This window comes from Podarcis muralis, chromosome W, assembly GCF_964188315.1.
Source record: "Podarcis muralis chromosome W, rPodMur119.hap1.1, whole genome shotgun sequence".
NCBI classification, from domain to species: Eukaryota; Metazoa; Chordata; class Lepidosauria; order Squamata; family Lacertidae; genus Podarcis; species Podarcis muralis.
This window is the reverse complement of record NC_135674.1, coordinates 23301895-23878610: the sequence shown is the minus strand read 5'-3', so window position 1 is coordinate 23878610 and position 576716 is coordinate 23301895. Positions and strand designations below refer to the sequence as shown.

Below are 576716 nucleotides of genomic sequence, written 5' to 3'. Positions count from 1 at the left end.
TTGTTAAACATGTTGAGGAAAGAGGAGGAGGTTAAAGGCATTGTAGTAGGATCCAAGCAATATAAATTAAAAGCCTTTGCTGATGATTTGGTTTTAACTTTACAAGATCCAGAAACCAGTGCAGTGAAAGCACTGGAGCTGATTCAAGAGTTTGGGCAGGTAGCAGGATTTAAATTAAACAAGAGCAAAACCAAAGTTTTAGAAAAAAACTTAGATAATGAGGAAAGAAAACCCTTTTTTGAAAGGACAGGCCTTGTTTCGGTGAAAAAAGTTAAACATTTGGGTGTGAATTTATCGGTAAAGAATCTGAATCTTTACAAAGATAACTATGAAAAATTATGGAATGAAATCAAGAGAGATCTTGAGGTATGGTCAAATCTAAAACTCATTGATGGGCTGAATATCGGTGGTTAAGATGAATGTATTGCCGAATGTACCCCCTTGCAGATCCAGGATGGGATCCCGATAGAGACAAAGCTACTTTAAGCACTATCAGCAAGAGGTGCTGAAGGCTATAAAGGGGGCTGCCCAAAAACCCACTAATATTTCCAAAGTATCTGAAGTGATTCAGAAGGCTGAAGAATCGCCCTCTGAGTTTCTCGAACGTTTAATGGAGGTGTCAGTGAACTGACATCGGAGCCGAGTGGAGAGGTTAGGCTCCCCAATGATGCCGGAGAGGGAACTAGTAAAGGAAGAGAGAGAGCGTCCGCTGGGGAAGGAAGTCAAGGTGACACCAGGAAGAAAGGAGAGGCAGAGAGCACTTCGGAGGGGAGGCTCCGAGACTCTTCCAGTGAGGTCAGTGAGGAGAGTGGAGGACCACCGCTTGGCACGCCCACTCTGCGCAGAAGGCTTCCGCGCAGAGAGGCGCGGAGGAGGTTGTCCATTAAGGAATTCTTATGTTGGAAGAAGTTTAGGAAATGCCCACTGACAGATTCTGCCAGCGACTGAAGCAGCCGTGCCAAGGGGCTGCTCAGCCTGGGAAAGGCGCAACCACCCCAAGCAGTTTGGAGCAGTTTGGAGGTTTACACACAAGCAACCCCAATTCCCATTACAGCAATCCGTCAGTCACTTATGTTGCTTGTGTGCAAGAGGAGAGGGGCACAGTCATGAGTCAAACCGGAGGAGCTGGCGCAGGAGAGGGGGCCAAAGGAGGACCAAGTCTGGAGGAGAGAAACAGAGATTTGGAACAGCAACTGGCTCTACTAGCGGCGCGGCTGGATGAAAGGAGGACTCAGGATGCCCAGGGGAAGATTACCCCCATCGCAAGGAAGGTACCAGGACTAGTGCAGAAGTTTGGGGGCAACCCCAGAGATTATAATGCATTTAAGACGGAAGTGCAGTATGCGCTGGACCTGCAGTATGATGACTTTGCAGATGAGGGGGGAAGAGTCGCTTTTGTGGTGGGGCACCTGGAAGGGAGGGTCAGAGATTGGGTCAGGCCCTTAATGGCGGCGGAGAATGCAGCTTTGAAGGATTTGAGAAAGTTTTTTAGCGCCATGGACCACATGTTCTCGAGTGATGTTGAACAAAGCGTAACTCGCAAAGAACTGATGGGGTGCAAACAAGGGAACCAGTCAGTGAGAGAGTACTGGTCGTGATTTGCGATGTTGATCCATAAACTTGGGTGGGATCTGAGTTCCGAACCAGTGCAAATGTTATTTGAAGAAGGCTTATCCTCTTGGGTGAGAGATGAACTTTCCCGCTCACCCCGCCTGGAGTCGATGGACCAGCTGACCAAGTTGGCGCTCGCTGTGGGGGTCAGGCAGGAGACGCGCGCTCTGGAAAGGTGGGAAGGGAGAGCAGAGCGTTGGCATGACAACCGCATTCCAGACGTGCCGGCGTCAACTGTGCCGCCCGAGGAGCCAATGGAGATTGGAGGAGCGAGCGCGCGCAGGGTTTCAAACTCCGGCGAGGTTCGTAAGAAAGAGGGGAAGGCAAATAAGAAGTGCTTCCTCTGCCAGCAGCCGGGACATTTTGCCAGAGTATGCTCTCAGAAAAAGGCATGGCAAGGGTGGGAGCAGTGGGGAGTGAAGAGGAAAGGGATAAGGCGCAGGGAAACGACAGTGCTTGGCTGCAGGAAGGCGGGCACAGCAGCCAGGCGAGCAACCAGTAGAAGTGCCCAAACCAGACCCTCCCCAAGCAGCCATAGCCATAGAGGTGGTGCTAGAACTCCCAAACGGACACCTAATCAAGGTGAAGGCGCTGCTGGATTCAGGCAGCTCTTGCAACTTCTTTAGCAAGGATTTTGCGCTGGAACACCAGCTCCAAGTGGTGCCTCTAGAACATCCCTTGCAAGTGACAACTATTGATGGGAGAGAACTCTTGGGGGGGGGGGAAGTGACCCACCAGACCCCGCCCATGAAAATGACGGTTTCCAGACACACAGAGACAATTGCTTTTCACGTAGCCACCTTAGCGGGACCACCTATCATACTGGGAATGAGTTGGCTAGCACTGCACGACCCAGTAGTAGGGTGGCACCAGAGGACAGTCACCTTTGGGTCGGCCCACTGCGTAGAGCACTGCCACGGGGGAGAAAACCTGAGGATGGCAGTAGCCAGGGTGGCAGGGATGGCAGTAGGGGAAAAGGGGAAGGTACCACCTCAGTCTGCGGACTTGGAAGAAGTCTTCAACGGGAAGGAGGCGGATAGGCTACCCCCTCACAGGCCCTTTGACTGTCAGATCAACCTACTCCCAGAGGCTCAGCTGCCAGTGGGTAAGCTGTACGCCATGTCAGATAGGGAGATGCAGGAATTGCGGAAGTTTATTGACAAGAACCTGAAAAGAGGATTCATAAGGGAATCTAGGGCGGTAGGGGGTAGTCCAGTGGTCTTTGTGGACAAGAGGGACTCCAAGGAGCCCAGGCTCGTAGTGGATTACCGGGGGTTAAACCGGGTGTCGGAACCAGTGACCTTCCCAATGCCCAGAATTGATGACATCTTAACCAGGGTAAGGAAGGGGAAGATTTTTACCAAACTGGACCTTCGGGGGGCGTACAATTTGATAAGGATGAGGGAGGGGGATGAATGGAAAACCACCATGTTCACCCCTCTGGGGGCCTTTGAGTACCTAGTTATGCTCCTTTGGACTCCAATCAGGTTCCAGCACATTTCAAAGTTTTGTGCTGGGTTCCCTGCTCTACAAGAATTGCGTAGCCTTCCTGGACGACGTGCTCATCTACTCAGAGAACGAGGAGCAGCATGTAAAGGACATCAGGGAGGTGCTGAAGAGACTGCAGGAGCACCAGCTGTGGGTCAAACTGGAGAAATGCCAATTCCACGCCCGAGAGGTGGAGTTCCTGGGTTACAGGTTGTCGGACAAAGGCTTAGCCATGGACCCAGGCAAGGTGCAGGCAGTGCTAGAATGGAAGCCTCCCAAGAGCCGGAAGGACGTACAGAGGTTCCTGGGGTTTGGAAACTTCTATAGGAAGTTCATCAAGAACTTCGCCCATTTAACGGCACCCATAATGGATTGTCTCAGCAGTAAGAAGAAGTTTGAATGGACGGAAGAGGCACAGCGGTCCTTTGAAAAGCTTAAGAGGGCGTTCGCATCGAAAGAGCAACTCCTGCATGTGGATCCGCAGAAACCGATGAGGCTGGAGACTGACGCGTCAGACAGAGTGGTGGGGAGCATATTGCTCCAGCCGGGAGATCGGGGAGTGTGGAAGCCGTGCGCCTTTTTCTCAAGGAAGCTGAACAAGTCAGAACAAAACTACACGGTGTATGATCGGGAGCTGCTGGCAATTCACGAGGCCTTTCGACGCTGGAGACATTTTTTAATAGGTGCTCAGCAGAAGATCCAGGTTTGTACTGACCACAAGAACCTGGAATATTGGAGAACTGTGCGAGTACTGAACCAAAGACAGGTGCGGTGGGCACAGGAGTTTTCCAAGTTTAATTTTGAGATTAGGTACGTGCCTGGGAAGGAAAACGTCAGAGCAGACGCTCTTTCCCGCAAGCCCGAGTACTCGGAAGGGGAGGGAGTGCCGGAAGTACGTCATGTCATACCCGAGGACCGATGGGTGTGTGGGGGAGTGTTGGTAGGGAGACAAGAGCTAGCCGGTTTGACGAGGGAGGACCAGTACGCCCAAACCAAGATCAGGGAGATCGGTAATGCCGAAGGAAATCAGGGGGGATTTGAGGTAAAGGACGGGGCTTTGTACTATAAGGGTGCGTTGTACATACCGGAAGGGGATTTGAGGAGAAGAATACTGAAACAACTTCATGACAACCCCACAGCGGGACATTTTGGCCAACACAAAACAATGCTACTGGTCACCAGGCAGTTCTGGTGGCCAAGGGTGAGGGATGATGTGAAGGAATACGTATGCGGGTGCCAGCGTTGCCAGCGAGCTAAAGGGGAGGGGGCAGCACCCGCGGGGTTACTGGAGCCTTTACCCACACCAGAGAAACCATGGGAGGTGGTATCAATTGATTTTATGACTGATTTACCCAAGGCCAGGGGAAAAACGGCAGTAATGGTGGTAGCTGACTTGATGACCAAAATGTGCCACTTTATTGCTTGTTCGCATGCAGTGTCTGCAGAAGAGACTGCTAAGCTGTTTGTAAAGCATGTTTTCAGGTTTCATGGCGCCCCCTTGAGGATTTTATCCGACAGAGGCCGGCAATTTACTTCCAGATTCTGGAGGAAGCTGATGAGCCTGCTGGACGTCGAAGTGAGCTTCTCAACGGCCAAACACCCAGAGACCAACGGACAAGCAGAAAGAGCCAATAGCATACTTCAACAATACCTATGCTGCTACGTCAACGACAGGGGGAACGATTGGGTGGACAAATTAGCGCTGGCTGAGTTTGCATACAATAACGCGGAACATGTGTCCACGGGGATGACTCCATTTATGGCGAATTACGGGTGTCACCCCAGGGCTTTCCCCGGGGCGGGGGAGGGGAGGTGGAGTGTGCCAGCGGCCGAACAATTTGTGGAAGAAATGGAGGCTTTACACCAACAGCTTAAGATTAACCTAGAAAGGGCAAGGGAAGAGTACAAAAGACAGGCGGACAAGCACCACAGAGAAGGGGAAACTATAAGAGTGGGGGACCAGGTGTGGTTGTCTACACAAGGGTTACCTTTCAAAGGAGGGTGTAAGAAATTACGGCCAAAGCAGTTGGGACCGTTCGAAGTAGCCCAACAGGTGAATCCTGTGACCTTTAGGCTCAAATTGCCCTCTAACATGAAACTGCACCCGGTGTTCCACAGGTCCTTACTCTCATCGTTCAGGGAGGGGAGAGAATTTCTGGGCCAACAAAGAGAAACACCCCTGCATCCACAGATGGAGGAAAGGGAACTCAGTGGACATGCAGCTGAAATTCTCGATTCCAGGTGGAGAGGGGGGCGAGTGGAATATTTGGTGGCTTGGGAGGGGGAGTCAGAATCGGAAAACACATGGGTTCCAGCAGAAGAGATTAGGGATGAGTATCTGCAGGGAGAGTTTCATCGCAGGTACCCTAGGAAGCCCAAACCACTAGAGAGAGTTTGGGGGGAGCAATTTGGGACCACAGATGATGAAGAAGAGTTTGTGGGATTTCCCGCTTCCGAAGAGGAGGAAGGGGAATTATCCGAAGAAGAAGAATCCGACTGGGAAGATTGGGGAGCGGGTAGAGACAGCAGCAGGTGGAGAGCGGTGTTTGAATCATCAGATGGAGGGGATAGCTCTTTCCGAGGGTTCCCTGCGTCACCGTCCAAGGAACGGACGGGGGAGGGGGAGGGCCCTGGGAGGGAGGTGGATGTCAGGGAACTGACATCGGAGCCGAGTGGAGAGGTTAGGCTCCCCAATGATGCCGGAGAGGGAACTAGTAAAGGAAGAGAGAGAGCGTCCGCTGGGGAAGGAAGTCAAGGTGACACCAGGAAGAAAGGAGAGGCAGAGAGCACTTCGGAGGGGAGGCTCCGAGACTCTTCCAGTGAGGTCAGTGAGGAGAGTGGAGGACCACCGCTTGACACGCCCACTCTGCGCAGAAGGCTTCCGCGCAGAGAGGCGCGGAGGAGGTTGTCCGTTAAGGAATTCTTATGTTGGAAGAAGTTTAGGAAACGCCCACTGACGGATTCTGCCAGTGACTGAAGCAGCCGTGCCAAGGGGCTGCTCAGCCTGGGAAAGGCGCAACCACCCCAAGCAGTTTGGAGCAGTTTGGAGGTTTACACACAAGCAACCCCAATTCCCATTACAGGAGGTGTACAGGATTTATACCCCCTTTGACCCAGAAGCCCCACCAAATCAGCAAACGGTCAATGCAGCCTTTGTGGCCCAAAGTGCTCCAGATATCAGGAAAAAGATGCAGAAGAAAGAGGGATTTGAGGGAATGAATCTTGAACAACTTATGACTATCGCTCAGAAAGTTTTTGTGAACCATGAGATTGAAGTAAGGAAGGAAAGAGTGAAGGAGATGAAGCAGAAAGCTGCACTACTGGCAGGGGCTATCAGCCAAGGCCCAGTGTTTGAAGCAATCCCCCAGGGAGGAGGTTTCAATAGAGGAAGGGGCAGAGGAAGAGGTCAACCGCTAGGAAGAAACCAGTGTGCCATATGCAAGAAGGAAGGCCATTGGAAGCAGGAATGCCCCGAAGTAGGGAGGACAGAAGGACAGCAGGAAGGATTTGGAGGACAGAGAGGAAGAGGATGGGGACAGCAGCGTGGAAGAGTACAAGGAGGAAGATATGCAAGGAATGGAGGAAGCCGCCAATATTTCATTGGATTGGCGCAGCTTGAGGAGTATGAGAATGAATAGGACAGACCAGGCTCAATACTCCCATTAGGCCCCTGCGAGCCCATGGTCTCTGTCAAAATAGGGAGCCGCCTAATAGACTTTACGGTGTATACCGGGGCCCAATATTCTGTTTTGACTAAACCCCTGAAAGCAAAAAGCAACCAAGCAGTAACCATTGTGGGAGCCACCGCCAATAAAATCCTAAAACCCTTTCTGCAACCCCAAGAGTGCCAGATTGGAGGGAAGACCCTCACTCATCAGTTCCTTTATGTGCCAGAATGTCCCATTCCCCTTTTGGGACGTGATTTTCTATCTAAAATTCAAGCTCAAATAGCCTTCACACCTAAGCGGCAGAATTGAAGTTACCACAAGAGGCAACAGAAATCGTAACAGTGACTGTGCATTATTAAAGAACCCACTAACCGCAGACAGCTTCACGGATTCCTGGGAGCAGCAGGCTTCTGCCGCAACTGGATCCCAGATTTCAGCAACCTTGCCCAGCCCCTTTATGAGAGCACTAAGGGAAAAGAGAACGCTCGTTTTGAGTGGCATGCTGAGCAGAAGGAGGCCTTCAATGCATTGAAATCCAAGCTCATGCAGGCCCCAGCCCTAGGACTGCTAAACCCAAATAAGCCCTTTCAGTTGTATGTTCATGAACAAATGTGCTGGACCCGGGGGGGGGGGGTTACCGAGAGGCATGGTCAGAGTCCGGTCCTGGGTCGAGGGTCTGGAGACTGTCCACCAAGGGCGAAGCAGGGTCCAAAGCAGGAAGCCGGGCGTGGTCAGGAACTCCGGAAGAACAGGTCTGGGTGCTGGCAGAAACAGGTTTCCAACGACGTTGCTCCCGCAACCTGGGACCGGGCTGACTGGCCTTTATCTTCTCTGAGGTCAGGGGCGGTCCCAGCCCACAGGTGACCCGCCTCTCCTGGCCTTAAGGCGAGCACTCCTCCTGAGAGAACCCAGTTCCCTCCGCCTCTCTGCCCTGAGCCTCTGCAGCTCAGGAGAGGCTGGAGGGTTACTGGACCCAGGGGGAGGCTCACCTTCCCCTGACAGGGCTGGGAGAGGCGCACCTGTAGGCAATGGGTCCTCAATCCCCTTCGGAGCCAGAGTGGATTCAATCTGGTGTCTGCTCCTGAGGATCCGGCACAGGTGCAGGTGCTTCAGATTCAAGGCCCTGCCCCGGCTCAGCTGGCCCTGGAGGCAGGGACTCCTGTGCCGGCTGGGATTCCTCTGGTTCAGCCTCTGAATCAGACTCCCAGGCCATCACAACAAAGGGGGGTGGCAGCAGGAGTCCTGACCCAAAGGATGGGAAGCTGGAAGCGACCTGTGGCTTATTTGTCTGAACAATTGGACTCAGTAGCCAAAGGATGGCCCTGTTGCCTGCGAGCAGTAGCCGCCACGGCTCTATTAGTCAAGAAGGAATTCAAATTCACGTTTGGACAGGAAATGTATGTAAATGTGCCACATGCGGTCTTCACTCTTATGGAATACAAAGGGAGCTACTGGCTTTTCAATGATCGCATGGCCAAATACCAAGGACTCTTATGTGAAAATCCACAGGTGCACCTGCAGGTTGTAAATACCCTGAACCCCGCCACTCTATTGCCCCTCCCTGAGGCAGAGGATCATGGACCCCATGACTGCCTTCAAGTGATGGCTGAGGTGTACTCCAGTCGCCCTGACCTGAAAGATGAGCCTCTGAAGAACCCTGATGCAGAATATTTCACAGACGGGAGCAGCTTCATCTGGGAAGGGAAAAGGAAGGCAGGATATGCAGTAGTGACCCTAGAAGAAACAGTAGAGGCCAAACCCTTACCAGTAAGGACCTCAGCACAGAAAGCAGAAATTGTGGCACTCACTACGGTCCTACAGCTATCAGCAGGCTGCTGTGCTAATATCTACACTGATTCAAACTTTGCCTTCTTAACCCTGCATGCCCATGGAGCCCTATGGAAGCAGAAGGGACTCATTGGTGCAAAGGGCAAAGCTCTTAAATACGGCCCAGAATTAGAAAATCTTTTAGAAGCTGTATCGGCGCCTGAGAAAATTGCTGTAATGCACTGCTGGGGCCACAGCCAGGAGGCCACCAGAACTGCAAAGGGCAATCACCTGGCAGACAAGGCAGCAAGGGATGCAGCCCTAGAAGAACCTCCGCCAGAATCTGTGATAGCCTCCCTTTTACCAACAGTTATTAATATGAAGGAAATGAAGCCCATTTATACAGAGGGAGAAGCAGAATGGGCCCATCAGGAAGGAGGAACCAGAGTACCTCCTCATGAAGGATGGTTCATATTGCCAGATCAGCGAGTTTTTGTCCCAGAAACCCTAGGCAGAGAAGTGGTGAAGCAGAACCACGAGTCCACTCATTATGGAGCCACAGAAACTGTGACGGTAGGGATGAATGGAAATGACATTCCGTTTAGCACTCTACTTAACCTAGGGTTACCAGACGTCCCCGGTTCCCGGGCAAATTCCGTCCCCAGAATGTCCCCAGATTTGCATATCTGTCCCCAGGAAACGTGGCAACGGCAGCCTCAGCAGCCTGGAGCCAGCCTGGTAACGCAGTTGGCTCTTGCTGGCTCCAGGCTGCTGACTGCCGCTGCCGCCACCACTGCTGAAGGGGAACCGGGGACGTCCAGTGGTACAGATCTCCTGCCTCCTTCCCCCTTTGTTTTGACTGATGAGGGAGGCTAGGGAGTCATGGGTGGGTGGCTGTTGCCCAGGAGGGGCGCAAGGCGCATGGTTTCTCTGCCGGGCAAGGTGCAAAGCCCTTCTTTCACACCCTGTGAAACACAAATGTGCAGAGTTTTTTAAAAAACTGGGCAATGGCACACCACCAGCCCATGACTCCCGAGCCTCCCCCGATCTCCTGCTCCCTTCCCCCTTTGTTTTGACAGATCAGGGGAGGCTCGGGAGCCACGGGCAGGCACCATTGCCCAGTTTTTAAAAAAACTCTGTGCATTTATGTTTCACAGGGTGAGAAAGAAGGGCTTTGCACCTTTATACAATATGCATGTGTGCTTGGGCCCAGGGTCTTCTGCCTCACCATCCCCACTACTGACTCCCTGTTGCTACTCAGCTTCAAAAAAAAAAAAGTGTTCCCGGATTCATTGAAAAAAAATCTGGTAACCATAACTTAACCTCCACTCGAAAGCTGGGGGATGCATATAGGTTTTGGTAACACCAGATGCATTTGCACAGAGTATTTGATCCCCACAGCCCATGTTCATGGAGACAATGCCATCTGTGGAAGTCCTAACCATGCCACATGATTGACAGGCTATGTGCAAGTCTAATATGGGGTGTGTGCAGCTAGGCCTCTACAGCAATAGAAAAAAGACAGTCACAGAACTGAGAAATTGCACAAAACAAATGAAATACCGTGAAGATCCCTGAAACGAGAAGTAATCTACTAGAAATATTATCTTGTGGAAATAAACTAAATAATAAGAAAAATCAAAAAGCTTAAGGAAAAAGTTAGAACAACCTAAAATTGAACAAAGCCTTAATGGGATGCCGGCTACAAACCTTGTTTCACTCAACTATTCAGTTTCCTCAGAAGGAAATAGAAAAATCATAAACTTTAAATGACCAAAATTTCAAAAAAAGGGTGTAGAACCCCCCAAAATTCTAAAGTATTATAATCCTAGCTCAACCTAGTTAAAGCAAAGGCCAGTAATAAAGGATAGAGGATTCAAAACTACAGTTACTAATACTGAATTTACAAAAAAGGTTTGAAAACCTAAATGGCAAGTTTTAAACAAAACCCAACTTGAAGAAAGCGAAGCACAGTAATAAGGGTTGAGGACTCAACCATGAAAATTCTAGTGCTGCTTTTACAAAAAGGTTTAAAAACCTAAATGGCACAAATTCAAAGAAAAGAATACAAGATAAGCTGTTTTAGATTTTAAACAAACTCAAGAAAAGGACTGAAACGCTCCCATGGTCTAGATGTTACTGCTGATGTTAAAGACTGATACTGGGTGTTTCCAATCACAGGTTTATATACTATAGGGTGAAATAAATTTTAAAGGGACAGGCCATCTTGTTCAAACAATGGGCGGGGTTGGTATAGTTTGGAAAAAATAACAAGAATGATATTGAATGGAGTTGTAGAAAATTATAAAAATGAAGTAAAATCAATGTAAGCATTGAGACCTGACGGAATTAAGGAGCCAAATCTAAAAATCCAATACATTTCTTTCTGTAATAATTTCTTTCTTAAGATATCCGTGTTTGCCTCAGGAGTGTGATGTTTATAAATGACAAACCATCTGAAATCCGTTGCCTTATGTTTAGCCTCTAAGAAGTGAGATGTAAGAGGTGCTTTCAACACCTTGTTGAAAATATGATTCTTATGCTCTAGTATTCTAGTTTTAACCGTTCTTGTAGTACTGCCCACATACCAATGGTCGCAAATACATTTAATTGCATATACCACTCCATGGGAATTACAGTTGGTAAATGCTTCCAGTTTGATAATGCTGTTGGTTCCAGGTATGATAAAATATTTCGTCTCAATTGTTAAACTACATGCTGCACATCTTTCACATTTAAAATGTCCCTTTATATCGCAACCTCGCAGCTGGTTCTTATCCATTATATCTGCATGTACAAGCATGTCTTTAAAGTTCTTGGTTCTACAGAAACTGATCCGTGGAGGTATAGAAGGGCAACCTGGTACGTCTAAAAAGGTGTTCAATCCAGTGCTGAACTGGAAGCATAACACTGGCTCTCCAAGCTGTAATGGGTGAAGTTTCACTATGTTACGAGACTCATTAAAATCAAATAAAAAATAAACATGGGGGAAAATATTATGAGACTCACCACAGCCCATATACCTTGCAGATTAAGGCCTGGTGAGATGCTGCTGATTATCTGGATATCCCATGTTTTCTACCAACAGAAGATTGGCTGGCATACATTTAAGATACAGGTAGGTAGCCGTGTTGGTCTGCCGTAGTCGAAACAAAATAAAAAAATGCCTTCCAGTAGCACCTTAGAGACCAACTAAGTTTGTGATTGGTATGAGCTTTTGTGTGCTCATGTATCTGAAGAAGTGTGCATGCACACAAAAGCTCATACCAATAACAAAGTTGGTCTCTAAGGTGCTACTGGAAGGAATTTTTTATACATTTAAGAGAAAGTCTTTAATTTGAAAGTTATCAACATAAAACTTTTAAAAGCAATTAGACCTATTAGTACAGCAGCATCCCAAAGTTCAACAGGTCAAGCCATTCATAGTTCCACTATGAATACGTAACAGGGCTGAGAAAGTGAGTCACCGCAACTCAAGTTGACTTTATCATGCGAGGTTCAAGTCTTACATGCTTGCTGCTTGAAACATGGCCCTATGGATGCAGCTTCCCCACAGCAAAGCATTTATGAAAAGGAGATAATTTTTTTATCCTCTTCCAACCATTTGAGAAGTGTTTCACATAAATGGCTTAGCTCATATCGATTTGATTCTGCCCCAAGTGGCAACTTTGGTACTGTCAGGGAACTGCCATCAGAACAGAGGCGGGAAACAGAGGGGCAGTTGTGTTACAGAGAGCCTCCAAAAATCTTGCGAAGCAGTTCCTCTTCTGGTGATGAGGAAAAGGTGAAAGGGAAGAGGTGAAAGGACCAGAGGATGCTGGTGGGAGCCTCAGCACCGCTCCTGGCAAAGCCGGCCAGGAGGGAAGCACGCGCCTTCCGTCGCCCACCCTGCGCAGAAGGCTAAAGCGCAAAGAGGGAAGGAAAAGGCTGGGCATAACGAGACTTTTTTTAAAAAAATAATTTTTATTAACAGGCCAATCACATCACATTATCACATTGATTCCAAATTATACAGCCAAATTTTAAATTTTGTTGGGGGTACCCATACATCAAGCTCAGCTCGAGTCCAAATAGCATCACTTATCTTACTGCATTAATTAGACAGTTCTCTCCAGTTTGATCCGGAAAGTCCTTTGTTACTTCTTTTCTCTTCTTGTTGTTATCATAAATTCCTTTCTTTGCAATCTCTGATGATTTTCACAAGCAGGATAACAGCTGGCATTCTATGTGGATTTTGTACTTTTCCAAAAATCATATCGATCCTGGACAGCCTCTGTACAACGCTTCCATAAACAAAGTTAATCTCCGATCTGTCCTTTATTTTTCTCAGGCTTACCAAATAACAAATGAGTCTGGGGGTTCTGTCAGGTCAAACTTACATTCCAACATTCCTTCTCTTTCAAACAATCCTGATTCTCCTGCCCCAGTCCTTCTTCCTCGGTAAACCTGTCATGGCGAGACGCCATTTTTTAACTGCGTCATAAAAATTTTCTTCCTTTCTCACCGTTCTGCCGTCTTTTTTCCTTATACTCCGTCCCACATAGTTCTTAAAGTCCTGCCTGTGATTCACAGAAACGCGACGATCTTGTTTCTATCTGGGGTGAAGGGTTGTTAATATCACATCATGCAAAGAAAAAAAGAGTTTTTTCCTCCACCCCCCCCCTTCGTTCCAAACATACAGTCTCCTTATGGTGATTCATCAGAAGATTTACTTATCCATCCGTCACTCCTGGTCGCAGAGATCCATTAATCAGCAGTCTTATCTTCGAGCTTTACTTGATGTATGTGCTTTCAGCTTCGTTTCCAATCGTATGTTTCCAATTATAATTCCAGCTGAAGCAACCAGCACGCGCTGATTGGAATCGGCGTCAGGAAGGTCTGACTTCACCGAGGGCCTTTTGCCAAGTGTTCAGCACCCCCATCACTCGTTTCAGGGGGTGCATTATGAACACCGCTGGCAGGGCAGTTCTCCTCCACATCCTGGAGGAGTTCAGGAAGGCTACATACTTCCCATAGTAGCCCCTTAGTACCTCGTATGGGTCAGAGAGATGTTATTGTTGGCCATCTTCCAACGCGCCACCTGGTGGCCCCCGGGCATAACGAGACTTTTATGCTGGGTGAGGTCCAGGAAACAAGCACTCCCGGATTCTGCTAGCAATTGAGGCAAACATGAACTTTGGGGTTCTGCACTGTAAATAGTTTGCACCTAAATAAAACCTGTAAAAGACAGGTCAGAGACCTGCCTGGTTACTCGTGAGCAACCACCTTTGCCATCTGACAGGTACAGACTCCATTATGAATTGCTCCATAAGCATATGCCTGGACAGGAAAAGCTGTTCATATCTAACATGATGGCTGTATTCTCTTAAAGAGAAGACTCGGACCACCAAGAGTTATTTGTAATAAATCATTTATGCATGCAGCGTTAGAAATGAGCCACAGTGTTTTATAAACCTTGGTCTTTATTAGGGCTACATCAACAGAAAGAGGTGTTTGCCACTAGAAAACAAGTAGATGTGGAACAGACTTCCACCGGTGAGTGGTTGGCTTTGGTTTTTTACAAGGCAAATTGCAAAAAGAAGCTGCAGGTTGTATTATCATAGATGACTATGAATAGCCTAGTCTTGAATAGATGAGTTCACTCAACATCAGTCTTTTCTCAAAGCAGCAACAGAACTAGAACAGAAATGAGATATCTGCACAAAGCAATGTGGCAACAGCAGACATATCCTCCAAGCTGTTCTTCAAACTTCTACAGACCTCAAAAAATGTGAGCTGCAAAAACCTTAACGCAAAATGAAGCTGAAACAGTACAACTGGACTATAAGGAGGCCAACTGGAAAAAAGTGAAATTGCTAACTGTCATATTGAAGTCATATATACTTTGTGTGTTCTTTGGAGTTCACTCATGTTTATGAAAGCCACATTAGACTGTGTTCAGGAACACCCATGTCTTCACATATAAAGTGGATGATACTCCTTTGGAGTGAGTTTCCTCCTTCAAATTGGGCAAAAGTTAGCATGCCTAAGAAAATTGCTGAGGCACTGACTACAGAAGATGTGGCCACATGTTGACACGATAAGCCGTCCGCTTTGCACAATCTCTGCAAAGCTGTCTATGCAAATTCCACAACTCAAAGTGCCTGAGGATCTTGCAAATTCCCTCCTTCCCACTTCTCTGGGGAGCTTTCTAGTGGCAAGAGCACCACTCTGTGTGTGTCTGCTATCACCACCACCACCACCACCACCACTAAATATGAGGCTGTCAGACAATGGTTGAGGTCTGAACTCTCTATTGGGCTGCTGCCCACTCTCTCCAACAAGCACAAGAGAAGCGTCTTGCGTAAGATCAACAACTAGAGGTTCTGAAGTTTCGCAAGTGAGGTCAACTACTTCCACATCAATACTTCTATCATTAAGGCTGTGTGGTTCTTCTTGTGCAGCTGCAACAGCTATTTTCCTTTGATTACAGGTTTGCACAGAGCGAGTCTTGCATCCACAATACTTTCTCTGAACCGCCTGGTGCTCAGGTCCTTTGCTACCACCGAAAGGAGTAGTTTGTTCCACAAAACTCAGCCCTGCAACAGGAGGGGAGCCAGTAAGGGCAGTTTGTAATAAAGGTAAGGCCAGGGAGGAAGTGGATGGCAGGGAGGAGGAGGAGGAGGAGGAGGAGGAGGGGATACAGGGTTCAGAAGCAGTTCCCACCATCATCTTGTCCAGAGTATGAGGAGGTCTTGCGGAGGTGTTGTGACTGCCCCTCTTGCTTTTGCTGTGCTGGGTTGCATTACATTCTGTACTTGTTGAACTCATGATGCACAGGGATGGGAGAGGCACAGGCTGCAGAGTACTTGCTTCCCCCCTTATCTCCGTGTGCTGCTCCCTGCTTAGTCGCCAAGCAATTCTGTAATGTGATAAGGATGATCATGAATGCTCTCTCTAAAGCAACTTGATGCAACTGGTGACGCTTTGGAGCACTGTGACTTTTTTAGAGTTGTCTCTTTTATACCAGGTACTCCGAAGCTGGGAGCAAGTTCAACATCTCGAGGAGGTTGAGGAACATCTTCCTCAACCTCGGCCCTCCAGATGTTTTTGGCCTACAACTCCCATGATCCCTAGCTAGCAGGACCAGTGGTCAGGGATGATGGGAATTGTAGTCTCAAAACATCTGAAGGGCTGAGTTTGAGGAAGCCTGAGTTAGGGTGCCTTTCGTGTTACTCTATAGAACTGCATTAACGTGGGAAGAAACATAATTAGGCTAAGAAGCAGGCACACAAATATTAATTTTCTATCTTTCAGCCAAGAGATTAGCTAAAACAATTAGGATTATTACGAGGTGGAGTATCTTTCCCTACCTTGACAGTCCTCTTTATACAAGAGTCTGATAAGGAGAAGGGGAGAATTCATGACTGATGAATGCCTCTTATTCAAGAAGAACCAGGGCACATAGCCAAGCTGAGGATGATGGGAAATATTAAATGAAATTCATTGGAGTTGCCTCTACTAGAGCGCACCTCCTATGGCTGCTTTTGCAAGAGGTATTTTTCAGGTTTGACACATTCAATGTGTACACCCAACAGGGTGGATAAAAATCAATGGTTTTTTTAATTAAAAAAAATCTTTTTAAAAAATTTAAATCAATTTTTTTTTATTCAAATTGAATTTTTAAAATAAAATGCTTTTGGAGGAAATATCTTTCTAAAGATAATTTTCTATTTAAGTTACGGGATGCGGGTGGCGCTGTGGGTTAAACCACAGAGCCTAGGACTTGCCGATCAGAAGGTTGGCGGTTCAAATCCCCGCAACGGCGTGAGCTCCCATTGCTTGGTCCCTGCTCCTGCCAACCTAGCAGTTCGAAAGCACATCAAAGTGCAAGTAGATCAATAGGTACCGCTCCAGTGGGAAGGTAAACAGTGTTTCCGTGCGCTGCTCTGGTTTGTCAGAAGCGGCTTAGTCATGCTGACCACATGACCCGGAAGCTGTGCGCCGGCTCCCTCGGCCAGTAAAGCGAGATGAGCGTCACAACCAGAGAGTCGGTCACGACTGGACCTAATGGTCAGGGGTCCCTTTACCTTTACATATATATATATATATATATATATATATATATATATATATATATATATATGATATTTATTAAAGTTTCCAAAGTATTACAAAAAGAAAAGAAAGAAAAAGTGAAAATACAAAATAAAAACAGTTAAAAACAATTCAATCTTTCCATATCTTATCTTTCCTTTGCTTGTTTCCCAGACCTCCTCACACCTCCCTTTTTTGTATTCCAGTTCAATTTATTGGTTCAGCAAATCCTTTCCCTCTTTGTTTTTATCCTAATCTTTAATCTTAATATATTATAACTTTAGATTATCACCTGTTAACAATCCATTTTTGCACATTCCTTTATAACATTACTGCTAAAAACCACTTAACTTCAATCCAACATCATTCTAACATTCATTAATTTTGCAGTATTTCTGTAGATAGTCTTTAAATTTCTTCCAATCTTCTTCCACCAACTCTTCTCCCTGGTCTCGGATTCTGCCGGTCATTTCCGCCAGTTCCATATAGTCCATCACCTTCATCTGCCATTCTTCCAGGGTGGGTAAATCTTGTGTCTTCCAATACTTTCCAATAAGTATTCTTGCTGCTGTTGTAGCATACATGAAGAAAGTTCTATCCTTCTTTGGCACCAATTGGCCGACCATGCCCAGGAGAAAGGCCTCTGGTTTCTTCAGGAAGGTATATTTCAATACCTTTTTCATTTCATTATATATCATCTCCCAGAAAGCCTTAATCCTTGGGCACGTCCACCAAAGGTGAAAGAATGTACCTTCAGTTTCTTTACATTTCCAACATTTATTATCGGGCAAATGATAGATTTTTGCAAGCTTGACTGGTGTTATGTACCACCTGTATATCATTTTCATAATATTCTCTCTTAAGGCATTACATGCCGTAAACTTCATACCTGTGGTCCATAACTGTTCCCAGTCAGCCATCATAATGTTATGTCCAACATCTTGTGCCCATTTAATCATAGCAGATTTCACCGTTTCATCCTGAGTATTCCATTTCAACAGCAAGTTATACATCCTTGACAAAGTCTTAGTTTTGGGATCTAACAGTTCTGTTTCCAATTTTGATTTTTCCACCTGGAATCCAATTTTTTTGTCCAAATTGTATGCCTCCATTATTTGATAATAATGAAGCCAATCTCGCACTTTGTTTTTTAATTTTTCAAAACTCTGCAATTTCAATTTATCTCCCTCTTGTTCCAAAATTTCCCAATATTTCGGCCATTTGGCCTCCATATTGAGCTTTTTCTGAGCCTTCGCTTCCATCGGTGACAACCACCTTGGGGTTTTATTTTCAAGTAGGTCCTTATATCTTATCCAGACATTAAACAATGCTTTCCTGACAATATGGTTTCTAAATGCTTTATGTGCTTTGACCTTATCATACCATAAATATGCATGCCATCCAAATACATTATTAAAACCTTCTAAATCCACTTTACCTTTACCTATAGATCCCCTTCATGGATCACTGCCTTGCCGTGGCGAAGGGGCTTGAAGAACTCAGAGAAGGTATGAACTACGCCGAGCAGGGCACACAAAATGAACAGGTCATAGTTGAGAGTTTTGACCAAACGTGATCCACCTGGAGGAGGAACCGGCAAGCCACTCCAGTATCCTTGCCAAGAAAACTCCATGGACAAAGACAACAGGCATATAAAAGTTATGACGCTGGAAGATGAGCCCCTCAGGTCGGAAGGCGTCCAACATGCTACTGGGGAAGAGCGGAGGGCAAGTACAAGTAGATCCAGAGCTGATGAAGCGGCTGGGCCAAAGCCAAAAGGACGCTCAGTTGCGATATGCCTGGAAGCGAAAGGAAAGTCCAATGCTGTAAAGAAAAATATTGCATAGGAACCTGGAATGTAAGAACCATGAACCTGGGTAAGTTGGAGGTGGTCAAAAATGAGATGGCAAGAATAAATATTGACATCCTGGGCATCAGTGAACTAAAATGGACGGGAATGGGCGAATTCAGTTCGGATGACCATCACATCTACTACTGTGGGCAAGAAACCCGTAAAAGAAATGGAGTGGCCCTCATAGTCAACAAAAGAGTGGCAAAAGCTGTACTGGGATGCAATCTCAAAAATGATAGAATGATCTCGATACGAATCCAAGGCAGACCTTTTAACATCACAGTAATCCAAGTTTATGCACCAACTACTGGTGCTGAAGAAACTGAAATTGACCAATTCTATGAAGACTTACAACACCTTATAGAAGTGACACCAAAGAAGGATGTTCTTCTCATTATAGGGGATTGGAATGCTAAAGTAGGGAGGGAAGAGATAAAAGGAACAACTGGCAAGTTTGGCCTTGGAGATCAAAACGAAGCAGGGCAAAGGCTAATAGAGTTCTGTCAAGAGAACAAGCTGGTCATCACAAACACGCTTTTCCAACAACACAAGAGACGACTCTACACATGGACATCACCAGATGGGCAGCATCGAAATCAGATTGATTATATTCTCTGCAGCCAAAGATGGAGAAGCTCTATACAGTCAGCAAAAACAAGACCTGGAGCTGACTGTGGCTCAAAATTATCAGCTTCTTATAGCAAAATTCAAGCTTAAACTGAAGAAAGTAGGAAAAACCACTGGGCCGGTAAGATACAATCTAAGTCAAATCCCTTATGAATGCACAGTGGAAGTGAGGAACAGGTTTAAGGATTTAGATTTGGTGGACAGAGTGCCTGAAGAACTATGGATGGAGGCTCGTAACATTGTACAGGAGGCAGCAACGAAAATCATCCCAATGAAAAGGAAATGCAAGAAAGCAAAGTGGCTGTCCAACGAGGCCTTACAAATAGCGGAGGAGAGAAGGCAAGCAAAATGCGAGGGAGATAGTGAAAGATACAGGAAATTGAATGCAGATTTTCAAAGAATAGCAAGGAGAGACAAGAAGGCCTTCTTAAACGAGCAATGCAAAGAAATAGAGGAAAACAACAGAATGGGAAGAACCAGAGATCTGTTCAAGAAAATTGGAGATATGAAAGGAACATTTCGTACAAAGATTACCATAATAAAAGACAAAAGTGGAAAGGACCTAACAGAAGCAGAAGACATCAAGAAGAGGTGGCAAGAATACACAGAGGAACTATACCAGAAAGAAATGGATGCCTCGTACACCCCAGGTAGTGTGGTTGCTGACCTTGAGCCAGACATCCTGGAAAGTGAAGTCAAATGGGCCTTAGAAAGCACTGCAAATAACAAGGCCAGTGGAAGTGATGGTATTCCAGCTGAACTATTTAAAATTTTAAAAGATGATGCTGTTAAGGTGCTACACTCAATATGCCAGCAAATTTGGAAAACTCAGCAGTGGCCAGAAGATTGGAGAAGATCAGTCTACATCCCAATCCCAAAGAAGGGCAGTGCCAAAGAATGCTCCAACTACCGCACAATTGCACTCATTTCACACGCTAGCAAGGTTATGCTTAAAATTCTACAAGGAAGGCTCAAGCAGTATGTGGATCGAGAACTCCCAGAAGTGCAAGCTGGACTTAGAAGAGGCAGAGGAACCAGAGACCAAATTGCAAACATGCACTGGATTATGGAGAAAGCTAGAGAGTTCCAGACTTCCGGGTTGGCGCGTCTGGCTAATGGCGGATTCCCTCCGAGCTCCGGAGGGAATCGGCTCAGCAGGGGATCGGGTCTTACCGTGCCGGCGACACGGGGACCCTCACAAACCACGTACACGGGGTACGTGGACATGGTGACTCGGCGGGCATCGTAAACGCCCCCCCGACCCGTGAAAGAGCCTTTTTAAAGGCTAAGGATCGGGTGCCTGGGAGCGGCGTGGTGCTGTGAGTCTTCTGCTACCCCTGCCGAGCGAAGCCGCATGCCATTCTTCAGTCAGCGCTAACTTCTTCCTGCTAAATTCGGACTTAAAACTAAGAGCAACAACCCGTGAGTAATTTGAAAATTGGATTATAAATTTTTTCGGTTTGGATTTGGTACGAACGGAGGAGATGAAAAAAAAGGGAAGTCCGTCTCCTCCATATTGTTAACAGTGCAAGCAAGGATTTGACAACTAAAGTTGCGGGAAAATTTGTGAGATTGGATAAAAAATACAAACCTCACGGATTTAAAAGACCTAAGCTAAGGTGCTGGAGGACAAGAGATTATTTTGTTTGAAATTAAGTATCACCCTACTCAAGCCCGGGAGCAACCCGAGTTAAGAGCCTGCTGAGACATAGATACTTTTGACAGCTGTCAAACTAGCTGTCAAAGTTGAAAGAACTGAAAATTGAAACTTTAACCGATTAAATCGCTACAAAATATTACAAATAAGGAAAGATCGACACAAACAAGTCTGACTTTTGGATCGGAGAGGGAAAGATCACTAAAACCAGAATCCCTCTAGAGGGGACTCTTGGACATTGCAAGAATGGAACTAAAACAAGGAATACAGGAAATACGTGCTGGCTTGAAGGAGCTGATCTCTCTTGTGGGAAAATTGATACAGAGGAATGAGAAAGGCCTTGTTTTGTCTACGAGCCCACCAGACCCGAAGCTATCTGAAAATACACTAACTGACTTGGAAAGGGACTCTTTGGTTAAAACACAGGCAGCTGGACAAGGGAAAGAACCCAAGATTGAGGAGGAAAAGACACCTGCCAAGCAAAAGGAGCTGAAGGAAGGGAAGGCTGAGACACCATATAAAGGAGAGGAGAGACCAAGATCTGCTAAGAAGAAATCTAAACTGACCAAGGTGAAAACAAGACTATTTGGGACATATAGATTTATGAAACAGTGTTGGAATATGGGACATAAGCAAACAGGCCTAACTGAAAGAATCACCGCCAACATTGAGAAAACAAGTCTTCGATCCTGGGAGTTAAGCATGAGAGACTTTCGAAGAAATCGGCTGAAAGGAACTGTGAGAGATTTGCGTGCCTCGGACGTGAGATCACCAGGCTAGAAAGATGGACTAAATGTACTTTGATTAAGGATTGAAACCGGGGGAGAAGGGTGGGACTTAACAGTCCGAAGGGGGTTGAAGTTCTTTTTTTACCTTTTGATTTTTATAAAATAAAGAATATTTCATAAGAATGGGGAATCCGTGGGAGGGAAAGGGGGGCAATTTTAGGAAAGGTATCTTTTTTTTTCTTTTTTTAGAAACATGCTTATATTCTTTTCTGCTCCTTTATTCTTATATAGAGGATTAAGGGATATACGTTAATAAAATGCTAGCACAACAATGAACTAAAGTATAATTTTATAATTAAAATGAATTTAATCAAACTAGGGTTAAGTAATTTTAATAAAATAAGGTACAGGATGTTTAGGGGAAAAACTTGCTAGAATAAATAAACTGGAGTTGGGAAACAATAGGAGGAGACGTGGGGAAGTCCTGAAAAGAAGTTATTGAAAATAAGTGGGAAGAGGTGAACCTCTTTTTCTTTTTCTCTTTTTTCTTTTTTTGGATGTAAGTTTCTATGTTTCTGAGTTTTGATTCTTAATGTAACCTTTTTGGAAAATTAATAAAGATTATTTAAAAAAAAAAAGAGAGAAAGCTAGAGAGTTCCAGAAAGACATCTACTTCTGCTTCATTGACTATGCAAAAGCCTTTGACTGTGTCGACCACAGCAAACTATGGCAAGTTCTTAAAGAAATGGGAGTGCCTGATCACCTCATCTGTCTCGTGAGAAATCTCTATGTTGGACAAGAAGCTACAGTTAGAACTGGATATGGAACAACTGATTGGTTCAAAATTGGGAAAGGAGTACGACAAGGCTGTATTTTGTCTCCCTGCTTATTTAATTTATATGAAGAATACATCATGTGAAAGGCTGGGCTGGATGAATCCCAAACTGGAATTAAGATTGCCGGAATAAATATCAACAACCTCAGCTATGCAGATGACACAACCTTGATGGCAGAAAGTGAGGAGGAATTAAAGAACCTTTTAATGAGGGTGAAAGAGGAGAGCGCAAAATATGGTCTGAAGCTCAACATCAAAAAAACGAAGATCATGGCCACTGGTCCCATCATCTCCTGGCAAATAGAAGGGGAAGAAATGGAGGCAGTGAGAGATTTTACTTTCTTGGGCTCCATGATCACTGCAGATGGTGACAGCAGCCACGAAATTAAAAGACGCCTGCTTCTTGGGAGAAGGGCAATGACAGGCCTAGACAGCATCTTGAGAAGCAGAGACATCACCTTGCCAACAAAGGTCCGTATAGCTAAAGCCATGGTTTTCCCAGTAGTGATGTATGGAAGTGAGAGCTGGACCATAAAGAAGCCTGATCGCCGAAGAATTGATGCTTTTTAATTATGGTGCTGGAGAAGACTCTTGAGAGTCCCAAGGACTGCAAGAAGATCAAACCTCTCCATTCTTAAGGAAATCAGCCCTGAGTGCTCACTGGAAGGACAGATCGTGAAGCTGAGGCTCCAGTACTTTGGCCACCTCATGAGAAGAGAAGACTCCCTGGTGAAGACACTGATGCTGGGAAAGATGGAGGGCACAAGGAGAAGGGGGCGACAGAGGACGAGATGGTTGGATAGTGTTTTTGAGGTTACCAGCATGAGTTTGACCAAACTGCGGGAGGTAGTGGAGGACAGAGGTGCCTGGCGTGCTCTGGTCCATGGGGTCACGAAGAGTCGGACACGACTAAACGACTAAACAACAACAACAACAACATAGTCCAAAGGCTATTCATCAGGAAATAAGTATTTGTCTTAAGTTTTTCATGTGTGCTAAAACTCAGTCTAATTTTTTTGGGTTTTTTTACAAAGAAAAACGTTTAACCACATCAGTTAACAAACATGGATACATATGCTATAATTTTATTGTTTTAGTTAAATAAACTACTTAAATTGTTATTAAGGAAATGATCGTTTTCTCCTTCCAATAATGTAAAGCAGAAAAGTTGTCCAAATATAAACAGTTAACTTATTAAACCTCACAATAATTTAATCATTATCTGTCAGTGTATTTCTAAGAGTAGAACCAAATCAGTAATTTTTGATATAACGGTAAAAACTACTCTGAAAATTTATTATTCCAGAAATGAAACCTTCATCTGGTTGTAAATATTAAGATTATACCAGCAAGTATGAGACTTTCGGTAAAAAGAAAAAAAAGATTTAAATCAAGTCTTACTTACTAGTGATTTAAATTGTGATTTAAATTGATTTGATTTAAATCAAATCGACCCTGACACCCAAGCCTTGCACATACAAATCTTGCAAGCTAGGCAGTACTGGTGGTGAATCCACAGAGTATTGTTTTTTGATTGTCTGAATGACTGACCAAGGAACAGCATGACTTACATCACCCAAGTGTAGAGAATATTAAGAAAATTGGCTGACTTGATATGGAAAATTACCTGTGACAAATGTGGGTAACACCAGTGCTTTTGCACTCATTTGCTGACATGCTGTGAAGAGGTGCAGGGACTGTTGGGTAGACTGCTGTCCACACCATTTTCCTTGTATCTCCATCAGAAAAGGGGCTAAAAGGTGCTTTCATTCTTTCTGGATCAGGCCCCTCTAGCCCAAAAAAATACCCCAACCCCAACTGCACACATCTAAAAGTGTGTGCAAGGTTGCCTGCAAATTCCTATATGTGCCCCAGTATGTGACAAGAAAGAATCTGCCTCATACCAGGTTGGGTTCCTTCTCTGTTCAACCCAATATTGTCTATGCAGACCAGCAGCAGCTCTCAGAAAGAGGAAGGGCCTTTCCCAGCACCACCTCCCACCCAATTCTTTTGACCGGAGATGTGCAAGTGAAGCAAGTACGCTGTTAGGAACCAAATTGGATGGTCCGCCCCCACCACTTAATGGATCCAATTGTTTTTCAGAGAGTGGTAAGGGATGTTTTATTCCATGTTGATGGCCTTTCAGCTGATTCCCTGGTGGCCCGCTGGAATGTGGAGTTAACCAGGGCTATTGACTGTTTGGCTCCAAAGTGCTCTCTCCGTTTTCCACGGATCTGAGGGCAATGAAACAATCGCTGATACGGCTAGAGCACTGGTGGCGGGTAACTCATTCCGAATCTGACTGGACATGGGTTAGAGCTCAATGTCGAGCTTACCAAGTGGCGATAGCGAAGGCGAAGAAGACCTTCTTCACTGCCTCTGTTGCATCTGCGGAAAACAGCAGCAGGAGACTCTTTCAGGTGGTTCGCAATTTAGCGGAACCACCTGCTCCATTGGGGCCCAGTACGGGCCACATGATCTCCTGCAATGATTTTGCAAAGTTTTTTTAAGATAGTCGCTCAGATTCAGGAAGAGGTAGACTCCACCGTGGGAGCAGAGCCGGGGCAGGAGAGTGCTAGAGTCCTGTCTAGTCATGTTATATGGGATCAGTTTCAATCTGTTACCTCTGATGATGTGGACAGGCTGCTTGGACGAGTGAAACCAACCACCTGTCTCCTTGATCCTTGCCCATCCTGGCTTATAAAAGCTAGCCGGGAAGGGCTGGGCGATGGGCTTCTTGGGGTAGTGAATGCTTCTCTCTGTGAGGGAGCCTTCCCAGACCCACTGAAAGAGGCGGTTACCAAACCGCTTCGTAAAAAAAAAAAAATTTACATGCGGCCAATATGGCCATCTATTATGCAATCTCAAATCTTCCATTTTGGGGCAAGGTGATTGAGCCAGTGGTTGCTGAACAACTCCAGGCACGCCTGGAAGAAGCGGACCATTTGGATCCCTTCCAGTCGGGATTCAGGCCTCATCATAGGACTGAAACTGCCTTGGTCACACTGGTCGATGATCTCCGGCAGACTAGGGACAAAGGTGAGAGCTGTTTCCTAGTTCTGCTGGATCTCTCAGCGGTTTTTGATACCATCGACCATAACATACTTCTGGACCGTCTTGAGAGGCTGGGAGCTGGGGGCACTGTTATACAGTGGTTCCGCTCCTTCCTCCTGGGCCGTGTTCAGAAAGGGGGGGATGAGTGTTCAGACCCCTGGGCTCTCACTTGTGGGGTGCCTCAGGGTTCTGTTCTCTCCCCCATGCTTTTCAACAGCTACATGCAGCTGCTGGGAGAGAGAGGGTTTGGGCTGGGTGTTCGTCAATATGCGGATGATACCCAGCTCTACCTCTCTTTCAAATCAGAACCAGTGAAGGCGGTGAAGGTCCTGTGTGAGTGTATGGAGGTGGTTGGAGGATGGATGGAGGCTAACAGATTGAGGTAGAATCCCGGCAAGACAGAAGTATTGTTTTGGGGGGACAGGAGGTGGGCGGGTGTGGAAGACTCCCTGGTCCTGAATGGGGTAACTGTGCCCCTGAAGGACCAGGTGTGCAGCCTGGGAGTCATTTTGGACTCACAGCTGTCCATGGAGACGCAGGTCAATTCTGTGTCCAGGGCAGCTGTTTACCAGCTTCATCTGGTATGCAGGCTGAAACCCTATCTGCCTGCAGAATGTCTCGCCAGAGTGGTGCATGCTCTGGTTATCTCTCGCTTGGACTACTGCAATGCTCTCAATGTGGGACTATCTTTGAAGGTGACCTGGAAACTACAACTAATCCAGAATGCAGCAGCTAGACTGGTGGCTGGGAGCAGCCGCCGAGACCACATAACACTGGTCTTGAAAGACCTACATTGGCTCCCAGCACATTTCCGAGTACAATTCAAAGTGTTGGTGCTGACCTTTAAAGCCCTAACCAGCCTCGGTCCAGTATACCTGAAGGAGCGTCTCCACCCCCATCGTTCTACCCAGACACTGAGGTCCAGCGCCGAGGACCTTCTGGAGGTTCCCTAACTACGAGAAGCCAAGTTACAGGAAACCAGGCAGAGGGCCTTCTCGGTAGTGGCACCCGCCCTGTGGAACACCCTCCCACCAGATATCAAAGAGAACAACAACTACCAGACTTTTAGAAGACATCTGAAGGCAGCCCTGTTTAGGGAAGCTTTTAATATTTGATGGATTACTGTATTTTCATATTTTGTTGGAAGCCGCCCAGAGTGGCTGGGGAAGCCCAGCCAGATGGGCGGGGTATAAATAAATTATTATTATTATTATTATTATTATTATTATTATTATTATTAAGAGCATTGGTGCCAAAATGAGTTTGGCAAAGAATGGATTTTTAAGGGAGTCTTTCTAGTGAGCACAGTGCACTGGTGAGGCTGCACAGAAGCAGCGTCAAATGCTGAGGCACAACATAGGGAAACTTATCAAATTTGCAAAGGGGATTTAAAAAAAAATAAAAGTCTTGAAGTGCAAACTTTGAAAAGAACAAAAAGTTGCATGATCCCTCCATAGCTTCTCATTTGCCCAAGGCGGCAGTGCACTGTTGTGCATCTTGATCGGGCTCACAGTAAAAGCGACCACCTCTTTTGCAAAGACTTTAAGTAAAACAAACTTACCCAGTAGCTTCTTTGGAAGCCGCCCTCGGGAGGACTTCCGGGTTAGCGCCATCGGTAATGGCGGATTCCCTCTGCCTCTGAGGGACCAGCTCCGCGGGATCGGGTCTGACCGCTGCGGCGAAGCGGGGACCCCTTAAAAAATCACAGGCGGGTGAAGCCTGAGAACGTGGGACTCAGCGGGCACCTTCAGCGCCCCCCCCAATTTGCGAAGGAACCCATTTTTTGGGCTCCAGAGCGAAGCGGGGTGAGTGGCGCGGTGCTGTGAGTTGACTGCTTCTTCCGTGGAGCGAAGCTGCACAGCCGTTATCGGAGAGCGCTGACATTTTCCTGGGACAATTTGGCTACAAAAGCAACTACCCGTGAGTAGGATAAAATTGGATTTAAAAGAAGGAAAAGATCTAATTCGGTACCGAAACGGGGAGGTATAAACAGGAAGTCCGCCTTCCGTTTCTTGTATATAGATCAAAGCAAAGAGACTGTAAGCTAAAACTTTGAAAGACGTCTTTAAAAGGACTCAAATCCTAACGTCAAACAAGAGATCTCCCCTCCGGATTGCAGGAGAGGAGGGGAAAAGGTTTGAACTGTATTTTCCTGCAAAAAAGAGAGGAAAGGAAGCTAAAATCCACCGCTTAGACCCTGGGAACGGACTGCCTATAGACAATGGGAATGCCGTATTGTGAAAGGCACTACTGGTAAATAGAGTGCTTTTGACAGCTAACTTTGCAAAAGAGATAGTGTTTCTGGCTGACTTCTCCTGGTTTTAAAGTAACTGGAATTGGAATTCTTCTGTGAATTGGGGGATTTAAAAAGGTTATTTTTTTTATAAAGTTACAAGATTGACTGTTACTGTGTCCCCCTAGAGGAAGTTGGATATTGTTACAAAAACAACTGGGCCAGGGGAATTTTCCACTTCAAAACAAATCCTAGCCGTGGGACTGACCTTGGATTTAATCTAGAGTGTTAGGGCAGACGGAAAAGAAAAGTCAGAGTTGCTTCAAGAAAAAACAACGAGGTCTGGTAAATCTTTTCGTACAGATATTGGGCTACAGAGAAGAGCATCAGCACTGGACCACCTGGATTATCAGGGGCTGCACCTGTACAAGCGAAGTCAAAAGGAATGTCGTCTGAAGATGTTTTAGCTCTGGCACTAGGGAGAATTAATGAATCTTTGGAAAATTTAAGCAAACAAGTAGCTGAAACAAACAAACAGGTAGCTGAAACAAACAAACAAGTAGCTGAAGCATCGGTTAAAATTGACCAAAACACCACAAGCATAAATAATTTGGGACAGAAGGTGAACACCAATACAGAGACTATTGAGAAATTGCTTCAGGAATCTACTTTGACCCGAAAAACAGCTGAAGAAGCAAAGGAAATAGCAACTGCTACTGAAGAGAAGATACCACCGATACATAGGCAACTTGACGACTACAGGTTGATGTTTTCTATGATTGAATTGAAGGAGAAACAAACAAATTTGAGGATCAGGGCTGTACCTGAACTTGAGAAAGATAACTTGACTGACTTTCTTATGAAGGAATTTGCAGACTTCTGGCAATTAGACTTGGGGAAGGAAGAATTTAAGATAGTGAGTGCATTCAGGCTTGGAAGAGGAGGAAAGAAGAACAAGGTGAGAGACTGCCTCATTACCCTTCGAACAAAAGAGGAGAGAGACAAAATCTTGAATCTGCATTTCTGAAAGACCTTGGAAATATATCAGTCAAGTGTGGAGATATTTAAGGACATTCCGAAACACCTTTTGGATCTTAGGTCTAATTACGGAGACCTGGTCGCCCTGCTGAGAAGTAACAGAATCATCTTTAGGTGGGAATTCCCCCAAGGCCTGTCTTTTAAATACAAAGGGAGAAAGATAAAAATAAGATCACCTGACGACAAAGATAGATTTTTGAAAGATCACGGAGAAGATTTACAGAAAGAAGCGGAATCTGGAGAAGAGCCAAGAGCACTGGAAAGAGGAATGCTAGACATAGCAAACTTATCTTTTGGATTGCACGGTTCAGAGAAAGTGACACCACCGACAGAACAAGAACAAGCACTTGGCGCAGTTGGAGGAAAAATAAAGTAATTACATTATGGCTCTGCAACTATTAAGTTGGAATTGTAACGGTCTCAACTCTCCCCGGAAAAGGAAAAATGTTTTTCATTTACTAAAAAAGGAGCAATTGGACTTGATTTGTCTACAGGAAACACATGTGATAAGGCTACATAGAAAAGTATTGATTAACAAAAGATTGGGACAGGAGTTTATTTCATCTGACAAAGTTAAAAAAAGAGGAGTAGTGATCTATGCAAAGGAGAGATTATCACCGAAATTTATTTTTAAAGATGACCAAGGAAGATTTGTGGCAATTGAAATTCAAATTCAAGGAGAGAAATTCTTGATAGTAGGAGTTTATGCACCGAATGAGGGGAAATCTGAATTCTTTAAAGTTGCATGAGACCTTAATGGACTATATGGATTATAATTTGATTTTGATGGGGGATATGAACGGAGTGGTATCTACAAATATGGATAAGGCACAAAGACAGGTAGTCACCAAGGATGGTAGACTACCAAAAACTTTTTTTGAGATGACAGACAATTTGGACTTAGTTGATATCTGGAGAACAACTGTTACCGGAAAAATCTGAGGGCTCCCTTGGACAAAAAGTAAAGACACTGTCAGGGAACTGCCATCGGAGGAACAGGTGGTGGAGGGGCTCAGGGAGGCTGGGAGAGACTCAACAGCTGAAGCAGGAACCAGCCGGGGGAGGAGTGGATCTCTGAGGGAATGCGAGCAGGAGGGAGGGCTCAGAGACGCTTCCAGCGAGAACAGTGGGGAGGTATCTGAAGCTCCCATAGGGAGACCCACGCCTCGCCGGAAACTGTCACGCCGTGAGTCCAGAAGACGTGTTTCCGTTAAGGAGCTTTTATGCTGGAAACGATTCCGAAAGCAACCACTGTCGGAAACTGCAAGTGACTAGAGCAGCCATGTCTGAGGGGCTCCGTCACAGACAGAGGTTTGTGAACGTGCACAGACTCTGAGGGACTACGCTTTTACGCACAAGCAGCTCATCATCCCATCACAGCATTCCGACAGTCTTTGTAAGCTGCTGGTGCAGGAAAAGGCATCATGAGTGACCCAGCCGGAACCGGAGGAGCAGGGGTTGGAGCTGGTCCAAGCTTGGAAGAAAGGTACCGAGCGTTGGAGATCCAACTGGCGCTGCAGACGGCGAGGCTTGAGGAGAGAAGGGCGCAGGATGCAGACAAGAAGGGGAAAACCACCCAGTTCACCAGAAAGGTACCAGGATTGGTGCAGAAGTTTGGGGGGGACCCCAAGGACTACCATGCCTTTAGAACAGAGATGCAATATGCTCTCAATGTGCAGTTTGAGGAATTCCCTGACGAGGAATCGCGAGTGGCTTTCGTGATTGGGCATCTTGAAAAGGGGGCGCGGGACTGGGTTCGGCCCCTGATGGCAACGCATAATGACATCCTAAAGGACACAATGAAGTTCTTTCGTGCAATGGATCTCATGTTTTCCAGCGATATTGAGAAGGGAGTGGTGCGCAGACAGCTAATGGCTTGCAAGCAGGGAAGCCGATCTGTCCGTGAGTACTGGACTGAATTCACCATGCTGGTGCACAGATTGGGGTGGGACTTATCGGCGGAACCCATTCAAATGCTTTTTGAAGAAGGTCTTGCTTCGGCGGTGAAAGATGAGCTTTCCCGGGGGCCCAGGGCGGATTCTATGGATCAGCTGACCAAATCTGCGCTGACCATAGGAGCGCGCCAGGAGGCGAGAGCTTTGGAGAGGCGGGAAGGGAAGGGGGAACGTTGCAAGGAGTTCCGCATTCCAGACATTCCAGAGCCAGCTTTCCCGCCGGCAGAGCCGATGGAAATCGGAACAGCGCGCGCGCGCGCAGTTTCAAAGCCCAGTGAAGGGGGGAAGAAGGAGGGAAAAGGCGCCCGGAAATGCTATCTCTGCCAACAGCCAGGTCACTTTGCCAGAGTATGCCCCCAGAGGAAGGAATGGCAAGGGATGGTGGGGGCTGTGGAGGGAGGAGTGGAGGAAATACCGGAGCAAGTAAAAGCCAACGCCTGGCTGCCACCGTCGGGGCACAGCAGCCAGGCCAAAGAGCAGTGAAAGTGCCCACGCCAGAACCTCCTAAACCTGCCCTAGTGATAGAAGTGTCACTAGAGTTGCAAAACGGATACCCTCTAAAGATAAAGGCGCTGTTGGACTCAGGCAGCTCCTGCAATTTCATGAGCAAAGAGTTTGCAGCTGAACACCAGATACGGACGATCCCTTTAAGCAATCCCCTGCAGGTGACCACGATCGATGGCAGGGAACTGTTGGGAGGAGAAGTCAGCTTGCAGACCGTCCCAATGATAATGAAGGTGGCAAGGCACACAGAACTGATAGCGTTTAATGTGGCCACCTTGGGAGGGGCTCCCATTATTTTGGGGATGAGCTGGCTGGCGTTACATGATCCGCTGGTGGGCTGGCATCAGAGAGTGGTTTCCTTTGGCTCCGCACATTGCTTAGAACACTGCAAGGAGGGAAAGGGTTCAGCAGGAGCCCAAGCTACCCTAGCAGGGACGGAAGTAACGGAGAAAGTGAAGGTACCACGACAATATGCAGATCTCAGCGACGTGTTCAGCGAAAGGGAAGCTGACCAATTACCACCGCATAGACCCTTTGATTGTCAAATCAATTTACTGCCTGGGGCACAGCTCCCTGTAGGCAAGTTGTATGCCATGTCAGACAGAGAGATACAGGTGCTAAGAGAGTTTATTGACAAAAACCTGAAGAGAGGTTTCATCAGAGAGTCAAGAGCGGTGGGAGGTAGCCCAGTGTTTTTTGTGGATAAAAAAAACACGGACAAGCCGAGACTTGTGTGTGACTTTAGGGCCCTGAACGCAGTGTCAGAGCCCCTGGCTTTCCCCATGCCCAGGATTGACGACATTTTGACCAGGGTGCGGAAGGGAAAGATTTTTACAAAGCTGGACCTAAGGGGGGCGTACAACCTGATACGTATAAGGAAAGGGGATGAATGGAAAACCACCATGTTCACCCCTTTGGGGGCATTTGAATATCTCGTTATGCCATTTGGATTACAAGCAGGCTCGGCGTGCTTTCAATCGCTGATGAACCACGTACTAGGGCCTTTGCTTTACAAGAATTGTGTGGCCTTCCTAGATGACGTGTTGGTGTATTCTGAGAATGAGGAGCAACATGTAAGAGACGTCAGAGAAGTGTTGAGCAGGCTGCTAGCCAACCGGCTGTGGGTGAAACTGGAGAAGTGTCAGTTTCATACCAAGGAGGTGGAGTTCCTGGGGTACCGCCTGTCAGACAAGGGGTTGGCCATGGATCCCGGCAAGGTCCAGGCAGTGCTGGAATGGAAAACACCCAAAACAAAGAAGGATGTGCAGAGGTTCCTAGGGTTTGGGAACTTTTATCGTAAGTTCATCCGAAACTTTGCCCACCTGACGGCGCCCATTACGGACTGTCTCAGCAGTAAGAAGAAATTCGTTTGGACTGAGGAGGCGGAGCGAGCTTTTGAGGAACTGAAAAGGGCCTTCACCTCTGAAGAACAACTTCTGCATGTGGATTTACAAAAAAAGATGAGAGTCGAAACGGACGCATCAGACAGAGCCATAGGGGCGGTGCTTCTTCTGCAGCCAGGGAAGGAGGAGTCAGAGTGGAGGCCGTGTGCTTTTTTCTCGCGAAAGCTGAACAAATCCGAGAGGAACTACACGGTGTACGATCGAGAACTTCTTGCTATTCATGAGGCTTTTCGGAGATGGAGGCACCTGCTAATTGGCGCACAACATAAGGTGCAAGTGTGCACTGACCACAAGAACCTAGAGTATTGGAGAACGGCACGAGTGCTCAACCAACGGCAGTTGAGGTGGGCCCAGGAGTTCTCCAAATTTAACTTTGAGATTCGTTACGTGCCAGGCCCAGAGAACGTTAGGGCGGACGCTCTCTCACGCAAACCTGAATATTTGGAGGGGGAGGGAGCACCCGAAGAAAGACATGTCATTCCAGAGGACCGCTGGGTGTGTGGGGCGGCATTGGTGGGGCAAAGAGAACTGGTAGAGGGAACGGAGAATGATGAATACGCCCAGGACAAACTCAGGGGACTCAGGAGGGAGGGAGATAAACCCGGAGGTTTTGAGGAGAGAAACGGGGCGTTGTACTACAAGGGAGCGTTATATATACCTGAAGGAGAGTTGAGGGGGAAGGTACTCAAGCAGCTGCACGATAGCCCCACAGCGAGGCATTTTGGGCAACACAGAACCATGTGGCTGGTGACCAGGGAATTTTGGTGGCCCAAGGTCAGGGAAGACGTGCGGGAGTATGTGAGGAGTTGTGACCAATGCCAGCGAGCCAAAGGGGAAAGGCGGGCGCCGGCAGGGTTATTAGAACCGCTACCCACACCAGAAAGACCATGGGAAGCAGTGGCCATAGATTTTATGACTGATCTGCCAAGGTCCAGAGGGAAAACAGCCATCATGGTTGTGGTAGACCTCTTAACCAAAATGGCACACTTTATAGCCTGCTCACATGCTGTCACGGCAGAAGAAACAGCTAAATTGTTTGTAGAAAATGTGTTTAGGTTGCATGGCGCCCCCTTGAGGGTGGTTTCTGACCGAGGGAAACAATTTATTTCCAGGTTCTGGAGGAAGCTCATGAGCTTACTGCAGGTAGAGGTTAATTTCTCGACTGCCCGGCATCCTGAGACCAATGGGCAGGCGGAAAGAGCCAATGGTATCCTCCAGCAATATTTGAGGTGTTATGTCAATGACAGAGAGAATGATTGGGTGGAGAAGTTGGCATTGGCGGAATTTGCCTACAACAATGCGGAGAACGTGTCCACGGGGATGAGCCCCTTTTTGGCTAATTACGGGTGCCATCCCAGGGCTTTCCCAGGGGGGGAAGGGGAGAGATGGAGCGTTCCAGCTGCCGAACAGTTCGTAGAAGAAATGGAAGCGATCCATCGCCAGCTCCAACTTAACTTAGACAGGGCCAAGGAGGAATATAAGAGGCAGGCAGACAAACACAGGAGAGAAGGTGAAACCATTAGGGTGGGGGACCAAGTGTGGCTGTCAACCCAAGGGTTACCCTTCAAAGGGGGTTGTAAAAAGTTAAGACCCAAAAGATTGGGCCCATTTGAAATCACACAACAGGTCAACCCAGTGGCTTTCAGACTCCGGTTACCGAACCACATGAAGCTGCACCCAGTTTTCCACAGGTCATTGCTGTCACTGTATAAAGGGGACAGAGAAGGGAGGGTCACTCGGGGACCAGCAATGGAGGAAAGGGAACAAAGCTACCATGTAGCGGAGATCCTCGATTCCAGGTGGAAGGGAGATCAAGTAGAGTATTTGGTAATGTGGGAAGGGGAACCGGAGTCGGAAAACACCTGGGTCAGGGCAGAGGATGTCAATGACGAGGTTTTAATAGAAACTTTTCATCAGAGGTTCCCACGCAAGCCTCAGCCTGTAGCGAGGTTCCGGAGGGAATACTTTGCCACCACCGACGAAGAAGAGGAGTTGGAGGGGTTCACAGAGTCCGAGGAGGAGGAGGATTCAGCGAGCCGGGACGGCGACCGATGGAGGGAAATGTTCGAGACGTCTGAAGATGAAGAAGATTCCTTTTGGGGTTTTACCTCCTCACCTCCCAGAGGAGAGGAAACGGGAGGGGGTGAAGGGGGCCCTGGAGGGGAGGTGGATGTCAGGGAACTGCCATCGGAGGAACAGGTGGTGGAGGGGCTCAGGGAGGCTGGGAGAGACTCAACAGCTGAAGCAGGAACCAGCCGGGGGAGGAGTGGATCTCTGAGGGAATGCGAGCAGGAGGGAGGGCTCAGAGACGCTTCCAGCGAGAACAGTGGGGAGGTATCTGAAGCTCCCATAGGGAGACCCACGCCTCGCCGGAAACTGTCACGCCGTGAGTCCAGAAGACGTGTTTCCGTTAAGGAGCTTTTATGCTGGAAACGATTCCGAAAGCAACCACTGTCGGAAACTGCAAGTGACTAGAGCAGCCATGTCTGAGGGGCTCCGTCACAGACAGAGGTTTGTGAACGTGCACAGACTCTGAGGGACTACGCTTTTACGCACAAGCAGCTCATCATCCCATCACAGACACCAACCAGAGTAAATTGAAGCAAATCAGCAGCCTGTAGGCTTGGTCTTTATTGAAGAAAGACTGTCGCGACAGGGTGCTCCCCTCACTTGCAGGTGAGAGGAAAGGCCCGGAAAAATAGTGTGCAAGGTCTTATAAAAACTTTTGAAAATTTCCCTCCTCTAGGTCAAGCCCACCCCCAGAAACATCATGCATACATTACAGAAAGGAGGGGTTGAAGGAGGAGTTGGTGGTAACCTGAGTGTCTTGTCACCTGGCTGGTTCCTCCTTTCCCCCTTCCCCATGAGTCACTTCCAGGAGACAAAGGGGAGTTTGCAGTTTCCTGCCCCCAAAGGGAAGATCTGATCATTGTCCTTTGTTTCAGTCCATGCTGAATCCACTCCCATATGCAAGTTCTTTGTGATCTTGATTGTCTTCTGTCTGGGATCATCAGAGTTGGCGTAGCCACTGGGCAGGGCTCCTGTGGATGTGCTGAGACGGTGAAGGGATTATGGCTGACCAGGACCAAGCCACCCCCCTTTGTTAGTTCTTGTCATATGGAGTAAAATAAAAATGGAACAGTGCAAATCCGATGTATGGTTGATTTTCTATGAATTTATAACAGAAATGTGGCGTATGTAGTGTGTAAGTGTGTGTGTGTGTGAAGTTTGTACAAACAGAATGATTGGGGTGGGGGGGTTCCTGCTACACAAAGAATCCCTTGGGTAGAGAGGGAACTTCCTTTTCTGAAGCCAAAATGACATGGACCAGAATTGATCAAATATGGGTAACTAGAGGAATGGCACCAAAGATAAAGAAGGCGGAAATTTGTCCAAAAACCTGCTCCGACCATAATTCTGTGAAGATGGAGATGAAACTAATATCAACTGGCTCTTTTAGATGGAGGATGAATGACACCTTATTTAGAGATGAAAATGTGATTAAGAAGGCCCAAAAAACTATCAGAGACTATTTTGAGATAAATATGAATACTAATGTTGAAAAAAGAGTAATCTGGGACGCAAGTAAAGCCGTCATGAGAGGGTTCTTGATACAACAGAATGCAATAAAGAAGAGAAGTCAAAATGAGAAGAAAGACAAAATTTTGGAGAAAATAAAAGAAAGTGAGAAGAAATTGAGAGCAAAACCAAAGTCGCAAGAGATCCTGAGAGAAATAAAGTTATATCAAGTACAATATAGAATGGAAAATTAAACAAATGAGACAAAAGACATTTGAATCAGCTAATAAATGTGGGAAATTGTTGGCCTGGCAAATGAAAAAAAGACAAAAATTAAATACTATTACAAATTTAGAAGTGGAAGGAAAGAACATACAGAACCCAGCCGAGATTAAAAACTGTTTCCAGAGGTACTTTAAACAACTATATAAACAAGGGCCACAGAAAGAAACTGACATAGATCGATTTTTGAAGATAAATGGATTACAAAAAAATTCTCAAGAAAATAAATTAATGTTGAACTACAAAATATCTGAACAGGAAATAGAAGGTGCCATTCAGAACATGCAATTAGGTAAATCTCCAGGACCAGATGGACTGACTTCCAGATATTACAGAACTTTAAAAGAATGGTTAGTACAACCTTTAAAGGAAGTCTGTAATGAAATATTGGAAGGGGAAAAGGCACCAGAGTCGTGGAAAGAAGCGTATATTACACTTATACCGAAAACAGAAACTGAAAAGACCCAGCTCAAGAACTACCGCCCCATATCACTACTCAATGTGGATTACAAAATTTTTGCAGATATTTTCTGACAGAATCCGAGACCAGGGAGAAGAGTCGGTGGAAGAAGATTGGAAGAAATTTAAAGACTATCTACAGAAATATTGTAAAATTAATGAATGTTAGAATGATGTTGGATAAAAAGTTACGTGGTTTTTAGCTATAACGCTATAAGGAATATGAAAAAATGGATTATTAACAGGTAAAAATTTAATGTTACAATATTTTAAGATTAAAGACTAGGATAAACAAAGAGGGAAAGGATTTGCTGAACTAACAAATTGAATTGGAATACAAAAAGGGAGGTGTGAGGAGGTCTGGGAAACAAGCAAATGAAAGATAAGTGATGGAAAGATGGAATTGTTTTTTAACTATTTTTATTTTGTATTTTTCTTTTTTCATTTTGTTGAAAATTTTAATAAATATCTTTTTTTAAAAAAATGGAAGCCGCCCTCGGACCTACAGCAGGAGGAGAGACACAAAAAGGAGTTAGATCTCCAATATGGACCATGATCAAACATCCAAGGAAGCATCCTGGCTCTTTTACTGCAGCTGCATAAGCATTGTTGGGGTCTAGCATGGGCAAAAGTGCACAGATTGATAGACTGTTGTATACTTGCAAAATCTTTTCCTGTGGCTTTTTGCCAGTTCCTCTGACAGGTAGTGGTAAGAGTGTTGAACTGGGCAGGAATATTAATGATGTTCCTTGTGTTATTTCTTATCTGTCTTCCCGGCAGAAAGCCTGATTGATTTACATGTATAATATCTTTTAATATAGTTTTTAACCTCTCTGCTAGAATGCCCGCAAATATTTTATAATTGGAATTCAACAAAGAAATTGGTCTATAATTAGTTGCCAATTCTAAATCTGTTCCGTGTTCAGTTATAAGAGTTATAAATGCCTCTGCCCACGACTCTGGTGCCTTCCCATTATTTATAGTGTTATTGATTACATCTTTCAATGGTGGTGCTAACAGATCTTCCAAATTTTATAGTATTCTATTGGTAAGCCATCCAGCCCCGGGGACTTTCCTAACTGCAAATTTTATTTATAGTGTTATTGATTACATCTTTCAATGGTGGTGCTAACAGATCTTCCAAATTTTATAGTATTCTATTGGTAAGCCATCCAGCCCCGGGGACTTTCCTAACTGCAAATTTTATAGTGAACCATACTTTCACTACTGCCACGGGTGAATGCTTTTTGGGAAAGAACCGGATTATGCAGGTTTACATGTGTGGGGGAGTTGGACTTTTGTTCATATTCCCAAGTCTCTGAGACACAAAGGTGAGCCTAAAGCCAGAAAGCTACGTTTCATTGGCTATCAGGGCTATGCTAGAAGGTATTACCACTTTGCTTCGGGACATGGCCGAGTAGTCATTTCACAGAATGCCGAATTTGCTGAACAGGATAGGTGGGAACAGGTTCATGCCAATCCTAGTATTTTAATTCCTCTGTCAGTAAAGCCACAGAAAGCTCTCAGGCAGGCAGCTGCTGAGAAAAGGCCAGAAAGTGGGGAAGATTTGTTCTCAGACTCTGACACTTCACAAAGTGCCACAAGCAGTGAATCAGAGGAAGAACAAAATGATGAACGGGGGGCGGGGGGCAACAAGAGAAGGTAAACCTGGTGGTTATTCCTAGGAGGTCCACACAGACTACCAAGGGTATTCCCCCTGATAAATTGACTTTTGGTGCAACAAAAGTGTGTAATGTTAATTATGCAGAGCCACAAGACTTTGCTCAAGTTCTGAAACTACCTTCTAAGGAACACTACAGCACGTGCAAAACACATGGCAATCAAGTTTTGCAATGTCAATGATTAAGTTGGTTTATTGTCAATCACAGGGAAGTCTGTCTGATTTATTTACAAAAGCGTTCCCTAGGGTGCAACATGTTGAGTTGATTGCAAGACTGAATCTTGTGGACAAACTATGTGAATAAGTTAATGTTGTTGTTGTTGTTGTTTGTTTAGTCGTTTAGTCGTGTCTGACTCTTCGTGACCCCATGGACCAGAGCACGCCAGGCACTCCTGTCTTCCACTGCCTCCCACAGGTTGGTCAAACTCATGCTGGTAGCTGGTAGAACACTATCCAACCATCTCGTCCTTTGTCGTCCCCTTCTCCCCTTCTCTTTCCCAACATCAGGGTCTTTTCCAGGGAGTCTTCTCTTCTCATGAGGTGGCTAAAGTATTGGAGCCTCAGCTTCCTTCCAGTCAGCACTCAGGGCTGATTTCCTTAAGAATGGATAGGTTTGACCTTCTTGCAGTCCATGGGACTCTCAAGAGTCTCCTCCAGCACCATAATTCAAAAGCATCAATTCTTCAGCGATCAGGCTTCTTTATGGTCCAGCTCTCACTTCCATACATCACTACTGGGAAAACCATAGCTTTAACTATACGGACCTTTGTTGGCAAGGTGATGTCTTTGCTTTTTAAGATACTGTCTAGGTTTGTCATTGCTTTTCTCCCAAGAAGCAGGTATCTCTTAATTTTGTGACTGCTGTCACCATCTGCAGTGATCATGGAGCCCAAGAAAGTAAAATCTCTCACTGCCTCCATTTCTTCCCCTTCTATTTGCCAGGAGATGATGGGACCAGTGGCCATGATCTTCGTTTTTTTGATGTTGAGCTTCAGACCATATTTTGCGCTCTCCTTCTTCACCATTATTAAAAGGTTCTTTAATTCCTCCTCACTTTCTGCCTCCTCACTTTCAAGGTTGTGTCATCTGCATATCTGAGGTTGTTGATATTTATTCCGGCAATCTTAATTCCGTCTTGGGATTCATCCAGCCCAGCCTTTCGCATGATGAATTCTGCATATAAGTTAAATAAGCAGGGAGACAAAATACAGCCTTGTCGTACTCCTTTCCCAATTTTGAACCAATCAGTTGTTCTATATCCAGTTCTAACTGTAGCTTCTTGTCCCACATAGAGATTTCGCAGGAGACAGATGAGGTGATTAGGCACTCCAGTTTCTTTAAGAACTTGCCATAGTTTGCTGTGGTTGACACAGTCAAAGGCTTTTGCATAGTCAATGAAGCAGAAGTAGATGTTTTTCTGGAACTCTCTAGCTTTCTCCATAATCCAGCGCATGTTTGCAATTTGGTCTCTGGTTCCTCTGCCCCTTCGAAATCCAGCTTGCACTTCTGCGGGTTCTCTGTCCACATAGTGCTTAAGCCTGCCTTGTAGAATTTTTTTTTTAAAGATATTTATTGAAATTTTCAAATTTAATACATTAAAAAAGACTCAAAAAAGAAAAAAACAAAAAAGTTTTAAAACCCATAGAGTTCACAATCCTTATTTTTCTATAACATATTTCCCTGACTTCCCCACACCTCCCCTTCTTATATTCCAATTCAAATTGTTAGTTCAGCAAGTCCTTATCCCTAATTTTTGACCTATGTCTATTTAGTTCATTTTAAAAAACCAATTTTGCCTTATCCAGACTTAAACATCAATACTTATACATCAGTACTCATTCTTAAAACATTTTTCTAAAGTCGACCCAAATTCCCTTCCACGAATTCCCCAATTTTCATACAAATAACAAAACAAAGTAAAAACAAAACAGATTGTAATTATGTACCCTTTGGATTCCCAAACTCCACCCCCCCCCTTTCCCGGTTTCAGTCCCCAACAAATGTCCATCAGTCTTAGTCTACTATCAGCCTGGAGATCTCACGTCCGAGGTTCTTAATTCTCTCTCAATTCCTCTCTGCCGGGTTTTTTGATAGTCCTTAATATTAAACACCATATCTCGGAGAAGCTCTGGCCCAACGGGATCCATGTTTCTTCCAGCCAGACCTCCATACTTAAAAGTGGAGCCCGAATCTTGTTTCTTACTCCTTTCAAGTCCAAATGTCCCCAAAGCTCCAACTCCACCTTAAGCAAATTTGTAATCCTTAGGTCTTCAGATCTCCACATAAGGAGATCTCTCCATTCTTCAATCTCCAATTCAGACCAGATTTTCAACATCAAGTTCTTATTTTCCTTTGTTGCCATCCTGTCAGGCCTCTGGCTCTCCTTTGTCATCTGCAAAATTACAGCTCCTCCTTCCTTTTCTTCAGGAACAACATATATCTCATTCTCCACACTCTCAAAGCTCTCCAGTTTCTCTTTTTGTCCAGTTGCATGGACTTCCTGATTCAAATCCTTATCAAATTCAGTGATGTTGTTTACTGTTAAGTCCAGAGTTGTAACATTTGTAGCCAAAACATCAATTTGGCCTTGTAACTTTCCCAAGAGAACAAAAACTCTGTCCAATTCAGCTTGAATTTTCCCTCCTCCAGCCATTCTTGTAATGTCCCAAAACCCCCTCTAGAGGGATTTTGGTTACTTAATATTCCTTCCAGTTCAAATCCAAAAATAAAGTTAGTTTATATCAGTTCTTCCTTGTTTTCAACAAATTGTAACCAAATTGTAACAAATATAACCAGCAGAAGCAACAGAAACAAAGTTCTCTTTTTCCATCTTGACAGCTAATTTGACAGCTGTCAAACTCTTCAATTCCTCATCAACAGGCTCTCTCGCGGAGCACTCCCGGGTCCGGGGGGGTGGCACTTCAGCTCCCAAGATTAGCTCTTTATCCTCCAGTAAGATTTCTTATACTGCCAAATCGTGAAATTAATATATTTTACCAAGTAGAAAAGAAGAGGTTCTCTCGACCTTAGTTAGCAGGTCCTTGCTTTAGATTATTTACAAGACGGGGAGATGGACTTCCTGTTTGCGCTTTCCCCGATCGTGCCTAATTTAAAAGAAAAATTTTCTTTACAGTTCCAATTTCCGTACTACTCACGGGTTGTTACTTTAAAGTCCAATTGCTCACAAGAAGAAGTCAGCGCTCTCCGACCATGGCAGCGCGGCTTCACTCCGCAGGAGAAGCAGTCGACTCTCAGCACCGCGCCACTCACCCCGTCCCCCGTTCAGAAGCCTTTAAAAAGGCTACTTCACAGGTCGGGGGGCGCAAATGGTGCCCGCCGAGTCACCAGGATCACAGGCTTCACCGCCTGTGATTTTTGAGGGTCCCCGCGTCGCCGCAGCGGCAAGACCCAATCCTGCGGAGCCGATTCCCTCCGGAGCTCTGAGGGAATCCGCCATTAGTCGATGGCGCTAACCCGGAAGTCCCTGCCTTGTAGAATTTTAAGCATAACCTTGCTAGCGTGTGAAATGAGTGCAATTGTGCGGTAGTTGGAGCATTATTTGGCACTGCCCTTCTTTGGGATTGGGATGTAGACTGATCTTCTCCAATCCTCTGGCCACTGCTGAGTTTTCCAAACTTGCTGGCATATTGGGTGTAGCACCTTAACAGCATCATCTTTTAAAATTTTAAATAGTTCAGCTGGAATACCATCACTTCCACTGGCCTTGTTATTAGCAGTGCTTTCTATGGCCCATTTGACTTCACTCTCCAGGATGTCTGGCTCAAGGTCAGCAACCACACTACCTGGGGTGTACGAGATAGTCATATCTTCCTGGTATAATTCCTCTGTGTATTCTTGCCACCTCTTCTTGATGTCTTCTGCTTCTGTTAGGTCCTTACCACTTTTGTCCTTTATTATGGTAACCTTCGTACGAAATGTTCCTTTCATATCTTAATTTTCTTGAACAGATCTCTGGTTCTTCCTATTCTATTGTTTCCCTCTGTTTCTTTGCATTGCTCGTTTAAGAAGGCCTTCTTGTCTCTCCTTGCTATTTTTTGGAAATCTGCATTCAATTTCCCGTATCTTTCACTATCTCCCTCGCATTTTGCTTGCCTTCTCTCTCCCGCTATTTGTAAGGCCTCTTTGGACAGCCACTTTGCTTTCTTGCATTTCCTTTTCATTGGGATGGTTTTCATTGCTGCCTCCTGTATAATGTTACGAGCCTCCATCCATAGTTCTTCAGGCACTCTTTCCACCAAATCTAAATCCCTAAACCTGTTCCTCACTTCCACTGTATATTTATAAGGGATTTGACTTAGATTGTATCTTACCAGCCCAGTGGTTTTTCCTACTTTCTTCAGTTTAAGCTTGAATTTAGCTATAAGAAGCTGATAATCTGAGCCACAGTCAGCTCCAAATCTTGTTTTTGCTGACTGTATAGAGCTTCTCCATCTTTGGCTGCAGAGAATATAATCAATCTGATTTCGATGCTGCCCATCTGGTGATGTCCATGTGTAGAGTCGTCTCTTGTGTTGTTGGAAAAGAGTGTTTGTGATGACCAGCTTGTTCTCTTGGCCTTTGCCCTGCTTCGTTTTGAACTCCAAGGCCAAACTTGCCAGTTGTTCCTTTTATCTCTTGATTCCCTACTTTAGCATTCCAATCCCCTATAATGAGAAGAACATCCTTCTTTGGTGTCATTTCTATAAGGTGTTGTAAGTCTTCATAGAATTGGTGAATTTCAGTTTCTTCAGCCCCAGTAGTTGGTGCATAAACTTGGATTACTGTGATGTTAAAAGGTCTGCCTTGGATTCGTATCAAGATCATTCTATCATTTTTGAGATTGCATCCTAGTACAGCTTTCACCACTCTTTTGTTGACTATGAGGGCCACTCCATTTCTTTTACGGGATTCTTGCCCACAGTAGTAGATATGATGGTCATCCGAACTGAATTCACCCATTCCCGTACATTTTAGTTCACTGATGCCCAGGATGTCAATATTTATTCTTGCCATCTCAGTTTTGACCACATCCAACTTACCAAGGTTCATGGTTCTTACATTCCAGGTTCCTATGCAATATTTTTCTTTACAGCATTGGACTTTCCTTTTGCTTCCAGGCATATCCGTAACTGAGCAACCTTTCAGCTTTGGCCCAGCCGCTTCATCAGCTCTGAATCTACTTGTACTTGTCCTCCGCTCTTCCTCAGTAGCATGTTGGACGCCTTCCGACCTGAGGGGCTCATCTTCCAGCGTCATAACTTTTATATGCCTGTTGTCTTTGTCCATGGAGTTTTCTTGGCAGGGATACTGGAGTGGTTTGCCGGTTCCTGCTCCAGGTGGATCATGTTTGGTCAAAACTATCCACTATGACCTGTCCATCTTGGGTGGTCCTGCACAGCATAGCTCATAGCTTCTCTGAGTTATTCAAGCCCCTTCGCCATGGCAAGGCAGTGATCCATGAAGGGGGAATAAGTTAATATTCATGTTTATACTTCTGCTCTTCTAACCTTTGGGGGAGTGTCATGAGACAAAGGTGCTTGAGAGCAGAAGCAGGCAAGGCCTAGGCAGTGCGGCCTACGAGGGCTACACAAATCTTTCAAGCCTAACTTCTAGTAGTAAAATGCTGTGTCACTGTGACTCGTGACTCATCTTGGGTTCCCTATAAATGTAACCAGCCATCTCTGTGGGCCTCAGTCTGTGTGTAGAGTGTGTGTATCTCAGCCAATATGTTGTGTTGTTGCAGACAGAGCGGCTCCAGGACTCCAATTAATCAGTAACTAAGATCTGTGCCTCTGTGAAGACTAAGAAGGCTGTTAGGAGCACTCTGTGTATGCTCTTTGACTATGCTGTTTCTGAATAAGTTTATTTTCTTTAGTAAACCTTTATTCTGTTTATGAAGAAGACTCTGCGTTGATTAATTGACCACTGCGCGACAGTTTTCCCTCATGTATTTAAGGCCTGCAGTGGGAGGGCTTTTGCCAATTCCTCCGACAGTCACTGTGCAGTAGTGGTAAGAGTGTTGGATCCAGGGTCCAAATCCACACTAGGCCATGAAGCTCACTGAGTGACCATGGACCAGTCTGGTACATTTCCACAGCAACAGAATTCCTGGACTTGTAGCAGAGCGGCACAGCGAGTCCTCAATGTATGAGTGAAGAGAGAAAAGAAGCAAATGCACATACTTCGAGTGAAGATCGGGAGTAAAGACTGCTAATTAAAGGGATCTCTGGGATATGGAGCGACGGGCTGGATTCAACAATAAATCAAGAAGAAGAATCATCAGAGGATTGGTATGTCGGAGTGAGACTGAAAAGGGGGGGGGGGCTTTTCTTTTTTTGTCTTATGTGAGTACCCAGTAACCCTTCCCCCTAAGAAAGAATCATCGCGATTACTGATCACAAGCAGGAGGAGTAAGAACTGTGTGGAAATTAATTACTAATCAAGGATATGGCGTGTGGGAACATCGAGAAAGAAAAGAAAGTTCCTTGTGACACAGTCATAAAAAGAGCATGTTATGGCAGGCCTGTTGGTTTCTATTTCCCTCACTGAGCAGCAACTGCAGTCACAAGACATTGTTTTGCATTCCACAGTCAAAGTTACTGTTGGATTCCCACGGGAATGGGAGACTGGATGTGACGTTCACTGGTTTCCTGTTTTTCATTGTTCTCTCGGTTTCTTTGTTAGAGAGACGGTTGCTTCTCTGCTCTCACTGCTTGTCCTTCTGCTGTGTGGACTATTCTGCATGGGCTCAAGATGAGACGAGCCTGTATCAGCTTCAGATGGGCCGAAGCTGGTCAAAATCTCACATTTTTGGTTCCGGGCCCAGAAAAACGGAATCTGGCTGAATAATGGCTGCTGGCAAAGGAACAGAGAAACAGAGGATCGGAATGCTGGCAGAGGCAGAGGGACAGATCGGACATTATCTGCTCTGTGCGTCAAGAAGATTGATGAGAGGTATGTGCTCATTGCTCCGGGAAGCCTGCCAGCTCCTAATTAATGGCTTTATGGCTGGACTTTGAACTTTTAAAGCCGTTTGCACAGGCTCAAAGGCCTCGGAGGCTTGAAAACCGAAAGTACTTTTAAAAGTGCTTTTGGAATGAAGCAGCTGTACACAGACACAGCTTGTTTAAAGCAGCAATGATGGCTAATGCAAGGCTGGCTGATGCTTGTGGGTTTCCAAAGCTCAATAAGAAGAATTATGCGGAGTGGGTACTCTACGCAGAGGCTCTTCTGCGTAAAGAATGTCTGTTTAATGTTATTACAGACACCCCCCCAGCTCCAATAACAGATGAATGGGCAGCTAAGGATTCCAAAGCAAGGGGAACTCTTACATTGATAGTATCCCCAGAAGAAATCTGTCTGTTGCGTGATAAGACCTCAGCCAGAGAGATTTGGGACACTTTGAGAGATTCTCATTTAAGAACAGAAGCTGGTGCTTCTTTGTTCTACTATGCCAAGCTGCATGATATGGCACTTGCTGAAGGTGCAGATGTCCGTACACATCTGATGGAGATGCAGAATCTGAGACATGAGCTGCAACAGAGAGGACTCACCTTTCCAGAGGCTGTGTATTCCTTCATGATACTACATTCTTTGGGTTCAAGTTGGGAGTCCGTTGCCACTCAGATTGCTGTTCAGCCAACTGCTCAGCTCACAGTAGCTCATGTTACTGCCGTGATTCTGAATGAAGCAGACAGGCGAGGTGCTAGCTGCATGGGCAAGGGGGAGTCTTCACAGATGTCATCCCAGAATGCAGTGGAACCACCAGATGGCGCCAAAGCTTTGAAGGCAGTGAAATACTACTCGTGTGGACGTCTAGGCCATATGAAGAGGGAATGCAGATTTCCCAGGGCCAAGGCAGAGCAGCGCAGCGAAAGCTCATCGCGTGGAAAAGGCAAAGGCAAAGGCAAAGGTCCGGTGTCCAGGACAACGCAGCACAAGGCAATGGTCTCACGCTTCACTCCAAAGGTGGCAAAGGTCCAGAAGACGTCTAGATCTTTCTTCGTGGTGGATTTAGGCGCGACCAGACACTTATGCAACAACAAGCGACTGTTCGTGTCTTTTACACCGCAGGAAGGTGCGATTCACCAGGCAGATGACCACACGATCCCCAGTCAAGGCTACGGAACTGTTGTTCTTCACAGTTTGGACTTATCGATACAAGATGTTCTCTACGTTCCAGATGCTTCACACAATCTACTCAGTGTTGCGCAGCTGAATGAACGGAAAATTGACGTTTCCTTCAAGAACAAGAAGTGCACCATCACAAAGAAAAACGATTATGTATTGCATGCTGAATATGTTGATCGTTTGTTTGTTTTGTATTTTGATGATGTTGTGCAGGATGAAACTTGTTGCATTGCAGGTTCTAACAAAAGTTTGCATGCAGGATGTATTCATGATTTTCACAGAAAATTTGGTCATTTGCATTTTGAGGCAGTATCAAAATGCCTGCCTTGGTTGAAGGTATGACTATTAAACCCTGCAGGTACCACATGAAGTGTAAGGCATGCGCAGCAAACAAAGTGAAAATGGCTGCGAAAGGTAAGGTGTCTAGTAGGCAAGCTACAGAACCATACCAGGTTGTTCATGCTGATTTGGTTGGTCCACTGTCGCCCTCTTTGGGTGGAAACAGGTACTTCATGGTTCTCATTGATGCATTTTCCAGGTATATTTATGTGTACAATCTTGAGCAGAAATCAGAAGCTTTTCCAAGGTTCAAGGAATTCTGTGCTTGGTTGGAAAATGTCCATGGTAAGAGGATAAAAACTCTTTTCACTGATCGCGGGGGGGAATTCACTTCTCAGCAGTTTGAAGCTTTTCTGACTGAGAAAGGAATTCAGCACGATATGTCTAGTCCTCGCTCGCCATGGCAGAATGGACTTTGCGAGAGGGCAAATCAGACATTGCTTCAAGGGTTAAAAACCTTGCTGCATGATGCCAATCTTCCAGAGAGTTATTGGGCGGAATCTTTGGCGTGTTTTGTTTACAGTTATAATCGCAGGTTATCTTCAGCGATTGGTTGTACCCCCTATGAAAAGATGTTTGGCAAGAAGCCTTACATCAAACACATGAGAATTTTTGGTTCTGACATGTGGGTTCACACACCACAAAGCTCCAAGTTAGGCAAGCGTGGATTGCATGGTATCTTTCTAGGTTATCAGAAAGGTTCTTACAGAATAATGATGACTGACTCTAAGACAATTAGGCTCACAAGAAGTGTTGAGTACAATGCCAAGTGGGGGGAGACTGTGGGAATTTTCCAATGCTATCCTGATGAAAGTGGTGAGACTAAGGATAGGCAACAGCAGCAGCAACAGCCACAGCTGCCGCAACAACCCACACCCACTGATCAAGGTCCTGATTCTGAGTCTGAGACTGAATCAGATGATTCAGAGGATTTCAAGAGTGCGAAAGCCTCTATGCGACCCTCTGAAAGCTCTGATCAAGAGTTGGAGGAACCTTTGTTCACAATAGGTCACTTTTCTCCTAAGAAGGAAGAGGAGAGTGCTGAAGACCTAAGGCTAATTCGCAGGTCTCAGAGAGCCACAAAAGGCAGACCTCCAAAGAGATTTGCTGATGAGTTTGCTAAAACAGCAGTAGCAGCTGTTAAAAGCTCCAAGAAGGTATTTGAACCTTCAAGTTTCCAAGAAATCCAGGATTTGGATTCAAAGGATGCTGAACCATGGTTAAATGCCATGAAGGCTGAGCTTGGTTCCTTAGAGAGGAACAAAACATGGGAGCTAGTTCCAGTAGTTCCAGGAATGAAACTGCTTGGAAGCAAATGGGTCTTCAAAGCGAAGACAGATCAAAATGGCAAGATAGTCAGAAACAAAGCCAGATTGGTAGCCAGAGGTTTTTCACAGGTACCAGGTGAAGACTATCACGAGACCTACTCACCCACCGTGAGATATGAGAGCATTAGGCTTATGCTCAAGATTGCTGCAGAGGAGAATCTACACGTTAGTCACCACGATGTGAATACAGCGTTTTTGTACGGATCTCTAGGTGAATCTCTTTATATGCTTCCACCTGATGGCATAAAGGTAAAACAGGGATTTGTTTGTGCTCTGAAGAAGTCCCTTTATGGTCTCAAACAAAGTGCACGGTGCTGGCACACAAAACTCACTGAAGTATTGTTTTCTCTAGGTTTTCAGCAAGGGAAAGCTGATCCATGTGTATTTGTCAAAGAGGAGGGGCAAAAGAAGCTGTATTGCTTATTTTATGTTGATGATATTTTGTTCTTTTGGAAAGATGTCACAATGTACAATAACGCCCTAGCTCAACTAAAAGAGCACTTTGACATGAAAGATCTTGGTGAGGTATCCAACTACCTATCTCTGGAAATAGAGAGAGACCAAGATGGTAACATTCTAGTACACCAGTCATGGAAAATCGCTGATGTGTTAAGCAAACTAAACCTGATGGATGCTAACCCTGTAGACACACCGATGACAACAGGTTATCAGGTAGATGATACTGAAGGAGCATTTTCTGACACTACACTGTACAGAAGTGTGCTAGGCAAACTGAACTTCATTGCCATATATTCAAGACCTGGCATTGCTGTTAGCTGTAATTTGTTAAGCAGACAAGTCAACAATCCTACTGTTAAGGATTGGAAAGCTCTGAAACGCATATCTCGCTATTTGAAAGGCACTATGCATTACAGACTGAGATTTAACAATCAGAGGTCTGGTGGTCTTGAGATATTTGCAGATGCAAGTTTTGGTAGTGACACTACAGACAGGGAAAGTACGTCTGGAGTTTGCTACATGTACAATCAGGGTCTTTTTGATTGGTCATGCAAGAAGCAAACAACAGTTAGCTTAAGTACTTGTGAAGCTGAACTGAATGCACTGTCTTATTCACTTAAGGATTGTGAATGGTTGTTACAATTGTGCAAAGACATGAAAATTCCTGTCAAATGTCCAATCCAGGTTTACCAGGACAACAAAGCATGTTTGGCTTTGATGAATTCTGAAGGTTGTAAGCAAAGCACGAAGCATTTGCAATTGAAACTGCAACATGCTAGGGAATGTGTTCAGAAGGGACTCGTAACGGTGTCCTATATGCCAGGTAATGAAATTCCTGCTGATGTATTGTCCAAGGTTGTATCAAGGGATCAACACTGTACCTATGTGCAGAAGTTGGGTTTGTACTGATATAGTACGAACACGCTGCCCAGTGATGTTAACAGAAAGGGGAAGGATGTTGGTTTCTATTTCCCTCACTGAGCAGCAACTGCAGTCACAAGACATTGTTTTGCATTCCACAGTCCAAGTTACTGTTGGATTCCCAGGGGAATGGGAGACTGGATGTGACGTTCACTGGTTTCCTGTTTTTCATTGTTCTCTCAGTTTCTTTGTTAGAGAGACGGTTGCTTCTCTGCTCTCACAGAGGCAAGATGCATGTTTGTATTCTCTCAGCATAGAGTGGAAATAAAATTAAGAATGTGGCACATACTGCTTATCCTTCTGCTGTGTGGACTATTCTGCGTGGGCTCAAGATGAGACGAGCCTGTATCAGCTTCAGATGGGCCGAAGCTGGTCAAAATCTCACAAGGCCTGCCCGCAGGAGGACTGAGGGGGAGGAAGACTATGGCTCGTTACTATATCGGAATGTGAGATCGGCCCGGCAGGGCCCCCTGAGAAAATTTATGAGAGCGGCAGGCCTGTGGAAATCAGGACAGACTGTGGGAAACGTTTTGTACGGAGGTGTTGAAATGATGCCTGTCTATTTTGATATGGCTCTTGGATGAGTGTAAAATCCACACAGGATATAACAATGTTTGTTTTCAACCCTGTCAGAGCTGCCCTAGGTCCCAGCTCACAAAGGACCAACGCCAGTTCGTTGTTATATAAAACAGTCTTTATTGAAGCTCAGTTTCGCTTTCACAGCCGCGGCGCACAGCTCTACGTCTCAAACTCTAGACCGCCGAATTTAAGTTTAAGACTCTAGCCTTGCTCCACCTCTTCCTTTGCTCTTTCCTTCTCTGGGTCCGCCTGTCCGCTGGGGTTTTGCCCTTCCTAGACTCTTCTGACGCTGAGTCCCCTGAGTCTTCCCCCTGCCTCCGGCGGGCTTTAGGACCTGGTTCCCAATCCGGGTTTTCTGCTGTCCCGCGCGCCTGTACATTCGAACTTGGTGCGAGCGCCCAGCCGGCCACCTTCCTCCTGACCGCTACAATGCTCCTGTCACTGCTTTGGGAGTCCCCGCTGGTCCCTTGCTTCTGGTGCATCCCCCCTGGGACCCCCCTTGCCCTGACCATCGGCGCCCCCTTCTGGGAATCTTCTGATTCGCTGGAGAGGCTCATGGAATCTCTCGGGTCACTGTCATTCTCCCCTCCGCTGCCCTCAGATTCTTCCCCTTCGCTCTCCATTTCCTCTCTCCCCTGTGCCTCTGCTCCTGAGCCCCTGACAAACCCGCTTGTGGAGACTATCAGAGATCATAAAGAAAACAAGAAGATGAGGAAAACAACAAAGAGAAAATGGAATGGAAGTGTGAATACTATTTGGACAGAACTGTGTATACTAAAGCAGCAGCAAGAGAGAGCAGGAGCTCGAAGTATGGGTACCCCCAACAAAAATTTTAAAATTTGGCTGTGTAATTTGGAATTAATGTGATTTGGAATTAATGTGATTTGATTGGCCTGTTAATAAAAATTATTAAAAAAACAACAACAAACAAACAAACAAACAAAGTGCAAACCTCTTTGTGCAGCAATGGCTAAGAGCATGCCCTTCTGCTGCGTGAACCCTCTGGCTACTAGCCTAGCCTTGTACTGCGGTTCTCTAGTTTCTGTGGGTTTAAGACGATAAACCCACCTGCTGCTCACAGCCTGTTTGCCAGCTGGCAACGTTGTGAGGGAGAACACACCTAGAGACTCCATTGAGCTCATCTCCTCTTGCCATTTGCTGGCTTCTTCCTGAGGCAGTTTCTGAACATCCTCAAAACTTTCAGGTTCACACTGAGCTACCCCAACCCATACACTTGTGGCCTCAAACCTGTCAGGTGGTTTACCTTTTGTGGCCTGGGTCGAACGTCTCAACATGAGCTCCGGTACTCCTTCTGACCCACTAGGGCCAGCTAAACCGTCCCCGGTGCCAGAGAGCTCCCCCTCTGACTTGCTGCACCTTTTGAACCTTTCAAATGGACCTGTGGGTGAGGACGGTTCACTTTTTGGCTCTGACTTGACAGCTTTAGGAGAGGCTCTAGGCTGCTCCTGCTCTGGACTCTGTTCCTCAGCAGCAGGATCAGTCTCCACCTCTTCCTCATCAGCTGAGTCAAGAAAACTCTCTGAAAGTACGTCTGGGTTACCATATATGCGTGTCCACCCACTTACAAGCTCTGCAATCTAAAAACTTATCACATGCCTTCATTTTGCACCCCTCAGTGAACCCCGGGGCCTTCTTAACGTAACCCCAATTCAATGCCACAAATGTTGACAGCCATCATGTGTTGGAACATTGGCACACTGCTCCTGTGTTGACTCAGTGGGACTGTTACCTGCAATAGGTATTTCTACCACAAACAGCCTGCTTTTGCATTCAACACTGAACAGTTGATGCCCACCCCTGGAAAAAGAACACATGTTATTCTCAAAACAAACGCTGAAACCATCGGCAACGAGGGCAGCAACAGATAGACATTTCTGGACAGCTGTACATTTCTGGAACCACAAAAGCCTGAATCTCGTGCTGCAAGAAAGGACAATACAATGAGCCAGACATAGTCAGAGCACGTCGACTTCCATCTGCCAACGTGACAGTTCTTCCATTTTTAACAGCCTTGCAATCCCGCCAAAGCCCACTAGATGGCACAAGATTGTGAGTCGCTCCAGAGTCAACCACGAAGGTCAGCACAGCGTCCTGTTTACAGCTCTTGACTGTTGCCATGGAAGCTGCCAGATGATACTGAGAAGACTTTTCCTTGCTCTCAGTTCCCTTGGAACTTTTGTGCATTTTCCCACGTCTCTGCGCTGAGCTAATCTGTTTGACCTTGCATTCCTGAGCCTCTACCGGGCAGTCTCTCACGAGATGGGAGGGGGACCCACATCTGTAGCAGCGTCTCGAAGCAAAGGCTTTCACAGATTCATCATTGCTTTTCCCTGCACCCCCACTCCTTGGTGCACAGCTTCTGGAGGAACAGCCAGCGCCTGCTTGCCCCCCAGCTTTCTGTCTCTTCTCCTGTTCATCGCAAAGACACGCTGAAGCATAGAAACAGCTTCCAGGGACTTGGCCCTTAGCCCCCACATGGCCCTCGGTTCCCGCATGGCCCTTGGCTCCCACTGTGGTTTCACAAACCCTTTCCAGTGCCTGCCAAGTGGCCTGGGCCGTCTTGAGACCCTCAAGGTGGGGCAACAGCAAACCTTCCACGCTAAGCCTCAGCATGCTCAGCACACTCTGATCCCTCTTTAGAGCAGCTGCCAGGTCTGCTCCAGCAGCTCCGGCAGCGGCCTGGATCGGTGGGGCTTGCATGCAATCCCAGAGCTGTTTGCCCAAAAGCCAATACTTCACACGCCTCGACCAGTCTTCCCAATTGCACCCATTCAAGGCAGCCCTGTTCAGGGAAGTTTTTAATGTATGATATTTTAGTGTTTTTTGGTTTCTATGGAAGCCGCTCAGAGTGGCTGGGGAAACCCAGCCAGATGGGCGGGGTACAAATAATAAATAATAATTATTATTATTATTATTATTATTATTATTATTATTATTATTATACCTCTCAAAAGGGACAGTGAAAGTCTCCTGAGCCTGAGCCATCTTCCCGGGGCTATAAGCTTACTCACGCTTTCTGCCAGCCGGTTGCTTCAAAGATGCCTCCTCCAGCAGGCTCCTGCTTTCACCAGCGAGGTCAAACTGCCTCTGCCCCTTCACCACAGCAGACAGGATCTCAGAGCTGGACTTCACTTCTCCTCCTCCTCACACTCAGCACAAACGTGGCTGGCAACTTGCCATAACCGGATTTGTAGCAGAGCGGAACAGTGAGTGCTTGATGTGTGAGTGAAGAGAGAGTCCACACGCTGTAGTTTTTCTAAACTAACAGCCTTATTTACATCAGACAGATAAAACAACAAACACTCCATCATAAACAGCTGACATGATGTGTCTGCTTCTCTCCTCAGAAAAGTGAAAGTAACTCACAGACAAAGAACTCAGCTTTCCCGGATGTAGGGAACGCTCCTCCCCAGATGCAGGACACACAGAGTTGTTAACCCTGTAAACTCCAAACCTCACAGTCGTGACCTCTCAGGGTCGTGAGAATTTTATCAAGTCAATATTGCAAGGAACAACTGCATAGCTGAATTGAAAACCCCTAGACCAATTAAGTGATAAATATTAGGACCACAACGTATCACTTATAGATCAAGCAAACCTGTGGCTGATTAAGTTACTGGGGGGCAATATTTATTTTGAAGAGTTCTACTCTCCTTTTCGGTTGAGAGAGTAGCTATGTGTATGTTGCAACAGACTACCATAAGAAAACAAGCAGCGCACAGACAATCCAGCACTCTTTAGGCTGGTGGACAGTGTGCTAACCACTTGGGGGGAAATGTTGAATGGGGCAAACATCCTAATGACCAAGAGCAGATGTGGGGAACGCTGTGCCCCCCCCCCGAATGTTGCTGAACTACAATACAACTCCATCCATTCCTAGCCATTGCCACGCCTGCGGGGGCTGACGAAAGATTATCCATCCCGGGACTAATGAGCTATCCAATTTAGCCTGCTTGTTTTTCTTGCATTTAGTAAACAAAGCTAAAAAGTCTGAACCTGCCAAGCTAATACTTATTTTCAAGTGGCACCTGCTTTGTCATCATCACTAAATGAATTTATTACATTTATATTTTCCCCATAGAAATAGGTAAATCCCCTGCCCACCCCCCACCCACCCCTGCTGCCGGTAAGGGCAAGAAAATTAACGCAGAGAAAGTAAGGTTTATAGGCAGCAAAATACAAATTTTAAAACAAAAGTCAGCATCTTAGTAAACTGCCGCCTGCTTCCAAAACCAGTCGCTACAAACATGGGAACGAGCCCACCTCACAAGGCTGTTAGGAAGATTTCATGGGCAGGGGAGCTTTCTCCAAGGAAGCGTCTGAACCGCCCTGAAGTGCTTTGTAAAATGCAACCAAATTATGACTACGTTCAGTTTGGATAACCAGAGCAGTCTTCTCTCCCCACCACACACCACGTGGAGTGAATCCCTTATGAAGAAAGACTGCAGCACTTGGGAGTTAGACAAGCAAGAGGCGACAGGATAGAATTTTTTAAAAAATTATGGGTGGCATTGAGAAAGCGGGTAGGGAAAAGTTCTTCTCTTGCTCTCAAAGAATCATAGAATTGCAGGGTTGGAAGGGGTCTTGAGGGCCATCTAGTCCAACCGCCTGTGGAGAGGAGCTTTCTGGTGGGATTTGAACCCTGGTCTCTCCCAGGTCTCAGTCTGACAATCTAACCACTACACCAAACTATCTCTGTGTCCAATAATTTCTATGGGTCTACTTTGAGTAAGATTAGGTCGGCCCCCACATTAAGCCTCCCAGGTCTTAGGCCAGCTCTCTAACCACAACACCACACTGCCTTCCCTTTGCACGCTCATGAGCTGTCTTTTGCTCCTTGCTGCCTATACCCTCAGAAAACGAATCCCTGCACCTTGCTTTCAGAGGGAGCCGCTGCTACCATCTGTGCCTGGCGTGCACGCCTTTTGCGCGCTCGCTCTTGTATCATGTCCTGCTGCATGCTCGGAAGGCAAACGCCTCTTCCCTGCCTTGCACGCTTCCCATGAGAAAACACACAGCCGTTCCAGCCTGTGGGAACCACACTTTCTCCCTGGCTGCAGGTCTCATCTCTTGCCCACTACACGCAACGTCACATTCACACACGCGCAGGCATACACGTGTCTGCCGCCCATTTGGCGCGCACCTTGCCTCCTTGCCATGCTGGCAGTTTGGGAAAACTCTGCCTCTCTCAAGCAACAGGTATAATAATAACACTATCCTGGCGATTTTCCTGCAAGTAAGCTCCCTCTCCTTGTTGGCACTGAGGACCGAGCACAACACGCACATGGAACATTTCATCCCCTTAATGGAGGCGTTCAGAGCAATCCCCTAAATGTCTACTCAGAAGTAAGTGCATTGAGTCAGATCGGGCCAACTAGTCCCAGGTAGGTGCGTACACACTTACTTTGGAGTGACAGCAGGCGCTGCAGCCTCTGTGCCCTTCTCGGGGGTCCGCAGTGAGCCCCACGGCGGGAAGCTCTGCTGCTCACGACGAGGCCAGGTCCCTGCCAGGCGCATGCGCGAGCGACCAGCTCCTGCTCTCCCATCTGTGCAATAGTTTCAAGGAGTTTCCCCAAAGAAATCTGGAAGCAGATTTTAAGGGCTGCGATTCCCAAATTTTATTCCCATCCTTGGGAATCATTTGTGTGCCATATCTTTTTAAGGGGTTCCATATATCCATTGATAACCTACATGAAGCAATAGAAAGTATAATTTAGAATCTAATCCTCCCCCCCCCCCTATCCATTGCAATTTTCAAATTCGGTTAAGGGTGACTGTTTTTCTACACACCCCTCTCCAGTTGCACATCCAGACTCAGGCATGCTCATGAGTGAGCTGTGTGATAAGCCGGTGGAGATAGCCGGTATGTGTGGGGGGGTACTTTGTACATGCTCAGAAGCACCCTCTACACATATTCCAAGGCATGTGGATGAAAGCAGGCAGTGCCAAGAAGGTGTGTCTGTGTGTTTGTGTGGGCACTAGGGGTGTAACTTGTTGACTTTTCTTTTCTTCCCCAAAAACAATTCCCTGTATCATAAAGGGATGCACTTTTGCTTAGAAACACTGGAAAAGGGACTAATTATTCTCAGTTATGGAAAAAGGTCATCCCAAAATGAAAAGTTGGAAACATTGTATATGTAACGTTACTACTCATAACTATTAGCACTTTTTAAAACTTCATGGAACTGTTTATAATTTTTACAGCTGCCTGGAACTTCCTCAAACTGTGGAGAATGTTCAAGAAGAATCCAAATATTGGTCTATAGGGAAAGATTTGTGGGCAAACAACTAAACTTCTTAATTTTTAATATTTCTTTCTGTGGCAATATACAATTGTGGTTGGAGAAACCCAGCTGGATGGGTGGGGTATAAATATAATCATAATCATTACAATGTCACACAAGATCCTCAATTTATTCTCAGCAATAAGAAATGATGACACATGTGTATTAGAAAATTTGCAAGCTCTATTTTTCCTGTATACATGCTATCCCTCCTGCAGGCCAATTCCACCGGGCCTAGGGGGCGGGGCCCACACTCACCACCACCACAGCTCTAAGAGTCTCCAGCAAGGCCTCAGGACACTGGTGCTGCTGCTGCTACTGCTGCAGCAAATGTCGAAAATGGTTTTATATATTTTAAAATGTTTTAAAAGTGTTTTTACTTTGTTGCACTGTGAAGGGTGGTTTTTATTTAAATATTTTTATTTTATTTTATTTTTGTTTGGGGTGGGATAAATGTTGAGTGGGGTGGGGATTAGTTTTATTTTAGTATAATTGTTTTTGGCTTTGTTTTGCTTTTACTATTTTGTTAGGCTACTGTATAGTTTGTATTTTGCTTTTGAAGGGGAAAGGGTCAGGGCTGCCTGGGAGGGGGCCTCAGCCAACAGAATGGCTGGGGCAGGTTCTGCAGGGGCAGAAGCACCAGAACACCCGATCTCAGTGATCACTGGCAGGAGGAGGAGCTACACTAAGACCAGACCATGTCATTACAGAGGAGGCAGGTTTAGTTGTTGTCTGAGGACTATCCCTGCCTCCAGGTCTGGTCCTGACCGGAAGGATACTAGAATCAGCAGGGGAAACCCACATGACCTGAAAGTGTTGCTGTGCAATGCCAGGTCAATGATGAATAAGACCACTGCCATCCATGACCTGATTGTGGATGAAGGATTTGACCTGGCATGTGTGACAGAGACTTGGTTGGATGAAGCACATGGGCCTGTCCTTGCCGCTGCTTGTCCACCAGGTTTCTCTTACGCACAGCAACCCAGGTCATGTGGGCGGGGAGGGGGGGGCTGCAGTGATTTTTAGGAAGTCATTAGTTTGCACCAGGCGTCCTATTGGGAAGACCCAGTTTTCCGAGTGCATGTTCTGGAAATTGGGCAATAGGGGCAGTACAGGATTCCTTTTGGTGTGCCGAACTCCCCGCTGTGCCAAGGATTCCCTGCCCGAGCTGCTTCAAGTCGTGGCGGATGTTCTCCTGGAGACACCTAGCTTGGTTGTCCTAGGGGATTTTAACATCCATGCCGACACGACCTTACAAGAGGCCGCTCGGGACTTCGTGGAAAGCATGTTACGATATGGAAGCAACGCAGCTGCAAACTGGTAGCTTGAAAACATCACATGATGGGAATGTTGGGACTGTCTGTGGGAAACAGTGGGACAGTCAGTTCACAGGGCGATGCACCGGAATTTGCTCAGAGTGTAATTTGAGACCTTCCTCTTGCGTTTGTACAGGAAGTACAGGAAGTCTTTGTCACTTGATTGCTGGAGTTTGAAGAGTACAGACACGTTTTCTGTAATGCTGCAAAGACAGAAATAAAAGCATGTAAATACGTTTCTGTCTATCTCCTTTCCCTGCCGGGGGAGCAGGAGGGAGTGGGTGTGCTCTTCCCACGCTGGGAAGAATCGCCTATCGAGACCTAGCCTGGATCTTGCTGGGGAATGCAGCCAGGGAGGTCAACCGGAGACCAAGCCGGGTGCCTGGGAGAGTTGCCAGTTTCTCCCGATATAGGCTTGATTTCCAACATCTGGTAGCATGAGCTGATGGTTTTGCTACATGTGGTAGCAAAAGAGGACGATGGATTGTATTCATCCTCTGCAAGGAGATAAAAGAAGATGTGGTAGCGAGCGGATGGAAGCTACAAGGACGGCTGAGCACCGGTGGAGACGTTGTTGCTGATAAGCTACGTGCAACGGAACCCCTAAAGGTATGCTGATTTGATGGCTAAAAGAGTGAACGCAGATTGATTCTTCTCTGGTTCACAGAAGCTGCTTTTGGATAAAAACAGCACCGAGAGAGAGCCACATACTTCACATTCCTGGGGACTGATAAGGTCTGCTACTGCCGCCTGCCGAGTCCAGTTGCTAAGCAACAAGACGTGAGTACTTTTCACCTACTTCTGAGCTAGTTAGCTTTGAAAAGTAAAGTGGAAAATTACAAGCCAACGCGAGAGCGAGGCTGGGACTGTGAGAGGCTGGAAAAATACTGGTGGAAATTCCAGCGTTTGTTTCTTATCTCACTGCTCTTGGAGGGACTTTCCAAAGCAGCCTGGGCTTTAGCTGCCAGGTGCAAAGCAGTAAACAACCAATAGACTTTTGGGATTTTACCAGCTCGAGAGTGAGAGCTGAGGCTTGGATTCAAAATGGATGCCAAGAAGGGGGGAGGCTTACCTTACCCACCTCCACTGACTAATGACAATTATTCCTCATGGTCTGTAAAGATGAAGGCCATGTCAGGATTCTCAGCCGTCAGTCAGAGGGAACTGGCCTCACACCAGGCATTCGGCTCGAGATCCTTGATGACCTTCCCGTCTGCTTTCCCGGCAGGATACAGGCAAGGTCACAAATCGTCGATCCCACTCAACGTGAGAGGGACACACACACACCCCTCCCTCCTCCCTGCTTCCCTCAGGGAGGAGAAAAGAGACAGACAGAAATCTATTTACATCCTTTTATTTCTGTCACTCTAGCAGTACAGAGAAATATATCTGTACCCTCCAGTCTCAAGCAGAAGACCACACAGACTCCACCCATGTACTTCCAGTACAGGTCAGATGACACTCTGAGCTAACATCCGGTGCTCAGAACACTGAATAGACTGCCCCCTTTTTCCAAGAGTACAGTCCCAGACATCAACATTGTGTTTTGCATTCCAGACACCTGCAGCTTGCTTTTGCATTGCTGCTTTTTCCTGACAACCTCCCCCAAAAGCATCAATGCGTGTTGCGGCATGATCCAGAGAAGCAAACAAACAGTTGTTATACATATAACACTCCCCTGTTGTTTCAGTTCCACCCTTGGAACTCCCCGCCACTGCTTTCCCCAGTGTACCTCTCTGGTTGTCTGGCTTCCAAGGAATGAGTGCTTCTGCATTACCTTGGATAGCAACTCTCTGTTGTGTCTTTGTCTCTGACTTAGACACTGCTTCAACCTGTCCTCGGTTGTTTACAACAGCAACACATGCAACAGCTAAGTTAGCAAACTCTTTTGAGTACCTCTTTGGTGGTACACCCTTTGTAACTCTTTCAGACCTACGTATGAGGTGCTGATCCTCTCTGCTCACTGGTTCAGCCTCTGGACTCTCAGGAGAACCAGTACCAATGGTAAACAGTGGTTCATCCTTCATCTGTGAAGGTCTATCCATTATGTGAGATTTTCTCTCAATGACTGTGTCAACTGAGCTCTTTGAGCTATCACTGTCATCATCAGTACCACTGTAATCAGTAAAATCATCATCATCTTCATCTTCCAAATCGTTCCCTGTGGGAAATGTGTGAACAATCACTCTCTCCTGTTCAGGAGCACTCTCTAGAAATTTTGTGAGAATCACCTGACCAGATTCAGACAAAATTACTCTGTAGAGACCCTTTTCATAACCCACAAAAATGCCTCTGGCATTCTTTACTCCACCTGGAGCTTCTGTCCTCACATGAGACCCAAAAACCTTGAAATGGGCAACAGAAGGTTTTCTGTGGAACAGCTTCTCAAAAGGAGAACTTCCCAACTCTTTTGAAACCTTTCTCAACCACGTGTAACAATATGACATTAGCGACTCCGCCCAATATTCATGTGGCAAATGTGAACTAAGCAATTGCGCATTCATCCCTTTTTGCAGTTCTTTGTTCACCCTTACACAGACACCCCTGTTCCATGCTTCCGCTGAAACAGCAACCTTGTGTCTTATACCTTTCTTCTGCAGGAACTTCTGAAAATCCTGTAAAAGAAAAACTGGCTTGTCATCTGTGAAAAAACAATCAATGTTAGCATCATGCATGTTCTTAACCTTGTCACAAAACTCTTTAAACCTTTCTAAGGCTTCTCGTGGTTTCTCTAAAAGATAAATCCAGACATAATTAGAGAAATGATCCACAAGCACAAGATAAAATCTTGCATTGCCTCTAGATGGTGCTAGAGGACCAATCACATCAGCATACACCCGCTGAAATGCCCTGTCGACCCTTGTAGACTCCTTCTTGGCGTCCGCCTTGGTCTTGGTCACACCTGCGAGAGAGATCATGTTAGAATCAGAAGAATTACAATTCATGTAATCACTTTGATCAAAAGTCAACAAATACAGTCCATCTTTCTCTTTGGCAGAAAGATACAGCTCTCCATCTTTGTAGATCTTGCAGCTTTTAGCATCATAGGACAACCTCAGTCCTTTCTTTGCAATCTGCGAAACACTCAGCAGATTAAACTTCAACTCAGGAACCAAGTAAACATTGTTTATAGTCAAGTTCAAACTCTCAAGATACACAGTTCCAATCCCGGTCGCTTCCAGCTCCTGACCGTTGGCCTGTTGCACAGTGAAGCTCTGCTTCTTAAACGTCGAAAACAGTTCTCTGTGTGGGCACATATGGATCGTGGCGCCCGTGTCCAGAATAAATGAGTTCCCCACTTCTGGTGTGGCTTTTAGCGACATCAAAGCCTTTGCAGGTTTCACCTGAGACTTGGTGCGACATTTGCCTGATGCTTCAGGCTTTCCAGAGCTGCCCTTAGCTCCTTTGTGCTGGCGCGGCTTTTTGCAGTTCCGCTGGATGTGCCCAGTCTGCCCACAATTGTAACAGCGGACAACGTTCAAAGCTACAGCATGCTTTCCAGTAGCAACATCAGTGAGGGAATTAGAACTCCGTTCCTCCCTCCCCCTGTCAGCAACACCCATTGTTGCTAGCACAGGAACAGCAGCAGTTCCTTCACTCCCCCATCTGGGGTCAAAGCTCTCCTCAGCTTTCGATGAGCTCTCAGGAACTTGGCCAGCATCATCTTGGCTCACCCCTTCTGGGGTAGTCATCCATCCAGACCATGATGAATAACTGTCTCTAGTCAGGGGAGATGGGCAAGGCATGTCTCCCCCCTTCTTGGCATCCATCTAGAATCCAAGTCTCAGCTCTCACACTTGAGCCTGTAAAAAGCCAAAAGTCTTTGCTGGGTTGTTTACTGCCTACTCTGGCAGGCAAACTGCAAGCTGTTTACCAGTTCTTGCACAGCAGCAAAGATATCCAAAACAACTTTCTCTTCCCAGGCTTCCCAGGCTCTTCCTAGTCGTTGCTTAGCAACTGTTCATTCCAAGCCTTGAACAGGAAACCACAAGAATCCCTGGAATGCAAACATTCGCTCTTGGAGCTGTGTTTTTTTCAAACGCTGCTCCCGTGAACCAGGGAATAAATCAATCTGCGTTCACTCTTTTAGCCCGAAAATCAGCATACCTTTTGGGGCTTAGTTGCTTGGAAAACACCTCTTCTCGGTTTCCAGCCGTCTGTTCCAGCTTCTGGCTGCAGACGTTATCTTCTTTCCTTTGGTGCAGAGGATGGCAAACGATCCCATCAACCTCTCAGTCTGCATTTCCATGGATCAGAAAACCACCGGCAATGCTACCATTTGACAGGATTCTCAGCCGTCAGTCAGAGGGAACTGGCCTCACACCAGGCATTCGGCTCGAGATCCTTGATGACCTTCCCGTCTGCTTTCCCGGCAGGATACAGGCAAGGTCACAAATCGTCGATCCCACTCAACGTGAGAGGGACACACACACACCCCTCCCTCCTCCCTGCTTCCCTCAGGGAGGAGAAAAGAGACAGACAGAAATCTATTTACATCCTTTTATTTCTGTCACTCTAGCAGTACAGAGAAATATATCTGTACCCTCCAGTCTCAAGCAGAAGACCACACAGACTCCACCCATGTACTTCCAGTACAGGTCAGATGACACTCTGAGCTAACATCCGGTGCTCAGAACACTGAATAGACTGCCCCCTTTTTCCAAGAGTACAGTCCCAGACATCAACATTGTGTTTTGCATTCCAGACACCTGCAGCTTGCTTTTGCATTGCTGCTTTTTCCTGACAGGCCATGCTTCAGAGTCAGAGGATTTTTACAGTGATTGAAAATCCCATTCCAGCTGCACGCACGCCAGCTTGGAATTCACAGAATGTTAAAGCCCGGTTGGCTATAATTCTGTGTGTCTCTGATGATCAACTCGTACATATTGAGAATTTGGAATATGCGCATGAGATTTGGGAAACGCTGCAGAGAATACATCAAAGAGATGCTGGTGCTACAGCGTTGCTGCACTTTGAAAAGCTGACAAACATGAGACTGGCACCTGATGGGGATGTGCAAGTGCATCTGACAGAGATGAAATTCTTACGCCAACAGATGGCGCAACGCAACTTCCCTCTACAGGAGGAGATATTCTGCTTCATGATAATTAACAGCCTTAATCGGACTTATAAAACAGTTGTAAGTCAACTGGGTTCTCTACCTGCCAGAGATCTCACAGTGGAGAGAATTTGTTCCGTGGTTCTCAATGAGAGAGATTGCCTAGCTGCAATAGATGTCACTGACAGGGGGAGAGAAGCTCGGAGTTCAAGCACCCCCGCTGCTATTGCTAGTGAAGAACAGGCTGTTGCTTTGAACGTTGTCCGTTGTTACAATTGTGGACAGACTGGGCATCTTCAGCGGAACTGCAAGAAGCCACGTCAACAGAAAGGAGCTAGAGGGAGCTCTGAAAAGCCTGAGGCGTCAGGCAAAAGTCGTACCAAGTCCCAGGTGAAACCAGCTAAGGCATTGCTGTTGACAAAAGCTGCATTTTCAGCGGAAAACGCTTTTCTTTTTTTTTTTATAAAATATTTATTGAAAGTTTTAGACATTATAATCACCCAGCACATATAGACCCATCACCAAGATACAGTAAACAAAGAAAAACATAAAAAAGAAAAAGTTAACACATAATACAAAAAATATAACCATATTTTCTTCACTTTTTGCACTTCCTCACATCTCTCGTTCCTGCGTTCCTAGTTTATAAAATTTTAAACAGCAAATTATCACCTTGTTTCAGTTCTTATTTTATATTCTTCCAATATTCTGTCTCCAATTTTGAATACTTTTATCAAAAACTTAAATACTTAATTTAGACGTAACATTACTCCAAAATTTATCTTCTTCTCTAATCTCACCTATTCTCATGTTCCTTTCAGCACGTTTGCTGGTGCCATGTTATTTTCAATCTTGCATCCTTCCTAGCACTCATACAATTTACAGTGTTTTTGTAAATAGTCCTTAAATTTCTTCCAATCCTCTTCCACTGCTTCTTCTCCCAGGTCTCGGATTCTGCCAGTCATTTCTGCTAGTTCCATGTAGTCTATCAGTTGCATCTGCCATTCTTCCAGCGTGGGCAAATCTTGGGTTTTCCAGTGTTTAGCGATAAGTATCCTTGCTGCAGTTGTTGCATACATAAAAAATGTTCGGTCCTTCTTTAACACCCTCTGGCCAACAATGCCCAAAAGGAGGGCCTCTGGTTTCTTAGGAAAGGTATATTTAAATACCTTTTTCAGCTCGTTATATATCATTTCCCAGAAAGCCTTAACCCTAGGGCAGGTCCACCAGAGGTGAAAGAACGTTCCTTCAGTTTCTTTACATTTCCAACATTTATTGTCAGGCAAGTGATATATTTTTGCAAGCTTGACTGGGGTCATGTACCACCTATATATCATTTTCATAATATTTTCTTTTAGGGCATTACATGCCGTGAACTTCACACCGGTGGTCCATAACCTTTCCCAGTCAGCAAACATGATATTGTACCCAATGTCCTGTGCCCATTTTATCATAGCTGATTTAACCATTTCATCCTGTGTGTTCCATTTTAACAGCAAGTTATACATTTTGGAAAGTACCTTGGTCTTAGGTTCTAACAGTTCTGTTTCTAACTTCGATTTTTCCACCTGGAATCCTATCTTTTTATCCAAATTAAATACCTCTTTAATCTGAGCGTAATGTAGCCAATCTCGCACTTTGTCTTTTAATTTCTCCAAACTCTGCAACCTCCAAGTATCTCCATCCTTTTCTAATATTTCCCAATATTTCGGCCATTTGGCCTCCATATTGAGTCTTTTCTGGGCCTTGGCTTCCATTGGTGACAGCCACCTTGGGGTCTTGTTTTCTAATAAGTCTTTATATTTTGTCCAGACATTAAACAATGCTTTCCTGACAATATGGTTCTTGAAAGTCTTATGACTTTTAACCCTGTCGTACCACAAATATGCATGCCATCCAAAAACATTATTAAATCCTTCCAGATCTAAGACATCAGTGTTTTCAAGAAGTAGCCAGTCCTTCAACCAGCAGAAAGCTGCTGATTCATAGTACAGCCTTAAGTCTGGCAGGGCAAACCCCCCTCTTTCTTTAGCATCAGTTAATATTTTAAACTTAATTCTGGGCTTTTTGCCCTGCCAGACAAATTTAGAGATATCTCTCTGCCACCTCCTGAAACACTCCACTTTATCCACAATCTGTAAAGTCTGAAATAAAAACAGCATTTTTGGCAATACATTCATCTTTATAGCAGCAATTCGGCCCAACAAGGAAAGTTTCAATCTAGACCAACCTTCTAAATCCCTTTTAATTTCTGACCAGCACTTTTCATAGTTATCCTTAAATAGACTCAAGTTCTTGGCTGTTATGTTTACCCCTAGGTATCTCACTTTTTTAACCACATTTAAATCTGTCTCTTTCTGAAACCTTTCTGATTCTGAAGATGTCAAATTTTTTTCCAATACCTTGGTCTTTTGCTTGTTTAATTTAAATCCCGCCACCCGACCAAACTCATGAATCAATTGTAATGCCCTTTTCGTACTAGATTCTGGCTCCTGTAATGTCAAAACCAGGTCATCTGCAAAAGCTTTAAGTTTGTACTGTTTGGCTCCGACCTGAATTCCTTCGACCAGTCGGTCCCCTCTAATCATATTCAAGAGCACCTCCAGGACCGAAATGAACAACAAAGGGGAAATAGGGCAACCTTGTCGTGTTCCTTTTTCAATTTTAAACTCTTCCGTCACCACATTGTTAACTATCAATTTAGCCTTTTGTTCTGAGTAAATTGCATCTATACCATTTTCAAACCCCCGTCCCACTCCCATCCCTTCCAAATTTTTCTTCATAAACCTCCATGAAATGTTGTCAAAGGCCTTCTCCGCATCTATAAATATTAACACTGCTTTTGTATTAATATTTGTTTGCAGAAGTTCCAAAATATCAATAATATTCCTTGTGTTAGCATACAAATGTCTACCTGGGAGAAAGCCTGCCTGATCCTTATGAATCACTTCATTCAAGACTTTTTTAAATCTACTTGCTAGAATATCTGCAAAAATTTTGTAATCCACATTTAGGAGGGAAATGGGACGGTAGTTCTTTTTTAAAAAAAAAATATTTATTCAAGATTTTAAACATTTATCACCAAACACATATAAACCCATCCCCAAAGTACAATAGACAAAAAGAAACACACAAAAAAGAAAAACATACAACATCAAAATCAAATCCTTAATATCCATACTTTCTTCACCTTTTTAGACTTCCTCACGTCTCTCGTTCCTGCATTCCAAATTTATAAAGTTCTATACAGCAAATTATCACCTTGTTTCATTTCTTATCTTGTATTTTTCCAATATTATGTCTCTAGTTTTAACTACATTAACCAAAAGCTTGAATATTTAATTTAGGCATAATATTAACTCAAAAATTTAACTTTTTCTCAAATTTCACCTATTCTCAAATTCCTTTCAACTAGCTTACTGATGCCACATTTATTTATTATTCTTGCATCTTTTCTTAACACTCATGCAATTTACAATGTTTTTGTAGGTAATCCTTGAATTTCTTCCAATCCTCTTCCACTGCTTCTTCTCCCAGGTCGCGGATTCTGCCAGACATTTCTGCTAATTCCATATAGTCTATCAGTTGCATCTGCCATTCTTCCAGCGTGGGCAAATCTTGGGTTTTCCAATGTTTAGCTATAAGTATCCTTGCTGCTGTTGTTGCATACATAAAAAATGTTAAATCCTTCTTTAACACCCTCTGGCCAACAATGCCCAGAAGCAAGGCCTCTGGTTTCTTAGGAAAGGTATACTTAAATACCTTTTTCAACTCGTTATATATCATTTCCCAGAAAGCCTTAACCCTAGGGCAAGTCCACCAGAGGTGAAAGAACGTTCCTTCAGTTTCTTTACATTTCCAACATTTGTTATCAGGCAGGTGATATATTTTTGCAAGCTTGACTGGGGTCATGTACCACCTGTATATCATTTTCATAATATTTTCTTTTAAGGCATTACATGCCGTAAACTTCACACCGGTGGTCCATAACTTTTCCCAATCAGCAAACATAATATTATACCCAATGTCCTGTGCCCATTTTATCATAGCTGACTTGACCGTTTCATCTTGTGTATTCCATTTTAGCAGCAAGTTATACATTTTTGAAAGAACCTTAGTTTTAGATTCTAACAGTTCTGTTTCTAGCTTCGATTTTTCCACCTGGAATCCTATCTTTTTGTCCAAATTAAAAACCTCTTTGATCTGAGCATAATGTAACCAATCCCGCACTTTATCTTTTAGTTTCTCCAGACTCTGCAACTTCCAAGACTCTCCATCTTTTTCTAATATTTCCCAATATTTCGGCCATTTGGCCTCCATATTGAGTCTTTTCTGGGCCTTAGCTTCCATTGGTGACAGCCACCTTGGGGTCTTGTTTTCTAATAGATCTTTATATCTTATCCAAACATTAAACAATGCTTTCCTGACAATATGGTTCTTGAAAGCCTTATGACTTTTAACCTTGTCATACCACAAATATGCATGCCATCCAAATACATTGTTAAAACCTTCCAGATCTAAAACATCAGTATTTTCCAGAAGTAGCCAGTCTTTCAGCCAGCAGAACGCTGCTGCTTCATAATACAACCTTAAGTCTGGCAGGGCAAACCCCCCTCTTTCTTTAGCATCAGTTAATATTTTAAACTTAATTCTGGGCTTTTTGCCCTGCCAGATAAATTTAGAAATGTCTCTCTGCCACCTCCTGAAACACTCCATTTTATCCATAATCTGTAAAGTCTGAAACAAAAACAGCATCTTTGGCAATACATTCATCTTTATAGCAGCAATTCGGCCCAACAAGGAAAGTTTCAATCTAGACCAACTTTCTAAATCTCTCTTAATTTCTGACCAACATTTTTCATAGTTATCCTTAAATAAGCTCAGATTCTTGGCTGTTATATTTACCCCTAGGTATCTCACTTTCTTAACCACATTTAAGTCTGTCTCTTTCTGAAACCTTTCTGATTCTGAAGATGTCAAGTTTTTTCCCCAATACCTTGGTTTTCTGCTTATTTAATTTGAATCCTGCCACCCGACCAAACTCATGAATCAATTGTAATACCCTTTTCGTACTAGATTCTGGCTCCTGTAATGTCAAAACTAAGTCATCTGCAAAAGCTTTAAGTTTATACTGTTTGGCTCCGACCTGAATTCCTTCAACCAACCGGTCCTCTCGAATCATGTTCAAAAGCACTTCCAGGACCGAGATAAACAACAAAGGGGAGATAGGGCAACCTTGTCGTGTTCCTTTTTCAATTTTGAACTCTTCTGTCACCACATTGTTGACTATCAATTTAGCCTTTTGTTCTGAATAAATTGCCTCTATACCATTTTCAAACCCCCGTCCCACTCCCATCCCTTCCAAATTTTTCTTCATAAACCTCCATGAGATGTTATCAAAGGCCTTCTCCGCATCTATAAATATTAACACTGCTTTTGTATTAATGTTTGTTTGCAAAAGTTCCAAAATGTCAATAATATTCCTTGTATTGGTAAACAAGTGTCTACCTGGGAGAAAGCCAGCCTGGTCCTTATGGATCACTTCATTTAACACTTTTTTAAATCTACTTGCTAAAATATCTGCAAAGATTTTGTAATCCACATTTAGGAGGGAGATGGGACGGTAGTTCTTAAGCTGTGTCTTTTCAGTTTCTGATTTAGGTATCAATGTGATGAAGGCTTCTTTCCATGTATCCGGTGCTCTCTTCCCCTCCATAATTTCATTGCAAACCTCCAATAAAGGATGTATCAAATAGTCTTTCAATATCTTCTAATATTTGGAGGTAAGCCCATCTGGCCCTGGAGATTTGCCCAGTTGCATATTCTGAATGGCTCCTTCAATCTCTTGTTGTGTTATTTTGTGGTTCAGGATTATCCTATTTTTTTGAGACAATTTTGGTAGTCCATTACTCCTCAAAAATTGGTTTATTTCAGTCTCGTTCGGCGGCCCTTGGGTATATAGTTGTTTAAAGTATCTCTGGAAGCACTTTCTAATCTCCGCCGGGTTCTGGATATTTCTCCCTTCGATCTCTAGACTAGTGACCGTGTTTAATTTTTGTCTCTTTTTCAACTGCCATGCTAGCAGTTTTCCACATTTATTTGCCGATTCAAATGATCTTTGTTTCATTAACCTAATTTTCCACTCCACTTCTTGATTTATCAATTTAGAATATTGTCCTTGGTAGAGTTTAATTTCTCTCAAAATCTCCTGTGATTTCGGTCTCAATCTTAACTTCTTCTCACACTCTTTAATTTTCTCCAAAATCCTATCTTTTTTCTCATTCTGTGCTCTTTTCTTTATAGTATTTTGTTGTATCAAGAACCCCCTCATAACTGCTTTACTTGCATCCCAGATTACTCTTTTTTCCACTGTAGTATTCAAGTTTATTTCAAAATAGTCCTTCAGAACCTTTTGGGCCTTTTTGGTGATCTCCTGATCTCTAAACAGGTTGTCATTCATCTTCCATCTAAAGGAACCGGTTGGCATTAGTCTCATATCCATCTTTACTGCGTTATGGTCGGAGCAGGTCTTTGGGCAGATTTCCACCTTTCTTATCTTAGGTGCCAGCCCTCTAGTTGTCCATATTTGGTCGATTCTTGTCCATGTCAATTGGGCTTCAGAAAAAAAAGTTCCCTCTCTTTCTAGGGGGTTCTTTGTCCTCCAGATGTCAATCAAGTCCATATTGTCAGTTAATTCAAAAAAAGTTTTAGGCAGTCTGCCGTCTTTTGTCACATTTTGACTGTGAGACTTATCCATGTTTGTTGATACCACCCCATTCATATCTCCCATCATAATGATGTTGTTATAGTCCATATAGTCCAGCATTGTCTCATGCATCTTCTTGTAAAATTCTGATTTCCCCTCATTTGGTGCATAAATTCCTAATATCAAAAACTTTTCGCCTTGAGCTTGGATCTCAATTGCCAAAATTCTTCCTTGCTCATCTTTGAATAAAAATTTTGGTGCTAGGCTCTCCTTTGCATAGATCACAACTCCTCTCTTCTTGACTCGGTCCAATGAAATAAATTCTTGACCTAGTCTCTTGTTTATTAACACTTTCCTGTGAAGCCTAGTCACATGTGTTTCTTGCAAGCAAATAATGTCCAATTGTTCTTTCCTCAAAATATGAAATATTTTTTTTCTTTTTTCCGGAGAGTTACAGCCATTAATATTCCACCTAAGAAGTTGCAGAGACATCCTGGACGAATATGTTATTCCTTTGGTGGTGGTGGTGATTTCTCTTTCTCCTGATCCTCAGGTCTCGCAGGTGTAGGTACAGGCGATGGCCCAGGCCCTGGGAGTCTGTCAATCCCCTTCTGGAGGTCCTCTCCGTAGGCACTCAGAAACTTTTCTTTGTCCTCAGCTGTTTTAATTCTCACTTTCTTCCCTCTAAATGTAAAAGATAATCCCTGTGGAAATTCCCACCTGAAAGCAATTGAATTACTCCTCAATAGTCGTGCTAACTCTGTATAGGTAGATCTGAGGTCCAAAAGCTGTTTTGGGATATCTTTGAATATCTCTGCTCTTTTGTCCTGAATTTCAAGTGACTTTTCGTAATGTAGACCTAATATTTTGTCTCTTTCCTCCTTAGATCTCAAAATAATCAAGCAATCTCTGGGCCTGTCTTTCCTTGTTGTTTTCCCAAGTCTGAAAGCAGTCAGGATTTTAAAGTCTTTTTCTTCTTCCAATTTCCAAAACTTAGAAAATTCTTTTGTCAGAAACTCAATTAAGTTACCTTGCTCAAGTTCTGGGATTGACCTCAGTCTCAAATTGTTTTCCCGACTCCGTAGTTCTATCATAGACAGATAGGCCTGCTGCTCACCAATCTGTTTATGCAGTGGTTTTACCTCCTGCTGTAATACTTCAACTTTTTTATTGGCTTCCTCAGCCAATTTGCGATTTTCTGTGGTAGCTTCAAATAATTTCCCAATTGATTGTGCATTCAGAGCAACTTGTTCAGTTAGTTTGTTGACACTGGCTGTATTTTGGTCAATCTTAGCCGATTGTTCATCCGCTTTTTTATCCAGGGCTTCCAATTTTTCAAAAATTTTCTCTAATACCGAGTTGGACCCTCCTGCAGCCATGCCTTCCAACAAAGTTTGCTCAATTTCTTCTTCTCCTGTCCCCAAAACAGCAGGAACAGATGGTCTGTCTTCTGTCCCCAAGACAGCAGGAACAGATGATCTGTGCAACTGTGAAGTTAAAGTCAAAGTTGTTTGTTTAGCTTTTGCTTTAGCTGCTCTTGTCCTCCCAGAGCCGCTCATTCCAAATCCGTCTGGTAGCCAAGGTCAAATTATGTGTGATCCCATGGGAATCCACAGGCCCAAAGAGTAAACAACAAGATAAGAAGGTAGAGAGCAGGAAGACAAAGTCACGTACAATTGTAAGTCCAAAATCCTCTAGAGGGAGCTCAACAGTATTGAGGGAAGAGAAATCCAAATTTTCAAACTTTCCCAAACAATGTCCAAAACAATGTCCAAAAAGCCTTCAGTTTCCAAAGAACCTTCAGATCTCTTAAAATCAGCAGAGTTGGTCTTAAATATAAAACAGTTTCTCTAAAAAGTGCAAGAAACAATGTTCCAATGTAGCAGTTCCAATAACACTCAGATGTAGCAAACCCAAATTTCAAAGTATCAGAGTCTGCAAAATGACAGTTCTATTTATCAGGCAGCCCCACTGCCTGGTATTCACTGTGAGATTATAGTTCCACAGGGAGAGGTTGAGGCACAGTCCATAACAAAGAAACAGAGTAGAAACAATTTAAATCCTTAATCGCTAAGAGCTGTTCTCTTTGATGCAAGAGTTGGTTACTTTAAAATGCCTCTTCAAAGGCTCCAGACTTCAAAGTCATTTTGCTTTAGCTCCTTAGCAGAAGCGGAAGACGGACTTCCTGGTTGCGTCTCCCGCTTTCAACCAAATTTTAACTTAATTTAGTCCCCAAATCCTTCCGTCTTTTTACTCACGGGTTGTTGCTTTTAAAGTCGAATGTTCCCAGGAAAAAAGGTCAGCGCTCATCGGCAGCGGCTGTGCGGCTTCACTCCACGGGAATAGCGATCGACCCACAGCACCGCACCAGCCCGTCCACGTTCCCGGAGCCCCTTACGGGGTCCCTTCCTCGCTTCTGGGGGCGCTTCGGGTGCCCGCCGGGTCCCACGACCACAGGCTATCACTGCCTGTGGGTTTCCGATGTGGGTCTCCGATTTGCTGTAGCGGACGACCCGTTTCCGCGGAGCTTCCCCTTCACAACATGAAGAGGACCGCCATTACCGTTTCGCGCCGCCTCCGGAAGTCAGAAATGGGACGGTAGTTCTTGAGCTGTGTCTTTTCAGTTTCTGATTTGGGTATCAATGTGATGAAAGCTTCTTTCCACGATTCCGGTGCTCTCTTCCCCTCCATAATTTCATTGCAGACCTCCAATAACGGATGTATCAAATAGTCTTTCAAAGACTTGTAATATTTGGAGGTAAGCCCATCTGGCCCTGGAGATTTGCCCAGCTGCATATTCTGGATGGCATCTTCAATCTCTTGTTGTGTTATTTTATAGTTCAGGATTGTCCTGTTTTTTTGAGACAATTTTGGTAGTCCGTTCCTTCTCAAAAATTGATTTATCTCAGTCTCATTTTGCGGCCCTTGAGTATATAGTTGTTTGAAGTATCTCTGGAAGCACTTTCTAATCTCCACAGGGTTCTGGATATTTCTCCCTTCAATCTCTAAATTAGTAACCGTATTTAATTTTTGTCTCTTTTTCAACTGCCATGCTAGCAGTTTTCCACATTTATTTGCCGATTCAAATGATCTTTGTTTCATTAACTTAATTTTCCACTCCACTTCCTGGTTTATCAATTTGGAGTATTGTGCTTGATAAAGTTTAATTTCTCTCATAATCTCCTGTGACTTCGGTCTCGATCTTAACTTCTTCTCACAGTCTTTAATTTTCTCCAAAATCTTATCTTTTTTCTCATTCTGTGCTCTTTTCTTTATGGTGTTCTGTTGTATCAAAAACCCCCTCATAACTGCCTTACTTGCGTCCCAGATTACTCTTTTTTCCACCGTAGTGTTCAAGTTTATTTCAAAATAATCCTTCAAAGCTTTTTGGGCCTTTTTGGTAATCTCCTGATCTCTAAACAAATTGTCATTCATCTTCCATCTAAAGGAGCCGGTTGGATTTAGTCTCATATCCATCTTTACTGCATTATGGTCGGAGCAGGTCTTTGGGCAGATTTCCACTTTTCTTATCTTAGGTGCCAGACCTCTAGTTGTCCATATTTGGTCGATTCTTGTCCATGTCAGTTGGGCTTCAGAAAAGAATGTTCCTTCTCTTCCTAGGGGGTTCTTTGTCCTCCAGATGTCAATCAAGTCCATATTGTCAGTTAATTCAAAAAAAGTTTTAGGCAGTCTGCCGTCTTTTGTCACATTTTGGCTGTGTGACTTATCCATGTTTGTTGATACCACCCCGTTCATATCTCCCATCATAATGATGTTGTTATAGTCCAGATAGTCCAGCATTGTCTCATGCATCTTCTTGTAAAATTCCGATTTCCCCTCATTTGGTGCATAAATTCCTAATATCAAAAACTTTTCGCCTTGAGTTTGAATCTCAATTGCCAAGATTCTTCCTTGCTCATCTTTGAATAAAAATTTTGGTCCTAGGCTCTCCTTTACATAGATCACCACTCCTCTTTTCTTAACTCGGTCCGATGAGATAAATTCTTGGCCTAATCTCTTATTGATTAACACTTTTCTGTGGAGCCTAGTCACATGTGTTTCTTGCAAACAAATAATGTCCAATTGTTCTTTCTTCAATATATGAAATATTCTTTTCCTTTTTTCCGGAGAATTACAGCCGTTAATATTCCAGCTAAGAAGTTGCAGAGACATCCTGGACAAATCTGTTATTCCTTTGGTGGTGGCTTCTCTTTCTCCTGATCTTCAGGTCCCAAAGGTGTAGGTGCAGGCAATGGCCAAGGCCCTGGGGGTCTTTCAATCCCTTTCTGAAGGTCTTCTCCGTAGGCACTCAAAAATTTTTCTTTGTCCTCGGCTGTTTTAATTTTCACCTTCTTCCCTCTGAATGTAAAAGATAATCCTTGGGGAAATTCCCACCTAAAAACAATTGAGTTGCTCCTCAGCAATCCTACTAAATCTGTATAGGTGGATCTAAGGTCCAAAAGTTGTTTCGGGATATCTTTGAATATTTCTGCTCTTCTATCCTGAATTTGGAGTGACTTTTCGTAGTGTAGGCCTAGTATTTTGTCTCTTTCCTCCTTAGATCTCAAAGTAATCAAGCAGTCTCTGGGCCTGTCTTTCCTTGCTATTTTTCCAAGTCTGAATGCAGTCACAATTTTAAAATCCTTTTCTTCTTCCAGTGTCCAGAACTTGGAAAATTCTTTTGTCAGGTACTCAATTAAGTTCCCTTGTTCAAGTTCTACAATTGACCTCAATCTCAAGTTATTTTCCCGGCTCCGTAGTTCTATCATAGACAGATAGGCCTGCTGCTCACCAATCTGCTTGTGCAATGGTTTTACCTCTTGCTTTAATACTTCAACTTTTTGATTGGCTTCCTCAGCCAATTTGCGATTTTCTGTAGTGGCTTCAAATAATTTCCCAATTGATTGTGCATTCAGAGCAACTTGTTCAGTTAGTTTGTTAACACTGGCTGTATTTTGGTCAATCTTAGCCGATTGTTCATCCGCTTTCTTGTCCAAAACTTCCAATTTTTCAAAGATTTTGTCTAATACTGAATTGGATCCTCCTGCAGCCATACCTTCCAACAAAGTTTGCTCAATTCCTTCTTCTTCTGCCCCCAAAACAGCAGGAACAGATGATCTGCACGGCTGTGAAGTTAAAGTCAAAGTTGTTTGTTTAGCTTTCGCTTTAGCCGCTCTTGTTCTCCCAGTGCCGCTCATTCCAGATCTGTCTACTAGCCAAGGTCAAATTATGTATGATCCCATGGGAATCCACAAGCCCAGAGAATAAACAACAAGATAGGAGGGTAGAGAGGGGGGGGGAGGCAAAGTCACGTACAGTTGTAAATCCAAAGTCCTCTAGGGGGAGTTCAAATGTGTCTTGAGGGAAGGAGCAAAATTGTTAAGTAAATAATTTTTAACTCCAGTTAATCCAAAGTTTAAAAAACTTCAAAAACAATGTCCAAAAAGCCTCCAATTTCCAAAGAACCTTCAGCTCTCCTATGGTTAGCAGAGTTGGTCTTAATAGTAAAACAATGTCTCTAAAAGGTGCCAGAAACAATATCCCAATGTAACAGTTCCAATAACACTCAGTTGTAACAGATCCCAGTAACAAAGTATCAAAAAACTGCAATCTGACAGTTCTATTAATCAGGCAGACCGATTCCCTGGGTTTCTCAATAAAGTTGTAATTCCAAAGGAAGAGGTAAAACACAGTCCATAACAAAAAATAGCAGAAGAAAAATCAAATCCTTAATCTCGATAAGAACAGTTCCATTAGATGCAAGGATTGGTTGCTTTTAACGCCTCTTCAAAGGCTCCAAACATCAAAGTCCTTTGCTTTAGCTCTTAAGCAGAAGCGGAAGACGGACTTCCTGTTTACGTCTCCCGCTTTTAACCGAATTTTTAAGTTAATTTAGTCCCCAATTCCTTCTGTCTTTTTTACTCACGGGTTGTTGCTTTTAAAATCGAATGTTTCCAGGAAAAAAGGTCAGCGCTCACCGACAGCAGCTATGCGGCTTCACTCCAAAGGAATAGCGATCGACTCACAGCACCGCGCCAGCCCGTCCACGTTCCGGAACCCCTTACGGGGTCCCTTCTTCGTTTCGGGGGGCGCTTCTGGTGCCCGCCGAGTCCCACGACCACAAGCTTTCGCTGCCTGTGGGTTTCCGATAAGGGTCTCCGCTTTGCCGTAGCGGACGACCCGTTTCCTTGGAGCTTCCTCTTCACAGCGCGAAGAGGACCGCCATTGCCGTTTCGCGCCGCCTCCGGAAGTGCTTTTGTTTTGGACACTGGAGCGACGCAACACATGACATCGCACCGAGAACTGTTTTCTACGTTTGAGAAGCAAAGCTTCACTGTGAAACAGGCCAACGGTCAGGAAATCCAAGCGACCGGATTTGGAACTGTTTACCTTGAAAGTCTGAACTTGACTATTAACAATGTGTATTTGGTTCCTGATTTAAAGTTCAATCTGCTGAGTGTTTCGCAGATCACTAAGAAAGGACTGGTGTTGTCCTATGATAAGGAAAGCTGCAAAATCTTCAAAGATGGAGAGCTGTATCTTTCTGCCAGAGAGAAAGATGAACTGTATTTGTTGACTTTCGATCAGAATGATTGCAATAATTGTACTGCATCTGAGTCTAACATGATTTCTCTTGCAGGTGTGTCGAAAGACGTCCAGAAGGCAATGAAAGTTACCAGTGCTTTTCAGCGAGTGTATGCTGATGTGATTGGTCCTCTAGCACCATCTAGAGGCAATGCAAAATACTATCTTATATGTGTTGATAATTTCTCTCATTATGTGTGGATATACATTTTGCAGAGTCCAAAGGAAGCCTTAACAAGGTTTAAAGAGTTTTGTGATAAGGTTAAAAGTGTTCACGATGCTAACATTGATTGTCTTTTCACAGATGAAAAGCCAGTTTTTCTTTTACAGGATTTTCAGGATTTCCTGGAGAAACAAAGCATAAAGCACAAGGTTGCTGTTTCTGCAGATGCATGGAACAAAAGTGTTTGTGTGCAAGTGAACAAAGAATTGCAAAATGGCATGAAGGCACAATTGCTGAGTTCACATTGGGACTTCCGGGGTGGCGCCATCGGCAATGGCGGACTCCCTCTGAACTGGAGGGACAAGCTCTGCGTGAAATGGGTCCTTTCCACTACGGCGAAGCGGGGACCCTTTAAAAAATCACAGGCGGATGAAGCCTGTGACCATGGGACTCGGTGGGCACCCTTAGCGCCCCCCCCAACCCGCAAAGGAACCCACTAACGGGCTCCGAAGCGAAGAGGCGGAAGTGGCGCGGTGCTGAGAGTCAACTGCTCTTTCCGTGGAGCGAAGCCGCATAGCCATTGCCGGAGAGCGCTGCCTTCTTTTTGGGACAATTTGGACTTTAAAAATAATCACCGTGAGTACCTAAACTTTGAAAAGTTGGACTATAAATAAGGAATTGGGAAAAGAAAGGAATCCGACTTAAAAATTTACTATAATTTGGTACTGAAACGGGAAGGTCTAAACAGGAAGTCAGCCTTCCGTTTCCTTGTAGACTGAACAAAGCAAAGACAAAGTAAACTAAAGCTTTGAAAATTACTATTAAATGAGTGGATTTCATCATCTAAAATAGTTGAACCCCCCCCCCCCTTCGGCAGCAGGAGGAGAAGGGGGAGCTTTCTTTGGACTGTTTTAACCTGCAGAAGTAAGTTTAAAGCAAAGTAATTTTCCACCATCGCGGCCCTGGGAGCGGGGTGTCAGGACTGATGTTTGAAGCTCATTGACCAGAAACAGAAGTCGTTTGACAGATAGCTAAAAGAAGAGAAACATTGTGATTCCACTGTTTTCTTTTGCATTTTAAAATAACAACGATTGACAAAGTATCTAAAAGAAAAAAAGGGGAGAAAAAGAAAAGAAAAAAACTCTGGGGTTGGATCTGTAACAGAAGTTTTCCCCCTAGAGGGAGACTGTGAAACTGTAACTAATTCTAGGGAATTTCCAGCCGCTACAGTATAACCCGTGGGAACTGACTGGTGACCTTAAAGGACAATGCATTCAGAAATGTTGTTGTGCGCTTTTTACAAAACAAATGCTCTATTGGAAGAATTACATGAAGGAATGAATTTGATGACTGACTTGGTTGGAAATCTTAAGCAGACAGCAGGAAATTTTGGACAGGCAGTAGGAAAAGGTATGGAGCCTACCCAGGAACAAAACCAGGAGTGTGCCTTTACAGAACAGATGAAAGAAGAGGATTCTGCTGAACTTGGGGAGTCAGAAATGGAGCCAGAGATGGAGGTTGCGGCCCTGCAGGAACATGAGTCTTTGGATTTGGCAACTGATCTTCGAAAAAATCAGACTCGGAAAGATAAAGTTTGGACTGGACTGGAAATGGGGGGTTGGATTGACCCCCCTGAGCAAGGCTATATGGACTTTCCGAGTCTGACAATGGGCCGTGAGAGGCTTGGAGATATGGGGGCTCTAAAGTTTGGAGGGATTCTGAAATATGCTTTTAAGTACTACATGGAGCTCAGTCTGGACTGTGGAAAAGGGACTGATTGGTTGAAAAGGGGCAAAAACATTATTAAATTGGAGGTCACACGAGTGAAAAGAAAAGATGAAGAAAAATCGTGGAAGGGACATGGAAGAGATTTAAGAGCCTCGGATACAAGATTACCAGGTTAATGTGCTAGTTTGACAGGATAAATGGACTGACAAACCCGGGACCAGGAGGAAGGGACGCTGGATGAAGATTTTTTCTTTTTTACTTTGTTACTAGGACTGTTTTACATAACTGATGAATGTTAGAAGGATGTTTGAAACGAAATTGCTTGGCTTTAGTATAAAAGCTTTAAAGGACTAGGAAAGAACATAATGGTTATGAGAAGTTATTAAAAATAAGATTAGGTTTTGAATTAAAAGGCTTTTTATAAGATAATGAGGAAAATAGAGTAAGGTAATGTAATGAAAGATTAGAATAAATAAAGTGGGGAAGGATTTGCTGAATCAAGAAATTGAGTTGGAATACAGGAAAGGGAGGGGTGAGGAAGTCCGGGAAATAAGCAAATGAAAGTTAAGTAAAGGAAGATGGAATTGTTTTTAACTATTTTTGATTTGTATTTTTCTTTTTTCTTTTTTGCATTTTGTAATATTCTGAAAATCTTAATAAATATCTATGAGGGGGGGAAATTGCTGAGTTCACATTTGCCGCATGAGTTTTGGGCTGAATCTTTATCGTGTTATTGTTACACTTGGTTGAGAAAGGTTTCAAAAGGTATGGATTGTTCTCCTTTTGAAAAGCTGTTCCATAGAAAACCTTCAGTTGCACATTTTAAGGTTTTTGGATCTCACGTAAAGACAGAAGCTCCAGGTGGAGTAAAGAATGCGTGAGGCATTTTTGTGGGTTATGAGAAGGGTCTCTACAGAGTAATTTTGTCTGAATCTGGTCAGGTGATTCTCACAAAATTTCTAGAAAGTGCTCCTGGACAGGAGAGAGTAATTTTTCACACATTTCCCACTGATGACAATTCAGATGATGATTCTGAATTTGCTGATTATAGTGGTACTGAGAGTGACACAGATAGCTCAGAGAGCTCTGTTGACACAGTCATTGAGAGGAAATCTCACACAATGGCTAGACCTTCACAGGTTAAGGATGAACCACTGTTTACTATTGGAACTGGTTCTCCAAAGAGTCCAAAGGATGAGCCAGTCAGCAGAGAGGATCAGCACCTCATACGCAGGTCTGAGAGAATTACCAAGGGCATACCACCCAAGAGGTATTCTAAAGAGTTTGCTAACTCAGCTGTTGCATGTGTTACTATTGTTGACAACTCAAGACAGGTTAAAGGTGTGTCCAAGTCAGAGACAGACACAACAGGGAGTTGCTAAGCATAACACTACATTCCCTAGCCAAGGTAGTGCAGAAGCACTCATTCCTTGGAAGTCAGACAACCAGAGAGGTACACTGGTGAAACCAGTGGCGGGTAGTTCCAAGGGTGGAACTGAAACAACAGGGGATTGTTTGTATGTATAACAACTGTTTGTTTTCTTCTCTGGATCAAGCTTTGTTCGCAGCTCACATTGATTCATATGGGGGAGTATGTTACGATATGGAAGCAACGCAGCTGCAAACTGGTAGCTTGAAAACATCACATGATGGGAATGTTGGGACTGTCTGTGGGAAACAGTGGGACAGTCAGTTCACAGGGCGATGCACCGGAATTTGCTCAGAGTGTAATTTGAGACCTTCCTCTTGCGTTTGTACAGGAAGTACAGGAAGTCTTTGTCACTTGATTGCTGGAGTTTGAAGAGTACAGACACGTTTTCTGTAATGCTGCAAAGACAGAAATAAAAGCATGTAAATACGTTTCTGTCTATCTCCTTTCCCTGCCGGGGGAGCAGGAGGGAGTGGGTGTGCTCTTCCCACGCTGGGAAGAATCGCCTATCGAGACCTAGCCTGGATCTTGCTGGGGAATGCAGCCAGGGAGGTCAACCGGAGACCAAGCCGGGTGCCTGGGAGAGTTGCCAGTTTCTCCCGATATAGGCTTGATTTCCAACATCCATGGGGCTGTCCCTGAATAAGTTTGGCCCAACTCATAGCCGTGAACATGCCTTAGACCTGGTGTTCACCTCTATGGATGTTGGTGATCTGACATTAAGTAGAAGCGAAACAAAAGAAGTGCCATGGTAAGATCACTTCCTGGTGCAACTGGACTTCTCCACGACCCTTCCCCTCTGCAGGGAGGTGGGACCGATTTGGATGGTCCGCCCCCACAACTTAATGGATCCAAATGGTTTCCAGAGAGTCGTAGGGGATGTTTTATCCCATGTTGATGGCCTTTCAGCTGATTCCCTGGTGACCCGTTGGAATATGGAGTTAACCAGGGCTATTGACTGTCTGGCTCCGAAGCGTCCTCTCCGATTGTATGGAGCCCGGATTGTATGGTTTTCCCCGGAGCTGAGGGCAATGAAACAATCGCTGAGACAGCTAGAGTGCCGGTGGCGAAAAACTCACTCTGAATCAGACCGGACACGGATTAGAGCTCAAGGTCGAGCCTACCAAGTGGCAATGGCAACAGCGAAGAGGACCTTCTTTGCCGCTTCTATTGCATCTGCAGAAAACAGCAGCAGAAGAACTTACGGTCTTCAAAAAAAACAACATCTTGAAAGTCCCAGGCCACAGAGAGGTTAGGCTGGCCTCAACTAGAGCCAGGGCTTTTTCGGCTGTGGCTCCGATCTGGTGGAACGCTCTGTCACAAGAGACTAGGGCCCTGCGGGACTTGACATCTTTCCGCAGGGCCTGCAAGACAGAGCTGTTCCACCAGGTCTTTGGCCAGGGCACAGCCTGACTCCCCTCTTTGGCAATCTTCACAGAACTCTAGCCCAATGGTTGCCAGTGGCTTGAATTAATTAATTTTATAATGTAATGATTTTAGAATGTTGTATTATTTTATTGTTGTTAGCCTCCCTAAGCCCAGCTTCGGCTGGGGAGGGCGGGATATAAATATTATTTATTATTATTATTATTTCAGGTGGTTCACAATCTATCGGAACCACCTTCGTCATCGGGGCCGGGTAGGGACCCCAAGATCTCCTGCAATGCTTTTGCAAAGTTTTTTGCAGATAAAGTCGCTCAGATTCGGAAGGAGGTAGACTCCACCATGGGAGCAGGGCCAGGGCGGGAGAGTGCTAGAGTCCTGTCTAGTCATGTTATATGGGATCAATTTCAATCTGTTACCTCAGAGGATGTGGACAGGCTGCTTGGACGAGTGAAACCTGTCTTCTTGATCCTTGTCCATCCTGGCTGATAAAAGCAAGCCTGGAAGGGCTGGGCGATGGGCTCCGTGGGGTGGTGAATGCTTCCCTCTGGGAGGGAGCCTTCCCAGATCCGCTGAAAGAGGCGGTCATTAAACTGCTTCTTAAAAAAACATCTTTAGACCCGGCCATTATGGCCAACTATCGCCCAGTCTCAAATCTTCCATTCTTGGGCAAGGTGATTGAGCGGGTGGTTGCTGAACAACTCCAGGCACGCCTGGAAGAAGTGGACCATGTTGATCCCTTCCAGTTGATGGCCTCATCATGGGACTGAAACTGCCTTCGCCACACTGGTCGATGATCTCCAGCGGCCTAGGGACAAAGGTGAGAGCTGTTTCCTAGTTCTGCTGGATCTCTCAGCGGCCTTTGACACAATCAACTATAACATCCTTCTGGACCGTCTAGAGGGGCTGGGAGCTGCGGGCACTGTTATACAGTGGTTCTGCTCCTTTCTCCTGGGCTGTGTTCAGAAAGTGGGGGGGGGATGAGTGTTCAGACCCCTGGGCTCTCACTTGTGGGGTGCCTCAGGGTTCCGTCCTCTCCCCCATGCTTTTTAATATCTATATGAAGCTGCTGGGAGAGATCATCAGGGGGTTTGGGCTGGGTGTTCATCAGTATGCAGCATACACCCAGCTCTACCTCTCTTTTAAATCAGAACCAGTGAAAGCTGTGAAGGTCCTGTGTGAGTGCCTGGAGGCTGTTGGAGGATGGATGGCGGCTAACAGACTGAGGTTGAATCCTGACAAGACAGAAGTACTGTTTTTGGGGGACAGGGGGTGGGTGGGGGTGGGGGACTCCCTGGTCCTGAATGGGGTAACTGTGCCCCTGAAGGACCAGGTGTGCAGCCTGGGAGTCATTTTGGACTCACAGCTGTCCATGGAGGTGCAGGTTAATTCTGTGTCCAGGGCAGCTGTCTACCAGCTCCATCTGGTATGCAGGCTGAGACCCTACCTGCCTGCGAACTGTCTTGCCAGAGTGGTGCATGCTCTAGTTATCTCTTGCTTGGACTACTGCAATGCGTTCTACGTGGGGCTACCTTTGAAGGTGACCCGGAAACTGCAATTACTCCAGAATGCGGCAGCTAGACTGGTGACTGGGAGTGGCCACTGGGACCACATAACACCGGTCCTGAGAGATCTGCATTGGCTCCCAGTACATTTCTGAGCACAATTCAAAGTGTTGGTGCTGACCTTTAAAGCCCTAACTGGCCTCGGTCCAGTATATCTGAAGGAGCATCTCCACCCCCATCGTTCTATCCAGACACTGAGGTCCGACGCCAAGGGCCTTCTGGCAGTTCCCTCATTGCGTGAAGTGAGGTTACAGGGAACCAGACAGAGGGCCTTCTCGGTAGTGGCGCCCGCCCTGTGGAATGCCCTCCCTTCACATGTGAAGGAAAGAAGCAGCTATCCTATCTTTAAAAGACATCTGAAGGCAGCCCTGTTTAGGGAAGTTTTTAATATTTAATGCTGTATTGTTTTTAACACTCAATTGGAAGCCGCCCAGAGTGGATGGGAAACTCAGCCAGATGGGCGGGATATAAATAAATTATTATTATTATTATTATTATTATTATTATTATTATTATTACGATTACATAATACATTATTCAGTTACATATACAAAAATTGATGTATTGATTTCGGGGGTGTCGTTTCAAAAGGTTTGGAAATGACAGTTCTTTCCTTTGTTCTTTGGCAAAAGTTCATCTAATTAAGCTACAGGAACATGAGGTTGCAAAAAAATTATAACATTAGCGGATACTTCCCTTTCCAAAGATCCCGGGGAAAGGAATAAAAATTGTTAGGATTTTTATCTAACCAAGCTGCTCCAGCGAGTGATACTATTGTACTATGTTTTGTGTATATCATGTGAGTGTATTTCCAACAGCTCAGCAATTTAAGGCTGAGGAAAGGAGAAGATCTCCAAAAGCATCTGACACAGATGAAATTCCTGCATAACCAGTTGAAGCAGAGGAATTTTCCACTGCCAGAGCCTGTGTTCTCTTTCATGTTGATCAACAGTCTGGATCAGAGATTTATGACTGTTGCGTCACAGCTTGGCACGTTGCCTGCAGCAGATCTCACGGTGCCGAGGATCTGTGCAGCACTTCTGAATGAAGCCGATCACCAGGCCGCGCTTGCTGTGTGTCAGGGGGAGAGTAGAGCTTCGATAGCATCCCCCACAGTTGCTCAAGGAGAGCAGGCAGTTGCTCTTAAAGTCATTTGGTGTCACAATTGTGGAATTGTTGGCCATCTACAAAAGAATTGTAGAAAGAGCCGGAATCCCAAAGGAGCCACGGGGAGCTCAGAGATAGGAGGGGCCGGTAGCAAAGCAGCACAGAGGGAGCGTGCTAAGCCCCAGACCAAGCAAGCACTTGCTTTGATTACACCGGAGACGTCATTGTCAACCTGGAATGCTTTTGTTGTCGACACAGGAGCCACAGTTTATCTGACTGGACGCAAGGGGTTGTTTACCACTTTTGAGGAACGGCGTTACACTGTCAAGCAAGCGGACGGTCATGAGTTGGAAGCCACTGAGTTTGGAACAGTGTTTCTTGAAAGTCTCCAAACCACCATTAACAATGTTTATTTTGTTCCAGGTTCAGTTTACAACCTGTTGAGTGTGCCACAGCTGACTGAGCAGGGTTTTGAGGTTTCCTGCAACAAGAAGAGATGTGAGATCTCCAGAGATGGGACACCACTTCTGTACACCTACAAAGAAGATGGGCTTTATTTGCTTTCCTTTGATTGTAATACTGATTGTAAGGATTGTAATGGTGTTGCTGTGTCTTGTGTTACAGGTGCCACAGGCAAGAAGCCTAACAAAGTCCCCAGAGTTTTCCAGCAAGTGTATGCTGATGTGGTTGGACCTCTGCCACCTTCTAGAGGCAAAGCCAAGTACTACCTGATAATGGTTGATTGTTTTTTTCAGTATGTTTGGGTGTATATGTTGCAGAGACCGCAGCAAACCTTAACAAAGTTCAGAGAATTTTTGTGATAAGGTGAAATTTGTTCATGATGCTAATGTTGAATGTCTTTTCACTGATGAAAAGCAGGTTTTTGTTTCACAGGAATTTCAGGGTTTCCTAGGTGAACAGGAGATTGAGCACAAGGTTGCTGTCTCAGAAACTTCCTGGAACAAGAGTGTATGTGTCAAGGTGAACACAGAGTTGCAACAAGGCATGAAAGCACAACTGCTAAGTGCAGGTTTGCCCCAGGAGTTTTGGGCTGAGTTGCTGAACGCTTTTTCTTACACGTGGGTAAAAAAGGTTTCCACAGGTATGGAAAGTTCTCCTTTTGAGAAACTGTTCCAGAGAAAACCTTCCGTCGAGCAATTAAAGGTTTTTGGGTCTCACATGTGGGTACAAACACCACAAGTTGCAAAGGGTGCACGGGGCATTTTCATGGGTTATGAGAAAGGTCAATACAGAGTTTTCTTGCCTGATTCTGACAGTGATTCTTATTAGGGATGTAGAATGCACTGCACAACAGGAGAGAGGTTCTCCACAGTTACCCCATCAATGCCAACACAGATGTAGATTCTGACATTGAGAGTGACACTGAAAGCACCATTGAGAGTTCTAGTACAGATGACACAGTTATTAAGAGAGATACACAAGCAGTGTCCAGGCCATTGTCTGAGGCTGAACTGGAATTGCCAGAGCCACTGTTTACTGTTGGTCGTGGTTCTCTCAAGGAAGAACCAGCTAGCAAGGAGGATCTGCACCTGATACATAGATCTGAGAGAGTCACAAAGGGACTGCCACCCAAGAGGTACTCTCGGGAGTTTGCTAACACATCTGTTGCATGTATAGCTGTGGCTAGCAGCTCAAACCAGACACTGAGGTCTTGCGTGAGATACATGGTTTGTCCACAGGAAAGACAAAGCCACACCTGAAGGTTGCAAGAGTCAACACTGTTTCCTCAGACCAAGGTAGAGCAAAAACTCTAGTCCCATGGAAGACAGGTAACCAGAGGTTTGAACTGGTCAATCCAGTTGCAGGTAGTTCCAAGAGTGGAACTGGTACAACAGGGGTATACTAAGTGTATGACAACTGTTTATGTCACTTGATGCTGCACTACCTTACGTAGCTACGGTTACCTAAAAATGGGGGAGTGATGTTAGGATTTTTATCTATCCGAGCTGCTCCAGCGAGTGGTACTATTGTACTATGTTTTGTGTACATCATGTGAGTGTCTGAGTGGCCCAAAAACGTGACCCAAAAACGTGGTTGCGAAGCACGGAACCTCATGGATCCTCACGCTTCTTGCATTGGGCCACCCCAAATGCACCATCAAACCACACATCTTAGCCAGGGGCACAGCCTGCACTACAAGAATCATGAGTTGCACTACAAAAATCACAAGAAGGCACTCACCAGCACTGTTAATGTCACTACAGTGGTACCTCTGGTTACATACTTAATTCATTCCGGAGGTCCATTCTTAACCTGAAACTGTTTTTAACCTGAAGCACCACTTTAGCTAATGGGGCCTCCTGCTGTCGCGTTGCCGCCGCGCGATTTCTGTTCTCATCCTGAAGCAAAGTTCTTAACCCGAGGTTTTATTTCTGGGTTAGTGGAGTCTGTAACCTGAAGCGTATGTAACCTGAAGCGTATGTAACCTGAAGCGTATGTAACCCGAGGTACCACTGTACTGGAACATTACTATTAGAGCCAAGAGGAGAATGTATAGAGGAGAAACTATATATTGTACCAAGATATGGTTCATCTTCAAGAAGAGATCAAAAACATGCCGAAGTATTAAAGAGGAGAAAAAATATGAAACTGCTTACATAATGTCAACTAATATCCAGATTCAACAAAGACTGTACAGTATAGCAAACAGTTAAATCAGAGAAAAGACAGAATTTGAGTCCATCATAACAGAGGTCTACCTTTTGGGTAAAATTTATAAACTGTTACTCAAATATGACACCGAGCCCGAATGAGCAAAACCTTGTATGAGAAAATGGATGCAAAAATTTAAAGAGCAGATTGCAGTGGAACAATGAGAACAATTATGAATAAAGGAATAAAATTAACTGCTAGTTAAACCCTAAAACAAAATTGGTACAAAAATGTTCTTTCGATGGTATATAACTTTGAAAGATATAGAGATGAATAATGAAATGAATGGAAATTGCTGGAAATATGATAGACCTCAAGGGACCTTCTTCCATTTATGATGGACCTGTGAAAAGACCAAAAGGTTTTGGAGGAAAGATCATTTAGCAATGCAAAAAATGAAGAAGAAAAAACAAAACCCAAAATTTGCTTTGGACCCCCAAACTATGCTGTTGGGAATGACTCCTTCAGCTATTGTGAAATCGTCAGTGGAACTATTTAGTTATATGACCACAGTAGTCAGAGTGTGTTGGCTAACATATGGAAATCTGACATATGTCCTGAAATAGATGCATGGAAAGAGAAACTATCAGAATATGCAGTAATGGCAAAACTCGCCAATTTAGTAAATAATAGACCCATGGAGGAACATAAAAAAAAATTGAATCTTTATAATTTGTATACAACTTAACAGAACTGTAACAAAATGAACATCTGTATGGATTTGTATAATAGACCTTAGGTTACAAAAATATTTCCTGTTTAAAAATAGAAGCTTTGTGTGTATATGATAAAGAAATATATAGTAGAAGAAATCTTGTCTGTCTGATCTAGAAATGAAATCATATTTTTAAATAAGTTTGCTTTAGATTTTTACAATCATATATGGTATTTCTCCAATAGCAAACTACCTAGAATGGAAAATAATATTTAGTACACTAACCTTCGTTTAACTCTTGATAAATGTCAGCTTGCTGAGTTATTTTGTACCATTGTGATTCAATGTTATATTTGCGCTCAGTACTTTGTAGGATTTGATAATCTGCAAACTGTCATATTTCACAGGTTGGTATAATACAGCAAAATCCAAACACATAGTTTTCATCATCATGGCAGGGATGGTCCTTTTCCATAGAATTCTTATTCATGGAGTTGGTTTTTATATCCTGCTTTTCTCTACTTTAAGGAGTCTCAAAGCGGCTAAAAATCTCCTTTCCCTTCCACCCCCACAACAGACACATTGTAAGGTAGATTGAGCTGAGAGAGTTCAGAGAGAACTCTGATTAGCCCAAGGTCACCCAGCAGCTGCATGTGGAGGAGCGGGGAAGTGAACCCGGCTCACCAGATTATGAGTCCACCACTCATAACCACCACACCACACCTGAAGTGCCTTTTCCAGCTGTCAGTAATGCCCTGTTGTTATCATTTTTGAAACATTAGTGTTATGATGGCACCTAAAGCCTGAAATATCTTCCTAAAAGATAGGACGAATGTTTAGGAAAAGTTGTTATGAAAGGAGGAATGATGAATGTAAGTTCAGCATATAATTCTCTGCATTATGCTTTCAGGTCTCCATATGATGAGCATGTGGACAGACAGGAGAAGGCTGCATGAGGCTGATAGTTAATTGCAGGATGACCTCTGCAAAAGAAAGTTGTGCACATTTGATCTTTGTGACTGTTAAGTAAATGTTTAAATTATAGTTTTTTAATATCCAACCCAAGCTCTGACTTTCTCACGTCTCCCTTCACCTGTGTGTATCCTGCTAGTTCTATCCATTTCACCTTTCTCTAGACACAAATGTATATAAAATTATACAGGAAAATGTTAAATGATCGATTTTAATGCAGTGTCTCTGTCTCTACCTTTCTGTGCAATTGTTCAATTATGTCACTAAGAAAGCTCTATATATTGGAATGGTCTCTTTTATTGGAATAATTTCTCAAAGTTAATTCTAAAGGGGTGCATAATGACCAGTGGGCCAGAATTTTTGTCCCAATAATATTTTTTTCCTGTGGCCATCATTAAATCTTCATGCAGTTAACTCCACAGTTTAATCTCTCATGGAGTAAAGTGGCACTTCCTTTTACTGGGTGCCCCTGAGGTCAGTATTATGGGAGAGGGATGAAAAGTTCTCTCTATCCACTTTATCTTCTTAAATTTTTAAACCTCTATCATGTCTGCTCACCACTTAGTCACCTTTTATAGACTGAACGTTTCCAAGCTCTTCAGCCTTTTCTCAAAGGGTAAGCACTGTTACCCCTTAATCGTTTGGTTGCCCAATTCTAGATGTAAGAGCAATCTGGTTGCCACATCTATCACCCTGTTGATCACCAGGGTTGATTTGACTGATCAGACTGGCAAGGAATGTGTCTGCCATCTCCATCAGTGTGCATCCCTCCATATGCCACACACTCCATGGAAGAGAACGACCATCCCACACAGAGCGAAAACACCCTCTTCTGCACTTTTCCCAGCTATGCCAAAACTGTGCACGGTATTCCAAATGGGACCACACTATAGAACTGTACAGAGACATTACAATAATGACCATTTCATTTTTAGTTCCTTTTTCAATAGTCTCCAGCACGGAATTTGGTTTGCCAACATAGCCACTATACTGCTCAGCACTAATTCCAGATCATGCATGAATAAATGAAATAATAGCGGTTCTGATCCTTGTGGGAACCAACTGCTCACTTTCTTTCACTGGGAGAACTGTCCATTTCTTCCAACTTCATGTCGCTTTACCAATTTGTAATCCCCCAGTGGGCCCAATCTTTGGGCCCATGGCTGGTAAGATTACTCTCAGTAGTCTGGTGAGGTTTCTAATCAAAAACTCCTTTGGAAGTCCAAGCATATCATGTCTAACAGCTTGCCCTCATGCAGGTGCTTGTAACCCTTCTCAAGGAACTCCAAAATGTTGGTGAGCAGGACTTCCTTTTGGAGGGAAGCTATGGAATGCACATGATATTTTAAACAGTGGCTCACTACGCACTCACCCTTGTGGCACATGAGTGCGCGTCCTCTGCACCCTCCCAGTGCAGACTGTTAGTTTCTGTTTCCTCACTGAGCAGTTGCTTGCAGTCACAGGACCGTTTACATTCCACAGTCCAGATGCTGTTGGATTCTCACGGGAAAGGGAGATGGGATGTGACGTTACTGGTTTCCTGTTTCCTTTGTTCTTTTGTTTTCTTTGTTCAGTTGCTCTCTGCTCTCATACAGAGAACATGTATATTTCTTTGCTCTCTGCATAGCTTAGTAATAAAGTATAGCAATGTAGCCCATACCTGCCTCATCCTTCCGTTGTGGACTTTGTTGTTTTAATGCTTTGCTGGGCTCAAAGGAAGATGAGCCATATCAGCTCGGACGACCGGAGCTGAAATTTTAATATTTTTGGTTATGGACTCCAGAAGAACGGAATCCAGAATGACGGACGGCAGAGGAACAGAGCTTATCTTCTCTGCGTGTCAAGAAGATTGATGAGAGGTATGTGCTCTTGCCCCGGGAAGGCTGCCAGTCCCTAATTAATGGCATTAACGGGTGGATTTGAACTCTTTGCCAAAGCACTAACCGGCAGTGGCAGAAAGAGAAAGCCTTAAGAAGTGTGCTCTTTGGAATGCAGCTGGTGGTTGAGAGACGCAGCTTGCTTTAAAGACACAAGGTGCAAGAGTATCAGAGGCTCTTGAAAACGCTTTCGGAATTCCAAAGCTCAGTAAAGGGAATTATCAAAACTGGGTGCAGTATGCAGAGGCTCTGCTAAGAAAAGAGGGTCTGTTTAATGTGATATCATACACCCCCCCAGCTCCTGTAACTGATGAATGGAAAGCCAAGGATTCCAAAGCTAGGGGAACTCTGACGCTTATTGTGTCCCCTGAAGAGCTATGTCTTTTGCGTGACAAAGCCTCAGCCAGAGAAATGTGGCACAGTTTGCAACAGTCACATTTGAGAACAGAGGCAGGTGCTTCTTTGTTCTTTTATGCCAAGTTGCATGATATGGCACTTGTTGAAGGATCAGGTGTACATGCTCACTTAATGCAAATGCAGAATCTCAGGCATGAGTTGCAACAGTGCGGAATCACCTTTCCAGAGGCTGTGTATTCCTTCATAATTCCACATTCTTTGGGTTCAAGTTGGGAAGCGATTGCCAGCCAGCTTGCTGTTTTGCCTACTGCTCAGCTAACGGTAGCGCATGTTACTGCTGTGGTGTTGAATGAAGCGGATTGCCGTAGTGCTAGCTGCATCACTAAGGGGGAGTCCTCACAGACGTCATGCAGTGGAACCACTAGATGGCGCCAAAGCTTTGAAGGTAGTGAAATGCTACTCATGTGGACGTCTAGGCCACGTGAAAAGGGAATGTAAATGTGCTGGTCCCGGAGGGGTTACCGTGAGGCGTGGTCAAAGTCCAGTCCTGGGCCGAGGGTCTGGAGACTGTCCACCAAGGGGGAAGCTGGGTTCAAAGCAAAAAGCCAGGCGTGGTCAGGAACTCCGGAAAGACAGGTCTGGGTGCTGGCAGAAACAGGTTTCCAACGTCGTTCCTCCCGCAACCTGGGACTGGGCTAACTGGCCTTTATCTTCTCTGAGGCCAGGGGTGGTCCCGGCCCACAGGTGACCCACCTCTCCTGGCCTTAAGGCGAGCACTCCTCCTGAGAGAAACCAGTTCCCTCCGCCTCTCTGCCCTGAGCCTCTGCAGCTCAGGAGAGGCTGGAGGGTTACTGGACCCAGGGGGAGGCTCACCTTCCCCTGACAGGGCTGGGAGAGGCGCACCTGTAGGCAATGGGTCCTCAATCACCTCCGGAGCCAGAGTGGATTCATCTGGTGTCTGCTCCTGAGGATCCGGCACAGGTGCAGGTGCTTCAGATTCAAGGCCCTGGAGGCGGGGACTCCTGTGCAGGCTGAGATTCCTCCGGCTCAGCCTCTGAAACAGATTCCCAGGCCATCACACCATCCCCCCTCCTAGGCCCCCCACCTCAACCGAGGGTCTGGACCCGGCTTGCTGGGGTACGCCGCATTGAAATCACGGAGGCAGGCAGGCGCGTGGACGTTAGCTGCTGGTTCCCAGGAACAGTCCTCAGGTCCATACCCCTTCCAGTCTATGAGATACTGCAGCTTTCCACTGCGGTATCGGGAGTCCAGAATGCGTTCCACCTCGTACTCAGGCTCCCCGGAACCAAAACTGGCTGCGGTCGGGGGCGGTTCGGGTGGAACTCGTCGGGCGGGGCCACCGGACTCAGAAGGGACCTGTGGAATACCGGGTGAACCTTTACAGTTGCAGGCAACCGGAGACGGAAAGCCACAGGCGAGACCTGGTCCACGATGGGAAACAGGCCGGTGAAACGGGCGTCCAGCTTCTGCAAAAGTCGAGAGGGGTGGAGGTGAGGAGTGGAGAGCCATACCAGGTCACCGACGTGGAGTTCCGGCCCCACCTGGCGGTGGCGGTCGGCCTGGGCCTTGTACGCCTCCTTGGCCTGGCGCAGTTGCTCCATCAATAGTTGTTGCTGAGACTGGAGCTCCTGAAGCCACTCTGTCACCGCAGGGACCGCGGATGCCGGCAGCACATCCGGGAACAGCCGCGGATGATAACCGTAACTGGCCTGGAATGGGGTCTGCTGGGTGGACGCATTCACCGCGTTGTTGTAGGCGAACTCCGCCAATGCTAGGTGGTCGACCCAGTCATCCTGCTGGTAGCTGCAGTAACACCGGAGGTACTGCTCCAGCACCGCATTCGCCCGTTCTGTCTGGCCATCGGTCTATGGGTGGTAGGCTGATGATAGACAGACCTCTGTCCCGAGGGTCTGGTGCAATACTCGCCAGAAACGGGATGTGAACTGAACGCCCCGGACGGACACCACACGCTCAGGTAGGCCATGCAGGCGGAAGACATGCTGAAGGTATAGCTGAGCGGTTTCCTTAGCTGTGGGAACGGATGGGCAGGGAGCACAGTGCACCATCTTAGTGAAATGGTCGGAGAAAACTAGGAGGCAAGTACAGCCACGAGACGGCGGTAAGTCCACCACAAAGTCCAGCGAAACCGTGTGCCAAGGACGTGGTGGGACTGGCAACGGCTGAAGTAGGCTGGGGGGTCGCCCGGTAGGGCCCTTGGCCCGCCGGCAGACGTCACAACCAGCAATGTAGCGAGCCACGTCAGCCTTCAAGCGGGGCCACCAAAACTCGCGGCTTACCAGATGGGTGGTCCGATACCGCCCAAAGTGTCCTGCTGCTGGGGCATCATGGGTCATCCGGAGAACCTCAGCCCGCAGTGGCCCTGGCGGGATGTACAGGTGACCGTGGTGCAGCAGAAGGCCCTGGTGCAAGACCAGCCCCGGATACTGAGGGCATGACCCTTCGGCCAGTTCCCGGAGTCGTTCCTGGGCCCAAGTATTGACCCGCTGCTGTTCCTGCACCCGAGCCAGCAGTGGCTCAGCCTCCTGAGTGGCCAAAAACGCGGCCGGTGGAAAAATCGTTGTTGGTACTGCTTGCTGTACCGTGTCTGCGATGTCTTCGGGTTTCCGGGACAGGGCACCCGCCTTCTGATTTTGGGAGCTGGGGATGTAGCGAATCCAGAACTGGAACCAGGAGAAGAACAATGCCCACCAGATCTGCCTTTGGTTCAACTTGCGGGTGGTCTGGAGGTACTCCAGGTTCCGGTGGTCGGTTCTCACCTCCACCGGGTGTCGTGCCCCCTCAAGATGGTGGCGCCAGACGTCAAAGGCCACCTTGATGGCCAGTAGTTCCCGCTCCCACACGGTATAGTTACGCTCCGCCGGAAGGAGCTGGCGGGAATAGAAGGCGCAGGGTAACAGTGGCGCATCAGGTCCGTGCTGCTGAGACAAGACGGCACCGAGAGCCGTGCTGGAGGCGTCGGTCTCTACCACAAAGGGTTGAGAGGGATCAGGATGTTGCAAGCCCTCTTGAAACAGGCTTTCAACCCCTGAAACGCCTCCTCTGCCTCCTTGTCCCAGGAAAATGGCGTCTTGGGGCGCAGCAGCCGGGTCAACGGGGTGGTGCACTGAGCATAATCAGCAATGAAAGTCCGGTAATAGTTGGCGAACCCCAGGAATTGCTGTAGGTCCTTGCGGTTCTGGGGTGCCGCCCATTCCCGAACCGCTGCCACCTTCCCAGGATCCATCTGCACCCCATCTGGAGAGAGTCGGTGACCAAGGAAGTCCACTGACTGCTGATGGAACTCGCACTTGCTGAGCTTTGCATACAGGCGATGCTCCCGCAAGCGCTGCAGCACGGTCCGGACATGACCCTCGTGGCGAGCCGGGTCACGGGAGAAAATCAGAATGTCATCTAAGTACACCACCACGTACTTGTCTAGTAAGTCCTGGAACACATGATTGATGTACCGTTGGAACACAGCGGGCGTGTTGCACAATCCGAAGGGCATTACCAAGTATTCGAACTGCCCATACCGGGTCCCGAATGCTGTCTTCCACTCATCCCCGGCTCAGATCCGAATTAAATTGTAGGCCCCCCGGAGGTCTAGCTTGGTGAACACCTGCGCCCCTTGCACCCGCTCCAGCAACTCCGAGATAAGGGGCAAGGGGTACCGGTCTGGGATAGTAATCTTGTTCAGGGCCCGATAATCATGGCAAAGACGAATCACCCGATTGGCTTGGCTCCCCTTCAGAGGGTTGCCAAACGCAGTCTCCAAGTGGTTACATTACCCCACATAGTCTGTTAGCAAAGGAGAGTCTTGCCGGAGCAGTGGCAAAGCCCACTTGGCCGCCTGGTCCTTTAACAAACTGATCAAGAAGTGCACCTTGGTGTGATCGTCAGGAAAATTTCGGGCTCGCCCATGAATATACAGCTTGGCCTGGGCGAGGAACATGGGAAAGCTGGCTGGGGACCCATCAAATTTCTCTGGCAGGGCCAGTGGGTACTTGCCAGAAGCTGGGGCGTCGGCCCCAGGAGCCGGTAAGGCGTCCAACCGCTGCTGAAGCACCGTAACCGCATTGCTTAGCTGCTGAACAGTGTGAGTCAAGGCCTGGTTCTCCAGGGCCAATGCCACCAACGCAGCTGCCTGGTCAGCCATGGCTTCTGGCTCTTCCCGAACACACCCCAACGATGGGGGAGTGTGGGTGTGGCGGGAGCAAACTGTGCTGGTCCCGGGGGGGGGGGGTTACCGTGAGGCGTGGTCAAAGTCCGGTCCTGGGCTGAGGGTCTGGAGACTGTCCACCAAGGGGGAAGCTGGGTTCAAAGCAAAAAGCCAGGCGTGGTCGGGAACTCCGGAAAGACAGGTCTGGGTGCTGGCAGAAACAGGTTTCCAACATCGTTGCTCCCGCAACCTGGGACCGAGCTGACTGGCCTTTATCTTCTCTGAGGCCAGGGGCGGTCCCGGCCCACAGGTGACCCGCCTCTCCTGGCCTTAAGGCGAGCACTCCTCCTGAGAGAAACCAGTTCCCTCCGCCTCTCTGCCCTGAGCTTCTGCAGCTCAGGAGAGGCTGGAGGTTTACTGGACCCAGGGGGAGGCTCACCTTCCCCTGACAGGGCTGGGAGAGGCGCACCTGTAGGCAATGGGTCCTCAATCACCTCCGGAGCCAGAGTGGATTCATCTGGTGTCTGCTCCTGAGGATCCGGCACAGGTGCAGGCGCTTCAGATTCAAGGCCCTGCCCCAGCTCAGCCGGCCCTGGAGGCGGGGACTCCTGTGCAGGCTGGGATTCCTCCGGTTCAGCCTCTGAATCAGATTCCCAGGCCATCACAGTAAATATCCCAAGGCCAAGGCAACAGAGCAGTGCAGCGAAAGCTCAACGCGCGGAAAAGGCAAAGGTCCGAAGTCCAGGACAACGCAACACAGGGCAATGGTCTCACGCTACACTCCAAAGGTCCAGAAGACGTCTAGATCTTTCTTCGTTGTCGACTCGGGAGCCACCAGGCACGTTTGTTGGGACAAATATCTCTTTGTGTCCTTTACTCCGCAGGAAGGTGCGATTCACCAAGCGGATGACCGCATGATCTCCAGTCAAGGCTATGGAACGGTTGTTCTTCACAGCTTGGATGCATCTATAAAGAACATTCTTTTTGTTCCAGATGCTGCACACAATCTACTGAGTGTCTCGCAGCTGACTGAACAGGACATAGACGTTTCCTTCAAGAAAAGGAAGTGCACCATCACCAAGAAAGATGACTTTGTATTGCATGCTGATTATATTGATCGTTTGTTTGTATTGCATTATGATGATTCTGTTGATGTTGTGCAGGATGAAACTTATTGTATTGCAGATACTAACAAGGTTTTGCATGCAGGGTGTATTCATGATTATCACCGGAAATTTGGTCATTTGAACTTCGAGGCAGTTTCCAAAATGCCTGCCTTAGTTGAAGGTATGATGATTAAACACTGCAGGTACCACATGAAGTGTAAGGCATGCGCAGCAAACAAGGTCAAAATGGCTGCAAAAGGTAAGGTGTCTAGTAGACAAGCTACAGAACCATACCAGGTAGTGCATGCTGATCTCGTTGGTCCACTATCACCCTCTTTGGGTGGAGCCAGGTACTTCACGGTCCTCATTGATTCATTTTCCAGATATATTTATGTGTTCAATCTCAAGCAGAAATCAGAAGTGTTTCCTAGGTTCAAGGAATTCTGTGCTTGGTTGAAAATGTGCATGGTAAACAGGTGAAGTGTCTATTTACAGATCGAGGGGGAGAATTCACTTCTCAGCAGTTTTAAGCTTTTCTGACTGAGAAAGGAATTCAACATGATTTGTCAAGTCCACGATCTCCATGGATGAATGGACTTTGTGAAAGGGCAAGCCAAACATTAATTCAAGGCTTGAAAACCTTGCTGCATGATGCCAATCTTCCAGAGAGTTATTGGGCAGAATCGCTCAGCTGTTTTGTTTACACTTATAATCGCAGATTATCATCTCCGATTGGTTGTACCCCCTATGAAAAGATGTTTGGCAAGAAACCATACATCAAGCACATGAGAATTTTTGGTTCTGACATGTGGGTTCACACACCACAAAGATCCAAGTTAGGCAAACGTGGTTTTCATGGTATCTTTCTAGGGTATCAGAAAGGTTCTTACAGAGTGATGATGACTGACTCTAAGACAATTAGGCTCACTAGAAGTGTTGAGTACAATGCCAAGTGGGGGGAGAATGTGGTAATTTTCCAGTGTTATCCTGATGACAGTGAAGAGTCTGAGGATAAGCAGCAGCAACACCCCACATCCACTGACGAAGGTTCTGATTCTGAAACTGAATCGGATGATTCAGAGGATTTCAAGAGTGCTACGGCCTCTATGCGACCCTCTGAAGGCTCTGATCGAGAATTGGAGGAACCATTATTCACTATAGGCCACTTTTCTCCTAAGAAAGAAGAGGAAAGTGTTGAAGACTTATGGCTAATTCGCAGGTCTGAAAGAGCCACTAAAGGTAAACCTCCAAAGAGATTTGCTGATGAATTTGCTAAGGCAGCAAAAGCTGTAACTGCTGTTAAAAGCTCCAAGAAGGTATTTGAACCTTCAAGTTTCCAAGAGATCCAGGCTTTGGATTCAAAGGATGCTGAGCCATGGTTAACTGACATGAAGGCTGAGCTTGATTCCTTAGAGAGGAACAAAACATGGGAGCTAGTTCCAGTAGTTCCAGGAATGAGGCTGGTTAGCAGCAAACGGGTATTCAAAGCAAAGACAGATCAAAATGGTAAGATAGTCAGACACAAAGCCAGATTGGTAGCCAGAGGTTTTTCACGGGTAACAGGAGAAGACTATCACGAGACCTACTCACCCACCATGAGATATGAGAGCTGCCCAGGAAGACTCCCCTGTGGTGAGTGCCTGAGGGCCCTGCTCTTGCCACTTACCATCTGGCCTGGGGCGGGGCCTGAAGCCTCACAAGGACTGCTTGCTGCTTGCTGCCTGCTGCCCAGGAAGACTCCCCTGTGGTGAGTGCCTGAGGGCCCTGCTCTTGCCACTTACCATCTGGCCTGGGGCGGGGCCTGAAGCCTCACAAGGACTGCCTGCTGCTTGCGGCCTGCTGCCCAGGAAGACTCCCCTGTGGTGAGTGCCTGAGGGCCCTGCTCTTGCCACTTACCATCTGGCCTGGGGCGGGGCCTGAAGCCTCACAAGGACTGTTTGCTGCTTGCTGCCGCTGCCCAGGAAGACTCTCCTGCGTGAGTGCCTGAGGGCCCTGCTCCTTCTTGCCACTTACCACCTGGCCCAGGGAGGGCCTGACAGGCCTCACAAGGACTGCTCCTGCCACTTACTATCTCGCCCAGGGTGGGGCCTCACAAGGATGGTTGTTGCCACTGATGCTGCTACTGCCCAGGAGGACCTGGAGGGGTGCAGAGTTCTTTTTAACTTTTTTTTTTAATACTTTCCTTTCCCTTTAGATTTTTTATATATGGGGGTGGGGTGGATGTTTGGGTGGGCTTGGGAATTTGTTAGATTTCGAAGAATTTGTAATTTTTCCAGTTTTTATTTGTATTGTTTTATTGTTTTCTGGGTTGTTTTGTTTTTTTGTTTTTATTGTTTTAAGGTTTTATTGTTTTAGGCTGCGAAAGAATAACATTAATTGCCATCAATGGAGGCTACTATGAGGCCTGGGATTGCTACCGTGGAGGGGCGAGGGAGGTATGGCGGTGGGGGCAGATGATATAGGCGAAGGGTATCGATATATGGATACGCTCGTACCCCTTCCAATCTGCGCCCCATCCCAAGGGACAAGGGTAGTGTGAGCAAGGATTACTCACCTCCGTCACTGGTGCTGTGCAATGCCAGGTCTATAGGCAATAAAACCGCCACCCTGCAAGATTTCTTCATCTCGCAGGGAGTCGACCTGGCTTGTGTGACGGAGACCTGGGTGCGCGAAGGGGCAACAGTTACCTTACGAGAGATGGCGCCCCCGGGTTTCTCCGTCCTCCACCAGTCGCAGACTGTGGGCCGGGGGGGAGGGGTGGCATTATTAATCCAGGAAGATTGTCCTTTCAGGGCTCTACCATCGCCATCAATCCCCGGTATTGAATGAGTTGGCCTAGTGTGGGGCTCCGAGGAGAGCTTGACTGTCTGGCTGGTGTACCGGCCACCTAGCGCACCAGCAGCCACCCTGTCAGGCCTATTGGAGGCGGTGGTTGGCTGGGCCTTGGAGTTCCCTAACCTATTGGTATTGGGGGACTTCAACATCCATGCTGATGCCACTCCCTCCTCACAGGCTCTGGACCTGGTGTCTTCCATGGCGACACTAGGGCTCTCCCAGTTTGTTTCGGGCCCCACACATCAAGCAGGCCACATGCTGGATTTGATCTTTGGCGTAGATATAGATGTGATCATGTCTCCTTCGATGAAGGTGCCATGGTCTGATCACTACGCTCTGAAAGCCAGGATTGACTTTCCACCCCCACCTTGCTTAGGTGGCGAGCCAATTTGGGCTCACCCGCAGAGGCTGATGGACCCTGATAGATTCCGCCAAGCCTTGCAGGACCTTGCTCCCCCTGGCGACTCATTGACTGAGCTTGTTGAGGGCTGGAATACCCAGCTCCTGGCAGCCATCGATGAGATCGCACCTAAGCGCCCTCTGCGACCCCGCAGAAACCGGGCTCCCTGGTTTACCGAGGAGCTCCGGAAAATGAAGCGGGACCTCAGACGGCTAGAGCGAGTATGGTGGGGTGCTTGTGACGGAGCCTCAAGAACATCTTATAGGGCTTTTATGAAAACCTACGAGATGGCAGTGAAGGCTGCTAAGAAGTCATACTTCTCGGCCTCCATTGCATCCGCTAGCTCTCGCCCAGCGCAATTATTTAGTATAATCAGGTCTTTAACGTCCCTTGAGGGACAGCCAAATTTAAATAACAATTTGACACACAGCTGTGAGGCATTTGCGAGCTTTTTTGCGGAGAAGGTCTTGTTGCTCCGCCATGACCTCCCTGCCAATTTGGATACAATAAAGGAACTGGAGGCCCCTCGACTGTCCTCGGGTCCAGTATTGGACCACTTCGACCGGATATCCGCAGCCGATGTGGACAGACTCCTCCGAGCTGGAAAGCCCACCACCTGTCCTCTCGACCCGTGCCCGTCTTGGCTGATTAGAGCGTGTCCAGGCGAGGTGCGGGCCCTCCTGGGGGATATCATCAATTTGTCCCCTGGCACGGGGACATTCCCAGGGGAACTGAAGGAGGCAGTGGTGCGCCCGCTCTTAAAGAAAACATCATTAGATCCTTTAGATCTATCCAATTACCGTATTTTTCGCACCATAGGACGCACTTTTTCCCTCCTAAAAAGCAAGGGAAAATCTGTGTGCGTCCTATGGAGCGAATGCAGGGGGGAGGCAGGCGGGGAAAGCTCTCAAGAGCCGCACACAAGCTTCGTGCGCTCTTGCGGGCTTTTCTCCAGGAGGGAGAAGGGACTGACTGGCTGTAGCAGTCCCTTCTCCCTCCTGGGGGAAAAGCCCCCAAGAGCGGCGCCCTCTTTAAAGGCTGTGCGGCTCCTGCAGGCTTTTCTACGAGGTGGGGGAATCCGCCCACCTCCCAGAAAACCCAGGAGAAGCCGCACCGCCCCTTTAAAGAGCGTGCGGCTTCTGCGGGAGGTGGGGGAAGCTGCAGCAGATTCCCTCCTCCCGGGTTCCCTTTGAGGCGGCAATGTGGGAGGGGAGCAGCTTACACTCGTGTAAGCAGCTCCTCTCCCACTTTCCTCCTTCAAAGCAGCTATGGAGGAGGGAAGGAAGAGGACCATGGATCCTCCGCTGCTGGAGGCTTCAGCAGATTCCCCCCTCCGTGATTGCTTTGAAGCAGGAAAGTGGGAGGGGGGCAGCTTACACTCGTGTAAGCAGCTCCTCTCCCACTTTCCTCCTTCAAAGCAACTATGGAGGAGGGAAGGAAGAGGACCATGGATCCTCCGCTGCTGGAGGCTTCAGCAGATTCCCCCCTCCGTGATTGCTTTGAAGGAGGAAAGTGGGAGGGGGGCAGCTTACACTCGTGTAAGCAGCTCCTCTCCCACTTTCCTCCTTCAAAGCAACCACGGAGGAGGGAAGGAAGGGGACCATGGATCCTCCGCTGCTGGAGGCTTCAGTAGATTCCCCCCTCCGTGATTGCTTTGAAGCAGGAAAGTGGGAGGGGGGCAGCTTACACTCGTGTAAGCAGCTCCTCTCCCACTTTCCTCCTTCAAAGCAACTATGGAGGAGGGAAGGAAGAGGACCATGGATCCTCTGCTGCTGGAGGCTTCAGCAGATTCCCCCTTCCGTGATTGCTTTGAAGCAGGAAAGTGGGAGGGGGGCAGCTTACACTCGTGTAAGCAGCTCCTCTCCCACTTTCCTCCTTCAAAGCAACTATGGAGGAGGGAAGGAAGAGGACCATGGATCCTCCGCTGCTGGAGGCTTCAGCAGATTCCCCCCTCCGTGATTGCTTTGAAGCAGGAAAGTGGGAGGGGGGCAGCTTACACTCGTGTAAGCAGCTCCTCTCCCACTTTCCTCCTTCAAAGCAACTACGGAGGAGGGAAGGAAGAGGACCATGGATCCTCCGCTGCTGGAGGCTTCAGCAGATTCCCCCCTCCGTGATTGCTTTGAAGCAGGAAAGTGGGAGGGGGGCAGCTTACACTCGTGTAAGCAGCTCCTCTCCCACTTTCCTCCTTCAAAGCAACTACGGAGGAGGGAAGGAAGGGGACCATGGATCCCCTTCCCCTAGACAGTGAAGCCACATGTCTCTCCAATGAAAATTGGGAGTGGGCATTGTGTGAAGTGGCTGTGGATCTCCTGCCGCAGAACTGTAGGACTGTATAGAGTTGGGAGGGCCACCCGAGGGTCATCTAGCCCAGCCCCCTCACAATGTAGGAATCACAGCTAAAGAACGCCAGGCAGATGGTGCCCCAACCGCTGCTTAAAAGCCTCCAGTGGTGGAGACCCCAAACACCTTCCGAGGTCATAGAATTGCAGGGTTGGAAGGGAACCCCAGGAGTCATCTAGTCCAGCCCCGGTGGACAGCATGCACAATCCATCCCGTTGCGCAAGACTAAAGATGCTGCGCAAGGCTAAAGAAGAAGCCAAGGCAGCGAGCGGGATGGATCGCGCTTGCTGCCTTGTCTTCTTCTTTAGCTGCACTGGAGAGGTTTAGCTCCTGGCTGGAGAGGTTGTGCAGCTATGGACCCCGCGCGCTGTCTTGGCTTCTTTGCTCTTTGGGGCTGGGGGGGGGGAACCCGGGCTTCCCCCGCAGCCCCGAGAAGGTCTGGGAGAAGTGGACAGGCTGCGTGCAGCCTGTCCGTTGCTCTTTGGGGCTGGGGGGGGAATAATATTTTTTTCCTTGATTTCCCCCTCTAAAAACTAGGTGCGTCCTGTGGTCCGGTGCGTCCAATAGAGCGAAAAATACGGTACCGCCCGGTTTCGAATCTTCCGTTCCTGGGTAAGGTGATTGAGAGGGTGGTTGCTGAACAGCTTGGTGGGTTTCTGGATGAAACATCAGCTCTGGATCCATTCCAGTCCGGCTTCCGTGCTGGTCATGGGACCGAGACGGCTCTGGTTGCCCTAACAGATGATCTTCGTAGACAGCTGGATCGAGGCAGGTCGGGGCTGCTGATTCTTCTAGATCTGTCAGCAGCTTTCGACATGGTCGATCACGAACTTCTGGACCACCGCCTTGCCGACGTGGGGATTCAGGGCACAGTCCTTCAATGGCTGCGCTCGTTTCTCTCTGGTCGGGGACAGAGGGTGGCGCTTGGGGGGGAATTGTCATTGCGCCACTCTTTGGTGTGTGGAGTACCTCAGGGTGCGATACTCTCCCCGATGCTTTTCAACATCTTTATGCGCCCCCTCGCCCAGCTTGTTCGGAGTTTTGGGCTGGGTTGCCATCAGTATGCCGATGACACCCAACTCTATCTGTTGATGGATGGCCATCCTGACTCGGCCCCAGACACACTGACCAGATGTTTGAAAGCTGTGGCTGGATGGTTACGTGGGAGCCGGTTGAAGCTAAATCCTTCGAAGACAGAGGTCCTGTGGCTGGGACGGGGCGATATGGGATTGGGGGGCAACTCCCATCTCTTGCAGGGGCGCAATTAGTGCCAGCACTGTCCGTTAAGAGTTTGGGTGTAATCTTCGACACCTCCCTTTCCATGGAGGTGCAGATTGCAGCTATAACAAAGGCGGCATTTTTCCATCTCCGCCAAGCTAAGCAGTTGGCTCCTTACCTCTCTCGCCCTGACCTAGCCACTGTGATCCATGCGACGGTCACCTCCAGACTGGATTATTGTAACTCGCTCTACGTGGGGCTGCCCTTGAGACTGACCCAGAAACTCCAGCGGGTGCAGAATGCTGCAGCGAGACTCCTTACGAGTTCTTCGCTGCAAGATCACATTCACCCGGTGCTATACCAGCTGCACTGGCTCCCGGTGGAGTACAGGATCAGGTTTAAGGTGCTGGTTTTAACCTTTAAAGCCCTATACGGCCTAGGACCCTCGTACCTACGGGACCGCCTCTCCTGGTATGCCCCACAGAGAAACTTACGGTCTTCAAATAAAAACATCTTGAAGGTCCCAGGCCACAGAGAAGTTAGGCTGGCCTCAACTAGAGCCAGGGCTTTTTCGGCTGTGGCTCCGATCTGGTGGAACACTCTGTCACAAGAGACCAGGTCCCTGCGGGACTTGACATCTTTCCGCAGGGCCTGCAAGACAGAGCTGTTCCACCAGGCCTTTGGTCAGGGCACAGCCTGACTCCCTCCCTCGGCAATCTTCGCAGAGCTCTGGCCCAATGGTTGCCAGTGGCTTGAATTAATTAATTTTATAATGAATGATTTTAGAATGTTGTTTATGCTGTACTTTTGTTACTGTTTTATTGTTGTTAGCCGCCCTGAGCCCGGCTTCGGCTGGGGAGGGCGGGATATAAATAAAATTTATTATTATTATTATTATTATTATTATTATTATTATTATTATTAGGCTTATGCTCAAACTTGCTGCAGAAGAGAATCTACATGTTTCTCATCACGATGTGAATAAAGCAGTTTTTTACGGAACCTTAGGTGAATCACTTTATATGCTTCCACCTGATGGCGTACAGGTAAAACAGGGATTTGTTTGTGCTCTGAAGAAGTCCCTATATGGTCTCAAGTAAAGTGCACGGTGCTGGCACTCTAAACTCACCAAAGTATTGTTTTCTCTGGGTTTTCAGCAAGGTAAAGCTGATCCATGTGCATTTGTCAAAGAGGAAGGGCAAAAGAAGCTGTATTGCTTGTTTTATGTTGATGATATTTTTTCTTTTGGAAGGATGTCAAAATGTACAATAGCGCCCTAGCTCAACTGAAAGAGCACTTTGACATGAAAGATCTTGGTGAGGTATCCAACTACCTATCTCTGGAAATAGAGAGAGACCAAGATGATAATATTCTAGTACACCAGTCACAGAAAATTGCTGATGTGTTAAGCAAACTAAACCTGATGGATGCTAACTCTGTAGACACACCGATGACAACAGGTTATCAGGTAGATGACACTGAAGGAGCATTTTCTGACACTACACTGTACAGAAGTGTGCTAGGCAAACTAAACTTCATTGCCAGATGTTCAAGACCTGACATTGCAGTCAGCTGTAATTTGCTAAGCAGACAAGTCAACAATCCTACAGTTAAGGATTGGAAAGCTCTGAAACGCATAGCACGATATTTGAAAGGCACTATGCACTACAGACTGAGATTTAAAAATCAGAAGTCTAGAGGACTTGAGATATTTGCAGATGCGAGTTTTGGAAGTGATACTACAGACAGGAAACGTATGTCTGGAGTTTGCTACATGCACAATCAGGGTCTATTTGATTGGTTGTGCAAGAAGCAAACAACAGTTAGCTTGAGTACTTGTGAAGCTGAACTGAATGCACTGTCTTATTCACTTGTGGATTGTGAATGGTTGTTACAGTTGTGTAAAGACATGAGAATTCCTGTCAAATGTCCAATCCAGGTTTATCAGGACAACAAAGCATGTTTGGCTTTGCTGACTTCAGAAGGTTGTAAGCAAAGCACGAAGCACTTGCAATTGAAGCTGCAACATGCTAGAGAATGTGTTCAGAAAGGACTTGTAACGGTGTCCTACATGCCAGGTAATGAAATTCCTGCTGATTTATTGTCCAAGGTTGTTCCAAAGGATCAACACTGTGCCTATGTACAGAAATTGGGTTTGTACTGATATTGTACGAACACGCTGCCCAGTGATGCTCACAGAAAGGGGGAGGATGTTAGTTTCTGTTTCCTCACTGAGCAGCTGCTTGCAGTTACAGGACTGTTTACATTCCACAGTTCAGATACTGTTGGATTCTCACGGGAAAGGGAGACGGGATGTGACGTTACTGGTTTCCTGTTTCCTTTGTTCTTTCATTTTCTTTGTTCAGTTGCTCTCTGCTCTCACACAGAGAACATGTATATTTCTTTGCTCTCTGCATAGCTTAGTAATAAAGTATAGCAATGTAGCCCATACCTGCCTCATCCTTCCGTTGTGGACTTTGTTATTTTAATACTCTGCTGGGCTCAAAGGAAGATGAGCCATATCAGCTCGGATGACCAGACAATCAAAAAGGGACAAGAGCAAGTGCAAGGATTGTTGATGGAAGGGGATCTCTTCTGATTAAGTATATCTCATGGCCTGTGGGAATGGGAATTATCAGATGTTTCTGAGGCATATGACATCACATTAAAAATCAGGTGCAACCACCACTTAATCCTGTTATAAGGCAATTGAGGAAAAGCAATATTCTAGCATTGTATGCCATCAGTTCTAAGGGCAAAACAAGACTGCGAAACACAAGATTGCCACAGGGACTTGCAGCAGGTCAGCAGTTGTGACCTCCTTGTGGGAAAAGCACCACGGGGGCCAAATTTGGATTGGCACCACAGTGAAAGGGGAGAATGGGCTTCAGCCTTCATCCTGGCCCTTTTTAAATAATAATAATAATAATAATAATAATAATAATAATAATAATAATAATTTATTATATTTTTAAGCTGCTCTCCTCACCAAAGTGGGCTCAGAGCAGTGTACAACATCAGAAATTCAATAAAACAGATAGATTAAAAGACAATTCGACTCCAATAACTGAGGCACCGTGACTACCAGCAAGGGTAAGGATAAAAGGGGAAGAGGGAAAGGACCAACAGGAAGAGGGAAAGAGTGAGAAGAAAATAAAAAGGGGAGGGGAAGGGAAAGGAAAGGTAAAAATAAAACCATTGCTGCCCTCAACCTTAGGACTGGTGAAACAACTCGGTCTTAAAAGCACTACAGAACTGAGATCTTCTTCTTCTTCTTTGATCACTCGTAGCCGAGTAAGATTGCTTTCCATAAACATGGTTTTAACAGTGAGTCTGTAAGTGACTGTGGAGGCCAATTCTGGACCCACATGTCCTTCCACAGTGGGGACATTGGTTACTGGGCAGTAGTTGATCACGGTGTGGATTTGCCAAGCATGCCTTCCTCTTAGCACGTTTCTCCCTTGTGTCCTGAGTTCGAGTGTCTTCAAAGTCCATGACACCTTTGATAAAGGCTGTTCTCCAACTGGAGCGCTCGCAGGCCAATGTTTCCCAGTTGTCGGTGTTTATACTACATTTTTTAAGATTTGCCTTGAGACAGTCTTTAAACCTCTTTCGTTGACCACCAGCATTACACTTTCCATTTTTAAGTTTGAAATAGAGTAGTTGCTTTGGAAGATGATCACCAGGCATCTGCACAACATGACCAGTCCATCGAAGTTGATGTTGAAGAATCATTGCTTCAACACTGGTGATCTTTGCTTCATCCAGTACACTGATATTAGTTTGCCTGTATCCCCAAGTGATGTGTAAGATTTTTCAGAGACACCATTGATGAAATCTTTCGAGAAGTTGGAGATGGCATTTGTAAGTGGTCCATGTTTCACAAGCATACAGTAAGGTTGGTAGTACAATAGCTTTGTAAACAAGCATTTTGGTTTCCCTGCGAATGTCCCGGTCCTCAAACACTCTGCACTTCAATCAGGAGAAAGCTGCAGTCACAGAGCTCAGGCGATGCTGGATTTCAGCATCAATGTTGACCCTTGTGGAAAGATAACTGCCTAGGTAGGAGAAGTGATTGCCATTTTCCAATGTTACACCATTGAGTTGGATTTGTGGTGCTGCAGAGGGGTTATTTTGTACTCATTGGTGCAGCACTTTGGTTTTTTGGGTGTTGAACGACAGGCCAAGCTTTTCGTAAGCTCCTGTGAAGATATTTAGGATGGTTTGGAGGTCTTCCTCTGAGCGTGCACACACTACGTTGTCATCAGCATACTGAAACTCTATGACGGAAGTTATGGTAACCTTACTCTTTGCTTTCAGCCTGCTCAGATTGAAGAGCTTTCTTTCCATCTGTTCGATATATGATTTCTACCCCAGTGGGGAATTTCCCTTCGACAAAGTGTAGGATCATGGAAATGAAAATTATGAATAGAGTTGGGGCAATAACACAACCCTGTCTAACACCTGATCCCACTGTGAATGGTTCACTTTGAGAGCCATTGTTATCAGCGATTGTTGCTGTCATATTTGTTACAATACGAGAACATCGCAGCTGCAGACAGCCAGCTTGTTGACATCATGTGATATGGCTAGCTGTGGGAAAGTAAATTCCCGGAAGTTCACAGGCTTTGGGAGTCTGTGTCCAGTGTGTAATTTGAGACCTTCCTGTTGCGTGTGTAAAGGAAGTCTTTGTCACTTGCTGGATGGAAACTGAAGTGATCGGACACGTTTTCTGTAGAGCTGAAATGTCAGAAATAAACAATATGTAAATAGATTTCTGACTACTCTTCTTTCCCCTGCGGAGGGGGAGAAGTGGGTGTGCATTTCCCACGCCTATATCAAGTTCTCCCTGGTCTGTCTGGGAACGCAGCCAGAGGCAGATCACCGGTAAACCAGCTCCGGGAGCAGGGAGAGGGGACAGCCTCTCCAGATGGGGATAGTTTTCCAACAATATTATCATGGAGAAGCCGAAAGATTTTTACAAATTTATCTGGGCACCAATTTTCAGAAGGACAGTCCACAGGGCATTACAATTTACAGTGTTGAAAGCCTTATTCAGGTCAAGAAACGCCATATACACGGGTTGGTTTTGCTCTCTGCATTTTTCCTGAAGTTGTCTAGCGGTGAAAATCATGTCCACTGTCACCCTAGAAGGCCGAAAACCATTTTGGGGTTCAGTAAGGGTCACCGCGGATACTGTTAAGAGATGGTTTGCTAAGATCCTTGCAAGAATTTTGCCGGCCACAGCTAATAGAGAGATGCCTCGATAGTTTCCGCAATCAGTTCTGTCACCTTTTTTAAAGAGATTGATAATTTTGGCATCCCTGAAGTCTTCTGGGATTGCTTCTCATTCCCAGATTTTTTCGATCAGCTTGTGAAGTTGTTGTGTAAGTTCAATTTCACCCACTTTGAAGATTTCAGCAGGTATCTCATCAGGTCCACTGGCTTTGTTGCTTTTCACTTGGTTAATAGCTGTACACAACTCTCCCAGTTTGGGAGATACTGCAAGCTCATCTCTAATTTGTTTTTGTGGGATTTGTGAGAAGACCTCAGCAGCTATGGGGGAGTTGCGGTTAAGGAGATGTTGGTAGTTCCTTTCCAGCACAGTACAATAGCTTCTTTATCTTTTAGAAGTGTGGTACCATCTGCTGAGCATAGGGGGCATATGCCATGATTTATTGGTCCATAGATAGTCTTCGTGGCTTTAAAGAAATTCTGTGCATCATGAGCGTCGGCTAAGTACTGGATCTCTTGAGGGGTTTTTTATCCACCAGGTGTTTTTTAGTTCTCTGGTTCTTAGAATGGGGTGGGATGGATGTTTGGTTGGGCTTGGAAATTTGTTTGATTTTGATGTTTTTGTAATTTTTATAGTTTTTTGTTTGTATTGTTTTATTGGTTTGTTTTTTTTTAAAGGTTTTATTTTGTTCTTAAGGGGAGGGGTCAGGGCTGCCGAGGAGTGGGTCTCAGCCAACAAAATGGCTGGGGCATGTTCCACAGGGGGGGGGGGGGGGATGCACTGGGACAACCGATCTCAGTGATCACGGGTAAGAGGAGTTACGCTAAGACCAGACCATGTCATTACCGAGGAGGCAGGTTTAGTCGTTGTCTGAGGACTATCCCTGCCTCTGGGTCTGGTCCTGACCGGATGGATACTAGAATCAGCAAGGGATACCCACATGACCTGAAGGTGCTGCTGTGCAATACCAGGTCAATGATTCATAAGACCACTGCCATCCATGACTTGATCATGGATGGAGGACTTGACCTGGCATGTGTAACAGAGACTTGGTTGGATGAAGCAGATGGGCCTGTCCTTGCCGCTGCTTGTCCACCAGGTTTCTCTTACGCACAGCAACCCAGGTCATGTGGGCGGGGAGGGGGGGGCTGCAGTGATTTTTAGGAAGTCATTAGTTTGCACCAGGCGTCCTATTGGGAAGACCCAGTTTTCCGAGTGCATGTTCTGGAAGTTGGGCAATAGGGGCAGTACAGGATTCCTTTTGGTGTACCGACCTCCCCACTGCACCAAGGATTCCCTGCCTGAGCTGCTTCAGATCGTGGCAGATGTTCTCCTGGAGACACCTAGTTTGGTTGTCCTAGGGGATTTTAACATCCATGCCGACACGACCTTACAAGGGGCCGCTTGGGACTTCGTGGAAAGCATGGCCTCCATGGGGCTGTCCCTGAATAAGTCTGGCCCAACCCAGCCGCGGACATGCCTTGGACCTGGTGTTTACCTCTATGGATGTTGGGTGATCTGACACTAAGTAAAAGCGAAACGAAAGAAGTGCCATGGTCAGATCACTTCCTGGTGCAACTGGACTTCTCTGCAACCCATCCCCTCTTCAGGGAGGTGGGACCGATTTGGATGGTCCGCCCCGCCACTTAATGGATCCAAATGGTTTCCAGAGAGAGGTAGGGGATGCTTTATCCCATGTTGATGGCCTTTCAGCTGATTCCCTGGTGGCCCGCTGGAATGTGGAGTTAACCAGGGCTATTGACTCTTTGGCTCCGAAGCGCCCTCTCCGATTGCATGGAGCCCGAACAGCCCCGTGGTTTTCTATGGATCTGAGGGCAATGAAACAATCGTTGAGACGGCTAGAGCGCCGGTGGCGGATAACTCATTCCAAATCTGACCGGACACAGGTTAGAAGACTTTCTTCACCGCCTCTATTGCATCTGCAGAAAACAGCAGCAGGAGACTTTTTCAGGTGGTTCACAATTTAGCAGAACCACCTGCTACATCGGGGCCCAGTACGGGCCACATGATCTCCTGCAATGATTTTGCAAAGTTTTTTGCAGATAAAATCGCTCAGATTCGGGAAGAAGTAGACTCCACCGTGGGAGCAGGGCCGGGGCGGGAGAGTGCTAGAGTCCTGTCTAGTCACGTTGCGTGGGATCAGTTCCAATCTGTTACCTCCGAGGATGTGGACAGGCTGCTTGGACGAGTGAAACCAACCAGCTGTCTCCTGGATCCTTGCCCATCCTGGCTTATAAAAGCTAGCTGGGAAGGACTGGGCGATGGGCTTCGTGGGGTGGTGAATGCTTCCCTCTGGGAGGGAGCCTTCCCAGACCCGCTGAAAGAGGCACTTATTAAACTGCTTCTTAAAAAACCATCTTTAGATGCGGCCACGATGGCCAACTATCGCCCAGTCTCAAATCTTCCATTCTTGGGCAAGGTGATTGAGCGAGTGGTTGCTGAACAACTCCAGGCACGCCTGGAAGAAGCGGACCATTTGGATCCCTTCCAGTCAGGATTCAGGCCTCATCATGGGACTGAAACTGCCTTGGTCGCACTGGTTGATGATCTCCGGCGGGCTAGGGACAAAGGTGAGAGCTGTTTCCTAGTTCTGCTGGATCTCTCAGCAGCGTTTGATACCATCGACCATAACATCCTTCTGGACCGTCTTGAGAGGCTGGGAGCTGGGGGCACCGTTATACAGTGGTTCCGCTCCTTCCTCCTGGGTCGTGTTCAGAAAGTGGTGGTGGGGGATGAGTGTTCAGACCCCTGGGCTCTCACTTGTGGGGTGCCTCAGGGTTCCGTCCTCTCCCCCATGCTTTTCAACATTTACATGCAGCCGCTGGGAGAGATCATCAGGAGGTTTGGGCTGGGTGTTCATCGGTATGCGGATGATACCCAGCTCTACCTCTCTTTTAAATCAGAACCAGTGAAGGCCCTGTGTGAGTGTCTGGATGCAGTTGGAGGATGGATGGCGGCTAACAGATTGAGGTTGAATCCTGACAAGACAGAAGTATTGTTTTTGGGGGACAGGAGGCGGGCAGGTGTGGAGGATTCCCTGGTCCTGAATGGGGTAACTGTGCCCCTGAAGGACCAGGTGTGCAGCCTGGGAGTCATTTTGGACTCACAGCTGTCCATGGAGGTGCAGGTTAATTCTGTGTCCCCTACCTGCCTGCGAACTGTCTTGCCAGAGTGGTGCATGCTCTAGTTATCTCCCGCTTGGACTACTGCAATGCGCTCTACGTGGGGCTACCTTTGAAGGTGACCTGGAAACTACAACTAATCCAGAATGCGGCAGCTAGACTGGTGACTGGGAGCGGCCGCCGAGACCATATAACACTGGTCTTGAAAGACCTGCATTGGCTCCCAGTACGTTTCCGAGCACAATTCAAAGTGTTGGTGCTGACCTTTAAAGCCCTAAATGACCTCGGTCCAGTATATCTGAAGGAGCGTCTCCACCCCCATCGTTCTACCCAGACACTGAGGTCCAGCGCCAAGGGCCTTCTGGCAGTTCCCTCATTGCGAGAAGTGAGGTTACAGGGAACCAGAGAGAGGGCCTTCTCGGTAGTGGCGCCCGCCCTGTGGAATGACCTCCCTTCAGATGTGAAGGAAAGAAGCAGCTATCTTCTCTTTAAAAGACATCTGAAGGCAGCCCTGTTTAGGGAAGCTTTTAATGTTTGATGTATTACAGTATTAATATTTTTTTGGAAGCCGCCCAGAGTGGCTGGGGAAGCCCAGCCAGATGGGCGGGGTATAAATAATAAATTATTATTTATTATTATTATTATTATTATTATTATTATTATTATTATTATTATTATTGGCATAGGTTTTTTTCTTAGTGGCACAGTTTCTATCTCTTTGCCAGATCTGAAATGCCTTCCTTTTCTTGTCAATCATGCGTTCAATCTCACTGTCATTCTCATCAAACCAGTCCTGGTGTTTCTTGGCTTGGTATCCAATAGTTTGTTCACAGGCTGCAATAATGGATGTTTTTAGCTTGGTCCAGTGTTCCTTGGTGTTATCAGGGAATTCTGAAAGCAGATGATCCTTAAGAGTCTTTTGGAAGCAATCCAGCTTAATGGGATCTTGAAGGGCTTGAGTGTTCATTTTGCGCCTTGGTTTCCTTCCTTGAAGCCTGCGTTGAGGTATAATCTTGATAGCCATCATGGAGCGTATTAGTTGGTTATCTGTCCAGCAGTCGTCGGCGCTCGTCATAGCTCTGGTAAGGAGCACATCACGTCGATCTTTAGCACGGACAATAACATAGTCTAAGAGGTGCCAGTGGTTTCACCGAGGATGCCTCCATGAAGTTTTAATTTTTTTTTTCCTGTTGAAAGAGTGTGTTGTTAATAACAAGGTTGTGTGCTGCACATATCGTCAAAAGTAAGATTCCGTTCTGGTTGCTGTTGCCAACTCCTTCTTTCCCAATAGTCCCAGGTCACAGATCGAAATCTCACCCAACTCTTGCGTTAAAATCACCCAGAAGGATAATTTTATCTTCCTTAGGCATCTCTGATAGGATGGTATCCAGCTGAGAGTAAAAATTTTCTTTAATGTCTTCATCAGCATCCAGTTTTGGTGCATAAGCGCTTATAATAGTAGCCTGTTGGTTTTTTTGTGAGCTTTATTCGAAGGGTTGAGAGTTGCTCATTAATGCCGGTAGGGACTTCTGACAGGAGCTTCACAAGATCATTTTTGATAGCGAAGCCTACCCCATGTATTTGATGTTCTTGTTCAGATAGACCTTTCCAGAAGAATGTGTAGCCTCCTTTTTCTTCCTTCAGTTGTCCCTCGCCTGCTCTTCGAGAGTCTTGAAGCGCTCCAATATCGATGTTAAAACGTCACAGCTCTCTTGCAATTATGGCAGTTCTGCATTTAGGACGTTCGCTGTCTGTGTTATCTGACAAAGTCCATATATTCCATGTTCCAAAATTCAATTGTATTTTACAACCCCTGGGTGGTGACCCCACTGGGCACGGTAATCCAGTCAGGGGAAAAGGGAGGCAGACTATGTTTAGGGCACCTTTTCTAACCCCTCCCCCTTTTTGGGGTGAGCAGATTGGATCTTAAAAAGGGCTGCTCAGTCATGGATACAGCTGCCAAGCTGCTCAACTGCCTTGTTCCTTCAGTCAGAACAACTGAATCTGTATCCACCGCCCATGTGCCGGTTCATGACTAGGGGCTTCCAGATTTCATGATCCTGCCCCTGTAACCATTTGCCGATTGCCATGGGTTGGGTTTTTGGAAGACGCCTGTGCATGAATTTGTTTTATGTGTGTAGATCAGTGCACACTGACCAACGCACAGTCTTCGCAGTAGGGCCCTGTTCCGATGGCATGAGTAGTCACGACGAACTGGTAGATCCTATCTGCTGCAGCCTTCATCTGCTTTCACAGCCGTTGTAACATACCACTTGTTATCATCCGCCTATTCTGCTGTTGAGGACTTATTGGAGCATTCTTTGTCTAGCTCCTTCCCTGTTATGTACTAAGCTTCGATCCTAGAACAATAGGCAAGTAAGATCCTAGAATGCAAGAACTGATTGGCTTGCAGGAAAAGACCCATCGGGCTCCAGGAGGGAAGCAGAATCAGACAATCAGACGGGACTCATTGTGTAAATAATGTATATAGAAGCCAGAGGTTTGGGGGGGCAATTCAATCACTGTTTTACAAGCATCAATAAAGAGCATGAAATCACTACAGGACTCCAAGTATATTTCATTCCCTTTGACGCTACCACCTTGGCTGACCCTGCTGGGAGTACAAGATTCCCAAAGGCTTCGCTCACAAGGTTCATAGGAATGTGCAAGTCCACTCACCACAACAAGGTGATGATCCAGTGAGTGAAAGAACTGAGATAGATTGCACTGAGCCCTGGTCTCATTAGACCAAGTGTTCCACCAAAAAGGCTTTGGCTCTGGTTGAGGACAGCTGGATATGTTTTGGGCCAGGGACCACCAGTAGGTTGCTGTTAGATGAGCGTCACGCTCTTTGGGGGGTGTATTGGAAGATAATTCCCACAGATAAGAAAGGTCACAGACTGTTTAGGGTTTTAAAGGTTAGCACCAAAACCTTGAACCTGATTCGATACTCCACCTGGAGCCAATCCAGCTGATGAACAACCAACTGAATGTGGGTTCTCCACAAAGTCCCAGTAAGAACTCATGCATCTGCATTTTAGACCATTTGGAGTTTCTGGAGCAGTCTCAAGGGTAGCCCTGCGTATCTACCTACCTACCTACCTACCTATTTATCGCATTTATACCCTGCCCTCACCAGATCAGGTGTAGAGCAAGTTAAAGTAGTCTAGTCTGCAGGTGACTGCTGCATGGAACACCATGGCTAGGTTGGAAAGTGACAGGTACGGTACCAATCACCTAACCTGGCATAGATTAAAAAATGCCATTTTGGCTACATTTGTGACCAGTGCCTCCATAGAGACAGAAGCGTCCAGGATCACACCGGGACTCCTGATGGCGGTTACAGGTGACTTTTGCGCCCCATCAAGAGCTGGGAGCTGGCAAACCAACTGAAATCATTCCAGCCCAGCCATTGGACCCCCATCTTTAATGGATAGAGATTCAGCCAACTCCATTTCCTCCATCCTAGCACACCCACCTAAAAATTGGCCAATATATCCAGGGTAGCATCTGGCCAGGGCCATGTAGCAGTAGATCCATGATGTTTGTTGTCAGATCTGTGGTTATGTACAAGATATTTGAATAAAGGGCGAATTTGGGGTTCCCCAATGCAAAAACTCTGAGGATTCATGAGGATCCGTGCTTCGGAACAACGTTTTGGGGCCATGGAGTTTCCAGGAAGCCGTGAATCCTAGATTTTTGTGGTGCAGGTTGTGACGCTGGCTATGATGTATGATTTGACGGTGAGTTTGGCTTGGCCCAATGCAAAAAGTGTGAGGATCCATGAGGATCTGTGCTTCGAAACCATGTTTTTGGGCCATGGAGTTGCCAGGAAGCCGTGGATCTGAGTTTTTTGTGGTGCAGGCTGTGCCCATGGCCACGATGTTTGATCTGATGGTGACTTCGGGTTGATCTACTGCAAAAATTATGAGGATCCATGCGGATCCGTGTTTTTTAACCATGTTTTTGCGCCACTGTGGCCCCAGGAAACAGTGGATGCATGATTTTTTTGAATATGCGAGCAAGTTTGGAAAACTCAGCAGTGGCCAGAGGATTGGAGAAGATCAGTCTACATCCCAATCCCAAAGAAGGGCAGTGCCAAAGAATGCACCAACTACCGCACAATTGCACTCATTTCACACGCTAGCAAGGTTATGCTTAAAATTTTACAAGGAAGGCTCAAGCAGTATGTGGACTGAGAACTCCCAGGAGTGCAAGCTAGATTTAGAAGAGGCAGAGGAACCAGAGATCAAATTGCAAACATGCGCTGGATTATGGAGAAAGCTAGAGAGTTCCAGAAAGACATCTACTTCTGATTCATTGACTATGCAAAAGCCTTTGACTGTGTCGACCACAGCAAACTATGGCAAGTTCTTAAAGAAATGGGAGTGCCTGATCACCTCATCTGTCTCCTGAGAAATATTTTTGTGGGACAAGAAGCTACAGTTATACCTGGATATGGAACAACTGATTGGTTAAAAATTGGGAAAGGAGTATGACAAGGCTGTATTTTGTCTCCCTGCTTATTTAACTTATATGCAGAATTCATCATGCGAAAGGCTGGGCTGGATGAATCCCAAGCCGGAATTAAGATTGCCGGAAGAAATATCAACAACCTCAGATATGCAGATGACACAACCTTGATGGCAGAAAGCGAGGAGGAATTAAAGAACCTTTTAATGAGGGTGAAAGAGGAGAGTGCAAAATATGGTCTGAAGCTCAACATCAAAAAAACGAAGATCATGGCCACTGGGCCCATCACCTCCTGGCAAATAGAAGGGGAAGAAATGGAGGCGGTGAGAGATTTTACTTTCTTGGGCTCCATGATCACTGCAGATGGTGACAGCAGTCACGAAATTAAGAGACGCCTGCTTCTTGGGAGAAAAGCAATGACAAACCTAGACAGCATCTTAAAAAGCAGAGACATCACCTTGCCAACAAAGGTCCGTATAGTTAAAGCTATGGTTTTCCCAGTAGTGATGTATGGAAGTGAGAGCTGGACCATAAAGAAGCCTGATCGCCGAAGAATTGATGCTTTTGAATTATGGTGCTGGAGGAGACTCTTGAGAGTCCCATGGACTGCAAGAAGATCAAATGCATCCATTCTTAAGGAAATTAGCCCTGAGTGCTCACTGGAAGGACAGATCGTGAAGCTGAGGCTCCAATACTTTGGCCACCTCATGAGAAGACTCCCTGGAAAAGACCCTGATGTTGGGAAAGATTGAGGGCACAAGGAGAAGGGGACAACAGAGGATGAGATGGTTGGACAGTGTTCTCGAAGCTACAAACACGAGTCTGACCAAACTGCGGGAGGCGGTGGAAGACAGGAGTGCCTGGCGTGCTCTGGTCCATGGGGTCATGAAGAGTCGGACACGACTAAACAACAAGCAAATCCAAGCACCTGTTGTTGTTTTTTAAAAAACTACTACAACAACAAACAGAGTAAGACGTGGTCTACAGTATCATGGTCGTTTTATTTAATTTGAATGAAAAATATCATATGAATTTATGAGGATCCGTTTAAAATCAGCTGGATCCGCCTTTTACCCTTTTCCACTTATTCCAAGAAAGCATGCAGACTTTCTCTCTCGGGGGGGGGGGGGGTCGGTCGGGGGTGGGTTCTTCTCCCGGAAGTGGGAGGGGGGAGGCTGCTTAGTTTGGCGATCGGATCACGCTTTTGCAACCTTGTCGCGGCGCCTCCGGAGCCAATAAACGGGGAAATGGGTGGGAGGATTGTTCACTTTTGGCCTTCCAAGTTTTCCTGCTTCCCACTGCAATTAAGAATCCCTCTCCATGCACGAAAGACTATACCGAGATTAGAGCTGGCTAGGTAGGAAGCTCCCTGCCGAATGACGCTTTTAGACTCCGAAGAGGCAAGGAGCGGCTGCCGTCGGAGGGAGTCCAGGCAGGATTGGACCCTCAATGGCGCCCCTCTGGAGGCTTCACCCGGGGCAAAAAAACAAGCTAGCCCCCCCCCCCCCATAGCTAAGGTCCTGAAACGCTATAAAAAGTTTTATTCTGAAGCTGGTCCAAATCAAACAAACAAAAATGTGACGACGTCAACAGATTTAAAATCAGAGTAAAAACAAACCCGACAGGTGTGCTTGCTAGCATGCCACTACTACATACAGTAATGAAATTTAAAGGAGGAATACGATCCCTCCACCCCTTCCTTCCAGGCTCCTTTCACTCTGGGCATTATTGGCAAACCACGCGGAAATCGCCCCGGCCATGTGACCCTGGCTCCGGAAGGAAGATCCCGCTAGGAGGACTTCCGACGCCTTCCCTTCCCAGGCCTAGTGCTGCTTTCTCTCTCAACCCGCCCCTCCCTCGTTCTACTTCCTATTTCTGGCGGAAACGAATGGGATTTCCTTTTCCGGTACGGGAGAGAGAGAGAGAGAGAGAGAGAGAGAGAGAGAGAGAGTGTGTGTGTGTCCCTGGGCGCTGGACGGAGAGGCTGAGGCAGGAGCAAGCCGGGCGGTGGGAGGTCGAGGCGGAAGAGGCCTGCACCGTGGCCGAGGCAGTGGCAGCGTGCGCGTGTCATGGCGGAGCTGACTCCGGGGCCGAATGCGGCACCCGCGGGGGCGGGTAAGAGCGAATGCTTCGTAGACGCGTTGCATCGCGTCCGCCAGGTAAGAGGCTCGAGGTGGGTCCCCCACCTCATCAAAGCGACCCGCGCCTCGGTCTTTACAGGAGAGGGGCTGAACCTGGAGGAGGCGTTATGTGAAGAGGTGAGGAACGGTCGCCCCTCACGCCTCCTCCTGGGAGAAGGGAGGTCAGCGTGGGAAGGGACGCGCCTCAGTTGCGGGGAAGCAGTTTTGGCACCTGACAGGTGTGCGGCCCAAACTATACCACTTAGTAACATGACTTGATATTTGACACAGCTTACTGAGTTCAGAGTATTGGTTTCTGTCTAGCTTAGTTGTCTGCACAGGTAGGCAGTGGCTCTCCAGAGTTTCAGGAAGGGAGCATTCCCCAGTCCTATCCTTAAATGCCACTGGGGATTGAACCTGGAACCTTTTGTGTGCAACTGAGCACACAATTCCCCATAATATAAGATCATAGGACGTTAACTTATAAGTCAGGCCATTGAGGGGTCTCTCTAGTTCAGTGTTGTCTGCACTGACAGGCAGGGGATAATTCCCAGCCCTACCTGGAGATGCCAAGGATTGAATCTGGGATCTTTGAATCATATGCTAAAAATGAACTTAGATTCTAGTTGTCATGGTTCTAAATTAAAAGCAGATTTCAATAGAGACATAGCCTTATAATGTGGCAGACCATTAGCCCGTCTAGCTCAGAGGGCTGGGCTTGACCAGACCTGGAGGAAAAGGCATATGGAAGGTGGGGAAAGCTGTCCACCACACCTCCTGCTGGGAGAAGGGACCAGCATGGAAAAAGGTTACAGTGGTACCTCGCAAGATGAAATTAATTCGTTCGGCGAGTTTTTTCTTCTTGCGAGTTTTTTGTCTTGCGAAGCACGGTTTCCCATAGGAATGCATTGAAAATCAATCAATGCGTTCCTATGGAAACCGCCTTCAGACCAGGTCCGGGGACAGTCTGTCCCCCGACCTCATCTGAAGGCTGGGGGGGGGGGGGACAAGGGCTTTTCTTCCCACCGCCAGCCTTCAGAAGGCTGTTCTGAAGGCTGGCGGTGGGAAGAAAAGCCCTTCTCCCCACCTCTCGCCCCGCAAGCTCCGGGGACAGGAGGGCTTTGCTGCCGACCGCCAGCATTTTAAAAGCCCCCGGGACAGCGGAGACTTCTTCCCACCTCCCGCCCCGCAAGCTCCGGAGACAGGAGGGCTTTGCTGCCGACCGCCAGCATTTTAAAAGCCCCCGGGACAGCGGAGACTTCTCCGCTGTCCCGGGGCGATTTTAAAATGCTGGCGGGCGGCAGCGAAGCCTCCGCTGTCCCGGGGCGATTTTAAAATGCTGGCGGGCGGCAGCGAAGCCTCCGCTGTTCCGGGGCGATTTTAAAATGCTGGGGGTGGGCAGCGAAGGCTTCGCTGCCGCCCGCCAGCATTTTAAGATCGCCCCGGGACAGCAGAGAAGTCTCCGCTGTCCCGGGAAGGCAGGCGGGGGGGAGTAAAGGCTTTTTCCCCCCGCCGGCCTTCAGAAGAGGTCCAGGACCTCTTCTGAAGGCTGGCGGTGGGCGAAAGTCTTTGCTCCCCCCCGCCTGCCTTCAAAAGCCGTCGGGATAGCGGAGAAACGCGCTGCGCTTCTCCGCTATCCCGGGAAGGCAGGCGGTCGGGAGCAAAGACTGGACCTCTTCTGAAGGCCGGCGGTGGGCGAAAGTCTTTGCTCCCGACTGCCAGCATTTTAAAACAGGTCCCCGGAGATTTCCCTATGGGCTTTCTTCTTGCGAAGCAAGCCCATAGGGAAATTCGTCTGGCGAAGCACCTCGAAAAACGGAAAACTCTTTCTTCTTGCGAGTTTTCCGTCTTGCAAGGTACCACTGTATTGCTATGAATGCTGTGCCTCAGGTGTGGGGAAGTCTTTTGGCCCTGGTCAGGTGTGTGGCCAAACTACATAGCAATAGGACCATTGTTTTAAAACTAGGAACGTAGGCATATATGCTTTATATTGAGTCAGAGCACTGGGGTCCTTATTGTCTAGCTCAGTATTGTCTACACTGACTGGCAGTGGTTCTCTAGGTTTTCCGACAGGGCGTCTCTCCCAACCCTACTTGGAGATACTACTGTGGATTGAACCTGGGACCTTCTGCACGCCAGGCAGATGCTGTGCTATGTAGCTATACCCCCTCACCTTAAATATCTTTCCAATATATCTCTAGGGGCAGGGTATAAATAATAAATTATTATTATTAAGAAAGACATGAAGGCAATAGCATCATTGATGTTGATTCCTAGCAACAGGTACAGTGTCCTCCTGAAACTGGAGGTCACATACAGTAGAAGTTTTCCTCCTCTAAAAACTAGGTGCGTCTTTTTGTCAGGTGCGCCTTATGGAGCGAAAAATACAGTACTTTTATAAACCAAAGAATCTCAAGCATTGTAGCCTTTATGTACTCACAGAAGAGTTGCTTTAACCCAGCAGTAATTTTGGTTTCCCTCAGGGGTTGAAATTAGCTGGTGCCATATGTGGTTGCTGAGACTCGAGAATTCCTCCTTGCCTGACTCCTGAGTAATCTGTTGCTGCCCAAGGGAAGTACTGCTTCCGCTGCAGCAACATGATTCACTGAGCTGGTGCTGAGTGGCAGGGAAAAGTGCCTCACATGCTTTTCTGTCCCTTACTGTTGCATGAAGGGGAGTGCGAAATGGGCTGCTTCTGGGTTGGTTCTGTGGCACTCAAGGGGGGCGTCTTGTGATAGGGGAGGGCCGGGCAAAAAAAGAGGGCAAGAGAGGTGGCAGAACATTGTGGGCTGCTGAAGAAAAAGGGGTGTGTGAGCATGTCTCTGTGGCTCAGCTTCGGTTCTCTAGCAGCTATATTGGCATGAGGTTTTTCCCTCTCCCCTTTCACCTCTGCGGAGCTCAGCTGCAGTCTGTAGCTCTTTTCTCCGTGTGTATATACTACCGCACGCGTGTGTGTATCCTGGAAGGAAGAAAACCAAAAGAGGCTTGGACAAACGGGTCAACCTCTTTCCTTTGGCCATTGCCCCACCCCTGGCCGGCCATCCACTGTCCTCCCTGGCCGAGGGCGGGTAAAAGGCTGGCCCAAGCAGGTGGGAGGCACCTGCCCAGGTGAACCCCCGCTCGGTGCCGCAAACCCCGCCCACCTGTGGGGAAGGGAGGGCGGAAATTCTGGGAGCTGCGATGGGCTGGCTGGAGGCTGCTCTCCCTTGTCTCTGTTCTGTTTGATGAAGGGGCAGCTGTGATTTGTGAGGAGGATAGGCATCTCGCCATTGCCCTTTCAAATGTGCTCCCTCTCTGTCTCCCCCATCTGTCTTGGGGTGTGTGTAGGGAAGCACACTCATTTCAGCGACTGTTCAGTCTGACTAATTTAGATAGATATTCCCCCACCCCTTCCCCTTGCTCTTTGGTCCTAATAATCTTTGCATATTGATGTAAGTGTACTTATGCAGAAAGCATATTGTTGTTACATTAAGGGATGCAGCAGAGCCCATAAAGATCTGAGAAAGAAAGAAAAAAGTAGTTCACAGGGAAGGTGAGTTCCTTTGCTATCATGCTACTAACTTGGAGGTATGTTTTTTGTGTTGTTATTTATGTAGCACTTTACAGGGTATGAAATGCCTTTAGACACATTCTTAAGGTAATTGAATTTAACTGTTAGGTGTTGCATTCTTAAAAGGCAGTTTTAAGGATATATATGTATAGTTAGGTGATTGAGACCTCTCCCGCAGCTGGAAGTTACGTCATTAAGCATACGTTGCAATCACCAGCTTGAGTAGCAACTTTCACTGACTGGTTTCTATCTTACTGGGAAACAGAGGAAGTGTTGCTTCCAGCCTCCCATGAATCATTAATGAGCAGCTTTCTGGGAGATTGTACGTATGCAGCTAGCATGCTCAAAGTGAATGCTTATGAATGTCGAAAGTACTTTTATTTTTAGCACCTCTCTTAACATTGCAAATTACTTTAAGTGTCCAAAACTGGTGTGAAACTGCTCGTAGTAACACATATATCTGTAAATATTAATTATTCAAATGTTTTATGCTTTTGACCAATTAAGAATTGCTATTAAAATGTGATATTAACAATGCGTCAGTGATGTGAATTGTATTAATTCATGCACTTTGAAAAATAAAAAGAAAGTGCTGCTGAACTGGGGGGTGGGGGTGGGGGGTGGCGATTAGCCATTCTGTTTTTGTGCCTGTAACCTAGGTTCCAGGGGTCATGTGGTGAATAGCTTCTCTATCCCAGTTTCTAACACTGGTAGCCCTTTACAACACCATCTCCAGCTGTACAATATCCTCCTAGAGATAGAGCAGCTAGAGCTGTAAACAGTACAGGCATCTCCTCACTTATGCAGGGGTTACGCTCTGGGTCCCCACGTGCATAAGTGAAATCGCGTAAAGTAGGGTGCACCTTCTACAAAGCCTCCAAACACCCTCTCTGCCACTCTCTTCAATCCATACTAAAAATACTGTATCCCAAAATATCCTCAACTAGAATTAAAGCTCTGGGACAGGTTGGAGGATGTGTTGGAAAGCTGCTGCTGCTACTGTGCTACCCTACACAGCAGCTGTTAGGCGGAGAGACTAAGCAGCGTAAACAAAGTTTACAAGCCAGCCCTGGGATCCCTTGTCTGGCGCAGTTCTGTAAACTGAAAACTATGGAGAGGCCTGCTCTGAATAGAGATATTGGATTCTTGTCTCATTACATATGCTAAAGCTATTTTTGGTCATCTGCATACTATCCCTTGCTTTTTCCTGTAGGACTAATTGAAGTCATTAACCGTTGTTAACAGTCATCAACAGGTTTACCATACCCATTAAGCCAATCACCCATCTCCCACTACCCTTCTAAGAAATACCCCACCCCACCCTCCCAGTATATATAAGGGTCTGGTGACTTCTGCTTCAGTGTATCTGAAGAAGTGTGTATGCACACAAAAGCTTATACCAGAACAAACTTAGTTGGTCTATAAGGTGCTACTGGACAATTTTTTATTTAATTTTTATTTTGACTGCGTCAGACCAACACGGCTACCTACCTGAATCTGGAATCACTGGGGATCAAGTCATTGTCTTCTTCTTCGGCAATTACTCATAGCTGAGTAAGATTGCCTTACATAAACAAGGTTTTAACAGTGAGTCCGTAAGTGACTCTGGAGGCCAATTCTGGATCAACACGTCCTACAGTGGGGACATAAGTTTCTGGGCGGGAGTTGATCAAGGTGAGGGTTTGCCAAGCATGCCTTCCTCTTAGCACGTTTCTCCCTTTCGTCCTGAGTTTGAGGGTCTTCAAAGCCCCTGACACCTTTGGTAAAGGCTGTTCTCGAATTGGACACTCACAGGCCAGTGTTTCCCAGTTGTTGGTGTGTATACTACATTTTTTTAGATTTGCCTTGAGACAGTCTTTAAACCTCTTTTGTTGACCACTAGCATTACACTTTCCATTTTAAAGTTTGGAATAGAGTATTTGCTTTGGAAGGTGATAATCAGGCATCCGAACAAAATGGCCAGTCCAACCAAGTCGATGTTGAAGAATCATTGCTTCAACACTGGATCTTTGCTTCTTCTAGTACACTGGCATTAGTTTGCCTGTCTTTGCAAGTGATGAGTAATTTTTTTCAGAGATGCCATTGCTGGAATCTTTCGAGAAGTTGGAGATGGCATTTGTAAGTGGTCCATGTTTCACAAGCATACAGTAAGGTTGGTAGTACAATAGCTTTGTAAACAAGCATTTTGGTTTCCCTGCGAATGTCCTCAAACACTCTGCACTTCAAGAAAGCTGCAGTCACAGAGCTCAGGCGATGCTGGATTTTGGCATCAGTGTCAGCCCTTGTGGAAAGATAACTGCCCAGGTAGGAGAAGTGATCAAAATTTTCCAGCGTTACACCATTGAGTTGTATTTGTGGTGCTGCAGAGGGGTTGTTTTTTGCTTGTTGGTGGAGCACTTTGGTGGTTTGGATGTCGAGCGATAGGCCAAGCTTTTTGTAAGCTTCTGCAAAGATATTTAGGATGGTTTGAAGGTCATCCTCTGATTGTGCACACACTATGTTGTCATCAGCATACTGAAGCTCCAGAAGTTACGGTAACCTTACTCTTTGCTTTCAGTCTACTCAGATTAAAGAGCTTTCCATCTGTTCGATAAATGATTTCTTCCCTGGTGGGGAGTTTCCCTTCGACAGTGTGTAGGATCATGGTGATGAAGGTAATAAATAGAGTTGGGGCAATAACACAACCCTGTTTAACACCTGATTCCACTGTGAATGGTTCACTTTGAGAGCCGTTGTTATCCATGATTGTTCCCGTCATATTATCGTGGAGGAGCTGAATGATGTTCACAAATTTATCTGGGCAGCCAATTTTCAGGACAGTCAGCGGGGCATTGTGATTTACAGTGTCGAAGGCAGGGTGGATTTGATTTAAATAAAATCGATTTAAATCACTAGCCAGTAAGACTTGATTTAAATCATTATTTTTTTTCAGAAAGACTCATTCGTGCTGGTATAATCTTAATATTCACAATCAGATGAAAGTTTCATTTTTGGAATACTAAAATTTCAGAGTAGCTTTTACAGTTATATCAAAAATTACTGATTTGGTTATACCAGGCATAGGCAAACTACAACTCATCCCTAGCTAACAGGACCAGTGGTCAGGGATGATGGGAACTGTAGTCTCAAAACATTTGGAGGGCCGAGTTTGCCTATGCCTGGGTTATAATATTAGAAATACATAGACAGTTAACTTAATAAACCTCACAATAATTTCATAATTAACTGTTTATAGGGGCTATATCTCCCAGCAGCCCTGGCTTGGGAGAGGCTGGTCTTCCTTTTCTAGAGGGGAGGGGGAGAAATACAGTTGGTAGGCCTAGGCTGGAACAGGCTTGCAGAAAGAACAGGCCAAAGAACCAAGAACTGGAGCAGAGAACTTCAGGGATTCCTGATGCAGGACTGAAGTTCCAGGTAGAGACTTTATAGTTTGGACAATGTCAGGCGAGCCCTGGGAAGTAGGGCCTGGAACCAGTGAACTCTTTTATTAGTTGACTGGCAAGCACTTCAAGGTCTCGCCAGGGACTTACAGATCCCAGTTACTGTTTCCACTCGCCCCCCCCCCCCTGGATTTGCTTCTACATTCAGGTGCCTATTCTGTACAGTTAAGTTAGCACAGTTGTTTGAACCCAGTAGGATTAGGAAGAGGTTGCCAGCCCTGAAGTGCCTTCAGCATTTGCCTCAAGTCTGAGTTGCACAGACACACAACTGACTTGCACAATTATTATGCAAATATTCCAAACTTGTGGATTATTCTGCTCACAAGGTTGCATTTTCATTTTTTACTGCTTCATGCTTAGCTACTTGTGCAGATCTATTCTACTCCAAACAATCTATTCATTGAACCTCTTGGAACTTAGCATTTGGTAAGGGGTTGATTCTGTGTATATAAATTTGCAAAGGAACGATGGGATTAAGGTTTTTTCCTCAACTCTGTGTGTTTATTTTATAACATTTTTCCTGTGAAGAAAAGGCATGTTATCTCTGTAGACACAAATTCACACTTTTGAGAACTGCAAAAGCAAGCATCTGTGTTTATATCTTCTCATTAGAAAAACTGTCCCAAATAATCTTACAGAAACTTCTGGAAGATCATGACATTGTGAATGGATTAATGGAATTCATTTACCAAAAAAATTAAACATTGCATATAAAACCTCATGCTACATAATTAAAAACAAATCCTTATTTCCTGATGAATAGCTTTTGAACTATAACGTAACTTAAATAGAAAACTATCTTTAGAAAGATTTTCCCTCCAAAAAACATGTTTTTAAAAAAATCCAATTTAAATCAAAAAAATCCAATTTAAAAAAATAAATCTGATTTTATATTTTTTTAAAAATATCATTGATTTTTATCCACCCTGGTCGAAGGCCTTAGTCAGGTCAATAAATGCCATATACAGGGGTTGGTTTTGCTCTCTGCATTTGAAGCTGTCAAGCAGTGAAAATCATGTCCACTGTCCCCCTAGAAGGCCGAAAACCATTTTGGGATTCAGGAAGGGTCACCTCGGATATTGTTAAGAGATTGTTTGCTAAGATTCTTGCAAGAATTTTGCCAACCGCATATAAAAAAGGATGCCTTGATAGGTTCTGCAATCGTGTCTATCACCTTTTTAAAAGAGGTTGATAATTTTGGCATCCCTAAAGTCTGCTGGGATCTCCTCTCTCCCAGATTTTTCCGATGAGCTTGTGAAGTTGTTGTGCAAGTTCAATTCCACCCACTTTGAAGACCTTGGCAGGTATCCCATCAGGTCCGCTGGCTTTGTTGTTTTTCATTTGGTTAATAGCTGTACACAACTCACCCAAATTTGGAGATACTGCAAGCTCATCTCTAATTGGTTCTTGCAAAATTTGTGAAAGGACCTCAGCAGCTGCGGGTGAGTTGTGGTTAAGGAGATGCTGGTAATGTTCTTTCCAGCATAGTGCAATAGCTTCTTTATCTTTTAGAAGTGTGGTACCGTCTGTTGAGCGTAGGGGGCATATGCCCATAGATGGTCTTTGTGGCTTTAAAGAAACTGTGCATCATGAGTGTCGGCTAAGTGCTGGATCTCTTGAGCTTTATTTTATCCACCACGTGTTCTTGAGTTCTCTGGTTATTCTTTGAACCTCAGCCTTAGCGTTGGCATAGGTTTTTTTCTTAGTGGCGCAGTTTCTATCTCTTTGCCAGATCTGAAAAACCTTCCTTTTCTTGTCAATAATGCCTTCAAATCTCACTGTATTCTCATCAAACCAGTCCTGGTGTTTCTTGGTTTGGTATCCAATAGTTCGTTCACAGGCTGCAATAATGGATGTTTTTGTTGGCTATTTGCAGTTTAGTAGTGCTGCAGAGTTCAAAATTGGGAAAGGAGTATGGCAAGGCTGTATATTGTCTCCCTGCTTATTTAACTTATATGCAGAATTCATCATGCGAAAGGCTGGGCTGGATGAATCCCAAGCCGGAATTAAGATCGCCGGAAGAAATATCAACAACCTCAGATATGCAGATGACACAACCTTGATGGCAGAAAGTGAGGAGGAATTAAAGAACCTTTTAATGAGGGTGAAAGAGGAGAGAGCAAAATATGGTCTGAAGCTCAACATCAAAAAAACGAAGATCATGGCCATTGGGCCCATCACCTCCTGGCAAATAGAAGGGGAAGAAATGGAGGCAGTGAGAGATTTTACTTTCTTGGGCTCCATGATCACTGCAGATGGTGACAGCAGTCACGAAATTAAAATACGCCTGCTTCTTGGGAGAAAGGCGATGGCAAACCTAGACAGCGTCTTAAAAAGCAGAGACATCACCTTGCCAACAAAGGTCTGTATAGTTAAAGCCATGGTTTTCCCAGTAGTGATGTATGGAAGTGAGAGCTGAACCATAAAGAAGGCTGATCGTCAAAGAATTGATGCTTTTGAATTCTGGTGCTGGAGGAGACTCTTGAAAGTCCCATGGACTGCAAGAAGTTCAAACGTATCCATTCTTAAGGAAATCAGCCCTGAGTGCTCACTGGAAGGACAGATCCTGAAGCTGAGGCTCCAGTACTTTGGCCACCTCATGAGAAGAGAAGACTTCCTGGAAAAGACTCTGATGTTGGGAAAGATGGAGGGCACAAGGAGAAGGCGACAACAGAGGACGAGATGGTTGGATAGTGTTCTCGAAGCTACAAACATGAGTCTGACCAAACTGCGGGAGGCAGTGGAAGACAGGAGTGCCTGGCATGCTCTGGTCCATGGGGTCACGAAGAGTCGGACACGACTAAACGACTAAACAACAACAGCGCTGCAGAGAGCTTGCTGGGGAGACCATGCATTAAAAAGGGACTAAAAAATAACTTAAACAAGGTTTTAATAACAAAAACAAAAACTCCTTATACACTAAATACATCAACAACAAACATGACCCAACCACCAACCCATCCCCCAGGGTAAGGAGAGAGCTAGGTGCTGCTCCTTATATACTATACCCAAATGCTGACACAGCTTAATTAACACAACCTAGCAGCACCTGCTATGTTTCACAGCTGTAAGACTGGGTCTCGTTATTTGCGCTGGCCCTGGCCCTTAAAGACGTACACAATTCCGAAAGCAGATAGTCCTTAAGAGTTGTTTGGAGGCAATCCTGCTTAATGGGCTCTTGAAGCGCTTGAGTGTTCATTTTGCGGCTTGGTTTCCTTCCTTGAAGCCTGTGTTGAGGTATAATCTTGATAGCCATCATGGAGCATATTAATTGGTGATCTGCCCAGCAATCATCAGCACTCGTCATAGCTCTAGTAAGGAGCAATCTTCAGCTCGGACAATTACATAGTCTAAGAGGTGCCAGTGGTTTGACCGAAGGTGCCTCCCAAGATATTTTAAATTTATTTTCTGTTGAGTGTGTTGGTAATAACAACATATCAACAAAAGTAAGATTTTGTTCTGGTTGCTGTTGCCAATTCCTTCTTTCCCAATAGTCCCAGGCCACAGTTCAAAATCTTGTCCAACTCTTGCATTAAAGTCACCCAGGAGGAGAATTTTATGCTCCTTAGGTATCTCTGATAGGATGGTATCCAGCTGAGAGTAAAATTTTTCTTTCATGTCTTCATCGGCATCCAGTGTTGGTGCATAAGCACTTAGAATAGTGGCCTGTTGGTTTTTGGCGAGTTTATTCGAAGGGTTGATAGTTGCTCATTAATGCCAGTAGGGACTTCTGACAAGAGCGTCACAATATCATTTTTGATAGCAAAGCCTGCTCCATGTACTGGAGGTTCTTGTTCAGGTAGAGCTTTCCAGAACAATGTGTAGCCCCCTTTTTCTTCCTTCATTTGTCCCTCTCCTGCTGCGTTAAAATGTCACAACTCTCTTGCAATGATGACAATTCTGTGTTCAGGACACTCATTATCTGTGTTATCCAACAAAGTCTTTATGTTCAATTGTCTTTTACGACCACTGTGTGGTGACCTCACTGGGCATGGTAATCCAGTCAGGGAAAAAGGGAGGCAGACTATGTTTAGGGCAGCCTTTCTAGCCCCTCCCCCTTTTTCAGGGTGAGCAGAGTGGATCCTAAATAGGGCTGTTCAGTCATGGATTTAGCTGCCAAACTGCTCAACTGCCTCATTCCTTGAGTCAGAGTGACTGAATCTGTATCCACCGCCCATGTGCCTGTTCATGACTAGGGGATTCCAGATTTCATGGTCCTGCCCCTGTTACCATTTGCCTATCGCCATGGGACTTTGAGGGTTTGGGATGGGGATGGGTTTTTGGAAGACACCTGTGCATGAATTTGTTTTATGTGTGTATATCAGTGCACGCCGATCAACGCACAGTCTTCACAGTAAGGCTTTGTTCCTTTTTTTTGGTAATAATTTTTTATTGATTTTCCATTAAACACATATAACCAAATCAAACATTTTCACAAATTTCAACTTTTGGACTTCCGTCAGCTTCTCTGCCAATCTTCCATATTAAATTTTTTTATTACGCATTCCCTAAATTTAATATTGCCTTTTAATATACCCTTCCTATCTTGTTCTCTTTTTTACAATACTCCTCAAACTTTCACAGAGCTTCTTTAAACCCCGCTAGCGTTATTTGATCATCACATATATTTTTCAGATATTCTGTAAATTTTCCCCAGTCCTCGATGAACTTGTGATCTTGTTGATATCTAATCTTCCCAGTTAGCTTGTCCAATTCTGCATACTCCATAAGTTTCATTCTCCATTCTTCAAGGGTCGGTAGTTCCTCCTGTTTCCATTTTTGGGCCATTAATATTCTCACCGCTGTTACAGCATATTGGAAAAGTTTACAGTCCCTTCTGTTTATCTCAGTTCCTGTTATTCCTAAAAGAAAGGCTTCTGGTTTCTTTACAAATGTATATTTCAACATCTTCTTCAGCTCATTATATATCATTTCCCAGAAACCCTTCACTTTCTTACATTCCCACCACATATGGTAAAATGTCCCTTCTTTTTCTTTACATTTCCAACACTTATTACATGTTCTATACATTTTCGCTAGTTTAGCCGGTGTAATATACAATCTATATATCATTTTCATAACATTTTCTTTTAACACAGTACATGCTGTAAATTTTATATTTTCCTTCCATATCTTTTCCCAATCCTCCAATTGTATATTATATCCAAAGTCCCTGGCTCTGTTCTAATGGCATGAGTATCACGACGACCAGTAGATTCCTATCTGCTGCAGCCTTCATCTGCCTTCACAGCCATTGTAACATACCGCTTGTTATCATCCGCCTGTTATGCCGTTGAGGATTTCTTGGGTCATTCTTTGTCTAGCTCCTCCCCTTTGACCTTAGTGCCTTGGGTGACCCTGCTGGGAGTACAAGACTCTCGACGGCTTCACACACAAGGGTCATAGGAATGTGCAAGCCCACTCACCACAACAAGGTGATGATCCAGCAAGTGAGCAAGTACAGTCGACTATTGCCTGGTAACTAGAAAGGCTCTTATGTCAATTAATTTGTTTAATATTGATAATAGGACAGAAAGTGACCATTTGCCCTTGGTTCTTTCTATTGTACCCCAGGACATAAACTTGCACCCCCCAGTCCGGATGCCAAACCATGAACTAGATGGAGGCTTGCCGATCAGAAAGTCGGCAGTTTGAATCCCCGCGATGGGGTGAGCTCCTGTTGCTTGGTCCCTGCTCCTGCCAACCTAGCAGTTCAAAAGCACGCAGCACAAGTAGATAAATAGGTACCGTTCTGGCGGGAAGGTAAACAGCGTTTCCATGCACTGCTCTGGTTCGACAGAAAGCGGCTTAGTCATGCTGGCCACATGACCAGTTGTACGCCGGCTCCCTCGGCCAGTAAAGCAAGATGAGCACTGCAACCCCAGAGTCATTCACGACTGGACCTAATGGTCAGGGGTCCCTTTACCTTTACCTAAAGCAGTCTACTGCAGTTAATGCCAGACTAAATTTGGAATCAGCAATATGATCAAAAAATAAAAAGGTCAATCTGTAGAAGCTTCTATTGAGGCATATGATAATCTTATTGAACTTTTACAGGATGTGGTCTCAACTAGCGTAAATTCGGGTGACAAAACCATTAATTCCACAGGGTGTAACTGGTTCATCAATGCTTGTCATAGAAAGAAAAAAGATCTTAGGGACTCTTACAGAGAGTATAGTAAAGCTGGCCTAAGTTACTTAACTCCAATCTATCTTGTATTGAAAAGATAGTATAAGCACTGTTAGCAATGAAGAAAAGGCAGCTTGAACATAATTCCTGGTCCTTACTATTGAACGATTTCTTAAATAATGATGCTAAAGGGTCATTCCACGCCAAATCACCAGCTTTTCATACTCGACCGTGCTCTCACGACTCAGATTTTCTTCAAAAAATAATTTATGTGTACATACCTATGAGATAACCACAAATTAATTTTTTAAGATATTTTGGTCCAAAATTGGGTGCAGGAGAATTTTTTTTAAAAAAAGTTTTCTTCCCCCCAAAATTGAAGAAAATCTGAGTCATGAGAATACATGGCACCAGGTGATTTGGTGTGGAATGACTCCAAATTGTTCTGGCACTTGGTTTTCAATATGTTAAAAAATAACACTCCTGCCCCCAGGTGCACCATCCCGACTCATATATGGGAGAATCATTTAAAAACAATTTTTGCTGAAACTTCAAACTCCCTCTCCAGAAGTGATGGTCCTGCTATTGACGTATTAAATGTCCCATTATGGAACAAGGTCATAGTAGAAGAATTAATCGGGAGCCTAAAGAGTGGCAAGGCCCCGAGCAATGATGATTCCAGAGGAGCTGATCAAATCGAATAATAATAACATAATCTCCGAAACCCAAGCTGCTTTCCGTGCAAACTACTCAACATCTGACCAGACCACTCCAAGGCAATCTATGTGGCCTTTATGGACCTAAGATCTTCCTTTGTAGTCAAAGTTGTATTGAGTGATGGAGGACAAAAGATTCTTATACCTTACAAAAGCCTTATATAGTGATCGTAACATGCAGGTAAGATACGGCCCACTGGGGCAACACTCTTGACAAAATCACGATATCAAGAGGGGTCAGACAGGGTTTTATTCTTGCCCCCCTATTGTTTAATCTTTTAAAAAATGATTTAGAGTAAGTCCTAATGGGTCGAGATGGGCACTGCCCCAAACTGGGGATAAGAAGCAAACCACTTCTATTGTATGCGGATGAAGTTGCTATCCTTTCACGCTCCAAATCTGGGTTAAAACATCAGCTGAGGAAGTTTTTGGATTATTTCTCTGAAAATGACCTCACAATCAATTATGCAAATTATAAAATTATGGAAATAAATTCTCCTCAAACAGATGGTTCCTCAACGGTCATGCCTTGAACAGACCAAAAGCTTTCGGTATTTAGGAATCTTTCACCTCACAAAGTATTGGAACACCCATTGGTTGATTACATCCCAAGTAGCAGAGGTAAGCAAACTGGCAATTCTCTGTTTCTTTCATACACAGGGAGGTCAGTATACCTTAAAAGTATTTAATGCGAAATCTGCATCACAACTCTTATATGCTGCCAACATTTTGTACAAGGGCTCTTTTCTCAAACTTGATACATTTCAGTTAAAGTTTCTGAGGCCCTTTCCTTACTTCAGGTATTAAATTGTGTACCAAATTTGATACTTCTGTTGGAAACAGAAGGTCCATTTTCAATTAAGGCCTGGTGGAGTGCTATGAAATATTGGCTAAGAATCCGTGTGTATGGCCTTGGGAACGGTCTACTCCTTCATTTGATACATCAGCTCCTGGTCAAAAACCATGGTGCGTAAGGCCTCCTTGATAGGTCTTTCACCATCTTTTCTTACACACCTGGGGTATGATACTGCTGTCAAAACTGAAACAGAGGTTATGGGAATACAGTGGTGCCCCGCAAGACGAATGCCTCGCAAGACGAAAAACCCACTAGACGAAAGGGTTTTCCGTTTTTGAGTTGCTTCGCAAGACAAATTTCCCTATGGAAATTCCCTAAGCCGCTAAGCCTTTAATAGCCGCTAAACCGCTAATAGCGCTAATCCACTAAGCCGCTAATAGGGTTGCTTCACAAGACGAAAAAACTGCTAGACGAAGAGACTCGCGGAACGGATTATTTTCGTCTTGCGAGGCACCACTGTACTGTCTTTAGTGATTTACAATATTGCTCACGGGACCTGTGGCCCTGCAGGGTTTTTTTTTATAATCTCCCTACCTTAAAAATTTGACCGTCTCTAACTATCACCTTCTGTTTTCTAAAGCCAGATTTTTCCCTTCTGAAGTGAAGATTGACTGGTGTCCCATGCCAAGATAGGCTGTGGCCATGTTCCCAGGAAGTTGAATGTATAGAACACATTTTATTGTATTGTAGTCTGTATAAACAGGTTAGACAGCATCTAATCGATCCAATACCAACAGAACAACCTGGAATTGCTGAATCCTTTTATGTTAAGCTTCTCCTTGAGGATAAGTTTGATACTATTACATTGGCTGTGGCAAAATTCCTCTTGGAGGCAGTAAAAAGCAGAAATCAGTATGTACAGGCTAATGCTCCTCTGTTGGCTAGCAAGGCTGATTTTACACCTTAATAACTGTTGATATTTACTATTGTTGTACTGTGTATTTGGGGTCTATGGACTACAATAAAGTTCTCTCTGTGTGTGTGCATGCCCGTGCTTTTATGAGCCAGGATGGACAAGGGTCAAGAAGACAGGTGGTTGTTTTTACTCGTCCAAGCACCCTGTCCACATCCTCTGAGATAACAGGTTAAAACTGATCCCATACAACTTGACTAGAAAGAGCACTGGCACTCTCCCGCCCCAGCCCTGCTACCACAGTGTGTTGATGTGTGCGCAGAATATATTCTTGAGTTTTCTTCTCATAAACTTACAGCAGTTTCTTTTCTATTGAGCTTCTTTATTGTTGACAAAGATTTACATTTTGTCAAATTCAAATAAAACAACATTATCCTTTCCTTCTTCCAGCCATCTGGCTCTGAGATTCAGTGCTGAGTCATGTACAATTCACACACTGACACTTTACATTCATTCTCTCTCTCTCTCTCTCTCTCTCTCTCTCTCTCTCTCTCTCTCTTTTTAATAAAATTTTATTGTTTTTCCAAAAATATCAAAATGGAAAAAACAGAAAAGAAAAAAAATCATAACCAAATTAAACCATAATTTTTTGGTTGACTTCCTTCCACTCCCCCTCTTGGTTCCATTATAATATACTTGTTCATGCACGTCCATAATATCTTATATACTTAACAGTCCAATTTTAAAACCTCCTTCATCTTAGTACAAGTGACTTTTAAAAGTTATACTAATGTAATAATATATACACAAAGCTTAAAAAATATGCATTTAACAGTTGCCCTTTTTATAATAATTTGTTCTGCATAGTTCAGTAATTTATTTTACCAGTCTTTTTCTTTATCTTCTTTGGCTGAGTCTTCTTCTTTCCATAGGGGCTGGCTGGTCTTGGCCCAGCATCCAGTCTCGTATATCGGAACAAAGTTTTCCCCTCAAACAATACATCAAGTCCTGTACATCTCAAGATCATAACTTCAATTTTTTAAACAATCATTTCCCACATTTTCTTCAAATTTTTATATGTCTTTCCCCAGGCCTTTTTGATAATTTTACATTGCCACCACATAAGGTAGCCTCTTAAACCTTTTGCCCTCCCTTCTTGTTTCTTCTCTAACATAGTCAATTAGGTGGCCATTTTTGTCACATCTGGGCTGTGTTTTAAGGGCTTCTCTGGGGTTTCTGTAGTTGCCTCAGCGGTGTTGGTGAAGCAGGGGGCAGACAAGCAGACAGACAAATAGACCAACAGACAAACAGTTGACATAAAAGGGTTAATAGGCAGAGATTCAAGAGACCAATAGGGTGGGGCCAGAGGGAGAGGGAGGGTGGGGAGGGTAATTTGTGGATATCCCTGTGGGCACATACCTACATGCTCATGCACACAATGGGGGGGGGGAGTGGGATCCAGTTAAGGGTGGGAAAAGAGGTTAGGGATTTGTAGTAGAGAGTTAAGAATTTAAGACTGGCAAGGTTGTGTTCAGGAGCAGAACAACACAAAACACAACAAAGACAAGGGAGAGAGGAAAAGGAAGAAAAAGAAGGGAAGGAAGGGAAAATGGAGTAAAATATAAAGAAGAAATAGAGGAGAGAGAAATAGATGAGGGGGAAAAATAGTAATAGTAATGATAAATAATTGCAGTGATAGTCCAAGTTATAGTATGAAGTGAGTGACCACAAAGATGGTTGGTGGGTTACTATTGAAAGTGGGTGGGGAGATATATGTGTGTAGGTCTGTGATTTTTATTATTTGTTGAGGGGGAAGAAGAGAAAAGAGGGGGGGGAGGGAGGGGGTAGGAGATTTAAGAGTTAAGAGGGAAGGAAAGAGAAAGCAAAAAAACAAAGAGCAAAAAACAAAACCAGAAAGGTAAAAGGAAAAGAAACAACTGAAGATGTTGAAGTGGTAGTACCTGGAAGTAGTATATATCAGGCATGTCCAACTACGAAGAGACTGTGATCTACTCCCAGTATAAAAAAATCTGGCAGTGATCTACCCATTGTCATTGGAGAGAGGAGGAGTGTGCATGGGGTGGGTGTGTGGGTGGATTGCCAAGAGTTGTTGAGCTCTCCCCCCCCCCCCCCCGTAACTTTTTGTACACGATAAAGATCCCGCGATCTACCAAGATCAGCCAGGGATCTACCGGTAGATCACGATCTACTTGTTGGACATCCCTGGTATATGTACCAAGTGATAAAAGTATAAAATAAAATATATGTAGAAAACCCCTTTGAGAGGGAAAGAATAAAATAAAATATATGTGTGTGTGTGTGTGTGTGTGTGTGTGTGTGTATATTTAAAGAGAAAAGGGGGGGGGAGGAGAGAAAAAGGAAAGAAAAAAAGGGAGAGGAAGGGGAAATTAACAGTTGCAATAACAATAGTATGGAGTAGAAAGTTTTGTTTTAAAAGAGGATGGTGATCGTAATGGGGGAGCAGGGGGAGGAAGGACTCCCCCCAAAAAACCACTGACAAACAAAAAGGGGACTCAGATATTTTTCATTCATTCATTTATTTACGGCTATTAGCCCATAAAATATGTACAAACATAAAAAAGCACAAAGGCTTAAAAACCGAAATATCTGACAACAGAAGGTGAACACTGCGATGCAAGGGTGGGTCATTGGGCAGAGCCAAATAACAGGATGGGGCCCGGAGAGCTCCAAGGGACGGTTCACAGAAAAAGGAAAACTGAAGACGAGATCCGACATGCACTCTCATCATAACTGTCCGATTAGATTTTGATGTTGTTGTTGTTTTTTGGTGGTTTTTGCGTGTGAGATAACCGCATTCAGGAATCTCGCCACCTGCAGAGTAACAGAAGGATCTGTATCCTGCAAAAGCAGTGCGGCGTGTGACTCAACAGGCCTGCCAACCAAGCGCAGTAAAGCAGGACCCAGGAATTTAGTCCTGGCTATGCTATGTAAGGGACAGTTGAACATTATATGTGGAAGAGATTCAACAGTTTTCCCGTCACACACGCATAGCGGAGACACCAAACCCTTGGAAAATCTGTGGCTCAGCAGGTTCGATGGAAGGACATTGAACCTTGCACGAATAAATGCAAGTCGGTGTGGTACTGATGAAAGAGATGACATGTATGATGGAAGGTCAAGTGGTGGGGTTATTCCGTGATACCTGGGGGAGCAGACACCCCCACCTCTGGCAAGGTTGTGTTGATTTTCAATGTCTGCTAATCTTTGCTCAATAAGGCTTTTAGCTGAGCGTAAGTTCATCTTTAGGGAGTCCGCTGGGGAAATTCCGATGCTCAGAAGTTTGGCATGGATTTTTCCTACCCACGGATTAACAAATTCGTCCCACCAGAGGCACTGAAAAAGGTAATGGTCGGGAAGCCTATGCCAGCTGGACAGCCAATAGCCAAAGACTCGCTTCCAGATGACAGTCTCCAATGTTGCAATCCTTAACTCCAGATGTATGGCTGCGTTGCTCACACACATGGGGAGTTTCAGGAGGCGACGGAGAAACTGATTCTGCAATGTCTCCAGCGATGTTAAATTGGACCCAGGGGCCCAGAGCGGGGCAGCATAGCAGAGGGTGGAAACCACTTTTGCGTGGTATACCTTCAATGCAGAGGGGATGTGGGAGGCTCCGTCAGCCGCAAAAAATTGGAGTAGAGCATAAAGTATTGTTTTCCCTTTGTTTAGTAAATACTGTATCTGTGGCTTCCAGCTTAGGTTGTAGTGAAAAAAGACTCCCAGGTATTTAAATTTGAAAACCTGTTCTAATTGGACTCCATCTAACTTCCAGCTGTAAGTTTTCCGAGACCTGGTAAAGACCAGGACTTTAGATTTCCCATGATTAATTGTCAGATGGTTGAGTTTGCAATAAGCCGCAAAAATCTTTAGAGCTCTGCATAAACCGACTCTAGAGTAGGAAAGGATCGCTGCATCATCGGCATATAGGAGCAAAGGGCAGCGAAAATCGGCTAGGCGGGGGGCATGAATGTTGGCTTGAGACTCATTCAGAAAGAGCTTCATATCGCTAATAAACAGGTTGAAGAGGAGTGGGGCCAAAATGCAGCCTTGGCACACACCTCTATTTATTGGGACCTCGTTGGATAGGTTTCCCACCGGTGTGAGTCTCACTCTAGCCGACGACCCGTGGTGTAATTGGGTTATGAGCCATAACAGTCTTCTATCTATGCCCCATCTCTCTAGTTTCTTCCATAGACAGTTTCTTGGGATACTGTCGAAGGCGGCCTTTAGGTCTATGAAAGCGACACATAGGCGCCCCCGCCTCGGGGCAGAATATTTTCTGGCAAGATGATACATAATTACCATATGGTCAGAGGTCGAATAATTGTTCCTAAAGCCCGCTTGCTCATGGCCAATCAAATTTGAGTCGTTTGCCCAATGGGACAGCTTAGACAGCAAAAATTTTGCATAGATTTTCCCGATGATAGACAAAAGGCTGATGTTCCGATAGTTCTCCGGGTCAGCAGGGGGACCCTTTTTATGGACTGGCACGATCACGGCCTCCTTCCATGACCTAGGGATAAGCCCCGTAGAATTAATTGCGTCAAAGACTTTGGTCAGAATTTCAGCTCACCACCTCGGTTGCGCAACAATAGCCTCAGCAGGGACTAGATCTGGCCCGGGGGCTTTGCCCGTTTTCAGATCTAATATCAAGTCCATTATCAGGTCTGGGTCGGTAGAGGGCCACAAAGGTAGATGGTCGGCTCGGAATTCCGTGGATGAGTTGGATTCCTCTGCCAAGGAGAAATATTTACTCAAGAATTTTTCCCATGTGGGCGCAGGGATAATCGTCAGTGGGTACTTCCTTCCTCTTATGTTTATCAGAGCCCAAAATTCCTGTGGTCTGCGGGATCTAGAGGCCGCAATCAAGGCTCGCCAACGCTTTTGATGCCACTCGCGTTTGGCCAGCTTTAAAGTCTGTTTGTATGCTCTTTTGGCTTGTAAATAGGAGGATGGTAGAGCTTGGGCATTAGAATCTTTGTATTCATTATAGATGGAACGAAGAAGGGATCTTGCTTGTTTGCAAGAGGTGTTAAACCAAGGGGCCCCAGCACTGCAATGCGCCACTTTCGCCTTTTGAGGAGGTGATGTAAAAAAAGAGGTAAGGTTTATTGTAAGAAGGTTAAAAAGTTTCAAAACCGAATTGGAATCTTGTAAATCAGTAGGAATTGGAATCTTGTAAATCATGAGATGGCAAGAATAAATATTGACATCTTGGGCATCAGTGAACTAAAATGGACGGGAATGGGCGAATTCAGTTCGGATGACTATCATATCTACTACTGTGGACAAGAAACCCGTAAAAGAAATGGAGTGGCCCTCATAGTCAACAAAAGAGTGGTGAAAGCTGTACTGGGATGCAATCTCAAAAATGATAGAATGATCTCGATATGAATCCAAGGCAGACCTTTTAACATCACAGTAATCCAAGTTTATGCACCAACTACTGGGGCTGAAGAAACTGAAATTGACCAATTCTATGAAGACTTACAAGACCTTATAGAAGTGACACCAAAGAAGGATGTTCTGCTCATAATAGGGGATTGGAATGCTAAAGTAGGGAGTCAAGAGATAAAAGGAACAACTGGCAAGTTTGGCCTTGGAGTTCAAAATGAAGCAGGGCAAAGGCTAATAGAGTTCTGTCAAGAGAACAAGCTGGTCATCACAAACACTCTTTTCCAACAACACAAGAGACGACTCTACACATGGACATCACCAGATGGGCAGCATCGAAATCAGATTGATTATATTCTCTGCAGCCAAAGATGGAGAAGCTCTATACAGTCAGCAAAAACAAGACCTGGAGCTGACTGTGGCTCAGATCATCAGCTTCTTATAGTAAAATTCAAGCTTAAACTGAAGAAAGTAGGGAAAACCACTGGGCCTGTAAGATACAATCTAAGTCAAATCCCTTATGAATACACAGTGGAAGTGAGGAACAGGTTTAAGGATTTAGATTTGGTGGACAGAGTGCCTGAAGAACTATGGATGGAGGCTCGTAACATTATACAAGAGGCAGCAACTAAAACCATCCCAATGAAAAGGAAATGCAAGAAAGCAAAGTGGCTGTCCAACGAGGCCTTACAAATAGCGGGGGAGAGAAGGCAAGCAAAATGCGAGGGAGAGAGTGAAAGATACAGGAAATTGAATGCAGATTTCCAAAAAATAGCAAGGAGAGACAAGAAGGCCTTCTTAAACGAGCAATGCAAAGAAATAGAGGAAAACAATAGAATGGGAAAAACCAGAGATCTGTTCAAGAAAATTGGAGATATGAAAGGAACGTTTTGTACAAAGATTTCCATAATAAAAGACAAAAGTGGAAAGGACCTAACAGAAGCAGAAGACATCAAGAAGAGGTGGCAAGAATACACAGAGGAACTATACCAGAAAGAAATTGATGTCTCATATACCCCAGGTAGTGTGGTTGCTGACCTTGAGCCAGACATCCTGGAAAGTGAAGTCAAATGGGCCTTAGAAAGCATCGCTAATAACAAGGCCAGTGGAAGTGATGATATTCCAGCTGAATTATTTAAAATTTTAAAAGATGATGCTGTTAAGGTGCTACACTCAATATGCCAGCAAATTTGGAAAACTCAGCAGTGGCCAGAGGATTGGAGAAGATCAGTCTACATCCCAATCCCAAAGAAGGGAAGTGCCAAAGAATGCTCCAACTACCGCACAATTGCACTCATTTCACACGCTAGCAAGGTTATGCTTAAAATTCTACAAGGCAGGCTTAAGCAGTATGTGGACCGAGAACTCCCAGAAGTGCAAGCTGGATTTAGAAGAGGCAGAGGAACCAGAGACCAAATTGCAAACATGCGCTGGATTATGGAGAAAGCTAGAGAGTTCCAGAAGGACATCTACTTCTGCTTCATTGACTATGCAAAAGCCTTTGACTGTGTCGACCACAGCAAACTATGGCAAGTTCTTAAAGAAATGGGAGTGCCTGATCACCTCATCTGTCTCCTGAGAAATCTCTATGTGGGACAAGAAGCTACAGTTAGAACTGGATATGGAACAACTGATTGGTTCAAAATTGGGAAAGGAGTACGACAAGGCTGTATATTGTCCCCCTGCTTATTTAACTTATATGCAGAATTCATCATGCGAAAGGCTGGGCTGGATGAATCCCAAGCCGGAATTAAGATCGCCGGAAGAAATATCAACAACCTCAGATATGCAGATGACACAACCTTGATGGCAGAAAGTGAGGAGGAATTAAAGAACCTTTTAATGAGGGTGAAAGAGGAGAGCGCAAAATATGGTCTGAAGCTCAACATCAAAAAAACGAAGATCATGGCCACTGGTCCCATCACCTCCTGGCAAATAGAAGGGGAAGAAATGGAGGTAGTGAGAGATTTTATGTTCTTGGGCTCCATGATCACTGCAGATGGTGACAGCAGTCACGAAATTAAAAGACGCCTGCTCCTTGGGAGAAAGGCGATGGCAAATCTAGACAACATCTTAAAAAGTAGAGACATCACCTTACCAACTAAGGTCCGTATAGTTAAAGCCATGGTTTTCCCAGTAGTGATGTATGGAAGTGAGAGCTGGACCATTAAGAAGGTTGATCGCCGAAGAATTGATGCTTTTGAATTATGGTGCTGGAGGAGACTCTTGAGAGTCCCGTGGACTGCAAGAAGATCAAACGCATCCATTCTTAAGGAAATCAGACCTGAGTGCTCACTGGAAGGACAGATCGTGAAGTTGAGGCTCCAATACTTTGGCCACCTCATGAGAAGAGAAGACTCCCTGGAAAAGACCCTGATGTTGGGAAAGATGGAGGGCACAAGGAGAAGGGGACGACAGAGGATGAGATGGATGGATAGTGTTCTCGAAGCTACAAACATGAGCCTGACCAAACTGCGGGAGGCGGTGGAAGACAGGAGTGCCTGGCGTGCTCTGGTCCATGGGGTCACGAAGAGTCGGACACGACTAAACGACTAAACAACAACAACAACAAATCAGTAGTTATTTGAGGTAGATAGGCGGTGATTTCCCTATGGAAAAAATCCTGGTATTTTTGGGCCACAGCCTCCGACCATTTGATCCCTCTTATTTGGACCGATGATGAGGTTTCCAGAAGGACTGAGTGTTTATAGTCCTTCTGGCTCCGGAACAATGACAAAGTGGTCACTATTGGGAGGTGATCACTGAAATGTTGGTTTTCAACTTGGAAGGAAAGTACATTAACGGCCAAATTTGCGGAGATCAAGAAGTAATCAATAACACTGTTAGATGTTGGTCCCAGGTGAGTGAACTCCCCCGGTATATCGGGGGGGAAGGTGCCGTTCAAGAATACTAGATTCAAGCGAATGGCCATTTGGTAAAGGGTCACTCCTGCTTTGTTTACTCTGTTGTCCTTTGAAGTTCTAATTCTGGTATGTTCCAAGTCAAAGTTGTCCAAACATGGGGGAGTCCACCATTTGGACTTGGTTAGTAGGTCCCAATTAGTGGCAATACGAGCATTAAAGTCTCCCCCAATTAAGGAATACGAGTTAGGGCATTTGGTATGACATGACAATAGGTGATTTTCAAATGATTCCCATCTCCAATCAAGATCAGGTGCTGAGCCTTCGGGGGGGGAGATAAACATTAGTAATTAGTAATGAGGACTTCCCTTCTGTGATCAGTCCAGATAGAGCAAAAGGCAGGGAAGCCCGTACCAGAGTGAATTTGGCGCGAAGTTGGAGTGAGATCCCAATCAAAAGACCCCCTTTGGGGCGACCTCCTTTCAAGGAAGGGGAGGCCAGAAGTGTTAGAAGATCGAAGCCGTCTATGATAATCTCTTCCTCATCCCACGTTTCTTGGAATAGAATGATATTAAATGAGTTTATGTACTTCCTGAATTCGGGGTCTGATTTCTTGGTTCTCCAACCAGCGATGTTCCAGCTAAGTATTGATAATGTCGGGTCCTTGTGCTGTCTCGGTAATTGTCACTTTGAGTTGTTTAATGGGTTCTTGGAGGTAGAACGAGGACCCATAAGAAAATCGGTAATTTTAGTTTGTGCGGATAAGGTCTTCTTCTGAGTTGATTGAATCCATGATTTGGTAACATTAGCAGGCAGGAAGGGTTTTGCCAGGGAGGAAGAATTAGGCAAAGTTGGTGAGGTCGGATGCTGTTCATTGAGGTGAGTAGTAGCAAGTCTTTGATGGGCTATACTAGTAGATCCGTCAGAGTTGTCAGTCTTAACCAGGGTAGCGCTAAGCGGTGTTCCAGCCATCACTTGTAGTTGCTGCGCAGATGGGGAAGAATTATCACGCAGTTGTATAGAAGGACGTGAACGTGGGGATGGTGCATGCGTAGTCATTTCCTGGTGATCTTCAGGCAGGGTAGATTCTAGCTCAGGCATTGAGGCAAAGGAATCATCAACTTCCATATTTTGATTGGACATAAGGTCTGAAATGGGAGTATTGAGTTTATCGACTTCCTCCACGGTAGAATGGTGCTGTTGGTCAACAGGTGACTGTTGATTCAGATCAGTAGGGGGTAACAAAGTAACAGGTTGAGAGATTATCAAGGTATTTGATGGAGACGCCTTGTGGGACGTGGAGCGCCTGCTCTCCTCTCTCATTGGCATAGAGGGGTCCCCTTGCGATAAGAGTCTTTGTTTGAGTAGATCCAATCTATCGAGAATAGCCTGCTGTTCTTCTGAAGGGAGTTTTCCATAAGAGGAGATAAGATTTCTCTCTTCAGGGATATTCCAATCTCCGCTCGCAATTGGATCATTCCTCTGCGTAACTAGATGGGCACTTGGGATCGCAGGTGGAATAGGGGGTACCCGGCTAGGTGTTTTTCCCTTTATTATAGGGACAGAGGAAGGAAACGGGCGTTCATTGCCGGTTAAAATGTTGGGAAAAAGAGGTTTAACACTCGTGTCCTTAAAGACTCTTGTTGTTACAATCTCCCAGGTTGCCAGCCGATCTTTTTGTCTTGCAAGAAGATGTGGGATCCTTGCAGACTGGAAGGAGAGCATAAATTTCCTTGGCCAGGGCGTGGCATTTAGGGGTACTACAGATGTAAGATCTATCCGGGAAAAAGGAATATTTAACAAATCACGTAGGTACCCTTTGGCCATCATCAGGTTATTCCACCTAAGTCTGGGGGCGTCACGGGAAAAAATGGATAGACATATTTTATTAGGTTGAAAAATCAAGGATTGCTTATTCCTTTGGGGCAGTGGTAGCCTGCATCTTGAGCCCTTAAGGAGAGATTTCTGGTCAAGTTGTCTCTTTAAGGTACTCACAAGCTGCACAGGAGATTGATGCAAATTAGATAGCTCAGTTGAGGAAGGTAGATGAGCTAGAAAGGCCCGTGTAAGTTTATTCAATGACAAAGAAATCCCCTCCAATTCCTTGAAAATGAAGCTTAAAGTCCTGATTACCAGTTGTATTTGATCAGGTACTAATTCATGGGCAGTTTGCCCTAATGCTTCCCGTTTCAGTGACGGAGGTGTAATTAAGGTATCAGGGAGGAGGGTTTCCCTATGGCTTCCATCCCCCGCTGGATCAGCTAGCTTTTCCAACTCTCCTTGATCATGCAGAGGCCAAAAGCGGTTGTATGTTTCGACCGCAGAAACAATTACTTGCTCCGTTTTGCTGTTATTGTTAGTAGATGGTGGGGGAGATTCAAGCTTTGACTGCTTTACTCTTGGAGGTGAACAACCTTTCTCAGCAGATCTTGGTCGCTTGCCATGACCCATTTGTCGCTGTCTCACTAACTATGGAGGTTCAAAGTAGAGGTAAACGGAGATAAAAGATAAAAGAGAACTTATCTTTATGGACGCAACTCCTCTGCTACTCCTCGTCCACTGCTCAACATAACCCAGTCTTCAAGGCGGTGTTACTAATCAGCAGCAGGCTTTCTCAGCAGGGGGTTTGAATATCCTTGTTGATACGTATATGGCCCCGACAGGCCAACCATAGAAGTAAAACGATTAAAAACTTCCGACAGAGGTAAAATAATTTAAAAGTCTAATAAAAACAGCTATAAAGACGGCTGTAAAAGGCTATAAAAGGCTATAAAAGGTTTGTAATCCGGAGGGTTCACGAAGGAGAAGTTGTTACAGCCGCCATCTTCTTTGGCTCCTCCCTCCTTCCCCAGGGCGGACTCAGATATTTGTTTTACTCTTTTTTCCCTATTTATTTTTTTAAAAATGAGAAAATTAAAAAATTAAAGAGAATAATAAAATTAAAATTAAAAAAGAACAGTCAGGGGTGAAGCGGCAATCCCAGGAAGTGGCTGTGAGGAGAATCAGAGCTTACAGGGATAATAGCTCTGTCTGTAGTCCTGTCCTCTGGGGGCGTGTTCACATACTGGAATGTTCTTTGTGTGTGAGCCAAGTTACTTCTGGGTTTTTGCTCTGAGGGGGAGGCAGCCATGCCGGCTCACTCCTGGAATGAGTTATTTTGCTCTGCTGTAAATAAAGCTTCTAGTCCGTACACAGCTTCTTCCTAAATCTGTTATTTCTGCACCCACACAGAGCACACACCGCTATTCGCGATGCTCTGCTGGCAGCTGGGAGAAGTCCAGAGGCGTAGCGGAAGCGTGCTGGACATCCAGTTTATTTCACAGTGGCCTATGTTGGCTTAGGGGTCTCTTCTGGGCACCGTCATTTTAATTATTAACGATAAGAAAAAATTGGGGGGAGGGAAAAAACCTATTGAGAAATATTTTAAAAAATAAGGAAAGGGAATTAAAAATAAAAATGCAAATACAAAAATAATAGATGGCTGTAGCAGTGGTGGCTCCCCACAAGAAGGAAAAAAGGTCAAGGCCGGCCTAATCTCCCTGAAGCCTAGGATCTCCAAGACGTTATTATTTGCAGACCGTAAGGTCCTCCGTGGGGCATACCAGGAGAGGCAGTCCCGAAACACTCATAAATCTTAGCAGGTTGAGCAGCAAAGCAAAATACCTTCTAAGGTTCAAACAGTGTTCGAAATTAGCCAGGCACCAGGCACATTATGCACCCTGTTATCAATCAAAGAAACACTTAAACATTTCAGTGTAGTATAGTAAAGTACCAAAATATATTTTTTGTTAGCAGAATATGGATACAGATGTTTTCAAAATGAGAGCAAGATCATCAAGTGATTCTGAGGGCAATCCTAGTTGTGATCCAGAATCACCGTTCGAACAGCGTACTGGAGAAAACTTGTTTAATTTGGCACCAGTAGCAGGCCCAAGCAAACCTCCAAAAAAGTTGCTTGAGGGCCAGTCTATGTCATTACCAAGGAGGCTGGGTTAATCATTGTCTGAAGAATATACCTGCCTCCATATCTAGTCATGGTCAAAAGGATGCAGGTATCAACAAGGGTGCCCCACATCGCCTTTAAGTGGCTTTGTGCAATGCCAGGTCAATGATTTATAAAACCACTGCCATCCATGATTTGATCATAGATGAAGGGATTGACCTGGCATCTATAACAGAGATTTGGTTGGACATGGCAGCTGCAACTGTTCTCACTGCTGCTTGTCCACCAAGTTTCTCTTATGCACAGCATCCCAAGACATGTGGGTGGGGAGGGGGGGGTTGCAGTGATTTTTAGGAAGTCATTAGTTTACATCAGGCATCCTATTGGGAAGACCCACTTTTCGGAGTGCATGTTCTGGAAGTACCAGAGTCCTATTGTCATCTTAAAAGAGATTTGTTTTGGTGTAAGGTTTTGTGAACTGGAATTCTTTTAATCAGGCTGCGTACATACCATACATTTGAAACACACCTCCCTCCAAGAATCCTGGTAACTGTGTAAAGGTAAAGGGACCCCTGACCATTAGGTCCAGTCGCAGATGACTCCGGGGTTGCGGCACTCATCTCGCTTTAATGGCCAAGGGAGCCGGTGTACAGCTTCCGGGTCATGTGGCCAGCATGACCAAGCTGCTTCTGGCGAACCAGAGCAGCGCACGGAAATGCCATTTACCTTCCTGCTAGAGCGGTACCTATTTATCTACTTGCACTGTGTGCTTTCGAACTACTAGGTTGGCAGGAGCTGGGACCGAGAAATGGGAGCTCACCCCGTTGCAGGGATTCGAACCACCGACCTTCTGATTGGCAAGCCCTAGGCTCTGTGGTTTAACCCACAGCACCACCTGCGTAACTGTTTACCCTTCACATATCTATTAACTTTAACAAGCTACAGTTCTCAGAATTATATGGGGGAAGCCATATGACTGAATGTGCTCTAAATTAATGATGTGGATTTGACCACATTCTCAATAGGCATATTATCTTCCCAGGCAAATTGCAGCTTTTTTGGTGGGGGGGGGGAGGCAGATTTTTTTTGCAACTGTGGCAGGGCAAGGAAGGTTTAAACCTCCCTTTACCCCATGTACTGCCATTTTGATGACTCCATGCCAAATTATTAAGCCCCTCACCCCACATGATGTGGCCAATACTGTATTTAACACGTCTTTGACTTTTGCCACTCCAGACTTCTGAAAGAGCATGAGACACTTCTCTCCCATAGTGTGGATTTCTAAAGCCTTGATGAAACCACAAAGACTCTGCTCTGTATCACCATCCTCTGTGTCTGTTTCATCGAATATTTGTTTGAGATTGGTAGAGCTTTCTTCTACCTGCACAGTCCCAGTGTTAATTGTTTATAATACTTCACACACCCAAGGAAATAGACTCTAAGGCTGGGGCATCTGTAGCCCTCCAGACATAGTTGGGCTCCAACTCACATTAGTCTCCGCCAACATGACCAATAAGGGAAGGAGGATGGTAGTTTTAGTACTTGACACCTGGGAAGCAAGGACTTCCAGGTTCCCGTGACATGGCGGGTGGACCATGAATCAGACGGCTCCGTCAGATTCAGCATTGCAGAGCCTTGGGGAAGAGCACCTTCCCCAGAAAACCCCAAAAGGAGTGTCTCGGGCACCTTCGGCTCACAGACGGCGCCACGACATTGCCGGTCCCTGCCTCCATTCTGAAAGGCACGGGGGGAGCCGAGAGCGCCGGTGAGCTAGGCACCAATGCAGCTCCGCAAAAGCAAAGCCTCTGATCCAGCCACAAGCGGTTAACTTTCCAGCATATTGTGCCAATTGGAAGGTGAGGAGACAATTAATTGAAATTTGGCTAATCTGGCAAGAGAAATGGGAGTGATAAAAGGAAGTCCGCTCCCGTTCTTGGTGCTAAAAGCACAAAATACTTACAAGTGAAGTGTGGATGAAATTCACTTTGGGAAATAAGTTAATTAATGAATAACCAGGATTAAAATATTTCACATAGCTTTTGTCTATACCAATCTCAAGACTTTTTAAAGCAATGACCTTGACTCGAACTTAATTTGAACTTGAACTTACTTTATGACGAGATTGAACTTGACCCAAAATGGAGGATAAATCTGAGAAGGATTACAATGTTATTTAATGGAAGAATACTATAATTTTATTTTCTGGAAGAAAGACAGGACTGACTCTGGAAATTACTTTACCTCTGGGAAAGAGCTTCTGGATTAATTAAAGTGTCAAAGGTTTATTAAAAGGCACTAGCTGGTTAAAATCAAGATTGTAAAAAGAGGACTAGAATACTCATTGCTAATATTGGACTAAACCAGATTCAAAATAAAACTCAATAATATAGATTTATTGTACTGGATATTAAAATTATTTTTATATGAATGGATGTAAATATTTGAATATATAATTGCTAAAATTTGTATTTGCCAGTAATGGGGGAGAGGGGGTGGCTGGCTTCCTCTACTGAGCCTAGCGAAATGTTCTTGACAAAGTACTGATAAAGCTAAAAATAACATTCTTTGTGGTGGGAAAGGACTCTTCGTTTTGAAATCTAATTCTATAGAGGAAGCTGGGGAATGGGGGAACTGACCCCGCCTTACCCCAGATTAGAAATGGCAGAAGGAAAAATCTCAATGTTAAAACAAACCAGCCAGGCCGTAATGCAAGAGAATACAGTGGTACCTCGGGTTACAGACGCCTCAGGTTACAGATGCTACAGGTTACAGACTCCGCTAACCCAGAAATAGTACCTCGGGTTAAGAACTTTGCTTCAGGATGAGAACAGAAATCACGCAGCAGCAGTTTAGCGGCAGTGGGAGGCCCCATTAGCTAAAGTGGTGCTTCAGGTTAAGAACAGTTTCAGGTTAAGAACGGACCTCCAGAACAAACTAAGTTCTTAACCCAAGGTACCACTGTATAAGATTTGAATTGTATGATTTGCTTTTAGATTTTAAAACAGAACTGTTTTAAAGAAAGAAAGGACATTTTTTTTTTTTAAAAAAAGGAGTGGAAAGGTTTAATGCATATTTTGTGAGCTTTGTGTATAGGTTTCTACATTAGGTGAACTTCAAACTGTCACTTGTAATAAGATGAATAAGGTTGCAAAATTGGATGTTAAGAATATAAGAGTTTAAGGGTGTGCATAAATAAGTATAAAATAATGGAACCAGGAGGGGGAGTGGAGGCAAGTCAATCTAGATTTATGGTTTAAATTTTTGAATGTGATGAATGGTTTTTCTTATTGTAAAATTAATAAATTGTATATATATATAAAAAATTGGGAAGCAAGAGACTCTCCATCTCTGTTCTAGCCTTTAAAAGGTTATGTCACCATACATCTGTTAGATGTCTGAAGATGTTTCTGCTGTCTGGTTTTATATTGGTTATTGCTTGTGGGGCACAAAGCAGCTTGGAAATCTTTCTCAAAAGATTCCTATTTTTGGTCTTTTGAAAAGGAAAGTGAAAGCCAGGGAGGCAAAAAGTGGAGGTGGGCAAGGATTGAAGTTCTGGTAAATTATCCTCCCCCTCTTTCTTTGAGCTCCCTGTGTTTTAAATGCTTTATCCTCTGGGGAGGGAGAAGCGATCTGGAAACTGTTTGAGCTCTTGGTCTTCTGGAATGTAAAGGTAAAGGGACCTCTGACCATTAGGTCTAGTCGTGACCGACTCTGGGGTTGAGGCGCTCATCTCGCTTTATTGGCCGAGGGAGCCGGCGTACAGCTTCCGGGTCATGTGGCCAGCATGACTTAGCCGCTTCTGGCAAACCAGAGCAGAGCACGGAAACACCGTTTACCTTCCCACTGGAATTTATCTACTTGCACTTTGACGTGCTTTGGAACTGCTAGGTTGGCAGGAGCAGGGACCGAGCAACGGGAGCTCACCCCATCGTGGGGATTCAAACCGCCGACCTTCTGATCGGCAAGCCCTAGGCTCTGTGGTTTAACCCACAGTGCCACCCGCGTCCCTCTTCTGGAATATAGGGAGTGTGAAATAAAGGGATTTGGGAAAGTTCACTGCCCACAGTGCTAAATGTTGGAAGGTGAGCCTTGTTCACTTACTGCAAATACTTGCAAAGAACCCCAAGTCTCTCTTTTATAAATTTTTTTTATTATTTTCCTTATACATACTTTTACAATACATTACAATAAATCACTTAAATACTTTTAGCTCTGCCAAGCTTGCGACTTCCCTCCATCTCTTCAGTGAGTATCCCTTATTTTCTTGTGTCGCGTATTCTATTCTTTTTTAACCCTTATATCTGTCATACATTGTAAGAGCTATTCCAGTCCTGCCAGTGTTTTTAAATTTTTACAATTATCGTTTATATACACTGTAATGGGAATTAGGGTTGCTTGTGCGTAAATTCCAAACTGCTCCGAGCTGGTAGTATAGCTGGACCTTTCCCCGGTTTGACAGCCCTAAAACGCGACTGTCTCAGTCTCAGTCTCAGTCAGTTTTATTGCACATAGCCAAAGGCTGCCGCAATGTACACAGAATTATTTGACAGTTAAAAGTAAATATACTGAATTGGTAAAAAAAGGCTTAAAACATTTATATTATTAAAACATTACATACTCTAAACAAAGCTATAAAAGTACCCCAATGTACAAATAAAAACATTAAACAATAAAATTCATAAGCTAAAATCATCACATGGTCACTAATGTTAAAAACAATATCAATTAATACAGTGTGCAATTTATACTCAGAGTTTGGTGACAAAGATAGAGCATAGCCTGAGGTAGATAGATAGGATCAAATAAATTCATCTCCTTTACAGTTAATGGCTACCTTGGCTATATAATTTGCTCTAATTTTCCTAGCAGCAGTTGCAAAAAGTGCTACCCGCCAGGTCACATACTTATCTGTGTCTGCAAGGAGATATAACATCATATCGAGGGGGTTCTGGCCAGCGGACCCTGTCATTATAGGTACCAAAAATCTTTTTCTTGCATCATTATATAACGGACAGTGCAAGATATAATGCATAAGGTCCTCTACTTCAGAACATCCCCTAATGCAAACACGTTCGTTTTTTGGTATGCCTCTATGTCTCCCATCTCTATAAGCAGAGCTTATTGTATTTAGTCGTAGCTCTGTAAAAGCTTTTCGAAGCTGTGCAAAAGTCAATTCATTAAAATAAGATATGTGTTCATTGACCTCTCTAAGTTTAAAATACAATGGGGCGCATGTAGATGTGCACATAGAGTTTAGATCGTTTTTAGTTGCCACTGCCCTTATGGTTCGTTTAAAAATATTTTTCTGTGAATATAAGGGAAGTTCTTTAATCTCAGTCACTGAGAGATCATATTTGCCCATGAGTTGGGCAGCATGATGTACCCAGTTTTTAAGGGGTAATCCATTTGAGAGCTCAATCAGGCATTTTTTTGGTAGCCTAGTGTTGTCCATCTGTTGAACTCTAAACCAGTAACAGAGAATTCTTTTATCTATTTGGCTCTCTATGCTCAACATGCGAGTTTCCAACCTGACCATGGCAGATTGCACGTCTTTGGGTAAACCTAAAAGAACTCTTAAAAAATAATTCTGTGGGGGTTCCAGACTGGAGACCTTTGAGGTACCCCAAACCTCTGCGCCATATAAAATCTGGGCCATTGTTTTTGCTTTATACACAGATAGAGCTGGGTTGACCAGATTTCCACCTTTTTATGCAGCGAATTTCAGAATGGCTTTTGCTGATTTAAAGGCTTGCAATTTGATATTGGATAGCTGTGTATTCCAAGATGCCGTTTCTGAATAAATCAATCCCAGATATTTAAACGTATTTACTTGGTTTATGATGTGTTCATCCAGGTGCCAAACATGCTTTTTGGAACGCTTCCCAAATACAATGACCTGCGTCTTGTCATAGTTTATTGTCAGGGAACTGCCATCGGAAAGACAGGAGGTGCAAAGGCTCACTGAGGTTGAGAGAGACGTAGCAGCTGAAGAGGGAACCAGTAGGGGGAGATCAGGAACTCCAAGGGAAAGTGAGTCGGAGGGATGGCTCAGAGACGCTTCCAGCGAAAACAGTGGGGAGGTCTCAGGACCTCCTATAGGGACACCCACTCCTCGCCGGAAACTGTCACGCCGAGAGTCCAGGAGACGTGTTTCCGTTAAGGAGCTTTTATGTTGGAAACGATTCCGAAAGCAACCACTTTCGGATTCTGCTAGCGATTGATGCAGCCATGCTGGAGGGGCTCCGTCACAGGCAGAGGTTTGAAAACCTGATCAAACTCTGAGGGACTTGCATTTTAAGCACAAGCAGCTCATCATCCCATCACAGCAATCCGAAAGTCACTGAAAGCCAGCTTGTGCAGGGAGAGGCATCATGAGCGACCCAGCCGGAACCGGAGGAGCAGGAGCAGCTGGAGGGGGTCCAAGCCTGGAAGAAAGGTACAGGGCGTTGGAAATCCAGCTTGCCATGCAAACGGCGAGGCTTGAGGAGAGGAGGGCTCAGGATGCAGAGAAGGGAAAGGAGAAAACCACCCCGCTCGCCAGAAAGGTGCCAGGATTGGTGCAGAAATTCGGGGGGGGGGGATCCCAGAAACTATCATGCCTTTAGAACAGAGATGCAATACGCTCTCAACCTGCAGTTTGATGACTTCCCCGACGAGGAATCGCGAGTGGCTTTTGTAATTGGCCATCTCGAATCGGGGGCGAAGGACTGGGTTAGACCCCTGATGGCAGTGAATAATGAGATCCTAAAGGACACGAGGAAGTTTTTTCGTGCCATGGACCTGATGTTTTCCAGCGACATTGAGCAGGGAGTGGTGCGAAGGCAGTTAATGGCTTGCAAACAGGGGAGCCGATCTGTCCGTGAGTACTGGACTGAGTTTACTATGTTGATTCATAAATTGGGGTGGGACCTATCGGCGGAACCCATCCAGATGCTTTTCGAAGAGGGGCTTTCTTCAGCCGTTAAAGATGAACTTTCCCGGGGGCCCAGGGCGGAGTCTATGGATCAGCTGACCAAATCCGCGCTGGCCATAGGAGCGCGCCAGGAAGCGAGGGCTTTGGAAAGGCGGGAAGGGAAAGGAGAACGTTGGAGGGATTTCCGCATTCCAGACATTCCAGAGCCACCTTTCCCGCCGGCAGAGCCGATGGAAGTTGGAACAGCACGGGCGCGCGCAGTTTCAAATCCCAGTGAAGGGCGGAAGAAGGAGGGAAAGAGCGCCAAAAAATGTTATCTCTGCCAACAGCCAGGGCACTTTGCCAGAGTCTGCCCACAAAGAAAGGAATGGCAAGGGATGGCAGGAGCTGTTGGGGAAAAGGAGGAGGAAAGCAAGGAGCAAGTAAAAGCCAACGCCTGGCTGCCACCGTCGGGGCACAGCAGCCAGGCCAAAGAGCAGTGAAAGTGCCCACGCCAGAACCTCCCAGACCTGCTTTAGTGATAGAGGTGTTGCTAGAGCTGCCAAACGGACACCCACTACAGATCAAGGCGCTTTTGGATTCAGGCAGCTCCTGTAATTTCATGAGTAAGGAGTTTGCAGCTGAGCACCAGATACAGACCATCCCTTTAAGTAACCCCTTGCAGGTGACCACGATTGACGGCAGAGAGCTGTTGGGAGGAGAAGTTAGCCAACAGACTGTCCCGATGATAATGAGGGTGGCAAGGCACACCGAACGGATAGCGTTTAATGTGGCCACCTTGGGAGGAGCTCCCATCATTTTGGGGATGAGCTGGCTGGCGCTACACGATCCGCTAGTGGGCTGGCATCAGAGGGTGGTCTCCTTTGGGTCAGCGCATTGCCTAGAACACTGCAAGCAGGGGAAGGTTCCGGGAGGAGCCAGAGTCACCCTAGCCGGGATGGAAGTAATGGATAAAGGGAAGGTGCCCCCGCAATACGCAGATCTGAGCAACGTATTCAGCGAAAGGGAAGCAGACAAACTGCCGCCGCATAGACCCTTTGACTGTCAAATCAACCTACTCCCTGGGGCCCAACTCCCAGTGGGCAAGCTGTACGCCATGTCAGACAGGGAGATGCAGGAGTTGAGGGAGTTCATTGACAAAAACCTGAAGCGAGGTTTCATCAGAGAGTCCAGAGCGGTGGGGGGCAGCCCAGTGTTTTTTGTGGACAAAAAAAACACAGATAAGCCGAGACTTGTAGTGGACTTTAGGGCCCTGAATGCAGTGTCGGAACCCCTGGCCTTTCCTATGCCCCGAATTGATGACATTTTGACCAGGGTGAGGAAGGGGAAGATTTTTACAAAACTGGACCTGCGGGGGGCGTACAATCTGATACGCATAAGGAAGGGGGATGAATGGAAGACCACCATGTTCACCCCTCTGGGAGCCTTTGAATACCTCGTTATGCCCTTCGGTCTACAAGCGGGCTCGGCGTGCTTTCAAGCTTTTATGAACCACGCCCTGGGACCTTTGCTCTACAAGAATTGTGTGGCCTTTTTAGACGACGTGTTGGTGTATTCGGAGAATGAGGAGCAGCATGTGAGGGACGTTCGAGAAGTGTTGGGCAGACTGCAAGCCAACCAGCTGTGGGTGAAACTGGAGAAGTGCCAGTTTCATACCAAGGAGGTGGAATTCCTGGGGTACCGCTTGTCAGACAAAGGATTGGCCATGGATCCAGGCAAGGTCCAAGCGGTACTGGAATGGAAGACACCGAAGACCAAGAAGGATGTGCAAAGATTCCTGGGGTTTGGGAACTTTTATCGGAAGTTCATCAAGAACTTTGCACACTTGACGGCGCCCATCACCGACTGCCTCAGCAGCAAGAAGAAATTTGTTTGGACGGCGGAGGCGGAGCGAGCTTTTGAAGAACTGAAAAGGGCTTTCGCCTCGGAAGAACAACTTCTGCATGTGGACTTATGAAAGCCCATGAGAGTGGAAACCGATGCGTCCGACCGGGCGATCGGGGCGGTACTTCTTCAACCGGGGAGGAATACGTCGGAGTGGAGACCGTGTGCCTTCTTCTCGAGGAAGCTGAATAAATCCGAGAGGAACTACACGGTGTATGACAGGGAACTACTCGCCATTCACGAAGCGTTCCGGAGGTGGAGACATTTATTAATTGGGGCACAACACAAGGTGCAAGTGTGCACCGACCACAAGAATTTAGAGTATTGGAGAACAGCTCGAGTGCTCAACCAACGACAAGTGAGATGGGCACAGGAATTCTCCAAATTCCACTTTGAAATTTGTTATGTGCCAGGCCCAGAAAACGTCAGGGCGGACGCTCTCTCACGCAAACCAGAGTATTTGGAGGGGGAGGGGGCAATCGAAGAGAGACATGTCATCCCTGAAGACCGCTGGGTGTGTGGGGCGGCGCTGGTGGGGCAACGAGAACTGGTAGAGGAAACGGAAAATGACGAATATGCCCAGGATAAGCTCAGAGGTCTCAGGGGGGAGGGCGAGAAACCCGGAGGTTTTGAGGAAAGAAATGGGGCATTGTATTACAAAGGGGCACTGTATATACCAGAAGGTGAATTGAGGGGGAGAGTACTCAAGCAGTTGCACGATAGCCCCACGGCGGGACATTTTGGGCAACACAAGACCATGTGGTTGGTTACCAGGGAATTTTGGTGGCCCAAGGTGAGGGAAGATGTAAAGGAGTATGTAAGAGGGTGTGACCAATGTCAGCGAGCCAAAGGGGAAAGAAGGGCGCCGGCAGGGTTATTAGAACCATTACCCACACCAGAACGGCCTTGGGAAGCGGTATCAATAGATTTTATGACAGATCTGCCGAAGTCCAAGGGGAAAACAGCCATCATGGTAGTAGTAGACCTGTTAACTAAGATGTGCCACTTTGTAGCATGCTCACATGCAGTCACAGCGGAAGAAACAGCGAAGTTGTTTGTAGAACACATCTTTAGGTTGCACGGAGCTCCCTTGAGGGTGATCTCAGACCGCGGCAAACAATTTACTTCCAGGTTCTGGAGGAAGCTCATGAGCTTGCTGCACGTGGAAGTCAATTTTTCGACTGCCCGGCACCCTGAAACCAACGGGCAGGCGGAAAGAGCAAATGGCATCCTCCAACAATATCTGAGGTGTTATGTCAATGACAGAGAGAACGATTGGGTCGAAAAGTTGGCGCTGGCAGAATTTGCCTACAATAATGCGGAGAATGTGTCCACAGGGATGAGCCCCTTTTTGGCTAATTACGGGTGTCACCCCAGGGCATTTCCAGGGGATGGAGGGGAGAGATGGAGCGTTCCAGCGGCCGAACATTTTGTAGAAGAGATGGAAGCGATCCATCATCAGCTCCAGCTCAACTTAGAAAGGGCCAAGGCACAATATAAGAAGCAGGCAGACAAGAACAGAAGGGAAGGTGAAACCATAAGGGTGGGGGATCAGGTGTGGCTGTCAACCCAAGGGTTGCCGTTCAAAGGGGGTTGTAAGAAATTAAGACCCAAAAGATTGGGACCCTTTGAGGTCATTCAGCAGATCAACCCAGTGGCTTTCAAACTCCGGTTACCCAACCACATGAAATTGCACCCAGTGTTCCACAGGTCGTTACTGTCACCCTACAGGGGGGGACGTGAAGGGGAGCACGCCAGGGGACCAGCCTTGGAAGAAAGGGAACGCAGCAATCATGTAGCGGAAATCCTCGATTCTAGGTGGAAGGGAAATCAGGTGGAGTATTTGGTGGCGTGGGAAGGGGAACCGGAGTCAGAAAACACCTGGGTGACTGCAGGGGAGGTCAATGACGAGGTTTTAACAGAAACGTTCCACCAAAGATTCCCGAGGAAACCACAGCCGGTAGCAAGGTTTAGGAGGGAGTATTTCGGCACCACCGACGAGGAAGAGGAACTGGAAGGATTCGCGGAGTCGGAGTTGGAAGAGGGAATGGACTCCGATGACGAGGAGTACCGAGAGACCAGGGACAGCAACAAGTGGAGGGAAGTGTTCGAAACTTCGGACGATGAGGAAGGTTCTTTCAGGGGTTTTACCTCCTCACAGCCCGTAGGGGAGGAGACGGGAGGGGGTGAAGGGGGCCCTGGAGGGGAGGTGGATGTCAGGGAACTGCCATCGGAAAGACAGGAGGTGCAAAGGCTCACTGAGGTTGAGAGAGACGTAGCAGCTGAAGAGGGAACCAGTAGGGGGAGATCAGGAACTCCAAGGGAAAGTGAGTCGGAGGGATGGCTCAGAGACGCTTCCAGCGAAAACAGTGGGGAGGTCTCAGGACCTCCTATAGGGACACCCACTCCTCGCCGGAAACTGTCACGCCGAGAGTCCAGGAGACGTGTTTCCGTTAAGGAGCTTTTATGTTGGAAACGATTCCGAAAGCAACCACTTTCGGATTCTGCTAGCGATTGATGCAGCCATGCTGGAGGGGCTCCGTCACAGGCAGAGGTTTGAAAACCTGATCAAACTCTGAGGGACTTGCATTTTAAGCACAAGCAGCTCATCATCCCATCACATTTATAGATAAAGCATTCCTCATGCAATATGAACTTAATTTTGCAAGCAGCCGTCTCAGGCCCACCTGGGTTCTAGATACAAGTACTAGGTCATCAGCATACATTAAAACTGAGAGTTTTTGGTCGAGAATTGTGACAGGGGCAAACTGTAGGCCCTCCAGATCTTTAACCATGTCATTAATATAAAAATTGAACAGGAAAGGTGCCAAAATGCATCCCTGTTTGACTCCAGTGGTGGTCTTAATTCTAATGGTGAGATGGCCAGCCAGATCCACCTTTACTTGTATTGTCAGTATATAATGTTTTGATGAGAAATAATAGACGGAGATCTATATTTGTCTTTTCCAGTTTTTGCCACAAAGCGTGTCTTGGGACCGTATCAAAAGCTGACTTTAGATCGATAAAAGCAACATATAATTTTTGCTTCAAGTTATGGATGTATTTACATAGCAGAAAGTTCAGCACAAAGCACTGGTCCAATGTGGATTTCCCTCTTTGGAAACCTGCCTGGACTTCAGATATCACCTTATTTGTATCTGCCCATTCTTCTAGTCTCCCAAGAAGGAGCCTGGCATATAGTTTGGAGGCTACATCTAACAAACTAATGGGTCTATAATTGGCAGGGTTTTTCTTATCACCCTTTTTATATATTGGGGCAATTATGCTCAACTTCCACCCTTCAGGTATACGACCTGAGCTGTTAATGTATGAAAACAATTATGCAAATATGGGTGACCAGAAATCAGGTCTTATTTTATAGATCTCCATTGGGATCATGTCTTCTCCTGGAGCTTTATTAGCTAGTTGGCTTGCGATTAGCCTCTTAATTTGATTGGGCGTGACGTCTGGCCATTCTGGCAGTTCTGATAACTGGGTATAGTAAACTTGTGGGGATAGGTCAGGGCAGGGGCCATATATTTCTGTAAAATATGTCACCCAATCCTTTCCTTGGACAGATGCTTCTAACGAGTAGCCCAGCGCATTTGTGCCTTGGGCAACCAGATGCCAAAATTTCCGTGAGTCCTTCTGAAGTGCTGCATCTCCCAATTCTTTCCACTGTTGTTCATAATATATTTGTTTCTTGCTTTTAAGTAATAATTTATAGTTGTTTCGTAACTGGGCTACCTCAGCTTGTAGGGCAAGATTGTGCTTATCCTGTTTTAACTTCAATTTTCTAAGTACCCTAGCTAGGCATTTTTTGCTATTCTGACATTCCTTATCAAACCAAGTCTGTCTCTTAAACTTTTTGTTTTTTATCACACTAGCTGTGGTCATCAGTGGGCGCATTTGGTTGATTATGTTCTCATAAAGTCCAATTACGTTTCCTGTTTCTAACAACATTTTCCCCTTTAATAAAGCAAATTCATGGGAATCCAGGATCTGAATCATTTTTTCTTGGACCTGTGCATTCCATTTTAACCTTCTATTTCCAAGTATCAGATATTCTGTTTCATCCAATAATTTAGGAAAGGCAGGAGAAAAGAATAATGTCAGAGATAACTCAAGTGGAAAGTGGTCACTTTCAGCTCTGGGAATTATCCTGAAGGTATCTCGGTTAACTGGCACATTATTAGATGTTAGGATATAATCTATGGTGCTAGTAAATCCTCTGGGGGAGGTAAAAGTAAAATAACCCTCTTGATCCCCTTGACCGTGCCCATTGCATAACAAAAGGTTATGCTTTATTATAAGTTCACAAAGATGTTTCCCAGCGCGATTAGAGGTGGTGTCCATTGCTGCCCTCTGACAGATTTCAGGTTCATCCTCCAAGTTTAGACCAGATAATATTGTATTTTGTGGGGAAACAAGGCCGATCCGGGCATTGAAGTCACCTCCCAAGATAATCCGAGGGTTAGGTGACAGAGAGTCAATACTTTCAAGTAGTTGGTCAAGTTTATCCCAATATGATCTCAGTTCCCCACAAGACTTTACTGGAGGTATATACACACATATGCAATAAGTATTTCTCAGGAGACTATCAGAAAGGGACAACACTAAAAAATTTGGGGTGGTCAGCAAGGGACACTGTTGAATTGATACATTAAGAGAGGTTGACACCAGCACCGCCAGCCCCCCACTAGGCCTTCCATACTTTACAGTTTTAAGAGCTGGTTGAGTGTAACTTGTAAAACCCTGTAATTCAACCATAGTGCCCTCTTTTGCCCAGGTTTCTTGAAGAAAGATGATATCATGTGTTTGTAGATAAGAACAGAAGTCACTGTCTTGGATCTTGTTCGTCCACCCTGTTACATTCCATGAGAGAAGTTTAATTGTTTTACAGTGATTTACTCTTAGTCAATTGTTGGCCGATGTGCTCTCGGAGTTTACCAGTTTTTGAGGCAGGTTATTGCTAATGCTAGTGGAATAATCCAGATGTTCGATTATTTCAGTCGTCGTACATAAAGTACTCACATTTGTAATCACTGGGCCTTTTCTTTGCAAATTGTTTGCCAATGGGGATTTCTTGGGTGTATTTCCTGACTCCTCCTCTTCCAAATATCTCATCTTTGTCCAATACGCTGGTGGTTCTATAGTTATCATTCTGTTGTGGCCATTGGGTCTATTATCAGTCTCTGCCTCCAGTTCTTTAATCTCTTTCAATGTCTGGCTCATAAGGTCAAGCCTCTTGATAACTGTTTGTTGCTCTTCCTGAGGGAGATTCCTAAAGGAGCTGAGGAAATCCTCTTCCAAGGGATTTACAGAGTGCTCAGATTCCTGAAGATGATTATCTAGAGGAATCGGCTGTTCCTTTTGGCTCACCTGGTTATTTTGATGTTGGGCATGATCCTGTGGATTCAACTCAGGCATGTCTGTTTCCTCCCCACCTGTCAAGTCTTTTTGTGATGTCATTACTTCCATTGGGGATCCAGGCTTTGGTTTTGTGGGCCCCTCTGAAGCACCAGTCCTCATCTTACATAAGGGTGCAACAATAGAATTGCAAAATACCCGGGTTGGAAAAACTCCTCTGCTTGACAATCTGAATTTCAGCTTGTGAATTAGTGAGGGCAGTCTAGTAGAGGAAAAAGTTAACAAAATTTTTTGGCTTTGATTTGTGGTACTCAAGAGTTCAGTCCTAACGAGGTCGATCTCTGTAAGTCCAATGCCAAGTAAGTCTGATAAATGTCGTTTGGAACGCTGGGCACCTTTCCAGCTAGGAGTTTGATCTGGCCTTCCACAAATTGTCATGCAGATCTTTTTTGGTTGGAAGATTAAACAAGAAGAGTTTGTTTTAAGAGCCTCTGCGCGTTCTATGTTGAGCTTAGGGGTCTGCTCTTGTTGTCGCCAATTTCCTTTGGTACTATGGTGTTCTGTTGATGCCTGCTTGTTATTAACTGATAAACTGTGGACCTCTTTGGATAACTGGGTTATTTGAGAGGCAAGACCTCTAATTTGCTGGAAGATATGCTCAACCGTTCTTGCAATTAGAGTTAATTGGGAGCTCTCCCTCCTTGTTATTTCTTCCTCTCTGAGGAGCACAGGATCAGCTTGCCCCATTGCTGGATCCAGTTCCACGCTCTCACCTTGAATACTCTCCCCGCACTCACAATCATCTTCAAGAGGAGAAAACCGGTTTTTTGTTGGAACTGTAAAAGCAGATTTGTTTAAAAAGTCCTCTATTTTAGATTGTTTGGAAACCGGTGAGAGAGCTACATCCTCTGGGTCCCTGTGGCGTTTACTAGCAGGCATAGCGTCACCGCAGGGAGTGAACAAGGAGAGATTTCCCCAACCAAAAAAGAGAGAAGAATAGAAAGTGCTCCGTTTGTTCTCTGTGTGGAGACTGCCAGGGGTTTCAGGGACAAAGTATAGAAGGGAGTTGGCGGTTAATAGCTAGCAGCTGGCGGCCTGCCCAGGATGCTTCACGGAACTTGCCCAGGATGTTTCTCATAGCATAGACTCTCCGTAAGTTAAAAAATAGAGAAGTAAAAAAGGAAAAATTACTTCCCTGGGTGGCAGTCAATGCTAATTACAGACCTGCTATCAGCGGAGCTCCGAAGCCTGCTTGCTAAGCCATCGCCATCTTGGCCCCTCCCTACTGAACCAACGCGACTGTCTCAGTCACTGGCAGAATCCGTCAGTGGGCGTTTCCTAAACTTCCTCCAACATAAGAATTCCTTAACAGACAACCTCCTCCTCGCCTCTCTGCGCGGAAGCCTTCTGCGCAGAGTGGGCGTGCCAAGCGGTGGTCCTGCACTCTCCTCACTGACCTCAGTGGAAGAGTCTCAGAGCCTCCCCTCCGAAGTACTCTCAGCCTCTCCTTTCTTCCTGGTGTCACCTTGGTTTCCTTCCCCAGCGGAAGCTCTCTCTCTCCCCTTGCTGGTTCCCTCTCCGGCATCATTAGGGAGCCTAACCTCTCCACTCGGCTCCAATGTCAGTTCCCTGACATCCACCTCCCTCCCAGGGCCCTCCCCCTCCCCCGTCCGTTCCTTGGACGGTGACGCAGGGAACCCCTGGAAGGAGCTATCCCCTCCGTCTGATGATTCAAACACCGCTCTCCACCTGCTGCTGTCTCTTCCCGCTCCCCAATCTCCCCAGTTGGATTCTTCTCCTTCGGATAACTCCCCTTCCTCCTCTTCGGAGGCGGGAAATCCCACAAACTCTTCTTCATCATCCGTGGTACCAAATTGCTCCCCCCAGAACCTCTCTAGTGGTTTGGGCTTCCTAGGGTACCTGCGATGAAACTCCTCCTGCAGATACTCATCCCTAATCTCTATTGCTGGAACCCATGTGTTTTCCGATTCTGACTCCCCCTCCCAAGCCACCAAATATTCCACTCGCCTCCCTCTCCACCTTGAATCGAGAATTTCAGCTGCATGACCACTGAGTTCCCTTTCCTCCATCTGTGGATGCAGGGGTGTTTCTCTTTGTTGACCCAGAAATTCCCTCCCCTCCCTGAACGGTGAGAGTAAGGACCTGTGGAACACCGGGTGCAGTTTCATGTTGGAGGGCAATTTGAGCCTAAAGGTCACAGGATTCACCTGTTGGGCTACCTCGAAAGGTCCCAATCGCCTTGGCCGTAATTTCTTACACCCTCCTTTGAACGGTAACCCTTGGGTAGACAACCACACCTGGTCCCCCACTCTTATAGTTTCCCCTTCTCTGCGGTGCTTGTCAGCCTGCCTTTTGTACTCTTCCTTTGCCCTTTCCAGGTTAATCTTAAGCTGTTGGTGTAAAGCCTCCATTTCTTCCACAAATTGTTCAGCCGCCGGCACACTCCACCTTCCCTCCCCCTCCCCGGGGAAGGCCCTGGGGTGACACCCGTAATTGGCCATGAATGGACTCATCCCCGTGGACACATGTTATTGTATGCAAACTCAGCCAGCGCTAATTTGTCCACCCAATCGTTCTCCCTGTCGTTGACGTAGCAGCGTAGGTATTGTTGAAGTATGCTATTAGCTCTTTCTGCTTGTCCGTTGGTCTCTGGGTGTCTGGCCATCGAGAAGCTCACCTCGACGTCCAGCAGGCTCATCAGCTTCCTCCAGAATCTGGAAGTAAATTGCCTGCCTCTGTCGGATAAAACCCTCAAGGGGGCGCCATGCAACCTGAAAACATGCTCTACAAACAGCTTAGCTGTTTCTTCTGCTGTCACTGCATGCGAGCAAGCAATAAAATGGCACATTTTGGTCATCAAGTCAGCTACCACCATTAATGCCGTTTTCCCCGTGGCCTTGGGTAAATCAGTCATAAAATCAATTGATACCACCTCCCATGGTCTCTCTGGTGTGGGTAAAGGCTCCAGTAACCCCGCGGGTGCTGCCCTCTCCCCCTTAGCTCTCTGGCAGCGCTCGCACCCGCGTACGTATTCCTTCACATAATCCCTCACCCTTGGCCACCAGAACTGCCTGGTGACAAATAGCATTGTTTTGTGTTGGCCAAAATGTCCCGCTGTGGGGTTGTCATGAAGTTGTTTCAGTATTCTTCTCCTCAAGTCCCCCTCGGGTATGTACAATGCACCCTTATAGTACAAAGCCCCGTCCTTTACCTCAACCCCCCCTGATTTTCTTCTGCATTTCGGATCTCCCTGATCTTGGTTTGGGCGTACTGGTCCTCCCTCGTCAACCGGGCTAGCTCTTGTCTCCCTACCAACACTCCCACACACACCCATCGGTCCTCGGGTATAACATGACGTACTTCCGGCACTCCCTCCCCTTCCGAGTACTCGGGCTTGCGGGAGAGAGCGTCTGCTCTGACGTTTTCCTTCCCAGGCACGTACCTAATCTCAAAATTAAACTTGGAAAACTCCTGTGCCCACCGCACCTGTCTTTGGTTCAGTACTCGCGCAGTTCTCCAATATTCCAGGTTCTTATGGTCCGTACACACCTGGATCTTGTGCTGTGCACCTATTAGGAAATGTCTCCAGCGTCGAAAAGCCTCGTGAATTGCCAGCAGCTCCCGATCATACACCGTGTAGTTTTGTTCTGACTTGTTCAGCTTCCTTGAGAAAAAGGCGCACGGCTTCCACACTCCCCGATCTCCCGGCTGGAGCAATATGCTCCCCACCGCTCTGTCTGACGCGTCCGTCTCCAGCCTCATCGGCTTCTGCAGATCCACGTGTAGGAGTTGCTCTTCCGATGCGAACACCCTCTTTAGCTTTTCAAAGGACCGCTGGGCCTCTTCCGTCCATTCAAACTTCTTCTTACTGCTGAGGCAATCCGTTATGGGTGCCGTTAAATGGGCGAAGTTCTTGATGAACTTCCTATAGAAGTTTCCAAACCCCAGGAACCTCTGTACGTCCTTCCGGCTCTTGGGCGTCTTCCATTCTAGCACTGCCTGCACCTTGCCTGGGTCCATGGCTAAGCCTTTGTCCGACAACCTGTAACCCAGGAACTCCACCTCTCGAGCGTGGAATTGGCACTTCTCCAGTTTGACCCACAGCTGGTGCTCCTGCAGTCTTTTCAGCACTTCCCTGACGTCTTTTACATGCTGCTCTTCGTTCTCCGAGTAGATTAGCACGTCGTCCAAGAAAGCCACGCAATTCTTGTACAGCAGTGACCCTAGCACGTGGTGCATGAACGCTTGAAACGTGCTTGAGCCGGATTGTAATCCGAAGGGCATAACTAAGTACTCAAAGGCCCCCAGAGGAGTGAACATGGTGGTTTTCCATTCATCCCCCTCCCTCATCCTTATCAAATTGTACGCCCCCCGAAGGTCCAGTTTGGTAAAAATCTTCCCCTTCCTTACCCTGGTCAAAATGTCATCAATTCTGGGCATTGGGAAGGTCACTGGTTCCGACACCCGGTTCAAGGCCCGGTAATCCACTATGAGCCTGGGCTCCTTGGAGTCTCTCTTGTCCACAAAGAACACTGGACTACCCCCCACCGCCCTAGATTCCCGTATGAACCCTCTCTTCAGGTTCTTGTCAATAAACTTCCACAATTCCTGCATCTCCCTATCTGACATGGCGTACAGCTTACCCACTGGCAGCTGAGCCTCTGGGAGTAGGTTGATCTGACAGTCAAAGGGCCTGTGAGGGGGTAGCCTATCCGCCTCCTTCTCGCTGAAGACTTCTTCCAAGTCCGCATACTGAGGTGGTACCTTCCCCTTTTCCCCTACCGCCATCCCTGCCACCCTGGCTACTGCCATCCTCAGGTTCCCCCCCCCCCCCCGTGGCAGTGCTCTACGCAGTGGGCCGACCCAAAGGTGACTGTCCGCTGGTGCCACCCTACTACTGGGTCGTGCAGTGCTAGCCAACTCATTCCCAGTATGATAGGTGGTCCTGCTAAGGTGGCTACGTGAAAGGTAATTGTCTCTGTGTGTCTGGAGACCGTCATTTTCATGGGCGGGGTCTGGTGGGTCACTCCCCCCCCCCCAAGAGTTCTCTCCCATCAATAGTTGTCACTTGCAAGGGATGTTCTAGAGGCACCACTTGGAGCTGGTGTTCCAGCGCAAAATCCTTGCTAAAGAAGTTGCAAGAGGTGCCTGAATCCAGCAGCGCCTTCACCTTGATTGGGTGTCCGTTGGGGAGTTCTAGCACCACCTCTATGGCTATGGCTGCTCGGGGAGGGTCTGGTTTGGGCACTTCTACTGGTTGCTCGCCTGGCTGCTGTGCCCGCCTTCCTGCAGCCAAGCATTGCCGTTTCCCTGCGCCTTATCTCTTTCCTCCTCACTCCCAACTGCCCCCACCATTCCTTGCCACGCCTTTTTCTGAGGGCAGACTCTGGCAAAATGTCCCGGCTGCTGGCAGAGGAAACACTTCTTATTTGCTTTCCCCTCCTTCTTACGAACCTCGCTGGAGTTTGAAACCCCGCGCGCGTGCGCTCCTCCAATCTCCATTGGCTCCTCAGGCGGCACAGTTGACGCCGGCACGTCTGGAATGCGGTTGTCATGCCAACGCTCTGCTCTCCCTTCCCGCCTTTCCAGAGCGCGCGTCTCTTGCCTTACTCCCACAGCAAGCGCCAACTTGGTCAGCTGGTCCATCGATTCCGGGCGGGGTGAGCGGGAAAGTTCATCTCTCACCCAAGGGGATAAGCCTTCCTCAAATAACATTTGCACTGGTTCGGAACTCAGCTCCCACCCACGTTTATGGATCAACATCGCAAATCGCGACCAGTACTCTCTCACTGACTGGTTCCCTTGTTTGCACCCCATCAGTTCTTTGCGCGTCACGCTTTGTTCCACATCACTCGAGAACATGTGGTCCATGGCGCTAAAAAACTTTCTCAAATCCTTCAAGGCAGCATTCTCCGCCGCCATCAAGGGCCGGACCCAATCTCTGGCCCGCCCTTCAAGGTGCCCCACCACAAAAGCGACTCTTCCCCCATCGTCTACAAAGTCATCATACTGCAGGTCCAGCGCATACTGCACTTCTGTCTTAAATGCATTATAATCTCTGGGGTTGCCCCCAAACTTCTGCACTAGTCCTGGTACCTTCCTTGCGATGGGGGTGGGCTTCCCCTGGGCATCCTGAGTCCGCCTTTCATCTAGCCGCGCCGCTAGTAGAGCCAGTTGCTGTTCCAAATCTCTGTTTCTCTCCTCCAGACTTGGTCCTCCTCTGGCCCCCTCTCCTGCGCCGGCTCCTCCGGTTTGACTCATGATGCCGCCTCTGCTGCTTTGCGCACACGCAACTTAGAGGACTGACGGATTGCTGTAATGGGAATTAGGGTTGCTTGTGCGTAAATTCCAAACTGCTCCGAGCTGGTAGTATAGCTGGACCTTTCCCCGGTTTGACAGCCCTAAAACGCGACTGTCTCAGTCACTGGCAGAATCCGTCAGTGGGCGTTTCCTAAACTTCCTCCAACATAAGAATTCCTTAACAGACAACCTCCTCCTCGCCTCTCTGCGCGGAAGCCTTCTACGCAGAGTGGACGTGCCAAGCGGTGGTCCTGCACTCTCCTCACTGACCTCAGTGGAAGAGTCTCGGAGCCTCCCCTCTGAAGTACTCTCAGCCTCTCCTTTCTTCCTGGTGTCACCTTGGTTTCCTTCCCCAGCGGAAGCTCTCTCTCTCCCCTTGCTGGTTCCCTCTCCGGCATCATTAGGGAGCCTAACCTCTCCACTCGGCTCCAGTGTCAGTTCCCTGACATACACCATAAATTTACTCCAACTTTCTTGAAACCTCTGTTTGTCCTGATCCCGAATTCTTCCCGTCAGTTTGACTAACTCCGCGTAGCTCATAATTTTCGTCTGCCACTCCGCAATAGTAGGAATTTCTTGCAGTTTCCAATTTTGGACAAGCCTATTTCCTGCCGCTGCTGAATCTTTGGTCCACTTTCTTAATTTTCTTCCCCATCAAAACCAACAAGAAGGCTTCTGGTTTTTTTGGGAAAGGTGTATTTAAATATTTTCTTAATTTCATTATAAATTAGTTCCCAAAAGTTCTTAACTTTGTCACAAGTCCACCACATGTGATAAAAGTCCCGGTCGGCCTCTTTGCATTTCCAACATTTTTTATCCTTTATCCTTTACCGGTGTTAAATGCCACCTATAGATCATTTTCATTAGGTTTTCTTTTAAAGCTGTACAAGCCGTGAATTTCATATTTACATTCCACAACTGATACCGTGCATCCATTTCAATATTATGCCCAAAATCTATAGCCCATTTTATCATTGCTTCTTTCACTTCTTCATCTTTTGTAAACCACTCTAATAACAAATCGTACACTTTAAATAATATTTTACATCTGCCTTCTATTAAGTCTATTTGGAATCTTGATTTTTTATTTTCAAACCTAACTTTCCTTTTGTCCTCATTCAAAATATCATTAACCTGATGATATTGCAACCAACCTGTAAGCATACCTTCTATTTGATCATATGGCTTAAGTTTTATCCCTTGTTCCGTTCTTCTAGTGATTTCCTCATAGGTGGCCCTCTTTCCGTCAATATTCATTTTCTTGATGGTCAACACTTCTATTGGTGATATCCACCATGGGGTTTTCCTTTCCAATAAATTTTTATTTCTTTCCCACACCTCATAAATGGACCTTCTTATCACATGATTTAAAAAAAACCTTTATGGACCTTTACCTTATCATACCACAGGTACGAGTGCCACCCATACCTGTTATCATGCCCTTCTAGATACAAAAGACCTGTGTTTTCCAGTGTTATCCATTCTCTTTACCATACAAGACAGGATGCTTCATAATAGGGATTCATGTCTGGCAGATCAAATCCGCCTCTTTCTTTTTTATCTATCAAAATTTTCATTTTAATCCTCGGCTTCTTTCCCTTCCAGACAAATCTCAACAATATTTTTTGCCACTCTCTACATTGTCCTGTCCCCTTAATCACTGGAATTGTTTGAAACAAGAATAGCATTCTAGGTAAAATGTTTATCTTAATCACTTTTATTTTAAACTCCTTTACTCCCACCTTAATACCTCTAATTTCTGACGTTTCTCTCAAATTCTTATTTAAAACTTCCAAAACCATAATAAACAGCAAAGGTGACAGGGGACACCCCTGTCTGGTCCCCTTGGAAATTTCAAAAGTGTCCGACAATTATTGTTTATAATAAGTTTGGCTTTTTGTTCTGTATAGCTTCAATACCTTTCAAAAACCCTTCGCCTTTTCCCATTATTTTTAAATTTTCTTTCATAAACCTCCATGAAACATTATCGAATGCTTTCTCGGAGTCGATGAATACCATAGCCGCTTGTTTATCATTTTTAATTTCCAAATACTCAATGATGTCTACTATATTCCTAACATTATCCTTCAATTGTCGCCCTGGTAGAAAGCCAGCTTGGTCCTTATGATTTTTTTCATTTAAAAGTCTTTTTAGTTCTTCCGCCAACACATCCGCAAATAATTTATAGTCATTATTCAATAAGGAAATAGGCCTGTAATTTTTAACATCCAAACCATCTGTATCCTTCTTTGGGATTAAGGTAATGTATGCCTCTTTCCAGGTGTTAGGAATTTTCCCTTCCTTTAAAATATTATTCATAACCTCACACAGCACCGATATTAATTGACCACTTAATGTCTTATAATATTTATTTATTTTCCAATTTTTTTGTATTGATTTTCCAGAATTTTAAACAAACAAACAAACAAACAAATATAAATCTTAGCTGTAGTTACTCCAATCTTAGTAACATTGTTAAGTGACTTCCTCGCATCCCCCTGGCTGAGTTTCAGTGTATATCAGTGTAACAGTTTTCCAAAACCAAATTTCTCATAAAAGTTAACTTAATCACTTAACATCTTTCTTTCTTTTCATTTTAACTTTAAACATATTATTCTCTAACATCACATATTTAAATCCTAAGCCTATCTGGTATTTGCAGGGTTTTCCAATTAAGTTATCTTAACATATTTAACTAAATAGTCTTTAAATTTCATCCATTCCTTTTGGTACTCCTCCTCCTTCTGGTTGCGGACTCTTCCAGTCAGGTCGGCTAGCTCCGAAAAGTCCATCATCTTCATCTGCCATTCCTCCACTGTTGGGACTTCTTGTGTTTTCCAATTCTTAGCTAACAAAATTCTAGTTGCAATTGTGGCATAGAAAAACAATCTAACATCTTTCTTGGGCAATTCCAGACCTATTATTCCAAGAAGAAAGGGCTCTGGTTTCTTAGTAAATGTATATTTCAACATTTTTTTCAATTCATTATAAATCTTCTCCCAGAAGTTTTTCACCTTGGGGCAGGTCCACCACATATGATAAAAGGTACCCTCTTTTTCTTTACATTTCCAGCATAGATTACACTGGGCAACAATTTTTTACTTTTTGAATGTTGTCTAGATTTCTACAACTGATTTAGGGTATTTTTGCACTGCTGAATCAGGAAATGGCATCCGTCTCTCTCCATCAGGTCAGGTTTACTGTAAACTGAATGGTGGGCATTGATAAAGGTAAGTACACGTAAATTGCATGTTGCTTCACCATTTTTCAAACTTCAGGCCTTGAACTTCCATTTCTTGGAACTCCTGGAATGCTCAGCGGCAGGGAGGTCTCTCTTCAGAGTCCAACAGTAGTCAGCCATCATGACTGCGTCCCAGCGACCCTGAGACCTGGTCTCCATCTCTTTCATGTCCTGATGGAATCTCTCCCTTCTGTCTCTTTCCACCAGAGAGTCGTTGATGACATTCCTTTTTCTGCAAGGCACCAATTCCTCCTGCACAGGCCAGTCCTTCTTCGTGTAATGCTGAGCACGGTCCCTACTATCCCACATGCACAGAAAACATGGGTACTTGGTGAAGCCAGACTGTTGTCCCAACAAAAAGTTCACCATCTTCAGGTCAACACAAATAAACCACTTATGCTGATCATAACCAATTTTCTCCAGCACATACTTCACCGCTTCATAGTTCTCCTTCAGTGTACTCGAGTGAGCCAGGGTTATAGAGGCAAACTGGTTGCCGTTGTGTAGCAGAACACATTTCAGTGATCGCTTGCTGCTGTCAATGAACAGTCTCCAATCTTTGGGTTCATACTGTGGCACTCCAAGCTTGAGCCGAAGCTGTGCAATATCACCAAAAACGGAGGTACACTTGATGCCTGTTGCGGAAGAAGCTGATGCGAGCACTGTCAGAGAGGAGGTTTTTTTCCTTCAATCTGGATGCCAACAGTTCGGCAGAGTCCTTTGACAAGCTGAGGGAAAATGGATGTGGAGCATCATCTTCAAGAACCACTTCTTCCTCTTCATGTCCTTCAACACTGGAGGCATCTTCGTCACTAATGTCAGGCACTGGAATTTCATCACAATGAGCTACAGGATGACGTGCTGATTGAAGATCAGGATACTTGAGGCTGTTCCGGTTCTTTCTGTTGATCCCAGATCACATCAACAGCACAGAAGTAGCAGTCAGTGACATGGTTTGTCGGCTCCCTCCAAACCATGGGAATTCCAAAGTTCAGACTCCTCTTGCCATTGGTCCACCCACGTAGAGTCTCGGTGCATGCCTTGCACACCATGTGTGGCGCCCAAGCTTTATCCTGGTCACCAAGTTTAATACCAAAATAAGCATGGTAAGCACACCTTATGAAACTTGTGCACCAATTTATGGAAGATTTCAAGGTTTTATGACTTCAAACTGATCCCTTTTCGACATAATCACCCAGAACTATCGGACCTGAATACTTCTTGTCATTAAAATAATCATTTCCAATCAAAACAATTATTCAACATGCCATTTTACCCCCACCAACTTCTTCTAAAATGCTCCACACAAGCGTACATGTGAACAAAAATGTAAAAAAAGGACATGTGGCCATAGCTCAAAAACTTGACCTGATTGAGCAAAACCAATGTGATTTTTGGATTCAGCGCATCAGATTTGTCCGAAATCAACTGAAAAAACGCAGACAACAAATTTCTTGTTGACCAGTGTTGTTGTTGTTGTTGTTGTTGTTGTTGTTGTTGTTATTTCCTTCTTTTCAAGCTGGATGAACAGACTTTTATCCTTACAAAGATGACATGTTGCATGTTTTGTCCATAACAAAAAAAACCTGTGCATACGCTGAATGGAACAGCGTATGACCAAAGCTTTGGGTTGGGAAGGTCTCTGAGGCTTCTCCCCACCTCTTCCTCTGGAGCCACGTTTAAACTTGTTGCCTTTTTAACAATATTTCTGCAGATATTTCTAATTTTCCGCAGGTAAAGCATTGCTGTGCTTTAAAAACTGTGGCACCTTCTAGACTCTCATGCTGAGGGCTTGGGAATGTTGCTAGCCTCCCTGTGCTGGTCCCGGGGGGAAGGTTACCGTTGGCGTAGTCAAAGTCTGGTCCTGGGTCACTCCATTCTGCTTTGGTCAGACCACACCTGGAATACTGTGTCCAATTCTGGGCACCACATTTTAAGAAGCTTGTTGACAAGCTGGAATATGTGCAGAGGAGGGCAACTAGGATGATCAAGGGTCTAGAAACTAAGCCTTACAAGGAGCGCTTGAAGGAGCTGGGTATGTTTAGCCTGGAAAAGAGGCTGAGAGTAGATATGATAGCCATATTCAAATATCTTAAGAGCTGTCACATGGAAAAGGGAGCATGCTTGTTTTCTCCTGCTCTGGAGGGTAGGACTTGAACCAATGACTTCAAGTTACAAGAAAGGAGATCCCGACTAAACATCTGAAAAACTTTGGCAGTAAGAGATGTTCAGCAGTGGAACAGACTTCCATGAGAGGTGGTGGACTCTCCTTTCTTGGAAGTTTTAAAGCAGAGGCTGTATGGCCATCTGTCATGGATGCTTTAGCTGAGATTCCTGCATTGCGGGGGGTTGGACTAGATGATCCTTGGGTCGCTTCCAGCTCTAAGATTCTATGATTCTCAGTTCAATTTTACCAGATCTTGTATTTTCACTGTCACTATGCTTTATGTTCTTAACCCACCCAGGGATCACGAACAGATGAAAGGTGGGATAGAAATGGAATAAATAGTTATTTCAATACATTAAAAAGAATATTTTAAAAGTGAAACAAGCTTAAAGCACCCTTGGAGGCAGCCCTACCCGCACTGCAGGCAGAGAAACTTGGTAGGGATTAGGAGCTTGTGCAGCCTTCATTAATACCACACTGTGATGTGCAGTGAAGGGTGGGCAAGAAAGGTCATTCAGAGGCTGGTAGGAACACAGGAAGCTGCTTGGGCTGAGTGATATCTGGTTTTCAACATTGTGTTACATCAGCAGCTAAACACTGCGATATACTGATATATCACGATGTCTGAAATAAGGATGGAGCTGTGTTGGCTTCAGTTTTCCCCACATCATGTTTTTTGCATAGAACACACACCCATACACCACGGTTTGCAATATATTGCCAGGTCAAAAAGTATGGAATTGTTATCACAATATGGACTTCAAACCTGTTTGGGGTGAGATATCACCCAGACCTAGAAGCTGCCTGATACTTACTGAATCCATCTAGTTAAGTATTGTCTGCAGTGACTGACGGCAGCTCTCTGGGGTTTTAGACAGAAGGCTTTTCCAAGCCACACTGTGAGATGCCAGCAAGGATTGAAACTGGGACCTTCTGCATACAAAGCTGATCTACAACTGAGCCACAGACCTTCCCCAAAGGATCCATGGTGCAGTGCTAAAGCATTCACCTTCCATGCAGAAAATCCCAAATTCAATCCCTGGTGTCTCCAGGTCGGGCTGGGAGAGAGTCCCTGCCTGAAACCCTGGAGAGCTGCTGCCAGTCAGAGTACGCAATACTGAGCTAGATGGACCAACGTTCTGATTCAGTATAAGGCAGCTTCCTAACACTCCTTTGTACTAATTTTCATGAATCATAGAATTGTAGAGTTGGAAGGTATTAGGGGTTAATTTCATTCCTTCTCAGAACACAGGTGTTCAAGGCAGGATAGTGAGATCACCAGACATACAGACACATGGGAAATGAGTGTCGGGTCTATAAAAGCAGCTTTGCTTTTGCTGTGCATTGACTCTCCAGGATGGACTCATGACTGTCTGCTGGGATTCAAGTGTATGGACCACAGCCAGGGCTCTGACTGCTGCTAATGGACTCCTGTATAACAGTTTAACATCTTAATTTGCCTGACGGTAGGTCTGTCTGAAGATCAGTTGTCCTGTGATTTATCACTACTCCAACCTGGGTCTCCGCATGCTGGAAGCTGTGTGCCGGGCCTGATCAATCAAGTAGCTGTTGTTTTTATGGAAATTGGCACACCATAACAATTCCAGCAGAAGGAACCTCAAGGGTCATGTAGTCCAACCCCCTGCAATGCAGGAATCACAACTAAAGCATCCATGACAGATAGCCATCAAAGCTCTGCTTTTAAAAATCTCCAATGAGGGCACCAGTTCCACTGCTGAACTGCTCCTACTGTCAGAAAGTTCTTCCTTTAAAAAAAATAAAAATTAATATTTTTATTAAATACAAATTAGAAAACATACATATTCACAACAAAAGAAAATACAAAAGAAAAAGAAAATACATCTAACCAAGGAAAATAAATTAAGAGAATATTTTGTCTCTTTTCATATTTACAGTTATTTATACCTCTATAAAATGCTATTCACAATAAAGCAGTGAAAGATAAAATATCAGAAAAAAGAACAAAGAATAAAGAAGTAAGAGAAAAAGATCGTAAGTGAAAATTTTTAAAAGTAGATAAGTACTCACAATACATAGCCGTTTCCCATCTATATTTATATTCAATTGTATTATTTCATCTTGTCCTTATCTACCTTAAAAAAAGAGAGAGACTTCCACCGTTTACCTCACGCGTTTTTAATAATCCGTTCGTCAGAACCTCTGTTCTTCATATTTTCCCTTTGGATTTCCTTAATGTCTCACTTTGTATTTACGCACAAGATTATTCTAAACACAACCAGATTTTTGTAGTTGAGCCCTGGTTTTGTAAATAATCATTTAAGAACTCCCATTGCTTCATAACCATAGTTTTGGATTTTCTCCTTATTATATCTGTCAATTTTGCTAATTCCAGGTACTCGCAAAGTTTCCCCAACCATTCTCTTTTTGTTGGGATGCTGTCTTCTTTCCAGTAGCTAGCAATCAAAATTCTTGCCGCTGTTGTCGCGTATAGAAATAAATTAGTTTTATCTTTTGGGATATCTTTATCTAGAATTCCTAATAGATATGCCTCTGCCTTTTTTGTGTGTGATGTCTTTATCAATTTTTTTATTTCATCATGGATCATGTCCCAAAAGGTTTTAATCTTTGAGCAAGTCCACCACATGTGGTATAACGTACCTTTTGTTCTGTTCCATTTCCAACATTTGTCGTTGTTCCTTTTATTTATTTTTGACAATCTGTCAGGGGTTAGGTACCATCTGTGGTGAATTTTCCTGAAATTCTCCCTTCATAAATCACACACAGTAAAATTTTTGTTTTCCTCCCAAAAAGTTTTCCATCTTTCCAGATCTATCTCATATCCCAAATCGTGCTCCCATTTTAACATGTTTTCCCCTTTCATCTCTTGTTCTAAGGTGGTTTTCATTAATAATCTATACATTTTTGCAAGTATTTTTTGATCGCTTTGCAATATTTCCTTTTCTAATTTTGAGGTTTTATTTTCACCCCCCCTTTTATGTCTTTTTCATATGTTGCTTTTAATTGATAATATTGTAACCAATTTATTCCAGATGTTTGTAATTGTTCGTAAGTTTTTAATTTAATATTTCCGCCTGCATCCTCTAATATTTCCCTATATGTTGGCCAAGTCTCTTTTACATTACTCTTTAATGTTGTGGTTGCTTCCACTGGCGAAACCCATTGGGGAGTTTTCTCAATAATTTTTCCTTTTGTTCTTTCCCAGACATCCAATAGAGCCTTTCTTACTATGTGATTTGTAATTTTTTTATGTTGTTCTTTTTTGTCATAGAATAAATAGCTGTGCCAGCCGTATATTTTGTCCCAGCCCTCTAGTGTTAGGACTTCATTATCTTTTAATAATATCCATTTTTTTATCCAACACCAACACGCTGCCTCAAAATACTTCCTTAAATCTGTCACTGCGAATCCTCCACTTTCCTTTGGGCCCGTCATTACTTCTAATTTCATCCTTGCCTTTCCCCCCTGCCATATAAAATTTGCAAGATCTCTTTGCCAGCTTATAAAATATTTAGTTCCTATTACAATTGGAATCATTTGGAATAAAAATAGAATTTTGGGGAGTATCATCATTTTAATCATAGATATTCTTCCTCCTAATGATCGTTTTAGTTTCCCCCATTTATCCGTCAAGCATTCTTATATTTCCGTCCAGAGCTGTTATTTTTTCTCCTAGATTTTTCTTCATTCTTTCCATTGCTGCTAATATTTCTTTCATGTCCATGTTATTTTCACTTTCTGCTTGTGCTGGTCCTGGGGGGAGGTTACTGTGAGGCGTGGTCAGAGTCCGGTCCTGGGTCGAGGGTCTGGAGGCTGTCCACCAAGGGCGAAGCGGGGTCCAAAGCAAGAAGCCGGGCATGGTTGGGAACTTTGGAAGAACAGGTCTGGGTGCTGGCAGAAACAGGTTTCCAACGACGTTGCTCCTGCAACCTGGGACTCGGCTGACTGGCCTTTATTTCCTCTGAGGCCACGGGCGGTCCCGGCCCACAGATGACCCGCCTCTCCTGGCCTTAAGGCGAGCACTCCTCCTGAGAGAACCCAGTTCCCCCCGCCTCTCTGCCTTGAGCCTCTGCAGCTCAGGAGAGGCTGGAGGGTTATTGGACCCAGGGGCAGCTTCACCTTCATCTGACATGGCTGGGAGAGGCGCACCTGTACGCAATGGGCCCTCAATCACCTCCGGAGCCAGAGTGGATACATCTGGTGTCTGCTCCTGAGGATCCGGCGCAGGTGCAGGCCCTTCAGATTCAAGCCCCTGCCCCGGCTCAGTCGGCCCTGGAGGCGGGGACTCCTGTGCAGGCTGGGACTCCTCAGGTTCAGATTCTGAATCAGATTGCCAGGCCATCACACTATCCCCCCTCCCAGCCCCCCCCTCAACCGAGGGTCCGGACCCGGCTTGTTGGGGTACGCCGCATGGAAATCACGGAGGCAGGCAGGCGCGTGGACGTTGGCTGCTGGTTCCCAGGAACGGTCCTCAGGTCCATACCCCTTCCAGTCTATGAGATACTGCAGCTTTCCACTGCGGTATCAGGCGTCCAGAATGCGTTCCATCTCGTACTCAGGCTCCCCCTGAACCAAAACTGGCTGCGGTCGGGGACGGTTCAGGTGGAACTCATCGGGCGGGGCCACCGGACTCAGAAGGGACCTGTGGAATACCGGGTGAACCTTCAGGGTTGCGGGCAACCGGAGACGGAATGCCACAGGCGAGACCTGGTCCACGATGGGAAACGGGCCGGTGAAACGGGCGTCCAGCTTCCGCGTAGGTTGAGAGGGGTGAAGGTGGCGAGTGGAGAGCCATACCAGGTCACCGACGTGGAGTTCTGGCCCCACCTGGCGGTGGTGGTCGGCCTGGGCCTTGTACGCCTCCTTGGCCTGGCGCAGTTGCTCCATCAATAGTTGTTGCTGAGACTGGAGCTCCTGAAGCCACTCTGTCACCGCAGGGACCGCGGATGCCGGCAGCACATCCGGGAACAGCCGCGGATGATAACCGTAACTGGCCTGGAATGGGGTCTGCTGGGTGGACGCATTCACCGCGTTGTTGTAGGCGAACTCCGCCAATGCTAGGTGGTCGACCCAGTCATCCTGCTGGTAGCTGCAGCAACACCGGAGGTACTGCTCCAGCAACGCATTCACCCGTTCTGTCTGGCCATCGGTCTATGGGTGGTAGGCTGATGATAGACAGACCTCTGTCCCGAGGGTCTGGTGCAATACTCGCCAGAAACGGGATGTGAACTGAACACCCCGGACGGACACCACACGCTCAGGTAGGCCATGCAGGCGGAAGACATGCTGAAGGTATAGCTGAGCGGTTTCCTTAGCTGTGGGAACGGATGGGCAGGGAGCACAGTGCACCATCTTAGTGAAATGGTCGGAGAAAACTAGGAGGCAAGTACAGCCACGAGACGGCGGTAAGTCCACCACAAAGTCCAGCGAAACCGTGTGCCAAGGACGTGGTGGGACTGGCAACGGCTGAAGTAGGCTGGGGGGTCGCCCGGTAGGGCCCTTGGCCCGCTGGCAGACGTCACAACCAGTGATGTAGCGAGCCACGTCAGCCTTCAAGCGGGGCCACCAAAACTCGTGGCTTACCAGATGCGTGGTCCAATACCGCCCAAAGTGTCCTGCTGCTGGGGCATCATGGGTCATCCGGAGAACCTCAGCCCGCAGTGGCCCTGGCGGGATGTACAGGTGACCGTGGTGCAGCAGAAGGCCCTGGTGCAAGACCAGCCCCGGATACTGAGGGCATGACCCTTCGGCCAGTTCCCGGAGTCGTTTGCACTTCCCTGACAGATTGTATTTTGGATTTGACTTAGTAATCAAGAGGACTTTAAATACAGTGGTTTTATGAGCCCCCCCCCCCCCACTTTGAGTTGGGGACTGAGATCTTCCTGATACTGACTTCGAGTGGAATGTCTCTTTTTAATTCATTTTGTTATATGCTGTGGTCAGCTAGCTAGTTACAGACTCTGCTGACTTTTATTCATTTTTGCACTCTGAAAAGAGGACACTAAAAAACGAATTTAACCTATTCAAAAAACAAAACAAAAACAATTTTAAGAGCAAGGTGAAACCTGCGTGCTTGGACTTGACATTTTATTTTTGGCGAGTGTGCTATATCCTCTGTCATGAACGCATCTGCCCCAAGTAGAGAAACACAGCATGAGTTAGGAAGCAGACAGCTAGGAGCAGTCTCCCTTCCCCTCATCTGCACCAGAACGGAATCTAGATAAGGAGTTAGCAGGGAGTGGGAGGGAGAGAAGTCAGATATCATTCATCACGAAACAGGAAAAAGGTGAAGATAAGGACGTTTTCTTTTTTTTTTTTTAATTAGGGTTTTTTTTAATATCTTTTTATTAAGTTCTTTTAACACATACAAAAAGAAAAAACAAATACATTCATCAAAGTAAAGCAAGAAGAAAATAACTAAGAAAATAGGAAAGAGAAACAGAAAAAGAAATACAACACTAAAAACGTCGACTTCCTTCCCTACTGATTTCGGGTTCATACTTTCAATAGGTTTGTTATTACTGCTGGTATTGATTTTTGGTATAAGCATCGGAAGTTTTATAACACTCCTGCTATAGTTGGTAGGTTTCTAAAATTATCTTCAAAATAAACCATAAGCTTGTCCCAATCCTCTTTTAACTTTGTATTTTTTTGATCCCTAATTCTTTGCGTCATCCTTGCCAGTTCTATAAAATCAAATAATTTTAGTTGCCAATCCCTCACCGTTGGAAGGTTTGTGCTTTTCCAGTTTTGCGCGATTAATATTCTGGCCGCTGCTGTTGAGTATTGAAATAAGGTTTTGTCTCTTTCTTGGATTTCTTTCCCAACCATCCCTAGTAAGAAGGCTTCTGGGTCTTTGGGAAATGTGTATCTAAATATCTTTTTTAACTCATTATATACCTGATCCCAAATTTTTTTTATATCCTCGCATGTCCACCACATATGTATAAAACTGCCTTCTTTTATTTTACATCTCCAGCAGGCCTTATCTGCAGTTTTATACATCCTGCTTAGTTTTTCTGGAGTCAGGTACCATCTATATACCATCTTTACCAGGTTTTCTCTAATTGCAGCGCTTGCCGTGAATTTCAGTCCCTCATTCCACAATTTTGACCATTTTTTATATTCTATATTATGCCCCAAATCCATCGCCCACTTGACCATAACTTCCTTAATTTCTTCGTCTTTAGTTTCCCATTCCAGTAGTATGTTATACATCTTGGATAATATTTTGGATTTACTTTCAATTATTTCAATCTGAAATTTAGACTTCTTTTCATTCATTCCTGTTTTTTTATCTTCCGTCCATTTTGCATTTATTTGATGGTACTGGAGCCAGCCCGTCAGTCTCCCCTTTATTTCTTCGTACGGCCTTAACCTCCAACTATCTTGGGATCTTACCAATAGGTCTTCATACGTCAATTTTTGCTCTTCCATATTTATTTTTTTAATTGATAAGATGTCTGTTGGGGATAACCACCAAGGTGTTTTCCATTCTAATAATTTTTTATTTTTTTCCCAAACTTCATACAGGGGACCTCTAATAATGTGGTTCGAGAACCCTTTATGTGTCTTTTCTTTATTTGACCAGAGGTAGGCATGCCAGCCGTGCCTGTTGTCGGCCCCTTCTAAGTCCAACAAATCTGTGTTCTCCAAGGTTATCCAGTCTTTGACCCAGCAAAGACAGGCCGCCTCATAATATAATCTTAGGTCAGGTACTGCTAGCCCCCCTCTCTCCTTACGATCTGTGAGTAGTTTAAATCTAATCCTTGGCCTCCTTCCCTGCCATATGAATCTCGAAAGGGTTTTCTGCCAGTCCTTGAATATTTTGGTCCCTCTGATGACAGGTATGTTTTGAAATAGGAAAAGCATCTTGGGGAGTATGTTCATTTTTATTGCTTCCATCCTGCCCAGCCACGAAAGGTTCACTCTATTCCAGACATCCAGATCTTTTTTTACTTTGTTCCATGTTGGTGTGTAATTATCTTCGATTAAATTTATATTTTTAGATGTTAGCCAAATTCCCAGATATTTTATTTTTTTTGCCACTTTGATTCCATATTGACTTTCTAATCCTTCCTTCCCATCATTTCCTATATTCTTCGTCAACATTTTTGTTTTAGTTTTGTTTAACTTGAAACCCGAGACTTTACCGTACTCCTCCAATATCTCCAGTGCTTTACCCATGCTTTCTTGCGGTTCTTCGAGGGATAACATCAGGTCGTCCGCGTATGCCTTTAGTTTATATTCTTTAAATCCTATTTTGATCCCTTTTATCTCCGGTTTTGATCTTATTTTATTCGCCAAAATTTCTAGGACCAGAATAAACAAGAGTGGGGAAAGGGGGCATCCCTGCCTCGTTCCCTTTTCTATTTTAAACCTATCCGTGATGTTATTGTTTATTACCAATTTGGCATATTGATCTGAATATATTGCCTGTATCCCTTTCAGAAATTCACCCTCGATCCCTGCCTTTTCTATAGATTTTAATAAGAACCGCCAGGAGACGTTATCAAACGCCTTTTCTGCGTCTATAAAGATCAGGGACGCCGGTATGTTATTGTTAACCTCCAGATATTCAATTATGTTTACCACATGCCTCACATTATCCTTCAGGAATCTATTTGGGAGGAACCCCGCTTGGTCTTTATGAATTAGGTTTATTAGACATTTTTTCAATCTACTCGCCATGATATCGGCATATATTTTATAATCGTTATTTAATAGCGATATTGGTCTGTAGTTCTTCATATTCAATTTGTCTGTGTCTGGTTTGTGGATTAGTGTAATAAAGGCTTCCCTCCATGACTCGGGTACTTTCCCTCCTCTTAGAATATTATTCATGGTATCACAGAGTATTTGTACGAGTTGGTCTCCCAGAACTTTGTAATATTTTGCCGATAGACCGTCCGGGCCTGGTGCCTTTCCCAGTTTCATTTTTTTTATTGCCCTTTCAATTTCTTCTAAGCTTATAGGTCTATTTAGTTGAGTTCTTTCTTCTTCTGTGACAGTCTTCCCTGTGCACCTCTCCAGATATTTTTCTATTTGGGTTGCATCCTCTTCTCCTTTTTTGTACAGCTCTTCATAAAATTGGTGGAAATTTTGTTGTATTCTTTTTGGGTCTATTATTAATTCTTCTCCTACCATTATTTTATTTATAACGTTTTGCTTCTGTCTTTTTCTCAATTGCCAGGCTAGGAATTTCCCCGTTTTGTTCGCCGATTCGAAGTATCTCTGCCTCATTGATTTGATTTTCCATTCTATTTCCTGATTCGTTAATATTGAGTATTGTCTTTGTAATATTTTTATTGTTTGTAGACTTTGTTCATCTTTTGGGTTTTTTGTTAATTTTTTCTCATGCTCCCTTAACTGTCTGAGTATTTCCTCTATCTTTTGCTGCTTTATTTTTTTCCTGTAATTATTCTGCTGGATGAAGAGTCCTCTTAAGACTGCCTTACTTGCGTCCCAGACTGTTTCTATATTTGTTCCTGTGTTAAGATTTAAAGCTAAATATTCTCTTAGAGTAGCTTTGGCTTTTTCAATGACCTCCTCATTATCTAGCAAATAATCATTTAATCTCCATCTGAAGCCTCCTTGCGATTCCCCTTTTATTTCCAAAGTTATCGAGTTATGGTCGGAGAGGGTTCTCGGTTGGATTTCGCATTTTGTAACTCTTAAGGTGATTGCTCTTGAGGCCCAAATTTGGTCTATTCTTCCCCAACTTTTGTGTACCTCTGAGAAGAAAGTAAACTGTTTTTCTGTTGGGTGCTTATGTCTCCATACGTCTGTTAGGTCCATATTCTCTTCTAAATTATGGAATGATTCCGGCAACTTTCCCTGTTTTCTTTTTCTCTTTTCTGTTTGTCTATCCATTTCTAATGTCGGCACTGCATTGAAGTCTCCCAATAGTATCATCTTATTATCTCCTAATTCTAATAATACTTGTTCCAATTTTTTATAGAACTCTAACCTATTTGTGTTTGGGGCATAGATGTTTACAACGTTAATTTTCTCTCCCTTAAAGCTTATTTGAACCCCCAGAATCCTTCCTTCTTCATCCTTATATATCAGTTTGGGTTCCCATTTTCCATCAAGATATGTTACCACTCCCCTTTTTTTCTCTCTCCCGGAGTTTATGAATTCTGTTCCCAAGTTCTTATTGACTAATACATGTTTGTGCTTTTTAACTACATGAGTCTCTTGTATACAGATTACATCCAATTTTTTCTTCTTCAACACATTTGCTATTTTATTCCTTTTTGTTTTTTCGTTCAGACCATTTACATTCCATGTTAGAATTTTGAGATTCATTATCTAGAAGGTCAGTAATTTGTCGGTTTAAGTTTTAAACTCTTGGCCGATTTGAGTTCAGGTGTTTTAATTCTCTACTTCCTCCTGTTCCTCACCTGTCTCTTCCTCTCTCTCCTCCTCCCCCTGATCCTCTCCCCCCCCACCCCCTCTCCTTCTTCCCCCTCCAGCCTCCCCCCCAAACCCGCTCCCCCCTCCCCCCCTCTCTCCACCCCTCCCTCCATATCTCTCTACTAACCCCCCTAGATCTTTTTCGTATCTGCGGAGGAATTTGCTAACTTCCTGAATCTCTGTTATCTTGAATCTTTTTTCCTTATAAAAAAAGGAAATCCCTTCAGGGAATTCCCATCTATGCTGTATGCCATTCTTTCTCAAAGTGTTGACTATCTGTTTGTAGCCCTCTCTTTTACGAAGGAGCCTGATTGGTATTTCCTTAAAAATGATAATTGGCCTTCCATCGATTATCAATTTCTTCTGATAACTTTCTTTCAAAATTCTATTTCTCATCTCTATCGATCTGAAAATCACCAAGCAATCTCCTGGAGTTTTTTTCTGTTTGTTTTGCTTCGGTCTTATTTTTATTCTAAAAGCGTTTTCTATGGTTTGTGCAACTTCGTCTTCTCTCAATGCTAGCCACCTTGCCAGTTCTGTTGTCATTTTTCCTTTTATATCCTCATCTCTTACTTCTCCTATTCCTCTAAATTTCAAATTCAACTGCTTTTGTTTCATTTCCATCATGGCTAAATTATCTAAGACTTGGTCTTGACTTTTGTTTAGTTCCTCGAAGTTTTCCTTGATTTTCCCAGCTTCTCTTCTCTGATCTTTCATCTCTCTCTGCATTTTCCTATTTGAGTCCTCTAAGGACTTTGTTCGGACCGTTAAATCTTTAATTTTGTTTGACATTTCCCCTACTGCCTGTTCTATTTTTTTATCAAAGGATTCCTGCATCTCTCCCAACTTTTTTTCCATATGGGTTTCATTCTGTCTAAATTCCTCTTTTATTTTCAGCCACAGAGCGTCTAAGTCCCTTATCTCCTCTTGCCTTGAAATTTTCCTCTCTATTGGTGTTCCTACCGACTTCTTCCCATCCCTTCCCGCCATCTGCCCGATCCGGTCCCTCCCTCTTCCCCGATCCTTACCAATAATCAAACTTATATTTCTTCCTGCTCTCCCTTAGGGGGCGCACAATCTGGTTAGTTCTAGTTGTGTCAAATAAAGTTCCACTATCCTGCTCTTTGCGCAGGTTGTAACGCTGTTATTGGTTCTCTGAAGAGGCAGGAAAAAGGTGTAAAATGTAAAATAAAAAAGGGGGGGGTAAGGGAGAGCGGGGAGGGGGATTTAAGGGAAAGGGAAGCGGGAAGCGGGTACAGAGATTCCAAAGGCAGTCTCACAGACGTTTAGGAGTCTTTCTTTTAATCTGACTTCGACCACTTGCTTGGTCTAATCCAATGTTCTCGCTGTTGCCAGCACTTCAATGTTCCGATTTTGGTCTGGTTAGCGCTCTCGTGGTGGCAGCCGGAGGGGGGGGGAAGAGGGGGCAAACGTAAGGTACGAAAAAGGGCAGGCGGGGAATGGCGCAGGCTAGCGGTCCCGCAGGTTTCCGGGCCTTTCCGCACGGTTGGGGTAGTCCACCAGGGGGGGATAGAAGACTGAAAGTCCCTTCTAGCTTTAAGCGAAGGTCAAATGAGAGGCAGTACTTCTGTTGGCCCCAAGATCCAGGAGAGAAAAAGAACAGAAAGTGAAAAAAAAGAAATGGGGTATTCTTCCAATTAATCTGGACTAAGGAGAGGTCACCGCCTTCCTAACAGAATTCGTAGTAGATTTATAAATTAGGTCCGAAATGATATTTGAGTCCGTTGATATTTATCCAAATGCCAAGATTCAGCCAGGTTTTAAAGTTCTAACTTAATTTTAAAGTTCCAGCTTAATTACAGCCCATTGTGAGTAGGGACTAGCGTACGTGCATGAGCCCACGCGGGGACTCTCCTCCCGTCGCCAGCCAGCAACCAGAGCTGCAGAAGCAGTCAGTGTCCGAAAACTCCGGAGAGCCAAAAACTCCAAAGAAATAAAAGATAGAAAAACAAAAAGGGGGGAAGTGGAGAAACGGAGGTCCGGAATTATTTTATCTCGCTATCAGAGTTACCATCAGCATTAGTGGGTTACTGGGGGGATGCAGGTCTCAGTTCCACTCGTTCGTATTTTTAAAACAGGTTTTTCTCTCCTCTCCTCTCCTCTCCCCCTCCTACCCCCTCCGTCTCTGTCTCTAGTTGTCGCCTCCTTTCGATCTTCTTAACACTCCTTCTACGGTTTTCTCCGCATCCGATTCTTAGCAATCTATCCAATACAATACAAAGTCTCTAACGTCTCTTTTCCGAATTGACACTATCTTTCTTGGATACTTTTGCCCCGTGAAACTCCCGACGGGGACTTTCCCCTCTTCTTTTCTACAGCGGGTGAGTAAGTGTTTCTTTGTTTCACTTTGTTTCACTCTCCCGATTCGCGTCCCAGCGCCATCTTAACTCCGAAATGCAGATCGGGCTCCTTAGTTTAATCTGATCACATCCAACCCGCCTTGGGCTCTATTCTTCAAATTTTCATCGCTGACAATTGTTAAACAGCCCCAAGAACGGTTGCTCTAAAAGTTACGGAGATTTGTCGCCGTTTTCAGTGAGAGCTCGAGGCATTTCTGCACAGGGTTCGCAGGGCTTACCATAGTGCGTCTCTCGATCCGTCACTCCTGAGTCCTCCCAAAATAGAGAAAGCCCAGAAGAGCTTCGGGTCCCTCCGACGCTGCTGGTTGCGCTTCCCTCAAGGGGGCCCCCCTTGAGGTTCTGGGGGTCGCAATGCCTTTGCGTTGCCCCCTATAATCCCTGTGCAGACCGGAGAGTTTGTTCAGCAACTTCTCCGCGCTCCCATACTGCAGGCGATCCAAACCGGAAGTCTGCTCTTTGAAGATAAGGACGTTTTCTATGAGTTCTATGGGTGTGGTTTTCCAGGCTAATTAGGCACAGCTGGTGATGTGTATAAAGAGAGAAGTTGGATATTCTGCAGAACCAGGAAGCACTCATCAGAAGGGTCAACTGACTCCTAAGGCATGGACGCTTCGTTAGATGTCGGAGGCTAATTGTATTGCAATAAATCTTCAAGCTAATTACGACTTGCGTGCTGTGCTGTGTTATCAAGACTGCAGCCTGGAGACTTCTGGGTTGGTGCCTCCGGCAATGGCGGAATTCCTCTGATCAGGAGGAATTTGCCCCGTGGGAATTTGGGTCTGTACCGCCACGGCGAAGGCGGAGACCCGTAAAAATCACAGGCGGGAGAAGCCTGTGAACGTGGGATTCGGCGGGCACCTTTTGCGCCTCCCCTACTCGCGGGGAAACCTGGTTTCGGGAATCCGGAGCGACGTGGGGTGAGCGGTGCGGTGCTTCGAATCGTCTGCTTCTTCCACGGAGCGAAGCCGCATAGCTGTTGCCGGAGAGCACTGACTTTTTCCTGTGGACAATTTGACTCTAAAGTAATTACCCGTGAGTAGAGCTGAAGTGGGAGAATTGGATTTTTAAACGTTTAATTTGGTATCAAAACGGGGAGGTTCAATACAGGAAGTCCGCCTCCCCCTTTTGTAAATAAACTAAAGCAATGAGGCTGCAAGCTGAAGTCTTGGAAAGCCTTTTGTAAAAGACTAAATCTCCATCGGCAAAGAACTTTGGAGACAGGAAAAGAGGGGGGGAAGTGGTGGACTGAATATGCCTGTAGGAGAGAGTCAAGCGAGTTAAAATACCGCCGCTCTGACCCTGGAAACGGGCTGCTAGCAGGATCGATGTCTTTTGGAATGTTCATTGACAGCGTTTAGAACGTTCTTTAACAGGTAGCCAAACAAGAGAATACATTGTTTCTACTGTCTCCGGCTGTTCTTTAAAAAAAAAAAAAAAAAGGAGTGAAAGTAACTGAAAATTGAAACTAACTTTGGGTTATTGGATTATTGTTTAAAAGAGGACTTTATTGACTAATACAAATAGAAACTGTTTTCCCCTAGTGGAAGCTTTTGAAATTGGTTGCTTTACAGGAGCTGGGCTAGGGGAATTTCCAGCTGCAAGATAAAAAATTGTGAGACTCTGGGATTGACCTTGAATCTCTTAAGTGTTATGGCAAATGGAAAGGAAAAAACAGACGGAATGTCGACAGAAGAGGCCTTAGCGGTCGCATTAGTGAAAATAAACGATTCGCTGGAACAGCTTCACAAGAAAACAGACGTGATAAATGTGAAAGTGGATGCTGCAAATATTAAAATAGACTTAATTGTAGAAAGTTTAAATAATCTGGGACAAAAGGTGAATACAAATACAGAAACCATCCAGAAATTGATACAGGAATCTACTTTGATACGGCAAACTGCGGATGAAGTCAAGGAGAAAACCCTTGCTGCTGAATGTAAAGCAATTCAATTGGAGAGAGAGTCCCATCCATACAAGGACAACTTGATGAACATAAGCTGACATTTGTTATGATTAAACTTAAAGAAAAACAGATGAATTTGAGGACCAGAGCCCTACCTGAATTGGAAAAGGAAAGCTTGACAGAGTTTCAGGAGGAGACAGGACTAACATCGGTTGAGAAAGAGAGGTTTTTGGGGGTCAGTATGATCGCCAGAAATGTGAATCTACTCAAGGATAACTGTGAAGGACGTTGGATTGAAGAGAAGGGGGATTCGGATATATGGACAAATCTGAAGTTGTTATTGTTGGGCCGAGTTGCTGTGGTGGGGATGAGGGTTGCTGTGTTGTCGGGGATGTTGCTTTTATTTCAAACATTGCAAGCTTTGGATGGGATGGGTTGTTTCAGGAGGTGGCAGAGGGACGTCTCTAGATTTGTTTGGCAGGGCAGGAAGCCTCGAGTAAAATTTAAGATATTGACGGATGCCAAAGAAGGAGGTGGACTTGCCCTGCCAGACCCCTAAACTTTGTTGTGAACCATCTGCTTTTTGCTGGCTGAGAGAATGGCTGCTTCTTGAAAGCACTGAAGTGTTGGATAATGGCAGATGAAGTTGATGGACTTTATGGAATTGGCGGAAATGACTAGCAAGATCCGAGACCAAGGAGAAGAGTCGGTGGAAGAAGACTGGAAAAAGTTTAAAGACTATTTATAGAAATATTGTAAAATTAATGAATGTTAGAAGAATGTTGGAATGAAGTTATATGGCTTTAGTAGAAATGTTATAAGGAATTAAGTATAAATAGATTACAGTGGTGCCTCGCAAGACGAAATTAATTCGTTCCGCAAGTTTTTTCTTCTTGCGAGTTTTTCGTCTTGCGAAGCACGGTTTCCCATAGGAATGCATTGAAAATCAATTAATGCGTTCCTATGGAAACCGACTTCAGACCAGGTCCGGGGACAGTCTGTCCCCCGACCTCTTCTGAAGGCTGGTGGGGGGGGGGGACAAGGGCTTTCCTTCCCACCCCCAGCCTTTTAAAAAACCCCGGGACAGCGGAGGGCTTCTCCGCTGTCCGGGGCGATCTTAAAATGCTGGCGGGCGGCATTTTAAGATCGCCCCGGGACAGCGGAGGGCTTCTCCGATGTCCGGGGCGATTTAAAAGCCCCTGGGAAGGCAGGCAGGGGGGACAAAGACTTTTGCCCCCAGCCAGCCTTCAGAAGAGGTCCTGGACTTCCGGTCGGCGCGAGACTTCCGGTCGGCGCCAGCGTTCAATGGCGGTCCTCGCTTCGAGCTCCGAAGGAGGACTGCTCCGCGAGTTCGGGTCTGACCCGCTACGGCGAGCGGGGGACCCCTAAAATCACAGGCGCTGAAGCCTGTGAACAAGGAGACTCGGTGGGCACCTTTGCGCCCCTCGGTACTGCAAAAGAGCCTTTTTAAAGGCTCCGGAGCGGCATTGGGTGTGAGCGCGGTGCTGAGAGTCGCAACCCAGCCCGCGGAGTGAAGCCGCGTCGCCATAAACGGAGAGCGCCGATTCCTTCCTGAAGCTGAAATTCGACCATAACACTCGTGAGTAAGACTGAGAGATTTGAATGGGACATCTAAATTAAATTTGGAAATCTGGCTGAAAACGGGAAAGGCATAAATTAAGGAAGTCTGCCTCCCCGGACTGCATGGCAATCAAAGCAACGAAAGAGCAAAGCTGCATTTTAAAGAAAGTTAACCTTTAAGCTGTCAAAACCTGACATCCGACCTAAACTTCCCCCCAGTAAGCAGGAGAAGGGGGGAAGAAAAAATGGACATTGTAAACCTGCCTGAAACAAATTGAGAAAAAAGGATTTTCCACTGTCAAAGCCCTGGGACGGGCTGCCTGAGCTAGGCACCGAGAAAGTGAACTGTCAGTTAAGACTGGATACAAAGTTGGGGGTTTGTCTGAAACAAAGTTACGGGACTTTAATGGAATTACTTTGTTGAACTTTTGGTTATATTGAAAGTGTTATAGAAACTTTTACTGTGGACTTTTGGACTCTTTGTTTACTGCTCTATGTTCCCTGGCTTCCTTTCTTTTGTTTTTCACTTGGATACAATTGAATGCTCCCTCTAGAGGGTCTAAAGAGAAACTGTTACAGTGAAAGAGAAATAGTGGAACTTTCCACTTGCAAGTTTTTCCTGTGAGAACGACCTTGAGGATATGAGTGGCCCAGCAGAAGAAATAACAACTAGATCTAAAGCAAAACAAACACAAAAGAAAAGAGGCTCAATATCAGGTATAATACCAGCTGCACAGGAAAAAGTCACAACAGCATCTATGGAATCAATGACACAGGCACTGCTCAAAATAAACCAATCTTTGGAAGCATTGACAAAGCTGTCAACAGACAATTCAAAAAAATTGACTGACCTGACAACAAGACTGGACCTGAATACTGCAAGTGTAACGTCTAACACAGAATCTATAAATAAACTGATTCAGGAAAGTGCTGAAACACGAAAGATTGCTGAAAGTGCAAAAGATACTGCAGAGGAGACGAAGAAGGAGCTTGTACCAATCACAAAAAAAGTGAATGAACATGATGCAGCCTTAGCTTTATTGGAATTACAGAGAAAGGAGAGAAATCTGAAATTAAGATTGGTTCCAGAGAGTGAGGGAGATAATCTTGCGGAATTTCTTACACAGAATATTTTGGAATTTTGGTCAGAAGACTTACAGGAAGAAGAACTGGAAATAACAACAGCTTTTCGGCTGGGCAGGAAGCAAGGCAAGAAGCCTAGGGATTGTCTTATCACATTAAGATCCAAAGGAGAAAGAGACAAAATACTGAATTTACATTACCAAAAGGCTTTGGAGATTGAAAATAGTCAAGTGCAAATTTTTAAAGATATCCCTAAATATATTTTGGAGGTGAGAGCCTTTTATAAAGATTTGGTCTATCTGCTGAAGAAAAACGACATACGCTTCAGGTATACCACCACACAATTTCTGTTCTCATCCTGAAGCAAAGTTCTTAACCCGAGGTACTATTTCTGGGTTAGCGGAGACTGTAACCGGAAGCGTCTGTACCACTATATATGGGAATTTCCGGGAAGTATTTCTTTCACAAACAAAGGGAAGAAGCACAGATGTAGAGATATAGGTGAGGCAGGAAAATTCTGGAGAAAGTACAAAAAGCAACTAGGAGGGAAAATGCCTATGATAGCAGGAGAAGAAGGTGGTGGTAGAGAATAAAGAAGAAAAGCAAGAAAAGGTAAAAGAACAAGACTCGTAAATAGACTTAGCAGAATATTAATGACATTTGAAAAGAATTTCAGGATAGATTTGAAAATTATAACATGGAATGTAAATGGACTAAACAACAAAGTAAAAAGAAAGGAGATAGAACATGTTTTAACATAGAGTCTTGATAAACAAAAGATTGGGAATGGACTTTATTGCATCATATAAAACAAAAAAGGGTAGTAATTTATGCAAAAGCCAAGTATGATATGAAATTATTATTCCACAATGAGAATGATAGCAATCCAGATAATGTCACAAGGTGAGAAATTAGTAGTAGTTGATATTTATGTACCAAATGAGAGAAAGTTGGAATTTTATAAAACATTAGAAGCAAAAATGTTTGAATTCATGGACAAGAAGATAATATTACTTGGAGATATTAATGGGATAGTCCCCTAGAAATGGACAGGACAATAAGGAAAACTGAAACTAAGGAAGGGAGACTACCTGTAACTTTTTTTTAAATGGTGGAAATCTTTAACTTGATTGACATTTGGAGATTTAAACACCCACTGGACAAAGAATTCACTTTTTTTCTCAGAACCAAATCAGTCTGCTGGATGAATTGACTCAACATGGATATCCAGTTATTTGTCATTGAGGACGAATAAAGCAGACATACAGCTTAGGACACTTTCGGACCACAATCCAGTCTTTCTGGAATTGAGGGGAAAAGGAAAGACTCCACAAAGGTGGAAGTTAAATGAAGGAATTTGGGATAATACAAGCACCTCGCAGAAAGCTCAAAAAACTTTAAGAGATTTCTTTGAATTAAATCTAAATCAGGGAACGGATTTGAATGTGGTATGAGATACAAGTAAGGCAGTAATGTGAGGGGTTTTTTTTTTATATACAACAGAATGCCCTTCAGAAAAAGATTAGAGAAGGGGGGGCAGGAGCTGCTGGATGAATTGATTAAAAATGAAAAAGTACTGTTTAAAAAACCCAGAATCCATAAAAACAAAATATTAAAATGTTACAAACACCATTCTCAATGTTGGTGAATCAAGAAATTGAATGGGAAATAAAGTTGTTAAGATAGAAAAATTTTGAATTTGCTAATATGCTGGGGAAATTTTTGGCATGGCAGCTAAAGAAAAAACAGAGCACAAATTTAATAAATAAACTGAAAGTAGAAGGAAAAGTAGTAGACAATCCAAACGACATAATACTTGTTGGAAATGTAAAGAAAAGGAAGGCACCTTTTACCATATGTGGTGGAATTGTAAAGTAATAAAGGATTTCTGGGAAATAATATACAATGAACTGAAACAAGCTTTAAAATAACGTATGCACACCTTTTTTGGCCAAATTACGTTGCAAAATTAGGGTGCACAGTAGATTTGATGACTCATTTATATTTGCCAGCAAATACTTTTTTGGTTTCAAGGTTCTGAAAATTGAGGTGTGTATTAGATTCAAAGGTGCAATAGAATCACGTAAATACAGTATATTAAATATATTAATGTTGAAAATATACAAAATGACGACTAGACATTCCATTGTGCCTGTAACCTAGGTTTAAGGGGTCATTTGGTGAATAGCTTACATATCTGAGTTTCTAACTGATTTTAACACTGCATTTGTAAAAATGTGTTTAGCTCCTGTTACTTTTTTTTGGAGAAAGATCTTAATCCCCCACCCCCATGTGTTCTGGTATTAGGAGATGGTCAGGGTTTGTCATCTATTAGCTTGATATTGGGATGGAGCAGTTATGTGATGCGTCATGTAGGCCTGGGTGATGTATTGATACATCGCCCAAGACTGGTATGAGGGCCAGAGCGCGCTGGCAGCTTCACCTGGCGTTAATCAACCAAGTGGCAGAGGGACTGAGGAGCGGTGGCTGCTTCACTGGGTGAAGCTGCCAGCATGCTCTGGCCCTCATACCGCAGAGGAACCGCACAGGCAGGCAGTTTCTTTAAACTGCTCTGCTGAGGGGCGTGTAGCTGCTGCACCCCAGCAGTTTAACAAAGCCCCTACTCTGACTTGTGCGAGTTGGAGGCTGGGGATTTGATCAGCTGAGAAACGGGCTTCGTTAAATCCCAGCTTCTCAGCTGATCAATCTCTCCCCTTCGGAGTGGGCTACCTCTTTTTCCTGCGTGGTGGCTGCTGAGGCGTTTGTGCAAATGGAGTGTTTGTGGGCCTGCCTCCATTGCCTTGATACGGGCAGGCACTGGAGGAGGCAGTGGCTGTGGAAGAGGCAGAAGCTGCTCATGGAGCACTAATTGTCTCCGTGGCTGGCAACTGCCTTCTTCCTCCCCGCCTCCTTTCTGACATCGTAATATACCACCATATTGCAATGTTTAGCTGGTGGTGTATTATGATATTGGAAAGCAGATATCACCCAGCCCTAGTGTCATGCCTGTTTTGGTCAGCAGAGACTTCCAGAATGGCGGAAAGCTAGGATTTTACATAAAGTTCATATGGTGTGTGTGGTGGGGTGTTTCCCTACATGGACAAAAAACTGTGACAGGGTTATTAAACAAACAGGAATGTGGTCACTTGCCCTTCTGTGCACCAATCCGAAATCAGCCTTGATAGAAACATATCTGATACAGGGCTCAGGGCCATACTACTCCCATAGCCCCTCCTTTGGACCTTCCCTGCTGCGACACATCCTCTGGGTGGAACCCTGCAGCCCCCACAGCTGCTGTGGCTCGTACACCTGCCATGTGGAGGAGACCTTCAGCTGTCCAAGACTGAGCTGTGTGCTGGACCGTGGTCCTGTGTGCTCCTGAGGCATCTCTGGGACATGGGCCTGGGAAGTTCTCTCAGACTAATGCTCAACTGTTAACAGAATCCAGTAATGGGCCCCCTCTAAATAAATTGGCCAACAAAATGGGTGTGAGCAGTGGGAGGGTGTGTATGGTGCAAGGACCCCGGAAGGGTGCAACTTGTTGTGTTGTCCTTTTGTAAATAATTTTTATTAATTTTTCATTAATAACACTCAGAATATCAAATCTTGCCACATCATAATCCAAATAAAGCCAATTATACATTCCAAATTTTATATTTTAAAAAGACTTCCCATGTTCTGGCTGGTCAGGAGAAAATGTTTTATTTCTTGTTCCTGCTTTTTCTCTCTTGTTTATTCCCAATATCATAGCTCTGATCATAATCCTATCTCTTAACAGCCACTGGTGTGAGACTTTCAATCGTATTTAGCAAATTTATGTGAAAGAGGAATTTTGTTCTACCTGTTGTTGTCCGTCAATTATTTTTGGCACAGTCCCCCTCAGAGGCCCCTTTTTCATTCCACAGCATAAAACACAGCAATCCTTCAAGTCTTGTAACGAACTGAAGTTTTCCCAATCTGAATAGGGGTCTTCCGTAGGAGGCAGTACCATAAGGTATATTTCACAGTCAGTAATTGTTTGGTTCCTCTACAATCCAAGCTTTGCTCCACTTGGGCCTTGGGGAAAGCTTACAGAGATCAAAGATTCACCTTCACTTTTATATTAATCCATATACGACGAGAGTCCATGCAAGCAGATGTAGTTTCCTGTGTGAAATATTCCCTGGTTGTAATCCATTGGTTGTCTTCAGCCCCCATAGAGGGGGCCCTTTTTTCTAATGTGCCATCATTTACGCCATTTTACCATCCCAAGCCAAAAGCATATCTAATCATGTCTTTGGACAAAGTCCCTTCATATCTTCTAACAAGCTGATACCTTGTCAGTTCTAAATAGAGCCCTCCACAAAGGACTGTGCCATAAAGCACCAAATTCTCAAAGTTTTTGTAAAATTCCTCTTGCATTCTGTTTAATTAATTAAATCTGTCTTAGTGAGGTTTGCCAGATCATGAAATAGCAAGTATAAAAGAGAAACGGACGCTCACCTCACATATACCATAGCAAGACGACGAAAGTCCTTTCCAGATCAAAACCTTGGCACTCAGTGACTGATTTGTTTAACAGGTCGTTTTTTGTCTCCTTCTTTCCAGAACATGCCTGTTTTCAAGTCGGAATTCAAATATTTGATGAAAAACAGGAATACTCCCGCTCATGGCGATGGCATTGGAGAGTTTCCAATTCGTGCAATGCTAAGCACCCAGCGTCCCTGCCCCCTCATTCCATTGTAGCGAGCGGCAGTTATTGGACAACCCCTGGGTGACAGCAAGTCCCGTCCCCCCCAGCCCTGGGGGTGTTGGCAGGGATAATTACCCCCAAACTACCTGATTAATTGCACAACTGGGGTTCGGTGCCATGGGAAAGCTGCTAAACGCCATGGTGGTCACACAAGAAGTCAACTTGTTGTGTTGGCCTAGTTGGCAAGAGCTGGACTGTCCACTCCCATGGGTTTTCCTCACAGGAATGAGTGGCATCTGCATAATGATGTTGTGGGAAGCAAGCCCACAGAGGTGGGTGCTAAATCTGTACTGTGCCTCCTGGATTCTGTCTCTTGGTTGTGCTGCATAGTGTGTCTCTTGGTCATGCTCTAGTTTGATAAAATGTTGACAACTTTTTTTTGGGGGGGGGATTAGTGCTAGAAAAGCTGTTTCTTGCTATCCAGTTACATAAGCAGTACTAGTTTTGCTAATATTGTTCCAAAATTATTTTATTTTTAATTTTATTTTATTTTCTCTACAGCAAATGGCTGCTAAAATTGGAGAGATTCCTCACTTGAATAATTCCACACCACTTGTGGACCCTTCAGTGTACGGTTATGGAGTAAAACGGCCACTGGATGAGAGAAGTAAGTCCCCTCAGTTTTCTTCTGTTTCCCCACCCCTTTTGTTCCTTATTTGTCAGGTGGGCAGCATGATGTCTGCCATCTTACCAGACCACTGACTGCAAAGAAATAGTGTAGTATTGGAATGCCAAATGTGGTTATGAAAATAATCTCTTATCTAGTGACTGTGTCGGGGCACTCCCTTGTTCTTTTCCTCAGTTTAACTCTACAATTCTATGATTCAAAAATCAAAACCATGGTGGTTGAATAGCACTGAAAAAAAACTTTGTGCCCCACTGTTTTTGGGGGGCAGGAGGTGGGCAGGTGGAGGGGAATACCTGGTCCTGAATGGGGTAACTGTGCCCCTGAAGGACCAGGTGTGCAGCCTGGGAGTCATTTTGGGCTCACAGCTGTCCATGGAGGCGCAGGTCAATTCTGTGTCCAGGGCAGCTGTCTACCAGCTCCTTCTGGTATGCTGGCTGAGACCCTATCTGCCCGCAGACTGTCTCGCCAGAGTGGTGCATGCTCTGGTTATCTCTCGCTTGGACTATTGCAATGCTCTCTATGTGGGGCTACCTTTGAAGGTGACCTGGGAACTGCAGTTAATCTAGAATGCGGCAGCTAGACTGGTCACTGGGAGTGCCTGCCGAGACCATATAACACTGGTCCTGAAAGACCTACATTGGCTCCCAGTATGTTTCCAAGCACAATTCAAAGTGTTGGTGCTGACCTTTAAAGCCCTAAATGGCCTCAGCCCAGTGTACCTGAAGGAGCGTCTCCACCCCCATCATTCAGCCCGGACACTGAGGTCCTCCTCTGAGAGTCTTCTGCTGGTTCCATCACTGTGAGAAGCAAAGTTACAGGGAACCAGGCAAAAGGCCTTCTCGGTAGTGGCACCCTCCCTTTGGAACACCATCCCTTCAGATGTCAAGGAGGTAAAGAACTACATAGCTTTTAGAAGACACCTGAAGGTAGCCCTGTATTGGGAAGTTTTTAATGTTTGATATTTTACTATGTTTTATATATGCTGTAATCTGCTCAGAGTGGCTGGGGAAACCCAGCCAGATGGGCGGGGTATACCGTATTTTTCGCACCATAGGAGGCACTTTTTCCCTCCTAAAAAGCAAGGGAAAATGTGTGTGCGTCCTATGGAGCGAATGCAGGGGGGAGGCAGGCGGGAAAAGCCCTCAAGAGCCGCACACAAGCTTCGTGCGCTCCTGCGGGCTTTTCTCCAGGAGGGAGAAGGGACTGACTGGCTGCAGCAGTCCCTTCTCCCTCCTGGGGGAAAAGCCCCCAAGAGCGGCGCCCTCTTTAAAGGCTGTGCGGCTCCTGCAGGCTTTTCTACGAGGTGGGGGAATCCCCCCACCTCCCAGAAAAGCCAGGAGAAGCCGCACAGCCCCTTTAAAGAGCGTTCGGCTTCTGCGGGAGGTGGGGGAAGCTGCAGCAGATTCCCTCCTCCCGGGCTCCCTTTGAAGCGGCAATGTGGGAGGGGAGCAGCTTACACTCGTGTAAGCAGCTCCTCTCCCACTTTCCTCCTTCAAAGCAACTACGGAGGAGGGAAGGAAGAGGACCATGGATCCTCAGCTGCTGGAAGCTTCAGCAGATTCCCCCCTCCGTGATTGCTTTGAAGCAGGAAAGTGGGAGGGGGGCAGCTTACACTCGTGTAAGCAGCTCCTCTCCCACTTTCCTGCTTCAAAGCAACCACGGAGGAGGGAAGGAGGGGACCCATGGATCCTCTTCGCTTCTCGAGGCTGCAGCAGATTCCCTCGTCCCGGGCTCCCTTTGAAGCAGCAAAGTGGGAGGGGAGCAGCTTACACTCGTGTAAGCAGCTCCTCTCCCACTTTCCTCCTTCAAAGCAACTACGGAGGAGAGAAGGAACGGGACCATGGATCCTCCGCTGCTCACGGCTGCAGCGGATTCCTCCTCCGTGATTGCTGGGAGCTTCTCTGGGCAGGAATTCCCTCAGCTTAAGTGGGGTGGGGGAAGTGTGGCAGGTAGGGGGGTACCTACCTAGACACTGAAGCCACATGTCTCTTAGATGAAAATTGGGAGTGAGCATTGTGTGAAGTGGCTGTGGATCTCCTGCCGCAGAACTGTAGGACTGTATAGAGTTGGGAGGGCCACCCAAGGGTCATCTAGCCCAGCCCCCTCACAATGTAGGAATCACAGCTAAAGAACGCCAGGCAGATGGTCCCCCAACCACTGCTTAAAAGCCTCCAGTGGTGGAGACCCCAAACACCTTCCGAGGTCATAGAATTGCAGGGTTGGAAGGGAACCCCAGGAGTCATCTAGTCCAGCCCCGGTGGACAGCGGGCACAATCCATCCCATTGCGCAAGACTAAAGATGCTGCGCAAGGCTAAAGAAGAAGCCAAGGCAGTGAGCGGGATGGATCGCGCTTGCTGCCTTGTCTTCTTCTTTAGCTGCACTGGAGAGGTTTAGCTCCTGGCTGGAGAGGTTGTGCGGCTATGGACCCCGCGCGCTGTCTTGGCTTCTTTGCTCTTTGGGGCTGGGGGGGGGGGACCCGGGCTTCCCCCGCAACCCCAAGAAGCTCTGGGAGAAGTGGACAGGCTGCGTGCAGCCTGTCCATTGCTCTTTGGGGCTGGGGGGGGATAATATTTTTTCCCTTGATTTCCCCCTCTAAAAACTAGGTGCGTCCTGTGGTCCGGTGCGTCCAATAGAGCGAAAAATACGGTAAATAAAATAATTATAATTTTGAATGTCTGTCAGAAAACAAGTAGGTTTTTGTGACACTGATAAGGCCAGATTAAATGGTCCCTTTATTAGAGGAAAGTGAGGGTCAGTTGAAGCCTGTCTGGGAAACGAGGAGAGGGGAGGGGAGAGGTCTGCAGGGGCCTGTTGGGCCAAACTTAATGGCTGCAGAGTTAGGTGTGTCTTATTGGCCTATTGGTTTCCATTGGCTGAAGTGCCCCTAACTCAGTGTGGCAGTGGCTGCTTTGTGGGACCATGGCTGCTGAACCCATTGAACTGGCTCATGTTAAGCCAAGGGGAGAGAACATAGGAGCCCTGGCCCATCTAGTGCAGCCTCCTGTTCTCACAGTGGCAAACTAGATGCCTCTGGGAAGCCCACAAGCAGAATCTGTGTGCAACAGCAACTAGTATTAGGAAGCCCACCTAGAACTAAATGTGTTTTTTTAAAGATTGTCTACAGTTTTACACTTTTTTTTCCCCAAGTGGAGAATCCCATTGGCTGGGTTGTGAAGAGCTGGGTGCGCTGAGATTCTTTTGCATCCTGTGTTTCCCAGAAAGCCCCTCCTGGAGATGAGGGGGCTGCCTGGAGTGGTATCCACTGCAGCCACTTGAGGGGCTGCATCCAGAAACAAGTTGGCAAATAGGGCTGGGCAATATCTGATTTTCAAAATCACAATATACCACCAGCTAAATATCACGATATATATCTACAGCGGTGGGGGGCCTTCCTGGGCCTCTCCACGGCGGCAGAGGTCCCACCATACCACCCCGTGGCGGTGGAGAGTGCACTTTGGCTCCCCGCAGCAGCAGAGGGCCTTGCCACCTCCCTGCGGTGGCAGAGGATCCCGCTGTATTCCCCCACGGTGGCAGAGGGTGAACCATGCTTCCCTACAGCAGCAGAGGGCCTTGTCATACCTTCCTGCGGTGGCAGAACATTCACAAGGCTTCCCCGCAGCCGCACAACCTTGTTATTACCAACACACTCTTTTGACAGAAAAATAAATTTAAAACTTCATGGAGGTACCCTCGGTCGAACCATTGGCACCTCTTAAGATCGCCGTGATGTGCTCCTTACCAGAACTATGACAAGTGCCGACGACTGCTGGACAGATCACCGACTAATACACTCCATGATGGCTATCAAGATTATACCTCAACGCAGGCTTCAAGGAAGGAAACCAAGGCGCAAAATGAACACTCAAGCCCTTCAAGATCCCATTAAGCGGGATTGCTTCCAAACGACTCTTAAGGACCATCTGCTTTTGGAATGCCCTGATAACACCAAGGAACACTGGATCAAGCTAAAAACATCCATTATAGCAGCCTGTGAACAAACTATTGGATACCAAACCAAGAAACACCAGGACTGGTTTGATGAGACTACAGTGAGATTTGAAGGCATTATTGACAAGAAAAGGAAGGCCTTTCAGATCTGGCAAAGAGATAGAAACTGTGCCACTAAGAAAAAAAAACCTATGCCGACTTCCGGTTGGCTGCGGGGGCCATTTTGGGCACGGATTTAGCCTCTAGGGGAAAACCAGAGCTCAGCAGGAGATTGGAGCTTCACAAAGGCGCTGTGAGCTCTGGAAAAAAACCCGAAAAGGGAGTTTTGGGTACTGGGGACCCAGCGGCACCCCTGGCATATCTCCTGTGGAGAGAATCAGAACTTACAGGGTTAAGAAGTTCTGAGTGACGTCTCACATTCTGAGGCGTGGCTTTGTCCACAGAGGGGAGTGTTTCTCTGTGTGTTCAGTGTTGTTCCGTTTGTACTAGTGGAGAGACTCGCAAGATGAGCGCTCTATCACCGGGAGAGTTATGATTTGTTTTTCTACATGATTAAAGACTGGAAAGAGATAAGCAAGAACGCTTGCGTGCAGTCTGATTTATTACACACACACACACACACACACACACACACACACACACACACACAGCAACAGTTTCTACGCTGCGTACACTCTGCTACAGGTAGCTGACGGGAGTCCTGAGAGGAGCGCGCAGAAGAAGCGTGTGGACTCGAGGCAAAGGCTACATACTTCCATATCTCCCCATACAAATGACCCCGTAAAAAGGTTCGGAAGCCCGAGGGGATGGAGGCGCGGGTGCAAAGGGGGTCTACTCGCTACTTCTGCTGAGCGAAACCTCTGGTTCCAATGGCAAAAGGCAGCTGAATTCCCGAAACAAAAAGATCAGCTACAAACAGATATAAGTGGATACAAACTGCTAGTTTTCCCTAGCCCTTCAGGAAAGGGAGAAAATAGTCACTTAAAGATACTTAAAGACTTGATGTTTGCTTCAGTGTTGCAACTTTTAAAGTTACGAATTGAGAAGTAGCTCAGGAACGCGGGGGGGGGGGGGCGACCCTGCTGGCTCTGCCGAAAGCAACTTTGTAACTGGAAAGGGAAAAAGAGATTAACGAGCCAGCAACTAGTCTCTATAGTTCTATAAGGAGTTTGAACCAGCGACTTGCCCGTGGAGTTTTGCAGCTTTGAACCTTTAATTTTCCTTGTGTTTTATTTTAACTCTAAACTGAGATTTCACTGTGTCATCTTCCTGTATCTGTCTGTCTGTCTGTCTGTCTGTCTGTCTGTCTGTCTGTCTATCTATCTATCTAGCTGTCTATCTATCTATCTATCTATTTATTTATTTATTTATTGGGGGGGTTATAATCGTTACTGAGGATTAGGTCATTGAAGAGGCCGAAGAGGGGAGTTGTTTAATATTTTTGGAATTGAGACGTATGAAGATTCGGTGGCTGGGGTTTCCAGAATTGGATTAGGCTGTATTGGCAGCCGAAGAAAGCTTTTGTTTCCCCGAGAAGGAACCTGTGCCATTTGCTTTTGTTCTTCCTCTTATTTTGTTTTCCGGGTTTCAGTTCATCTTAGATACATGACACCAAGTGGTTAAAGGAGTTAATTGCAATGAAATTTTTGAAACAAAAAAATTCCTTCCAGTAGCACCTTAAAGACCAACTAAGTTAGTTCTTGGTATGAGCTTTCGTGTGCATGCACACTTCTTCAGATACACTGGAGGACCCACATATTGTAATTTTAATAGTTTCTAATATCCTGCAATATTGTGTTTTTATTTTATTTTATTTTATTTATGATTTTCAGGTTTATACATTTCAATAATTTTACAGTCATTTTAACATTTCAAAACTTGACTTCCTTCCCCCTCTTTCTGCAGTTCCTTAAATTTATTTTTAATATCTTCATATCTGTCAGGGGTTCAGGAGCAGAGGCGAGGGCAAGGGAGGAAACAGAGAGCGAGGGGGAGGAGTCCAAAGAAAGGATGAGTGATGACGACGACCCGAGATCTCCGAGTCTTTCCAGTGAATCAGAAGATTCACAGAAAGGAGCGCCAGTGGCCAGAGCAAAGGGGGGGCCTAGGGGGACACCCCAGGAGGAAGGGACCAGCGGGGGTTCAGAGGGCAGCAGTTGGAAATCGGGGCCAGCGTCCCCACCAGAGCGCAGTGGAGAGGAAGGACGTCAGGGTTCGAGCCCTGGCAGCTCGCAGCAGGGAGGAGGGCATGAGTCAGGAGTGACCACGCCCCCATCGGGGAGCGAAGAAACGGTCAAGCGGAAAGTGGAAGGCTGGGCGCGCGCGCCAAGTTCAAATGCACAGGAAGGCGGCGCAGTAAGCAGCCCGGAAAGGGAGCCAGGTCCTAAAGCCCGACGCAAGGAGACAGGAGGGTCCGGGGGGTCAGCGTCAGAGGAGTCCCGGAGGGAGGAGACCACGGGGGGCAGAGGGACCCAGAGAAGGACGCTCAGGCGGAAAAGGTGGAGTAAGGCGAGGATATTAAGTTGGTGTACGAGGGGCGGAGATTCAGACGGAGCTTCGCCGGTCTAGCCATAAGACGTAGAGTTGCACGCAGCAGCTTGGAAATGGAAACTGTAACTCAATAAAGACTTTTATAAAGCGAACGCTGGCTAGCGTGATCCTCTGTGAGCTGGGATCGGGGAGCAGCTCTGACAATATCCAAATTAACTTAATTTGTTCATTTATTCATCTACTTTAAATATATAGGTAGTCTTATGAAACTGCAGGTTATTACAATAATCCTGCCAATGTTCTTATCTGTTTACAATTTATCTGTAAATATATGCCGACTCCCAATAAAGCGAGATGAGCGCCGCAACCCTAGATTCGGCCACGACTGGACCTAATGGTCAGGGGTCCCTTTACCTTTACGTTATTCAATAAACCATTTCCATTCTTTTATAGAAAGTTTGTTATTTTTCTGGTAAGTTTTGCCATTTCTGCATATTCCATAAGTTTTTGTATCCATTCTTTCTTTGCTGGGGCTTATACTTCTTTCCATTTGGGGACAAGTAACATTCTTGCCGCTGTCGTAGCCTACATAAATAAGTTTCTGTACAGTTTGGGTAGTTCTGTCCCTATAATTCCCAAAAGGAAAGCTTCTGGTTTATTTTACAAACGTTATTTTAAACATCCTTTTCAATTCATTACCTATCGTTTCCCAGTAAGCTTTAACCACCACATATGATAAAAAGAAACTTCATTCTCTTTACATTTCCAACACTTATTTGATTTAGATTTATACATTTTTGCCAATTTACTTGGTGTTAGATACCATTGATATAACATTTTCATAAAACTTTCAGCAACAACAACAAATTTATACTCTGCCCTTCTGGCTGGGTTTCCCCAGCCACTCTGGGCAGCTCCCAACAGAATATTAAAAACACGATAAAACATTAAACATTAAAAACTTCCCTAAACAGAGCTGCCTTCAGATATCTTCTAAGCTGCCTTCAGATGTCTTAGACCATAACATGCTGTAAATTTTACATCCATATTCCACAATCGTTCCCATGCTTCCATATCTATATTATGAACAATATCTATTGCCCAATGTATCATTAAGGATTTTACTTGCTCATTCTTTGTCTCCCATTCCAATAATATTTTACACATTTTAGATGGCACTTTTACATTACATTTCAACAGGTCTCTCTCCAGTTGTGGTATTTGTTCCCCAAACCCTCGTATCCTATCTTTCTTGAATACTTCATTCAAATGATGATATTGTATCCATGTTGTTAATTTTCCTGATAATTCCTTAAATTCTTTTAATTTATACTCTCCTCCCTCTTGTTTTAATAAATTTCTATAAGTTGTCCACCCTTCTATCATACTATTTTTCTTTACCGCTATAGCTTCCAACGGCGAGAGCCAAAGTGGTGTTTTAACCTCTAATAGATTTTTGTATTTATCCCATACTATATACAATTTTTTCCTAATTATATGATTTGTAAATCCTTTATGTACTTTCACCTTTTCATACCATAAATAAACGTGCCAATCAAAAATATTATCATGTGTCAGGGAGGATTCGGAGGAGCAATGGAAAGAAGATGCAGAACAGGGGCTCAGGGATGCTGAAGATCCCTGCAACCACCCAGAGGCTCGGGAAGGAAGCTCAGACTCAGGAAGGGAGGGGGCTTTCAAATCAGCACAGACAAGGAGTGAAATGAAACGTAAAGATCTAAGTCTTGCTCGATTCCCATGCCTACTTTGTTGGCTCGGGAATCGTAGGAAGCCACTCCCTGAATCTGACTCAACGGGTTCGAACGTGTCATTCTGAACTATAGCTGTTTCTTGTATATATGTAATAAAGACTGTAAATATCACGTTGCGTGTGCCGGAGTGTGCCGTGTACTTCGAAGGGGAAAACCACCTTTACAGCATGACCTTCAGAGTCTAGAATATGTGGATTCTCTAATGTTGTCCATTCCTCCATCCAACAAAGACAGGATGCTTCATAGTATAGTCTCATATACAGCAGGGGAAATCCTCTTTCTTTTGCATCTATCAATATTTTATATTTTATTCTCGGGTTTTCCCCATGCCAAATATATTTAGAAATATCTTTTTGCCATACATTGAAACAATCTGTCTTGCCAATCACTGGAATCAATTGAAACAGAAATAACATTCTAGGTAATACTTTCATTTTTTATAGTTGACACTCTATCTAATAGTGAAAGATTCATTCTGTTCCGAATTTGCTAATTTTTAAAATCTCTTCCCAGGTTTTTAAATAATTATCATTATACAAATTTATATTGTTTGCTGTTACCCATACACCTAAATACTTAACCTTCCTTTCAATCTTTAATCCAGACACATCTTGTAATTTATTTTGACTCTCATCATTCATATTCTTAACCAAGAGTTTGGTTTTATCTTAATCTTAAAACTTGCTACCTCACCTTTTTTTTAAATCCCTTGTAATACTTTCAGAATTGACTCTATTGGTTCCTGTACCGATATCACCACGTCGTCTGCAAATGCTTTTAATTTATATTGTCTCTGTCCCACTCTTATTCCTTTAATATCTTGATTACATCTTATTATTTGCGCCAATACTTCTAAAACTATTATAAACAACCAAGGTGACAATGGGTAGCCTTGTCTTGTTCCGTTAGTTGTTTTACAATTCTCAGTCAAGACATTATTTACTATCAGCTTAGCTGACTGGATCTGTTCAAGAAAATTGGAGATATGAAAGGAACATTTCGTACAAAGATTACCATAATAAAGGACAAAAGTGGTAAGGACCTAACAGAAGCAGAAGACATCAAGAAGAGGCGGCAAGAATACACAGAGGAATTATACCAGAAAGATATGGATGGCGCGTACACCCCAGGTAGTGTGGTTGCTGACCTTGAGCCAGACACCCTGAAGAGTGAAGTCAAATGGGCCTTAGAAAGCACTGCAAATAACAAGGCCAGTGGAAGTGATGGTATTCCAGCTGAACTATTTAAAATTTTAAAAGATGATGCTGTTAAGGTGCTACACTTAATTATGCCAGCAAGTTTGGAAAACTCAGCAGTGGCCAGAGGATTGGAGAAGATCAGTCTACATCCCAATCCCAAAGAAGGGCAGTGCCAAAGAATGCTCCAACTACCGCACAATTGCACTCATTTCACACACTAGCAAGGTTATGCTTAAAATTCTACAAGGCAGGCTCAAGCAGTATGTGGACCCAGAACTACCATAAGTGCAAGCTGGATTTAGGTTGTGCCTGATCACCTCATCTGTCTCCTGAGAAATCTCTATGTGGGACAAGAAGCTACAGTTAGAACTGGATATGGAACAACTGATTGGTTCAAAATTGGGAAAGGAGTATGACAAGGCTGTATATTGTCTCCCTGCTTATTTAGCTTATATGCAGAATTCATCATGCGAAAGGCTGGGCTGGATGAATCCCAAGCCGGAATTAAGATTGCCGGAAGAAATATCAACAACCTCAGATATGCAGATGACACAACCTTGATGGCAGAAAGTGAGGAGGAATTAAAGAACCTTTTATTGAGGGTGAAAGAGGAGAGCGCAAAATATGGTCTGAAGCTCAACATAAAAACCCCCGAAGATCATGGCCACTGGTCCCATCACCTTCTGGCAAATAGAATAATAATAATAATAATAATAATAATAATAATAATAATAATAATAATAATAATAATAATAATAATAATTTATTATTTATTATTTATTATTTATACCCCGCCCATCTGGCTGGGCCTCCCCAGCCACTCTGGGCGGCTTCCATAAAAACCACAAATACAGTAAAATATCACACGTTAAAAACTTCCCTGAACAGGGCTGCCTTAAGATGTCTTCTGAATGTCAGGTAGTTGTTTATCGCTTTGACATCTGCTGGAAGGGCGTTCCACAGGGCGGGCGCCACTACCGAGAAGGCCCTCTGCCTGGTTCCCTGTAGCTTTGCTTCTCGCAATGAAGGAACCGCCAGAAGGCCCTTGGAGCTGGACCTCAGTGTCCGGGCTGAATGATGGGGGTGGAGACGCTCCTTCAGGTATACTGGACCGAGGCCGTTTAGGGCTTTAAAGGTCAGCACCAACACTTTGAATTGTGCTCGGAAACGTACTGGGAGTCAATGTAGGTCCTTCAAGACCGGTGTTATATGGTCTCGGCGGCCGCCCCCAGTCACCAGTCTAGCTGCCGCATTCTGGATTAGTAGTAGTTTCCGAGTCACCTTCAAAGGTAGCCCCACGTAGAGTGCATTGCAGTAGTCCAAGCGGGAGATAACCAGAGCATGTACCACTCTGGTGAGACAGTCTGCAGGCAGATAGGGTCTCAGCCTACGTACCAGATGGAGCTGGTAAACAGCTGCCCTGGACACAGATTTGACCTGTGCCTCCATGGACAGCTGTGAGTCCAGAATGACTCCCAGGCTGCGCACCTGGTCCAGGGGCACAGTTACCCCATTCAGGACCAGGGAATCCTCCACACCTGCCCGCGTCCTGTCCCCCCCCAAAACAGTACTTCTGTCTTGTCAGGATTCAACCTCAATCTGTTAGCTGCCATCCAACCTCCAACCGCCTCCAGGCACTCACACAGGACCTTCACTGCCTTCACTGGTTCTGATTTGAAAGAGAGGTAGAGCTGGGTATCATCCGCATACTGATGAACACCCAGCCCAAATCCCCTGATGATCTCTCCCAGCGGCTTCATGTAGATGTTGAAGAGCATGGGGGAGAGGACCGAACCCTGAGGCACCCCACAAGTGAGGGCCCAGGGGTCTGAACACTCATCCCCCACCACCACTTTCTGAACCCGGCCCAGGAGGAAGGAGCGGAACCACTGTATAACAGTGCCTCCAGCTCCCAGCCCCTGAAGACGGTCCAGAAGGATGTTATGGTCGATGGTATCAAACGCCGCTGAGAGATCCAGCAGAACTAGGAAACAGCTCTCACCTTTGTCCCTAGCCCGCCGGAGATCATCAACCAGTGCGACCAAGGCAGTTTCAGTCCCATAATGAGGCCTGAATCCCGACTGGAAGGGATCCAAATGGTCCGCTTCTTCCAGGCGTGCCTGGAGTTGTTCGGCAACGGCTCGCTCAATCACCTTGCCTAAGAATGGAAGATTTGAGACTGGGCGATAGTTGGCCATCGTGGCCGCATCTAAAGATGGTTTTTTAAGAAGCGGTTTAATAACCGCCTCTTTCAGCGGGTCTGGGAAGGCTCCCTCACGGAGGGAAGCATTCACCACCCCACGAAGCCCATCACCCAGTCCTTCCCGGCTAGCTTTTATAAGCCAGGATGGGCAAGGATCCAGGAGACAGGTGGTTGGTTTCACTCGTCCAAGCAGCCTGTCCACATCCTCGGAGGTAACAGATTGGAATTGATCCCACTCAACTTGACTAGACAGAACTCTAGCACTCTCCCGCCCCGGCCCTGCTCCCACGGTGGAGTCTACTTCTTCCCGAATCTGAGCGATTTTATCTGCAAAAAACTTTGCAAAATCATTGCAGGAGAACGTGTGGCCCGTACTGGGCCCCGATGTTGCAGGTGGTTCCGCTAAATTGTGAACCACCTGAAAAAGTCTCCTGCTGCTGTTTTCTGCAGATGCAATAGAGGCGGTGAAGAAATTCTTCTTCGCCGTCGCTATCGCCACTTGGTAGGCTCGACGTTGAGCTCTAACCTGTGTCCGGTCAGATTCGGAATGAGTTATCCGCCACCGGCGCTCTAGCCGTCTCAACGATTGTTTCATTGCCCTCAGCTCCGTGGAAAACCACGGGGCTGTCCAGGCTCCATGCAATCGGAGAGGGCGCTTCGGAGCCAAACAGTCAATAGCCCTGGTTAACTCCACATTCCAGCGAGCCACCAGGGAATCAGCTGAAAGGCCATCAACATGGGATAAAGCATCCCCTACCACTCTCTGGAAACCATTTGGATCCATTAAGTGGCGGGGGCGGACCATCCGAATCGGTCCCACCTCCCTGCCGAGGGGATGGGTCGCAGAGAAGTCCAGTTGCACCAGGAAGTGATCTGACCATGGCACTTCTTTCGTTTCGCTTTTACTTAGTGTCAGATCACCAACATCCATAGAGGTAAACACCAGGTCCAAGGCATGTCCGTGGCTATGGGTTGGGCCAGACTTATTCAGGGACAGCCCCATGGAGGCCATGCTTTCCACGAAGTCCCGAGCGGCCCCTTGTAAGGTCGTGTCGGCATGGATGTTAAAATCCCCTAGGACGACCAGGCTAGGTGTCTCCAGGAGAACATCCGCCACGACCTGAAGCAGTTCGGGCAGGGAATCCTTGGTCCTGCGGGGAGGTCGGTACACCAAAAGGAATCCTGTACTGCCCCTATTGCCCAACTTCCAGAACATGCACTCGGAAAACTGGGTCTTCCCAATAGGACGCCTGGTGCAAACTAATGACTTCCTAAAAATCACTGCAACCCCCCCTCCCCGCCCACATGACCTGGGTTGCTGTGCGTAAGAGAAACCTGGTGGACAAGCAGCGGCAAGGACAGGCCCATCTGCTTCATCCAACCAAGTCTCTGTTACACATGCCAGGTCAAGTCCTCCATCCATGATCAAGTCATGGATGGCAGTGGTCTTATGAATCATTGACCTGGCATTGCACAGCAGCACCTTCAGGTCATGTGGGTATCCCTTGCTGATTCTAGTATCCATCCGGTCAGGACCAGACCCGGAGGCAGGAATAGTCCTCAGACAACGACTAAACCTGCCCCCTCTGTAATGACATGGTCTAGTCTTAGCGTAACTCCTCCTCCTACCCGTGATCACTGAGATCGGTTGCCCCAGTGCATCCCCCCCCCTGTGGAATATGCCCCAGCCATTTTGTGGGCTGGGGCCCACTCCCCGGCAGCCCTGACCCCTCCCCCTAAGAACAAAATAAGACCTTAAACAAACAAACAAAACCAATAAAACAATACAAACAAAAAAATGTAAAAATTACAAAAACATCAAAGTAAAAAATAATTCCCCCAGCCCAACCAAACATCCATCCCACCCCCACCCCCCACATACAAAAAATCCAAAAGAAATTTTTTAAAAAAACATTTAAAAAACACTCTGTGCACCTCCGGCAGTAACAACTGTCCTAATGAGACCTGTCAGGCCCCGCCCTGGGCCAGGTGGTAAGTGGCAGAAAGGAGCAGGGCCCTCAGGCACTCACTCAGGGGAGTCCTCCTGGGCAGCGGCAGCAAGCAGCACACAGTCCTTATGAGGCTTCAGGCCCAGCCCCAGGCCAGATGGTAGGTGGCAAGAGCAGGGCCCTCAAGCACTCACTCAGGGGAGTCCTCCTGGGCAGCAGGCAGCAAGCAGCACCACGCAGTCCTTATGAGGCTTCAGGCCCCGCCCCAGGCCAGATGGTAGGTGGCAAGAGCAGGGCCCTCAAGCACTCACTCAGGGGAGTCCTCCTGGGCAGCAGGCAGCAAGCAGCACGCAGTCCTTATGAGGCTTCAGGCCCCGCCCCAGGCCAGATGGTAGGTGGCAAGAGCAGGGCCCTCAGGCACTCACTCAGGGGAGTCCTCCTGGAAGGGGAAGAAATGGAGGCAGTTAGAGATTTTACTGTCTTGGGCTCCATAATCTCTGCAGATGGTGACAGCAGCCACAAAATTAAGAGATGCCTGCTTCTTGGGAGAAAAGCAATGACAAACCTAGACAGCATCTTAAAAAGCAGAGACATCACCTTGCCAACAAAGGTCCGTATAGTTAAAGCTATGGTTTTCCCAGTAGTGATGTATGGAAGTGAGAGCTGGACCATCAAGAAGGCTGATATCCGAAGAATTGATGCTTTTGAATTATGGTGCTGGAGGAGACTCTTGAGAGTCCCATGGACTGCAAGAAGATCAAACCTATCCATTCTTAGGGAAATCAGCCCTGAGTGCTCACTGGAAGGAAAGATCGTGAAGCTGAAGCTCCAATACTTTGGCCACCTCGTGAGAAGAGAAGACTCCCTGGAAAAGCCCCTGATGTTGGGAAAGATGGAGGGCACAAGCAGAAGGGGACGACAGAGGACGAGATGGTTGGATAGTGTTCTCGAAGCTACCAGCATGAGTTTGACCAAACTGCGGGAGGCAATGAAAGACAGAAGTGCCTGGCGTGCTCTGGTCCATGGTGTCACGAAGAGTCGAACACGACTAAACGACCAAACAACAACAACAACAATATATATTGCCTTGACTCTTTTTATAAAAGTTTCTCCACAACTCATATATTCTAAAACTGTAAACATAAAATTCCAGGAGACTTTATCAAATGCTTTCTTGGCATCTAAAAACACGGAAGCCGTTTGTTTTTCGTTTCTCACTTGTAAGTATTCTAATATATTAATTACATTTCTAACATTATCTTTCATTTGTCTTCTTGGCAAAAATCTGGCCTGGTCATGGTGGATTACCTCTTTTAATACCAGTTTCAACCTATTTGCTAATATGTTTGCAAAAAGTTTACAGTGGTGCCTCGCAAGACGAAATTAATTCGTTCCAAGAGTTTTTTCTTCTTGCGAGTTTTTCGTCTTGCGAAGCACGGTTTCCCATAGGAATGCATTGAAAATCAATTAATGCGTTCCTAGGGAAACCGCCTTCAGACCAGGTCTGGGGACAGTCTGTCCCCCGACCTCTTCTGAAGGCTGGGTGGGGGGGACAAGGGCTTTTCTTCCCACCGCCAGCCTTCAGAAGGCTGTTCTGAAGGCTGGCGGTAGGAAGAAATGCCCTTCTCCCCCCCACAGGACTTCAAAAGAGCTGCGGGAAGTCCGGCGGGGGTCCAAGGGATTCCCTCACTGCCGCCTGCGTTTAAAAGGACTCTGGGGAAAGCAGCGAAGCGCGCTGCTTTCCCCGAGCGCTTCTAAAGGTGGGCGGCAGTGAGGGAATCCCTTGGACCCCCCCGGACTTCCTGCAGCTCTTTTGAAGTCCGGCGAGGGTCCAAGGGATTCCCTCCCAGCCGCCCGCGTTTAAAAGCACTCCGGGGAAAGCAACAAAGCGCGCCGCATTGCTCGGTCTCATGTCTCTCATCTTTCTCTTGGCAACGCCCCATAGATTCTCTATGGGGTTCAAGTCAGGAGAGTTTGATGGCCAATTAAGCACAGTAATCCCATGGGCATTGAACCAGGTTTTGGTACTTTTGGCAGTGTGGGCAGTGTCAGCATCGCCCTTGAGCCAGTGCCACTAACTGGACTGATCCACTTCAACCCCGACTGGGCTAGGCGAGCTGGGTAGCACTTCCAGAGACTACCTTCTGCACAGGAACAGGTCAAAGTGCTGTGGACTCACAGCTTAGAGTTGTGAGCACCGGATTCACTTCCACAAAAAGACAGTCGTCACACAGCAGAGTATAGCAGAGCATAAACGACTTGGAGAGCAGCTCTGTAGAATATCTTCTTTATTCTATCTACAACTATAATACACAACTATATACAGAGCTAAATGAGGTCTAAGCAAAATGAATGCTGAACTGCACTGAGTGCCTGCAGCTGCTCTCAGCAGCAACCTTATGTATACACACGATCTCTAACACTCAGTCTCTCTCTCTCCGACACACTGACTGACTGATGTTAGGATGGAGCGGAATAAGTAGAGAGCAGAACACCGCCCCTCCTCTCTGGAAAATCACCAGACTCATCAGCAGATTCTTGGATATGGGAGGGGTGAAATCTCCTCATCCTTCAGCCACTCTCTCTCTCTCAAATGCAAACCAATTAAGCACAGTAATCCCATGGGCATTGAACCAGGTTTCGGTACTTTTGGCAGTGTGGGCAGGTGCCAAAGTCCTGCTGGAAAATGAAGTCAGCAATCCCCATAAAGCTCGTCTGTGGAAGGAAGCATGAAGTGCTCCTGTGATGACCTGGGAATCTGATTCAGAAGCTGAATCTGAGGAGTCCCAGCCTGCACAGGAGTCCCCGCCTCCAGGGCCGGCTGAGCCGGGGCAGGGGCTTGAATCTGAAGGGCCTGCACCTGTGCCAGGTCCTCAGGAGCAGACACCAGATGAATCCACTCTGGCTCTGGAGGTGATTGAGGACCCATTGCCTGCAGGTGCGCCTCTCCCAGCCCTGTCAGATGAAGGTGAAGCTGCTCCTGGGTCCAGTAACCCTCCACCCTCTCCTGAGCTGCAGAGGCTCAGGGCAGAGAGGCGGAAGGAACTAAGTGCTCTCAGGAGGAGTGCTCGCCTCCAAGCCAGGAGAGGCGGGTCACCTGTGGGCCGGGACCGCCCCTGGCCTCAGAAGAGATAAAGGCCAGTCAGCCCAGTCCCAGCTTGCGGGAGCAACGACGTTGGAAACCTGTTTCTGCCAGCACCCAGACCTGTTTTTCCAGAGTTCCCAACCATGCCCGGCTTCTTGCTTTGGACCCCGTTTCCCCCTTGGTGGACAGTCTCCAGACCCTCAGCCCAGGATCGGACTTTGACCACGCTTCACGGTAACCCCCCCCCCCCCGGGACCAGCACAGCTCCAAAATCTCCTGGTAAACGGCTGCATTGACCCTGGACTTAATGAAGCGCAGTGGACCAGCACCAGCTGATGACATGGCTCCCCAAATCAACACAGACTATGGAAACTTCACACTGGACTTCAAGCATCTGGCATTGTGTGCCTCCCCATTCTTCCTCCAGACTCTGGGTCCTTGGTTTCCAAATGAGATGCAAAAGTTGCTCTTTTCAGAAAGGACATTTCTCTTACCTTTTTTTATTTGCCATGCTAATAATTTCCCTGGTTTATTAGCCTGCTCAAATTGTTTCTGTTTTAAATATTTATTTTTCCACTCTATTTCTCAGTTTATTATAATTGAAAACTGTGTTTGCAATATTTTAATATCCATTTTTACTATCTATTTTTGAGGGGAATTTATCAATTCCTTTTCTTTCCTTCTTATTTCTTGTAGAATTTCTTGCTTTTTCAACACTCGTTTCCTTTTTTTTTTGGTATGTACTTTGCTGAATAAAAAAGCCTTGCTTCACTGCTTTGCTCACATTCCATACCACTTTCAAATTTGTCTCCTGATTCAAATTAATTTCAAAATAATATTTTAATATTCTACCCCTTTTCTAATATTTGTTGATCATTTAATAAATTCTCATTTAATCTCCATCTCATTGGGAAATTTTGCCCTGTTCTTTATTCCACCATAATAGAGTTGTGATCTGATAATGTCCTGGGTAGAATTTCTACCTTCTTTACCTTATGTACAAATCTCTAGAGGGCCATAACTATTCTACTCCCAGAATTATTTGTGGTCGAATAAAATGTGAATTGTCTGTCCAGTGGGTGTTTTTTCCTTCATATATCAATTAGACCTAAATTTTCTGTCATCTGAAAAAAAGCCTTGGGCAACTTCCCTTCTTTTTGTATCACTTCTTCTTATAGTCCTGTCCCATTCCAGGGAAGCTACAGCGTTCATATCTCCCATCAAGATGATCTTTTCATTCATATATTCAAATAGGTTTTCTTCAGGTCTCTTATAAATTCAGTTTTTTTCTCATTTGGTGCATATACACCTATTAACATTATTTTTTTCTCCTTGTGACGTTGTCTGCATTATCAATATTCTTCCTTGCTCAACTTTAAATAATTGCTTTGGATCTAATTCGGGTTTTATATGCATTACTGCGCCTTCTTTGCTATATCAGCGGCCGCAAAGTCCTTTCCCAATCTTTTATTGATCAGGATTCTTTTGTGTTTCTTCACAACATGTGTTTCCTGAAAGCAGATCACATCCAAATTTTTACCTCATCATATTCCTTTTTGTTTTATTATTGAGTCCATTTACGTTCCAAGTTAAGATTTTCAACTCCATCTTGTCCTTTATTTATTTATCTCTCTTCTCCACCTCTGTTGGTTCTTCTTCTTCATGTCCTGTCTCCAAACCAAATGCCCTTTCTCCTGCTAATTCTTTTCCATATTTTCTTCAAAATTTATCTGCTTCTGTAGGATCCCTACACCTCTGTTTTCTTACTTTAAATGTAAAGGATTACTCCCTCAGGGTATTCCCAACGAAATGTGATTTTGTTGTATCGCAGAGCATCTGTCAGATATTTATAATTTGCTCTTTTCTTTAACAGTCTCATCGGTATTTCTTTCAGGATTATTACTCTTTGGTCGTCAATCTGGAGATCTTTCTGATAGTGCATCTGTATTACTCTGGAGATTTTTAACTCAAAGAGAATTAAAGACAGCCGCCCAGCAGTTTTTGTGCTTTAGCATATCTTGATTTTACACGATTTTTTTTGTCCACTGCTGCACTAACCATTTCTTCCTCCATTTCAATCAGATTAGCAAGTTCTATTATTATTTTCTCACCTACCGTATTTTTCGCTCTATAAGGCGCGCCCAACCATAAGACGCACCAAGTTTTTAGAGGAAAACAAGAAAAAAAAATTCTGAATCAAATGTTGTACTAAACTACCGTATTTAATAAACAACCGGTATATCAGAATCATATTACAGCCATGTAAAGTGAACAGTAGTCAACAGTGGCATTAAGAACCATCATCACTGTCATTAACAAATAAAGAGAGACTTTAAGGTTTGAGTACTCTTCTAGTCTTCTGTGAACCCCAAGAACTCATCACTGCTAGAGTCAGAATTTATGAAGCTCAGTTGCACACAATCACTGACATCACTTTCTTCGCTATCTTCATGTAAAATACCATCTTCGTTTCCACCCAAAGCATTGCTAGTGCCACATTTTTTGAATGACCGCACAACGATTTCCTCCTTCACCGAGTGCCATGATGTTTTTACCCATTCACAAACTTGAGTGATAGTGGGCCTCTTCATTCGTCCAGTAGATGTCAGATCATGATTATCAACAGCCATCCATTTTTTCCACTCTTCTTGTATAAAGACCTTAAATGGCTTGTTGATGGAAACGTCGAGAGGTTGCAACTGGCTGGTAAGACCTCCAGGAATTACAGCTAGATGAGTCTTCACTTCTTTAAAGCACTTTTTTGTAGTTTCGCTAATATGTGCTCTAAACTGGTCAAGTACTAATAATCTAGTTTAAAAGGAACCTTATATGCTAGTCTTTTCTGCTTTATCATCCTTATCAGAATGGGGGAGGTTTTCTGCAAGAAAATACAGTGATGAAGGAACTGTCAGTAATGTACAGTATCTCCAATGTTCACCACTGAGTGCTGACCATACCTTTAACTAATGGCATCATAGTAAACATAGCCAACATACAGTCTGTGAAAAAAATACAGGTATCACCCTAAATGTTTATTGATATTATAGCATATGCATCATTTTGCTTTCTTGAATTGTCCTAGGCCTAGGTGCCTTCGCCCCCCCCCCCCACTTTGTCTTGAGATCGCAGCAGTTCTCAACCCATGGGTCCCCAGATGTTGTTGGACTAAAACTCCTATCATCCCTCAACTCCCATCTTCCCTGAGTTCTGGCCTTGCTACCTAGGGTCAATGGGAGTTGTAGTTCAACAACATCTGGGTACCCACAGGTTGAGAAAGGCTGAATTGTGGTATGTGAGGTCGGGGCTTAACTGCCCCCCGCATATTTTATTTAAGTTGGAAGAGGGAGGGAGGGAGGGAAGGAAGGAAGAGAGAGAGAGGGAGAGCTCACATTTGTGGGTGCCTGTGGAGGGCAGCTGCCTTGCCTCGCTGGAACCAGAACAAAAAGAGGAGGCGATGCCGGGACTTACCAGCACAGTAAGCTGGGGGAGGGGCGGAAGGGGCTGTCTCCATCCTTCCGGCTCATTGTAAAGCAAGCAGAGTTAAGAGCTGCTTACACGCGTGCAAGCAGCTCTCCCTTTGCTTGAATTACAGTCAGCTGGGGGAGGGGCAGAAGCGTCTGGCCTCCCTCCTGTTCATTGTAAAGCAAGCAGAGCTTCTTGGTCCCCCTTCTCTCCATCCTCTTCCTCCCCTCTCTCGGCGAACAGCCTGCCCGCTGCTCACAAACCTTAAGGACAGATTCTGTTTACAACAAGGGGAAAGCGGAGGCTGCCAGCAGAGCAGTGTGGCTCCCGACCCCCAAAGAGCAGCCCAGGAGCGCGGGGCATCTGCGTGCAGCCTGCTCACTGCTCCCAGAGCTTCCCGGGGCTTCCCCCTCCTGCCCCAGTTGCCGGCAGAGCAGCGCGGCTCCCCCCCCCCCCAAAGAGCAGCTCAGGAGCGTGCCGCACTCCGGCAATTTGGCTCCAGGGACCACACATTCGCTCCATAAGACGCACAGACATTTCCCCTTACTTTTTTTTTTTATACTCATATTTATTAAAATTTTCAGAATACAGAAAAAATAAAAATAAAAAATAAAAATAAAACTAAAACAAAATTGAAATACTTTTAGAATCTAATTTTCATTGCCCACTTTCCAGGACTTCCCCCTCCCCCTCCCTACTGTATTCCCCTTTCATAATGTTGGTTCTACAAGCTCTCACTCCCAATTTAAACCTTAAATTATTTAGCCCCAAATTCCAATTTAAATTATACAATCATCATCTTTCCCTTAACAAAGAAAAAAATATAAATCAAAAATTCTCTCCCCAAGGCCCCCTTGGTTTCATTCCACGAATTCCCTTTTTCATTTACTAATAACACCCCAGCATAATATAAAAAAAGATTAAAAAAAAAATAGTTACACAGCCTTTGGATTCTGATTCTCCCCCCCCCCCCCCAATCCCCGGTTCGCATTCCCCATGTCCATCAATCTGTCTGTCTGTTGTCTGCCTGGAAATCTTTAATCCATACACCAATCAGTTCCACCTTGCCAGTTTCTTTTCCTTTTCCCCCTTTTTAATTTAAATATTATTTTTGTAATGTCTGATTTCAAACGTCCAATCCAAAAAAGACCCCAAAGGGGTTCCCCCCATTGTTCTGTTCCATGTTGTTGTCAAGTTTCTTGTCCTGTTCTGCTGCTAAAACGTTCTAATTCAAAAATTTGATGCCTCTACAGGGGTTTGTTATTCAGGAACAAAAACTTACGTCCAGTCCCTTCCTTTCTTCAATAAAGAATTCTATTGTCTCCCTTAATGTAAACACCCCTGTAGACAAAATACTTTTTCAGTTTTGCAGCTTTCTCAGGAGATAGCAAGTCCTATACAGTTCCCAGAGTATTTTTCCGCTTGTAGTTCTTGTAATGTCCCGAAACTCCTCTAGGGGGGTTGCAGTAACTTTGTTTCCTCTTGTCCAAAAGTCCAATTGTTATTCCATATTTTCAACATTGTATCCAAATCGTAACCAATTGTAACGAAATTAACTAGCAAAGTCCTCATAGCAAAGTCCTCTTTACACTTTCCGACTTTGACAGCCACTTTGACAGCTGTCAAAGTCTGCTTCTCTTTTCCCCAGGCTCTCTCGCGGGTCGCCCCGGTTCCCGGGGGGGGGGGGTTACGTTTCCCTTCTCACCCCACTCTTCTCCTCCAGCACAATTCTTGTAATATCCCATCGTGAAATTCTTGGTTTTTATCCGAAATACGCTTCTCTTTGGACCTTGGTTACTCAGTCCTTGTTTTGAAATGCTTACAATAGGGAGGGGGGACTGACTTCCTTTTTAGATCCCCCCCGCTCGTGCCGAATCCGAAAAAAAATTCCTTTTTTTCTCCTTTAAAACCCGGTTGCCAGATTACTCACGGGTTGTTGTTAAAAGTCCGAATTTTCAATGGAAGAAGTCGGCGCTCTCCACCGGATGGCATGCGACTTCGCTCGGCAGGGGAAGCAGAGGACTCAAAGCACCACGCCACTCCCCGGCACCCGATCCGTAGCCTTTAAAAAGGCTCCTTCACGAGTCGGGAGGGCGCTAACGGTGCCAGCCGAGTCACCCATGTCCACGGTCTCCGTGCCCGTGGTTTTTAAGGGTCCCCGCGTCGCCGGCGCGGTAGAACCCGAGCCCTGCCGAGCAGACTCCCTCCGGAGCTCGGAGGGAGTCCGCCATTCGGCGATGGCGCCAACCCGGAAGTCCCGACATTTCCCCTTACTTTTTAAGAGGAAAAAGGTGTGTCTTATGGAGCGAAAAATATGGTAATTCCACCATTGTGTCATCTGCCATGCCTCTCAGATGAAGAATCAGATCTTTTTGATGTACTTCCAGAACTGCAATCTCATCCAGAGCCTGTTCATAAAGAAATTTCATTGCTTCAGTATCCTCCTTCATCCTTTCTTGCTCCCTCTTTGTTTCTCTTACCTCCACTTGCTTTTTCTTAGAAGTTTCAAATTGTGTTAATAAAATGAATCCTGCGTCCAGTCACTCTTCCCTGCGTGGACTCTGCTGGGAAAGCTGACCTGGCAGGAGAGCAGAGCAGCAGCGGTCCTGCGTTTATTTACAAAGCAGTAAATCCATCGGAAACTTTGGCCATTTCTCTGTGCTTTCCAAAAGCACTATTGCAGCTTCTGCTGTGTGCTGCGTGTCAGTCAGAAGTGAAAGCAAGTCTGAAAGCAGACACACACTGTGACGCACTTCTCTGCGTCAAGCTCCTCCCAGATACAGGACACCACGGAGTTTTAACCCTGTCAGTTCCAAACTCCACAGTTTCCTCCAAGCTGGAGGTTTTAAGCTTTAAGTCCTGTACTGTTTTCTCCAATTCTGAAGTTTTATGTGACAATTCTTTAATTTCTGTTGTTAAGTTTGTGACTGCCACGGTATTGAAATCCACTTTTTGTTCCAGTCTCTGTATTCCTTTCTTCATCTCGTTCTTCATTTCTAATAAAATTGTTGTTAAATCAGACTTTGTGTCTCCTTCTGCAATTGATTCTTTTCTCTGACTTGATGTTGTAGTTGGGCCTGGAGGTGTTTTTTGCCTGTATTAGCCATAGTTTTGTCCACAACAATGGAAACGGACACAAAAAAAGCAAAAAAACCACACACATATATATCTATATCTATGTATATGGAAACCCTCTTCCTTCCTCCCCTCCCCCGCCCTGCTCTCCCTTCCCTTGCCTACTTCCTTTCAAATATTCAGAATACAAAGGAACAAATAACTGGAACATTATTTTATTTTATTTTTTATTATTTAAAATATTAACTCAGAATAACTAAACAATTTTCAACAATTAGGTTTCAATTTTCTATTTCTGTATAGAGAAGAAATAAAAAATTAAAGCAAAAGGGAGGAAGGTGAGAAAAGAAATAAAATGTGTTATATATATATATATATATATATATATATATATTCAATGTTTGTAATTATATACAAATGTCACTAGATGGGATTCTCTCCTTTATTATAGGGAAATACTTAAAAGATAAATAGAAAAATGGCAATTATTTTTTTCAGCCACACTGTGTCACTATATCACTGTAATTCCGTCCTTAATCTCTCACTCTACTTCCTCACGCTGTACTTTCCCTTTTAATCTAATTTTGATATTTGATTTCCTGTTTTCCCTCTTTCACTACAACTTACTTGCAAAGCTTGTCAGGCTACAAAAGGAAAGAGTAGGAAAAGAGTAGAAAAATAAAATAAGAAAGCCTTTAAACCCAACTTGTCCTCCCCGCTTTTTAACTCAAACAGAGGTTTTGCAAGTCTCCTTTTTCATTCACAAAAACCATGTCTCTCAGCAGTATGATTCTTCCTTCAGCCACTTCAAAGGGCCCTGCAATTATCCATTTATTTATGTTAATTCTGGGGTTTTTAAAACCAAATCTCCCTTCCCCTTTCTTCAGCTTTCTTCCAAAAAGCCCACCTCTTAATCCATATATAAATGAAAGTAAAGTAAATTACACCAACTCCAGTTTGTATCTAGCCCCTGTCAGTTCCAAATAAAAAAATAAAGAGAAAATCCATTTTAATGACCAAAAAAAGAACAAAACAAGAAGCAGAAAATAGACCAAGTTAGATTCAATCCCACTATGTTAGTCTCTTTTAAATCATAAAAAGGAGCAAAGAAAATAAAAAATAGTCCTTAGGTTATATTTTTTAAAAAGAAACAAAAATCAGCAATCCACAAGACAATTCAAAATAAATTCAGCCCCACAGTGTCTCTTTTGAATCATAAAAAGGAAAAATAGTCCTTAGAGTATATATTAAACACACACACACACAAAAAGTCAATGTCCCGCTTTCATCTCTTTCCCTCCACAATATTAGGGTTCTTTGCAGTTTGAAAATATTTATAACGTCTAAAAGATTCTGCATCCAGAGCTTTAGGCAAATCACAGGTTAAACACAGTTCATCGCCTGTAATGCTTGTAAAAATTAGCCGCTATTATTCTCATTCTTAATTCAGTCCTTGCAGAGTTTTTCCAGCCAGATCAATTCCTGCACCGGAGGGGGGCAGGCTCCTCTTTAACACCCTGTGTTAGGGAATTGCTGACAAGCTAGCTGAGATAAAACTCTGGGCAGCCAGCCATATCTGTACAAAGATTGATTGCTTAGCTTCAAAGTCCTTACAAGAGTTCAAAAAGCACACTCCATCACGATGAGTCAGTTGGACCGTCTGACGTTTTCTTTCGCCGCGCCCAGCAGACCCATTTCCGCAGATCAGCCCTCCTCTTTCCTCTGCTCCGTGAGTGGCTGATACCCGGAACTGGCTCACCCCTCCCCATTTCACTGTCTCCGAACGTTTATTTCTCTTCCTCCTCTGACGAGGAAGAATAGCTGCTGATTAAAGACTTAGGCTCTCTGTAAGTGCCTCTCTTCTCCCCCCTCATCTCCTTCTCAGCCTCCAATTCCCTGACACCCTGGTGTGGATCTAATTGTTTTATTGCTGCTAATTTAGGTTGTTTTTTATTACCTTGTCAAATTGGTCCGAATTCCTTTGCTTCAATGGAGGCACTAGAGGCAGTTTGCTGTGAGTCTCGATTGCACCTTGTGTCTGAGCTCAATCTCAGATCTCCCTCAGCTCCCTCCGGAGCTTTGGGAGATCCTAGAGAGTGTCCTTTGACACCGCCGGACCCTTCGGGACCTGAGCTTTTCCTTTAGGCTTTTTTGAGAAGCTGATTTGCCTGAGCACACTTCCCAGACCCTCACAGCAATCAGGCTGCGCAGAGCGAGCAGTCTCTGTCGTCCTCCATTATCCGCTCGCAGACCAATATTGTGTTTTAACATTAATGTGTATTATAAGTGTTGTCAGCTGCCCTGGGACCTTAGGGTGAAGAGCAGGTAATAAATTGTACTCAGTGTTAGAATCTCAATTTATAAGCTACCCTATTTTTCGCCCTATAGGACGCACTTTTTCCACTCCAAAAATGAAGGGGAAATGTGTGTGCGTCCTATGGGGAGGACGCACGCGAGGCGGCGCGAAACGGTAATGGCGGTCCTCTTCAGTCTCTGAAGAGGGGCTCCGCGGAAAAGGGTCGTACGCTGCGGCATAGCGACGACCCACGAAGAAAAACCACGAGCAGAGTGAGCCCGTGGCCGTGGGACTCGGCGGGCACCAGAAGCCCCCCCAGAAACGAAGAAGGAACCCCGTAAGGGGCTCCGGAGCGTAGAAGGGGGAGCGGTGCTGTGAGTTCATCGCTCTTTCCGCGGAAGCGAAGCCGCGCGGCTGTTGCTGATGAGCGCCAACCTTTCTTCTTGAAGCATCAGGCTACAAGCAACATACCCGTGAGTAAGGGGCATTAGAATTTGGGACTAAATTGCTAAATTCGGCCGAAAACGGGAGACGAGAAACAGGAAGTCCGTCTTCCGGTTTTGCTTACAAGATCAAAGCAAAGACTCTGAGAAGCGGGAAGCGCTTTAAAAAGAGACTGTAAAAAGTTTGAACTATCGTGCATCTATCAAATCGGCTTTTAAAAGGAAAAGAGGAAACTTTCTTAAGTTTGTGGGATTTTTAAAGTTGGAGTTATCCTTCTGACAGCGGACTTTAAAGATCAAAGAAACCAAATCGGTGAGCTGCCAGACGTAAGAGACTTGTTAACTGCGGAAACTGTTACATGAACTTAAACTGTTACTTTTGAGCATTACTGATTAGACACTGTTGCAGACACCTTTCTTGAGACTTTCTTTAACTTAAAGAAGACCTCTGAAGGACCTTTCTTTTGTATCGGGATTACAAGGGCTTTGTATTGAAACTGCAGGGACTTTAATGGCGGAAAAAGTTCCTTCTTTCTTCTAAACTTTTGTGGCACTCCCCCTAGAGGAGCTTGGATTTACTAAGGCTTGGGAATTACATTTTATTTTGACTTCTCGGCATTGGATTGTTTATACTCTGGACTTGTCTCTCCCATGGAACAATAGACAATTTGACCTTGAACAGAGGCAGGTGTGGAATGAGTGACACAGGGAAAACAAGAGCAGCTAAAGCAGCTAAAGCAGCCAAAGCAAAACAAACTGTACAACTTGTCCAAACAACTTTGACTCAAGCACGTAGATCATCTGTCCCAGCTGTGCTGGAAGTTGAACAGCCTGTAACAGAGGATATGGCAGCAGGAGGATCTGAAGCAGTCTTGAAACAAATTTTGGAGCAATTGTCAATCTTAAATCAAAAGGTGGATGATCAATCAACAAAAATTGACCAATCTATATCCTCGATTAGCAAATTGACTGACCAGGTCACCCAGCACACACAAGCAATTGAAAATCTGCAAGGAGCAACGACTGAAAATCGTAAACTAGCTGCGGAAGCTATTCAAAAAGCAGACCAAGCAAATAAGAAGGTTGAGGAGATCAAGGGTGAAGTTAAGCCCCTGCACAAACAGGTTAGTGAACAACAAGCTTACCTGTCAATGGTGGAATTGAAAAATCGGGAGAATAATCTCAGAATAAGAGCCATCCCAGAACTTGAACAAGGAGATTTGATTGGCTATCTGACAACAGAATTCTCCAAGTTCTGGGGCATAAAAGAAGACAAGGATTTTAAAATTGTATCTGCTTTTAGACTGGGAAGAGTGGTACGGAAAGACAGATCCAGAGACTGCCTGATAATCTTGAGATCAAGGGAAGAGAGAGATAAGATACTAGGCCTACACTTCAAAAAATCACTTGAAATACAAGACAAAAGGGCTGAAATTTACAGAGATATACCGAAACAGTTATTGGACCTTAGAGCCACTTACACAGAACTAGCAAAATTGTTGAGACAGAACGAAATTCCCTATAGGTGGGAGTTCCCACAAGGACTATCCTTTACCCACAAAGGAAAGAAGGTTAAAATCAAATCATCAGAAGACCAGCAAAAGTTCCTGCACGAATACGGAGAAGACCTTCAAAAAGGAGCAACAGCATCTTGGCCACCACCACTACCTGGATCAACACCACTTGGAGTTGGACCAACGTCTATACCCTCGGGATCGGAGGAAAAGGAGGAGACCCCACTATAGGATTAACAAATTAGTACAGGATGTCTCTGCAGCTATTAAGTTGGAACATAAATGGTGGAAATTCCCCGGAAAAAAGAAGGAAAATATTTCACATCTTGAAAAAAGAACATTTGGACATTATTTGTTTACAAGAAACTCATGTGACTAGGCTCCACAGGAAGGTGCTAATCAACAAAAGATTAGGCCAGGAATTTATTTCATCGGATAGAGTCAAGAAAAGAGGAGTGGTGATTTATGCAAAGGAGAGCCTGTCACCGAAATTCTTATTTAAAGATGATCAAGGAAGAATTTTGGCGATTGAAATTCAGACACAGGGAGAAAAATTCCTAATATTAGGAATATATGCACCTAATGATGGGAAATCAGAATTTTTTAAGAAGCTGCATGAGATTATGCTGGACTATTTGGACTATCCCAACATCATTATGATGGGAGATATGAATGGGGTGGTATCTACAAACATGGATAAGTCACAAAATCAAAACTTAATGCCTGGTGGAAGATTGCCTAAAACTTTCTTTGAACTAACTGACAATATGGACTTGATTGATATATGGAGGACAAAAAACCCCTTAGGTAAAGAAGGAACTTTCTTTTCTGAGGCTCATCTGTCATGGACACGAATCGACCAAATATGGACAACTAGAGGGCTGGCACCTAAAACTAGAAAAGTGGAAATCTGCCCAAAAACCTGCTCCGACCATAATGCCTTGAAAGTGGAATTGAGACTCACTCCAACCGGTTCCTTCAGATGGAAAATGAATGACACCTTACTAAGAGATCAGGAGATTGTGAAGAAGGCCCAAAAAACTTTAAGAGACTATTTTGAAATAAATTTGAATACTACGGTAGAAAAGAGAACAATCTGGGACGCAAGCAAAGCTGTTATGAGAGGGTTTCTGATACAACAAAATACGATTAAGAAAAGACTCTGGAATGGAAAAAAGGAGAAGATCTTGGAGAAAATAAGAGAAGGAGAGAAAAAACTGAGAAGCAAACCAAAGTCGAAGGAGGTGCTGAGAGAAATTAAATTCCATCAAGCACAATATTCGAAACTGATTTATCAAGAGGTGGAATGGAAAATTAAACAAATGAAGCAAAGATCATTCGAATCAGCAAATAAATGTGGAAAACTGCTAGCATGGCAGTTGAAAAAAAGACAAAAGTTGAATACAGTTACAAATCTAGAGATTGATGGAGAATTGTTCAGAAACCAGAAGAAATAAGAAAGTGTTTCCAGAGATATTTTAAAGAACTTTATGCACAGGGGCCACAGAGAGAGTTTGAAATAGATCAATTCTTAAAAATCAATGGACTATCAAAAATAACTCAGGAAAAGAGAACAATCCTGAATTGCAAAATAACGCAACAGGAAATTGAAGGTGCCATTCAGAATATGCAACTAGGCAAATCTCCGTCCCATCTCACTCCTAAATGTGGATTACAAAATCTTTGCAGACATTCTGGCAAGTAGACTTAAAAAAGTACTGAATGAAGTAATCCATAAGGATCAGGCAGACTTTCTCCCAGGAAGACATTTGTTTGATAACACTAGGAACATTATTGATATTTTGGAACTTTTACAAACAAATATCAATACGAGAGCAGTGTTAATTTTTGTTGATGCGGAGAAGGCCTTTGACAACATTTCTTGGATGTTTATGAAGAAAAATTTGGAAGGGATGGGAGTGGGACGGGGGTTTGAAAATGGTATAGAAGCAATTTACTCTGAGCAAAAAGCTAAATTGATAGTGAACAATGTGGTGACAGAGGAGTTTAAAATTGAAAAAGGGACACGACAGGGGTGCCCCCTATCCCCTCTTTTATTTATCTCAGTCCTGGAGGTGCTTTTGAACATGATTAGGGAGGACCGGTTGGTACAAGGAATACAGGTCGGAGTGAAACAATATAAACTGAAAGCATTTGCAGATGACCTGGTTTTAACATTACAGGAGCCAGAATCTAGTACAAAAAGAGTTTTAGAACTGATTCATGAATTCGGTCGGGTGGCGGGATTTAAGTTGAACAAGCAAAAAACTAAGGTTTTGGCTAAAAATTTGACACCTTCAGAAACGGATGGGTTTCAGAAGGAGACAGAATTAAGTGTTGTTAAAAAAGTGAAATACCTGGGGGTTCATTTGTCTTCCAAAAACTTGAATTTATTTAAAGACAACTATGAAAAATGTTGGGTAGAAATCAAAAAAGATTTGGAAATTTGGTCAAGACTGAAACTTTCCTTGTTGGGTCGAATTGCAGCTATAAAAATGAATGTATTGCCGAAAATGTTATTTTTGTTTCAAGCCCTACAGATTGTGGACAGAGTGGAATGTTTTGGAAAGTGGCAGAAGGACATTTCCAAGTTTGTCTGGCAGGGCAAAAAGCCCCGAATAAAGTTTAAAATACTAACTGACTCGAAAGAAAGAGGGGGGTTTGCCCTGCCAGACTTGAGGCTGTATTATGAATCTGCAGCCTTCTGTTGGTTGAAGGATTGGTTTTTGCTGGAGAACACTGATGTCCTAGATCTGGAAGGGTTTGATAATGCTTTTGGTTGGCATGCATATTTGTGGTACGACAAGGTTAAAGTTCATAAACTGTTCAAAAACCATATTGTCAGAAGAGCAATATTCATGGTCTGGATGAAATATAAAGACTTACTAGAGGCTAAGACCCCGAGGTGGCTATCACCGGTGGAGGCCAAGGCCCGAAAAAGACCCAACATGGAGGCCTATTGGCCGAAATATTGGGAAATAATTGAAAAAACTGGAGACAATTGGAGGTTGCAGAGCCAGGAGAAATTAAAAAATAAGGCGCGAGACTGGCTACATTATGCTCAAATTCAAGAGGTTTTTAAAATTGATAAAAAAGTTGGTTTCCAGGTGGAAAAATCGAAATTAGAGACGGAACTGTTAGAACCAAAAACTAAGTTACTCTCGAGAATGTACAACTTGCTGCTTAAATGGAACACACAGGATGAGACAGTAAAATCCGCCATGATAAAGTGGGCACAGGACATTGGGCACAACATTATGTTTGAGGACTGGGAAAGGTTATGGAACACCGGAATGAAGTTCACGGCATGTAATTCCTTGAAGGAAAACATTATGAAAATGATATACCGGTGGTACATGACTCCAGTCAAGCTTGCTAAGATATATCATCTGTCTGATAACAAATGTTGGAAATGTAAAGAGGCGGAAGGGACATTCTTTCATCTCTGGTGGACCTGCCCAAAAGTGAAGGCCTTCTGGGAAGTGATTTACAATGAGTTAAAAAAGGTATTTAGATATACCTTTCCCAAGAAACCAGAGGCCTTCCTCTTGGGCATGGTGGACCAGAAGGTGTCAAAGAAGGACAGATCTCTGTTTATGTATGCTACCACAGCAGCAAGAATCCTCATCGCAAAGTACTGGAAGACACCAGATTTACCCACGCTGGAGGAATGGCAGACGCAGTTGATGGACTACATGGAATTGGCCGAAATGACTGGCAGAATCCGAGATTTGGGAGAGGAAATAATGGAGGAGGACTGGAAAAAATTTAAGGACTATTTGCAAAAATATTACAAGCTGTATGAATGTTAAGAATGTGTACGATCAGGAAATTTGTGCTTCAGCAACCTGAATAGGTGAATTGGAAACTAAGTTATAAGAAAGACGAGGTGGACAATATGAAATAACTATACTATGTTTATTTTTGAGGTACAAATAACGGAGATACAGTATTTTGAACTTAGAAACAGTATTTGAAAGATACAGTAAGATATGAAATAAGGTAACAAATTGCTGATGGTTTAATTGCAAAGAACGCAAGGTTCGGAAGATGTGGGGAAGTCCAGTTGGAGAGGCAAAAATACTTGGAAAGTTGGCTTTTATGTATTTCTTTTTCTTTTATCTTCATTCTTTATTCTGTAAATTTCTAACTGTTGGAAAGAAAATTTAATAAAATATTTAAAAAAAACAAAAAACAAAAATGAAGGGGAAATGTGTGTGCGTCCTATGGGGCGAATGCAGGCTTTCGCTGAAGCCTGGAGAGCGAGGGGTCGGTGCACACCGACCCCTCTCGCTCTCCAGGCTTCAGGAAGCTATCCACAAGCCTGCGGAGCCCAGTGGGAACTCTCGCGGGCTCCGAAGGCTTGCGGATAGCTGCCTGCAGCCCGAAGCCCGGGGAGCGCGGCACTGTGCACCCCGGGCTTAGGTAGCTATCCGCAAGCCTGCGGCGCCCGGTGGGAGTTCCCGCCGGGCTCCGCAGGCTTGCGGATAGGTGCTTGCAGCCCGAAGTCCGGGGAGCGCAGCACCGTCGGGCGCCCGCAGGCTTGCGGATAGCTGCCCTAAGCCCGGGGTGCGCAGCGGGCTACAGCACCACACTCCCCGGGCTTCGGATAGCAGCAAGCTCCGGGAGCGATGGCGAGGTTGAGCGCAACCTCGCTGTCGCTCCCGGACCCATTCTGGGGGCTGGGGTCGGAGGAAGCTCAGGCTATTGGGTTTGTAATGTTTTAATTGCCTGTTTTACTGCCTCTTTATTTGCCTTGTTTGGCAGCTGTTTCTTTTTCATAATTTCCTCTAATTTTTCTTTTTTCTTTTTCTCTCTCAGTTTTCTTTTAAACGAGTTTTGTTGTATAAAGAGTCCTCTCATTACAGCCTTGCTTGCGTCCCAGACCATCTGTAATTTTGTTTGCCCTTGACTGTTTATTTCAAAATAATCCGTCAGGGTCTTTTATGCTTTTTCAACAAATTTTTGATCATCTAATAAATCATCATTTAATCTCCTTCTAAAAGAGATTTGGCTTTCTTTTTGGAACTGTGCCTGGGGAATTTCTAACACTGATGATAACTAACATAAGCTTTCTGATTGGTCTGTGTAGAAGATGCCCCCCCTTGACAACGTTGTAAATAGCTCATCCCCTGGTCATACTGAGTAGAAATGTAAGAGGCCATAAAACTTGATGAGGGTGCAAGGTTCTTTAACAGCCCTATTCCTTTAACAGGTCTTTGGGGAATTTCGCTCCATTTCTGGAGCACAGTTAAGAGAGACTCAGGGAACTATGTTGGAAGCCTCCTGCCCCCCTCTTCAATTTCTCTCTCCTCTCTTAGTGCTTTTGATTAGACTAAATATCCCCTCCAGATATTTTGTGTATTGTGACTTATTTCCTCCCCCCTTTTAAATGTTGTACCAATCTGCTTCATCTCCTTTATTTTACATCAGGTTTAATTTGGGGAGGTTGGCAGTGGGACAGGCTGTACTTTACTAAGGATTTTGGGATCCCGAGACAGAATACCCCCCCCCCCCGCCTTGCCGTTCACAGCATGATGGCAAAACAGATCATTTTCCTATCCTGCATTCAACTAGACACTTCACTTCTCAGCTTCTGTTGATCAATAAATCACCTGCTTTTCCTCCCATGTAACCCATTCATTTCAGCTATTGAACCCAAGCTGCTGTTCTTTAGTGCTGTTTCTCCTTTATTCCCCCTCTCTTTCCCCCTCCCTCCCGATGAAAATGGTAAGAACGTATTTCTTTTCCTGCTATAAAGATGAAGTTATTTTATCTGTGTTGATGCTTTGATTTTTTTCTCTCTCTCTCTCTTCTCTGACACAGTAGGTAACCAGTTAGGGGCCCTGGAACATCAAAGGTAAGCAGTGGGCTATGTTTTATCTTTTATTGATCACTTCTAATCATTTATTCATCTGCCATCTATACTGACAGAGTCAGAGGTTGAGAATGTGGCAGAACTGCATAGACTCAATTTCTCATCTTCCCACATGTGCACCCCGCAAACCCCTTCCATGCTGAACTTATTTGCTTGCATTTCTAGATATTGCATGTCTTGGGAAAGGAATGAGGGGCATGTATGGCATGGGTAGCACATAAAGGAAGGTCTGCATTTAATTAAACATTGTGTCTTGAGCTAAGATCCACAGAGCTGCTTAGGGTAGCCAAATGGAATTTGGGAAACTCCCACGAAAAACTTGGAATGACAAAATCCTTGTGCCAGCTGAGCACAGTAACAGAAGCGTCTGAATACTTGATAGTGTTTATTGAAAAATAGACAGACTATGTACAAATACAGAATCCTTTAGCTTTGTTCTTCCCACCACCTTGCTGTTCTCTCACTGCTGATTGCAAGCTCCTGCAATCACCTCCTTGCAAAACGCCTGAATCCCAAATGCCTGAAAACCACACAAAATCTGAGTGCAAATGTCTTTTATAGTAACTCACCTCCAATGTCCTAGACATAAGAACAGGTGCATTGGCCCTGAAGCAAATACTCCAATTAACTGTTGCTGAATGTGCAAATTAATGGCAGCTTAGTCTATCTAGCTCAGTATTGCCTTCTGTAACTGGCAGCAGCTTTTGCAGGTTTGAGGCCAAGAGACATCACCTGTCCTCCCTGGAGATGCTTTCAAAGGTTAAGCTTGAGGCTCTGCTGTTGTTTTTGGCATTTTGGTTAAAGGGGAAAATAGAACAAGGTAAAATAAAAGAATTCCTGGATGTCTAGATCCAGGTTTGGGGCAAGTACTCATTGGTGAGAGAGCCCCTGCAGAGATTTAAAATCACGTTGAAATAAAGGCTGTTATACTGTTAAAATATCTCCTTCTAAGTCACTTCCTAAGCTACCCACTTCCCTTAGGCTAGAAAGAGGCCACACGTTTGGTAATTTGAAAATAGTTTACTTATACTCTCCTCAAAGGTCAGATTCATGTGCTTTTAAACACAGCAGCAAGAAAAGACAGACAGTACAACTTAGTTTCAAAAAGTTTCTAAATTATTTGTATAGAAACACAAAAATGGCTTGCTGAAGCCACAGTCTAAGCTTGGAGCATCCAGTACAGACATCCTTACTGTTCAGGTTCACATGGTAAAAAGATAAAAGTGAGAAGAGAACAATGTTCAATTCACTCTGTGTTTGAGGGAAAATCTGCAGCTCTCAAGCATTCATTTATATATGTTATTAGTAATTGGGGAATTCCCTCCACACAGAGGCCTGTCTAGTGTTATGATGAAAGAATTGGGAGGGGGGTTTGGGGAGCCACTTGATACCCATTTATTAGATTTCCTCTACTCTCAGTCAGCGGTGGACCGTTCCCCACCTGCGTCTGAGGCATATGTGTGCAGGGCACACCGTGGGGGCAAGGCCATGGGTTGGGCTCACCACCGGAGCAACCCCTGCCCACTGCTGCAAAGTGGGGAACACGCATGGCACCCTGCAAGCGCAGCAACACTTTGCAAGACTCATATAAACGAGGCTGGGCTCGCGGGGCACCGCAAGCAGGTGTGTGCCCTGGCTCCTGCGAGCCCAGCACTGCGTTTGCGAGTGGTGCTGGCTTGCAGTAAGGGCGTTGTGAGTTGCTGTGACATTCTTACAGCTGACAAGGATGCAACGGGCATGCTATGGCACTGCTCGCAGGGGTCAGGGCACATGTCTGTTGCATCCTTCTCAGCCACTCCCCCAGTTGGAGGGCATTGTGAGAAGGATTCAACAGTTCACAGCACGCTCACAAAATCAGTGCTGGGCTTGCAGGGGCCAGGGCGCACAACTGTTGCATCCTTCTTAACTGTCCTCCAACTGGAGGGCACTGAGAAGGAAGCAACAGCTTATGACTGGGTAGGGTGCCATGCTGCACGTCCCCCCCCGTCTTTCATCACTGTGTTTTAATTCAACTTCTAAAACACTCAGAAAAACCCAAGTACTGTATCAGTAAAGGTGAAAAAACACACCCAAAAGATCACAAAAGCTGAAACTAAACTGTAGGAAGAACTTTCTGGAGGACTTCCAGAGCAGCACGCCAGAGAGACGGGTGGAGATCCGCGCTCCTGCAATCTCAAGACGGACCTGGTGCCAGAGAGAGAGAAACGAGGGACTAGGCGTAAGTCACCTCGACCTCGGGGGGGGGGGGGACCTGAGGGCGGAAGCCTAAGGCAGCTCAAAAGAAGAGGTTTCCCAATATTATAGAACAAAGAAAACTGATATAGAAAGACGTGTGGAAGACCTTTGCGCAAAGAGGCAAAACCACTCTCTGGTACAAACGCCCCAATTCCCCTGCACAGCAGTGCTGAACTCCCCTATAAAAAGGAGACTGTTAAAAGCAAATGCCTCCCCGTAAAATAAAATTGAAAGAAAACAATTGAAAAACCTCTGCCTGTTCAGTAGAGGGAGGGGGAGGCAGGAAGAAACAGTTTGTGAAAGGAACTACAGAACTGAACAGACAACAGAGAAGGGGCCGTACTCCTCACGTGAAAACCCTCTGTTAATAATTGCACAAGGTGTTTTAAGAAAAGTGTGCCTAGATACACCAGACTGAGCAAAAATAAACGAACTGAAACTAGAAATTAGAAGAAACTAGAAGAGTAAACTACTGGAGGACTTTATAATGGACTAAAAACTGTAGCGAAAATAAATGACTAAAAAACAGACCCGCTGAGGAAAAATAACTTGAGAAAACTGACATACCTGTGTGAGAGAGGAGATAGAGAGGTGTGGAGGGCGATTGCTGAGTCACGGGGGCCCTCCACCATTGACGGAGATTACTGAGAACAAAGATAGGAAGAGGAGATAAAGAGGAGATTCTAAAGACCTCAGAAAAAGAAACACAGGGAAGGAAGGAAACTGAAGGAGGAAACAGTGACTGCCCCTGGCCTCAGAGGAAATAAAGGCCAGTCAGCCGAGTCCCAGGTTGCAGGAGCAACGTCGTTGGAAACCTGTTTCTGCCAGCACCCAGACCTGTTCTTCCAAAGTTCCCGACCACGCCCGGCTTCTTGCTTTGGACCCCTCTTCGCCCTTGGTGGACAGTCTCCAGAGCCTCAACCCAGGACCGGACTCTGACCATGCCTCACGGTAACCTCCCCCCGGGACCAGCACAGTTTGCTCCCACCACACCCGCACTCCCCCTTCGTTGGAGTGCGTTTGGGAAGAGCCAGAAGCCATGGCCGATCAGGCAGCTGCGTTGGTGGCATTGGCCCAGGAGAACCAGGCCTTGACTCACACCGTTCAGCAGCTAAGCAATGCGGTTACGGTGCTTCAACAGCAGTTGGATGCCTTACCGGCTCCTGGGGCTAACGCCCCAGTATCTGGCAAGTACCCAGTGGCCCTGCTAGAGAAATTTGATGGATCCCCAGCCAGCTTTCCCATGTTCCTCGCCCAGGCCAAGCTGTATATTCAGGGGCGAGCCCGGAATTTTCCTGACGATCGCACCAAGGTGCACTTCTTGATCAGTTTGTTAAAGGACCAGGTGGCCAAGTGGGCCTTGCCACTGCTCCGGCAGACTATGAGGGGTTTTGTAACCACTTGGAGACTGCGTTTGGCAACCCTCTGAAGGGGAGCCAAGCCAATCAGGCGATTCGTTGGTTGAGACAGGGCAAGTCCACAGCCGCCGCCTATGCCACAGAATTTCGGCTGTTGGTGCAGGACTTGTCTTGGAATGACTCTGCACTTCGGACCAGTATCTTGAGGGACTGTCGGATGAGATATTGGACCAGCTGGCCATGATGGATCGCTCCACCACTCTGGACGCTCTCATTCAGCGGAGCCTGCAGATAGACAATCGGCTGGAGGACCGTCGCCAGGCCAAGGGACAGCCAGCACTCCCGGCTCCTGGCTCCAGGCCTGCCCAGTAGGTCCACGGCCACAGCCGAGTTGCCGGACGAGCCAACGCAGCTCGGGGGAGCACGACCTCGCCTCTCCCCCTCGGAGAAGACGCGATGTCGGGAGGGGAACCTGTGTCTCTACTGCGGTGGGAGTGGACATTATGCCCGATCCTGTCCCGAGAAGATGCCGGCTGCAGGGAAACCTCCAACCCCGGTAGCCGAAGGCCCTGGATACCTGGGGTCCCAAACCATGCAAGAGGGGCCCTCACCGGTGGAATTGTGACACCTCATGGTTCCGGTGCGCCTATACCCCCTTGGCGGGCCCTGGATTCTCACCCATGCTCTGGTGGATTCAGGGGCAACCCGCTCGTATATGGACTCTGCCTTTGCCGCCCATCATCAGGTGCCAATCCAGGATAAGTCGGAACCGGTACAGGTGGAGGCAATTGATGGGTGGCTCCTGCGCTCGGGCGCCGCTACTCAGGAGACACAGCCCTTGGTTCTGTGTCACCAGCAGCACCGGGAGATGCGAACTTTGGACATTGCTACCATGCCCCTGTTTCCCCTGGTGCTCGGGATGGACTGGCTGGAGTCTCACAATGTTCAGATTGACTGGGTCAATCGGACTGTGCACTTCCCAGACCCGTGTCCCCATGCTCAGTCCGATATGCTAGCAGCCGCAACCACTGAGGAGGCTGCGTCGATGCTCCCTGCTGTTTACCGGGACTACCAAGACGTGTTCGAGGAACGGGGGGCAGACCAGCTGCCACCCCATCGGTCTTTCGACTGCGGCATAGACCTCCACCCCGGGGTGCCCCTGCCTGTGAGTCGCCTATACTCTCTTACGGAGCCAGAGCGCAAAGCTTTGCAGTACTTCCTTCGCAAGAACCTGGAGCATGGGTTCATTCGGCCTTCCACCTCGCCCACCGCTGCTCCACTGCTCTTCGTTAAGATCCGAGCCGGGGATGAGTGGAAGACAGCATTCGGGACCCGGTATGGGCAGTTCGAATACCTGGTCATGCCTTTTGGATTGTGCAACGTGCCTGCTGTGTTCCAACGGTACATCAACCACGTGTTCCAGGACTTGCTAGACAAGTACGTGGTGGTGTACTTAGATGACATTCTGATTTTCTCCCGTGACCCGGCTCGCCACGAGGGTCATGTCCGGACCGTACTGCAGCGCTTGCGGGAGCACCGCCTGTATGCAAAGCTCAGCAAGTGCGAGTTCCACCAGCGGTCAGTGGACTTCCTTGGTCACCGACTCTCTCCAGATGGGGTGCAGATGGATCCTGGGAAGGTGGCAGCGGTTCGGGAATGGGCGGCACCTCGGAACCGCAAGGACCTACAGCGATTCCTAGGGTTCGCCAACTATTACCGGACCTTCATTGCAGATTATGCTCATCGCACTACCCCGTTGACCCGGCTGCTGCGCCCCAAGACACCATTTTCCTGGGACAAGGAGGCAGAGGAGGCGTTTCAGGGGTTGAAAGCCTGTTTCCAGAGGGCGCCGATCTTGCAACATCCTGATCCCTCTCGACCCTTTGTGGTAGAGACCGATGCCTCCAGCACGGCTCTCGGTGCCGTCTTGTCCCAGCAGCACGGACCTGATGCGCCACTGTTACCCTGCGCCTTCTATTCCTGCCAGCTCCTTCCGGTGGAGCGTAACTACCGTGTGGGAGCGGGAACTACTGGCCATCAAGGTGGCCTTTTGAGGTCTGGCGTCACCATCTTGAGGGGGCACGACACCCGGTGGAGCTGAGAACCGACCACCGGAACCTGGAATACCTCCAGACCACCCGCAAGCTGAACCAAAGGCAGATCCGGTGGGCGTTGTTCTTTTCCTGGTTCCAGTTCCGGATCCACTACATCCCCAGCTCCCAAAATCAGAAGGCGGATGCCCTGTCCCGGAAACCCGAAGACAACGCAGACACGGTTCAGCAAGCAGTACCAACAACGATTTTAGCACCGGCCGCATTTCTGGCCACTCAGGCTGAGCCACTGCTGGCTTGGGTGCAGGAACAGCAGCGGGATGACGCTTGGGCCCAGGAACGACTCTGGGAACTGGCCGAAGTGTCATGCCCTCAGTATCTGGGGCTGGTCTTGCACCAGGGCCTTCTGCTGCACCACAGTCGCCTGTACATCCTGCCAGGGCCACTGCGGGCTGAAGTTCTCCGGATGACCCATGATGCCCCAGCAGCGGGACACTTCGGGCGGTATCGGACCACCCATCTGGTAAGCCGCGAGTTTTGGTGGCCCCTGCCGAACGAACCCCCGGCCTACTTCAGCCACTGCCAGTCCCACCGCGTCCTTGGCACACGGTTTCGCTGGACTTTGTGGTGGACTTACCGCCGTCTCGTGGCTGTACCTGCGTCCTAGTTATCTTCGACCATTTCACTAAGATGGTGCACTGTGCTCCCTGCCCATCCGTTCCCACAGCTAAGGAAACCGCTCAGCTATACCTTCAGCATGTCTTCCGCCTGCATGGCCTACCTGAGCGTGTGGTGTCCGACCAGGGCGTTCAGTTCACATCCCGTTTCAGGCGAGCATTGCCCCAGACCCTCGGGATAGAGGTCTGTCTATCATCAGCCTACCACCCACAGACCGATGGCCAGACGGAACGGGCGAACGCGGTGCTGGAGCAGTACCTCCGGTGTTACTGCAGCTACCAGGAGGATGACTGGGTCGACCACCTAGCATTGGCGGAGTTCGCCTACAACAACGCGGTGAACGCGTCCACCCAGCAGACCCCATTCCAGGCCATTTACGGTTACCATCCGCGGTTGTTCCCGGATGTGCTGCCGGCATCTGCAGTCGCTGCGGTGACAGAGTGGCTTCAGGAGCTCCAGTCTCAGCAACAACTATTGATGGAGCAACTGCGCCAGGCCAAGGAGGCGTACAAGGCCCAGGCCGACCGCCACCGCCAGGTGGGGCCAGAACTCCACGTCGGTGACCTGGTATGGCTCTCCACTCGCCACCTCCACCCCTCTCAACCTACGCGGAAGCTGGACGCCCGTTTCACCGGCCCGTTTCCCATCGTGGACCAGGTCTCGCCTGTGGCATTCCGTCTCCGGTTGCCCGCAACCCTGAAGGTTCACCCGGTATTCCACAGGTCCCTTCTGAGTCCGGTGGCCCCGCCCGATGAGTTCCACCCGAACCGTCCCCGACCGCAGCCAGTTTTGGTTCAGGGGGAGCCTGAGTACGAGATGGAACGCATTCTGGACGCCTGATACCGCAGTGGAAGGCTGCAGTATCTCATAGACTGGAAGGGGTATGGACCTGAGGACCGTTCCTGGGAACCAGCAGCCAACGTCCACGCGCCTGCCTGCCTCCGTGATTTCCATGCGGCGTACCCCAACAAGCCGGGTCCGGACCCTCGGTTGAGGGGGGGGGGCTGGGAGGGGGGATAGTGTGATGGCCTGGCAATCTGATTCAGAATCTGAACCTGAGGAGTCCCAGCCTGCACAGGAGTCCCCGCCTCCAGGGCCGACTGAGCCGGGGCAGGGGCTTGAATCTGAAGGGCCTGCACCTGCGCCGGATCCTCAGGAGCAGACACCAGATGTATCCACTCTGGCTCCGGAGGTGATTGAGGGCCCATTGCGTACAGGTGCGCCTCTCCCAGCCATGTCAGATGAAGGTGAAGCTGCCCCTGGGTCCAATAACCCTCCAGCCTCTCCTGAGCTGCAGAGGCTCAGGGCAGAGAGGCAGGGGGAACTGGGTTCTCTCAGGAGGAGTGCTCGCCTTAAGGCCAGGAGAGGCGGGTCATCTGTGGGCCGGGACCGCCCGTGGCCTCAGTGGAAATAAAGGCCAGTCAGCCGAGTCCCAGGTTGCAGGAGCAACGTCGTTGGAATCCTGTTTCTGCCAGCACCCAGACCTGTTCTTCCAAAGTTCCCAACCATGCCCGGCTTCTTGCTTTGGACCCCGCTTCGCCCTTGGTGGACAGCCTCCAGACCCTCGACCCAGGACCGGACTCTGACCACGCCTCACAGTAACCTCCCCCCAGGACCAGCACAAGCAGAAAGTGAAAATAACATGGACATGAAAGAAATATTAGCAGCAATGGAAAGAATGAAGAAAAATCTAGGAGAAAAAATAACAGCTCTGGACGGAAATATAAGAATGCTTGACGGGAAGATGGAAAGTATGGGGGCGAAAATAGAAAAGAATTCCAAAGTGATAATGGTCCTCTCAACCCAAGTGAACCAACTGACAGTAAAACACCAAAATTTAGATCAAACAGTCCAGGAGAGCAAAATAAAAGTACAGAAGCAGGACAAAAGTATGAAAAAAAGCTTGCAAAAACAAAGAGAAATGAAAAGACACCAAGAAAAAAATAAAGAAGAAATAGATGAACTGAAGAAGATACAGGAAGACACTTGGGATTCCTTGGCCATCTTACAGATGAAAGAAAAAGAAATGATTCTTCGTGTGCACGGTGTCAAGGAAAATCAAGATGAAGACATATTGACAAAATTGACAAAGGCAATAGCAGAATGGCTGGGGGTTCAAGAACAAGAGATGATATTGGACATTGAAAAAATATTTAGAATAAAGGTGGACAAGACCAAAACAAGGAAAGGACCTGGAGACTGTTTGATGTTTTTAAATTCAAGACTGCTTAGAGATAAACTACTATTGAAAGGCAGGACAGACCCACTCTGCATAGAAGGGAGCTATGTAGAATTTATGAGAGAGATCCCAACACGCTTGTTGAGGAGGAGGGACAATTATAGATTCATGACATCAGCGGTAAAGAAAAACAAAATAAGGTTTAAATGGGAATTCCCAGAGGGACTGTCATTTACATATAAAGACAGGAGGAGGAATATAGACTATTATTGAATATAGACTATAAAATATTTACTGGAGTTCTTGCAAATAGAATGAAAACTCTGCTAAAAAGGGTAATTAAAAAAGATCAGACAGGATTTTTGCCAGCCAGAGAAATAAAGGACAACACTAGAATAATTATAGACTTAATAGAATATGCTGAAATGAACCCAAGTAAAGAAATTTCAATGCTTTTGGTAGACGCTGAAAAGGCATTTGACAGTGTCTCTTGGAAATTTATGATCAAAAACTGTGAAAGTTTAAATTTAGGTAAAAGATTTATCAATGGAATTCAAGCAATCTACAAAAAAAAAGAGCCAAATTAATCCTAAACAACGAAATTACAGAAGAATTCGACATCGAGAGAGGGACACGACAGGGATGTCCTTTATCCCCACTCCTATTTATAACAATATTAGAAACCCTATTAATAGCTCTGAGAAGGACGAAGAAATAAAGGGCATATGTCTTGCAGACGATGTGATCATTACAACCGAAACACCAAAAGAAAGCATTAAAAAAGCATTCGAAAGAATGAAAGAATTTGGCGAAGTAGCAGGATTCAAATTGAACAAAGATAAATCGAAATTGATAACTAAAAATAGAGGCGAGAAAGGGAAAAAGGAATTGGAGGAAACAACAGGACTAAAAATAGAAAATAAAGTGAACTACTTAGGGATATGGATTACAAATAAAAATGCAAATTTATTTAAGGATAATTATATAAAAAAATGGAAAGAAATTAAAGGAAGTATGGATAAATGGGGGAAACTAAAACGATCATTAGGAGGAAGAATATCTATGATTAAAATGATGATACTCCCCAAAATTCTATTTTTATTCCAAATGATTCCAATTGTAATAGGAACTAAATATTTTATAAGCTGGCAAAGAGATCTTGCAAATTTTATATGGCAGGGGGGAAAGGCAAGGATGAAATTAGAAGTAATGACGGGCCCAAAGGAAAGTGGAGGATTCGCAGTGACAGATTTAAGGAAGTATTTTGAGGCAGCGTGTTGGTGTTGGATAAAAAAATGGATATTATTAAAATATAATGAAGTCCTAACACTAGAGGGCTGGGACAAAATATACGGCTGGCACAGCTATTTATTCTATGACAAAAAAGAACAACATAAAAAAATTACAAATCACATAGTAAGAAAGGCTCTATTGGATGTCTGGGAAAGAACAAAAGGAAAAATTATTGAGAAAACTCCCCAATGGGTTTCGCCAGTGGAAGCAACCACAACATTAAAGAGTAATGTAAAAGAGACTTGGCCAACATATAGGGAAATATTAGAGGATGCAGGCGGAAATATTAAATTAAAAACTTACGAACAATTACAAACATCTGGAATAAATTGGTTACAATATTATCAATTAAAAGCAACATATGAAAAAGACATAAAAGGGGGGGGTGAAAATAAAACCTCAAAATTAGAAAAGGAAATATTGCAAAGCGATCAAAAAATACTTGCAAAAATGTATAGATTACTAATGAAAACCACCTTAGAACAAGAGATGAAAGGGGAAAACATGTTAAAATGGGAGCACGATTTGGGATATGAGATAGATCTGGAAAGATGGAAAACTTTTTGGGAGGAAAACAAAAATTTTACTGTGTGTGATTTATGAAGGGAGAATTTCAGGAAAATTCACCACAGATGGTACCTAACCCCTGACAGATTGTCAAAAATAAATAAAAGGAACAACGACAAATGTTGGAAATGGAACAGAACAAAAGGTACGTTATACCACATGTGGTGGACTTGCTCAAAGATTAAAACCTTTTGGGACATGATCCATGATGAAATAAAAAAATTGATAAAGACATCACACACAAAAAAGGCAGAGGCATATCTATTAGGAATTCTAGATAAAGATATCCCAAAAGATAAAACTAATTTATTTCTATACGCGACAACAGCGGCAAGAATTTTGATTGCTAGCTACTGGAAAGAAGACAGCATCCCAACAAAAAGAGAATGGTTGGGGAAACTTTGCGAGTACCTGGAATTAGCAAAATTGACAGATATAATAAGGAGAAAATCCAAAACTATGGTTATGAAGCAATGGGAGTTCTTAAATGATTATTTACAAAACCAGGGCTCAACTACAAAAATCTGGTTGTGTTTAGAATAATCTTGTGCGTAAATACAAAGTGAGACATTAAGGAAATCCAAAGGGAAAATATGAAGAACAGAGGTTCTGACGAACGGATTATTAAAAACGCGTGAGGTAAACGGTGGAAGTCTCTCTCTTTTTTTAAGGTAGATAAGGACAAGATGAAATAATACAATTGAATATAAATATAGATGGGAAACGGCTATGTATTGTGAGTACTTATCTACTTTTAAAAATTTTCACTTACGATCTTTTTCTCTTACTTCTTTATTCTTTGTTCTTTTTTCTGATATTTTATCTTTCACTGCTTTATTGTGAATAGCATTTTATAGAGGTATAAATAACTGTAAATATGAAAAGAGACAAAATATTCTCTTAATTTATTTTCCTTGGTTAGATGTATTTTCTTTTTCTTTTGTATTTTCTTTTGTTGTGAATATGTATGTTTTCTAATTTGTATTTAATAAAAATATTAATTTTTATTTTTTTTAAAGGAAGAACTTTCTGACAGTAGGAGCAGTTCAGCAGTGGAACTGGTGCCCTCATTGGAGATTTTTAAAAGCAGAGCTTTGATGGCTATCTGTCATGGATGCTTTAGTTGTGATTCCTGCATTGCAGGGGGTTGGACTACATGACCCTTGAGGTTCCTTCTGCTGGAATTGTTATGGTGTGCCAATTTCCATAAAAACAACAGCTACTTGATTGATCAGGCCCGGCACACAGCTTCCAGCATGCGGAGACCCAGGTTGGAGTAGTGATAAATCACAGGACAACTGATCTTCAGACAGACCTACCGTCAGGCAAATTAAGATGTTAAACTGTTATACAGGAGTCCATTAGCAGCAGTCAGAGCCCTGGCTGTGGTCCATACACTTGAATCCCAGCAGACAGTCATGAGTCCATCCTGGAGAGTCAATGCACAGCAAAAGCAAAGCTGCTTTTATAGACCCGACACTCATTTCCCATGTGTCTGTATGTCTGGTGATCTCACTATCCTGCCTTGAACACCTGTGTTCTGAGAAGGAATGAAATTAACCCCTAATACCTTCCAACTCTACAATTCTATGATTCATGAAAATTAGTACAAAGGAGTGTTAGGAAGCTGCCTTATACTGAATCAGAACGTTGGTCCATCTAGCTCAGTATTGCGTACTCTGACTGGCAGCAGCTCTCCAGGGTTTCAGGCAGGGACTCTCTCCCAGCCCGACCTGGAGACACCAGGGATTGAATTTGGGATTTTCTGCATGGAAGGTGAATGCTTTAGCACTGCACCATGGATCCTTTGGGGAAGGTCTGTGGCTCAGTTGTAGATCAGCTTTGTATGCAGAAGGTCCCAGTTTCAATCCTTGCTGGCATCTCACAGTGTGGCTTGGAAAAGCCTTCTGTCTAAAACCCCAGAGAGCTGCCGTCAGTCACTGCAGACAATACTTAACTAGATGGATTCAGTAAGTATCAGGCAGCTTCTAGGTCTGGGTGATATCTCACCCCAAACAGGTTTGAAGTCCATATTGTGATAACAATTCCATACTTTTTGACCTGGCAATATATTGCAAACCGTGGTGTATGGGTGTGTGTTCTATGCAAAAAACATGATGTGGGGAAAACTGAAGCCAACACAGCTCCATCCTTATTTCAGACATCGTGATATATCAGTATATCGCAGTGTTTAGCTGCTGATGTAACACAATGTTGAAAACCAGATATCACTCAGCCCAAGCAGCTTCCTGTGTTCCTACCAGCCTCTGAATGACCTTTCTTGCCCACCCTTCACTGCACATCACAGTGTGGTATTAATGAAGGCTGCACAAGCTCCTAATCCCTACCAAGTTTCTCTGCCTGCAGTGCGGGTAGGGCTGCCTCCAAGGGTGCTTTAAGCTTGTTTCACTTTTAAAATATTCTTTTTAATGTATTGAAATAACTATTTATTCCATTTCTATCCCACCTTTCATCTGTTCGTGATCCCTGGGTGGGTTAAGAACATAAAGCATAGTGACAGTGAAAATACAAGATCTGGTAAAATTGAACTGAGAATCATAGAATCTTAGAGCTGGAAGCGACCCAAGGATCATCTAGTCCAACCCCCCGCAATGCAGGAATCTCAGCTAAAGCATCCATGACAGATGGCCATACAGCCTCTGCTTTAAAACTTCCAAGAAAGGAGAGTCCACCACCTCTCATGGAAGTCTGTTCCACTGCTGAACATCTCTTACTGCCAAAGTTTTTCAGATGTTTAGTCGGGATCTCCTTTCTTGTAACTTGAAGTCATTGGTTCAAGTCCTACCCTCCAGAGCAGGAGAAAACAAGCATGCTCCCTTTTCCATGTGACAGCTCTTAAGATATTTGAATATGGCTATCATATCTACTCTCAGCCTCTTTTCCAGGCTAAACATACCCAGCTCCTTCAAGCGCTCCTTGTAAGGCTTAGTTTCTAGACCCTTGATCATCCTAGTTGCCCTCCTCTGCACATATTCCAGCTTGTCAACAAGCTTCTTAAAATGTGGTGCCCAGAATTGGACACCGTATTCCAGGTGTGGTCTGACCAAAGCAGAATAGAGTGGTACTATTACTTCCCTTGATCTGGACACTATACTTCTGTTGATGCAGCCTAGACCAGCATTCACTTTCTTTGCTGCTGCATCACACTGTTGACTCATGTTAAGCTTGTGGTCCATGAAGACCCCTAGATCATTTTCACATGTACTGCTAGTAAGCCAGGTGTCTCCCATCCTATATTTGTTCACCTGGTTCTTCCTGTCTAAATGCAGAACCTTACATTTGTCCCTATTGAAATTCATTTTGTTGGCCTGGGCCCAGTTCTCCAATCTGTTGAGGTCATTTTGAATTCTGATTCTGCCTTCTGAGGCATTAGCTACCCCTCCCAGTTTGGTGTCATCTGCAAATTTGATGAGCATCCCCTCAATTCCCTCGTCCAAGTCTTTTATAAAGAAATTGAACAACAATGGGCCCAGGACAGAACCCTGTGGCACCACAGTTATCACTTTTCAGGATGACGAGGAACCATTAATGAGTACTCTTTGGGTTCGGTCAGTCAACCACCTAACAATTCCACCTAACAGTAACCTCGTATAACCCACATTTTACCAGCTTCCTCACGAGAATATCATGGGGGACTTCGTCAAAAGTGTTACTGAAATCAAGATACACAATGTCCACAGCATTTCCCTGATCCACCAAGTTTGCAATTCCATCAAAAAAAGAAATCAGATTGGTCTGGCATGACTTATTTTTGAGAAACCCATGCTGGGTCTCAGTAATCACAGCGTTTTTTCAGATGATTTAGGAAGAATCTGATGCGCTGAATCCAAAAATCATTGGTTTTGCTCAATCAGGTCAAGTTTTTGAGCTATGGCCACATGTCGGTTTTTTTACGTTTTTGTTCACATGTACGCTTGTGTGGAGCATTTTAGAAGAAGTTGGTGGGGGTAAAATGCCATGTCAAATAATTGTTTTGATTGGAAATGATTATTTTAATGACAAGAAGTATTCAGGTCCGATAGTTCTGGGTGATTATGTCGAAAAGGGATCAGTTTGAAGTCATAAAACCTCGAAATCTTCCATAAATTGGTGCGGCAAAGCATAAAGTTATTTTGGTATTAAATTTGGTGACCAGGATAAAGCTTGGGCGCCACACATGGTGTGCAAGGCGTGCACCGAGACTCTAGGTGGGTGGACCAATGGCAAGAGGAGTCTGAACTTTGGAATTCCCATGGTTTGGAGGGAGCCGACAAACCATGTCACTGACTGCTACTTCTGCGCTGTTGATGTGACTGGGATCAACAGAAAGAACTGGAGCAGCCTAAAGTATCCTAATCTTCAATCAGCACGTCGTCCTGTAGCTCATTGTGATGAAATTCCAGTGCCTATCTTCGGATAACTTCCTGACATTAGTGACGAAGATGCCTCCAGTGTTGAAGGACATGAAGAAGAAGAAGCGGTTCTTGAAAATGATTGTGCTGGTCCCGGGGGGAAGGTTACCGTTGGCGTAGTCAAAAGTCCGGTCCTGGGTCACTGGTCTGGAAACAGTTCACAAGGAGCGGGGCGAGGTCCGAAGCAAGAAGCGGGGGACAGGAACACTGGAAGGTCAGGTCTGGGTCCGGGCAAGAGCAGGTACTCAATGACGTTGCTCCCACAACCTGGGACCGGGCTGACTGGCCTTTATCTTCTCTGAGGCCAGGGGCGGTCCCGGCCTCCAGGAGACCCGCCTCTCCTGGCCTTAAGGTGAGCACTCCTCCTGGGAGAAACCAGTTCCCTCCACCTCTCTGCCCTAAGCCTTTGCAGTTCAGGAGAGGCTGCGGAGTTACTGGACCCAGGGGGAGACTCACCTTCCTCTGGCAGGGCCGGGAGAGGCGCACCTGTAGGCACTGTGTCCTTAATCACCTCTGGAGCTAGAGTGGAATCACCTGGTGCCTGCTCCTGAGGATCCGGCACAGGTGCAGGCGCTTCAGATCCAAGGCCCCGCCCCAGCTCAGCCGGCCCTGGAGGCGGGGACTCTTGTGCAGGCTGGGGTTCTTCCGGTTCAGCCTCTGAATCGGATTCCCAGGCCATCACAATGATGCTCCACATCCATTTTTCCAAAAGGAGTTGAATGATCTAGTTTGCGACCTCAGCTTGTCAAAGGACTCTGCCGAACTGTTGGCATCCAGATTGAAGGAAAAAAACCTCCTCTCTGACAGTGCTCGCATCAGCTTCTTCCGCAACAGGCATCAAGAGTACCTCCGTTTTTTCTCGGAAGAGAAGGACTTGGTGTACTGTGCAGATATTGCACAGCTTCGGCTCAAGCTTGGAGTGCCACAGTATGAACCCAAAGATTGGAGACTGTTCATTGACAGCAGCAAGCGATCACTGAAATGTGTTCTGCTACACAACGGCAACCAGTTTGCCTCTATAACCCTGGCTCACTCGAGTACACTGAAGGAGAACTATGAAGCGGTGAAGTATGTGCTGGAGAAAATTGGTTATGATCAGCATAAGTGGTTTATTTGTGTTGACCTGAAGATGGTGAACTTTTTGTTGGGACAACAGTCTGGCTTCACCAAGTACCCATGTTTTCTGTGCATGTGGGATAGTAGGGACCGTGCTCAGCATTACACGAAGAAGGACTGGCCTGTGTGGGAGGAATTGGTGCCTTGCAGAAAAAGGAATTTCATCAACGACCCTCTGGTGGACAGAGACAGAATACTCTTCCCACCGCTGCACATCAAGCTCGGCTTAATCAAGCAGTTCACCAAGGCTCTGGACAAGGATGGTTACTGCTTCACTTACTTGTGCCAGGCTTTTCCAGGATTGACCATGGAGAAGTTGAAAGCTGGCATCTTTGACGGTCCTCAGATCCGTCAGCTCATCAGAGATCCAGAGTTCGGAAACTCAATGAACGAAATGGAACTGGAAGTGTGGAAGGCATTTGTTCTGGTAGTGAAGAACTTTCTTGGCAACAGTAAGGCCAGAAACTACGCAGAACTTGTCAACAACATGCTGACTGCTTTCAGAAACCTGGGCTGCAACATGAGCGTCAAGATGCACTACCTATTTTCACATATGGACTGGTTTCCTGAGAACCTGGGTTCAATGAGTGACGAGCAGGGGGAGAGATTCCATCAGGAAATGAAAGAGATGGAGACCATGTCTCAGGGTCACTGGGATGCAGTCATGATGGCTGATTATACTGTTGGACTCTGAAGAGAGACTTCCCTGCCGCTGAGCATTCCAGGAGTTCCAAGAAACGGAAGTTCAAGTCCTGAAGTTTGAAAAATGGTGAAGCAACATGCAATTTACGTGTACTTACCTTTATCAATGCCCACCATTCAGTTTACAGAAATCGATGTTTCTATCAGGTAATCAATATATGTTGTTGGAAAAACATTTTTTTCTCTTAAAAACATGTTTAGGATGATACGTGTTGACAAAAATCAGCTGATAATGCCACAAAAATGTAATCGATTTTGTCACAAGATCTGATTTTTTTCAAATCAACATAGCACAAAAACCTGACCTGATGGAGAGAAACGGATGCCATTTCCTGATTCAGCAGTGCAAAAATACCCTAAATCAATTGTAGAAATCTAGACAACATACAAAAAGTAAAAAATTGTTGCCCAGTGTTATCTGTTCTAGGATGTCAAGCTCACTGGTTGGTAGTTACCTGGGTCTTCCTTTTTGAAGATGGAGACAACATTAGCCCTTCTCCAGTCTGTAGGGACCTCGCCTGTTTTCCAAGACTTCTCAAAGATCATAGACAAAGGCTCTGAAATTACATCCACAAGCCCCTTTAGTATCCTTGGATGCAGTTCATCAGGCCCTGGAGAATTAATTTAAAGTAGCTAGGTGTTCCATTGCTACCTCTTTTCCTATCTTGGGCTGCAGCTCCCTCCTTACATCATTTATTCTGTTATCCACAGGCTGGGCACCACTTTCCTCTTGGCTGAAGACAGGCAAAGTAGGTGTCAAGCAGTTCCACCTTTTCTCTGTCACCAAATAGCATTTCTCCATCTTCCCCACACAGAGGACCTACCACTTGCTTGTTCTTCCTCTTACTTCGGACATAGCCAAAGAAACCTTTATTATTTTTAACCTCTCTTGCAAGCCTGAGCTCATCCTGAGCTTTAGCCAGCCTGATTTTCCTCCTGCAACTGTTGGCTACTCATGTATACTCCTCCTTTGTGATTTATCCTTCCATTTCTTATACATGCCCTTTTTAACTCTCAGCTCATCCCTAAGCTCCTTATCACTTTACTTAGATGCCTCCCCACTTTTCTTTCTTATTGGTACAGTGGTACCTCGCAAGACGAATGCCTCGCAAGACGAAAAACTCGCTTGACGAAAGGGTTTTTGGTTTTTTGAGTTGCTTCGCAAGACGAATTTCCCTATGGGCTTGCTTCGCAAGACGAAAATGTCTTGCAAGTTTGCGGTGTTTACTCATGTTGCTGTACAGTGGTGCTTCGCAAGACGAAAAATTCGCAAGACAAAAAAACTCGCAGAACGAATTAATTTCGTCTTGCAAGGCACCACTGTATTGTCTGCATTTGAGCCTTCAATATTTGTCCTTTTAAATACCAGTATCCTTTATTAGGCATAGCAAACCACACATTATCAAACAGACACCATATGCAAAATGTGCCAAATATGAGCTCAATATAACAAGGTTTGTCCCAGTCAGATCTTTAACTCCAGAGAAAATCAATTTGCATAAATAATACAATACAACACTACCACATACCGATCAATTAAGAACCACTAAATCTCTTTATAATGGCCCAGTCTTTCTACATGGACAGCACTCAGAAATCCAGCCACTATTAAAGTAATTTGATCATTCCTGTCAGAGAGCAGGTCCTGAACCGTTGGTAGCATAGAATTGAGCCTGTTGAGTTGCAAGTCCTCTAGTAATTGTCTTCTGGCATAAATGCCAAAATCACAGGAAAAGAAAATATGCTCCAAAGTATCAGGTTCCTGTTTACTACATTTGCAGAGGCGCTCTGATTCTGGGAGAGCTAAATATCTTCCTCTTACTATCATCGAGGGAAACATATTAAATCTGGCTAACATAAACAGCCTGCACAATTCATGATTCTTCAGATTTGTCATGTATCCCTTTTGAAAATCTCTACACAAAGGGAGATTTAAATAGAGAGGAGAGCAAGTGCTGTGCTTTGCAACCTCAAGAGTGGAAACAACACTTTTTCTGTAAAATTCTTCCTGATAATTTCCCAAGTATATTTGGGGTCAGAATTTTCAAAGTCAGTTAGATTAAGCCCTATCAAGTTCAATTTTCTCCTACAAATTTTATCCTAGCGCACCAGCAGCCACCCTGTCAGGCCTACTGGAGGCAGTGGCCGGCTGGGCCTTGGAGTTCCCTAACTTATTGGTATTGGGGGACTTCAACATCCATGCTGATGCCACTCCCTCCTCACAGGCTCTGGACCTGGTGTCTTCCATGGCGACACTAGGGCTCTCCCAGTTTGTTTTGGGCCCCACACATTAAGCAGGCCACACGCTGGATTTGATCTTTGGCGTCGGTATAGATGTGATTATGTCTCCTTCAATGAAGGTGCCATGGTCTGAAAGCCAGGATTGGCTTTCACTACGCTCTGAAAGCCAGGATTGACTTTCCATCCCCACCCTGCTTAGGTGGTGAGCCGATTTGGGCTCACCCGCAGAGGCTGATGGACTCTGATAGATTCCGTCAGGCCTTGCGGGACCTTGCTCCCCCTGGCGACTCATTGACTGAGCTTGTTGAGGGCTGGAATATCCAGCTCCTGGCAGCCATCAATGAGATCGCACCTAAGCACCCTCTGCGACCCCACAGAAACCGGGCTCCCTGGTTTACAGAGGAGCTCCGGAAAATGAAGTGGGACCTCAGACGGCTAGAGCGAGTATGGCGGGGTGCCCGTGACGGAGCTTCAAGAACATCTTACAGGGTTTTTATGAAAACCTACGAGATGGCAGTGAAGGCCGCTAAGAAGTCTTACTTCTCGGCCTCCATTGCATTCACTAGCTCTTGCCTGGTGCAATTATTTAGTATAATTAGGTCTTTAACTGTATCTATTTTACTGTATCTTTGGTTTCTATGGAAGCTGCCCAGAGTGGCTGGGGAAACCCAGCTAGATGGGTGGGGTACAAATAATAAATTATTATTATTATTATTATTATTATTATTATTATTATTATTATTATTTAACGTCCCTGGAGGGACAGCGAAATTTAAATAACAATTTGACACACAGCTGTGAGGCATTTGCGAGCTTTTTTGCGGAGAACGTCCTGTTGCTCCACCGTGACCTCCCTGCCAATTTGGATACAATAACGGAACTGGAGGCCCCTCGACTCTCCTCGGGTCCAGTATTGGACCACTTTGACTGGATATCCCCAGCCGATGTGGACAGACTCCTCCGAGCTGGAAAGCCCACCACGTGTCCACTTGACCCATGCCCGTCCTGGCTGATTAGAGCATGTCCAGACGAGGTGCGGGTCCCCCTAGGGGATATCATCAATTTGTCCCTTGGCACCGAGACATTCCCAGGGGAAGTGAAGGAGGCAGTGGTGTGCCCGCTCTTAAAGAAAACATCATTAGATCCTTTAGATCTATCCAATTACTGCCTGGTTTCGAATCTTCCGTTCCTGGGTAAGGTGATTGAGAGAGCGGTTGCTGAACAACTTGGTGGGTTTCTGGATGAAATATCGGCTCTGGATCCATTCCAGTGTGGCTTTCACTCTGGTCATGGGACCGAGACGGCTCTGGTCGCCCTAACAGATGATCTCCGTAGGCAGCTGGATCGAGGCGGGTCGGGGCTGCTGATTCTTTTAGACCTGTCAGCAGCCTTCGACATGGTCGATCACGAACTCCTGGACCACCGCCTTGTCGACGTGGGGATCCAAGGCACAGTCCTTCAATGGCTGCACTCATTTCTCTCTGGTCGGGGACAGAGGGTAGCGTTTGGGGGAAACTGTCCTCGCACCACTCCTTGGTGTGTGGAGTGCCGCAGGGTGCGATACTCTCCCCGATTCTTTTCAACATCTTTATAGGCCCCCTCGCCCAGCTTCTCCGGAGTTTTGGGTTGGGCTGCCATCAGTATGCTGATGATACCCAACTCTATCTGTTGATGGATGGCCATCCTGACTCGGCCCCAGACACACTTATCAGATGTTTGGAAGCTGTGGCTGGATGGTTATGTGGGAGCCGGTTGAAGTTAAATCCTTCAAAGACAGAGGTCCTCTGGCTGGGACGGGACGATATGGGATTGAGGGGGCAACCTCCATCTCTTGTGGTGGTACAATTAGTGCCAGCACCGTCCGTTAAGAGTTTGGGTGTAATCTTTGACACCTCCCTTTCCATGGAGGCGCAGATTGCAGCTATAACAAAGGCGGCATTTTTTCATCTCCGCCAAGCTAAGCAGTTGACCTCTCTCGCCCTGACCTAGCCACTGTGATCCATGCGACGGTCAGCTCCAGACTGGATTATTGTAACTCGCTCTACGTGGGGCTGCCCTTGCGTCTGACCCAGAAACTCCAGCGGGTGCAGAATGCCGTGGCGAGACTCCTTATGGGGTCCTCGCTGTGGGATCACATTCACCCAGTGCTATACCAGCTGCACTGGCTCCCGGTGGAGTACAGGATCAGGTTTAAGATGCTGGTTTTAACCTTTAAAGCCCTATACGGCCTAGGACCCTCGTACCTATGGGACTGCCTCTCCTGGTATGTCCCACGGAGGACCTTACGGTCTTCAAACAAAAACATCTTGAAGGTCTCGGGCCACAGAGAGGTTAGGCTGGCCTCAACCAGAGCCAGGGCTTTTTCAGCTGTGGCTCCAATCTGGTGGAACGCTCTGTCACAAGAGACTAGGGCCCTGCGGGACTTGACATCTTCCCGCAGGGCCTGCAAGACAGAGCTGTTCCACCAGGCCTTTGGCCAAGGCACAGCCTGACCCCCTCCTTTGGTAATTCTTCACAGAACTCTAGCCCAATGGTTGCCATCAATTTGATTTGAACTGATTTTATAATGAATTGATTTTGGAATGCTGTATTATTTTACTGCTGTTAGCCGCTCTGAGCCCGGCTTCGGCTGGGGAGGGCAGGATATAAATAAATTTTATTTTTATTTTTATTTTTATTTATTAAAATAAATGATAAATTGTAAATTACATTATCACTTAAGAGGTCGTAAAGGAGAGAATTAGGAGTTAGGGCTCTATGATGCAGGAAGATCCAATATTTCAAGGTTCTCAGCCATACTCTTACTGATAAAGGAAGTATTCCCAACTCACAACATATTGATTCATATTTTACAGACTTTGCAAGTCCTAATAATGACCTCAGAAGGGATGCATGAAATTTATCCAACCCTCTTGAGGTCACCTGAAATCCACACTGGGGTGCCATATAAAAGTTGGGCACAAAGTTTCATATCAATCACTTGCAATACAGCTGGAATATATCTATTTCCTACAGGAGAAAAAAAATACGATTTAATATGGTGAGCTGTCACTTTAGCCTTAGCTATTGCAGCGCAGATATTTGTGTTCCAATTCATGTTATTTTTAAATACAATTCCCAGATAATTGAAATGCTTAACTTTTTGTATTAGATGTGCATTGATTATCCAATTTTTTGGGTTTCCTCTCTTTGTAAATTGCATAATTTTTGTCTTATCATAGTTAATTTTGAGGTTATTAAGAGAGCAAAAATTTGAGAAACTCTTAAATATTTTTTTTAAACCCAAAGAGGAAAGTGAGATAATTACTGCATCATCTGCATAAAGTAATAAAAAAACTGGGATATTGTTTAAATAAGGAATATGAGTGGTTGCATTTTGAAGAAATAATGGGAGGTCAGATAAAAAGAGATTAAATAGGGTAGGGACCAAGATACAGCCTTGCCTAACTCCTCGGTTATTCAGAATTGGACCTGCAAGTCTACCATCTTTTGAAACTTTAACATATATTTGGTTACTAGAGTGTAAACTTTTAATCAATGTAAGTAGGTATGGGTCAATACCGAGGTGTTCCAATTTGGTCCACAGTTTATTACGATTGACCAAATCAAAGGCACTTTTTAAATCTACAAATGCCACAAAAAGTCTTCGTTTGTTTCTCAAGACATATTTGTCCACAAGATGACTTTATACTAGACACTGGTCAAGAGTTGAAGAGCCTGCCTTGAAACCAACTTGTTCCTTACCAGGTAGACCTTTTGTAAGCATCCATTCTTCCAGTTTAATAAGCAGGGATTTGGCATAGATTTTGCTTATGCATGGTAACACACTAATAGGCCTGTAATTCTCTTGGCAATTCCCATCACCTTTTTAAAAAATCGGCACCACTATTGAGTTATTCCACAATTTAGGTACCAAGCCTGAGTGATAGATAGACTTAAAGAGCGGGACAAGATTAGTGGCCCACTATTCCACATTTAATCTCAGCAGGTGTATTGAGATGCCGTCCATACCTGGAGATTTTCCTTGCTTAAACGAAATAATTATCCTTTTCATCTCCTCAACAGTAATTTGAAATTGTGTGGTTATTGCCGAAGAAGAGTTAAAATTTTCCTTCTTAAAAACTTGGGAATCGTAGAAAACAGCAGTAAAATGCGTAATCCAAGCTTCATCACTTATATTAGGCAAATCAGTGGTATCTTTTATTGAAAGGAGTGACAAAAAAGTTTTGGTATCTTTAGTTTCTAATGCAGTAACAATTTTGGACCACTTGGCTTGTGAAAACATTGATTTTTTTCCCCAGGAGCATGTTCTTAAAAGCGTTTTTCATTTCAAAATAGGTCTTCCAGAGATCTTGGGAGTTAGTAATAGAGGCTTCTTTTAGACAAGTTCTAAGTTCTTATGGTTAATACATTCTTTATCAAACCAGTTATACTTATTTAAAGGTTTGTTGCTGAACTACAGATTTTAAAAAAGAAGAAAATAATTCCTGAATAGTATTGTAATAATACTCAATGTCTGCCAAAGGTATCGAATTTTGGTTAGCCAAAGGTTCAAGAATAACTGGGTTATTTTCAAATACTGCTAATAGACCCTCCCTATTTTTATCACTTATATAAATTATTTTGGCATAACTAGTCTTATTGGTACTAATAAGAGGACAAGGGTCATTAATTCTGGAGTTTCTATACATCTCTAAAACAATTGGAAAGTGGTCACTCTCAGAGTGGAGTACAACTGTAAAAGAGGCAACTTCATCTAACATTTCTAAGGAGACTAAGGAATAGTCAATTACACTCCTGCCCCTTTTGGAGCAGAAGGTAAAATCTCCTGGAGTATCAGGCCATTTGAGCCGTTCAAAAATGAAAGATTAAATTCTAAAACCAATTGTAAGAGTTTTCCTCCTGCTTTATTAACAGTAATGTCCTTTGAAATTCTCCCTATTCTCAAAGGAAGTGGAGCATCTTCAGCTAGAGTTGAGACATAGTGTTTATAGATAGCTGTATTATCTGATTATTATTATTATTATTATTATTATTATTATTATTAATACCCCGCCCATCTGGCTGAGTTTCCCCAGCCACTCTGGGCGGCTGCCAATCAAGTGTTAAAAACAGTACAGCGTTACATATTAAAAACTTCCCTGAAGATGTGATCCAATTCTCGCATTAGTGTCCCCCATTACAATCAGGGGGATATTTGGAAATTTACTGACCTCTTCTGAAGGCCGGCGGGGGGCAAAAGTCTTTGCTCCCCTCTGCCTGCCTTCCCGGGAGAGCGGAGAAACGCAGTGCGTTTCTCCGCTGTCCCGGACGGCTTTTGAAGGCAGACGGGGGGAGCAAAGACTTTTGCCCCCCGCCCGCCTTCAGAAGAGGTCCAGGACCTCTTCTGAAGGCTGGCGGGGGGGCAAAAGTCTTTGTCCCCCCTGCCTGCCTTCCCAGGGGCTTTTAAGTCGCCCCGGACAGCGGAGAAGTCCTCCGCTGTCCCGGGGAGATTTTAAAATGCCGCCCGCCAGCATTTTAAGATCGCCCCGGACAGTGGAGAAGTCCTCCGCTGTCCCAGGGTTTTTTAAAATGCTGGGGGTGGGAAGAAAAGCCCTTGTCCCCCCCCCCAGCCTTCAGAAGAGGTCGGGGGACAGACTGTCCCCGGACCTGGTCTGAAGGCGGTTTCCATAGGAACGCATTAATTGATTTTCAATGCATTCCTATGGGAAACCGTGCTTCGCAAGACGAAAAACTCGCAAAAAGAAAAAACTTGCGGAACGAATTAATTTCGTCTTGCGAGGCACCACTGTATTTAAAAGAGGAATTTCCTTGTGAACATTGGGAAATGATAACAATTGTGCATACTGCCCAATATTTCTAATGCAATTAATTTTAAGGTTAGAAGACTGTTTAATACCACAGATCAAACTGGATTTGGGGTTTCCTTTTCTTGACATTTTAGTGGCGGGTAAATTATAAGTAATAAAATTAGGAATATCTAAAGGTTTAAGAGACCAAGTTTCCTGCAAAAGGATTATATTATGAGAATCAAGAAAATTTATAAAATCTGGGTCAGTTAATTTACATGAAAGTCCGGCTACATTCCAGGACATGATAGAAGGGTTTGCAGAGATCTATGATTTACGGATACTAATGGGCAATCTGATAAAGGGTGCTTTTATAAATAAACAATTGATATCCTGGGCTCAAAACTGAAAAAAAGTATTTAATAATATCTTAGAAGGGAAAGCCCCAGACACTTGGAAACTAGCGGAAATAGTAGTGATTGAAAAACCACAAAAGGACCCTACAGAGGTGGGGTCATACAGCCCAATTAGCCTATTAAATCAAGACTATAAGATATTTACAAAGATCCTGGCAAGGCAACTGGAAAAGGTACTACCTAAAATAATTAAGGAAGATCAATATGGATTTGTTAAGGGAAGATACATAAGCCATCCTATAAGAAATGTGTTAAACGTATTAACAAGCAGGGTAAAAGGAAAATTGGTGGTCTTAAAATTGGATGTGTATAAGGCCTTCGACACGATTAGACATAAGTTCTTATGGAATATTATGCGGGACGTAGGATTAGGAGAGAACTTTGTGGAAGCAATCCAGGAATTGTTTAGAGAAGGGAAGGCTGTGGTCAGAGTGAATGAGGGTGTTTCAGATCAATTCAATATACAAGTAGGAGTTAAACAAGGATGTTCACTCTCACCACTACTATTTGTTTTTGTTTTTTAAAAAAATAATTTTTATTAACAGACCAATCAAATCAAATCACATTAATTCCAAATTACAGAGCCAAATTTTAATTTTTTGTTGGGGGTACCCATATTTCAAGTTCCGAAAGGGATCCAATCATCTTGTTGCTGCTGCTTTAATATCCACAATTCTGTCCAAATGATGTTCACGATTCTGTCCAATCCTTTCTTGTTGTTTTCCACATCTCTTCTTGTTATTTTCATATATTTTTCCTTTTTTCTTTGTGGCCTCTGATAGTCTCTGCAAGCGAGTTGAAGACAAATGTTTTTGTAGTCCTGTGTGGGTTTTTCCATTCATCCAAGAGTCATATTCAGACGGCTGCCGCCTTTCATCACTTCCATAGAAAAAACAATTTTACCGTCCGTTCGTTAATCTTCACAGGCCTGTCACTCCCTTTCTTGATCTTCCGAGGAGGTTCTACCAGGAGTCCAATATGATAACAGCCATAGCTTCCTCCTCCTCGATCATCAATCTTTCGACAAAACCTGCCAACATGGTGACTCTCTCTTTTTTTTTTTTTTTTAAATAATTTTTATTAATTTTCCAAGCATATAATAAAGACAAACAATCAAACAAAACAAAACATACAAACATATAAACATGTATACTTTCATAATCTTATCTTCCTGCACCTTACTTCCCGGACTTCCCCATACCTCCCCTTTTCTGCATCCTTGTTTTTACCTTTCTTCAGCAACCCTCCAACTGATTAATTAATTCACTTTCATTCTAATTTCCTTAACTTATTGTTTACAGCTGCAATTCTCTATTTCTTAACACCTTAACATCTCAGTACACCTCAATTTTACAATAATTTTTAAGATAAATTTTGAATTTCTTCCAGTCTTCTTCCACTGTCTCTTTCCCCTGGTCACGGATTCTGCCGGTCATCTCTGCCAGTCCCATGTAGTCACATGGTGACTCTCTTTTTATAGCTGCGTCATTCCAAAAGCACTTATTCTTTTCCATGTCTCCATAAGCCAAACCTTTGGTTAATAATTCATTTACACACAGTTTTTTAATCATCCCGCTTATAGTCAATTGTGCAATGGTTCTTTCTTGGGGAGGGGTTGTTAGGTAATCACATAGAGAAAAAAGAAAAGAAAAGTCCCCCCCCCTTCCAGTCCCGTTCCGACATACCGACCCTTTGATGTATCTTCTTCTTGATTTATTGTCCTGTTGAATCCAACCCGTCACTCTACTTCACAGAGGTCACTTCAATTAGCAGTCTTAACTCCCGTTCTTCACTTGAAATATGTGCATTTGCTTCTCTCTAATTGTTTATTTTGAGCTCCTGCAACCAGTTTGCGCGATCAGAGACAGCGTCAGGGAGAGCCGTCTCCCACGGGTGCTGTGCGCCTAGTGCCTTCACCCCCTTCTTTCGAACTCGGGGGTGATTTATGGCAACAGCAGGCGAGGCAGTGTTTCCCCATTCCCTGGGGTAACAAGGGAGGTTGCATACTCCCATATCAGCCTCTTAATTACCCCGTGTGAGACGGAGAGATGGTATTGTCGGCCATCTTCCAATGCGCCCCTGGCGGGCCCCACCCCCACCACTACTATTTGTATTGGGTATGGAGTATTTGGCAGACAGAATACGAAACTCAGTAAAGGATAAAAGGATATAAGGAAGGAAAGGAAGAAATCAAGTTAAACATGTATGCAGATGGTATCCTATTATTATTTACAAACCCCTTAGAGGGTGTAAGAGAATTTATGATAATCCTGAAGGACTTTAAAGAGGAGTCGGGATTGGGAGTAAATTTGGAGAAATCTGAAATTTTATTTTGGGATGTAAATAAAGAGGAGAAGAAGGAATTTGCAAAAATGACAAAGATGGATATCAATTGGAAAAAAATTAAATACTTGGGGGTAAATATTATTAAAAATATTGCTAGGATTCCAGATGTAAATTACAAAGAAGCGTGGAGGAAGATCAAGAAGGATATAAAATCATGGAAAAATAAGAATTTATGTATTCTAGGTAGGGTTAGAGCAGTTTATAATAGTTTTGGTACCAAAATTATTATATTTATTTCAAGTAATTACACTACCCATTAGGAAAATATGGTTTAAAACATGGAATAAGCTATTTAAAAATTGGATTTTTGGAAGGAAAAGAGTTAGAACCCCAGACATAGTAAACTATTCACCTCGAAGAAGAGATGGGATGGGGAATACCGAACTTAGAATTTTACTATGAAATGTTCCAATTGAAAAATTTAATAGATATTGGATATAAGGAAGGGATTAAATGTATAAGGCTGGAGAATGAAATAAATGAAGGAATAGGAAGATAACGGATATTTAATAGAGATATGAACACAGCTTTTAAGAAGACAATAGGACCAAGGAAAACTGCGTTAGGAATCTGAAAGAACTGGAATACGAAATGGATGCCAACATACTCAAGGTGGATGCCGTTAAAATATATGCAGGAGGGTCAAAGGGAACCTGGTTGGTGGAAGAAATTAGAAGATCAGGGATTTTATAAATTAAAAGATATGTTTGATGAAGAAGGGAATTTAATTACAAAAAAAGTTTTTTTAGAAAAAATAGGAAAACAATATTGGCTGAAAGTGCAAGGACTTTATGATTTAATAAAAACGGAAAGAGCAGAGGAAACGATGAGGACAGAAATGAAAATAGAAATGGTGCTGAACAAAAGACAAATGACTGAGAAAGGGATAGCAGGGATGTTATAGAAACTGATGATAAGCGACAAAGAAAGAATGATAAAGATAATCCAGATTAAATGGGAGCAGGAAGGTATGATCCATCCAAACACGGCCCAAGAACTGATGAAGAATATAAACAATATTAAAATAGAAAAATATAAAGAATTAAGTAGAAAATCTTTATTAAAATGGTATAGAACTCCGGCACAAATGGCGTATATAGTGAAAGGGTTTAGTCCCAAATGCTGGCATTGTGGTCAGGAAAAAGGACTATATTCACACATGTGGTGGGAATGTAATCTGGTTAAGGAATATTGGCAAAAGATTATAAAGGTAATTTCTGGATTATTTCAAATAAACATAGAAGTTAATAGGGATTTGTTATTTTCGGGAATACTGGGAAATAACAAAGTAGAAAGTAATAAGCAAGAGTTGTACAAGATTATGATTTTAGCTGGAATACCAGTTATTGCTCTGGGATGGAAAGAAAAGGCCAAATGGAATATGGAAAAATTGAACGATTATGTTTTTGAATACGTACAATCAGAAATATTTGCACAGATAGTGGCAGAGGATAGATGGGAAAATAAATGCCAAAGAATCACAAATAAATGGGCATTTTACAGGAACAGGATAGAAAGAGGGGAAGCCAACCCTAACATACAAGCTCGAATGAACAGACTGTGTACATGGATAAAGACCGGGGGGGGGGGGGGAGGGTTGGAGTGGAGAGGGAGGGGAAGAAAAAAAAAAGGTAAACCAGATGGTATTTTGAATAGATTTTGTTATGTAAGCCCTTTTTCAGAAACCAGATATATTAATGTTACGTAGTTATACATTGTAGTATGAATGAATGTTGTTTTGTAGTTTTTGTTTTATAGAATATATATAGTAATGTTATGTTACTAAGCAAATAAAAAAAAATGTGCCCCCCCAAAAAAAGAGTTCAAACAGTCCCCTAGACATTTGTGTAGTTTCTTATCTTGCTTGCTCCTCCTCCATAACTGTGGGCAAAGTCTGTTCTATGGATAGAGGTGAGGATCTATAGTGTCATACATGTTGATTCGGCGTATAGTTGGATCCAGTCCCTTGGTCTGCAAACGCCTTTCTTGGTTGGGTGAGTCTCTTACGGGGGATTCCTCCTGTAGAAAGGCCAATATCTCCTCTTTTCCAGACCTATCATTGTTTGTATTCCTGCTGCCCACGTTAGCAGGTTCATGGGGGTTTGTCCTAGGCTTGTTGAGGTCACACATTGAATCTTGAATACTGTTTGTTATTTCTTTAATTTCCTCTAGTATGGAGTTAATTGGGGTTGTATTTATCGTTACTCTTTGCTCAACATTCCTAAGGAGCAGAGATGTCTTTAAAGTCACTCTTTGAGGTCCTCCTGTATTAACTGCAGCTGTGTTAGTGTCAATCAGAGGAACTGGAAAATTTCCACGTTGGCTTCATCTTGAAGGTGGGGCAGAGCTTGAGTCGGGGGGTAGCTTGGGAGATAACCGACTTGTCGGCCTCTGTATAGCTGGAAGTAGAGGTACAGCGTCCAAGTCTGCAAACACCCTTTTAACTGTAATGTGGAAATGACTCAGGAAGCCACCCATTTTGGGGAGAAGCAGGGGGATGGCATGACTTTGAAATTTGAGAAGTAGCTTTGTTACTCTTGGGTGGCTCGGCAGTTTTTCCAGCGTTTTTAAGTCCAGAGAGCCTATATCCAATCTCAGAAGTTCAGATAAGGAGAGGCAGACTCTCAGTCTGGAGATCCAACGCCCTTTGTTCTCCCAGTTGTTTTGGATAATCAGAACTATCTGATCCAGCTGCAAACACCTCTTAGTATGGGGGGGGGGGACCCTTGGGCTCCTTCCTGGGATTATATATGGACTGTGCAGCTTGGGGGCTCTCCCTGGAAGGATTAGGGATCTCCAGCCTGCCTGGCGGTACCCACTCAGCATTCCTCTCCCAGGGCCCAGGGGACCGCACTGAGCTCTCCGCCCCCCGACCACCAACCGCAAGGTTCTCAATGCTCTCCAACTTTCAAAGAATCAGTGCCAATGACCTTCTGGTAAGTAAGCTTTGTTCTACTAACAAACAGCAATTTCCCAGCTCCATACTGTGAAGGTAGCTTTTGAGGAGTTGTCTGGGCAACGGCATGGGACGATTGGGTTGCTTTAATCTCTGAACTCTTTCCTGTGGTTCCATTGTACTCCCATTGGAATTTTTCGGCCTTGGGCCTTTTGGCTGCTTTGGGGGGGGGGTCTTCAAAACAGCTAGTTGGCTGCTGTTTAGGACTGTGGGGAGACTGTGAGTCGGCATCATGCCCATTGCCCCCCTCCTCCACCTGCTCCCCTGTCCTTGTTTCTAGCCCATCAGGCACCTCTTGTTCAATTTCAGCAATTGCCCAGTCCAAGAGGTCTGTCAGGCTTAATTGTTTAGTTTCTCCTTTTAGAAGCTCCCATCCTTCTTGGACTCCCTTCTCTTGGAGTTTTCCTGACCATGGGATCTCACCCAGTAGCTCCTTAAACTTTTTGAAATTGGCCTTCTTAAAGTCCAGAGTGCATGTCTGACTACGCTCAGCTTTCCCTTGTCTCTGTATCCTGAAACCCAGGAGAGCATTATCACTTTCTCCCAAGTTTGCAAGTACTTCCACTTCGTCAACCAGTTCTTCCCTATAGGCGAGGATCAGGTCCAAAATAGATGATCCCCTTGTTGGTTCTTGCACCTTCTGCAAAATGAAATTGCCAGTGAGGCAATGGAGGAATTTGTCAGACCTTATATTCTTGGCAGAGTTTGAGTTCCAACAGATATTGGGGAAGTTGAAGCCCCTCCCCCCATTACTATATCTCTTCATTTTGAATGTTTGGTAATCTGCTCTAGGAATGCATCATCCAAGTCTTCAGTCTGGCTTGGTGGTCTATAGCAGATCCCCATAGTAAGGTCACTGTTGTTTCTCTCTCCTACAATTTCTATGCATATACTCTCAATCTGCTCTCCATGCTCCAGGTCATGGATTTCTTCACAAGTGTATGCATCCTTTACATATAATGCTGCTACATCTCCCTTCCTGTTTAGTCTACAGTGGTACTTCAGGTTAAGTACTTAATTCGTTCCGGAGGTCCGTACTTAACCTGAAACTGTTCTTAACCTGAAGCACCACTTTAGCTAATGGGGCCTCCTGCTGCCGCCGGAGCACGATTTCTGTTCTCATCCTGAAGCAAAGTTCTTAACCTGAAGCACTATTTCTGGGTTAGTGGAGTCTGTAACCTGAAGCGTATGTAACCTGAGGTACCACTGTATTCCTTTTGAACAGGTTATACCCCTCATTTCCTATATTCCAGTCATGAGTCTCATCCCACCAGGTTTGAGTAATGCCAACCAGGTCGTATTTGCCATCCTGAACTAAAAGTTCCAGTTCGTCTTGCTTGTTTCCCATACTCTGTGTAGAGACAACAGAAACCAGGATTCGTTCCCTCCAGCTGCTTCTTTCCTGTAGTTTCTTGCCCTTTAGCAGGTTTCTGGAGCACCATCTCAGTTTCCTGTGCATCAGTGAAGCTATTATCCTCAGTGCCAGGTGCTCTTCTGTCGTTTGTAATGTTGTCTCCCTCCCCCTTAACATCTACTTTAAAGCTCTCTTGATCAGGTTCTTGATACTCTTATCAAACACATTATTGCCAACCGCTGTGAGTTGCAGCCCATCTCTCACCAGAAGTCCTTTTTCAAGGAAGCCGAGACCATGATCCAAGAAGCCAAATCCTTCCTGATGACACCACCTGCACAGTCAGTGGTTTACCTCACGTATTTTCCTCTCCCTGGGCCACAACCTTCAACAAGAAGGAGTGATGAAAAGACTACCTGTGCCCCAAGTCTCTTCAGCTCCCTGCTCAGGGTCTCACAGTCCCTTGTTATGCATTGCAAGCTGTGTGTGGCAGTAATATTAGTACCCACATGAATCAGAAGGAAGGGATAGTGGTCAGTGGGCTTTATAAGACTTGGCAACTTCTCTGTCACATCGTGAATCTTTGGCACACTACTGCCTTGGTGGTGATAGGTGAGTAGGGGGTCACCTATCACCACCACACATCTCTTCCTCCTGCTGTTCTTCCACCTGCTGTTCTTGAGTCTTCTCCACTTGTCTATTGGAGCTTATTTTGATATTCTTGAGAAGTTACAAAGGCAGGAACCTTATGGTTTGAATACTTCCTATTCCTTCCTCTCGCCTTGTCATGTCTCGACTGCAGTTTCTTTTCTCCAGTATCGTCTCCATGGAAGGTAGTAAATGGGTTATGTGCATACTCACCCTCAGTCAGGAACTCTGGATCCAAAGGGGTTGGATCAAGAATGGAGAAAGACTCCTCCAAGTCTATCTTCTCCTGTCTCTTTCTTCTCTGGGGGTAGTAGTAATAATAATAATAATAATAATTTATTATTTATACCCCGCCCATCTGGCTGGGCCTCCCCAGCCACTCTGGGCGGCTTCCATAAAAACCAAAAATACAATAAAATATCACATGTTAAAAACTTCCCTGAACAGGGCTGCCTTAAGATGTCTCTTGAATGTCAGGTAGTTATTTATCACTTTGACATCTGCTGGAAGGGCGTTCCACAGGGTGGGCGCCACTACCGAGAAGGCCCTCTGCCTGGTTCCCTGTAGCTTTGCTTCTCGCAATGAGGGAACCGCCAGAAGGCCCTCGGCGCTGGACCTCAGCGTCCGGGCAGAATGATGGGGGTGGAGACGCTCCTTCAGGTATACTGGACCGAGGCCGTTTAGGGCTTTAAAGGTCAGCACCAACACTTTGAATTGTGCTCGGAAACGTACTGGGAGCCAATGCAAGTCTTTCAAGACCGGTGTTATATGGTCTCGGCGGCCGCTCCCAGTCACCAGTCTAGCTGCCGCATTCTGGATTAGTTGTAGTTTCCGAGTCACCTTCAAAGGTAGCCCCACGTAGAGTGCATTGCAGTAGTCCAAGCGGGAGATAACCAGAGCATGTACCACTCTGGCGAGACAGTCCGCAGGCAGATAGGGTCTCAGCCTACGTACCAGATGGAGCTGGTAAACAGCTGCCCTGGACACGGATTTGACCTGTGCCTCCATGGACAGCTGTGAGTCCAAAATGACTCCCAGGCTGCGCACCTGGTCCTTCAGGGGCACAGTTACCCCATTCAGGACCAGGGAATCCTCCACACCTGCCCGCCTCCTGTCCCCCAAAAACAGTACTTCTGTCTTGTCAGGATTCAACCTCAATCTGTTAGCCACCATCCATCCTCCAACCGCCTCCAGACACTCACACAGGACCTTCACCGCCTTCACTGGTTCTGATTTAAAAGAGAGGTAGAGCTGGGTATCATCCGCATACTGATGAACACCCAGCCCAAACCTCCTGATGATCTCTCCCAGCGGCTGCATGTAAATGTTGAAAAGCATGGGGGAGAGGACAGAACCCTGAGGCACCCCACAAGTGAGAGCCCAGGGGTCTGAACACTCATCCCCCACCACCACTTTCTGAACACGGCCCAGGAGGAAGGAGCGGAACCACTGTATAACAGTGCCCCCAGCTCCCAGCCCCTCAAGACGGTCCAGAAGGATGCTATGGTCGATGGTATCAAACGCCGCTGAGAGATCCAGCAGAACTAGGAAACAGCTCTCACCTTTGTCCCTAGCCCGCCGGAGATCATCAACCAGTGCGACCAAGGCAGTTTCAGTCCCATGATGAGGCCTGAATCCCGACTCGAAGGGATCCAAATGGTCCGCTTCTTCCAGGCGTGCCTGGAGTTGTTCGGCAACCACTCGCTCAATCACCTTGCCCAGGAATGGAAGATTTGAGACTGGGCGATAGTTGGCCATCGTGGCCGCATCTAAAGATGGTTTTTTAAGAAGCGGTTTAATAACCGCCTCTTTCAGCGGGTCTGGGAAGGCTCCCTCACGGAGGGAAGCATTCACCACCCCACGAAGCCCATTGCCCAGTCCTTCCCGGCTAGCTTTTATAAGCCAGGATGGGCAAGGATCCAGGAGACAGGTGGTTGGTTTCACTCGTCCAAGCAGCCTGTCCACATCCTCGGAGGTAACAGATTGGAATTGATCCCACTCAACTTGACTAGACAGAACTCTAGCACTCTCCCGCCCCGGCCCTGCTCCCACGGTGGAGTCTACTTCTTCCCGAATCTGAGCGATTTTATCTGCAAAAAACTTTGCAAAATCATTGCAGGAGAACATGTGGCCCGTACTGGGCCCCGATGTTGCAGGTGGTTCCGCTAAATTGTGAACCACCTGAAAAAGTCTCCTGCTGCTGTTTTCTGCAGATGCAATAGAGGCGGTGAAGAAATTCTTCTTCGCCGTCGCTATCGCCACTTGGTAGGCTCGACGTTGAGCTCTAACCTGTGTCCGGTCAGATTCGGAATGAGTTCTCCGCCACCGGCGCTCTAGCCGTCTCAACGATTGTTTCATTGCCCTCAGATCCGTGGAAAACCACGGGGCTGTCCGGGCTCCATGCAATCGGAGAGGGCGCTTCGGAGCCAAACAGTCAATAGCCCTGGTTAACTCCACATTCCAGCGGGCCACCAGGGAATCAGCTGAAAGGCCATCAACATGGGATAAAGCATCCCCTACCACTCTCTGGAAACCATTTGGATCCATTAAGTGGCGGGGGCGGACCATCCGAATTGGTCCCACCTCCCTGCAGAGGGGATGGGTCGCAGAGAAGTCCAGTTGCACCAGCAAGTGATCTGACCATGGCACTTCTTTCGTTTCACTTTTACTTAGTGTCAGATCACCAACATCCATAGAGGTAAACACCAGGTCCAAGGCATGTCCTGGGCTATGGGTTGGGCCAGACTTATTCAGGGACAGCCCCATGGAGGCCATGCTTTCCACGAAGTCCCGAGCGGCCCCTTGTAAGGTCGTGTCGGCATGGATATTAAAATCCCCTAGGACGACCAAGCTAGGTGTCTCCAGGAGAACATCCGCCACGACCTGAAGCAGCTCGGGCAGGGAATCCTTGGTGCAGCGGGGAGGTCGGTACACCAAAAGGAATCCTGTACTGCCCCTATTGCCCAACTTCCAGAACATGCACTCAGAAAACTGGGTCTTCCCAACAGGACGCCTGGTGCAAACTAATGACTTCCTAAAAATCACTGCAACCCCCCCTCCCCGCCCACATGACCTGGGTTGCTGTGCGTAAGAGAAACCTGGTGGACAAGCAGCGGCAAGGACAGGCCCATCTGCTTCATCCAACCAGGTCTCTGTTATACATGCCAGGTCAAATCCTCCATCCATGATCAAGTCATGGATGGCAGTGGTCTTATGAATCATTGACCTGGCATTGCACACCAGCACCTTCAGGTCATGTGGGTATCCCTTGCTGATTCTAGTATCCATCCGGTCAGGACCAGACCCGGAGGCAGGGATAGTCCTCAGACAACGACTAAACCTGCCTCCTCTGTAATGATAGGGACTGGTCTTAGCGTAACTCCTCCTCCTACCCGTGATCACTGAGATCGGTTGTCCCAGTGCATCCTGCCCTGTGGAACATGCCCCAGCCATTTTATGGGCTGGGGCCCACTCCCCGGCAGCCCTGAACCCTCCCCCTAAAAACAAAATAACACCTTAAACAAACGACCAAAACCAATAAAACAATACAAACGAAAAATGTAAAAATTACAAAAACATCAAAAAAAAAAAAATAATTCCCCAAGCCCAACCAACATCCATCCCACCCCCACCCCGCACATACAAAAAATCCAAAGAATTAAAAAAAAAAAAAAACACATTTTAAAAACACTCTGTGCCTCTCCGGCAGTAACAACTGTCCTGGTGAGGCCTGTCAGGCCCCGCCCTGGGCCAGATGGTAAGTGGCAAGAGCAGGGCCCTCAAGCACTCACTCAGGGAGTCTTCCTGGGCAGCAGGCCGCAAGCCGCACACAGTCCTTATGAGGCCCCAGGCCCCGCCCCAGGCCAGATGGTAAGTGGCAAGAGCAGGGCCCTCAAGCACTCACTCAGGGAGTCTTCCTGGGCAGCAGGCCGCAAGCAGCACGCAGTCCTTATGAGGCCCCAGGCCCCGCCCCAGGCCAGATGGTAAGTGGCAGGAAGGAGCAGGGCCCTCAAGCACTCACTCAGGGAGTCTTCCTGGGCAGCAGGCCGCAAGCCGCACGCAGTCCTTATGAGGCCCCAGGCCCCGCCCCAGGCCAGATGGTAAGTGGCAGGAAGGAGCAGGGCCCTCAAGCACTCACTCAGGGAGTCTTCCTGGGCAGCAGGCCGCAAGCAGCACACAGTCCTTATGAGGCTTCAGGCCCCGCCCCAGGCCAGATGGTAAGTGGCAGGAAGGAGCAGGGCCCTCAAGCACTCACTCAGGGAGTCTTCCTGGGCAGCAGGCCGCAAGCCGCACGCAGTCCTTATGAGGCCCCAGGCCCCGCCCCAGGCCAGATGGTAAGTGGCAGGAAGGAGCAGGGCCCTCAAGCACTCACTCAGGGAGTCTTCCTGGGCAGCAGGCCGCAAGCCGCACGCAGTCCTTATGAGGCCCCAGGCCCCGCCCCAGGCCAGATGGTAAGTGGCAGGAAGGAGCAGGGCCCTCAAGCACTCACTCAGGGAGTCTTCCTGGGCAGCAGGCCGCAAGCTGCACGCAGTCCTTATGAGGCCCCAGGCCCCGCCCCAGGCCAGATGGTAAGTGGCAGGAAGGAGCAGGGCCCTCAAGCACTCACTCAGGGAGTCTTCCTGGGCAGCCCAGGAAGTAGGAATCATTCTGTGCACTGTACCTTTCACAGCCACCTTGGTGTCAGTAATTTGCACATTCAGCAACAGTTAATTGGAGTACTTGGCTCAGGACCAATGCATCTGCTTTTATGTCCAAGGCTCAAGGTCACTGGAGCTGGTTTACAGTAAGTACAATTTACTCAGTTTGGAGCAGGCGGTTGCCTTTGCACTCCAACAGGAGACTTTCAGGCTTTTAGGATACAGCCGTTTTGCAAGGATGTGATTGCAGGAGCTTGCAGTCAGCAGTGAACAGAACAGAGCAGCAAGGTGGTGGGAAGAACAAAGCAACATAATTATGTATTTGTATGTAGTGTTTATTGAAAGATAGACTATCAAGTATTCAACCGCAGACATTTTTGCTACTGTGTGCGACTTGCTCACGGCAACTGCTGTCGTAGCTTCTCTGGCACAGAATTGGTGTCAATGGTCAGAGCATGGAAGCGATTTTGCAACTCCAATGACAAAGCATGGCTCATGAATGTCCTACTTTTGTGCATCACATTCCTCCAGGGGTTCATCTCTTGCAATGGGCAATCTTTCACCTCCCTAGGGGCACCCCATCTGTCTTGCTGCTTCATCACAGTCGATTCAGCTCTATCAAGCAACTCTGCATGTTGTCCTGTTGCTTGAGGTGAGGCTAGACGGGCCTCAAGTTGCTGGAGCTTCTCTTCCAGCAAGACAACCAGCTTGCACTTGCTACAAGTGTACTGTTGCTTGTTCCCTGGCAGTAAGATAAACATAGCACAGATGTTGCAGGTCACTGCAGCAGTTCCCTCACCCTCCGTGTCTCTTGGTCCTATGCACACCAAGGGACAGAGTTCTGGGCCTCCCCTTTAAAGTCCCCTGCTAAACGCTCTTGCAAACACCTGTGTGCACTGAGTTAAGTTTGACTGCTGCTGGCTTCTAGCTCCTCCCTCAGCCTGGCTTCCTCTCAACTGTAACTCTTCCCCCTCAAATCCTGTGTTTCCGCAGAATGATCAGGCTCTAAAAGACACAAGCTCACTCTCGTCAGTCTACTCCAGCAATCATTGCTCCTGATTGCAAGGTCTCCCTGAAGCTGCAATGAGAATTCAAACCGTTAGAATTCAGGAACTGCCAATATTACAGGTGCCACATGTTCCTTGTTTTGCATCTGTAAGAAATCAATCTTTTAATGTGGCAACACCTACAATTTAGAACTCCCTGCCTATTGACATCAGGGAGGCACCTTTGCTATATTCTTTTAAGCACCTGCTGAAAACATTTTTGTTTAGGCAAGCATATCCAGACATGTAGAATGTTGACATGCATTTTAATCTGGTTTTTAACATATTGCCCATTTAAATTATTCTTTGAATGTTTTAAATAACTTTTTTGCAGTTTTTGCTGATATTTTATTGTTTTATTCTTTTTTGTAAACCAGTTACTTAATTGGCAGCCAGCCAAGCTGAATCAAAGTTTATTGGTCAACCTAATACAGGTTATAGCCTAAAAACAAATAAGCAAACAGATTTTAACAAGCAAAGTTAATAACATAAAACACATACATACACACATGTTTCAGGTCACAAGGCTAGACTCATAGGCATTTCTGAGTTGGGAAGCTTTTATCAAACTTAACTGGATTGAACATAACAGGTTTAGCCCTGCTAGTCAGCATATGTTTCATTTTGTCAATGCCACTATGTTAATGAATATTTTAATTATCCTTAAATCAGCAGGGATTACTCATTCCCCACAATGCACCTGCATACATCTTATGACTCTTATCTGTGTTACTGGGCAGATTTGGGAAGTACAGTGGTACCTCGCAAGACGAATGCCTCGCAAGACGGAAAACTCGCAAGACGAAAGGGTTTTTTGTTTTTTGAGCTGCTTTGCAATACGATTTTCCCTATGGGCTTGCTTCGCAAGACGGAAACGTCTTGCAAGTTTGTTTCCTTTTTCTTAACACCGTTAATACAGTTGCGACTTGACTTCGAGGAGCAACTCATAGCATGTGGTGTGGTAGCCTTTTTTGAGGTTTTTGAAGACTTTGGTGATTTTTGAAGCTTTTCCAAAACTTTTCCGACACCGTGCTTCGCAAGACAAAAAAAATCGCAAGACGACAAAACTCGCGGAACGAATTAATTTCGTCTTGCAAGGCACCACTGTAACTCTGTGTATAAAGGGCTCAGGTTACAGCATATCTATTCGACCTGTGGATTTGAGTAAAGCCTTTTTGATGAGATCATCTGAGGAAGAAGTTGGAAAATTGCCAGACTTTAGAACCCAATCTTTGCAAGCAACTACTGTAAACTAGGGACTTGTCTGTGTAACACAGCAAGAACTTTGAAGCAAAGAACCCCCTCTGGGCTTAGTGAGAGAAGACTACTTGTACATCTGTTTAAAAAAAAATGTGTGTGTGTAGTAGTGTATGTTGGTGGTGGCCTAGTAAAGACAACTCTGCTAAATGGCCTTTTTCTGCAGTGAGCTTAACTGCATGACAGCTTCTGCAGTGCATACACATGACCCCAACACTAAGGGTGGTGATTAGCCCTGAGAACGTATTAAAATATTTTGACATTGGAATTTCATGTAACATTGTGTATCCTTTACTATCTGGCATTCACAGATACAAATCAAATCCCTGCAAGAAACTGGACAACAAAGTGTCTTTTCAGCTGATACTGTAAACTCAGCAGCATTGGTACCAGGACATTTTTAGAGTTGGTGACCCACCAAATTGAAAAGCCCTATCCCGTGTCTGTAATGTGCTTCACGTTTAGGGATGGGGCAAGAGCAGACAGGGCCTTCTGCACAGTGCTCAGGACACAGGCTAGCTGGTTTGGGGTCACTCCTCCATATATCCTCTTAGGAAGCTGATGGAGGCCACCAGCTGAAAACTCCATTCTTCATTGCCCAGTTTTCCAGAATGTTTTAACTAGTTACTGACGGACAGTGGTGTCTTGCAATAAAGAAGAATCAAAGAATGACGCAGAGTCAAAAGATTCACAGTAAAGGCAAAAACTTTACTGAGGCAACAAACTTCATTACAAGCACTGTACAAGTGAAAGAAAGAGGGAGCGAGCAGCTCGCTGAGCATAGGAATTTATCCTGGCTCAGCGTGACCTTTATGTAGTCAAAACAATATTTGCTTCAGAAGTGAACCTGCTAGAATATTCCAGCACTTTCCTGTTTCTGCTCTCAAAAACTTTAGTCATGACAGTTCCTACTTCACTTTCTGGGAACTAAAACATAATTTCTGAAATGTTTTGAGACTGTTGATGCTATTGGAAAAGGCATTAATTTCTCCCTGTCATTTTAAGTCTTCCCCTTTTCTTTTCTCTTCAGGGTAATAACCGAAGAATTCAAAGTGCCAGACAAAATGGTTGGATTCAGTAAGTATTCTAGTTTGAGGCAATTTTTCTCTTGGCTGCATAGGGGGCCTCTATGAACACTCCTTCCATCGGAAGACTAACTTGTATTATGATAGGTAGTGCTCGGCATAGCATTGCAGATTTCTGTTAATCCTTCTGAGAACATGGCAGTTTCAGGGGAAATGCTTGTCATATGAACTTTAAAATAAATTGAGGATGATTTAGTTACTTCCTGACTGCTACAGCAGCCTGTAGTTAAAGATCTTGATGACACACTTTGCTAGTAATGTGCTGTGGGGGATAAGCGAAGGGGAAATTGTGTGGGGCATATGTGCGTGGGGAGAGGATATACCACTGAAGAGCCATTTCACAGGGAGAATGCGCAGCTTGATAATGGAGCATGTGCTTTGCCTGCTCAGGGCCCCAGCTTCATAACTGAAGCCCTGCTGGATCTGACTAAAGGCAGCTCATCTAGTCCAGCATTCTGTTCTCACACTGACCAACCCGATGCCTCTGGGAAGCCATCAGGCTTAGTATACTCTCCCTGCTTGTGATTCCCAGCAGCTGATATTCAGAGGCATCCTGCTTCCAACCATGGAAGTAGAACCGAAGGGGAGGCTTATCTAGTTCTCACAGTGGCCAACTAGACACACATTATGAGAAGCCTGCAAGCAGAACATGTGTGCAATAGCACTATCCCTACTTGCAAGTCCCAGTAACTGGTAGCCACTGCCTCTGACAGTGGCAGTAGAACATAAGAGCTTGCTGGATGATTGAGTGGGTGGTTGCTGAACAACTCCAAGCACGCCTGGAGGATGCGGACCATTTGGATCCCTTCCAATTGGGATTCAGGCCTCACCATGGGACAGAAACCGCCTTGGTCGCACTGGTTGATGATCTCCGGCGGGCTAGGGACAAAGGTGAGAGTTGTTTCCTAGTTCTGCTGGATCTCAGTGGCCTTTGATACCATTGACCATAACATCATTTTGGACCGTTGTGGGGGGGGGGGGCTGGGAGTTGGGGGCACTTATACAGTGGTTCTGCTCCTTTCTCCTGGGCCAAAAAGTGGTGTTGGGGGATGAGTGTTCAGACCCCTGGGCTCTCACTTGTGGGGTAACTCAGGGTTCCGTCCTCTCCCCTATGCTTTTTAACATGAAGCCATTGGGAGAGATCATCAGGGGGTTTGGGCTGGGTGTTCATCAGTATGCGGATGATACCCAGCTCTACCTCTTTCAAATCAGAACCAGTGAGGGCAGTGAAGGCCCTGTGTGAGTGCCTGGAGGCGGTTGGAGGATGGATAGCAGCTAACAGATTGAGGTTGAATCCCGACAAGACAGGAGTACTGTTCTTGGGGGACAGGGGGCAGGCTGGTGTGGAGGACTCCCAGGTCCTGAACAGGATAACTGTGCCCCTGAAGGACCACAGCCTGGGAGTCACTTTGGATTCACAGCTGTACATGGAGGCGCAGGTCAATTCTGTGTCCAGGGCAACTGTCTACCAACTCCATCTAATACGCAGGCTGAGACCCTACTTGCCCATGGACTGTGTCTCCAGAGTGGTGCATGCTCTAGTTATCTCCTGCTTGGACTACTGCAATGTGCTCTATGTGGGGCTACCTTTGAAGATGACTGGGAAACAGCAGTTAATCCAGAATGCGGCAGCTAGGCTGGTGACTGGGAATAGCCACTGGGACCATATAGCACTGGTCCTGAGAGACCTGCATTGGCTCCCAGTACGTTTCCAAGCACAATTCAAAGTGTTGGTGCTGACCTTTAAAGCCCTAAACGGCCTTGGTCCAGTATACCTGAAGGAGTCTCTCCACCCCCATCATTCAGCCCGGACACTGAGATCCAGCGCCGTGGGCCTTCTGCCTGTTCCCTCATTGCGAGAAGTGAGGTTACAGGGAACCAGGCAGAGGGCCTTCTCAGTAGTGGCGCCCACCCTGTGGAACACCCTTCCATCAGATGTCAAGGAAATACGCAACCATCTTACTTTTAAAAGACATCTGAAGGCATCCCTGTTTAGGAAAGTTTTTAATGATTAATGCTGTATTGTGTTTTTAATATTCAGGTTGGGAGCATCCCAGAGTGACTGGAGAAACCCAGCCAGATGCGCGGGGTATAAATAATAATAATAATCACCTAGTCCAGTATCCTGTTCTCACAGTAGTCAACCAGGTGCTGCAATAGGAAGCCCACAAGCAGGATAACCTTCCAGCAGAATATGAGAATTAGCAGTGCTGGATGGAAGTGGTCAGCTCTTTGTTGACCCCTCTTCCTCAACTTTTAGGACTGAAGGTGTGTCAACTCAGTTACGCTTAATAACCAAAGCAGGTGGGGGACAGTGAAGAACTTAAACTAAAGATTTGGGAGTGCTGGCATCTCCACCTCCTGTTCTTCAAGACACTTAAGTTTTCAGTTGCTCCCGACACAGATGTGTGCAAAACTTCAGTCCAGGTATTTGCTTGGGTCTTACTCTTGATAAAAAAACAAAACTTCTAGTCTGTGAGCAACAGTTAAATTCTGATCAATTGAAATTTTTGTTTTAGTTATAGGCCGGGGCGGTGAGCAGATTTCCCGGATTCAGGCAGAGTCAGGCTGCAAAATTCAGATTGCACCAGGTAAGACTATTTCTGCCTCACTCTCCACTTTCTAGAAGAACCAAGGCATCATCAAAATAACACAGCTGCTAGTCTTTGAGTGGTATACTAATATAAAACCATCAGACCAACTTAAAAGCTGAGAGAAATGTTCTGTAAAACATCCTCTTAGAGTCCCAAAGTGTTCCTCCACAAGGCTTCTTGCTTGGGCCCATCTCTATACCCTTATTTGTCCCTCTCCTTTAACAAGAGGGATAAGTCCTTACAAAAAACATGCCCCACGTTCCTGTCCCAAAATCAGAACCCTTTTTCTGCCCAAGAAAGGGGGCAGCATAAGCCCACTTTAAAAGACTTATGCTGATAGATCAAGCCCTGAACAATTTTGGGGATACAGTGTTGTATCCAGTGTTATCCCTACTCAGAATAGACCCATAGAAAATAGAACATGACTGTTTTAGGTCAAGTCATTTTCAATATGTCTGCTCTTGAGTAGGGCTAACAGTGGATCCAGCAACTTTGGTCCCAACTTGTTCAGTGCCAGACATTTTTTTTTTTTGGGGGGGGGGGGAGTTGCTGTTCAGAATAGCTTCAGGATGAGGCTGGCATCACTCCTTTCCCCAAAACAATACCAAGACTGAAACTTGCAAGCTTAAGGAAATATGTGTGGAATTAGTTCGCTATGGCTAATTTATGCAGGAGATAGAATTCAAAATTCTCTGCCTCCAAAAGCCATTCTCTGTTTTACAGGTAGTCTTGGTTCTAGATCCAGGCATGGTGTATGTCCATGTGCATGCTTAAAAAAAATTATATTGTTATTCATTAAAAATATCCAAGGTTTACACCAATTGAACATAAAACTAGACAATAAAAGCCATATAAAAGTGTTAAAATCAGAAATAGGGTAACTTGCGGAAAGAGGTATTTCTTAATTGCTTGCATAAACCTGACAGAAAAGTTTTCAGCAGGCATTTATGTCGCAGTCTCATGCTGCCAAGCCACGGCAGAGCTCAGTGGAGGGAGAAGTCAGCCAACCAACCAGCCAGCCAAGTCTCAGTGAGGTACTTGCCTAGAGGCAGAGTACATATACAAGGTCCAGTCTAGTCCAGTCCTAAGATCAGGAGCATCTCAGTTCACATAGTCAGAAGGTTCCAGGAGTCAAGAAAGGCAAGAGTCCAAGGTCACAAGAAGCAGCAAGATCTGATCAGGAACGACGAATGTTGTTTCCAGCAACTGACTGAGGCTGGAAACCCTGCTTAAGAAAGTTGGAGCCAGGTGGTTCTCATTAGGAGCAAGAAGACTGATCAGCAGCAGGTGGAGTCACTTTGCCTTCTGCTCCTTCAGAAGCTGACTCCTGGCCCATGAATCTCTATTGGCAAAGCATTCCACGAAACTGAGCCAATGATACTAAAAGCTCGGTTTTCTGTTGTTTTCTGCCTCACCAATCTGGGGAATAACCAACAACACTCCTGCAGCTGCAACACTCCAGGTGGTTCCTGAGGTACTCAGGGCCTGAGTTTTTCAGGGCTTCGCAAATTAATGCAAGGACTTTAAACCTGGTTTCGTACAAGGGTATCACATGCTGCCAGCCAGATTTCCCTATCAGCAGTCTGGCTGCCCCATTCTGTACCAGCTGTAGCTTCTAAACCCATGCCCAAGGGCAGCCACACATAGAGTGCATTGCAGTATAATATAATAATAATAATAATAATAATAATAATAATAATAATAATAATAATAATAATAATAATAATAATTTATTTATACCCCGCCCATCTGGCTGAGTTTCCCCAGCCACTCTGGGCGGCTCCCAATCAAGCATTAAATATTAAATACAGCATTAAATATTAAAAACTTCCCCGAACAGAGCTGCCTTCAGATGTCTTTTAAAGATAGGATAGCTACTTATTTCCTTCACATCTGAAGGGAGGGTGTTCCACAGGGTGGGTGCCACTACTGAGAAGGCCCTCTGTCTGGTTCCCTGTAACCTTATTTCTCGCAATGAGGGAACCGCCAGAAGGCCCTCGGCGCTGGATCTCAGTGTCCGGGCTGAACGATGGGGGTGGAGACGCTCCATCACCAGTATCACCAGTAACCAACCAGCTGGAAGCTGCTAGGCGGTTGAGAATTATGGGACGCTCAGTATGTGTTGATCTTTTATTTATTTATTGCTTTGTCTTTTGTAGACTGTGGTGGGTTGGTGGAGAGACCCTGCATGCTCACCGGAACTCCAGAGAGCATTGAGTGAGTTGTTTTTTTAAAAACAATCCACACATACATTTATATAATATTGGTTGCTTCTACCCCTTCCCTTCTGTCCTCTTTCCTCTTTCCTTTTTCCATTACACTTTTTTCTTCTGTTTGTTTGCTTGCTGTCATTTTTATAGCTGCCACAGATGATCAGACAGCCAGCCGTAGACTCATCATGCACTAGATCCACCCCCACCTGCCGTCTCTTGGTTAACAGCTCAGCAGTTTGACCTGTTGAAGGCTTCCTTCATATATACACATTTAGCTCCCTTTCCCAATGTAGACAAATCTTCATAGTCCTCTTTTTTAAAAAAAAAACAAAAACCCTCAAGTGGGTTTGTTTGAACATGGGCACCATTATCGTTCTTCCAGTTGACTGATAATCTTAATTTATTCGATACCTGGAGATTGAAGCATCCCGGAGCTTCCGGGGGCGGCGCGAACGGCAATGGCGGTCCTCTTCTTCTTCTGAAGGGGAAGCTCCGCAGAAACGGGTCGTCCGCTACGGCGAAGCGGAGACCCTTGTTGGAAAACCACAGGCAGCGATAGCCTGTGGCCGTGGGACTCGGCGGGCACCTTTAGCGCCCCTTGAAACGTTGAAGGAACCCCGTAAGGGGCTCCGGAGCGTGAAAGGGCTGGCGCGGTGCTGTGAGTCGATCGCTCTTTCTGTGGAGTGAAGCCGCAAAGCTGCTGTCGGTGAGCGCTGACCCTTTTCCTGGGACTATTCGGCTAAAAAACAACTTCCCGTGAGTAGGTGAAGCTTGCTGAATTGGGGACTAAATTTATTAAAAATTGGGCACTGAAGCGGGAGACGCAACCAGGAAGTCCGTCTCCCGGTACTGTTTAAAGATCCAAAGCAACGACTTAAACTTTCTAATGCCTTTGAAACCGGGACTTTAAAAGGAACCAACCCGAGCATCAATTGAATCGACGTGCAGGGAGAAAACTTGAATCTCACCTCGTTATTTGTTGGATTTTACTTTCTTATTTGTGGATATCTCTTTACCTCCTCTTTTGTGGATGTATAAAATTACTAAGAAACCCTGGCAGTCGGGCTGCCAGATTATTAGAACTGTCAGACTGTTGGACTTGTTACATTGGACTGTTACATTGGACTGCTACAGTGAACTGCTACATTGAAACTGGCACTTTCTAGAGACATTGTAAGTACTTCAGGATTAACTCTGCAAAGGTTAAAAGATTTGGAGGACTTTTGGGACTTTGTTGCTGTTTGATATTGTTACCAACTTTTAAGGGACTTGGAGTAACTTGGGAAACTTGTGTCAACAACAACTTTCCCCCCCTTAAGATATACTTAATCTCCCTCTAGAGGAACTTTGCAAACTTGCAACTACTGGGGGTTGTTTTCTCACTTGTGGACTTGTGGATTCCCATGGGAATTGCAAAGTGTGAGACTGACCTTGACGCATAGACAGAAGTGGGATGAGTGGGACTGGGAGAACAAGATCAGCTAAACCCAAAACACAACAAACTACTATAATCTCACAGCTGCGCAGATCATCTGTTCCTATTGTCTCTGTGACACAAGAGGAAGAATTAGAGCAAGTTAGGCCGGAAGGAATGGCCTCAGGAGGGGACCCTACTTCGGTATTAGATAAAATTTTTGAAAAATTGGAAGGCCTGAGTAAGCAAGTGGCTGAACAATCATCTAAAATTGACCAAAACACAGCCAGTGTCAACAATTTGACTCAACAAGTTAGTCTAAATGCACAATCAATTGGGAAACTATTGGAAGCCACTACAGAAAATCGTAAAGTAGCTGAGGAGGCCAAACAGAAAGCAGAGGCTGTGCAAGAGGAAATAAAACCTATGCGCAAACAGATTGGCGAACACCAGGCATATCTGTCTATGATAGAATTAAAAAGTAAGGAAAACAACTTGAGATTGAGGTCAGTCCCAGAACTTGAAAAAGGGGATCTAACTGAATATTTGACAAAAGAATTTACAGAATTTTGGCCTTTGGAAGAAGATAAAGATTTTAAAATTGTAAGTGCATTTAGACTTGGAAAGGGAGGGAGGAAGGTTAAGTCTAGAGACTGCCTGATCTCTCTCAGAACGAAGGCAGAAAGAGACAAGATACTGAGTGCACACTTTCAAAAGACCCTTGAAATTCAGGATTTGAGAGTGGAAATCTACAAGGATATCCCAAAACATTTACTGGAACTTAGATCTAGTTACGGAGACTTGGTGAAACTACTGAGAAGCAACAGAATCATCTTCAGGTGGGAGTTCCCCCAGGGACTTTCCTTTATCTTCAGGGGGAAGAAAGTTAAAATCAAAACAGCTGAAGACAAGGAAAAATTTCTGAGCGACTACGGAGAAGACCTCCAGAAAGGGACTGAAGAAGAATTAGGAGCCTTAGGACCTGGACCATTAGGTTCTATACCTACACCCTTGGGTTCTGACGAGCTGGAGAGAGTGATACCACCACCAAAGGGAGAATAGAACTGTTCAACATGTCTCTGCATCTATTAAGTTGGAATATTCATGGTTTTAACTCCCCAGAGAAAAGAAGGAAGATTTTCCACTTACTAAAAAAGGAACAATTAGACATTATTTGCCTACAGGAAATGCATGTGATTAGGCTTCACAGGAAAGTGTTAATTAACAAGAGACTAGGCCAAGAATTTATCTCATCTGACAGAGTGAAGAAGAGAGGAGTTGTCATCTATGCAAAAGAAAGCCTGTCACCAAAATTTCTTTTTAAAGATGAGCAAGGAAGAATTTTGGCAATTGAAATCCAAATACAAGGGGAAAAATTTTTGATTTTGGGAATTTATGCACCAAATGAGGGGAAATCGGAATTCTACAAGAAGCTGCATGAGACAATGTTGGACTATTTGGACTATAATAACATCATCATGATGGGCGATATGAATGGGGTGGTATCTACGAACATGGACAAAGCACAAAGTCAAAGTATGACAAAAGAGGGCAGGCTACCAAAAACCTTTTTTGAATTAACTGACACCATGGATCTGATTGATATCTGGAGAACAAAAAACCCCTTAGGAAGAGAGGGGACATTCTTCTCTGAAGCCAAAATGACATGGACAAGAATCGACCAAATATGGATAACTAGAGGACTGGCACCCAAGATTAGAAAGGTGGAAATCTGCCCAAAAACCTGCTCCGACCATAATGCAGTAAAGATGGAAATGAAATTATCTTCAACTGGTTCCTTCAGATGGAAGATGAATGACACCTTATTAAGAGATCAAGAGATTGTTAAGAAGGCCCAAAAGAACTTGAGTGATTATTTCGAAATAAACTTGAAAACTACAGTGGAAAAAAGAGTAATCTGGGACGCAAGCAAGGCGGTGATGAGGGGGTTTCTGATACAACAGAATGCAATAAAAAAGAGAGTTCAAAATGAGAAAAAGGATAAGATTTTGGAGAAAATAAAAGGAGAGAAAAAACTAAGATCGAAACCAAAGTCACAGGAGATTCTGAGAGAAATTAAACTTTATCAAGCACAATATACGAAACTGTTAAATCAGGAAGTCGAATGGAAAATTAAACAAATGAGACAAAGGACTTTTGATTCGGCTAACAAATGCGGAAAACTGCTAGCATGGCAGTTGAAAAAAAGACAGAAGCTGAACACGGTTACCAACTTAGAGATTGAGGGGAGAAATATTCAGAACCCTGTGGAGATTAGAAAATGCTTCCAGAGATACTTTAAACAACTCTATACCCAAGGGCCGCAAAAAGAGACTGATATAGACCAATTTTTAAGAAATAATGGATTACCAAAACTATCTCAAGAAAACAAGATAATATTGAACTATAAAATAACAGAACAGGAGATTGAAGGTGCTATTCAGAACATGCAACTGGGCAAATCTCCAGGGCCAGATGGACTAACCTCCAAGTACTATAAGACTTTGAAAGACTATTTAATTCAACCACTGAAGGAGGTGTGCAACGAGATCATGGAGGGGAAGAAGGCACCGGAGTCGTGGAAAGAAGCTTTCATCACACTTATACCTAAATCTGAAACTGAAAAGACACAACTCAAGAACTACCGTCCCATTTCCCTTTTAAATGTGGATTATAAAATTTTTGCAGATATTTTAGCCAATAGATTAAAAAGAGTGTTAAATGATGTGATACATAAAGACCAGGCAGGCTTTCTCCCAGGTAGACACTTGTCTGATAATACAAGGAACATCATTGACATTTTGGAGTTATTGCAAATGAACACTAATACAAGAGCAGTGTTGATTTTTATTGATGCGGAGAAGGCCTTTGATAATATTTCATGGAATTTTATGAAGAAAAATCTTAAGGGAATGGGAGTGGGACGGGGGTTTGAAAATGGTATAGACGCAATCTATTCAGAACAAAAAGCAAAATTGATAGTTAACAATGTGGTGTCAGAAGAATTCAGAATTGAGAAAGGAACACGACAGGGTTGCCCTATCTCTCCATTGTTATTTATTTCGGTCCTGGAGGTGCTCTTGAGCATGATCAGAAGGGACCGGTTGATTGAAGGAATTCAGGTCGGAGCTAAACAATACAAACTTAAGGCTTTTGCAGATGACCTGGTTTTGACATTACAGGAGCCAGAATCTAGTACGAAAAGGGTTCTAGAACTGATTCAAGAATTTGGTCGGGTGGCGGGATTTAAATTAAACAAGCAAAAAACTAAGGTTTTGGGAAAAAATTTGACAACTATGGAAAAAGAAAGGTTTCAGAAGGAGACAGAGTTAAATGTGGTTAAAAAAGTAAAATACCTAGGGATTAATATGACGGCTAAAAACTTGAACCTATTTAAAGATAATTATGAAAAATGTTGGCTAGAAGTTAAAAAGGATCTAGAAATTTGGTCAAAACTGAAGCTTTCCTTGTTGGGTCGAATCGCTGCTATAAAGATGAATGTATTGCCAAAAATGCTGTTTCTGTTTCAGACTTTGCAGATTGTAGACAAGATGGATTGTTTCAAGAGGTGGCAGAGAGATATCTCTAAATTTGTCTGGCAGGGCAAAAAGCCCAGAATAAAATTTAAAATATTGACTGATACTACAGAAAGGGGGGGATTTGCCCTGCCGGACATGAAGTTGTACTATGAATCAGCAGCATTCTGCTGGTTGAAAGACTGGCTACTTCTTGAAAACAATGACATTTTGGATTTGGAAGGGTTCAACAATGTGTTTGGGTGGCATGCATACCTGTGGTACGACAAGGTTAAAGCTCATAAAGCATTTAAGAACCATATTGTCAGGAAAGCAGTGTTCAATGTCTGGACAAGATATAAGGACTTATTAGAAAATAAGACCCCAAGGTGGTTGTCACCAATGGAAGCTAAGGCTCAGAAAAGACTCAATATGGAGGCCAAGTGGCCAAAATATTGGGAGATATTAGAAAAAGATGGAGACACATGGAGATTGCAGAGTTTTGAGAAACTAAAAGACAAAGTGCGAGATTGGTTACATTATCGTCAAATTAGAGAGGTCTTTAATATGGACAAGAAAACAGGTTTCCAGGTGGAAAAATCGAAATTAGAAACAGAATTGTTAGAACCTAAAACTAAGGTACTTTCAAGAATGTATAACTTGCTGTTAAAATGGAATACTCAGGATGAAACGGTCAAATCAGCTATGATAAAATGGGCACAATATATTGGCTATAATATTATGTTTGCTGACTGGGAACGGTTATGGATCACTGGTGTGAAATTTACGGCATGTAATGCCTTAAAAGAAAATATTATGAAAATGATATACAGGTGGTACATGACCCCAGTCAAGCTTGCAAAAATATACCATTTGCCAGATAATAAGTGTTGGAAATGTAAAGAAACTGAGGGAACATTCTTTCACCTTTGGTGGACATGCCCAAGGGTCAAGGCTTTCTGGGAAATGATCTATAATGAACTGAAAAAGGTATTTAAATATACCTTCCCTAAGAAACCAGAGGCCTTCCTTTTGGGCATTGTTGGCCAAATGGTGCCAAAGAAGGACAGAACCTTTTTTATGTACGCGACAACAGCAGCAAGAATACTCATCGCAAAACACTGGAAGACACAAGATTTGCCCACTCTGGAAGAATGGCAGATGCAAGTGATAGACTACATGGAATTGGCAGAAATGACTGGCAGAATCCGAGACCTGGGAGAAGAGTCAGTGGAGGAGGACTGGAAGAAATTTAAAGACTACCTGCAAAAGCACTGCAAAATGTATGAATGTTAAAATGATGCAAGATATAAAGATAACATGGCACTAGTGACTTGGTTGAAAGGAATATGTAAAAAATGTTTTATGAGAATAAGGGTGAAAAAATTGGAGTAATATTATGTCAAACATAAATAATTGTTACAAAGGGAAAAATTGGAGACATAATAGTTGAAATGTACAATACAAAATAAGACTTGAAAAAGGGCAAGGCACTGCTGAATAAGATTGTATAAAAGGGAACACAGAAAAGGGAGATGTGAGGGAGTCTGGAAGGAGGGCTATGAAAATAATTAGTAAGAAACTGGATTTCTAATGTTTTTTATGTCTTTTCTTTCTTTCTACTTTTTATGTTTTTTACTGTATTTTTCTGTTTTTATGTGATTGTGATAATGTTTTTCTCTTCTTCTTTTTTCTTGTTTGGATTGTGAAGTGTGTTTTATTGTTAAAAACTTTAATAAATATCTTTTTTCTAAAAAAAAAAAGGGATTGAAGCATCCCACTGAAAAGGATATTACCTATTTTTCCGAAGATAAAAAATTGGGAGGGAGAATAGACGCAATTTGGGCCTCTAAAAAATTGACATTGAGCTTGGTAAAAGCAGAGATTCTGAATAAATCTCTCTCAGACCATAATCCAGTTACTATACACATAAGATTTAAAAAACATATGAGAGGGAGGTGGAAGATGAATGATGAACTTTGGAGAGATGAGCAAAAGGTGAATAAAATGAGGTAATTGTTGAAGGAATTTTTCGAAATTAATGAGAGACATGGGACAGACAGGAAAATCATTTGGGATACCAGTAAAGCCTATATGAGAGGAATTGGAATACAACAAATGGCAAGAATAAGGAAGGATAAAGCAAAGGATACTACGGAAATAAATAAACACATAAGGGAGAAGGAAAAAGAACTGTTGAAAAATCCAAAACAAGAGAGTATAATCCAGAATATTAAAATTTTTCAATCCCAATTAAATAATTTAATAAACAAAGAGGTAGAAAATAAGATTAAATGGACAAAACAAAGGTGTTTTGAATTGGCAAATAAACCCGGTAGGATGCTGTCCTGGCTAACAAAGGAGAAGCAAGTGGATAGGGTTATAAATAAGATTATTGTACAAGGAAAAGAAATTACAGACCCGGACCAAATAAAAATGATGTTTAGGAATTTTTATAAAAAATTATACGAGTTGGAAGATGAGAATAAAATTAAAGAGTATGTAAGAGAAAACAAAATCCCTGAACTAGATGGCAAGGAATTTATTAATTTAAACTCGTGCATAAGCTCAGAAGAAATAAGAGAGGTGATAAGGAAAATGGAAACTGGGAAATCACCAGGCCCAGACGGAATATCGATTACATATTACAAGAAACTAGAAGAAGTAATAATCCCTAGACTTAAAAAGATTATGAATGAGATAATGGAGCAACTGCGCCAGGCCAAGGAGGCGTACAAGGCCCAGGCCGACCGCCACTGCCAGGTGGGGCCGGAACTCCACGTCGGTGACCTGGTATGGCTCTCCACTCGCCACCTCCACCCCTCTCGACCTTTGCGGAAGTTGGACACCCGTTTCACCGGCCCGTTTCCTATCGTGGACCAAGTCTCACCTGTGGCATTCCGTCTCCGGTTGCCCGCAACCCTGAAGGTTCACCCGGTCTTCCACAGGTCCCTTCTGAGTCCGGTGGCCCCACCCGACGAGTTCCACCCGAACCGTCCCCGACCGCAGCCAGTTTTGGTCCAGGGGGAGCCTGAGTACGAGGTGGAACGCATTCTGGACTCCCGATACCGCAGGGGAAAGCTACAGTACCTCATAGACTGGAAGGGGTATGGACCGGAAGACCGTTCCTGGGAACCAGCAGCCAACGTCCACGCGCCTGCCTGCCTCCGAGATTCCATGCGGCGTACCCCAGCAAGCCGGGTCCAGACCCTCGATTGAGGGGGGGGGCCTGGGAGGGGGGATGGTGTGATGGCCTGGGATTCCGATTCAGAGGATGAACCGGAGGAATCCCAGCCTGCACAGGAGTCCCCGCCTCCAGGGCCGGCTGAACTGGGGCAGGGCCTTGATTCTGAGGCGCCTGCACCTGTGCCGGATCCTCAGGAGCAGGCACCAGGTGAATCCATTCTGGCTCCAGAGGTAGTTGAGGACTCAGTGCCTACAGGTGAGTCTCCCCCTGGGCCCAGTAACCCTTCAGCCTCTCCTGAACTGCAGAGGCTCAGGGGAGAGAGGCGAAGGGAACTGGTTTCTCCCAGGAGGAGTGCTCGCCTTAAGGCCAGGAGAGGCGGGTCTCCTGGGGGTCGGGACCGCCCCTGGCCGCAGAGAAGATAAAGGCCAGTCAGCCCGGTCCCAGGTTGCGGGAGCAACGTCGTCTCTGAGTACCTGCTCCTGTCCGGACCCAGACCTGACCCTCCAGTGTTCCTGTCCCCGCTCGGCTTCCTGCTTCAGACCTCGCCCCGCTCCTTGTGAACTGTTTCCAGGATAGTGACCCAGGACCGGACTTCGACTATGTCAACGGTAACCTTCCCCCCCGCCCCGGGACCAGCACATAAGGGATCTAATGATGTTTTCTTTAAGAGCAGGCGCACCACTGCCTCCTTCACTTCCCCTGGGAATATCCCGGTGCCAAGGGACAAATTGATGATATCCCCCAGGGGGGCTCGCACCTCATCTGGACATGCTCCAGTCAGTCAAGACGGGCACAGGTCGAGAGGACAGGTGGTGGGCTTTCTAGCTCGGAGGAGTCTGTCCACATCGGTTGGGGATATCCGGTCAAAGTGGTCCAATACTGGACCCGAGGACAGTCAAGGGGCCTCCAGTTCCTTTATTGTATCCAAATTGGCAGGGAGGTCATGGCAGAGCAACAGGACCTTCTCTGCAAAAAAGCTTGCAAATGCCTCACAGCTGTGTGTCAATTTGTTGTTTGTTTTTTTTTGCCATTAAATTTTTATTCAAAGTTTAAAAAGAACAAACAAATACAAAATTAAACACATTTACACAAATTATTTTCCATTCCCTATGCTATACAAACACAAAATAGAACATAAAAATCATAATAAAGAAAATTATAATATTTTAGGTTCTATCGAATCTTTGACTTCCCTTCACCCTTTTTGGTAAGTATCAAATAGTTTCCATGATTGCGTATTTAAATGTTAAACTTATATTTATTCACTGATAGTTACTCTAGCCCCGCCAGTTCTTCCTATAGATCCGTTCCAATATATTTCCAAAATTTACTCCAATTTTTCTGGACTTTCTGATCATCTTGATCTCGTATTCTGCCTGTTAATCTATCGAGCTCGGTGTAATTTATCATTTTGACCTGCCAGTCACTTATTGTAGGCATAGTTTCGATTTTCCAATTTTGCGCCAACATGATTCTAGCAGCTGTGGTGGCATAGAGAAATATTTTTTTATCTTCGTTTTTTATTTCTTTGCCCATAATTCCCAGCAAGAAGGCCTCAGGTCTCTTGGGAAAGGTATATTTTAGTATTTTTTTAAGCTCATTATATATTACTTCCCAAAAGGCCTTCACCTTGTTGCATAGCCACCACATATGGTAGAGGTCTCCCTCCACTTCACCACATTTCCAGCATGTCCTGTTCTTTAATCTATACATTTTAGCCAGTTTCACCGGCGTAAGATACCATCTGTACAGCATTTTCCAGATATTCTCTCTCAAAGCCGTACAGGCTGTAAACTTGATGTTTCTATTCCACAGTTCCAACCACTTTTCGAACTCTATATTATAACCAAAGTCAATTGCCCATTTGATCATTGCCTCTTTAACTTCCTCATCTTTTGTGTGCCATTCTAATAGCATGTCATATATTTTAGACAATGTTTTACTCTTACCTTCTGTTATCTCTATGTTAAATTTTGATTTTTTATCATCAAAACCCATTTTCCTTTTATCTTCGTTTAACAGATCATTCACCTGATGGTATTGTAACCAGCCAGTGAATAGATCTTTTATTTCTTCATAAGGCTTGAGTTTGGGCCCTTGTTCTGTTTTTCTTACCAAATCTTCGTAAGTGGCATTCTTCCCCTCCATTAATTTTTTTTATCGTTAAGGCCTCTATTGGTGAAATCCACCAGGGCGTCTTTCTTTCAATGAGGTTTTTATTTCTCTAAAAGACCTGGTAGATAGGTCCCCTAAAAATATGGTTTAAAAAAGCCCTATGAACTTTTACTTTCTCATACCAGAGGTATGCATGCCACCCATACCGATTATTGAAACCTTCCAGGTCCAATAGATCTCTGTTCTCCAATTTTATCCAATCTTTTAACCAGAGTAGGCATGCTGCTTCGTAGTACAAGCTCAGATCTGGTAGGGCAAAACCTCCTCTTTCTCTTTTGTCAATCAATATTTTCATTTTAATCCGTGGTCGTTTCCCCTGCCAGATGTATTTCGCCAGGGCTCTCTGCCATTCTTTACATTGTTTTAAACCCTTAAGGACTGGGAGAGTTTGAAATAAGAACAACATTCTCGGCAAGATATTCATTTTAACCACTGCTATCCTTCCTAAAAAGGAGAGTTTCATCCTCCCCCAGATTTCCAAGTCTTTCTTTATCTTCTTCCATGTGACTTCGTAGTTGTCCTTATATAGATTTAGGTTTTTAGCCGTGATCCACACTCCCAAATATTTCACTTTCTTAACCACCATAATTTCTGCCTTTCTTTCTAATTCTATCGTTTCTTCCTTAGTTAGATTTTTAACCAACATTTTGGTTTTATTCTTATTTACTCTAAAACCTGCCACAACTCCAAATTCCTCAATTTTTTGTAGGGCTTCTTTTACACTGTCCTTTGGGTCTTCTAGGGTCAACACAATGTCATCTGCGTAGGCTTTGATTTTAAATTCCCTCTTTCCTACCTTAATTCCTTTCACTTCTGCTACCTCCCTCAATCTCTTATTAAGTATTTCCAAAACTGTTATAAATAATAAGGGGGACAGGGGGCAGCCTTGTCTAGTCCCTTTGTAAATATTAAAATATTCTGTTGTAGTATTATTTATGACCAACTTTGCTTTCTGTTCCTTGTATATTGCTTCTATACCTCTTCTAAATTTTTCCCCTATTCCCATCATTTCCAAACTCTTCTTTAGGAAGTTCCACGAAATGTTATCAAATGCCTTTTCGGCGTCTATAAAAACCAATGCCGCCTGTCTGTCTATATTCATATCCAAATATTCGATAATATCTATCAAATTCCTTACGTTATCCCGTAATTGTCTCCCTGGAAGGAAGCCTGTTTGGTCTTTATGTATTTTATTAATCAAAACCTTTTTTAACCTTTCCGCCATTATGTCTGCAAATATCTTATAATCATTATTTAGCAATGAGATTGGCCTATAGTTCTTTACTTCCATATTATCCACCTCTTTTTTAGGAATCAATATGATATAGGCTTCCTTCCAGGTTTTAGGGATCCTTCCTTCTTTCAGTATATTATTCATCACTTCTCCCAGCACTGGTGATATTTGATTAATTAATGTTTTGTAATATTTGGCCGGGAGGCCATCCGGTCCCGGCGCCTTCCCGGCTTTCATCTTTCTTATAGCCTTCTTTATCTCTTCCTGTGTAATTATCTGATCTAATACCTCTTTTTCTTCTTTTACGATTTGTTTAAGATGGTGTTTTTGCAGAAATTGGTCTATTTCTTGTTCTGTTTCCTTTCCTCTATTATACAAATCCTTATAATATTTTTGAAATATCCTTTTTATTTCCTTTGGTTCTTCCACAATCTTTTCTCCTCTTATTTTACTAATCGTGTTTTGTTTCTTCCTTTCTCTTAACTGCCACGCTAAATATTTCCCTATCTTGTTTGCGGATTCAAAGTTCTTCTGATTCATCAATTTGATTTTCCACTCTATCTCTTGATTAATTATTGTAGAGAATTTGGCTTGTAGTATTTTTAGATTCTGTTTTATATTCTCTTCGCTAGGATTGGCCGTTAATTTTCTTTCATTTTCCATAATCTGTGTTAAAATCTGTTCTTTCTTTTTCTCTTTTTCTTTTCTCAATTGGCTGTTTTTCTGAATCAAGAATCCCCTCATAACCGCCTTTCCTGCGTCCCACACCGTCTCTATAGAGGTTTCTCCATTTAAATTCCACTTAAAATAATCTTCAATTGCTTCTATAGCCTTATTTACTATCTTTTGGTCATTGAAAAGGAATTCATTCATTCTCCATCTGCCTGTTTTAGCATCTTTGCCTTTTAACTCAATAGAAACCGCATTATGATCAGATATAGTTCGTGGCCAGATTTCGGACTTAGTTAGGTTCTGTATCAATTCCCTCGAAACCCAAATGCTATCTATTCTCCCCCAACTCTGGTTCGGGTTTGAGAAGAAAGTGAATTGTTTCACAGTAGGGTTTTTATATCTCCATGCATCCATCAATCCCAGATTATTAACCATATCAAAGAAAGATCGGGGCAATTTGCCTTCCTTCATATCTTGTCTTTTTGTTAACTTATCTATGTATGGCATCACCACTCCGTTGAAATCCCCCATCAATATCATTTTTTGGTCCATCCATTCCATCAATATATTATCTAGTTCAGAAAAGAAAGCTGATTTTTTATCATTTGGTGCATATATTCCCACCACAATTATTTTTTCTCCATGAAAAACCATCTGTACTACCACCACTCTCCCATGTTCATCTTTGTACAATAGTTGCGGATCATACTTTTCCTTTATGTATATTACTACCCCTCTTTTCTTAACCTTATCAGAGGTCACAAAGTCCAATCCTAATCTCTTATTACTTAGTACCCTCTTATGTTTGCCTATTACGTGCGTCTCTTGTAGACAAATTAGGTCCCAGTTCTTTTTCAGTAATACATGCGCAATCTGATTCCTCTTATTTTTATTGTTCAAACCATTCACATTCCAACTTATTGTTTTTAAAACCATCTATTAGTGTTGTTCTAGCTAGTTTGTCTAAGCTAGATAGTATCTACTGTTCCTTGTCTTCCTTCTCTTCTTCTTCCCTTTCTCCTATTAAACTCTCCTCTCTTTCTTCTTCTTCACTCCCTTCACCTTCCTCGTCTCTCTGCTGTTCCTCCCTTTCCTCCTCTCCCTCAATCTTTCCCAGCTCCTTCTCATATCTCCTCGCAAATTTCTGGAGTTCTATACTGGTGCTTAACTTAAACCTTTTTTCTTTAAAATAAAATGAAATACCTTCCGGAAACTCCCATCTATACAAGATCCCATTTTTCTTCAATTGATTTGTTAATTTTTTATATGGGTCTCTCCTTCGAAGAAATCTCGAAGGTATTTCTTTAAAAATAATAATTGGGTTTCCTTCAATGTATAACCTTTTGATATGATTTTGTTTCAAAATTTCGTTTCTTATTTCCATCGTGTTGAACATGGCGATTACATCTCCTGGCAATTTTTTCTTTTTAACTTTATCCACTTTTGACCTTATTCGAAAAATGTTTACTAAATATGAGTTTATCTCATCCTCTTTCTTATCTAACCAAACTGCCAGCTCTTTTATCACTTTAGATCTAATATTTTCATTTGAGGTCTCTGGTATACCTCTCAGTTTCAGATTGGTTTGATTTTGTCTCATCTGTGTCATAGCCATATTATCCAACAGCTCTTCCTGCACCTTTTCTATCTCTTTAACTTCTACTCTAATCTTGTCCACCTCCTTCTTACTATTTTTCGTATCTTTTTGCACCCTCTTCATTGAATCCTCCAGAACCTTAGCTCTTACTGATAAGTCTTTAACCTTTCCTGTCAATTCCCCCACCACCCCCTCCAGTTTCTTATCCAAAGTATCTTGTACTTCAAGTAATTTTCTCTCTATGTATTGTTCATTATTTTTAAATTCTTTCCTTATTTCGGCCATCAAGCTGCTATAGTCTTTAATCTCTTTCGTTTCCTTGCCCTCCTCTTGTCTCGACGGTCTCCTTTCCGCTGGCGTTGCCACCCCCTTTTTTGCACCGTTCGTCATTTTGTAAACTTGATGAGTCTCGAGAGAAGCAGGGGTAAAAATAACCACGCTAGCGCCTTTCAAAAAAAGGGGCACCAGTTCACAAGTTATCTCTAATAAATTGATAAGTTACTGAGGGTGGCGCTGGAGTAAAGTGACAGGTTATAAGCACCTAGATATACCCAAGCTTTACAGTCCTTGCCTTCTTGTGGGTTGATATGATGGAGGTCTGAAGCCAGCAAAAACTTTACTAAATAGAGACGTGAAGGTCCTCCAGGGAAATGATCTTTATACTAAAAGCTGGTTTCAAACTTCCCCTGTATAGTCTTTAGCGCATGTCCCTTTAAATCCCAGATACATGTAAAGGCGTGGCAAAGCAGGCTTAGCAAAGCAGAATGGCGGATAACAGAAGCCAAACCAGGTCCCCTGGATGGCTTCCTCCCCTACTTGTTCAGACCCATAAAGGAGTCGTTCATATTCTTTGCCGACCTTAAAGACTGGGGAGGGAACACAAAGTTCTTCCCACCGTTTCACCCTTTCCCCTTCCAAGCACTACTTATAATGGAGCTGGTGGTGAAAAAGCCGTTCTCACAAAGCCCGTCGTTTGTAACATCAACCGGATGAACCAGAAAGACCTCCTTTCCCACCTCTCTAGTCCACCAAAGAGTCTCACTTTTTAAAAAGTCACGCTGTTACCTTGTCTCCGACTCTTTATACTTTATAGTTCATGTTTTATACTTTGTTACCGAGGATGTTCCTTCCCTCACTTAGCGGTTACTTTCTTACTCTGCTTTCTGTCTGTCAGCTTTTCGCTATACTCTTTTTTCATTCTTACCGCCAGTGGTGAATTCCTCCTTCTTTTGCCGCTAGTTTCTTCTCCGCTGGGTTCTTCTGCTGAAATTCCCTTTACTTCAAATCACTTGTTTTCCAGTATTTTCGCTTGTCTCCTCTGCTTTTCTCTGCAGAGTTTTAAGGCTGTTTCCCAGCTTTTCCGCTGTTGTTGGAGGTCCGCCGCTTTCCCTCGGAGCCTGAGGCTTCACAACATGGAGTCTGATGCTTCCCCTTCACGCTGCGGCTCCAGCCTTGTTAAACGCCGGCAACACAGGCGAGCACTGGCAGCGTCGCTGGGTGCTTTATCCCACAGGATAGTCTACCTGTGGTTTTGGGGTTCACGTAGCCTTCGTAAACCCCCGTTAGACCCCGTGCTGTTCGAGGCTCCCCTGAGGAGTTGCCTCGCGCTCCTTTCCGTGGCCGCGGCGTCCCGGAAGTCTGCTTGCTAATTTGCTTCTAGGTCACACCACTAAACTCTGGCTTTATCTGTTGAGGGAGGGTCCCCCTCCCACCCCAGCTATGTGTCAAATTGTTATTTAAATTTGGCTGTCCCTCAAGGGACGTTAAAGACCTGATTATACTAAATAATTGCGCTGGGCGAGAGCTAGCGGATGCAATGGAGGCCGAGAAGTATGACTTCTTAGCAGCCTTCACTGCCATCTCGTAGGTTTTCATAAAAGCCCTATAAGATGTTCTTGAGGCTCCATCACGGGCACCCCCTGTACTCGCTCTAGCCGTCTGAGGTCCCGCTTCATTTTCAGGAGCTCCTCGGTAAACCAGGGAGCCCGGTTTCTGTGGGGTCGCAGAGGGCGCTTAGGTGCGATCTCATTGATGGCTGCCAGGAGCTGGATATTCCAGCCCTCAAGAAGCTCGGTCGCCAGGGGGAGCAAGGTCCCGCAAGGCTTGACGGAATCTATCAGAGTCCATCAGCCTCTGCGGGCGAGCCCAAATCGGCTCGCCTCCTAAGCAGGGTGGGGATGGAAAGTCAATTCTGGCTTTCAGAGCGTAGTGATCAGACCATGGCACCTTCATCGAAGGAGACATGATCACATCTATACCGACGCCAAAGATCAAATCCAGCGTGTGGCCTGCTTGATGTGTGGGGCCCAAAACAAACTGGGAGAGCCCTAGTGTCGCCATGGAAGACACCAGGTCCAGAGCCTGTGAGGAGGGAGTGGCATCAGCATGGATGTTGAAGTCCCCCAATACCAATAGGTTAGGGAACTCCAAGGCCCAGCCAGCCACCGCCTCCAGCAGGCCTGACAGGGTGGCTGCTGGTGCACTAGGTGGCCAGTACACCAGCCAGACAGCCAAGCTCACCTCGGAGCCCCACACTAGGCCAACACATTTAATGCCGGGGATCGATGGTGCTGGTAGAGCCCTGAAAGAACAATCTTCCCGGATTAATAATGCCACCCCTTCCCCCCAGCCCACAGTCCGTGACTGGTGGAGGACGGAGAAACCCAGGGTCGCCATCTCTCGTATGGTAAGAGTTTCCCCTTCGCGCACCCAGGTCTCCATCACACAAGCCAGGTCAATCCCCTGCGAGGTAAAGAAATATTGCAGGGTGGCGGTTTTGTTGCCTATAGACCTGGCATTGCACAGCACCAGTGACGGAGGTGAGTAATTCTTGCTCACCCTACCCTCGTCCCTCGGGATGGGGCGCAGATTGAAAGGGGTACGAGCATATCCGTATCTCGATCCCCTTCGCCTGTGACATCTGCCCCCACCGCCATACCTCCCTCGCCCCTCCACGGTAGCAATCCCAAGCCTCATACTAGCCTCCATTTACAAAATAGAAAAACAAAACAAACCAGAAACAATTATACCAAAACAAAACCAATCCCCACCCCACTCAACATCCAACCCCAAACCAGAACAAAATAAAAATACATGTATAAAAACCACTGTTCACGATGGTACAACAAAGTGAAAAGTAAAAACACCTTTAAAACACTTTAAAATATATTTTAAAAAATTTAACATTTGCTGCAGCAGCACCAGTGTCTTTAAGCTGTGGTGGTGGTGAGTGTGGGCTCCGCCCCCTAGGCTTGATGGAGTTGGCCTGCAGGAGGGAGCGGCCTTCCCCAACACTCACAGTGGCAGCAGCAGCAGCAGTGTCCCAGGGCCTGAATGAGGCCTCTTAAAGCTGTGGTGGTGGTGAGCCTGGGCCCCGCCCCCTAGGCCTGGTGGAATTAGCCTGAGGCGGGAGCGGCCTTCCCCAACACTCACAGTGGCGGCAGCAGCAGCAGTCATAGATAGATAGATAGATAGATAGATAGATAGATAGAAACTTTATTCGTGTTAGCCGATGGCCATAGCAACAATAAAACATTACAATAAACACAGAAGAAAGGAAATTTAGTATAAAAGCACAGTTTAGGGTCTTGAATCAATGGTCAGATAGTGGCCCTTATTCTAATTTCCCCTGCTAAGAACCTAGCAACCTTTGCTGTTATCTGCTCTGTTTGGTCTGACAGGAGAAAGGACACTGTGGCAGTAGTTGTGCATCCTGGGATGGTCAGTACGATTGGGGTGATGATCTCGTTCCTCAGGTCTTTCTAGAGAGTGCAAGACAGGAGGATGTGTGCCACTGTTTCGGTGCTACCGTCTCCACAGGGGCAAAGGCGTTTCTCATGCGGGATCTTTTGGAATCAGCCCTCAAGTACAGCAGATGGCAAAACATTCAGTCTTGCGAGTGTGAAAGCACGTCTGTATTTTGGGATAGCTAGTTTGTACAGGTATGGAGCCAGAGAATCAAAATCCCCTGGGATAGCTCAGCTGGTAGAGCGTGAGGCTGTTCATCTCAGGGTTATGGGTTCAAGACCCAGGTTGGGCAAAAGATTCCTGCATTGCAGGGGGTTGGACTAGATGACCCTCGTGGTCCCTTCAAACTCTACAATTCTTTGAGTCTTTTAGTCTTTGAGATGGAAATTGACAATACCATGGGCAGAATTTCCTTATAGTGGCCAGGTTGTTCTGATGCTCGATATCTTTTAGATGTTGACAAATTAGAATGTTTGCTTTGGTTAGGCCCATAGTGAGTAGGTGTTGTGGGGATAGGCCGCAAGAGTGGAGTTTTTGGTAGATGGTTTTAAGCCAGACACTTTTGTGGTAGTCTTGAAGTACTAAGGATAATAAACTGGGGGGATTTGAGTTTAGGTGGAGCCAGAAGTTAAAAGTTCTTTGCCAAGTCCGTACTTCTACTGAGGGGAAACTTGCCTCCATTCGCAGTGATGGAGAAAAAATCTGCCTTAAGAACTTTGATTGAACAGCTTCCAAAGTACCAAGGTGGTTACCAGTCCAAATCTGACCCCCGTATAATAGTTGTGCTAGGGGTTTAGCCTGGAAGACTTCTAGGACTGAGAGTATGTGTTTGCCACCCTTTGTATGGAAAAACCGTGTCAGAGTTTTGGCACTTTGGGATGCTTTTTCTTTTGCACATTTTTGGTGTGCTCCCCATGACCCCATGGACTGGAAGATAAGGCCCAAATGTTTGAAAGCTTTGATCTGTTCGATTGGCTGATTTTCCATACGCCAACTGTGGGGCCTATAGCTTCTTGAGAAAACCATAACTTTGGTTTTCTGATAATTCATGGCCAGGTGTTCTCTCTGGCAATACACTGAAAATTCTCTTATCAGTTTTTTAGGCCTACTTTTGTTTGGGATAAGAGGACCGCATCGTCAGCATGTAATAGTATAGAGATTGGTTTTGAGGCCAGCTTAGGGGCATGGAACTCTGGAGATGTTAGACACTGAACCATGTTGTTTATGTATAGGTTGAACAGTGCTGGGGCTAGAATGCATCCTTGCTTAACTCCCTTTGTAGCTGGTACAGATCCTGTAAGTTGACTGTTGTAGAGCAGCGTACTTTCAGCACAGTGTCTTTATAAAGGCAGTTGATCAGGTATAATAATCTTTTGTCTGTGCTTGAGGTGTTCAACTTAGCCCATAGTCTTGCTCTTGAAATTGAGTCAAAAGCAGCTTTCAAACCAATGAAATCTGCATACAGCACACCGCGTGATTGCTTGGCGTACTTATCTATGAGATGGGCTAGGACAAAGCAATGGTCTATAGTAGATCTGCCTTGCCTGAATCCTGCTTGCTCTTCAGCAAGGATAGCCTCAGCATCAATCCAGTAGGTTAGTTTGTTATGGAGATGCTTTGCATATTGTTGTTGTTTAGTCATTTAGTCGTGTCCGACTCTTCGTGACCCCATGGACCAGAGCACGCCAGGCACTTCTGATAGATCTATAGCTAGTCGGATCTGATGTAGGGCCCTTTTTGAATATTGGGATGATTACCGCAATGACCCAGATGTCGGGGAGTAGACCAGATGAATCAATATGAGAGAATATTGCTGAAAACAGGTGCCCACCAGTCAATATTGAACTTCAGAAGTTCCGGGGGCAAATGATCAATGCCTGGGGCTTTATTGTTTTTAGCTGCGTAATTAGTTTTTTTTACCTCAGTTATAGATACTGGGGGCCAAGCTGGTAATTTTTCTGGAGATACTGTTTGGTGATTAGGCTGAGCATCCTGGTCTTGAAAAAGTGAGTGATAGTACTGCATCCATTCTTGGGGTTCGATAGTTCAAATTGGCCCATTGCGCTCATGCTCCAGGAGGCCTGATATGGCATGCCAGAAGCAGGATCTGTCCTTGTCATGCGAGGCCTTTATTAAGCTGTGCCAGGCGTTTCTTTTGGCTTTCTGTCTTTTCCATTTTATTAGTTGTTTATACTTCTATCTAAGAGAGACATATGCAGTAAATAGAAGAAGAGACTTGGAGGTTCTATATTTACAGTAAGCTCTCTTCAGGTGTCTTTGCCTGTTTGCACTCAAAGTCAAACCAGTTGGAAAATTCCGTCAACCTTTTTGTGGCGGTGTTTTTGATCACAGCTCTTAAGTGTAGTTGCAGCCAGTCAGTGTCTTGAATGATTTCATGGCCCCAGCAGCGGAGTTAGCTGATATATAGCTGAGCTAAAGGACATCCATAATGCTATTATAAGTGCTTAGCTAATGAGAGAGCCTCAGTTTTTATTTCTAGAAGCTGGTTTTCAAAATTGTGCATGACATGGAGAAAATGCATAGAGAGTTTTTCTCCCTCTCTCATAACACTGGAACTTGTAGATGCCTTACAAAGGTAAATGTTGGAAGATTCAGGACAAATAAAAGGAAGTCCTTCCATGCAGTGCATAGTTAAGCTATGGAACTCATTTCTGCAGGAGACAGTAATGGCCACCAACTTGGATGGCTTTAAAAGAGGATTTGAAAAATCCACAGAGAAGTCTATTGATGGTTGTCCTCTCTGTCTCAATGGTCTGAGGCAGAATTGCTTCTGAATACCAGTTGCTAGAAACCACAGGAGTGGGGAGTGCTCTTGTGCTTGGGTCCTGCTTGCAGGTTTCCCACTGGGGCATCTGAGTGGCCAAGGTGAGAATGGGATGCTGTATGAGATGGGCCGCTTTTGGTTTGATCCAGCAGGCTCTTCTTATGTTCTCATTTATTTACTTTGCTTGCCACTAACCCCCTCCTCACCCTCCCCAAGGTCCTCTTTCATTTGCACTGGAGCATTGGCAAGGTAAACAATAGGAGAAACACCTAGGGGGCTTGAGGGGGAGACCCAGGGTCTTCACTCACTTACGCAGCAACTTGATCAAGAGAATAAAGAGTTCCGGAACATTCTGGTGTTGCTTACCGTCTTCAGGCTGCAGTATTAATGAGAGAAGACCCCCACAGATCTCTTTTGACGGACAGTGTCTTGTAATAAATAAACAAAAGCACGCAGATTCAAAAGTCCAAAAGAAAAACATTTACTAAAAGGCAAAGGCTTGTTACAAAAACTTCAGAAAATAGCTTCAGACATACAGGTACAAATGAAAGTAAAAGAGAGAGAAAGAGAGCAGCTCACTGAGTGCAGGAATTTATCTCTCCTGGTTCAGCGTGACCTTGAGAATAGTCAGAATAATATTTTCATCAGAAAGGAACCTTCTAGAGTCTTCCAGAATCTTCTAGAATTTTTTAGCACTTTCCAGTTTCTCCCCTCAAAGACTTTAGCCATGACATTTTTCTCTCCCTCTCTTTTTAAAATAATTTAAAGTGTATAGGCATAAACACATACAGAATACAATAAAAATGGTGGATATGGCGAGTAAAAATAAATGTGAAAGTAGAAAAATTAAACACAGATACAGAGGTGGGGTAAAAAACCCAAGAAACTACTGAAAATACAGTGCTGCATCCAATTGTTGCATATGAGAAGAAAAAGCGGGTCAATTCAGTTCTCAATAAAACCTCTCCACATACTTGTCTGTGTAGAGCAGTGGGTTTATTGGCCTGTTAAATTGAGTTAGCATAGGAGAAAAACTTATACCATATCAAGTAAAAAAGATCCATTTTTGATGAACCATTAAGGTCTCTCCATTTATTTGTCAGGTGCTCTGACAATTCAGTGTCCCATACTTTTGTTAGCCACTCTTCCTGGGACGAAGATGATTTGGACTTCCAATGGGCAGCCAGTGTCAATCTGGCTGCGGCAAGAAGCATAAGCACAAGAGATTTATGCATGATAAATGGGTTGGTCCCACACTCCAAGGATATGTCAGGTTTGCATTTTTTGGCATAGAAAGTATTGGTTTAAAGTTTTAAGATCTTTCCTATTTTAGTTGTTTCAAGATAGTTTGGGAGGCTTCTCTGTGTGATACAAGCCGGAAGGTTCTAGCTGACAAGTGAGCTTTCTATTATGCCTAGAAACAAGCAGAAGGTTCCTGATGTTTGGGTTATTCCTTCAGAGAAGCTGAACTGGTTCAGACTGGTTGTGTTATCTCTTTTTGTCAAGGTCATTCTGTCTCTTTTTCCTTATGGTGTGGTGTTCTGTACATAGTATGCTTAAGTGCTAAGTTTTAGTCTTATTGTAAGTTTAAGCTTTTTTTAATGCAACTGGATTTTTGCTAAGAGACTATGCCAATCCTGAGTTTATAGATTTGAACTGTTATGCTCATTTACCTTCAGTAAACTTTGCTGAATGAAGCTGATTGCCTCTGGCCTACTTTTTGGGAACCCTTCAATGTGTTTGTTTTTACTCTAATTATACATGGAGTGCAATATGGAGCAAAATCATGACAGGAAAGGAGTGCCAGAGCTGGGTTTGGGGGAAGTATCTGTCAGGTGATGATGGAAATGGTATCAAAAGTTTGGATCCAGAATTGAACTATGCAACAGTTCCACCACATGTGGAGCAATGTTCCAGTGTGTCCACAGCCCCGCCAACATAAATTGGAATAGCCTTTTGCCAACTCTGGATAGACAGAGTAGAGTCCAATGCCATCTTAATAGTGTCTTCAATGTGGCTTCCTGTATTCTTACAGAGATAGTTTTAAGTGAGGGTAAGACCATATTGCTTCCTATACTTGTTCCTCTATCCGAAGGCACAGATCACTCTCCCACACTGATCATAGCCCCTGGGAAGAGCCTGAAACTTTACTAAGTAGAATTTTGTATATATTGGAAGCCATACCTTTATTACTTAAGGTCGCATTAATACAAAGTACAGTTTGCAATCGGAATTATTGAACCCCCATTGCAAATCAAGTTTATTATCAAAAGTTGCAATTTCAGCTGAATTTGGGGGAACCACTTGAAGCATCTGTTGTGTTGAGCTATTTCAATTGTTTTTGTTTGATTGTTTGATTTACTCATTGCAAACAGCTGAAAGTCTGTAAATTTTGATAATAAACCTGATTTGCAATGGGGTTCAATAATTTTGATTGCAACTGTAGTTAATAGTTCACAGGTGGCTAACCTGTCCCACAAGGAGTGTAAGCACTAGGGGTTGAACACAGGAAACTGCCTCATACTGAGTCAGATCATTCCTCTATCTAGCTCAGTATTGTCTACTCTACATTGAATGGCAATGGCTGTTTAACCTTTCAGGTAGGACATGTCTCTCAGACGTTCCTGGAGATGCCAGGATTGAACCTAGCACTTTCTGCATGCAAGGTAGATTCTACCACTTGAGCTACAAGCAGGCAAGTTAATGGTTTGTGTCAGGTAGGAGAAGCCACTGCAGTGAAAATGAAGTGTTTTGAGAAGTTAGTTGGACTTTGTGACCTCCTTTCCCCCTCTTCCCAACTCCTAAGTCAAAACGGGGTATGTCTGATAGGGGGATGTCTGATCTAAAACAGAGAATTGCCATCATGGATGCCTGTTATTTCCTCTCTTCTATTTTCTATCCTTTCTCTTTTCATGCTTACCCCACCCCTCAAACTTCCTGCATTCTCATGGTATTCCACCCTGCCCCCCCAAACGGTTATACCCAGCAAGGTGGGAGTGTGTATAGTGTAATAGCTGTTTGCCTTGAGGTGGTTATTATTATTCCCCCCACCTTTGTTCTCTCCCTTTCCACCTCTTCCAAAGACAAGCAAAGCGGCTACTGGGGCAGATCGTGGACCGCTGTCGGAATGGTCCTGGCTTCCACAGTGACATGGATGGCAACAGCACGATCCAAGAGATCCTTATCCCAGCGTCCAAAGTGGGCCTCGTCATTGGCAAAGGTGGAGAAACAATCAAGCAGCTACAGGTGGGTGTGATGTGGCTTCAGACAGGTGCATGGAGGAGGAGTCAGTGTTTACTAGTTACAGTGGTCCTGGCAATTGCAAGTGGGGAGAATGTTGCTGTTGCAATCATGTTGTGCTTATGGGCTTCCCATATTGAACATCTACTTGACCACTGTGAGTACAGGAGGCGGTACTAGATGGGCCCTTGGCCTGATCCAGCAAGGCTCTTCTTATATTCTGCCTCCATGGTTGGAGGCAGCAGGCTTCTGAATACCAGTTGCTGGAAACCACAGGGCAAGAGAGTTGCTGTTGCACTTGGTTTCTTCTTTCAGGCTTCCTGCTGGGGCACCTGGTTGGCCACTGTGAGACAGTATGCTGGACTAGATGGAGCCTCTTTGGCACTTAGCATTTTCCAGAGTCGTCCTCCCCTGCTCTCCTTGTTTATGAGGAATGTACATATCTCATTTGGGGAGCTTTTGGGTTGCTTTGCTTGTTTTGGCCAACAAAGCCTCCGAAAACTTGAACTCTTAGAACAGAAGGCAAAAGTTTCCACGCTGCACCAGACCATGAAGTGCCCCGAGTCTGGGATTGGGTGCAAGCAAAAACTGCCTTTCTTGTAAAGCTTTAGAGCCCTTCCTTCATGAAGTGAGAGTCTGTTGCCAGTGGCTGGTCTGCATTTCCATGGAATTGCTCCAGAACTGCCTTTGGGTCTCTTTCTTCAGAGGGGTCATCAATATATATTTTATTAAACACAGTATTTTTTTCTTTACAAAAGTAACTCAAAGCCACATAAGTAAGCAAACCCTTTAAAGACAGCATAAAACAAAACAAAAATCTAAGACAATCCTATTTTTAAAAGGGCAGGATTAAAACATTCTACCTAGTCCACAGATAATTTAGAAGTCAAGTCCTGACAGAAGAAATGTTTTTGCCTGGCACCTAAGGGTATATAATGATGGTGCTAGGCAAATCTCCTTGGGGAGATCATTTCTACAAGCAGGGAGCCACCACTGAAAAGGCACCATTCTCATACTACCACTCTCTAGACCTCCTGTGAAGGGGGCACATGAAGAAAAGCCTCAGATGACGATTCTGGGTCAGTTCATATGGGGAGAGGTGATCCTTGAAGTATTAAAGTCCTGAGCCAGATAATGTATTAATTTAAAAAGCACTGAACAACTGAGGTTTATGGAACTTGAGTTCCTGAACCCTTCTATCCTAGCTTGATCACCGAGATCATCTGTATGAGCATCATTGGTCATTCCCCAAGTTTATGAGGCTCATTTGATGAGAAATCGAGCCTTGAGTGTAATTGGCTCAGTCTTATGGAATGCTTTTCCAACCCAACAGAGATTGGCACCTTCTGTACCAACTTTTAACTGCCTGCTGCAAACCTTTCTATTTTGCCAAGCCTTATGCAGTCAATTAAGAATGCATCCTTCTGCATTGGTTACTTGATGTCTTTTTAATTTTCTAATATAGTTTTTATTCTATAACATGTTTTATTTCTCTAAACTGCATATATAATGACAGCAGTGTCTATAAATTTTTTTTATAAATAAAGCTTTATAGGTTAGTGACAACACTTTGAATTGGATATGCTTGTGGGTGGCAAAGCTCCCCCCCCCCCCCAGCAACCTTCCCTGGAGCCCATAGGTGCCTGCCTCACCAAAGTGATTATCATAGCCAATAGAGGTGTGCACTTGATTGCAGGATGTGTTTGTGTTGGCAAAGTTGTCCCTGCCCCACCCACCAATTTTATCTAATTCCTGCATTATAGGGTGTTGAACTGGATGACTGTTGGGGGTCCCTTCTAATTCTATGAATACTTGTTTGAGTGTATTCTGTCCACCTGATAAATTCGGGAGCTGAAGACTCTTCTGGGATGAATTAGAAGTGGCCCTAATATATTGCAAGACAATGTATCCTAAGGCAGTCCTAATTGTGTGTGGTGACTTTAATGCATGGGTAGGCTTGAGCCCAAATGACAAGGAAAACAATCATTGCCTGGATGGCAATGAAGCTTTTTTACCTGAGCACTACTCCATGGATAAAATGATCAACAAAGAAGGTAAAAAGCTAGTTGAACTAATGTCCTGCTTGCAGCTGACATGCTTGCATGGTAGTCCATGGGACAAATAAAATGGTTACTTTACTTTCCTCAATAGCAGAACAAGAAATGTTACTGACTACATTTTCTGTCTTTCAAAGGTATTGCCGTTAGGGTTCAGTTATGTTTTAGATTGACCAGAAACTGATCACCTACCTATCTTCCTGTCCATTTCCCTTTCAGTCCCTCAGTTGCCCATTCCATCAAATTATTTGGCAGAGGGAACAGTATCTATGGGCAAACATTTAAAGTGGTATACCTCAGTTGAACATTCAGATCAGGCCCATTTGAACAGCTCCCATTGCTAGCATGTTCACCAGAACACGGTTAATGGACATTTAGATCCCGTTGAAGGCATCATGTCTATTTTTTGTAGATTTAAGACCACTTTTATCTAAACCAGGTCACTCATCTAGTAAGGCTTTTGGCAAACCTGGGTGGGTACACTAATGAGTGCAGGCAAGCAAAAAGGAATTTGGCTCAACTAACTAGGAGGGCAAGACAGACACAGACAACAGCTACCGTATTTTTTGCTCCATAGGGTGCACCGGACCATAGGGCGCACCTAGTTTTTACGGGGGGGGGGGGGGATAAAGAAAAAAAATTATTTCCCCCCCAGCCCCAAAGAGGCTGCAAGCTCCGAAGGCTTGCGGATAGCTGCCTGAAGCCTGGAGAGTGAGAGGGTTCGGTGCACACCGACCCCTCTCGCTCTCCAGGCTTCAGCGAAAGCCTGCATTCGCCCCATAGGACGCACACACATTTCCCCTTCATTTTTTTTATATAATATTTTTATTCATTTTCAAATACAAGTTTATATAACAATATCAAAATTTATCACATAACCTTCTTTTTTTTTTTACTTCCCCCAGCTTCTCTGCCAATCTTCCGTTTTGTTTTATTCACACATTTTCTAATTTTAATATTGCCTTTAAAATATAACCTCCCCAATCTTATTCCCTTTTTTACAATATTCCTCAAATTTTCACAGAACATCTTGAAAACCTACAAGCGTTGTCCATCACATATACTTTTCAGATAATCTGTAAATTTCCCTCCGTGCTCGGTGAACTTCTGGTCTCGCAAATATCGAATCTTCCCCGTTAGTTTATCCAGTTCTGCAAAGTCCGTCAATTTCAATCTCCATTCTTCCACTGTTGGTAATTCTTCCTGTTTCCATTTTTGGGCCATGAGTATTCTCGCCACTGTTACTGCGTATTGGAAATGTCTTTTTTACATATTTCATTTCCTACAATTCCTAAAAGAAAGGCCTCCGGTTTCTTAACAAATGTATATTTCAACATCTTTTTCAATTCATTATAAATCATTTCCCAGAAGCCTTTCACCTTTTTACATTCCCACCACATATGGTAAAATGTCCCTTCTTTTTCTTTACACTTCCAACACTTATTACACGTTTTGTACATTTTTGCAAGTTTTACTGGTGTGATATACCATCTATATACCATTTTCATAACATTTTCCTTTAACGCAGTACATGCCGTAAATCTTAATCTTTCATTCCATAATTTTGTCCAGTCATCAAATTGTATATTATATCCAAAATCTCTGGCCCAATGTACCATCACCGATTTAACTTCTTCGTCTTTTGTATACCATTCCAGCAGCATTTTATACATTTTTGATAAGATTTTATAATCATTACTTAGTATTTCTGTTTGGAATTTTGAATCTTTTTCCACATACCCACACTCTTTAATACCCTTTTTAAACATTTCATTAACCTGATAATAATGCAACCAATCATATACATACTCTTTTACCTCTTCATATGGTTTTATTTTCCATTTCCCTCCTTCTTTAATTATCAACTCTCCATATGTTATCCATCTCCCCCTCATATTGATCTTTTTAACACTCATCACCTCTAATGGAGATAGCCAGTGAGGAAGTTTTGGTTCTAATAGGTTTTTATACCTATCGCATATTTCTATAAGAGATCTACGGAAAATGTGGTTTTTAAAACCTTTATGTACTTACTTCTTTTCACACCATAAATATGCGTGCCAACCAAATCTGTTGTCAAAACCTTCCAAATCTAACAACTCTCCATTTTCTAATTTTATCCACTCTTTTACCCAACAGAGGCATCATAATATAGTTTCAGATCTGGCAGAGCAAAGCCCCCTCTTTCTTTCGCATCCGTTAATAACTTAAATTGAATTCTTGGCTTCTTACCCTGCCAGATATACCTTGAGATTACTCTTTGACATTCTTTAAATATTGATGCCCCCTTGATTATAGGAATTGTCTGAAACAAAAATAACATCTTTGGCAGCACACTCATCTTTATTGTTGAAATTCTCCCCCAAAATGATAACTTCATCCTTCCCCACACCTCCAGATCTCTTTTTATTCCATTCCACACTGGTATATAATTATTCTGAAACAGATCAATACTCTTAGGGGTTAACCATATTCCCAAATATTTGATTTTCTTTACCACTTCTATCTCTATTTGTTGTTGCATTGTTTCTATCATCTCTTGATTCATATTTTTTGCGATTATTTTAGTCTTTTTCTTATTCAGTATAAACCCTGCCACTTGACCGAACCTCTAATATATTTTTTTACACTTTTCAGTGGTTCTTCCACTGTTAGTACCAGATCATCGGCAAAAGCTTTAACCTTATATTCATTTTGACCTACTGTCACCCCTTTTATTTCTCCATTCTTCCTTATTGATTTCAGAAAGACCTCCAGTACCAAGATGAATAACAATGGGGAAAGAGGACACCCCTGCCTTGTACCCTTGGTTATTCTTATATCTTCTGTAGTAATATTATTTACTATCAACTTTGCTCTCTGTTCTGTATATATAGCCTTTATTCCGTTAAAAAATTCTTTTCCCACATCCATCAATTCCAAATTTTTTAACATAAATTGCCATGATATATTATTGAAGGCCTTTTCTGCGTCCACAAATATTAACATAGCTTGTCTTTCATCTGCCTGCCCGGAAGAAAACCCGCTTGATCTTTGTGTATAATTTCTTGTAATACCTTTTTCATCCTCATTGCCAATATACTTGCAAAGATTTTATAGTCTGTATTCAACAATGAAATAGGCCTATAATTTTTAACTTGTGTTAAATCGGAATCTTGTTTTGGAATAAATGTGATAAAGGCTTCTTTCCAGGTTTCCGGGATTTCTCTTTCTTTCATAATGTTATTCATAACTTCTTTCATTGGTACAAGTAGGATGTGTTTCATTTCTTTATAGTAACTTGCCGTAAATCCATCTGGTCCTGGAGCTTTCCCTTTTTTCAATTCTTTTATTGCCTCTTTTATCTCTTCAATTTCTATTGGGGCATTCAGTCTGTCTTTTTTTTTCTGTCGGGATCTTCTGCACCTCTTTTTCTTTTAAAAATCTTTCTATTTTCCTCATATTATTCTTTTCTCTACTTTTGTATAGATGTCTGTAAAAGTCCAAGAATCCCTTTCTAATCCCTTTCGGATCATCTATTTCTGTACCTTCAATGATGATTTTATTAACAGTATTCTGTTCCTTCCTTTTCTTAATCTGCCACGCCAGCCATTTTCCTGATTTATTAGCGAATTCAAAGTTCCTTTGTCTCATTTTTTTAATATTCCATTCCACTTCTTTATTTATTATCATTGCAAATTGTGTTTGCAAAACCTTTATACTCTGTCTTATTTTCAAATTGTTAGGTTTTTTTTATTAATTTTTGTTCATTCTCCATTATTTGCTTTAAATTTTCCTTTTTTCCTTTCTCTCTGCTTTTATTTTTCAATGAATTCTGCTGGATAAAAAATCCTCTCATCACAGCTTTGCTGGCATCCCATACTGTCTTCATTTTCGTGCCCTTGTTACAATTATTTACAAAATAGTCTGTCAAATACTTTGGTGCCCTGTTAATGATTTTTTGATCATCTAGAAGGTAATCATTAATTCTCCATCTGAAGGTTCTTTCCTCATATCCTTTTATTTCAAATTTTATTGCACTGTGATCCGAAATTACTCTTGGTTGAATTTCAATATCCAATATTCTCGGAGTTAATGCATTGGATACCCATACTTGATCTATTCTTGACATTGATTGATTTGACTCAGAGTGAAATGTGAACTCCTATCCCAACGGGTGTCTAAGTCTCCAAATGTCTATTAAATTACAATTCTTTGTCATCGGGAAAAAAAGTCTTAGGTAATTTTCCATCCTTACTCATCCCTGTTGCTCTCAGTCTGTCCATTTCCATTGACACCACTCCATTCATATCTCCCATTATTATAATCTTTTGGTCCATATATTCAAACAATTTTTCTTCTAAATTTTTATAAAAATCAGTCTTATTACCATTAGGTGCATAGATCCCAACAATTATTAATTTTTCTCCTTGCCATTTGATCTGGACTGCAATAACTCTTCCCCCTTCATCTTTGAAAATTTGCTGAGTTTCAGTTTTGTTTCTTATATACAATACCACTCCTCTCTTTTTGTCTTTGTCAGAAGATATAAATTCATTTCCTAATCTTTTATTAATCAAAACTTTTCTATGTCTTCTTGCCACATGAGTTTCTTGTAAACATATAATGTCTAAGTTTTTCTTTTTCAAATATTGTTCAATTTTATTCCATTTTTTTATTGTTAATCCCATTAATATTCCAAGTCCATAATTTCAACGCCATTTTAACCTCTTATTAAAATTTTTATTTTTTATTACAAATTTTATAATCTTTCTTTCTCTTCATCTTCTTCTTCTTCCATTTTTTTCTGTCTTCTTCCTCCTCCAATTCCGAACCTCCTGCTCCTGCTTCTGCACCTCTTACTTCTTCTTCATCTATTCTTAACTCCTTGTATCTTCTCAGAAATTTGTTTGTTTCCTCTGGGTTCGTATATCTGTGTTTCTTGCTTTTATAGAAAAAGGAGATTCCTTCCGGAAATTCCCATCTAAATTCTATCTTGTTTCTCTTGAGAATTTGCACCATTGGTTTATATGGGTCTCTCCGTTTCAGCAACCTGATTGGGATGTCTTTAAAGATAATTATGTAATTCCCTTCAATATTCAATCTCTTCTCTCTATTCTTTTGTAATATCATATTTCTCATTTCTCTATCCTTAAATGTAATCAAACAATCACCTGGAAATTTCCTTGGCTTAGTTGTTCTTACCTTCATTCGGAATGCGTTTTGCACTGCACTGCTTTTGCCACCTCTTCTGTCTGCAGCTCCAACCATTGTGCTATCCCTTCTATCAGTTTCTCTTTAATATTTTCACCTTGCGTCTCCGGCACAGATCTTAACCTTAGGTTAACTTCTCGTTGCCTGAGTTCATTCATGGCAACCACATCCCACACCTCCTGTGATTTATTAATTTCCGACATCCCTGTTTTAATTTTTTCCTCCTCTTTTTTCACTTCTTTCAATTCCAACTTTGTCCTTTTCATCCCCTCTTCTAAAGTTTGTGTTCTCTTAGTTACGTCCTTTAATTGCCCTTTCAATTCATTTACTGCTACATCAACTTTTTTATCCATCTGTCCAATCCTTTTATCCACTTGTTCTAAGTTAGTCTCTATAATCTTTTCACTTTGCTTTATATCATTTTTTATTTCGGCAAACATTTTCAATATTTCTCCTTTAAAATCTGGTTCCTGTTTAGAGCCTCTCCTTTCCATCGGTGTTCCTCTCCCACTCACTTTCTTCTGTAAATTAGTCATTTTGATTACATTCCCTTCAAGGCCCTTCCGATTCCTTCCCAAAAATCAAACAATACAATATCAAACAATAGAAAGAGTACCCAAATACAAAGAGAGAGAAGGGGCCCAACACCACCAGAGTCAGTGGGAGCAATCTTCTTACCACTTTCGTGGCTACTGACTTCCAATTCCCAACAATATTCCCAATTTTAAATTATATATTCAATTTACAACCCAAAGGACCCCAAAACAAATCTTCTTGCCTCTTGAATGGCTAACAGTTTCCAATTTTCGACAGTATTTCAGGCAAAATCTTAAATTCTTATTGTTGAAGAAAAATAAAAACTTATCTTCTTGCCACCAATTAGGCTAATCCACCAAGTCAGCAAACCACAAAAATCAAATTATGTCCTTATGAATTTTTGAATCCAAATGTTGAGAGTATTGAAAACGTTGAAAAAGATAAACATATGCAGAAAAAGAATGGCCAAATAATATGGTAATTAAAAAATAAAAATAAAAGGTTTGCGGATAGCTGCCTGAAGCCCGGGGAGCGCAGCGGGAGTTGGCGCTGCGCTCCCCGGGCTGCAGGCTGCTTCCCGCAAGCCTTCAGGAACTCACGCCGGGCTCCGAAGGCTTGCGGATAGCTGCCTGAAGCCTGGAGAGCGAGAGGGGTCGGTGCACACCGACCCCTCTCGCTCTCCAGGCTTCAGCAAAAGCCTGCATTCACTCCATAGGACGCACACACATTTCCCCTTCATTTTTGGAGGGGAAAAAGGGTGTCCTATATAGCGAAAAATACGGTAATTTGGAAACTTTTGCTTTTTATCATTCAAATTATAAGGGACTACTAAGGGGGGGGGAGGTCATTCATGATTATTCAGTGGAAAGAGTTGGGAATGCCCGCCTTGGATAGAAATGATAGACATTTCTGAAATTTGATCTCAGACACAGGTTTTAATCCTATGTTAGATGCTTGCATCTCTGCTAATACCTGGTGTATTTACTTCAGTAATATCTTTGAAAGTGATTGTGACAGCTGTCCTAATGGACCAACTACTACTCAGGACTGGTTAATGTTGTTACCAGAATGGCCCCCAGTCTCAGAACAAGTAGTAAGCGATCTTATAGGTGCTTTAGTGAATAATAAAGCTCCTGGAGAGACCATGATCCCATCAGAGGTTTTGAAGAACAACTCTGATTGGTGGTCTCTTCTTCTAGCAAAATTATTTTTGTATATAAACTGTACTAGCACTTTCCCTGAGGGCTGGAAGCAGAGTGTAATCATTCCAATCAACAAGAAAGGTGATAAACATAGCCCCCAGAACTATCGGCCTATTAGCTTATTGGATATCAGCTCTAAGATATATAGCCACTACCTTCTTCACAAACTGACAAGTTGGGTGGAAGAAAACAATATATTGCATCAGGAACAAGCTGGGTTTAGGAAGGGCCACAGTACAATCAATTTTTTGTATTGCAGCATCTAATCTATAAATACACTAGTTTTCCTTCCAAACGGTTTTTTGCTACGTTTATTGACGTATCAGCATTTGATACAATTAATAGGAATCTTCTGTGGGGTAAACTTGCGAGGACTAACATCTACAAAAGTTTGTTACAGTCAAACCTCAGTTGTTGAATGTAATCCATTCCGGCAGACCATTTGACTTGGAAACTTTTGACAACTGATCGGTTTCAAGAGCTTCTTGCACTCAGGTGGAAGCCACGTTGGACATTCGAGTTCCAAGAAATGTTAGAAAACTGGAGCATTTACTTCTGGATTTTTGGCTTTCAGGAACTGAAATGTTTAAAAATGGAGCCCTTCAAGAACCAAGGTTTGACTGTACTCCTAATACCGGAGTTACATACTAATACAACCATAAGGCTAAGGATCAGTACAGATGGAAGGTTGACGAAGGAAATCAGTACTAATAAAGGAGTCAGACAAGGTTGTCTGCTAGCACCACTCTTATTTAACCTCTATATTAATAATATTGTAACAAAGTTAAACCACCCTGATCAATTTCCTCCTTCAATTGGGAATCATAAAACAGCAATTCTGATATATGTAGATAATATTGTATTACTATCTTTGAATAGAATAGGGATGAGGAGAAGCCTGAAAAAACTAAACAAGTTTTGCCCATCAGAGAAACTCAGAATAAATTACACAAAATCAAAGGTGACTATCTTTGGCAAACGCACCCCTAAGTTTAATTGAAATCTAGGTGGCAACAAAGTAGATCAGGTTCCCTCCTTTGATGAGAAAAATTCATGAAAACTTCAGCTACAAAACATAATAGCAACAGTACAGAAGTCAGCCTATGCTATACTGACTTTTTTTTATTCTAAAGGTGGCAGGCTGGTAATTCCAGCCCTAAAAGGCTATTTAGGGAAACTAGTAGCTCAAATGCAGTATGGTATTGAAATTTGGGGGATAAATCACAACAACCTGAAAGACCTGGAAGTGTGCCAGAATGTGTGCTGGCAGTACCTCCAGGTACCCTGGCTGCTTTCCTCAGGACAGAGACAGGCATGGTGTCTGTAAAAACTAGGGCGGAGATGGCTGCTCTTTCGTAGTATAAAAAGGTCCCGGATATGTCAGAGGACCGTTTGCCTAGACACTGCCTGGAAGACCAATGGCAGAAGGGTGGTTGGGCCAAGCTAGCACAAGATTTGCTAGTCTCAAAAAACCTGACAAGACATTTTTGTATTCCCATGAGTTAAAAGACTGCTCAGGAATTGGATCTATAAGCAGGATAATGAGCAAGATTTATCTTTAATCTATATCTCAAAATTCTCCCATTGGTACCATTTGCTGAAATCTAACCGCACCAGAGCCCAATATTTGCAGACACTTACCTTTGCCTCCCTGATAACTGCTTTTACAGCTCTCCGCTTTCAAACAATGCCCACATCAGTCTTAGATGGAAGATATAGGAAAGCTCCAAGACATTTAAGATTCTGTATTTGTGGGGTAGGTGAAGTAGAAGACCTTCCCCATTACATACCCCATTGTCAGCTCTATCAAAATCCCAGAAAGAGATTTTTGGAACAGATGTTGGCACTGCTACAGGGACAGACCCCTGAAGTGAAAATATGTTGGCTGTTATCTGACTGTGACCCACTTGTTACATATAAAACAGCCTTATTTGCAAAAGCCGCTAAAAGTATTTGTGCTAGTCCCATAAAAGGCAATCCTGTAGATTGTGCAGGGGATTGATTAATTTGATTTATTGTAAATGGTTGTTTATTTCTGGATCTTTCTTAATAGGTTTTGTTGGATTTGCAGGTTTTGTAACGGCTTTTAGTCAAAAACAATACGTGATTGATACACAATTATATGAATGCACCATGAGCACAAGCATTTAAATGCAAAGTGAAAGTGGGAGAGGGTGGTAGAGCAAAAATTCCTTGCCTGCTTCTTCCTCTCTCCCCACCCCACCCCCCTTTTCGTTTTACTGTCACTTGCCTTCTGCTTATGGAGTTATCAGGAAAAGCTGGCCAAGCCATGTCACTTACGGTAACTACATGAAAGTCCAAAGCTCCAGGGGAGTTCCTATTGCTTATCCCTGCTTTTTTCCACCCCCACTCCCCACCATTTTCATAGCCTTTCTGTCTGTTTTGGCATTTTCATTTATTTTTTGTGGCATTTTCTCTTTTCTCTCCCCATTGCACTGCCATTGGCACTTTTGCAGGAACGAACAGGCGTGAAAATGATTATGATCCAAGACGGTCCTTTGCCAACTGGAGTAGATAAACCTCTCCGGATTACTGGAGACGTTTTTAAAGTACAGGTATGTATCGAAGAGGATTTGCCATTATGCTGATATAACATTAGGAGGATTTGCAATAATGGCACAGTTGGACTGCTGTCGGTCTGTCTCTCTCTCTCACACATGTACACAATGATGGTGGCAGGGTGGAGTACCTCAAGCATATGGGCCAAGCAGTCCTTTTTCCCATTTGCATCTGCCACACACCATCTTTACATTGGTAACCCACTCAAATAGAGTTTGGTCAAGGAAAGGAAAGGAAACCAGTGCAAATCCTTGCGCTGCTGGTGAGGAGGGGTGTTGTCAGGCTGCCAGAAAAGCCCTGCCAGCCGTTATCTGAAGCTGTAAATTAGAAGCGGGCAAGTTAATTGGCAGCAATTTTATTGCTCAACACTCAGCGTGTTGCAGTAGTAGAGCGTGTTGCAGTAGTCCAAGCGGGAGATAAGCAGAGCATGCACCACTCTGGTGAGACAGTCTGCGGGCAGGTAGGGTCTCAGCCTGTGTGCCAGATGGAGCTGGTAGACAGCTGCCCTGGACACAGAATTCACCTGTGCCTCCATGGACAGCTGTGAATCCAAAATGACTCCCAGGCTGCACACCTGCTCCTTCAAGGGCACAGTTGCCCCATTCAGGACCAAGGAGTCCCCCACACCCACCCGCTCCCTGTCCCCCAAGAACAGTACTTCTGTCTTGTCAGGATTCAACCTCAATCTGTTAGCCGCCATCCATCCTCCAATTGCCTCCAGACACTCACACAGGACCTTCACCGCCCTCACCGGTTCTAATTTAAAAGAGAGGTAGAGCTGGGTATCATCCGCATACTGATGAACACCCAGCCCAAACCCTCTCATGATCTCTCCCAGCAACTTCATATAGATATTAAAAAGCATGGCGGAAAAAAACGGAACCCTGAGGCACCCCACAAGTGAGAGCCCAGGGGTCTGAACACTCATCCCTCAACACCACTTTCTGGACACGGCCCAGGAGGAAGGAGCGGAACCACTGTATAACAGTGCCCCCAGTTCCCAGTCCCTCTAGACGGTCCAGAAGGATGTTATGGTCGATGGTATCAAAGGCCGCTGAGAGATCCAGCAGAACTAGGAAGCAGCTTTCACCTTTGTCCCTAGCCCGCCGGAGATCATCAACCAACACGACCAAGGCAGTTTCAGTCCCATGATGAGGCCTGAATCCCGACTGGAAGGGATCCAAATGGTCTGCTTCTTCCAGGCGTGCCTGGAGTTGTTCAGCAACCACCCGCTCAATCACCTTGCCCAAGAACGGAAGATTTGAGACTGGGCGATAGTTGGCCATATTGGCCAGGTCTAAAGATGTTTTTTTAAGAAGCAGTTTAATGACCGCCTCTTTCAGCGGGTCTGGGAAGTCTCCCTCACAGAGGGAAGCATTCAGCACCCTGCAGAGCCCATCGCCCAGCCCTTCCTGGCTTGCCTTTATTAGCCAGGATGGGCAAGGATTAAGGAGACAGGTGGTTGGCTCTTCATGAAATTGCAATACAGTTGAAAGAGACCCAGTGTGGTGTGCTGGACAAAAGTGTTGGGCAAGGAGTTACCAGTTGCTGGCAACAGCAGGAGAGGAGAGTGCTCTTATGCTTGGGTTCTCCTTGCAGGCATCCACAAGCATCTGGTTGGCTACTGTGAGAACAGGATGCTGGACTAGATGGGCCATTGGCCTAATCCAGCACAGCTCTTCATATATTCTTAGGTGAGGGGAGCCCCAGGTCCAAAACACTCCCCACCCCAGCCATGAAGCTTGTTGGAGAACCTTGGGCCTGCCTAACTCCAGCAGCTATGTTCTACTTCTGCTGTCAGAGGCAGTATGCTTCTAATACCTGTTGCTGGAGACCGCAGGAGGTGCAAGTAGTATTATGCTTCCTGAAGAGGCAAGGATAATTTTTTTTTTGTGGGGATCTAACAAAACTAGTCATCAACCTGTTTTCCTCCTTCTGCATTTGAACAGCAAGCAAGAGAGATGGTACTGGAGATCATTCGAGAGAAAGACCAGGCAGACTTCAGGGGCATACGCAACGAATTCACTTCCAGAATGGGCGGAGGCAGCATAGAGGTGTGGATTTATCTTATATGTTATAGACCCAAAGGGACATCTAGTCCAATTCCCTGCAATACAGGAATCTTCTCCCTAGGGAAAAAAGTGAAGTTGAGAGATGGTTTTATGTTATTTTATTTATTGATTTATACATGCATACATGCATATTGTGCATATTTGCACAGCTTTAGGAGGCTGAAGTAATTACTCATTTATTTAAAATGATGCTTTCCTGGGCAACCAGCCTGGAGCCGCTGACAGTACTCTGACAGATTGTCCCAAGTCCTCTTTAATTGCCAGTTAAGTCATAAATCATGACAAACAGGGCAGGAGCTCCCAGGGTGCAGGCTGCCAAGACTGATAACTGAAAGTAGCAATTTCAATGCCTTTTACAACAAAATTTAACGCTGAGAGCACACGTAGAACAATTAACAATGGCTGTCAACTCTCAACATGCAGAAATGGCCAGGATGGTGGGAGAAACCCAGAGACGGTCAATGAGACACACACACACACACACACACCGATTCCCCCATTGAAGTTCAGTGGACAGACCTCTGAGTTGCTTGGGTTGAAAGCGAACATGGAAATGTTTTTGAAGGTGAGGCAAGATGACTTTTTGTCAGACCAGGAGCGTGTGTTTTTAGTTATTAATCTTCTGGAAGGAGCCGCCAGATGCTGGGTGATTACCTTACTAATTAATCAATACCCTTTTTGTTGAGGTTGAACAACAAATTATGGCTCATCTCTATTCCATGTCCCAGGACCCGCAGCAGAAACCTGCAAATACATGAAAGCTAATTAAGCTGAAGCAGGGGTCTAACTCAGTAATGGAGTACAGTACATAGTTCAGTTTGCTGTCGAAGGAGCTAGCGTGGGATCATGATTCCTTGATAGCTATTTACCGTGCAGGGCTGAGTGAAAGCCTGCTAATAGATAATTTATTATGGTCAAAGACCAGCTCACACAACACAATAAAAACAGTGTTCATAAAGATAAAATATACAATTAGAGCAGATTGCAGCAATAGCTCATGAGTTAAAATTGAGATATATACGTACATACACCTGTACAACTGAGATTTGGGCTACCATAAAAATTGACCCTGAGGTACCCTAAAGGGTGACTTCAGCTTTTTTCCTAGTAAGCTATTTCATTCTAGAGGATGATCTGTGCCTACAAATCTGGGCGCAGAATCTGACTACCAGCCAGGTCATCTTGTGATCTTTGCCTACCTAAGTGGAGAGAATTAAGTTTAGACTTGTCTGAAAGATTGGCAAGCCTCTTCAGCAAAGGATCAATGGTGTCTCTACGAATCTCAGCATAAAAAGGACATCTAAAAATATATATGTTTGGGGCTTCCTTATTTCCCCTAATGGGCAGGCGCAAAGTCTCTGAGTACGAGACGTTTCTATAGGAGCCTTCCAGAACTGATGAGGGCAAGGCCGAGCTTCTAGGAAGAGTGAAAGCCCTTCTTGCATTTCTGGATGCAAGGAAAAATAGATATGTTGCTGGAGTGGCTACATATCTCCCGATTTCTATGATTTTATAATTGGGGACCCTTATACAGTCCTGTTGTCTCTCTGTGTCCATGATTCTTTGCCTAACCACGGATCTAGCTTGGCCCAGGCCCATAGTTATGAGGGTTTGGGGAGCAGGGCCCAGTTTCTGAAGAGTGTTTAAGACTGCTGTCTGCCAGCCAGACTGGCTCTGAGGAGTTTGGATTGCACTCTTTCAAGGGGAATGAACGAGGAGGGAGGTGGGCCCAGAAAGGATCCGTAAAGGAGCTGTGCCAATGTTTTGGCTTTATATAATTTTAGTGCCGTGGGGACATAAAAAACCCCTTGAGTTCTAAAAAATTTAAGGATAGCATTTGAAGATCTTTCTCCGGCACACTCATTTGAGTTAATATGAATTTTGTTTGATCCTGATGCCTGGACCACCATTCCTAAATAGTTCGAGATTTGTTCTAAATTTTGGCCTTGATGTTTCCAGTTTCTGAGCTTTGTTTTTTTCCCAAAAGCAAGAATTTTGGTCTTCTGATAATTTATTTTGAGGCATTCCATCTCACAATAGGCAGCTAATTTTCTTAGTGCTCTCCTAAGCCCTAAGGGGGTTCTGGATAGTATTACCGCATCGTCTGAATAAAGCAGAGCCGTGATATGCCGGTTTGTTAACTTTGGAGGGTGGAAGTCAAGGTTATGGAGAGTGGTTACCAAGTTATTTAAATAAAAATTAAATAATAAAGGGGCCAAAAGGCATCCTTGCCTAACACCCTTAAATGTTTTGATGGGATCTGTTAAATGCCCTAGCCGGCTGCACCTGACTCTAAGGGCCGTATTTGAATGTACTACCTGAATTAAATATAGTAGCCTTCTATCGATGGTAGTGGGCCAAAGCTTGTCCCAGAGTCTGGTTCTGGGAACTGAGTCAAAGGCTGCTTTTAGATCAACAAAGGCTGCATATAGTGAGGCCTGCCCTCCTGAGTTATATTTTTCTATAAGGTGTTGTAACGTTAGGCAGTGATCTAGCGTGGACCTGCCGGGTCTAAATCCCGCTTGTTCTGCTGCCAGAATGTCTTTATCCTTTAGCCACTCTGTGATTTTTTCCAGCAGGTGCTTTGTGTAGAGTTTGCTAATTACACTTAATAAGGTGATGAATCCCCTCTGTTGCCTTTTTTATAGAATGGAACGACTATGGCTGTGCCCCAGTCCCTTGGGATGCGGCCGGTATTGCCTATATGAGTGAAAAGAGTGGCTAGGAATGTGATGATTTCTGGACGTCCGGCACGCTTCCTTGCACCTCTGGACTTCGCAGCTTCTGGGAGAGTATCCCAAACAGCGGTGTGTGCCTTGTGTGGGTCCAGAAATAACAGTCCATATACAGCTTCTTCCTAATCTAAGAAGCGTTTTATTTACAGCAGAGAAATAAATCATCTGAGAGAACAAGCTGGCACGATTGACACTCTCAGACCAAAAACGAAAGTCACTTGGCTCACACACAAAGAACAATCCCCAGTGGGCAGGACGACACATAGAGCTATTGTTGTGGTTCTGGACAGTCAAGAGTTAACACTTCAGGAAACATTCTGATTCACTGGGTGCACTGCCCACATGACCGGGCATTTTCCTTTGATCTGTGCTCTCTGTGGGGGCTGAACTCTCTCTGGATAGCAGTCTTTCTGGGAATGTGAGCAAGGTAGTTTTGTTTTTGTTAGCGGCAGAAAGCTGCGAACATGCAGCTAGATTCTGTAGGTTTTTCTTTTCTGTTTGTTATGCTTCTAAATAAAGAGTGATAGATTAGAAGCACTGGTGTCGAGCTGATTTATTGAAGACACCACGTTGACACAGACAAGCCATTTTATGCTGCGTGTGAACTCTGCTATTATCCGGCAACTGAGAAGAGTGGCAGCGCATGGGCGCCATTGAAGTTTGTTAGAGTGGCAATAAATCAAATTTATTGCAGTGCCGTTGCAGCAGACTCAGTGGGTCAAAGGATTTACGACTCACAAACTTTAACAGCTATTAACCCTGTAAGCTCTGATTCTCCTCACAAGGAAAGGGGCCCACCAGTCAGCCTGTGATTTTAGCATTTCTGGAAGGATGCCATCAGGTCCAGGAGCTTTAGCCATTTCCAGTTGGTTTATATGCAGTTTCACTTCTATTTCCGAGACTGCCGGCCATTTAGCCAGCTGCTCTATTTCATGTTCCTGACTGGGATATTCAACATCCTCATACATAGCTTAAAAATAGGAGACCCAGTAGTCAGGTGGGATTTGTGTGGATAGAGGGGAAACAGCCTTGGGGGAGCCAGAGGTAACCAATTTCCAAAATAGTGACTGATTTTTTTCCCTTTGCCACGCTAATTAGAGTCGATGAGCATTTTCTGCTGCAGGCATATTTTTGGTGGGTTATTAGGGCTTTGTATTCTTTTTTTACAGTGCAGACAGAGAGATAGGCTTGTTGTCTAATAGCGTTATCAGCTGTCCGGGCAGCTTTATAGGCAGCTTGTAACGTTTTCTTGGCCTGGAAGCAGGTCTGATCAAATCAAGGTTTGTTTTCTGTTTTCTGTTAAAGAGGTGGGGTTTTAGGCGTTGAAGCAAGCACTCATATTCAACAAGGGGATCTTCTGGATAGAGGTTGCTCCAGGAGCCCTTTGTAGGTGTATATGGTTTTTCAGAAGCTAAAATCTCCTTAAGTTGGATGTCAAGTGCGGGGGTCCATTTAGCTCGACATCCAGGGTGCTCTAAAGCGATAATCTCTACAGGGTATATTGTTTTAAGAAATATTGTCTTGTTTTTGAGGGATGATACCTGCAGGTGTAATGGGAAGTGATCCCCTTCTACATATGGAAGCACTTTTAATCGCTCAGTTTTTGCTAATAATTCGCTATCGACCAATATGTAGTCAATTGTACTAGGTTTTGACCCTGACAGGAATGTATATTCCACAGGGATATCGCCTCTTGTGTGGCCATTTAGAATGTGTAAACTTAGCTGCCTGGAAAATTTGAAAAGGCAGGCGCCGGCGTAGTTTGAATATTGGTCCTTAGATAGCCCTGGGGTCTGGCGGGCTTCTGGTCTAGATGTCTCAGGAAACCCAATTTTTCACCTGTATTTGGTTGCTAAACTGGAGTCATCTGGCCCTAGCCTTGCGTTTAGATCACCCACCAGGAGGACCAGCCTGCTAATGTTTTCATCTGCTTGAGGTTTCCGGCCTGATGTCATGGCCATGATGGTTGAACTCTGCTGCCCTCTGGGCAGGGGAAAGCCAGGATTTATGAGGTAAAATTCCTGGCAATGCTCCTCAGGGGGTTCTGGTGAGTGCACAGTATCCCTCTGTGTTGCTTAATCCAACTTGAAAGGCAGAACGGGTGCGACCTGGGAAGTGTGTCCCTGTCATGGATGAACCTCCATTTCTGGCATGATCTATGATCGGTTCCTCAATAATTTGGAATATTGGCTTTAATTAAGGGGCGCTCCTGAAACAGCATATGATAATGGGCTGCAATTAATCAGCTGCCGAAAGGACTGGACTTGAGCTATGAAGGTATTTGAATGACTTTTTACAAGCACGAAAATCCTTGCAGCTGCCGGAATGGGAGGGAGAGGCAAGGCAATGTTTGTTATAATGATTCCTAAATGATATATTTCTCTCTTGACCCCCCTTGCAAAATGAAAAAATTGTGTGTAGTCACTATGTTTGCCTGATAATGAGGGAAGAAAGGGAAAACACTGATTTATACTCTACCAAGAGTTTCACAATGGTTTTATATACCTTCCCCTTTCAACCAAGGTTGAAATAGACAATATTGAAAATATCTTTGGACTGGAGTGGAAAAGAGACTAATTTGGTAAAACGAAGGACTGCTAATTATATCTAGCAGGAGTTTATTTATGTGACCCTGTTCTCTAACTGCGGGCTGAAGAAAATAATTCCTGGAGTTTTAATGGTGGAGCAGCCTTCTGTTGGGGAGTTATTTATAGCCCAGTAAGACCTTGAATAAAGCAGAGGAATGTGAATAGACAAAGGGTGACAGCAATGAATCATCTTTACACACCAGGCTCCCGGTTTCTGCGAATGGCAAAAAGGAGTGTGAGTCTGATCGTCTGACAGACTCGAGCCCCGCAGAGGTACAGGGGAAAGTGCCAAGGTGAGGCGCACCCCCTAAAATCCTTGAGAGTGTCCTCAGAGTGTCGAGAGGTCCAGCAGTCCACAAAACAGCTCTCCTGCGAACCTCAAACCCCTGTTCCGATAGGAACGGGGAGTGGGGAAGAACCGGTGATTGAGCCTGCAGATATGGCAGTATTGCAACTCCATGGGAGTGAAGCTTCAAACTCCTACTTGCAGCAGAGATCTTCCGAAAACTACATTTAAGACGACAGAAACATAAAGAAGATTAATTAATGGATCTAATTAGGCTGAATTCGGCGCTAGGCGGAGGAGTAAAAAGGAAGTCCATCCTTGTCTTCTGGGTAATTATCACCATGGAAACAACTTGCAAGTGAGAATGTTATTAATTTTATGTGACTCCATTAGATACACAGTATGTCTGCCGATGGGAAAGTTGGATTAAAAGCAACTGAAACCCATTCTTTACTACCTTTTATTGGATTTATAATGGAGAATTGTGGAGAGGACCGTGCACTAAAGTCGTAGGTGAATTCGAGCCCAGCAGAGAAAGCTTGAAACAATACTATTGACTTTTTTTTAGTTTATTTTGCGACACACCCACACCCACCATAAAAATACATAAACAAAAATAAAATGAACCAAAAACAAAGAGTTACAAATAAAACATAGTTACTTACAGAAATGTATACAAACAAATGGACAGCAATATAGATACTATATTTCATTTCTTCTTTTCTTCCAATTGACTTCCTTCATCCTCAACACGGTTCCCTTTTTGTTTTTGGTAAACTGTTTCCTTCTTAATTCATTATTACCTCTTTTTCTTTGTTTTTTTTGATTTACATGCTTTAATTTATTTTGCAGAAGTTAATCGAAACAAGTCCAAGTATTAATTTGAGGGCACTGCTTTTTAAGGTATTCTCTATATTTTTCCCAGTCTTTTTGATATCTTTGTGCTGATCCCTAATAGCTTTTGTCAATCTGGCCAATTTTATGTTATCAAATTATTTATCTTGCCATTCTTTTTTTTGTCAGTGTTATTCCCCCCCCCCCCCCCAATTTTTGGCAATTAATGTTCTCGTGGTCCCTGTGACATAAAGGATCCCCCCCCCCCCCCCGGCTATATCTGTATTGAGTATCCCCAATAAAAAAGCTTCTGTTTTCTTAATAAAGTTTTGTTGGAACATTTTCTTTAGCTCCTCATACACCATATCCCAGAAGCCTTTGATTTTATCACATGTCCCCCACATATGTATGAGTGTCCCCTCTACTTGATTACAGCTCCAACACAGATTTGATTTTGTTTTATACATTTTGCATATTTTGGTTGGTGTTAAATACCATCTATAAAACATCTTTATCAGATTTTCCTTTATCACTTCGCAAGCCGTAAATTTCCAACTTTCTTTCCATAATTTTTCCCATGATAATTCAGTAGTTTTACCTATATCCATAGCCCATCTAATCATTACCTCTTTTACTTGTTCGTCCTTAACCTCCCAGTCCAACAATGTTTCATATACTTTAGAAATTACTTTTGTCTTATTTTGTAATAACTCTTTGTCTCGTAATGAGATTTCATTTGTAAAGCCTCTTTTCTTGTCTGTCTTGCACACTTAATTTAATTGGTGATACTGAAGGAGAGGAAAAGTCAAGATGTTAGCTGAAAAGGAGGTGTAAGAAGGGGTTTTTTAAATCGAACACTACACAATAACACACAATTGATCAAAATAAAGGAATTGATAACTGACAACTTATGGACCTTAAATTTTTGTGGAATGTTAATGGGTCAAATAGCAAGATAAAAAGAAACAAGGTTGAACATCTCTTAAAAAGTAAATGGGATATAATATGTCTGCAAGAGGCACATGTAACTAGAAAATACAGAAAGGTGCTAATTAATAAAAAGCTGGGTGATGAATTTGTTTCCTCAGATGTGATTTAAAAAAAGAGGGTTAATCATTTATGCAACTCCAAAGCTAAACCCGGAGTATGTATTTAAAGATGAAGAAGGAAGAATGATGGCAATAAGGGTTAAAAAACAAAAAATTATTATAGTGGGAATATATGCGCCAAATGACAAAAAGACGAATTCTAAAAAAAAATGGAGGATAAATTATTAGAATATAGTGATGAAAACATCATACTAATGGGGGACCTAAATGGAGTCACTTCTTTGGAGATGGATAGAACAACACATGAGACGGGAGAATAAAGAAGGATGACTACCATTATTTTTTGCAACTAGTAGAAAATCTTGATCTGCAGGACATATGGAAGATTAAACGCCCAAATGAAAAGCAATTCATACACCACTCAGAAGCAAAAAAAACTTGGTGGGGAGAATAGACGCAATATAGGTATCCAAAGAATTATCAAAATGTAAGAAAGCCAAAATCCACTCAAAAACAATATCCGGCCATAATCCAGTTACGTTGGAAATGATGGGAGGAAGGAAAATATCAAGAAGATGGAGAATTAAAGAATCCATTCTTAATGATGAGAAAATATTAGAAAAGGAGAAGGTAACTTTAAAAGAATACTTTGATAATAACTTGAATAAAGGAACAGATATTAATATTGTATGGGACGCAAGTAAGGCAGTAATGTGAGGCTACTTTATCCAACAAAATATAATTCAAATAAAAGAGGGGGGTGGGATTGGAAAAACTGTTTGAGGAGATAAGGGAAAACAAGAAAGAACTAGCCAAGAATCCAAAAAAGGAGCTACCTTAAAAAAAAAAGTTTTTACAAACACAGCTTTCCATGATTTAGAACTACGAAATTAAACAAAAAATTTAAAAATTAAGACACTTTTTTTTTAGTTCACCAACAAGCCAGGCAGGTTACTTGCATGGCAATTAAAGAAAAAACAAAAGAGATTAATAGAGAAACTGAAAGAAGATGGGAAAATAGAAGACCCTAAAGTAATTAGTGAAATGCAAATTATTATAGAAAATTACAGTATATAAAGCAGAAGAGGAAGATGAAGAAGGGATGGAAAGATGCTTCGCACAGAATAAACTTCTGAGGATAGACATTGGAAAAGTCGAACAACTAAACCTTCCAATAACTATGATGGAGGTGCAACAAGCAATTTCCAAAGCAAAGACAGGGAAAGCATCAGGTACGGATGGCTTGCCGTTGGCGTATTATAAGAAATTAGAACACATACTAGCAGAACCAATGAAAACAGTATTGAACAGAATCTTAAAAGAAGAATGCCAAAATCGTGGGAAGATGCATTTATCACATTGATACCTAAGCAAGGAGTGGATCCGACATTAATCAAAAATTACAGGCCTGTATCATTATTGAAAAACGATTATAAAATATTTTCTGATATTCTTGCCAACAGATTAAAAAGATTTTGAATGAAATTATACATTAATAATAATAATAATATTTTTTTATTTATATCCCGCCCTCCCCAGCCGAAGCTGGGCTCAGGGCGGCTAACAACAATCAAAATAATCCAACATTCTAAAAACATTCATTATAAAATTAATTAAAATCAAATTAATGGCAACCATTAAGCAACATTCTGTGCAGATTGCCAGAGGAGGGGGTCAGGCTGCGGCCTGATCAAAGGCCTGGTGGAACAGCTCTGTCTTGCAGGCCCTGTGGAAAGATGTCAAGTCCCGCAGGGCCCTAGTCTCTTGTGACAGAGTGTTCCACCAGATCGGAGCCACAGCTAAAAAAGCCCTGGCTCTAGTTGAGGCCAGCCTAACCTCTCTGTGGCCTGGGATCTTCAGGATGTTTTTATTTGCAGACCGCAAATTTCTCTGTGGGACATACCAGGAGAGGCGGTCCCGTAGGTACGAGGGTCCTAGGCCGTATAGGGCTTTAAAGGTTAAAACCAGCACCTTAAACCTGATCCTGTACTCTACCGGGAGCCAGTGCAGCTGGTATAGTATCGGATGAATATGATCTCGCAGCGAAGACCCCATAAGGAGTCTCGCCGCGGCATTCTGCACCCGCTGGAGTTTCTGGGTCAGTCTCAAGGGCAGCCCCACGTAGAGCGAGTTACAATAATCCAGTCAGGAGGTGACCGTCGCGTGGATCAGGCGGGTTTCTTACCAGGTAGAAACATGCACAATAACATGAGGAATATAATAGATATACTAGAATATTTGGAAGAAAGATCCGATAAAAAGGCCATACTGATGCTGATAGATGCGGAGAAGGCATTTGATAACGTATCGTGGAATTTTTTGAAAAATATATAGAAACAACATGACTCGGTGAAAACTTCAGCAGGGGTATTGAGGCAATATATTGAAAGCAGAGAGCCAAACTGATCCTCAACAATGAGACAACTGAAGAATTCAACATTGATAAGGGGACCAGGCAAGGCTGCACTCTTTCACCCCTTAATGAACACTTAATGATTGCAATAAGGAAAGATCCAAATATAAAAGGTATAACAGTAGGGAAGAAGGCACATAAGATAAAGGCCTTTGGAGATGATTTGATTTTAACCACCGAAAATCCAGAAGAAAGTGTTCCATAAATAATAGAAAGAGTTCTTGAATTTGGTAAAGCGGCAGGATTTAAACTAAACAAAAATAAGAACAATACGTTAGCAAAAAATATGATTATGCAGGAAAAAGAAGAACTTAAGAGGATATCAGGATTGGCAATAGTAAACAAAACTAAATACTTTGGAATCTGGCTAACGAATAAAAATAGTAATCTATTTAAGGACAATTACATTAAAATTTGGAAAGAAATCAAAGAGATTTGGAAATTTGGAATAAGTCAAGATTATCACTCAGCGACAGGATGTCAGTAATAAAAATGAATGTGTTACCCAAAATTATGTTTTTTTCCAAATGATACCAATTATTGGGGCAGGGGATAGTGTCATGGGCCAGGAGTCAGCTTCACCTGGTGAGCAGCAGCCTGAAGGAGCAGAAAGCGAAGTGACTCCACCTGCTGCTGATCAGCCTTGTTGCTCCTGATGAGAACCAGCTGGCTCCAGCTTTCTTAAGAAGGTTTTCCAGCCTCTGTCAGTTGCTGGCAAGAACATTCGTCATTCATGGCCAGATCTTGCTGCTTCTTGTGACATTGGACCCTTGGCTTTCTTGACCCCCAGATTATCAGACGACTTGAACTTATATACTCCTGACTTTAGAACTGGATTAGACCTTGTATATGGACTCTGCCTCCAGGCAAGTACCCACTGAGACTTGGGTGGTTGGCTGGCTTCTCCTTCCACTGAGCTCTGCTGTGACTGGCAGCACAGGACTACAGCAGCTATTCCTGGACCCCTGCACATCCACAGGCCATTTGTCGTAGAAACGGATGCCTCTGACAGAGTGGTAGGTGCTGTGCTGCTGCAGGAAGACCAAAACTGGACCCTATGCCTGTGCATCTTCCATTCTAGAAAATGGAACCCTTCAGAACAGAATTACACCATCTGGGGAAACGAGCCTTTAGCTGTCAAAGAAGCCTTCAAAGTGTGGAGGCACTTCCTGGAAGGGCACAGCACCAGGTGGAGGTGTGCACAGACTCTTAATGTGGAGTATTGGCAGATGACGCATTGCCTGAATCAATGGTAGATCCACTGGGCACAGTTCTTTGCTCGGCTTGAATTCAGAGTCCAGTATGTGTCAGGTAACTGGAATCAAAAAGCAGATGCTCTCTTCAGGAAGCCGGAATATCAAGACTTTGAGCTGGCCCCAGTGTATAGAACATACCTTGGAGTCAGCACAGCTACAGCTAGCAGCTGGGTCAATCGTGGAAGTCACAAACTTCCAGTAGCTAACAAGAGAGGATGCCTTCACCAGAGGCAAGTTAATGGTGCTGCAGGAAGGCAGCAACGAAGCAGATGGTTTCTAAGAGAAGGATGGCCTATTGTATAGAGGGAGAGGTTCTCTGCATCCCAGCAGGAGACCGCCAAGCCAAGGTCCTACGTCAGTGTCATGACAACCCTACAGTGGGACACTTTGGGCAGTACACGATGTTATACCATGTGGTGCAGCAGTTCTAATGGCCAAGGATGAGGGAGGAGGTCAAGGAGCATGTGAGAGCCTGTGAGACATGTCAGTGAACAGAGTGAACAGTGAACAGAGAGACCAAGAGAGGCACCAACAGGCTTGTTACAACTGCTGCCCTCCCTGCAAGGGCCCTGGGAAACCATAGCTATGGACTTCCTCACTGATCCGCCTAAATCATAGCAGCAGACAGTGATCTGGGTAGTGGTAGATCTGTTCAAGATGGTGCACTTCGTGCCCTGTAAGGGGCTTCTGACAGCCCAAGAAACAGCTCAGCTCTTTGTAGATCATGTATTCAGGTTGCACAGACTCCCTCAACTGATAGTGTCTGTAGTAATGCTCCGGCCACTCGCCCCCTCCCTCTCCTGTCCTACCATCCAGCTGGATCAGCTTTAAAGGAACAGTGGCCGGCAGCATATACTTTTTACAGGACAGAACACATCAAAAAAGGGTAGTTGCCGCCACCACTCCCCTGTACCAGGGCACCAGAAGTCATAACCCAAGGGAGACGTGTATCTGAAGAAGTGTATCTGAAAAAGTATCTGAAGAAGTGTATCTGAAGAAGTATCTGAAGAAGTGTATCTGAAGAAGTGTGCATGCACACGAAAGCTCATACCAAGAACTAACTTAGTTGGTCTTTAAGGTGCTACTGGAAGGAATTTTTTTTGTTTTGACCAAGGGAGAAGGTTATGCTTCCTATTTACCGGCTGCCCCACCCTGCAAGTCGCTTGCACAAAATGCAGGCAGAAATTCGACAAATATAGTACGTGACGGATTGGTCAGGCGCTGGACTTAGGCTTTCCCTCAGAATGGCACACAAGACAGGAAAAGTTCTCTTTTTAAAATTTAATTTAAAAAACAAGATTAAACATACTTAAAGCAGGCACATCTCTTATACATTTCAAACAGGTAAAACAAAAACATTGTAGAATATGGCTACCTAGTATACTCACAATAAAAGAACAAAGGCAAAGTTAGAATGGTTTCAAAGTCCTTAGATGGCTCCGCATCTCCAAGGCAGGAAGAATCTCCACTACAAAGACTCAAATGTCAATGCAGCAAGACGACTGTCAGCAAGGTGGCAAGCTGACAGAAGGGCGGATTGCAGAGCGCGCTTTCTCAGTCCGTCCTTAGGATCTTTATTTCAAAACCTCACGTGGAAACAGAACTCAGACCCAATCAAAATTCTTGATTATGTTTAAATTCACCAATGGTCAGCTAGTTGGCTAATAGTTTTAACTTGTGACAGCTGAGCTCGTTAGTTCCCAGGACTTTGGATCAAAGAGTTCCTCCCTTCCTCAGATACTCAGCAGATGCACATTCCCAGAGTAATTAGGGTTGATAACAACACTGTTTGGGTGTGAATGAGTTAGGTACCAGGTGTCAGAAGACCACTAATCAACCTGGAGAAGTTCCTTCCTGAGATAAGCAACCTCACACATTTAGAGACTGGTAGTCTGCAGTTTTAAAGTAACAAAACACATTCCCCATAAATCCTAATGGCCTTTGGTCTTCCCATGATACTTTGCTTCTTACTTGACCAAAGTTTGGTCTACTGAAATTTCCTAACTTCACTACAGTGTCTGATAGGGGAACACAGTTTACCTTGCAGTTCTGGAAGAAGCTCATGCAGCTTCTCAAGGTGGAATGGGAATTCAGAAAGAAACAATGCCACGATGCAGCAGTACCTATTTTGCTATGTGAACTATCTACAAGATGGTTGGGTTTCCAAGCTTCCCTTGGCGGAGTTCGCATACAACAATGCTCTCCATGCTTCTGTGCATCAGACTCCCTTCTTTGCCAGTTATGGATACCATCCTTGTGCCTTCCCAACCCCAACTGACACCCTGTCAGTGCCTGCAGCAAAAGACTTTGTAGAAGAACTTTCAGCAATACAGAGTTTGCTGAAAGAGCAATTGGACTGTGCCAAAGAGGCCTATAAGAGAACGACTGGTGTGCACTGGCAGCCTCGCACTGAGATTAAGGTGGGAGATCAGGTGTGGCTGTTGACACATGATTTGCCACAGAAGGGCAGATGCAGGAAAATGGACCCACAGAGGGTGGACCCGTTTGAAGTTGTGGACCAGATCAACCCTGTGACTTTCAGGCTTCGATTGCCTGTATCCATGAAGATTCACCCCGTCTTCCACAGATCAGTCTTGTTGCCTGTCATGCCTGCACACCCTGACCAGGCACCTAGACAAGCACCTCCACCTCCCACCATGGTAGAGGGAGAGGAAGAGTGTGAAGTAGAGCAAATTCTAGAGTCCAGGATGCAAAGAAGTGGCAATCCCTGATTGTGTGGAAGGGGGTATGGACCTGGAGAAAGTTCATGGGAGTATGCAGAACATGCCCATGCATCAGACTTGCAAAGGGTGTTCTATACATGCCACCCCAACCAATTGAAACCACTGGGTTGGGAGGAGGAGAGCTCTGGAGAGGGGGGTGATGTCAGGGACTGGGAAGAGGAATGGTGGAGACCACCTTCCCAGCCTGACACTCCTGGAGGAGGAAGAGGAGGCAGTATAGATTTACAACAGTGGTTTGCAGGAGGTCACAGCTGAGAGGCAGATGAGGGGAAAAGGTGGGAAATAATGGGAGAGGAGGAGCAGGCAGAGCCGGAGCAGCAGCTGAATGACAAGTTGTCACTAGAAAGCATTTCAGACCCACCATCTCCTGGAACCCGGTGAGTCTTAAAAGTAGGAGAGCAAAGAGCTCAAAGTGGCATCTGTAGAGGAGATGATGATGATGACAAATGAGGGAGTGGGAGAGAAGGGGGTGGAGATTCACTTGGGACAATTCCATTATCCAAGAGGCTGGGTTCTATAGCCTCTCTCTGTAGAATTTGAAATAAAAAAGGACTGTAAGAAACTTTTCCTTGTCCCTCTTACTGCTTTTTTCTCTTCCTGGTAGGTCTCTGTGCCGAGGATTGCCGTGGGAATCGTCATAGGAAGAAATGGGGAAATGATAAAGAAGATCCAGAATGATGCTGGTGTTAGGATTCAGTTTAAACCAGGTTTGTAGGCTGTTATAAAAAACAACGGTCTGTCTGATTTTGAGTGTACAACTCTCAGCTGGCAACCACTTTTTCTCTCCATCCTAAGAAAGCTGTCTTATATCAAACCTTTGGTATATTTAGCTCAATTAGTGTCTATACATTGACTGGCAACAGCTCCCCAGGGTTTCAGGCAGAGGGCATTCCCAGCCCGACCTGGAAATGCTGAGAATTGAACCTGGGACCTATGGCTTTCCCCCACTCGCTAAAAAGAAAGCAAGATTCTTTCTTTAAAATAATAATAATAATAATAATAATAATAATAATAATAATAATAATAATAATAATAAATTAATTATAAATGGTTTTAAGAAAATACAAAGGTTCAGGATAATAGTGCAATGCAGCTTACAAATCTTAGTAGTAGTAATTTATTTGTACCCCACCCATGTGGTTGGGTTGCCCCAGCCCCTCTGGGTGGCTTCCAGCATATATAAAAACATAGTGAAACATCCAGTCTTCTGACCTGTGAACCTCAGCCTGTAGTGCAAAGTCCCCTTCAAATAGCGGGCTATGCGCTTCAGAGCTTTCCAATCCTGAACAGTATGATTGTTGGCATTTCTGCTAAGCAGGTTAGTGGTTACAGCTATGTCAGGTCTTGAACATCTAGCAATGAAATTCAGCTTGCCTAGAATGCATCTGTACAGTGTGGTGTCAGAAAATGCTTCAGCAGCACAATCTACCTGGTAACCTGTCACCATCGGTGTGTCTGCTGGGTTTGCATCAACCAAATTCAGCCTGGTTAATGCATCAGCAATTTTCTGTGTTTCGCGTACCAGAAAATTACCTGCTTGGTCTTTCTCTACATGCAAAGAAAGATAGTTGGATACCTCACCAAGATCCTTCATGTCAAAGTGCTCCCTCAGTTGAGCTAGGGTGCTTTGGTACAAAGCCTGATTCTTCCAAAACAAAAGCAAATTATCAACAAAACATAAACAATACAGTTTGTTTTGCCCCTCTTTGACAAACACACAAGGATCAGCTTTGCCGTGGTGAAAACCTAGAGAAAGCAATGTCTCAGTGAATTTTATGTTCCAACACCTTGCACTCTGCTTGAGACCATATAAGGATTTCCGTAGTTTACAGACCATTCCCTTCTGTACCTCCACTCCATCAGGTGGAAGCATATACAGTTCCTCCCCCAAAAATCGCGTACAAAAAAGCTGTGTTCACATCATGATGAGAAACGTGTAGCTTCTCCTCTGCAGCAATCTTGAGCATTAGCCTAATGCTCTCATACTTGACGGTTGGTGAGTAGGTCTTGTGGTAATCCTGTCCTGGTACCTGTGAAAAACCTCTGGCGACCAATCTGGCTTTGTGCCTGACAACCTTGCCAGTCTGGTCTGTCTTGCCTTAAATACCCATTTGCTGCCAACTAGCCTCATTCCTTGGACTATTGGCACCATCTCCCAGGTTTGGTTCCTATTCAAGGAATCAACTTCAGCCTTCATGGCATTGAGCCATGGTTCAGCATCCTTCGAGTCTAAAGACTGGATCTATTGGAAGCTTGATGGTTCCCACACCTTCTCTGAGCTACTAAGAACAGCAGTTGCTGTTTTAGCAAACTCATCAGCAAATCTCTTTGGAGGTTTGCCTTTCGTGGCCCTTTCAGATCTCTGTACTAGACACAAGTCTTCTGCACTCATTTCCTCTTTTTTAGGAGAAAAGTGGCCAATGGTGAACAGTGGTTCTTCCAGTTCAGTGTCAGATGCATCAGATGTAGTCTGCTGTGTCATCAGTGTCACTGACATCAGCAGCAGCGCCACCCACTGAGCTGGAATCCAAACTCTGATCATCATCCTCAGCTTCCTCTGCTTCCTCATCATCTTCATCCTCTTGTGAGTGACTATGGAAAATTCCCACATTCCCCCCCCCCACTTAGGATTGTACTCAACACTCTTTGTGAACCTAACGGACTTTGAGTCAGTCATGAATACCCTGTATGCACCTTTTTCGTACCCCATGAACAAACCATGTGCCCCACGCTTCCCATGCTTGCTGCTCTGTGGTGTGTGTACCCACATGTCAGAACCAAAGATTCTCATGTGCTTGATGTAAGGTTTCTTACCAAACATCTTCTCATAGGGAGTACAACCAATAGGTGATGACAGTCTCCTGTTATAGGAATAAACAAAAGTATTCAAAGACTCCGCCCAATATTTCTCAGGGAGATTGGCATCATGCAACAAGGTTTTTAGGCCTTGCAGCAAAGTTTGGCTTGCCCACTCGCAAAGCCCATTCTACCACGGAGATCTGGGACCTGAGAGGTCATGCTGGATTCCCTTCTCAGTCAGGAAAGCTTCAAACTTCTGAGAAGTGAATTCGCTGCCTCGATCAGAAAATAAACAACCAATGCATTTATTGTGAGCATTTTCCAACCAAACACAGAACGCCTTGAACCTAAGAAACACTTCTGACTTCTGCTTGAGCATAAACACATGAATGTACCTAGAAAAAGAATCAATTAAAACCATGAAGTACCTTGCTGCACCCAAAGAAAGCGCAAGTGGACCAACCAGGTCTGCGTGGACTAGCTGATAGGATTTGGAAGCCTGTCGGCTAGACACTTTGCCTTTGGGAGCAACCTTCACTTTGTTTTCTGCAGAAGAGACACATTTGTGAAACTTACAGGGCTTTGTGGTTAAACCCTGAACCATCCCAGGCATCTTGGCCAGTGCCTGCCATGACATGTGACCAAATTTTCTGTGCTGTTTGTGAATACAACCTGAATGAAGAACTTTGTTAGTTGTGCAACACAAGATTCAACATTAGACACATCAACAGCTTTGTCATCATAAGTTATCAAGAACAAGCCATCTACAAACTTAGCATGCAAAATGTCCTCTTTGCCCTTTTTGATGATGCAAATGCCCTTCTTGAAGGAGATCTCAAAGTCTTGCTCAGTCAGCTGTGGAACGCTGAGCAAATTGCCTGCAGAATCTGGAACAAAAAGTACTTTGCTGATGGTGGTATGCAGACTTGCCAGTTTCACTGTCCCGACTCCTGCAGTTATCAAAGTCTTACCATCAGCCTGTTGAATTTCCCCATCCTGAGGCGTAAAGGAAATAAACAGGTGTCGATTTCCACAGACGTGCCTCGTCGCTCCAGAATTGACAATAAATCTGCCTTTGGAGAAGCAGTGCCAGCAAACAAAGCCTTGTTTTTCACCGGCTTGGGATTCCCACCCCCCTTCTGCTTCTGGCCATCTGGAGGCTTTTTCTTTTGTTTCCCTCCAGCCTTTGGGCAATGACGCTGAATGTGACCTTGGTTTCCACAGTTCCAGCACTTCACAGCTGCCAACGCCTTGGCTCCCCCTGGAGGCTGGAATGCTATCCCACACTGCTCCCCCTGAAGCGCATAAGCTGGTTCAGCTGCATTCCTCCTATCATATTCGTTTTGCAAGGTTGCCAAAACTTTTGTAGCAGTGAGGTCCTGCGCAGGAAGAGTTGCCAGCTGGCTTGCCACAGCATGATAGCTCTCATCCAGGGAGTCCAGGATAAGGATTGCAAACAGAGACTCTGGCATATTAAAACCTCTCTGAGTCAATTCCTGTCTGAGATGCTGCAAATGCAAAACGTGGGCTCTAAGGTCTTTCTCTGGCCCCAAACGCTTCTTGTGCAGCTTTCTGAAGTAAAGCAACACAGATCCAGTCTCTTGACAGAGATGACAGGCCTGAAGCCCTTCCCACATCTCACGCAAGCTGGTCTTGCCAACCAGGGTAATGAACTCTCCAGGAGCTACTGAGAGCAAAATTATTCCCATGGCTCTTGAATCTTGTGCCACCCATGCACCCTTCAGAGGCGCTGGGGGGGGGGGGTCCTCAGAAACAGTGTGCCACACACCAAGCCTTCTCATCTGGCCCTCACAGTACCTTGCCCAGGTCTGATAATTGTGGCCATTAAGCTTTGGGCACGGAACCCCATCTGAGGCTTGTAAAAGCTCCATTCCAGCTCTTTACTTCAGCCATGAGGCTCCTTATCTCTGGCAGGTCGTAAATTAAGAGGCCTGCTTCTCTCCGGCCTAATTACTTGGCTCGGACTTCAAAGACTCTCTGCCGCGGCACAGAAAAGCCTCGCTTTTCTCCATATACCTCTGTCGCTGCCAGGATCTCGCAGGCATCAGCAGCCTTACTCTCCTGTAAGTGCTGTGAATCTGGGCCCAAAACCCTGTTGTTGGGATACTGCTGGGGAGACGGGGGCATCAAGCAGGCCCCCAGCTGGCTCCAGATGATCACCGGTCTCCCGTGGAACAGCATCAGTCAGTCAGCGACACGAGCCTCAGATACGTTCCAAGACCCTTGCACACTCTGTCAGCAGAGTGTATAAATCATCCACAACGGAAGAGGCAGACAGAGAGAGTTGTGCAAGCATATGTACAGCATATATTCAGCGCGTTCAGGAACAAAGGAAAACATGACTGCTTGCCTTCATGTCCAGCAAAACAGCCACATAGCAAAAGCAACATGTAACAGAAGTTCCCAGCGAGAGCTAGAAGTAAACAGGCAATGTGATACACTAACATCATGCCAGTACCCTTTTAAGGTGGAATGGAACTATATCCTAACATCCCCTGGGCCCAGTTTTTTCATGGTGCGTTTTCTCTGGAGACCTCGTACCCTACCGCCACACGATACATCACCCAGGACCAGTATGAAGGGCAGACCGCGTTGCCTGCTTTACTTGGCAGTATATTGCGAGTGAAACTGTGCTACTCCTGAGTCCCTCTGCCACCTGCGCCCAACGCGCCAAGGGAGAAACAAGCTGCAGCCAGGCTCTGGAGGCAGAGGGACTCGGGAGAGAGTCCAGAGGGAGAAACAAGCTGCATCGGTGAGGCGCTGATACAGCTTGTTTCTCCACTTCTTTAAACTGCTCAGCTGAGGAGTGAATGACTGTCTTTGCCTCAGCCAAGCAGTTTTACGGAGCCCCCAACCTGCCACCAGCTCATACGAGCCGGCAGCGGCAGGGGTGGCTCCGTTAAAGTGCTCCCATCCACCCCCCAGCTGAGGGAGCCCCAATCCTTCTGCTCACATGCAAGCTGGAGAAGGATGGGGTTGATCAGCTGGGGGTGCAAAGCTGCTTCCTCTTTGGCGCTGCCAGGTGCTGGGCTGAAACCGCCTCAGCAATTTCTTTTTTTTTTAAATAAATTTTTATTGATTTTCCAAACACATAATAAAAACAAACCATACACAAAACAAAAACATACAAACATATAAATATGTATAATTTCATACTCTTATTTTCATACACCTTACTTCCCGGACTTCCCCATACCTCCCCTTTTCTGCATCCTTGTTTTACATTTCTTCAGCAACTCCTTCAATTAATTAATTATTTCAATCACTTTCATTAGATTCTTTTTTCTTTAACTTATTAATTTCAGCTGCAATCTCTATTTCTTAATTCCTTAACATCTTAACACTCCTCAATTTTACAACAATTTTTAAGATATATTTTAAATTTCTTCCAGTCTTCTTCCACTGTCTCTTTCCCCTGGTCACGGATTCTGCCGGTCATCTCTGCCAGTCCCATATAGTCAATCACCTTCGTCTGCCATTCTTCCAGAGTGGGTAGTTCTTGTGTCTTCCAATACTTTGCCAGAAGAATTCTTGCTGCTGTAGTAGCATACATAAAAAACGTCCTATCCTTCTTTGGCACCAATTGGCCGACCATGCCCAGGAGAAAAGCCTCAGGTTTTTTAGAGAAAGTCCACTTAAGGACTTTCTTGATTTCATTATAGATCATTTCCCAGAAGGCTTTGATCTTCGGGCAGGTCCACCAAAGGTGATAAAAAGTACCTTCAGTCTCATTACATTTCCAGCATTTATTATTGGGCAAATGATAACTTTTTGCAAGCTTGACTGGGGTCATGTACCACCTGTGAGTCATTTTCATTATGTTTTCTCTTAAGGCATTACATGCCATAAACTTAACACTGGTGGTCCATAACTGTTCCCAGTCAGCAAACATAATGTCATGGCCAATATCTTGTGCCCATTTAATCATAGCTGATTTCACCGTTTCATCCTGTGTATTCCATTTCAACAGCAAATTATACATTCTAGACAGATTCTTAGTATTGGGTTCTAACAGTTCTGTTTCTAATTTTGACCTCTCCATCTGGAAGCCTATTTTCCTGTCCTGTTTAAATATCTCATTTATCTGAAGATAATGCAACCAGTCTCGTACCTTGGACTTTAATTTCTCATAACGCTGTAATTTAACTTTTTCACCGTCTTGCTCTATAATTTCACAATATTTTGGCCATTTAGACTCCATATTAAGTTTTTTCACCTCTTTAGCTTCCATTGGTGACAACCACCTGGGAGTTTTACTTTCCAATAAGTCTTTGTACCTCATCCACACATTATATAATGCTTTCCTAACAATATGGTTTTTGAAACCTTTATGCACTTTAACTTTATCATACCATATGTATGCATGCCAGCCAAATCTATTATCAAACCCTTCCAGATCCAAAATGTCTGTATTCTCAAGAAGCAGCCAGTGTTTCAGCCAGCAAAAAGCCGCCGATTCATAATAGAGTCTTAAGTCCGGCAGGGCAAACCCCCCTCTATCTTTTGCGTCAGTTAAAATCTTAAATTTTATTCTGGGCTTTTTGCCCTGCCAGACAAATTTAGATATGTCTTTCTGCCACTTCTTGAAACAGTCCATTTTATCCAAGATCTGCAACGTCTGGAATAAAAACAACATTCTAGGCAATACATTCATCTTGATAACAGCAATTCGGCCTAACAATGAGAGTCTCAACCTTGACCATATTTCTAGATCTTTCTTTCCGCCTCAGCAATTTCACCCTAATTCCTTGCAGTGCTGTGGTAGGAAGCAGGGTTTTGAATATCTCAATGTACCGCCGGATTGTGATGTTGGCCTGGCGATACATTACAATGTTGAAAACCTGACATTTTCCAGCAGTATTTGCTGTATAATAGTGATCAAACTATTAAATTGGAGACACATTTTTTTCTGTTTATTATTTCTGTTGCACTTTCCAGGGTATAAAATGCTTTTCAACACATATTTATGGTAATTAAATTTTACTGTTAGGTGTCGCATTCTTGAATGACACTTTTAAGGATATGTATAGTTAGGTTTATGGAAACTGAGTGACTACTTGGAACTGTCTCCTTCCTCCTCTTCTTCCTAGCAGAATGTTCAAACACTGTTGCTGGTACACCACCTTGAGCTCTTTGGAAGATGGAAGGTGGTATATAAATGTAAGAAACAAAACAAATAAAGGACTTCTGTTTCTGCAATGGGGCTTTCTTCCCCTACTTCACAAGCACCTGAAATTGACGTGGGGAGGTGGCGGGATTGGAGTACCCACCACCTGTAGGACACTGTAAATCAATCCAAAGAAGCAGGGGCTTTAATTAAAGAATGTGTGTTGCATTTTAAAATAAAAGTATTAAATTACATAGTACAATAAAAACATTAATACAATTACAAAATAAGTGGCCAGTGCTTAGTGGGGCATTCCAGAGACTTTGCACTTGTTGTCAGAACATTGGAATACAGAAACGAATATTTTGCTTTCTGAACAATTGGGTGTGCTTTTCCTGAGAGAGGAGATTCTAGCTTAGAATATGCCTGGGGCAAGGGCAGACAAAGAGGTATATTTCAAGGTACTGGTTTAATTTTTTCTCCAGTGCCAGTTTGCATAGCCTTGAATTTGTCCTGTGGCTGTCCAGAAATGGTTGGGCAGCCCTTTTCATTGGAAGAATTTGCCCTTTAGAGTTTCTTGTTGCCACCATTAATATACTGCTTCCTCAGCTCTAGTCCTAGAGGCTTGTTGCTGCTGTTTGAATATTATTTTGATTTATTTTGTTTCTTTGTTAACAAAAAAAATTTGCAAACATAAACATAAAAAGAAAACAAAGATTAAAAAATGTAAACAATAAAACCTCACAGCCTGGAAGGACAAACTAACTAACTAATTTATACCCCACCCATCTGGCTGGGTTTCCCCAGACACTCTGGGCGGCTCCCATCATCATCATCATCATCATGAAAAAGCGATAAAAAAATAAAACATTAAAAACTTCCCTAATTAGGGCTGCCTTCAGATACCTTCTACAAGTCAGATAGTTGTTTATTTCCTTGACATCTGATGGGAGGGCGTTCCACAGATTGAGCACCACCAACGAGAAGGCCCTCTGCCTGATTCACTGTAACCTCACATCCCGCAGGGAGGGAACCACCAGAAGGCCCTTGGAGTGTCTGGGCTGAATGATGGGGGTGGAGACGCTCCCTCCAAAATTGCAAAGATACTTAATTAGTAAACTATTAACACATACAAAGATTCCCTTTACAAATATTAAAGATTTATACAAAATTAAAGTATTTTCTATCTATGAGTTCCATCATTATTGAGAATAAGGGTTCTATATACTCTTAAATGATCTATATATTTGCATATACTGATGACGCTAAGTGATCATGTGCTTTGTTATTTTTTCCCCTTTTCATATGAGAGGTTTATACCTCCTGCCTTTCCCCCTCTGTGTTTGTATTTAATTTAGGGTCTGTCTCTTGTTCCACAGATGATGGGATTAGTCCTGAAAGAGTCGCGCAGGTCGTTGGCCTTCCAGATCGGTGTCAGCACGCAGCCCAATTCATCAATGAGCTCATTCTCACAGTGCAGGTGGGTGGGGCAACCTCCATCCAGACTGTATAAAAACATGGGGAACTGCCTGAGTTTCCAGGGGAAGGGAATTAAGTCTTACAGACCTCTCTGCACATAACCCTTTAGGATTGTGGCACATAGATGGTAAATATATAAAGACTGTGCTAGCTGTTCTCTGTCTTCTACATAGTTGTGTTGGGAATAGGGGTGGACAAATCTTCCAATTTCTTTTCTCATTTTTCCAGTCTTCAGCTCATTAGTTTCGATCTTTTTAATGTCCTGATTATAAAATTCTTACTCCAAGGGTCAGGCCAGTTCTCTTTGTCTAAAAAGATAACAGTGGTGTGAGGTTTGGGGGCAGCCGTTTCAGAGTGGTCAAATCATTCTCGCTCCTCTGCATGCCACTGCTTTGGAGACAGACAACCGCCTCAAACACCCACTGGATTTCCATGATAAACATGGCAGTCTTGACAGATAGTACAGCCAGCCCCCTCTCTTGTCAAAGCTGCCTTTTAGTTCCATTTGATTAATTGCTTAGCAATTTTGCATCCAGCTGTGGGGGACGCCTCTGCTCAGGTGCTCCTGCCCTCTCCCCCACACCCACCTGTGGTCAGGTGGAAGAATGGAAGCTCTCCTGTTTTTGCCAATTATTTTTTATTAAGTTTCAAATATTTTTAACAATTTACTGTATTTTTCGCTCTATAAGACGCACCAGACCATAAGACGCAGCTAGTTTTTGGAGGAGGAAAACGAGAAAAAAAATATTCTGAATCTCAGAAGCCAGAACAGCAAGAGGGATCACTGCGCAGCGAAAGCAGCAATCCCTCTTGCTGTTCTGGCTTCTGGGATAGCTGCGCAGCCTGCATTCGCTCCATAAGATGCACACACATTTCCCCTTACTTTTTAGGAGGGAAAAAGTGAGTCTTATAGAGCAAAAAATATGGTAACTTCAAATTCCATACAAATTAAAAAGAACTTTTATAAGTTGAGTTCCAATCTTTCCTCCCTGGTGTTTCCATTCTCGCCCTTTCTTGCTGCATTATATAGCATACTTTTATCTATTACATTTTTCCTTCAATACAATTAATTATTCAGTTAATTTCCCCTTATTTCAATTCATTATCCATCCACTGCTATTTTGGATCTTGCTCACGCTTCCGTTAACTTTAGTATTTTCCAGATAGTCCAAAGAAGGCGCCAATCTTCTTTAATTTATTTTCAATATTTTATTTTCAATATTTTAATCACTTAATTATACTGTATTGTTTGTCATGTTCACGCAAGTCACTGATTTTAAAAAGGCTCAGTCAATCAAATCAAATCAAAAATGTTTATTCGGCTTTACGCCCATCATAAAACACAACACAACAAAACAAATCGAATAAAACAGCGGACTCGTACAAGCCACAAGTAATATAACACAGTTCACAGCACACAAGGGCAGATATTAACAATTCAAAAGAAAAATTTAAGATTAAGATTAAAAATTTAGGCACTACGCTAAAATCAATATCTGATGTCATTATAAAAAATTCTTATATCAATAATCAGCTAACATTCCATTCCGTCTCTTGTACGAGAGGACGGCTGTTAGGAATTTAGCAACCTGTAGGGTAATATAAGGATCCACATCTTGAAGAACCCAGGCAAGCTGTAAATCTACTGGTTTGTCAGCCATAGGCTGGATTATGGAGTTTAGTATACTAGCACGAGCTGAACTGTACATAGGGCAGATAAACATAACATGATGTAGAGATTCCGATGTTTTCATTTCACAAGCACACATTGAAGAGACTTGGCCCTTAGTGAATCTATGTCTCAGCATGTTTGTTGGAAAAACATTGAACCTAGCTCTAATGAAGGCATAACGGTGAGACGCAGTCATAAGCGATGTTAAGTAAGACGGAGCACGGTAGATTGGGGTTATGCCGAAATTTAACGGCGAGCAGGCTCCACCACCAGCTAAGAAATTTTGGTATAGCTCCACATCATCCAGCCTTTGATTTATACACCTTTTTGCCACATTTAGATCCAGTTTGAGCAATTCAGTGGGTGAGATCTCATAGGACAGCAATTTGGCATGGATTTTTCCTGACCACAAATTTGTGAAGTCATCCCGCCACATGCATTGAATGAGATAGTGGTTCGGGAGTTTATGCCATAGGGATATCCAATAAATCAAAACTCTCCTCCATAGAACTAACTCCACTGAGGGGATCTTCATTTCTAAGCGAATAGCCGCATTACTTACGCATGTTGGTAATTTTAGAAGTCGGCGTAAGAATTGGCTTTGAAGCAACTCTAAAGGTGAGAGGTTTGCAAAGGCAGCCCATAAAGGTGCAGCATAGGCCATTGTGGCCATCACTTTGATGCTATACACTTTCAAGGCCGCAGGGATGAATAAGGCCCCCTCAGAGTAGAAAAAACGGAGGAGGGAGTGTGATAGGGCTTTTGTCTTGTTTTGAAGGTATTCAACGTGCGCTTTCCACCCTAAATTATATTGAAAATAAATTCCTAAATATTTAAATTTATGTACTTGTTCAATTTTCTTGCCCTCCAATTTCCATGAATAAAGTTTTCGACTCCTTGAAAATATCAGTACTTTGGACTTGGTGTGGTTGATAGACAGATGATTAGAATGGCAGTATGTCGCAAAAATCTTTAGTGCCCTCCTTAAACCCACTCTGGAGTAAGAGAGCAGTACCGCATCATCTGCGTAGAGAAGTAAAGGACAGCGGTAATCTGCTATACGAGGGGAGTGGATAAATTTTTGTGAGACGGCTAATGGGGTCCTCATATCACTAATAAATAAGTTAAAAAGAAGTGGCGCTAAAATACAACCCTGGCGTACACCCTTGTTTACTGGCACTGGGTTAGTTAGGTCTCCAGCAGGGGATAATCTCACCCTGGCCACGGACCCGGCATGAAGTTGGGAGATAAGCCATAGGAGCCTTCTATCTATTCCCCAACCGGCAAGTTTATCCCATAGCAATTTCCTCGGAATACTATCAAACACAGCTTTCAAATCTATGAAGGCTGCGCAAAGTTGGCCCCGTCGAGGTGTTGAGTATTTCCGGGCTAAGTGATAAAGAATAATTGCCTGGTCTGTTGTGGATCGGTTTAATCTAAATCCAGCTTGCTCATGCCCAATCAGGTCAGCCTCAACTGACCACTTCATCAACCTTGCCAGCAAAAAACGGGCATATATTTTCCCAATGGACGATAGCAGACTGATATTCCGATAATTCCCTGGGTCGCCGGGAGGGCCTTTTTTGTAGATAGGAATTATAATGGCCTCCTTCCACGTTCCTGGTATTAAGCCCGTGGCATTTATTGCGTCGAACGTTTTAGCTAAAATCCCTGCCCACCATGCAGAATGTAGCTTTATAGCCTCAACAGGGACCAAATCTGGCCCAGGGGCCTTACCAGTTTTCAGCTCAGCTATCAATTCTAGGATTTCAGCAGGGTCGGTATTGGGCCAGACGGGAAGGGGGTTAGAAGGTCTCCAGTGAGTGGACGGAGCTTCTGCCACTGAGAAATATTTTCTCAGGAACTGCTCCCATGTAGGGGCCGGGATCACCGTTAAGGGATAGTTCGTGTTTCTTCCCTTTATTAAGGACCAAAATTTCCGGGAGTTATGAGATTTTGAGGCAGAAATTATATTCTGCCAGCGATTTAAATGCCACTCCCGTTTGGCTGATTTCTGGGCCTGTTTGTACGCTTTTTTAGCCAGGGAATAAGAAGGAGGTAAGGCCGGAGCTCCAGATAGTTTATAATCATTATATATTGTATGTAGATGGAGTCTGGCTAGTTTACAAGCGGAGTTGAACCAAGGGGCGCCAAATTTAAAATAATCATTTTTAACTCCATAGGATGGAGAAGTAAAAAAGCGAGTTAAAACTTCTATCAGGCAAGAAAAAGAGTTCATACAGGTAATAGGGTCACGCGGGACTATTCCTATGTCCGGCTGATCACCAAGAAACTTTTCTCGGATAAAATCCGTATATCTAAGGGCGAGGGCAGGGGACCATCTAGTCCCCTTTACTTTAGTGGACGACTCCACAATCACCGGGATTGGGTGGGAGCGCTCGAGCAACTGCCAGTCAACACATAACTTGGTTGTCAGGGGAAGATGGTCACTAAATTGAGCATTATCAATTTTAAAAGAGGTGACATTCAAAAATAGATCCCGGGAAACCAATACATAGTCGAGAACACTGTTTGATTTTAACCCCAGGTGGGTGAACTCTCCTAAAGGCTCAGTCATGATTGAGCCTTTCCCATCCTTTCTTCATTCTACGTTTGTGAGATTATGCCTGCTGTTGTTAAATATGACAGTATTTGATCCCCTTCTTCAAAACATAATTCATTTGTTTGGTCAGAATATGTGCTATATGTGATAACCCCATCCAGCGGTTTTGTGTAGATGTTAAACAACATGAGGGATAGGATTGAGCCCTGTGGAACCCCACATTGAAGGTTCCATGGGGCTGAAAAGCAATCCCTAAGTAACACACCCTGGGAACAACCATCCGAGTAGGACTGGAACCACTGGAAAGCAGTGCCACCCACCCCTAGTTTGGAGAGTCGCTCCAGAAGGATACCATGGTCGATGGTATCAAAAGCTGCTGAGAGGTTGGCCTAATGCAGCGAGCAGCCACAGATGCTCAACTAACTGATTTTGTTGGCTCAGATCACCAGACTGCCCTCTGCTTTTCCCTGCCCCCCATCCTTTTGCAGTGAGTTTTGGTTGTTGGTCATATCTAGGACCATAAGAATCATAGAATCATAGAGTTGGAATAGACCACAAGGGCCATTGAGTCCAACCCCCTACCAAGCAGGAAAAGAGAGGTCAAGCATATCTCAGCTCACCACCCGCGTTGTCTCTGTCTCCCAAGCTGAGGCTAACCTTCCCTCTTGTGTGAAATACTGACAGAAGAAGACAGTAACCATCAGTGGACGCCTTTGTAAAGCAAATTTCCTTAACAGACCAACCCTTTGGAGTTCTCCTTGCCCATCAAGTCAAACCAAACTTACATTTGTGTACAAGCTGCTACTGTTTCACACGTGCTTAAAAAAATCTGAGATAGTATTGTTAAGGTTTTCTTGCCCGTCTCTCATAGATGGTGTAGTTGAGATTCTTGTATTGCAAGGGATTGGACTAGATGACCCTCAGGGTCTCTTCCAACTGTACAATTCTATTATTCTGTGATTCTAAATCCCAGTATGTTAATGGGTGTGTCATTTTCTTCCCACTTCAAGGAGCGTGATGGTTTTGGAAGCCTTGTGGCCCGGGGAAGGGGGCACGGACGTGGAGACTGGAGCATTGGCACACCTGGGGGCATACAGGAAATCACCTACACAGTGCCAGCTGACAAATGTGGCTTGGTCATAGGCAAAGGTAAGCAGCATGAATCATAGAATTGTAAAGTTGGAAGGGACCCCCAAGAGTAATCTAATCCAACCCCCTGCAATAAATATTTATATGCATGGGAATGTTAACACTTTAACTATGGGAAGGTGGTTCTGCATTGCCTGATCTTGGGAGTTTTTCCTATGTGCTGGTATCAAGTTTCAGTCTTCCATCAATACTAGAGGCACAGTCGATGGTGACACAAAAGATTGCCTTTTTGGTGGGTTTCCCCATATTGTGGAAATCCTTCCCAAGAGAGGGTAGACTAGCTCCCTTTTTTTATTATTCCATCAGCAGACTAAGCCCTTCCCATTCAGACAAGCCTTGGGAAACTATGCAGCCGAGGATTCTGCAGTTGCAATCAAAATTATTCAACCCCCATTGCAAATCAGGTTTATTATCAAAAGTTAGACTTTCAGCTGTTTGCAATGAGCAAATCAAACAAAAGCAATTGATATAGCTCAACACAACGGATGCAAAGCAGCCCCAGAGCATCACCGAGCCACCACCATGCTTCACTGTAGGCGGAGTGTTCTTTTCAGTGTATGCTTCATTCTTCTTCCTCCAGACACAGCGCTGATTCATGGGGCTGAAAAGTTCCAATTTTGTTTCATCACTCCACAGAACAGAATCCCAAAACTTCTGTAGCTTATTTATATGATCTTGAGCATATTGGAATCGACTTTCATTGTGCTTTTTGGTCAGTAGTGGTGTATGTCTTGGAGTTCTGGTGGCATGGAAACCTTATGTGTTTAGTACATGCCTTACTTTGCTCACTGAAACCCCAGTGCCTGCTGCCACAAGGTATTGCTGCAGCTGTTTTGCAGTCACTCAAGGGTTTTTCCCAGCCTGCCTTCTCAGAAATATGGTTGTTGCCACAGAAGGCTTCATTTTTCTTCCTCTTCCAGGTACTATAACCACTGTTCCTTTAACTTTGAACCTGTGAACTATGCTTCCAATGATGTCTTTAGGAACATTCAGTGCCTTTTGCTATCTTTTTGTATCTTGCTTCTTGTCTGTGAAGGGCGATAATCTCTTCTTTTACCTTCTTGGACCATTCTCTTGACTTAGCCATATTTCTAACATGCATTCAGTTTTGACACTCAGCAACCCCATAGCCAGCTTAGGTATTTCATGTGTTCCAGCTCAAGCACACCTGGTGCAACTGACGGAACCCTTGATTAGTTGCATCAAGTGTGCTTGAGACAACACCTGTTGTATTTGTGCTGTTGTGAGGGATTCTATTCAGGGGGTTGAATAATAGTGAGACTAGAGAAGCCAGTATAAGTTGCAATTTCAGCTGAATTTGGGGAGAACACTTGAAGCATCTTGTGCTCTTGTTATCTGTCGCTTGGACTACTGCAGTGCGCTCTATGTGGGGCTACCATTGAAGGTGACCCGGAAACTACAACTAATCCAGAATGTGGCAGCTAGACTGGTGACTGGGAGCGGCCGCTGAGACCACATAACACCGGTCCTGAAAGACCTACGTTGGCTCCCAGTACGTTTCTGGGCACAATTCAAAGTGTTGGTGTTGACCTTTAAAGCCCTAAACAGCCTCAGTCCAATATACCTGAAGGAGCATCTCCACCCCCATCGAGAAGCCAAGTTACAGGGAACCAGGTAGAGGGCCTTCTTGGTAGTGGCACCCGCCCTGTGGAACGCCCTCCCACCAGATGTCCAAGAGAACAACAACTACCAGACTTTTAGACTAAGACATCTGAAGGCAGCCCTGTTTAGGGAAGCTTTTAATGTTTGATGTATTACAGTATTTTAATATTTTGTTGGAAGCCGCCCAGAGTGGCGGGGTATAAATTATTATTATTATTATTATTATTATTATTATTATTATTATTATTATTATTATTATTACTACTATTACTATTACTATTATTATTATTATTTCAATTGCTTTTGTTTGATTTGCTCATTGCAAACAGCTGAAAGTCTGTAATAAACATGATTTGCAATGCAGGTTGAATAATTTCAATTGCACTGGGTTGCTGTCAGGGCAAACTGGATTTTAATTGCTGGTTCAAAATGTGTTTTAATGTATTTTACTTATTGTTTTTAACTAGTTTGTTTTTATTACATTTTACATAATGATGATTTTAAAAGTTTGAAGTTGAATTCCAACTTGGAGAAAGGATGGATATAAATATATTAAATAAATACACAGTAAATAACTAAGTAGCATCACTTTGCACCATGCAGTCATAAAACCCAGAGCAACCCAGACCCAGCAAAAAGTATTAACTCACTCCCACACCACCCCCGACAATACCAGAAAAGCAGCCCTTGAGGAAACCTGTCCCAAACAGCCTCAGCCCATTTCAACTCATTCAAGCCTTAGAAACCTTCCAGGCAGCTGAAACCTGGCAGAAAGTTTCCTGCCTCCGCTCCTGGCCTCCAGGGGGAGCCTCACTCTCTGCCCTTCTGGCTGCACTGAGACTCTCCTGGTTCCTGCAGAGGGAAGTGGCTTTCCTCCGCAGAGACTTACTGTGCCAAAGCGAGCAGGCAAGGAAGGCGGAGAAGTGCAGGAGTTATTTTTGTCCCCCTCCCTCAGTGATGACACCCAGGGCAGCCCACACCCACACCTTCCTTTGCCATTGGGTGCTGCAGCACTGGCTGGGCCACAGGCCAGCGGTGAGACTGAAGAAGCATAGATACAGTGGCTAATTCAACAGAATTTGGTACTCAGAGGTCATGTAGAAAGTCTGACAAACACAGTAAATCAGCAGCACCTGGCAAGCATGCAATAATTGGTGAGGCGAGCTGTGAGACCCCCCCCCCTCCCCATCACCCCAGCTAATATGATGTTGCTCTTCAGAGTGCGGGAGGGGGGGAGACAGAATTCAAAGATGATTCTGAGCATGTTTTCTTTCTGATTAACCTCTTAGGAGTAGCAAGACGCTGGGTAATACCCCTAATGGTTAATCAGCACCAATGTTTGTCGGATTTGAACAGTTTTATGATGCAGCTGGATTTGATGTTCCAAGACCCTGAAAGTCAATCCGCTGCCAACAGGAAAATTCTGATATTGTGTCAAGGGGACTCCTCTGTAATACTTTACACCACGGAATTCAATTTAATCGCACAAGAATTAAATTGGAATCAGGAGGCTCTAATGGTGGTTTATCGGGCGGGGCTAAATGGGACTCTGCTAGATGAGCTGGCTAGGATGGCCCCTCCCTCTTCCCTGGAGGAGCTTATGCACATGACGTTGAGAATGGATCAAAGGCTGCAAGAGAGGAAAGAGGAATGGAAGCCCCTTTTCTGGATGCCAGTGAAATTGGGGGGCATGCCTATCCTTCATGTCAGAGAGCCGGGGGGGGGGGGGGAGAAGGGTTGCCAAGGAGCGAGCCAGAAGAAGAGCCGATGCAGCTTGGCACTGCTTGTGGGCGCCACATGTGGCCACAGAGGAGAAAGAGAGGAGGAGAAGGGAGCGGCTCTCCTGTTATTGTGGGAAAACTAACCACACGGCCAGGAATTGCCAGCCAAAACCCCAGTGAGATCTCTTTCTGGAGCTAGTGTGGAGGGAGGGCCACCCTGTGGGACAGCAGGCAGGGAACGGCCGACCCCAGTTCCAGTAAGAGGCCCAGAACTGGGAGGAAGGTCAGCTGCAGAGCCTCCATCTCCACGGGCGGTTCCCAGTCTCACAGTGCTTGCTGTGCTACAGTTCCCAAATGGGCGCAGAATGCAGTTGCGAGCTCTCATAGATTCAGGTTCCTCAGCGGATTTTGTGGATGTGGAATTTGCTAAGGAACATGGCATATCCATGCATAAATTATCCACCCCATTGAAAGTACAACCCATAGATGGGAGACCCCTGGTGTCAGGAGTGGTCTCTTGTGCAACCGTGCCTTTGAACTTGGAGCTACCTGGCCACCGTGAGCAAGCTATTTTCCACGTGGCAAAGCTGGCCACATACCTTCTAGTCTTGGGGATGACCTAGTTGTCCAGACATGATCGTGTTATCACCTGGGGACAGAGATCCATAATGTTTGCTTCAGCGTATTGTCACCTCAATTTTTTGGGCTACAGACCCTTGGAAGTTGCAGCACTATTGGGTGCAGGAGTGCTGGGTCCTTAATGGGTAAGGAGAGCCAACTGCCCCAAGAATACCAGTCCTTCCGAGATGTCTTTTGTGAAAAAGAAGCAGACAAGTTGCCGCCCCATAAAATAGACCTTGTGCCAGGTGTGAAACTGCCCATAAGTCGCCTCTATTCAATGTTGGAAGTAGAGCTGGCGGCCTTGAGGGAGATTTTAGAGAAGAATCTTCATCAGACCCTCCATGGCACCAAGTGGATCCCCTGTACTCTTCATGAAGAAAAAGGACACCACAGAACTTCGTTTATGCACCGACTATAGAAAGATTAACCAGATAATGGTGTCCAATCGCTGTCCACTACCACGTATCGGGGATCTATTGGAAAGGTTGTGGTCAGCGAAGATCTACACAAAGCTGGATTTGAGAGGGGCCTACACCTTAATCCACGTGGGAGAGGGAGATGAGTGGAAGACGATGTTCTGCACCAGGTACGGCAGCTTCAAATATCTGACCATGCCTTTTGGACTTCAGTCAGGTACAGCAATGTTCCAAGCCTTCATCAGCTACATCCTCAGCGGTCTAGTAGATAAGTTTGTGGTGGTGTATCTCGATGATGTGCTGATTTACTCAGAGAACCCAGAGCAACACGTCCGACGTGACAGGTGCTGCAACGATTGAGAGAACACCAGCTTTATGCGAAGTTGGAAAAGTGCCAATTCCATGTCTCATCTGTAGATTTCCTGGGTTACAGACTCTCGCCTGAGGGGTGTGCATGGATCCGCAAAGGTAGAGTGTGGTGTTGTGGCACAAACCCAAAACTAAGAAAGACTTGCAGAGATTCTAGGGGTTCGCAAACTACTACCGCAAGTTCCTGCCAGCCTATTCAAGGCTAACTACACCTCTCACAGATTGAGGGGCAAAAAGTCTTTCCAGTGGACAGCTGAGGCATGACGGGCATTTGAACCGCTCAAAACCATGTTCTCTTCAGAGGTATATCTAGCACATGCAGACCCGCACAGGCCACTAATCGTGGAAATGGATGCTTCAGACAGGTTGATGGCTGCGGTGTTGCTGCAGGCTGACCCGGGTGGCAACCTTCATCTGGTCACCTTCCACTCTAGGAAGCTGAATCCTTCTGAGCAGAACTACACCATTTGGGAGAAGGAACTTTTAGCTATCAAGGAAGCTTTTGAAGTGTGGAGACATTTCCTGGAAGGGGTGCAGCACCAGGTAGAGGTGCACACTGACCATCATAATCTAGAGTATTGGCAGACAGCAAGGTGTTTGAAACAGAGACAGATTCGCTGGGCGCAGGTCTTTGCCAGGTTTGATTTCAGAGTCCAGTATGTGGCTGGGAGTCAGAATCAGGGGGCAGATGCCCTTTTGAGGAAGCCAGAGTACCAGGAGCTTGAACCAGTCTCAGTATATAGGCATATCTTGAAGCCAACACACCTGCAGTTGGCTGTAGGATCGGTAGGGGATAGCACAGAATTTCTACAGCGGACAAGAGATGATAACTTCGCTGGAGGCAAATTAACTGCGTTGTAAGGAGAGACTAAGAATACTCCAACTGCCGCACAATTGCACTCATTTCAAACGCTAGCAAGGTTATGCTTAAAATTCTACAAGGAAGGCTCAAGCAGTATATGGACCGAGAACTCCCAGAAGTGCAAGCTGGATTTAGAAGAGGCAGAGGAACCAGAGACCAAATTGCAAACATACGCTGGATTATGGAGAAAGCTAGAGAGTTCCAGAAAGACATCTACTTTTGCTTCATTGACTATGCAAAAGCCTTTGACTGTGTCGACCACAGCAAACTATGGCAAGTTCTTAAAGAAATGGGAGTGCCTGATCACCTCATCTGTCTCCTGAGAAATCTCTATGTGGGACAAGAAGCTACAGTAAGAACTGGATATGGAACAACTGATTGGTTAAAAATTGGGAAAGGAGTACGGCAAGGCTGTATATTGTCTCCCTGCTTATTTAACTTATATGCAGAATTCATCATGCGAAAGGCTGGGCTGGATGAATCCCAAGCCGGAATTAAGATTGCCGGAATAAATATCAACAACCTCAGATATGCAGATGACACAACCTTGATGGCAGAAAGTGAGGAGGAATTAAAGAACCTTTTAATGAGGGTGAAAGAGGAGAGCGCAAAATATGGTCTGAAGCTCAACATCAAAAAAACGAAGATCATGGCCACTGGGCCCATCACCTCCTGGCAAATAGAAGGGGAGGAAATTGAGGCAGTGAGAGATTTTACTTTCTTGGGCTCCATGATCACTGCAGATGGTGACAGCAGTCACGAAATTAAAAGACGCCTGCTCCTTGGGAGAAAGGCGATGGCAAACCTAGACAGCATCTTAAAAAGCAGAGACATCACCTTGCCAACAAAGGTCCGTATAGTTAAAGCCATGGTTTTCCCAGTAGTGATGTATGGAAGTGAGAGCTGAACCATCAAGAAGGCTGATCGCCAAAGAATGGATGCTTTTGAATTATGGTGCTGGAGGAGACTCTTGAGAGTCCCATGGACTGCAAGAAGATCAAACCTCTCCATTCTGAAGGAAATCAGCCCTGAGTGCTCACTGGAAGGACAGATCGTGAAGCTGAGGCTCCAATACTTTGGCCACCTCATGAGAAGAGAAGACTCCCTGGAAAAGACCCTGATGCTGGGAAAGATGGAGGGCACAAGGAGAAGGGGACGACAGAGGACGAGATGGTTGGACAGTGTTCTCGAAGCTACAAACATGAGTCTGACCAAACTGTGGGAGATAGTGGAAGACAGAAGTGCCTGGCGTGCTCTGGTCCATGGGGTCACGAAGAGTCGGACACGACTAAACGACTAAACAACAAGGAGAGACTGGCGGGGCAAAGGGCTTCTCGGAGAAAGAGGGACCCTTGTACAAAGGAGAAGCTCTCTCCATTCCCATGGGAGACCTTAGAGCCAAGGACTTGTGTCAATGCCAGGAGAACCCCACAGCGGGTCACTTTGGACAGTACAAGATGTTATACCAGGTGACACAGCAGTTTTGGTGGCCAAGAGTAAGAGAGGAGGTGAAGGAGTATGTGAAAGCCTGTGAGACATGCCAATGGGCCAAGGGACCCAAGGCTGCTCCAGCGGGCTTGCTACAACCGCTGCCTACCCTGCAGGGTTCTTGGGAAACCATTGCTATGGATTTCATAACAGATCGCCCTAGGTCACAGCATCAAACAGTGATCCGGGTAGTAGTCGATTTGTTCACCAAGATGGCGCACTTCAGGCCTTGTAAAGGACTACCAACAGCACAACTTTTCATAGATCCCATATTCAAGTTGCATGGGCTTCCCCCTTAGAGTAATTCCAGATCGTAGAACCCAATTCACTTTGCAGTTTTCGTAAAAGCTCATGCAGTTACTCAAGTTGGAAATCTGCCTTTCTTCTGTCAGGCATCCCAAGACGAATGGAGAGTCAGAGAGGACTAACGCTACATTGCAGCAATACCTGAGGTGTTACATAAACTACTAGCAAGATGATTGGGTAGCCAAGCTCCCCTTAGCGGATCCGGTGCGCCTACAATAACGCCCTGCACATTTCAACTCAGCAGACCCCCTTCATTAGCTATAGATGCCATCCTCACTCCCATCACCAACTGACACCTTGTCAGTGCTAGCCACAGAAGAATTCATAGAGGAGTTGGCAGCCATCCATGAGTTACTAAAGGAGCATCTGAACTGTACCAAAGAGGCCTATAAGCAGGCAGCTGATGCTCACCACCAGCCTGGCCGTGAGATCAAGGTGGGGAATCAAGTGTGGTTGTCAACATGCGATTTGCCGCAAACAGGCAGATGCAAGAAATTAGAGCATCAGAGAGTGGGTCCATTTGAAGTGATAGACTAGATTAATCCTGTGACTTTTAGACTCAAGTTGCCTGCATTCATGAAGATTCACCCCATCGTAGAATAGAATCACAGAATCATAGAGTTGGAATAGACCACAAGGGCCATCGAGTCCAACCCCCTGCCAAGCAGGAAACACCATCAGAGCACTCCTGACATATGGTTGTCAAGCCTCTGCTTAAAGACCTCCAAAGAAGGAGACTCCACCACACTCCTTGGCAGCAAATTCCACTGTCGAACAGCTCTTACTGTCAGGAAGTTCTTCCTAATGTTTAAGTGGAATCTTCTTTCTTGTAGTTTGGATCCATTGCTCCGTGTCCGCTTCTCTGGAGCAGCAGAAAACAACCTTTCTCCCTCCTCTATATGACATCCTTTTATATATTTGAACATGGCTATCATATCACCCCTTAACCTCCTCTTCTCCAGGCTAAACATGCCCAGCTCCCTTAGCCGTTCCTCATAAGGCATCGTTTCCAGGCCTTTGACCATTTTGGTTGCCCTCCTCTGGACACGTTCCAGTTTGTCAGTGTCCTTCTTGAACTGTGGTGCCCAGAACTGGACACAGTACTCCATGTGAGGTCTGACCAGAGCAGAATACAGTGGCACTATTACTTCCCTTGATCTAGATGCTATACTCCTATTGATGCAGCCCAGAATTGCATTGGCTTTTTTAGCTGCCGCGTCACACTGTTGGCTCATGTCAAGTTTGTGGTCAACCAAGACTCCTAGATCCTTTTCACATGTACTGCTCTCAAGCCAGGTGTCCCCCATCTTGTATTTGTGCCTCTCATATTTTTTTTTGCCCAAGTGCAATACTTTACATTTCTCCCTGTTAAAGTTCATCTTGTTTGTTTTGGCCCAGTTCTCTAATCTGTCAAGGTCGTTTTGAAGTGTGATCCTGTCCTCTGGGGTGTTAGCCACCCCTCCCAGTTTGGTGTCATCTGCAAATTTGATCAGGATGCCCTTGAGTCCATCATCCAAGTCGTTGATAAAGATGTTGAATAAGACCGGGCCCAAGACAGAACCCTTTGGCACCCCACTAGTCACTCTTTTCCAGGATGAAGAGGAAATGTTCCACATATCTTTGTTATCGACGGTGGTGCCTGCACATCCGTACCAGACTCCTACAGAAGCTCCTCCACCTCCTGTCATAGTGGAAGGAGAGGAGGAATATGAGGTAGAGCAGATTTTAGACTCTCAGTGGTGACGGAATAAGTTGTAGTACTTGATTGGGTGGAAAAGGTATGGGTCAGCAGAGCGATCATGGGAGTATGCAGAGCAGGTTCATGCACCCTAATTGCAAAGGGTGCATGCAGGTCACCCCCATAAACCCAAACTGGCTGAGTGGAGGGAGAAGGAGGAGAGCTTTAGAGGAGGGGGGGTGTCAGAGACCAGACTGAGGATTACAGCTCTGAAGAGGAATGGTGGGAACCTCCACCTCTTCCTGCTCCTGACCAGGATCCTGAAGCTGCCCTGGAACAATGGAGTAGTATAGATTTAGAGAATTAGTTTGCAGAGGGACATAGTTTGGAAAACAACAGCTGGGCAAAGCTGAGTGGGGAACAGCTAGGAAAAGCAGAACAGGAAGAGAGAGAGATAACTCACTCCCCTTTGCTGGAAAGTGTCCAGCCTATATCTCCCAGGGTAAGGAGAGCTGCTATGCAGAAGGATCAGTGGTTGCAAGATCAGGTGGCAAGAAGGGGAAGTGATGAAGATAAAGTGGGGGTAAGTAGGAGGGAAGCTTAATTGGGAGCACCTTTCCTCCAAGAATGGCTGTGTTGTTCTTTTGCTCTGATCATTAAACAACTGGTAAGGGACTCTAATTGCTTTGTTCTGCTGATGCATGGCCAAAGGGAGGGAGGAAGCCATTTCTCCGAAGCTTGACACTGGGTGCCTTACCAGCTCTTAAGTCCAACACTGCAACCATTGTACAGTTATTAATAAATTTATTACCTGCAGGTCCAGGGCTTCCAGGTGACACCTATACATGGGGAACTGTCTGAATTTCCAGGGAAAGGGAATCTGTGACTTACAGCTCTTTCTCCACATAACTCTGCATCCAGCTGTGGGGGACACCCCTGCTCAGGTGCTCCTGCCCTCTCCCCCACACCCACTCTGGTCAGTGGAAGAATGGGAGCTCTCCTGTTGAATGGGTCTCTGTAGACAGGTGCCATGTGCAGAGTGGATGACCCTCATTCATGAAAAAAAGTGAAACTCTTCAGGCACCAGGCGGCACAACATCATGTTAGCCACCTCATACTTGCATTGTCCTCAAGGGCCATTCTTGTGTGTGTTGGGAGCTGCTCAGGGTGGTGGATGCTAGACTTTCCCAGAGTGTTGAAGGCATCATGATGCATCATTGGCTATGGTGTGTTTTCATATTGCACCAAAAGCCCAAACAAGCCTGGAGGATGCAGACTAGCTGCCAAATCGTTTTTAATTATTTTCTAAATTTTACCAACTCAATCACAAATTAAAGCAAATTTAATAAAAAATTTCCAAAGATTGGTTTCCCGCACACCATCGTCAATGTGTCCATAATTTCCTCTTGTTGCTGCATTATTTTCCCAGTTATTTCTAACTCACATTCCATTCCTTGCAATTAACCTTCTTGTAGGAATAACGGAGACGACAGGAGGTTGAATGCAGGTGAGCTGTGCAGGAGCAAGCTGACAAGCATGCTCCAAACAAGCTGCCGGCTAGCTCTGTAGAGGCTCCTTTTATTAGCAGAAGTCAACAATTGGAAACAGTAGTGAAACCACCCTGAACTTAACGTTTTTCCAGCGTTTGCAAATACACGTGTCAGCAGGTGTTTCCCTCAGATGTTCCCCATCTTGATTACGTCTGCGTTCCCGGTCATGCTCCAGCCAAGTGTTATGTCTAACAAACAAATTGTGAAAGGACAAAAGGTCGGGGAAAACCCTGTTTTCTAGCCAAGAAAGCAAAAGGTCAGGGAAAGCAGGCACAACGCTCTTTGACATACTGTTGCATGTCTGGTGTGAGCTTTGCTTTCGCAAAGTGGAGCGTTACCTCCACACTTCTATTACAATTTTTTAAAAAAACTTATTATCCTTAACCATCAGCTATCCACTTGCCAATTCTTGCACATACAATATTTTAACATTTCCAGTATCTACAAGTGAGGTTACTCAACAAATTATCAATCAACAATAAATCAATAAGTATTATTTCTAAAATTAAATTCCTTTCCTTCTGCATGTATGAAAATATAGGAATTCTTATTGCCCCACATTTGAACTATAAATTGAGCCCAAAGTTAATTTTTGACAATTTAAGATGCCTTTCAGGAAAACAAAATGTCCTCCTGGGTCTTTTAAAATGTCTTCTTTTAAATGTAATATGTGGAGAGTTCCAAATATTGAATTTCCAGCAGCAGAGTGCAATGTCACCTTAGATTGATTCATTAATGGCTTTGATTCTAATTGTTTTTTCATTGGGTTTCTTGTAGGAAAATACAATCTGAAGGTTTTTGTTTCAATTCATTCCAAACCCTTCTCCTTTTAATCTGATTTCCCAGGCCATACACATTCCATGAGCAGATTTTATTGCTCATGTTAACATTTGAGTATAATGCTTTTTATATTGGGCATTTATCCGCATGCAAAGTTTTTTATAACTACTGTGCATACAAAGATTACTTAGGCCTTGCACCTGGTACTCCAACGCATTATAACTTTTATCAGGTTTAAGTTTTTATTCTTTCAACAAGTTATTATCTCTTCCGAGTTTGTTTAGTCTCCTGGGTTCAAGTTGTTTAGGGCTTTGTGGATTAACACAAGAACCTTGAACTTGGCATGGTAAGAAATTGAGGAAGAGCTGTAGCTCAGCAGTAGAGCCTTCTATGCAAAAGGTCCCAGATTCAATTCCTGGAATCTCCAGGTAGGGTCAGGAATGTTCCCTGCCTGAAACCATGGAGAGTCGCTGCCAGTCAGTGTGGAACATACTGAGCTAGATGGACCAAGTATAACGCAGTTCCCTATGTCCATAGTTAAGCCAGCCTTTAATTCAGAACCACAAGGACTGGAATCTTAGTTCATTTTTAGGGGAAGGGCACAGCACAGTGCCCCATAGTGGTACAACACACACTTTGCATGCAGAAGGTCCCATGTTTAATCCCTGGTCTCTCCAGGTAGGGTTGTGTGATATCACTGCCTTAAACCACGGAGAACCACTGTCTGTCAGGGTTGGCAGTACTGAGCTAGATGGACTAATGGTCTGACTCAATATGAAGAAGCTTTCTATATTACCTTTTAATTAATCTCTTTACTTTTAGGGGAAAGACCATAGTTCAGTGGTTGAACAACTGCTTTACATGAAAAAGGTCCCAGGTGCCATCCTTGGCATCTCCAGGGAGAGATGGGAAACACTGCCATCTGAAACCCTGGAGAGCTGTTGCCAGTTAGCAACACTGAGCTAGATGGAATAATGGTCTGACTTGGTGTAAGGCAGCTTCCTCCTACATTCCCAAATTGGTAACTGGTAGCGATTGAGGCAGTAATAAGACTGGAAGAGAGTAACCCATGAGGGGACTCAATCTGAAGCCTCATTTTATAAGTGCACAACTGGGTAAACAGGTGCATGTGCAATTAACCGCTCCCTTCACAGTACACTTGTGCACCCCAGCACACCATTCCTCTCAGTTAACTCCTCAAATAGGTCTTTGGTGATTAGAGAAAGAATAATAAGAGAATAGAGTTGTAGAGTTGGAAAAGACCCTGAGGTGTTGGGTGATAATGCCGAGGCCTGGTGCCTCCCCCCAACGCAGCATCGCCCGGGATTCTTCACTCCAGTCTCCCGTCACGCTGATGTGGCCCATATCCAGGGACATGAGCACACGATGAGCAGAGTTCAAAACACAAGCTCAGCCTTGAGGAGTAACATCTAAGCCAAATTATTACAAATTAAATCAAACATAACAGAACAAAGAAAACATGGTTCCTCTCTCTGTCTTCTTCGGAGAGAGAGCTGCAAAAGCTATACAGAGCGGAAACAGGGTATCTCCCTTTCTGCCCACAAGACTCCAATAATCAGTGCTGGAATGTAAACAGACATGTGACATGGAACAATCCCACACACACATCTGCAGCATGGGAGGAATGGAATTCTGAACATCCTCCCCCATTTCATGTAACCCACTGCTGCAGTATTTCAGCCTAACTGCAACCGCTGTACATAAACCTGAAGTTGTTCCCTGTCAAAACTTTTGACAACAGATCTGCTATCGGACAGATGGTCTCACATTTCACTCTAGATTACTTTGGTATACAGAGGAGTTCATGGTTGACTCAATGACTACAAGGTTCCCAGGTTCTGTGGCTGCAAACCAAGCCCAATTCATCGCCCCTTCACCAGCGTGCTTGACAGTTGGTATGAAGTGTTTGTGCTGATATGCTGTGTTTGGTTTTTGCTGAACATAGCAATGTGCATTATGGCCAAACACCTCCACTTTGGTCCCGTCTGTCCAAAGGACATTGTTCCAGAAGTCCTGTGGCTTGTTCAGATGCAACTTTGCAAACCAAAACCGTGCTGCCATGTTCTTTTTAGAAAGAAGAGGCTCTCTCCTGGCAACCCTTCCAAACAAACCATACTGGTTCTGTCTTGTTCTAATTGTACTGTCATGAACTTTGACATTTAACATGCTAATTAAGGCCTGTAGAGCCTGAGATGTAACTCTTTTGTTTCTTGAAATTTATCTAAGCATTGCACAGTCTAACATTGGGGTGAATTTCCCGGGACATCCGCTCATGGAAAGATTGGCAACTGTCTTGATTGTTTTTGTTAGGTGTGCATGCAGGAGCCAGGCCCTGTGACCAATAGAACTTTGTAGGACTGGGGCCTTCCTAAGTTTGTTCTGAAGAGGCAAGGCGCGGCCTCACAGGTGAGGCCGATTGGTAACTCATAGCACCTGGTGGCAAGACCTTGGGAAGGCATATAAGGTCCGCATTTCCTTTCGGCTCTCTGCCACAGCAGCACGCTTCATTCCTTGCTGCGTTTGGCTTCTTGCTTCCTGACCCTTGTACCCTTGGCTTCTTGACTCCCGGCTCTCTGACACTCGGACTCTTGGCTTTCTGACTCCTGGTTTCTGGACCCCCGTTCCTGCTCCCACCCCACCATCTTGCCCCCGGTCCTGACGTCCCCTGCCGGGACTTCAATCACCCGTGATTGCTGTGACCAACCTATGTCCTGGCCAGGGTGCAAGATGGACAGAGCCCAGCCTGTTGATCATGTCACGGTGCTGCAGAACCTCCACACGCAGGTAGCTACACTCCAGGGGGAGGTTCAAGCACTTCAAGTGGCCCCTGTGCTCCCAACATGCTCCCCCTGTCCCATCGCCGGAGAGGTTCAGGGGGGAGCATGGGGCTCTTTGAGGCTTTGTAAGGCAGTGTCAGCTGATTTTCGCCACCTGTGCAGCAGACTTTCCCACCCCACGGAGCCAGGTGTGCTTTATGGTCAGCCTACTCGCGGGCCCGGCACTTACTTTCTTTTTTTAAATAATTTTATTAACAGGCCAATCACATCACATTATCCAAATCACATTAGTTCCAAATTATACAGCCAAATTTTAAATTTTGTTGGGGGTACCCATACATCAAGCTCTGAACGAGTCCAAACATCACTTAAATTACTGCTTTAATTAAACAGTTCTATCCAGTTCAATCCAGATAGTCCTTTATTACTTTCTTCATCTTGTTGTTGTTATCGTATATTCCTTTCTTTGCGATCTCTGATAATTTTCACAAGCAGATTGGAAACAGGTATCCTCTGTGTGGGTTTTGTACTCTCCAAAGATCATATCGCTCAGGGACAGCCGCTGTTCCACGCTTCCATAAAAAAATTAATCTTCGGTCTGTCCTTTACTTTTCTCAGACTTGCCAAGTAAATCAGGAGGCTCTGGCAGGTCAAGATTACATTCCAACAATCCTTCTCATTCCAATGGTCCTGATTCTCCTCCCCCTGTCCTCCTTTCTCCGGCAAGCCTGTCTTGGCGAGACGCCATTTTTTAACTGCGTCAAAAAATTTTCCTCCGTTCTCTTTGTTTACCAATCCTCTCTTTAGCTATAATCCATCCCACACAGTTCTTGAATTCCTGCTTGTGGTTAGTAAAACGCAACGATCTTATTTCTTTCTGGGGTGAAGGGTTATTAATCTCACATAGTACAAAGAAAAAAAAAGGTTTTTTCCTCCACCCCCCCTTCATTCCAAACATGCAGTCTCATAATGGTGGTTCATCAGAAGATTTACTTATCCGTCCGTCACTCCCGGTCACAGAGATCCATTAATCAGCAGTCTTATCTCTCGAGCGTTGCTTGATGTATGTGCTTCAGCTTCATTCCAATCGTATGTTTCCAATTATAATTCCGAGCTGAAGCTAACCAGCACGCGCTGATTGGAATCGGCGTCAGGAAGAGCTGACCTCATCAAGGGCTCGTGCCAAGTGACCAGCACCCCATCTCACGGATCCGGGGGTGCATTGTGGACACCGCTGGCAAGGCAGCCCCCCCACCTCCTTGGGGGGGTAGGAAGACTGCATGCTTCCCATAGCAGCCTCTTAATTACCTCGTATGGGTCAGAGAGATGTTATTGTCGGCCATCTTCCAATGCGCCACCTGGTGGCCCCCCGGGCCCGGCACTTTCTTAGGTCACTCCATACCTTGAGGCCGACGACCCTCTGCTGGGGAATTTGAACGACTTCATTGCCGCCCTGGAGGGCATGTTTGGGGAGCCGAATTGTGCCCAGACGGCTGAAATGGCCCTGCAGAACCGAGTACGCCTCAGAGTTCTGTCAGTGGGCTGCGGACACCCTATGGAATGAAGCTACCTGCCGGTTCCACTTCCATCAGGGACTTCATCCCTGCATTAAGGATGAACTGGCTCGGGTGACCCCCCCCCCCCCAGCAGCCCTGACGGACTTTATCACGTTGTGTGTTAACACTGACACGCGCTTGTCTGAGAGAGATTCCAAGCGCAGATCGAGGGAGTCCCTGGGGTCCAGTGCTGCAGTGGTGTTGGAAGAGGAGCTCATGCAAGTAGGTGCGGCCCGCCGCTCCCTCTCTAGCCAAGAGAATAGTCGGAGGCGGGCCCTGGGACTGTGCTTGTATTGCGGAGAGGGGGGGCATTTCGCAGTAGAGTGTCCGGCGAAGAGGCTCGCGTCGGGAAACGCCAAGCCCCGGCTGCGCTAGGAGGGGCTCAGCCGGGGCCCAATCACTGCACACCCCATTTCCTGCTCCCTATCCATATTCTCCTTCCCCAGGGGGGCATGCTAACCCTGGAGGCAATGACAAACAAAGCAGGGCAAAGGCTAATAGAGTTCTGTCAAGAGAACAAGCTGGTCATCACAAACACGCTTTCCCAACAACACAAGAGATGACTCTGCACATGGATGTCACCAGATGGGCAGCATCAAAATCAGATTGATTATATTCTCTGCAGCCAAAGACGGAGAAGCTCTATAAAGTCAACAAAATCAAGACCTGGAGCTGTCTGTGGTTCAGATCATCAGCTTCTTACAGCAAAATTCAAGCTTAAACTGAAGAAAGTGCTGATAAGATAGGGAGCTGAATCTCTTAAAGCAGTTGTGAATAAACTTATGGTCATCAGTGTTTGGGGCATAGACATTTACTATTGCTATTTCCGTCCCTTCTGTTTTAATTACAATTATTAAGCATCAACCATCTTTCCTCTCTTATTATATCTTGTATTTCATAAGGCCAGCCTTTCCTAAAAAAAATTGTGACTCCCCTAGCATTTTCGTCTAAGTTTGTTGAAAGAACTTCTTTTACCCACTGACATTTCAAAGTTTGAGCCCCTTGTTCTGTCAAATGTGTTTCCTGTAATGAACCTATATCAGCCTTTAATGACTGTAGATATTTGAGTGTTGTTTTTTGTTTTTTGTTTTCCTTTAACCCCTTGACATTCATACTTATAATTCTCATTATGACTTTAATCTGTAAGCTTTCTTGTCCTCTATTTTATCTTTAGCAAAATTGTTTGGAAGGCCTAATATAAACCAAATAGACTAAAAATTATTATCGCTCCAACCTGAGTCATATATCAACCATGCTTATATTTAACATATGGATTACAAAATATATGAATAATTAACATTCTTACATATCTAAATATAAATAAGGCAGACTCTACCCATTATATCTATATACACACTGAAATTAACTTTAAGTATTCCCAATCAAAAAATTATTATTTGAAAATATTCAAAAAAGGAAGTAGAGAAAAAAAGGAGAAAGGTGTAAAGTAGTTCTATCAACAGTAAAAAGGATTCTGAAAGGGTAGGCTCAAATATATACCAATAGCCAACAATTAATAATATAATATTAGCACTAACGGTAAGAAAAGAAAAAGAAAACTACTTAATACACTCAACAATAAAACAGAAATAAATAATGAAAAAAGGGGGGGGGGACCAAATGCACGACTTCCGCTCTGTAGGAGACGCAAACGTTCACCCCTTTGAGCTCCTAGGTTCACATATATATATAATAGGAGCTTTTAACTTGGCACATAAGGAGCCCTTTATATACATAAGAAAACAACATATATTACTTAGTTTGATACTTATTAAATGGCAAATCAATATCTCCACGGACGTTCAGCTTTTATAGTAATATTTATTGTACCACCGCCATTATTAAATTGCTAATTTATCTGGGGTTTCATAGCTCTATACTAAGGAAGCTTTGTTCAGAGGGTGAATCAACATGAGTCAGTGGTTCTTCAATCAGGAAAGTCAAGTTGAAAGAGAGCTTCAAAATGGAGGGTGGCTGCCCCACCCTTTTCCAAGTCAAGTAGGAGAGGAAGGAAGGAAAAAAATAGCCCCCTTACCCTTCACCTTGGCTCTTTATCCATATTTATTGCTTGTAAATAGGATATCGCATTACAGTGGTGCCTCGCAAGACGAAATTAATTCGTTCCGCGAGTTTTTTCGTCTAGCGAATTTTTCGTCTTGCGAATCACGGTTTCCCATAGGAATGCATTGAAAATCAATTAATGCGTTCCTATGGTCAAAAAAAGTCCAAACAAAGCCAAATTTGGTACAACAAGAGTTTATTAAGTGCACTTTAAAGTCACACATACTGTAAAGAGCATTTCAAAAATTGAAGGAACAATAAATTAAGTTTCTAAACATGACAGAAAAACATTTAAAAATCAACAAAGTGTACAGTACATTTTCTAAGACTCTGGGGGACAACTCGAAGAAGGTTCCTCTTCCACTCTTTGCTTCTTGCTGAAGAACCTGTCCATGGTCTGCTGCTTCATCCGCCTTTTCAGCACCTCCCTGAAAGGCGACATGACCCTCGTATCAAAAGTGTTCACAAGGTCATGTGCCATGTGCTTGTCAGGGTGGTGCTGCTCTGCAAAAGCCTGCACCTCCTTCCACTTCAGGCAAATGTCCCTCAGTTCTTTGGAGGACAGCAGTTCCTCAGTTGCTTCCTCCTCTTCCAGCGAGGCCTGCTCCTGCGCCTCTGCCTGCAGTTCGACCAGCTCCTGGGTGGTCAGCTCGTGGTCGTGCTCCTCCACCAGCTCACTGATGTCCTCCTCTGTGACCTCCAGGCCCATGGTCCTCCCCAAGGAAACAATGTCCTGCACCACTGTTGACTCTGGTGCATCAGAGTCACTTGGTGCCACACAGTCCGGCCACAGGCTGCGCCAAGCGCAATTCAAATTTCTCTGGCTGATCCCGTTCCAGGCCGTGGTGATCATCTTCAAGCGGGTGACGATGTCGAAGTTGTCCTCCAGAATTCCCGCAGGGTGATGGTGGTGCAATCAGTCACCTCGAAGCATCGCCTGAAAAGCTCCCCCAGCCCCTCCCCAACTGTTGCAAACCCCTCCCCAACTGTTCCCCCAGCCACCCACCACACAGAAATTCAAATCCAGATTTTTTTTAAAAAAAACAGCAGAGTGGCCCAATGGTCACAGAAAATCATAAAAATGCAGGGGGAAAAACACAAGCTTCCAGATTCTTGCAAACCCCTCCCTAACTGTTCCCCCAGCCACCCAGCACACAGAAATTCAAATCCAGATTTTTTAAAAAAAAACAGCAGAGTGGCCCAATGGTCACAGAAAATCATAAAAATGCAGAAAAAAACACACAAGCTTCCAGATTCTTGCAAACCCCTCCCCAACACCAAGTCCTTGAATTCCAAACACCCCAACCCAAAATCCATAACCCCCCAAAAAAGTTTTAAAAGCTTAACTTACCAAATGGCTGCAAAAGAAGTTTTGGAAAAGCTTCAAAAATCACCAAAGTCTTTAAAAACCTCAAAAAAGGCTACTATGTACACTGCGTTCTATGAGTTGCTCCTCGAAGTCAAGTCACAACTGTATTAACGGTGTTAAGAAAAAGGAAACAAACTTGCAAGACATTTTCGTCTTGCGAAGCAAGCCCATAGGGAAATTCGTCTTGCGAAGCAGCTCAAAAATGGAAAGCCCTTTCGTCTAGCGAGTTTTCCGTCTTGCGAGGCATTCGTCTTGCGGGGCACCACTGTATCATGATTTTGAAAGCGGTGCAGTTCATCATTTATCTTTAGGCAGAAAGTAGCTGGGAATATTGTGAAATGCTGTATTTTTAATTCCCTTGCTAGCTTACGAGCAGGGGCAAATAGTCGTTTCTTTTCTGCCACCATTGGAGCATAATCTGGGAAAATATAAATTTTGTTTTTCCTCCATTCAAGGGCTTTAGCATTTGATTTCCCCCGGAAATCTTTAAGAATATCATCTCGCACCCTTGTGCGTGCAAATTGAATTATTGTTATATATGTTTCCCCTCTTGCTTTCTTGGTTTTCAGTGGGAAACTTTTAACACCATTTATCTCCATCCTTAAATCCAGTTGTTGTAGCTCCAACAGTTCTGTTAAACAGTTCACAGTATATTCAATTGCCTGAATTCCTTCAGGTGGATGGTTTTTAAAACCTATAAGTTTAAGGTTGTTCCTTCTAAATTCAGATTGCAGTTGGAGTAAGCGTTTGTTGGTCTGGTTCTGAACTGCAAATGAAACTTTCTCCAAGACATTAACACACTGTTTAATTGTATCCATGCGCAATGTTAAGACTTGTAAATCAATTCTCATTTGTGAAGTGTCTTGTTTAATCGCTGAAATTTCTGTCTTAAGCGCCCCCATGTCTTCTTTTATTTGGTCTTCCTGCTCCAGTTCCAATGCTCTGTTATCAAAGCTTTTCTTTCTTTCTGTGGCTTTGGGGGAGTTAGAACTGATGCATCTCACTTCATTTGTTTTGAGACCGTGTTATTATTTGACTTGGTCTTCTAGCCCTACGCAAGCCCACAGCGTCTTTTTGAAATTCGATATTCCCCAGCTGGTAAAGTGCCGATAAGCTCAGTTATAGTTGTTCTGAAGTTCCCTCCACAGCCTTTCTCCAGTCCATAAATCATTAAATAGGTTTTAATCACCTTTAATTTATGCTTCTCCTTGCATTCTTGCTGCGGAGCTTCTCAGCGTGTCTGCTCACACCTCCATCTCAAAAGCGGAAGTGATGATTAATAGCAAATATTTAAAAAGCTACAATGGGACCAATAATAATATCAGATCATACTATGCTAAAAACCACATTGCAACTCTTACCAGAAGTTAGAGAAAGGCTTACTTGGAGATTAGAATCTGCCCTGTTACACAAAAGGGATGTATTTGATAAAATTAAGGCAAGAATAGAATAATTTTATCTCCATAATGATCCCGCACAATATGAAGAGGCCTTACTATGGGATACACTAAAGGCTGTTCTTACAGGTGAATTTGTAAGTACAAGCATCTGTATTAAAAAGGAAAGAACCAAAATGAGAGACACTTTAATGACAGAGATCATTAAACTTGAACTGCATAAACAAATTGGGAACAAAAAAAATCACATAGCAAATTAAATACAGAAAAGAGCTGAATTACAGACACTAGCAATTGCGAAAATATCTGTCTCTGTGCAATAGCTAAATCAAAAATTTAATGAATTTGGTGCTAAAAATTCTAAATTATTAGCATATTAGTTAAAACAGTGAAATCTCAAAAATAGAATCAGGTCTCTAAAAACAATGGCTCACAAATATTTCATTCTAAATTGTTCAGAAATTAATTCAAAACATTTTATAATAAACTATATACAAAGGAAAACTTGAACTTGGGTTCAATCCAACAATACATAGAAACTAGTATGTTAGAGAAAATTACAGATGAACAAAAGCAGTCCTTAGCAGCACCAGTAATGCTGGAAGATATAACTAAAGCAATCAAGAAACTTGAACCACATAAAGCATCAGACATGGGTGGTTTACCTGGAAAATTAAAAACAAACAAACAAAAAACAACTGAGATATTGCCCCATATGCAAAGATTGTTTTTACAGTGTATTGCCTGGCAAGACAGTGCCTAAATCATGGAAAGATTCTATAATCGTTGTGATACTGAAACCAGGTAAAGATCCAGAAAATCTAAAACCATACAGGCTTATCTCCTTAATTGGACAAGATGCAAAAGAATTAACAAGCATATTAGAAGATAGAGTGGCAAAATACTACCAAACGTAATCCACATTGCTCAAGCGAGGTTTGTAATAGACACATAGCAGATCCTATACAGAAAATACTGAATGCAGCGTACAATGAAAAAGCCTCAGGAATACCCTGTGCAATAGCCTCTCTAGATGCCCACAAGGCTTTTGACAAATTTCATTGAAAATATTCCAGCTGCTATCTAAAGTGAACTTTGGAAATGACCTTATACTAATTTTTAAAAATCTGCACAGCAGTAGCAGAGCAGGAATACAGGTAAATGGACAAGACTCAGAATACTTGAGCATGCAAAGAGGCACCAAACAAGGATGCTCTTATTATTTGCAGTGTCAATGGAAGCACTGGCTAGTGTTATCAGAACTAATCAGAAAATAAAAGGAATATTAAGAAATGGACGTAGAATATTATTGAACCTCTTTGTGGATGATATTGCCCTGATGATTTTGGACTCAGAGACATCCTTGTCAGAGGCCACCAGGGAAATTGAATCATTTGGGGAAATAGCTGGACTATTTATCAATAAAACAAAATCAGAACTATTACGCCTGAACGTCCCCTCAGAAATGCAAGCAAAAATACAAATCCATGCTGACATGACCTTACAAGGGGCTGCTCAGGATTTTGTGGGAAGCATGGCCTCCATGTGGCTGTCCCTGAATAAGTTTGGCCCAACTCATAGTTGCGGACATTCCTTAGACCTGGTGTTCACCTCTATGGACGTGGGTGATCTGACATTAAGTAAAAGTGAAACAAAAGAAGTGCCATAGTGGATCTCTCATGGATCTCTCAGCAGCCGTTGATACCATCAACCATGACATCCTTCTGGACCGTCTAGAGCAGCTGGGGGCACTGCTATGCAGTGGTTCTGATCCTTTATCCTGGGCCGTGTCCAGAAAGTGGTGTTGGGGGATGAGTGTTCATCCCCCTAGGCTTTCACTTGTGGGGTGCCTCAGGGTTCCGTCCTCTCCCCCATGCTTTTTAACATCTACATGAAGCTGCTGGGAGAGATCATCGGGGTTTGGGCTGGATGTCCATCAGTATGTGGATGATACCCAGTTCTACCTCTCCTTCAAGTCAGAAACAGTGAGGGCAGTCAAGGTCCTGTGTAAGTGCCTGGAGGTGGTTGGAGGATGGATGGCGGCTAACAGATTGAGGTTGAATCCTGACAAGACAGAAGTATTGTTTTTGGGGGACAGGGGGCGGGCGGGTGTGGGGGATTCCCTGGTCCTGAATGGGGTAACTGTGCCCCTGAAGGGCCAGGTGCGCAGCCTGGGAGTCATTTTGGACTCACAGCTGTCCATGGAGGTGCAGGTCAATTCTGTGTCCAGGGCAGCTGTCTACCAGCTTCACCTGGTATGCCGGCTGAGACCCTACCTGCCCACAATCTGTCTCACCAGAGTGGTGCATGCTCTGGTTATCTCCCGCTAGGACTACTGCAATTCGCTCCATGTGGGGTTACCTTTGAAGGTGACTTGGAAACTACAATTAATCCAGAACGCAGCAGCTAGAGTGGTGACTGGGAGTAGCCACCGGGACCATATAGCACTGGTCCTAAAAGATCTACATTGGCTCCCAGTGCACTCCTTGAGAGAAAGGGCTGCTTTGGGGAGAGAGAGAGAGGGAGGGAGGGAGATGGTGCTGGACATTCCAGGATCCAGCCCTCAAGGAGAGGACTGCATTTCCTCCTCCCTCCCTACTGTAAGCTCTCTCACCTTCAAGGGAGGGGGGACCCTTCCTAGCTGCTGCCATCCCACCCACGCGGGAAGGTGTGTGCGCTGGCTCCTCCAAGAGAGAAAGGGCTGGTTTAGGTTTACTCGAAAGGAAGGGGTGGGTTGGATCCAGGGGAAAGGGCTTCTACAGGTTTCGTCCAGTTCTTAAGGTGGTGTTTGAAGGCTGTGAACTCTGCAGTTGAGTTTACCCAATTTCTGCTTCGAACTATGGGGGAAACCGCTGTGGTTGACATGTGCCGCTGACTCATTTGAAAAACAGCAAGAGTCCTGGGGCACTTTAAAGGTTTAACACATTTATTATGGCATGAGCTTTTTGTGAACAACAATCTGTGCATTATGTTCTGATTATATAGGACCCTGTCCTCAATGTTATTTTCTTACGTTATTACAAGTATACAAAGTATGTATTTTTTAAAATATATTAATTTAGGATGAACTTTTCAGGTTTTATGGAAGCGACTATCATTTGTTATTATTTTTCTCATAAGCTCAGCCAAATATAATATGTTTAAGTTGAAGAATGACAATGGGAGAGTGTGGTAGATCACTGCCAGTTTTTGATATTGGATGGTAGATCTCAGGCTACTTGTAGCTGGACCTGCCTGCTGTAAGCCACCCAGAGTGGCTGGGAAAATCCAGCCAGATGGGCGGGGTATTAGTAGTAGTAGTAGTAGTAGTAGTAGTAGTAGTAATAGGCTACGAGTGATTGCCGAAGAAGAAAAGGCTTGCAGTGTAAGGCTTCATTTACAATAAATGAATCAACACTCAATGTGTTTCCTAAAAAATGTCTAGCTGCTGAAGTATTGCAATTAAAGAATTTAAAGTGGATTGGTGGCATTTTCCTTCAAAACAATAGCAAGGGCTTCATATGGCAGCTTCACCATTTCCTTCCTTTGGTGCAGGTATTGTATTTTCAGTATAAACAGGACTCCATTTTTGCACCTATACACACAAACACCACTTTTAATTGTTATCCAAGACATGGTGGGAAGGAAAAAGACCAAGCAGGACATTCTGGGATCAAATCAGAAATCAGTATGGCTTCTGTAATTCCAGAACTCTCCCTGGAAAATAGAGACACCAGGAAGGTGTCAGGCTTTGGGGAATTCTATTCCCCCCCCCCCAGTGGCAGCAAGAGGCACAGAAAAACAAGGGCGTTCTTACTAATGAATTTATTATTTTTTTCAAATTAAAAAAAGGTGGCCCTGAATATAGGAATCAGGCATTTAGTGTTGTGGTCCCTACCTGTCAGGAATGAGCCAGCTCCTAGTGGAACTTTTCAGCCAGCTGCAGAACAGAGAGGCTTAGATTTGATGCAGGTGGAACAGTGGCCAGTGCCGACTCCCCTGGACATTGGAATGCCGGTTGCCAAGGGAACGACTTGAGAGCGGGCTGGAACACAGCCAAAGCTCTCAGGAAGCTCAAACAGGCGTGAACAGACACAGAGATAGTCTATCAGAAAAGGAAGAGGCTGGAGCTGATCCAATAAGTCTGAAGAGTTGGTGAATGGGAGGGCTGCTAGACGGGAAGGAAAGCAAGAGATTAAAGGTGCAAAAGTTCAATATCTTCTGTAGGAATCGGAAGAAGTCTTCAGAAGGGTCATCTTGAGTGATAATGTTGGCGGCTTCGTTAGAGCCATCCGGAGCTATCTGTTTGTTTTTGCAATAAATCCTCCTTTTTAATTACGTACGTTACTGTATTATCAAGCTGGAACCTGGACTCCTGACACTAGCCTTTGAAATTCCCTCCCCCTTTGAATGTTAGATGGGCACAATCTCTGTTGTATTTCCAACACCTATGGAAGACCTCCCTCATCCCAGTGTGCATCTGTATTGGAATTGTTTTTAGATATTTTGATTGGCTTATTGCTTGCATTTTTTATGCTGACCAGAGCATGATGAGAATTGCAGTCCAAAACATCTGAAGGGCATGATCTAATCCATGTGATTGGATCTTCCTACTTCCACGCATCTTTGATAACTGCTGAAAATATAAAGTGGAAGACTGAGCAGGTTCTACCTCCCTTTTCTTCCTCCCCTCTTGCTTCCTTGCAGGTGGAGAGAATATCAAGAACATAAACCAACAGTCTGGGGCCCATGTAGAGCTCCAGAGAAACCCACCTCCCAGCACAGACCCCAGCATACGGATGTTCACCATTCGGGGTGTCCCCCAGCAGATTGAGCTTGCGAGACACCTCATAGATGAGAAAGTTGGTGTGAGTTGCTGCTCCTTCTCTTCCCTTCTGTTTGCTTCCTCCTTTTTAAAAAATAAAATAATGTTTTGCAGATTACAATACAGTATGATCACATCTTACACACAATTAACTTGTGTGATTTCAACCTTATGTGGTTGAAAACTAACTGGTTGAAATCCTTCAAATTAATTGCACACAAGCTTGGCACAGAAAGAGCTTTTAAACTCTGCCTTGCTTAGAAGGTAAAGATGGTCACGCAGGGACAGATACGCCATTCCCAGAATGTAACCCTTGCACAACACACAATCATACTATACATTAAAGACCAATGATAGCAAAACATTTACATAATTTTCTTGTGTCATCATTACACCTTTGAGAGAAGAAAATGCTAAGGAGTAAACCTACAAAAATCCAGACTGGAGTCCCTAAAATGGTTGGATGGCGCCTTGTATGCCTACTTCGGGCAACTCCTGCAGCCAAGCTGGTGCCAAATATATTGCTCTGCTTTCATTTGGACCACATCTCAAGGCAGAGAGGTGGGTTTTGTTGTCTGGGTGGCCCAGGACCTCCATACACACTGCCCAGGCTTGCACCCCAGAAGAGGTCGATTTGATGCTGCTAACGCAGCGGTTTGACTTCTCGAGACAGGTGGATGCCAACAACATTTTTGCTAGGTGCACAGTCCCATTATGTGACGTGGAGCACTGTTGTTTCCACTGTACAGACAGGAAAATTGTTCTGTGGCCCAGAGCCCCATTCAACACTCACTATGTACCGTATTTTTCCCTCTATAACACGCAGATTTTTTTCTCCTAAAAAGTAAGGGGAAATGTCTATGCGTGTTATTGAGCGAATGTGTGGTCCCTGGAGCCGACTGGCCCGAGTGCATCACACATTTTCTTCGAGGGTCGTCTTCGTTGCGGTCAGCAGAAGCCAGGGAAGTGCTTGCTAGGAGGTTTGGCCACTCTGCAGTGAGACTGTGTGTTTGCTAGTGTGTGTGCTTTGTGAGTGTGTGGTTGCCTGTGTGTTTGTTCACTAGCGTGGGTGCTTGGAGGGAGTGAGAGAGTGACGGACTGCTGCATCTTCTCCTGCAATTTGCCTTTTAAAAAATTGGAAGCAGCAGGGCAGTAAAAACCACCTCCGAAAGCCCCATTTTTCCCTTCTAAGGCTGCAGCTCGGCTTTGGGAGCCCGGATCCCCTGCCTTGTTCTTGAGGGATCTTTGAGGTTTTCCCTTTAGCTTTAACCCAGCCCCCTTATTTTACCAGTTTATCTCCATTCTCGGTGTGGTAAACTGATTGCAGGCAGCCACATGCGCGTTCGAGCCTCCCGAGAGAGAAAGCTGTTGCTTTCCTGCATTCTGCCTCAGGGTCTTACTGCCCACCCTCTTCTGTTTCGTTACTGTGTTTGCTCAAACGGAACAAAGAGCAGAGAAAACCCCTCCCCTCCAGGCAAGCAGAGGGGAAAGCAGAGCGTCCTTCCTTGCTCCTGCTGCTGCTGCTGCTGCTGCTGCGTCTAGGGACTCTCAGGCAACATGCAGGTGGGGAGAGAGAGAGAGAGAGAGAGAGAGAGAGAGAGAGAGAGAGAGAGCTGGCTGGCTTGGGTGGGTGGGTGGGTGGGTGAACTTTGGCCTTCCTTTCCTCCCTCCGGTAAAATCCCTCTCCTGCATTCTTAGCCAGCTGCTTCTCCGCACACCCCTCTCGGTGCTCCTTGTCCCTTCTATGTTTTTCCTTCCCTCCCCACTTAAAACGTGGTTACAAAGCACGGATCCACATGGATCCTCAGGATCTTTGCATTGGGTCACCCCAAATTCACCATCAGATCACATAGCATATCCATGGCTACAGCCTGCACCAAAAAAATCACGCACCCACTGTTGCCTGGGGCTGCAATGGTACAAAAACGTGGTTACAAAGCATGAATCCACATGGATTCTCAGGATTTTTGCATTGGGCTACCCCAAACTCACCGTCAAATCACATGTCTGTGGCCACAGCATGAAGCACAAAAATGATACATCCACTGTTTCATTCAGAATTTTTTTTTCTTGTTTTCCTCCTCTAAAAACTATGTGCGTGTTATGGTCAGGTGCGTGTTATCGAGCGAAAAATACGGTACCTTGCATAAGAATTTTGGGGTCATTTACCAGCGAAATTAGACAGGCACCTAATGTCACAGTGTTCAGATGCCTATTTGAAGGCATTTTTTATTTAAGAAGACTTTCCCCTTTGGGTGACCTGATCACTTATGGAATATTAATTATTTGCAACTACAGTTTTATTGTTTCTTTAGGATTTGTAATACAGGAATTGATTGCTTTTAGAGGTTTGTAGGAATGATTTTATTGCTTTTTTTAGAAAGCAGGTTTTGTTGTGTTTATCCTATTTTATCTTGTACTCTGTTTTGAATAGCCTCTGGCCATGAATCTGCTTATAAATCTGTTAAATGAAATAAAATTATTCATATTGAGAAGCCTTCCACAGCTCCTTAACTCTTAGATGCACTCTCAATTACCTTGTAGCCTGAGTGACAGAAAGGTCAATTAATTACCTGTTTGTTCCTTCTCCAGTGTACTGGTCTGGGTGGCCCTGGGGGTTTCAGCCAGAGCCCCTTCAACCAAGCACCTGCTGCACCACACCAAAAGTACGTAGCCATCTTGATTGCATTCCCATCACCGTTAGATCCTCCCCACTCCCCGGCCCACCAAATATAGCTGTAGTTGTGATGGTAGCATTAAGCAGCATCCTGGGTTCATGATGCTTTTACAGAAGAACAAGTCGTCTATGCTTTTCCCTGAGAAACTTAAATAAATTCTGTAATTTTGAGGTGCCTGGATTGGGAGGGGGAGGGGCAGGCAGGGGCTGTGGCCACATGCAGCCTTGGATGGCCAATAAATTTAGTTGGGACTTCCTTCCCATCATAAAGCTCATTGGTACCTTCCAGGAAGACTCTTGGATTATTGGTTGGGCAGGGAACTTTCTTGCCATTAATTAAAATCAAGTATGGGAAACCTGTGGCCCTCATGTTGCTGAACTACAGCTCTCATCATCCCTGAACACTGGCCATGTTTGCTGGGGCTCATGGGAGGTGTAGTCCAGCAACATGGGGGGGGGCAGTAGCGAAAGATTCCCTACACCTGATTAAAAAAAACAAAACTCCACTGGAATCAGTGTTCTTTTTTAATATTGATGAGTTGGTAGTGAAACGAGTCCAGAGCTAATCTTGTGCATACTATGGTCTGTTTCAACCCTTTTTGACAAATTTTAATATGGACACATCATTGTGGATGGACCAGCTCCTTTTCCCTTCAATCACTAATGATCTTGTCCTCCACAGCGGTCCTCAGACCTTCATGACGCAGGGTTGGGGTGGCACTTATCAGACGTGGCAACAGCCTGGACAGCAGGTTCCAAGTAAGTGTCTTGTAATCGTAGAGCTTCCAAAAATCACCCAGTTTAAGTTGATTGAGTTAAAGAGTGGGGGGACCTCTTGCCCTCTGTATGTTTCTGGGCTACATCTCCCATTGACCATTGGCCATGCTGATGGGACTCATAGTTCGGCTACATATGGAGGGCCACAGGTTCCCCACCACTGGACTCTTAAAGGAAACGTTTCTTCAAACATGCAATATCTGGAGTTGTATATCATGCAGCACCTCAGTTTGCTACTGCTTAAGCACTGGTTAAACATGAGCATGTGAGAACTACTAGCAAGAATAATAGAATCTTAGAGCTGGAATGTACCCAAGGGTCATCTACTCCAACGCCCTGCAATGCAGGAATCTCGGCGAAAGCATTCATGACAAATGGCCATCCAAACTCTCTTTATAAACCTCCAAGGAAGGAGAGTCCACCACCTCTCATGGGAGTCTGTTCCACTGTTGAATAGCTCTTACTGTCAGAATTTTTTTCTGAATGTTTAGTTGAAATCTCCTTTCTTGTCACTTGAAGCCATTGGTTCGAGTCCTACCCTCCAGAGCAGATATTTGAAGATGGCTATTTCTTTTCGGTCTCCACTTTTCCAGGCTAAACATACCCAACTCCTTCATACGCTCCTTGTAAGGCTTAGTTTCCAGACCCTTGATCATCTTGGTTGCCCTCCTCTTCACACGTTCCAGCTTGTCAACATCCTTTTTAAATTGTGGAGCCCAGAATTGGACACAGTATTCTAGGTGGGGTCTGAGCAAGGCAGAATAGAGTGGTACTATTACTTCCCTTGATCTGGACACTATACTTCTGTTGATGCAACCTAAAATAGTGTAAACTTTTTGGCTGCTGCAGCACACTGGTGGGTTTTTTAAAATGTATTTTTGTTTTTTTTTAAATGTATTTTTATTTTTTTAAAATATTGGTTTTCAAAAGTATGAGCAGTGCCGGCTTCTGGTTTGGCAGGGACATCAGGAAGAAGTGCGGAATAGCCTCTCGGGGAATTCTGAGCAGCGCGGGGGCTTTTTAGAGGTCCGCAAGTACCCTGCGGACCTTGGAACCTCAAGGGGAATACCTTGAGGGACGGAGCACCCAGTGGCGCCCAGACGTGCTCTCCTGCTTCTTGGGTTTAAATAATAATCCGAGGACGGGATACAGCTGCGGGCGCGAAGGGGAAGCACCTCGGACCGCACACTGTGCAGTCTCAGGCTTCTGATGAAAGTGCCAAGCTTCCACGATAAAATTGAATTCCGAATAATGGGATATTTTTAAACACTGACAATCGGGAGGAATTCAAAGAATTTGACCAGCCAAGGGATGCAAAAAGGGAGTCCGCCCTGGCTGCAGTGTAAAGATGGCGCAGAGAACAAAGACATAAGAACAAAGGCGGAAGTGAAAGTTCCTGCTGAGTAAGTGTAAAACTGAAAGTCCTCAGAGGCACTGCACTGAGGCAAACGCCATTTTATAACGTTGAAAGAGGGGAAAGAGTTAAAAAGGGACTTTGTTTCTCTTCTTTTCTTGCGAAGACTTTGTGGCTCGGTGGGAGAAACAGTAACGTGCTGAGCTCCAGCCCAGAGACTCAGATACTTTGTATAAAACTTTATATAAAACAGAGGGGAATGCTGGCAACATTGGAAGGGACTGACAAGTGAAAGTGGGACAGAGCAGTAAAAGTTTTAAAGTGTGTTGCAGAGATCCCTAAGCCTCTCATCTCTGATTAAATGGACATAGAAGAGGTTTGAATTGAAACTGTGATCATTCTCATACCCCCACTGGAATGAGAAGGGAGGAATTTAATTTGGAAAAACGCTTTATACCCAAATATCCTTTGAGGATTAAGCCTGCGAGTGGCTAGAAAAATCACCTCCCTGGCTCCCTGATTGGATTACAACTGCACCTGGATCTATAAGTTGGAGTGAGCCGACAAGTGGCGGAAGACCAGAAAAGGTCCTTTAAATTGAGACAGTAGTTGGGACAAGGTCTATATATTTCTGACTTGTATTACTTCTTTTTTCCTTTCCTTTTCTTTTGAGACAGTACTTGATGTGCATTTAAATGGGTGATCTTTAAAGTGTGTGGCTAAGACAAAGAAATTGAAAGCTATAGTGAAGAGAAGGGAAAACATCTGAGGACCCCTAAGGGTTATTGCCCAAATTACAATTTGTCATTAACTCGCTTTCCGGCTCTTTGGAGTACATGCTCCCTCTAGTGGTGAAAGTATAATATTGAGTTATATGCTTAAAAATGCCAGGGGAAAATGGGGGGGGGGGGGATGGAGGAACTCCAGGGGATAGAAGACAGTCGAAACAGGAAGAAATTAAGGACTTGGACATTTTATGGTTAAAAATAAAGGAAGAATTTAAACAAAATGAACAACATATGGAGAAAAAATTGGCAGAAGTACAAGAAACTCTGGATAAGAAAATAGAGGGGGGGGTGGGGGAGTTGTCAAATAAAATTAAAGATTTAACGGTTAGATCAAAAACAACGGAAGAGCTAGCGAAACGAACTCAGAAGGAAATTAAGGAAAATAGGAAAGAGAGATAGAATTAAAGAGGAAATGACAGAGGTTAGTAAAATACAATAACAGATCTGGGACAACATGGCTCTGATGGAGATGAGGCAGAAGCAAAGAAATTTAAAATTTAGAGGGGTAGTAGAAGAAGCAAATGAAGATATAAAAGCAAAAATGATTAAAGAATTGGCAAGATGGATGGATATGAAGGAGGAAGAAATGGAATATACAATTGAGAATGTGTTTAGAATTAAAGTGAGATCGGTAAAAGCCAAAGCCAAAAAACTGCCTGGAGATTAATTTTTAATTCATTAGAGATGAGTAATGCAATTCTGAGAATGAGTTATAATAACAAATTATTAATTGATGGAAGACCAATCATCATTTTTAAAGAGATTCCTACCAGGTTTTTACGAAAAAGAGACGGATACAAACAACTGGTGACTCTACTGAAGAAAAATGGAATCCAACATAGGTGGGAGTTTCCTGAAGGAATCTTTTTATTACAAAGACAAAAGATTTAGACTAACAGATCTCCAAGAGGTAAAGAAATTCTCTAGAAGATATGAGAAAGAAAAGTACGAACCCAAAGATTGGAGACTGTTCATTGACAGCAGCAAGCGATCACTGAAATGTGTTCTGCTACACAACGGCAACCAGTTTGCCTCTATACCCCTGGCTCACTCAAGTACACTGAAGGAGAACTATGAAGCGGTGAAGTATGTGCTGGAGAAAATTGGTTATGATCAGCATAAGTGGTTTATTTGTGTTGACCTGAAGATGGTGAACTTTTTGTTGGAACAACAGTCTGGCTTCACCAAGTACCCATGTTTTCTGTGCATGTGGGATAGTAGGGACCGTGCTCAGCATTACACGAAGGACTGGCCTGTGTGGGAGGAATTGGTGCCTTGCAGAAAAAGGAATTTAATCAACGACCCTCTGGTGGACAGAGACAGAATACTCTTCCCACCGCTGCACATCAAGCTCGGCTTAATCAAGCAGTTCACCAAGGCTCTGGACAAGGATGGTTACTGCTTCACTTACTTGTGCCAGGCTTTTCCAGGATTGACCATGGAGAAGTTGAAAGCTGGCATCTTTGACGGTCCTCAGATCCGTCAGCTCATCAGAGATCCAGAGTTCGGAAACTCAATGAACGAAGTGGAACTGGAAGCGTGGAAGTCATTTGTTCTGGTAGTGAAGAACTTTATTGGCAACAATAAGGCCAGAAACTACGCAGAACTTGTCAACAACATGCTGACTGCTTTCAGAAACCTGGGCTGCAACATGAGCGTCAAGATGCACTACCTATTTTCACATATGGACTGGTTTCCTGAGAACCTGGGTTCAATGAGTGACGAGCAGGGGGAGAGATTCCATCAGGACATGAAAGAGATGGAGACCATGTCTCAGGGTCGCTGGGACGCAGTCATGATGGCTGACCACTGTTGGACTCTGAAGAGAGACCTCCCTGCCGCTGAGCATTCCAGGAGTTCCAAGAAACGGAAGTTCAAGCCCTGAAGTTTGAAAAATGGTGAAGCAACATGCAATTTACGTGTACTTACCTTTATCAATGCCCACCATTCAGTTTACAGAAATCGATGTTTCTATCAGGTAATCAATATATGTTGTTGGAAAAACATTTTTTTCTCTTAAAAACATATTTAGGATGATGTGTGTTGACAAAAATCAGCTGATAATGCCACAAAAATGTAATCGATTTTGTCACAAGATCTGATTTTTTTCAAAACAACATAGCACAAAAACCTGACCTGATGGAGAGAAACGGATGCCATTTCCTGATTCAGCAGTGCAAAAATAACCTAAATCAATTGTAGAAATCTAGACAACATTCAAAAAGTAAAAACTTGTTGCCCAGTGTAATATATCTTGGTTATTTATGAAGAAAAGTATGGGGATGATGGGGGTTTTGTGGCTCTTTCCTGAGAGGAATTGAGGCAATTTATTCAGAACAGAGAGCGAAACTAATAGTGAATAACGGTTTGACAAAATCATTCGACATCACAAAGGGTACCAGACTGTCTCCGCTATTGTTTATAATGGTATTAGAGGTATTAGTAAATAGTTTGAGAGAAACATCATAGGTAAAAGGAGTTAAAATAGGTGTTAAAGAATTTAAACTTAAGGCCTATGCAGATGACTTAGTATAAACCTTAGAAGAAAAGTGTCAAAAAAGCATTGGAAGAAATGGACAAATTTGGACAACTGGCAGGATTTAAACTGAACAAGACAAAGACGAAAATGGTGGTCAAGAATATGGAAAATAATGAGATTGAAAGGCTGGAACAAGAAAATGAAATTAAGGTGGTTAAGAAAGTAAAATACTTGGGAAATTAGATGACAGCAAAGAATATAAATTTGTTTAATGGCAATTACCAACCAGTGTGGAAAGAGATTAAAAGAGACTTGGAAATATGGGATAGATTAAAGTTGTCAATAAGTGGAAGAACGTCAGCGATCAAAATGAACATATTACCAAGGATGCTATTTTTATTTCAAACGATTCCGATAATCAGAGGCTTAGGACAATTTAGAGAATGGCAGAAGGTTCTCTCGCACTTCATATGGCAAGGGAGAAAACCAAGGATTAAATTTAAAATACTGATGGACAGAAAGGAAAGAGTTCTTGGTACCTGATTTAAAACTTTATTACGAAGCAGCCTGCTTATGTTGGATAAAGGATTGGATAACCCTGGAAAACTCAGACCTGTTAGATTTGGAGGGATACAATAACAGATATGGGTGGCACTCCTACCTCTGGTATGGTAAAGTGAAAGTGCACAGAGGTTTTACAAACCATGTGATAAGGAGTGCCCTATATTGTCGGGATCTCCATTCGACCGAGCTGATAAACTTCATCTTCCTCCGGCCGAGTCCTTCGGAATTGCCTCCGACATGATTGACGACCTGAGCCTCTGATAAGGCTCCAGGCACATCCCCCATTCAGCAGAGTTTCCAGCACAGGGAAGAGACAAGAGGTTTGGGCTACATTCCTAGGAGTTTTATTATCTAGCTACGCAGACAGAAAAATACATCCTCTCTCTGTGAAAGCAGAGAGCAACTGAACAACAAAGGAACATGAAACCAGTTTGTCACATCCGTCTCCTGTCTCCCGTGAGACTTCCAACAGTATGGAATGTGTGGAATGTAAACAGAGTCTTGTGACTCCAGAGCACTGCACAGTGGCACAAACAGAAACTAACATCCTCCCCCTTTCTGTGAACACCACTGGGCAGTGTGTCAGTACAATCTCAGTACAAACCCAATTTCTGTACATAGGTACAGTGTTGATCCTTCGGAACAACCTTTGATAATAAATCAGCAGGAATTTCATTACTTGGCATGTAGGACACCGTTACGAATCCTTTCTGAACACATTCTCTAGCATGTTGCAGCTTCACTTGCAAGTGCTTTGTGCTTTGCTTACAACCTTCAGAAGTCAGCAAAGCCAAACATTCAGTTCGGCTTCACAAGAACTCAAGCTTACTGTTGTTTGCTTCTTGCACGACCAATCAAATAGACCCTGGTTGTACATGTAGCAAACTCCAGACGTGCTTTTCCTGTCTGTAGTGTCACTTCCAAAACTCGCATCAGTAAATATCTCAAGACCACCAGACTTCTGATTGTTAAATCTCAGTCTGTAGTGCATAGTGCCTTTCAAATAGCGTGCTATGCGTTTCAGAGCTTTCCAATCCTTAACAGTAGGATTGTTGACTTGTCTGCTTAGCAAGTTTGTGCTAACTGCAATATCAGGTCTTGAACATCTGGCAATGAAGTTTAGTTTGCCTAGTGCACTTCTGTACAGTGTAGTGTCAGAAAATGCTTCTTCGGTATCATCTACCTGATAACCTGTTGTAATTGGTGTGTCTACAGGGTTAGCATCCATCAGGTTTAGTTTGGTTAACAGATCAGCAATTTTCTGTGATTGGTGTACAAGAATATTACCATCTTGGTCTCTCTCTCTCTTTCCAGAGATAGGTAGTTGGTTACCTCACCAAGATCTTACATGTCAAAGTGCTCTTTCAGTTGAGCTAGGGCGCTATTGTACATTTTGACATCCTTCCAAAAGAAAAAAAATCATCAACATAAAATAAGCAATACAGCTTCTTTTGCCCTTCCTCTTTGACAAATACATATGGATCAGCTTTACCTAGCTGAAAACCTAGAGAAAACAACACTTCAGTGAGTTTAGAGTGCCAGCATTGTGCACTTTGTTTGAGACCATATAGGGACTTCTTCAGAGAGCAAACAAAGCCCTGTTTTACCTGTACGCCATCAGGTGGAAGCATATAAAGTGATTCACCTAAGGTTCCGTACAAAAATGCTGTATTCACATTGTGATGAGAAACGTGTAGATTCTCTTCTGCAGCAAGTTTGAGCATAAGCCTAATGCTCTCATATCTCATGGTGGGTGAGTAGGTCTCGTGATAGTCTTCTCCTGGTACCTGTGAAAAACCTCTGGCTACCAATCTGGCTTTGTGTCTGACTACCTTGCCATTTTGATCTGTCTTTGCTTTGAATACCCATTTGCTGTCAAGCAGTTTCATCCCTGGAACTGTTGGAACTAGCTCCCATGTTTTGTTCCTCTCTAAGGAATCAAGCTCAGTGTCAGGATGATATGTGGGTGCTAGCCGAGATAACAACTCGGGACTCCAGCCAGCTTTACAAGATTTATTAAGTCCAAAAACTATGTACAATCCAGAGTTCTTAAAAGCATGTCTTCCTCAGTCACTATCAGTTGCCGGAAGTGGCTCCTGCCTCTTCCCTTTCCAGCATAGAAACTTCCTGAGCCCCCCCCCCCCTTTTCCTTCTCTCTCTACGTAAAGACCGAAGCATTGGAGGCTGTTCCTTTCTCTCTGTTTCCGTGTTTCCTGACAGCCCCTCCTCCTCTTTTCTCTCTGACGAAGTGCAGCTGCTCATTAAAGGAGGCGGCTCCCTGTACATTCCGATCTCTCCCCCCTTCTCAGCCAACAGATCCCTGACATCCACCCACTCCTCAAAACCCCCCTTCCCATCCTCAGGACAGACGGCTACCTCTTCCTCACTGATATCGCGAGGCGAGGGAGAGAATCCTAGAAAGATGTCGTCATCATCTTCTGTGTCCACAAAACCATCCTTCCAGCCCTCCCCCAACCCCGTTGTTTCGAGGTGATCCTCGGGGTGGTCTTCTGCAGTGTAGTTCCCATCGACCCTCCCCCCCCCGGTGCCCACTCGTCACCCTCAGATGGTGTGACCCCTTCGAAGTCCTCCTCGTCCTCCGTCGGCCCAAAAATCTCCCTAAAGAACCTACCCGGGGGTTTTGGCTTGTCGGGAAATAAGGCGTGGAACCTCCACCAGAAACTCCTCAGTGATACAACTCTCCGGCACCCACGTGTTTTCTGAGCTAGGTGGCCCCTCCCAGGCCACTAGATACTCTAGTTGCTGCCTGCACCACCAAGAGTCCAGTATCTCTGTCACCTCGTTGCATTTCTCCCTCTCCGCTATGTCTGGTGTTGTAGTCACCCCTTGCCCCCTCCCTGGATGGCTGCTCCCCTCCCTGTAGGGCGACAACAGCGACCTGTGGAAGACAGGATGGATCCTCATATTGTCCAGCAGCTTCAACTTAAACGCCACGGGATTGACCTGTTGGATGACCTCAAAGGGCCCCACCCTCCTAGGCTTGAGCTTTTTGCACCCACCCCTTCAGGGCAGGCCCTGTGTGGACAACCACACCCTATCCCCCACCCGGATGACCTCCCCTGGTCTTCGATGCCTGTCTGCTTCCTTCTTGTACACCTCCTTGGCCCTCTCCAGGTTCAACTGGAGCTGTTCATGAATGGCCGCCATCTCTTCCGCAAACTGTTCGGCGGCTGGCACACTCCACAACTCCTCCCCCCACCCCGGAAAGGCCCTGGGGTGACACCCGTAATTGGCAAGGAAAGGACTCATCCCTGTGGACACGTGTTCAGCGTTGTTGTACGCAAATTCTGCTAGTGCTAATTTCTCCACCCAGTCATTCTGTCTCTGACTTGACATAACATCACAAATACTGCTGCAAAATGGCATTTGCTCTCTCTGCTTGCCCATTGGTTTCGGGGTGCCTTGCTGTCGTGAAGCTCACCTCTACCTGCAGCAAACCCATGAGCTTGCGCCAAAATCGTGAGGTGAACTGCGCCCCTGGTCAGAAATTACCCTTGAAGGAACCACCACCACCATGACTGCTGTTTTACCTCTGGACGTGTGTAGGTCCGTTATAAAATCTATGGACACCACTTCCCATGGCTTCCCTGGTGTGGGCAAAGGTTCTAGTAATCCTGCCAGAGCAGCCCTCTCCCCCTTAGCCCTTTGACATGTGTCACGACCTCTCACATATTCCCACACGTCCTCCCTCACTTTGGGCCACCAAAAGTCCCTTGTAACCAACAGCATGGTCTTGTGTTGCCCAAAATGCCCCGCAGTGGGGTTGTCGTGGAGCTGCTTGAGAATTTTGGCCCTTCGGGATTCACCCAGCACATACAGTGCCCCCCATAAAACAACAGCGCCCCTTTCTCCTTGAAGCCTCCCTCAGCTCCCCCACCCTCCTTGAGTTCGCTCATCTTCCGCTGAGCAAAAGCATCGTCTCTCATCAGTTGCACCAGTTCATTTTCCTCTACCACTGCCCCCCCACAAGTCCACCTGTCCTCCGGGAACATGAGCCTGGCTACAGGAGGTCCCTCTTCTGCCCAGTACTCCGGTTTATGTGATAGCACATCCGCCCTCACGTTCTGCTCTCCTGGGATGTACTGAATCCTAAAGTTGAAGTTGGCAAAAAACTCCGCCCAACGTATCTGCCTTTGGCACAACACACGTGCGGTCCGCCAGTACTCCAGGTTCTTATGATCCATGCACACCTGTGTCTGATGTTTCGCTCCAATCAGGAAGTGCCTCCACTGTTTAAAAGCTGCAAAAATCACCAGCAACTCCTTGTTATAAATACTGTAGTTTAGCTCCGACTTTTTCAGCTTCCGGGAGAAAAAGGCGCACGGTCTCCAATCTCCCCTCCCATCTTGCTGCATCAGGACCGCTCCGATGGCCCGGTCTGACGCATCTGTCTCCACTCGCAGCGGCTTTTCAGGGTTGACGTGCAATAACTGCTTCTCCGATGCAAAAACTTTCTTCAGTTTCTCAAATCCCTTTTGTGCCTCTTCAGTCCACAGAAACTTCTTCCTACTGATGCAATCCGTTATGGGCACCGTCAAACACGGAAAGTTCTTGATAAACTTCCTGTAGAAGTTGCTGAAGTCCAGGAACCGCTGAACATCCTTCCTTGTCTTGGGGCTCTTCCATTCTACCATGGCCTTCACCTTCTCCGGATCCATTGCCAGACCCTTATTCGACAGCCGGTAACCCAGGAACTCGACCTCCCTCGTGTGGAACTGGCATTTTTCCAGCTTCACCCACAAGTGATGCTCCTTTAGCTTCCCCAGAACCTGACGCACGTCCTCCACATGCTGCTTTTCGTTTTCGGAGTATATCAAAATGTCATCCAAAAAACAAACGCAGTTATGGTACAGTAGCGTGGTGCATGAACGCCTGGAAGCACTTTGTAAACCGAAGGGCATAACGAGATATTCAAATGCCCCAAGGGGGGTAAACACAGTGGTTTTCCATTCGTCTCCCTCGCGCACCCTGGTGAGGTCCAGTTTTGTAAAAAAAATCCCCTTCCGCACTCTCTCCAAAACGCCGTCGATTCTCGGCATGGGAAAGGCCAGGGGTTCCGTCAAGTAATTCAAAATTCTAAAGTCCACCACCAGCCTCCGTTCTTTCGTCCCTCTCTTGTCCACAAAGAACACAGGACAGCTACCCACCGCCTTGGACTCCCTGATGAACCCCCTTTTCAGGTTCTTGTCAATAAACTCCTTCAAATCCTGTATCTCTTGGTCGGACATTGAGTACAGCTTACCAGCCGGTAACTTGGCCCCCGGGACCAAGTTGATCTGGCAGTCGTATGGCTGGTGAGGTGATAACGCATCGGCCTCTCTCTCACTGAACACCTCCTCCAAGTCCCTGTATTGTGGAAGGATCTTGCCTTCTCCCCCAGACACATTGTTGCCACCTGAGCCTTTCTTTCCCGGGGTTCCCCTCCTCCCAGGCAGTGCTCTAGGCAGTGGGTCGACCCGAAAGACAGGGACCACTGGTGCCATGACACCACTGGGTCATGCAAGGCCAACCAACTCATTCCTAAAATAATGGGTGGCCCTGCCAAGGTGGCCATGTGAAAGGCGATGGTCTCGGAGTGCATGGAGATCCGCATTCTCATGGGAGGAGTCTGATGTGTGACCTCCCCCCAATAGTTCCCTACCATCAATCGTGGTAACTTGCAAAGGAAAATCGAGCGGCAGTAGGTGCAGCTGGTGCTGTGCAGCAAAGTCCCTGCTGAAAAAGTTTGCACTGGCCCCCGAATCAACTAGGGCGTGGACCTCCATTGTGTGGCCATTGGGGAGCTCCAGCAGCACCCTGACCACTATGCCTACTTTGGGGTGGCCTGGTCGGGGCTCTTCGCTGCTGCTGGTCCTGCCTGGCTGTTGCCCCGGTTTCCCACCAGCCAGGCCTTTCAGTTTCCCTGCACCTGGGGCACTTCCTCTCCCCCCTGTGGCGTGGCCCCCACCATCCCTTGCCAGTTACGACGTTCCGGACACACTCTGGCAAAGTGGCCTGGTCTTTGGCACAGAAAACGCTTCTTAGCAGCTTTCCAGTCCTTTTCCTCCTTTTTCTCCTGTTGCTGAACTTTTGAATGCTCCCGCATGCGGGCTGAGTTGATTTCCATGGGCTCTGGCTGACTCTGACCTTGAGAAACCCCTGCTGGTATCTCAGGAATGCGGTTGCCATGGAAACGCTCCCCTCTGTTCTCCCTCCTCTCCAGCAAACGGATCTCCTGCCGCACCCCCACAGCTAAGGCAGCCTTAGTTAACGTGTCCATGTCCTTGGGCCGGGGGCCCCTTGAAAGCTCATCCTTCACGTCTGAATTTAGCCCTGCCTTAAAAAGAGCCTGCACTGGTTCAGAGCTCAAGTCCCAGCCCAGCTTGTGGACAAGCATTGCAATTTGAGACCAGTAACTGCGGACAGTCAGACTCCCTTGCCTCAAGGCCAGTAATTGCTGCTGAGTCATATCAATTTGGCTCTCATTTGTAAACATGGCTGTTGGAAACTGGCCCCGTCGGGACGGCTGGCTCATTTATCCACTTGTTGGAAACTGGCCCCCTCGAGAAGGCTGGCTCATCTTCCCAGGCATGTCGGGGCCTGTTTGCCGGTGACCCACCCTGGCTGGCATCCCGGCAGACCAGGGAGATCTTGATAGGCGACACCTCCCTGGTGAAAGGTGCACACCCCCTTCCCCCTTGTATAGCAGCAGGAGAAAGAAATCAGTCAGAAAGTCTTTTTAATCTCTACTTTATTTCTGACTGTACACTGTACAAAAAGCATGCCTGCTCACTCAGTCTCCTCCGAGCAACTGCGTTAGACTTCCTCGACACAAGCAACAGGAAGGTCTCATATTACACAGAGAACAAATCCCTGAGAATTGCCTGGAACATCCTGTCCCACGGTTAGACCCATCATGTGATGTAAACATCGAACTGCTTGTTCGCAGCTGCATAGTACTCATATCCCAACATCGGCATCCATCACCTCATAAAACTTCCCCAGATCCTGGAGTGCATCATTATCGGTGGCAATTAGGAGCCGCACCCATTCCCTCGCTGACCCTGCCAAATGACTGATTACAAAAGCCACCCTCTGCTGATCGTTGGCAAATTCACTCCTCTGGAGATCCAGGGCATATTTCATTTCATTCTTAAAGCTCAAATATTCCTGGGGGTCCCCATCGAACCTACCGACCAATGAAGGCATTTTCCTTCCCAGCGGGGCACCCCTCAATTCCTGATCTTGCGACCTGCGTTCCTCCAGCCTAATTCGCAATTCCTGTGCATGTTGTTCCAGTTCTAGGTGTCGTTGTTTCAAAGCAGCAAATTCTTTCCTCGTCCCCTCCTCCATCACTGGTTGTCTCTCCCTCCTTGCTAGCTCCCGGCAATGGACTTCTGGCAAACTGTCAGGATGATATGTGGGTGCTAGCCGAGATAACAACTCGGGACTCCAGCCAGCTTTACAAGATTTATTAAGTCCAAAAACTATGTACAATCCAGAGCTCTTAAAAGCATGTCTTCCTCAGTCACTATCAGTTGCCGGAAGTGGCTCCTGCCTCTTCCCTTTCCAGCATAGAAACTTCCTGAGCCCCCCCCCCCTTTCCTCCTCTCCCTACGTAAAGACTGAAGCATTGAAGGCTGTTCCTTTCTCTCTGTTTCCGTGTTTCCTGACAGCCCCTCCTCCTCTTCTCTCTCTGACGAAGTGCAGCTGCTCATTAAAGGAGGCGGCTCCCTGTACATTCCGATCTCTCCCCCCTTCTCAGCCAACAGATCCCTGACACTCAGCCTTCATGGCAGTTAACCATGGCTCAGCATTCTTTGAGTCCAAAGCCTGGATCCCTTGGAAGCTTGAAGGTTTAAATACCTTCTTGGAGCTATTAACAGCAGTTACAGCTTTGGCTGCTTTAGCAAATTCATCAGCAAATCTCTTTGGAGGTCTATCTTTTGTGGCTCTTTCAGACCTGAAAATTAGATGTAAGTCTTCAGCGCTCCCCTCTTCTTTCTTAGGAGAAAAGGGGCCTGCAGTGAACAGTGGTTCCTCCAGTTCTCGATCAGAGCCTTCAGTGTGTCGCAGAGAGGCCTTAGCACTCTTGAAATCCTCTGAATCATCTGATTCAGTTTCAGATTCAGAATCAGAACCTTCATCAGTGGGTGTGGGGTTTTGCTGCTGTTTATCCTCAGGCTCTTCACTGTCATCAGGATAACATTGGAAAATTCCCACATTCTCCCCCCCCCACTTGGCATTGTACTCAACACTTCTAGTGAGCCTAATTGTATTAGTGTCAGTCATCATTACTCTGTAAGAACCTTTCTGATATCCTAGAAAGATATCATGCAAACCATGTTTGCCTAACTTGGAGCTTTGTGGTGTGTGAACCCACATGTCAGAACCAAAAATTCTCATGTGCTTGATGTATGGTTTCTTGCCAAACATCTTTTCATAGGGGGTACAACCAATCAGTGATGATAATCTGCGATTGTAAGTATAAACAAAACAGCTGAGCGCTTCTACCCAATAACTCTCTGGAAGATTGGCATCATGCAGCAAGGTTTTCAAGCCTCGAAGCAAAGTTTGGCTTGCTCTTTCACAAAGTCCATTCATCCAAGGAGACCGTGGACTTGACAAATCATGTTGAATTCCTTTCTCAGTCAGAAAAGCTTCAAACTGCTGAGAAGTGAATTCTCCCCCTCGATCTGTAAATAAACATTTCAGCTGTTTATCATGCACATTTTGCAACCAAGCACAGAATTCCTTGAACCTAGGAAAAGCTTCTGATTTCTGCTGGAGATTGAACACATGGAAAATGTGTTCATACCTGGAAAATGAATCAATGAGGACCATGAAGTACCTGGCTCCACCCAAAGAGGGTGCTAGAGGACTAACGAGATCAGCATGCACTACCTGATATGGTTCTGTAGCTTGTCTACTAGATACCTTACCTTTTGCAGCCATTTTAACCTTGTTTGCTGCGCATGCCTTACACTTTATGTGGTACCTGCAGGGTTTAATAGTCATACCTTCAATTAAGGCAGGCATTTTGGAAACTGCCTCGAAGTTTAAGTGACCAAGTTTCCTGTGATAATCATGAATACATCCTGCATGCAAAACCTTGCTAGTATCTTGCACAACATCAACAGAATCATCATAATGCAATGTAGGAATGAAAATCACGGCAGACGAGCAGTAGGTGTGATGAGAGGCGTCTGTCAGGGCAAGCCCTGGGAACTCTCCTTTATTGAATATTACAAACATTGCCACAGGTGTGCTTGTGGCTGATTGGTTGATACAAACACAAAGAAACTTGTTGCTGATTGGTTAACATAAGCACAAGGCGGGAATTACATGTGAGAGGTGGGAATTACATGTGAACATTAATCATCGATAGATTAAAGGCTGGGAAACGAGGTTGGAACTAGACAGGCATGAAACCTCCTAATTAAATTATAACTAAAGATTGATATAGCATAAAACAATTACTAATGATTGATCATAACATGAAAGAATACAATAATCGAGTTCCGTAGATGTGGTCAGCTATGCATTGAGAACAGGTCATCATGAACTTAAGATGAACTGAGCAAGGAGGGAATGTCTTGGTACAGTGTGTGCAGAAGCACGGAAAATATTATAAGCGAGACTTCCCAGAATGCAAGAGAAAAGAAGCAATACTTCCCATAAGGCCACAGTTATGTGCAGAGAGAGAACTTATGTGCAGAAAGAGAACTTATGTGCAGAAAGAGAACTTCCCTTCATCTCCCCCTTTCTTTTCTTGTTTGTGAGGTGTCCTGGGTAAATAAAGGCAAAAATACTTCGGGATTGGTGGTGTGCCAGCGAATGCCCAAAATAAGTCTGCCAGGGTCGATGGGACAAAAATATTTCGGGATATGTGGTCTGCCAGCGCATGCCCAAAATAAGTCTGCCCACATCTCCCCAAAAGTTTACTGTTGGTGTTGCCATTTCGCAAAGTAGGCAGCAAGTAGTTTATTGGGTGGCTGAGGGGGAGAGAGAAGCCGAGAGAAAAGACTTATGAGGCCAGGAATGCATTGGAGGAAGCAACAGAACAAAATTAATATACATACAATGACAATGGCATATTGAAAAAGACTATGAAGTCAAGTAAAGTTTGGCAACCAAGCGCTAAGCCACTGGGTGAAAGAATCCCAGAGGCCAGAAAATCCAACATCTTGTTTAATGTGGTGTGTAAGATTTTGCAAATGAGAAATCTGGCTTTGAATGGCTTTAGAATTATCTGTGATATTAAAACAACACATCTCGGCCACTTGTTCACAGCCATAATGATGAAGCATCAATAGATAATTGATAGCAGCGCGGTTCTGCAGGAGACCATGCTGGAGTTCACTTTGCTCTTTATTCAGAAGATGAAGCACTTGAGAAGTAAAATTCAGGGCTTTTGCTGCAGAACAAGCTAAAGAGCTAATGTTCCTACTATTGCGTACAGCCAATCCAGGAACTCCTAGGAGAGAAACAGCTAAAGAGATATATTCAGACCTACTAGGAAGAGAAATTGAATCGTCACAATCGTTAGTTAATTCAACAGAGCGGCGATATCTAGAACGGGACAAATGATGTTTTTTGGGTAATATGATAGACAAGCGGCTTAGACAGCAAGGTGTGCCATGGCTAATGTTTGCAGGAATGTAATTAAATGTATAGCCTGGACACGACCAGAACCAGCCTTCAGGCAGCTCTGTGTATTTATATACATAAGAAATATTTACATAATCAGAGCAATTAAAATTATCCTTGCCCATTTTTACACAGTTGGGTTTTGTGCAATTCACCATACGGGCACAAGTAACATTAAAAGAAGCCACGTACGGGGTTGATAGATCAATGGCCAAAGGTGGGCGTCGGTGCACTTGGGTACCCCAGACATAGTAACCGGAATAACCAAGGGTGCGGAGAGAATCATTTTGGGGTAGGGATGAGAAAAACCAGGTATCATTTTGTATGTCAAAAGGATCATGGCAAACAGGGATAAGGCAAGAGCCAAGGATTTCACCGATTGATACCTGCTGGGTGAGACAAAAGGAAGAAACATTAAGGGTTTTTGCAAAAGATTCCCACACTTTTATTGGTGAGGAACCACCGTTATTAGGAGCGGAAGCAGAAAGAGGCAAAAACAAAACATTGAGAATGATCACTATCATGGAATTAATATTAAGGCAGGAAATAATGCAAAGGAGCAAATTCTCAGGGGTTGCTTCAAGCTGTTTTTCCTTTCGAAGTTGTTCAGCTTGAAACGAGAGTGATTTTATTTGGCCCCACGTCACTGGTCCATTACGATTTCCCCGCTTGCGAATCCTGGGGGGCCTGGACGTCGTATCCTGGGTGATCTGTAGTTTGCGGTCGAACTGCAGTATTGGATCCGGAAGAGTCTGTCGCCACACCATGGTATAGGCGGATGCAGCGTGCGGGAACCCAGCGAGCACCCTGTGGAGTAGAAACTGCAGCGTAACCCTTTCCCCAGGTGATCAGTTTTACAGGTTCACTCCATTCGTTGGAGGGCAATATCTTATAGCGGACCAGTGGGGCTGGGAGTATCTCTGTTTGTTGAAAATGTTTCTGCAGGCGAGTATAGGATTGATGATCCTGTATGGAAACATTCAAATGGTTGAGAGTAAAGAGAACACTGGCCAACCAGCCTTCCTTTTCGGAGAGCGAGGCTGGGACTCCAGCCTTTTTTTCCTGTCGAAGTAAAGCAGTTTTTAAGGTGCGATTGGCGCGTTCAACAATCGCCTGGCCTTGAGAATTGTAGGGGATGCCAAATAAATGGCGGATATTCCAAGTTTCACAGAACTGAGCAAAGGTTTTTGCACAGTACGCTGGGGCATTGTCAGTCTTTAAAGAATGGGGCTTGCCCATGACTGACATGGTACGAACTAGATGGTTGCAAACATGCTTAACCTGCTCACCCCGTTGAGGGGTGGCCCAAATAAAGCCCGAGAATGTATCAATGCAAACGTGTAAAAACTTCCAGGGTGAAAAAGGGGCAAAATGAGTTACATCCATTTGCCACAATTGGTTGGCTTCCAGCCCGCGGGGATTTACACCAGGGCTGGGATGGCCAATCTGATTAGAGCATCGAGGGCATTGCTGGATAATTGCACGTGCCGCTTCCAACGGAATTTGGAACTGGCGGCTAAGGGCTTTCGCATTTTGATGATGGAAAGCATGACTTTCAATAGGAGAAACAGGCAAAGCTCTAAGCAAGGAATCCGCTTTAGCATTGCCATCAGTGAGAAAGCCTGGGAAGGGTTGGTGAGAACGAATGTGCACCACAAATAAAGGGTGGGAGCGATTAGAAAGGAGCAATTGTAAGGAGAGGAAAAGGCTCAATAAGTTGTCATCCAATCAAGGACTTACATAACTGCCTTGTAGGCGAGTTATGACATTTGCAACATAAAGACTGTCCACTACCAAGTTAAAAGGCTGTGTGGAAAAGTGGTGCAGAGCTTTGACAGCCGCTGCTAACTCAGAACGCTGGGCAGACTTTTGTGGAAGAGTGTAAAGGCTGTGCCATTCCTCATTTTGTTGCCAGGCAACCACCCCCCTGGAGGGGGCACCGTCAGTAAAGACAGTAAGGGCATCCAAAGGGACAGGAGATAATATGGAAGAAAAAGACAGGGAAATTTGTTTGCTCATTTGCAGGCGAGGGTCAGCTGGGATATGGCAATCCACTTGGCCAACAAAATTGGCTAAAGCACACTGCAAATCCATACTAGCGGAGAGAGCAGTTTCCCATTGTTCTAAGGGCATGGGCACAATAATTTGGCGGCAATCAACGCCAAAAAGGCTTTTGCAGCGACGGCGTCCCTTGCTGATGAGCTGAGCAAGGAGATCCACTAAAGGAGTCACCGTGTTCTTTGGCGTATGATGTAAATACAGCCATTCAATTATATGAACTTTCGATGGGCCTAACTGAACAATGGCCGCAAAGGGTTGGACAGTATCTGTCATTATGACCACATCGGGCAAAACATTAAGGATTGCTCGATCAACCCAGTGGAGACGCATAATTTCCTTTAACTGGGCAACAGTCTGCTGTTGAGAAGAGGACAGGGTGATCTTTGTACCAGGAGAGTGATGGCCTTTTAAAGCTGAAAAAAGCGGCCGTAAAACTTCGAGGGATTTTAAAATAGGGTCTTATCCAGTTGATATTGCCCAGCAATTGCTGCAACTGGACATATTTCATCGTTTTTGGAACATGAAGTTCAGGGACAATAGGAATAGAATAACTAGCTATCATTTTGTGTCCCAAATAATGAAAGGGAGAAGACTCCTGGACCTTTTCTGGAGCAATTTTCAAACCATAAAGTGACAAACAATTTATCAAAACATGTTTCCATTGGGGAGGGAGGTGTGGCCCACTCAAAAGCACGTCATCCATATAATGATAAATTGAGAGGTGTGGATACTGCAAACGGAAGGGCTGAAGGGCTTGATTCACATAATATTGGCACATGGTAGGGGAATTCAACATTCCTTGCGGTAAGACCTTCCATTGGTACCTTTCTGTGGGTTGACAATTATTTAACACAGGAATAGTAAAAGCAAAGAATTTATGATCCTTCTCCTGTAGGGGAATGGAGAAGAAACAATCTTGCAAATCTATTATTGCCAATTGATAAGAATGTGGAATCACATTTGGATTAGGCAGACCACACTGCAAAGGCCCCATGGGTTCAAGGATTTGGTTTATTTTCCTCAGATCTTGGAGAAATCTCCATTTTCCACTCTTCTTTTTTATGACAAAAACAGGGGTATTATAGGGGCTAACGGAAGGTTCTATATGGTCTGCCAATAATTGCTCATTCACCAATTGTTTTAAAGCGAGCAGCTTTTCTCCCGTTATGGGCCATTGCTCAACCCATACAGGACTAGTAGATTTCCAGCTGAGGGGAAGCGCAAGCTTACTCATTAAATTGAATGGTAGCTTGTAATTGTTGCAATAAATCTCGTCCCCACAAATTGAGGTGGATTTTCAGCACACAGGGCTGGATGTATGCAATGGTTTCAAAGCTATCAGGCAGAGAAACAGGCAGCCACTGTACGCTTTTGGAAGAATTTTGGGGGCCACCCACCCCCCAGACTGCAGAGGCAGACTCAAGGGGCCACGTGGGGTCCCAGCAACAACTGGAAATTACAGAAATGTCTGCGCCCGTGTCAATCAAGCCTTCCAGAACTTTTCCATTGATTTTATACTTACGAAGAAGTTTTTGATGACCTATCCGCTGGATAACAGCTAACAGCTTTGGGGAAAAGAAGAGAGTTCTTGCAAATTACTATCCATAATAGAAGCAGTAGGGTGAGAAGGGAGCACCACCAAATGCGCCCAGGACTCACCCTTTTTTAACTGCATGGGCATATGGCTCCAAAATTGAACCATTATTGTGCCCACATAGTCAGGATCCAGAACTCCTGGAATAACCTGGATTCCTTCTTTTGCCGCAGAAAATTTGGGTAAAATTAAACCTGCGACTTTAGGAGGTAGTGGGCCTGCCAATTGGGAAGGCATGAGCACAATTTCACCAGGTAAAACAGTGTCTTTGGTCTCTTGATTGATCAAATCAATGGCGAATTCAGAAGGTGTTTTTTTAGAAAGTTTTTCAGCAGCGGAAACTAAAGGCGGAAAACTCTCTAATTGCCCTGGCCCGAGAGCGGGGCCGCAATGGAGTTTCCCGGACTCCTGCATTGATTAGCCCAATGATAGCCTTTACCGCATTTTGGGCATTTTTTGGAAGGTCTAGCCTTGTTGGCAGCCCCATCCTTGTTGGCCCCCCCGCCAGGGGCTCTGCATTGTTTAGCAAAATGGCCAGGGCGCTTGCAGTTAAAGCAATTACCTGTAGGCCTATTGGAAGCTTGGATCACGCCAGCAAGCAAGGACATCGCATGACTCTGGCTTCCAACATCTGCACAGGCTTTAATCATATCAGCCAGGTCATATTTAACGCGATGGATGACGGACTGTAAAGCCTTTTTGCAATCTGTGTTAGCATTCTCAAAAGCCAATTTTTTCATCAACTCATTCTGAGCCGTGGTGTTATCAATCTGCCTAGTAACTGATTCTTTCAATCTATCTATAAATTGATGGTAAGGCTCCGAATGCTGTTGCTTAATATTGACAAAGGAGCTCAGCAGTTCCCCTGAGACAGGGACTTTTCAAAAGGCGTGCTGTACACAGGTCGCGGTGCGACTAAAATGTACAGGTGTCAGCGTCGCCTGGGCTGTTATATTATCAAACGGACCAGCACCATAAAGTTCATTGGCTGTATGCTGTGGATCAGACAGGGCTGAAGTGTTATGTTTAAATTCACTTTCAAAAACTACATACTGAGCTGGGGACAATAGCATGCGCATCAGATCCTTCCAGTCTTGAGGTAGCATTGTATAACCATTTGCTATTCCCTCCAGCATTCCTATTACATAGGAGGATTTTAAACCGGAATCAGCAATGGCCCTTCTTAATTCCCTCATTACAGAATAAGGAAGGGTTTCATACAACACCTGTTGTTGCGCAGTGCCTGGGTTTGTGTAGGAAATAGGGAAAGCTGATGGGGTTGTGCAGGAGATAGGGAAAGCTGATGGCATTTCACCAGCCCACTCAGATTCCTCCTCTAAGGAAAGGAGACCTTTCTGCCTAGCCTGAGAAAGTGCAGCGCGGACAGCTCCTGTGAAACAGGCAGGAGCTGAAGCAAGCGAAGGAGGGGTGGAAGGAGGGAGGGGGGAAGGAGTGGGCTGAGACGTAGGGAGGGTTTGGCAGGGTTGCAAAGGAGGCAGAAGTTTAGGGTAAGGTGGGGGATTGTCTGCAACGGCTAGAAGAGCAGGGGCCGAAGGAGACGCCTGGGGGACCTGGGGTCCTAATTTAGCAACGGCATCTGCACATTTCTGCCAAGTGAGCAGACAATGAATCGGAGCCCTTGGTTCTGCAAAAAGGGTTTTTCCAATCTTTTGCCAAGTCTCTACTTCCAAAGAACCAATTTCAGGATAGGAGGGACATTGACATGCAATCTCACATAGCAATTGTTCAATCTCTTTTAAAGAAATATGCACACCCACCGCCCCTTTGACTAACCAGCTGCAATAATTCCTTAGCATGTATCTTTTGAAGCTTAGTCAATTCCCCTCCCATACTCACGAAATAGCGCGCTAAGACTTTTCCAGTCGAGTGAAGTATGAGGGCTGGCTGGCTGCGCAAGGGATCTAGCACGTCGTGGGGTCACCAGATGTAGGAATGAAAATCACGGCAGACGAGCAGTAGGTGTGATGAGAGGCGTCTGTCAGGGCAAGCCCTGGGAACTCTCCTTTATTGAATATTACAAACATTGCCACAGGTGTGCTTGTGGCTGATTGGTTGATACAAACACAAAGAAACTTGTTGCTGATTGGTTAACATAAGCACAAGGCGGGAATTACATGTGAGAGGTGGGAATTACATGTGAACATTAATCATCGATAGATTAAAGGCTGGGAAACGAGGTTGGAACTAGACAGGCATGAAACCTCCTAATTAAATTATAACTAAAGATTGATATAGCATAAAACAATTACTAATGATTGATCATAACATGAAAGAATACAATAATCGAGTTCCGTAGATGTGGTCAGCTATGCATTGAGAACAGGTCATCATGAACTTAAGATGAACTGAGCAAGGAGGGAATGTCTTGGTACAGTGTGTGCAGAAGCAGGGAAAAGATTATAAGCGAGACTTCCCAGAATGCAAGAGAAAAGAAGCATAAGGCCACAGTTATGTGCAGAGAGAGAACCTATGTGCAGAAAGAGAACTTATGTGCAGAAAGAGAACTTCCCTTCAATGCAATACAAACAAATGATCAACATAATCAGCATGCAATAGAAAGTCATCTTTCTTGGTGATGGTGCACTTCCTCTTCTTGAAGGAAACGTCTGTGTCCTGTTCAGTCAGCTGTGAGACGCTCAACAGGTTGTGTGCAGCATCTGGAACAAAAAGAATGTTGCGTATCGAAGCATCCAAGCTGTGAAGAACAACCGTTCTGTAGCCTTGACTGGAGATCGTGTGGTCATCCGCTTGGTGAATCGCACCTTCCTGTGGAGTAAAGGACACGAACAGGTGTTTGTCTTTGCTGACGTGCTGGGTGGCTCCCGAGTCGACAATGAAGAAAGATCTAGACGTCTTCTGGACCTTTGGAGTGAAGCATGAGACCATAGCCTTGTGTTGTGTTGTCATGGACTTTTGACCTTTGCCTTTGCCTTTGCCTTTTCCACGTGTTGAGCTTTCACTGCGCTGCTCTGTTGCTTTGGCATTGGGTTGTTTGTAATCCCTATTCACATGGCCTAGACATCCACACAAGTAGTATTTCACTGCCTTCAAAGCTTTGGCACCATCTAGTGGTTGCACTGCATTCTGGGATGACGTCTGTGAGGACTCCCCCTTAGTGATACAGCTAGTACTACACCGATCCGCTTCATTTAACACCACAGCAGTGACATGCGCTACCGTTAGCTGAGCAGTAGGCAAAACAGCAAGCTGGCTGGCAATCGCTTCTCAACTTGAACCCAAAGAATGTAGAATCATGAAGGAATGCACAGCCTCTGGAAAGGTGATTCCACGCTGTTGCAACTCGTGCCTGAGATTCTGCATTTCCATGAGGTGAGCACGTACTTCTGCTCCTTCAACAAGTGCCATATCATGCAGCTTGGCATAAAAGATCAAAGAAGCTCCTGCTTCTGTTCTCAAATGTGACTCTTGCAAACTGTCCCACATTTCTTGTCAGAACCTGCGTTCAACTGAGCTCCTCCAAGCTCCTCCGGAATCGCCCTCCGATGATAATTAACGACCTGAGCCTCTGATAAGGCTCCAAGCACGTTCCCATTCCGCAACGTTTCAAAGCGGCAGAAGTGACGAGAAATATGAGCTACATGCTAAGAGTTTTATTGCTAAGCTACGCAGACAGAAAAGAAATACATCCTCTCTCTGTGGTTTATCTAATTCAGACAGCAGGTGTCAGCAGTAGTCCTGCCCAAGGATGCCATGTCTCAGTCAGTTTTATTGCACATAGCCAAAGGCTGCCGCAATGTACACAGAATTATTTGACAATTAAAAGTAAATATACTGAATTGGTAAAAAAAAGGCTTAAAACATTTATATTATTAAAACATTACATACTCTAAACAAAGCTATAAAAGTACCCCAATGTACAAATAAAAACATTAAACAATAAAATGCATAAGCTAAAATCATCACATGGTCACTAATGTTAAAAACAATATCAATTAATACAGTGTGCAATTTATACTCAGAGTTTGGTGACAAAGATAGAGCATAGCCTGAGGTAGATGTTTTTGTTTAGTCGTTTAGTCGTGTCCGACTCTTCGTGACCCCATGGACCAGAGCACGCCAGGCACTCCTGTCTTTCACCGCCTCCCGCAGTTTGGTCAGGCTCATGTTTGTAGCTTCGAGAACACTATCCAGCCATCTCATCCTCTGTCGTCCCCTTCTCCTTGTGCCCTCCATCTTTCCCAACATCAGGGTCTTTTCCAGGGAGTCTTCTCTTCTCATGAGGTGGCCAAAGTATTGGAGCCTCAACTTCACGATCTGTCCTTCCAGTGAGCACTCAGGTCTGATTTCCTTAAGAATGGATGCGTTTGATCTTCTTGCAGTCCATGGGACTCTCAAGAGTCTCCTCCAGCACCATAATTCAAAAGCATCAATTCTTCGGCCATCAGCCTTCTTTATGGTCCAGCTCTCACTTCCATACATCACTACTGGGAAAACCATGGCTTTAACTATACGGACCTTTGTTGGTAAGGTGATGTCTCTACTTTTTAAGATGTTGTCTAGATTTGCCATCGCCTTTCTCCCAAGGAGCAGGCGTCTTTTAATTTCGTGACTGCTGTCACCATCTGCAGTGATCATGGAGCCCAAGAACATAAAATCTCTCACTGCCTCCATTTCTTCCCCTTCTGTTTGCCAGGAGGTGATGGGACCAGTGGCCATGATCTTCGTTTTTTTGATGTTGAGCTTCAGACCATATTTTGCGCTCTCCTCTTTCACCCTCATTAAAAGGTTCTTTAATTCCTCCTCACTTTCTGCCATCAAGGTTGTGTCATCTGCATATCTGAGGTTGTTGATATTTCTTCCGGCAATCTTAATTCCGGCTTGGGATTCATCCAGCCCAGCCTTTCGCATGATGAATTCTGCATATAAGTTAAATAAGCAGGGGGACAATATACAGCCTTGTCGTACTCCTTTCCCAATTTTGAACCAATCAGTTGTTTCATATCCAGTTCTAACTGTAGCTTCTTGTCCCACATAGAGATTTCTCAGGAGACAGATGAGGTGATCAGGGACTCCCATTTCTTTAAGAACTTGCCATAGTTTGCTGTGGTCGACACAGTCAAAGGCTTTTACATAGTCAATGAAGCAGAAGTAGATGTCCTTCTGGAACTCTCTAGCTTTCTCCATAATCCAGCGCATGTTTGCAATTTGGTCTCTGGTTCCTCTGCCTCTTCTAAATCCAGCTTGCACTTCTGGGAGTTCTCAGTCCACATACTGCTTAAGTCTGCCTTGTAGAATTTTAAGCATAACCTTGCTAGCGTGTGAAATGAGTGCAATTGTGCGGTAGTTGGAGCATTCTTTGGCACTTCCCTTCTTTGGGATTGGGATGTAGACTGATCTTCTCCAATCCTCTGGCCACTGCTGAGTTTTCCAAATTTGCTGGCATATTGAGTGTAGCACCTTAACAGCATCATCTTTTAAAATTTTAAATAATTCAGCTGGAATATCATCACTTCCACTGGCCTTGTTATTAGCGATGCTTTCTAAGGCCCATTTGACTTCACTTTCCAGGATGTCTGGCTCAAGGTCAGCAACCACACTACCTGGGGTATACGAGACATCAATTTCTTTCTGGTATAGTTCCTCTGTGTATTCTTGCCACCTCTTCTTGATGTCTGCTGCTTCTGTTAGGTCCTTTCCACTTTTGTCTTTTATTATGGAAATCTTTGTACAAAATGTTCCTTTCATATCTCCAATTTTCTTGAACAGATCTCTGGTTTTTCCCATTCTATTGTTTTCCTCTATTTCTTTGCATTGCTCGTTTAAGAAGGCCTTCTTGTCTCTCCTTGCTATTTTTTGGAAATCTGCATTCAATTTCCTGTATCTTTCACTATCTCCCTCGCATTTTGCTTGCCTTCTCTCCCCCGCTATTTGTAAGGCCTCGTTGGACAGCCACGAGGTAGATAGATAGGATCAAATAAATTCATCTCCTTTACAGTTAATGGCTACCTTGGCTATATAATTTGCTCTAATTTTCCTAGCAGCAGTTGCAAAAAGTGCTACCCGCCAGGTGACATACTTATCTGTGTCTGCAAGGAGATATAACATCATATCAAGGGGGTTCTGGCCAGCGGACCCTGTCATTATAGGTACCAAAAATCTTTTTCTTGCATCATTATATAACAGACAGTGCAAGATATAATGCATAAGGTCCTCTACTTCAGAACATCCCCTAATGCAAACACGTTCATTTTTTGGTATGCCTCTATGTCTCCCATCTCTATAAGCAGAGCTTATTGTATTTAGTCGTAGCTCTGTAAAAGCTTTTCGAAGCTGTGCAAAAGTCAATTCATTAAAATAAGATATGTGTTCATTGACCTCTCTAAGTTTAAAATACAATGGGGCACATGTAGATGTGCACATAGAGTTTAGATCGTTTTTAGTTGCCACTGCCCTTATGGTTCGTTTAAAAATATTTTTCTGTGAATATAAGGGGAGTTCTTTAATCTCAGTCACTGAGAGATCATATTTGCCCATCAGTTGGGCAGCATGATGTACCCAGTTTTTAAGGGGTAATCCATTTGAGAGCTCAATCAGGCATTTTTTTGGTAGCCTAGTGTTGTCCATCTGTTGAACTCTAAACCAGTAACAGAGAATTCTTTTATCTATTTGGCTCTCTATGCTCAACATGCGAGTTTCCAACCTGACCATGGCAGATTGCACGTCTTTGGGTAAACCTAAAAGAACTCTTAAAAAATAATTCTGTGGGGGTTCCAGACCGGAGACCTTTGAGGTACCCCAAACCTCTGCACCATATAAAATCTGGGCCATTGTTTTTGCTTTATACACAGATAGAGCTGGGTTGACCAGATTTCCACCTTTACATGCAGCGAATTTCAGAATGGCTTTTGCTGATTTAAAGGCTTGCAATTTAATATTGGATAGCTGTGTATTCCAAGATGCCGTTTCTGAATAAATCAATCCCAGATATTTAAACGTATTTACTTGGTTTATGATGTGTTCATCCAGGTGCCAAACATGCTTTTTAGAACGCATTCCTCATGCAATATGAACTTAATTTTGCCGTCTCAGGCCCACCTGGGTTCTAGATACAAGTACTAGGTCATCAGCATACATTGAAACTGAGAGTTTTTGGTCGAGAATTGTGACAGGGGCAAACTGTAGGCCCTCCAGTTCTTTAACCACGTCATTAATATAAAAATTGAACAGGAAAGGTGCCAAAATGCATCCCTGTTTGACTCCAGTGGTGGTCTTAATTCTAGTGGTGAGATGGCCAGCCAGATCCACCTTTACTTGTATTGATGTGTCAGTATATAATGTTTTGATGAGAAATAATAGACGGAGATCTATATTTGTCTTTTCCAATTTTTGCCACAATGCGTGTCTTGGGACCGTATCAAAAGCTGACTTTAGATCGATAAAAGCAACATATAATTTTTGCTTCAAGTTATGGATGTATTTACATAGCAGAAAGTTCAGCACAAAGCACTGGTCCAATGTGGATTTCCCTCTTTGGAAACCTGCCTGGACTTCAGATATCACCTTATTTGTATCTGCCCATTCTTCTAGTCTCCCAAGAAGGAGCCTGGCATATAGTTTGGAGGCTACATCTAACAAACTAATGGGTCTATAATTGGCAGGGTTTTTCTTATCGCCCTTTTTATATATTGGGGCAATTATGCTCAACTTCCACCCTTCAGGTATACGACCTGAGCTGTTAATGTATGAAAACAATTATGCAAATATGGGTGACCAGAAATCAGGTATTATTTTATAGATCTCCATTGGGATCATGTCTTCTCCTGGAGCTTTATTAGCTAGTTGGCTTGCGATTAGCCTCTTAATTTGATTGGGCGTGACGTCTGGCCATTCTGGCAGTTCTGATAACTGGGTATAGTAAACTTGTGGGGATAGGTCAGGGCAGGGGCCATATATTTCTGTAAAATATGTCACCCAATCCTTTCCTTGGACAGATGCTTCTAACGAGTAGCCCAGCCCATTTGTGCCTTGGGCAACCAGATGCCAAAATTTCCGTGAGTCCTTCTGAAGTGCTGCATCTCCCAATTCTTTCCACTGTTGTTCATAATATATTTGTTTCTTGCTTTTAAGTAATAATTTATAGTTGTTTCGTAACTGGGCTACCTCAGCTTGTAGGGCAAGATTGTGCTTATCCTGTTTTAACTTCAATTTTCTAAGTACCCTAGCTAGGCATTTTTTGCTATTCTGACATTCCTTATCAAACCAAGTCTGTCTCTTAAACTTTTTGTTTTTTATCACACTAGCTGTGGTCATCAGTGGGCGCATTCGGCTGATTATGTTCTCATAAAGTCCAATTACGTTTCCTGTTTCTAACAACATTTTCCCCTTTAATAAAGCAAATTCATGGGAATCCAGGATCTGAATGATTTTTTCTTGGACCTGTGCATTCCATTTTAACCTTCTATTTCCAAGTATCAGATATTCTGTTTCATCCAATAATTTAGGAAAGGCAGGAGAAAAGAATAATGTCAGAGATAACTCAAGTGGAAAGTGGTCACTTTCAGCTCTGGGAATTATCCTGAAGGTATCTTGGTTAACTGGCACATTATTAGATGTTAGGATATAATCCATGGTGCTAGTAAATCCTCTGGGGGAGGTAAAAGTAAAATAACCCTCTTGATCCCCTTGACCGTGCCCATTGCATAACAAAAGGTTATGCTTTATTATAAGTTCACAAAGATGTTTCCCAGCGCGATTAGAGGTGGTGTCCATTGCTGCCCTCTGACAGATTTCAGGTTCATCCTCCAAGTTTAGACCAGATAATATTGTATTTTGTGGGGAAACAAGGCCGATCCGGGCATTGAAGTCACCTCCCAAGATAAACCGAGGGTTAGGTGACAGAGAGTCAATACTTTCGAGTAGTTGGTCAAGCTTATCCCAATATGATCTCAGTTCCCCACAAGACTTTACTGGAGGTATATACACACATATGCAATAAGTATTTCTCAGGAGACTATCAGAAAGGGACAACACTAAAAAATTAGGGGTGGTCAGCAAGGGACACTGTTGAATTGATACATTAAGAGAGGTTGACACCAGCACCGCCAGCCCCCCACTAGGCCTTCCATACTTTACAGTTTTAAGAGCTGGTTGAGTGTAACTTGTAAAACCCTGTAATTCAACCATAGTGCCCTCTTTTGCCCAGGTTTCTTGAAGAAAGATGATATCATGTGTTTGTAGATAAGAACAGAAATCACTGTCTTGGATCTTGTTCGTCCACCCTGTTACATTCCATGAGAGAAGTTTAATTGTTTTACAGTGATTTACTCTTAGTCAATTGTTGGCCGATGTGCTCTCGGAGTTTGCCAGTTTTTGAGGCAGGTTATTGCTAATGCTAGTGGAATAATCCAGATGTTCGATTATTTCAGTCGTCGTACATAAAGTACTCACATTTGTAATCACTGGGCCTTTTCTTTGCAAATTGTTTGCCAATGGGGATTTCTTGGGTGTATTTCCTGACTCCTCCTCTTCCAAATATCTCATCTTTGTCCAATACTCCGGTGGTTCTATAGTTATCATTCTGTTGTGGCCATTGGGTCTATTATCAGTCTCTGCCTCCAGTTCTTTAATCTCTTTCAATGTCTGGCTCATAAGGTCAAGCCTCTTGATAACTGTTTGTTGCTCTTCCTGAGGGAGATTCCTAAAGGAGCTGAGAAAATCCTCTTCCAAGGGATTTACAGAGTGCTCAGATTCCTGAAGATGATTATCTAGAGGAATCGGCTGTTCCTTTTGGCTCACCTGGTTATTTTGATGTTGGGCATGATCCTGCGGATTCAACTCAGGCATGTCTGTTTCCTCCCCACCTGTCAAGTCTTTTTGTGATGTCATTACTTCCATTGGGGATCCAGGCTTTGGTTTTGTGGGCCCCTCTGAAGCACCAGTCCTCATCTTACATAAGGGTGCAACAAAAGAATTGCGAAATACCCGGGTTGGAAAAACTCCTCTGCTTGACAATCTGAATTTCAGCTTGTGAATTAGTGAGGGCAGTCTAGTAGAGGAAAAAGTTAACATAATTTTTTGGCTTTGATTTGTGGTACTCAAGAGTTCAGTCCTAACGAGGTCGATCTCTGTAAGTCCAATGCCAAGTAAGTCTGATAAATGTCGTTTGGAATGCTGGGCACCTTTCCAGCTAGGAGTTTGATCTGGCCTTCCACAAATTGTCATGCAGATCTTTTTTGGTTGGAAGATTAAACAAGAAGAGTTTGTTTTAAGAGCCTCTGCACATTCTATGTTGAGCTTAGGGGTCTGCTCTTGTTGTCGCCAATTTCCTTTGGTACTATGGTGTTCTGTTGATGCCTGCTTGTTATTAACTGATAAACTGTGGACCTCTTTGGATAACTGGGTTATTTGAGAGGCAAGACCTCTAATTTGCTGGAAGATATGCTCAACCGTTCTTGCAATTAGAGTTAATTGGGAGCTCTCCCTCCTTGTTATTTCTTCCTCTCTGAGGAGCACAGGATCAGCTTGCCCCATTGCTGGATCCAGTTCCACGCTCTCACCTTGAATACTCTCCCCACACTCACAATCATCTTCAAGAGGAGAAAACCGGTTTTTTGTTGGAACTGTAAAAGCAGATTTGTTAAAAAAGTCCTCTATTTTAGATTGTTTGGAAACCGGTGAGAGAGCTACATCCTCTGGGTCCCTGTGGCGTTTACTAGCAGGCATAGCGTCACCGTGGGGAGTAAACAAGGAGAGGTTCCCCCAACCAAAAAAGAGAGAAAAGAATAGAAAGTGCTCCGTTTGTTCGCTGTGTGGAGACTGCCAGGGGTTTCAGGGATGTGAGAGCAGAGAGCAACTGAACAAACAAAGGAACAGGAAACCAGTAACGTCACATCCGTCTCCCATCTCCCGTGAGACTTCCAACAGCCTGGAATGTCTCTGGAATTTAAACAGAGTCTTGTGACTCTAAGCAGCTGCACAGTGGCAAAAACAGAAACCAACCATTTTTTTCTACATCTATTTGCTAATAGTCTGGAGTTTTCCCCTCTATAGTCATAGAAGCGTTGTTTAGAGCAGTGTTTCCCAACCTTGTGCCTCCAGATGTTTTTGGCCTACAACTCCCATCATCCCTGACTAGCAAGACCAGTGGCAAGGGATGATGGGAATTGTAGGCCAAAAACAGCTGGAGGCACAAGGTTGGGAAACACTGGTTTAGAGTATAGAATGCTGATCATTGTTTTGTTGATTTCTAGGGAGTCTTCTCTGGTGACTGCTTTCATTGCGTCCCATAGGAGGGGGGTTATTATATTGTCTACATCGTTTTCCTTGAAGTAGTTTTGGAGAGTTGAAGGACCATGATGGGGTGCTTTGTGTCTCCTCTCCTATATTAACTGTGACTTCTACTGGGGCGTGATCTGTGATTTTAATGTTACCTATGTTCGTTGATTCCACTGAGGGGATCAGACCCTGTGTGAGCAGGATGCTGTCCAGTCTGGACACTGTATTCTGGCATCTGGATTGGAATGTGTGGCTGGTGTCTCCCGGGTTTTGCTCACTCCAAATGTCGTAGAGACCTCTGTTTTTTCTTTTTTTTCTTTTTTTTAAAAATAAATTTTTATTGATTTTCCAAACACATAATAAAAACAAACCATACACAAAACAAAAACATATAAACATGTATAATTTCATACTCTTATTTTCATACACCTTACTTCCCGGACTTCCCCATACCTCCCCTTTTCTGCATCCTTGTTTTACATTTCTTCAGCAACTCCTTCAATTAATTAATTATTTCAATCACTTTCATTAGATTCTTTTTTCTTTAACTTATTAATTTCAGCTGCAATCTCTATTTCTTAATTCCTTAACATCTTAACACTCCTCAATTTTACAACAATTTTTAAGATATATTTTAAATTTCTTCCAGTCTTCTTCCACTGTCTCTTTCCCCTGGTCACGGATTCTGCCGGTCATCTCTGCCAGTCCCATATAGTCAATCACCTTCGTCTGCCATTCTTCCAGAGTGGGTAGTTCTTGTGTCTTCCAATACTTTGCCAGAAGAATTCTTGCTGCTGTAGTAGCATACATAAAAAACGTCCTATCCTTCTTTGGCACCAATTGGCCGACCATGCCCAGGAGAAAAGCCTCAGGTTTTTTAGAGAAAGTCCACTTAAGGACTTTCTTGATTTCATTATAGATCATTTCCCAGAAGGCTTTGATCTTCGGGCAGGTCCACCAAAGGTGATAAAAAGTACCTTCAGTCTCATTACATTTCCAGCATTTATTATTGGGCAAATGATAGATTTTTGCAAGCTTGACTGGGGTCATGTACCACCTGTGAGTCATTTTCATTATGTTTTCTCTTAAGGCATTACATGCCGTAAACTTAACACCGGTGGTCCATAACTGTTCCCAGTCAGCAAACATAATGTCATGGCCAATATCTTGTGCCCATTTAATCATAGCTGATTTCACCATTTCATCCTGTGTATTCCATTTCAACAGCAAATTATACATTCTAGACAGATTCTTAGTATTGGGTTCTAATAGTTCTGTTTCTAATTTTGACCTCTCCATCTGGAAGCCTATTTTCCTGTCCTGTTTAAATATCTCATTTATCTGAAGATAATGCAACCAGTCTCGTACCTTGGACTTTAATTTCTCATAACGCTGTAATTTAACTTTTTCACCGTCTTGCTCTATAATTTCACAATATTTTGGCCATTTAGACTCCATATTAAGTTTTTTCACCTCTTTAGCTTCCATTGGTGACAACCACCTGGGAGTTTTACTTTCCAATAAGTCTTTGTACCTCATCCACACATTATATAATGCTTTCCTAACAATATGGTTTTTGAAACCTTTATGCACTTTAACTTTATCATACCATATGTATGCATGCCAGCCAAATCTATTATCAAACCCTTCCAGATCCAAAATGTCTGTATTCTCAAGAAGCAGCCAGTGTTTCAGCCAGCAAAAAGCCGCCGATTCATAATAGAGTCTTAAGTCCGGCGGGGCAAACCCCCCTCTATCTTTTGCGTCAGTTAAAATCTTAAATTTTATTCTGGGCTTTTTGCCCTGCCAGACAAGTTTAGATATGTCTTTCTGCCACTTCTTGAAACAGTCCATCTTGTCCAAAATCTGCAACGTCTGGAATAAAAACAACATTCTAGGCAATACATTCATCTAGATAACAGCAATTCGGCCTAACAATGAGAGTCTCAACCTTGACCATATTTCTAGATCTTTCTTTACTTCTGTCCAACATTTATCATAATTGTCCTTAAATAAGTTCACATTCTTGGATGTTAGGTTTACCCCCAGGTACTTCACCTTTTTCGTTATCACTAAACCTGTTTCACTCTGAAACTTCTCTTTTTCTGCCAATGTTAGGTTTTTCTCCAACACTTTCGTTTTCTGTTTGTTCAGTTTAAATCCTGCTACTTGACCAAATATCTCAATTAGTTCTAATACTCTTTTAGTACTAGTATCTGGCTGTTGCAAGGTCAATACTAGGTCATCTGCAAATGCCCTTAACTTGTAATGTCTGGCTCCGACCTGGACTCCTTTAACCAACTGGTCCCCTCTGATCATGTTTAACAAAACCTCCAGGACTGATATAAAAAGTAAAGGGGATATTGGGCATCCCTGTCGTGTACCTTTTTCTATAGATATTTCTTCCGTAACCACATTATTTACAATTAGCTTTGCTTTTTGTTTAGAATATATTGCACCTATACCGTTTTCAAAACCTTGGCCTACCCCCATCCCTTGGAGATTCTTCTTCATAAAGCTCCAACAAATATTATCAAAGGCTTTCTCCGCGTCCACAAAAATTAAGACAGCCTTCCTATTAATGTTCACTTCTAACAGTTCCAAAATGTCTATAATGTTCCTCACATTATCTGACATATATCTCCCTGGAAGAAAGCCAGTTTGGTCTTTATGAATCTCCCCTACTAACACTCTCTTCAGTCTTTTTGCCCAAATGTCTGCAAAAATTTTGTAATCCACATTGAGTAGTGATATAGGGCGGTAGTTTTTATTTAACCTGGTTCCTTTCAGTCTCAGTTTTCGGTATAAGTGAAATAAAAGCTTCTTTCCACGATTCAGGTGCCTTTTTCCCCTCCAAAATTTCGTTGCAAACTTCCTTCAGTGGTTGTACTAGCCATTCCTTCAACGCTTTGTAATATCTAGCGGTCAAACCATCTGGTCCTGGAGATTTTCCCAGTTGCATATTCTGGATGGCACCCTCTATTTCTTGTCCTGTTATTTTCTCATTCAGAATCATTTTACTTTGCTCTGAAATTTTTGGTAGTCCGTATTTCTTAATAAATTCTTCTATTTCCTGTTCGTTGACTGGCCCTTGTGCGTATAATTTCCTGAAGAAACTTTTAAAACAATTACTTATCTCATTTGGTTTGTGGAAAATCTTTCCATCCATTTCTAAACTTGTCACAGTATTCAGTTTTTGCCTCTTTTTCAGTTGCCATGACAGAAGTTTCCCACATTTATCTGCTGATTCAAATGTCTTTTGTCTCATTTGCTTTATTTTCCATTCTATCTCTTGATTCATCAGTTCCATGTATTGCATCTGGTAATGCTTTATTTCTCTCAAAATCTCATGAGACTTTGGTTTAGACCTTAATTTCTTTTCGCCTTCTTTCATTTTTTCCAAGATTTTTTCTTTCCTCTCATTCTGCTTTTTCCTCTTTATGGAATTCTGTTGTATTAGAAAACCTCGCATCACGGCCTTGCTTGCGTCCCAAATTATTCTTTTTTCCACTTCTGTTCTCAAATTTAGTTCAAAGTAATCTTTCAATGTTTTTTGGGCCTTCTTGTAAATCTCTTCATCTCTAAATAGGGTGTCATTCATTCTCCATCTAAAGGATCCAGTTGTTGTTAGTTTCATCTCCATCTTTACAGCGTTATGGTCAGAGCAAGTCTTTGGGCAGATTTCTACTTTTTTTATCCTTGGCGCCATACTACTAGTTACCCAAATTTGGTCAATTCTTGTCCATGTCATTTTTGCTTCAGAGAAAAAAGTTCCCTCTCTCTCAAGAGGGTTCCTTGTTCTCCAAATGTCAATCAAGTCCATAGTTTCAGTCATTTCAAAAAAAGTCTTTGGTAATCTTCCTTCCTTGGAAATTACTTGTCTCTGTGCCTTGTCCATGTTTGTGGAAACCACACCATTCATGTCTCCCATCATTACTACTTTGTAATCTAGATAGTCCATTAAAGTCTCATGCAACTTCTTAAAGAATTCCGCCTTCCCATCATTTGGTGCATAAATTCCAACTATCAAAATTTTTTCTCCTTGAAATTGTATTTCAATTGCCAGGTATCTTCCTTGTTCATCTTTAAATATCATCTTTGGAGCCAATTTTTCTTTTGCATAGATCACCACACCTCTTTTCTTAACTTTATCCGATGAAATAAATTCTTGTCCAAGTCTCTTATTTACAAGTAATTTTCTATGTATCCTGGTCACATGAGTTTCTTGTAAACATATTATGTCTAATTGCTCTTTCTTCAAAATGTGAAAGACTTGGCGCCTTTTTCTGGGAAGGTTAAGACCATTACAATTCCAGCTAAGAAGTTGCAGAGACATTTTGCTATTAGGTACCTATTCCTCCAACTGCTCCCAACTTTTGTTCCTCCTCCGATGGTGGTATAAGTCGAAATGATAGGTTTGCAATATCTGTCGGTCCTTTGTCTGGTGTTGTTTCTACTGTTCCTTTCTGCAGGTCCTCCTGGTATCTTTCCAAAAACTGTTCTTTGTCTTGGACTGTTCTTATTTTGACCTTCCTTCTTTTGAAATTAAAGGATAGTCCTTGTGGGAACTCCCACCTGAAGGGTATGTCGTTTTTCTTCAGCAGATAGACCAAATCTTTATAAAAGGCTCTCACCTCCAAAATGTATTTAGGGATATCTTTAAAAATTTGCACTTGACTATTTTCAATCTCCAAAGCCTTTTGGTAATGTAAATTCAGTATTTTGTCTCTTTCTTCTTTGGATCTTAATGTAATAAGACAATCCCTGGGCTTCTTGCCTTGCTTCCTGCCCAGCCGAAAAGCTGTTGTTATTTCCAGTTCTTCTTCCTGTAAGTCTTCTGACCAAAATTCCAAAATATTCTGTGTAAGAAATTCCGCAAGATTATCTCCCTCACTCTCTGGAACCAATCTTAATTTCAGATTTCTTTCCTTTCTCTGTAATTCCAGTAAAGCTAAGGCTGCATCATGTTCATTCACTTTTTTTGTGATTGGTACAAGCTCCTTCTTCGTCTCCTCTGCAGTATCTTTTGCACTTTCAGCAATCTTTCGTGTTTCAGCACTTTCCTGAATCAGTTTATTTATAGATTCTGTGTTAGACGTTACACTTGCAGTATTCAGGTCCAGTCTTGTTGTCAGGTCAGTCAGTTTTTTAGAATTGTCTGTTGACAGCTTTGTCAATGCTTCCAAAGATTGGTTTATTTTGAGCAGTGCCTGTGTCATTGATTCCATAGATGCTGTTGTGACTTTTTCCTGTGCAGCTGGTATTATACCTGATATTGAGCCTCTTTTCTTTTGTGTTTGTTTTGCTTTAGATCTAGTTGTTATTTCTTCTGCTGGGCCACTCATGTCCTCAAGGTCGTTCTCACAGGAAAAACTTGCAAGTGGAAAGTTCCACTATTTCTCTTTCACTGTAACAGTTTCTCTTTAGACCCTCTAGAGGGAGCATTCAATTGTATCCAAGTGAAAAACAAAGGAAAGGAAGCCAGGGAACATAGAGCAATAAACAAAGAGTCCAAAAGTCCACAGTAAAAGTTTCTATAACACTTTCAATATAACCAAAAGTTCAACAAAGTAATTCCATTAAAGTCCCGTAACTTTGTCTCAGACAAACCCCCAACTTTGTATCCAGTCTTAGCTGACAGTTCACTTTCTCGGTGCCTAGCTCAGGCAGCCCGTCCCAGGGTTTTGACAGTGGAAAATCCTTTTTTCTCAATTTATTTCTGGCAGGTTTACAATGTCCAATTTTTCTTCCCCCCTTCTCCTGCTTACTGGGGGGAAGTTTAGGTCGGATGTCAGGTTTTGACAGCTTAAAGGTTAACTTTCTTTAAAATGCAGCTTTGCTCTTTCGTTGCTTTGATTGCCATGCAGTCCGGGGAGGCAGACTTCCTTAATTTATGCCTTTCCCGTTTTCAGCCAGATTTCCAAATTTAATTTAGATGTCCCATTCAAATCTCTCAGTCTTACTCACGAGTGTTATGGTCGAATTTCAGCTTCAGGAAGGAATCGGCGCTCTCCGTTTATGGCGACGCGGCTTCACTCCGCGGGCTGGGTTGCGACTCTCAGCACCGCGCTCACACCCGATGCCGCTCCGGAGCCTTTAAAAAGGCTCTTTTGCAGTACCGAGGGGCGCAAAGGTGCCCACCGAGTCTCCTTGTTCACAGGCTTCAGCGCCTGTGATTTTAGGGGTCCCCCGCTCGCCGTAGCGGGTCAGACCCGAACTCGCGGAGCAGTCCTCCTTCGGAGCTCGAAGCGAGGACCGCCATTAAACGCTGGCGCCAACCGGAAGTCCGAGACCTCTGTTTTTGTTTTTTTTAAAGCATTTTTAGTTCGTTTAATTAACTTTTTCTCATTTTCCATTATCTGATTTAAAATTTCCTTTTTTCCTTTCTCTCTACATTTTTTCCTGATGCTGTTTTGTTGAATAAAGAAACCTCACATAACCGCTTTACTGGCGTCCCACACCATGTTCATTTTGGTTTCTTTGTTACAATTATTTACAAAATATTCCATTAGCATCTTCTGTGCCTTCTCATTTGTTTTCTGATCCTCTAATAGATTTTCATTTAACCTCCATCGAAAAGTCCTTTCCTTTAATTCTTTTATTTCACACTTAATTGCATTATGATCTGAAAGTATATTTGGTTGTATTTCAATTTTTGTGACTCTAGGTGTTAATTCACTAGATGTCCACACGTAATCTCTTCTTGAAGCTGATTGATTTGGTTCTGAAAAGTGGGTAAATTGTTTATCTAATGGGTGTCTCAGTCTCCAGACATCTATCAAATTACAGTTCTCTATCATAGAGAAAAAGGTCCTAGGTAATTTCCCTTCCTTCGATTTTTCTTTTCTCCTTGAACTATCCAATGAGACCACTCCATTCATATCTCCCATTATTATAATTTTTTGATCCATAAATTCCAATAATTTTTCTTCCAGATCTTTATAAAATTTCATCTTATTACCATTTGGTGCATAAATTCCCACAATTATCAGTTTTTCGCCTTGCCAAGTGACTTGTACTGCAATTACCCTGCCCTCTTCATCTTTGAAGATTTGCCGAGCTTCTAGTTTGTTTTTTATATACATCATCACTCCCCTCTTCTTACTTTTATCTGATGAGATAAATTCATTTCCCAATTTTTTTATTAACCAGTACTCTTCTATGTTTTCTGGCTACGTGAGTCTCTTGTAAACAAATAATGTCCCAATTATTGTTTAACAAAAAATGTTCCTTTTATTTTTATTATTTATGCCATTCATATTCCAAGTCCATAACTTTAATGCCATTTTGGTTTCTTTTGATAAATAAAACTATAAAAGTTCTAAACCTGTTCTTCCTCCTCCTCTTCTTCCAAATTATCAATATCTTCTCCTTCCGGGGCCACTGCCGCTGCTTCTTCTCCTCTTCCCAACTCTTTATATCTCCTCAAAAATTTATATGTCTCATCCACACTCTTGAATTTGAATTTCTTTTCTTTATAATAGAATGAGACTACTTCTGGGAACTCCCATTTAAATTCAATTCCATTTTTCCCGCAATATTTGTGTCAAAGTCTTATATTGGTCACATTTTTTCAACAAATGAAGTGGAACGTCTTTAAAAATGATTGTAAATGTTCCCTCAATACATACCGTAATCTCTTCTCTATTTTTCTGCAAAATCAAATTTCTCATTTCTCTATCTTTGAATATAATCTAACAATCTCCTGGAATTTTTTTTGCCTTTGTAGTCTTTGTTTTGATCCTAAATGCATTTTGTATTGTTTTTGCCACTTCCTCTACCTCCATATTTAACCATTGTGCGATTTCTGTTGTTAGTTTTTCCAAAATATTTTCCCCTTGTTATTCTGGAACTGATCTAAACCTCAAATTCATTTCTTGTTGCCTCAATTCATTCATAGCAATCACGTCCCACAACTCCTCCTGTGTTTTGTTCATTTCTGAGACTTCTCCTTTTTTTCTTCCTCCTTTTTCATATCTCTTACTTCTTGCTTTGTCTGATTCATTCTAAACTTTGTGTTCTTTTAGTTATCTCTTTCATCTGACCTCTCAGTTCAGAAACAGTCATATCAATTTTTTTATCCATTTGCTCAAGCCTTGTCTCAAGATTTTTTTCACTCTGTTTTATATCTGTTTTTATATCATTTTTTATTTCTGCAAACATTTTCAAAATGCCTCCTTTATTTTTACTTTCTTGTTTCGATCTCCTCCTTTCTAATGGTGTTTGTCCTTTTCCTGCCTTTTTCTGTGCTGACATTATGCTTCTATTCTATTATAAATGTTACTTCACTCTTCACCACTAGGTGTCCCCCACCAATGTTAAGCATTCAGAAAGAAAACAAAGGAGAAAAAAGCAATATTTTCCGCCTCTTGTTTGGCTAATCCACCGTGTCAGAACAAAAGGATTAAAATCCCCAAAATGACTCAAATTATTAAAAATCAAAGATAATAAATTTCTTCTGCCACTTGCTTGGCTAATGCACCACACAGCTTTCCCCACACAATAAACACAGGAACAGTGAATCCGTTAATATCAAGGAACAAGAAATCTTCTATTTGCCTTCAAGTGTTTTAATTTTTTTACAAATCACCAAATAAAAATCAAACCAATTCTTCAGCCACTTGCTGGCCTAATTCCATTTGAAATCCCACGATCCAAAAAGTAAAAAAGAAGAAGAACAGGTAATATCTATATTTTAAAAAGAAATCCAAATAAAAAACAATCCACCAATCCAATATCAATCCGTAAAGAAGAAGGCGGGGGGTAATTTAAGGTCTTATTTTCTGTTCCACTCCTCCTCAAAAATATAAAAATATAGGACTTCCGGAGGCGGCGCGAAACGGCAATGGCGGTCCTCTTCAGTCTCTGAAGAGGGGCTCCGCGGAAAAGGGTCGTGCGCTGCGGCACAGCGACGACCCATCCAGAAAAACCACGGGCAGAGCGAGCCCGTGGCCGTGGGACTCGGCGGGCACCAGGAGCGACCCCGAAAACGGAGAAGGGACTCCGTAAGGAGCCCCGGAACGTGGAAGGGGGAGCGGTGCTGTGAGTTCATCGCTCTTTCCGCGGAAGCGAAGCCGCGCGGCTGTTGCTGATGAGCGCTGTCCTTTCTTTCTGAAACATCAGGCTTCAAATCTACATACTCGTGAGTAAGGATTATAAGAAATTTGTTGGGACTAAATTCTAAAAAAAATTCGGCTGAAAACGGGAGACGTGAAACAGGAAGTCAGTCTTCCGACCCTGCTTAAGATCAAAGCAAAGACTGACAAGCGAGAAGCACTTGGAAAGGGAGTTTAAAAGAGGCTCCTTTTGTCGTGCAAAGCTCGAATTAGTCATTTAGAAGGGAAAAGGATTAGCTTGGTGTAAATGGACTGGATCAGAACTGGAATTTTTCTTCCTCTTTTTAGTGGAAATTCAAAACCCAAACCGATGGGCTGCCAGGACATAAAAGAACTGTCAAATTGCAGAGACTGCAGTAGGTGGAACTGTTACTGCTGAGCGCTGGTGCATACAAATAAGAAACTGTTACTTTGTAAACTGTTACTTGCACCTCTGTTGAAACTTTGTTTTACTTGGGGGAAACTCTGCAACTTTAAAGGCCCCTCTGTAGTTTTTTCTTTCGGGCTGCTGGATTAATGGTGGAAAAGCTTCTTCTTTCTTTGGATTTAGAGGGGAGCTCCCTCTGGTGGATTAGTGACTAATAAGTCTCTGGGAACTGCTTTTTATTTGGATTATCTACTTGGTGGTTGTTTACAATCTGGACTGTCTTTCCCATGGGATCTACAATTTGACCTTGAGACATAGACAGCTGTGGAATGAGTGGCACAGGGAAATCAAGGGCGGCAAAGGCGAGAGCAAAACAAACTGTACAGCAACTGTTACAAACAACGTTAACTGTTCAGCCACGTAGATCATCTGTCCCTACTGTTGTGACACTGCAAGAAAGAGAAACTGCTCAGCCAGTCCAAGAGCCAACTTCAGAGGATATGGCTTCAGGAGGGACTGACCCAATTTCTAAACAAATTTTGGAACAGTTGGCAGCACTAAATACAAAATTTGATCAAGTTACAACGACTATTAATAAACTGACTGAGCAGGTCTCTCAAAATACACAAACAATTGGGAACCTTCAAACAGCAGCTTTGGAAAATCGTAATTTGGCTGAGCAAGCGAATCAAAAAGCAGAACAAGCAAATAAGAAAGTCGAGGAAGTACAAAAGGAAGTAAGGCCACTATGCAGGCAAATTAATGAACAACAGGCCTATCTGTCTATGGTGGAACTGAAAAACCGGGAAAACAATCTTAGATTAAGAGCAATTCCAGAATTGGAACAAGAAGATTTGATTGGTTATCTGACATCAGAACTATCAAAGTTCTGGGATATAGAAGAAGATAAGGACTTCAAAATTGTTACCGCCTTCAGACTGGGAAGATTGGTGAAGAAGGATAGCTCTAGAGACTGCCTGATCATTTTGAGATCTAGGCAAGAAAGAGACAAAATTCTAGGCTTACATTTTAAAAAAGCATTGGTGATTCAAGGCAAAAAAGCAGAAATCTACAGAGATATCCCGAAACAACTCTTGGATTTAAGAGCTACATACACAGACCTAGCAAGACTACTGAGAAACAACTCAATTCCGTACAGGTGGGAGTTCCCCCAAGGACTATCCTTTAACATTAAAGGAAAGAAGGTAAAAATTAGAACAGCAGAGGATCAACAAAAGTTTCTAAACGATTACGGAGAGGACCTTCAGAAGGGAATAGCAGGAGCTTGGCCACCACCTCCGCCTGAATCAACACCTGCACCATCTCTGGACGAAAAGGAAGATACACCCCTATAAGACTTACAGATTGATTCAGGATGTCTCTTCAGCTCCTTAGTTGGAACATAAATGGCGGAAACTCCCCGGAAAAAAGAAGAAGGATCTTTCATATATTGAAGAAAGAACAATTGGACATTATTTGTTTGCAGGAAACACATGTGACTAGGCTCCATAGGAAAGTGTTAATCAACAAAAGACTAGGCCAAGAATTTATCTCATCAGACAAAGTTAAGAAAAAAGGCGTAGTGATCTATGCAAAGGAGAATCTGTCACCGAAGTTTCTATTTAAAGATGAGCAAGGAAGAATTTTGGCAATTGAAATACAAACACAAGGAGAAAAATTTCTAATAGTTGGAATTTATGCACCAAACGAGGGGAAATCGGAATTCTACAGGAAACTGCATGAGACAATGCTGGATTATCTGGACTATACCAACATCATTATGATGGGAGATATGAATGGGGTGGTCTCCACCTATATGGATAAGTCACAGAACCAAAATTTGACCAAGGATGGTAGACTACCTAAGACTTTTTTTGAACTAACTGACAGTATGGATTTGATTGACATTTGGAGGACAAAGAACCCCTTAGGTAAAGAAGGAACTTTCTTTTCTGAGGCCCACCTGTCATGGACACGAATTGACCAAATATGGACAACTAGAGGGCTGGCTCCTAAGACTAGAAAAGTGGAAATCTGCCCAAAAACCTGCTCCGACCATAACGCTTTGAAAGTGGAATTGAGACTTACTCCAGCCGGTTCTTTCAGATGGAAAATGAATGACGCCCTACTAAGAGATCAGGAGATTGTAAAGAAGGCCCAAAAAACCTTAAAAGACTACTTTGAAATTAATCTGAGTACTTCGGTGGAGAAAAGAACAATCTGGGATGCAAGCAAAGCAGTAATGAGAGGGTTTCTGATACAACAGAATACGATCAAGAAAAAACTCTGGAATGGAAAAAAGGATAAGATATTAGAGAAGATAAGAGACGGCGAGAAAAAATTGAGACTAAAACCAAAATCTAAAGAGATCTTAAGAGAAATTAAGTTCCATCAAGCACAGTATGCGAAATTGATAAATCAAGAAGTGGAATGGAAAATTAAACAAATAAAACAAAGATCATTCGAATCGGCGAATAAATGTGGAAAACTGCTAGCATGGCAGTTGAAAAAAAGACAAAAATTGAACTTTGTTACCAATCTAGAGGTAGAAGGGAGAAGTATCCAGAAACCAGATGAAATTAGAAAGTGCTTCCAGAGATATTTCAAAAAACTTTATACGCAAGGGCCTCAGAAAGAGACTGAGATAGACCAATTTATAAAAGTCAATGGATTACCAAAACTATCCCAGGAGAGGACAACAATTTTGAATTACAGAATAACACAACAGGAAATCGAGGGCGCCATTCAGAATATGCAATTGGGCAAATCCCCAGGTCCTGATGGACTTACCTCCAAATATTATAAGACATTAAAAGACTACTTGATACAACCACTAATGGAGGTTTGTAACCAGATCATGGAGGGGAAGAAGGCACCGGAAACGTGGAAAGAAGCTTTCATCACATTGATACCCAAACTGGAGACTGAAAAGACTCAACTTAAGAACTACCGTCCCATCTCACTCCTAAATGTGGATTACAAAATTTTTGCAGACATTTTGGCAAGCAGACTTAAAAAAGTACTTAATGAAGTGATTCACAAAGACCAGGCCGGCTTTCTCCCAGGTAGACATATGTTTGATAATACTAGGAACATTATTGATATTTTGGAACTTTTACAAACAAATATCAATACGAGAGCCATGTTAATCTTTATTGATGCGGAGAAGGCCTTTGATAACATTTCCTGGATGTTCATGAAGAAAAACTTGGAAGGGATGGGAGTGGGACGGGGGTTTGAAAATGGAATAGAAGCAATTTATTCAGAACAAAAAGCCAAATTGATAGTGAACAATGTGGTGACTGAGGAGTTCAAAATTGAAAAAGGGACACGACAGGGGTGCCCCTTATCCCCTCTTTTATTTATTTCAGTCCTGGAGGTGCTCCTGAACATGATTAGGGAGGACCGGTTGGTGCAAGGAATACAGGTCGGAGTGAAACAATATAAGTTGAAAGCCTTCGCAGATGATCTGGTGTTAACACTACAGGAGCCAGAATCTAGTACAAAAAGAGTTCTAGAATTGATACAAGAGTTTGGTCGGGTGGCGGGATTTAAACTGAATAAGCAAAAAACCAAGGTTTTGGCAAAAAACTTGACATTATCGGAAACAGAGGGGTTTCAGAGGGAGACAGAATTAAGTGTGGTTAAAAGAGTGAAATACCTAGGGGTTCATTTGTCTGCTAAAAATTTGAATTTATTCAAAGACAATTATGAAAAATGCTGGACGGAAATTTAAAAAGATTTAGAAATTTGGTCAAGACTGAAACTTTCCTTGTTGGGAAGAATTGCAGCTATAAAAATGAATGTATTGCCGAAAATGTTATTTTTGTTCCAAACCCTACAGATTGTGGACAGAGTGGAATGCTTTGGAAAGTGGCAGAAGGATATTTCTAAATTTGTTTGGCAGGGCAAAAAGCCCCGAATAAAGTTTAAAATATTAACTGACTCAAAACAAAGAGGGGGGTTTGCCCTGCCAGATTTAAGGTTGTATTATGAAGCTGCAGCCTTCTGCTGGATGAAAGATTGGTTACTTCTTGAGAACACTGATGTTCTAGATCTGGAAGGGTTTGATAACGCTTTTGGTTGGCATGCATATCTGTGGTACGACAAGGTAAAGGCTCATAAAATGTTTAAAAATCATATTGTCAGAAAAGCAATATTCATGGTCTGGACAAAATACAAGGACTTGCTAGAAGGTAAGACCCCGAGGTGGCTATCACCAGCAGAGGCCAAGGCCTGGAAAAGACCCAATATGGAGGTTGGCTGGCCGAAATATGGGGAAATTTTAGAAAAAGTTGGAGAAAATTGGAGGCTGCAGAGCTATGAAAAATTAAAAAATAAGGTGCAAAACTGGTTCCATTATGCCCAAATACAAGAGGTTTTTAAATTGGATAAAAAAGTAGGCTTCCGGGTGGAAAAATCGAAATTAGAAACGGAATTGTTAGAACCAAAGACTAAAGTACTCTCGAGAATGTATAACTTGCTGCTTAAATGGAACACTCAGGATGAGACAGTCAAATCAGCAATGATAAAATGGGCTCAGGACATTGGGCACAACATTATGTTTGAAGACTGGGAAAGGTTATGGACCACTGGTATGAAATTCACGGCATGTAATGCCCTGAAGGAGAACATTATGAAAATGATATACAGGTGGTACATGACCCCAGTCAAACTTGCTAAGATATATCATCTGTCTGATAATAAATGTTGGAAATGTAAGGAGGCTGAAGGGACATTCTTTCACCTCTGGTGGACTTGCCCAAAAGTGAAGGTCTTCTGGGAAATGATTCATAACGAGCTAAAAAAGGTGCTTAAATACACCTTTCCTAAGAAACCAGAGGCCTTTCTCCTGGGCATTGACGGCCAGAAGGTGTTAAAGAACGACAGAACCTTTTATATGTATGCAACAACAGCAGCAAGAATATTAATTGCAAAATATTGGAAGACACAAGATTTGTCCACACTGGAAGAGTGGCAGACGCAATTGATGGACTACATGGAATTGGCCGAAATGACTGGCAGAATCCGAGATTTGGGAGAAGAAACAATTGAAGAGGATTGGAGAAAATTTAAAGACTATTTACAAAAATATTTTAAGTTATATGAATGTTAAGAGTTTGCATGACTCAGAAAATTTAGCTTCAGCAATAAGATTCGGTGATATGGAAATTAAGTTTATAATTATGAAAGGACCAATGTTTAAAGTAACATGATTTTTATTTGAAGGTAATGTAATGTAATTAGATAATAAGTTTTAAACATAAAGTATACCTATTGGAAAGTACAAAGGAATAATTTGCTGATATCTTTATTGTAAAGAATGCAGGGTGAGGGAGATGTGGGGAAGTCCAGTTGGTTTTGAAAAAAATATCTTGGAAAGTTGGTTTCTTTTTTCTTCTTTTTTCTTCTTATTCTTTTTTCTTTTTCTATAACTTGTATCTGGAAAAACCAATAAAAATATTGTTTAAAAAAATATATATAAAAATATACAATCCATAATTCCAAATCAGTTCCTGCTTGGGCTTAGTAGCTTTCCCCCAACACACTGCTGTCTGGCAATAACAAGAACTAAAAGAAATAAAAAATATGAAGCTTTTTAACTTTAACTACGCAGTTCCACAAAAACAAAAGTAAAAGTTTTCCAGGAGGTTCTCCTCCTGCCGTCTCAGAGATCCTAAGATAGACAAACAATATCCACAGTAAGAGGTATTCAACCCTTTTAAATCAATATATAGACAGTTCTACTTTTCAGCAAATGTGTTTGTGTTGAAGTTTATATTTCCGCTGTAGGTAAGATCATATGTTTGTTGTTCCATAGGAACGCCATGTATCTAAGTTCAAATCCCAGACAGGGCTGACCTCCTTTTTTCCACCCCGCTGCTTCCGAATTATTCTAATTATTAAAGTTTTTTATTTCTCATCAAATTAATCTGAATTTTCTTCTTCTTTTGGAATTGATCGCTGTGCCAGGTAAGCTTAAGGCTGTGCTTCTCAGGAGTAGAAAATGGCATCCCGCGCTGGTGTCTCGATCTCGCCGATCTTCCCTCTCCTAAAAGGAGCGTATTAGGCAGTGGAGAGACCGCTCTTTGGCTTTGCTGGGAACCTGCCCTCAGAATCTTCCTCCTGAGGTTTTTGGGGGCTTGCAGCACCCATGCAATGCCACCCTTTCCCCCGAAAAGCTGGATTCTCCCCTAAGGGCTGAATCCCACTTGCTCATGGCTTTGCGATCAACCACAAGTTGTTTGCTGTTGTTTCATCGTGGTCATTGCTGTCACTTGGTGTGTCTGTCAGTTGCCATTCCGGTGGAGGGTTGAGTTCAAGGTTCTTCAGTAGTTGCAGGGCTTCAGGTATGTTGGTAGCCATGTGTTGTGTTGTGTTGTGTTGTGTTGTGTTGGTTGTTACAGAAGGGGAAGCCCCATTGGTATTTGATCCCTGCTTGTTGGAGATGCTGGGTGCATGGGCATAGGCTTTTTCTCTGTTTTAGGGTGTCCTGAGATAAATCCTGTAAGGCCAGTATGGGTTTGTCTCCATATTGAAGGTTGATTGAGTTTCTGAGGTTATTCCATGCCTCCTCTTTATTTTTGTAGCATGTGAAGCACACAATTATGTCTCTTGGGGGGGGGGGCGCTGGGTTTCTGCATAGGTTTTAGGGCTCTGTGAGCCCTCTCCAGGTCGTCTACTTCAAGTGTCAAGTTTGGGATTGTATTTTTCAGCCAGCATACAATTAGGTCTGCTGGGCTTTTCTCCTACACTTTTTCAGGAAAGTTGTGGAAGCGGATGTTGCAGCGTCTACTACGGTGTTCGAGGTCCGCCTGTTTGATTTTCATGACTTTATTTTCCATTTCTGTTATTTCCAGGTGACTTTCCAGTTCAGCCAATTTATTATTCACACATGTGTTTTCCTCTTGGTACTTCTCTAGTATTCTTTCTTGTATGTGGTTCTTGTTTTCTAGAGTTTCCACTTTAGAGGTTAGGTCACTGAATGCTTTCAGTAGTTCTTTTAGTCTCATTTTGTTGCTGGGTCATTGTCATCTTGGGGGGGGGGGGTTGTGTTCTCAGTGCTGTTTGCCATCTCCCTGGTTGGTGTCATCACAGTCTCACTGATGTTTTTGGTTTGAGACCTGCTTGGTGTTCTCTTGGAGAAGGGTGTGTTGTGGTTAGGAGTTGTGGTGGTGGTTCCTGGGTGTTGTTGAGCTGAACAGGCGTTGTTGACTGGTGGCTTTTACAGAGTGTCTGGATTAGGCAGCCATTAGTGTTCCGTCTGGGCTGTGCTTTAAGGGCTTCTCTGGGGTTCCTGCATGTCTCCTCAGCGGTGTTGCCAGGGCCGGGGGGGGGGGGGGCAGACAAGCAGACAGACGAGTAAGCCAATAGCATTCCTGGGGTACTTAGACACCACTTTTCCCAAAGGCTGAAAGAGGGTGACAAAAAAATAAGTATTGTAAACACAAAAGATAATTTTTTCTTGTAAACCCTTATTGTTTTGAAAGATGCACATTCAAACCTACAGGCACCTGGTGACATCTCCAAAGTTAGGAGTGGGATAAGATTCCCAGTGGCACTTCTCCATGGCTAGGAAAACCAGAATAAAACAAATTAACCATGATGTTATGACAATGCAAAGCTGCCTTTCAATTTCCATGATTGACTCAGTCCATGAAAACGTGGGTTTCCTTAGCAAAGAATGGTGGTTTATCTTGTTCCTTTTGGAGTACAATCCAATCCACACATAACATATGTCATGTTGCTGCATGTGTTTCCTGATACAAAGAGCACACATAACAGAGAGAAAAAAACCCATTTCTGTAGCATCCTTCAAATTTGGGCTTTCCATTTCCCCCAACCCCATAACAACAATGTTTTAAGATTGAAACTGAATTGTGCTCCAAAATTATATGCTTAGAAGAAGTAGCCAAGTGAAGGTGGTAAATGTCCTGTGTAAGTGTCAGGAGGTGGTTGGCGAATGGATGGTGGTCAATGAATTGAGGCTGAATCCTGATAAGACAGAAGGAATGTTTCTGGGGCACGGGGCAGGTAGGTGTGGGGGACTCCTTGGTCCTGAATGGGGTAAATGTGCCCCTAAAGGACCAGGTGCACAGCCTGCGAGTCATTTTGAACTCTCAGCAGTCCATGGAGGCACAAGTCAATTCTGTGTCCAGGGCAGCTGTCTACCAGCTCCATCTGGTACACTGGCTGAGACCCTACTTGCCTGTGCACTGTCTTGCCAGAGTGGTACATGCTGTAGTTATCTCCCGCTTGGACTACTGCAGTGCACTGTATGTGGGGCTTTTTTTGAAGATGACTCAGAAACTACAACTAATCCAGAATGCGGCAGCTAGAATGGTGACTGGGAGCGGCCGCCGAGACCACATAACACTGGTCCTGAAAGACCTACATTGGCTCCCAGTACGTTTCCGAGCACAATTCAAAGTGTTGGTGCTGACCTTTAAAGCCCTAAATAATAATCATCCCATCCATTCTATGTTTCCCTTTTTTTCTGTCCCACGGTGCCTTGCACAGATCAACAAAGCCAGCAACAGAACAACCAACCAGACTACAGCAAGGCATGGGAGGATTATTACAAGAAACAGAGTGAGTAAAAGTCTGTATGTGTGCATGTGCGTGTTGCGTCAGTTAAATGTGTTGGGCTAGGATCTAGGAGAGGCCAGGGTTCAAATCTCCTCTCAGCCATAAAGCTCACTGGGTGACCTTTTAATTTATATATATATAACAATTATTCAATATCATCATTTAACATCCATTTTCTAGTTTTCCCCCTCCCTGTTGACTTCCCCCAACTTCCATTTCTGGTTTGTTACACCAAATGTCACATTCTTCTATTTATACATAATGTTCTGTTATTACTGATGATATTTCTTGTTCTCTGTAAATAAAGTTGTAAATGTTTATTTAAATCCTGAGAACGATTGACAAATAGTAAATTTTGAAGTAGAAAACAATATACGGTGGATGAAACAAAGATCATTCGAGTTTGCAGATAAAGCTGGAAACATGTTGGCATGGCAACTGAAGAAAAAACAGAAAGAGATGATAATCGACAGAATAATGGATGAAGGGAAACTCCTAGACAACCCTAAAGAGTTAAACAACAGTTTTGTGAGATACTTTAAAAAACTATACAAGAGGGAGACCGAGACTGAAGATGAGATAAAAGAATATCCGAAAGGGAAACAACTACCAGCAATACCAAAAGGAAGAACTGAATCTTTAAATGCCCCAGTGTCTATGATGGAAATGCATGAAGCCATAAGAAAAACAAAGAAAGGAAAATCCCCTGGTCCGGACAGAATTACGGCCCTTCACTATAAAAAATTAGAATAATAATAATATATTTTTTTAAAAAAATATATCCCGCCCTCCCCAGCTGAAGCCGGGCTCTGAGCGGCTAACAACAGTAAAATAATATAGCATTCTAAAATCAATTCATTATAAAATCAGTTCAAACAAAATTAATGGCAACCATTGGGCTAGAGTTCTATGAGGATTGCCAAAGGCCTGGTGGAACAGCTCTGTCTTGCAGGCCCTGCAGAAAGATGTCAAATCCCGCAGGGCCCTAGTCTCTTGTGACAGAACGTTCCACCAGATTGGAGCCACAGCCGAAAAAGCCCTGGATCTGGTTGAGGCCAGCCTAACCTCCCTGTGGCCCGGGACCTCCAAGATGTTTTTGTTTGAAGACCGTAAGTTCCTCCGTGGGACATACCAGGAGAGGCGGTCCCATAGGTACGGGGGTCCTAGGCCGTATAGGGCTTTAAAGGTTAAAACCAGCACCTTAAACCTGATCCTGTACTCCACCGGGAGCCAGCGCAGCTGGGATAGCACTGGGTGAATGTGATCCAGCAGCGAGGACCCCATAAGGAGTCTTGCCGTGGCATTCTGCACCCGCTGGAGTTTCTGTGAGTTTTTGATCAGCTCCGGCCCATCTGGAGCTGATACAGGCTCGTTTTATCTTGAGCCCAAGCAGAGCGTAGTCTCGCAACGAAAGGATAAGCAGGTAATGTGCTACATGCTGAAGTTTATTTACAAGCTATGCTGAGAGCATACAAACATGCATCCTGCCTCTGTGAGAGCAGAGAAGCAACTCTTCTCGACACAAAGAAACCGAGAGAACACTGAAAAAATGGAATCCAGTCTCCCATTCCCGTGGGAACCCAACAGTAACTCTGACTGTGGAATGCAAACAATGTCTTGTGACATGCAGCTGCTGCTCAGTGAGGGAAATAGAAACCAACAGTTTCTGGGTCAGTCTCAATGAGGGCAGCCCCACGTAGAGTGAGTTACAATAATCCAGTCTGGAGCTGACCGTCGCTAGGATCACAGTGGCTAGGTCAGGGCGAGAGAGGTAAGGAGCCAACTGCTTAGCTTGGCGGAGATGAAAAATGCCGCCTTTGTTATAGCTGCAATCTGCGCCTCCATGGAAAGGGAGGTGTCTAAGATTACACCCAAACTCTTAACGGACGGTGCTGGCACTAATTGCGCCCCCGCAAGAGATGGGAGTTGCCCCCCCAAATCCCATATCGTCCAGACCCAGCCAAAGGACCACTGTCTTCGAAGGATTTATCTTCAACCGGCTCCCACGTAACCATCCAGCCACAGCTTCCAAACATCTGATCAGTGTGTCTGGGGCCAAGTCAGGATGGCCATCCATCAACAGATAGAGTTGGGTGTCATCAGCATACTGATGGCAGCCCAGCCCAGCCCAAAACTCCGGACAAGCTGGGCGAGGGGGCCTATAAAGATGTTGAAAAGCATCGGGGAGAGTATCGCACCCTGCGGCACTCCACACACCAAGGAGTGGTGCGAGGACAGTTTTCCCCAAACGCTACCCTCTGTCCCCGACCAGAGAGAAATGAGCGCAGCCATTGAAGGACTGTGCCCTGGATCCCCACATCGACGAGGCGGTGGTCCAGGAGTTCGTGATCGACCATGTTGAAGGCTGCTGACAGGTCTAAAAGAATCAGCAGCCTTGACCCGCCTCGATGCAGCTGCCTACTGAGATCATCTGTTAGGGTGACCAGAGCCGTCTTGGAATGGATCCAGAGCCGATGTTTCATCCAGAAACCCACCAAGCTGTTCAGCAACCACTCTCTCAATCACCTTACCCAGGAACAGAAGATTCAAAACCGGGTGGTAATTGGATAGATCTAAAGGATCTAATGATGTTTTTTTTAAGAGCGGGTACACCACTGCCTCCTTCAATTACTCTGGGAATGTCCCAGTGCCAAGGGACAAATGGATTATATCCCGGGGGGGCGCACCTTGTCTGGACACGCTCTAATCAGCCAGGATGGGCACGGGTCAAGAGGACAGGTGGTGGGCTTTCCAGCTCGGAGGAGTCTGTCCACATTGGCTGGGGATATCCAGTCAAAGTGGTCCAATACTGGACCCGAGGTATGGTTTTCCCAGTAGTGATGTATGGAAATGAGAGCTGGACCATAAAAAAGGCTGATCGCCGAAGAATTGATGCTTTTGAATTATGGTGCTGGAGGAGACTCTTGAGAGTCCCATGGACTGCAAGAAGATCAAACCTATCCATTCTTAAGGAAATCAGCCCTGAGTGCTCACTGGAAGGACAGATCCTGAAGCTGAGGCTCCAATACTTTGGCCACCTCATGAGAAGAGAACACTCGTTGGAAAAGACCCTGATGTTGGGAAAGATGGAGGGCACAAGGAGAAGGGGACGACAGAGGACGAGATGGTTGGATAGTGTTCTCGAGGCTACCAGCATGAGTTTGACTAAACTGCGGGAGGCAGTGCAAGACAGAAGTGCCTAGCGTGCTCTGGTCCATGGGGTCACAAAGAGTCGGACACGACTAAACGACTAAACAACAACAACACTGGACCTGAGGACAGTCAAGGGGCTTCCAGTTCTGTTATTGTATCCAAATTGGCAGGGAGGTCACGGCGGAGCAACAGGACGTTCTCCGCAAAAAAGCTCGCAAATGCCTCACAGCTGTGTGTCAAATTGTTATTTAAATTTGGCTGTCCGTCCAGGGACGTTAAAGACATAATTATACTAAATAATTGCACCAGGCAAGAGCTAGCGGATGCAATGGAGGCTGAGAAGTAAGACTTCTTAGCGGCCTTCACTGCCATCTCATAGGTTTTCATAAAAACCCTATAAGATGTTATTGAAGCTCTGTCGTGGGCACCCTGCCATACTCGCTCTAGCCATCTGAGGTCATTTTCCGGAGCTCCTTGGTAAAACAGGGAGCCCGGTTTCTGCGGGGTCACAGAGGGCGCTTAGGTGCGATCTCATCGATGGCTGTCAGGAGCTGGATATTCCAGCCCTCAACAAGCTCGGTCAATGAGTCGCCAGGGGGAGCAAGGTCCTGCAAGGCTTGACGGAATCTATCAGGGTCCATCAGCCTCTGCGAGCGAGCCCAAATCGGCTCGCCACCTAAGCAGGGTGGGGGTGGAAAGTCAATCCTGGCTTTCAGAGCGTAGTAATCAGACTATGGCACCTTCATCGAAGGAAACATGATCACATCTATGCCTGCACCAAAGATCAAATCCAGCGTGTGACCTGCTTGATGTGTGGGGCCCGAAACAAACTGGGAAAGCCCTAGTGTCGCCATGGAAGACACCAGGTCCAGAGCCTGTGAGGAGGGAGTGGCATCAGCATGGATGTTGAAGTCCCCCAATACCAATCGGTTAGGGAACTCCAAGGCCCAGCCGGCCACTGCCTTCAGTAGGCCTTACAGGGTGGCTGCTGGTGTGCTAGATGGCTGGTACACCAGGCAGACAGCCAAGCTCTCCTCGGAACCCCACACTAGGCCAACACATTCAATGCCGTGAATCGATGGCGATGGTAGAGCCCTGAAAGGACAATCTTCCTGGATTAATAATGCCACCCCTCCCCCCCCCGGCCCACAGTCCGTGACTGGTGGAGGACAGAGAAACCCGGGGGTGCCATCTCTTGTAAGGTAACTGCTTCCTCTTCGCGCACCCAGGTCTCCGTCGCACAAGCCAGGTCGACCCCCTGTGAGGTAAAGAAATCTCACAGGGTGGCAGTTTTGCTGCCTATAGAGCTGGCATTGCACAACACCAGTGACGGAGGTGAGTAATCCTTGCTCACCCTACCGTCGTCCCTCGAGATGGGGCACAGATTGGAAGGGGTATGAGCATATCTGTATCTCAATCCCCTTCACCTATAAAATCTGCCCCCACCGCCATACCTCCCTCACCCCTCCACAGTAGCAATCCCAAGCCTCATACTATCCTCCATTGATGGCATTGATGTTACTCTTTCCCAGCCTAGTTATTCTGCTTATAATAGCAACAACTCGATAAACACTAACAGTCGAGTAGGACAAACCAGCTAATCATCAGCTACCTCTCTGATTATATGAAACTATTATATTATTTGTCAGCCTTCTATTATAATATTAGACTAACCGATTAATTAAATCGGAAAATAAACCACAAAACATTCCACAGCTAAACAGAACTACCATATAACATACATTCAGGGAAGAAAAACCACCTAAATAGTAGGAGAACAACAATCAAGCATCTAACAGTAAACAAGCAAAACTTAAATATAATCATGAAACAATGGACTATAAAGAACTAAAACAGATGGCAAAGGAAGGGGGGGGGGGAGAAAGAAAAAAGAAAAAAGTTTCTTGTAGCAGAGGAAGTTCTTGTAGCATCACATGCCAGCTCGAGAAGATTCATTAGCACTACCGATGAAGACACTAATAAACAAGATAATGGAAGAAGGAAAAACACCAGATACTTGGCAACAAGCACACATTGTAGTGATACCTAAACAAGGACAAAACAAAGAGAACATCAATAATTATCGACCGATTTCACTACTTAATATTGATTATAAAATCTACGCAGACATACTGGTTTTAAGAGACTACATTAATGAAGAGCAAGCGGGGTTTTTACCAGAGAGGAAAATCAGCAATAACATAAGAATAGTAATAAATGTAATAGAATATCTGGAGCTGAGACCGAATAAAAAAGTGGCCTTTATATTTATAGATGCTGAAAAAGCGTTTGACAATGTATCGTGGAAATTCATAGAAAAAGTTATAGAAAAAATGGGCATGGGAGAACAATTTATAAAAGGGTTAAAAGCGATATATAAGGGGCAAACAGCAAATTTAATAATTAATGGGGAAATGACCGAATATTTTGATATTGAAAAGGGGACCAGGCAGGGGTGCCCTCTTTCCCCATTACTTTTCATATTAGTACTGGAAGTGCTAAATCAAGAGATAAAACTGGATCAGGATATAAAAGGAATAAATTTGGGTAATTTGTAGATGGTGTTTCTCCAGTCTTCCAATTTTGTGCTATTAGAATTCTTGCTGCCGTAGTAGCGTTCATGAATAATGTCCAATTTTTCTTTGGCATTTCTTGTCCTAGAATACCTAACAGAAAGGCTTCTGGTTTTTTCACAAAGGTTATTTTGAACATTTTTTCAATTCATTATATATCATTTCCCAATTTTTTAGAATAATCTTACAATCCCACCACATGTGATAAAATGTACCTTCTTCTTTAAATCTCCAACAGTTATTCTGTTCTGTTTTATACATTTTGGCCAGTTTTAATGGTGTAATGTACATCATTTTCATATAATTATCTTTCAACAATATACAATCCGTAAATTTCAAGTTCACTTTCCAAAGCCTTATTCAATCCTCAAATTGTATGTTATGACCTATGTCCTGTGCCCACTTGATCATTACTGCTTTAACTTCCTCATCTTTAGGTTCCCATTCCAACAGAATATTATACACCTTCTTTAACAATTTAGAATTATCATCAATTATATCCTTTTGGAATTTGGAAACTGTGTAAGTGAATCCTCTCTTATTATCTTCGTCGAAGATTTCATTTAATTGCCTATAATGCAACCAACTCCGAAGGTGTTCCTTTATCTCATCATAATCTTTCCATTTCCACTTTCCTTCTTGTTCTACTAATAAATCTCTATATGTTGGCCATATCCCTTTCATTGTTAACGTTTTAAGTGATAATGCTTCAATAGGTGACAACCACCACGGAGTTTTGGATTCCAGTAATTCTTTGTATTTTCCCCATGCCCTTATCAGGGACTTTCTAATTATATAATTGTGGAATCCTTTGTGTACTTTTACTTTTCCATACCACGGGTATGAATCTGTCAGGGAACTGCCATCAGCTCAGAGGCGAGAGGTGGAAGGGCAGTTGTGTTATAGGGAACCTCCGAAGATCTTGCGAAGCAGTTCCTCCTCCAGTGGGGAGGAGGTGCAGGGACCAGGAGATGCTAGGGAGAGCCTCAACACCGAGCCTGAGCAAAGCGGAGGGGAGGGAAGTACCCCTTTGCCAGCGCCCACTCTGCACAGTAGGTTTCGGTGCAGAGAGGGGAGGAGAAGGCTGGGGGTCATGCGGCTGTTATGCTGGGGGAGGTACAAGGACCGGCCACTCCCAGATTCTGCTAGCGACTGAGCCAGACATGAACTTGCAACACTCTTCACTGTAAATAGTTTGCACTAAGAATAAAGCTTGGAAAAGACAGGTCAGAGTCTTGCCTGTTTGCTCTCGAGCAACCACACCACCACCTGACAGAATGCCAATCAAATCTGTTATTGTGTCCTTCTAACTATTGCCTCCTCTTTTTCCAATTTAATCCAATCCCGAATCCAAGTAAGGCATGCTGCTTCATAGTAAATTTTAAAATCTGGAAGAGAAAAGCCTGCGCTCTCTTTTAAATCTGTAAGTATTTTATACTTTATTCTTGGCCTTTTCCCATTCCAGATAAATTTTGAAATATCTTGCTGCCATTTTTTGAAGCAAGCATTATTATTATTATTATTATTGGTATTGTCTGAAAAACGAACAGCATTTTTGGCAATACGTTCATTTTTATTGCAACAATTCGTCCTAAAAAACAGAGATTCATCCTATTCCCAAATTCCTTTTTATTTCATTCCAATTTTTTTCCATAATTGTCTTTATAAATATTAAGATTCTTTGTCATCAACCATATTCCTAAATATTTTACCTTTTTGTGGATTTCTATATCTATAGATTCTGATAGTTCTTTCTTTTCTGATTCTTTAAAATTTTTAACTAACAGTTTGATTTGGTTTTTATTAAGTTTAAAACCTACTACTTTTGAATTTTTTCTTTTACTCTCGGGAGAGAATTCTTTGGGTCTTCTACAGTAATAACCAAATCGTCCGCAAAAGCTTTCAATTTATGTTCATTTTTCTTTATTCCTATTCCTGCTACTTCTTTATCCATTCTAATATTCCTTGCCAGAACCTCCAGGACCAGAATGAACAAAAGCGGTGATAATGGACATCCTTGTCTAGTTCCTTTTTGTATTTTACATTGATTTGGTTAATAATCAACTTTGCATTCTGTTCTGAATAAATAGCTTGTATTCCCGTATTAAATTTTACTCCAAATTCCATTTCTTCAAGAACTTTTTTCATGAAGTCCCAAGAAACATTATCAAATGCTTTTGCTGCATCTATAAACATCAATGCTGCTTGTTTTTTCTCATTTTGCACTTCCAGGTTACGAACTTGGGGGTGGTTTATTGGGCATCAGCGGATGAGACTGCATCTTCCCTTACACCGGGAAGAATTTGGGAGGCTGATTACTCCCATCTCAGCCTCTAAATTGCCTCGTGGGAGCTGGAGAGATGGTATTGTCGGCCATCTTCCATGGCACCTCAAGAGGAAGAATCACATGTTCAATCCCGATTCTCTTTCCCTTGTTATTCAATCCATTCACGTTCCAACTTAGTACTTTAAGATTTGCCATTGTCATGTTTGTTTAAAGAATTTGTTTTTCCACCCACTGCTCCCTCCAAGTGTTCCAGTGCCTCCTTTTGCTGTTCCAGGGGGCTTTTCAGCTCTTTTGTCCCGTCTCTAAATTCAGGATCCCTGCCATGTTTTTCCAGAAACTAATGGACCTGACTCTCCGTCACCAGCCTGTATCTTTTCTTTCTATAGGTTCAGGAAATTCCCATCTGTTCTCAAGATCTTGTACCTGTCTCCTAACTCTTAATTTAAAGGGAATTTCTCGGAAAATGTCCACTTTTTTACCCTCAACCTGCAGACCCTCTTCATAATTTTTTTGAAGAGGGTCTGCATCCTTAACTCTTTGTGACAAAAGTTACCAAGACGTCTGCAGGCTGCTTTCTTTCTCTGGGTGCTCTTGTCCTGACTCGGTAAATGTTTTCAATTAATTTGTGCATCCCCGCTTGCCCCTCCCCCATCCGACCTGCTAGAATCTAATAATAATAATAATAATAATAATAATAATAATAATAATAATAATTTATTATTTGTACCCCGCCCATCTGGCTGGGTTTCCCCAGCCACTCTGGGCGGCTTCCATAGAAACCAATAACCCCACTAAAATATCATACATTAAAAACTTCCCTGAACAGGGCTGCCTTAAGATGTCTTCTGAATGTCAGGTAGTTGTTTATCGTTTTGACATCTGATGGGAGGGCATTCCACAGGGCAGGCGCCACTACCGAAAAGGCCCTCTGCCTGGTTCCCTGTAGCTTTGCTTCTCGCAATGAGGGAACCGCCAGAAGGCCCTCGGCGCTGGACCTCAGCGTCCGGGCAGAACGATGGGGGTGGAGACGCTCCTTCAGGTATACTGGGCCGAGGCCATTTAGGGCTTTAAAGGTCAACACCAGCACTTTGAATTGTGTTCGGAAACGTACTGGGAGCCAATGTAGGTCTTTCAAGACCGGTGTTATGTGGTCTCGGCGGCCGCCCCCAGTCACCAGTCTAGCTGCCGCATTCTGGATTAGCTGTAGTTTCCGAGTCACCTTCAAAGGTAGCCCCACGTAGAGCGCATTGCAGTAGTCCAAGCGGGAGATAACTAGAGCATGCACCACTCTGGCGAGACAGTCCGCGGGCAGGTAGGGTCTCAGCCTGCGTACCAGGTGGAGTTGGTAGACAGCTGCCCTGGATACAGAATTGACCTGCGCCTCCATGGACAGCTGTGAGTCCAAAATGACTCCCAGGCTACGCACCTGGTCCTTCAGGGGCACAGTTACCCCATTCAGGACCAGGGGGTCCTCCACACCAGCCCGCCCCCTGTCCCCCAAAAACAGTACTTCTGTCTTGTCAGGATTCAACTTCAACCCATTAGCCGCCATCCATCCTCCAACCGCCTCCAGGCACTCACACAGGACCTTCACCGCCTTCACTGGCTCTGATTTGAAAGAGAGGTAGAGCTGGGTATCATCTGCATATTGATGGACACCCAGTCCAAACCCCCTGATGATCTCTCCCAGCGGCTTCATATAGATGTTAAAAAGCATGGGGGAGAGGACGGAACCCTGAGGTACCCCACAAGTGAGGGCCCAAGGGTCTGAACACTCATCCCCCACCACCACTTTCTGAACACGGCCCAGGAGGAAGGAGCGGAACCACTGTATAACAGTGCCCCCAGCTCCCAACCCTTCTAGACGGTCCAGAAGGATGTTATGGTCGATTGTATCAAAGGCCGCTGAGAGATCCAGCAGAACTAGGAAACAGCTCTCACCTTTGTCCCTAGCTCGCCGGAGATCATCAACCAGTGCGACCAAGGCAGTTTCAGTCCCATGATGAGGCCTGAACCCCGATTGGAAGGGATCCAAATGGTCCGCATCCTCCAGGCGTGCCTGGAGTTGTTCAGCAACCACACGCTCAATCACCTTGCCCAAGAATGGAAGATTTGAGACTGGGCGATAGTTGGCCATACTGGCCGGGTCTAAAGATGGTTTTTTAAGAAGCGGTTTAATGACCGCCTCTTTCAGCGGATCTAGGAATGTTCCCTCACAGAGGGAAGCATTCACCACCCCGCGGAGCCCATCGCCCAGCCCTTCCCGGCTTGCTTTTATTAGCCAGGATGGGCAAGGATCAAAGAGACAGGTGGTTGGTTTCACGCGTCCAAGCAGCCTGTCCACATCCTCGGGGGTAACGGATTGAAATTGGTTCCATGCAACTTGACCAGACAGAGCTCTAGCACTCTCCCGCCCCAGCCCTGCTCCCACGGTGGTGTCTAGCTCCTTCCGAATATGAGTGATTTTATCTGCAAAAAACTTTGCAAAATCGTTGCAGGAGATCTTGGGGTCTTTACAAGGCCCCGGTGTTAAAGGTGGTTCCGTTAAATTGCGGACCACCTGAAAGAGTCTCCTGCTACTATTTTCTGCAGATGCAATAGAGGCAGTGAAGAAAGTCTTCTTCGCCGTCGCTATCGCCACTTGGTAGGCTCGACGTTGAGCTCTAACCTGTGTCCGGTCAGATTCGGAGTGAGTTTTCTGCCACCGACGCTCTAGCCGTCTCAGCGATTGTTTCATCGCCCTCAGCTCCGAAGAAAACCACGGGGCTGTCCGGGCTCCATGCAATCGGAGAGGGCGCTTCGGAGCCAGACAGTCGATAGCCCTGGTTAACTCCACATTCCAGCGGGCCACCAGGGAATCAGCTGAAAGGCCATCAACATGGGATAAAGCATCCCCTACCACTCTCTGGAAACCATTTGGATCCATTAAGTGGCGGGGGCGGACCATCCGAATTGGTCCCACCTCCCTGCAGAGGGGAAGGGTCGCGGAGAAGTCCAGTTGCACCAGGAAGTGATCTGACCATGGCACTTCTTTAGTTTCACTTTTACTTAGTGTCAGATCACCCACGTCACTAGAGGTGAATACCAGATCTAAGGCATGTCCATGACTATGAGTTGGGCCCAACTTATTCAGGGACAGCCCCATGGAGGCCATGCTTTCCACGAAGTCCCGAGCGGCCCCTTGTAAGGTCGTGTCGGCATGGATGTTAAAATCCCCTAGGACAACCAAACTAGGTGTCTCCAGGAGAACATCCGCCACGACCTGAAGCAGCTCGGACAGGGAATCCTTGGTGCAGCGGGGAGGTCGGTACACCAAAAGGAATCCTGTACTGCCCCTATTGCCCAACTTCCAGAACATGCACTCACTCAAATACGTGGTAAGGCCTTGCTCTTTTTCTTTTTCTTTTCTTTTTTTAAAAATGAATTTTATTAGTATTTTCCACACAACATACACAACACACAAAAATCAACATTCAAAAACTTTAAAAAAAAAACAAAAAACAAAAAAACAAATCCATATCTTACAAGTTAACATTATAAACACTAAAACAACAACAACAAGACATTGACTTCCACCAATCCCACAGCACCTCCTTTGTCTCTCATTGTGTCTTCCTGTTTTCCTGTTTTCTTTATCATCTCTATCCTAACATCTAGATATAAATCCTTCTTTCATATCCTTTCACTTCACAAGGTTATTCCAGACTCAGCCAGATTTGTGCCCTCGAACCTTGACTTTTGAGGTATTCATTTAGGCACTCCCATTCTTTTTTTACTTCACTTTTTGGTTTTTGTCTTATTATGTCTGTCAATTTGGCTAATTCTAAGTATTCTGAGAGCTTACATAGCCACTCTCCCCTAGTGGGTAACTGATTCCCTTTCCAGTACTTAGCCACCAGGATTCTTGCTGCAGACGTTGCGTATAAGAAAAAATTAATTTTGTCTTTTGGAATATTGTCATTTAAAATTCCTAAAAAGGAATGCCTCTGGCCTTTTACTATATGATATTCTTAATATTTTCTTTATTTCTTTGTGGATCATGCTCCAAAATTTCCCAATTTCGGGGCATGTCCACCACATATGGTAGAAGGTTCCTTTTTGTATCTTGCATCTCCAGCACTTATTATATGTTTTATTCATTTTTGCAAGCCTTTCTGGTGCCAGGTACCACCTGTGATACATTTTCATATAGTTCTCTCTTATTTTGTCCATAGTCTTTCCCATTCATTATATTAAATTGGGTGGCCCAGATCTTGTTCCCATTTTTTAATAGCGTCTCCTTTTTCCTCCTTTTCTGCTTTCCCATTTTGTAACAGTTTATATATTATTGAGAGAGTCTGTTGGTTGTTATATAACATTTCTTTTTCCCATACCAAGATTTTTTTTATCAAACCCCTTAAGCTTACTATCCTTCTCAAATATTGTTTTTAATTGGAAATATTCTAACCAATTCACTCCCCTCTCTTTTAATTCTTCAAATTTCTTTACTGTTGGGCAATCTTTTATCTCTTCTACGAGTTCCCTATATGTTAGCCAGCTATCTTTCATATTGCTTCTATGCAAGGCTGATGACTCTATAGGTGATAGCCACCAGGGAGTTTTGGCTGTTACTATTGTTTTATTTCTTTCCCAGACTTCGAATAGGGGCTTTCTCACCAAATGGTTAGTGAATCCTCTATGTGCTTTTATTTTATCGTGACCCAGGTAGCCATGCCACCCGAAAACTTTGTCCCAGCCCTCCAAGGTCCAAGATTTTGGTATCTGTCAGTAACATCCAATCTTTCAGCCATGTCATGCATGCAGCCTCAAAATACAGCTTGAGGTTTGGGACTGCGAACCCGCCCCTTTCTCTAGGCTCCATCAGAACTTTGAACCTTACTCTTGGTATCTTACCTTGCCAGATAAAATTAGAAAGATCCCTTTGCCAACCTTTAAAACATTTTGTCCCGATAATTATTGGGATCGTCTGGAAAAGGAAGAGCATTTTTGGTAGAACTGACATTTTTATCAAGGATATCCTTTCCCATAAGGACAAGTTCAATTCTTTCCATTTATTTAGATCTCCTTTTATTTCCTTCCACTTCTTCACATAGTTATCCTTGTACAAATTGGTATTTTTATTTGTGATCCAGATCCCCAAATACTTAACTTTCGTGGTAATTTTAAGGCCTGTTACTCTTTCCAGTTCTTCCTGTTCCTTTACCCCCATATTTTTCGTTAGTAATTTAGATTTTTCTTTATTTAACTTAAAGCCTGATACTCCTCCATATTCAAACAATTTCTTTAGGTTTTCTGTAGTAATGATTACATCGTCCGCAAACGCTTTGACTTTATATTGTCTGTTACCTAGACTGATCCCCTTGATTTTTGGGTCCTTTCTTATCGCTATTAGGAGTGTTTCCAGCGTCATAATAAACAAAAGTGGGGATAGAGGGCATCCTTGTCTGGTGCCTCTTTCAATTTGGAATTCTTCAGTTATTTCATTGTTAATTATTAGCTTAGCTTTCTGGTTTTCATATATCGCTTTAATACCATTCGAAATTTTGTTCCCAAGTTTCAAACTTTCCACAGTGTGGACTAGAAAATTCCAGGCCACACTGTCGAAGGCTTTCTCCGCATCTACCAGTAGCATTGCCACCTTCTTGCTAGGTTTCATATCAATATATTCTAGAAAATCAATCACTATTCTTGTATTATTTTTTATCTGTCTCCTCGGTAAGAAGCCATTCTGGTCCCTGCCTATTACTCTGTTCAAGCATTTTTTCAATCTATTTGCTAACACACCTGCGAAAATTTTGTAATCAATATTCAATAGTGAAATTGGCCTGTAGTTCTTTATAATATTTGGGTCCTGTCAGGTATCCGAGAAAGCCCAAACCACCAGAGAGGTTCTGGGGGGAGCAATTTGGAACCACCGATGAGGAGGAAGAGTTTGTGGGATTTCCCGCTTCCGAAGAGGAGGAAGGGGAATTATCCGAAGGAGAAGAATCCGACTGGGGAGAGGGAAGAGACAGCAGCAGATGGAGAGAGGTGTTTGAATCATCAGATGGAGGGGAGAGTTCCTTCCGGGGGTTTCCTGCATCACCGTCCAAGGAACAGACGGGGGAGGGGGAGGGCCCTGGGAGGGAGGTGGATGTCAGGGAACTGACATCGGAGCAGAGTGGAGAGGTTAGGCTCCCCGATGATGACGGAGAGGGAACCAGTAAGGGAAGAGAGAGAGCTTCCGCTGGGGAAGGAAGTCCAGGTGACACCAGGAAGAAAGGAGAGGCTGAGAGCACTTCGGAGGGGAGGCTCCGAGACTCTTCCAGTGAGCTCAGTGAGGAGAGTAGAGGACCACCGCTTGGCACGCCCACTCTGCGCAGAAGGCTTCCGCGCAGAGAGGCGAGGAGGAGGTTGTCCGTTAAGGAATTCTTATGCTGGAAGAAGTTTAGGAAACGCCCACTGACGGATTCTGCCAGCGACTGAAGCAGCCACGCAAAAGGGCTGCTCAGCTAGGGAAAGACGCAACCACCCCAAGCAGTTTGGAGCAGTTGGAGGTTTACACACAAGCAACCCCATTTCCCATGATAGGTCCATTCCTTGTTTTGGTAATAAGGTTATCCACGCTTCGCGCCAAGAGTCAGGAATTTTCCCTTATTCCATTATCTCATTCATGATCTTTTTAAGTCTAGGGATTATTACTTCTTCTAGTTTCTTGTAATATGTAATCGGTATTTCGTCTTGGCCTGGTGATTTCCCAGTTTCCATTTTCCTTATCACCTCTCTTATTTCTTCTGAGCTTATGCACGAGTTTAAATTAATAAATTCCTTGCCATCTAGTTCAGGGATTTTGTTTTCTCTTACATACTCTTTAATTTTATTCTCATCTTTGTCTTCCAACTCGTATAATTTTTTATAAAAATTCCTAAACATCATTTTTATTTGGTCCGGGTCTGTAATTTCTTTTCCTTGTACAATAATCTTATTTATAACCCTATCCACTTGCTTCTCCTTTGTTAGCCAGGACAACATCCTACCGGGTTTATTTGCCGATTCAAAACACCTTTGTTTTGTCCATTTAATCTTATTTTCTACCTCTTTGTTTATTAAATTATTTAATTGGGATTGGAAAATTTTAATATTCTGGATTATACTCTCTTGTTTTGGATTTTTCAACAGTTCTTTTTCCTTCTCCCTTATGTGTTTATTTATTTCCGTAGTATCCTTTGCTTTATCCTTCCTTATTCTTGCCATTTGTTGTATTCAAATTCCTCTCATATAGGCTTTACTGGTATCCCAAATGATTTTCCTGTCTGTCCCATGTCTCTCATTAATTTCGAAAAATTCTTTCAACAATTCCCTCATTTTATTCACCTTTTGCTCATCTCTCCAAAGTTCATCATTCATCCTCCACCTCCCTCTCGTATGTTTTTTAAATCTTATGTGTATAGTAACTGGATTATGGTCTGAGAGAGATTTATTCAGAATCTCTGCTTTTACCAAGCTCAATGTCAATTTTTTAGAGGCCCAAATTGCGTCTATTCTCCCTCCCAATTTTTTATCTTCGGAAAAAGAAGTAATATCCTTTTCAGTGGGATGCTTCAATCGCCAGGTATCGAATAAATTAAGATTATCAGTCAACTGGAAGAATGATAATGGTAGTATGCCTGAGTTTGATTTTCCCCCTCTCTCAGTTCTATCCATTTCAATAGATATAACTCCATTCACATCTCCCATCATAATTATCTTTCCATTCTCGAATTCCCCAAGCTTCTCTTCCAATTTTCTGTAAAATTCGGATTTATTATTATTTGGAGCATACACTCCTACCACTATTATCTTTTCTTGATTTATTTGTATTTCTACTCCTACTATTCTACCTTCCTCATCTTGAAATATTAGTTGTGGACTTAACACTGGTTTTACATAAATTACCACCCCTCTTTTCTTTTCCGCCGCTGCGGCTATAAACTCCAGACCCAAGTTCTTGTTTTTTAGTTCCCGTATATGATCTTTAGATACATGGGTCTTTTTCATTTTCTGGTAATCCCCTTATTCGAACCGTGTTAGCATTCTGTTTTAATTGTAGTAGAAGAATTTGTTCTTCCAGCTCATTCTGTCTATTAGTGAGACCCCCCCCCCATAGCCCCTGCCACCGCCCCTTGTTCTGTCTTAATATCTTCCACCTCCCCTGCTGACTTTTCCAATTTCTCAATTTTTGCTTCTAAAGAATTCACTTTTTCATCTAGTTTATCAAATTTCTGTGAGAGCACTTTAGTACTATTTTCAATGTCAGCTTTTACTTCCCTAGTTAATTTCTCCATTGACTGGTCCATTCCCTGTTTGAATTCTGCAAAATGTAAAGCCATGAGTTCTGAAAAATCTGCTTTGGCCATTTTTTTCTGTTTCTTCCTGAGCAGAGGCCCTTCTTTTCTCTGCTTCTTTCTGTCTTGTTCCTATAGTCGATTCTTGTTTACTTTTCTCCGCCATGACTGTCATCAAAATAATTACTTCAGTCCCCCCCAACTTCAAGGTTAGGGCTGCCTGGTCTTATCTCTTTCTCACTGGAAGGCTCAGAGTTGGAAAGTTCCACTTCCAAGCCTACCAGCAAAGTCGCCTATTTACCTCCCAAAAGCCTGGCACCCCCTGGTACAATGTCTAATCTGTACACAAACCAAGTCTACAACTTTTATATACACAAAATTAAAAGTATTTAACAAAAATGCAAATTTAAAATTGTTTAAAAGCAACAAGTAGAAAATAAAAGGAAGAAAAAGAGAGAGAGGAGAGGAAGAAAAAAATAAAGAAGAAAATAAACACGATATTGCTGTCACTTAATAGTTACTTGAAATTAGCTGCTTACGAACTTTGATCCGTGTACTGTAGGTGAACTAAGCGTTTTTTCTTCGGGTTCCAATTTTGTATTTGCGGTTGTATTCCAATAATGTTCCAAGTATATTCCAAATAAGCTCAATATGGTTTATAATCCAGAAGATGGCAAATAGAAATGGCAGATGTAATCCAGATGTTGTTATTATAATCCAATGGGTGGCTAGTTCCAATATTTAAATTTTCAAATGTGGTACCCTGGTCTTCGTGTAATATCAATATGGAAAGAACCAGTGTGGTAATTTCTTCCAAATCCAACCCCTGCTCTTCCAGGTACTCTGCCTCTCTGGAGTTTCTGTTAAAACTTTGAAGCCTGTTGACCTTTGAAGTGCTTTCACCTGCTGCACAGCTTAGCAGAGTATTGCAGCATTTCTTAGGCAACTCTCAAGATTGTCCAGTCAGGACGACGATCAGGAACAAAGACTGATGACTAGTAACTTGATTATTGTGGTCATGCTGCCTATATGAGAGACCTCAGCCAATCACCAAGCTGTTACTGTGTCCTCTTATCTCTAGGCAGATTCTTTCCGTGCTCCTCCTCCCCAGCATGTAGCAGAGATGCTAATTGCTCACTTGCCAAGCTGCACGTAGACTATGAATTCCAACAGTTTCTCCCCAAGATCAACAGAGTGTTCTCCTGCCAATCTTAGGTTGTTCATGCAATGTTCCAGGGTCCTTTTAGCTTAATTCCAAGATTGTTTGTCCAGGTCTGTGTTTTAATCCATCTCCAAACCTGTCTGCTAATTACTTGCTCACCCAGCCTTCCATTCACAAAAATCTTCAATCCAAATTCAAAAGGACAATAGTTCATCCAATTTAGTTGATTCCAAGAGAAGAGGAATCTTTAACTACTTGCCAAAGTGCAGCTTAATAGTGTAAAAGATGCTCAAAAGGCTGTAGAAAGGCTCTCGTTTCCCCTTCACAAATCCCTGCTTATAGAGCCTGTCAGTCAGAAAATGGAAGTTGACTTCCTGTTTGGTTTCCGTCTTCACCAAATTACTTTAAAAGTCCAAATTTATTAAATAAGATTCTAAAACGTTTTGGCATTAATTAACTTGTTTGGAAAGTCTGCTGCTTTTGGTGGCGACTTGTGGCTTCAGCTACTGGACTGCGATATCACCGTGAATGGACTCAAGCCGCTTGCTGCCCCCCCCCACTCGCTGCTGACGCAGTGGCAAGAAAGAGAAGCTGTGGCGAGTTACCCCCGTTTCAGCTGGTCCCCTCAAGACCCCACTCTTCTGTGGGGCTTTTTCAGGGGAGCGCGTAGCCTTGGCGCTTTCCCTACGGGTCCGAAGTAGCAGACTGGAAGTCTCTCACTGGGTGACCTTGAGCCAGTCACTGCCTCTCAACTGGGCCTCCCTCACAGGGTTGTTGTGGGGATTGAAGGGGGAGAACCATCTGTGGCAACATGGGCTCCTTCAAGGATTGGTGGTGTGATATTATTATTATTATTTTGCCCACCTTCACCTTAAGGTCCCAGGTAGGGCTGGGCGATATCAGATTTTCAACATCACAATATATCACCAGCTACATATCACTATATATACATCTATATCTATATCTATCTATCTATCTAGTGGTGGACGGCCTCGCTGGGCATCCCCGTGGTGTCAGAGGGTCCTGCCATACTTCCCCATGGTGGCGGAGGGTGTGCTGCCTTTCCTGCAGCAGCCGAGGGCTTTAACGAGGCTCCCTGTGGCAGTGGAGGGCCTTAAAATGTAAGGAAGTAGTAGATTTAATAAAAATATTAAATAAACTTCCATATATGATATTTAATATATTTTCAACTAATTTAAGAATAGTTCAAGTGATTTACTAGTCAAGCTGCATCTGCTTCCCCACACAGAGATCTAAGTACAATCTATGCACTGAGTTCAACTAAACTTACTTCTACTTTCCTGGGAGTAAGCCCCATTGAATTCAGTAGGGCTTGCTTGTGAGTAGACACACATTTGCTTGCACCCTCCCCATCATTCTCACACATTATCCAACCTCCTATTTCAGCATAAAGTAGCCTGCTAAATCTTCTCTCTTCCATCCCCCCCAGGGCCCCCCAAAAGCCCTCATTCCGCCAATCTCTCCCTTTTTATCAAAGGGAGGGAGGGCAAGCAAGCAAAAAGATAAGTCTCCTTTAACTTACTTACTTACTAACTAACTAGCCCTTCCTTTTTAATATGGAGGAGAGCAATTTAGGAGAAACCAACAACATAAACACCACCAGAAAATAAAAATAAAAGCTCTTCCCCCTCTTTTTTTTTCACCTGTGGGAGTGGGTGTGAGGGAAGAAAGAAGAGCTTTCCAGTTCTTTGTTTACATTCTTTGTTTACTCCCCCCCCCCCCCCGCTGGATTTTTGTCTAGCTATGGGACGTTCCTCCTGGATTGTTAGCAGGCTCTGCATAATTAACTGAGCTCTAAGTGGAAATATACAGGTAAATAAACCAGCTGAAAGAGTTTGCTGGTTTGTGTGAGGGCTTATCTTCATTTATTTTCAGGGAGGAGGGAAAGAGCAAGCAAAGCTGGAGTATTGTACAGCTGAGCTACACCCTGGGAAGCTGTTAAGTCTCCACCTTTTGTTCATTGGTATATTGCCTTGTTGAAACACTTATCACAATGTTATTTCAGTACAATGGTATGGTGATTTATTGCATAGCACTAGTCCCAGGGCAGGTTACAGCAATATAAAAGCAATATTAAGAACATTTTAAAACAACTTACCATCAAAGGAATAATGTGGCTCCCCAAAATATACACCTTAAGTTGTCAAAAGCCAGAATAAAGAGGCACATCTTTAATATTCACCTCTGTGGGGAAGGAGTTCCACAGCTTAGAGACTGTCACAGATAATGCCCTCTCCTAGCCCACTTCTCCCACCTCCCAAACTTCTGAGGGTGGTGGATCAACTAAGAGCTCCCCCCCCCCCCCCGCTGATCTTAACAGACAAGAGGGTCTGTAGGAAAGGAGGCAATCTTTCTTCTTCTTCTAGACCTGTCAGCAGCCTTCGACATGGTCGATCACGAACTCCTGGACCACCGCCTTGCCGACGTGGGGATCCAGGGCACAGTCCTTCAATGGCTGTGCTCATTTCTATCTGGTCGGGGACAGAGGGTGTCACTTGGGGGGAATTGTCATCGCGCCACTCCTTGGTGTGTGGAGTGCCTCAGGGTGCGATACTCTCCCCAATGCTTTTTAACATCTTTATGCGCCCCCTCACCCAGGTCCGGAGTTTTGTTCTGGGCTGCCATCAGTATGCCGATGACACCCAACTCTATCTGTTGATGGATGGCCATCCTGACTCAGCCCCAGACACACTGATCAGATGTTTGGAAGCTGTGGCTGGATGGTTACGTGGGAGCCGGTTGAAGCTAAATCCTTCGAAGACAGAGGTCCTGTGGCTGGGACGGGGCGATATGGGATTGGGGGGGCAACTCCCATCTCTTGCGGGGGCGCAATTAGTGCCAGCACCGTCCGTTAAGAGTTTGGGTGTAATCTTCGACACCTCCCTCTCCATGGAGGCGCAGATTGCAGCTATAACAAAGGTGGCATTTTTTCATCTCCGCCAAGCTAAGCAGTTGGCTCCTTACCTCTCTCGCCCTGACCTAGCCACTGTGATCCTAGCGACGGTCACCTCCAGACTGGATTATTGTATCTCGCTCTACGTGGGGCTGCCCTTGAGACTGACCCAGAATCTCCAGCGGGTGTAGAATGCCGCGGCGAGACTCCTTACGGGGTCTTCGCTGCAAGATCACATTCACCCGGTGCTATACCAGCTGCACTGGCTCCCGGTGGAGTACAGGATCAGGTTTAAGCTGCTGGTTTTAACCTTTAAAGCCCTATACGGCTTAGGACCCTCGTACCTACGGGACTGCCTCTCCTGGTATGTCCCACAGAGGAACTTACGGTCTTCAAATAAAAACATCCTGAAGGTCCCAGGCCACAGAGGTTAGGCTGGCCTCAACTAGAGCCAGGGCTTTCTCGGCTGCGGCTCCAATCTGGTGGAATGCTCTGTCACAAGAGACTAGGGCCCTGCGGGACCTGACATCTTTCCGCAGGGCCTGCAAGACAGAGCTGTTCCACCAGGCCTTTGGTCAGGGCGCAGCCTGACTCCCTCCTTTGGCAATCTTTACAGAACTTAGGCTTAATGGTTGCCATCAATTGGATTTTAATTAATTTTTATAATGAAATGTTTTTAGAATGTTGCACTATTTTACTGTTGTTAGCCGCCCTGAGCCCGGCTTCGGCTGGGGAGGGTGGTATATAAATAAAATTTATTATTATTATTATTCAGGTATTTGGTGCCTGAGTCATTGGAATATGAACCTGGGACCTTCTGCATGCAAAGCATGCACTCTGCCACTGAGCTATGGCCCTTTCCCTAAAAATAAAGATTTCTATTCCTTGTGAGAATGATTTAAAAAGGAATGTAGAAAGCTGCCCTATAATGAGTCAGATGCTCTCCAGGGTTTCAGACAGTGGACATTCTCAGTGTGAATGTTTGTGATCTTAACCAGGGGTTGCGGGCAACTAATCACAATTAAGCACGGTCTGCCCTGGGGTCCTGTATTTGGAAAGGGGGCAGGGGGGATCTGGGTTTGTTGACTGCATTTGGAAATTTTCTTACTTGATTCCTCTGACAATTGGCTTTCTCTGAGTGTGTTGTTCTTTTTCCCCTCCAGGTCATGCTGCCACTGCTGTGTCTCAAGCCAGCTCCCAGCCCGACTACACAATGGCCTGGGCAGAGTATTACAGACAGCAGGCTGCTTATTATGGCCAGACATTAGGACAAGCTCAGACTCACAGCCAGGTGGGTCTCGCTTCTCTGCCGTATCTGCATCCCCCTTACTGACAACTGTTCCTTGTTCAGTTCAGCCTTGAAAACAATTAAACAGAAGCACCTAGCCCTGTGTACAGTGGTACCTCGGGTTAAGAACTTAATTCATTCTGGAGGTCTGTTCTTAACCTAAAACTGTTCTTAACCTGAGGTACCATTTTAGCTAATGGGGCCTGCCGCGCTGCCGCCGCACGATTTCTGTTCTCATCCTGAAGCAAAGTTATTAACCCGAGGTACTATTTCTGGGTTAGCAGAGTCTGTAACCTGAAGCGTATGTAACCTGAGGTACCACTGTATCTTATTATGTTGCTTGTGGCCACTCCCACCCCCCTAAAAAAAGAGAACCAAGTCAAAGTTTTTGCAACATTTTCTACTTTGTTTGCTTGGAAGGGATTCTGAAGTCACACCGGGCGACTGTATTCCAAACTTAGTTTAACTTAATTTAAACTTAAAACTTAAGTTTTTCTCCTCTCTCATAACATTAGGACTCATGGACAAACAGTGTAGCTGAATGTTGGAATGTTGTCAGATTCAAGGCATATAAAAGAAAATGACTTATTCACACAGTGCATAGTTTAACTATGGGACTAGCTCCCACAGGAGGAAGTGATGACCACTAAGCTGGATGGTTTTAAAATAATATTGGACAAGTTCATGGAAGAGAGGGTTATCAATGGCTACTAGCCATGATGACTATGCTCTGCCTCCACAGTTGGAGGCAGCAGTGCTTTCAAATACCAGTTGCTGAAAACCACAGAGGGGCGAGTGCTCTTGTGTTGAAACCCTGTTTTCTGGTTTCCCACAGGCATCCAGGTGGCCACTGTGAGAACAGGAGGCTGGACTAGATGGGCCATTGTTCTTAGGTTATGATTCCCAAACTTAGTTTAGCCTCTTCCGGATCTGGTGAAAGCAAAGTCAAAACTGTAACAGTGTAACGTACATTTCCAAGTAATGAGCTGCATACTGACAAGCAGCAGATTCTGCATTTCTCAGATTTATGAGAGCTCAGGTTCATTTGCGCTCACATTTTCTGAATTAAAATTGGAGTCAATGCTTTGCTCTTACTCTTTGCCTTTTAAGGTGGTGTGAGATAGCATGAAATACTGATAATTACCAGCTCCTTACATTTCTGTGGAGAAGCCAATGGTGGTCTCTGCTAACAAAAGCGTAGGGGATGATTTTTGCCCATTCTCCACCTCTTTGTGGCCCCTAGAGAGAGGGGCCATAGCTCAGTGGTACAACATCTGCTTTGCATGCAGAAGGCCCCATGTTTGATCCCCGTTGGCATCTCCAGGTAGGGCTGCAAATGTCTCCTGCCGGGAGAGCTGCTGCCAGTCAGGGCAGACAGTACTGAACTAGATGGACCCAATAATCTGATTTAGTAGAAGGCTACCCCTTTTAATGAGGAGGACACCACTCAGTGTTTATAGCATCTTTCTTGCATGCAGAATATTCCAAGTTCAATCCTTGGCATTTCTAGATAGAGTAGAGAGAGACTCCCTGCCTGTGTAACCCCTGGAGAGTTGCTGCTGGTTAGGGTAGACTATATTGAGCTAGATGGGCCACCTTTCACTCTTTTATGGAGGGTCCCCCAACTCCTTTTCCATTAGTAGACACCTCTTCCGAGATCCAAAAGCTGCCTGTGATTGTAAGGCACAGAAGCCACAGCCTTGCTCCACTGTTAGCTAGCCCACTCATGCAAATGGTGCTCAGGGAACAATGCTTCTCAACATGAGGGCTTTGCCTCTGAACACCAGTTGCTGGGAGCACACAGTTGGAGTAGGGGAATTAGAGGCATCTGGCAGGCCACTATGGTAAACTGGGGTAGAGTGGAGAGAACCTGTGGCTTTCCAGATGTTGCTGGACTACAACACCCACCATCCCTGGACCATTGGTCAGGAACCTGATCTAAGAAGAGGCATTCCCCCACCCCCGCCACCCCTCTATCTTGTGGGAATGCCTCTGTTGCTTCTCAGATCAGGAAATGGTGACCCTGTAGCCTTCTAGTTGCTGCTAGACTACAGCTCCCATCATCCCTGACCACTGGCTATGCTCGCTCGAGGCTGATGGGAATTGTAGTTCAACATCACAGTTTAGCTACTTCTAATCCAAATTAGCCCCTTTGGTTTGATCCAGCCACAAGTTATTTTGTTTTAATTATTTCCGGAAAGTTCTCTTTCCTTCTTAACACAGATTTTTCATTTTGTCTTTTTCTACTCTTTGCAGGAACAGTAGAACTACATCCTTGACTCGTCTTCATTTCCCTCCCCAACCACTTTCTCTCTTTCTTTCTCATAATCATTGTGGAAATTAACCTTTTTGTAACAGAGGGTTTCTAGATTTGCAACATTTTGATGAAGAACTCTTGGGGGGTTTTTTGTGTGTGAAACACTAGTTGTTAGGATAATCTATACTGAACTTTTTTTCTAAGAATCAGGAACAATTAGTAATGTACTAAACTTTATGGACTTTGCTGGGTAATCTTTTATTTTTCGGTTGTTGTTTTTTTGGGGGGGCTTTTTTGATTTTCCAAATTTATAAGGAAAAAGAGAGAGAGAGAGAGAGAGAGAGAGAGAGAGAGAGAGAGAGAGAGAGAAAGCAAGCAAAACTCTTGGATCTGTATTTTGGGGTGGGAGGAGAGAAGAATAACTGTCATCTAATCTTACCCCAGAGCTGTGAGATTTCAACAAGTGGTTTTTCTTTCTTTCTTTTCTGTTGTAGCAGAAAAAGGCTTGGAAGTCTTAGGTGATATGTAACAAATTTTTAAAATAAAAAATGGGAAATTATAAAAAAACAGTATTTAAAAATTCTTAAATATGTAAATTTATTAAATATTTTACTACTAATTTCTTGTACCCTTGCTTTCTTTTTGATTATAATGCATTTTTTTTAAAAAGAAAAAGAAAAACTGAACTATAGTATGTAATTGTGTGAATTCTTAGCAGGATGGTTACTGTTTACTGTCAAGCTGGTTATCAGCGGGCAAATTTTTGTAGTGACGGCTGTATAATTTCTAGAAATCTAAAGGGATAATATAAAAAATGATGTGTTTAATTTTTTTAGCAATTCTGGTTTGCTTTCCACATTTTCCATTTTCTGGTTGCATCTGTGTATCTAAGACCTCCAAGCTTTGTCTAAAAAAATAAAAAATAAAAACAAAATACCTTTTGTCTATTTCAGAAATAAATACTGTTATTTTTAATATTAAGATGAAACTGCTATTATTAGTACCTTTAACAAAAACTGTGGAACATTAAGTCATATAAAATAGTAGTAACTATTTTTTAATTCCAGGGTTGGTGTGTGTTGCTTCTCCCTCCCCATTTTTATTTGTTTTTAAGTATTTTGTTATCTTAATAGTTGTCAAAAAAATTACCTAGAGAAATAAAATAAAAGTGACATCTAGTATTAACCCCAGGTATGCCAATAAATAATGTTTTGATTTAATAAAGGGGATAATATGATTTCCAGTGTTTACTTGTAGTACTTTCTTGTACAGATAAGTGTATTTTTAAAGGAGAAAAAAATAATAATAAAGAAAGTAAAGCTATTTTTTCTTGACATTTTTGATTGACCTGCAAGACATTTCATTTTGAACTGTGCTAAAGTTATTGATCTAGGTTATTTCCCCCTCCCCCTGATTTCTTTATAATACTTGAAATGTCTAACTATACGGAAACACAATTAGAGAATGTTGAGCATGATGTGTTTTAAACAAACAAAAATTGTTCATTTTATTTGACTGACAGTTGCATTTCACAATCTCTATAATAATAAAAACCAATCCACAAGGCAATTTGTGGGTTAAGTATTAAGACTGTTTGATCACTGCTCCATTTCCTGAAAAGAGTAACCCCCATCTTCCGTTTTAGTTTTCCGGAGGAAGTGGGACATGTTTTGTTTGTGTGTGTGACTTGCTGGTGAGAGTCTTTTATAAGACATCTGAAGGCAGCCCTGTTTAGGGAAGCTTTTAATGTGTGATGTATTATAGTATTTTAATAATTTTTTGGAAGCCGCCCAGAGTGGCTGGGGAAGCCCAGCCAGATGGGCGGGGTATAAATAATAAATGTATATTATTATATTATTATTATTATACAGCTATACTGTAGTGGCTGATAGTTCCCAACCAGTCCTTTTCATCCCTTGTGAACTCTGTTTCAATGTTGCACCAATGTTTTTTCCTTTTCCTCCATGCTCCCCCCCCCCCCGATGTGCTGTGGTGGTTATGGAATGCCCCAGGCCCAGGGCAAAGAAACAGCTCCTCAAAGGAAGCATTTTATAAGCAGAAAACTCTTCTGATGATTTCCTGCTGCTCTTCGCAAGTCAAGCTTGAGGGTGGATGGGGTGGCATTTTCTCTGTCTATGACTCTCACTCTCCTCCATCCCAACTGTTGCTCTTCTAACTTCAAGGCTGCAATCCTGGTCCCACTTATTTGTGAGTAAGCCCCATTGAACATAATAGGCATGTTCCATGAGTTGATTGTGGTTTGGATTACGTTGCAAAATATTGCTGTGTTTCCCCAAATCCTTGGCAGCATAAAATTTCTTCCTGGAGATTAGTTCTTCTTTGACACTCTTGTTAGCATTTCTCTCCTTTGTTCCTGGATGTGTGATTGTTACATCACATGTCTGTGTTTACTTTCTAGGCTTGGAAAGTCTGAGAACGGAAGTCAGTTTTCTCTCTTCCGCTGTACTGTACTTTTGTACTGTTTCTTTTTTTCTCTCAGAGAAGAGAGAGGATGTCATGGTTGCTTTGTCCTGTATATATTGCTTAATAAATCAGTTACAATGCTACACTCACGCTCCACGATCGTTTCTGCTATACTCTGCTGATAGAGTATGCACGTCTTTAGATATGTCTTTAGATATGTGTCGCTGGTGCACACCAGGACTGATTTGTGAACGTCCCGGGCTGCACTTCATCAGGAAGACGCCCGGAGAGGTCTGTCTCATTCCGGGGGCTGCGTGTGCCCCCCAGGCGTGTTCTGACAATGGTTTGTGAGATTTTGACCAGCTTCGGCCCATCTGAAGCTGATACAGCAAAAATTTTGTAATCCACATTTAATAACGAAATAGGGCGGTAGTTCTTAAGTTGAGTCTTTTCAGTCTCTGTCTTCGGTATAAGTGTAATGTAAGCCTCTTTCCACGATTCTGGTGCCCTTTTCCCCTCCAAAATTTCATTGCAGATTTCCTTCATAGGTTGTAATAGCCACTCCTTCAACGCTTTGTAATATCTGGAAGTGAGTCCATCTGGTCCAGGAGATTTGCCCAATTGCATATTTTGAATGGCACCTTCTATTTCTTGTTCAGTTATTTTCTGATTCAGCACTGTTTTACTTTCATGAGAAATTTTTTGTAATCCATGTGTCTTAAGAAATTGGTCTATGTCCGTTTCTTTCTGCGGCCCTTGTGAGTATAATTGTTTAAAATATCTCTGGAAGCAATTTCTAATTTCAATTGGATTATAGATGTTCTTTCCTTCCACTTCTAAATTTGTAACCGTATTTAATTTTTGTCTTTTCCTCATTTGCCAAGCCAGTAGTTTACCACATTTGTCTGCTGATTCGAATGTCTTTTGCCTCATTTGTTTAATTTTCCATTCTATTTCTTGATTCATCAATTCCATATATTGTGTTTGATATAATTTAATTTCTCTCAAGTTCTCTTGGGACTTTGGTTTTGATCTTAGTTTCCTTTCCCCTTCTTTTATCTTCTCCAAAATCTTATCTTTTTTCTCATTTTGGCTTCTCTTTTTTATTGCATTTTGTTGTATCAAAAATCCTCACATCACGGCTTTACTTGCGTCCCAGATTACTCTTTTTTCAACATTGGTGTTCATATTTATTTCAAAATAGTCTCTCAAAGTTTTTTGGGCCTTTTTATAGACTTCTTCTTCTCTAAATAAGGTGTCATTCATCCTCCATCTGAAGGTGCCAGCTGTTATTTGCTTCATCTCCATCCTTACTGCGTTATGGTCGGAGCAAGTTTTTGGGCAGATTTCCACTTTTTTTATCTTTGGTGCCATTCCTCTAGTGACCCAAATTTGGTCAATTCTAGTCCATGTCATTTTGGCTTCAGAAAAGAAAGTTCCCTCTCTTTCAAGAGGATTCTTTGTTCTCCAAATATCAATCAAATCCATATTGTCAGTCATTTCGAAAAAAGTTTTTTGTAGTCTTCCATCCTTGGTGACTACCTGACTTTGTGCTTTGTCCATATTTGTAGATACTACTCCATTCATGTCTCCCATCAAAATTAAGTTGTAATCCAAATAGTCCAACAAAATCTCATGCAACTTCTTGAAGAATTCAGATTTCCCCTCATTCGGTGCATAAATTCCTACGATCAAAAATTTCTCTCCTTGGACTTGAATTTCAATTGCCAAGAATCTTCCTTGTTCATCTTTGAAAATAAATTTCGGTAACAATTTTTCCTTTGCATATATCACCACTCCTCTTTTTTTAACTTTGTCAGATGAAATAAATTCTTGTCCCAATCTTTCATTAACAAGTATTTTCCTGTGTGACCTCATCACATGTGTTTCTTGTAAACAAATCAAGTCCAATTGTTCTTTCTTCAATATATGAAAAACAGTTTTTATCTTTCAGGGCATGTTCAAACCGTTACAATTCCAGCTTAGAAGTTGCAGAGCCATGATGGAACTATTTACTTCCCCCTCCTACTGCTCCAAGTAGTTGTTCTTCCTCTGTCAGTGGTTTCAACCCAAATGATAAGTTTGCTATGTCCAGTATTCCTTTTCCTGATGATCTCGGCTCCTCCCCAAATTCCACCTCCTTCTGAAGATCCTCTTCGTGGTCTCTCAAAAACTTGTCTTTATCACTCACTGTCCTTATTCTTATCTTCCTTCCTTTGTATTTGAAAGATAGGCCTTGGGGGTATTCCCACCTGAAGAATATCTTATTTCTTTTCAGTAGAACGACCAAATCTCTATAGTAGGTTCTTACGTCCAAAATATGCTTCGGGATATCTTTAAAGATCTCCACATAAGAATCTTCAATTTCCAAAGTTTTTTGGTAGTGCAAATTCAGAATTTTGTCTCTTTCTTCTTTTGATCTTAATGTTATCAAACAGTCTCTTGCCTTGTTCTTTCTTTGTCTTGTACCGAGTCTATCGGTCTCGTGATAGTCTTCACCTGGTACCTGTGAAAAACCTCTGGCTACCAATCTGGCTTTGTGTCTGACTATCTTACCATTTTGATCAGTCTTCGCTTTGAAGACCCATTTGCTTCCAAGCAGTTTCATTCCTGGAACTACTGGAACTAGCTCCCATGTTTTGTTCCTCTCTAAGGAATCAAGCTCAGCCTTCGTGGCATTTAGCCATGGCTCAGCATCCTTTGAATCCAAATCCTGGATTTCTTGGAAACTTGAAGGTTCAAATACCTTCTTGGAGCTTTTAACAGCTGCTACTGCTGTCTTAGCAAACTCATCAGCAAATCTCTTTGGAGGTCTGCCTTTTGTGGCTCTCTGAGACCTGCGAATTAGCCTTAAGTCTTCAACACTCTCCTCTTCCTTCTTAGGAGAAAAGGGGCCTATAGTGAACAATGGTTCCTCCAATTCTTGATCAGAGCTTTCAGAGGGTCGCATAGAGGCTTTCACACTCTTGAAATCCTCTGAATCACCCGATTCAGTCTCAGACTCAGAATCAGGACCTTGATCAGTGGGTGTGGGTTGTTGCGGCAGCTGTGGCTGTTGCTGCTGCTGTTGTCTATCCTTAGTCTCACCACTGTCATCAGGATAGCATTGGAAAATTCCCACATTCTCCCCCCACTTGGCATTGTACTCAACACTTCTTGTGAGCCTAATTGTCTTAGAGTCAGTCATCATTATTCTGTAAGAACCTTTCTGATAACCTAGAAAGATACCATGCAATCCACGCTTGCCTAACTTGGAGCTTTGTGGTGTGTGAACCCACATGTCAGAACCAAAAATTCTCATGTGTTTGATGTATGGTTTCTTGCCAAACATCTTTTCATAGGGGGTACAACCAATCGCTGAAGATAACCTGCGATTATAACTGTAAACAAAACAGGCCAAAGATTCGGCCCAATAACTCTCTGGAAGATTGGCATCATGCAGCAATGTTTTCAACCCTTGAAGCAATGTCTGATTTGCGCTCTCACAAAGTCCGTTCTGCCATGGCGAGCGAGGACTAGACAAATCGTGCTGAATTCCTTTCTCAGTCAGAAAAGCTTCAAAGTGCTGAGAAGTGAATCCCCCCCCCCACGATCAGTGAAAAGAGTCTTTATCTTCTTACCATGCACATTTTCCAACCAAGCACAGAATTCCTTGAACCTTGGAAAAGCCTCTGATTTCTGCTCGAGATTGTACACATAAATATACCTGGAAAATGCATCAATGAGAACCATGAAGTACCTGTTTCCACCCAAAGAGGGCGACAGTGGACCAACCAAATCAGCATGAACAACCTGGTATGGTTCTGTAGCTTGCCTACTAGACACCTTACCTTTCGCAGCCATTTTCACTTTGTTTGCTGCGCATGCCTTACACTTCATGTGGTACCTGCAGGGTTTAATAGTCATACCTTCAACCAAGGCAGGCATTTTAGATACTGCCTCAAAATGCAAATGACCAAATTTCCTGTGAAAATCATGAATACACCCTGCATGCAAACTTTTGTTAGAACCTGCAATGCAACAGGTTTCATCCTGCACATCATCATCAAAATACAAAACAAACAAACGATCAACATATTCAGCATGCAATACATAATCGTTTTTCTTTGTGATGGTGCACTTCTTGTTCTTGAAGGAAACGTCAATTTTCCGTTCATTCAGCTGCGCAACACTGAGTAGATTGTGTGCAGCATCTGGAACGTAGAGAACATCTTGTATCGATAAGTCCAAACTGTGAAGAACAACAGTTCCGTAGCCTTGACTGGGGATCGTGTGGTCATCCGCCTGGTGAATCGCACCTTCCTGCGGTGTAAAAGACACGAACGGTCGCTTGTCGTTGCATAAGTGGTGCGTTGCGCCCGAATCCACCACAAAGAAAGATCTAGACATCTTCTGGACCTTTGCAACCTTTGGAGTGAAGCATGAGACCATTGCCTTGTGCTGCGTTGTCCTGGACACTGGACCTTTGCCTTTGCCTTTTCCACGCGATGAGCTTTCGCTGCGCTGCTCTGTCTTGGCCCTGGGAAATCTGCATTCCCTCTTCATATGGCCTAGATGTCCACACAAGTAGCATTTCACTGCCTTCAAAGCTTTGGCGCCATCTGGTAGTTCCACTGCATTCTGGGATGACGTCTGTGAAGACTCCCCCTTACCCATGCAGCTAGCACCTCGCCTGTCCACTTCATTCAGAACAACGGCAGTAACATGGGCTACCGTGAGCTGAGCAGTTGGCTGAACAGCAATCTGAGTGGCAACGGACTCCCAACTTGAACCCAAAGAATGTAGTATCATGAAGGAATACACAGCCTCTGGAAAGGTGAGTCCTCTCTGTTGCAGCTCATGTCTCAGATTCTGCATTTCCATCAGATGAGTACGCACATCTGCACCTTCAGCAAGTGCCATATCATGCAGCTTGGCATAGTAGAACAAAGAAGCACCAGCTTCTGTCCTCAAATGAGCATCTCTCAAAGTGTCCCAAATCTCTCTGGCTGAGGTCTTATCACGCAACAGACAGAGCTCTTCTGGGGAGACTATCAATGTAAGAGTTCCCCTTGCTTTGGAATCCTTAGCTGCCCATTCATCTGTTATTGGAGCTGGGTGTGTGTGTCTGTAATAACATTAAACAGACCTTCTTTTTGCAGAAGAGCCTCTGCGTACAGTACCCACTCCGCATAATTCTTCTTATTGAGCTTAGGAATCCCACAAGCATCAGCCAGTCTTGCATTAGCCATCATTGCTGCTTAATTAATCAAGCTGCGTCTGAGTACAGCTGCTTCCAAAAGCACTTGTAGAAGCACTTTCGGTTTTCAAGCCTCTCAAGCCTTTGAGCCTGTGCCGTGGCAAACGGCTTTAAAAGTTCAAAGTCCAGCCATAAAGCCATTAATTAGGAGTTGGCAGGCTTCCCGGGGCAATGAGCACATACCTCTCATCAATCATCTTGACGCGCAGAGCAGATAACGTCCGATCCGTTCCTCTGCCAGCAGCCATTCTTCAGTCCGATTCAGTTTTCCTGGGCCCGGAACCAAAAATGTGAGATTTTGACCAGCTTCGGCCCATCTGAAGCTGATACAGGCTCGTCTTATCTTGAGCCCAAGCAGAGTAGTCCACACAGCAGAAGGATAAGCAGTATGTGCCACATTCTTAACTTTATTTCCACTCTATGCTGAGAGCATACAAACATGCATCTTGCCTCTGTGAGAGCAGAGAAGCAACCTCATCTCGGAAACAAAGAACACCGAGAGAACAGTGAAAAACAGGAAACCAGTGTACGTCACATCCAGTCTCCCATTCCCGTGGGAATCCAACAGTAACTCTGACTGTGGAATGTAAACAATTGTCTTGTGACAAGCATTTTGCTGCACAGTGAGGGAAATAGAAACCAACATGGTTATGGGTGCCAGAGTGGAGCTGCGACATCGGTACCAAAGCCCAGAGTGGAGCAGCGTATCGGTTCCGAATCTGGAGTGTGCTGCAGAGTGTCCTGAGTCCTGTCTCAGTGATTTAATGAGGTATGTAACCTCTCAGTTCAGCGAGTGGAGCTTGGTAAGCCGCTTGCAAGATTCATGACTGTTTGCTGTGGAATTTCCCAGGCTGAAGTAAAAGAGCCAGAGAGGGATCTATTACAAGGATTGGGAATTTCCTCATGTCCTCTTTTAACGAAGGATAATTATGCTACCTGGAATCTCAAGGTTGAGGCTTTGCTGCTGAAACAGGGTGTTTGGCACACGGTTGACCTTTGGGACACAGGTGTCTGCCAGCCCAGCCCTCCCAAAGGTGGAGGAAGGCAGATCAACAGGCTAGAGCTACGCTCAAACTGGCTGTACCTGATCAGCAGCTGATCCATCTTCAGGTGAAGAGGTCAGCTCAAGATGTGTTGATTGCTCTTTGAGAGGCACATCTGAGAGTAGCTGCGGGATCAGCGTTGCTTCATTTCCAGAGGCTGTCCAATATGGCGTTACAGCCTGGGGGAGAGCTCCAAAGGCATCTGACGCAGATGAAATACCTAAGGGAGCAGCTGGTGCAGAGGGAAGTCGCACTTCCAGAGTCTTTATTTTGCTTTATGATCTTGAATTCCCTGGACGACAGTTACTCAGCTGTCACATCTCAGCTGGCTGTTCTGCCAACTGCTGGTTTATCTGTTTCATGTGTTTGCTCTGTCCTGCTCAATGAGTCTGACTGCAGGAAGGCTATTGCTAATGATCAGAGGGAGGCTGTTGCTTCTAAAGCACTCCAGTCCTTATCTCTCCACAGATTACGCAGCCACGCTTTAGCGTCTCCATGCAAATGAGAGAAGATAAACCCCACCTTCTCTTGCTCATCTCTAAAGTCTTTATCCAGCAGTTGCAGCGCAAACAGCACGTCTGCTCGGAAGTTGGGGTACTGCTGTAAATTCCCATCGAAATGAGATACAAGGCTGCCTCCTCTCTTCCCCAGCCCAATCCCCTCTGATTTGGGTCCCGGTTGCCCCTGCTTAGTAAGCACTTCCAACCTGGCTTGGAGATCCCTGCAGGCGGCAGCCGCTTCGTCTTCCCTCTTCCTGGATGCGATTACCTCCGCGTTGAGTTGTGTCACTGCATTTTGCAGAGCTGCTATCTGCTGTTCTGTAGTCATCTTGCCTGACTTTTGTGAGCTCGCGAAGCACCAATCTTCGCCCCTCGCTGCGTAACCTCACGCTGCGAGGTTTTTGGTGCAAAAGGAGATGGAGCTTACTGTCAGAGCTGGCTCCAGGTCCCAGCTCACAGAGGACCAACGCTAGCCGGCAGTAATGTACAAAAGTCTTTATTGAAGTACAGTTTCCATTTCCAAACCGGAGCGCCCCAGCTCTACGTCTTAGAGGCTAGACCGGCGAAGCTCCATCTGAGTCTCCGCCCCCTGTACACCAGTTTAAGACTCTAACCTTACTCCACCTCTTCCGTCTCTCCTTTCTCCTCTGGGTCCTTCTACCCCCCCGGGGTCCCTTCCGTCCTGGACTCTTCTGACGCTGACGCTGACCCCCCTGAGTCTCCTCCCTCCTTTCGGCGGGCTTTAGGACCTGGCTCCCTATCCGGGCTGCCCACTGCGCCGCCCTCTTGTACATTTGAACTTGGCGCGCGCGCCCAGTCTCCGACCTTCCTTTTGACCGTTTCCTCGCTCTCCGATGGAGGTGTGGCCAATCCTGACTCATGTCCTCCCGCTGGCGGTGCGCCGCCTGATCCCGATGCCTGGGACTCCTCCCCCCTACTGCGCTCTGGTGGAGAAGCTGGTCCTGATTTCCAACTGCTGCTCTCTGAGTCCCCTCTTGCCCCTTCTTCCTGGGGTGTCCCCCTAGGCACCCCCCTTGCTCTGACCATGGGAGCCCCTTTCTGTGAATCCTCCGAGTCGCTGGAGAGACTCAGAGACCTCGGACGGCTGTCATCGCTAACATTTCCTTCAGATTCCTCCCCCTCGGTCTCTATTTCCTCCCTCTCCTGTGCCTCTGCTCCTGAGCCCCTGACAACGGCCCAGAAGAAAGGAGCGGAACCACCGTATAACAGTGCCCCCAGTTCCCCGCCCCTCTAGACGGTCCAGAAGGATGTTATGGTCGATGGTGTCAAAGGCCGCTGAGAGATCCAGCAGAACTAGGAAACAGCTCTCACCTTTGTCCCTAGCCCGCCGGAGATCATCAACCAGTGCAACCAAGGCAGTTTCAGTCCCATGGTGAGGCCTGGATTCTGATTGGAAGGGATCCAAATGGTCCGCATCCTCCAGGCGTGCTTGGAGTTGTTCAGCAACCACCCGCTCAATCACCTTGCCCAAGAATGGTAGATTTGAAACTGGGCGATAGTTGGCCATATTGACCGGGTCTAAAGATGTTTTTTTAAGAAGTGGTTTAATGACCGCCTCTTTCAGCGGGTCTGGGAAGGCTCCCTCACAGAGGGAAGCATTCACCACCCCGCAGAGCCCATCGCCCAGCCCTTCCCGGCTCGCTTTTATTAGCCAGGATGGGCAAGGATCAAGGAGACAGGTGGTCGGTTAGAATTTTTGGTTCTGATATGTGGGTTTAGACACCACAGAGCAACAAGCTCAGCAAACATGGTTTGCATGGTATTTTCCCAGGGTACGAAAAGGGTTGTATAGAGTACTAATATCTGATACCAAGGTGGTAAGACTAACCAATCTAAACAGTCAACTGAGCACATGTAAGGTAAGGTGAGCTCGTAAATAAACTGGTCCTTAGTTGTTAAGGGCTTTATATACTAATAGTAACACCTTGAACCTGTCCCGATAGCAAAATGGCAACCAGTGCAGATCTCTGAGCACGGGTGTTATATGCTGACAAGGCCTTGCTCCTGTCAATCGGGCTGCAGCATTTTGCACTAACTGCAGCGTCTGGATCAAGCACAAGGGAAGCCCCACATAGAGCACATTGCAGCAATCCAGTCTTGAAGTAGCCAATGCATGAACTACTGTGGCCTTTCCCTGTCCATGAATGGTCATAGCTGTCAAATTAGTCACAGCTGGTACTGTCAGAGGCAGTAAACCCAATACAATATTGTGTGATATTGTGTCTGTACTGTGGAGGAGGGAGCCATTTTGCTTGCAGTTGTCCGGCCAAAAGCTCTTCCAGCACTCTCTGTGTTGCCATGGAGAGGAGAAGGCCAGACCAGGAGGATCAGCAGCAGGAAAACTCCAAATTCTATCTCTGGTAAAGGTCAAGCTCTTCTTCACAGGGCTGGGAAGAAGACAGAACACGGCCTCATCCTTCGATACCTCTTCCTCCCCCACTGGCCTTACTCTGAGAGCAGTGCTACAATTCCCTGATGGGCGAAAAGTGCAGCTGTGTGCTCCTTTGGACTGGTGCTTCCAACAATTTTCTGGACTGTGACTTTGCCCGGCAGCAAGGGGTGGGAACACAGGAGCTGGAGTCCCTGTTATCGGTCACAATATCTGTCTGTCCCACTGCTTTCAGGTTCTATCTCCAACACTACTGTGGCATTGCCCCTTGAGCTGCCGGGACACCAAGAGCAGGCTGTATTTCACCTAGCCAAGCTAGCCACGTTTCCCCTGGTGTTGGGGATGTCTTGGTTGACATGCCATGATCCTTATGAGGCCTCTCCCTCCGGTAACAGGACTCTCATGAAGCATTCAGCAACAATCCTGTATCTCAGCTACTCATATCTGCTCATATGAGCATGCGAACAGCAGAGTAAACAAAAGTTAGGTTGTGGAAGTATGTAGCATTGCTAATTTTATTGCTGTACATCAAATCAAATCATAATAAAGAAAATAACAACAGTGTGAAGAGCAGCTCACACAAACATCCTGTCTGTCCGGGAAACAGAAAAAAATGTGGCAAAACCACCTGGAAGAATTTTACCTTTATGATTTCTATATAACCATATATCCATATATAACCATATATCCTAATGATGATTTTTATGTATCCATGTATCCTAATGTTGTTTAAATCACTAAGGCTTCAGCAGAGCTAAAAGTGCTTGAATCTCAAGAATCCAGAGTTTCCCTTTGCCCTATTTCTTTCTGTCCTGCTATTGTGCTTGAAGGAAACAATAAATCTGATGTATTGGCATTTTTTCTATAGGGAACCTTCCCCAGACTGCTTCTCATGCTCACGAGATGGGGCTGAGATGGGGAACAGGAAAAAGCAGTCTGCCACAATGCAATGTTCTAGCCGATAGCAGATGGTGGGGGTTATTCAGGTTTCAATGGTCAAATAGGTTTCTTTTCCTCCTTATTGCTGAAAATTAGGGTAACGGGCATAAGGATGCACAATATGAGAAAAGCAGAAGTATTCTTTACATAGGCATAGGAAGAGCTTGTGCCCTGCTCATTGGTTTGATTTTGCCGCAATATATGAATATGTAATGCCCAAATGCTGTTTGTAATCAGGTATATAAACCCAATGCCCAGGGGGCTTCGGCACTCAGGCTCTGGAAAGTATTCCACTGGGTCTTTATTGCTCAGCAATAAACTTTGCCTTCTTTTTCTCTACTGCTGCGTCTATTGATTCTTGGACACATTTTGAGTGGGCAACAGGTATTCCTTATATGCTTGCAGCAAAAGCGCAGAAATACAAAAGCACAGAGAACAGAAATGCTGTGTCTGAGTTTCCGTTCTCACACTTCCAGAGGAATGGAATGTAAACAGTGTGGATCATGAGATCCAACAGCAATGGGAGAATGAATAATACTTACAATCCTGTCATTGTGTGGGGGCAGCGCTCCCTAGTGTTTGGTTCGGCATATTGCCAGTGCCACTGCCTAGGAGATCTCACCCGAGACCATTGCTGCAGTGGAAGCAGCTTTGGTGGGGCCTCTCACTGGTGAGTAGAGCCAGCTGCCCCCCAAATACTGCTCCTTCAGGGATGTCTTCCATGAGAAGGAAGCAGACCGGTTGCCACATCATCGACCCATATGGTTGCAAGATTGACCTCCTACCAGGGGCACAGCTCCCCAGGAGCCCCCTCTACCCAATGTCAGAAACAGAACTGACCACCTTGAGGGATTTTCTGGACAATAATCTGGGAAGAGGTTTCATCCGTCCTTCTAAGGAGCCTGGTGGCACCCCTGTCCTGTTTGTAAAGAAAAAAAAAACCCTGACAGAACTTCGTCTATGCATGGATTTTTGAAAACTAAATACAGTGGAACCTTGGGTTGCGAACATGATCTGTGGGGGAGGCACGTTCGCAACCCGCAGCGTTCGCAACCCGCAGGTCACAATTTGGTGCTTCTGTGCATGTGCGAGCGCCAAAACCCTGAAGTAACCCGTTCTGGTACTTCCAGGTTTGGCGCGGTGCGCAACCCGAAAATGCGTAACCTGAAGCGTCTGTAACCCAAGGTACCACTGTAAAATCATTGCTCCGACCCACTACTCATTGCCTCTCATTGGAGAGTTATTGGAGAGGTTGAGGTCTGCAAAGTGATACACAAAATTAGACCTGAGAGGGGCCTATAACCTCATTCGCATACAGGGGGGGGTGAGTGGAAGACTACGTTCCGCACCCACTATGGCAGCTTTGAGCACCTAGTCATGCCCTTCAGAATGCTGACAGGGACAGCAACATTCCAAGCCTTCATCAACCACGTGCTGGGGGACTTTGTGGATCAGTACGTGGTAGTTTATTTAGATGACATCCTGGTGTACTTTGAGAACCAAGCTCAACATGTACAGCATGTCTAGGCAGTACTGCAAAGGCTGCAGGAGCATCAGCTGTATGTCAAGTTGGAGAAATGCCAGTTTCATGCCACCACCATGGATTTCCTGGGGTATTGTCTCAACCCCTAGGGGGTAAAGATGAACCCAGCCAAGATGCAGAGCATGAGCACTTGGCAGACCCCAAGGACAAAAAAGGATTTGCAGAGATTCCCGGGATTCACCAACTACTACCAGACGTTATTGCCCGGCTATTTGAGACTCACCACTCCCCTCTAGGACTGTTTGAGAGGCAAGCAGCCATTATGGTGGGCTGCAGAGACGCAATAGGCATTTGAGCGCCTAAGACAGTTCTCCTCGGCTGTGTATCTTGCGCATGCAGACCCCCTTCAGCCATTCCTGGTGGAGACTGAGGCCTCCAACAGGGCCATTGGCGCTGTGTTGCTTGCACCCTCCACTTGAGGAAGTTGAATCCCTTGGAGTGGAATTATACTATCTGGGAAAAGGAACTGCTGGCCATCAAGGAAGCCTTTAAAGCAGGCATGGGCAAACTCGGCCCTCCAGATGTTTTGGGACTGTTTAGTCATTTAGTCGTGTCCGACTCTTCGTGACCCCATGGACCAGAGCACGCCAGTTGTTTTGGGACTACAACTCCCATTATCCCTAGCCAACAGGACCAGTGGTCAGGGATTGTGGGAATTGTAGTCCAAAACATCTGGAGGGCCGAATTTGCCCATGCCTGCTTTACAGGCTGGAGACATTTCCTGGAAGGTGGCCAGCACCAGGTGAAGGTACGCACCGACCATCGGAACCTCGAGTACTGGCAGACAGCACACCATCTCAATCAGAGGCTGATCCATTGGGATCAATTCTTCGCAAGGCTCGGTTTCAGAGTCGTATATGTACCAAGCAAGCAGAATGAGGGAGCGGATGTTCTATCCTGGAAGCCCAAGTTGGGGGGGGGGTGGCCCTACTCTAGAGCCGCGAAACATTGAGCCTGGGACAGCTACAGCTAGCAGCAGAGTCAGCCATGGTGGTCTCTGATTTCCAACAACAGATGGTGGCTGCCACCTTCACCAAAGACAAGCTGGCAGCGCTGAGGAAAGGCAGCACAGAGGTGGAACTGTTTTCTAAGAAAAATGGCCTGCTTTACCATGGAGAGGTGCTCTACGTAACCACCAGAGAAATCCAAGTGAAAGTTCTGCATCAGTGCCATGACAGCCTGATGATGGGCCGCTTCAGACAGCTCAAGATTTTGTATTATTTGACGTAGGAGTTTTGATAGCCTTGAGTATGCGAGGACATCAAAGAGTATGTCCTTCTCCTGTAGGGAGGGAAATATGATCCTTTTTGGGTTGTCACTGCCCATCTCACCACTGGGAGAGAGAGAGAGAGAGGAGAGAGAGAGAGAGAGAGAATGTATACTTAGGGCAGGGATAACCCCTTTATCTATAGTTCCAACTTCCTGCCAGCCACTGGTAGGATGTCCTGTTGGCTTCTCTAGGTATGGCAAAAGAGAAGAGGCAGGAAGGCCATCTTGGAAGGGATTAATCCTTTGTTTACTCCTTGATCCTCCTTCTGCTCCCTTCTGCTACTTACAGCCTGGGAGGCTTTCTGGGTGTTCAGGGGAGGGGGGGAAGAGACTTGGGAAGGGCTTAAACAGGCAAAAAGGACTTTGCTCAGGAGGAGAGTTGCTTTTGGAGATGGATCTTTCTGCAGACTCATCAGAGGAGTCACTGGGCACCTGTGCAAGGGGCCATGTGATTGTTAGTTTCTGTTTCTCACTGTGCAGCTGCTTGGAGTCACAGGACTGTGTTTACATTCCAGACACAGTCCAGGCTGTTGGCAGTCTCACGGGAAAGGGAGACGGGATGTGACATTAGTGGTTTCCTGTTTCCTTTGTTCCTTTGTTTCAGTTGCTCTCTGCTTTCATAGAGAGAGGATGTCTTTTCTGTTCTGCGTAGTTTAGAAATAAAACTCTTTAAAAAGTAGCCATAAATCTCATCACTTCCACATGCTGTTTTGATGCTCTGCTGGGAGGACGTGCCTGAGGCCTTATCAAAGGTTCAGGTCGTCAATTAACCGTCGGGAGGCGATTCTGAAGGCTCGGGAAGAAAATGAGCTTTATCAGCTTGGCCGAGCAGAGATCCTGATATTTTTGGTTATGGGCCCAGACGAACGGCAGAAGAATGGAACGCAGCTTATCTTCTCTGCGTGTCAAGAAGATTGATGAGAGGTATGTGCTCGAGCCCCGGGAAGCCTGCCAGTCCCTAATTGATGGCATTAAGGGGTGGACTTTGGACTTCAAGCCAAAGCTCTGATCGGCTGCGGCAGAAGGCCTCAGGAAGTGTGCTTTTGGAATGCAACTGTTAAATAGACGCAGCTTGCTTTAAAAGACACTGAGATGGCCAGTCCAAGAGTAACAGAGGCTCTTGAGAACGTGTTTGGTTTTCCAAAGCTCGGAAAAGGGAATTATCAAAACTGGGTGCAGTATGCAGAGGCTCTGCTATGAAAAGAGTGTCTGTTTAATGTGATATCAGACGCCCCCCCCCCCAGCTCCAATGACTGATGAATGGAAGGCTAAGGATTCCAAAGCAAGGGGAACTCTGACGCTTATTGTGTCCCCTGAAGAGCTATGTCTTTTGCATGACAAGGCCTCAGAGAAAGAAATGTGGGACAGTTTGCAAGAGTCACATTTGAGAACAGAAGCAGGAGCTTCTTTGATCTTTTATGCCAAGCTGCATGATATGGCACTTGTTGAAGGAGCAGACGTACGTGCTCACCTCATGGAAATGCAGAATCTCGGGCATGAGTTGCAACAGCGTGGAATCACCTTTCCGGAGGCTGTGTATTCCTTCATGATTCTACATTCTTTGGGTTCAAGTTGGGAAGTGATTGCCAGCCAGCTTGCTCTTTTGCCTACTGCTCAGCTAACGGTAGCGCATGTTACTGCTGTGGTGTTGAATGAAGCGGATCGGCGCAGTGCTAGCTGCATCACTAAGGGGGAGTCCTCACAGACGTCATCCCAGTATGCAGTGGAACCACTAGATGGTGCCAAAGCTTTGAAGGCAGTGAAATGCTACTTGTGTGGACGTCTAGGCCATGTGAAGGGGGAGTGCAAACATACCAAGGCCAAGGCAACAGAGCAGCGCAGTGAAAGCTCAACACGTGGAAAAGGCAAAGGCAAAGGTCAAAAGTCCATGACAACACAACACAAGGCTATGGTCTCACGCTTCACTCCAAAGGTCCAGAAGACGTCTAGATCTTTCTTCGTCATCGACTCGGGAGCGACCAGACACATTTGTCGGGACAAACATCTGTTAGTGTCTTTTACTCCGCAGGAAGGTGTGATTCACCAAGCGGATGACCAAACGATCTCCAGTCAAGGCAATGGAACAGTTGTTCTTCACAGCTTGGCTGCATCGATAGGCAACGTTTTTTGTTCCAGATTCTGCACACAACCTACTGAGTGTCTCGCAGCTGAATGAACAGGACATAGACGTTTCCTTCAAGAAGAGGAAGTGCACCATCACCAAGAAAGATGACTTTGTATTGCATTATGATGATTCTGTTGATGTTGTGCAGGATGAAACTTCTTGTGTTGCAGATACTAACAATGTTTTGCATGCAGGATGTATTCATGATTATCACAGGAAGTTTGGTCATTTAAACCTCAAGGCAGTTTCCGAAAGGCCTGCCTTAGTTGAAGGTATGACTATTAAACCCTGCAGGTACCACATGAAGTGTAAGGCATGCGCAGCAAACAAGGACAAAATGGCTGCAAAAGGTAAGGTGTCTAGTAGACAAGCTACAGAACCATACCAGGTAGTGCATGCTGATCTCGTTGGTCCACTAACACCCTCTTTGGGTGGAGCCAGGTACTTCATGGTCCTCATTGATTCATTTTCCAGGTATATTCATGTGTTCAATCTGCAGCAGAAATCAGAAGCGTTTCCTAGGTTCAAGGAATTCTGTGCTTGGTTGAAAAATGTGCATGATAAACAGATGAAATGTTTGTTTACAGATTGAGGGGGAGAATTCACTTCTCAGCAGTTTGAAGCTTTTCTGACTGAGAAAGGAATTCAACATGATTTGTCAAGTCCACGGTCTCCTTAGATGAATGGACTTTGTGAAAGGGCAAGCCAAACATTGCTTCAAGGCTTGAAAACCTTGCTGCATGATGCCAATCTTCCAGAGAGTTATTGGGCAGAATCGGTCAGCTGTTTTGTTTACACTTATAATCGCAGATGATTATGAAAATATGAAAATATGTTTGGCAAGAAACCATACATCACGCACATGAGAATTTTTGGTTCTGACATGTGGGTTCACACACCACAAAGCTCCAAGTTAGGCAAACGTGGTTTGCATGGTATCTTTCTAGGATATCAGAAAGGTTCTTACAGAGTAATGATGACTGACTCTGAGACAATTAGACTCACTAGAAGTGTTGAGTACAATGCCAAGTGGGGGGAGAATGTGGGAATTTTCCAATGTTATCCTGATGACAGTGAGGAGTCTGAGGATAAACAGCAGCAAAACCCCACACCCACTGATGAAGGTTCTGATTCTGAATCTGAAACTGAATCAGATGGTTCAGAGGATTTCAAGAGTGCTAAGGCCTCTATGCGACTCTCTGAAGGTTCTGATCAAGAATTGGAAGAACCACTGCTGATGGACTACATGGAGTTGGCGGAAATGACTGGCAAAATCTGAGACCAGGGAGAAGAGTCGGTGGAAGAAGATTGGAAAAAATTTAAAGTATATTTACAGAAATATTGTAAAATAAATGAATGTTAGAAGGATGCTGGAAATAAGTTATATGGCTTTAGCAGAAATGTTATAAAGAATTAAGTAAAAATAGATTGTAAACGGGTCAAAGTGTAAAATTTAAGGTTAAATTGCGTCAGATAAATTATGGAACAAAATTTGAGAAAGAGGGAAAGGACTTGCTGAAACAATTAATTGAATTAGAATGCAAAAAAGGGAGGTGTGAGGAAGTCAAGGAAACAAGTAAATGAAAGATAAAGATATGAAAATACTGGATGGGGTTTTTAAAAAATGTTTTTTGTTTTTAAATGTTTTTGTTTTTTCTTTTGTATTGTTTTGCTGTGTTGTTTTTTATTGTATTTTCTTTTATTTTTGAAGTATTGTAACTTTTTATTGTTTGTTTTTCTTTTTTTCTGTAATTGTTAAACTTTAATAAATATCATTTAAAAATAAAAAAGAGAATTGGAGGAACCACTGTTTACTATAGGCCACTTTTCTCCTAAGAAAAAAGAGGAGAGTGTTGAAGACTTACGTCTAATTTGCAGGTCTGAAAGAGCCACGAAAGTTAGACCTCCAAAGAGCTTTGCTGATGAATTTGCTAAAGCAGCAAAAGCTGTAACTGCTGTTAATAGCTCCAAGAAGGTATTTGAACCTTCAAGGTTCCAAGAGATCCATGCTTTGGATTCGAAGGATGCTGAGCCATGGTTAACCGCCATGAAGGCTGAGCTTGATTCCTGAGAGAGGAACAAAACATGGGAGCTAGTTCCAACAGTTCCAGGGATGAAACTGCTTGACAGCAAATGGGTATTCAAAGCAAAGACAGATCAGAATGGCAAGATAGACACAAAGCCAGAATGGTAACCAGAGGTTTTTCACAGGTACCAGGAGAAGACTATCACGAGACCTACTCACCTACCATGAGATATGAGAGCATTAGGCTTATGCTCAAAATGGCTGCAGAAGAGAATCTACACGTTTCTCATCACGATGTGAATACAGCATTTTTGTACGGAACCTTAGGTGAATCACTTTATATGCTTCCACCTGATGGCGTAAAGGTAAAACAGGGATTTGTTTGTTCTCTGAAGAAGTCCCTATATGGTCTCAAGCAAAGTGCACGGTGCTGGCACTCTAAACTCACTGAAGTGTTATTTTCTCTGGGTTTTCAGCAAGGTAATGCTGATCCATGTGTATTTGTCAAAGAGGAAGGGCAAAATAAGCTGTATTGCTTGTTTTATGTTGATGATATTTTTTCTTTTGGAAGGATGTCAAAATGTACAACAGTGCCCTAGCTCAACTGAAAGAGCACTTTGACATGAAAGATCTTGGTGAGGTAACCAACTACCTATCTCTGGAAACAGAGAGAGTTACCAAGATGGTAATATTATTGTACACCAGTCACAGAAAATTGCTGATGTGTTAAGCAAACGAAACCTGATGGATGCTAACCCTATAGACACACCGATGACAACAGGTTAGCACGAACTTGCTAAGCAGTTAGCACGAACTTGCTAAGCAGACAAGTCAACAATCCTAGTGTTAAGGATTGGAAAGCTCTGAAACACATAGCAAACTATTTGAAAGGCACTATGCACTACAGACTGAGATTTAACAATCAGAAGTCTGGTGGTCTTGAGATATTTGCAGATGCGAGTTTTGGAAGTGACACTACAGACAGGAAAAGCATGTCTGGAGTTTGCTACATGTACAACCAGGGTCTTTTTGATTGGTCGTGCAAGAATCAAACAACAGTAAGCTTAATTTCTTGTGAAGCTGAACTGAATGCACTGTCTTATTCACTTGTGGATTGTGAATGGTTGTTACAATTGTGTAAAGAAATGAGAATTCCTGTCAAATATCCAGGTTTATCAGGACAACAAAGCATGTTTGGCTTTGCTGACTTCTGAAGGTTGTAAGCAAAGCACAAAGCACTTGCAGTTGAAGCTGCAACATGCTAGAGAAAGTGTTCAGAGAGGACTCGTAACTGTGTCCTACATGCCAGGTAATGAAATTCCTGGTGATTTATTGTCCAAGGTTGTTCCGAAGGATCAACGCTGTACCTGTGTACAGAAATTGGGTTTGTACTGAGATTGTACTGACACACTGCCCAGTGGTGTTCACAGAAAAGGGGAGGACTCCAGTAGCAGTAAGTCCCTCAGCCATGCAGGTATGGGGAACCTGAAAAGCCTCCTTCAGCACTCCCAGAGGTTCTGGTAAGCCGGGAAAAGGTGGTAGGGGACTGCTCATGCCTACCCACCCCTTGCAGGATGCCCCCTTTTGCTTTTGAAAGGCTGGTCTGTCCGGGACATGCTCTGGGCCTCCCTGCAGCCCCTTAGCCTCCCTCAGCCTGCCACAGGCCCATCAGGGCCCCTTCACCAGGGTCAGCAGTGGGGGAAGGGCCTCAGGAAAGCAGCCATGGCTTCAGCAGGGCTGGAAACCATCTGGCCAGATGCACAGGAGGAGGAGGAAGAGGGCTGATCCCTCTCCTTTCCCCTCAGACTCCTCATTCATCATCAGCCCCTCAGCGGGGCAGGGGCAGGGGGTGCAGGGTGCTGAGCAGGGGGGAAAGAGCTCAGCAGAAGACAGTGGCGTAGCGTGGGGGGTGCAGGGGGGGCCGGCCGCACCGGGCGCAACATCTGGGGGGGGGGGCGCTCGCACTTGCAGCTCTCTGCCCCTACCTGGCTCACTCTCAGTTAGGGGGCGCAAATTACTTGCCTTGCCCCGGGTGCTGACAACCCATGCTACGCCACTGGCAGAAGAGCCTCCAGGGGAGATGTGACCCCCCCACTATGATTGCCAGAGATGGGCATGATTACCCCAGGAATCCTGAGGACAAGAGAGCAGAGGTTTGTTGAGCAGATAACATGATACTTCAGAATTCGCCATTAGGCAGCAGCCTCCTTTATGATCAGGGCAGCCACATCTGGTCCAGGCCCATATGTTTGAGGCCCCACCAGAGCCCATGCATATCCACCAGAGAATAGCAAGCTGGCTAAGGTTTCCGCCTACGTGGCTGAGGCTAATCAGATGCCTTGCAATTCTCAGCAAGAGCCAGATCAGGGGATGTGGCAGTGCTCAGGCAGCTCTGACCTAAGCAATTACCTACCAATGCCAAAGCCAGCATGTCTAGCAATCCCTTCAAGGGAGAAAGCTGCTTGGGAAGGGGCTGGAAGATGTCCTAATAGAAACCAGAGACAAAAGAAGGTGCTTCCTCACAGGACAGAGAGAAAGGCTCAGAAGGAAAATTACTATTCAGTTGGTCCCGACAAGGGTTTTGTTAATAGCAGAGAGACCAGGCCACCCTCACAAGCCCTCCTGTGGGGGTGGCATGGTTTCCCAAAACAGAAACCCACGTAGCCAGTTACTGTCCTTGAGCAGCCTCAGGGCAGTAACTACAGGGGAAGCAAAAGGCAGCCCCAGCAACAACAGGCCTGATTCAGACCAGTCCCGGTGCAGGGGGAAGGCTGCAGCAATTCCTCAGCTGCTAGGAAACCTCGACCACAGATTAGTGGATGCTCAGCATCATCTGGGAAGGTTTTACAGAAGAAAGTTTGACCATTTCCTCCACATGCTCCAAAAATAAGAAAAAGGAAATCAGATGCCTTTCCTGATGCTTCAGACAGTTCAGCACTTAGTGGAGATCAGGGCAATAAACCTGTACCAGAACCGCAGCAGGGATCTGGCTGCTACTTTATCTTTTTACAATTCCAAACAAGTCAGGAAAGCAGAGGACCCTCCGGGTTCTCAAGACCCAAAAGAGATTCAGGAGAAACATGCTGAAGACCAACCTAGAGGGTCTCAGGCTGGGGGACTTCATTACCTCCCTGGGGATCAAGCTGGGGAGTATTGCTCTGAGGAGGAATGGTGGGAGCCCCCCTCTCCCTCTGCTCAAGGCCAGGATCCTGAAGCTTCACAGGAGCAGGAGGATAGTATCAACCTGAAGCAATGGTTTGCGGAAAGACACAGTTTGGAGACTTATAGCTGGGCCAAACTGGAAGGGGAACAACAAGGGGAAGAGGAACGGGAAGAGAGAGCAGGCTGACTCTCTCTCACTAGGAAGTGTGCAGCCTATCATTCCTAGAACCAGACGATTGGATAGGGTAGCCTCTAAGAAGGCTCAGTGGTGGAGGGATCACGTGGCTAGGAGACGGGAGGACGGAAGTAGCTAGAGGGAAGTGGGAAGAACTCAATTAGGAGCATTTGCACGGTGAGAACGGATGCTGGATTTTGTGCTGTGCTTAATAAACCTTTCTGTTGCTGTAAAAAGGCTGCTTTCGCTTTGTGCTGTTATCTACAGAGACGGGGAAAGGTAAGCCTTGCCTCGCAGCCTTACAACAAAGTGTTGGAAAAACGCCCAGGAAGGCCGCCACCTTCCCAAGACAGCGAGGCGTCTCTCCGGTGGTCACCCTCTGGCTGTAAACCCTCCTCAGTCCAGAGAGACCGTTAATAAGCGACCCCTCCCTCCTGAGAGGAGCACACTCGTCTTCTGGCATCTCATTGCAGAAGAAAGAGACCATCAGTAGCTATAAACTACTTTATTCATTGTCTATACACAGAGACTCCATGAGCGTGTCTGCTCTCTCTGAGCAGCAGTACAGAAGAGCACGCTTCACACAGAAGCAAAAGTAACTTTCTCTCAGTACTGAGACTGTGCTGAGACTTCCTGTCTCACGCTCTCAGACACTCACATGACATAAACAACCATTGTGCTGCTCTCTGAGCAGCTGGAGAGATAAAAATACAAACACAAAGCAGTCCACCCAGACATGGCAGAATTCTGCCCTTTGCATCAGGGATTGGCTGCAAGCCCGACAACGTTCTAAAAGTGGCCCATCTAAGGAAGAGAACCAGTCCTTACTTCCTGTATCTGGACATTACCTTGACTCAGTCAGACTCACTCATACAGGCTGAGAGTGATGTAATAATAATAATAATTTATTATACCCCGCACATCTGGCTGGGTTTCCCCAGCCACTCTGGGCGGCTTCCAACAGAACACTAAAATACAATAACTTATTAAACATTAAAAGCTTCCGTAACCAGGGCTGCCTTCAGATGTCTTCTAAAAGTTTGGTAGTTATTTTTCTCTTTGACATCTGGTGGGAGGGCGTTCCACAGGGCGGGTGCCACTACCGAGAAGACCCTCTGCCTGGTTCCCTGTAATTTGGCTTCTCGTAGCGAGGGAACCATCAGAAGGCACTCGGCTCTGGACCTCAGTGTCCGGGCAGAACGATGGAGGTGGAGACGCTCCTTCAGGTATACTGGACCGAGGCCATTTAGGGCTTTAAAGGTCAGCACCAACACTTTGAATTGTGCTTGGAAACGTACTGGGAGCCAATGTAGGTCTTTCAAGACCGGTGTTATATGGTCTCGGCGGCCGCTCCCAGTCACTAGTCTAGCTGCCGCATTCTGGTTTAGTTGTAGTTTCCGGGTCACCTTCAAAGGTAGCCCCACGTAGAGCGCATTGCAGTAGTCCAAGCGAGAGATAATAATAATAATAATAATAATAATAATAACAATAATAATAATAATAATAATTTATTTGTACCCCGCCCATCTGTCTGGGTTTCCCCAGCCACTCTGGGCGGCTTCCATAGAAACCAAAAATACACTAAAATATCACAGATTAAAAACTTCCCTGAACAGGGCTGCCTTAAGATGTCTTCTGAATGTCAGGTAGTTATTTATCGCTTTGACATCTGATGGAAGGGCGTTCCACAGGGCGGGCGCCACTACCGAGAAGGCCCTCTGTCTGGTTCCCTGTAGCTTTGCTTCTTGCAATGAGGGAACCGCCAGAAGGCCCTCGGCGCTGGACCTCAGCGTCCGGGCAGAACGATGGGGGTGGAGACGCTCCTTCAGATATACTGGGCCGAGGCCGTTTAGGACTTTAAAGGTCAACACCAGCACTTTGAATTGTACTCGGAAACGTACTGGGAGCCAATGTAGGTCTTTCAAGACCGGTGTTATGTGGTCTCGGCGGCCGCCCCCAGTCACCAGTCTAGCTGCCATGCACCACTCTGGTGAGACAGTCCGCGGGTAGGTAGGGTCTCAGCCTGCGTACCAGATGGAGCTGATAAACAGCTGCCCTGGACACAGAATTGACCTGTGCCTCCATGTACAGCTGTGAGTCCAAAATGACTCCCAGGCTGCGCACCTAGTCCTTCAGGGGCACAGTTACCCCATTCAGGACCAGGGAGTCCTCTACACCCACCCGCCTCCTGTCCCCCAAAACAGTACTTCTGTCTTGTCAGGATTCAACCTCAATCTGGGTTTTATTTTCAAGCAAGTCCTTATATCTTATCCAGACATTAAAGAATGCTTTCCTGACAATATGGTTTTTAAATGCTTTATGTGCTTTGACCTTATCATACCATAAATATGCATGCCAAGCAAATACATTATTAAAACCTTCTAAGTCCAAGATGTCTGTGTTTTCAAGAAGTAGCCATTCTTTCAACCAGCAGAACGCTGCTGATTCATAATAAAGTTTAAGGTCTGGCAGGGCAAATCCACCTCTTTCCTTTGCATCCGTTAGTATTTTAAATTTTATTCTGGGCTTCTTGCCCTGCCAGACAAATCTAGAAATATCTCTCTGCCACTTCTTGAAACAATCCATTTTATCCAAAATTTGCAATGTTTGAAACAAAAATAACATTCTTGGCAATACATTCATCTTTATCGCAGCAATACGGCCTAGCAAAAGAGAGGTAGAGCTGGGTATCATCCGCATACTGATGAACACCCAGCCCAAACCCCCTGATGATCTCTCCCAGCGGCTGCATGTAGATGTTGAAAAGCATGGGGGAGAGGACAGAACCCTGAGGCACCCCACAAGTGAGAACCCAGGGGTCTGAACACTCATCCCCCCCACCACTTTTTGAACACGGCCCAGGAGAAAGGAGCGGAACCACCGTATAACAGTGCCCCCAGCTCCCAGCCCCTCTCAACGGTCCAGAAGGATGTTATGGTCGATGGTGTTAAAAGCCTCTGAGAGATCCAGCAGAACTAGGAAACAGCTCTCACCTTTGTCCCTAGCCCTTGGGAGATCATCTACCAGTGCAACCAAGGCCATTTCAGTCTCATGATGAGGCCTGAATCCCAACTGGAAGGGATCCAAATGGTCCGCTTCTTCCAGGCGTGCCTGGAGTTGTTCAGCAATCACTCGCTCAATCACCTTGCCCAAGAATGGAAGAATTGAGACTGGGCGATAGTTGGCCATATTGGCAGCATCTAAAGATGTTTTTTTAAGAAGCGGTTTGATAACGGTTTGATAGCGGTTTGATGGGCAAGGATCAAGGAGACAGGTGGTTGGTTTCACTCGTCCAAGCAGCCTGTCCACATCCTCGGAGGTAAGAGATTGGAATTGATCCCATGTAACATGACTAGACAGTTCATAGAAGTTCATAGAATCATAGAGTTGGAAGAGACCACAAGGGCCATCGAGTCCAACCCCCTGCCAAGCAGGAAATACCATCAGAGCACTCCTGACATATGGTTGTCAAGCCTATGCTTAAAGACCTCCAAAGACGGAGACTCCACCACACTCCTTGGCAGCAAATTCCACTGTCAAACAGCTCTTACTGTCAGGAAGTTCTTCCTAATGTTTAGGTGGAATCTTCTTTCTTGTAGTTTGGATCCATTGCTCCGTGTCCGCTTCTCTGGAGCAGCAGAAAACAACCTTTCTCCCTCCTCTGTATGACATCCTTTTATATATTTGAACATGGCTATCATATCACCCCTTAACCTCCTCTTCTCCAGGCTAAACATGCCCAGCTCCCTTAGCCGTTCCTCATAAGGCATCGTTTCCAGGCCTTTGACCATTTTGGTTGCCCTCCTCTGGACACGTTCCAGTTTGTCAGTGTCCTTCTTGAACTGTGGTGCCCAGAACTGGACACAGTACTCCATGTGAGGTCTGACCAGAGCAGAATACAGTGGCACTATTACTTCCCTTGATCTAGATGCTATACTCCTATTGATGCAGCCCAGAATTGCATTGGCTTTTTTAGCTGCCGCGTCACACTGTTGGCTCATGTCAAGTTTGTGGTCAACCAAGACTCCTAGATCCTTTTCACATGTACTGCTCTCAAGCCAGGTGTCCCCCATCTTGTATTTGTGCCTCTCATTTTTTTTGCCCAAGTGCAATACTTTACATTTCTCCCTGTTAAAGTTCATCTTGTTTGTTTTGGCCCAGTTCTCTAATCTGTCAAGGTCGTTTTGAAGTGTGATCCTGTCCTCTGGGGTGTTAGCCACCCCTCCCAGTTTGGTGTCATCTGCAAATTTGATCAGGATGCCCTTGAGTCCATCATCCAAGTCGTTGATAAAAATGTTGAATAAGACCGGGCCCAAGACAGAACCCTGTGGCACCCCACTAGTCACTCTTCTCCAGGATGAAGAGGAACCATTGATGAGCACCCTTTGGGTTCGGTCAGTCAGCCAGTTACAAATCCACTGAGTGGTAGCATAGTCAAGACCGCATTTTACCAGCTTCTTTACAAGAATATCATGGGGCACCTTGTCAAATGCCTTGCTGAAATCAAGGTAGGCTACATCCAATGCGTTCCCTTCATCTACCAGGCTTGTAATTCTGTCAAAAAACGAGATCAGGTTAGTCTGACATGACTTATTTTTCAGAAATCCATGCTGACTATTGGTGATCACAGCATTCCTTTCTAGGTGCTCACAGACTGTTTGCTTAATGATCTGCTCCAGAATCTTCCCTGGTATTGATGTCAGACTGACTGGGCGATAATTATTTGGGTCCTCTCTTTTCCCCTTTTTGAAAATAGGAACAACATTTGCCCTCCTCCAGTCTGCCGGGACTTCGCCTGTTCTCCAGGAATTCTCAAAGATGACTGCCAGTGGTTCTGAAATCACATCTGCCAGTTCTTTTAATACTCTTGGATGCAGTTCATCTGGCCCTGGAGACTTGAATACATCTAGACTAGCCAAGTATTCTTGTACTATCTCCTTAGTTATTCTGGGCTGTGTTTCCTCTGCTGAATCATTTGCTCCAAATTCTTCAGGTCGGGCATTGTTTTCTTTATCGGAGAAGACTGAGGCAAAGAAGGCATTGAGGAGTTCAGCCCTTTCTGTGTCCCCTGTTTGCATTTCACCATCTTCTCCTCTGAGTGACCCCACTGTTTCTTTGTTCTTCCTTTTGCTACGAACATACCCATAAAAGCCTTTTTTGTTGCTTTTAACCTCTCTAGCAAGCCTGAGTTCATTCTGTGCTTTAGCTTTTCTGACTTTGTGTCTACACGTGCTGGCTATTTGTTTGAATTCCTCTTTGGTGGTTTTCCCCCTTTTCCATTTTTTGTACACATCCTTTTTTAATCTTAACTCAGTTAAAAGTTCTTTAGATAGCCACCCTGGCTTCTTTAGGCACCTTCCATGTTTCCGTCTCATTGGTATTGCCTGAAGTTGTGCTTTTACTATCTCCCTCTTAACAAACTCCCAGCCATCATGAACTCCCTTTCCTTTTAGTATTACTGTCCATGGGATCTCACCCAGCACTTCCCTAAGTTTTATGAAGTCGGCCTTCTTAAAGTCAAGAAATTGAGTCCTAGTTTGCTTGGCTGCTCCTTTCCGCTGTATAGTAAACTTCAGAAGAGCACGATCACTTGCGCCTAATGATCCTTCCACTTCTACCCCACTAACCAGGTCCTCAACATTGGTTAGGACCAGATCTAAAATGGCTGTTCCTCTTGTTGCTTCTCCCACTTTCTGGACAATGAAGTTGTCTGCAAGGCCAGTGAGGAATCTGTTTGACCTTATGCTCTTGGCTGAGTTTGACATCTGTCAGGGGCTCAGGAGCAGAGGCGCAGGGGAGAGAGGAAATGGAGAGCGAAGGGGAAGAATCTGAGGGCAGCGGAGGGCAGAATGACAGTGACCCGAGAGATTCCATAAGCCTCTCCAGTGAATCAGAAGATTCCCAGAAGGGGGCGCCGATGGCCAGGGCAAGGGGGGTCCCAGGGGAGACACACCAGAAGCAGGGGGCCAGCGGAGACTCCCAAAGCAGTAGCTGGAAATCAGGACCAGCTTCCCCACCAGAGCGTAGTGGGGGGGAAGAGCCCCATAGGTCATAGTCAGCGTCTCCTGCGGCAAGCAGGGAGGAGGAGTCAGACCCAGCTAGCATCCCCGAAGAGGGAAGCAGCGACAGGAGCAGTATAACGGTCAGAAGGAAGGTGGCAGGCTGGGCGCGCGCGCCAAGTTCAAATGTACAGGCGCGCGGGACAGCAGAAAACCCGGATTGGGAACCAGGTCCTAAAGCTCGCCGGAGGGAGGGGGAAGACTCAGGGGACTCAGCGTCAGAAGAGTCTAGGAAAGGCAGGACCTCGGCAGACAAGCGGACCCAGAGGAGGAGGGAGCAGAGGAAGAGGTGGAGCAAGGCTAGGGTCTTAAACTGGTGTCTGGGGGGAGGAGACTCAGACGGAGCTTCGGCGGTCTAGGGTTTAAGACGTAGAGCTGCGCGCCGTGGCTGTAAAAGAGAAACTGAACTTCAATAAAGACTATTTAATATAATAACGGACTGGCGTTGGTCCTCTGTGAGCTGGGACCTGAGGCAGCTCTGACAGTAAGCTCCGTCTGCAAAGAATTGAACCCTCGCAGCGTGAGTTGGCGCAGCGAGGGGCAAAACTTGGTGTTTTGCGAGCTCACGAAGAGAGGCAAAGATGACTACAGAGGAGAAGGTGAAAGAGCTGGAACAAGCAGTCACGACACTTTACGCAGAAGTGCAAGTTTCCAGAAAAAGAGAGGAAGAAGCAGTAGCGCTCTGCGAGGATCTGCGGACCAGGTGGGAAAGATTGGGCAAGGAGGGGCTGCCACGACCCAAACCGGAGGGAGTTGGCCTCGGGAAGAGGGGGGGCAGCATCGTAGCCCATTTTGACGGGAACCTGCAGCAGTATCCTAACTTCAGAGCAGACATAGTTTTCGCGCTCAAATTGCTTCGGAAAGACTTTAGAGATGAGGAGGAGAAAGTAGGCTTCATAATAACTCATCTGCATGGGGAAGCTAAATCGTGGCTGCGCACTTTATGGCGCGAAAATGACCCCGCCCTCAATGATTCAGATGCATTTCTCAAAGCTATGGACGCTTGTTTTAAATCGACGGTAGATGTGGATGTAGCCAGGAGGGAAATGCATGGGCTGAAGCAGGGCAAAGGCACTGTAAGACAATATCACTCCCGCTTTTTTGCGTTGGTAAATGTGCTCGGTTGGGAGAAGAACTCCGCTGCCGTAAGGGATCTGTTCTGGGAAGGACTAAATGGGTCTGTGAAAGATGAGCTGGCAAGGGGGGAGAGACCTACCAGCACCACGGAAGTCATACAGAAAGCCCTGGCGGTAGGCGTGCGTCTGGAAGAACGCCCTTGGAGCAGGAATGAGGGAAGTTTAGGGCGCACACCAGCCAGGACAACTCCTTTCCTACCCAGAGAAACGGGACGCGCGGAATCCACGCCTCTATTGGGGAGGGGAGAAGAACCAATGGAGATAGGTGGTGCTAGGGCTCAGACAGCAACCAGAGCCCAAACACCAGGAGCAGTCATGGCGAAGGCTCCTAGAGGGAACAGGAAGTGCTACATCTGCGACAGTGCACAGCACATGGCCAAAGAGTGTCCCCAGAGGATCCAGAAGCACACTGCAGCCTCAGCAACAGTAAGGGGAGCAGATCAGCAGGAGGAACAGCTACAGGGAAACGACGAAGCCTGGTTGGAGGCAGAGGCGCTGGGGCCCAGCCAGGCAAGTCAGTGAAGCAGTCCCCAGACATTTTACAGCCCACAGATCCCCTCCCACCCAAACCAGTGGTGCAACTCACCGCATCGCTCCAACTGCCAAATGGACTCACCCTGGAAGTTCCTATTACCATTGACTCTGGCAGTAACGCAGACTTTATAGGAGTGGACTTTATCAGGCAACATCGCATAGCGCTCCTACCAGCCACGATGCCCCTAAACGTAGTCACGGTCGATGGCATGGAACTACTGGGAGGACAGGTGGCACAAAAAACACCCCCTATGGTGATGCAAATTGGAAATCACCGCGAAGTCATAAGCTTCAACGTCACCCACCTGTCGGACACACCCATAGTGTTGGGCATGAGTTGGCTGGATAGGCACAGCCCGGCATTGGCATGGTACCAGCGTCAATTGACCTTCTGCTCCTCCTACTGCGCGGAACACTGCATCCGGACCAGCCGGGAAGAGGAGGGGCAAGAGGATCCACCACAGTTACACCTAGGCATGGTCCAAGCAGTACCGAACAAGTACAAGGCGTTTTTGGAGGTTTTCTGCGAGAAGGAAGCGGACAAGCTGCCGCCCCACAGGCCCTACGACTGCAAGATTGACCTCCTGCCGGGGGCGACGCTGCCTACTGGAAAACTGTATTCCATGTCTGAAGACGAACTGCAAGAACTCAGGGAGTTCATAGATCACAACCTGAAGCGGGGATTCATCCAAGAATCCAAGGCAGTGGGGGGGCAGTCCCGTGTTTTTCGTTAAGAAAAAGGACACACCCCAAAAAAGGCTGATAGTTGATTACAGGATCATAAATTCCAAGACAAAGCCCACAGCTTTCCCCATGCCCAAGATCGACGACCTGCTCGCGACGGTGAGGAAGGGACGGATCTTCACCAAGTTGGATTTACGAGGAGCGTACAACCTTATACGCATGAGGGAGGGCGATGAGTGGAAGACGGCCATGTTTACACCTTTAGGCACCTATGAATATCGAGTTATGCCATTTGGTCTCCAAAACGGCTCCCACTGCTTCCAAGCTTTTATGCACCACGTGTTAGCGGGACTCCTCTACAAGAAGTGCGTCTGCTTTCTGGACGACATCCTGATCTTCTCGGAATCGCAGGAGGCTCACGAGGGAGACGTCAAGGAGGTCCTGCAGAGACTACGGGAGCACAGACTTTACGCCAAGCTGGAGAAGTGCCAGTTCGACATGACGGAGGTGGATTTCCTGGGCTACAAGCTGTCCAACAAGGGGCTCGCCATGGACAGCGCCAAAGTCCGCTCGGTGTTGGACTGGAAGAGCCCGCGCAATAGGAAGGAGGTCCAGAAGTTCGTCGGTTTCGCCAACTTCTATCGCAAGTTCATCAAAGGGTTCGCGATGGAAACAGCGGCCATCACGGACACCCTCAGCTCCAAGAAGAAGAAGTTCACCTGGACGGACCAGGCGGAGCAGACCTTTCGGAAACTCAAGCAGCTCTTCGCGTCCGAAGAACAGCTGCTGCACGTAAACCCCAGCAAACCAATGCGGGTTGAAACGGACGCCTCGGACAGAGCGGTGGGGGCGGTCCTGTTGCAGCAAGACCCGCAAGGGGATTGGAGGCCGTGCGCATTCTACTCCAGGAAACTTAGCAAGTCGGAACAGAACTACACCATCTGGGACAGGGAATTGCTGGCCATTCATGCAGCCTTCAAAGCGTGGCGGCACTTCCTCATTGGAGCCAGACACACAGTGCAGGTCCGCACGGACCATAAGAACCTGGAGTACTGGCGCACGGTGCGGTTCCTGAACCAGAGACACATCCGCTGGGCGGAGTTCTTTGCGGATTTCGACTTCCGGATAGAATACATCCCGGGAGACAGCAACGTCATGGCGGATGCACTATCCAGGAAACCGCAGTATCTCGAGGAAGCGGCACCGGTGGCGGCCAAGCACATTTTCGCACCGAAAGCGTGGGCGTGCGCTTCAGCCACAGTGGACCTGGACGCGGTGCGTCGCGCGCTGCAGACGGACTCGTTCGCACGATCCAAGATGGAGGAGGTGCAAAGAGGCACAGCGAAGGACGGAGAGTTCCAGATACGCGACGGACTACTCCTCCGCAAAGGGGCTCTCTACGTGCCGGGGGACGACCTCCGCGCGAAAGTCCTGCAGCAGTTACACGACGCGCCCAGCGCTGGGCACTTCGGGAAGGACAAGACAGCGGAATTAGTAGCCAGAGACTTTTGGTGGCCCAAGATGAGGGGTGAAGTCGAGGAGTACGTCGCTCGGTGTGACACATGCCAAAGGGCCAAACCAGTACACAGGGCGCCGGCGGGACTGCTGGAACCGCTACAAACGCCGTTTGAACCGTGGGAGAGAGTAGCCCTGGACTTTGTCACAGATCTGCCCAGCTCGAGAGGCAAAACAGCGGTACTCGTGGTCGTAGACCTGTTCACCAAGATGGCGCACTTCATTCCTTGCGCGAAGGTGGCCATGGCGGAACAAACCGCCAAGCTGTTCATAGACCACGTGTTCAGAGTTCACGGCTTGCCGAGGTCCATCCTATCCGACCGAGGTCGCCAATTCGTCTCGAGTTTCTGGCAGAAGCTGCTGGGCATCCTGAACGTCAAGATCAACTTAGCGTCGGCACGACACCCGCAGACCAACGGACAAGCGGAGAGGGTCAACGCCATCATGCAGCAGTACCTGCGATGCTACGTGAACCAACAACCCTCGACCTGGGTGGACTACCTACCGCTGGCCGAGTTTGCCTACAACAACACGAAGCACACGTCGACAGGGGTGACGCCGTTCTTCGCCAACAATGGGCGGCATCCCAGAACCTTCCCGGGGTTAGAGACGAAGGGGGAGGGGGAGCCACAGGGGGCAGAGCACTTGGCAGCAGAGTTGCAGGAGGTCCACGAGCAACTCCGAAGGAACTTAGAACTAGCAAAACACGCCTACAAAATGCAGGCAGACAGGCACAGGAGAGTCGGGGAAGACATCCAGGTGGGGGATTGGGTATGGTTAGCAGCTCAGGCAGTGCCGGCCAGAGCGTTAGCTAAGAAGAAGCTTAGACACAAGCAGCTAGGGCCTTACCAAGTCGAGGCGCAGATCAATCCAGTGGCCTTCCGGTTGACACTCCAGGAGGGTTCCAGAATGCACCCGGTCTTTCATAGGTTGGTGCTCACACCCTACAAGGAACCCCACAGGTTTCAGACCCCAAGGGCCGCACCAGACCCACTCAGCAAATCACCAACAGGGGAGGGGTCACAGAGGGCGGCACCACTCAACGAGGTCACGGAGATTTTAGACTCGAGATGGGGGGAAGAGGGAGTTGAATATCTTCTCGCCAGGGAAGGTACCCCGGCCAGCGCCAACAGGTGGGTACCGGACTATGCCTTGGAGGAGCACTACCTCAAAGACGAGTTCCATGCACTATTCCCACACAGACCTATGCTGGCAGATTATTTCGACGACTGGCTCTTCACACCCACACTCTCAGCCAGCACGTTCCACGGGTTCTCATCAGATGAGGAGCCGGCGCCAGACACACGATCCCCGGAGGGATCACTCTCGGGGTTTGCCACAGACCGCTCTTATTGGTGGGACAATCAACCGGAGGTGGGGTGGAGCAGGGAACTGCTGAGGGGGCCCTTACACGCAGCATCGCCCGAGGCAACAGGGGGACAGACGGACATGGACGTGTTGGGGGAGGATCCGGGGTTTGAGCACAACTGCAGTGAGATAGAAGCAGAGGAGATCGACGTCGACGAACCCATCACAAACTGGCCGGCTCCAGCTGGCGAGCTCCACACCAGGGGGGAGGAACTGTACCCCGCACTCACCCCCACAGCACTGGAGCACCCGGAACCCGCACCCGAAGAAGGGGAGGGGGGAAGGGGGGCTTCGAGGGGGGGATGGATGTCAGGGGCTCAGGAGCAGAGGCGCAGGGGAGAGAGGAAATGGAGAGTGAAGGGGAAGAATCTGAGGGCAGCGGAGGGCAGAATGACAGTGACCCGAGAGATTCCATAAGCCTCTCCAGTGAATCAGAAGATTCCCAGAAGGGGGCGCCGATGGCCAGGGCAAGGGGGGTCCCAGGGGGGACACACCAGAAGCAGGGGGCCAGCGGAGACTCCCAAAGCAGTAGCTGGAAATCAGGACCAGCTTCCCCACCAGAGCGTAGTGGGGGGGAAGAGCCCCATAGGTCAGAGTCAGCGTCTCCTCCGGCAAGCAGGGAGGAGGAGTCAGACCCAGCTAGCATCCCCAAAGAGGGAAGCAGCGACAGGAGCAGTATAACGGTCAGAAGGAAGGTGGCAGGCTGGGCGCGCGCGCCAAGTTCAAATGTACAGGCGCACGGGACAGCAGAAAACCCGGATTGGGAACCAGGTCCTAAAGCTCGCCGGAGGGAGGGGGAAGACTCAGGGGACTCAGCGTCAGAAGAGTCTAGGAAAGGCAGGACCTCGGCGGACAAGCGGACCCAGAGGAGGAGGGAGCAGAGGAAGAGGTGGAGCAAGGCTAGGGTCTTAAACTGGTGTCTGGGGGGAGGAGACTCAGACGGAGCTTCGGCGGTCTAGGGTTTAAGACGTAGAGCTGCGCGCCGTGGCTGTAAAAGAGAAACTGAACTATATCCACATTACTTTTTAATGCTAGGCATTCTAATTGACCCATATTGGCCATTAAACAACTCGCATTACATATGCATATTACAAAACTATATTTCCCTTTTTTATATATATTAAAAAAAACTTCCTCTTGTGCTTCTCTTTTAAGAAGGTTATGGTTTAGCACTGTTGTAAAATAATACTTGAGAATGCTGAGTGATTCCAGATTGCTTTTTTTAAAAAAGAAACATATTGCAAATAAGGTTACCTCCAGATGGGAATTAATTTGGAGCCTGAATGTTCACAATTGCTTAGGTGGAAACAATCACCTGCAGAAGGAAACAAGATTCCATTTCATTTTCTTTCATAATTAGGCTGCTGTTATTTTTATTTCTCCATAAAGGTATTGATGGCACACTTTCATCTATCTGGGCATCTTCAGGGCAAACACAATTCCAGCCCCTTCAGCAAAAGGGTAGTTATATGTCAAACTAAAGTACCGTACTTCTGAAGTCTAATGAATTAATCAAGTGTAGATGGTTGTCATTGCTTTATAAGAGTGTTAAGTGACAGCTTTCACTGTTTAAAAACAGTGTTGGCTGCTCACATGTGCATTACAGGGTCTGTCTTCATTAGGGGAATTCGGATAATTGGGATGAGGGTACTTGTAGCTTTTCAGCCCAGCCAGCATGGACAATAGGAATTATGCATACCCTCCAACATGCCACAGAGGGCAACTGCAACGCATGTCTGTGGTCCTGTACGAGTCATGTCATTCACACGAGAGCGTGGCCCCCAAAACATGTATTTCAGGGCCACAGCACTGCATGAGTCATGTGACTCACGTGAGAGCACAGCCACAAAAAGCGAGCATCTTTGGGGGCTATACTCTCACAGGAGCCACAACAGGACATTCTGGGATCCCACCGGAAGCTGAGATGGCGTCTGTAATTCCAGGATATCCCCCTTAAATCAGGACAGTTGAGAATTTATGGATGATGTACTCCAACAACATTTTGAGGGCAACAGTTCTCTATCTCTGCTTTTGAATATGCTCATGTGCAATCTCTTTATGCAGGCAATATTCACACCCTAAATTCAAAGCACTATGATACCACTTAAACAGGCATGGATTCCCGCAAAGAAGTTGATGTATAAATCAACAGTTACGGGAAACAATGGCAGCTAGCATCCCTCCGTAACTTTATACTAAATACCTTGGATATTTTAGATGGTTTTGACCAATGAGGAACCTCTGAAATCATTTTAATTTTGCTTTCGGCAGATTCTGGTGGCAGTCTGTGGTTATGCAGATCCCTCCTTGAGAAATTTCACTAGCCTTATCAAAACTCCTTTCGGCTGCCCTTAAAACTCCTCAGGTGTTTTGCCTGCGGAAACCTGGAATTTCACTTTGAATTTTGCCTTGGATGACATTTCCATGGCATCTCTAGGTGTGTAGAAGCTCCTTTGCATATGTAAAACTGTGCCTTTTGTACTATGTGTGACCAGCATTTCATTATGTTCAGTGACTGTCTTATATTTAAAACTTATAACAGATTCATGTTTCGTTATGGTTCTAGCTGACACAAGACATGGACACAAGGCCATCACTGAGATCTGCAGGGGCCCCATTGGTCATTCTCCAAGAAGAAGCTGAGCCTTTCATGTGATTGGCCCACTGCTGTGGAATATTCTGCCAATAGAGATTCAGCAGACACCTTTTGTGTCAACTTTTAAATGCCTGCTGAAACCTCTTCTATTCTGTCAGGCCAATTCAGGCAAATAAAAGTATACCTTTCCACATGGCTTCCTTGATTCTGTTTTTAACTTCTCTGTGTTATGCACTAGTGCTGTAAACCACTTTGATGTCTCTCTTTTTGTGATACCACAGTGTATCAGTATTTCTTATGATCCAATAAATAAATAAATAAAAGGACAGAGGATGAAGTGCTGTTTCAATGAAAGACATTTACTTGGTGGCAGCAGTGAGCACCACCATCCCCTCCTTCCCACGATGTACACCCAAACATGAAAGAAAACCAGTCCAGAAACATCTTTGTTCTTCAGTTTAGGTCCTCTGCCATTTCAACAGGGGTGGCATGTTCAAGAGCAATTACAGGTTTTCTATCTGGCCTGGACGCTAGAGGCAAAATTGCACGCACTGCTGGTGGCTTTCAGTGTTGTTTGTTGACAGTGGAATAGGGCTCCGAATGTGGAGTTTGAATAGGTCCGAAAAAGGAGCAATGCAGCAGCGAGCTCCAGATGGCTGGAAAGCCAAACAGGATGTTGATGTTTGGGACTGTACCGAGGGAACAAAAGGACAGTCTATTCACTGTACTGAGCACCGGATGTTAGCTCAGAGTGTCATCTGACCTGTACTGGAAGTACAGGGGAGGAGCTTTATCTCTCTGCTGTTGGTGTTAAGAGAGTACAGACACGTTTCTCTGTACTGCTGGAAAGACAGAAATAAAGGCATGTAAATACATTTCTGTCTGTCTCTTTCTCCTCCCTGGGGATGGCAGGGAAGAGGGGAGGAGTGGTGTGTCCTTCTCACGTTAGAGGAGGATCGCCGATAGAAGATCTCGCCTGGTCTTGCCGGGAGTCGCAGACGGGGAGGTCAACAAGGAATTAAGCCCGGTGCCTGGAGAGTGGCCAATTCCTCTGATAAGGCTTAATTATGACAACTGGTAGCAATCGCCGATGGTTTACTGATCCATGAGAATCAGCATGAGAGGTCGATGGATCGTTTGTCATCCTCTGCACCAAGGGAAAGAAGATAACGTCTGCGAGCAGCCAGAAACTGAACAGACGGCTGGACACCGTGAGGAGGTGTTTTTACAAGCAATGGAGCCACAAGGTATGCTGATTTTCGGGCTAAAAGTGTGAACGCAGATTGATTTATTCTCTGGTTCACGGGAGCTGCGTTTTGGAAAAACAGCTCCGAGAGCAAAGGTTTGCATACCAGGAATTCTTGTGGTTGATAAGATTTCCTGTTCAAAGATTGGAATGCACAGTTGCTAAGCAACGACCGTCAGTAAGTGGAAAAGTACTGACTAAGGGGCTGGCTCAGAGAGAGCCTGGGAAGAGAAGGTTGTTTTGGCTATCTTCGCAGCTGTGCAAGGACTGAGAAACAGCTTGCAGTTTGCCTGCCAGAGTACGCAGTAAACAACCCAGCAAAGACTTTTGGTTTTATACAGGCTCAAGAGTGAGAGCTGCGGCTTGGGTTCAAAATGGATGCCAAGAAGGGGGGAGGCTTACCTTATCCACCTCCCCTGACTAATGACAGTTATTCATCATGGTCTGGATGGATGACTACCCCAGAAGGGGTGAGCCAAGATGATGCTGGCCAAGTTCCTGAGAGCTCATCGAAAGCTGAGGAGAGCTTTGACCCCAGATGGGGGAGTGAAGGAACTGTTGCTGTTGCTGTTCCTGTGCGAGCAACAATGGGTGTTGCTGACAGGGGGAGGGAGGAACGGAGTTCTAATTCCCCCACGGATGTTGCTACTGGAGAGAATGCTGTAGCTTTGAACGTTGTCCGCTGTTACAATTGTGGACAGACTGGGCATCTTCAGCGGAGCTGTAAGAAGCCACGTCGGCAAAACAGAGCCAAGGGGTGCTCTGCAACGCCTGAAGCATCAAGCAAATGTTGTACCAAGTCTCAGGTGAGACCTGCAATGGCTTTGATGGCACTAAGAGCCACACCAGAGGTGGGGAACTCTTTTATTCTGGACACTGGAGCGACCGTGCATATGGCACCACACAGAGGACTGTTTTCAATGTTTAAGAAGCAAAGCTTCGCTGTGCAGCAGGCCAACGGTCAGGAGCTGGAAGCGACCGGGATTGGGACTGTGTATCTTGAGAGTCTGAACTTGACTATAAACAATGTTTACTTGGTTCCTGAGTTGAAGTTCAATCTGCTGAGTGTTTCGCAGATTGCAAAGAAAGGACTGAAACTGTCCTATGATGCTGAAAGCTGCAAGATCTTCAAAGATGGAGAGTTGTATCTTTCTGCCAGAGAGAAAGATGGACTGTATTTGTTGACTTTTGATCAAAGTGATTACATGAAATGTAATTCTTCTGATTCTAACATGATCTCTCTCGCAGGTGTGACCAAGACGGACGCCAGGAAGGTGACCACAAGGGTCGACAGGGCATTTCAGCGGGTGTATGCTGATGTGATTGGTCCTCTAGCACCATCTAGAGGCAATGCAAAGTTTTATCTTGTGTGTGTGGATCATTTCTCTAATTTTGTCTGGATTTATGTGTTAGAGAAACCACAAGAAGCCTTAGAAAGGTTTCAGGAGTTTTGTGACAAGGTTAAAAATATGCATGAGGTTAAAAATATGCATTGATTGTCTTTTCACAGATGAGAAGCAGATTTTTCTTTTACAGGATTTTCAGGAGTTCCTGCAGAAGAAAGGGATAAGACACAAGGTTGCTGTTTCAGCGGAAGCGTGGAACAGGGGTGTCTGTGTACGGGTGAACAAAGAATTGCAAAAGGGGATGAAAGCGCAATTGCTTAGTTCACATCTACCACATGAGTACTGGGCGGAGTCGCTAATGTCATATTGTTATATGTGGTTGAGAAAGGTTTCAAAAGAGTTGGGAAGTTCTCCTTTTGAGAAGCTGTTCCACAGAAAACCTTCGGTTGCCCATTTCAAGGTTTTTGGGTCTCATGTGAGGACAGAAGCTCCAGGTGGAGTAAAGAATGCCAGAGGCATTTTTGTGGGTTATGAAAAGGGTCTCTACAGAGTAATTTTGTCTGAATCTGGTAAGGTGATTCTCACAAAATTTCTAGAGAGTGCTCCTGAACAGGAGAGAGTAATTGTTCACACATTTCCCACAGGGGACGATTCAGATGATGATGATTTTACTGATTACAGTGGTACTGATGATGACAGTGATAGCTCAAAGAGCTCAGTTGACACAGTCATTGAGAGGAAATCTCACACAATGGATAGACCTTCACAGATGAAGGATGAACCACTGTTTACCATTGGTACTGGTTCTCCTAAGAGTCCAGAGGCTGAACCAGTGAGCAGAGACGATCAGCACCTCATACGTAGGTCTGAGAGAGTTACCCAAGAGATACTCAAAAGAGTTTGCTAACTTAGCTGTTGCATGTGTTGCTGTTGTACACAACCGAGGACAGGTTGAAGCTGTGTCTAAGTCAGAGACAAAGACACAATAAAGGGTTGCTAGCCAAGGTAATGCAGATGCACTCATTCCTTGGAAGCCAGACAACCAGAGAAGTACACTGGGGAAACCAGTGGCGGGGAGTTCCAAGGGTGGAACTGAAACAACAGGGGAGTGTTATATGTATAACAACTGTTTGTTTTCTTCTCTGGATCACGCTTTGCTCGCAACACGCATTGATTCTTTTGGGGGAGTATGTTACGAAAAAGGAGCAATGCAGCAGCGAGCTCCAGATGGCTGGAAAGCCAAACAGGATGTTGATGTTTGGGACTGTACTGAGGGAACACAAGGACAGTCTATTCACTGTACTGAGCACCGGATGTTAGCTCAGAGTGTCATCTGACCTGTACTGGAAGTACAGGGGAGGAGCTTTATCTCTCTGCTGTTGGTGTTAAGAGAGTACAGACACGTTTCTCTGTACTGCTGGAAAGACAGAAATAAAGGCATGTAAATACATTTCTGTCTGTCTCTTTCTCCTCCCTGGGGATGGCAGGGAAGAGGGGAGGAGTGGTGTGTCCTTCTCACGTTAGAGGAGGATCGCCGATAGAAGATCTCGCCTGGTCTTGCCGGGAGTCGCAGACGGGGAGGTCAACAAGGAATTAAGCCCGGTGCCTGGAGAGTGGCCAATTCCTCTGATAAGGCTTAATTATGACAACTGGTAGCAATCGCCGATGGTTTACTGATCCATGAGAATCAGCATGAGAGGTCGATGGATCGTTTGTCATCCTCTGCACCAAGGGAAAGAAGATAACGTCTGCGAGCAGCCAGAAACTGAACAGACGGCTGGACACCGTGAGGAGGTGTTTTTACAAGCAATGGAGCCACAAGGTATGCTGATTTTCGGGCTAAAAGTGTGAACGCAGATTGATTTATTCTCTGGTTCACGGGAGCTGCGTTTTGGAAAAACAGCTCCGAGAGCAAAGGTTTGCATACCAGGAATTCTTGTGGTTGATAAGATTTCCTGTTCAAAGATTGGAATGCACAGTTGCTAAGCAACGACCGTCAGTAAGTGGAAAAGTACTGACTAAGGGGCTGGCTCAGAGAGAGCCTGGGAAGAGAAGGTTGTTTTGGCTATCTTCGCAGCTGTGCAAGGACTGAGAAACAGCTTGCAGTTTGCCTGCCAGAGTACGCAGTAAACAACCCAGCAAAGACTTTTGGTTTTATACAGGCTCAAGAGTGAGAGCTGCGGCTTGGGTTCAAAATGGATGCCAAGAAGGGGGGAGGCTTACCTTATCCACCTCCCCTGACTAATGACAGTTATTCATCATGGTCTGGATGGATGACTACCCCAGAAGGGGTGAGCCAAGATGATGCTGGCCAAGTTCCTGAGAGCTCATCGAAAGCTGAGGAGAGCTTTGACCCCAGATGGGGGAGTGAAGGAACTGTTGCTGTTGCTGTTCCTGTGCGAGCAACAATGGGTGTTGCTGACAGGGGGAGGGAGGAACGGAGTTCTAATTCCCCCACGGATGTTGCTACTGGAGAGAATGCTGTAGCTTTGAACGTTGTCCGCTGTTACAATTGTGGACAGACTGGGCATCTTCAGCGGAGCTGTAAGAAGCCACGTCGGCAAAACAGAGCCAAGGGGTGCTCTGCAACGCCTGAAGCATCAAGCAAATGTTGTACCAAGTCTCAGGTGAGACCTGCAATGGCTTTGATGGCACTAAGAGCCACACCAGAGGTGGGGAACTCTTTTATTCTGGACACTGGAGCGACCGTGCATATGGCACCACACAGAGGACTGTTTTCAATGTTTAAGAAGCAAAGCTTCGCTGTGCAGCAGGCCAACGGTCAGGAGCTGGAAGCGACCGGGATTGGGACTGTGTATCTTGAGAGTCTGAACTTGACTATAAACAATGTTTACTTGGTTCCTGAGTTGAAGTTCAATCTGCTGAGTGTTTCGCAGATTGCAAAGAAAGGACTGAAACTGTCCTATGATGCTGAAAGCTGCAAGATCTTCAAAGATGGAGAGTTGTATCTTTCTGCCAGAGAGAAAGATGGACTGTATTTGTTGACTTTTGATCAAAGTGATTACATGAAATGTAATTCTTCTGATTCTAACATGATCTCTCTCGCAGGTGTGACCAAGACGGACGCCAGGAAGGTGACCACAAGGGTCGACAGGGCATTTCAGCGGGTGTATGCTGATGTGATTGGTCCTCTAGCACCATCTAGAGGCAATGCAAAGTTTTATCTTGTGTGTGTGGATCATTTCTCTAATTTTGTCTGGATTTATGTGTTAGAGAAACCACAAGAAGCCTTAGAAAGGTTTCAGGAGTTTTGTGACAAGGTTAAAAATATGCATGAGGTTAAAAATATGCATTGATTGTCTTTTCACAGATGAGAAGCAGATTTTTCTTTTACAGGATTTTCAGGAGTTCCTGCAGAAGAAAGGGATAAGACACAAGGTTGCTGTTTCAGCGGAAGCGTGGAACAGGGGTGTCTGTGTACGGGTGAACAAAGAATTGCAAAAGGGGATGAAAGCGCAATTGCTTAGTTCACATCTACCACATGAGTACTGGGCGGAGTCGCTAATGTCATATTGTTATATGTGGTTGAGAAAGGTTTCAAAAGAGTTGGGAAGTTCTCCTTTTGAGAAGCTGTTCCACAGAAAACCTTCGGTTGCCCATTTCAAGGTTTTTGGGTCTCATGTGAGGACAGAAGCTCCAGGTGGAGTAAAGAATGCCAGAGGCATTTTTGTGGGTTATGAAAAGGGTCTCTACAGAGTAATTTTGTCTGAATCTGGTAAGGTGATTCTCACAAAATTTCTAGAGAGTGCTCCTGAACAGGAGAGAGTAATTGTTCACACATTTCCCACAGGGGACGATTCAGATGATGATGATTTTACTGATTACAGTGGTACTGATGATGACAGTGATAGCTCAAAGAGCTCAGTTGACACAGTCATTGAGAGGAAATCTCACACAATGGATAGACCTTCACAGATGAAGGATGAACCACTGTTTACCATTGGTACTGGTTCTCCTAAGAGTCCAGAGGCTGAACCAGTGAGCAGAGACGATCAGCACCTCATACGTAGGTCTGAGAGAGTTACCCAAGAGATACTCAAAAGAGTTTGCTAACTTAGCTGTTGCATGTGTTGCTGTTGTACACAACCGAGGACAGGTTGAAGCTGTGTCTAAGTCAGAGACAAAGACACAATAAAGGGTTGCTAGCCAAGGTAATGCAGATGCACTCATTCCTTGGAAGCCAGACAACCAGAGAAGTACACTGGGGAAACCAGTGGCGGGGAGTTCCAAGGGTGGAACTGAAACAACAGGGGAGTGTTATATGTATAACAACTGTTTGTTTTCTTCTCTGGATCACGCTTTGCTCGCAACACGCATTGATTCTTTTGGGGGAGTATGTTACGAAAAAGGAGCAATGCAGCAGCGAGCTCCAGATGGCTGGAAAGCCAAACAGGATGTTGATGTTTGGGACTGTACTGAGGGAACACAAGGACAGTCTATTCACTGTACTGAGCACCGGATGTTAGCTCAGAGTGTCATCTGACCTGTACTGGAAGTACAGGGGAGGAGCTTTATCTCTCTGCTGTTGGTGTTAAGAGAGTACATACACGTTTCTCTGTACTGCTGGAAAGACAGAAATAAAGGCATGTAAATACATTTCTGTCTGTCTCTTTCCCCTCCCTGGGGATGGCAGGGAAGAGGGGAGGAGTGGTGTGTCCTCACGTTAGAGGAGGATCGCTGATAGAAGATCTCGCCTGGTCTTGCCGGGAGTCGCAGACGGGGAGGTCAACAAGGAATTAAGCCCGGTGCCTGGAGAGTGGCCAATTCCTCTGATAAGGCTTAATTCTGACACTTTCAGTGTTGTTTGTTGACAGTGGAATAGGGCTCCGAATGTGGAGTTTGAATAGCTGCTCCAGGTACATCTCCTTATCATTTCCCTCTCCGGTGCTGAAAATATAGACACTTGGGAAGATTTGCATGGCTCTGATGCACTTCAGTTAAGTGTAGCATTGCACCATTTTGCAGTGCAGTTTCACAGACTGTAGAGCATTTTAAAATGGAAGCATCGTGGCAAGTGTGAGAGAGGGTGCAATTTGCAAATGCATCCACAGAGTCTTGCATTGCAGCAAAACCCATTTCCAGATACAGCAGTTCCTCCTCCATCTTCTTAGATGCTGACTGCTGCTGTGACGCATGCACGCATCACAGCCAAGATGGTCTCAGAAGTGAGACAGTAAGAAATTTTGCACATGCTCAGAAGCACTCTTTTCTTAGTTCCACACTTAGGCCAGATCTGATTCCTAGGACTGGCAGGGGAACAAATCTGCTTCTAACTAAACTCTTGCTGCTGGTTCTTTTAAGGTGTGATTTGGATTCCAAAAAAACTAGGTCAAACTTCAAAAAATCATTTTTACAAAGTACGTAGTATCTATTACAAAAGCTATTTTACTAATGTAGTTCCAAGCATCTCTGCTAAGCAAACTTTTTATTTTTATGATATTACACCTGGCATGCTCTGCTTCCTTTATGGCTTTTTCATCTGGCAGGGGGAAAAACCCAGAATTAAATATAAATTACTAACAGATTCTAAAGAAAGAGGGGGATTTTCCCTGCCAGATTTGAAAATCTACTTTGAAGCGGTGGCGCTTTGCTGGATTAAGGAATGGATACAATTAAAAGATACCGATGTTTTAGATTTGGAGGGATTTGACAATGTGTTTGGATGGCATGCATATTTATGGTATGATAAAGTAAAGGCCCAAAATGCTTTTAAAAACCATGTAATTAGGAAATCTCTGTACAATGTATGGATAAAATATAAAGCTCTCTTAGAAAGGAAGACACCCAGATTTATAATGAATTGAAAAAAATGTTGAAATATACATTTATTAGGAAACCAGAGGCCTTTCTCCTTGGAATAACAGGTTTGGAATTGCCCCCCAAAAGATGTTAAACTATTTTTGTATGCCACAACTGCAGAAAGAATTTTGTTAGTGAAGAACTGGAAAACACAAGAAGTACCAACAGTGGAAGATTGGCAGATGAAGATGATTGGTTTTTCGGAGCTAGCCGACCTTAAGAGAGAGAGAGAGAGAGAGAGAGAGAGAGAGAGAGAGAGAGAGTTCATCATAGAACCACAGCAGGGGCCAAGATCCATGCCACCAGAAGTTTGTTTGAGCTGAGGCTACGTCCTGGTGAAAACATCAGACAGCATGTAACAAAGATGCTGGCAGTGTTCAACAAACTGAGGCAGCTGCAGGTGAATTTTTCAGAAGAGTTAAAGGTTTATATTCTTCTGAGTTCCCTGGACAAAAGCTACAACAATTTGTGTCTAACCCTCGAGGCCATGCCCCCACGGGATTTGACGCTGCAGTATGTCTCCGGGCTTTTGTGCGATGAGGAAGAATGCCGGCAGAGAGCGGTGTCAGAATTAAGCCTTATCAGAGGAATTGGCCACTCTCCAGGCACCCGGCTTAATTACTTGTTGACCTCCCCGGTCTGCGACTCCCGGCAAGATCAGGCGAGATCTTCTATCGGCGATCCTCCTCTAATGTGAGAAGGACACACCACTCCTCCCCTCTTCCCTGCCATTCCCCAGGGAGGGGAAAGAGACAGACAGAAATGTATTTACATGCCTTTTATTTCTGTCTTTCAGCAGTACAGAGAAACGTGTCTGTACTCTCTTAACACCAACAGCAGAGAGAGAGAAACTCCTCCCCTGTACTTCCAGCACAGGTCAGATGACACTCTGAGCTAACATCCGGTGCTCAGCACAGTGAATAGACTGCCCCTTTGTTCCCACGGTACAGTCACACCCTGTTTGGCTTTCCAGCCATCTGGAGCTCGCATCTGCATTGCTCCTTTTTCGTAACAACCTCCCCCAAAAGAATCAATGCGTGTTGTTGCGAACAAAGCTTCATCCAGAGAAGAAAACAAACAGTTGTTATACATATAACACTCCCCTGTTGTTTCAGTTCCACCCTTGGAACTCCCCGCCACTGGTTTCTCCAGTGTACCTCTCTGGTTGTCTGGCTTCCAAGGAATGAGTGCATCTGCATTACCTTGGCTAGCAACTCTCTGTTGTGTCTTTGTCTCTGACTTAGACACTGCTTCAACCTGTCCTCGGTTGTGTACAACAGCAACACATGCAACAGCTAAGTTAGCAAACTCTTTTGAGTACCTCTTTGGTGGTACACCCTTAGTAACTCTCTCAGACCTACGTATGAGGTGCTGATCCTCTCTGCTTACTGGTTCAGCCTCTGGACTTTGTTGAGAACCAGTACCAATGGTAAACAGTGGTTCATCCTTCATCTGTGAAGGTCTATCCATTGTGTGAGATTTTCTCTCAATGACTGTGTCAACTGAACTCTTTGAGCTATCACTGTCATCACTCTCAGTACCACTGTAATCAGTAAAATCATCATCATCATCATCCGAATCGTTCCCTGTGGGAAATGTGTGAACAATTACTCTCTCCTGTTCAGGAGCACTCTCTAGAAATTTTGTGAGAATCACCTTACCAGATTCAGACAAAATTACTCTGTAGAGACCCTTTTCATATCCCACAAAAATGCCTCTGGCATTCTTTACTCCACCTGGAGCTTCTGTCCTCACATGAGACCCAAAAACCTTGAAATGGGCAGCAGAAGGTTTTCTATAGAACAGCTTCTCAAAAGGAGAACTTCCCAACTCTTTTGAAACCTTTCTCAATCACGTATAACAATACGACATTAGCGACTCCGCCCAGAACTCATGTGGCAGATGTGAACTAAGCAATTGCGCTTTCATCCCCTTTTGCAATTCTTTGTTCACCCGTACACAGACACCCCTGTTCCATGCTTCCGCTGAAACAGCAACCTTGTGTCTTATCCCTTTCTTCTGCAGGAACTCCTGAAAATCCTGTAAAAGAAAAACTGGCTTTTCATCTGTGAAAAGACAATCAATGTTAGCATCATGCATGTTTTTAACCTTGTCACAAAACTCCTGAAACTTTTCTAAGATTTCTTGTGGTTTCTACATCACATAAATCCAGACAAAATTAGAGAAATGATCCACACACACAAGATAATATATTGCATTGCCTCTAGATGGTGCTAGAGGACCAATCACATCAGCATACACCCGCTGAAATGCTCTGTCGACCCTGGTCACCTTCCTGGCGTCCGTCTTGGTCACACCTGCGAGAGAGATCATGTTAGAATCAGAAGAATTACATTTCATGTAATCACTTTGATCAAAAGTCAACAAATACAGTCCATCTTTCTCTCTGGCAGAAAGATGCAACTCTCCATCTTTGAAGATCTTGCAGCTTTCAGCATCATAGGACAGTTTCAGTCCTTTCTTTGCAATCTGCGAAACACTCAGCAGATTGAACTTCAACTCAGGAACCAAGTAAACATTGTTTATAGTCAAGTTCAGACTTTCAAGATACACAGTCCCAATCCCGGTCGCTTCCAGCTCCTGACCGTTGGCCTGCTGCACAGCGAAACTTTGCTTCTTAAACGTTGAAAACAGTTCTCTGTGTGGACTGAGGTGCTGTGTACACCCAGTGTCAAGAACAAATGAGTTCCCCACTTCTGGTGTGGCTTTTAGTGCCATCAAAACCTTTGCAGGTTTCCCTTGAGACTTGGTATAACTTTTGCCTGATGCCTTAGGCTTTGCTGAGCGGCCCTTCGCTCCTTTTGGCTGGCGTGGCTTCTTACAGTTCCGCTGAAGATGCCCAGCCTGTCCACAATTGTAACATCGGACAACGTTCAAAGCTACAGCATTCTCTCCAGTAGCAACATCAGTGGGGGAATTAGAACTCCGTTCCTCCCTCCCCTGTCCTTTACTTCCAGTGCAGCAAGTCTGTCGTGTTCATTCAGAACGACGGCGCACACTCTCTCTGCCGTGAGATCGGCGGCAGGTAGGGAACCTAGCTGACTGGCAACCGTTTTGTAAGTCCGATTTAGGCTGTTTATCATCATGAAGCAAAACACTTCCTCCTGTAGACGGAAATTGCGTTCCACCATCTGTTGGCGCAGATATTTCATCTCCGTCAGGTGCGCTTGAACATCTCCATCAGGCGCAAGCCTCAGATTGGTCAGCTTCTCAAAATATAGCAACGCTGAAGAACCAGCATCCCTCTGATGTGTTCTACGCAGCGTCTCCCAAATCTCTCGCGCATATTCTAAATCCTGAATATGCACCAATTGGCAATCTGAGAAACACAGAATTATAGCCGTCCTGGCCTTTACATTCTGTGATTCCCAACCTCTGGTTGGTGCTGCAGGAATGGGGTTCTCAATCACCCCAAAGATCCTCTGATTCTGCAGCATGGCCTTCATCTTTACAGACCAAGATGAATAATTGTCATTAGTCAGGGGAGGTGGATAAGGTAAGCCTCCCCCCTTCTTGGCATCCATTTTGAATCCAAGCCTCAGCTCTCACTCTAGAGCCTGTAAAAAACCAAAAGTCTTTGCTGGGTTGTTTACTGCCTACTCTGGCAGGCAAACTGCAAGCTGTTTTTCAGTCCTTGCACAGCTGCAAAGATAGCCAAAACAACTTTCTCTTCCCAGGCTCTTTCTGAGCCAGCCCCTTTTGTCAGTAGCTTTCCACTGTACTGTATCTTGAATAGGAAAGCTTATCAACCACAAGAATTCCTGGTATGCAGGCCGAGCGTCCAAGCTGCAGCCTCTTCTATCAGAGCTGTTGTTGTTTTTTCAAACGCAGCTCCCGTGAACCAGAGAATGAATCAATCTGCGTTCACACTTTTAGCCCGAAAATCAGCATACCTTGGGCTCCGTTGCTTGGAAAACACCTCCTCTCGGTGTCCAGCCGTCTGTTCAGCTTCTGGCTGCAACGCAGACGTTATCTTCTTTCTTTTGGTGCAGAGGATGGCAAACGATCCCATCAACCTCTCAGTCTGCATTTCCATGGATCAGAAAACCACCGGCAATGCTACCATGTTGTCAGAATTAAGCCTTATCAGAGGAATTGGCCACTCTCCAGGCACCCGGCTTAATTCCTTGTTGACCTCCCCGGTCTGCGACTCTCGGCAAGATCAGGCGAGATCTTCTATCGGCGATCCTCCTCTAACGTGAGAAGGACACACCACTCCTCCCCTCTTCCCTGCCATTCCCCAGGGAGGGGAAAGAGACAGACAGAAATGTATTTACATGCCTTTTATTTCTGTCTTTCAGCAGTACAGAGAAACGTGTCTGTACTCTCTTAACACCAACAGCAGAGAGAGAGAAACTCCTCCCCTGTACTTCCAGCACAGGTCAGATGACACTCTGAGCTAACATCCGGTGCTCAGCACAGTGAATAGACTGCCCCTTTGTTCCCACGGTACAGTCACACCCTGTTTGGCTTTCCAGCCATCTGGAGCTCGCATCTGCATTGCTCCTTTTTCGTAACAAGAGGGACAAGCTGGCTCAGGCTGCCCTGCTTCCAAGAGTTGGGGGGGAGGCAGTAAAGGCTGAAGACACTGCCAGGGCTTTTGCAACTCGTCGTCGTTTTCTTTGTGGCTCCGGAAACCACCTGCGTAAACAGTGCCCAAAGGGAGCCAAGGAACAGGATGCCTCCAAGGCCATTTCCCATGGCAACCAGATAAGAGGGGGAGCCCGGCAAACAAAGGGAAGGTGGAGGATGAACGAGGAGATATGGAGAGATGACCAATGGGTGACGCAAGCAAAAATCAAGTTAGTGGAATTTTTCGAGATAAATGGCAAAAAAAATATAGATATAAATGTAGTTTGGGACGCAAGTAAAGCGTACATGAGGGGTCTTGGAATACAACAAATGGCTAGGCTGAAGAAGATAAAAGACAATAATATCCAAGAGTTAACTAAACAGATAAGAATTAATGAAAAGGAGTTGATCAAAAATCCAAAAAGTCATGAAATATTACAAAAAATAAAGATATTGAAATCCCATATCTCTAGTATATTAAATAAGGAAGTAGAAAATAAAATTAAATGGGCAAAACAAAGGTATTTTGAGTCCGCCAATAAGCCCAGTAAGTTGTTAGCATGGATTATAAAGGAAAAGCAAACAAAAAAAGTTATAAATAAAATTTTGGACCAAGGGGAGGAAATAACAGACCCAGTAAAAATAAAAATAAAATTCTTAAACTTTTATAAAGATTTGTATAAACAAGAACAATTAGAGGTTAATAAAATGGAAGAGTATTTACAACAAAATTAATTACCAAGAATTGAAAAAGAAGTTGAGGCCCTAAACTCCAATATAGAAATAGATGAAATAGCACAAGTAATAATAATAAAAAAAAGAGTGGCAAATCGCCAGGTCTTGACAGAATCACATTAATGTACTATAAGAACCTGGAAGAAGTAATCCTCCCTATATTACAAAGAATAATGAATAATATACTGGGAGGGAAAGATATACCACAATCATGGAAAGAAGCACTGGTCACTCTAATCCCGAAACAGGGAGTGGAGTTGACAGACATGAAAAATTATAGACCAATCTCCCTGTTGAATACAGACTATAAAATCTATGCTGGGGTGATGGCTAATAGATTAAAAAAGACTCTAAACAAAATAATCAGCAGAGACCAGGCGGGCTTCTTACTGGATAGACATATAGAAGACAATACAAGAATAATAATTGACCTGTTGGAGTATGTGGAAATGAAACCAAGTAAAAAGATGGCCATGTTATTGGTTGATGCAGAAAAAGCTTTTGATAGAGTATCATGGAATTTCCTATTGGAAACTTTCAAAGGTCTGGACATAGGGCGATATAATAACAATAACAATAACAATAACAATAACAATAACAATAACAATAACAATAACAATAACAATAACAATAACAATAACAACAACAACAACAACAACAACAACAACAATAACAATAACCATAACCATAACCATAACCATAACCATAACCATAACCATAACCATAACCATAACCATAACAATAACAATAATAATTTTTATTTATATCCCACCCTCCCCAGCCGAAGCCGGGCTCAGGGCGGCTAACAACAATAAAACAGTACAAAAGTACAACACAAACAACACTCTAAAATCATTCATTATAACATTAATTCAAATCAAGCCACTGGCAACCATTGGGCCAGAGCTCCGCGTAGATTGCCGAGGGAGGGAGTCAGGCTGTGCCCTGGCCAAAGGCCTGGTGGAACAGCTCTGTCTTGCAGGCCCTGCGGAAAGATGTCAATATGATAACCAAAAAGCAAAATTGCTAATAAATAACAAGATCACTGAAGAGTTCAGCATCAAAAGGGGGACAAGACAGGCGTGCCCTCTCTCCCCACTTCTTTTTATTGCCACCTTGGAACCACTTTTAATAGCAATAAGAAAGGATAAAAACATAAGAGGAATTAACCTAGGAACTCGATACTACAAAATTAAAGCCTTTGCAGATGATGCAATCATAACCACTGAAAACCCAGTGGAAAGTATCCAAAAAACGCTTGCACAACTGGAAGAATTTAGGAAGGTCTCTGGGTTCAAACTGAATAAAGGAAAATCCAACTTATTAACGAAAAATTTACGTAAGTCGGAACAAGAGGAACTGGAAAATACAACAGGTTTAAAGGTAGCCAATAAGGTAAATTATTTGGGGATTTGGATCACCAATAAGAATATAAACGTATATAAGGACAATTATGAGAAGAAGTGGAAGGAAATAAAAAAAGAATTAGAGACTTGGGGAAAATTGAATTTGTCCCTGTGGGGGAGAATATCCACAGTTAAAATGATGGTATTGCCAAAGATGATTTTTATGTTCCAAACAATACCTATAATTAGAGGCGTAAAGTGTTTTAAGGAATGGCAGAAAGGCCTTGCCAAGTTTATTTGGCAAGGGGAAAAACCACACATAAAATTTAAGCTACTAACAGAGTTGAAGGAAAAAGGAGGCTTCGCGGTCCCTGACCTTAAACTGTACTTTGAGGCAGCGTGCTGGACATGGATTAAGGGCTGGATATTAATTAAAAACACGGAAGTCCTAGATCTGGAGGGGTGGGATATTGTGTACAATATGTAGCATGGCTACATAGGCTATGACAAGGCTATGACAAGGTTAAATCCCACAAAGGATTTTTAAATCATATTGTGAGAAGGGCATTATATGAAGTATGGGAGAGGAGTAAAAAATCAGTAGTAACCAAAACACAATGGTGGCTGTCACCAATGGAATCTATGTCGGTTCACAGGATAAATATGAACAGCGATTGGCTAACATAACTGTTTCCGGAGGAAAATCAGTCACACAAGAGACTGATTCATGAACAAAACTGACTACATTCAGGAGGCTCACAGACAACTTTCCAATACCGCCTTTTACATAAAATTGGACTCAGACCCCACACAAGAATACAAAAAAGAACTGAACAAGATTGTTAAGGAGCTACCCCCACACATCCAAGAACAGATCCTCACCAACACACCAACAGAACCTCGACCAGGAACTTTCTATCTTCTACCTAAAATACACAAACCAGGAAATCCAGGACGCCCCATCATTTCAGGTATTGGCACTATTACAGTGGGTGTCTCCGGTTATATGGACACTGTTCTGAAACCATATGCCATCAGTGCTCCCAGCTATGTACGTGACACCACAGATTTTCTGAGGAAAATACAATCTTTAAATAATCTTCCCAACAATACTATACTAGCTACTATGGATGTGGAATCTCTGTATACCAACATCCCACACAACGATGGTTTACAAGCTATAAGGAACACCATTTCAGATAAAACCACAGCGGACTTTGCCACCAAACTCTGCCAATTTGTCCTTACCCACAACAACTTCAAATTCGGTGATGACCTGTTCCTTCAGATCAGCGGCACAGCAATGGGCACCCGCATGGCCCCACAGTATGCCAACATCTTCATGGCAGATTTAGAACAACGTCTCCTAAACTCCTACGCACTCAAACTTCTCTTGTACCTGCGATACATTGACGATATTTTTATCATCTGGACACATGGTCAACAGACCCTGGACACCTTCCACCAGAAATTCAATGATTTTCACCCCACAATCAACCTAACAATGAATCAATCTATGCAAGAAATAAATTTTTTGGACACTACTATAAAAATACAGGATGGGCGCATAGACACCACCTTATACCGTAAACCAACTGACCAACAAACATATCTACATGCCTCCAGCTACCATCCCAAACATACCAAACAGTCCATTGTATATAGCCAGGCACTACGTTACAGCCGTATCTGTTCCAATTCTACAGACAGAGACTCTCACCTAAGAGATCTACAGCAAACCTTTTTAGAACTAAAATACCCAGCAGATGAAGTTAGACAACAGATCAACAGAGCCAGACTGATACCCAGAGAGAACTTGCTGCAAGACAGACCCAAAAAAGAAAATAACAGAACACCTCTAGTCATCACATACAGCTCCCAAGTTAAAACAGTACAACGCATCATCAGAGATCTACAACCTCTCCTGGACAATGACAGTTCTCTTTCTCAAGCTCTGGGAGGAAGACCTTTCATTGCCTACAGACAGCCACCCAATCTTAAACAACTCCTAACCCACAATAATACTACAACCAGACTTAACACGGACACTGGCACCAGAGCCTGCAATAAACCCAGATGCCAACTTTGCTGCCACATACACCCGGACAACACCATTACTGGCCCCAACAACATCACACATACCATCTCGGGACTATTTAATTGCTCATCGTCTAACATTGTGTATGCCATCAAATGCCAACAGTGTCCTTCAGCTCTCTATATTGGACAAACAGGCCAAACCTTACGCCAAAGAATAAACGGACATAAATCTGACATCAAGAATCACAAGACAGAGAAACCAGTAGGAGAACACTTCAATCTCCCAGGACATTCTATACAAGATCTCAAAGTAGCTGTTTTACTACAAAGGAATTTCAGAAATAGACTGGAAAGAGAAGCTGCTGAATTGCAACTCATTACCAAACTTAAAACCATGGAGAGACCTGGTCTGAACAAAGACATTGGATTCTTATCTCATTATACATGACAAAGCCATTTTTCACCTTCTCACCCCTTGCTTTTTCCTGTAAGACCTATTGCAGCCGTTAAGAGTCGTCAACAGGCTCATCACAGCTATCTGCCAATCACCCATTCCCACCACCCTTCTGAGTAATACCCCTCCCCACCTTCTCACTATATAGAAGGATCTGGCAACTTCTGTTTCAGTGTATCTGAAGAAGTGTGCATGCACACGAAAGCTCATACCAAGAACTAACTTAGTTGGTCTTTAAGGTGCTACTGGAAGGAATTTTGTTTTGTTTTGACAAGAGACAAGAGACAGCTGACCACCTTTGGAAATGTTTTTGTTCCTTTTTTGCAGGTGGAACTGGAAGCGTTTGTGGTGCCAGGGATGCAATGTTGTTTACTGTCTGTGTCTTCTCTTGTTAGAGATGGGTTTAAGGTTTGCTTTGAGAATAATGTGTGTTCTATTTCCAGGGGTGGGGAACAATTGGTCAGTGCTGAATGTCAGAACAGGCTATTTTTTCTGGAAACACCTCAAGCAGGTAAGGGTAACACTGAGACATCATAAGCACAGTGTGCTAACGTTCACAATATGTGTCAGCATTTGTGGCACAGGAGGATGCCCCACAGCAATTGGGGTTATGTGAAAAGGCCTCCAGAGTGCACTGAGGGATGCAAAATAAAGGCATGTGCAAAGTTCCTGGATTGCAGAGCCTGCAAGAAGGCAAAGGTAAAAATGTGCAGTTATCCTAGGTCTGACAGGGTAACCACAAAACCTTTTGATGCATGCAAAACTTTGTGGTCCTATGCCACTTGCAAGTCTGGGTGGGGTTAAATATGTTTTGACCCTGACAGATGATTTCTGTAGAAATGGTTGGGTTATACCTCTTAAGGACAAGAGTGAGGCTGGCAACATGGTAAAAGAGTGGGTCACTGCAGTGGAATTACAATTCTCACTGAGAGTTTGCAGTTCCCAGTCAGATCGCGGTGGGGAATTCACTGGGTCTGCTTTGCAGGGTTTCTTTTGCCAGAAAGGGATACATCACAGGCTGACGGTTCCAAACTCACCACAGGAGAATGGGGTGGCAGAACGGCAGAATCGGACACTTCAGGAAGCAGTGGAAGCAATGCTTTTTGACACAGGCTTAACACAGCGTTTCTGGGCAGAAGCTTGGAAAACTGCAAGCTTCATGCTAAATCATTCATACAATTCTGTTGTGGGGCACATTCCCTATTCTCTGTTGCATGGTAAGAAACCAAAGGTACATTTATTCTGTGTGTTTGGGTGCGAGGCTTGGGTTCTTGTGCCAAAAGCCCAACACAGGAAGGGTGGCTCCAGGTCCCAGAAAATGATCTTTTGTGGGTATGAGCCAGGGACAAAGGGGTGGAGATTTGCCTATCCAGAGGGCAATCAGTCAAGGGTTCTAGTCAGCAGGAGTGCTGAGTTCTGTGAGCAGAATGGGTGGACACGCATTCATGGGAATCCTGATGTTATCTCAGAGAGTCTGTTTGACTCTGCTGAGGAGGGAGAATTAGTAACTGAACCTGCTGCTGAGGATCAGGTCCCTGACCAGGAGCAGGAGAGGGCATCTCCAGAGGCTCTTAAGCTAGATGAGTTGATGAGTTGCTTGATAAGTTCAGGATGGCTGAGTGTGCAGGGGTCAGAATGCGCATGGAGACGAGCTATGTGAAAGACAGTCAGCTCGGGGACCATTCTGAGTTCTCAAACCCTGAAGTTTTTCAGTCCTCTCTAGGGAGTTTGTTGTATCTTTCCCAGTGGAGCAGACCAGACATAGCATTTGCTACAAATCTGCTCAGCAGGGAGGCTACAAAACCTAGTGTGAGTGCCTGGAATGGTATCAGGAGAGTGCTCAGGTACTTGCAGGATACCAAATATTTTTGCTTCAAACTGTCAGCTGAGGGTGAAGCACAGCTCACATTCTGGACTGACAGTGATTGGGCAAATCTGGGGGACAGGAAATCAGTGTCTGGGATGGTAGTGAAGTTTGGGGAATCTCTAGTTGGGTGGAAGTCCCGAAAGCAAAGTCTTACTGCGCTTTTCTCTACTGAAGCTGAGTTCAGTGCATTGTCATAGCTATGTAGAGAACTAGAGTTCTACAAGTGTTTGGTCCAAGAGATTTGTGGGGATTGTTGCTTGCCCATCACCGTTTGGGAGGAAAATCAACCCTGTTTGAAGTTGGCGGAGTCTGGACAGTTTAAGTCCAGAACCAAACATTTGGACATAAGTTTCCAGAATGTGTGTCAGAGTGTCCAGACAGGCTTGGTGAAGCTGAAGTACTGTCCAAGCCAGAAAAATCTGGCAGATGGGTTCACTAAACCTTTGAGCTTCCAGCGTCATGGGGAGTTCTGTGAAGGGTTGTGTTTGGGGTAAGTGGTTATACTTACAGTTCCCCCAGTGTACAAGATGAGAGGGGGTGTGAGGAGAATCAGAGCTTACAGGGTTAATAGCTCTGTGTGACGTCCTGTCCTCTGGGGCTGTGTTCACATATGGGGCTTTGTTCTTTGTTATGTGAGACAGTTACTTTCGTTTTTGCTCCGAGAGAGGAAGCAATGTCTCCGCTTTCTCCTGGACTGATTTATTTCACTGGCTGTAAATAAAGCTTCTAGATTAGGAAGAAGCTGTGTACAGACTGTTATTTCTGCATGCTTCAGATCGCTCTCTCGGATCGGCATGCTATACGCAAATCTCGAGGATCAGGCTTCTCCTCTTTAGGAGAATGGGTACCTATGGTGAACAGTGGTTCCTCCAATTCTTGGTCAGACCCTTCAGATGGTCTCAGAGAAGCCTTTGCACTTTTGTACTCCTCAGAGTCACTACTCTCACTTTCTCCAATAGTGGAGGTGGAATCTGAATCTTGCTCATCATCAGACTCTGCATCAGTGTCAGGGTAACATTTGAAAATTCCCACTTAGCATTGTATTTGACACTCCTGGTCAGTCTTACTATTTCATTGTCAGACATTTGCACTCTGTAAGCTCCTTTCTGGTACCCTAGAAATATTCCATGCAAACCACATTTGCCTAGCTTGGTGCCCTGAGCTGTATGAACCCACATGTCAGACCCAAAAATCCTCAGATGTTTCACAGATGGTTTTCTACCAAATATTTTCTCATAAGGAGTGCATCCTATTGCTGAATAATACCTTCTATTATAAACATGGGAAAATAAATTCAGCGCTTCGGCCCAGTACGATTCAGGCAAATTTGCATCATGCAAAAGAGCCTTCAGGCCCTGTTGAAGAGTCCCATTAGCCCTTTCACAAAGACCATTTTGCCATGGTGCCCTGGGATTGACTACATCGTGCTGAATTCCCTTCTCAGCCAGAAACTCTCAAACTGATGAGAACAGAACTCTCCACCTTAATCAGTAAAGAGATAATAAACCTGTTTCTTGTGGACATTCTGTAATCATGAACAGAATTCCTTGAACCTGGGAAATGCTTCTGATTTCTGCTGCAGTACATAAACATGAATATATCTGGTATATGCATCAATCAAAACCATGAAATATTCTGCTTTGCCTAAAGAGGGTGCTAGTGGACCAACAAGGTCTGCGTACACTATCTGGTAGGGTTCTGTAGCTTGCCTTCCAGATACCTTACCCTTTGCTGCCACTTTCACCTTGTGCACTGCACATGACTTACACTTCATGTGAAACCTGCAGGGTTTAACGGTCATCCCTTTGACCATGTCAGGCATCTTGGACACTGCCTCAAAATTCAGGTGACCAAGTCTCCGATGGTGGTCATGTAAACAACCTGCATGTAAAGCCTTGTTAGTATTCACAACACAACAAGTTTCATCCTGCATCACATCAATAGAATCATCATACGTCAACAAGAACAAGCCATTAACATATTTAGCATGCAAAATGTCTTCCTTGTTCTTTGTAATGATACATCTCCTTTTTCTGAAGGAAACAGCAAAGTTCTGTTCTGTGAGCTGCGACACACTCAACAGATTGTCTGCCAAATCTGGAACAAAAAGAATGTTGTGAATCGATGCATCCAAACTGTGAAGCGCAACCGTCCCAATGCCTTCACTCGGGACTGATTGTCCATCCGCTTGGTGGATTGTTCCCTTCTGTGGCGTAAATGTGACAAACAAATGTTGATCTTTGCAGATGTGGCGAGTTACTCCTGAATGAACGATAAATAAGGACGACTCCCCCTGAACTTTTGGGGTGGTGCAGCGTGTAACCAAAGCCTTGTGCTGTGTAGCTTTGCGCTTGGGGCTTTCCCCATCCCTCTGCTGCTCTTCGAGCTTTTGCTGTGTTTCTCTGTTGCCTTGGGACTTTTGCAGTCCTTTTGTATGTGTCCTAGGTGACCACAAGAAAAACATTTCACAGCCTTCAAAGCTCTAGTGCCACCTAGTTTCTGCATCGCTGTCTGGGGTGACATAGCTGTTGACTCCCCCTGAGTGTTGCACCCAGCACTTCGTCTATCGGCTTCATTCTGGAGAACTGCCGTCACGTGCTGCACAGTTAATTGCTGCGTAGGCAAGACTGCCAGCTGGCTAGCAATTGCATCCCAACTAGGATCCAGAGAATGCAAAATCAGGAACAAGAACAGAGCCTCTGGAAATGTAATTCCACGCTGCTGAAGCTCCTGTCTGAGAGACTGCATCTGCATCAGGTGATCTCTCGCATCACTTCCTGGGGTCAGCGCCATGTTGTGCAGCTTCTTATAATAGAACAAAGAAGCTCCTGCCTCCACCCTTAAATGAGCATCTTTCAGGCAATCCCACATAGCTTTGGCTGAGTCTTTATCACGTAAAAGACAAAGCTCTTCAGGAGACACAATCAACATCAAAGTGCCCCTAGCTTTGGAATCCTTTGCTGCCCATTCCGGCATTACAGCTGCTGGTGCTGCATCTGTGATCACATTAAAGAGGCCTTCCTTTCGTAGAAGAGCCTCTGCATAAAGAACCCAATTCTGGTAATTATGCTTGTCCAGCTTGGGAATTCCCAAAGCATTCCGTATCGATTCCATGTTCCTGCTTTTGCCTGCAGCCATGGACTATCCGATACAGTTCTTATCAGGCAGCTGCTAAATGAAACAGCCTGCCAAAGTCTCTTGCCGGCTGATTAGTGCCTGGCAGTAACTTCAAAGCTTTTCTGTAGCTCCGGCTCACATACCTCATAACTCCTCCGGGCATGCCGCCAATGACGCTCCGGTACTGACAGCCTTGGCTCTGGGCCCATAACCATTATGTTGGGTCGGCTGGGGGCTAGGACGACCCCCCCCCCGGGCATACGACAGGAACGTTTCCAGCCTGTCTCTCCCATCAGCGTGCAGCTCTAGGGAGTTCCAAACAGCCTTCCCTGGCGATTTATAGTGACTCATGCCTTGGAGACATCAAGCACACATTCAGAGTTCAGCAGAGATAAAATGCAGCTAGAGCTAGGCTGGAGTTGTAAGCACTAAGCTACTTTATTAAGCATAAGGCAGAACAAAAGAAAACATGTCTCTTCTCTCTGGTCTTCCTTGGAGAGAAGTCAGAAGTGAAAGCAAAAACAAATGGAAACAGTACAGTAAACATCCGCTCCCATGATTCCAACAGTCAGTGCTGGAATGCATAACACAGACATGTGATGAACCAATCCTACATATCTGCAGAGTGAGAGGAATAGAAACCCAACAGGAGAAAGACTTTGAGTCTCCCGAACGACCGACCAGGAGGGAGAGAACATGCCAGCCGGGCATGTGTCTCTGCCAGGTTCCTACTCACGTGTAGGACACTCCCGACAGTGTGGGTAGCGGCAGAGGAACTCTCTCTGCATTACAGTGGCATGCACATCCTCTTATCTCTCCCATGAATTTTCCTCAGGACTTTCCAGGAAACTAAATACTGCAACTTCCTCCTGTAGAATCTAGAATCCAATACCCTCTCAAACTCGTGCTCCTCTTGATCCTCTACCATTACTGAAAGAGGAGGTGCCTGCCTAGGTTTCTTGTACTGCTGGGCTGGAATAAATGGCGACAGGAGGGCCCTGTGGAATACGGGTGTATCTTCATTGAGGTGGGCAATTTAAGTCTGAATGATACAGGGTTAATCTGTTCTACGACTTCAAATGGCCCCAACCTCCATGGTTCCAGCTTCCTGCACCTCCCTTAATCTCCTTGCCCTGCTGCCTATGCTCATCGTCACCCCTCTTGTACGCTCCCTTAGCCACATCTAATTTCTCCCTTAATAACACATGCAAGGCCTGCATCTCTTCCACAAACTACTCCGCCGCCGGCACCAACGGGTTACTCCCTGGATCTGGAAATGCCCTCGGGTGTCTTCCGTGGTTGGCTACGAATGGAGTTTGTTGTGTAGACGCATGCACAACGTTATTGTAAGCAAACTCTGCCAGGCCCAACTTGTCTACCCAGTCATCTTGCTGATAGTTCACATAACAACAAAGGTACTGCTGCAACGTCACGTTGATTCTCTCCAATTCTCAATTGGTTTGTGGGTGCCTCACCAGGCACACTTCTCCATCCAACAGCTGCATCAGCCTCCCCCAAAATTGGGAGGTAAATTGTGCCCCCCTGTCCTAAATCACCCTCAACGGCAACTTGTGCAGCTTAAACACGTGGTTTACAAACATCTTTGCCGTTTCTTGGGCTGATGGCAGCTTCTGGCACGGCACAAAGTACGCCATTTTCATGAACAAGTCTACCACTACCCATATTACTGTCTGTTTCCATGAGGCAGGTAAGTCTGTAATGAAGTCCATCGCAATTGCTTCCCACGGTCCTTGTGGTGTCAGCAGTGGCTGGAGCAGTCCCACAGGTGCTTCCCGAGGCATTTTTGCCCGTTGGCAGGTCTCACACGCCCTCACGTACTCCTTCTCTTCTCACAACCTTGGCCACCAAAATTGCCTCGTTGGCTGACACAGAGACTTGTAGTGTCCAAAATGACCCACTGTGGGATTGTTGTGACACTGTCGTAGCACTCGGGGGGCGCAACTCCCTTTCTGAGATGTAGAGCGCCTCCCCCTTAAACAGCAAGCCTTCTTTCTCAGTGAAGCCCTCGCCTCTCCACACTGCTTCTAACTTGTTTTGTGTGAAGTCATCCACTTTCATCTGTCTCTTTTTAAAAAAATGATATTTATTACTTTTCCAACATTTTCAACACGACACTACAAACAAAAAAAGAAAAGAAAAAGAATACAAATACAATACAAAAACACTACATAACACCAACACATTAAACTAACAAAACAAAGCAAAAACAAACAAAAACAGTTTAAAAACACCTCAAACATTTTCAATATCTTATCTTTCATTCACTTATTTCCAACGACCTCCTCACACCTCCCTTTTTGTATTCCACTTCTATTACCGTATTTTTTGCTCTATAACACGCACCAGACCATAACACGCACGTAGTTTTTAGAGGAGGAAAACAAGAAAAAAATATTCTAAACAAAACAGTGGATGTATGATTTTTGTGGTTCATGCTGTGGCCACAGACATGTGATCTGACAGTGAGTTTGGGGTAGCCCAATGCAAAAATCCTGAGGATCCATGTGGATCCATGCTAAAGTCGCCCTAAAGTCGCAGGGGCGCTGGGGGAGTGAACAGGAAGCAGGAGGAGGAGAACAATCCCTCTCACACACAGACACACACACACACACACAGAGTATCAATCCTAAAGTCGCAGGAGAGGCAGGTGCGCTGGGAGAGTGAAGGGGAAGCAAGAGGAGAACGATGCCTCACACACACACAGACACACACACACACACACACACACACACAGAGTATCAATCCTAAAGTCGCAGGAGAGGCAGGGGCGCTGGGAGTGGGAAGCAAGAGAAGGAGAACGATCCCCCCCTCTCTCTCTCTCACACACAGTATCAATCCTAAAGTCGCAGGAGAGCGCAGGGGCGCTGGGAGAGTGAAGGGGAAGCAAGAGGAGAACGATGCCTCACACACACACAGACACACACACACACAGAGTATCAATCCTAAAGTCGCAGGAGAGCGCAGGGGCGCTGGGAGAGTGAAGGGGAAGCAAGAGAAGGAGAACGATGCCTCACACAGACACAGACACAGACACACACACACACACACAGAGTATCAATCCTAAAGTCGCAGGAGAGCGCAGGGGCGCTGGGAGAGTGAAGGGGAAGCAAGAGGAGAACGATGCCTCACACACACACAGACACACACACACACACACACACACACACACACACAGAGTATCAATCCTAAAGTCGCAGGGGCGCTGGAAGTAGCAGGGGCGCTGGGAGAGTGAAGGGGAAGCAAGAGAAGGAGAACGATGCCTCACACAGACACACACACACACACACAGAGTATCAATCCTAAAGTCGCAGGAGAGCGCAGGGGCGCTGGGAGAGTGAAGGGGAAGCAAGAGGAGAACGATGCCTCACACACACACAGACACACACACACACACACACAGACAGAGTATCAATCCTAAAGTCGCAGGGGCGCTGGAAGTAGCAGGGGCGCTGGGAGAGTGAAGGGGAAGCAAGAGAAGGAGAACGATGCCTCACACACAGAGAGACACACAAACTAATATCAATACCAAAGCAGTGTTAATTTTTATTGACGCCGAGAAGGCCTTTGACAATATTTCCTGGAAGTTTATGAAGAAAAATCTCGAAGGGATGGGAGTGGGACGGGGGTTTGAAAATGGAATAGAAGCAATTTATTCAGAGCAAAAAGCTAAATTGATAGTTAACAATGTGGTGACAGAAGAGTTCAAAATTGAAAAAGGAACACAACAAGGTTGCCCTATATCCCCTCTGTTATTTATTTCAGTCCTGGAGGTGCTTTTGAATATGATTAGGGAGGACCGGTTGGTGCAAGGAATACAGGTCGGAGTGAAACAGTATAAACTTAAAGCTTTTGCAGATGACTTGGTTTTGACATTACAGGAGCCAGAATCTAGTACGAAAAGAGTTTTAGAATTGATTCATGAGTTTGGTCGGGTAGCGGGATTTAAATTGAACAAGCAAAAAACTAAGGTTTTGGGGAAAAACTTGACACCTTTAGAATCAGAAAGGTTTCAGAAAGAGACAGAGTTAAATGTGGTTAAAAAAGTGAAATACCTAGGGGTTAATTTGACTGCTAAAAATCTGAACTTATTTAAGGACAATTATGAAAAATGTTGGTCAGATATCAAAAAGGATTTAGAAACTTGGTCAAGATTGAAACTTTCCTTGTTGGGTCGAATTGCAGCTATAAAGATGAATGTATTGCCAAAGATGTTGTTTTTGTTTCAAACCCTACAGATTGTGGACAGAGTGGAATGTTTTGGAAAGTGGCAGAAAGATGTTTCTAACTTTGTCTGGCAGGGCAAAAAGCCCAGAATAAAATTTAAGATCTTAACGGATGCAAAGGAAAGAGGGGGATTTGCCCTGCCGGACTTAAGGTTATATTATGAAGCTGCAGCTTTCTGTTGGATGAAGGATTGGTTACTTTTAGAGAACACTGATGTCCTGGATCTGGAAGGGTTTAATAATGTTTTTGGATGGCATGCATATTTGTGGTACGACAAGGTAAAGGTTCATAAAGGGTTCAAAAACCATATTGTCAGAAAAGCAATATTCATTGTCTGGACAAAATACAAAGACTTATTAGAAAATAAGACCCCAAGATGGTTATCACCAATGGAGGCTAAGGCCCGGAAAAGACTCAATATGGAGGCTGGCTGGCCGAAATATTGGGAAATAATAGAAAAAATCGGAGAAAATTGGAGGTTGCAGAGCATGGAGAAATTAAAGAATAAGGTGCGGGATTGGTTACATTACGCTCAAATTAAAGAGGTCTTTAATTTGGATAAAAAGATAGGATTCCAGGTGGAAAAATCGAAATTAGAGACAGAACTGTTAGAACCAAAGATCAAGGTACTTTCGAGAATGTATAACTTGCTGCTTAAATGGAATACTCAGGATGAGACAGTTAAATCAGCCATGATAAAATGGACTCAGGATATCGGGTATAACATCATGTTTGAGGACTGGGAAAGGTTATGGACCACCGGAATGAAATTTACGGCTTGTAATGCCTTGAAGGAAAATATTATGAAAATGATATATAGGTGGTACATGACTCCAGTCAAACTTGCAAAAATATATCACCTGTCTGATAACAAATGTTGGAAATGTAAGGAGGCTGAAGGAACATTCTTCCATCTCTGGTGGACTTGTTCAAGAGTGAAGGCTTTCTGGGAAATGATCTATAATGAGTTAAAAAAGGTATTTAAATATACCTTCACTAAGAAACCAGAGGCCTTCCTCTTGGGCATTGTCGGCCAGAAAGTGTTAAAAAAAGACAGAATTTTTTTTATGTATGCGACTACAGCAGCAAGAATACTCATTGCAAAGTATTGGAAGACACAAGATTTGCCCACACTGGAAGAATGGCAGACGCAACTGATGGACTATATGGAACTGGCGGAAATGACTGGCAGAATCCGAGATTTGGGAGAAGAAACAACGGAAGAGGACTGGAAAAAGTTTAAAGATTACTTACAAAAACAGTATAAGTTGTATGAATGTTAAAAAATTGTACGATCCAGAAAAATATGGTTCCAGTAATTTGACTGTGAGATATAGAAAATTAAGTGGTATGTAAGAAAAGGATGAAGCTTAAAGAAATATTTATGTTAAATTTAAGCTACAATTAATTGACAAAATTTATTTTAAGCTAAGAAATATAACATCTGAGAAGTACAAAATAAGGAATGAAACAAGGTAATAATTTGCTGACATTTTTATTATAGAGAAAGCAGGGTAAGGGAGATGTGAGGAAGTCCAATTAGTTATACAAAAAATGTTATGAACAGTTGGGTTTTTCTTTTTTCTTCTTTTTTATATATACTGTTGGTGCATTTGTATTTGTTTCTTTGTTTGTTATTTTTTCTGGTGAAGGGATTCTGGGTGATTAATATGTGTTTTTTCTGTTTTATGTTTGAAAATTCAATAAAATATTTATTAAAAAAAAAAAAATTCTATTAATCTATTTATACTTAATTTCTTATAACATTTCTACTAAAGCCATATAACTTCATTCCAACATTCTTCTAACATTCCTTAATTTTACAATATTTCTATAAATAGTCTTTAAACTTTTTCCAGTCTTCTTCCACCGACTCTTCTCCCTGGTCTCGGATCTTGCCAGTCATTTCCGCCAATTCCATATAGTCCATCAACTTCATCTGCCATTATCCAACACTTCAGTGCTTTCAAGAAGCAGCCATTCTCTCAGCCAGCAAAAGGCAGATGGTTCACAACAAAGTTTAGGGGTCTGGCAGGGCAAGTCCACCTCCTTCTTTGGCATCCGTCAATATCTTAAATTTTACTCGAGGCTTCCTGCCCTGCCAAACAAATCTAGAAACATCCCTCTGCCACCTCCTGAAACAATCCATCCCATCCAAAGCTTGCAATGTTTGAAACAAAAGCAACATCCCCAGCAACACAGCAGCCCTCGTCCCCACCACAGCAACTCGGCCCAACAATAACAACTTCAGATTTGTCCATATTTCCAAATCCCCCTTCTCTTCAATCCAACATCCTTCACAGTTATCCTTAAATAGATTCACATTTTTGGCGGTCATACTAACCCCCAAATACCTCTCTTTCTCAACCAATGTTAGTCCTGTCTCCTCCTGAAACTCTGTCAAGCTTTCCTTTTCCAATTCAGGTAGGGCTCTGGTCCTCAAATTCGTCTGTTTTTCTTTAAGTTCAATCATAACAAATGTCAGCTTATGTTCATCAAGTTGTCTTTGTATGGATGGGACTCTCTCTCTCTCCAGTTGTATTGCTTTACATTCAGCAGCAAGGGTTTTCTCCCTGACTTCATCTGCAGTTCGCCGTATCAGAGTAGATTCCTGTATCAATTTCTGGATGGTTTCTGTATTGGTATTCACCTTTTGTCCCAGATTATTTAAACTTTCTACAATTAAGTCAATTTTAATATTTGCAGCATCCACTTTCACATTTATCTCGTCTGTTTTCTTGTGAAGTTGTTCCAGCGAATTGTTTATTTTCACTAATGCGACCACTAAGGCCTCTTCTGTCGACATTCCGTCTGTTTTTTCCTTTCCATTTGCCATAACACTTAAGAGATTCAAGGTCAATTCCAGAGTCTCACAATTTTTTATCTTGCAGCTGGAAATTCCCCTAGCCCAGCCCCTGTAAAGCAACCAATTTCAAAAGCTTCCACTAGGGGAAAACAGTTTCTATTTGTATTAGTCAGTATGTCCTCTTTTAAACACAGTTCTAATAATCCAAAGTTAGTTTCAATTTTCAGTTACTTTTACTCCTTTTTTTTGAAAACAACCGGAGACAGTAGAAACAATGTATTCTCTTGTTTAGCTACCTGTCAATGAACGTTCTAAACGCTGTCAATGAACATTCCAAAAGACATCAATCCTGCTAGTAGCCCGTTTCCAGGGTCATAGCGGCGGTATTTTAACTCTCTTAACTCTCTCCTACAGGCATATTCAGTCCACCACTTCCCCCCCTCTTCTCCTGTCTCCAAAGGGGGGGTTTAGTTCTTTACCGATGGAGATTTAGTCTTTTACAAAAGGCTTTCCAAGACTTCAGCTTGCAGCCTTATTGCTTCAGTTTATTTACAAAAGGGGGAGGCGGACTTCCTGTATTGAACCTCCCCGTTTTGATACCAAATTAAATGTTTAAAAATCCTATTCTCCCACTTCAGCTCTACTCACGGGTAATTACTTTAGAGTCAAATTGTCCTCAGGAAAAAATCAGTGCTCTCCGGCAACAGCTATGCGGCTTCGCTCCGTGGAAGAAGCAGACGATTCGAAGCACCGCGCCGCTCACCCCACGTCGCTCCGGATCCCCGAAACCAGGTCTCCCCGCGAGTAGGGGAGGCGCAAAAGGTGCCAGCCGAATCCCACATTCACAGGCTTCTCCCGTCTGTGATTTTTATGGGTCTCCGCCTTCGCCATGGCGGTACAGACTCAAATTCCCACGGGGCAAATTCCTCCCAATCAGAGGAATTCCGCCATTGCCGGAGGCACCAACCCGGAAGTCTCACTTTCATCTGTCTCTTAAAATCCATGGTTTCGACTACAGGTACTGCCGCCAGCTGTAACTGTTCTGGTTTTAGAATATGCCTTAGCCCAGTGTCCAACTCTCCCTCCAGATACTCAGGTTTCCAGGACAGGGCACCCACCCTCTGATTCTGGTGTCCTGGCACGTATCATATTCTGAAGTTGAATCGAGCAAAAAACTGCACCCATCTGATTTGCCTCTGGTTCAGTTGCCTCGCCGTTTGTCAGTATTCTAAGTTCTTGCGGTCTGTGTGTACCTCTACTTGGTGCTGTGCCCCTTTGAGGGAATATCTCCACACTCCTAGAGCTTCTTTTATGGCGAGCAACTCTCACTCCCAAATGGTGTAGTTCTGCTCTGAAGTGTTCAACTTCTGGGAGTGGAAAGCACACGGCCTCAGATCTCCATGGCTGTCCTCTTTCCAAAGCATTCGTCTCCACCACCATCAGCCGATGTGGATCTGCATGGTGCAGGTACTCTTCGTCAGTGAACATCTCCTTGAGCCTCTCAAACGCATCTTGGGCCTCCTTCATCCAGATGAACGGTTTCTTGCCCCTCAGGCAGTATGCTGAAGCAAATTTTATGGAATGCTGCCCCCACGTTATTATAGGATCGTGCTTAGTGAGCCATGTCATTCCTAAGACTAGAGGGTAGGTGGCCAACTTTGTTACGTGGAACATCATTGTCTCTTTGTGGCCTGACAATTCCACCCCCATTGGCTGTGTAGCGTAGGCAACTTGCCCAGACACCAACGGCCGCCATCAATGGTCTGCACCTCCAGTGGGGCCTCCAGCCACTGCATGCCCAGCTTCTGCTGCTCCACAAAGTCCGAGTCTAAGAAGTCCAGGGAAGCCCCTGAGTCTATCAGGGCCTGAACCTACACATGGCGGCTGGCTGGGAGTTGTAGCGTCACCAGCACAGTAATTCCAGGAATGGCTGGTCCAACCTGAGGCCCTTTTACTGACTTGCAACCCAGCCGCCGGCCTCCTTCACAGACTGGGGCTTCCTGCTTCCCTCTGGCACTTCCTTAGGCTTTGCCCCCCCCCTCTACACAGGCCCTGGACAGGGAGCCCCAGGCCTTTTTGTCTGGGCACTGTCTTGCCAAATGTCCAGGTTTGCCACATGCAAAGAAGCGTCTGGTCTCTCTGCGACGTCTGCCTCCTTCCCCCCACTCAGCTTCAGCACTCGGCCTTCCTGCCGAACCCAGTTGCATCAGTTCAGGAGCGTCTTCCTGCCTGGGCGTACTGCCAACTCTCTGCTCTGGCATATTAGGAATGTGGCTTCTCACAAATACTGGCCGTCCCTGCCCCCTCTTTTCCAGCATCCTCTGCTGCTGTCTCAGATCAAGTTGCAGAGACGGCCTCACTAGGTCATCTAAAGATTCAAGGGGTGCCATTCTCAATAATTCATCCAAGATAGGTTTAATCAGCCCTGCCTGTTGGATGCGAATTTTCCCTGGCGGCAGATGACAGGACCATGAGACTGATGTAAAATACTCAAACAAGAGTTTTATTACGACTATACAAACAACAAACACAAAGCATGTGGGTGTTCTCTTTCTGCAGCCAGTTGCAAACGGCAACTTCTCTCTTTATACACATCACCAGCTGTGCCTAATTAGCCTGGAAAACCACACCCAGAACTCATAGAAAATGTCCTTAAAGTTATCCGCACCCTTTTCTTGTTTCTTGACGAATGATACCTAACACTGCCCGGTACAAAATGGCCAGGGGCTTTCTGTCTGCCTGCCACCCAAGCTTCTGAACCAACAAGCTGAACAAAGTCCAATAAGCAGAGACTGAATTACTGCCTTGGCGCAGGTTCAACAGCTGCCGCGTGGCCATAGCATTCTGCAGGGGATCTTGGAAAATTTTCTCCATCATTTGCAAGAACTCCCCCAAGTTTGAGAGCGCAGGGTGCTTGCTGGCCATTAGAGGAATAGTCCATAATTTTGCATTTCCTTCCAGAAAGCTGATTAAGTACGTAACTCGTTCTTTATCTTAAACTCCCCTGCTCTGATGTCCAGAATGTAAAGAGCTTCCATTTTAAAAGCTAGATATTCATCATTTACAGGAAGCATTCCAGAGCGAGAGAGGCTTATCTCACTCTCACTGTGTGGAAGACTCAAGTTTCTACTCCCCTCAGCTTGTCCTCCCTCCTCTTCGGATTCTTCGCTGTCTGTCAGAATGGGAACGTCCCTGACAAATGATATCGGCATATAATCCTTTTTGTCCAGTGGGTCCTTATCTTGCTGTGGTACTGTATCAGTGTAATATACGCTTGTTTCCAGGATTCTGGTATTTTCCCTGTGTTTAATACCTTGTTCATAATATCTTTTAATGGGGTTGTTAACTCATATTGGAATTTTTAATAATATCCTATAAAAGGCCATTATAAAAAAATCCAATATGTGTTAGATTATGGCAAAAAGAGATATCCAAATTCATATGGCAGTATAAAAAAACAAGAATTAAACACAAATTTCTAATAGATAAAAGCATAGAGGTGGACTGGCCCTACCTGACCTAAATTTATATTACGACGCTGTCTGTTTAAATTGGCTAAAAGAGTGGATTGTATTAAAAGATGGTGATTTGTTAGATCTAGAAGGATTTAACAATTGTTATGGTTGGCATGCATATTTAGCTTATGAAAAAGGGAAAGTACACAGGGGATTTATGAATCACGTCATAAGGAAATCATTATATAAAACATGGACAAAATATAAGGATCTCCTAGAACTGAAAACATCATGGTGGGCATCACCTCTAGAAGCAATTACAATAAAAAAGAAAAGTATGGAATTAGAATGGGCCACATATAAAGATCTGATTAAGGAAAAAGATAATAAATTGGTAATTAAAGATTATGAGGAAATTAAACAGCACCTTACGGGTTGGATCCAATACTATCAATTGCATGAAGTGTTCAGGACATATAAGAAAAAAGGTTTCTCAAACGAACCTTCATTATTAGAAAAAGTGTTATTACAAAACAAAACCAAGGTAATATCAAAAATGTGTGATACATTATTGGAGTGGGAGGTCAAAGACGAACAGGTCAAGGAGGTAATGATCAAGTGGGCTTTAGATATTGGGAAAACCATTAACTTAACAGCATGGGAAGAACTATGGAGAAAGAACTGGAAATTTACAGCCTGTGAAGTATTGAGGGAAAATCTAATCAAGATGTTTTATAGATGGTACTTAACACCTACCCAAAATAGCTAAAATGTATAAGACAAAAACAAATCTGTGCTGGAGGTGTGGTAAAACCGAGGGGACACTTATACATGTTTGGTGGACCTGTTAAAAAATCAAAAGCTTCTGGAACATAGTATAAGACGAGCTTAAATTTTTTTAAAGTATAACTTTATGAAAAATACAGAAGCTTTCCTACTAGGGATAACGGGCACAGGTATAGCAAGAGAAGATCAGAAAATATTCCTCTATGCCACAGGAGCGGCAAGGATCCTAATTGCTAAAAGCTGGAAAAAAGAAACTGTGCCAACAAAAAAGGAATGGCAAGACAAACTGTTAGAGTATATTGAACTGGCTAGATTAACAGAGGCAATTAGAGATCACACTAGACAAGCGTTTCAAAAAGCATGGTGGAAATGCAGAGAATACTTCACAAAACAGTGCCGTAAAAAACATACCTGGACTTGTTTCGATTAATGTCTGCAGGAGACTTTGTGGATATTTAAGTTATAATTAGAAAAATCTTAATAATTATTCATAAAGGAAACAGCTTATAAGAAGTAAATAAGGAGGCCAGATACAGGATAAAGGAAGTCTTCTACTTGGTTGTTTGTATTGTTGTATGTTATGTTCACGTTTAATGAGGGTGGATTTCTGTATTGGTGGGTGGGGGGTTTATGTTATGTTGTAAATAAAATTTCCAATAAAAATTATTAAAATATTAAAATAAAATAAAAGTCCTTCCAAAAATGCTATTTCTATTTCAAAATTTCCCAATCATAAATAATATCTAATGCTTCAAAGAGTGTCATAAAAAATTATTAAGGTTCATATGGCAGGGAAAGAAGCCCAGAGTAAAATATAAAATTATGATTGATGTGAAAGAAAGAGGAGGCTTCTGTCGGGAATCAAGCCTTTATCAAGAGAAACTGGCAACTCTCCCAGGCACCCGGCTTGATCGCCTGTTGACCTCCCTGTCTGCTTTCCCGGCAAGATCCAGGCAGAGGTCGCGATAGGTGATCCTTCTCAGTGTGAGAAGAACACACCCCTCTTTCCTGCCCCCCGGGCAGGGGAAAGAGATAGACAGAAAACGTATTTACATGCCTTTATTTCTGTCTTTGCAGCGTTACAAAAAACATGACTGCTCTCTTCAAATTCCGGCAGTCGAGAGTAAAACTCCTCCTGTACTTCCTGTACAGCTCATATTACACTCTGAGCTAATTCCGGTGTTTCGCACTGTGAATAGACTGTCCCTCTGTTTCCCACGGAACAGTCCCAACATTCCCATTATGTTTTGCTTTCAAGCTACCAGCAGCTCGCGGGTGCATTGCTTCTATATCGTAACATACTCCCCCATATGAATCAATGTGCGCTGTGAGCAAAGCGTGATCCAGAGAAGAAAACAAACAGTTGTTATACATATAACACTCCCCTGTTGTTTCAGTTCCACCCTTGGAACTACCCGCCACTGGTTTCCCCAGTGTACCTCTCTGGTTGTCTGACTTCCAAGGAATGAGTGCATCTGCATTACCTTGGCTAGGGAATGTAGTGTTATGCTTAGCAACTCCCTGTTGTGTCTTTGTCTCTGACTTAGACACAGCTTCAACCTGTCTTGAGTTGTCAACAATAGTAACACATGCAACAGCTGAGTTAGCAAACTCTTTGGAATACCTCTTGGGTGGTACACCCTTTGTAACTCTCTCAGACCTTCGTATGAGATGCTGATCCTCTCTGCTCACTGGTTCAGTTTCAGGACTCTTTGGAGAACCAGTTCCAATAGTAAACAGTGGTTCATCCTTCACTTGTGAAGGTCTAGCCATTGTGTGAGATTTCCTCTCAATGACTGTGTCAACTGAGCTCTTTGAGCTATTACTGTCACTCTCAGTACCACTGTAATCAGTAAAATCATCATCATCATCTGAATTGTCCTCAGTGGGAAATGTGTGAACAATTACTCTCTCCTGTTCAGGAGCACTCTCTAGAAATTTTGTGAGAATCACCTGACCAGATTCAGACAAAATTACTCTGTAGAAACCCTTTTCATAACCCACAAAAATGCCTCTAGCATTCTTTACTCCACCTGGAGCATCAGATTTCACATGAGACCCAAAAACCTTAAAATGGGCAATAGAAGGTTTTCTATGGAACAGCTTCTCAAAAGGAGAACTTCCCAAATCTTTTGAAACCTTTCTCATCCAAGTGTAACAATAACACATTATCGATTCCGCCCAGTACTCATGTGGCAAATGTGAACTCAGCAATTGCGCCTTCATCCCATTTTGCAATTCTCTGTTCACTTTTACACAAATACTTTTGTTCCATGCTCCTGCAGAAACAGCAGTCTTGTGCCTTATCCCTTTCTTATCCAGGAAATCCTGAAAATCCTGTAAAAGAAAAACTGGCTTTTCATCTGTGAAAAGACAATCAATGTTAGCATCATAAACATTTTCAACCTTGTCACAAAACTTTTTAAACCTTTCTAAGGCTTCTTGTGGTTTCTGCATTATATGTATCCACACATAATGAGAGAAATAATCCACACACACAAGATAATATCTTGCATTGCCTCTAGATGGTGCTAGAGGACCAATCACATCAGCATACACTCGCTGAAAAACCCTGTCAACTTTGGTCGCCTTCTGGACGTCCTTCGTCATACCTGCAAGAGAAATTATGTTAGATTCAGATGCATTACAATTTATATAATCACTTTGATCAAAAGTCAACAAATACAGTCCATCTTTCTCTCTGGCAGAAAGATACAGCTCTCCATCTTTGAAGATTTTGCAGCTATCTCTATCATAGGACAAAGTCAGTCCTTTCTTTGTGATCTGTGAAACACTCAGCAGATTGAACTTTAAATCAGGAACCAAATAGACATTGTTAATAGTCAAGTTCAGACTCTCAAGATACACAGTTCCAAATCCGGTCGCTTCCAGCTCCTGGCCATTGGCCTGTTTCACAGTGAAGCTTTGCTTCTTAAACGTTGAAAACAGATCTCTGCGTGACGTCATGTGTTGCGTCGCTCCAGTGTCCAAAACAAAAGCGTTCTCCGTTGAAAATTCGGCTTTTGTTGACAGCAATGCCTTTGCAGGTTTCACCTGGGACTTGGTACGACTTTTGCCTGACGCCTCAGGCTTTGCAGAGCTCCCCTTAGCTCCTTTCTGCTGACGTGGCCTCTTACAGTTCCGCTGAAGATACCCAGGTTGGCCACAATTGTAACAACAAACAACGTTCAGAGCTTCAGCTTGCTCTTTCCTTGCAATGGCAGTGGGGGCGCTACAACTCCGAGCCTCACTCCCCCTGTCAGCAACATCCGTTGCAGCAAGAACAGGAACAGCAACAGTTCCTTCACCCCCCCCTTTTGGGGTCAAAGCTCCCCTCAGCTTTCGATGAGCTTTTAGGAATTTGGCCAGCGCCATCTTGGCTCCCCCCTTCTGGGGTAGTACACCTTCGGCTCTTGCTTCTCACTCCAGCTTCACAAGCTTCTCAGAGCTTCTGAGAGAACAAAGCCATCTCAATCTCAAGCCTCAGCTTTCAGCAGTGAGCTTGTAATCCAAGAGTCTATTGGCTGTTCACTGCCTTGCACTTGGCAGCTAAATGCTGGCTGTTTTGAAAGTCCCTCCAAGAGCAGTGAGATAGCAGACAAAACAAACACTGTTTTGCCAGTGTTTTTCCAGCCTCTGACTGTGCCAGCCTCACTTCCGTGTTGGCTAGTAACTTTCCACTTTACTGAGGTTTCGTTGCTTAGCAACTGGACATTCCAGGCTTGAGCAGCAAACCCTTATCAGGCCCAGGAATGCGAAGTATGCAGGCTGTTTCTCCGTGCTGTTTTTATCCAAAAGCAGCTTTTGTGAACCAGAGAATAATCAATCTGCGTTCACACTTTTAGCCCATAATTCAGCATACCTTAGGGGTTCCGTTGCTCCTGGTTTATCAGCAAAACCGTCTGCTTTGGTGCTCAGCCGTCCTTTGTAGCTTTCATCCGCACGCTACCATATCTTCCTTTATTTCCTTGCAGAGGATGAAGTACGATCCATCAACCTCTTCTGCTGCATTCATGGATCGAAACCATCGGCTCCATGCTACCAGATGTTGGGAATCAAGCCTTTATCAAGAGAAACTGGCAACTCTCCCAGGCACCCGGCTTGATCTCCTGTTGACCTCCCTGTCTGCTTTCCCGGCAAGATCCAGGCAGAGGTCGCGATAGGCGATCTTTCTCAGTGTGAGAAGAACACACCCCTCTTTCCTGCCCCCCGGGCAGGGGAAAGAGATAGACAGAAAACGTATTTACATGCCTTTATTTCTGTCTTTGCAGCGTTACAAAAAACATGACTGCTCTCTTCAAATTCCGGCAGTCGAGAGTAAAACTCCTCCTGTACTTCCTGTACAGCTCATATTACACTCTGAGCTAATTCCGGTGCTTTGCACTGTGAATAGACTGTCCCTCTGTTTCCCACGGAACAGTCCCAACATTCCCATTATGTTTTGCTTTCAAGCTACCAGCAGCTCGCGGGTGCATTGCTTCTATATCGTAACAGCTTCACCCTGCCATACCTTCAACTTTACTTTGAGGCATTATGCTTGCTTATGTTGGATAAAAAAACTGATTTTGTTGAAAAATATCAAAAGGTGGTGTACCTGCCTATGGTATGAGAAAACAAAAATAGATAAAACTTTTACAAATCACTTAATTACAGTAGTAAAAATCTATTTAGAGTATGGGGAAAGTACAAAAACTTTTTAGAAAGAAAAACATCACTGTGGATATCCCCAGTGGGAGCTATGATTAGGAAAAGAACAAAAATGGATAAGCAGTGGCAAACATACAGTGAAATTTTAGCTTTTACAGGACAGGAAGCAAGACTGAGAAATCTTAAGGAAGTTAAAAATCTGGAATCTGGAATTATAGGGACAGAACTACCCAAACTGTACAGAAACTTATTCATGTATGCTACTATAGTGGCAAGAATGTTACCGTACTTTTCGCCCTATAGGATGCACTTTTCCCCCTCCAAAAATGAAGGGGAAATCTGGGTGCGTCCTATGGGGCGAATGCAGGCTTTCGCTGAAGCTTGGAGAGCGAGAGGGGTTGGTGCGCACCGACCCCTCTCGCTCTCCAGGCTTCAGGAAGACATCCGCAGCCTAGGCAGCCCCGCAGGGATGTCTAGGCTGCAGATAACAGCCTGCTTCCCGGAGCATTGGGTGCCCTGAAAGCTGAGCGCCCGGCGCTTCGGGAACACATCCGCAGCCTAGGCAGCCCTGCGGGAGTTCCCCGCAGGGCTTCCCACGCTGCGGATAGCAGTGGAAATGGTTTATTGAATATTTACAGACAAATTGTAAACAGATAAGAACATTGGCAGGATTGTAAAAGATTTATCAGAGTTGTATATGAAAGGAAAGGGGGGGGAATGTAAAATAGAGGAATATATAAAAAATAGTAATCTGCCAAAAATAAAAGAGGAACAAATGCTGATTTTAAATACTCAAATAACAGCTCAAGAAGTATTAGAGGCAATCAATTGGACAAAAAGTGGCAGGTCTCCAGGACTAGATGGACTAACGGCAAAATATTATAAAAAGTTAAGTGAACAATTGGTAAATCCATTGAAAGATGTGATGAATTAGATTTTAAAAACAGGTGAAACCCCAGAAACATGGAAAGAAGCCTATATTACAGTAATTCCAAAACAAGATTCAGATTTATTGCAAATAAAAAATTATAGGCCTATTTCTTGATTAAATAATGATTATAAATTATTTGCAAATATATTAGCTACCAGATTGAAAAAAATATTAGGTGAGTATATACATCAAGATCAGGTAGGATTCCTCCCAGGTAGACAAATGAAAGAGACTATAAGAAATATTAGGGGTCAAGTTCACTGCATGTACAGTGTTAAAGGAAAATATTATGAAAATGATGTATAGATGGTACGTAACCCCTGTAAAATTAGCAAAGATTTATCACAACAGTGATAATCTATGCTGGAAATGTAAAGAAAAGGAGGGTACCTTCTATCATATGTGGTGGACCTGTCCCAAGGTGAAAGACTTCTGGGAGAAGATTTATAATGAATTGAAAAAAAATATTGACAGAAACCAGAGGCCTTTCTTCTTGGAATAACAGGTTTGGAATTGCCCCAAAAAGATGTTAGATTGTTTTTGTATGCCACAACTGCAGCTCGAATTTTACTGGCCAAGAATTGGATAACACAAGAAGTACCACTGTGAAAGAATGGCAGATGAAGATGATGGACTTTTCGGAGCTAGCCGACCTGACCAGAAGAGTCCATGACCAGAAGGAGGAGGAGCATCAGGAAGAATGGAAGAATTTCAAAGATTATTTACTTAAATATGCTAAGATAAATTAATTAGAAATACTTGCAAGAAAATAGATAGGCTAATGATTTAAATATGTGAAGTTATAGTATACAATGTTTAAAGCAAAGATGAAATGAAACAAAGATGTTAAGAGGATTAAGTAAATTTTGTGAGAATCTGTTTTGGAAAACCGTTACAATGATATTAATAATAATAATAATAATAATAATAATAATAATAATAATAATAATAATAATAATAATAATAATAATTTATTATTATTATTATTATTATTATTATTTATACCCCGCCCATCTGGCTGGGCTTCAAACATTAAAAGCATTAAAAGCAAACATTACATCAAACATTAAAAGCCTCCCTAAGCCTTCAGATGTCTTCTAAAATCTGGTAGTTGTTGTTCTCTTTGACATCAGATTTGACCTGTGCCTCCATGGACAGCTGTGAGTCCAAAATGACTCCCAGGCTGCGCACCTGGTCCTTCAGGGGCACAGTTACCCCATTCAGGACCAGGGAATCCTCCACAGCTGCCCGCCTCCTGTCCCCCAAAAACAGTACTTCTGTCTTGTCAGGATTCAACCTCAATCTGTTAGCCGCCATCCATCCTCCAACCACCTCCAGACACTCACACAGGACCTTCACCGCCTTCACTGGTTCTGATTTAAAAGAGAGGTAGAGCTGGGTATCATCCGCATACTGATGAACACCCAGCCCAAACCCCCTGATGATCTCTCCCAGTGGCTGCATGTAGATGTTGAAAAGCATGGGGGAGAGGACAGAACCCTGAGGCACCCCACAAGTGAGAGCCCAGGGGTCTGAACACTCATCCCCCCCCACCACTTTCTGAACACGGCCCAGGAGAAAGGAGCGGAACCACTGTATGACAGTGCCCCCAGCCACTCAAGACAGTCCAGAAGGATGTTATGGTCGATGGTATCAAACGCCACTGAGAGATCCAGCAGAACTAGGAAACAGCTCTCACCTTTGTCCCTAGCCTGCCGGAGATCATCAACCAGTGCAACCAAGGCAGCTTCAGTCCCATGATGAGGCCTGAATCCCGACTGGAAGGGATCCAAATGGTCCGCTTCTTCCAGGCGTGCCTGGAGTTGTTCAGCAACCACTGGCTCAATCACCTTGCCCAAGAATGGAAGATTTGAGACTGGGCGATAGTTGGCCATCGTGGCCGCATCTAAAGATTTTTTATTTTTTTTAAGAAGCAGTTTAATAACCGCCTCTTTCAGCGGGTCTGGGAAGGCTCCCTCACGGAGGGAAGCATTCACCACCCCACGAAGCCCATCTCCCAGCCCTTCCCGGCTAGCTTTTATAAGCCAGGATGGGCAAGGATCAAGGAGACAGGTGGTTGTCAAGCATCAAGGAGACAGGCAGCCTGTCCACATCCTCGGAGGTAACAGATTGGAATTGATCCCACGCAATTTGACTAGACAGGACTCTAGCACTCTCCCGCCCCGGCCCTGCTCCCACGGTGGAGCGACTTTATCTGCAAAAAATCATTGCAGGAGATCATGTGGCCCGTACTGGGCCCCGATGTAACAGGTGGTTCCGCTAAATTGTGAACCACCTGCTGCTGTTTTCTGCAGATGCAATAGAGGCGGTGAAGAAAGTCTTCTGCGCCGTCGCTACCGCCACTTGGTATGCTCGACATTGAGCTCTAACCCGTGTCCGGTCAGCTTCAGAATGAGTTATCCGCCACCGGCGCTCTAGCCGTCTCAACGATTGTTTCATTGCCCTCAGATCCGTGGAAAACCACGTGGCTGTCCGGGCTCCATGCAATCGGAGATGGCGCTTCAGAGCCAAACAGTCAATAGCCCTGGTTAACTCCACATTCCAGCGGGCCACCAGGGAATCAGCTGAAAGGCCATCAACATGGGATAAAGCATCCCCTACCACTCTCTGGAAACCATTTGGATCCATTAAGTGGCGGGGGTGGACCATCCGAATCGGTCCCACCTCCCTGCAGAGGGGATGGGTCCCGGAGAAGTCCAGTTGCACCAGCAAGTGATCTGACCATGGCACTTCTTTCGTTTCACTTTTACTTAGTGTCAGATCACCAACATCCATAGAGGTAAACACCAGGTCCAAGGCATGTCCTGGGCTATGGGTTGGGCCAGACTTATTCAGGGACAGCCCCATGGAAGCCATGCTTTCCACGAAGTCCCCAACGGCCCCTGGTAAGTTCGTGTTGGCAGGGATGTTAAAATCCCCTCGGACAAGCAAACTAGATGTCTACAGGAGCACATCTGCCACGACCTGAAGCAGCTCAGGCAGGGAATCCTTGGTGCAGCAGGGAGGTTGGTTCACCAAAAGGAATCCTGTACTGCCCCATTGCCCAACTTCCAGAACATGCACTCAGAGAACTGGGTCTTCCCAATAGGACGCCTGTTGCAAACTAATGACTTCCTAAAAATCACTGCAATCCCCCCTCCCCGCCCACAAGGCCTGGGTTGATGTGTGTAAGAGAAACCTGGTGGACAAGCAGCGGCAAGGACAGGCCCATCTGCTTCATCCAACCAAGTCTCTGTGTGATGGCCTGGGAATATGATTCAGAGGCTGAACGGGAGGAATCCCAGCCTGCACAGGAGTCCCCGCCTCCAGGGCCGGCTGAGCCGGGGCAGGGCCTTGAATCTGAAGCGCCTGCACCTGTGCCGGATCCTCAGGAGCACCACCAGATGATTCCACTCTGGCTCCGGAGGTGATTGAGGACCCATTGCCTACAGGTGCGCCTCTCCCAGCCCTGTCAGGGCAAGGTGAGCCTCCCCCTGGGTCCAGTAACCCTTCAGCCTCTCCTGAGCTGCAGAGGCTCAGGGCAGAGAGGCGGAGGGAACTGGGTTCTCTCAGGAGGAGTGCTCGCCTTAAGGCCAGGAGAGGCGGGACACCTGTGGGCCGGGACCACCCCTGGCCTCAGAGAAGATAAAGGCCAGTCAGCCCGGTCCCAGGTTGCGGGAGCAACGTCGTTGGAAACCTGTTTCTGCCAGCACCCAGACCTGTTCTCCCAGAGTTCCCGACCTTGCCTGGCTCCTCGCTTTGGACCCCGCTTCGCCCTTGGTGGACAGTCTCCAGACCCTCGACCCAGGACCAGACTCTGACCACGCCTCACGGTAACCTCCCCCCGGGACCAGCACACTCTGTTACACGTGCCAGGTCAAGTCCTCCATCCATGATCAAGTCATAGATGGCAGTGGTTTTATGAATCATTGACCTGGCATTGCAAAGCAGCACCTTCAGGTCATGTGGGTATCCCTTGCTGATTTTAGTATCCATCTGGTCAGGACCAGACCCGGAGGCAGGGATAGTCCAAACAACGACTAAACCTGCCTCCTCTGTAACGACATGGTCTGGTCTTAGCGTAACTCCTCCTCCAACCCGTAATCACTGAGATCGGTTGTCCCAGTGCATATATTGAAATTCATTCAAGGGAATTTGACTGTTAAGTCACTTAACAATGTTATTAAGATTGGATTAAGTTCGGTTGTGATATATGTTTGTTTGTTAGTTTAAAATTTTGGAAAATTAATTTAAAAATTTGGGGAAAAAGAAATATTATGAATGTAATAGAATACCTGGAGGTAAAAATCGGGGGGGGGGGGCAGCAATGTTGTTTATAGAAAAAGCCTTTGACAATGTTTCTTGGGATTTTATGGAAAAAATTGCTTGAATAAATTAATTGTGGATTTAAATTTTTAAAAGGAATACAAGCAATATATTCAGAACAAAGTGCTAAGTTAATAGTAAACCAGGTGATAACGAATGAATGTAAGATACAAAAAGGAACCAGACAAGGATGCCCGTTATCACCGCTGTTGTTTTTTCTGGTCCTGGAAGTACTTGCAATAAATATAAGAGCAGATAAAGAGATTACAGGGATAAAAACTGGGGGGGAAATGAATTTAAATTGAAAGCCTATGCTGATGATTTAGTGATTACGGTGTTGCAAGCATATATAGAGTACCTGTGGCCCGCTCAAGTTGTGTCCAAGAATTGACAGACGCAGCAGTGGAGAAAAAGAAGGTTATATTTATTGCTCAAGCAATAATGACCCAGTGGAATCACTTCCAGAGCCTGGGCGCCGAAACCCTAGTGCAGTAGGGTTTTATACCTGAGTACATACAGCCTAAAACATGACATAATTGTATATAGTTACAGATAAGTAGCCGTGTTGGTCTGCCATAGTCAAAACAAAAAAATTCCTTCCAGTAGCACCTTAAAGACCAACTAAGTTAGTTCTTGGTATGAGCTTTCGTGTGCGTGCACACTTCTTCAGATACACATTAAAGACAGAAGTTGGTCTTTAAGGTGCTACTGGAAGGAAATTTTTTGTTATAATTGTATATAATCGTACATGGCAGCAAAAAATCAAACAAATGAGCGCGCACCCAAGCTTTTCCCCTGACAATGTAAAGAATATTCCTTACTTCTGCTTTCCTCAGATGGTAACGTCAACCTGCCCTTTCCCCCAATTTACAGTAATAAAAGGGGAAAAGAAACCTATCTGACTGTTGTAATGTTGATAACCCTCCCACACATCATCTGCTACCGACTGGAACATTGCGGTTAGCTATCTTTTCCTGTTCCCTCCTCAGCCGCTGAGGAGCTTTGTCTGAGAGGAGGAAAGTGCCAGCACATCAGATTTATGATTTCCTTCAAACACAGTAGCGAGGCAGGGGGGAGAAGTAGGACAGAGGTCATCTTTGGATTTCTAAAATCTAAGCATTTAGCTCTGCAGAAGCCTTTATGATTCAAACATCCTTTGTATACATGGATATATAAAAATAATCATTAAGATATATGATATGTGAGTATATAAAATCATAAGGGTATAATCCTTCCAGGTTGTCTTGCCACATTCCCCCCTTTCAAGCTTAGAAACAGATTTCAATTGTTTCCTCAGCTTGACCCTCATGTTGAACCCCAGAACAAACAACTGTCTCTCTCAGGGGAGCTTCTTCAGGGGGCATCTCACAAACTAGTCGAGCATACTCATGCTCCTATTCTTCGGGCAGAGGGGGCAAAGCTCGATAAATGGCCATAATATGAGTGTCAGTGAGATTCTTAATGCTTCAGGCCACCATTCCTTTGACCAAAGATAGGCAACAAGGGATTGTACAAAGAAGCATCAGGGAAATTATTCCTCCTATTGCAATAGTGGTCAAAAGGCTATGTAACCATCCTTCTCCTGGGACCCAAGACCACATTCGTTCCCAGGGACTTTGACTAGGTTGGTTGTTATTTATGAGGGCCTGTGATTTCTGCAATTTGTCCTCGATTGTCTTATTAAGATCATGGAATTTCACCTTGCATTTGCCTCCTGGGACAATTTTACAAAAACCATCAGATTTAGCGAGGAGGTAATCCAGAACAAGTCTATGAGACGTGGTCATTTGATTCAAATCCTCAATTTCATTCTGCAAAGATCGGAGGATATGAGTGGTGGCATTAATAGTTTTCTCCAACCTGCATGTGAGGGCAAATAACGCTTCACGATATAGATATAGATATAGATATAGATATAGATATAGATATAGATATAGATATAGATATAGATATAGATATAGATATAGATATAGATATAGATATAGATATAGATATAGATATATGGATATAGATATATGGATATAGATATATGGATATAGATATATGGATATATATGGATATGTGAGTATATAAAATCATAAGGGTATAATCCTTCGAGGTTGTCTTGCCACAATGGTGGAGGATCCAAAAAGATCTCTATCTAGAGTTATAGAAAGGATTCAAGAATTTGAGGAAGTGGCAGGTTTTAAATTAAATAGAAAAGAAGAGAAAAAAGAGTTGATGCAAAGTATTGAGATAGAAATTCACAAAAAAATAAAATATTTAGGGATATGGTTAACAACAACAAATATAAATGTGTACAAAGACAATTATGAAAAAGTGAGGTCTGAGATAAAAAGGAATTTAGAAATATGGAGCATAATAAACCTCTCCCTATTAGGAAAAATAGCAGCGATAAAAATGAATGTATTGCCAAAAATGCTCTTCCTTTTTCAGACAGTCCCAGTAATTGTTAAAAATGATTGCATCAAAAGATGGCAAAAGGACATTTCCAAGTTTGTTGGGGGGGGGGAGGCCAAGGATTAAACATAAAATACTCACAGATACAAAAGAAAGAGGAGGCTTTGCTCTCCCAGATCTTCTATTGTATTATGAGGCTGCATGTTTGGTGTGGATTAGGGACTGGATAAAACTGGAAAAGGAAGAAGCATTAGATTTGGAAGCTCATGATAATAGATTTGAATGGCATGCATACTTATGGTATGGGAAAGGAAAAGTGCATAAAGGATTCTACAATCATATACAGTGGTACCTCGGGTTACATATGCATCAGGTTACATACGCTTCAGGTTACAGAATCTGCTAAAGACTCTCCTCCCTGGAAGAGAGGGGAGTGTTTGTGGGCGGGAGACCGAGCTCCGCCCCTGGTAGGGGGCCTTAGCCCCCTCCCCTCCTTACCTGGCTGGCGCCCACGCCCACTGGAGGCAGCCAACCAGGTGCCTCAGGGGGGCGTGTGTAGCAGCTTAATGCTGTGGCGCCAGCTCCGCCTCCTCCTCATTCGTCGTCGTCCCTCAGCAAGTCAAGAGCTCAGCCATGAGGTTTGGAGTCGGGGGGTGTTTGTGTGTGTGGAGGCTGTCTGGTTCCTGGCTTGCCTTTTTAAATTTAGGAGGCTTGCGTGCGCTCATTGCTTTACTGCTTTTAAAAAACCTAGGCACCCAAGTTTGCCTTGCTGTCTTGCTGTGTCCTCTTTTCTGTGTAAAAACCTACATTTTATTTTCCCCCACTCCTGGTGCTGGATTTGTTTGGGCGGTTTAAGTGTGAATTATCTTCTTAAGCTGCAGCTTTTTCCTTTGCCCAGCACATGGTCTCTCCACCACCAGTGAGGTCTGAGTGTGAGTGCCTTCTTTCTATCTCCCTTGTTTCCTCACTTTCCTTCCCTGGCCTCTGCCTTGGTGGCTGTGCATTTTATCTTAATTTTGGCCAGGGTGCCTGTTTGTTTGTTTGTTTTTTTTCCCTCTATTGCCCTTGCCTGTCCGATTGCCTGGCTGGTCTGGGTGACTGAGTGGGTTTGCCTTACCTTTTAATTTGTTGGCCAGGATGCTGGTATGTTTTCCCCCTCCCTTGCCCTTGCCTGTTCCTCTCTAATTTTAAGTCGTGTATGTGTGTGTGCTGGCAGCGTGTGTTTGTGCCTGCTGTTTGTTGATTTATTACTCTTTTAGTGTGGGTTTGATTTACCCTGCCATCCCTTCCATTGGTACCACTTAAACCTCACCCCTCTTACTTTATCTAAGCCACACACCCCTCTTCGCTTGGCATTTGGGGGAAGAAATAAGGCAGTGCGTGGGGCGGACAATTCTGGGTTTCTGATCAGGGAACCATTCCTCAGCATTGTACATTTATACGTTTAGAACCTTTGAAGGTGCACCTCTGCCTGGTTTTTGTCATTGGTTTCACTTGCCAGTACAGGGTCCCTAAAGAAAACTGCTTTTAAACAAACAAACAAACAAACAAAAGGTTGTGGCTTATAGACCCTTACTGAAAAGTCCAGGCTAACCCACGGTTTATATTTCCACTTCATTTTGGCTCACTGTAAAGGACAGCTATTTTCCTTTTCTTCTAAACTTTTCCTTGCCCTGAGTGTTCATTTTACCCCCTCCTCCCCCCAGGCTTTCCTTCTCCTCCCTCCACCCCTCCTCCCTCCCAGCGCCCCCCACCTTTGCAGAGTTCCCTTTGCTTCTTGCCTGAGTCATCTCAGTTACCAGACAGGTTTTTCAACTGAATTGATTGCTCTCTGAGTGACTGGCAGTTTGTTAGGCATTGTCTTTAAGCACCGGGCAGTTCAGCAGCTCTAGTTGCATTGTCAGTTTAACTAACCAGCAGTTTGACCATTTGCAGTCTTTTGTCTGTTTAAGCACCCTTATGGAGCTGACCTTGTGGGCAAAGATTTACTTTTCTTTGTTTGGCAAAGTTTCCTTTGTTGGTAGAAGTTTTCCCAGTAGTGAGATATTCCCCTTAAGAGCAACCTCACCCCTCCTTTTCAGAGAGCCACTGGTGTGGGCCTGGAATCTTGTTGATTTCCTTTTCTCTTAATTTGGCTGCAGCTTCTGGGCATTTCCTAGTAAGCAGTTATTTTCAATTCTGTTTGATTACTTGGTGTTGCTTTGCACCTAGATTTGCCTATCATTTAAAAGGGGCAACATTTATTGTAGGCAATTATCTTCCAATTCTGTCTGACTGTAGTTGGGGTTCCTTTGTGTATGGGTCTGTTCCTTGGAGCCAGGTGCTAACAACTAGCTGAGCGCTGCTGCTTGAACTCTTGCTGGGTTGTGATTTAATAAATATAAATAAATACAAGTGGTGCATTTAAGCGACGTATAGCTTATTCTGTATGGGACCCCGTGCATATTCCTGCTTTGCAGAGGATTGAATGAGAATTTATTTATTTATTTATTTATTTATTTAAAAGGCTCACTGTTCTGCTGAAATGCTGGTAGAAGGACTATTTCCTTAGTGTATTTTCCTACATTTTCATTGGATAGCAGTTCCTGTGTCTGTTGTTCTCTGATTGTTCTATTGTACCATCCCTCTAGATCAGTGTTTCCCAACCGGTGTTCCGCGGCACACTACTGTGCCGTGAGACATCGGGTGGTGTGCCGTGGGAGGGAGGCGGGCGAGAGGCGGCGGCGGCGAGGATCCGGCGGGGGTGGGGGGAGCGGGGGCCGTCGTGCGCAACCGAACTCACTTGGCGCGCTGCCGGCTTGTCCTCCTTCAACCCGGGTCGGGCCAGGCCTGCTCACGTCCCCGGATCCCCTAGCAGCAGCCGCACGCTCTCCAAAAGCGCAACGCTGCGCGCAACCGCTCGGCCAGCTGGTGCTCTGCGACTCCGCCCTTTCCCCTCCCAGCGCCGGAGGGTTCGCGCGACCGCAGCTGTTCCCTTTCGCAGCGCGCGGGAAACAATTCCAGGCCGATTGCCTTGTGCCGAAAAGCACCGCCTCTCCTTCCAGCTCAGGCCCGGGCCGCCGGCTCCCCGAATGACGTCACGGGGGCGGGGCTTTAATGGTGGTGTGCCGCGAGATTTTTTTCCGGTAAACAGGTGTGCCGTTGCCCAAAAACGTTTGGGAAACACTGCTCTAGATCACTAGGAATTTTACCTCAGGAAGCAGCTCTATATAATTGATTGTGTGCATCTGCCTGAATTGTATATTGACTAACAGATACATAAATTAATAAGGAAATACGTTCTGAGCATACTATTGCATGGAATTTGCACAGTGTAGTTTAAATATTTAGCTGTGTCTATCCACCTGACCCATTAGTTTGGTGGCAAATAAATAAATTGATAGACATATACAAATGGAACAGTCAAGTGAGGAATAATTATTTCATATCATCGTCAGTTACAGTAGACAATAGATAGTATCAGCAATTAATTCTACTTACAGTGGTAATTGAGTGAACAAATAATACTGGTTTAGATTTTAATAATAACACTAATAATAAATAAAAATAATAAATAAATAAATAAATAATAGATGAATAATAATAGAATAATAATAATATAAATGGATAAATAAAAAATAAAATAAAGAATATTAATAATAATAATAATAATATATAATAAAAAAAATTAAAGAGAATAAGTGGAATGGCATCACATACCAAGATTAAATTGATTAATTAATTAAATAAATCTAAAGATAAATGTATAAATTGACAAATAAAATTAATAATAATAAAAATAAAATGAATAATAAATAATTTACATATATTTCGGAACCCTCAGTTGCTTAGATCGTGGTGACAATAATGCCAAGGTTGCAGGTTCGATCCCTGTATGGAACAATTGCATATTCCTGCATTGCAAGGGGTTGGACTAAATGACCCATGGGGTCCCACACAATTCTAGAGAGCCTGGATAGCTCAACTGGTAAGAGCATGGGGCAGATAATGCTCAACTGGTTAGAGCATGGGGCTGATAATGCCAAGGTTGCAGGTTTGATCCCTGTATGGAACAACTGCATATTCCTGCATTGCAAGGGGTTGGACTGAATGACCCTCGGGGTCCCAAACAATTCTAGAGAGCCTGGATAGCTTAACTGGTTAGAGCATAGTGCTGATAATGCCAAGGTTGCTGGTTTGATCCCTGTATGGGACCCCTGCATATTGAATGAGATATTATAATATGAAGTAGGAAGCATCGTATACACACACACACACACACACACACACACACACACACACACATATAGTAATAAATAACACACACACGCACATACTAATTGGGATAAACAATTGAACATTTAACCAAATACTTGGAAAAATCGTTATTTATTATAAGTAAATCAATCGTTAATTAGTACATTCGTTTCAGAATCTATAACATGTGCCTGTACAACCGCTTGTAAACAGTAGCACGTGTTTGTGGCAGTAGCTTTAGCGCGTTATCCATGGCACCTAAGAGGAAGTGCTCTGTGGTGGAATCAGCTCACACCTCAGGCTGCATGGGTGCCACATGGACGGGATAATAACCCCAAACCTATTTCACACTACCTAAATGCCTTCAGATCATTCATTGATGATTATGAGCAGCATTTTTCGAGCAATCCCTAACCCCATGCCCCCAGCTGCTTCCCCTGATATGATACTAGATTGCCAGGTGGTTCCGGAGAGCCCACCTCTCACCCAGGTTGATGACCTCCCAGGCACTGCTGTCGCCCTCTTCAACGAATTTCAGTTCTCAGGCGCAGGCCCAAGCTCTCGGGCAGTAACTGCAGCAGTGCAAACTAGGCCTCTGGCCCTCAGAACTGCATTGGGTCGCCTGTGCGGAGCCCGCCAGCCTGTGTCAATAACCCTGTTGCGTCCAGTTCTTCCGCTTCTTTGCAGAATAAGCAGCCCAGCAGTTGGAGGGGGAGCTTCAGACAGTTGAGGGGGGACAATCCATCAGGCAAAAGACGCACCAAGAAGAAGCACGTTTGTAAGAAGAGCAAGTCGAAAACGGGCGACATGATGAAGAGTCAGAACAGCCTGTGCGCTTTCTGGGGTGGCCGCCACTATTAGCTATGATAAAAGTCCGAAGGAAGGCTTCCAGGATCCCCCTAGCATGCTGGGATCAAATTGAGAATGGCACCTGGTCTATGGCGATCGTCCCGTATGTGAGAAGAAGCCATTAGATTCTTATTGCACGGGTAAGCCGGACCTGAGAAGGGAGCCAAAGCGCAAGGTATGTTGGGAATTCAATAAGGGGTCATGCCAAAGGCAGTCTTGTAAGTATCTGCACGAGTGCGAGAGGTGTGCAGGGGTACTCCCATCCGTAGCGTGTTACAAAGGGCAGCAGCCCTTTCGGGGAGGTGGGGTTCCAGTTCCAGAGAAGCCCCCGCAGCAGGGAACAGACAATAGGGACCCTCCGGGTCTAGCATTTTCCCTGATCCAGCTCCCTCCTCTCCGCATTCTTCGATCGAATTCTTCGATCGGGCAGGCTGTCAGTTGGTCTCAGACACCCACACCACAGGGTCCGACTTTTCAAGTCGGTTAAGGCAGACCTGAAGGTGTGGATGACATTTTTGGAACACTACAATGGGGTATCCCTATAGCAGGATGTTCTAAATTTGTCCTCAGATTTCCAGGTCCAATCAGATGCGGCAGGGTCCCTGGGCTTTGGCTTGTACTTCAGGGGACGATGGTACGTGCAACGATGGCCAACGGGGTGGCAGGGCCAGGCCATCACGTGGGATCTCTCCTTTCTCAAGTTTTTTTTTTCCCAATAGTAGTAACAGTTCACATCTGGACGGAGGAGTTTCGAAATCGCCGTGTGTGCTTCAGGACCGACTACCTGGCAGTGGTGAACATACTGGCCAGGCAGTCATCTCGGTCTGCGAGGGTCTCCTCCCTTCTGCGGGCGTTTGTTCTCCGGTGCCTTGAGTACAACGTAATTTTTCAGCCAAATTCATACCAGGGACCAATAATGATATAGCCGATGCCTTGTCTCGCTTTCAGATATCTCACTTCCGGTCGCTAGCACCTGGAGCACAACTGTTGCCCGAACCCTTTCCAGAGCACCTGTGAAACGTTGGAGATGCAAAGTGATACAGGGAGTATTAGCGTCTGTCGCACCCTCCACTCTCAGGTCTTACAAGAAGGCCTGGTGCGATTTCCTGGGTTTCAGGTCTGGGGTATCTGGGCTTTTGCATAACGTGCCACCCACCACTGATGATGTGCTGCAGTACCTTTCCCATCTTGACGATTTGGGACGTGCTCCCAAAACCTTAAAGATACACGTAGCCGCCATCAGCTTCTTTGCTAAAGCCACATTTTCCTCCGATCCGTGTGGTGACTTCCTGATCCGCATAGCTATTGCAGGTTGGGGCAGGCTACAACCCCCCAGGGCCGAGGGCCGTAAGCCAATTTCTTATGGGTTGCTATCTCAGATACGCATAAAGCTCAGGTCAATTTGCTGGACCAGGTTTGTAGCCCGCCTCTTTTCCGCGGCGTACGCTATTGCCTTTTTGGCGCTCTGGGAGTTGGTGAAGCTGTGGTTGAAGTTAGCGTAGGAGGTTCAACGCGCGCCCTCCTTAGGGAGGACGTGCAGTGGTCCGAATCTAGCTTGACGGTACGGATACGTCAGTCCAAAACTGATCAGGCAGGTATGGGTGTTCTAGTTAAGCTTACAGTGTCGGCGCGGCAGGGCCCATGCCCGGTAAAGGACACTAGATGGTACCTTTACCTCAGACCGCCCGGTTCTGGCCTGCTCCTGGTTCACGGGGATGGGTCACCTTTGTTGAGACACCAATTCACAAGGGCACTCCGCAAAGCTATCGATGCCTGTGGTTTATCTTCCCAGGATTATGCGGCACACTCATTCAGGATTGGCGCCGCCACAACAGCTGCACGCTTGGGCCTGCCAGCGGATAAGATTAAGGAAATGGGCCGGTGGAAATCCGACGCTTATAAAGGTTACACTCGTTAGAATGCGCTCTGCTCCTTTACCTCTACTTATCCGTAATTTTTTTACTTTCCTTTATTCTCAGCCGTTCTCAGAAGTGTCTGGATTTGTGGCCATGGTATAGTCCATTCGGCCCACGTACGGTCAGTAAGCTGTGGCCTCACCCCTAACCCTGGATTGCCACCTGGAGTGCGAGTTTCCTGGTTTTCGAGACGAGGCATTGCTTATGCCATTGCTGAGTGCGAGTTTCCTGGTTCGAGATGAGGCATTGCTTATGCCATTGCTGAGTGCGAGTTTCCTGGTCTTCGAGACGAGGCATTGCTTATGCCATTGCTGAGTGCGAGTTTCCTGGTTTTTGAGACGAGGCATTGCTTATGCCATTGCTGAGTGCGAGTTTCCTGGTTTTCGAGACGAGGCATTGCTTATGCCATTGCTGAGAGGGAGAGTTGCCGCGTTTGGCCCTCCTGACATCCTTATCCTTCAATTAGGGGAATATGACCTTGTTAGCAGAAGAAGTGTGGACTTGTCGTGGCACATAAAAAGAGATTTGGATGAGATTGCTGCCTTGTGTCCCGGAACAGCGGTGTTCTGGTCCTCCTTCCTGAAGAGAGTTGTGTGGCACAGTGTGCAGAACTGTATGGCCATTGAAAAATCCAGGAAACTCTTGAACTGTATGGCCATTGAAAAATCCAGGAAACTCTTGAACTGTATGGCCATTGAAAAATCCAGGAAACTCTTGAACTGTATGGCCATTGAAAAATCCAGGAAACTCTTGAATCGTGCAATAGCCCGTTGGGTGCACTTGTTGTATGGCCGAGTCATCTCTCATGACCGTATCCGGATTGGCGACCAAGCCTTGTACCGGAATGACGGAGTTCATCTAACAGACATTGGGGATGACATCTGGTTGGACAGCGTTATTAGTAGCATTAGGGATTGGTTGCAGCTGTGAGGGTATTGGCGGCGAGCCTCTTTGTGGCTCGGGTGGCGGTTAGGCATTGGATTCATGTGTTGTGCTGTGTCAAGGGCTAGGTGTGGCCATCGCCTATGCTATCTACCGTGGGTTATTCCGTTAAAGGAATCTGGCGGTCGTGTATTCCGTCCGATGCCTGCTTGGCGGGAGGCCATGGCACGACCCTCGGTGACATCAGGGGGTGAGCCTATAGTTGGATTGGCATCAACAGGCTCCACCTACTGTTGAATAAACCCACCTCCTATAGTCATCCAATGCCTAAGCCAATACCTTTTCACTGCTGTAATCAATAAAGTTGTGGCCTTTCCTTGCCCATTAACCTTATATCACGTGTCCTTGTGTATTTATTTCACATAGCGGGGGTCGGGCCCTCGATCCACAACCCAGAAATATTACCTCAGGTTAAGAACTTTGCTTCAGGATGAGAACAGAATTCGTGCTCCGGTGGCACAGCGGCAGCAGGATGCCCCATTAGCTAAAGTGGTGCTTCAGGTTAAGAACAGACCTACGGAACGAATTAAGTACTTAACCTGAGGTACCACTGTAATTAGGAGATCACTAATGAGAGTGTGGGAGCAGTAGAAAGATTTAATAGAACAAAAACCACCCTGGTGGTTATCACCAATTGAAGCTTCGTTACTCAAACTGCTTGGCAAAAAGGGAAAGTGGCCTACATATAGAGATTTATTGTGAGACCAAAAAGGGAAATGGAAATTAAAAGATTATGAGGAAATTAAAGACCATTTTCAGAGTTGGTTACACTACAGACAATTACAGTATAAGGAAGATAATAATAAAGGGTTTAGCTATACAATTTCCAGATTTCAAAAGGAAGTTATAGAAGAAGTGAAGCTGCTGAAGAAAACATATAGCATTCTGCTAGAATGGGAAACAAAAGATGAGGAGGTCAAATCAGTCGTGATCAAATGGGCACAAGATATAGGACATAATATACACTTTGAGGACTGGGAAAAATTGTGGAAAGTAGATTTGAAATTTACAGATTGTTCTCTTTTAAAAGAAAATTATATGAAAATGATGTACAGGTGGTATATCACACCAGTACAAATAGCAAAAATATATAAAACCGGGTCAAATATATGTTGGAAATGTAAAGAAAAAGAAGGTGGGAATGTAGAGAAGTTAAAACATTTTGGGAAATGATATATAATGAATTGAAAAAATGTTGAGGAATGAACAGATGATTAGTAAGGCCCAAAAGACTCTAAAAGACTATTTTGAACTAAATATGAACACAGAGGTTGAAACAAGAGTCATTTGGGATGCAAGTAAGGCAGTAATGAGAGGTTTCCTCATACAACAGAACTCGATAAGGAAAAAGATACAGAATGAGAAAAAAGAGAAAATTCTGTCTCAAATAAAAGACAAAGAGAAAAGTTTAAGATTAATGCCAAAGAGTCAACAGATTCCAAAAGAAATTAAAGCATTGCAGATTCAATTTTCTCAAATTATTGACCAGGAAATATAATGGAAAATTAAAATGATGAAACAGAGAAATTTTGAATCTGCAAATAAATGTGGGAAATTGTTGGCTTGGCAATTAAAAAAGAGACAGAAGCAAAGTACTATTACAAACATTGTATCTGATGGAAAATCTATGGAAAACCCTGCAGATATAAGAAAATGTTTTCAGAAATACTTTAAAGAGCTGTATAAAAAAGGTAAAGAAGATAAGGATAAAATTGAGCAATTTCTTGTGGCGAATAAAATGCAAAAAATTCCCAAGGATAAAAGGTTCCTACTAAATGGCGTGATTACAAGACAGGAGGTTGAGATGGCAATAAATAAGATGCAGTCAGGCAAAGCCCCGGGACCGGATGGTCTTTCTGCAAAATATTATAAAATATTGAAAGATTGGCTAATTCAACCGTTGGCAGATGTGTGTAATAAGATTATAAGAGGGGACAAAGCTCCCGAAACCTGGAATCACTCTGATTCCAAAAACAGATCAAGATAGATCCGATGTAAAAAATTATAGACCAATCTCATTACTTAATGTGGATTATAAAATCTTCACAAACATTTTGGCCAATAGATTAAAAAAGGTTCTATCAAATTATATACATAAGGACCAGGCAGGATTTCTGCCTGGGAGACATATGAAAGATAACATTAGAAATATAATTGATATAATAGAAAGGCTGGAAGTGAAAAGAAATTGTAAAGCAATGTTAATGTTTATTGATGCTGAAAATGCCTTTGATAATGTTTCTTGGTTATTTATGATGAAAAATCTAGAAAGAATTGAGGTTGGCCAGGAATTTTTAAATGGTATTAATGCGATCTATTTTGAACAAAAAGCAAAAATCATAGTTAATAATGTGGTCTCAGAGGAAATCAGAATTGAGAAAGGAACCAGGCAAGGGTGCCCGCTTTCCCCTCTGCTATTTATTTCTAGTTACAGAAATTGGTCTGCTAACTTAGTTGGTCTTTAAGGTGCTACTGGAAGGAATTTTTTTTGTTTTGACTATTTATTTCTGTTCTGGATGTAAGAGGTGTGTGCTGCCAAGCCGGCATAGATAAAAACTCCGGGCTCGCTGCCAGTTACAATCTCTTTGATTTATTTACAAAGTTCAAAAGAACATCTCCAGTGCTTCAAATCATGTCCGACCCGGTCGGGAAAGATGCCACGTCTGTTTTCTTTTTACTTTTTTTTGCCCAACATGCAAGTCTGCGGAAACCACGCCTCTGATTTCCTCTGTTTACAGAATGACTAGTTCCAGGCTCATCCTCCCCCCTCACTGCCTCCTCTTCGCTGTCAGACGACAGACTACTAATTATCTCTTTCAGCTCTCTGTAAGTGCTGGTTTCTCCCCTCAGCTCTTTCCCCGTTTGCCTCTCTCTGACACTGGAGGTTTTGTTAAACATGTTGAGGAAAGAGGAGGAGGTTAAAGGCATTGTAGTAGGATCCAAGCAATATAAATTAAAAGCCTTTGCTGATGATTTGGTTTTAACTTTACAAGATCCAGAAACCAGTACAGTAAAAGCACTGGAGCTGATTCAAGAGTTTGGGCAGGTAGCAGGATTTAAATTAAACAAGAGCAAGACCAAAGTTTTAGAAAAAAACTTAGATAATGAGGAAAGAAAAAACCTTTTTGAAAGGACAGGCCTTGTTTCGGTGAAAAAGGTTAAATATTTGGGTGTGAATTTATCGGTAAAGAATCTGAATCTTTACAAAAATAACTATGAAAAATTATGGAATGAAATCAAGAGAGATCTTGAGGTATGGTCAAATTTAAAACTCTCATTGAATCCATTAAAAAATAATAATAATAATCTCCATTTTTATAGGACTATGATCCGAAATTACTCTTGGTTGAATTTCAATTTGTAGGATTCTTGGAGTTAGCTCGTTAGAGACCCAAATTAGATCTATTCTTGACATTGACCGATTTGGTTCTGAGTAGAATGTAAACTGTTTCTCTAATGGATGTCTAAGTCTCCAAATACCAATTAAGTTACAATTCTTTGTCATCGTAAAAAAAGTCTTAGGTAGTTTTCCTTCTTTACTGGCTTCTCTAGCTCTTAATCTGTCCATCTCCATTGAAACCAGCACTGAAACCAGATTGGAGCCGCAGCCGAGAAGGCCCTGGCTCTAGTTGAGGCCAGCCTAACCTCTCTGAGGCCTGGGACCTTGAGGATGTTTTTATTTACAGACCGTAGGTTTCTCTGTGGGGCATACCAGGAGAGGCGGTCCCGTAGGTACGAGGGTCCTAGGCCATATAGGGCTTTAAAGGTTAAAACCAGCACCTTAAACTTGATCCTATACTCCACCGGGAGCCAGTGCAGGTGGTATAGCACCGGGTGAATGTGATCTCGCAGCGAGGACCCCGTAAGGAGTCTCGCTGCGGCATTCTGTACCCGCTGGAGTTTCTGGGTCAGTCTCAAGGGCAGTCCCACGTAGAGCGAGTTACAATAATCCAGTCTGGAGGTGACCGTCGCATGGATCACAGTGGCTAGGTCAGGGCGAGAGAGATAAGGGGCCAACTGCTTAGCTTGGCGGAGATGAAAAAATGCCGCCTTTGTTGTAGCTGTAATCTGCGCCTCCATAGAGAGGGAGGTATCGAAGATTACACCCAGACTCTTAACGGACGGTGCTGGCACCAATTGCACCCCTGCAAGAGATGGGAGTTGCCCCCTCAATCCCATATCGTCCCGCCCCAGCCAGAGGACCTCTGTCTTCGCAGGATTTAACTTCAACCGGCTCCCACGTAACCATCCAGCCACAGCTTCCAGACATCTGGTCAGTGTGTCTGGGGCCGAGTCAGGATGGCCATCCATCAACAGATAGAGTTGGGTGTCATCAGCATACTGATGGCAACCCAGCCCAAAACTCCGGACAAGCTGGGCGAGGGGGCGCATAAAGATGTTAAAAAGCATCGGGGAGAGAATCACACCCTGAGGCACTCCACACACCAAGGAGTGGCGCGATGACAATTCCCCCCCAAGCGCCACCCCACCGTCTTCCCAGATAAGAGTAGGAAGAGGAAGATCCTTTTATGGTCAGAAGTACAGGAAGGAAGATCCTTTTATGGTTGAGAGTACCAGAGCAGGAACATACGTGATGTCAACCTGCGTATACAAGTTGACGTGGCTGGGGAAGGGGAGAGGATGCCTGGAGGGTATATAAACTGCATGAAACCTGTCATTTCTTTGTACTTGCTGTGGACTCACCACGCAGGTGCCTTCTGCTATCCAGAGAGCAGAATAAACTCTTTCTTTGAAGCAACCGCGGTGTCATTTTGACTTCCTTCCTCCTGTCCCGGAGCAACGCAGACCCAATCGGTGAACTCCAATAAGGCTACATTTCCTATACTGCTAAGCTTCAGAATTGAGAAAGGAACCAGGCAAGGGTGCCCGCTTTCCCCTCTGCTATTTATTTCTAGTTACAGAAATTGGTCTGCTAACTTAGTTGGTCTTTAAGGTGCTACTGGAAGGAATTTTTTTTGTTTTGACTATTTATTTCTGTTCTGGATGTAAGAGGTGTGTGCTGCCAAGCCGGCATAGATAAAAACTCCGGGCTCGCTGCCAGTTACAATCTCTTTGATTTATTTACAAAGTTCAAAAGAACATCTCCAGTGCTTCAAATCATGTCCGACCCGGTCGGGAAAGATGCCACGTCTGTTTTCTTTTTACTTTTTTTTGCCCAACATGCAAGTCTGCGGAAACCACGCCTCTGATTTCCTCTGTTTACAGAATGACTAGTTCCAGGCTCATCCTCCCCCCTCACTGCCTCCTCTTCGCTGTCAGACGACAGACTACTAATTATCTCTTTCAGCTCTCTGTAAGTGCTGGTTTCTCCCCTCAGCTCTTTCCCCGTTTGCCTCTCTCTGACACTGGAGGTTTTGTTAAACATGTTGAGGAAAGAGGAGGAGGTTAAAGGCATTGTAGTAGGATCCAAGCAATATAAATTAAAAGCCTTTGCTGATGATTTGGTTTTAACTTTACAAGATCCAGAAACCAGTACAGTAAAAGCACTGGAGCTGATTCAAGAGTTTGGGCAGGTAGCAGGATTTAAATTAAACAAGAGCAAGACCAAAGTTTTAGAAAAAAACTTAGATAATGAGGAAAGAAAAAACCTTTTTGAAAGGACAGGCCTTGTTTCGGTGAAAAAGGTTAAATATTTGGGTGTGAATTTATCGGTAAAGAATCTGAATCTTTACAAAAATAACTATGAAAAATTATGGAATGAAATCAAGAGAGATCTTGAGGTATGGTCAAATTTAAAACTCTCATTGAATCCATTAAAAAATAATAATAATAATCTCCATTTTTATAGGACTATGATCCGAAATTACTCTTGGTTGAATTTCAATTTGTAGGATTCTTGGAGTTAGCTCGTTAGAGACCCAAATTAGATCTATTCTTGACATTGACCGATTTGGTTCTGAGTAGAATGTAAACTGTTTCTCTAATGGATGTCTAAGTCTCCAAATACCAATTAAGTTACAATTCTTTGTCATCGTAAAAAAAGTCTTAGGTAGTTTTCCTTCTTTACTGGCTTCTCTAGCTCTTAATCTGTCCATCTCCATTGAAACCAGCACTGAAACCAGATTGGAGCCGCAGCCGAGAAGGCCCTGGCTCTAGTTGAGGCCAGCCTAACCTCTCTGAGGCCTGGGACCTTGAGGATGTTTTTATTTACAGACCGTAGGTTTCTCTGTGGGGCATACCAGGAGAGGCGGTCCCGTAGGTACGAGGGTCCTAGGCCATATAGGGCTTTAAAGGTTAAAACCAGCACCTTAAACTTGATCCTATACTCCACCGGGAGCCAGTGCAGGTGGTATAGCACCGGGTGAATGTGATCTCGCAGCGAGGACCCCGTAAGGAGTCTCGCTGCGGCATTCTGTACCCGCTGGAGTTTCTGGGTCAGTCTCAAGGGCAGTCCCACGTAGAGCGAGTTACAATAATCCAGTCTGGAGGTGACCGTCGCATGGATCACAGTGGCTAGGTCAGGGCGAGAGAGATAAGGGGCCAACTGCTTAGCTTGGCGGAGATGAAAAAATGCCGCCTTTGTTGTAGCTGTAATCTGCGCCTCCATAGAGAGGGAGGTATCGAAGATTACACCCAGACTCTTAACGGACGGTGCTGGCACCAATTGCACCCCCGCAAGAGATGGGAGTTGCCCCCTCAATCCCATATCGTCCCGCCCCAGCCAGAGGACCTCTGTCTTCGCAGGATTTAACTTCAACCGGCTCCCACGTAACCATCCAGCCACAGCTTCCAGACATCTGGTCAGTGTGTCTGGGGCCGAGTCAGGATGGCCATCCATCAACAGATAGAGTTGGGTGTCATCAGCATACTGATGGCAACCCAGCCCAAAACTCCGGACAAGCTGGGCGAGGGGGCGCATAAAGATGTTAAAAAGCATCGGGGAGAGAATCACACCCTGAGGCACTCCACACACCAAGGAGTGGCGCGATGACAATTCCCCCCCAAGCGCCACCCCACCGTCTTCCCAGATAAGAGTAGGAAGAGGAAGATCCTTTTATGGTCAGAAGTACAGGAAGGAAGATCCTTTTATGGTTGAGAGTACCAGAGCAGGAACATACGTGATGTCAACCTGCGTATACAAGTTGACGTGGCTGGGGAAGGGGAGAGGATGCCTGGAGGGTATATAAACTGCATGAAACCTGTCATTTCTTTGTACTTGCTGTGGACTCACCACGCAGGTGCCTTCTGCTATCCGGAGAGCAGAATAAACTCTTTCTTTGAAGCAACCGCGGTGTCATTTTGACTTCCTTCCTCCTGTCCCGGAGCAACGCAGACCCAATCGGTGAACTCCAATAAGGCTACATTTCCTATACTGCTAAGCTTCAGAATTGAGAAAGGAACCAGGCAAGGGTGCCCGCTTTCCCCTCTGCTATTTATTTCTAGTTACAGAAATTGGTCTGCTAACTTAGTTGGTCTTTAAGGTGCTACTGGAAGGAATTTTTTTTGTTTTGACTATTTATTTCTGTTCTGGATGTAAGAGGTGTGTGCTGCCAAGCCGGCATAGATAAAAACTCCGGGCTCGCTGCCAGTTACAATCTCTTTGATTTATTTACAAAGTTCAAAAGAACATCTCCAGTGCTTCAAATCATGTCCGACCCGGTCGGGAAAGATGCCACGTCTGTTTTCTTTTTACTTTTTTTTGCCCAACATGCAAGTCTGCGGAAACCACGCCTCTGATTTCCTCTGTTTACAGAATGACTAGTTCCAGGCTCATCCTCCCCCCTCACTGCCTCCTCTTCGCTGTCAGACGACAGACTACTAATTATCTCTTTCAGCTCTCTGTAAGTGCTGGTTTCTCCCCTCAGCTCTTTCCCCGTTTGCCTCTCTCTGACACTGGAGGTTTTGTTAAACATGTTGAGGAAAGAGGAGGAGGTTAAAGGCATTGTAGTAGGATCCAAGCAATATAAATTAAAAGCCTTTGCTGATGATTTGGTTTTAACTTTACAAGATCCAGAAACCAGTACAGTAAAAGCACTGGAGCTGATTCAAGAGTTTGGGCAGGTAGCAGGATTTAAATTAAACAAGAGCAAGACCAAAGTTTTAGAAAAAAACTTAGATAATGAGGAAAGAAAAAACCTTTTTGAAAGGACAGGCCTTGTTTCGGTGAAAAAGGTTAAATATTTGGGTGTGAATTTATCGGTAAAGAATCTGAATCTTTACAAAAATAACTATGAAAAATTATGGAATGAAATCAAGAGAGATCTTGAGGTATGGTCAAATTTAAAACTCTCATTGAATCCATTAAAAAATAATAATAATAATCTCCATTTTTATAGGACTATGATCCGAAATTACTCTTGGTTGAATTTCAATTTGTAGGATTCTTGGAGTTAGCTCGTTAGAGACCCAAATTAGATCTATTCTTGACATTGACCGATTTGGTTCTGAGTAGAATGTAAACTGTTTCTCTAATGGATGTCTAAGTCTCCAAATACCAATTAAGTTACAATTCTTTGTCATCGTAAAAAAAGTCTTAGGTAGTTTTCCTTCTTTACTGGCTTCTCTAGCTCTTAATCTGTCCATCTCCATTGAAACTACCCCAATCAAGTCTCCCATCACTATAAGCTTTTGATCCATATATTCAAACAGTCTTTCTTCTAGGTTTTTGTAGAAATCAGTCTTATTTCCATTAGGTGCATAGATCCCGACTATTATTAGTTTTTCGCCTTGCCAATTGATCTGGACAGCAATGATTCTTCCTTCTTCATCCTTAAAAAATTGCTGGGCTTCAATTTTATTTCTTATATATAAAACAACTCCTCTTTTTTTCCCTTTGTCAGAAGATATAAATTCATTTCCTAATCTCTTGTTAATCAAAATTTTTCTATGTCTTCGTGCCACGTGTGTCTCCTGTAAACAAATAATGTCCAAATTTTTCCTTTTTAAATATTGTTCAATTTTATTCCGTTTTTTTCTGTCGTTCATCCCATTAATATTCCAATTCCATAATTTCAGCGCCATATTGATTTCCAAATTAAAAATAATTTCAATTATTTTTTATAATCTGTCCACTTCTTCTTCTTCTTCTTGTTCCTCCTCCGTCCCTTCCTCTTTTTCTTCCTCGTTCTCTTCCATATGCGTCCCCCCAGTGGCGCTCGCAACTCCTACTGCTCCTTTTTCTTTGTCTTAACCTTTTGATATTCTTTGTCTTAACCTTTTGATATTCCATTCCACCTCTTTGTTTATTATCATTGCAAATTGTGTTTGCAAAGCTTTGATACTTTGTTTTATTTTTGAATTATTTGGTTTCTTAATTAGTTTTTGTTCATTGTCCATTATCTGTTTTAAAATTTCTTTCTTTCCTTTCTCTCTGTGCTTATTTTTAATTGCGTTCTGTTGAATGAAGGAACCTCTCATTACCGCCTTGCTTGCATCCCAAACTGTGCTCATCTTTATACCTTTATTACAATTGTCCACAAAGTATTCTGTCAACTTCTTTTGTGCCTCTTGTACAATTTTTTGATCGTCTAAGAGGTAGTCATTAATTCTCCATCTAAATGTTCTTTCTTCATAGCCTTTAATCTCCATTTTTCATCAACAACATCAACAACAACAATCTTTATTACGGTCCAGAGACCAACAAAACATTACAAATCAATACAGAGTTCATACAGCCTACCTCCAGGTTAATCAAGCACTTTGTTTGGAATATAGGGCTCATTTGTTCTAAAATCTCCATTTTAAAGGATTGGATTCAATTAGAGAATGATGATGTGTTAGACTTGGAGGGATTGGATAATCGATTTGGATGGCATATCTATGGTATGACAAGGTAAAGGCCCACAGGGGTTTTAAGAATCCTGTAATTAGAAAAGCATTATACAATGTATGGACTAGATACAAAGATCTCTTAGTAAGAAAAACACCAAAATGGATTTCACCAATGGAAGCACAGGCCCAAAAAAAGTTAAATATGGAAAACAAATGGTTGAGGTATTCAGATTTGTTGTTAGAGAATCAGGAAGGTTTTAAATTAAAACCATTTGAACAAATTAAAGATAAAGTGAATTGGTTGCAATATTATCAAATTAACGAATTATATAAGATGGATAAGAGAAATGGTTTTGCAACAGAAAAAACCAAATTGGAAACGGAGTTTCCCCCCTCCCTTCCCCCCCCCCTTTTCTCTCTCTCATCTTCTATTTTTCCTTTTCTTTTTTTTTGTATTAATTTGCTTTGTGGTTTGTGTTACTATGAAAATTTAATTAAAATTTATTTAAAAAAGAAAAAGAAAAAATGTTTAAAATGACATTTGTAAAAAAACCAGAAGCATTTTTGTTAGGGATTGTAGGACAAGACCTGCCAAGAAAAATAAAGAACCTATTTATGTATGCTACAACAGCGGCAAGAGTCTTGTTAGCACAAGGATGGAAGAATGAGGAAACCGCAACGAAAGAACAGTGGCAAGAAAAACTGATGAGCTATGCGGAACTGGCTAAATTGACATATAAACTGCATGACAAGGACAATCGTGACTTCAAGGAAGAATGGGAACTTTTTACAAATTATTTAAAAAGACAACAAAATGACATGGACTCCTGGCAGGTTTTGAATAAACATCCATAAATTTATTAGCTGAACACATGACAGATAAGGCAAGGATATGTATAATTAATAACATGCAGAGAACAATATGTACGAAGAAATTAGAGAGGGGAGCTGAAGGAAGTCCTTGGTGGGGGGGAGGGAGGGGGAAGAGGGGGGGGGAAGAATGTAATTGATTATTTTGATTGATAATTTGGTATGTTGAAAGTGTTTAATAAAAATTATTTTTTTAAAAAAAGAACATTGGCAGGATTATTGTAATAACCTGCAGTTTCATAAGAGTATATATTTAAAGTAGATGAATAAATGAACAAATTAAGTTAATTTGAATATGCAGAAGATATTAAAAATAAATGTAAGGAACTGCAGAAAGAGGGGGAAGGAAGTCAAGTTATGAAATGTTAAAATGACTGTAAAAAAAGTTTCAATATTTTTTATTGCATTTTTACAATTACATATACATATGCAAATATCTTTTCCCATTCCCATTAGTTATATATACTATAGTCTTACATACATTGCATTTCCATTTTCAAAATACTATAACAGTCACCAAAAAACATTTTCCACCATAAATTTCTTTTTCTCCAAGTTGACTCCCCCCCACCTCCTTACTGCTTCTTCATACTTCCTTTTCTCCAAACTGTGTTGTTTTCCACTTTATTTATTGTTGTTAAAAAGAATAGTTCTTCCCTGACTAATTTCTCCCTTTCTGAATTTTATTTTCAGCACCTCTTAATTCCCCCCCCACCCCTTAGACACCATACTTTCGTAGATATATTTCAGAACAAACCCATTCCTTTTTATACCTTTGGCTCGATTGATCCCTTATTGCCTCTGTCATCCTAGCCAAATCCATACATTCACAAACTTTGTTTTGCCACTCTTTCTTAGTTGGTATTACCTCTCCTTTCCAGTTTGTTGCTATTAATATTCTGGCTGCTATCGTCGTGTAAAGGAACACCCTTTTTATCTATTGAAATATCTATAATCATAATGCCCAATAAAAAAGCTTCTGTTTTTTTGCTGAATGTTTGTCCAAACATTTTTCTAATTTCTTCATACACCATATCCCAGAATTTTTTTTGATTTTGTGGCAGGTCCACCACATATGGTCAATCACTTATGGAATAGTCTAGAGTTCCCTCGCTTTGGCTGCAGCTCCAACATGTGCTTGTATTTGTCTTATACTGTATACAGGGGGGCAGGAGGCAGGCGGGTGTGGAGGACTTCCTGGTCCTGAATGGGGTAACTGTGACCCTGAAGGACCAGGTGCGCAGCCTGGGAGTCATTTTGGACTCGCAGCTGTCCATGGAGGCGCAGGTCAATTCTGTGTCTAGGGCAGCTGTTTACCAGCTCCATCTGGTACGCAGGCTGAGACCCTATCTGCCCACGGACTGTCTCGCCAGAGTGGTGCATGCTCTGGTTATCTCTTGCTTGGACTACTGCAATGCGCTCTATGTGGGGTTACCTTTGAAGGTGACCTGGAAACTACAACTAATCCAGAATGCAGCAGCTAGACTGGTGACTGGGAGCGGCCGCCGAGACCACATAATACCGGCCTTGAAAGACCTACATTGGCTCCCAGTACATTTCCGAGCACAATTCAAAGTGTTGGTGCTGACCTTTCAAGCCCTAAAGAGCCCTGGCCCAGTATACCTGATGGAGCGTCTCTACTCCCATCCTTCAGTCCAGACACTGAGGTCCAGCTCCGAGGGCCTTCTGGCGGTTCCCTCACTGTGAAAAGTAAAGCTACAGGGAACCAGGCAGAGGGCCTTCTCAGTGGTGGTGCCCACCCTGTGGAATGCCCTCCCATCAGATGTCAAGGAAATAAGCACCTGACCTTTAGAAGACATCTGAAGGCAACCTTGTTTAGGGAAGTTTTAAATGTTTGATGTTTTATTTTTTAATTATTATTATTCTTCATATTCTGTTGGGAGCCGCCCAGAATGGCTGGGGAAACCCAGCCAGACGGACGGGGTATAAATTTTTATTTTTTAAATTATTATTATTATTATTATTATTATTATTATTATTATTATTATTATTCCAGGAGTGCCCCCAACTATGCCCTGGCTCCTTCAGGGGGAGTGCAACCACATCCAGAACAGGAAACCTGTCAATTTCTGGAACATGAGAACCACCCACCAAGCTACTCCATCGCCCCAGGATTCAAATGCAGTTTATTGCCCCTCATCCAGTCCACCAGTGCATCCTGACACTGACCCAGTCTAACTGCTACCAAATCTATTTACCTTTTGTGAAACAGGTGAATGTCAAGGATAGCGTGGAAAACCTGGTGAGCGTCTTGCTCAAAAAAGCCCACAGTGACCTGGAGAAAGTCCGAGCCATTTGGATGCGGATGTGCCATCATATAGGTGATTTGTTACACAATAAACTTTTGTTATTTCATTAAGGAAAAAAGATATATGTTCATTGAATTGATTGATCACTCGCATCTTCTGAACGTTTGTAACCCACACATGACTTTTGCAGACCCTTATTCACTATGCATTTCGTGCTTTGGGGTGATAGTTCATAAATGTGTTTATTTCTTGGTGCTGACCTTTAAAGTCCTAAATGGCCTCAGTCCAGTATACCTGATGGAGCGTCTCCACCCCCATCGTTCTGCCAGGACACTGAGGTCCAGCGCCGAGGGCCTTCTGGTGGTTCCCTCACTGCGAGAAGCTAGGTTACAGGGAACCAGGCAGAGGGTCTTCTCAGTAGCAGCACCCGCGCTGTGGAACACCCTCCCACCAGATGTCAAAGAAAACAACAACTACCAGACTTTTAGAAGACATCTGAAGGCAGCCCTGTTTAGGGAAGCTTTTAATGTTTGATGGATTGCTGTATTTTAATATTTTGTTGAAAGCCACCCAGAGTGGCTGGGGAAACCCAGCTAGATGGGCAGGGTATAAATGATAAATTAATTATCATCATCATTATTATAAATTTTTGCCAACTTACTAGGTGTCACATACTCATTTTTTTTAAAAAAAATCCTTTAATGAATAGTGTGCTGTAAATTTTAAATCCTTTTTCCATAGTGTTTCCCAGTCTTCCATTTGAATGTTGTTGTTGTTTAGTCGTTTAGTCGTGTCCGACTCTTCATGACCCCATGGACCAGAGCACGCCAGGCACTCCTGTCTTCCACTGCCTCCCGCAGTTTGGTCAGGCTCATGTTTGTAGCTTCGAGAACACTATCCAACCATCTCATCCTCTGTCGTCCCCTTCTCCTAGTGCCCTCCATCTTTCCCAACATCAGGGTCTTTTCCAGGGAGTCTTCTCTTCTCATGAGGTGGCCAAAGTATTGGAGCCTCAACTTCACGATCTGTCCTTCCAGTGAGCACTCAGGTCTGATTTCCTTAAGAATAGGGTGTCCAAAATACTGTTCCCATTTGATCATTACCTCCTTTACCTCTTCATCCTTTAATTTCCAATCAAATAACATTCTATAACTTTTGGATAGAATTTTCTTATTATTTAATATTAATTCTTTATCTAATTTTGATACTTCTTTCTCAAATCCATTTTTTAAATCTATCTTAAAGACATCATAAACCTGATAATATTGCAGCCAGTGCAATCCATAGTGTTTAATTTCTTCAAAAACAATTATTTTCAGTTGGTTATTTTCTTCTTCTAGGATATCCTTATATGTTGCCAAATTATTTTTCATATTTTTTCTTTTTTATCGCAAACACCTCTATAGATGACAGCCACACAGCTCTTAGAGTCAGGTGTAGCCGCCTAGGACACCTAACAGACCCCATTAAAACCTGCTTGGGCTAGTCTGCATGCAAATTCAGAAGTTGTTTTGTCTTCAGATAATACAGATAAATTTGTGAATTCTGATAAGGAAAAGCCACAAATTAAAAAAAATTCTGATAGAGACAGTGATGAGTAATCTGGGGATGAGGGTCCCAGTACACAATCTCTTAAAGCTGAGCAAATTTCTCCTGAGCAAGATGAAGCAGAGGGGGACGATAGGTCAGAGGGGGAAAGTGTTCAGGTTAGAAGATCACAGAGGAGCAATAAGGGGGTTCCACCAGAAAGGTTCACTGTACAAGAAGTTTTCAATGTGAAATATGAACCTCATGATTATGAGGAAGTTTTAAAGTTACCACGCCAGGATATGGTAATGTGGAAAAGTGCAATGAAAGAAGAAATGAAATCTTTGACAAAACATAATGTGTTTACCATTGAGCCATTGTCAGAAGGAAAAAAGGCAGTGGGCTGTAGATGGGTGTATCAAATAAAAAACTTAGCCGATGGTACTACTAAATACAAAGCAAGGCTAGTAGCACAAGGCTTTACCCAAAGAAAAGGTGAAAGTTTTGATGAAACCTTTTCACCAACTGCAAGGAGCAAGAGTGTGCGTTTGTTGCTAGCTATTTTAGCACAACGTGGGTTTAAAGTAAATCATTTTGATATTGAAACTGCTTATCTTAACTCAAATCTCCAAGAAGAAATATTTGACCTGGTTTTGAGGTGAACAGGGTTCTGTATACAGACTGCATAAAGCAATCTATGGGCTTAAACAATCTGCCAGGAATTGGAACGAATGTCTCGACAATGCTTTAAAAAATCTTGGTTTTAAAAGAAGCATAGCTGTTAACTGCATGTACATCAAAGGAACTGGAGATAAACATGAGTTATTGAAGGAATGGGTTTCTGTGTAGCAAGTTTAAAACTGACTCAACCCCCCCCCCTTTTGTTCTTTCAAAGGAGAGCACTTTTAAATGCGTAAAACTTTAACTGTTGAGAAAAACCATAATAAGGACACAACTGCATAAACAGTTCTGTCCTTTATCAGGACAGGCAAGGGATGGCCTTGGCTCCCCAGGGGAACAACGAAAACACGTCAGAACTTTATCTTATGTGCTGACCGCAAGATACGCACAAGACCAATGTCCGGGGAAAACGCCAAAAGCGTGTTCCCGGAGATTATGACGTCTTCCCAGATAAGAGTAGGAAGAGGAATAATAATAATAATAATAATAAATTTTATTTATATCCCGCCCTCCCCAGCCGAAGCTGGGCTCAGGGCGGCTAACAACAATCAAATAACCAAATAGTTGAATAATCACACATTCTAAAATATTTCATTATAAAAATTAATTAAAATCAAATTGATGGCAACCAAAATACTGTGCAGGTTGCCAGAGGAGGGAGTCAGGCTGCGCCCTGACCAAAGGCCTGGTGGAACAACTCTGTCTTGCAGGCCCTGCGGAAAGATGTCAGGTCCTGCAGGGCCCTAGTTTCTTGTGACAGAGCATTCCACCAGATTGGAGCCGCAGCCGAGAAGGCCCTGGCTCTAGTTGAGGCCAGCCTAACCTCTCTGAGGCCTGGGACCTTGAGGATGTTTTTATTTACAGACCGTAGGTTTCTCTGTGGGGCATACCAGGAGAGGCGGTCCCGTAGGTACGAGGGTCCTAGGCCATACAGGGCTTTAAAGGTTAAAACCAGCACCTTAAACTTGATCCTATACTCCACCGGGAGCCAGTGCAGGTGGTATAGCACCGGGTGAATGTGATCTCGCAGCGAGGACCCCGTAAGGAGTCTCGCTGCGGCATTCTGTACCCGCTGGAGTTTCTGGGTCAGTCTCAAGGGCAGTCCCACGTAGAGCGAGTTACAATAATCCAGTCTGGAGGTGACCGTCGCATGGATCACAGTGGCTAGGTCAGGGCGAGAGAGATAAGGGGCCAACTGCTTAGCTTGGCGGAGATGAAAAAATGCCGCCTTTGTTGTAGCTGTAATCTGCGCCTCCATAGAGAGGGAGGTATCGAAGATTACACCCAGACTCTTAACGGACGGTGCTGGCACCAATTGCACCCCTGCAAGAGATGGGAGTTGCCCCCTCAATCCCATATCGTCCCGCCCCAGCCAGAGGACCTCTGTCTTCGCAGGATTTAACTTCAACCGGCTCCCACGTAACCATCCAGCCACAGCTTCCAGACATCTGGTCAGTGTGTCTGGGGCCGAGTCAGGATGGCCATCCATCAACAGATAGAGTTGGGTGTCATCAGCATACTGATGGCAACCCAGCCCAAAACTCCGGACAAGCTGGGCGAGGGGGCGCATAAAGATGTTAAAAAGCATCGGGGAGAGAATCACACCCTGAGGCACTCCACACACCAAGGAGTGGCGCGATGACAATTCCCCCCCAAGCGCCACCCCACCGTCTTCCCAGATAAGAGTAGGAAGAGGAAGATCCTTTTATGGTCAGAAGTACAGGAAGGAAGATCCTTTTATGGTTGAGAGTACCAGAGCAGGAACATACGTGATGTCAACCTGCGTATACAAGTTGACGTGGCTGGGGAAGGGGAGAGGATGCCTGGAGGGTATATAAACTGCATGAAACCTGTCATTTCTTTGTACTTGCTGTGGACTCACCACGCAGGTGCCTTCTGCTATCCGGAGAGCAGAATAAACTCTTTCTTTGAAGCAACCGCGGTGTCATTTTGACTTCCTTCCTCCTGTCCCGGAGCAACGCAGACCCAATCGGTGAACTCCAATAAGGCTACATTTCCTATACTGCTAAGCTTCAGGCTTTTTCACAAATGTTAAATGGAACATTTTCTTCAGCTCATTGTATATCATTTCCCAAAACATTTTTTATTTCATTACAATCCCACCACATATGGTAAAAAGTCCCCTCCTTTTCTTTACACTTCCAACACACATTTGAACTGGTTTTGTACATTCTTCCTAGCTGCACTGGTGTTGTATACCATCTATACATCATCTTCATATAATTTTCTTGCAACAGAGAACAATCTGTAAATTTTAAGTCAATTTTCCATAACCTTTCCCAATCTTCCAACATAATATTGTGACCTATATCTTGTGCCCATTTAATCATAACTGATTTCACCTCTTCGTCTTTCGTCTCCCATTCTAGCAGTATGTTATATGCACCCTTCAATAATTTAACTTTCCCTTCTATCACTTCCCTTTGAAACCTGGATATTGTGTAACTGAATCCTTTCTTACTGTCTTCTTTGTAAGTTTCATATAGTTGTCGATAGTGCAACCAACTCTAAAAATGATCTTTTATCTCATCATAGTCTCTTAATTTCCATTTTCCATCTTGATCCTTGATCCTTCAGCATATGTAAGCCATTTTTCTTTCTTTCCAAGTGGTTTGAGCAATAATGCTTCATGAAGTGAAAGCCACCAAGGAGTCTTTTGTTCTAGCAAGTCTTTGTATCTCTCCCATACTGTCATTAATGATTTCCTAATTATATGGTTGTAGAAACTTCTGTGTACCTTTCCTTTTCCATACCATAGATATGCATGCCAGCCAAATCTGTTATCATGTCCTTCCAGTTCTAATGCTTCTTGCTTTTCCAACCTCATCCAGTCCCTGATCCATACCAAACAGGCAGGTTCATAATACAATTTAAAATCTGGGAGGGCAAACCCACCTCTATCTTTTACATCTGTAAGTATTTTATATTTTATCCTTGGCCTCCCCCCCCCCCGATGAATTTTGAAATCTCTTTCTGCCACTTTTTAAAACATTCATCTTTCAGGATGACTGGTATTGATTGAAAAAGAAATAGCATTTTTGGCAACACATTCATTTTAATCGTTGCTATTTTGCCTAACAGTGAGAGATTCATTCTGCTCCATTTTTCTTAATTTATTTTTACCTCAAGCCAGATTTTTTCATAATTATGTTTAAATAGGTTTATGTTTCTTGATGTTAACCAAATCCCTAGATACTTAACCTTTTTACGGACTTCAATCTCAATATTTTGTTCTAGCTCCGTTTTCCCCTCTTCCTTCAAATTTTTGACTAATAATTTAGTTTTATTCCTATTTAACTTAAATCCTGCCACTTCCCCAAATTTCTGAATCTTTTCTATTACTTTGGGGAGTGAGGTTTTGGGCTCTTCCACTGTTATCACTAAATCATCTGCATATGCTTTTAATTTAAACTCACTTTTCCCAGTTTTTACAGCTGTAATCTCTTTGTCTGCTTTTATATTTCTGCCTCCAGGTACTCTATTATATTCAGTATATTTCTTATATTCTCCTTCATTTGTCTACCTGGTAAAAACCATGCTTGATCTTGGTGTATATGTTGGGATTTTTATATCTCACCAGCTGCGAAGAGCAGCACATTGTTGACATCATGTGATGTCCCTGAGCATGAGACAGGAAGTCTCTGCTTGTTCTCATGTAACCGGAGAGTTACTTTCGCTTCTCAGTTGAAGTGTGTGTCGAGTCGTAGACCTCTGTGCTTGCTGCTCAGGAGAGCAGACATGCTTGTAAGTGCTGCGTGTACAGTCTGTAAATAAAGTAGTGTGTAGACTGCTGGCTGGTTCTTTCTTCTGTGATGGGATACCAGAAGACGAGTGTGCTCCTCTCAGGATGGAGGGGTCGCTTATTACTGGTCTCTCTGGACTGAGGGCAATTTCCAGCCAGAGGGTGACCACCAGAGAGAAGCCTCGGTGTCTTGGGAAGTTGGCACCCTTCCCGGGGGCATTTTTCCAACAGTATATGCTCATTTAGTATTTTTTTTTTATCTATTGGCTAATATGTTTGCAAACAATTTATAATCATTATTTAACAAAGAAATAGGCCTGTAATTTTTGATTTGCAGCAAATCTGCATCTTGTTTTGGAATTACTGTAATATAGGCCTCTTTTCATGTTTCTGGGATTTCACCTGTATTCAGTATTTCATTCATGACATCTTTCAATGGGTTCACTAATTGTTCACTTAATTTTTTATAGTATTTTGCCGTAAGACCATCCGGGCCTGGTGACTTGCCGTTTTTAGAGCCTTTTATTGCCTCTAGCAATTCTTGCGCTGTTATCTGGGTGTTAAGAATGTTCCTTTGTTCCTCTTTTATGTGTGGCATATTACTACTTCTGATGTACTCTTCTATCTTGAATGTTTTTTCTTTCCCTTGTCTATACAGCTCTGAGAAATATTTAACAAACCCTTCTCTTATTTCCTTCAACTTATCTGTGATCTTTCCATTTAAGTTGATTTTATTTATGGAGTTCCTTTGTTCACTTTTTTTAAGCTGCCAGGCTAACAGTTTTCCCGGTTTCTTCGCATGCTCAAAGTATTTTTGTTTTACTCTTTTTATTTATTACTTGTTTTTATCCCTCTCTTCCGTTTTACTTTTTAACTTTTTTTAGTGCTACCTCTAGTGCTGCGTCCTGTTATTTTAATATTGTTTTATCTTGTTATTTTACTGCTCTAACTCCCTGATATTGTGAGGCTGCAAGAAGCTGGGCTGGGCTGGGCTGAGCACCTTGCCAGGCACTGCCAAATGAAAGGTTGTGTCAAACTTTACTAGATACAAGCTATAAATTAAGGAAGAGAAACACCCTAATTGTCTGAGTTGCTGGCGAGCCCAAGTGGCAACTACAGTGAACCCCCAAAGTGTTTTTTTCTGCTGGATGGCACTGACTCTGGCCCTGTAAATTCAAGGCCAATGTATTTGGAGATAATTGACTTCAGCAAACCATCGATAATCAACTATATTTATTATGGTACTTACTAGAAAGAACTGCAAAGATCTGGGAATCATGCCAGTCCCGTTAGTCAGTTCCCCAGAACCCCGAAGGAGACAGAGTAAAATTACTCATTATTTTCTTCAAAAGGGAGAGAAAGAGGGACCTGAACGGGTTAATCTTAGATGAGGTTATTCTTCCACCTCCCACTGTGCTGGATTGGTCAACTCAGCTTAAAGAGCTCCGACATGATGCTGATAATATAAACAACTCAATAAGCCTGGCCCAAGAACTGGCCTTAGCTGAGAATACCTACAAGGCAAATACAACTGATATAACGACACAAAGGCTGCCTTCTGAGCTTGGAAAAAACCTTCAAAGTCAACAGGTTACTTCCAAAGGTACCCAAACAGAGCATAGCTGTCAACCTTTTCCTTTTCTTGTGAGGAATCCTATTCGGAATAAGGGAATTTCCCTTTAAAAAAGGGAAACGTTGACAGCTATGAAACAGAGGATAGAGGTGGCTATCTGCAGGACCAGGTCCAATTGATATGCACTGACCTATCCAACATTATAGCAGGCTGGCGCGCAAAGAAGAATAACCAACACCTAATGTCCTACCTCATGCAATTTGACACCCTCCTCCTCCAAGAGACATGGCATAGCAACCATATAACGCTTAATGGCTATAGTTGCCATTCTTTGCCTGCCACCCCCTCCCCGAGGGGAGGAAGGCCCAGTGGGGGTCTAGCCTGTTTTATCTCCACAGCGCTAGACCACATAACAACAGTTTCAACCACTTGCAACTCACTTGCAATTGATGTCCTAATCAAACTAAGGAGAGCCTCTTTATTGCTGGTCAACATCTATATGCCTCCTTGCCAGAAAAAATCTACAATTAAGGCCACTTGGGCAGATTTAGGGTCCTATATAGAGTCTCTCAAATCCATCCATCCTGTTGTTCCGCTCATTATTGGTGGAGATTTCAACGCATGCATGGGTGCTAATGATGACAGCTTTCTGAGTATAGTAAACTTGTGAGGGTGAGTCAGAGTGGGGGCCATATATTCCTGTAAAAAATGTCACCCAATCATTTCCTTGGACAGATGCTTCTAACGAGTAGCCCAGCCCATTTGTACCTCGAACAACCAAATGCCAAAATTTCCATGAGTCCTTTTGAAGTGCTGCGTCTCCCAATGCTTTCCACTGTTGCTCATAATATATTTGTTTCTTGCCTTTAAGTAATAATTTATAATTGTATCATAATTGGGCTACCTCAGCTTGTAGAGCAAGATTGTGCTTATCATGTTTTAACTTCAATTTTCTAAGTTCCCTAGTGTAATGGTTCTAGGGGTTGCTCGTGCGTAAGCCGGTGCTTATCTCCCCGGCTGGGTGCAAACACCTGGCTGGGTTGCCAAAGTGAACCTTTTCTGTTGTGGACCACCGGGATGAAATTTACGGCATGTAATGCCCTAAGAGAAAATATTATGAAAATGATTTATAGGTGGTACATGACCCCAGTCAAGCTTGCAAAAATTTATCACTTGCCTGATAATAAATGCTGGAAATGCAAAGAAAATGAAGGTACATTCTTTCACCTTTGGTGGACGTGCCCAAAGATTAAGGCATTCTGGGAAATGATCTATAATGAATTGAAAAAGGTATTTAAATATACCTTCCTGAAGAAACCAGAGGCCTTTCTCTTGGGTATTGTCGGCCAAGGGGTGTTAAAGAAGGATAGAACATTTTTTATGTATGCTACAACAGCAGCAAGAATACTCATCGCAAAGTATTGGAAGACACAAGATCTACCCACCTTGGAAGAATGGCAGATGAAGGCGATAGACTACATGGGCCTGGCAGAGATGACGAGCAGAATCCGAAACTCGGGAAGAGAAACAGCGGAAGAAGATTGGAAAAAATTTAAGGACTATCTAAAGAAATATTGCAAAATTAATGAATGTTAAAATGACGCTGGATTAGAAAATATGTGGTTATTAGCGGTAACGGATAAGTTAAAGAAAAAAAGTAAGATTAAAATTAAGTTAAAAATAAGGGAAGGATTTGCTGAAAAATTAGTTAGAAATTGGAATACAGAAAGGGGAGGTATGAGGAAGTCGGGAAAGTAAGTTATAAGAAATTAAGGGTTGAATTTATATGTGTTTTTTATATTTTTTTGTTTGTCATTTTTATTGTACTGTTTTGTTTTGTTTTTGTTGTTACAAAAACTTTTGAAACTTTAATAATTTTTTTTTTAAAAAAAAACCAAAGTGAACCTTTTCTGTCTGGACAGCCACTCACCCGTGGCTGACTCAATCGCTGGCAGAATCCGTCAGTGGGCGTTTCTTAAACTTCTTCCAGCAAAGAAGCTCTTTGACGCCTAGTCTCCTCCTACTCTCTCTGCGCGAAAGCCTTCTGCGCAAGGAGGGCGTGGGCAACGGAGGACCCCTACTCTCCCCGCTGGTCCCAGGCAAGGAGTCATGGGACCGCCTCGCCGCTTCCCCCATCTGCCCCCCTTCTGCACTGGTGCTACGCTGATTCTCTTCCCCAGAAGATGGGCTGCTTCTCCCGATCCCTGGACGCTCTCTGGAATCCCTCTGGCTTTTGCTCTCTCCCTCCGGCACTGATGGCAGTTCCTGATGGCAGACATCCACCTCCTCCTCAGGACCCCACCCCCCACCCCTGGCGCGATCTTCCGATACATCCTCCTCTCTCTCCTCGTGCGGTCCGCCAGTATTCCAAGTTCTTGTGGTTCTTGTGGTCAGTTCGGACCTGGATCTTGTGCCGCGCCCTTATCAATAGATGTCTCCATTGCCGAAATGCCGCATAGATCGCAAGCAGTTCTCGGTCATACACCGTGTAGTTTTGCTCTGACTTGCTCAGCTTCCTAGAGAAAAAGGCACACGGTCTCCAGTTCTCCTTGGACCCGGGTTGCAAAAGTACCGCTCCAATCGCGTGGTCGGACGCGTCCGTCTCCAGTCTCATGGGCTTCTCCGGATCCACGTGCAGGAGCTGCTCTTCCGAGGCGAACGCCTTCTTCAGTTTTTCAAAGGATTGCTGCGCATCCTCTGTCCACGCGAACTTCTTTTTGCTACTAAGACAATCCGTTATGGGCGCTGTCAAGTGAGCGAAGTTCTTTATGAACTTCCTGTAGAAGTTGCTGAAGCCTAGGAACCTCTGCACATCCTTTCTGTTTTGGGGGGCCTTCCATTCCAGTACTGCCTTCACCTTGCCTGGATCCATGGCCAGTCCTTTGTCTGACAACCTGTATCCCAGGAACTCGACCTCCCTGGCGTGGAATTGGCATTTTTCCAGCTTGACCCACAACTGATGCTTCTTCAATCTCTGTAGCACCTCCCTGACGTCTCTGACGTGTTGCCTTTCATCGTCCGAATAGATTAAGACGTCATCCAAAAAGGCTACGCAATTCTTGTACAGCAGGGGCCCCAACACATGGTGCATGAAGGCTTGAAAGCAGGCCGATCCCGATTGTAATCCAAATGGCATGACTAAGTACTCAAAAGCCCCCGGGGGGGTGAACATGACCGTTTTCCATTCGTCCCCCTCCCTTATCCTAATCAGATTGTATGCTCCCCTGAGGTCCAGCTTGGTAAAAATCTTCCCCTGCCTCACACGTGTCAAAATATCGTCAATCCTGGGCATTGGGAAAGTCACTGGTTCTGATACCAGGTTCAGGGCCCTGTAATCCATGACTAATCTGGGCTGATTAGTCTCTTTTTTGTCCACAAAGAACACTGGACTGCCCCCACCGCCTTAGATTCCCTTATGAAACCTCTCTTCAGATTCTTGTCAATAAACTGCCGCAGCTCCTGCAGCTCCCGGTCGGACATGGCATACAGCTTACCCACTGGTAACTGAGCCCCTGGAAGCAGGTTGATTTGGCAGTCAAAGGGCCTGTGGGGGGCAGTCTGTATGCCTTCCTTTCACTGAAGACCTCTTTCAAATCAGCATATTGTGGTAGCACCTGCCCTTTTTGCTCCAGGGCCAACCCCGCCACCCTGGCTACAGTCATTCTTGGTTCCTTCCCTCCCAGACAGTGTTCTGAGCAGTAAGCTGACCCAAAGGTGACCGACCGCTGATGCCATGACACCACCGGGTCATGTAGTGCCAGCCAGCTCATTCCTAGTATTATTGGGGGTCCTGCCAGCGTGGCCACGTGAAAGGCAATGGTTTCCGTGTGCCTGTCGACCCTCATTCGCATTGGCAGTGTCTGGTGTGTCACTTCCCCTCCCAGGAGCTCCCTGCCATCGATGGTGGTCACCTGCAAGGGAAAATCTAGTGGCAACAGGTGGAGTTGGTGCTCCAGAGTGAAGTCTCTGCTGAAGAAATTACACGAGCTGCCAGAATCTAGCAGTCCCTCCACCTTGACGGGGTGCCCGTTTGGGAGTTCTAGCACCACCTCTATGGCTACCGCTGCCTTGGGGGGGTCAGGCTGGGGCACTTCTATTGGTTGCTGACCTGGCTGCTGGCCCCGCTGGTTGGCAGCCAGGCGTTGGCGTTTCCCTGCGCCTGCCCCTCCTCCCCCTTCTCATCGTGGCCTGCAGCCCCCATCATGCCTTGCCAGGCCTTTCGTTGAGGGCAGACCTTTGCAAAATGTCCCGGTCGCTGACAGAGGAAACACTTATTGGTAGTTTTCCACTCCTTTCCCTCCCTTTTCCGACCTTCACCGGCGTTTGAAACTTCGCGCACGTGCGCTGCATCAATTTCCATCAGCTCCGCCGCCTGGGAAGGCTCCCTCAGCATCTCAGGAATGCGGTTGTCATGGAAACGTTCCGCCCTTATCTCCCGCTTCTCCTGAGCCCGCACTTCCTGGCATACCCTGATCGCAAGCACAGTCTTTGTCAGTTCATCCATCGACCGCGGGCGGGGCGCTCAGGACAATTCGTCTTTCACTTCAGGGGACAAACCCCTTTCGAACAACATTTGCATTGGTCCACCCGAGCTTGTGGACTAACATCGCGAACCGCAACCAGTAGTTTCTGACGAACAGGCTCCCCTGCTTGCACCCCATCAGTTCCCGTCATGTCACGCTTTGCTCAACCTTGCTGGAGAACATCGCGTCCATCGCCTGGTAGAATTTCTTGAGATCTTTCAATGCATCATTCTGCGTCGCCATTAGGGGCCTGATCCATTCACGCGCCCCATCCTGCAGATGTCTCACAATGTAAGCCACCCTCTCCCCGTCATCGGCAAAGTCATCTTTCTGCAGTTCCAAAGCGTACTGGATTTCCGTTTGGAATGCATTGTAGTCCTGGGGCTTTCCACCAAATTTGTGTACCAGCCCCTGAACCTTCCTCCCAATTGGGGTGGCTCTGACCTGTGCATCCTGAGCCCATCTCTCCTCCAGCCGCGCCGTCAGGGTAGCTACATGCGCCTCCAGGTCTCGGTTCCTCTCGACCAGACCTCGCACCAAGGCTTCTTGCTCTGTTCCTCCGGCCGGCTCTGTGTGGCTCATCATGCTGCCTCTCCGGGACTGCGCACAAGCAACGTCAGGGACTGACGGATTGCTGTAATGGTTCTAGGGGTTGCTCATGCGTAAGTTGGTGCCAACACCTGGCTGGGTTGCCTAAGTGAACCTTTCCTGTCCGGACAGCCACTCACCCGTGGCTGTCTCAATCGCTGGCAGAATCCATCAGTGGGCGTTTCTTAAACTTCTTCCAACAAAGAAGTTCTTTCACGCCCAGTCTCCTCCTACTCTCCCTGCGCGGAAGCCTTCTGCGCAAGGAGGGTGTAGGCAGCGGAGGACCCTTCCTCCCCCCGCTGGTCCCAGGCAAGGAGTCATGTGACCCCCTCTCAGATTCCCCCATCTGCCCCCCTTCTCCACTGGAGCTAAGCTGATTCCCTTCCCCAGAAGATGGGCTGCCTCTCCCAATCCCGGGACGCTCTCTGGGATCCCCCTGGAGGTTGCTCTCTCCCTCCGGCACTGATGGCAGTTCCCTGACAGGTGCATTAGCTAAAAACCATTAACTTGAGCACTTGAGCAAATGTATAAACAGGAACCCAGCTGTATAAACAAAGCCCTCTCCTTTATCAGTCCGTGACGCTTAATGGATGGCCTTGTCAGTTCCGAAGTGGAGACAGGATGGCAGAGCTGGGGCTTATCTTATTTTGTGGGTTGTAAATATCCTGACACACTGACGCACCTTGCAAGACACCCCCGCACTCGGGGATGGCGCCAGGAGTGCTCTTAGAGTTGGTGACCTTCTTACCCCAAGATAAGGAATACAGGAACATCCTTTTATGGTCAAGAGTACAGGAACAGGAACATCTGTTTATGGTCATGGATGTCAACTTACGTGTATAAGCTGACGTGGCTGGATTCCTGGGGAGGGGGCAAGGGTACCAGAAAGGGTATATAAGCTGTGTGTAACTGTTCTTTAAGTGCTCTTGCTGTGAACCTATCATGCAGTGCCTTCTGCTACCCGGAGAGCAGAATAAACTCTTTCTCTGAATCCACCTCGGTGTCATTTGACTTCCTTTCTCCCTCCCAGGAGCAATGCAGACCCCACCAATCGGTAGAGTCTAAAAAAGCTACATTTCTTGGTGCATTGGCCGGGAATCCGCGTTCCCCGAGGATGAGGGATGAAGGTCCGAGGCATCACTGCAGGCGAACAGCTCGGATCGGCGTCGGCGGCTCCATCCTACCAGTTCCTGAGTGGAGACGCTGCAGCGGTGAGAGAAAGAGACAGCGGCCGCACGGGAAGAGGGTACCCAAGGGAAAGGTAAGCTCCACCACTTATTTTGTGGGAGCCAGGGATCTGATCAGCCCCAACTGGTAGGGCAGTAAAGTGCCACCGGTTTCCGGTAGAGAGCAGTAAAGTGCCGCCGGTTCTGGGAAGTTTGTGGGTAAAGGTGATTGGGGGAGGTGCATGGGGTTTGTATATGCATGGGGACACTCCAATGAATGTTTGAGTGCATGAGACGTTGGGGCTCAGGGCCACTGGCGAAGCGAAGTGTGGTCCTTGAAGTGCGGTTCCTGGCGACGCGAGTCTGTCCAGGCCACCAACAGGACATGGAGAAAGGTGACTGAGTGAGAAATTACGTTAGGTGAACGGAGTTTCCCAAATCATGGGGGGACAAAGCAGTAAATCGACCCCCTTGCAGTGTGTGTGTGTTTTCTGGATAATTGGAAGAATGCTACAAAGGGAGATGATTGGGGATTTTAAATCCCATGATCATGCAGATCAGGAGAGAAGTGAGAATGTTGGAACAGGAGAAAAGTTGCTTAGTGTGTTGTAAAGACGGTTGAGTGTTTATGCTGATTAGTATTAATGAAATTAATATATTCAGATGCTGTTATTGAGAGAGAATTTACTAAATATAGTAAAAGCTGAATTGCATAGAGGCTGTGTGTGACCAGCAGCACACTTAGTCACTGTCTTGCATGTGCTGTTAAAATACACTCAGATCCTTGGTTGAGGTTTTCATGAGTAAAAACAGCTTTTAAAAGAATTAATCCACAGCTGTTGCAATGCTCAAAATGCAAGCTATCTCTGGTTTGGTTTCTGTATTTAAACTATACAAGTTTTGAAAAACTGGCTAGGATTCTGTATGCTGCTGAACCATGGTGAATAATTGGAAGAGGAAGAATTTTGTGTTTTGACTGTAACTGCATTTTCCCCAGAACTATTTTTATCTGAAGTATGTAAGGTGTAAATGAAATCAAAGAAATGGGTGTGCAATTCGAACCTTTATATTAATGTATGAAAAGACTTTCAAGTTTATATTTGCAGCCACCCAGGGGAGGAAAATATATTGGTTTGGAGTAACTTTAGGAATTGTGAGCAGCAACCATTCCCCTTTCCCTTTGAACTATTTGGGCATTAATTTTGAAATTTCTGAGTAATATCTGCTAGTTGCTGACACCTGGTGGGGATTATATGCCACTCCAAGACATATGTTCTCTTGGAAAAATGTGCCGTTTATTGTTTTTAAAACTTTGGCTGTTGCTGGAGCAGTAAGCCGCCGGTCCTGCCAGCTCCAGAAGAAGAGGAGGGAGGAGTAATTTGGCCCCCTCCATGCACCAACTGCACCAGGGGTTTGTTTGTTCAGCAGCCGAGGGTGCTGACAGAAAGCAAAGAATCTTCTGCCACACCTTTACCAAAGCATTCAGTTGGGCCCTAATGGTTCAGGAGTAGTTATTGGGCCTGAGTTGACGTCCACCTGCACCCAGTTGTGGTGCCAGGTGCAACTTATTGTATGTGTTGGTATCATTTTGCTCACATTTAAATTCACAGACATCCGCAGCGTGGGGAGCCCTGCAGGAGTTCCCCGCAGGGCTCCCCATGCTGCGGATAGCAGCCTGCCGCCCGGCGGGCGAAGCACGCTGAAGCAGAGCGCCCCTCACGCCGGGCATACATCCTTTTTAAAAAAAAAAAGATATTTATTGAAGTTTCAAAAGTTATATAAAAGAAAAAACAATAATACAAACAAAACACAGACAAAAACAAGTATAATTTCAATCCCTTATTTTCTTATAACTTACTTCCCCGACCTCCTCGTACCTCCCCTTTCTGTATTCCAATTTCTAATTATCAGTTCAGCAAATCCTCTCCCTTAATTTTTATTTAATTTTTAACCTTTCTTTTCTTTTTACTTAATCATTACAGCTGGAAACCACTTAATTTCTAAACCAACATCGTTCTAACATTCATTAATTTTGCAATGTTTCCTAAGATAGTCCTTAAATTTCTTCCAATCTTCTTCCGCCGTCTCTCTTCCCTGGTCTTGGATTCTGCCAGTCATTTCTGCCAGTCCCATATAGTCTATCACCTTCATCTGCCATTCTTCCAAGGTGGGTAAATCTTGTGTCTTCCAATACTTTGCAATGAGTATTCTTGCTGCTGTTGTAGCATACATAAAGAATGTTCTATCCTTCTTTGGCACCAATTGGTCGACCATACCCAGGAGAAAGGCCTCTGGTTTCTTCAAGAAGGTATATTTAAATACCTTTTTCATTTCATTATATATCATTTCCCAGAAAGCTTTAATCCTTGGGCATGTCCACCAAAGGTGAAAGAATGTACCTTCAATCTCTTTACATTTCCAGCATTTATTATCAGGCAAGTGGTAAATTTTTGCAAGCTTGACTGGGGTCATGTACCACCTATAAATCATTTTCATAATATTTTCTTTTAAGGCATTACATGCCGTAAATTTCATACCGGTGGTCCACAACTGTTCCCAATCAGCAAACATAATGTTATGACCAATATCTTGTGCCCACTTGATCATAGCTGATTTAACCGTTTCATCCTGCGTATTCCATTTCAACAGCAAGTTATAAATTTTTGACAAATTCTTAGTTTTGGGTTCTAACAATTCTGTTTCCAATTTTGATTTTTCCACCTGGAAGCCAATTTTCCTGTCCAACTTGTAAGCCTCCATTATTTGATAATAATGAAGCCAGTCTCGCACTTTATCTTTTAATTTCTCAAAGCTCTGCAATTTCAGTTTATCCCCTTCTTGTTCCAAAATTTCCCAATATTTCGGCCATTTGGACTCCATATTGAGTCTTTTCCCAGCCTTTGCCTCCATTGGCGACAACCACCTTGGGGTTTTATTTTCCAACAAATCTTTATATTTAATCCAGACATTATACAATGCTTTCCTGACAATATGGTTTTTAAAAGCTTTATGAGCTTTAACCTTGCCATACCACAAATATGCATGCCACCCAAAAATATTGTTAAAACCTTCTAAATCCAAAATGTCTGTATTCTCAAGAAGCAGCCAGTCTTTCAACCAGCAGAAAGCTGCTGATTCATAATATAGTTTAAAGTCTGGCAGGGCAAATCCCCCCCTTTCCTTTACATCAGTTAAAATCTTAAATTTTATTCTGGGTTTCTTGCCCTGCCAGACAAATTTAGAAATGTCTTTCTGCCACTTCTTGAAACAGTCCATCTTGTCCACAATTTGTAATGTTTGGAATAAAAACAACATTCTAGGCAATACATTCATCTTTATAGCTGCAATTCGACCAGACAAGGAAAGCTTCAAATTTGACCAGATTTCTAAATCTTTTTTCACTTCTGTCCAACATTTCTCATAGTTATCTTTAAACAAATTCACATTTTTAGCTGTCATGTTAATCCCCAAATACTTCACTTTCTTAACGCTGGTACCAAGCCAATGCCGGGCTGTGCCTATCCAGCCAACTCATGCCCAACACTATGGGCGTGTCCGACAGGTGGGTGACATTGAAGCTGATGACTTCGCGGTGATTTCCAATTTGCATTACCATAGGGGGTGTTTGCTGTACCACCTGTCCTCCCAGCAGCTCCCTGCCATCGACCGTGACTACGTTTAGGGGCATCGTGGCTGGTAGGAGCGCTATGCGATGTTGCCTGATAAAGTCCACTCCTATAAAGTCTGCGTTACTGCCAGAGTCAATGGTAATAGGAACTTCCAGGGTGAGTCCATTTGGCAGTTGGAGCGATGCGGTGAGTTGCACCACTGGTTTGGGTGGGAGGGGATCTGTGGGCTGTAAAATGTCTGGGGACTGCTTCACTGACTTGCCTGGCTGGGCCCCAGCGCCTCTGCCTCCAACCAGGCTTCGTCGTTTCCCTGTAGCTGTTCCTCCTGCTGATCTGCTCCCCTTACTGTTGCTGAGGCTGCAGTGTGTTTCTGGATCCTCTGGGGACACTCTTTGGCCATGTGCTGAGCACTGTTGCAGATGTAGCACTTCCTGTTCCCTCTAGGAGCCTTCGCCTTGACTGCTCCTGGTGTTTGGGCTCTGGTTGCTGTCTGAGCCCTAGCACCACCTATCTCCATTGGTTCTTCTCCCCTCCCCAATGGAGGCGTGGATTCCGCGCGTCCCGTTTCTCTGGGTAGGAAAGGAGTTGTGCTGGCTGGTGTGCGCCCTAAACTTCCCTCATTCCTGCTCCAAGGGCGTTCTTCCAGACGCACACCTACCGCCAGGGCTTTCTGTATGACTTCCATGGTGCTGGTAGGTCTCTCCCCCCTTGCCAGCTCATCTTTCACAGACCCATTTAGTCCTTCCCAGAACAGATCCCTTACGGCAGCGAAGTTCTTCTCCCAACCGAGCACATTTACCAGCGCAAAAAAGCGGGAGTGATATTGTCTTACAGTGCCTTTGCCCTGCTTCAGCCCATGCATTTCCCTCCTGGCTACATCCACACCTACCGTCGATTTAAAACAAGCGTGCATAGCTTTGAGAAATGCGTCTGAATCACTGAGGGCGGGGTCATTTTCGCGCCATAAAGTGCGCAGCCACGATTTAGCTTCCCCATGCAGATGAGTTATTATGAAGCCTACTTTCTCCTCCTCATCTCTAAAGTCTTTCCGAAGCAATTTGAGCGCGAAAACTATGTCTGCTCTGAAGTTAGGATACTGCTGCAGGTTCCCGTCAAAATGGGCTACGATGCTGCCCCCCCTCTTCCCGAGGCCAACTCCCTCCGGTTTGGGTCGTGGCAGCCCCTCCTTGCCCAATCTTTCCCACCTGGTCCGCAGATCCTCGCAGAGCGCTACTGCTTCTTCCTCTCTTTTTCTGGAAACTTGCACTTCTGCGTAAAGTGTCGTGACTGCTTGTTCCAGCTCTTTCACCTTCTCCTCTGTAGTCATCTTTGCCTCTCTTCGTGAGCTCGCAAAACACCAAGTTTTGCCCCTCGCTGCGCCAACTCACGCTGCGAGGGTTCAATTCTTTGCAGACGGAGCTTACTGTCAGAGCTGCCTCAGGTCCCAGCTCACAGAGGACCAACGCCAGTCCGTTATTATATTAAATAGTCTTTATTGAAGTTCAGTTTCTCTTTTACAGCCACGGCGCGCAGCTCTACGTCTTAAACCCTAGACCGCCGAAGCTCCGTCTGAGTCTCCTCCCCCCAGACACCAGTTTAAGACCCTAGCCTTGCTCCACCTCTTCCTCTGCTCCCTCCTCCTCTGGGTCCGCTTGTCCGCCGAGGTCCTGCCTTTCCTAGACTCTTCTGTCGCTGAGTCCCCTGAGTCTTCCCCCTCCCTCCGGCGAGCTTTAGGACCTGGTTCCCAATCCGGGCTTCCTGCTGTCCCGCGCGCCTGTACATTTGAACTTGGCGCGCGCGCCCAGCCTACCACCTTCCTTCTGACCGTTATACTGCTGCTGTCGCTGCTCCCCTCTTCGGGGACGCCAGCTGGGCCTGACTCCTCCTCCCTGCTTGCCGGAGGAGACGCTGACTCTGACCTATGGGACTCTTCCCCCCCACTACGCTCTGGTGGGGAAACTGGCCCTGATTTCCAGCTACTGCTTTGGGAGTCTCCACTGGCCCCCTGCTTCTGGTGTGTCTCCCCTGGGACCCCCCTTGCCCTGGCCATCGGCGCCCCCTTCTGGGAATCTTCTGATTCACTGGAGAGGCTCATGGAATCTCTCGGGTCACTGTCATTCTGCCCTCCGCTGCCCTCAGATTCCTCCCCCTCGCTCTCCATTTCCTCTCTCCCCTGTGCCTCTGTTCCTGAGCCCCTGACACTAGTCCATGTCATTTTGGCTTCAGAAAAGAAGGTTCCCTCTCTCTCAAGAGAATTCTTTGTTCTCCAAATATCAATCAAGTCCATATTGTCAGTCATTTCAAAAAAAGTTTTTGGTAGTCTTCCATCTTTAGTAACTACCTGTCTTTGTGCTTTGTCCATATTTGTAGATACTACTCCATTCATATCTCCCATCAAAATTAAGTTATAGTCCAAATAGTCCAACAAAGTCTCATGCAACTTCTTAAAAAATTCAGATTTCCCCTCATTCGGTGCATAAATTCCTACGATCAAAAATTTCTCTCCTTGAACTTCAATTTCAATTGCCAAGAATCTTCCTTGTTCGTCTTTAAAAATTAATTTCGGTAGCAATTTTTCCTTTGCATATATCACCACTCCTCTTTTTTTAACTTTGTCAGATGAAATGAATTCTTGTCCCAATCTTTTATTAATAAGTATTTTCCTATGTGACCTCATCACATGTGTTTCTTGTAAACAAATCAAGTCCAATTGCTCTTTCTTCAGTATATGAAAAACACTTTTTCTCTTCCGGGGCATATTCAAACCATTACAATTCCAGCTTAAAAGTTGCAGAGCCATGATGGAATTATTTACTTCCCCCTCCTACTGCTCCAAGTAGTTGTTCTTCTTCTGTCGGTGGTTTCAATCCAAATGATAAATTTGCTATGTCCAGTATTCCTTTTCCTGATGGAGTTGGCTCCTCTCCAGATTCCGCTTCTTTCTGAAGATCCTCTTCGTGGTCTCTCAGAAACTTCTCTTTATCACTCACTGTCCTTATTCTTATTTTCCTTCCTTTGTATTTAAAAGATAGGCCTTGGGGAAATTCCCACCTGAAAAGTATGTTGTTTCTTCTCAGTAGAACAACCAGATCTCTATAGTAGGTTCTTACGTCCAAAATATGCTTCGGTATATCCTTAAAGATCTCCACGTAAGAGTCTTCAATTACCAAAGTTTTTTGGTAGTGCAAATTCAGAATTTTATCTCTTTCTTCTTTTGATCTTAAAGTTATCAAACAGTCTCTTGCCTTATTCTTTCTTTGTCTTGTGCCGAGTCTAAATGCACTCACTATCTTGAATTCTTCCTTCTCCAGGCCCTGTTGCCAAAAATCCGAGAATTCTTTTGTTAGGAAGTCCACCAGATTATCCTTCTCACTTTCAGGTACTGATCTGATTCTTAAATTTCTCTCTTTTCTTTGCAATTCAATCATAGACAATGTCAGATCATGATCCTCTAATTTCTTAAAGACCGGTGGTATCTTCTCCTGGGTAGCAGTGGCAATTTCCCTTGCCTCCTCTGCAATCTTTCCAGTTGTGGCCGATTCCTCTAGAAGTTTTTCGATAGTCTGTGTATTAGAATTCACCTTCTTTCCCAATTCATTGATGCTTGTAGTGTTCAAATCAATTTTTGCTGAGACCTCAGCTACTTGTTTGTTAGTTTCTGCAACTTGTTTATTTGTCTCTGCCCCCTGTTTCGTTAAATATTCCAAAGATTCATTAATTTTGCCAAGTTCCTGTGCCAAAGCGTCTTCAGATGACATAGCTTTTGATTTTATTTGCGAGGCAGCAGCTGCTCCTGTGCCTCCGGATGTTGAAGCCCTTCGCTGATGTGAAATATCAGTCTTGTATTGTCTACCAGACCTGAGGCTTTTTTCCTGTACCAGCTCTATTTTCCCTTTACCATTTGCCATAACACTCTCATGCAAAGCCAAGGTCAGTCTCATGCCTGTAGATTGTTTTGAAAAGGAAATTTCCAGTGGCTCTGCTGCTAGTGGCTTAGTTGTTATTGTTGCAACAAAGTCTCCTCTAGGGGGAGAAACTTCCAACTTCACTTTGCAATTTTTGAAACAAATATATTCTTTAAAAGTCCAAAGTCCCCCATTTCTCCTAAAAAGCCACAGTTTCAATTTACCTTCAGGGTTATTTTATATACAAAACAATCCAGAGACACTGTATCTTTTCACAGAGTTAATTCAGAAGTCACTTCCAAAGTCTTTCCTTAACGTGCTGACAGCCCACTAATCAGCTTCCCTGTCAAGGCAGTCCGTCCCCAGGATTTAAGACAGCGGATGTATTTTGATTCTCTCCTTTTCATGCAGGTATATAAAGTACAATTTCCTCCCCCACCGCTCCTGCAAACGGGAGGAGGGCTACTTTTTTAACGATGGATTTACTGTTTTTCAAGAGAAGATTCTCCCAAAGTTGCAGCTTTACAGTCTCTTTGCTTTAGTCTATCTGTAGAACGGAAAGGCAGACTTCCTTTTTATGCCTTTCCCATGTCAGTGCCAAAATTCTTCAAAATTTAGTTCCAATTAAATCCTTTAAACCTACTCACGAGTAGTTGCTTTTAAGTCCAATTTTCAGGAAGAAATCAGTGCTCTCCGATAATGGCGATGCGGCTTCACTCCACGGACTGGGTAAACAACTCTCAGCACCACGCCGCTCACCCGCTACCGTTCCGAAGCCTTTAAGAAGGCTCCTTCACAGTTTTGGGGGGGCGCAAAGGTGCCCGCTGAGTCTCCTCGCTCACAGGCTTCACCGCCTGTGATTTTTGGGGGTCCCCGCTTCGCCGTAGCGACAGGACCCGAACCCGCGGAGCAGACCCCCTCCGGAGCTCAGAGGGAAATCCGCCATTGATCGCTGGCGCTGACCGGAAGTCCTGCGCCGGGCATACATCCGCAGCGTGGGGAGCCCTGCAGGAGTTCCCCGCAGGGCTCCCCACGCTGCGGATAGCAGCCTACCGCCCGGCGGGCGGGGCGCCCTGAAGCAGAGCGCCCCTCGCGCCGGGCAGACATCAGCCAGCCCCACAGGCTCGGGGGACAGCAGGGAGGCGCAGCACCGCCATCCCGGTGTTCCTCGACCTGGTTCGGTTTCCCTGACCTGCTTTTGGGGGGGAAATAAAGGGAAATTTTCCCCCCTTTATTTCCCCCCCAAAAAAACTAGGTGCGTCCTATGGGACGGAGCATCCTATGGGACGAAAAATACGGTAAATATGCAAAAAGTTGGTGTTAAAAGTTGAGTTGCACTCTGTCTCCTTCTGTGTGCCATTCAGATGCAGAAATGAGTTTATACTTACTCAGCATCGTCATCAAGTCAGTGTCTATTGTGGGTTCTTAAACATTCTGAATACAGTGTGCGCTCTTTCTTTGCTGTTTCTTTGAGTTCTGATGTCACTTATCTTAAAGTCAACATTAGATGCTTATTCCTCCTGTTTAATAGGAATACCGTTTCAAACTGTTATCAGATGTTTTCTTATAAGAAAATTCAGCCATACAGCAGGTAGCACTTAACCTATTGTAGTGCCCTAATTTTAACTGAATCACTGTCCCAAGTCAATTAAGTACATGAATATGTATATCAAGATTAAAATTACTTGCAGATAAATAATAATAGGGGGAAACTGTCGGACTGTCCTACAGTTTATTTAAAAAGTCAATCAACTTTCAAGTGCAGCCCAACAAAACTCCCTTTTGCAGTGAATATTCTGCAGAAAGAATTTAAAACAGAAGCATATCTTAGAGGCAAAGGTAGGATAATCACAGTAGTATGCTACCTTCCGAGAGGATCTCATTATTTTGTGATTTAATCTCTGCCTGCAATTTGTGTGTGTATATGCTGTAATCACATTTAACCTTGAGAAAAGCCAGCATCTGGTACATGTTTTCAGCAGGGAGACCTTATACTGCTTCTGCAGAGCCATGGCATTACAGTGATTGGCTGAAAGGCTGTATTCAACACAATCTGGTGGTTTTTTTTAATTTTTAAAATATAACTTTATTGAATAATACAATCAAATTTCCAGCTATATCTGCAAAAAAACACAATTCTTTGCATATATGTCAAACATAGACTATGAAAAAAGATAGAAAATAAGAGAAAGCAAAAAAAGAAAAGAAAAGAAAGAAAAAAGAAAAAGAAATACTGTTTTCCATAAACAGTAATTCCAGAATTACACTTACATACATTGTAAAATAGAAATCTTAATTAAAATATCTTTAAAGACTTCCACTGTCTAAACCACACTTCTTATGTTATTTAATTCTCCTTTGCCTCTGTTCTTCACTTCCATCTCTTTAGATCCCTTAAGATGTTCCATAATCCATTAAATTCTCTATATTCTTTATAGTCCACACAAGGTTAGTCTAGGCACAACCAAATTTTCGTAGTTGAGCCCTGTTTATATAAATACTCATTTAAACAATCCCACTGTTTCTTTACCATATTTTTGCCTTATTAGGTCTGTCAGTTTGGCTAACTCCAGGTACTCGCATAGTTTACTTAACCATTCTCTTTTTGTTGGTATATTATTTCCTTTCCATATTCTCGCTGCTGTCGTTGCATATAAGAATATGTTAATTTTGTCTTTTGGGCTATCTTTACTCACAATTCCTAATAAATATGCTTCTGCCCTTTTGCTGTATGAAATTTTTATCATTTTTTAAAATCTCTTCATGGATCATATCCCAGAACTTTCTAATCTCTGAACATGTCTGAACCCTGCTTAGGTGGCGAGCCAATTTGGGCTTGCCCGCAGAGGCTGATGGACCCTGATAGATTCCGCCAAGCCTTGTGGGACCTTGCTCCCCCTGGCGACTCATTGACTGAGCTTGTTGAGTGCTGGGATGCTCCTGGCAGCCACTGATGAGATCGCACCTAAGCACCCTCTGCGACCCCGCAGAAACCGGGCTCCCTGGTTTACCGAGGAGCTCCGGAAAATGAAGCGGGACCTCAGGCAGCTAGAGCGAGTATGGCAGGGTGCCCACAACGGAGCCTCAAGAACATCTTATAGGGTTGTTTATGGAAACCTACGAGATGGCAGTGAAGGCCGCTAAGAAGTCTTATTTCTTGGCCTCCATTGCATCCGCTAGCTTTTGCCCGGCGCAATTATTTAGTATAATTAGGTCTTTAACATCCCTTGAGGGACAGCCAAATTTAAATAACAATTTGATACACAGCTGTGAGGCATTTGCAAGCTTTTTTGCGGAGAAGGTCCTGTTGCTCCGCCATGACCTCCCTGCCAATTTGGATACAATAAAGGAACTGGAGGCCCCTCGACTGTCCTCAGGTCCAGTATTGGACCACTTTGACTGGATATCCCCAGCCGATGTGGACAGACTCCTCCGAGCTGGAAAGCCCACCACCTGTCCTCTTGACCCGTGCCCGTCTTGGCTGATTAGAGCATGTCCAGACGAGGTGCGGGTCCCCCTAGGGGATATCATCAATTTGTCCCTTGGCACTGGGACATTCCCAGGGGAACTGAAGGAGGCAGTGGTGCGCCCGCTCTTAAAGAAAACATCATTAGATCCCTTAGATCTATCCAATTACCGCCCGGTTTCGAATCTTCCATTCCTGGGTAAGGTGATTGAGAGAGCGGTTGCTGAACAGCTTGGTGGGTTTCTGGATGAAACATTGGCTCTGGATCCATTCCAATCTGGCTTCCGCGCTGGTCATGGGACCGAGACAGCTCTGGTCACCCTAACAGATGATCTCCGCAGGCAGCTGGATAGAGGCGGGTCAGTGCTGCTGATTCTTTTAGACCTGTCAGCAGCCTTCGACATGGTTGATCACGAACTCCTGGACCACCGCCTTGCCAACGTGGGGATCCAGGGCACAGTCCTTCAATGGTTGCGCTCGTTTCTCTCTGTTCAGGGACAGAGGGTGGCGCTGGGGGGGGGGGAGAATTGTCATCGCGCCACTCCTTGGTGTGTGGAGTGCCTCAGGGTGCGATACTCTCCCCAATGCTTTTTAACATCTTTATGCGCCCCCTCGCCCAGCTTGTCCGGAGTTTTGGGCTGAGCTGCCATCAGTATGCTGATGACACCCAACTCTATCTGTTGATGGATGGCCATCCTGACTCAGCCCCAGACACACTGATCAGATGTTTGGAAGCTGTGGCTGGATGGTTACGTGGGAGCTGGTTGAAGTTAAATCCTTCGAAGACAGAGGTCCTCTGGCTGGGATGGGATGATATGGGATTGAGGGGGCAACTCCCATCTCTTGCGGGGGTGCAATTAGTGCCAGCACTGTCCATTAAGAGTTTGGGTGTAATCTTTGATACCTCCCTCTCCATGGAGGCACAGATTACAGCTATAACAAAGGCGGCATTTTTCATCTCCTCCAAGCTAAGCAGTTGGCTTCTTACCTCTCTCACCCTGACCTAGCCACTGTGATCCACGCGACGGTCAGCTCCAGACTGGATTATTGTAACTCGCTCTACGTGGGGCTGCCCTTGAGACTGACCCAGAAACTCCAGCAGGTGCAGAATGCCGCGGCGAGACTTCTTCCTCTTTCAATATCAAATTCTTCTGTAATTTCATTATTTAAAATTAATTTAGCTTTTTGTTTTATATAAATTGCCTGGATTCCATTCATGAATCTATTTCCCATTTTTAAACTCTCGCAGGTTTTAATTAGATAATTCCATGAGACACTATCAAATGCCTTTTTGGCATCTACCAGTAACATTGCTATTTTCTTACTCGGTTTCATATCTATGTATTCCAATAGGTCTATAATTACTCTAGCAATATCTTTTATTTGTCTCTCTGGTAGAAATCCAGCTTGATCTTTCTTTATTATTCTTTTTAACAAAATTTTCATTCTGTTTGCTAGGATGCCTGTAAAAATTTTATAATCTATATTTAATAAAGATATTGGCCTGTAATTTTTAATTAATTTCAAATCTGCACCTTGTTTCAGGATTATGGTTATTAGCGCTTCTTGCCAGGATTCTGGTGTTTCTCCTTACTCTAATATTTCATTCATAATTAATTTTAATTTGGGTGCAATTATACCTTCTAATTTTTTATAGTACGTTACTGAAATGCCATCCGGTCCTGGTGATTTACCTTCTTTCGTATTTTTAATAACTTTTTTAATCTCTTCTAATTCAATATTTGAGTTTAAGATAGCATACTGTGATGGGATGATGAGCTGCTTGTGCGTAAAATCCTAGTCCCTCAGAGTTTGGTTAAGTCCGCAAACCTCTGTCCATAACGGAGCTCCGTCAGTCGCTAGCAGAATCCGACAGTGGGCGCTTACGGAATCTCTTCCAGCATAAAAGCTCCTTAACGGAAACGCGTCTTCTGGACTCTCGGCGCGACAGTTTCCGACGAGGAGTGGGTGTCCCTATAGGAGGTCCTGACACCTCCCCACTGTTTTCGCTGGAAGTGTCTCTGAGCCATCCCTCCGACTCACTTTCCCTCGGAGCTCCTTCTCTCCCCCTGCTGGTTCCCTCTTCAGCTGCTAAGTCTCTCCCAACCTCTGTGAGCCCTTCCACCTCCTGTCCTTCTGATGGCAGTTCCCTGACATCCACCTCCCCTCCAGGGCCCCCTTCACCCCCTCCCGTCCCCTCCTCTATGGGCGGTGAGGAAGCAAAACCCCTGAAAGAACCTCCCTCATCTTCCGAAGTCTCGAACATTTCCCTCCACCGGTTGCTCTTCCTGGTCTCTAAGTACTCCTCCTCATCGGAGTCTATTCCTTCTTCCAACTCCGATTCCGTGAATCCTTCCAGTTCCTCCTCCTCGTCGGTGGTGCCAAAGTACTCCCTCCGGAACCTCGCTACAGACTGAGGTTTCCTCGGGAACCTTTGATGGAACGTTTCTATTAAGACCTCGTCATTGACATCCTCTGCCGTTACCCAGGTGTTTTCCGACTCCGGTTCCCCTTCCCACGCTACCAAATACTCCACCTGATTACCCTTCCACCTGGAATCAAGGATTTCCGCCACATGGCTGCTGCGTTCCCTTTCTTCTAAGACTGGTCCACGTGTGGACACCCCTTCACGCCCCCCCCTATACGGTGACAGTAATGACCTATGGAATACTGGGTGCAGTTTCATGTGGTTCGGTAACCGGAGTCTGAAAGCCACTGGGTTGACCTGTTGAATGACCTCAAATGGTCCCAATCTTTTGGGTCTCAATTTCTTACAACCCCCTTTGAACGGCAACCCTTGGGTTGACAGCCACACCTGATCCCCCACCCTTATGGTTTCACCTTCCCTTCTGTTCTTGTCTGCCTGCCTCTTATATTCTTCTTTGGCCCTTTCTAAGTTGAGTTGGAGCTGACGATGGATCGCTTCCATTTCTTCTACAAAATGTTCGGCCGCCGGGACGCTCCATCTCTCCCCTCCTCCCCCTGGAAATGCCCTGGGGTGACACCCATAATTAGCCAAAAGGGGCTCATCCCGGTGGACACATTCTCCGCATTATTGTAGGCAAATTCTGCCAGTGCCAACTTTTCGACCCAATCGTTCTCTCTGTCATTGACATAACACCTCAGGTATTGTTGGAGGATACCGTTTGCTCTTTCCGCCTGCCCGTTGGTTTCAGGGTGCCGGGCAGTCGAAAAATTGACCTCTACGTGCAGTAAGCTCATGAGCTTCCTCCAGAACCTGGACGTAAATTGTTTGCCTCTGTCTGAGACCACCCTCAAGGGGGCGCCATGCAACCCAAAAATATGTTCTACAAACAATTTCGCTGTCTCTTCCGCCGTGACTGCATGTGAGCATGCTACAAAGTGGCACATCTTTGTTAACAGGTCTACTACGACCATGATGGCTGTTTTCCCCTTGGACTTCGGTAGATCAGTCATAAAATCTATCGATACCGCCTCCCATGGTCGTTCTGGTGTGGGTAACGGTACTAATAACCCCGCCGGCGCCCGCCTCTCCCCTTTGGCTCGCTGGCATTGGTCACACCCTCTTACATACTCCCGTACATCTTCCCTCACCTTGGGCCACCAAAATTCCCTGGTAACCAACCACATGGTCGTGTGTTGCCCAAAATGCCCCGCTGTGGGGCTGTCGTGCAACTGCTTGAGTACTCTCCCCCTCAATTCTCCTTCGGGTATATACAGTGCCCCTTTGTAATACAATGCCCCGTTTCTTTCCTCAAAACCTCCGGGGTTCTCTCCCTCCCTCCTAAGACCTCTGAGCTTATCCTGGGCGTATTCATCATTCTCCGTTCCCTCTACCAGTTCTCTTTGCCCCACCAATGCCGCCACACACACCCAGCGGTCCTCTGGGATGATATGTCTCTCTTCGGGTGCTCCCTCCCCCTCCAAATATTCAGGTTTACGTGAGAGAGCGTCCGCCCTGACGTTTTCTGGGCCCGGCACGTAACAAATTTCAAAGTGGAATTTGGAGAACTCCTGGGCCCATCTCACTTGTCGTTGGTTGAGTACTCGTGCCGTTCTCCAATACTCTAAATTCTTGTGGTCGGTGCACACTTGCACCTTGTGTTGTGCACCAATTAGTAAGTGCCTCCATCTCCGGAACGCTTCGTGAATGGCGAGTAGTTCCCGGTCATACACCGTGTAGTTCCTCTCGGATTTATTCAGCTTTCGCGAGAAGAAGGCACACGGTCTCCACTCCGACTTACTCTTTCCCGGCTGGAGAAGGACCGCCCCTACCGCCCGGTCTGATGCATCAGTTTCTACTCTCATCGGTTTTTGTAAATCCACATGCAGGAGCTGTTCTTCCGAAGCGAACGCCTTTTTCAGTTCTTCAAATGCTCGCTCCGCCTCCGCCGTCCAAACAAATTTCTTCTTGCTGCTGAGACAGTCAGTAATGGGAGCCGTCAAGTGGGCAAAGTTCTTGATGAACTTCCGATAAAAGTTTCCAAACCCTAGGAATCTTTGCACATCCTTCTTCGTTTTTGGTGTCTTCCATTCCAGCACCGCCTGGACCTTGCCTGGATCCATGGCCAATCCCTTGTCTGACAAGCGGTACCCCAGGAATTCCACCTCCTTGGTATGAAACTGACACTTCTCCAGTTTCACCCACAGCTGGTTTGCTTGCAGTTTGCCCAACACTTCCCGGACGTCCCTTACATGCTGCTCCTCATTCTCTGAATATACCAACACGTCATCTAAGAAGGCCACACAATTCTTGTAGAGCAAATGTCCCAGGACGTGGTTCATAAACGATTGAAAACACGCTGAGCCTGCTTGTAGACCGAAGGGCATAACGAGATATTCAAAAGCCCCCAAAGGGGTGAACATGGTGGTTTTCCATTCATCCCCCTTCCTTATTCGTATCAGGTTGTACGCCCCCCTCAGGTCCAGTTTAGTAAAAATCTTTCCCTTCCTCACCCTGGTCAAAATGTCATCAATTCTGGGCATGGGGAAAGCCACTGGTTCCGACACTGCATTTAGGGCCCGGTAGTCCACTACAAGCCTTGGTTTATCCGTGTTTTTTTTGTCCACAAAAAACACTGGGCTGCCCCCCACCGCTCTGGACTCTCTGATGAAACCTCGCTTCAGGTTTTTGTCAATGAACTCCCTTAACTCCTGCATTTCCCTGTCTGACATGGCGTACAGCTTGCCCACTGGGAGCTGGGCCCCAGGGAGTAGATTGATTTGACAGTCAAAGGGTCTATGCGGCGGTAGTTTGTCTGCTTCCCTTTCGCTGAAGACGTTGCCCAGGTCGGCGTATTGTCGGGGCACCTTCCCTTTGTCCGTTACTTCCGTCCCTGCTAGAGTGGCTCTGGCCCCTTCCGGAGCCTTCCCCTCTTTGCAGTGTTCTAGGCAATGTGCTGACCCAAAGGAGACCACTCTCTGATGCCAGCCCACTAGCGGATCATGTAGCGCTAGCCAGCTCATCCCCCAAATAATGGGAGCTCCTCCCAAGGTAGCCACATTAAACGCTATCCGTTCGGTGTGCCTTGCCACCTTCATTATCATTGGGACGGTCTGTTGGCTAACTTCTCCTCCCAACAGCTCCCTCCCATCGATCGTGGTCACCTGCAAGGGGTTACTTAAAGGGATAGTCTGTATCTGGTGTTCAGCTGCAAACTCCTTACTCATGAAATTACAGGAGCTGCCTGAGTCCAATAGCGCCTTTATCTTTAGTGGGTGTCCGTTTGGCAGCTCTAGCAACACCTCTATCACTAGGGCTGGTCTTGGAGGTTCCGGCGTGGGCACTTTCACTGCTCTTTGGCCTGGCTGCTGTGCCCCGACGGTGGCAGCCAGGCGTTGGCTTTTACTTGCTCCTTGCCTTCCTCCTCCTTTTCCCCAACAGCTCCCGCCATCCCTTGCCATTCCTTTCTTTGTGGGCAGACTCTGGCAAAGTGACCTGGCTGTTGGCAGAGATAACATTTCTTGGCGCTCTTCCCCTCCTTCTTCCACCCTTCACTGGGATTTGAAACTGCGCGCGCGCGCGCTGTTCCAATTTCCATCGGCTCTCCTGGCGGGAAAGGTGGCTCTGGAATGTCTGGAATGCGGAAATCCCTCCAACGTTCCCCTTTCCCTTCCCGCCTCTCCAAAGCTCTCGCCTCCTGGCGTGCTCCTATGGTCAGCGCGGATTTGGTCAGCTGGTCCTGGGCGCCCGGGAAAGTTCGTCTTTCACAGCCGAAGAAAGCCCTTCTTCGAAAAGCATTTGTATGGGTTCCGCTGATAGATCCCACCCCAATTTATGGATCAACATGGTAAACTCAGTCCAGTACTCACGGACAGATTGGCTCCCCTGTTTACAAGCCATTAACTGTCTGCGCACCACTCCCTGCTCAATGTCGCTGGAAAACATCAGGTCCATGGCGCGAAAAAACTTCCTCGTGTCCTTTAGGACGTCATTATTCACTGCCATCAGGGGCCGAACCCAGTCTTTCGCCCCCCCTTCGAGATGGCCAATCACAAAAGCCACTCGCGATTCCTCGTCGGGAAAGTCATCAAACTGCAGATTGAGAGCATATTGCATCTCTGTCCTAAAGGCTTGATAATTCCTGGGATCCCCTCCAAACTTCGGCACCAATCCTGGCACCTTTCTTGCGAGCGGGGTGGTTTTTCCCTTTTCTGCATCCTGAGCCCTCCTCTCCTCGAGCCTCGCCGTCTGCAGCGCTAGCTGGACTTCCAACACCCTGTACCTTTCTTCCAGGCTTGGACCCGCTCCAGCTCCTCCTGCTTCTCCGGTTTCGGCTGGGTTGCCCTCCCCCCCCCCCCGGAATTTTTAGCCTCAGAATAATGAGTTATATCCTTGACGCTTGGGTTTTTGGTTCTCCAAGCATCGTATAAGTTAAAGTTTTCTGTTAAATGAAAGGAGAGTGGTAGTCTACCCGAGTTTGACATTCTGTCTCTCTGTGTTCTATCCATTTCTGTAGATGTCACCCCATTTAAGTCCCCCATAATTATTATGCTCTCATCTGCATAGTCCCATAATCTCTCTTCTAGATTTTTATAAAATTCTTCCTTTCTATTATTCGGGGCATATATACCCACCACTATAATTTTCCCTTCTTTTGTTTGTATTTCTACTCCTAAGATTCTACCCTCTTCATCTTGAAATATCAATTGAGATTTCAGCCTCTTTCTTTCTGTTTCTGACGCTACGAATTCTTGTCCTAGTCTTGTATTCTTCAACACCCTCACATGATTTTTGGATATATGTGTTTCTTGCATACATATGACATCCCATTTTTCCCCCTTTAGTATACATTCAACTCTGTTTCTTTTAAGTTTACAATTTAATCCATTAACATTCCAAGAAATGCATTTCAATAACCTATTTCTTTATTGGCTTAAAATAATCTCACTATATCTATTACTATATCGGCTGTTCCACGAAAAATCTAGTGTGCGTAAGTCACAACAGTTATATTAAAAGTTCAATCTTATCTTTCTCTCTTCACTCTATCAGCTTCTCTCCTCCCAATACTTTCTCCAAAAAATTTTGGTATCTTCTACCGATCTGAAGGATCTTCTTCTGTCTTTGTATGTAAATGATAGTCCTTCTGGGAATTCCCACTTGAACCTTATTTTGTTTTTCTTCAGCGCTGAGGTCATAAATCTGTAATTTTCTCTCCTCTTGAGCAGACGTGTTGGGATCTCTCTCATAAATTCGACATAACTCCCTTCTATACAGAGTGGATCAGACCTGCCTTTCAGCAGGAGTTTGTCTCTAAGCAATCTCAAATTCAAAAATATCAAACAATCTCCAGGTCCTTTCCTAGCTTTAGCTTTGTTCACTCTTATTTGAAATATTTTTTCAATGTCCAGTATCATCTCCTGTTCTTGGACTCCCAGCCAGTCTGCCGTAGCTTTTATCAATTTCGTGGATGTATCTTCATCCTGGCTTTCTTTGATGCCGCGTAGACAGAGAACCATCTCTCTTTGTTTCATCTGTAAGATGGCCAAAGTATCCCAAGAGTCCTCCTGTATTCTTTTCAATTGATCTATTTCTTCTTTATTTTTTTCTTGGTATTTGGTATTTTTTTCTTGGTATTTCATTTCTTTTTGATCTTGTTGATTCTTCTTCATATTTTCATAGATAGATAGATAGATAGATAGATAGATAGATAGATAGATAGATAAATTTATTGTCATTGTCCGTATATACACAGTATACACAACAACGAAAATCAAACACCCACCCAAAGACCGGGTTCACATACACATTTGCACGTATCTCCATCACTCTCATCCTATTCAGACATAATCTATAAAAACATAACATAATCCAGAATATAACATAACCTATTAAAGGCATAACATAACCTAAAACCTATCTCATTCCTTCCTACTCCCTGCTTGCTATTCCTTGCAGCTGGCCCTGAGATCATTATTTAGTGCAATCAGAGCTCTTGGATAGAAACTATTCAGAAGGCGTGTGGTTCGTGTTTTCATTGTCCTATATCTTCTGCCCGAAGGCAACAGTTCAAAGAAGTTGTGAGCAGGATGGGTGGGATCTCTCAGGATATTGTGTGACTTCTTCAAAGTGCGAGACGTGAAGATCTCATCCAGGGTTGGTAGTTGGAGATCTCATCCAGGGTTGGTAGTTCATCTTGCTTCTGTATCTTTATCTTGGTC

At 44.7% G+C, this 576716-nt stretch overlaps 2 protein-coding genes and 1 long non-coding RNA gene across 23 annotated transcripts; 2 read left to right on the top strand and 1 right to left on the bottom strand.

Moving 5' to 3' along the window:
- Positions 1–14534: 14534 nt before the first annotated feature.
- LOC144326263 (E3 ubiquitin-protein ligase RNF4-like) lies at positions 14535–15344 on the bottom strand. Its single transcript, XM_077922815.1, has one exon. The coding sequence runs from the start codon at positions 15342–15344 to the stop codon at positions 14535–14537; it is 810 nt and encodes a 269-aa protein (XP_077778941.1).
- Positions 15345–57790: 42446 nt separating this feature from the next.
- LOC144326288 (uncharacterized) lies at positions 57791–79915 on the top strand. Its single transcript, XR_013391472.1, has 2 exons — positions 57791–58594; positions 75538–79915. It is a non-coding gene; the product is annotated as an uncharacterized LOC144326288 (long non-coding RNA).
- Positions 79916–116929: 37014 nt separating this feature from the next.
- Positions 116930–476602, top strand: LOC144326360 (far upstream element-binding protein 3-like). 21 transcript variants are annotated; one of them, XM_077922895.1, is made up of 19 exons: positions 116933–117163; positions 193406–193511; positions 226799–226829; positions 267156–267202; positions 269730–269801; positions 271964–272021; positions 295427–295589; positions 307050–307148; positions 309102–309206; positions 323734–323836; positions 332436–332536; positions 337781–337919; positions 363201–363361; positions 365911–365984; positions 366678–366754; positions 415522–415593; positions 437146–437273; positions 475068–475139; positions 476245–476602. In XM_077922895.1, exons 1-19 carry the CDS (start codon positions 117074–117076, stop codon positions 476332–476334), a joined length of 1788 nt encoding a protein of 595 aa, XP_077779021.1. In that variant the 5' UTR covers positions 116933–117073; the 3' UTR covers positions 476335–476602. The 21 variants fall into 21 exon arrangements, with proteins under 21 accessions (XP_077779034.1, XP_077779035.1, XP_077779030.1 ...); XM_077922894.1 differs by having other exon boundaries at positions 226796–226829; XM_077922904.1 differs by lacking the exon at positions 363201–363361 and having other exon boundaries at positions 116931–117163; positions 226796–226829.
- The last annotated feature ends 100114 nt before the right edge of the window (positions 476603–576716 follow it).

Excerpts from the sequence above, each read along its gene's own strand:
- LOC144326263 (XM_077922815.1), bottom strand. The coding sequence starts at position 15,344 with ATGAGTTCAACAAGTACAGAATGTAATGCAACCCAGCACAGCAAAAGC.
- LOC144326360 (XM_077922894.1), top strand. The coding sequence starts at position 117,074 with ATGGCGGAGCTGACTCCGGGGCCGAATGCGGCACCCGCGGGGGCGGGT. Across the intron at positions 226,830-267,155 it reads GGGGCCCTGGAACATCAAAG|GGTAATAACCGAAGAATTCA; the intron begins GTAAGCAGTGGG and ends TTTTCTCTTCAG. Across the intron at positions 332,537-337,780 it reads AGCTCATTCTCACAGTGCAG|GAGCGTGATGGTTTTGGAAG; the intron begins GTGGGTGGGGCA and ends TCCCACTTCAAG.